Genomic DNA, 516,272 nt, shown 5'->3' on the forward strand with positions numbered 1-516,272 from the left:
TTGTACACTCTGTAAGGCCTATGAATCCCTCTCGATGCTTTCCATCGCAAGTGCTATTTTCAATGCTCTTTTAAAACCAATATTTACTTCAGCTAATCACCATCGTTGAACGGCATCATCGTGCACACCGCAGACCAAACAATCCCTTAACATATCACTTAGGGTCTCCCTGAAGTCACAATGTTTAGTTAGCTGTTTTAACTCTGCTACGTATGTTGCTGTGGTCTCCCCCAGGGCTCTTATTCTCGAATTAAATTTGAACCCCTGAATGATTATGGAAGGTTTGGGTTGAAAATGACATTTTACGAGGTCTACCAATTTGCTGAAGGTCTTCGAATTGGGAGCATTCTGGGCCATCAAACTACGGATTAAATTATAAGTTTTACTCCCACAGATGCTTAGGAGAATTACTTTCCTTTTTCCCTCCACCGTTATTTCGTTTGCTTGGAAAAAGAAATGGAGTCTTTCTATATATTGACCCAATCCTCTGTGGATGAGTTGAAGGGGTCGATCCTGTCCAAATATGGCATACCTGGTGAGCATATTTTCCCTTTCTTCTGTTTAAAACAAGATCCTGATATTCACTGGGCGAGGGACAGCGCTAGAACCAATTTATCCTTGTCGCTAGATGTTAGGCGAATGATTTTCTCGACAGGTTTCTCATAAGAAACAGTGAACTTTATTTACAGGGCTTCAGCAGCCATTACATGCTTCCATCAAGATCCTCACCTATACACAAACTCCATCCCTAAGGTTGCCCACACTTAGGGCTGATTCATTCACACTGTCACATGATACTACACAGTACAATAAGTCTTAAAGCTACAGTCACTACATTCCTTAAAGCTACAGTTACTACACATATATATGTGTGCATCTGAATGTATATATATATATAATATATGTATAAATTAAATCTTCTGCTCCTCAAGAAAGTTTCAAGTTGCCCACAATAATTGTGCAAAGTGCAAACAGTTTGTAAGATAAAATAAACATGATTTCATTACCTAAATACAATGTCCAATTTGCAATAATAAACTAAGATCAAATTCATCTAAAATTTTTGAAATGTAACAAATCAGATAGGCATAAGTAGTTCACGTAAGTTAGTGAAAGTGTTTTACTACAAGACCAAATGAACCTGCATGGTTCTCTTTTTCATTTCTCATTGCCTAATGACTCTCCTAGCCTGTCCCCGTATTCACCCACCATCACGAATATGACTGACCTCTCTCCTGGCTGCTGCTTCTGTTTTTGATAGGAGGTCCTTTGGGCCTGGCTCCAGGCCTTCTTTTCCGGCTGCCTCCATCCTTTTTCTCTTTTTTCTCCTGGGCTCTGTCCCAGTCCCGAAGGATGTCGAAATTTCGACTGAAAGTGGTGGCCCTGGTCCCAAAGGGTTTAGAATGTTCCAGTGAAACAGGTCATCGTCTAATGCTGCTTGTCCAATTCCTCCAATGACAGGTTCCCTACCACCTGCCCTTGCTGCTCCTCCAATCATAGCGTTTGAGTGTAGAGGAGTAGCAAGATAGGGAGGGAAGGAGTCTGTCATTTCAGGAGCTGGAGCAGCAGCATTAGAGACAGAGGGCAGAATTTAGCCCTTGGCTGGCAGGCAGGCCCCACCGGCTCGGCGGCAGGGTTCGGCATACGCATGAAATAGCACACTGCTCCCTGAGGCAAAGTCCTGTCTCAGGGAGTTTAGTGAAAGGTAAGTAAAGTCAAAATATAGAGACGTTTTAAAATTATTAACATGTCCCCCTCAGGTGACAATGTCACATGAGATGGGAAATGTTGATAACAAACTCATAAAATTTATTAAATTTTTACAAAATGGTAATGAAACTTCATCCCACCAGTAGATGAAGTTTCATTAATAATCCTCAGGCCGCTGGGGCTCCTGGCCTGCCTGCCAACCCTAGGTTGGCCGGGCAGGCAGTTAACTATCTTAATGAGCCTGTCAATGGTCTTAATTGGCCATTGACAAGTCGGCGGGCGGACAGCTGATTTTGCTGTCCACCCGCTTTCCTTAAGATTTAAATGGCCCGGGATGATGTCGGGGATTCCCCCCGATGTTATCCCGGGTAATTTTCTCCTTGGCGAGCGGGCCCCACCCCCAAATCGCCGAGGGGAAAATCCTGGTCAGAATCTTTGATTAGAGCTGCAGCACCTCACAGATTCTGCCACTAGGCCTTGCTCACTGCTGTTCCTCCATTTAAATGAACATGGTTTTCTGGCTTTCTACATGTGTGCCTTCAAATTATCACGGAGTCGCCAGAGGAGCAATATTGTATGTCAGTATGGAACTGCTGCATTTAAACCGAATGTTGCTTTTCTGTGCCTGCACTGCTTCAGCTTCATTCATTCAGTTCAATTCGGAGGAGCTGTATTCCATGGATATTTGGAATGGGGTGACAAGGTCAAGAAAGGTTGCCCCCATCTTTAAATTTTCGCAGGTTACTGGAGGCATTTCAGGGTGGATTCACTTGCCGCCCCCATTTATTTTGAACGCTGATGTATTATTTTGTTGCTCACTGCTCCCTGTGCCTCAGCTCCTCCAGCTCTATAGCCATCCAATTTATCTGTGTTCCTCCAACTCTTGCATCTTCAGCATTCCTGATTTAATTGCGCTACCATTGGCAACAGCACTTTCAGCTGTCCTGCTCACCCATCCGTCATCCTTGCTGACCTGTGTAAACGTCTCCAATTTAAAAACTATTATCCTTGTGTTTATATTCCTTTCTATAACAATTTCCCTCTGTAACAATCCCTGATCTCACCATTCCTCTGTCTCTGGCCTCCTCTGCTTCCTCCCTCCCTTTGCCCCACTATCGACATTTGTGCCTACAACCATTTTACCCACATTCCAAAATTTGCTTCCAAAATCCACCTGCCTCTCACTTTTGCTCTCCTCCTTTAGAACCCCTCGAAACCCACTTCTTTAACCAAACTTTTAGTGACAATTCCTAATACTACCTCCTTTGAATTTGTGTCTTTTTTTTCATTGTTCCTTTGTAGAGGCGCCTTGGGACATTTTCCTATGTCAAAGGTGCTATGTAAATATAGGTTGTAGATGGGCATGCATTAAAATTTCCTGTTGTCCAACATGCTTCCAGTTTCACATTTCATGCTACACTAACCTCTTAAACCCTGACATTTGCATTTCATGGCATTAGCTGAAATTTTGCCTTTGTAAAACTGGCAAATCACTACTGAATAAATAGATAGTATTAATTGACAAGCAGGCTTGAAATCAACTAAATGTAATTTTTTTTTAAAAAGCCACAAATTTAAACTAGGATGCCAGGAATAGCTGAAGTTAGAGGAAGGAAAAAGGGAACCTTTTGAATATTTCCCCCATTTTTTTTCCTCTGACTCTGGCATTAAAAAAGTTTTAACTTAAAAATATTAAGGGCAGAATTTTTCTCTCATCAGGTGGATGTGCACCCAACTCAAACTGGAGTAAAATAGTGTGCGATGACGTCGGGTGAGCTTCTGAATCCCATTGCGCACTCGCGATATTTTGTTCGGTGGGTGCGTGTGGACAATTAAGAGGCCTATTAAGGACCTTAATCAATTAACTAAATTGAATTTTTCACTGCCTGTCCAATCGCATGGTTGGCGGGTGCACGACTAGGCCAGGTGGCCTTTGTATTTTTAACGAAACCTCATCCACGGGCAGAATGAGGTTTCGAACAGTGATTTAAAAAAAGAATAAAAATTTTTAAAACTCATTTTTAACATGTCCCTGCTCATATGGCAGAGTCATATAAGGGGACATGTTTTTCTTATTTTTGAATTCTTTATTTTTATTGTTAGAAATCTTCAGCTCCCTGAGGCAGCTCTGTACCTTCAGGGAGCTTTCACTGAGCGCACCTGCTGCACATGCGCAAACTTCAGCACTCGCGCTTCTTCTGCCCCCACCCCAGTAGCGCTGAGGTTATCAGCGCGCGTTTCATGCTGGCTGGCTGTTAATTGGCCCTGCCAGCATGAAATCGCTGTTGGGGCCCGATCGCGGATGGCGGCCAATTGTACCGCCACACCCAGGCCCGCCCGCCATGCCCGCCCAATGGGGTAAAAATTCTGCCCTTAAGAGTGCATATTGCATTTTGTCTTTGAGTACCCTTCATTAAGGTTTTAACTTGCAAGCTTCAGTCATTCTTTAAAAAAAGAATTGGAGTTGCTGTTGATTAATTTTTTTCTAGCTCTTTCATTCTGTTATCAACTAACTTATGCCCAAAATTCACAGGATTCTGCAGTCTGAACATGCACATTCGGAAGGATATCCCAGAATGTATACCTCAGATTCTCCCCATCCAAATACGTCAAAAGCAGCTTTTAGTTTTCATTTTTTCAAGCAATTTTGTAAGAAAAAAGCTTTAGAATGAGTTTTGTCTAGCCACAAGTTCTGGAATGTCCTCACTATGCTTCTATACATTTCTTATTTGTAATACTGTTCTGGAAACTTAAATGGAGATTTTTAAGAAAAGGCACACACAAAAGTATTTGTGGCTTTTTAAACCTGAAATTGATTATTTCTGGCTGGAAGAAACTGACCAGCAAACAAAAATGAAAGATGTTATAGAATTACATGTTGCCTTGTTTATAATTAATTAATTTAATGCTTTTCAGTTTTCATTTTTGAGCTGTAGAGGTGGTGTAGAGCTGTACCTGGCTCACATTCTGAAATTTCCAGTCTGGACCAATGTTAAAGAGCACTCAGTCAATATTTTTGATCAAGGCAGTTTATATAAACCTCTTCCAATACGTTCACTGTTTAACTTATTTAGCTGTCCGGAATTCTAGCCTGACATCCAGTGGTGTCTCACTGCTGTGAAGCTTATCAGAATATTACCTTGTTAGGAAAATAATCTACAATCTTAAAGAAGTTTCACACACTAATGTTCCTTGGGATGTTGGTTTAAAGATAGTTGATACTGCATTGATATAACAACTTTAAGCTGAGTTCCCTGATGACAGTTGAAAGAGGCTTGAGGGACTAAATGGCTTACTCTTGTTCATATTTTTAAAAAAATACATTTACGGGATGTGGGTGTCACTAACTCAGCCAGCATTTATTGACCATCTCTAATTGCCCTTGAGAAGGTGGTGAGCTGCTTTCTTGAACTGCTGCAGTCCCTTTGCTGTAGTGCTGTTAGGGAGGGAGTTTCTGGATTTTGGCCCAGTGACAGAGAAGGAATGGCAATATATTTCCAAATCAGGATTTGAGTGGCTTGGAGGGGAATTTCCAGGTGGTGGTGCTCCCATGTGCCTGCTGCCCTTGTCCTTCTAGATGGTAGCGGTCATGGGTTTGGAAGGTGTTGCCCCTAAGGAGCCTTGGTGACTTTCTGTATTGCATTTTGTAGATAGTGCACACTACTGCCACTGTTTGGCAGTGGTGGAGGGAGTGAATGCTTGTAGAAGGGGTGCCAATCAAGCAGACTGCTTTGTCCTGGATGGTGTCATGCTTCTGGCAAATAGACAGTATTCCATCACACTCCTGACTTGTGCCTTGTTGTCAGGCTTTGGGGAGTCAGAAGGAGTTATTTACCACAGGATTCCTAGCTGCCGACCTGCTGCTGTAGGCACAGTATTTATGTGACTGGCTCAGTTCAGTTTCTGGTCAATGGTAACCCCCAGGATATTGACAGTGGTGAATTCAGCGATGGTAATGTCATTGAATGTGAAGGGGTGATGCTTAGATTTTCTCTTGTTGGAGATGGTCATTGCCTGGCCCTTGTGTAGCATGAGTGTTACTTGCCACTTGTCAGCCCTAGCCTGGATATTGCCCAGGTCTAGCTGCATTTGGACATGGATTGCTTCAGTATCGGAGGAATTGCAAATGGTGCTGAACATTGTGCAATCATCAGTGAACATCCCACTTCTGACCTTATGATGGAAGGAGGGTCATAGATGAAGCAGCTGAAGATGATTGGGCTTAGAACCCAGTAAGTACCTCAGCTATACAATCTGGGAAGATGCCAGGCTTGATCTCTGATCATTGCTGAATTAGTTGATGGATGTAGTGCACTGCAATTGGTCTCATGACAACATGTGGAGAAGATGTAATCCAGCTGTTGATGCCCTCCACAAAAAATTAGCATGCTGATACTTATTCATTGGGATTGATCATTTGCACGAAACTGGAAGAGTGCCAGCACTGATCAAACTGTACCCTGCCAAGATGTTACTGCTTTGAGCAGAGGAGGAGAGAAGTGGAAGAGAGAGAATCGGCAGAAGAGTGACATCACAGAAAAACCGTAAATTCATTGATCGGTAAGAAACTGTTGTTAGGAAGTGTCTTTAAATAGCTGTTAATTAGAAAAGTGTATTATTTTTAAAGAAGTAGCTACTTAGATTTGAGTAAGGAACAATAGGAATAAGGGGAAGTCAGGGCCAGTAACGTAAAGTAATATATGTAATCCAAAGTAAAATAAAGTTAATGTAAAGGAAATAAAGTTAAGACATGGCAGAGCAGCTCAGTCATTTAGAATGGATGATCCCCAATATGTGGGAAGTCGTGAACACTACAGATGACCTAGTCGACCATGTGCAGGAATTGCTGTCAGCTGCAGAAATCTGAGTCTGGGTTTCAGCGCTCAAGCGGCGGCTGGAGTCACTGTGGTTCATCAGCAAGGCTGAGAACTACTTGGATAGCATGTTGAGAGAGGTGGTCACACTGCAGGTTAGGAGCATGGAGGCAGAAAGGAAATGGGTGACTGTCAGGAAGTCCAATGGAACCATGCAGGTAGTGCAGGAATCTTCTGGGATCCCGTTGCTATTTTCCATTTTGGATACTGGTGAAGGCATTGGTTCCACAGAGGAATGCAGTCAGAGCTAAGTTTGTGGCACCACAAGTGGCTCGGCTGTACAGGAGGAGAGGAAGAAGAAAGCAAGAGCAATAGTGATAGGGGATTTGTTAATTAGGGGAACAGAGAGGCATTTCTGTGGTCGTGGATTTGACCCCAGGATGGTATGTTGCCTCCCTGGTGCCAGGGTCAAGGATGCTACCGAGCAGTTACAGGACATACTTCTGGGGGAAGGTGAACAGCCACTGGTCGTGGTCCACATTTGTACCAATGACGTAGGTAGGAAGGGAGATGTGGTCCTGTAGACAGAATTTAGGGAGCTAGGTCGAAAATTAGTAAGCAGGACCTCAAAGGTAGTAATCTCCGAATTAATCCCAATGCCACATGCAAGTGAGTACAGAAATAGGAAGATAGGGCAGATGAATGTGTGGCTGCAGGATATTCTTCTAGGGGGGAGGGTGAACAGCCAGAGCTTATGGTCCACGTTGGTGCCAATGACTTAGATAGGAAGGGGGATGTGGCCAGACAGCATTTAAGGAGCTAGGTAGAAAATTAGCAAGCAGGACCTCAAAAGTAGTAATCTCTGGATTACTCCCAGTGCCATGTGCAAGTGAGTACAGAAATAGGAGGACAGGGCAGATGAATGCATGGCTAGAAAGATGCTCCAGGAGGGAGGGCTTTAGATTCCTGGGACACGGGGACTGGCTCTGGGGGAGATGGCACCTGTACAAGCCAGAAGTATTGCACCTGAATAGAGCCAGGACTGAGTTCCTTGCGGGATATTTTGCTACTGCTGTTAGGGGCCTTTAAGCTGACTTGGCAGGGGTGTGGGAACCAGGAGAGAATATTAGATAGTAATACCAAGGCGCACAAAATATTGGCAGAGACAGATAACACTGGAATAGAGAATAGCAAGTTAATAGTCAGAGTTAAAGTAAAGGAGAAAGTAATGAAGTCTAAATCAGGGTTACTGTGCATGTAAGTGAATGCAATGAGTATAGTAAATAATATTGGTGAGTTACAGGCGCAGATTGCCATGCAGAATTATGATATAGTGGTGATGACAGAGACATGGCTCAAGGAAGGGCAGGACTGGGTGTTAAATATTCCTGGGTACAAAGTGTTCAGGAATGTTAGGCCAGAAAGAAAGAAAAGGAGGAGGTGTAGCTGTATTGTCTAAGGAAAGCATTGCAGTGCTGGAGAAAGAGGATGTCCCCGAGGGTTCAAGGACAGAATCAATTTGGCTAAAGCAAAGGAACAAAAAGGGTGCAATTACATTGCTCGGTGTAGTCTATAGGCCACCAACTAGTGGGAAGGATGTAGAGGAACAAATCTACAGAGAAATTACAGAGAAGTGCAAACATTATAGGGTAGTTATAATGGGGGACTTTAATTGCCCAAATATAGACTGGGATAGTGGTAGTGTAAAGAGCAGAGAGCAGCAAGAGTTCTTAGAGTGTGTTCAGGAGAATTTTTTACAGGAGTGTTTGACCAGTCCAACAAGAAAAGAGGCACTGCTAGACCTAGTTCTTGGAAATTTGTTGGGCCAAGTGGATCCAGTGTCAGTGGGGGAACATTTAGGAGACAGTGATCATTGTGAATAAGGTTTAGGATGACGGTAGAAAAGGATAATGGCCAATCCAAAGTAAGAATAATTAACTGGGGGAGAGCCAATTTCAATGGGGCAAGAATGGAGCTGGGCCACACTTTAGGAAGAATATGAATACATTGAAGAGCGTGAAGAAGATGTATACAAAAATGTTTCCAGAGATGAGAAACTTTAGTTATGCAGGTAGATTGGAGAAGTTGGGACTGGTTTCCTTGGAGAGGAGAAGGCTAAGAGGAAATTTGATAGAGATGTTCAAAGTCATGAGGGGACTGGACTGTGTAGATAGGGAGAATCTGTTCTTACTCGTAAAATGATTGAGAATAAGAGGGCACAGATTTAAAGTGATTTGCAAAAGAAGCAAATGAGATGGGAGAAAAAACTTTTTCACACAGTGAGTGGTTCTGGTCTGGAATGCACTGCCTGGAAGTGTGGTGGAGGCAAGTTCAATCGAGGCATTCAAGAGGGCATTAGATGATTATTTCAATAGAAACAATGTGCAGGGTTACAGCGAAAAGGCAGGAGAATGACATTGACTCATAATGCTCATTCACAGAGCAGGTGTAGACACGATGGATCGAAAGGCCTCCTCCTGCACCGTAACAGTTCTGTGATTAATTGTAATACTACAAATGCTGTATCAAAATCATACTTGTGTAAATTTAACTCCCATTGTATTATCTGTACCAAATTCTGGCAAGATCTTCTTGAATAATTGGTAATATTTAATGCACGAATATCACTATTAAGTAATGCCACAGGATAGCAAGGTCATTAAAAAAAGTAAATCAAGCAATAGTCTTTATGGCTAGAAGGATAGAATGCAAAAGTAAGGAAGTTATGCTCAACCTGTATCCAATCTTGATTAAACCACAGTCATAGAGTACTATGTGCAGTTCTGGTCATCATATGGTAAAAGGAGATAGAGACACTGAAGAGGGTACAGAGAAGATTTACAAGGATAATACCAGAAATGTGTGGGTATATATATGAGGGAAAGGATTGACAGGCTGAATAACTCTCTTGAAAAAAGGCTGAAGGATGACCTCATAGAGGTTTTTAAAATTATGAACAGTTTTGATAAAGTCGATGTGGAGAGAATGATTTTCTTATGGGGAAGAGCATAACTACAGGCCATCAATATAGGATAGTCATCAAGAAATCCAACATACATACGAACATAGGAATTAGGAGCAGGAGTAAGCCATTTGGCCCCTCGAGCTTGTTCCGCCATTCATTAAGATCATGGCTGATCTGATTGTGGCCTCAACTCCACACTTCACCTACCCCCGATAACCTTTGACTCTCTTGTCAATCAAGAATCTATCTACCTATGCCTTAAAAATATTCATTGACCTTGCCTCCACCACTCTCTGGGGAGAGAGTTCCAAAGATTCACAACCATCTGAGAGAAAGAATTTCTTCTTATCTCTGTCTTAAATGGGAGACCCTTTATTTTTAAACTGTGTACCCAAGCTCTAGTCTCTCCCACAAGGGGACACATCCTTTCAGCATCTACCCTGTCAAGTTCCCTCAGGAGCTTATATGTTTCAATAAGATCACCTCTTAATTTTCTAAACTCCAATGGATACAGACCCAGCCTGTCCAACCTTTCCCCATAAGATCACTCCCCCATCCCAGGTGAACTTTCTCTGAACTGCTTCTAATGCATTTATATCCTCCTTTAATTAAGGAGACCAAAACTGTACACACTGCTCTAGATGTGATCTCACCAACACCCTGTACTACTGTAGCAAAACATCCCTACCTTTATATTCCATTCCCCTTTCAATAAACAACAACATTCTGTTTGCCTTCCTAATCACTTGCTGTCCCTGCATACTAACTTATCCTCATTCATGTACCAGGACAATCAGATTCCTCTGTACCTAAGAATTCCGCAATCTCTCTCCATTTAAATAATGTGGACTTTGACCAGGCTTCTTTCAATTAACAACAAACTTATTAGCTTATTATAAAACCAATCTTGTCGAATAGACAGGCAAAGCTTATCGACATAAAATATGGAATATGAAATTATGTTAATTATTCTTTCGCAATACCCTAAGTCGCACACTGAAATGAAAATAGAAATGGAGGAATTCCATTAAAGGTCAATAGTTCAAAGGCAAAGGATAGATGGTGTCCGGGATATATGGCTGGTCTCTCAGCACTGACCCATGAAACAATCGATGAATCTGGCACTGCTTTTCACTGCTTGAGGACCACTCGCAGGTACTCTATCCCAGCATGTAGCAACTTCGGAGCAGCTTATATTCATGTCCAGCTGTGGACTGCAAAAAGACTGCTGTTTTCCTTCTCAAGCAGTTGGTCCTTCTCTTAAAGCAAAACTAAAACGCACTTTTTAAAACACATTTCCTTGCATGGGCCAGAATTTTCCACACCCGTTAGCACTGGGTGTCATGGAAGATGTGAGTGGACAATATGGCAAGAAGGCCAAAAATCAGTTTTAAGCCATCGTGAAACCAGTTTGCAACTGTCCGCTCCGCTTGTCAGTGGCGGGCCACCTTTGCTGCCGTCCAATGACAGGAACCTAATTTCAATGCATTTACATCTCATCATCATGCCTGCTCATTGAAATCATCACCCCCACCCACCATCAATTTTACTGCCCACGTCAGCAGGAAAACACGGCGACCAAGAACACGTCTGGACAAGTATGATGTACAGAAGTCAGGACTTACTGTTAGGGCCTTGCTCACATCACAGACATCCAAGGAGCACAATATGCTGGAACAGCTGCCGGACCCTGGAGGAACAGGTGCATCGTAGGCTGGGTGGATTCTCATGGACATGGATCCGCCGTGAAGCATCTCATGGAAGGTGAGAGGTCTCCATTGATGTCTGGGGTCTGCTTCAGGACATCATGGTCTTGGCCATGGGCTGCTACAGATGATCGGTGAGGCAGGTGGGAGGAAGGAATTCGTCCATGGCTACTGTAATGGAGTGCAGGCCTGCGCACATCTCCACATTCTGCTGGATCAGGGTCTCCATGGCATCAGCCATCCTTCACATGGAGACCTCCATACACTTCATCAGAGAGCAGGCAGACGCACTCCTCCGTCTCATGTGCCACTCTGTTGAGGGATTCCAACAGCTCTGTGTGATGTTCCCACGCCTTCTGCTGACTCTCCACGATGAGTTGGAAGGTCGAATCCAGAGGCTCGTCATCTGACTTGGACCTCACAGATGCCTCTTCCCCAGCAGTCCTCTCAGTTCCAGGGAGCTCAGCTGAACCTGCCACCTCCTGCTGTGGACACATGTCCATGCAGTGACCACCAGATTGTGAACCCAGGCCTGCTCTAGATCTAGGTCCCACCAAGGTGTGTGTCTCTGTGCTGGTGCAGGGTGTGGGTAAGCGCTGTGATGGATCTTCTAGGCTGCTTATTTCCCACTCTTCAATGGAGGAGGTGTCCTCTTGGCTGGAGGTGAGGACCTGGATGGAGCTGAGTGACTGGCTGGCTGAGGGTGTCATTCGCTTGGCAGAGCTCTCTGTGCACCAAAGTAGAGATAATTAGTGCATGGCAGTAGAATCAAAAGCATGGGGGAGAGCATTTACAGTTGCGTTGAGGGAGGGATGATGTGGTGCAGGATGCTCATGTGGGTGTTCGCCGCCGACCTCACCGTTGCTGCAGGCACAATCCACGTCCTCACGAGTCAGCGCAATGGCATGCTCCTCGAGTGAGTGAGGGGTCTAATGTGGGCCACTCCACCCCCATTCTGGGACCTCTTCCTGCTGTTATGAGCCAGCTTCTCCTGCATGAAAACAGGTGGAGAAAGTGTGAGCAGGACGCATGACACTGCATGGAATGTTTATGTGGTGAGCGGAGCCATGAATGGGGTGAGGTCGTGAGCTCCAGAGGATATGAGCCTGATGGAGATGTAAGAGTTTGTGTGAGAAGTAGCGGTGTTGTCCCTTGATGTGTGAGATCCCTGTTAGTGTGTGATGGGTTTGTGAGTGTGTGAATTGAGAATGATGAGGTGGTTGATTTATCCTGGTAGAACGGATGAGAGCATTCATGTTCTACCTGCACTAGGTGACCTCCTCTGTGCTCCGATGGCGCTGACTGCAGTTGCCACTGCCTCCCAGGCCAGATTGGTGACTCTGGTGGACCTCCTGTGGCCAGAGGTCATTGTGGTGGCCTTCCACTGCATCCAGCAGGTGACCCCAGAGAGGTGTCACTAAATTTGGGGGCTGCCGTCTTCTTTGTTTTTGCAGCCAGCTGTAGCCTGGAGCAGCCCGGGTCTGAAGACATGAAATAAGCATGCCCTCTGGTGCACTTTAAACATGGCACCCGGAGTGAGAAGCGCCTAGGTCATGGAGCGATGGGCAAATCTGAGCCCGCCCTCCAGTGAGCCGGCATGTTCCCCGTGAATGCATAATTAATGAGGCAGGATGGGACAGGAATGGGACGATACGGCGTGAAAAGCCACCATTGCGATTGGCAGGTAAAACGTCCTTCTTCCCTCCCGCTACTGCGCTTAGTGCAAATCTGGGATAATTCCGCCCATGGTTCTTTTTCAGAGCTATAAAACCCATGTGACCCCCCCTTTACACACAGTCCATGAGCACAAGAGGTTTACTGTTTTTTTTAAACAACTGCTAATTACCCTTTCTTAAAAAAGGATGATTTTACTAGGAATAAAAATGCAGAGTCCTGCATTAAACCTTTAAGGGACAGTGGCTTTTAAAACACGAATTATTCCAGAATGTCCTTAGTCCTTGAAGACGAACCATCTTTTGTGATTTAAGTGATCATGACACTTCCCGACATATTTATATGCATTTCATTACAACGTGTAATAAAAACAAAAATACTTAAACACACCCACACACTCACTCATTCACTTTTTATACAAAGCGAATACAGTTACTCTCAATGTCATTTTGGCCTTTAGCAAATTTAAGGCAAAATGAATTTCAAGACAAAGCATCAGCAATTACGTTGTCCACATCGTGGGGAAAAACAATCTTTAAGTGATAATTCTGTAATAATAAACTCCATTGAAATAATCTGACATTCCACCTTTTAAATTTGTCCACAAAGGCCAATGGGTTGTGATCAGTATTCACCAGTGTCTCCCTGTATCCTTGGAGGACATACACATCAAAATGTTTCAGAGCTATTAGCAAGCCTGAGTTTCCTTTTCTACTGTAGAGTATCTTTTTTGGTGTCGATTCAGCTTTTTGGAAAAGTATCCCACTGGCCTTTCTATGCCCAATTCATCTTGTAACAGGACTGCAACCATAACCAGGCCGCTAGCATAATTTGCTACTTTGAAAGGTTTAGTAAAATTTGGAGCAGTCAGGCAATACTGGTTCATTGATCAAAACCGCTTTCAGCCTTTCAGAAGGTCTTTGGCACTCTCCTGTCCATACTCCCTTGGTTTTCTTTTGTAACAAGTCTGTCAGTGGAGCAGCTATAGCACTGAAATTTGGTACAAATTTGCAGTAAAATTCACACATCCCCAAAAACCTCATGATCTCCCGCTTAGTTTTAGGGGCAGGGATCTCCACCGATGCCTGTACTTCTGCTCCTCTTGGCAATGCTTGTCCTTGCCCTAAGATATGCCCTAGATAAGTTACTTGCGCTTTCACGATTTCACTTTTGGCAAGGTTTATTACCAAATCTGCTAACTCCAGTTTTTTTAAACAGGGCTTCTAGCTGTTTCAGATGGAATTTCCAAGTATCACTATATATCAGTATGCCATCAAGAAAAACCATGCAGTTAGGAGCATTGGCCACCATTTGGTTCATTAACTCTGAAAAGTTGCTGGGCCTTTTTTACCTGAATTGCATCATTCAGCATTGGAAAAGACCGTCTGGCGTGACAAAGGTTGATACTTCTTTAGTTTGGGGAGTTAAAGGAACCTGCCAATATTCCTTTTGGTAAGAAACATAGCACTGCCAGATCTGTCAATACAGTCTTTGAAGTGAGGAATTGGGTAGGAATTTGCTTTTGTTACTGCATTGACCTTTCTGTAGTCTATAGAGAATCTGGTCGAACTCTATGGTTTAGGCACTTAACACAACAGAGGAACTGCAGCTACTTTGGCTGGGTTCAGTGAGGTGATTTTCGAACATGTTCTGGATCTCTGCTTTCACCTGAGCCTGTTTCTGTGGCCCTAAGCGATAAGGAAGCTGTTTTATAGGAGAGGATTCTCCTACATACACATCATGTGTGGCTAAGATTATGTATCCTGGTTTGTCCCTGTTGATCCCTTTAAATTCTGTAAGTAACCTCACTAGACCTTCTCGTTGTCCTGCCTCTAGGTATGAAAATATGGTATCTAACTGTGCCCTAATATTTCAGTGTTAGCTAACTGGATAGTAGGAGGTTCAATTTGTGAACTGTCTAAGTCTCCATATGGCTCACTCTCACTGTCTCTCTCGTCCTCTACCGTGCTTACCACCTGACATACTTGCTCCTTCTTAACTTCCTCCTTAGGATGGTATTGTTTTAACATATTGATATGATAGAGTTGATTCTTTTTCCTGCGATCTGGGGTGCCTATCAAATAATTTGCTTCACCAACCCTCTTCAATACCTTGTATGGACCACTGAACCGTGCATTCAGAGGTTCCCCTGTAAAGGTAATAACACTAACACTTCATCCCCTAGTTGTAATGTTCAGGTCATAGCTTGCTTATCTACCCATTCCTTCATCTTTGTTTGAGCAACTTTAAGGTCTGTGGATGATATGCTGTGGACTTTAACTGTTTTATACCCAAAGTACTCATTGGGCAGAATTTTTAGATCGGCAGCGTGCGGGATCGGTGAGCTTGGGATCGGCCAGGGAATGGACCACCGACCGCGTTCGGCCCCCGACCGCGATTTCACATTGGCTGGCCAATTAACAGTCAGCCAGCATGAAATGTGCGATGAGAAGCTCAGCGCTGCCAGGGTGGGGGCAGGAAGAGAGCGGGCACTGGCTTCAGCGCAGGCGTAGGTGAGCGCTGACAGATAGCTGCCTCAGGGAGCTGAAGATCTGAAAAGCATTAAATAAAGTTTTTAAAATCGGGAAAAAAATGTGCAAGCGTCACAATCAGTCACTTGAGCATATACATGATAAAAATGCAGTCTATAGATTTTTACTTTTCTTTCATTTAATAACAGAAACCTAACCCTGCCCTTGGATGGTGATTCCTGAAAAATGCAAAGTCCGCCTGGCCGATTTGCTTGTCCGCCAACCATAAAGTTGTATGGACCACAAAAAATCTGAGACAATTGCACCTTTAATTACCTTAATTGGCCTCTTAATTGTCAGCAGGCACGCTTTGACTTTTGTGCGCACCCACCGACTGAAATATCGCGCGAGCCCTGGATGACATCAGGATGCTTGTCCGATGTCATCTCGTGCAATTTTGCGTCCAATCAGATCAGGTGCAGAGCTAAAAATTCTGCCCATTATATTTTGAAAAATTTTAGACTTAAAATTGGAACCTTGATCTGACTGGATCTCTTTCAGTAACCCATAACAAGTAAAAAAAAATTTGGTTAACTTCTCTATCACTACTTTAGCTGTAATTGATCTTAAAGGAAATTGAGTTGTCATATTCATAATAGTAAGGATATATTGGTGTCTGGCTTTCATTTTTGGTAACGGCCCCACACAATCTACCAATACCCTAATAATTCTTCTTCAAAAACTGATAAGGGAATTAAAGGTGCCGGTTTGATTGCATTTGTGGCTTTCCCACCATCTGGCATGAATACCATGTTTTATAAAACTGCACCACATTCTTCTGAAGACCTGGCTGGTAAAGCTGCAGGTTGATCTACTCTTGAGTTTTCCCTATCCCTACATGTCCTACTATAGGAATTTCATGTGCTTTCCATAATTTCTTTCTGAACTATTTGGATGATACTACTACCTGATGAACAGTTATCCACTCTTCATCTGCAGGTCTGTGAGGAGGTTGCCACTTCCTCATTAATATCCCATTTTTATTATAATAACATTCTGGAACTTCCTCAGCCTCAGCTACAGTTTGGGCTGATTGTGCTACCTTACTTAACTCCTGATTGGCTTCTTGAGCCTCAACTAGAGAAGATTTATTAAACATCTCTTTTGGATATCTAAATCTTAAAAAAAAATTTCAGCTAGCCAAATATTCATCTGTGGTATCACTTTGACTTCCGATGATGGACTTTGTTTAGCCATTGCTCGGGTCATCCCACATGAAAGAAAAGTTCCGGGAACCTTTTCCTGTAACCACTCCATCTCTTTAACCTCACTTGGGCTTTCCATAATTATGGGAGAAGCTATTACTTCGCTCCAGCTAACTCAACTCCAACTACGGGTAACTTCTGAACAACCTCTACCGTCACTGTCCCAGACGTTAGGTCACACTCCAAGTGCACCCAGTACAAAGGTACAGGTATATATTCCTAGCCAAAGCCATTTATTAAAACTTTGGCTTTTCATGCGCTTTCTGTGGGAAAATTTATGCCTCTCCCCAACATAAGTGCTCGAATGGCTCCCGTGTTTCTTAATAGGTTTAGCTGTCTCATTTGAGGGAAGAGTGGTTACTTTTCCCCTTGACAAAAATTCTTTATAACTCTCATGTATCTCATTCACTTCTCCTGAACTTTCAACAGTGTTCACAGTCAGTTTCACAGCTGCATTTAATGCCACAACTCGATCCGTTGTATTTTCAGCCAGGGTTCCTTTTCATGAATCGCCCTTATGTACCCCAGTAAGTCACATGGATTTCCTGCTCAGCTTCTACCAATCTGCATGAATGTGTCCTACCTCGTTACAATGAAAATGCTTAAGCCTCCGAATATCACTTCCGCCTTCAGCATCTTCCTTTCTGGTCTGAGGAGAAATTCCAGGGGCATTCCCATTTGCCCCTTCTCTTCCCTAGCTACTTGCTTTCCTTTCAGCTTCCCATCTTCTATCCTTCTTGGGTTTGTGGGGGTGACGGGAAAAGGGTTTGGATTTATGGACCAGCTCATAATCATCAGCCACCTTCGCTGCCTGTCTAGCTGTTGCAACCCTCTGGTCTTCAACATGGGTTCTAACTACTGGAGGAAGTGAACTTTTAAATTCTTGCAGGAGAATAATTTCCCTAAGAGCCTCATGTGTTGTCTCTACTTTTAATGCTGGTATCCAACGGTCAAAATTACTTTGCTTTACCCTCTCAAATTCAATATGGGTCTGCCCAGGCTGTTTCCTTATGTTACAAAATACCTGCCTGTATGCCTTAGGAACTAACTCAAACGCATTAAGAACAGCCTTTTTTACTGCATCATAATCCACAAAAAGTTCTTCTGAAAGTGAAGCATAAACCTCATGAGCTCTACCCAACAACCTACTCTGTAGGAGCAATGTCCAGATTTCTTTCGTTGACATCATTTGCTTAGTTACCTTCTCAAACAAAATGAAGAATGCCTCTACATCCTTTTCCTCAAACTTTGGGAGGGCTTGTACAAATTTAAACATCTCTTCACTGCGCTTTGGGTTGGAGGTGGCTTTTTCATCATCAGAACCTTCTTGAATATCTGAGGTCACTTTTATAAATTCTAACCTTTTAAGCCGGTATTCCCTTTCTCATTCCTTCTCTCTTGCCTGAAATTCCAGTTCGAGCTTCTTAAATGCTCTTCCTTTTCCCTTTTCTTCCCTCTCTCTTTTTCTTTTTTGTTTGCCTCCAATTCAAGTTTTTTCATTTGTAACTGAATCTTAGCCAATTTGATTGACTCACCCCCTGGAGAACGTGGTCTCTCTAGTATCTCTTCCAATTTGAAATGCTGTGCTACAACTATCCTCGCCCTTACAGTTAATTCTGACTCCAATTTATCTGCCAATTCCATTAGCTTAGTCTTGGTTACTTTTTGTAAATCAGTCAGGTTTAAGTCTTCCATCTTTAGAAAAATCTTAGCAGATTCCAATACAATTTTGGTTTACCAGTGTATAAGAAACCTGGTATCCGATCTCTTATTCATTATCAATTATTGTAATTCCACGTCCAGTAACCTGCTGTCCACATTTCAAACCCCGCAAGAGCCCCCAATATATGTCACAACTGAGATGGGAGGAGTGTGCAGTTGATCCAGCCCCACCACTCCACTGGTCGCAACATTAGTTTAAATGTTCAATTCACTCACCAAAATGGCCAATTATTTACCTTCACTACTGTTACCCAGAATAGAAGAGACTTTAACCAGGCTTCTTTCAAAATGCAACAAACTTATTAGCTTATTATAAAACCAAACCAGTAGAAAGGCAAAGCTTATCAACAAACAGTATGGAATATGAAATTATACTAAATACCTTTGAGATACCCTAGGTTGCGCGCACACACACACATACACGCGCACACATCAACACAAAGAATGCAATAAAAATAGAAATGGAGGAATTCTGCCAAAGGTTAAAAGTCAATAGTTCAAAGGCAAAGGATAGATGGTGGAGTCTTGAAATGGTGTCCGGGCTATACTGTTGGTCCCTAGCACTGATCCGCGAAACAATCAGTGACTCTGGCACTGCTTTTCAGGTGGGCTGAAGGAACACGAGCAGGTACTCTGCCTTAGCATGTAACAACATCGGAGCAGCTTATATTTATGTCCGGCTGTGAACTGGCTCTAGACTGCCCAAAGGCTGCTTTCTTCCTTCTCAAGCATTTGGTCCTTCTCTTACATACAAACATATGAATTAGAAGCAGGAATAGGCCACTCTGCTCCTCAAGCCTGCTCCACCATTCAATAAGATCATGGTTGATCTGATTGTAACCTCAACCCCACATTCCTGCTTACCCTCGATAACCTTTCACCATCTTGTTAATCAAGACTCTGTCTAGCTCTGCCTTAAAAATATTCAAAGACTTTGGGTGGAAATTTCCATTAATGAGACTAAGTGGAGTGGTGGACAGTTTCAGCGGGGCCCAGCCCACTGGGCAGAATGGCGGGAACTTATGCCTGATTCCGTGCTTGGAAGCTAATTAATTATGCACAGGTGAGTATCGGTCCAAATCACCTGGCGGGTTGGTTGCTGATTTGTTCACCCACTGTCAGCTGTCAGGGTCAAAGGTCCGGATGCCAAATTTAAACACCAGTCTAATGCATTATCTCTCGCTCCAGTGCACCTATTTTCCGGCACCTGCAAAAATGCCTTGAAGCCACAAGGTGAAGGCTGAAAGCCTTAAGGAGAAGGCAACACCCGTCAGGTCCTCCAGGCCTTCATCAGAAGAATGCAGGCGCGCAGGCAAGTCCTGTGCCCCAGGAATGGCTACAGGAAGCACAGCAGCCTCACGTCTCTGGCCTTGGAGCCTGTCACAAAGCAGGTGAGTGCAACTGGCAACTGGGGCCGAAATACCATCCAGTGCAGGAAGACGATGAATGATTAACTCCCTCCAAGACCAAACTCTCATCACGGCTTCATGTACTACAACGGCTACCCTCTTCAGGGATCTCGGACAACCATTAGCCGGGACACATATCAACACATTCTCTCAATGAAACTTTCACATCATCACCAGCCCATCTATAATGTTGCTCACACTCTATTTTCTGCCCCTTCTGGGGAGGGCTGACCACACACAGGTGACATGCCTCTCACCCAACTTCTGCTCCATCCCTTCTCATCACATGCCTTTCTTTCTTCTTCATACAGGCTAAGCGGGCACCTTAACTGAAACTCTATTTTCTAGGCACCAGCAGATCGAGGCCCCCAAGCCAGTCAAGCGCCAGTCCGAGCCCCCAGACCACGTCCAAAGAGGAAGCTCTGGGAAATCTATCGGTGCTCACACACACCCTCACCAGCTCAGAGACACACATCGTAGCTGTAGATTAGGCTTGGGCTCATTTCTGAAGAACATCTCTCTGACATGTCCCTGCAGCAGGCGGAGATAGGGACAGCCCAGGTCTCCGGCACTTGGAGGGCTGCTGGAGACCAGCTACCTGCTCAGTCCAAGTCAGATGATGAGCCTCTGAGCCGCCAACTCAATGCCAGAGATGCCATGATATGCCACGGAAAATCAGGCAGAGATTCGGCAGCTACCCAGAAGACTAGAGCGAATAACGGAAAAGTCCATCCGTGTTCTGTCCGATGTTGTGGCTCTGACATGCGAGCGTCTTGAGGCCGCAATCGGAAGGATGGTGACCACCAAGAGACCTTGGTCCAGCAGGTCTTGCTGGGTTTGTATTCATCCCTGCACTCCATGACCACACACCCTGGTGGGCACAATCAGGATGTAGGCGACATGGGGTCAAGGCATCTTAATCTTCCTCCAGGTGGACCATCTCCTGCAGGAGTCATGACGGGACCCTCAGGCACCCACAGGGAAGATGAGCATCATTCGGGCACCTCTGCTGTGGATGTCGGGGCTGCACCCAGGCATAGCGGTAGAGTTAGGAAAGTTAAGAAAAATTGATGTCACTTTTGGGTCACGGGTGCTATACATGTAAAGCAATGCACTTTTGTGAATACATTTGATGGTTATGTGAATGTTTTGGGCAACAGAAGGCATTGTGATTTTGTATATTGGAATCCTCTTATGTGGAGGTTTAGCCTTCCTCCCACACATTGATAGTGTCTCACTGTGAGATTAACATGCTTATGATGTCAACCTCAGTTGAACTAGTCTCCTCGCCCTCGTGTGATGTCAGGGAGATGTGTTTAAACCTTTATTTGAAGTGTGTGATGTAAGCATTTCTAACCCTTCTTCCTCAAGGAATACCATAGAATGAGGGTGACTCATCAGCATTGACATTCTAATGGCATTTGTGTCTCCTCAGTGGTAGCGGCAGAAGAAAAGCCTTGCATGGGAGGAGAAGATCCCTACCCAGAAGGAAAAACAACAGTAAAAACTGGTAAATAAGAATACTGGTCTGAACGGGTTTTGTATACCTTAAAATGGATCACCAGTAAAAACTAGGAAATAAGAGTCCTGGTCCGAGCTGTTTTTTCCCTTCTGGGTAGGTATGCCAATGTCTCAGTCGCAGCAGTGTTTGCGTCACTAGGTGGCGGCGAAAGCTTCAAGTTTTCTTGCTCTTGTTCCTGAGTGGGCTCTCAGTTCTCAGATTGAGCTCAGTTATAGAGCACCACGGATCAAAGGATCATGGCCTTGCAATTCATGAGGCCAGAATGTGCAAGTGTGAATGCAGGGCTCGTTTTCGTGGCAAGTGTTGGACATCTCAAGATGAAAGTAAATTGCATTGAGGGCTAGGAGAGATGTGGCCATATGCCCTCACTTAACTTTACTCTTCCTGGAACCTGTCAGCAATTAGCATATCACAGGCATGTCTCCCACATCTTCCTTCCTCCATGGCGTGATCGCGCTCATGATGACCCTTAGCAGCCTCCTGAGGTTCCTGGGCCTCTAGATCGTCATCCTTCGATGAGCTCTCATGCTCCTCTAGTTCATCCTCTGGCAGGAGCTCACTTCTTTGCATTGCCAGATTGTGAAGGGCACAACACACTGCGATAATGCAGGAAACCCTGTCAGGAGTGTATTATAGTGAGCCATCTGAGCGGTCCAAACATCTGAAGCGCATCTTCAGAAGTTATATAGTCTGCTCTATAAGGGAGCGAGCGAAGCTGTGAGCAGCGTTGTAATTCTCTTCGGAACGACTCTGAGGGCGACACACCGGTGTCGTCAGCCAGCGTTTTAGTGGGTACCCCTTATTCCCAAGCAGCCACCCCTGCAGATGTAATGGCCCCTCGAAAACCTCAGGCACCTGGGAGTGACTCAGGATGTAGGAGTCATGGCAATTCCCAGGGTACCGTGTGCAAAGGTGCATTATGTGCTTCTGGTGATCACACACCAGTTGTACATTGATGGAATGGTAGCCCTTGCGGTTTATAAACATTAGTGGCTGCTGCCGTGAAGCTCGTGTAGTCACATGGGTACAGTCTATTGCACTCTGCACTCTTGGGTAGCCTGAAATGGCAGTGAAGCTGGTGAATCTTGCAGCCTGGCTTTCTTCGTCCAAAGCAAACCTGACATAATGATGGGCCTTCCTGTAAAGGGCATCTGTGACCTTTATGCATTGATCTGTTGTGGACTGAGAGATGCCACTGGGTCCCTTGTTGATCCTTGGAAAAAAACCAAAGGCCAAGAAATTGAGTACTGTGGTCACCTTCAAAACCAGTGGCAACTCCACGTGGCATCAGGTCTTCATGAAGAATGTGGCATACATGATGTACCAGAGCTTGGGACAAGTGCAGACGTGCATGGCATTGCCTCGCACTTATTTGTAAATAGGAGGGTCTTCTATGATAAACCCTAGATCTGGCGATTCGCCTCCATTGTCTGGGTCTTACTTGACCCTCCTGTTCATGCTCTGGCTCACTTGACCATGTCCCTCCTGCTGCAGCTGCAGTGTGGCATCACCTCTGCCTCCTTCGCCTGCTCCATTGTATTAGGACCCGAACAAAGGCAGCATTGAGCTCTGGATCCATATCTGCTTTTGCCTTCTCTCTGAAAGGAAAGAAAAGAGTCTTTTTACTATTTTTGTAAGTTCCAGCTTCATCTGCTGGTGCACTCTTGGGGTGTGCACTCTGTCCTTTCCTGCCATGCTCTGATCATCAATACGAGGTGATCTTATCCACGGGTGGGATGACGTTTCCAAAAACATATAAAAATAAAATAAAAATTTTAAAATTCAATTAATAACATGTCCCTGCTCATATGACAAAGTCACATCAGGGAGCATGTTTCATAACATTTAAAAAAAATTTTTTGAAAACTCTTCATCTCCCTGAGACAGCTCTGTGCCTCAGAGAGAGTCTCAAGCGTGCATTCGCACGCATGCGCGAAGTTCATGCTTGCTCCCCTTGACCTCCTCCCCGCCCCCCACACTGGCAGTAATGAGCGCTGCCGCTTGTGTTTCACACTGGGCAGGCCTTAATTGGCCCGCCAGCATGAAATCACCTTCTAGCCTTGATCGTGGGTGACGGTTGGCTTCTTGCCCACCCCTGCTGGGCTCGCCCAGGGGCTAAATTTTGCCCTATAACCTAGAATTTTGCTCACAAGTCTGTTGTGTGGCACTGTATCAAATGCCTTTTGAAAATCCGTATACACCACATCAGCCGTGTTTCCCTTATCAGCCTTCTCTGTTACCTCCTCAAAAAGTTCCAGCAAGTTAGCTAAACATGATTTTCCCTTAATGAATCCATGCTGGCTTTCTTTAATTATTCTGCACTTCACTGCCCACGATCGATGCCGGATGGCGATTTCACACTGGCAGGCCAATTAAGGCCCACCCAGCATGAAACGCAAGTGTCAGCACTGTCTGTGTTGGGGGTGGGGGGAAGGAGGCTGAGTGGGGCGAGCATGAACTTTGCGCATGTACGCAAATGTGCGCTTGAGAATCTCCCTGTGGCACAGAGCTGCCTCAGGGAGATGGAGAGTTTTTTAAAAAAAATAAAGACTAGAAAAATGTTATAAAACATGTCCACTCATGTGACTCTGTCACATGAGTAGGGATATGTTACAAATGAAATTTGAAAAAGTTTTTGAAAAATTTTATTTCATTTTTATTTGATGTTGGAAACCTCATTCTGTCCATCGATGAGGTTTCCAAAAAAGTGCAAACGTCACTTGGGCTTTTTCGCCTGCCCGAAAGGTTGAACGGACAACAAAAAATTTCAGTTAATTGATCCTTTAATGGCCTTAATATGCCTTTTAATTGTAGGCAAGTGCACTGTCGATTCCCGCGCATGTCCGCCGACCAGACTATCGTGTAACCCTCGCTCGACGTCAATGCGCGTCATTTCATGCTCAAACGGGTCAGACGTGTGCCCGCCCACTGAGGTGAAAAACCTTCCCATAATTTCCAGAAGTTTCTCAATCTCTGAGGTCAAACTGACTGGTCTGTAGTTGCCAGCTTTATCCTTGCATCTCTTTTTGAATAAGGGTGTAACATTTGCAATTGTCCAGCCCTCTGGCACCTCCCCAGTGTCTAAGGAAGACTGGAAAATTATCACTATTGCCTCTGAAATTTCTACTCTCATTTCCTTCAGTATCCTTGGATGCATCTCATCCAGTCCTGGTACTTTCTCTATTTTAAGTAAAGATAAGCTTTCCAACACCTCCTTCCTCTTGATTGTAAGTTCTTCTAATGTACCAGTAGCTCCTCTCTCTTCACGGCCTGGGTAGCATCTACTTCCTTTGTAAAGACAGATGCAAAGTACGCGTTCAACACCTCCGCTATTTCTCCAGCCTCCACATGCAAGTCCCCTTTTTTGTTCCTAATCTGTCCTAGTCTTTCTTTTACTACCCTTTTATTATTTACATGCTTATAGAAGACCATGGGATTCCCTTTTATGCTTATCGCCAGCCTCTTTTCATTATCTCTCCTTGTTTTTCCTATTAGTTTCTTCACTTCCCTTCTGGTCCTTCTATATTCGGCCTAATTCTCCAATTCATTTTCTATCTGACATCCATTGTATGCGCACTTCTTCCTTTTCATTTTTACCTCTATCTCTCTCGTCATCCTGGGTGCTTTGGATTTATTTGTCCTGCCTTTCCTCTTCAAGAGAATAATCCTTGACATTGTCTGCAGTACTTTTTCTTTGAAGGTGGCCCATTGTTCAGCCATTGTCTTTTCTCCCAACATTTGATTTCAACTCACTCGACTCAGATGCATTCTCATCCCACTGAAATTGAATTTCCCCTAATTATTTATCCCTGCTCTGGATTGTTCCCTGTCTTTTTTTATGATTAACCTAAACCTTATGATACATTGGTCACTGTCCCCTGGAGGCCCTCTCACTGATATTTGATCCACTTGGGCCAATTAATTCCTCAGAACCAGGTCCAAAAGCGCATGTCTTCTAGTTGGACTTGAAACATACTGCTGCAGAAATTATCTTGAACACACTCCAGGAACTCTCGCCCCTCGTTCCTTACTATTCGCATCCCTGTCTATATTTGGATAATTGAAATCCCCCACTATGATTACTCTATAAATCTTGCACCTCTCCGTAATTTCTTTGCAGATTTATTTCTCCACATCACTTCCACTAGTTGGTGATCTATATACTACACCAATCAATGTTACTGCACCTTTATCATTCCTTAACTCTAGCCAGAAAGATTCTGTCCTTGAACCCTCTGGAACATCCTCTCTCTAATACTGTAATGCCATCTTTAATCAATATTGCCACTCTTTCCCCCCCCCCCGCCCACACCTTTTCTTCTTTTCCTATCTCTCATAAATACCTTGTACCCAGGAATATTTAAATCCTAGTCCTGCCCTTCTTTGAGCTAGGTCTCTGTTATAGCAATAATATCATAATTCCATTTGTCAACCTGTGCCTGCAGTTCACCAATCTTATTAACCACACTTGTGCATTCACATACATGCACATTAGCCCTGATTTAGGCTTTTCTATTTTCCCCCTTATTCTGACCCATCTAATGATTTACTATTGCCTACTCTAATTTTGTCAAACTCTCCAAGTATTCTGTCTACCTTGATACTACTCTCTGATATATCCTCATTATCAGTTGATGCTTCACTACTTCCCACTGCCAGTTTTTTCTCCTCTGCATTCTGAATTTCCCTTCAGTTTCCCACCCCCTGTCAATCTAGTTTAAACCCTCCCCAACGGCACTAGCAAACCTCCCCGTGAGGACATTAGTTCCAGTCCTGTTAAGGCATAACCCGTCCTTCTTGTACAGGTCCCGCCTATCTCAGAACCAATCCCAATACCTCAGAAATCTAAAGCCCTCTCTCTTAGTCCATTTCTCCAGCCACGTTTTGAACTGCTCAATCTTCTTATTCTTATGCTCACTAGCACGTGGCACTGGGAGTAATCCTGAGGTTACTACTCTTGAGGTCCTGTTTTTTAATTCCCTTCCTAATTCCCTAAAATCTGCTTTCAAGACCTCATCCCTTTTCCTATCTCTGTCAATGGTCCCAATGTGGATCACAACCTTTGGCTGCTCCCCCTCCCCCAAAAGAATGTCCTGCAGCCGCTCTGTGACATCCTTGAACCTGGCACCAGAGAGATAACAGACAATCCTAGAGTCATGTCTACGGCTGCAGAAACAGATGTCTCTTCCTGTAACTATAGAAGCCCGTACCACTATAGCACTTACACTCTTCCTCCTCTCCTCCTGTGCAGCTGAGCCACCTGTGGTGTCACAAAATTGGCTCTTGCTACAGCCCTTTAAGGAACCATCTCGCTCACCATTATCCAAAATGGAAAAGAGGTTAGAGAGTGAGATAGCCTCGGGGGATTCCTCCACTACCTGCCTGTTTCTCTTAGATACTCTGGCAGTCACCCATTTCTTCTCTGCCTGTGTGCTCCTTAGCTGCGTTGTGACCACCTCTCTGAACATGCTATCCACATAATCCTCAGCCTTGCACCACAGTGACTCCAGCCACTGCTTGAGTTCCATAACCTAGAGCTCAAGTTCCTGCAGCTGATGAAAGTTCCTGCAGTTGTAGTCATCGAGGGCACTTTGTGCTTGCACGATTTCCCACATCCCGCAGGATGCACATTCCACATGGCCGAGTTGCACTGACATACCTTAGCCTTATATAAAGTGTTTACTCACCTGTCACTTACTAATCATCCCTTCCTTTCTCTTGTATCTCTTTATGAAGCCCCGCTGCTCTCACCTCGTGCTCTTTTATCTCTTGGGCTCTTCTCTAGTTCCCTATGACATCACACTTGATTTTCTCCAAATCTGGTCAGTCCACTAAGACCCACCACCAGTACCACAGCGAGCTCCTTTCTTGGTCCTTTTGAACTCCCGGCTTCTCTCATGCTCCTTTTGAACTCCTGGCTCCTCTTGTGCACTTTTATTATGTGTTAATTAATTTAATTATTTTTCTTAATTTATTTATAATCAACAAATCCTACTACCCAGGATAACCATACTACTATTTATAAACTGCACTGATGCTAATAAAACCTTACAATTATAAATAAATTACCAATTTGAAAGACCATCAAGCAAAGCCAATGGACACTCACCAACCAATCACCTACCTGTTCCCCTGTGATGTCACATCTTGATTTTTGCTTCAGAATGCAGAAACTAGTTAGAGGTCAGCCCCTGCTGTTCTCAATGACGTTAGGAGTGAACTCCCGTTCTCTCTCTCTCTCCGCAATTTTAGCCCCCCACTGTTTTCACTGACTCAGTGAACTCCTGCTCTCTCTCTTCACATTTTTAGCCTTTGCTGTTCTCACTGATTTTCGGAGTGAACTCCCGCTCTCTCTCTTCGCACTTTTAGCCCCTGCTGCTCTCAGTGACTTTCAGAATGAACTCCCACTCGCTCTCTCTCTCTCTCTCTCTTCACAATTTTAGTCCCTGCTGTTCTCACCAACTTTCGGAGTGAACTCCTGCTCTCTCCACACTTTTAGCTCCCGCTGTTCTCACTGACTCTCAAACTGAACTCCCGCTCTCTCTCTTTTTCTTCGCACTTTTAGTCTCCGCTGTTCTCACTGACTTTCGGAGTGAACTCCCGCTCTCTCTCTGCGCTTTCAGCCCCCGCTATTCTTGCTGACTCACGCCCACGCCCTCTCTGAGGGTATCTGTGCTGCCATCAGCAATACAAATTTTCACAGATGCAAGCTAAACTATGAGTGATTCTGGACTTTCCTGTTCCCAGAACAAAACAGGAAATTCTATGGAGTGGATTTTACTGGAAATTTGTTCCAAATTTAGGCACTGTAGTCACTCCTCTGACAACCTTGTTAAAAAAGACAGTTAAGTTCACTGGACAGAGACTTGTCATACTGCTTTTGAAGGCTTGAAAGCCGCATTAATGATGGGACCTTGGCTGCGCCAAACTACAATAAGTTGTTCAAAATAGCTATTGAAACCAGTGATATGGGCTTATCAATGGTGTTGTTACAAGAGGGTGATGGTGGAATTGAGCATCCAATCAGTTATTTTTGAAAAAACTTAACTCTTATCAATGGAAATACTGCGCAATTGAAAAGGAAACACTAAGTCTGGCCTTGGCTCTTTAACAATTTGAAATATATGTTTCAATTAATAGATATAGTAGTTTACACAGATCATAATCCTTTAGTGTTTTTGAAGAAGATGGACAAAACATGTTTGCACCATCACTTTCAAAGTCTTCCTCCTCGCTTAACTTCTGAAGGATAGTCCCAGATAACTGAACCTCTAAACCATCCTCCATCTCCAAGGATTCCTCTTCCTCCTGTCTAATCTCATGAGCCTGAGACCTGGTTATCACACAGTCTGGAAACAATCCGGGATGTCCCTCCTGCAACATCTCAGCTTCTTCCACCTCTACCAGTTCTTCCAATACTCCTGGAGAAGCCATGGTTCTCAAACCTGCCAGATTATTTCCCAGTACAAAATCTATTCCTTCAATAGACAAACTAGGAACCACTCCAACAGTAACATCCCCATTCACTATATCACTCTTTAGCTTAACTCATTACAATGGAACTGATTTGTAACTCCCATGAATACCCCCAATCAATATTTTCTCTTTTATCAACTCACCTGGAAGACAATTTGTATCATCAGCTGCTATCAATGACTGAAGTGCTCCAGTATCCCTTAATATATTAATTTGCTTACCTACTTTATTGCAAGAATAAGGGAATACCTTTATAACCTTCTGTAAATTGTTTCTCAGCATCCTTGCTTGGTGAAGAATCCACCTGACTAACTTGAGGAACCACCCCTGCTGCTTTGGTAGGTCCTGAGAACTCACTTTGCACTTGTTCTATTGTCACTGTTTTATCACTCAATCCCTTCTCTAAACCAGCCTTTTCTGAAGACTCTTCAGGCATCCCTACTACTGCAACTGAGCTTACAACAAGTTGTTTTGACATGTCTGGATTTATTACAATAGGCACATACTAACTTCTTTACTTCACTTCTAGGTTCTGAGTTATTACTTTTGCAAACTTAACCCACATCTATGTTTTTTCTAATGTCAGCACTTTACCCATGACCAAAATTTTCTCCAGTTTCCCTGTTGTTTTCCATATGACAACTTACTAACACAATTGAATGTGAGAAATATTATCTGCATATCTGCCTGAGCTGCAGCCTCTTTGATTTTAGATACCTGATGCTCATTTGGGTAGGATTTAATTCATGGTGTAGTGGTAATGTCGCTGGACTAGTGACCCAGGGTAATGCCCTGGGGACCCGAGTTTGAATCCCACCATGGCAGACGGTGGAATTTGAATTCAATAAAAATCTGGAATTAAAGTTGAATGATGACCATGTAAGCATTGTCGATTGTTGTAAAAACCCATCTGGTTCACTTATACCCTTTGGGAAGGAAATCTATGTCCTTGCCTGGCCTACATGTGACTCCAGACCCACTTTTAACTGTCCTCTGAAATGGCTGAGGAAGCCACTCAGTTGTATCAAATTACAAAGTTTGTGACTAAAAAGTCACAAAAAAGGAATGAAACCAGACAGACAACCCGGCATCAACAACGGCAATCTCAGCCCTGTTGACCTTGCAAAGCCCTCCTTACTAAGATCTGGAGGCTTACAAAGAGGAGGACGCTCCACAAATATCCCCATCCTCAATGAAGGAGGAGTTCAGCATATTAGTGCAAAAAATAAGGCTACCATCTTCAGCCAGAAGTGCCGAGTGGATGATCCATCTTGGCTTCTTCCGGCATTCCCAGCATCACAGATGCCAGTCTTCAGGCAATTTGATTCACTCCATGTGATATCAAGAAACAACTGAAGGCACTGGATAGTGTAAAGGCTATGGGCCCTGACAATATTCTGGCAGCAGTACTGAAGACTTGTGCTCCAGAATTTGTCACACCCCTAGCCACCACATCCCTAGCCAAGCTGATCCAGTACAGCTACAACACCAACTATGTGGAAAATTGCTCAGGTACCTGTGCCAAAAAGCTAGATAAATCCAACCCAGCCAATTACCAGCCCATTAATCTACTCTCGATCATCAGTAAAGTAATGGAAGGGGTCATCAACAGTGCTATCAAGCGGCACTTGCTTAGTAATAACCTGCTCAATGATGCTCAGTTTGGCTTCCGCCAGGGCTACTCAGCTCCAGACCTCATTACAGCCTTGGTTCAAACATGGACAAAAGAGCTGAGCTCCCAAGGAGAGGTGAGAGTGACCACCCTTGACATCAAGGCCGCATTTAACTGAGTGTGGCATCAAGGAGCCCTAGCAAAACTGGAGTCAATGGGAATCAGGGGGAAAACTCTCCGCTGGTTGGAGTCATACTTAGCACAAAGGAAGATGGTTGTGGTTGTTGGAGGTCAGTCATCTTAGCTCCAGGACATTACTGCAGGAGTTCTTCAGGATAGTGTCCTCGGCCCAACTGCCTTCAGCTGCTTCATCCATCATAAGGTCTTCCTTCCATCATAAGGTCAGAAGTGAGGATGTTCACTGATAATTGCATGATGTTCAGCGCAATTCACGACTCAGATGCAGAAGCAGTCCATTTCCAAATACAGCAGGACCTGGGCAATATCCAAACTTGGGCTGAGAAGTGGCAAGTAACATTTGCGCCACACAAGTGTCAGGCAATGACCATCTCCAACAAGAGAGTATCCAACCCCATCACCCCTTAATGTTCAATGGCATTACCATCACTGAATCCCCCACTATCAACATCCTAGGGATTACCATTGACCAAGGCACAAGCCAGGAGTGTGATGGAATACTCCCCGCTTGCCTGGATGAGTGCAGCAACACAGCACTGAAAATGCTTGATACCATCCAGGACAAAGTAGCCTGCTTCATTGGCACCACATCCACAAACATTCATTCCCTCCACCACTGATGCACAGTAGCAGCAGTATGTACCATCTACAGCCTAAGGTACATGGTCCAGGGGAGCCCCAGCAACACCCAGAGGATGAGGAGGTTAGACCCACTCCACATAGATGACTCGCATGACCAATATCTGGAAATGGGCAACAGACAACGCTGCGCACATCTTGCTTGTCAAGAGTGGTGGTGGATCATATCTGCCACATTCTGTGGGAGGATCTAACGCCCCATGGACTGGGAGGGCATCTCTTGCTAGTAGCCCTGAAGGCCAGCACCGTACTCCTTTTTTTGCCAAGGATCGTTCCAGGGATGCACATGGGACCTATGCGGCACCTTGCAGTTCTCAGCACATAAATGTGTCAAGGAGGTGACAGGTGCCCTCTACAGGAAGGCTCATCATTATGTGAATTTCACTCACGATGAAGCTAGCCAGGCTGTTAGATTTCTGGGATTTGTAGCTATGCCAGCCTTCTCTAGAGTACAGGGTGCAATCGATTGCACAGATGTGGCTTTAAGGGCTCCATGGCACGAGCCGCTAATGTTCATTAACAGGAAAGGGTACCACTCTCTGAACGTTCAACTGCTGTGCAATCATCAGAAGTACATGATGCATATTTGTGCCAGGTACCCAGAGAGTTGCCATGACACATACATCCTGAGTCATTCCCAGGTGCCTCACATATTAGAAAGCCCTCAGGGAATACAGGGATGGCTGCTTGGGGATAAGGGATACCCACTCAAAGGATGGCTCATGACAGCAGAACATTGTCCTCTGAGTCACTTGGAGGAGAGATACAACAAAGCGCATAAGGCAACACGATCCATTATCGAGCAGACTGTTGGCATCCTGAAGATGAGCTTCTGATGTTTGGACCACTCAGGTGGGGCTCTGTAGTACTTTCCATAGAGAATGCCCCACATCATTGTGGACTGTTGCGTTCTTCACAACCTGGTGCTTCAAAGTGGGGATCCCTTACCAGAGGGAAACCTGGAGTAGAGGTCCTCGGACGATGAAGAGAAGGAAGGGCAGGAACCTGAATTGGGGAAATGAGAGTCTGCTTCCATGTGAGGATGCCCTCAAAGAAGTACAATGTGGAAGACGTGTCTGTGCCACACTGATAGCCACACGATTTCAGGATGATTATGGTACAGGCAATTGGAGGGACAGTTAGAGCTACCCCTCCAAGGCCAGTGAAGATGCCTAGCTCCATGCTGTCTTGTAAAGAGTATGATTGCTAACGCATTTTGCTGAAACTTCAGTGAAGAGTTTGACACATCTCCCTGATAAAACTTAAGAGTAAAGTAGTTATCATGACTCAGTTACACATCACATGAGTGTGAGGCTCACAAAGGGAAGCGATCACAGATTGGAGCATGGATCACCCTTGCAATAAGAGGGCACATAGATGCATATGTACAACGCTTTCAAATAACAAGACCATTCTCCTAAACAGCACATGTATTTACAAAGGTACATTATATTAACAGTGAGCACCCATGACCCAGAAGTGATTTAAAAGCTTCTTAATTTTTCTAATTCTACTGCTATGTATCCTCGACATCTGCAGCAGAGGTGGCGGCAGCCTGCTTTGGCAGGCATCTTCTAGAAGGCCGAGAGCTGCAGGGCCCTGGCCTGCTTTGGGCCTCCTGCTGTATGGCAGGTGCACCCTCCTCGCCTGTATAGCTGAAGGTGATGGGGTCACAGGCAGAGGGATTGTGATCGGCTGGACTCTCTCGGAGTTACCTGCGTGGATGGCCCTGGAGTCTCCAGCTGCTGGTCCTCCTCCCTATGGATGCCTGTGGGCTCCTGCCTGACTCCCTGAGGTGAAGGCGCTCCTGGAGGGAGATCAAGGTGCCCACCCCCCTCTTGCCTAGCCACTGATGGATCCCACCAACGTCTATATTGATGGAGTGCAATTCCAAGTGCAAATACGGCAGGATCTGCTGGACCCAGGCTTCCAAGGCAGTTGCCACCCTTCCCATGGAGACCTCAAGATGCTCACATGTTGGAGCATCAGAGAGAACAGACGGACTTTATCCATCCTTCACTCTAGGCTGTTGACTGCCTCTCGCAACTCTACCTGATCTTCTTCCCACCTGTCCATGCATCTCCAGCATGTGTGACACGGCTGTTTCCAGAGGCTCATCATCAGACTCAGATTCAGCGGGTGCTTGATCTCCAGCAGTCCTTCAAGTGCCAGAGACCTGAACTGTCACTGCCTCCGACTGCTGTGTAGATATGCCCGAGAGGTGTTCCCCAGAATGTGAGCCTACTCTATAACTAAGACCCACCAGGTCGTATGTTTCTGCGCTGTTTGAGGGTGCAGTTGAATGCAGTGATGGGTCCTCTAATGGCTCCTCAGCTTCCTCATTTGAGGTGTCCTGGGGGCTCGGGCTTATGGGGTCTGGTGGTGTGTCAGGACCTGCTGGTGCCTGTAGGAGAGAGTAGATAGAATTAGTTCATGAACAAGCTGAATACAACATTTCATGTCACTCACTGAGAATGTCAGGATGTGATCAACCCATGGAGGGCTCATCTGTACTGGCTTGCTGAGAGGCTGACCTCACCTTCCCCACAGGAGTGGGCTCTGCCCTCACCTGCCAACTCAGCGGCATCCACCTCAAATTTGATTCAGTCCAGAATGTCAGCCATCCTTCCTGCAGTCTGGGGTCTCTCCCTCCTGTTATGTAAAAGCTTGGCCTGCATGAAGACAAATAAATGAAATATGATGAGAAGAATGGAGCAGAGGTTGGGAAGCACGCATGCCTACTGTTTGTGCTGAATCTTCCCCAGTAAGGGGATGGAGTTTGTGCAACATGATAGATGAGATGCTTGTGATGTTAACATGCCTGTGAGACAATCGATGGTGATTTGTCCCCCGCTAATATTGGGTGAGATCCCTGAGCAGTTTAACCCTTTCAGTGCATGATGCCATTATGAGAGGGTGAGATTGGAGTGAGTTGGAGGTTGATTTACCCTCTTGGAGCCATCTCTGGGATAGAGGACATTCCGGGATTGCCACACACCATTGATGAGGGCCTCCAGGGAATCATTATTGAACTTCAGGGCAGCTCTTTTCTTTGGGGCAGCCATCTGGAAACATCTTCTTCACATAGCTGGGCTGGAGAGAGTGAGGGTGGAGTTTAAATATGGCGCCCGGATAGTTGACCCTGTTAGGTGATGGTGGGGTGGACGAATCAGCTCCCAGCCTGCCATGTGATTTGGAGAGAAACTCACCTGTACATAATTAATTAGCTTCTGAGTGTGAAATTGGGTGCAATATCCCTCCACGCTATCCAGCGGGAAACTTGCTACGGAACCCACCCACTTAGTTTCAAGAATGGAAAATTCTGCCCTTGGTGTCTACCCTGTCAACCCCCTTCAGATTCTTATGTGTGTTTCAATGACCTCATCTCTCATTCTTCTAAGCTCCAAAGAGTATAGGCCCAATTTACTCAGCCTTTCATCATAGGACAACCCTCTCATCCCTGGAATTAATCTAATGAAACTTTGTTGTCCCAGCTTCAAGCTCCAGTATCATTCTGTTGAGTCTGCATGATACATTCTCTGAGGCCTTGTCCTTGCTTAGTGCAGAGCCCAAAACTCAACAAATTACTCCAGATAGGGTTTGACTGAGGCTGTGTATGAGCTCCCCTTTGTATTCCAACCCTCTTGAGGTAAAGGCTAATATTACAGTAGCATTTTAATTGTGTTTCATATCTGCCAGTCTTTAATGATTTGTATATCGGTATTCCTAAATATCTTTGTGCACCTACACTTCCTAATTCCTCACCATTTAAAAAACACTTGATTTATCTTTCTTGAGTCCAAAATGGATGACCTCACACTTGTCCATTATGAACTCCAATCTACTGTAGTTTTACAAAGTAATGTTTCACCTGTGTATGTTTCTGCAACTTCCTGCTCCCCCCTTCTGCATGCACCATTTACTGTTCCTGCTAACATTGTGCAAACTTGAGAAAGACCAGATATGGTGAAAAATTGAGATCCTAGATACAGGTCAGTGAGGAACACCATTTGCCAGATCCTGCCATCAGATACATACCTGTTGATCATTGGGACTCTAATATGGGAGCAGTAGTAGGCCACTTAGCCCCTCAATCGTGTTCTGCTATCTGTAGCTTATCTGTGAGCTTGCTTCATATAACCACCTTTGCTCCTTATCCCTTAATACCTTTGGCTAACAGAAATCTATCTATTTAAAATTTATAATTGATCAAGCATTAACTGCCATTTGCAGAAATGTGTTAGAAACATCTACCAACCTTTGTGTGTAGAAGTGTTTCCTAACTTCACTCCTGAAAGGTCTGACTAATTTTTAGGCAATGTCCCCTAATCCTAGATTCCTATACCAGAAGAAATACTTTCTATTTATCCAATCAGTTCCCCTTAATATCTTGAAAACTTTGATGGAATTAGCTGTTAACCTTTTAAATTCCAGGACATTAAGCCATTGTATTCATTTAGGCAGTTGCATATTTGAAATTGATTCATATTCAGAGTTACTGTGTTCTGTCAAGCTGGATAAGCAGTACAAGCCAATTTGAGAACCAACTCAGTCCCACCCTGTGGCAGGGCCTATAGGATAGATTTCCCTATATGGATGACTGACAGGCACAGCATACCTCAGTAATGCTGTGTTCTCAAAGGAGGAAGGAAGTAGATCATGTGACTTTACATTTCCTGGGCTATTTGCAAGGCTTGGTGCACTCCTGGGGCAGGCCCAACCATTGATTGGGTTTTGCAGTGGAAAGCAGAACAGGAATTTGAAGCATAACTGCTGGCCTAAGAGATCTGCAGCTGCAACCCTGGACACTGACCTTAAGATTGTCTGAGAAGAGGTTAAAATACTTGCTGATAAAGTTTTTGTGTTTTAGCCAGGATCACTGCACAACCACCACTTCACAGGTACAAGCTTCCTGAGACAAGTTCTAGAGCTAGATTTCTTAAGGGATGCCAAACTCTAGGCACTTGTCCCATGTTGTCAATTTGGGAAGCCCAGGAAGTCATGAGTTAGTGCAATGACGATGGAGACCTGACTTAATTGGTCTCTATTTCTTTTGTTTTCTTCATGGTGCTTTGGGAATGCCAAAGAGGAAAAAAATCACCCTTATAATTTTCAAAATGGCTCTAGACTTTTCCATTTTAGAATGACCTGTACACAATTTTTGATAATGGTGCAAGGCTGTAGTTCTGTAAATAATATTCTTGTCATGCAATGTACCTACAAGTTTTCATGTGACTAGTTGGAGTTTCACCCTCTCTTTTCGTTGCCCGCAACGTTCTTTGGATTTCTATTGATCAACCAGGAATTGGTATGGTCAGGATGCCTTTCCTGCAGAAATGATCTCGAGGGCATCTATTCCAGATTTTATGCACAGCTTTAGGGAGTGCTTGCACTCTCTTACTCTTATTGTCTTTTACCTTTGCAGGTCTGACAGATGAAAAAGTAAAGTCGTACTTATCCCTTCATTCAAATGTACTCGATGAATTTGTGGCAGAAAATGTTAATATTGAAACAGTGGAGAGATGGCTGCTGAAAAAACAGAGCAGACAAGACGGTAAGCTTACTGCTCTATGCTCGTTATTGAGGAGCTATATATTTGGCATAATCTACAGTTCATGCAGTGCAATGTTTTAATTAACATATGCAGCAAAAGCATTCTGCACAATATATCCCTGCACAGTTATTGATAGTGTTGATAGTACTGGAAAATGTAGACTGGGTAATGGGTGTATTTTCACATGCAAACCTGTGCTGTCTGGGTCCTTGCACCAACACAATCAGTTTTGGTTGGTATTGGTTCAACTAAAGCCAATATTTTCAAAATAGTAGAAAGTAGTTAACAAATAAATATAAATTACATTTTAAATACTGCAACGGAAAGCCACTCGAACCTTAAAATGTGTGTTTTTGAGTCATGGAAACAATTATTTATATCAGTATACAAACAAACAATCTATGTGTTACTGTGCACCCTTGTGATGAAGACTTTTGCTGTGCACCATTTTCCTCTATTTTCTCCACACCTGTTTACTCAGTATGCATGAAATGTGAATACACCAAGCAAAATATGAATAAATGAATTTTCTCCATGCAATTTTGCAGACTATATTTTCAAATCTCTTACTATTTTTTTTCACTTTGCTTCTTAGCTGTTTCTCCCCTTAATTGCTTTATTATTTTATTTTCCTTGCTGTTCTAATTTCCTTACTTGATCTCACTACTTCTGTAGCTTTCTTTTGGCTTGAGACATTGAGCAGCAACAAAATAACCACGAAGCAATTTGGGAATTTTAGTGACTACTTTGGAAGCTTCCCAATTGTGTAGAAATCCTAGAGAAACACAATCAGAATTTGTTTTGGAATCACATTGAATGGGAGCATTTCTATTCTTTGTGGTACAGTATTTTCTACAATTTTCTAAATCATGCGTTTTGCATTTATTTAGTTGTTCTTATGTATTTTCAGAAGTTAATTCAACATGGGAATTTTCTGCCATCCCATTTCTGATTATTTTCTCGATAGTACAAATGATCTTATATGCAACTTGTTAATTGTATATTGAGTGTTTTATTTGTATTCAGGTATTAGCTGGAAGTCACTTGTGCACGGTGAAACTGCAGTTGCTGAGTTTGGAGGTGCATTTTTGTAAAGTGTAACTCTTTTAAATAAAAGCTTATAGGTGTGTAAAAATCAGGCTCCGGTTCTACCCTTCACCACCTGGCGATCTAGAATAGAACACTATTACAACATTACAGTGGATGGCAGAACAATACTGTTTTAGTTTGTCAAAATGCTCGAAATTTGAAGTAATTTAGCCTTCAAAGAAGAATATTCATTTTCAATTGGCTTGAATTCAACAAATCAGTAATGGGTGCGTGAGGAAACAGGCAACTACACTGGAGTGAGAACCCAGTGAGTAGCGAATTAGGCTCACATGGGAATTTGGTGCATGAGGGAAAGAGTTGTGTTATACATAGGAATTATTCTAAGTAGGGACAGGAGCAGTTGAGCAGAAACTTACCTGGGTGTAAACCTCACCTTCGGAGCTGAGTTTGAAATAAAAATCAAGCAGTGACATCACAGGAAAACCATAATTTCATTGGTTGGTAAGAAACTGCTATTAGGGAGTGTCTTTAAATAGCTGTAAATTAGAAAAGTATATAATTTTTAAAGAAGGTGCTACTTGGATTTGAGTAAGAAACACCAGGAATACGGTGAAGTCAGGGCCAGTAACCTAAAGTAATATAAGTAAACCAAAGTAAAATGAAGTTACCATAGAGGAAGTAAAGATAAGACATGGCAGGGCAGCTTGGTCATGTGGAATGTATGTTTTGTAATGTGTGGGGAGTTGTGGTTACTACTGGTGAGCTAGACAACCACATGTGCAGGAATTGCTTCTGGCTGCAGAAACTTGAGCTGTGGGTTTCAAAGCTCGAGCGGTGGCTGAAGGTACTGTGATGCATCCAGGAGGCTGAGATCTGCGTGGATAGCACGTTGAAAGAGGCAGTCACACCACATAATTGGAGCATGGAGGGAGAAAGGGAATAGGTGACCCCCAGGCAGCCCAACCAGGCAGGTAGTGCAGGAGACCCCTGGGGTCCCACTCGCTAATCGGTTTACTGTCTTGGATACAGGTGAAGACGTGGTTCCTCTGAGGAGTGAAGTTAGACCCAAGTTTGTGGCACCACGAGTGGCTCGGCTGTACAGTAGGGATGAAGAAGAAAGGAAGAGCAATAGTGATAGGAGATTCATTATTTAGAGAACAAACAGGCATTTCTGCGGCCGTAGACGTGACTCCAGGATGGTATGTTGTGTCCCTGGTGTCAGGGTCAAGGATGTCACTGTGCAGCTGCAGGACATTGTTCTGGGGGAGCGTGAACAGCCAGAGGCCATGGTCCATGTTGGTACCAATGACTTAGGTAGGAAGGGGGATGTGGTCATGCAGGCGGCATTTAAGGAGCTAGGTAGAAAATTAGCAAGCAGGACCTCAAAAGTATTAATCTCTGGATTACTCCCAGTGCCACGTGCAAGTGAGTACAGAAATAGGAGGACAGGGCAGATGAATGCGTGGCTGGAAAGATGCTGTAGGAGGGAGGGCTTTGGACTCGGGTCACTAGGACTGACTGTGGGGGAGATGGCACCTGTACAAGCTGGATGGGTTGCACCTGAATAGAGCCAGGACTGAGTTCCTTGCGGGGCGTTTTCCTAGTGCTATTGGGGTGACTTTGAACTAGTTCAGCAGGGGCGTGGGAACCAGGAGAGAATATTAGAGAGTAATACCAAGGTGCACAAAATACTGGGAGAGACGGATAGCAGTAGAGCAGAGAATAGTAAGTTAATAGGCAGAGTTAGAGTGAGAGAGAAAGAAATGAAGTCTAAATCAGAGTTATAATACATATATGTGAATGCACTGAGTATAGTAAATAAGATTGGCGAGTTCCAGGCACAGATTGCCATGCAGAATTATGATGTTGTGGCGATAACAGATACCTGACCCAAGGAAGGACAGGACTGGGTGTTAAATATTCCTGGGTGCAAGGTGTTCAGGAAAGATAGGGCAGGAAGAAAAGGAGGAGGCGTGGGTATTGGTTAAGGAGAACATTGCAGTGCTGGAGAAAGAGTATTGTCCCAGAGGGTTCAAGGACAGAATCAATTTGGCTAGAGCTAAGGATCAAAAAGGGTGCAATTATATTGCCCAGTGTAGTCTATAGGCTGTCAATTAGTGGGAAGGATGTAGAAGAACAAATCTGCAGTAAAATTACAGAGATGTGCAAACATTATAGATTAGTTATAATGGGGGCCTTTAATTACCCGAATATAGACTAGGATAGCGTTAGTGTAAAGGGCAGAGAGGGGTAAGAATTCCTGGAGTGTGTCCAGGCAAATTTTCTACAGGAGTATGTGTCCAATCAAACAAGAAAAGAGGCACTGTTAGAGAAGATTCCTGGAAATGAGTTAGGGCAAGTGGATCAACTGTCAGTGAGAGAACATTTAGGAGACAGTGATCATTGTATCATAAGGTTCAGGATGATGGTAGAAAAGGACAAGAGGCAATCCAGTGTAAGAATAATTAACTGGGTGTTATGATGCGGCAGATGATATGTGCCAGGTGGACCAAATCCACAAGGGAAACTTGGTTGCGCTGTTACAAAGGTTTTGCAATTTGTATTTATTTCGAAATGCGTGCACTGAATTGAGAAGTAATAAGTCCACCGAGACTTTTAGAGATTTTTTAAAAAGTTAAATTAAAATATTTATTAACAACAGGAAAGATTTCAAGCACACACATAAGACTATATATTTCTACTATAATAACTCCTAGAATTCCTAATTAACCTAACTCCCAGTTACACCCCCTTTAAGGCGCCGGTCTAAAAATACATTTTAAATTTTAAACTGATCCAGCAAATTAACGCAATAACTTGGATAGTGGAATTTCAAATGACTTTCTCCAGCTTCAGTTTCGGTAGACAGCAGGTTTAAGCACAAATGCTGGAGGCTTCATTAAGGCTATTTCACACACTTCTGTTAGACCTCACAGGGCCTTCTCCTGACACATAGCCCCATTCTCCTTTATATATGTTTCTCGCTTTTTAAGATGTAAATTCTGTTGTTTCATATGTCTTTGAAACTGCATCTTCCTCACAATATAAACATTTTCATGTTGCTGCTATTCACTGTCAGTAACCTTTGGGAAAAAATAAGCATTCCTTAGCCTTGCTTATCTGGCTAGTTGTAAACAGACTAAAATCTCTTTGAAATCCAAATCTCCCTTCATCTATCTAAAAATGAAAATTCCCTTCTCACCTTACATGTTAAAACAGCATCCATGTTTATTCATTAGCATGCCAAGCACCTGGCTTCTTTTGATGAGTTAAAGCTTACTGTCTACTTGACTCCAAATGTAATTAAATCACACACAGACAGACCCGACTATACTTACCCCCATAAACCTACTTCACAATGAACCAGAAAAATATGATGAAAATTATTATTCTTTCATGACATGTGGAGCAGACCTCAATGGGGCCAGAACGGAGCTGGGCTGGACAGACTAGAACCAAAGGCTGGTGGGAAAATTAGCTGAACAATGGTCTACGTTCAAAAAAGAAATGGTTTGGCCACAGACAAGGTATATTCCCTTAAAAGGGAAAGGTAGCGCAGACAAACCCAGAAGCTCCCTGGATGAAAAAGGAGATAGAAATTAAGATAAAGAAGAAAAAGTGTGCTTATGACAGGTGTCAGGTAGAAAATATAATTAAGAACCAAGCTGAATTCAGTAAATTCAGATGAGAGGTGATGAAGCAAATAAGAGAAGCAAAGAGAGATTGAGAAAAGACTGGCAGCCAACATAAAGGGGAACCCCAAAGTCTTCTGTAAGCACATAAATAGTAAAAGGGGGGTAAAAGGATGAGTAGGGGTGATTAGGGATCAAAAAGGGGATTTACACATGGAGGCAGGGGGCATGGCTGAGGTGTTAAATGAATACTTTGCATCTGTCTTTACCAAAAAAGCAGATGCTACCCAGGCCATGGTGACAGAGGAGGAAACACTGTCATTAGAAGGGTTCAAAATTGACAAGGAGGAGGTATTGGATAAACTGTCGATACTTAAAGTTGACAAGGACTGGATGAGATGCATCCAAAAATATTGAAGGAAGTGAGAGTGGAAATTACAGGGGCACTGGCCATAATCTTTCAGTCTTCCCTATACTCAGGGGAGGTGCCAGAGGACTGGAGAATAGCAAACGTTACACCCTTGTCCAAAAAAGCTTGTTGTAAGGGTAAGTCCAGCAATTACAGACCAGTTAGTTTAACTTCAGTGGTCAGGAAGCTTCTAGAAATAATTATTTGGGATAGAATTTATAGTCACATGGAAACTCCAGAAAAATTGGATAGTGTTTACTACCAAAGTCAAAGTGGCGATTGCAAGAAACCCTTGGCAAATCACCACAATCTACATTTTGCTAATTGCTTCATCATATAACTAACTATATCTGATAGGAGTGTGCATATTTATGTTTCTTCCTTGATAAATTACAAAAATTAGTTTGTCTTTGGATGGCTACTGAATTACAGATGTGTGATATATCTCAGTTGGGCATTATGCGGATTTTATTTGCATCCTGTCCATTTTGATTTCTCATTGCTATTTCTCCCCACTGTATTTTATCACTTGAGGAATAAGCATTAGCAATGGTGAAATGCAAACTGCTTTTAAGACTGATATGTTTGAGTACCAGCTAAAGTTGCATTTTGAACTTGTGACCTTTTGATTTGCAATAGTGTCTATTGACTACCAACTGGTGTTGGAAATGAATTTTTCCTTCAAGCACCAATGCAGAGGTTCACCTTGCACACCAGCACTAATTCTGTACCATTCCTGACCTTTCCACAACATTACTTTTTTCCTGCATCACTATAGACTTATTATTAATGACAGTATTAGAAATGCAGGTCCCTTTTAAGAGTAAACCAGGACAAGCTTCAGAGTAAATTGACAGCAGGTGATGCCCATTGTAGTCTGTGCTTAAGAGCTAGGTTTTTCCCCATTTGAGGGAATTTTTCTTTCGGACAAGGTAAGGATCCAGAAAGGAAGAGTGAAAACTGGTATTTGTATTGAACTCGTGTTTAACCATAAAACAGTTGTGATTCACAGAATGTCTTCTGCCTGATTTGGTAAATGGATGTCCACCTATTAGACAGTTAACACAATATGCACATTGGCTTGGGATAACACACATTTATGATAAAGGAAACTATAACTTCAAAGTTGACATTTACATGAGGTAATTAATTATAGCTTAATAATTATAGTTGCAAATTTTGAAGATGACACAAAGCTAGGTTGGAAATTAATTTGTAAAGAGGACGAAAGGAGTCTGCAAAGGAGTATAGATAGGTTAAGTGAGTGAGCAAACATTTGGCAGATGGAGTAAAATATGGGAAAATGTGAACTTGTCCACTTTGGCAGGAAGAATAGAAGAACGGCAGATTATCTAAATGGAGAGAGATTTCAGAACTCTGAGATAGAGAGGAATCTAGGTGTCTTGGTGCATGAATCACAAAAAGTTAGTATGCAGGTAGAGTACGTGGTCAAGAAGACAAATAGAATATTGTTGTCTATGGCAAGGGGAATGGAATATGCAAGTAGGGATGTATTGCTACAGTTGTACGGTGCATTGGTGAGACACATCTATAGTATTCTGTACAGTTTTTGTCTCTTTATTTAAGAAAGGACATATTGCATTAGAAACAGTTCAGAGAAGATTCATTCGACTGATTCCTGGGATGACAGGGTTATCTTATGAAGAAAGGTTGGACAGGTTATGTTAATATCCATTTGAGTTTAGAAGAATGAGAAGTAATCTTATTGAAACATATGAGATCTTGAAGGAACTTGACAGAGTGGATGCTGAGAGGATGTTTCCCTCTGTGGGAGAGGCCAGAACTAGGGGATACAGTTTAAAAATAAGGGGTCTCCCATTTAAGATGGAGATGAGGAGAAATTTTCTCTCAAAGGGCCATGAGTCTGTGGAATCACAGGGTCATTGAATATTTTTAAGGCAGAGGTAGATAGATTCTTGACTAACAAGGGAGTGAAGGGTATCAGGGTTAGGTAGGAAAGTGGCTTTGGGGCTGCAATCAGATCAGCCATGATCTTACTGAATTGTGGATCAGGCTCAAGGGGAAAAATGGCCTACTCCCACTCCTAATTCTTATATTTGTATGTATGTATTTTCATTCCTTAAAGATTCTCATGCTTTTTTAATCTGTCCTAGTGACATTAAAACGGTAGCTCCCTCTTTAAACCTTACAACATCTACCAGAGAGTTTTTCGTTGGTTTTGTTTTGTGTTATGTTTTTGGGTTAAAAGTTGAATATGTAAAAATTTTACTTTTCACACAAAAGATTTATTTGATGTCTGTGCCACATTGGTTGAATGGTTTAGGCCCATACAGCGATGATAAAGTCCACTAGATGTAGTGCATTCATCCTGTCCAGCTTATGTTTTCATGTTGTTATGATCTTGTTATACAGACTGATAACTTTTAAAGAGAAATTTGAACTTCCAGTTAATAGCTTAAGAATAATACTTCAAGATTTCATGTTTTAAAAATTTCTATGGTAACAAATGACTAAAAACTCTATTGACTAAACACTATTTTCTTTTCATAAGCAACTTATGAACTACAAAAAAGAGTTAGCACAACCACAAATTACCTGCTACAGTTATATGTTACACTGTCCTGTAAGTGGACAGTTCATCCTCCAGGTACCCAGTCTAAAATAATTCTCCACTCCCGATGGCTTGTTTCCTTTTTTACTTTTCCAGTTGGGTAACTTCTGATTCCTGACTGACTTGCACTGTGAGAGTTACACTATAGATTCTTTTGCTCTAGCTCAAGCTAGGCAAAACTTTCAGCCTCCTTTAAATCCTCATGAACTCAGTCAATCTAAGCATGAGCACCCACCCACCTTCTGTGTGGTCAATAATATAATCAGCACTGTCTTTCCTTTAGGTGCAAGATTGTAGGGAAACCTGTAACCTAATCTCAAAAATGGCTTCCTCTGCCTGCTTCCCCCTGACAACTTGAAATCAATTGATTATAGATTGAATCATTGCTCTCAGTTTTTTCAGTGCCTTAGAAGCAAGTCTGCCTCCCAAATAGGGGAGGGTTACAATTTGTGCCCAATTCAAACCATCAGCAACTAATATCCCTTCAGCCACTATGTATAATAATACACCGTGGATGTTTTCAAAAGGCACAATCTCAATTTGTTGTTGTAATTCAGGATTTCTGTTCAGCTCATTCCCAATTTTCTGCAAGCTCTTACACTAGCCTTGTTACTCGGTAGAGTTGCTAATTAGCTGCCTTTGGTCTCAACTCCCTTTCACCTTAGAAGTAAATGGATAATTTATAGCACAACTGTTTACAACCTGATTTTATCAAGGGAGCATGTGAACTACAGAAATTTGAAGCCCTGCCTGGTGAAATGAGGTGGCAGAATGGGGGATGGCAAGGAGATTGGGGTAAGTGCTGGCTCTCTGACAAAGCCATCAGGATAGTCAGTTTACTGTGGCAGGAAGGGTGGTGCAGAAAAGGAATCGCCAAATGGTAGTACAAAGTGGGAGAAGGTACTAGGCTTTTGATACTGGTTCCAGCTTCTGACATTGTCCTCTCTGCAATCTATTGGTCCCCCTGCATTCCTTAATTAGCGTAACACAAATGGAAATGACACCCGCTTCCAGTGTCATTTCCATGAGCCGCGCCACTGTGATCAATTCAGCCTATTATCTTAATCCTTATGTTAAACATTAGCTCACCAGGAGGTTCTGACTTGACAACTAAAATGAATTTCTGACGTTTCTTGATTGAAATCTTTAAGCGGTTATAATAAATTTTCTGTGATCTCTTATGTCAATGTTTCAATGTTTACTTGGACAAGTTTAAGAGGTATGAAGTGTATGAAGCCTTTGTTATTGATACAAGAACATGAAGTAGGAGCAGGGATAGACCGTATGGCCTGTTGAGCCTGCTCCGCTATTCAACATGATCATGGCTGATCTTAGGCTTCAACTCCATTTTTTCACCTGCTCTCGATACCCCTTAATTCCCTGAGAGACCAAAAGTCTGTCTATCCCAGTGTTAAATTCAACGATAGAGCATCCATAACCCTCTGGTGTAGAGCATTTCAAATATTCACAACCCTTTTTGTGAAGTAATTTCTCCTCATTTCCATCCTAAATGATTGGCCCCTTATTGTGATGTTAAAATGTTACCCCCAACTCCATGAACCCTTTTGTTGCCTATGACCCTATTATGTGGCACTTTATTGAATGCCTTTTGGAAATCCAGGTATACTACATAAACTGGTTCCCCTTTATCTACGGTGTCCCTGTGTTTTAGACTCCCCGATAAGTGGTAACAATCTCTCAGTGTCTACCTTATCAAGCCCCTTCAGAATTTTGTAGGTTTCAATGAGATCACCTCTCAATATTCTAAACTGCAGAGAATATAAGCCCAATTTACTTAGCCTCTCATGAGAAGACAACCCTGTCATCCTAAGGACCAATTCAGTGAACCTTTGCTGTACCACCTCCGATGCAAGTATATACTTTCGTAAATGTGGAGGCCAAAATGACACACAATACTCCAGATGTGTACAATTGTAATAAGATTTATTTATCCTTGTGCTCCAATCCACTTGCAGCAAAAGCCAACATGGCTTTTGCTGCACCTGCATGCTAACTCTTTGAGTTTCTTATATGAGCATACACAAATTTCACACCCTTAAAAAAAATATTATTTTCTATTCTTACAACCAAAGTGAATAAGTTCACACGTCCCTTCATTTTATTGCATCAGCCATATTGTTGTCCGCTCACTTAACCTGTCTATATCTCTTTGCAACCTCTCTGTGTCCTCTACACAGCTTGCCTTCCCACCTAGCTTGATATCATTAGAAAAACTTTGATACATTACTGTCTGTTTCTTCATCTAAGTCATTAATGTAGCTTGCAAGTAGCTGAGGCCCCAGCACCGATCCTTGCGGCGCTCCACTATTCACTGCCTGTCAGCTTGAATTGCCATTATCCTCTATTGCCGCAGAGGCATCTGCACTACTACCAGCAAGTTAAGCCTGGCACAAAATGTATTCTCATTTGCACGGTATCCTGAGAATGCAGTCTTTTTTTTGTGACCTGTGCTTTCAATTCCATTCTGAAGGGGCACCCACCTTGCCACACACTGGACGTTTTCTGGATGTGGAACCAATGATTGTAAATCACTCAAGATTCTTTGCATTATTTTAGCGGTAGATCACTTAAGAGAAAGTAATTGGAAAATGGATAGGCTGACATATAGCTCATCTAGAATAGAGTTGTTATGAGTACGTTAGTTCTGTAATTTTTGAAGGCCCAGCTTTGAGGTTGCGTGGGAGCTTTATACCCTTTAAAAGAAAGTGACTCAGTTCTTCAGTAAAGCAATGGTCAGGAATGGTTTCCTCTTCCTCTTCCCACCGATGCTTATTGATGGAATGGTCCTTACCAAAGATGTGCTTTTCCTTCGGGGTAAATAGCATCAGCTGTGATTCAGTCTGAGTCAGAAAATTGTGGGTTTAAGTCCCACTCCAGGACTTGAGCACAAAAATCAAGGCTGGCCCTCTAGCGCAGCTCTAAGGGAGTGCTGTACTGTCAGAGGTGCTGACTTGCTGATAAGACATGAAACCAAGGCCATGCCTGTCCTCTAAGATGGACTTAAAAGGTCACATGGCACAATTTCACAGACGAACAAGGAGTTATCCCTGGTGTCTTTATCAATCAACATTCCTAAAACAGATGATCTGGCATGTGTGCGAGCTTGTTGTGTGCAAATCGACTGTCGTGTTTCCTACATTGGAATAGTGACTACACTTCAAAATTGCTTCATTGATTGTAAAATTCTTTGAGACATCTAGTGGACAGCAACTTTGGACAGGATCAATTCAAAACTGTGATTCTATCAGTACTAGTTTCATTTGAAGTATCAGACTAGAGGAAAAGTTAAAATAGCTATCGAAACAAACGTTTGCCAATTGTTGCATAGTTTGCTATGACAGAAAACATGATATGGTACAGCCCTTCAGATACTTCTAAGAACGGCCCTTTTGTCAACCATTTGTAGTTGCAGCTGTGTTCGCTTTTAAATAAGAAGAGCATGAAGTTTTTGCATTACAAGAATTGCATTTAGACATTTTGGGCAGAATTTTGCACTGGCAGGATTTTAAGGTCCCACCAAAGTCAATCAACTTTTGAATGGCTGGCACATTTTATGGCCCTGCCCCCACCACAACATCACTGGGAAAAATCTGAGTCATTCAACATTTGACTTGTGTCTTAGAACGGGCATTGACTGAAGATTGTTAGCTATTTGGTTACAACAGACCCAGATGTACAAGACTGGACTTTGAATAGTCAGTTGTTGAATATATTCAAGACTTAGATCGATAGATTCTTGGGCACAAGGGATATGGGAAAGAATGGGAACGTGGAGTTGAATAGAACAGGAAGGGCCGGAGGGCCACTTCTGGGTATGTACATTGTATGGGAGGGCTGGCTATAAACTCTTAAGAAGCGAACAGCTATAATAGAGATAAATGTTTGTATAAATAAACATGAAACCTTTATCATAATAATTATATCATCATAATGATGCATTACAGACAATAATGAAACCAAACCTACCTCTTTTTGCACCACATCTTAGCTTAATGCGAATAATGCAGTTGATCATCCATCTTTACAATGGCATCAAAGTCTGATGTCACTCTTTTCTTTCTCCACAGATGTTGCCTGAGCTGCATTTTCTATTTTTATTTCTGATTTCCAGTATCTGTACTGTTTTGCTTTTGTCTTGCCAATATAAATGCTGCTTTACTGTGATCTACAACATGGTGCTGCAAGAACCACCCAGGGAAAAACAGTAAAGAGAAGTAAATTGTGGAGAGACTAAAAGGCACCTTAGCATCTTATGGGGATTGCAACAATCTGTATCTTCTCTCTACATCTTATCCCTGGAGCTGGGATTTAATAATCTCACGGCACATTTCAAAAGAGTTGCTACTAAGTGCATCTGTAATCTGTTTCACACTTGTTAGGAAACATGTTCCTAATTTTCAAATTTCTCAAAATACGAAACCTTAACTAAAACCATGCGCTGTTCATTTTCAATTATATTCATTATTATCCTTCTAAAAATCTAAACCTTTGCTGTGCCTCTGGCAAGAACAGATGCTTTATTAAGATTTCTTCAGAAGTGCATAAACAAATTAATCTGAGATGCCCATCTCAAAATGTTAATTTGAGATTTCTTGTGGCTCACTGCAGGGACCAGCATTTGTGCTTGAGTATATTGAACTGTAGATCAAGGGCGGAATTTTCCACTTCAGCGACTAAGTGCAGTGTCGGGCGGGAAAAGCAGCGCATTTTCCACCAACCAGCCTGGGGGGTTCCTGCGCCAAATCGTTCACTTTTCAGCTCATTATATCTCATATCTCATAGCAATGGGATTTGCTCGCCCTTCTGTTCCTTCATTGGTTCATCATTCCGGGAGCCATATTTAACCTCACCTGTGCACACACTCACTGTCTGCAGCTCAGGACTGGTTTTGGCAAATGGCCCCCAAAGGAAAGAAGCTGACTGGTGTGAAGCTCAGCGACAATGCACTGGGGGCACTTCTTGATGCAGCGTAGGAACTGCAGAACATACTTTTCCCTCATGATGGGAGCCGGAGGTCCACCAACCTCACAACGCCAGCTTGGGAACAGGTCGCTGGGGCGGACAGCGCCAGTGCTCCACAGAAGAGGACCGCCATCTAGTGCAGGAAGAGGATGAATGATCTCAACCGCTCTGCCAGGATAAGTGAACCTTTTCCTCACTCTCAGCTCACACTTTCACAAGCCCAACAGGCTCCCACAGGGTTACAATCCGCAGGGATCTCACACGCAACAGTCACAAGGGACATCACCACTGACTCTCTCAAACACACTTTGATATCTTCATCTTTTCTCACATTCTGTACAACTTGCATTCTCAGCCCTTACTGAGGTCCACTCAGCAACCAAAGAAGGCAGGCATTCTTATCAAATGTGTTAGCATCCATCCTATTCACACCTGTCCATACCTCTTTATGCAGAAGATCGCCCACAACAACGAGAGATCCCAGATTGGTGGGGGATGCCTGAGCTCAGGCCATTCACTATATATGAAGAGCGAGCGGCAGAGCTGACCAGCGAGGACCGGAACCATGCCTGTGCTGAGTGTCTCCCAAGCCAGTGAGGACCCAATAACAGCTCATGGGACACCCATCGAAAATGTGAGTGCTTAGTAATGTTGGTGACTATACAGCCAATCACACATTACCTCTTCTCTCTTTAACAGGCACCAGCAGGAAAAGAAAGAGGCCCATCGACAGACAGCCCATCAGCCCCAGCTCCCACACTCCCTGAGGACCCACTCGATGTAGAGCAAATGTCACCCCACTCTTTAAGAAGGGAGGGAAAGAGAAAACGGGGAACTACAGACATGTTAGCCTTATGTCAGTAGTAGGGAAAATGCTAGAACCTATCATAATGGATGTGATAAATGGACACTTGGATAATAATAATGACTGGGCACAGTCATCATGGATTTATGAGTGTTAAATCATGTTTGACAAACCTGTTGGAGTTTTTTGAGATGTTACTAACAGAATTCATGAAGGGGAGTCATTGGACATAATATACTATTTTCAGAAGGCTTTAGATAAAGTCCCAGAGGATGTTGGTTAGCAAAGTTAAAGAACATGGGATTGAGGTAATATACTAGCATGGATTACAGATTGGCTAACGGGCAGAAAACAGAGAGGAGGAATAAATGAGTCATGCTGTGACTAGTGGTATACCTCAGGGATCAGTACTTGGGCCCCAGTTGTTCATAATATATATCAATGATTTGGATGAGGAGACCAAATGTAATATTTCAGGTTCACAGTCGGCACAAAACTAGGTGGGACTGTGTGTTGTGAGGAAGATACAAAGCAGTTTCACGAGGATTTGGACAGATTTAGTGAGTGGGCAAGAACTTGGCAGATAGAATATAATGTGAAAAAATGTGAGGTTATCCACTTTGGTAGGAGGGACGGAAATGTAGAGTATTTCTTAAATGGTAGGAAATTAGCAAGTACAAAGGGACCTGGATGTCCTTATCAATAAGTCACTGAAGACTAACATGCAGGTGCAGCGAGCAATTAGGAAGGCGGATGGTATGTTAGCCTTTATTGTAGGAGGTTTTGTTTAAAAGTAGTGAAGCCTTGCTTCAATTATATAGAACCTTGGTTAGACTGCACCTGAAGTATTCTGTGCAGTTTTGCTCCCCTTACCTTAGGAAGGATATTGTTGCCATAGAGGGAGTGCACTGAAGGTTCATCAGACCTGTTCCCGGAATGGCGGCACTGTCTGAGAGATTGAGGAAACTGGGCCTGTATTCTCTAGAGTTTCAATGAATGAGGTGATCTCATTGAAACCTATAAAATACTTAAAGGGATAGACAGGGTAGATGCAGGTAAGATATTTCCTTTGGTTGGGGAGTCTAGAACCAGGGGACACAATTTCAAAATAAGGGGGACGCCACTTAGGACCTAGACGAAGAGAAATATTTTTACTCAGAGGGTTGTGAATCTTTGGAACTCTACCCTAGAGGGCTGTGGAAGCTCAGTCATTGGGCATGCTTAAAGTAAAAATTGACAGATTTGTAAATACCAGTGACATAAAGGGATATGGGGATAGTGTGGGAAAAAGACAGTGAAGTGGATGATCAGTCATAATCATAATGAATAAAGGAGTAGGCTCAATGGGCTGAATGGCCTACTCCTGTTCCTATGTTCTTCTGTTCCTCGAGCCGTCACAACGTTCACTCACACCCTCCACCATGCAACGACACATGCCTCGGTGGAACCTAGTTTTAGAGCAGGCTTGGGTTCACTGGTGAGCACAGCACAGATCCAGGTCCATGGCACGCGGAGCCAGGGACATTCAAGGTCATCAGCAGTTGGAGGACTACTGGAGGCGAGGCTTCTGCTGAGGCCAATCTGATGATGAGCCTGTGGACTCGTCCCTCAAAGATGTTGGAGCTCCAAAGACAGACACAAAAACCTCAGGCAGGGCTGTCAGATGCTGTTACCAGATTGCAATGGATGATGGAGAAGTCCGTATGTGATCAGCCTGAAGTTATTGTGCCAACATGCCAGTGCACCGAAGTCAACACTGGTACGATGGTGACCACCATGGAGACCTTGGACCTTGCACTTGATCTGCACCAAGACCTGCACTCCATTGCTCTAGGCATAGGTGGGATCCATATGTTGCTAGGCAAGAGGGGAATGGGGCACCTCAACCTCACTTCAGGTAGGGCCCTCAGGCACCCATACAGAGAAGGACCATCAGCTGGACACACCTGGGCCATCCACCCAGGTGATTCTTAAGAGCATCCAGCCACTTCCAATCCCCTCGACCTGTGATCTCCATTAGCTCCAGCTCCACAGGCTGAGGAGGGTGCACCTGCCCCACAGTAGGAGACCCAAAACAGGCCTGGGCCCTCTAAAAGACGCTGACAAGGTCATCACAGACAACAGGGCATAGCAATCAGCAGGCTGCCTCCACCTCTTCTGTGGATGTCTGGGACGCATCATGATGTAGTGGTAGGGTTAGAAAAATTAAGAAATGTTAAGAGCACAAAGGTAGGAAGGTTGCTTACAATCTGCATATAGTTTACACAAACGTAAATAGAATTTGTTTCAGTCAACTTCTCATCTCGTGTATGCCGCTTCTATCTGATGATATGCTCCGTGGTCAGTCAAGTGTTACAGATGCACCCCTGCCCCCTCTCCTCCCAGATGTCCCATAATCTGCCTCAGGTCTGTGATGTCTCAAATCAGTACCGGACTATTCTCTGTACAGTATCGGCATGAGTGAAGCTTCTGGCTCTAAGAACTTGGTGGTTGGGCAAGGCATCTCTGAGACCTGCTTTAGAGGTTCCTACGATTTTCTTCCATGATTTTGGAAGCAGAGACTGATGTAATCTCCTGATGCTTCTACATTGAAGAGTGGTCAATGTGGATCTTAGAGGATGGAATATCGATGCGCATTGCAGTCAACCTCAGTCGGTGCATCTTCCGTTGACCTCCATGTAAATTCCATCAGCTTTGAGTGTGCTTTACAAATGCATCGAACTCAGGACTCTTGTGCTCTCCTGGCAATCTGCAGCATTATTTCATGTCTGCGTGTACATCTAAACCCCACCCCAATATTTGCCTCCACCTTCCCACCTCCGTGATGCAGAGCTATGGACCTTGCTGACACATGTTGAGCCTTGCGATTCCTGCTAGATGATTAAAACTATGCGAGATAGGATGTGTGGGTAAAGTCCACAGATGCTGGACTTTGACATGGGAGGTTGCTGCACTGGGCCAGAAGGTCAGGCTACCATTTTTTGACATTAACACAGTGCCAGTACTCAGCTGGTCAGTCAACGTGGTTACATGCTAATTATAATGGCACCAGTGTGCCTGGTTTCCGTGTGGACATGTCAGACTGGTGGAATGAAATATGGAGCCCTCAAGTGGGATCAGAGTGAAGCTCCAAAACATCTGATGTAGGCACTTTATTATCAAAGTTTACAATATTTAATGCCTTGATGGAGAGTCAGCATTTTCGGGGCTCACAGATGCCAAGTCTAGGCTGTACGGAAATTTGGAAGACTCCAAATGGAGGCATGGTCAAGAGTGCTTGACAGAGATCAGACCATGCTGCTCCTGAGGCTTTCATGGTCCACTGAAAGGTGAGCTGAAGTGCAGGCTCACTTCTATTACAGAGAGCCACAGATGACTGCATGCTGAAGTTAGATCTCATGCTGGGGACTCAGTATGACGATGAGGCCTGAACATTTGACTTGCAGGAGCAATTACCTATCTGGAGATACCGCAGTGCAGATTCGGATTAGACCTCCGACATCAAGGCGAGAACCACTGAGTGATGATTTCCCTCGTTGAGACCCCTTACTACACTGCAGGCATACTGCCATGAGTGCATTAAGGATTGCAGTGCTGCTCCTGCATCATGAAAGACGCCATAGGTAGTGGAATGTTGGCGAAATGCTTGAAGAGGCTGCACCATCTTTACACTGCTCACAAAACTCGCTGTTGCAGTTATTATCCCATAACAGAAAGGACAGACGCTCCAAAGCCTGCCTTACTTTCCAAGGATGAGAACATTGTGACTCAATAGCGTAACTACTCATTCAGAGATTGATGTGCTGTGTTGGTAATATGAGGATTGCAATGAAGGTGTTAAGGTGGGCCCAGATTGGAGGGCACTGGTGAAAGAGGCTCGTATGAGCTAGTCATCATCATCTTCCTGGAACCTGGTGGCTATAGCATCTCACGTGCACACCTGCCTCATTTGGTCCATGCTGTGGCCTCTTTCTTTGGAGCCTCATGTCATGAAGCTATCAATGTATATAATGTTATTGGAAAGTACTTTTCTTTTAAAATAGAGGTTTAGTCTGTGGGTATGTCAGTTGGATTAAAGCCAGCTAGTCTGGGTGCTTTGATGTGTACTAGTTTTGAGATGTAAGAGAGATAGAGTGCATTTGCATTTTTTGAGTAGAGCATTCAAGAAGTGGGGTGAATCAAACATACCACTTAAAAATATAGGTTATGATGGTTGTTTAAAGTTTCCCTCTGGATAATACAATTAAGGCACACCCACCGGCTAACCTCTATTTTAAAAGAAAAATATTTTCCAATAATATTATATACATTAATAGCTTCATCACACCTCAGTTTCCTCGTCCACATTGGAACTCAGCCATCTCAACGCCTTCATCATTGGAGGAAATGTGCAGTTCCTCCATTTCTCATACTGCCAAGTCATCCCAGCTTTGGAGAACCAGGTTGTACAGAACACAGCAAGTCCCGATGATGCGGGAGACCCTCTGCGGATAGTACATGGATACCACTGTCTTAACTGTCCAGACATCGAAAACACATCGTCAAAATGTCAATGGTCTACTCAATCAATGAGCATGTTGCAGAATGAATAGTGTTGTACCTCTCCTCTGTGGCCGCTGAGTGGGTGCCATCAGTCACATCTTTTGCGGGTAGCCGTTGTCACCGAGGAGCCAACTCTAGATACGTTGTGGCATCTGCGAGTGACTCAAGATATAGGAGTTGTGGGAACTTCCAGGGCATCTTGCACATACCTGCATAATCTGTCTCTGGTTGTTGCCGACTAGCTACACACTGAGAGAACAGAACCCTTTCCCGTTGATGAATTGTAGTGACTGCTGCTGGGGAGCTCTTAAAGTCACCTGTGGGAATCCGGAAGTCACTGCAAATCCCACTGCCCTGGCAGCCTGGCTGTGTTCATCTCGGGATAACTGGACATAATTGTACGCCTTGCTAAATAAGGTGTCGGTAACCTCTCAGAAGCATTTGTGAGCATTGAGAAATCATGCAGAGCTCCCCATTGGAGCCCTTAAATGAGCCACTCACAAAGAAGTTCAGAACGGCAGTCACTTTATGAGCTACTAGCAATGGGTGGCCTCCCAGTCCTCCCAGAGAATGTGTCAGATGTGAGTCACCAAGTCCCTAGACATGCTAAGGTGCCTACAGCACTGTTACCTCACTCATCTGGAGCTATGCTAAGTGTCTTCTGTACACCCTTGGTTATGCCAAACGCCTTGGCTTCAGGATCTTGAGGGGGGCTTGCTAGTGCTTGTTTGTCAGGGTGAGGCTCTTCCTTTTGCCCAGCCTGGCAGCGACGGACCCTTCCCCTCCTTAGTTGCCTGATTGTTCAGATAAATGCAACGATGGCTGCTCCATTGGCCCGTTGTATATTTACAGTTGGATCCTTCTGACACTCCCGATTTCATACGTGAGGGACAAAGAGTCTCTACAAGCCAATCCAAAAACAGCCCCAATTGGAAATAGACTCTCACAACAATACATAACATGAGTTAAGGTGTCACAATCCCTAAATTGGCATTCGAATGTTCCTAACACGTCCTAGCTGTGCCTTCCTCCCCATTTGGCAAAGTGGAAATTAGTAGGGTACCCCTTCAATTGACCCAAAAGTGCAGTGGTGAACTCCTGCCACAAGCCCTGTGAGCCCTCTCCTGGCAATTTTTTTCATAGCTTGTTTTTGAACTGCGCCATTGGATCAGCTTGAAAAATGGTGGTGCTGAGGTTTTACTACAAGACCAGCTTCCAGCCACCCCCACTGACCGTCAAAGTCCCTCCCATTGTGCTGGAGGAGCATCATGTACTGTAAACCCCATGCTGCCCTTAATACAATTTCCAGAAGGCATTTGATAATGTGCCACATCAAAATTATTGCGGAAAATAAAAGCTCATGGAGTATTTTCCTCTCATTGGGTGCGGCGGGCGGACCCGGGACTGGCCCCGTGATGGTTTACTGCCCGCAATCCGGCCCTGACCGCAATTTCGTGCTGACTAGCCATTTAATGGTGGGGTGGGGGGCGGGAAGGAAGGCGACTGCGAAAGTCAGCGCATGTGCGCGGCTGCGCTCACAGAAGGCTCCCTGAAAGCACAGAGCTGCCTTAGGGAGCTGAAGATTTTCCACATAAAAAATAAAGCTTTTAAAAGAAGGAATACATGTCCCCTCAGGTGACTCTGTCAGACGAGCAGGGACATGTTGCAAGTGAGTTCTGAAAAGTTTTATTTTAATTTTAATTAACATTGGAAACCTCATCCCTCAAAAATTACACGGCAGATGTGAGCCATCTCATGGCTTATTCACCTGCCCACCAACTGCAAGGTTGGACGGGCAGGGAAAAGTTCTATTTAATTAAACGATCAATGGGCCTAATATCCCCCTCTTAATTGTCAGTGCTGACTCCCGCCTGGGACCCGCCAACTGAAATATCACGCGAATGTGCGATGACATTGGGACGCTCGCCTGACATCATCACGCATTATTTCACGCTCATGCATGTCAGGCATGTGCCTGCATTCTAAGGTAAAAATTCAGCACATGGTGTAGAAGGTAACATATTGGCATGGATAGAAGATTAGCTAGCTAGCAGGAAGCAGATAGTAAACATAAATGGGTTAGTTTCTGGTTGGTGGGATGTGACAAGTGGTGTGCCATAGGGATCAGTGCTAGGGCCTCAACTTGGACAAAGGGACCGAAGGAATGAATGCTAAATTTGCAGATGACACAAAGGTAGGTAGGAAAGTAAGTTTTGACGAGGACGTAATGAGTGACATAGTGACAACATGATGTAGATAGATTAAGTGAGTGGGCAAAGATCTGGCAAATGGAATGTAATGTGTGCAAATGTGGAATCGTTCATTTTGGCAGGAAGAATAAAAGAGAAGCTTATTATCTAAATGGTGAGATACTGCAGAGCTTTGAGATGCAGCGGGATCAGGGTGTCCTAGTGCATGAATCACAAAAGATTAGTATGCAGGTACAGCAGGTAATTAGGAAAGCTAATAGAATGGGAATTGATTACAAAAGTAGGGAGGTTATGCTTCAGTTGTACAGGGCATTGGTGAGACCACATCTGGAGTATTGTGTACAGTACTGGTCTTATTTAAAGAGAGATGTAAATGTGTAGAAGCAGTTCAGAGAAGGTTTACTAGACTAATACCAGGAATGGGTGGGTTGTTTTATGAGAAAAGGCTGGACAAGTTAGGCTTGTATCCAGTGGAATTTAGAAGAGTAATAGGCAACTTAATTGAAATCTTTAAGATCCTGAGGGGTCTTGACAGGGTGGATGTGGAGAGGATGTTTCCTCTTGTGGGAGAATCTAGAACTAGGGGTCAATGTTTAAAAATAAGGGGTCACTCATTTAAAACAGAGATGAGAATTTTTTTCTCTGAGTTGTGAGCCTTTGAACTCTCTTCAAAAGATGATGGAAGCAGTGTGTTTGAATATTTCTAAGGTAGAGCTAGGTAGATTCTTGATAAGCAAGGGGGTGAAAGGTTATCGAGGGCAGGGAGGAATGTGGGGTTGAGGTTGCAATGATTTTATTGAATGGCAGAGCAGGCTCGAGGGGCCAAGTGGCATACTCCTGCTCCTAATTCGTATGTTTGTAAGTCAAAGACGTATATTTTGTTTGATTTTTAACAAGGTTAGGAAGTTCTTCTGCATTAGTCAAGGGGCTACTCTTAGAACTGGCCACATTCATCAGGAACAGTAGCACATTGGTTATGTTGCTAGACTAGTAATCCAGCCTCTGGAGACATAAATTCAAACCCCACCATGGCAGCCTGACTTTAAATTTAATTAAATAAATAAATCTGGAATTAAAAGACTAGTCTCAGTAATGATGATCATGAAACTACCATTGTGTTGTGAAAAAGCATCTGATTTTCCTTTAGGGAAGAATGTCTGCTGTCCTTACCTGGTCTGGCTTACTTTTAATTCCAACCTCACAAAAATGTGGTTGTCTTGTAACTGCCCTCTGAAATGGCCTAGCAAGACCCTGGTTATAGAAACCACTATGAAAAGTTGAATAAGAATAAAACCTGACAGATTGCCTAGCATCGACCATGGCATACCCAGCCCAGTCGCATTCAGCCCAGTCAACACTGCAAAATTTTGTGCCAAAATTAGGAGAGCTGTCCCACAGACTAGTCAAGTAATAGCCTGACATCATCATATTCACAAAATCATACCTTACAGCCTATGTCCCAGACTCCCACATCACCATTTCTGGGTATTTCGTGTCTCAGCATTAGGAGATGCCCACCGGATGTGGTGGGACAGTGGTGTACAGTCGGGAGGGAGTTGTTCTGGGAGTTCTCAACATTGACCGTGGACCCTGTCATATAAGAGTCTGGCACATATAAGGTTAACATGGGACCAAGTACATTACCGCTGACACAGTGATGTAAGAAGGCACATGACCCTGATCCAGGATCAGTGTGGTTTGAGCAGTCATGTACAGACCTAATAATGGAGTCAGCTTCTAGCTTGTACCCTTTACTGTACATGTGTAAATAGTTCTAGTAGTTAATAAAGACTTACAGTTAACTTACAGAAGGCTATGGAGACTTCTTTAAGATATCTATAACCAACACCCTCACAACAGATCCCATGAGGCCTCATGGTATCAAGCATAGGTAAAGAAACCTGCTGATTACCAACTATCTCCCTCCAGCTGATGAATCAGTACAGCACCACTTTGAACATTGGAAGCACTTAGAAGAAGCACTGAGGGTAACAAGGGCACAATTTTTTCTTTTTTTTTGTGGGACATGAATGCCACTGATAAGGCCACCATTTGTTTCCAATCTCAAATTTCCTTTGAACTGAGTGACTTGCTAGGTCATTTCAGCGGGCAGTTAAGAGTCAACCACATAGCTGTGGGTCTGGAATCATATGTAGGCCAGACCAGAAAAGAATGGCAGATTTTCTTCCCTAAAGGACATTAGTAAACCAGAGGGGTTTTTACAACAATCGATAATAGTTATCATGGTCACCATTACTAAGACTAGCTTTGAATTCCAGGTTTATTAATTGAATTTAAATTCCACCAGCTGCCTTGGTGGAATTTGATCACATGTCCTCAAAGCATTTGATTGGGCCTCTGGATTACGAGTCAAGTGACGTTACCACTCTACTGCTATCTCTCCCACAATGTATCTAGCAGCTCAAAATTGGGCATCCATGAGATGCAGTGGGTCATTATCAACAGCAGAGTTGTATTCCACCAGATTCCCTAACCTCATCCAACTCTACCATTACCATCAAGCATGAGGATCAAAGCCTGGTTCAATGAGGAGTGCAGGAGAGCATGCCTGGTGCAGCCCTAGGTGTATCTAAAAATGAGGCGCCGACCTGGTGAAGCTACAAAACTGGACTACATGCATGCTAAACATGGAAGCAGTATGCTATATAAAGAGTTAATTGATCCCACAACCTATGCAGTCGTGCCACATCCAGTCATGAATGGTGGTGGACGATTAAGCGACTAAAGAAAGGAGGAAACTCCATGAATATTCCCATGCTGAATGATGACAGAGCCCAACAATTCCATGCAAAATGTAAGGCTGAAGAGTTTGCAACCATCTTCAGCCAGAATTTCTAAGTGAATCTTGGTCTCTTCTTGAGGTCCCTAGCATTACAGATGCCAGTCCTTCAGCCACTACTCACGATATGAAGGAACAGCTGGCTGCGCTGATACGGCGAAGGGTATGGACCCTCACAATATTTCAGATGTAACGCTGAAGATCTGTGCTGCAGAACTAGCAGTGCCCCAGCCAAGTTGTTCCAGTACTGCTACAACACTGACATCTACCTGACAAAGTGGAAAATTGCCCAGGTATATGCTGCCCACACAAAAAGCAGGAACAAATCGAACCTTGGTCAATTTTACCGCTCATCAATCTATTCCCAATTGTCAGCAAAATTGTCATTGATAATACTATCAAGCAACACTTAACAATATCTTCCTCAACGATACTCAGTTTGGGGTCCACCGAGACCACTCAGCTCCACACCTCATTACAGCCTTGATCCAAGCATGGACAAAAGAGCTAATTTCCTGAGGTGAGTGATTGTCTTGATCATCAATCAGCATTTGATTGTGTGTGGCATCAAGGAACCCTAGTAAAATTGAAGTCACTGGGATTTAGGGAGATAAACCCACCACTGGCTGGAGTCATATCTGCCTCAAAGGAAGATGGTTTGTGGTTGTTGGAAGTCAATCATCTTAGCCCCAGGATATTGCTGCAGTTGTTCCTCAGGGTAGTGTCTTTGGCTTAAACATCTACAGGTGCTCCAGCAATGACCTTTCTTCTATCATAAAGTCAGAAATGAGGATGTTTGCTGATAATTGCATATTGTTCAGTTCCATGAAAGTTCCCATTCAGGTCACACATTATCCTGACATGGAAATATTTTTCTGCTCCTTCATCGTCACTGAGTCAAAATTCTGGAACTCCCTACCTATCAGCATTGTTAGTGTGCCTACACCACAAGGACTGCAGCAGTTTTAAAGAACAGCACACCAACCACCTTCTCAAGAGCAATTAGAGCTAGGGAATAAATGCAAGCCTCACCACTGACACCCGGGTCCTATGAATAAATGAACAAAGGGCTGGATTTTTGTTTTGGAGGTTGAAAGTGTAAGATGGAAACTTCCTGACTTGGCAGATCCATCTCTTTGAAAAAGGTCCCCACCCACCATATTTGCAATCCAGGGAGGCAGAGGTGGGGTGGAACCGGGCCCGCTGCCTCTGGAGGCAGGCCAGAGGTAGCAACGGAGACGGGCAGGTGGGGAGGCTGACAGCTAGAACACCCATCTTCATTTACTGGGTCATTAGCCCAGTTGTGATGATGAATGTCAAGCCCTCAAATTCTCACCTCTCATCCCCCCCCCACCCATCTCTATTCCCCCTCATGCCTCCCATGCCCCTTCCATACATCCCATGTATCTCCATAGCCACTCACCCAGTATCCATGATGCACAGATCTCTGGAGCCATATCTTTGAAATGGATATGAATAAAAGACTTAAACTTCTAACAATCCAGCACTGTCAATCAAACACACTACGTACTGAAAAAACTTCAGAACCATTCCAAAGAAGTTAAATCTCATTAAATGGTCAATTTGTTGTAAAAACAAATATCTATAAATATCTATTCACTAACCACATCTCGGACAAATAATCCTTTAAAGACCGCTTAAAACTGGCAAACTGCCTACACAACCCCTACTGAGATAAGTAGTTCAGGAGCTTTTGAAACTCAGCCAAGCATTCACAAGGGCCACAGCTGCCAAGAAAAATGTTTGGAACTGCAAACCATGGAGCCTATTGAAACTGAGAAACAGAATGTTAATTTTTTTTTCTAAGCTACGTCAGATGGCCCCTCAATCGCTGCAGTCCGGGAGCCGGTGTCTTTTTTTTCTCTCCACGTGAACAATGCAGACCAGCTCTTTTTTTTTCAAATTTAAAGCACTGGGGAGGTTTAAATCATTTCAGATTATGACACTTAGAGTTCCCATGCATTGTTTTCTTCATTTTGAATGATAATAACACTTTATCCTGTAGGGAGAAGCACTCTAATGCATCTCAACTGTTACACAATGCTAATCAATATAATGGTCAACTTACCCTTGCAGGACAGGGCTCTTTGATCAATCACTGCAGAAAAACACACATAGCTCATAATATAGCATCTAACCTTTCCAACTGAAAGAACAGATTTTTTTGGTACTTAGTCTGTCAATCAAAGAATTCCCGGAAGGTAACTGTTCCCTTTTGCTCCCCCACTAGGAACGGGGGTTCCTGCGTTAATCATGACTCCTCTGAAGTGCTGTGAACCATGTATACTTATAGAAGAGGCCCGACTCCACAAAAAACTGAAGGGGAATGGGGGTGGAGTGGTTGAACTGCTCAACTCCACAGTGAAGCTAGCAAGGATGAGAGTGCTACGTGCAGGATGACTACCTGCACCCTAATCCCATGCCAGCCAAAGTTGTCAGAAACAGGAATGGGAGGAGAGAATCATAAAGTCAGGTCCTGCCTGCCATTTTTAAAGGACTTCTAAATTTGCCAGGCTCAACAAAAATCTGGGCCAAAATGTATTGTGCATTCATTGATTTGCAGCAGACAGTAGGAAATTTAAAGGTGCAATTTTTAGTACAGAAATCATATTGGCTAGCTCATTTTATAAACCGTATAATATAGTTCTTGCAATAAACATGCCAGTGCTTAAAATTTCCATGAAAATATACATCCAGCTGCTGCTGTTTGCATACCCTATAAACTGATTTTATTTGATTGTTGAGGTGTAGTCCAGCAACATGTTTAATCCACACACATTTGCTTACTCTGCATTATAAATTTTATCAATGCTGTAACTTGTAATGGCTCTATTAAAATGCTGCTTTTTCAGGGTCACCAGCCAGGGTATACATGAGGAGCAGCCTAAGACAAAGCTTCTGTGTTTGTTACTATGGTTCCCAATGTAATGCAATTTCTCTTGCAGAACCACTTGCACTCAACAATGCCCTGGAATACTGAAAAATCTACCTAAATTGGATACTAAATTAAGGGAGATTTGACATTTCCAATTTTTTGTTGGCAGATGTGGAACCACTTCAGACTCACTTAGCTTCTATCCTGGCCTGCCCAATAAAGATAATCACTAGTTGCTCAACTAATGTTTGCAAAAGGGTTGGAATTGCTAATGGTAGGAGAATTGGTGGGGGTCGTTCAACCAGAGAAGGAAACAAAGGAGCCAGAGACACTTCACAGAGGAAAACATTGTTTTCTAATAAATTCTCCATGGTGGGAAGGTGGGGGTAAATGTGCATCACCTGATTACCATGCTTCAGAGCACCATCGCCATGTTTTTTTTTGCCAGGATTTTATTTGTCAACCTCAACCAATTTGTGATGGCTTCTTTTCTGTCTCTTAGCTCCTCCTTTAGAAGCACAGCTTCTAGGGGAAGGTGATTTCCAGTTAATTGGTTATATAATCAATGTTAAGTTTTGAATGATTTAGCACATCCTGAAATTACAATTATCTGTAAGTCAAAAGGGACATCTTAACTGTAACGTTTTAACAGTTCTTGGAATTTTGTTCATGTAGGTGAAACATTCCAGTTGTTAGCAGCCTCAACTTCAGATGCACTGGCAGCAGACCATTCTGGGGGTGAGTCCATTGAATGAGGAAGCATTTAGTAGTAATCGCTTCGTAGTAAAGATAGCATTTATAATAGTGCATTAAGATTTAGGCCTGACCTTACAGAAAATGAGAAAATACAAAAATATGAATGATACTGTCTTGCAAGACAAATGATTTTCACTTTTTTTCTCATTTAATGGTTTCAGATTAAATTAGTGATTGTGAATTACCTCAATTTTTTTATTAATTGTCATTAATTGACTTTAACGGTCACAATTCCTGTTCTCTTTTCTTCCTCTTTCTTACTAGCTTTCTTCACTCCTTCCTCACTCTCTTCTTCTCTTTCTTTCTCCTGCCTTCCTTTCTGCCCTTCCCTTCCTCTCCTTTCCTTCATGCTTTTCCTTTGTTTGCTCCATTCCCACCTGCTTATTTCTCCACCCCCTGACTGTTTCCATTCTCCCTCTGCTTCCTTCTGCCTCCCTTTCATTTCTTCCTCCTTCTCCCTTCCTCCCTCCTCATAGAATTGTACAATGGGCTCATTCTGTGCTGTAACCATTCGGCCTGTCGTGTACATGCCTGTTCTCTGCAAGAGCAACTCTGCTAGCCCAACTCCACAACCCTCTCCTTGTATACCAGTGATTTTCTTCTCTTCAGGTGTTTATCAAGTTATCTTTCCTCTCATCTTCTCTTTCTTTCCCCAACATTCCTTCCCGCCTTTCTCCCTTTCCTTCCTTTCATTTTTTTTGTTCTTTGCTCCAATCTCCTTCTTCTTTCTCCCTCCCTCTGCTTCCATTGTCCATCTTTTTCCTTCTTCTCTACTTCTTCTTCTCCATCCCTCCCTCTCCTTTCTCCTCCACTCCCTCTCCACCACATTCTCAGATCGTGCATTCCAGATCAAAGGTTTTTCCTCATGTTGTCATTGCTTATTTTGCCAGTCACCTTCATTTTTATTTATTCATTCATGGGATGTGGGTGTTGCTGGCTAGGCCAGCATTTATTGCCCATCCCTAATTCTCCTTGTGAAGGTGGTGGTGAGCCGCCTTCTTGAACCACTGCAGTCCCTGTGGTGTAGGTACACCCATGGTGCTGTTAGAAAGGGATTTTCGGGATTTTGGCACAGTAACAGTGAAGGAATGGCTCCTATCCATCCTCAGGACTGAAGAGCCTCATTACTGGAACTCTTGACATAAAACTTTTCTGAATCCTCTCTAAACCCTTTACATCCTTCCCAAAATGTGGTGCTCAGAATTGGACACAGTGCTCCATCTGATGCCGAACCAGTGTTTCTTAAAGGTTCATTGTAATTTCCTCCCTCTTCCCCCCCTCCCTTCCCCTCCCTCCCCCTTTTCCATCCCCTCCTCTTCCTCCCATTTCCTCCGTCCCTCTCCCTCTCTCTCTTTTCCTCCCTCCTTTCTCTCTTCCTCTTCATTTTTCCCTCTTCATCACCCTCTTCCTCTCCTTCTCTCTTCCTCCATGTCTTCTCTCCCTTTTCTTCCCTCCCACTTTCTTCGTCCCTTTCCTCCGTCCCTCTTTCCCCCTCTCCCACTCTTGTTTCTTCTTCCTTCATCCCTTTTTATTAATTCATTTACGGGATGTGGGCATCGCTGGCTAGGCCAGCATTTATTGCCCATCCCCAATTGCCCTAGAGAAAGTAGTGGTGAGCTGCCTTCTTGAACCACTGCAGTTCCTGTGGTGTAGGTACACCCACAGTGCTGTTAGGGAGGGAGTTCCAGGATTTTGACCCAGCAACAGTGAAGGAACGGCGATATCTTTCCAAGTCAGGATGAGTAGCTTGAATGGGAACTTCCAATGATGGTGTTCCCATGTATCTGCTGCCCTTGTCCTTCCAGATGGTAGCGGTCGTGGGTTGGAAGGTGCTGTCTGAGGAGTGTTGGTGAGGTTCTGAAGTGCATCATGTAGATGGTACACACTGTTGCCACCATTCGTCGGTGGTGTAGGGAGTGAATGCTTGTGGATGGGGTGCCAATCAAGTGGGCAGCTTTGTCCTGGAAGGCAAGTGTAAAGTATTCCATTACACTCATGACAGACATGCCCTGGGGAGTCAGGAGGTGAGTTACTCACCACAGGCTTCCTAGCATCTGACCTGCTCTTGTAGTCACAGTATTTATATGGCTAGTCCAGCTCAGTTTCTGGTCAATGGTCAATGATAACCTCCAGGATATTGACACTGGGGGATTCAGAATGGTAATGCCACTGAATGTCAAGGGGCAATGGTTACATTCTCTCTTGTTGGAAATCGTCATTGCCCAGCACTTGTGTGGTGTGAATGTTACTCTCCACTTGTCAGCCCACACCTGGATATTGTCCAGGTCTTGCTACATTTGGCTATGGACTGCTTCAGTATCTGAGGAGTTGCGAATGGTGCTGAATATTGTGCAATCATCAGCATATCCCCATTTCTGACCTTAGATGGAAGGAAGTTCATTGATAAAGCAGCTGAAGATGGTTGGGCCTAGGACACTACTCTGAGGAACTCCTGCAGTGTCTGGAACTGAGATGATTGACCACCATCAACCACAACCATTTTCCTTTGTGCAATCAGTGGAGAGTTTTCCCCCTAATTCACATTGACTCCAGTTTTACTAGGGCTCCTTGATGCCACACTCAGTCAAATGCAGCTGTAGGGGTTCTCCTTTTCCCTCCCCACATTTAAGTTCGTGACACCAGATTGACAAGTATATGGCTTGAACAGAATGACCAGCAAGACAAATTTCTTCTGATAATTCACAATTGCTTTATTGAATCACCTACAACCCCACAGTACAAAACCCCAAAATTTAAAACAACCCATTCGCAGTACCTGACACGAAGTTACCACGACTCGGGCTTAAACTTACAAAAATGCTAACTCCACACAAAGTCTCCATAATTCGTTTTAAATTTACAAAAACAGAGGCAAGACATCACATCTTGTCCTGAAGCCTTAAGAAAAATCCCTTAGACCAATATCACCAAGGCCAATTTACAAGGTACCGACAAAAAACAACATGGGAACGATTTTCCACTCGTTGGGCAGGTGCAGTGGACAGGCCTGGGAGCGGCCAAGAAACAGTCCACCACCTGCGATCAGGCCCCGACTGCAATTTCACACTGGATGACCAATTAACGGCCAGCCAGCATGAAATGTATGCTGTGCCTCAAAGCTGACAGGGTGGGGGCAGGAAGAGTGCGAGTGCTGAAGTTTGCCCATGCGTGGGGGTGCACTCATTGAAAGCTTGCTGAAGGCACAGTTCTGCCCCAGGGAGCTGAAGGATTTAAAAATTAAAAATAAAGATTTGAAAAATAATGGAAACGTCCCCACATGTGACTCTGTCAGATGAACAGGGGCATGTTAAAAATTAATTAAAACATTTTTTACTGCTTTTTTATTCACTGTTGGAAACCTCATCCAGCCCATGGATGAGGTTTTGCAACAAATGCAAAGGCTGCCTGGCTTATTTGCCTGCCCGTCATCTGTAAGATTAGACGGGAAACGAAAAATTCAACTTAATTACCAGCTTTAGGACCTTCATAGGCCTCTTAATTGTCAGTGGGTGCACTGCCGACTGTCGCGCATGCCCGCCAACTGAAATATCGTCCGAGTGCACAATGACGTTGGGACGCTCGCCTGACATCATCGTGTGCTATTTTATTCTCAGGCATGTCAGGTGCACGCCCGCATGCCAAGCTGAAAATCTTGCCCCAAGTTTTCGCCCCAAGCCTTCACAAAATCTTCAGACCAATATCGCTATAGTTTTGCTGAAATTTACAATCCCCATCATGATTAGTCTATTTGTGTTGAATGTAGGCCTGAGTCAAGGTGACCAAACTTGACCTTTCTTCTGACTGCAGCCCAAAACCTTCAGGCCAATAGACTCATAGATGTTTACAGCACAGAAGGAGGTCATTACGCCCATTGTGTCCGTGCTAGTCAACAAAGATCTGACTACACTAATCCCATTTTCCAGAGCTTGGCCCATAGCCCTAGAGGCTATGGCAACACAAGCGAACATCTAAATACTTCTTAAATGTTACGAGAGTTTCTGACTCAGCCACCCTTTCAGGCAGTGAGTTCCAGACTCCCACCACCCTCTAGGTGAAATATTTCTCCTCAACTCCCCTCTCAGCCTTCTACCTCTTACCTTAAATCTATTTCCCCTGGTTATTGACCCCTTTACTAATGGAAAAAGTGCCTTTCTATCCACCCTATGTCCCTCATAATCTTATACACCTCTATCAGGTCCCCTCTCAACCTTCACTTTTCCAAGGAAATCAACCCCAACCTATGCAATCTTTCCTCTATAGCTCAGACCCTCCAGCCCAGTTAGCACCTAGGTAAATCTCCTCTGCACCCTCTCCAGTGCAATAACATCCTTCCTATAACGTGGTGACCAGAACTGCAAGCATTACTCAGTTGTGGCCTAACCAGTGTTTTCTACAGTTCCAGCATAACCTCCCTGCTCTTGTATTCTATGCCTTGGCTAATAAAGGCAAGTATCCCGTTTGCCTTCTTAACCACCTTTATCTACCTGCCCTGCTACCTTCAGGGATCTATGGAGATGCACACCAAGGTCCCTCTAATCTTCAGTACTTTCCAGGGTCCTACCAGTGCAATCCCTTGCCTTGTTAGCCCTCCCCAAGTGCATTACCTCACACTTTTCCAGGTTGAATTCCATTTGCCACTGCTCTGCCCACCTGACCAGTCCATTGATACCCTCCTGCAGTTTACGGCTATCCTCCTCACTATTTACCACCCGACCAATTTTCATGTCATCCGCTAACTTCTTGATCATACCCCCTACAGTTAAGTTCAAATAATTTATGTACACCACAAACAGCAAAGGCACCGAGACCAGTGGAACTCCACTGGAAACAGACTTCCAGTCGCAGAAACACCCCTGTACCATCACTCTCTGTTTCCTGCCTCTCAGCCAATTTTGAATCCAACGTGCCAATTTGCCTTGGATCCCAAGGGCTCTTACTTTCTTGACCAGTCTGCCATGAGGGACCTTATCAAAAGCCTTCCTAAAGTCCATGTAGACCACATCAAATGCATTATCCTCATTAACACTCCTGGTTACTTCCTCAAAAAATTTGATCAAATTTGTCAAGCATGACCTTCCCTCAACGAATCCACACTGACTATCCATGATTAATCCATGTCTCTCCAAGTGCAGATATATTCTGTCCCTCAGAATTCTTTCCAGTAACTTCTCTGCCACCGAGGTTAGACTGACTGGCCTGTAATTTCCTGGTCTATCCCTTCCTCCCTTTTTAAATAATGGGACAATGTTAGCAGTCCTCCAGTCCTCTGGCACCTCACCTGTGGCCAGAGAAGATTTGAAAATTACTGCTGGGGTCCCTGATATCTCTTCTGTTGTCTCCCTCAACAGCCTGGGATACATCTCATCCGGGCCTGCAGATTTATCCACTTTTAAGGCCGCTAAACCTGCTCGTACCTCCTCTCTCTCTCTATGTCAATTTCCTCTAATATTTCACAGTCCTCCACACTGATGTCTATACCTGTGTCATCCTTTTACATTTGGAAGACAGACGCAAAGTATTCATTGAGGATTGTACCCATGTCCTCCGGATCCACACACTGATTACCTGTCCTGAATTGGCCCTACTCTTTTCCTAGTTACTCTCTTGCTCTTTATATATTTAAAAAACCCCTTTCCTTTATTCTACCCAACAATGCTTTCTCATGCACAGTCTTAGCTTTCCTAATTTCCCCCTGCATTTTTATACTCCTCTAGGAACTCTGCTGTATTGAGCCCTCAGTATCTGCCATAGGCTTCTCTGTTATCCTTAATCCTAATCTTTATGTCCCATGACATCCAGGGTTTTCCGGACTTGGTCCCCCCCGCCGTCTTAACAGGAACATATTTGCCTTGTATTTCACTATTTCCTCTTCGAATGCCTCCCACTGCTTTGACACAGTTTTATCTGCAAGTAGCTGCTCCCAATCCCAATATCACCACAATGTGGCTGGAAACACTTACAATCCCCAACACGGCTGGTCTGTCCAGTGTTGACTGTAGGCCCAAGTCGAGGTGACCAAACTCGACCCTTCTTCCAACTGCAGCCCAAAACCTTCAGGCCAATATCACCGCAATATGGCTGAAAACACGTAATCCTCAACACAGCTGGCCTGTCCTGTGTAGAATGCAGGCCTGAGTCAAGGTGACCAGCCCTGACCCTCTTTCCAACTGCAGCCCAGATACTCAGATCTGCTCTTCTTTTATAATAATTTAACTCAGACATGTCAAAATGTAGTTCCTGTTCTTCCAATGTCTAGGCAAAGTCCAGACAAATGCCATCAGCTCCTGCTGGTTGAAACAATACAGAGTTTTCCATGGAAGATGTATCCAGACGAATATTATCAGTTCTCATTGTATGAGTAATTTTCCTGCTGATAGAGGTGGCACAGTAACAACACCTGGCTCTAATGAGGATTTGAATGACTCTATTCCAGTACTATTGTCTGTGGTGCAGACCTTAGTTGCATAATTCCTTGAGTGTTTTGTATTGATGATATGTCCTTTGTTTCATTGTATTAGGGTAATCAGATTTCTTGACTGCATTAGTCGATGTCCAAACCCTTTGAGGAGTCACTCTTTTTTCACTAAAAGTCCAAATTAACCCCATTGCTGCCCAGCCCTGTACTGCTGACTGCAGCTTTTCTTTTGTGATTTATACTTCCAGTCATGATGTCAAAACATGTCCGTGGGCTTGAAATTATGTTCCATAAATTTCCCAGTTGGAGGGGATTCTGATCCTGCACAGCCTTGATGTTAAGGGTAATCGCTCTCACCTCACCTCTGAAATTCAGCTCCTTTGTCTGTGTTTGAATTAAGGCTGTAATGAGGTCAGAATTTGAGTAACCTTGGCGGAAACCAAATTGAGCATCAGTGAGCAGGTTATTGCTAATCAAGTGCTGCTTGATGGCACAGTTGATGACCCCTACCATCACTTTACTGATGATCAAGAGTGGACTGAAGGGGCGGTTATTGGCCAGGTTGGATTTGTCCTGCTTTTTGTGTACAGGACATGCCTGGCCAATTTTCCACATAGCACTGGTGGATACCAGTGTTATAGCTGTACTGGAACAACCTGGCTAGGGACGTGGCAAGTTCTGGAGCACAAGTCTTCCGTACTATTGCCAGAATACTGTCAGGGCCCATAGCCTTTGCAGTGTCCAGTACCTTTAGCGATTTCTTGATATCACGTGGAGTGAATCAAATTGGCTGAAGACTGGCATCTGTGATGCTGGGAACCTCTGGAGGAGCCCGAGATGGATCATCCACTCGGCACTTCTGACTGAAGATTGTTGCAAATATTTCAACGTTATCTTTTGCACTGATGTGCTGGGTTCCTCCATCATTGAGGATGGGGTTATTTGTAGAGCCTCCTCCTCCAATAAATTGTTTAATTGTGCACCACTATTCATGATGGGATGTGGCAGGACTGCAGAGCTTAGATCTGATCTGTTGGTTGTGGAATCGCTTAGCTCTATCGCTTGCTATTAATGCTGTTTGGCTTACAAGTAGTCCTGTGTTGTAGCTTTACCAGGTTGACATCTCATTTTTAGGTATACCTTGTGCTGCTCCTGGCATGCCCTCTTCATTGAACCAGGGCTGATCCCCTGGCTTGGTGGCAATGGTAGAGTGGGGATATGTCAGGCCATGAGGTTACAGATTGTGGTTGTATATAATTCTACTGCTGTTGATGGGCCACAGCGCCTCATTGGTTGCCCAGTCTTGAGTTGTGAGATCTACTCGAAGTCTATCTCATTTGGCACGGTGGTGTTGACACACAACGCGATGGAGGGTATCCTGAATGTGAAGATGGGACTTTGTCTCCACAAGGACTGTGCGGTGGTCGCTCCTACTGATCCTGTCATGGACAGATATGTCTGTGGCAGGCAAGTTGGTGAGGATGAGGTCAAGTTTGTTTTTCCTTCTTATTGGTTCCCTCGCCACCTGCCACAGACCCAGTCTAGCAACCATGTCCTTTAGAACTCGGCCAGCTCAGTCTGTGGTAGTGCTACCAAGCCACACTTGGTGATTGACATTGAAGTTCCCCACCCAGAGTACATTCTGCGCCTTTGCCACCCTCAGTGCTTCCTCCAAGTGGTGTTCAACATGGAGGAGTACTGATTCATCAGGTGAGGGGGGTGCTCATGGTAATCAGCAGGAGGTTTCCTTGCCCATGTTTGACCTGATACCATGAAACTTCATGGGGGCCGAAGTCTTTCCCCCCCCGACCCTTCCTCCCCACTTCCAACCTCTTCCCCACCCACTTCCACCCCTTTCTCCCACCCTCATCTTCTTCCGCCCTCCTTCCCTCTTCCTCCCTCAGCAGGATGGAGACCCAGAGTCTCAGGAGTCACAAAACAGGTGGCTTGCCTAGAGAATCAGCATGAGGTGTGTGCCCACATATCAGAGTAGCCTGTGCACTGTGGAGTCATGGGATGAGAACGGAGGAGTCCATTAAGCTCATGTGCCGTATAGTAATACACTGCTTGGAACACATGCGCTCTTCCGTTGAGAGAATGGCCAAGCACTTATGTGGCTTCACTATGATCGAATGCAGAAACAGTTGCACTGACATGCACAGACTGCTTGCTATAGTCTGTAGCAGTGGTATGTCAGCGGTGCAAATGGCACAAAGACACAGAGCGGATGACAGCTGCGCCCATGCTGGTGGTTCTCTCAAGTGATCAACAGTCCCATGAAAGTGCTAAGGAGGCAACAGATGGTAATGAAGGGGCCACCTCTCATGGAGCACCACCATCCTTATTTGCCCGTGACATCTCCGAAGATGGAAGCACTTGTAGAGTTACACCCTGTGACAAAGGCTGCCCCTGCAATGACGCCAGTGCAGTAGACTGTGGAAGTGTTGCCCACCTCCTTTCCAACACTAGCAGTTTGAGGTTAACTGCTATGAGTATCTGAGTCCATCCCAGGCAGGCACTAGCAAGCATTTATTTCCTCCAACTCATTCCCAGCGACAGGGTGAGCAACTCTTAGGAGTGACCATGATGAGAGCCTTCTGTGTCGGTGATGTCACCTTTTGGATCACGTGGGTTTTCCTTGCCCTTGGCTTCCTCTTCCTCCTTCTCCTCATCATTGTCAATCCAGTGCTACCCTCTTAAAGGCCCAAACCTCTCTGGAGGGCTATATTATGGAGAGCACAGCAGACCAGCGCAATGCACGAGACTCTCGAGGGAGTGTATAAGAGGGCACCACCTAACCCATCATGATACCTGAACCTCATCATCATGAGGCCAATGGCCTGCTCATTGATGGCCCTTGTTCTCAGGTGGCATTGGTTGTAGTGCCTTTCAGCCTCCGTGGCAGGGTGATGCACCGGTGTCATCAGCCATCTCTTCAAGGACTAAACTTTATCCATTATAAGCCATCCACGGATTTCTGATGGCTCCATGAAGAGCTGCAGCACCTGGTATTGCTAAAGGATGAAGCCATCATGGCAGCTTCCAACATAGTGTGCACATACCTGCATAAAACGCTTGGTGTGATTGCATACCAGTTAATCATTTAGTGAATGGAATCCATTCCTATTAAGGAATCTCCCAAGCAGGTCAGTTGGTGCCTTGATGGCCACATCACTGATCGCCTGCACCTGAGGAAATACAGCGAAGAGGTAAATCCCACTGCCTTTAGAGTTTGAGTGCCACTATACACCTGGAATTCAATGTAATCCCATGTACTCTTGAACAGAGCATACATTACCTCTGCCATTCAATAATATGCTGCTGCCTGCAAGATGTCACTAATGTCTGCTACTGCTTCTTAGAAGGGACTGGTTGCAAAAACAATGCAAGGCAATTGTGACTTTTATTGCCATGAGAAGGCCAGAGCGAAGAGATATTACAGATAATTCTCCTGATGCTGTAGAACTGGTTGCCTCTTAATGAGGGCCTTCTCCGTGCCTTTCCTCTCTAATGCTGCCTTTTGCTGCTGTCCGACTGTCTTGACTCGCTCCCTGCTGTGTTAGTGTCTCCTCCTTGTCATGGTTGAGGCTCTGTGTGAATCCCATGCCTTAATAAGAAACATCCAAACTAGCCTTTAAACACTGAGAAGGAGCTTGTTAAAACCTTAACTAGCCATTTAAATATTTTTAATAAATTATACAGATCTTACTTTCTTTCCAGTAGCAAAGTGCCTGATGGAAAGGTTCTTCATGTGTGGAAGTTGTAAATGTGATCAGCTTTTTTCACTCTGATGATTTTATTTTAATAATATCATTTAGAAAGCTATTCAATCAATATTTACACATATGTGACCAAAATTACAAAGTGATTAGTGATTGTTACCTTGTGAATGTGTCAGAAATAACAACTAAATCACAGAAACTGTTCTCTGAGTACCAGCTGAAAAAAAATCAAATAGCTGTGCAACAGTAAGGCTTCATTGTAATTATAGAAAGTCTCACCCATTGAACTGATATCCAAACAACAAAAGAGGGATTTCTTGTGATTTTGTTTTAAAGTTGTGAAACCAAGACCTACATTCCAGGATAATAAGGTTAAAAAGAATAAAGACTTGGTTAATCAAGAAATAATTAGATGGCCACAAGATTGAATCTTGAAAGCCTTATGACCATAGGAGGAAGGAAAGACTAAGGAGTTGAGGAGTTCCATTTTTGAATTTCATATACAGAATAAGAATAGGAGCCTGTGTAATGAGCCTTGAGTTTAGTACAGGAGATGAAGTGAGCATTTAGGAGAGTTAAGAGAGAAACATTCAGAGATACATAGAACAAGCACTATAAATGGAGAGAGAAGTTTCTAAGTAAAATAGTTGTGTAATATGAGAATTAATATTGGAGAATAAATTACCTGAAAAAAATTAACAACCACATATCGAAGGCAAATATTTAGATCAGCATCATCAACTTTGATACAAATGACATGAAAAAAACACAATTTGACAAAGACAAAAATAAATTGTTTATAATGTGAAAAAAGTAACATTTAAATTCAGGATCAGATTCTAGCCAATAGCAATTAATTTTGACACAATTAGACTACAAAGCAAACCAATTCAAATCAGAGGCAATAATGTTGAGATGACAAGATCCCTCCCTCCAAAAATATAACTTTGTCATATTTGAACAGTGGCAAGAAATCAGTACAACTCAATTGTATGATATAAACTGGCCATCCTCAATGAGATATGAAATTGTGAAAGGAACTTGAGGAATCACCATTCTGATCATGAATAGCTTACCAGAACATCCAATACCTCCAACAGACATTGGCAATGTGAACACACCAATCCATAATCCAGGAAGTAAGCAAGCATGTTGCCAATGCTTTTTGGTGGGTGAAGGAAAGAATACCACATAGAAATGAAGAGGAGTTTTTTTTAAGATTTTGATTCTCACATGCATAAATTCCTTTTGTAACAAAACCTTTTGCACAGTGACAATCCTTCATTAGCTGTATAGTTGTTTCTAGATTGAAATATGACCATAGTACTGTATTCATAGTGGTCAAGAGATATCCATGTATATTACAATACTGCTGCATGTTTATGAAATAAAGTAGGTTAAAAGGCTGCAGTATCAGTTTCTGAAACCACAGAACTGTTTGTTAACAAACAAGGCTCTAGATGAATAATCAAAATGCAAAGTTCTGGGAGCAACTGAGGAACATAAAAATATGAACAAAATATGTCATCTCTTGAAGCACCAATGAGGTTATAATAATTATCTAGCCTTTCATAACACAAGCAATGCTGTTGTATACTTTCTAGTTCTGTCATTAGAAATTGGTAAAACAAGCATGGGTTAAAGAAGTGCATAATAAAATTCAGTTACCATCTGATTTTCCTATATTGTTATTTTGTATGATTTCATAACATGTGCTCTCAATCCTAATTTAAAATGTTCACTCTTTATTAGCTACACCAGTAAATAGTAGGAAAGAGATTTGGGATATCTGGCCAGGGTTTGTCAATATTGTTCTAATTTAGGTTGGGTTCTTGCTCCTTCTCATTTTGATAAATAGTTGATCTAGTATTGGTTTTGATGCACTGTTTCAAGTGTTCTTTAGGCAAATTATGTCAGCTTCAAATTAAATTATTGCTTATGTACCAGGTAAAGTGCAAGTCATTATATTCAGTTTCTTGCTTCATTTTCTTCTCTGATTATTACAAGGATAGATAAATGCTTCTCGAAAGATGGAGAATGGAAAATCCAAATTAGCCATGTCTCCAAGATACTTTCCACACAATAAGATGTATTTTGAAATGTTATACACCATTAGGGGCAAAAACGTTGCATCTGATATGGGAGTGCATTTTATCTTTTTAATCATGTACTAGGCTATCTGGCCTCTATTGACTAGCAAGTGTTACTTTATAGGGTAAGCTCTAAACTAAGGTAAAACTCTCCTGGATTTCTCAATTTTTTCGATTTTGGGATTCCCCCTTGCCTGCACAGGGAGCACATAACGCTTCTGGCACACCCACATAAAATGGTGCCGCGCCCCCAATCGGGGGCACTGATCGGAAGCGCACCTGTGCGTGCTCACCCTTCAACTTCGCCCCCGATGGGGGGAAAATTCAGCCCTAAGGATCACAGGAAGGAAGCAGGTGGACTTTGGGGAAAACAGTGGCAATTGGGATCTGGGTGTATTGGAGAAGAGGGTCATGAATCTGAGTCATGAGCCCTCTGTTAGTGGTGTGTTGCTGGCATAGATGTCATGGCAGGAGGATGCTGAAGAATGGCAGTGGTGGGAGGGTGATCTTGTGTACAAGCACTGGAATGGTGTCGGGATAGAAGTGATTACTAGGTGTCTAAACACAAAGAGGAGTACCCACAGGAAAGGGTATTGAGGAGCCTGCGAACGCTTTTATGGTGGAAGGAGGGGGCTGGAAGCAATGAAAGATGGCTGATGGGATTTGTAAAGAACGGATAAGGTGCTGAGCTTCAGGGCCACAAGAAAAGGGATGCCTTGGCGCAGAAACACCTGTGGGGCCATTATAGAATGTCAAGTGGAGAGGTTACTGAGCACTGGAGAGTGGATGGGAGGTTTTGGGACAATTGAGAGAGGCTTTTGAGTTTAAGGAATTGCAGTTGTTTTATTTTACTGGATTATCTTAGATCTGTGGACATAGCTAGGGCAGGTCAGCAGAAATTAAACCCAACTTAGTAAATGCATCATCTGATATGCAATTTAACTTTAAATAACTTAAACATGGTTCCATGCTTAGTGCCAAGAAAGTTGTTGTTAGACACCCAATGTTCTCCTTCAGAATTGCATAACGTGTATGTTTTTTGGCTTTGACCTAGATAATGACTTTAAATCCTTTAATTGTTAACTGTGCTTTCGTTAAAAGTACAGTTTGTGCTTTAAAGATTTTTTAAGGATTGTTCCAGGTAATTTCAGGCTATAGCATTGATCCACCTGGGTGGCAAAGACGGGCAAGAAAAACACCAGGGGCAAGACCTTCTGGTCAGCGAATGGGGGCCGGGCCCTCTCACTGATGTGTAAAATGATGTGGGAGGACGTCGGGTGGAATTCCCATTTTCAGGTTGGCGGGGGCGCAGCTGAGGCAGCTGCGCGCCTGCCGACCTGTCAACGGCCTATTGAGGCCATTGAAAAACTAATTAAAGTCATTAATGGACCTGCCCATCCAACCTTAAGGTTGGCGGGCAGGCCGGGATCCTTGGTGGGCTTTGGAAAAAGCATGAAAACTCATCCACGGGCGGGATGAGGTTCTATGAGGGAATTTAAATTTTTATTAAAGGTTTCAATAAAAGTTATGGGGGGACATGTCAAGGAAATTTTTTAATCATTTGTATTACAAATTTTAATTCTGCGCCGATCTCCCAGAGGCAGCACTTAACCTCAGGGACATCAGTGCACGTTTTGCGTGCATGTGTGAAAGAGCGCACTCCCAGGTGAGGGAATCCCCCACCCCCCCTGCACAGGGAGCGCACAGCGCTTCCTGGCGGACATCATGCTGGGCGGGTCTTAATTTGTCCACCCACCTAAAATGTCAGTGTGCCCCCAATTATGGACGCCGATCGGAGGCATGCCTGCTCCCGCACTCCCCCCCATAGGGTAGTGAGGCAGGGGCAGGAACAATGAGAGGAAGCAGAAAGAGGTAAAACCACCCATGGGCTCTGGAGCTAAAAAGGCAGCAGGCAGAAGTGTTGGATGAAAGAAATTATTTTTACTAGTCTTGGCACAGCCTGCATTATGAAGGACAGCTTCATCTATCACTGAGATGGAGTTTGGAGAACTCAATCAAAGTATAAGTGTAAGTTTCAGACTGAATAGGGACATAAGATTGAAATAATTTTTTAAATGTTCACAATAATTCAACTTTCTTTGGCATATTCCTTATTTTGCTTTTAACTGTTGAAATGTTCAACTGGAGGAGAAATTAGATGAGACCCAATTCACTCCACATCATTTCTTTTGCCACAATAAAATTGAATTTTACAGAAAGCCGGTTAGAAAGAACAAAAAGAACAACTTGCCTTTTGTTAGCACTTTTCAGGATCATCGGACGTTCCAAAGCACTTTACAGCCAATGAAATACTTTTTGAATTGCAATCACTGTTGTAAGGTAGGAAAGGTGGCTGCTAATTTATGCACATCAAGCTCCCACAGACAGCAGAGGGCCAGCACAGACATGAAGAGCGACCTACTTCTGTGCTGTAACTAACTACTCTATGATTCGAGGAGACTGTAACAAATTTCCTCAGAAATAGCTACTAACATTTTTTTCCTACTTTTTTAACTCAATTTCCTTTCATATCTAATTATTTGTTTTGTTTTTTTCACAGGTAAAGCCAATTTTCAGAACATTAATAGGGTAAGCACAACAATAATGTTCCAATGCTTTACCACTGGGATAAGTTGTAATTACTTGACTATGTGACAGTGTGTTTGAGAAAATTAAAACAGCAATGCCACAGGAGGAATATTTTGTGAGGTTTTGCAGTAACCACATCTGAGAGCACTGCAGAGATCTGAGTGGAAACAATACTAGCTATCTGAAGACATTTTATGTCAAGCTTATGGCCTTGTTGTATTTTAAAAGAACAGAAGTAAAATGTTTAAATCAGTCATCAGCCCCAAGTGATAACTCTTGAAATTCCTAATTATCCAAAGTAACTGCAAGATATGAGAGAAGTTTCTATTCCGATGTAATGTCAACTGATAGGGATACACTGGTTGCAATATTTCTTTTCAAACTGGCTGTGCATTTTTCCTTAATCCAACTTTGAAAATTGATTAGAAATGTATGACATATTCTTATTCAATGTTACACTAAACTGCTTGATCTACGACTTCCCAGGTGTTGGACCAAAAGCATCAAAAACAAACTTTAAGGACAGAAGTACTCTTATGTACAAAAATAAGCATTTGCCACATGAAAATTAGGCCTGTATTTTCACCACAATGGAGAGACTCTCTGTGTGGCAAAAGGCCTGGAAAAGGCCAAAATTTGTAAGTCCTGCCCCCAAATCCAGCATTTCCCATCGTCACAGGGGTGGGATTGGAGTTGGACTGGGGTTCGCACATGCACATGCACAATTCACGGAGGCAGCTGGCCATTTAAATCACCAGCTACCTCCACAAAAGTGGGATTTTGGAAGAACAGGGGTGTGGAATCCAGAATGTACAAAATAGAACAGGTAAGGGGAGGCCTGAACTTGATGGGTGAGTTTGGATAGTCAGGGTATTCCTTTGGAGAGGTAAGGTACCCCTTTGGATAGGGTTCTGGGACCCCTCAGGAAAGGAAGGCACCCTTTTGGATTGTTAAAAGTGAATATGATTATGCACGTTTTATGCACAAAATCATTGGAGCTCTCAAAGAGCTGCCCAGCTGTCAAGGAACTGTCTAGCTGATAGGGAACTATCAAGGAACTTTCTAGCTGGCAAGGAATTGTCCAGCTGTCAAAAAACTATGGAGGAAATTTCCAGCTGTCATGAAGCAGTCCAACTGCCAGGGAGCTGTTAAGGAGCTGTCAAAGCTATCCAGGAAGTTGTCAAGGAACTATCCTAGGAGACTAGGTGAGTTGGCATGGAGGGGGTATGGGCAAAGGGTGGTGGGTGTAGGGCATGAGTTGGCATAGGGGATGCTATGGCTGTCATGGGGTGGCTAAAAGGGCAGTAAATTGGCATAGACAGTATGGGGGCCATTGTAGTGGGTAGAGTGGCATTAGGTTGGCAAAGGCTGAATGGGAAAATTGGGTGGGTACAGAGGAACTAAGTTGGCATGGGGGTATGGGACCATGGCGGTTGGTTAGGGGTGCTGTGTTGGCATAGGTTGGAATGGATGGGGCACATAGAATGTGTGGGGCTTGAGGGGGCGAGGGGTGACAGCTGGAGGAATGTTTTTAGTTTTATCATCTTATTTATTTAAACACGGCACTTGGGCACAGAGGCAGGCCTTGTGCCCAGCCTGCCTCCACACCTGGTAGCCTCAACATTCGTTCTGGGGTCACACGCCCAACTTCTCTTTCTGCCCTATCCCTGATCGAAAATCTGACCTGTGGGTGGACATTTTTAAAGGTTGGGTTCACCAAGGCAGGAAATCTCCCGACTCAGCGAACCTGAGCCGGGGACAACAATCTGAACTTAAATCAGTTGGTGTAAAAAAAAAAGTGATATCACATGACTGATAACCATTTTTAACTTGTTTAAAAATGCAAAATGAATTCAGTACAGCATTTTGCATGTAAAATATACATTTGAGACGACTACATGAAACACAATCTATAATGCATGCCATATCAAATAAAGTACAAAGTGGAACTTTTAAAATTCAAATTTGACATCAAATTTGTTCCCTCCTAATCTCTCCAATCAATCCTGCACTGTTATCGTACCCCTTTACCTAGGTCTCAGAAAGGGAAAATACAACATAACAATAGTCTTTTAATATTTTTGTTATTTCCAATTACTGTGATCTGCAATTGCAAATTATGCCAAATGCTTTCAGGCTTGTTTCCTTTTACTTCACCAGCTGCTTAAATCATGATGCACCCATCCCATGCAACATGTCCCCTGCATAATTATTTTTTCAAAAGGAAATTTTGGGATTATAGATCTATCAATGAATGTAATTCAATCTCAAGATTCTGCTAACTAAAACTGTTCAAGCTTTGCAGTCCATACTGTTTTTAAAAAGTTGCTCAGCTGAGTTGACTGATATCAGTGATGCTACACCTAATGCACTCATAGTCATTACCTATCAGCTGCACACAGCTGAGTATTGTAAGAGAATTGAATTTGAAAACAAAAGAATTATGAAAAGCATTTTCTAAGCAAATCTAAATTTCAAAATGATTTTCTGTTGATTATGGTTCAAAGATGCTTTATTCTTTACTGATAACGCAATTGACATTCCAGCAATTATAAATGTTTTAATCCCAAGGCATATTGTCTACCAACTTTAGCACTCATGAAGTGCAGGGATGCAGAATATTTAATATCTACACCCCATATCTGATGCCCATCAGCATTACTTAGTTATTTAATTAAAACTGTTTTAAAAATTATCTGCCTGAATTTTGGTCTGCATAAATCACTTATATTCTGATCTTTAGAATATGTGAAAATATTGAAAATTACTTGACTTTTTGATTGTATTTGCACAGCGTGTTACTGGATTCCGCATTTTTTAAGTTGTTGCAATCCCCTTAAGAGAACGGTACCTTTAGAAAAAAATTTCAAACTTCCTTTGAGCGACTGAAAGGAGCACACAATAAGATTTCAAGTTTTAAGACTTTTACTATAACAAACAAAGTAGAAGGGACAGTGACTAAACATTATTTCAGTAGGCAATTTATAATCTAAATTATGGAGAAGATCTTCCATTTAACCTCTGCAATGACCAACCGCACCACCCACCACCCCAACAGATTTTGTTCCTTATGTGGACACTACATTCTCCAAGAACCAGTCCAAAATTATTGTTGGTTTCTTCTTCCTTTTCTAGCTGGATAACTTCTACACCCCGAACTGACTTTCAAAGTGAAGAATGATTTGGAGATCCCTCCCTCCAGCAAATCTTCCAGCTTAATTTAAGCTAGCACCAACTTTAAAGCAAGGAGGAGGCGTAGTGGTATTGTCACTGGCCTAGTAGTCCAGAGACCCAGGGTATTGCCCTAGGTATCCGGGTTTGAATCCCACCATGACAGATACTGGCATTTGAATTCAATCAATAAAACTTTTGTAACATCTATGAAGTATTTAGATGTTCACTTGCTTTGCCATAGCCACCAGGGCTATGGGCCAAGCGCTGGAAAATGGGATTAGTGTAGTCAGATCTTTGTTAACTGGTGTGGACACATTGGGCCGAATGGCTTCCTTCTGTGCTGTAAACGTCTATGAGGCTATGAGTAAAAATCTGGAATTAAAAGTCTAATGACGACCATGAAACCATTGTTGTAAAAACCCATCTGGTTCATTAATGCCCTTTAGGGAAGGAAATCTGTTGTCCTTACCTGGTCTAGCCGTCATGTGACTCCAGACCCACAGCAATGTGGTTCACTCCTAACTGCCCTCTGAAATGGCCTAGCAAGCCACTCAGATGTATCAAACCACTAGAAAGCCTATAGGAATGAATCCAGATGGACCACCGACATCAGCCAAGGCAATGGAAATGACAACTTCAAACTCAACCCTATTGACCCTGCGAAGTCCTCCTTAGTAACATCTGGCGGCTTGTGCCAAAATTGGGAGAGCTATCTCACAGACTGGTCAAGCATCAACCTGACATAGTCATATTCACAAAATTATGCCTTACAGATAATGTCCCAGGCAACACCATCACCATCAATGGGTATAAACTGACATTGGCAATACTGACCTAGCAGAGGTGGCTGGTACACAGTCAGGAAGGAGTTGCCCTGGGAGTCCTCATCATCGACTCTGGAATCCATGAAGTCTCATGGCATCAGGTCAAATGTTGGCAAGGAAACCTCCTGCTGATTATCACGTACCACACCCCCACACCCACCACCACCACTCCCAGGCCCCCACACACCCACAACCCCCCCCCCCCACCTCAGCTGAAGAATCAGTACTCCTCACTGTTGAACACCACTTGGAGGAAGCAGTGAGGGTGGCAAGGGCGCAGAATGTACTCTAGGTGGAGGGCTTCAATGTCCATCACCAAGTGTGGCTCGGTAGCATCACTATAGACTAAACTGGCCGAGTACAAAATGACATAGTGGTAATACTGGGTCTGTGGCAGGTGGTGAGGGGACCAACGAGAGGGAAAAACATACTTGACCTCATCCTCATCAACCTGCCTGCCGCAGATGCACCTGACCATGACAATATCGGAAGGAGTGACCACCACACAATCCTGTCTTCACATTGAGGGTAACCTCCATTGTGTTGTGTGGCACTCCCACTGTGTCAAATGGGATAGATTTCGAACAGATCTAGCAACTCAAGACTGGGCAACCATTGCAGCGCTGTGGGCCATCAACAGCAGCAGAATTGTATACAACCACAATCTGTAACCTCATGGCCTGGCATATCCCCCACTCAACCATTACCATCAAGCTGGGGGATCAACCCTGGTTCAATGAAGATTGCAAAAGTGCATGCCAAGAGCAGCGCCAGGCACACCTAAAAATGAGGTGTCAACCTGGTGAAGTTACAACAGAGAACTACTTGCATGCCAAACAACCTAAGCAGCAAGCGATAAACAGAGTGAAGCGATACCACAACCAACAGATCAGATCTAAACTCTGCAGTCCTGCCACACCCAGTTGTGAATGGTGGTGGACAATTAAACAACTCACTGGGGGAGGAGGCTCCACAAATATCCAACCCTCAATAATGGGAGAGTCCAGCACATCAATGCAAAAGATAAGGCTGAAGCATTTGCAACAATTTTCAGGTGCCAAGTGGACGATCCATCTCAGCCTCCTCGGGAGGTCCCCAGCATCACAGATGCCTGATGTCTTCATCAGGTGTCTTCAGCCAAGTCGATGTCAAGAAACAGCTGAAGGCACTGGATATTGCAAAAGCTGTGAGCCTCTGACAATATTCCAGCAATAGTACTGAAGACTTGTGATCCAGAACTAGCCAGGCCCCTAGCCAAGCTGTTCCAGTACAACTGCAACACTGACATCTGCCCAGCAGTGGGAAAATTGCCCAGGTATGTCCTGTACACAAAAAGCAGGACATTTACAACCTGGCCAATTACCGACCCATCAGTCTACCCTTGATCATCAGTAAAGTGATGGAAGGGGTCATCAACAGTGCACCTGCTTTCAGACGGTCAGTTTGGGTTCTGCCAGTGTCATTTAGCTCCTCACTTCAATACAGCCTTGGTTCAAACATGGACAAAAGAGTTGAAATCCAGAGGTGAGGTGAGAGTGACTGCCCTGACATCAAGGCAGCATTTAACTGAGTGTGGCATCAAGGAGCCCTAGCAAAACTGGAGCGAATGGAAATTGGGGGGAAAATCTCCACTGGTTGAAGTCATCCCTAGCACAAAGGAAGATGGTTGTGCTTGTTGGAGGTCAATCATCTCAGTTGCAGGATATCACTGCAGGAGTTCCTCAGGATAGTGTCCTCAGCCCAACCATCTTCAGCTGCTTCATCAATGACCTTGCTTCCATCATAAGTTCAGAAGTGGAGATGTTCGCTGATGATTGAACAATGTTCAGCACTACTAGCAACTCCTCAGAAACTAAAGCAGTCCATGTTCAAATGCAGCAAGACCTGGATGATGTCCAGGTTTATGCTGACAAGTGGCAAGTAACATTTGTGCTACAAAAGCTCCAGTCAATAACCATCTCGAACAAGAGAGAATCTAACTGTCGCCCCTTGACGTTCAATGGCATTACCATCGCTGAATCCCTCACTGTCAACATCCTGGGGGTGACTGTTGACCAGAAACTGAACTGCACTAGCCATATAAACACTGGCTACAAGAGCAGGTCAGAGGCTAGGAATCCTGCAGCAAGTAACTCACCTCCTGACTCCTCAAAGCCTGTCTGCATTCTACAAGGCACAAGTCAGGAGTGTGATGGAATACTCTTCACTTACCTGGATGAGTGCGACTTCAGCAACACTCAAGAAGCTTTACACCATCCAGGACAAAGGGGCCCGCTTGATTTGGCACCCCTTCCACAAACATTCACTCCCTCCACCGCCAACGAACAGTGGCAGCAGTATGTACCATCTACGAGATGCACTGCAGGAACTTAACAAGGCTCCTGAGACAGCACCTTCCAAACTCGCGACCTCTACCATCTAGAAGGACAAGGGCAGCAGACACATGGGAACGCCACCATCTGGAAGTTCCTTTCCAAGCCACACACCATCCTGACTTGGAAATATATCGCCATTCCTGCACTGTCACTGGGTCAAAATCTCTGAACTCCCTTCCTAATAGCACTGTGGGTATACCTGTGGGTGTTCAAGAAAGCAGCTCACCACCACCTTCTCAAGACAATTAGGGACGGGCAATAAATGCTGGTCTGGCTAGCGATGCCCACATCCATGAATAAATAAAAAGGAAGAATTTAGTCTCTTCAATCATTGTGTGAACTCTAACCCATATCCTGCCTGGTGAATAATGGAGACTTGTTGTCTCTATCTCTCTGCCCTTTCTCTCTCTTTCTCTCTCTCTCTCCTATTTTTGCAGACTGACATTGTATGTGAGGTTCAGTAATGTTTAGGAAAATCCTACAACCTAATCCTACAGTGACTTCCTATGGACTTATCCCCTCTCAAAGTCCACCTCCATGGTAACATGAATCACATGGGCCTTGTATCCACATAGAAATGGTAATTAGTTATCCTCTAGATGCCCAACTTCATTCTATCCTGGAATTGAATAGACATTTTAAAGTATAACCATTTGTAAAATCTGACATTCCTAATGCCTCCCATGGATTTGGAGACTAGCAGTCGATCCACCATCAGCACAGGTGTTCTGGCCATTATTTGCAGGTGTGGATGTCTCGCACCTTCTTCCCATTAAGAGAACCTGAGCCCTTCTTTAACCTTTAACAACCAAGCCACCCAGGGTGTTTGTCAGCAGAATTAGAGCAGGTCACATGACCCTTTTCATTCCTCCATCTTACCTAAAATTAAAGGATTGTGCTGAAACACAACAATCTTATAAACCTTGTACCTGTAACAAATTTATGACTTTTTCCATAAAATGGCTATAAATGGTTTAGTCCAAAGGAAGCCCAACACACCTGGGGACTGATTGATATACATAAAAATGGTGCTTTTTGGCCATAGCAGTAATTGCTATGCTACAGGGCTTAATTGTTTGTTCAAGTTTCAGTACAACTAATGATTCCTTTGCAATAGTTTAGTTACTTTTAATTGTTACAAATGCTGAAAGTATATTAATTTTTATGGATAATATGCTATTCCTCTAATTTACTTAGTACCTGAACCCTAACATGCAAGCAGTGGTCTATGAATTAAACTCCCATGTAGAACAGCGGATGGACCCTGGCAGTGACAACAGACTACTTTTGTTTGAATTGTGTAACATCATAAAAACAGGTAGGGTGTTACATTTGTAAAATCCTGCATATAGAAAATATCTAATTGCTTGATTATTCTTTTGTGAAACTAAGACTGTATATTTTGTTTTCGTTTCCCTTTTTCCTTGTCCACTACTTGTCATGTACTTTCTCCAGCCAAGATGATGTGTTAGAGATCAATGCCTAGGCCCCCATCAGTGCTGTTTGGAAGTGCCATTACAAGGTACCCAAAGGAACCCAAGTTCCATTAGTTCCAATAGCAATTGGAAAATTAAAGTTGTGATACCTGGATCTATGAAATAGCATAATCATGTCAACCTAGCTACTCTATAAAGTTATTTTTTTTTAAATGGATAAAGGCTTTTCTCTGACTAGCCATGACTCATATCAGAGGAATTTCTAACCTTCAGAAACTGTCAGGGACCTCGTAACCTTTAAAGAGGCACTAATGCCCCTGTGACTGCAGAAAATCAAATTCCAAAGAAATGCACCAGCCCCCTTTACACTTCTAAGGCAGAGCTGGCTAAGGGGAGAAATCAATAATCAAAAAGGCCTTTCTGTTTACGGATGGTTAGTGAGAGGAGAAATCAAGGCTTTTTAAATTAATCCCCCTCCATTCCATAACACATTCTACATAATAAAAACAGAGAATGCTGAGTTGAGAGACTGGTTAGCAAAGCATATGGGATTTTGAGTTTAATAAATAGAGATATTGAGTACAGAAGTGGGGAAGTTATGCTGAACCTTTATAAAGCTCTGGTTAGGCCCCAATTAGTCCAGTTCTGTCATCACACTTTGGGAAGGATGTGCAGGTCCTTGAGAGGGTGCAGAGGAGATTTACCAGAATAGTTCCAGGGCTGGGGATTTTAGTTAAAAGGTTAGGTTGGAAAAGCTGGCGTTGTTCTCAATTTTTGTTGTGGTACATGCATCACAATAAGTTAATATGCAGGTACAGCAAGTGATTAGGAAGGCAAATGGAATGTTATCATTTATTACAAGGGAATGGAATATAAAAGTAAGGATGCTTTGCTACAGTTGTACAGGGTGTTGGTGAGATCACATCTGGAGCACTGTGTACAATTTCTACTTCCTTATTTAAGAAAGGATATAATTGCATTAGAAGCAATTCCCTGCCCAGAGAGCTATGGGAGCTTAGTCATTATTTTCAAGACTGAGATCGATAGATTTCTACATATTAAACACATAGGAGGATACGGGGGTAGTGCAGGAAAATGGTGTTGAAGTAAGAGATCTTTCATGATTGAATTGAATGGCAGAGCAGGCTCAAAGGGCTGAATGGCCTACCCCTGCTCCTATTTCTTATGTTCTCCATGGAGCAATGGAGATTGAGGGAGATTTGCTAGAAGTTTAGAATGTTATGATAGGCTTAGATGAGGTACAAAAGGAAAAACTTCCCGTTAGCCGATGGTACAAGAACTAGGAACTAAGAATAACAGATTAATGGGAAGAATTTTGCGCCTCACGGGCAGGTATGTGCCCGACCTGATCGGGCGTAAAATAAGAAGATATCGGGCTAGCGTCCTGACGTCATCCTGCACACGCGCAGTCTTCAGGTCGACGGGTGTGTCCACCATCAATTAAGAGGCCACTTAAGGCCATTACAAACCCATTTGAACTCGATTTCGCACTCGTTTCATGAGCAAAACGGGCAGGCGGGCAAGCCCATGTTTTGCAACACCTCATCCAAGTGTGGGATAAAAAGGGCCAGCAGTATTGCCAGTGTGAGTAGTGAGGAGTTTAAGAGATGGTTTGCTGCTGGTTGCTTATTTGAACTTGACAACTTCATCTCCGTTCTGAGCTTCATTCTTAGCATTTCTAGGCTTCATTTCAGGACTCATTGGTGTCTCGAAAGCCCCCGGAAGATTTTATCGACCCTTCCAGGTATCAGACAGCCTTCTGTGATCCTCCTCCTTCCATCTCTGGGGACAAGGGTGTCCCTCCTGACAGCCCCCTTTTCCAGGAGGACCTTGAGGCACTCATCTGAAAACTGGGGGGGGGGCAGGTGCCCAACCAACCTGCCTTCCTGCCTGGCGTCTCCAGCCACACTTGATGCCATAACTTCAGCGTTCACAACGCAGAAGATATGTTCTTCTCTGGCAACCTTCAAGGAGCAACTTTTTAAACCGGCCACATGGCCGCCATTGGACCCAGCGACTGACAGGCCCCCAGCCCCGCCCGCCCCTTTCTGACCATTGGCAGTTCACGTTTCATGCTGGGCCAGCCTTAATTGGCCAGCCTGCATGAAATTGCTGTCGGGGGCTAATGGCTGGCAGCGGGCCATTTCCTGACTGGTCGCAGGCCCGCCAATCACGCCCGCCCGCCAAGGGTAAAATTCAGGCCAATGTCTTGGGCAAGAGATAATGGGGAATATTAAGAAGAACTTTTTTTATTCGCTGGATGGTAATGACTTGTAACTCACTGCCCATGGAGGTGGTGTGCGGAAATAATCAATGATTTCAAAAGGAAATTGGATGGGCACTTGAAGGAAATAAACTTGCAGGTGCTGGGGATCAGAGAGGAAGTAGAATTGACTGGATTGCTGTGCAGACAGTTGGCATAGACTCAAGGGGCTGAATGGCCTCCTGTGTCATAATGAGGAGAGGCTGGGAATTATTGAACTTCAAAGGGACTTGGATGTCCTTGTTCTAGAGTAAATGAAAGCTAACATGTAGGTACAGCAAGCAACTAATACAGCAAATGGTATTTTGGCCTTTAGTATAGGAGTGAAGATTTCTTACAGCAATTGTACAGAAGTGAAACCACACCTGGAGTATTGTGTACAGTTTTGGTCTCCTTACCTAAGGAAAGCTATACTTGCCACAGAGGGAATACAACTAAGGTTCACCAAACTAATTCCTGCAATGGAGGGATTGTTGTTGGGTTCCTCTGACATGGTAAGAAACCCAATACTGTATATATTTAAAAACGTTATCCTTATTGATATTTCTTATTTCTAAACTGGACTTCTCTGCTGAACAAAGACAATTAAGATGCTTGACCTTCTGTCTGGGAGTTATCCCCAGAAATCTCCAGAACAAAAGAATTCTCTCCTCAGTTACAAGAATGTCACGTCACACCTTGTTATGCCTAAGGAGCTATTAACAGACAACCCGGGACTGTTCAGACCAATTTCAAAGGGATTTACAGGAAGTCCATTTGCATTTGATAAGCCAGCCTTGCTAGAGGAGTCAGCAGGTCTGCCAAGACAATGGCTTCCCAAACACCAGACCCTAAACAGAAATGGCACATTTTTCAACCCATAATGGCTGAGACATTATCAGTCCTGAAAACAAAGCCAAATTACAGGTATTGGATAAACATCCCTTGTCACAGTCATTGTGGCGAAGGACGATCATATGACCCAAGACTCTGGCCTTATGGACATTTTAATATCACATTTCTGGGCTGCATAGGTGGTTTACAGTTTTATTATCTACCTGGCAAACCACAAAGAAGCCAGTTTTGTTCAGGCAGGTGAACTGGCACATCTAACCTGACCCTGCTGGAAGATTTTGTACCATCACCTACAGAACTGACTCAATGTCTGCATGCCCACTTCATCTTGCAACATCAACATCACCTGAGAAGCAAATCTTACAATGCCAGTCTCCAGCCAGTCAAAGTCGAATGCCTACTGTTCAATCCATGCATTTGTAATGAGAGGTTATAGTGAGATTGGATTTACAAGTAAATAGGTTGGATTTAAAAATTGTATTGTGAGATCAGTGGAGACTTGGCTTTTCAGTTGTTGAATTTCAAAGAGAGGATTAGAAGTGACAAGGAGCTTTTACAACTTACAAAGGTTTCATAGGTAAACAGGGGAAGGTATACAATTAGTCATTTTGTAGTACAGAACTTGTGTATTGCTGAAAAAAGACATTTTGTTGAAGTTTTTTGTCTGGTACTCATCAGGACAATCGCAAAAATACCAGTGTCAAAGGGGAAGGTATATTGAATTTTATTGATCCGAATGTAGAGGCAATAGGAGAATATAACATTTTTATATTTGGAGAAGTTAAGTTCAAAGAGATGTTGAGGGCAATGGAATTTGAGATGAAAGGGGAAAAAAGGTATTAAAGAGTGATGGAGTGGATGGCTATGTGAGGGAAATGTCCTGAGACCAGATCTGTGTGCTGAGGAGATGCGAAAGTTGTGAATTTAGAAGCAGCTATCCAGTTTCAAGCCAGGAAAGTCTTTGTTTTCAGAAAGCAGCCTGTTTATGAACCTTTCTTTTGGATTTCCACATGTGCGTAGAAGTGTTTGAGGAGTTGTGTAGTATACCTTTGTTAAAATGACAACAATTATTTGCCTTGGGTACTGGATTTTTAATGTTAAAATCTATAAGGGAGTTGTCACCAAGAAGTTCGTTTATTTGTATGTATTGTGGCAATTTTTTGGGGTTGTTCTGTAAGACTGATTTAACTGTGTAACTTTAATCTTACGTGCTTAAGTTATTTTTCTTTTTAATAAATCTTTTAATGTTTAAAATCCTAAAGGTGTTACTGGAATTCTATGCTTTTGTAGTCAGTAGCTTTTCCTCTTCATTTTCAAAATACAAAAAAAGGGTTTATAATCAGCAAGACAAGTTTCCATCTGGGATCTGGCTTTCTCAACAAATAACATCTGCTGTGGTCATAACACTATGTGAAAGAATTTCTCGTTGGATTCTGACTTTGGTACTCTGGAACTCATGTGAATCAATATTCCGTTTTTTCGGTGATTCTTGTACTGTAAACGTCCTCCTTTTACTGTGTGAATGTGGAGTGGGATGTTGCTAACACTCCTTTTCACAGGTTTTGAATGCGTACAATAAACTAACCTTCTGAGTTAATCCTAACTCGAGTTTGCTATGGGTTATTGGTAAAATTGGATTACATAAAAACTGAGGGGTTGGAAAATATGCCACCACTTATTCTGATTAAAAAAAAACTAATTCAAAACACCTTCTATTAATGGACAGGTGATAAGAGGAAAATCGGTGCTATTTGAACTGACTCCCTCCTGTCTGTAACAGGTCCAGAGCTCAGGTTCAGGAAGCCCTATTCGAATTTGGCCAGAATCTAAATCTTAAGACACGAGCCGAATCTGATATAAAAGAATCAATTGGAAGCCAAGAGAAAAAAATCAGTGGCTGGAAGTGTTTTTTTTAAAAACAGGAAATTAGCACAGCAAATTCCTTTTCCTTAATGTTAAGAAAATGGTAACTTACGATGCATAGACGTGGGTAAATGGTGAGACATTAGCATCCTTAAGCATAGAGCAACTGAAATCTATAGCTAGGGAGTTACAATTAAAATTACCCAGCAAGGTGAAAAGAAGTGAACTGATCCAATTGCTGGTAGAGCATTTAGTGCTCATGTATCTGATGCTCAACTCTGACTCTGAGTCCCTTCCCCTAGCTGTTATGATCCCAGCTAATGTTACCACTTGATAAGCCTGACGCCAGGGCGAAACCCAGCTTGTTAAAGCAGCTACTGAACAATGTCACCGGAGTCAGCTAATGAACCTTTAACAAAAGAATAAAACATTTATTTAACAAGAAAAGATGAACTATATTACAATACTTCTTCACCCACAACTATACATTTACAGATATATATAGATTTGTAAGGACAACACAAGTTACAAAAAACTATCTTATGCTCCAATGTTCACAGTAAGTACTCAGGCTATGTAAATTGTTATGGCACAGCCAATGGTAAATGCTGAGCTGCTCAAATCCCAGAGGGAGACTTGAAACAACTGCCACAACTGTTTTGCAATTTGTATAAATCTTGAGATGAAAACAGTAGTAATAAGACCAAGTCTTATAGATTTCTTACAAAACTAAATTAAACCTTTAATGGAAGAAATGATTTCGAGTACATACATAAATCTACAAATTACTGGTATGATAACTTCTAAATCCCCTAGTTAATCTAAAGCCCCAATTACATTTTCGTTAAGGCAACAGTAAGACACACAGATTTTAAAAGACCAGGAAAAGAAACATAATACCCTGGACAATTCAATTCAAAGTGAGTTTTCTTAACTTTGGTTCTTTGCAGACAGTAGCTTGAGGCTTAGATGCTGGAGGCTTTTCACACTTGTTAGATCTTAGAATTCTTGCCCTTACACAAAACCTTCACTCCTTTATACATATTTCCCCTTTGAATGCAAATTCCCATTGTTTCACTATGTCTTTGGACTTTACCTCTCTGATAATAAAAATCTCTCATAGTACCAATTTTACCAGTAATCTTTGAGCAAACTAAATATACTATTTCTGAACTTCTGGCTAGGTGAAACATTTCACACCCTCTTTTGAATTCAGGCTAGTCTGGTTTATTTAAAAATGCAAATGCCCCCTTTACACCTGTGTCTACCTACTTAACATTTCAAACCTAGCTTATCTTCTAACACATTAAAGCCTTCAGACCAGCTGCCTTCAATTCAATTAAGTCACACACACAGACATAGACCCATAGACCCAGAACCCACTCTACAATAAATTCAAATAATATTATGACAATTATTATATCTTCCTGATAAAACTATTTAGCGACGATTGTCAGGCATACCACATTCTGAAACCAAGTGACAGATGCCACCTCAACCAGACACCATGGATCTCTCATAAACTCCCCCCAGATGCTGGTTACACTCTTGAGTCAACAGGTGTCACTGAACTCCGTCTTTCACACGAGGGTTCCCAATCTCCACTCTCCAAGAACTCGCTTTGGAATCTTCTCCCAAACTGACGCTTTCTCTCAGACACCTTCCATCCACAGTTTCGACTCTCCTTCCAATATTCTTCTCCCCAGGTCACCACATGCATTCAAGCTTTTTTCCACACACTCTCTATCACAGACTCAGCTATCAACAGTACATGCCCATAGTAAAGAGTTACAGACCATCAAATGTCGCTTTGGACCTTCTGACTTCTCACAAGCCATTCACGCTTCAAACCTACTTCCTGCAGTGTCTGTCTCTTTAAGCATGAAGTTTGGAGTCTTTATCTGCTCCTCTTAACTTCACTTAACAGGAACTTTTCCAGGTTCCTGCCTTTCCTTTGACTAAAATGTCTGCTTAGGACTTTCTCCTGTTCCACTTCCCTGGATTTGGGGACTTCTTTCTTTAGTTTGCGACTTACTATCTGTCCCTTTGCTCCACTCTCTCTCTCTGGCAGCTTGTGTGTGTGTCTGTGTGTGTGGGGTGGGGTGGGGGGGGGTGGTGCGGGGGCTGCTGCCTCTCTGGCAACAGCACAGTTTTTTCTACTCTTGTGTTGGCTTAACTTTTCTTAGAGTTGTGAAACTTATTAGAAATGCATGCACCTTTTAAAGTGAAAAACTTGACCTTTTCTTAACACACAAGTACAGAAATACAAATCAAACTTAAACATTAAAGATATACCTTATCATTAACACCCAAAATTACAAAAATAACTTAATTAAATTATCTCTATTTCCTAACAAAGCTCAGGATGCAGCTAGAATGTCACCAAAGAGAAAGGGAGAGAGAGAAAGAGAGAGGGATGAATTCCAGCTCCGACAATTGGAAATGGAGCTAGCAGCTCAAAGGCTGGGAGAGACCAGAGAGCTGAAAGCTGCGAGGGAAAACCTGACTGTAACCAATAGCACTCCCCATCTTCCCATCCCAGAACCACTCTCTGAGGCTCTCAAGGACACTGGATTCATTCCCAAATTTGAAGAGAGTGATGTGTAGTCATTTTTTCATCACTTTTGAAAAAGTGGCAGGAGAGCTAAAATGGCCATCAGATATCTACATTTTTAATTCAGAGAGAGCCTAAGTGGTCTACTTCATGTTGACTCCTGATGTGTTCATTAATTATGAACAGACCAAGGCTGTCATCCTAAGTGCCTACAAGTTAGTCCCAGAGGCATATCGCCAGCAATTCCAGAGCAGGAACCCACCCAGACCTACATCAAGTTCGAACGGCTGACCATTGGGCCCATTCTTTAAAAATGCCGCACACATATGAAGGATTGCGTGATTTCATATTGTTGGACAAATTCAAAAATTGCTTACCCTCCAAACGACCAACACACTTAAAGAAGCAGAGAATCGTCACAACCAGGGGTGCAGCCATCACAGCAGACAGCTACAATCTCACCCATAGGCTTGGACATTCAGGCAGACCCTTTCTAAATCATGCTCTGTGTGTCCGAGCTGGACAAACTCCCAGAGAGCTTTTGGAGTTTTGTCCTTTCAGGAACAGTGCCCCCATACCTGTTCCAGGATGTGAGCAAGTCCGTGGTACTGCTCCAGGACACGGGTCATTCAGTCCTTAATGTTGAAGGAAACATAAGTCTACTGCGAGTCCTCCCTGAAGGCCAAGGCACTGATCAGTGAAGTGGGAGGAGGATCGGTGTTTTCCCCATACGGTCCATCTAGAGTGTGACCTAATTTCGTAACGATAGGAATTGTCCCCGAACAACCAGTAACAGGAATTGATTTCCTCCTCGGAAACGATTTGGCTGGCAATGAAGTGTTTGCTACCGAAGGAAAAGAGGCCAACAATGGCCAGCAGAAATCTGCAGAAGTGAAGAGAGCTGTGAAAGTTCTGAGGCCCTAAAGGGTGAAGTAGAACCCATATCAATTGAGCAAGAGCTGCTTGAATTCAGCAAAGCCAATATTTGGCCAGTAGAGTTAAAAGAGGTCCAGGAAGGGCCACTAGGGTTTAAAACAGACCCACAGAATATCCCACAATTAAACACAGACCAGAGAAGTCCTGGATCAGGAAAAGAAATAGTGAGGGAGATGCCCCACACTGTTGAAAAGCTTGAGGAAAGGCAAATTATGGAAATGGGAACGTTAAAGCTTAAGGAATTGCCTGAAGTACGGTTGGTAGAAAACTTCCTTCCAAATTTAAAAGGGACAAAGGGAATTCCCAAACATACTAGTAGTGAATGTGATGCCTCACCCAATAGAGGAGGCACAAGAGAGTATAGCAGGAGCTGAACCTCACCTTGAGGGCCCAAGTGTCCCAGGGGACAAGGAACATATTAGAAGAGTGCCCACTCCTAAGCCAAAGGCACGGGCTAAGGAGCCATTGATTGGTCTAGCCAATAGCTTTATTGCAAATTTAGATGGGGACCAGGAAGGTTCCTAAATACACCCAGAAAGAGTGAAGGTGATCCCTCACTTAGTTGGAACGCAACAGAGAAGTACAGCGGGAGCTGACCATCCACCAGAGGGCAGTAATGTTCCAGGAAGTGTAGAACAGCTTAGAAAAAAATCCATTCCCAAATCATAAGAGAAAGCGAGGAACAGTAACAATGGATTACAAGGGAGACATAGGTAAAGCCTACAGCGAATGCCATACTATTCAACTGACCAACAGAAAAGTTCCAACAAGATTGGACCCCCAATCACCCACTTTAATGCAGAATCATGAGGCAACCTTACAGGGCTGCCCACTGTATTTATAATGACCTATAAAAACACACCAGGTTGCATTACTGCAGCTCTACCTGGTATGGGTGTGGGAGAGACCCGTTCCATAAGACAATCTCCATATCATCCAGGCCCAGAAAGGCTGGGCCAGATTCAGGAGAGGACTACCCACCTGTTGCAGTGCCAACCCATAGCACCTAGCAACAGTAAAAAAGCCTGAAAAGAGGACAAAATCCCATTAAAAAAACCCAATTTCCTGGCAATCAGCTTGACCACAGTGCCTGGGTTTCAACAATTGAATCCACAAGTTACCAAGGTGGATGGGGAAGAGTTAAGCTGGACAAGGGCAAAAGCCCTTGCAATCACTGCATGAGAAACCCAGAATTCCTCTACAATTAGCCCAGAACAGCTTGACAATTACTAACCACCTGGATGCTAACCACCATGTAAAACCCTCAGATGCTTTAGAAGATAAATAATCAGAATAATTTGAAAACAATGGCTTTGCTTATGCCTGAACCCCCACAGAGAAAAATTCAGGACTCTAAACCTGGAATAGGCTTGCCCAATAAAGACAGACTTAGAACGCCCTGGGTCAACCTAAACACTTCTCCAATCACAGGAAAGGACAATGTCCTTGCTGACACCCTATTCCAGGTTTAACTCCAGAAATGCACCAGGGAACTGACATGGCCCCTGCTAGTTGTGTGCTTGACTTCCCACTGTGAATGAGAGAATGACAGCATGGCTCTTTACTTCCTGGTTTTTTGTCCTTCAAGGGGGAAGACATGGAAAAGAAACCCAACATTGTACAAATGTAAAACTTATTCCATATTGCTATTCCTTATTTTTAAACCAGACTTTTCTGCTGAACACAGACAATTAAGGTGGTTGATTCACTGTCTGGGAGTTATCCCCAGCAGTCTCCAGAACAAAAGAATTTTCCGCTCAATTTCAAGAATGTCACACCTTGTTATGCCTAAGGAGCTATGAACAGACAACCTGGGACCAATTTCAAAGAGAGCTACAGGAATATCATTTGCATTTGAGAAGCCAATCTTGCTAGCAGAGTCAGTGGGTCTGCTGAGACAATGGCCAGAAATTTCTATCCCTGTTGCTGTCGGTTGTCATGGCGGGTGTGTGTGGACAATATGACGGAAATGCCAGAAATCGGTTTTACGTCTTCATGAAACCAGTTTGCAATTGTCTGCTCCGCTTGTCAATGGCAGGCCGCTTTTCCTGCCGCCTCACATCGGGAATGTCATTTTAACACATCTGCATCTAATTATCAGCCCTGTTCGCCGGAATCATCCCCCAATGTCAAATTTACTGCCCATGTTGGTGGGAAAACATGCCAGCCCAGAACAGGTCTTGACAAGTGTGACATGCAGAAGTCGGGACTTACCGTTAGGACCTTCTACATTGTGGACGTCTGAGGTGTAGAAGATGCTAGAGCCCTACAGCTACTGGACCCTGGAGGAATACATGCATCGTATGCTAGGTAGATTCTGATGGACACGACTCTGCCACAAAGCAGTTCATGGAAGGTGGAAGGTCACCATTGATGTCTGGAGTGCGCTTTGGGACATCAGTGTTTTCGCCATGGTCTGCTACGGATGATTGTTGAGGGGGTGGAGAGGATGATGTAGGTTTGGGAGAGGAAGGTGAGTCGGGGCGGTGAGGTTGGGAGGGGGGAACGAAGATGTCGGGGGTTGAGGTTGGGAGGGAGGGAATGAAGGTGTCAGAGCGAATGAGGTTGGGAGGGGGGAGCAAAGGTGTCTGGGGGTGACATTATGGGGAGCCATTTAAATCTCCATTCAGTTCGGCAGGACAGTACTATCCTGCTGGACGGGAGGGGCCATAAAATCTTGGCCATTTTGTTTTTTGTTTTTATATTGCAAAGAGGACATAGAAAGCCTAAAAAAGATTTACAAGGACGACACTGCATGTTATAACTGTCAGGAAAGAGTGAACATGCTAGGACTGAGAATGGACCTGATAGAGGTCTTTAAAATTTGAAATAATTTGATAAGGTAGAAGTGGACAGGATATTTCCACTTGTTGGGAATCTAAAAGGGGCCATCAATATAGGATAGTCACAAATAAATCCAATAAGGAATTCTAGAGAAACTTCTTTGCTCAGAAAGTGGTGAGATTATCAAGCCTGCTTCCATAGATGCATGTAAGTTGCATTTAAGGGGAAGCTAGATAAATACGTGAGGGAGATATGAATAGAAAAATATATTGATCAAATGAGATGAATTGAGTTGGGAGGCTACCTGCAGACAGCTCCACTGTCCCCTAGTGCCTGTGGGACCTGGAGGCAGACTGGAAAGTCCCAGTCAGTCTCCGGCAATTGACCTTAAGTGGCCATTTATAGAGGCAATTGGTTATGCTGCCCCCTGACCCCACCCCTTCCACCTCCAGGAAAATGGCCTGGTGTGGGATCGAACTGGGGAACCAGCAAACCAGCTGACAGTGCTATTTTTAGCACCTGCTCCCGGTAGTGCTTAAAAATTCTGCCCTAGGATTCATCACATCTCCATTACAGACTTGAATATTACAAATCCTTTACATTAAATTTCTCAGCTAAAGATTACTCAGAACAAGTTGCTTTTTAATCCATTTTTTTTTGTGGAAAAATGTCTGGATTCTCCATGATGCCTGCCCACAATACCATGGAGGAAGTCTGCAGCTCACTGTGCAGAGCATTGCTAGCACAGAGTTGATTTGGTAACAAAGGGTATCATATCATCAAAAATATTAGAAATAGAAATGTTGTTTCATTTCAATATCAATGGATAATTCCACCCTTGCGTTGCTACTGAAATGCAACATTGTGTAACCATCAAAGATTCAAGAGAATGGTTCCAGGGATGAGGAACTTCAAATATGTAGATAAATTGGAGAAGTTGACACTGTTTTCTTTGGAAAGAGAAGGTTGGGAGGAAGTATTTGATAGAAGTATTCAAAATTATGAAGGGTCTGGACAGAGTAGATAAGGAGAACTGTTCCCATTGGTGGAGAACCAGAGCGTACAGATTTAAGGTGATTGGCAAAAGAAACAATGACGACATAGGAAAAAGTTTTTCACACAGTAAAAGGGTTAGGATCTGGAATGCATTGTCCGAATATGTGGTGGGGGCAGGTTCAGTCAAGGCATTCATGAGGGCATTGGACTACCACCTGACAAGAAAGAACATACAGGGCTACAGAGAGAAGGTGGGGGATGTGGCTCTAGGTGAGTTGTTCCTACAGAGAGCCGTCACAGACACAATGGGCTGAATGACCATTCTATAAATATATAATGGGTATTTTCCTTTTATTTTAATTCTGATTTCTGACTTTATTAACCCTTTACAATACATGGTTGAAGACCTGTTAGATATTTTTGTAGCTTATAACACTGTTGGTATTTTATTTGATTGAAATTTGTTTTAACATGGAATAATCCTTAGCAATTTTATGCCATACATTCTTCTATTTTTAAATAAGCAACATGAAAATTTGTAACTCACAGCAGATTTTAATTTTATTTCTCCGCCTTTATAATTTTTCTTTTAAAAATTGCGCCAAGGAGTAGAAACTCAAGGCGCATTATTCACTTTTGTATCTATGTCATTATAAATAATGTGTTGTAACTGTGTGTCCTAATTATTTACACCCTTTTTCACTGCAATAACTTCTCTTTCTATTACTATTTTTGCAGCTACCACTGCTGACGAATTTTCATTATATTTTGTGGGAGACTGCAGCAACGTGAGTACAGCATGACAGGTGACCAAAATTGGTGGATTAACCAAGAAATTGTAATATTTCAGACAACAAGGGCTGTATTCTCCTCCTATTGGCAGTATTGGGAAGTGGATACAGGACTAAGCTGCCCAACCTTTCCTCGTAAGATAACCCCTCTTTCCAGGAATCAGTCAAGTGAACCTTCTCTGCACTTTTTTTTTATTGAGGAGACCAAAACTATACACAATGCACAATACAACTGTAGCAAACACCCCACTTTTTTTCCATTCCCCTTGCAATAAATGACAATATCCCATTTGCCTTCTAATCACTTGCTGTACCTGCATACTAACTTTTTGTGATTCATCTGAAATGTGACTCTGAAACAAAAGCAGGAAATGCTGGAAATATTCAGCAGGTAAGGTAAGATTTGTGGAGAGAAAATTAATGGGCTGAGTTTGAGGTGTGGGTAGCAACTCCCACCACCAGCGCTGGAAGCTTGTGGTGAGACCGGGCAGCTGGGTGCCGGGGGAGGTATGGAGTTTCACAAGGGATTTTTCTTGAGCCGGCAGGTGGGGAAGGTATCGTGGGTAGACAGAGAGGAAGTTCTGAAAAGTTAATCACTGGCACCATCTCTAAAAGCCAGACAGTAGTACAGTATAATGCTCTAGCCCTGATGGAATTGGTGAGAAAATATTTTTAAGGCAGAGGTAGACAGATTCTTGTTAGGCAAGGGAATCAAAAGTTACCAGGCTTAGGTGGGAATGTAGAAACTGAAGCACAAGAAGATCAGCCAGGATCTTATTGAATGGCGGAGCAGGCTCAAGGGCTGAATGGTCTACTCCTGTTCCTATTTCTTAAAATCCTTGCAGCAGTGCAAGTGGGGGAAATGGCCGAAACTCAATGAAAGGTAGTCCCAAGACTCAGTGATTCCCCCCTGGAGGTACTCCTCCGGGCTGCAAAGGGGTGAAGGGATGTCCCGTTACCCCAGAATGGCAGGAGGAGACTGGCACGGCTGATCAAGCAGCCATGGATGGAGGTTGCAGAGGTGGTCAGCAGCCATGGCCTGTTCCTTGCACCTGGCTGCAGTTCAAAAAAAGGGTCAATGACCTCATGTGTTCTGGTAAGTTGAGTGCAGCACATAGCGTTAAGGTTGCAGCCTTAAGTGTGAGGAAGGATAAATAATTTATTAATAATAACAGTAATTTGCTGAGAAGACAATGGTATAGTGGTAATGTCACTGAACTAGTAATCCAGAGGCCCAGGCAAATGCTCTGGGGACACAGGTTCAAATTCCACCATGGCAGCTGGTGGAATTAAATTCAATTAATGAACCTGGAATATAAAGCTAGTCTCAATAATGGTCACCGTGACAATGATAATTGATTGTTGTAAAGCCCATCTGGTTCAGTAATGGCCTTTAGAGAAGAAAATCTGTTGTACTTACCTGGTCTGGCCTTAGTACGACCCCAGCCTTCAGCCAATGCGATTCACTCATCGTGATATCAAGAGACAGCTGAAGGCACTGGATAGTGCAAAGGCTATGCGCCCTGACAATATTCCAGCAATAATACTGAAGACTTGTGCTTCAGAACTTGCCTCGCCCCCTAGCTGTTCCAGTACAGCTAAAACACTGGCATCTACCTGGCAAAGTGGAAAATTGCCCAGGTATGTCCTGTACACAAAAGCAAGACAAATCCAACCCAGCCAATTACACCCCATCAGTCTACTCCTAATCATCAGTAAAGTGATGGAAGAGGTCCTCAACAGTGCTATCAAGCAGCACCTGCTTGCTGATGCTAAGTTTGGGTTTCACCAGGGTCACTGAACTCCTGACTTCATTACAGCCTTGGTTCAAACATAGACAAAAGAGCTGAACACCAGAGGTGAGGCTAGAGTGACTACCCTTGGCATCAAGGCAGCATTTGACTGAGTGTGGCATCAAGGAGCCCTAACAAAACAGGAGTCAATGGGAATCAAGGGGAAAACTCTCCGCTGGGTGGAGTCATACCTATCACAAAGGAAGATGGTTGTGGTTGTTGAAGGTCAATCATCGCTGTTTGAGGACATCAATGCAGGAGTTCCTTAGGGTTGTGTCCTAGGCCCAACCATCTTCAGCTGCTTAATCAATGACCTTCCTTCCATCATAAGGTCAAGAGTGGGGATATTCGCAGATGATCACACAATGTTCAGCACCATTTGTGACTCCTCAGATACTGAAGCAGTCCATGTTCAAATGCAGCAAGACCTGGACCAGGTTTGGGCTCACACAGTGACAAGTAGCATTCACGCCACACAAGTGCAGGGCAATGACCATCTCCAACAAGAAAGAATCTAACCATTGCCTCTTGACAGTCAATGGCATTACGATCACTGAATCCCCCACTATCAACACTCTGGGTGTTACCATTGACCAGAAACTGAACTGGACTTTTCATATAAGCACTGTGCTTACAAGAGCAGGTCAGAGGCTAGGAATCCTGTGGCGAGTAAGTCACCTCCTGATTCCTCAAAGCCTGTCCACCATCTACAAGGCACAAGTCAGGAGTGTGATGGAATACTCTCCACTTGCCTGGATGAGTGCAGCTCCAACAACACTCAAGAAGCTTGACACCATCCAGGACAAAGCAGCCTACTTGATTGGCACCGCTTCCACAAACATTCACTCCCTCCACCACCGATGCACAGTGGCAGCATTGTGTACCATCTACAAGATGCACTGCAGGAACTCACCAAGGCTTCTTAGACAGCAGCTTCCAAACCCACAACCACTACCACCTAGAAAGACAGGAGCAGCAGATGCATGGGAACACCGCCACCTGCATGTTTCTCCCCAAGCAACTCCCCATCCTGATTTGGAAATATTATTGCCATTCCTTCACTGTCGCTGGGTCAAAATCTTGGAACTCCCTCCCTAACAGCACTGGATGTACCTACACCACATGGACTGCAGCGGTTTGAGAAGGCAGCTCACCACCACCTTCTCAAGTGCCATTAGGGATGGGCAGTAAATGCTGGCCTAGCCAGCGATGCCCACATTCCATGAGTGAATAAAAAATAATCTCTCTTGCAGGTCAAAGACGAGCAGCTAACCATCAATCATGAGAGTCAGCCCCCACCTCTGAGGAGGAGCAAAGACCCCAGGGAGTAAACTGTCATATCATCTCATGTGCAGATACAATGCAGCCTGTCGGTATTTACACATGATTAGTAATGGGGTCACATTCTGGTGAACACAGCACAGACACAGCCGAGCAGCTGATGGAGGCAGTGACAGCCCAAATCACTCTCACTTGGCAGAGTGTGGGAGGGCCTGGAAATGCTCAACTTCAGGCTGATGACATGCCTCTTTCAAAGTCAACAAGGAGGCATTTATTGAGCTGCAGAGTGAGATGCATGAACATCTGATAGAGTTTCCGGAAGCCATCCCATCATGACTTTTATGTGCCCACATGCCTTCCTCGAAATTGGTGCCCCTCATGGAGAATCGTTTCCTGTAGATCACCCAATGAATGCCAGAGATGTGCACTCACCAGCATGGCTTTGCCTTCTCCATGAGCTCTGTGGAGCAATGGCTGGATGAGAGGGGGATGAGAAACATAGATCCATCGCCAGGTCCTTGGACTCCTCAGGCAAAAGGAATAGACAAGTGTGCCCTAAAAGAGTGGAGGGGTAGCTGCCTGCAGGATTGGTGGGCCCTTCATAGGGAGCTCCTACTGTGGGCAGTAACTCCTCAGCCCCTCTGACAGTGACACCAGCACCTCACAAAGCCACGGAAACAGGGGCTCCTGCACCTGTGGAGGAGGCTCGCAATATTCCAGGGTCCTCGAGGCCTCAGTTAACTAAAGGATAAACTCATGGTCATTGAAGGCGACAAAACAGAAAGGTGAGCAGCCTGACTGCTTAGGAGCATCTGCATGTGCATGAAAAAGTCACCATTCCTGCACTTGGATTTCATGAGATTATTTCCTGATGTCAGATGTCACCTTAATGTGTATTTGTCTGAAAGGAAAATCATGGTTGACAAACTTGTTAGAGTTTTTGAGGATGTTACTTGTAGCATTGATAAAAGAGAATTTAGATTTTTAGAGGACTTTTGATAAGTTCCCACCCAGGAGGTTAGTAAATAAAATTAGAGTGCATGGGATTCGGGGAAATACACCAGCATGGATTGAGAATTGGTTATCAGACAGAAGCAGAGAGTAGGAATAAACAGATCATTCTCAGGATGGCAGGCTGGTGCTAATGGGGTACCACAAGGATCAGTGCTAGGTCCACAGCTGTTCACAAGCTATATAAATGATTTGGATGTGGCAACCAATTACAATATTTTCAAATTTGCTGATGACACCGAATTGGGTAGGAATGTAATTGTTGAAGAGAATGCAAGAAGGCTTCCAAGAGCCTTGGAAAGGCTAAGTTAATAGGCTAGAACAATGGCAGATGGAATACAGACTGGAGTTTTCCAGCGCCCCACCCTGTGGTGGGTTCCCCCGCAGTGGGGCCAGCGAGCCATTGAAATCTTGATTCACACCTGCAGGACCGGGAGATCCCGCCAGCACGAGGGGCTGGAAAATTCTGGTCATAATGTGAGTAAGTCTGAAGTTATTCACTTTGGCAGAAAAAATTGAAAAGCAGGGTATTTCTTAAATGGTGAGAGGTTGGGAAGTGAGGGAGTCCAAAGGGACCTGGGAGTCCTTGTTCATGAGTCACTAAAAGCTAGCATACAGGTGCAGTAAGCAGTTGGGAAAGTATGGTACGCTGGCCTTCATTGCAACAGGATTTGAGTAGTCTACATACAGCAACTTCTGGATTTCTGCATTTAACGGCACATGTGCAAACACCAGAGTTACTGTCAGTTTCACAGGGCAATGACCGCAAATGCTGAGTTTCACAATCATTACAATTGCACAGCATAGGCTAATATATATATTGCACTTATACATAACATTGCAACATGACACTTGTATCTGCAGATGTTGAAATGCAAGTTCCTTTATAATTCCTCATTGAGGTTTTTCAGGTTTTTTTTGCTTGTAGAAATTGATTTTTCAAGAAAATCAGTAAAATGCTACTAAAAAGAAATTGTTCAGTAGTATAAAGAAAATGATTTACAATTATATTCTGGCAAAGCTCCCATGGATTTACAGGAATAGTTTTAAAGTATTTTCCTACATGAAAAATAAGACTCTTGTACATCAAAATTAGAAGTTGTTTCATTCTTCTGCTCCTTTACATTTTCATGATCTCATTAAACAAAAGAGCAGTTGAGCAGTTTGCACCCATGCCTTCATACTAAATGTCATACCAAACCCAGTCAAGAAGTGGTGAACCAAAGCAGTCAAGCATAGCTGTTTGGCCTCCACTTGGTGACTCCATCCAAATAAACAGCATGGCTGGAATGGTACCTGCATGATACTTGTCAATGGTATAACATAAATACGAACATGTGAATTAGAAGGCAGAAGGAGGCCTTTCGGCCCCTTGTGCTTGCTCCACCATTTGATAATATCAAGGCTGATCTGTATGTAGCCTCAACTCCATTTTCCTGTCTGCCCCAGATAATACTTGACTCCCTTGCATATCAAGAATCTATCTGACACATCCTTGAATATGTTCAATGAGGAAGCGACTTCCATCGACTAATGATCCTCTGAGAGCAAAAAAGTTCTCTTCATCTCTGTCTTAAATGGGCAACCCCTTATTTTTCCTCTAGTATTCATCTCGCCCATAAATGGAAACATTCTTTCAGCATCCACCCTGTCAAGTCCCCTCAGAATCTTATATGTTTCAATAAGATCACCCCTCGTTCTTCTAAATTCCTGTGGTATGAGCCCAACCTGTTCAACCTTTCCTGATAAGATAACCCCTTCATCCCAAGAACCAGTCAAGCGAACATTTTCTCATCTGCTTCTAATGCAACTTGACCTTTTCTTAATTAAGGAAACCTAAACTGTACACAGTATTCAATAGGTGGTCTTACTAAGGCTCTGTACAGCTGTAGCAAAACAGCTATTTCTATATGGTATTCACCTTGCAATAAACGACAACATTCGATTTGCCTTTCTAATTACTTGGTGTACCTGCATACTAACCTTTTGTGATTCATGTACCAGGACAACCAGATACCTCTGTACCACGCAACTTTAGAGTCACAACTATACTTTAAACATCGTCAAAAGGTAGTACCACAGTGGTTCTGGTGTCACCACAACCAAACATGATATTTAGGAAATGAAGTTTGAGTTAACTTTGAAAGTCCATTTCATTAAATGTAATGATTCACTTTCAATATATTTGACCCTCGTACGACTGACACTTCCTCTCTGACTAGACAGTTATGGAAAACTTCCTGTTCATGTACTGTAATGCAAAGGAATAGAGTAATGAAGCTTCTGAAATTCCCCAAATGAGCAAACATGTTTGGACCATATGGGTAAGTACATTGAAAGTGAGGGAATAAAGCTCCTCAGATGTCAACAATGTCGTACTACTAAAATAAACTTTTCACTTAAGCAAAGCATGTGAATTCTGGTGCCTTATCTGCCTTTATCTATTTTAGTTTTTTTTTTATTTTTGCTACCTGTTGTAATATTATCTGTCCTGTACCATTTACGTTTTTTAAAAAAGCTAAATTTTAAATGCTTTCCATTTTGAAGGTGAGAGCAACATTTTTTTTAAAGAAAGCGTATTTTGTTGAGCTGAAAACTGATGCTTTGTAGTCAATTAAACATCAGATTGGTAATGATTGCTGGCTAGGTCATACATTTTGTGGCAGAGTTTGTGCCCAAAATCCATTTGAAATTGGGCTGGTTAGGGTACAGTTCAAATTTCTGATAAAATTTATTTGCATAATCATAAATGCAAAGGGCTAGATTTTCATTTCTGGGTTGGGACCCCAAAGTTGGGAGCATTTCTGGGTCCTGACCCTGCATTGTGTTGATGCCTAAAGCCCAATGCCATTTTCAAAGAAAGACCAATTTGTGGGTATGTGGCACATTCACCATCCAATTGGAACAGTGGAGGTGGGGAGCAGGTAGGAAAGGAACGTGGCGGAGTCAATTTAAAGAAAAACCAGCAGCCAGTATTGAGGTTGCTGATTTATTTTGCAATGGAAGAAAGAGAAAATCCACAGCCTAGCAGCATGACAGACACCTGCGCACCTACAATTCACCGATGTCTCCTTTCAAGACCCTTTTAGGATGGAATCAGTGTGGAGTGTTCTATCGCTGGAGAAGGGCAGGAGAATGCCAGCCAGCCAGACCAAGTAAGTATGGCTGCAGGTGACTCAGGATGTGAGTAGCCGCACCGTTATAGGGAGGATGTGGGCTCAGTGCAGGTAGCACTTCAATTACCTGAAGTCTGGCAAGTTGAGTCCAATGCTACAGCCAGATGACAGGCCTCTAGTCACAAGCATACCCATTAGCTGAGCAGCCTGAAGGCATATTACAGAGCCATGGGCAAAGCTCCACAACAATAGTGGAGAGGAGGCAACAGTGGAGACAATAAAAGTTACATGTCGGAAGTGCTGGAAATAGGTGAAGGAGGGCAATATGGTCCTAACTCTCTCATCCTTGACTTGCAGGAGGAAAGAGAACACAATAACAGAGAAAGGTCTCATTCAGGTGGTGGAGAGTCCCATCTAGCGATTTTGATGCCCCTGTAGGAGATCGCCGTCGACAAGGCCTGGGTGAAAGCACATCAGGTATTGGCAATGGTGAGCTGGAAGTCTGTCCAAGACAGGGTGAAATAATCTGAACATCTTCACATGATGTGGATGGAGCTCCCTACTCCCCAGTTCCTCACATGCCAAAGGATAAGCTCTAATGCATAACCGAGGGAAATTTTATGGAGGCAATAGGGGTCTCAGACACCGGTTGGAGAGCTGGTGAGAGACCCACGTTGCTTTCTTTGGGGAGGCCTTCCGAATTACAAGCCAATCAGGCAATTAACAGGCCATCCTTCCACAGGATCAGGAGTTTGGGAGCAGGAAGTCCCACCCACTGAGAGTTGTTGCCCAATCAGAGGCAGAAACTCTTTTGCCACAGTGGGGAATACAACCACTGGATGCCCACGATCGCAACCCATGCCAGAGGCAGAGGCAATTGTGGGCAGTCCCTATTGGCGTATGAAGGATAGACACAGCCATGCTTAGCTGGTCACAGATGCACACCTTCAGGAGAAACATGCTAGTGGGTATTTCTGGACCAGCAGCTAGAGATGTGTGCCCACATGTTGGAGCTCCCTAAGATAGTGTTGAGTCTTGGACAGAATGGAGGATCCATTCAACACCTGTGCATTACCATCTCAAAGGCTTTTGAGTACATGGGCTCTCTTCCAGTAAATGAGTGATCAACCTCGCAGAGAGCCATATGTGCAGCGCTCTTAAGTGGATGCAGGAACAGAATGTAAGGCACATTCTGTAACATTGACTGATCAGTGGCTTCAGTGGCAAAAAGATGTTGTGGATGCCAGTTACATCCCAGTTAACGGCTCCCTCTGATGATCAAGTGCTCCATAAAAGAGCTGAGGGAGTCAGAGATGATAGTATGGGAGCCACTTCTCATGGAGCATTCTGGTCATCATCCAGTCACCTGTCACCTTAGTCCCTCTGATTGAGGAACCAGTTGTGCAACAAGGCCCTGTGACAGAGGCTGCCCCTGTATTGATGCCAGTACAGCAGACTATGAAGGCTCCCCACTTGCATCTGCAAGAGGAAAATGACGGTCACAGGCACCTCAGCTGCAAACACAGCGATTAGGCTGACTCAATCTCATCCCTAGCCAAAGGGGGAGCACTGTGTCGGAGAAGCCAAAAATGCAGGGCCCCATGTTAGCAATTTCACTTTTCATATGGGTAACATGTTATGTTTGTGTCAAGTAACAAGGACTCAATACATTGGAAATGTTGTTATTTGAACCCAGACTTGTGTGTTTCCAATCTTTGGTGACATCGTGGGAAAAGAAGGAAGAAATGGGAGTGCGACGCAATGGTGGGTATATGTGGCCGATGGAGACTTGTGTTTCATTAAATGTGAAAAACAATTGAAGTATTTTGTGTGTGTATGTGATGGATGAGCTCTCTCAATCAGTTGAAGGTGAATAACAGAGCGATGCACATTCTAGGATGAGGTGCTCTCAGGAGAAATGTGCCTGAATTTAGAGCTGCCTGAGGTTCCCTGATCAATACCTTGACTGCTGATCTGGACCTGACTTATACTGCATGAGCACCATTCTCCACTGTTTCTTCCTCCTCTGAAGAAGAAATGGGCTGTTCCACCATTTCTCCTTCTTCAAAGTCCACACCTCTACAGAGGGTCGTGTGATGGAAAGCACAGTAGACCATCACAATGCAAGGGACCCTTGAGAGAGAGCACTGAAGGGCACCACCTGACCAATCAAGACTGGAACCACATCTTCATAAGTCTGATGGCCTGCTCGATGGTGGTCCCTATGATGAGATGGCATAGGTTGTAGTACCTCTGTGCCTCTGTTGCAGGGCTGCGCATATTTTCAGTAACCATCTCTTCAGGTGACATCTCTTGTACTGTAATAGCCATCCAGGGAGTCTCTTAGGCACTATGAAGAGCAGCAGCACCTGTGTTTGCCTGAAGATGAAGAAGCTATGGCAGCTGTCAGGATACTGTGCACTGCCTGCATGAAACAATTGTTGTGGTCGCAAATCAGCTGGATATTTAGGAAGTGAAATCCTTTCCCATTGAGGAATGTCCCTGGCTGCTCAGTTGGTGTCCTGATGGCCACATGGATGCAGTCGATGACCCTTGCATCTGGAGAAATCCATCAATGGAGGCCAATCCCAAAATCCTCTCTGCCTATATTTCTGTATTTGTTTGGAACTCTATAATAGACAGCCCTCTTATGCAGCACATTTGTAAAGTGCCTTATGCAATGATGGGCAGCCACTTGACAAATATCAACTTGGTCAGCAGCCAACCTTTAATACAATCCAAATTCCAAGAAGTTCAGATCCTCTGTGATTTTTATGACTACTGGCTCACGAGAACTACTGGGCCTAAGATGATCCTCAATAAGGACACACAGGTTAGAAATCATTGCTTGGATAAGCGCCTCCTGCAGCATTGATGTTTTGACATCACTAGGAAACTTATTCTTCATTAGTGTACCCTCTGGTGAAGGTATTGCCTTTGTTGCTTCCCAGCACTTTGTTCTTCACCTCAGCATCTCTCATGGCCAAGGGTCCACATCTGCTGCTGCTGAGACTGCTCTCATTGCTGCTCATCTCTAATTCAAAGTAGCTAATTCCCATTTTCAGTAATGGGCTTGCTTGCATCCAGCTGCACTGTCATGGCTCCCTGGACTCTTGTGATGCCTGTAGTCCCTTCCCCTCCAAAGGCCCCAGTGCTCATTGATAAAACTCTCAGGCAGAACTGATCATGCAATGGCCACTGTGTGCTAATGCATGGTGATTTCTGAGCCGTCCTACTCTTATACATTGTTCTGGGTAACACCCACATTCAGGACTGGCTCCCTGCTGTGATGCCGCCACCTTTTCAGGGAAGTACTTGAGACCCTATGGGCTTAAATTTTTCTCTCGTCGGGCGGGTGCGTGCCCAACCCTAACGAGCGTAAAATGACACGCGATATTTTCATCAGCGGGCGCGCACAGCAATCAGCAACATGCCCAGCGACAATTAAGCAGCCTATTAAGGCCCTTAATCAATTAATTGAGTAGAATTTTTCGCTGTTTGTCCAACTATTCAGTTGGCAGGTGGGTGAAAAGGACAAGCGGCTTTTCCATTTTTGGCGAAACCTCATCCATGGGCGGGATGAAGTTTCGACCAGTGATTTAAAAAAAACTTTCTACACTCCTATTTAATATGTCCCTGCTCATGTGACAGAGTCACATAAGGGGACATGTTTTCATAATTTTAAATATCTTTATTTTTATGGTTAAAAACCTTCTGCTCTCTCAGGCAGCTCTGTGCCTCAGGGAGCTTTTACTGCACACACTCACGTTCATGCGTGAACTTCAGCGCTTGCACTCCTCCCGCCCTCACCCTGGCAGCATGTGTTTCACACTGGCTGGCCATTAATTGACCAGCCAGCATAAAATCGCATTTGGGACCTGACCACAGTCAGCTTTGTGACGGCTCCCGGGCCTGCCCACCGCGCCCACCCAACAACAGCAAAATTCTGCCCTATGTGTTTCCCTTGCCTCCTCTCAAAAATTGCAAACTGCCCTTCAGCAAGCTGACAGCTAATTTCCATGCTCAATTACAGACTCGCCATTTTCCTGCAGCTTGTTACTTCCCACTTCCTGACTGCTTTTAAAAAATGACAGCTCACTGGAACTGTGTCGGGAATCTAGCATGCCACTCAGCAGTGCAATTTTGTGGGCATACACGCCTTTGTCCATGCTTCCATCATGCTACAAGAATTCAGTCCCAGGTTTTCAATGCACCAGTGCAATAAGAATAGAATGTAATACTTTCTTCTGTTCCCTTACCATTAGAAAGCATTCTCAAGTGGTAACTTGATACAATTTTTTTGCTATAGCTGAAAAGGGATTTATCACCAAAAATAAACAATTTTAGTAAGTGTCTAATCCACTGCCTGATTTAAAATCACTGAAAACAACTTGAAAGAAAAATATACCGAACCATTTATAACATTTACAAGTTTCATTGGTGTCCACTAATTAGTTTCTTAGTAAATTAAACATTTGTTGATATAAGAAAACTTTCATGGCATGCCTACTGGTACCTATGCACCTGAGAAATGAGTCCAATTTTCAAAGTCTTCCAGTACAAGGTCATAAGGTGGCCAGTTTTTTGAGCAGGATCTGAACAGTATGAACCTTAACCCAGCACTAAAGACCACAGAACTTACTTGCTTTTAGAGTTCCTCGATTTTTGTGCTTTTTGGGCCAATTTTTCTCGGATTGCACTAATACTAGCACAAATGACTGGAAATTATACCTTTTAGGCCTCAAAACTAGAAAGGGCTACTAACAAGCTAGTGTACTTGTTACTGGCACAGAAATGAAAACTGACCTTTTTGCTGGAATGGAGAGATTTAGTTCCAGTGCTTTTCCTTGATTTTAATATCCTTAGCAAATTGAATTTTTACAAAAAATGTTCCATGTAGAAGATGTGAAATGAGTTAATTATGCTCCAATTTTGACTTCACACATAAGCTGTGACCGTAAACCTCTACATATTGTGTATTGTGTTGTACAATGATGTTAGAGACAGGGAAAAGAGGCAAAGCAACTCCTTTATTCTCTCACCGTCTGTCCATAAGCAGAGGTGTTTTTAATTGTTTAAATTTAGGCTGTGGCATGTTTCCCCAAACTCTCAGTTTATTATGTTCAATTTTTAAAGTAAGTTGCAGCAAATCTCTTTATGATTAAATCAAAAGGTTAGTTTACTCACACATTCAAACCCGGGGGCAGGGGTTGATAGCAACTTCACACACAGATACACACACAGAGACACACACACACAAACACACACGCATAAATAGACAGTAAGGGGATAGAAAAGAGGAGTCTTACAACTATGAATAACTTAACAGCAAAAGAACCACAGAAATGGATATTAGTTCACGCGATTACCAGACCCAGAAGGTCAAAGTCCAGAGTGGGGGGGTCTGGGTGGTGGTTTCTTCATGGAGAAGTTCCAGCGCTCTGGTTCCTGGCAGAAGACAGCAGCACAGAATCCTTTTAAAATGGTTGGAAATGCAGCAAGATGAGATTGCTGTACATTGGTCTGCTCAGTAGGTGGTGATCAGAGGCTTCCAGATAAACAAGCTTTGAGGGGCTGAGACTCATTGCAAGTTGCTTGGTCACCCTGGAGTTCTATTGTTGGTCTTGCAGGTTGGAGGTAAATAAGCAGACTGCTTGTTTTCGAGTTCTCAACTGAATATAAAGATTTCAGAATGGTCACTCGAGTCATGTGACCTTCTTCCTCCACAATGATTTATAAAGGGATGTTTATCTGGTATCTGGAACTGGCTTTTGTTTTATGGTTTATTATGTCCTAGACATTAGCCTCTAAAAGAGTAATTATCTACATAATGACCCTTTTCTGGGTGGCTATTGTCTTGGTAGACCCTTGGCCTCTGCAAGAGGGGATAGCTTATAAAGATGCACTCATAAACGTTCATTTCCTTTCCATAGTTCCTTTCTGAAATAGACCTTGACAGCCTCAGGTGTGAGATGTTAGCTGTTAGTGTCTCGGCAGATATAACAAATTTCAATGTCTCTCTCTTTGTTATAGTGCTCTGGTTTCGTGGATTATATTGGGTTTTATAACAAGGTGTGAGATTCCACAAGAATGAGGGTGGAACTCTTTTGTCCTCTGCGCGATACATAAAGCAAAATTACAAATGTATTGATATTCAAAGAACTTTGATACACAGGGCACAGAGACAATTTCCCACCCATTGTGAGACAGCTCACAAACAAAAATAACAAATTTCAATTTATGAGCCCCAAAATAAGATGGGTCAATTTGTTACTCTAGCCTGTTTGTGAATAGTTCATTATTTATGAGGCTTGTGGTTGGGAGAATACGGGTGGGGTGCATAAGGGTGAGGAGGCATTAATTGGCCTTTGATGACAAGTTGCAGCAAAACACTGCAGGCTGCTCAAAAATTGCTTTTGTCCGCAGACAAAGAAACCATATTACGGTCTGCAAGAATGGGTTCCCAGATTTAGCAACGGCACCCTGAACTCTGCTAGGATGTTGAAACCAGGAGAGATGCCATGTTTCCGATGTTGGGGGCGGGTTGGTGGGGACAAGAAGGCCTCCAGAGTGACCCTGAGAAGGAGAGCATATGTCCAAAGTAGTGGCACCACAGACCTGGCAACAGTGTCAGAAAGGGTTTAATAACCTCACTCAGGTGGTCAAAGTGAGTGAATACATAAGCACATTAGATTTCACATCCACCACTCCACCAATGTCTCACACTGCTCAATTCACCAATCACATACTCATTACTGCACTTGACACTCAGGATGCAGACCAAACAACCTGACATTACACCTCACTCAGACATACTTTGAACATACGAGCTGCATGTATACCTCCAGCTGTTCAGCTATGACAGGCATCACTCAAACACACTGACACACAATCAGTGACATTGTGTACTCCCTTTTGCAGGAGAAGGTGACACACAAGAGGCAGAAAAGCCTGAAGATGGGAGGAGGACCAGGATGGCTATATGCCAACAGCTCCCTGGAAGAGATCATGGGCAAAGGTTTTACAGAGCTAGTGGCATCTGGTACAAGGGAGACCATTCTGGGTACAGGTGAGTTGCTTATGTATCTTTCCCATTAACTCCTAACCCTTACCCTGAAATGGAAACTGCAGATAATGTGACTGTGGGCTGCTGGTTTCATATTCTTCCCCCTACCCTCCCCTTATGCTTTTGTGCTTTCAGATAGCCAGGAACTGTTGGTTGCAGAATCAAGTGTATGGACGAGAGGAGATGAGAAAACGCTATCACTTGACACAATACTCACAACCACCAGCTCAGGTACTGATACTGCTCATACCTTAGAGGTGAGTATAAAGTCAGAATCTGTACATGGTGAATCACCAGGCACAAGTGGGCTGCAGCCAAGCTAGAGGGATAGGTCAGCTCATGTGTGATCTTCCTGCTGCAGGAGATTCAGATGAGGATTATATTGAGGTGAACTGCTGGAGAATACTGATTAACATCTACGAGATGCTCAGTGTATTTGCAGGTCTGCCAGCTAGCCTTCACCTACTGACTTGGTGGCACGGGGCATGATGCAGACCATCTCAGCTTCCAATGCAGCACAGGCAGAATCCTATCAAAATAACAGTGCTGAAGTAGAAGCTCAGAGTTCATGAGGCTCAGGCTGCTGCCATTCAGACTGCTCCATCCAGACACAGATAGCTGCCACCATGGGTGCAGATCTCATTGCTCAACAAACTTCTCCAGCACATAATGAGGAGCACTGAGGTGCCACCCAGGGGGAGTGGCAGAGGCACTGTGGAACATAAACCAGCTGTCCTCTCAGGATGACAGCATTTGTGCTGCCAGCACTGCATCTTCATCAGTGCTCTTGCTGTTGCCTCTCAGCAAGCCGACCCAGAAAGCTGCCATCCATGCCTAAGTGCTGTCACCAGACCTTCAAGGCATAGAGCTTTTCAAGGATGTTCTCCAAGGCCATCTGCAGTGTCCAGCAGTGAAAGCCTGCGGCCTTCCACTAGCCATACTGCAGCCACTGTGAAGGAGCGCAAGGACAGGCAAGGTCAGTTGCAAGACATGCACCAAGGAAACGTACAAGGTTAATTAATTCTGTTCTTTTTGTATTATTGATTCTATTTGTCAGCAGTACTGAACAATATGTTTTCAAAATGTGCTGATACATTCGGCGGGATTTTCTGCACCCGCCCGCCGCCGTGATCTTTTGGTCCCGCCACAAGTCAACTGACTTCTGCTGGGGCGCTGCCTCACCCCGCGGTGGGTCCCACCCACAATGGGGCCGAAAAACCCCAGCCAATTATTGCAAAAGTGCCAATATGTGGTGAGTAGAACCGCCCAATGATATTGCATCACATAGTCCAGTGAACTACTTTAAGAAACAAAAATAGTCAACATAAAATTGCCCTATAGTACATAATGGCTTTATATAACTTAGATAAATTAGTCCAATGAAGCTGAAGCATATGGCCCATTTCGAGGACAATCATGCAGCTGTGTATGTGTGTCCAATTGACAAACACATTCAAGAAAATAGAATTTTTTTTCTTTAATATTGATTCAGGAACTCAGAGATATTTCAGAATTATTATGTCACAGTACTCTAATAAACACCACTCTAATAAAAAACGGAGGCTTAATGAAAAAGTGGGAACTAAGATTAACACTGGAGATGTAAGACTAGGGCAGTAGGGACATCTTATTCAAAGTTTACCATTTACACAAAAATGTATAATTTTATACAATGTACTTTAGATTTTTAAAAAAACTTGTCTTTTTGAAAGGAAAATATCTGCATAGTAAGCTGCATTGAGACAAACAAGCTTTGGCTTGTCAGGCTGCTCTGTGATGTCTCTGATAAAGAATGTTCCACTGTGTTCTGATCTGGTTCTGTTGAGTACAGTAGCAAATCAGACCATACTGCAATTTGATCTGGAAATGTCTGTCCCCAAGAAACCATAATGTGGGTCAGATATACAAAGCACCAAGCTGAGATGTAGTTTAATTGGATTGGGCAGCTCATGAGTGGCTGTCCAGCTATTTGAATTCACATTCCTTGTTTGCAGTGAAGCATTGCTGATAGCCATTGCTGAACAATTCTTAAATTCTAGATCCTGAATTCTGCATTCTGAATTGTGTTTATTTTAAATGATTGTATATGTTCAAGGCCTTAACAGTTCAGGTAACTATGGACACTGATGCATTGTCACAAAAGCATGATTACAAAGAGCAACTCTGGTGGTAGCATCTGGCCATCTCCTAATTTGCCTGGACCCTTTGTACCTTAGTGGCTGAGTGGAAACCTTAACACTGCAGTCACAGAAATAGGCCATTTAAAAAACACTTATAAAATGTCCTTAAATTTAATTTATTTTATTAGATGCATAAATTTAGTTATGTGGCATCATGGAGTATAAAACTGGACCTTCAGCATGGTTCAGTAAATCACCAAGCCACACTTGGGAGCATCTGCACATACGAATTAGGAACAGGAGTAGGCTATTTGGCCCCTTGAGCATTTGATAAGATCATGGCTGATCTGATTGTGGTCTCAACTCTACTTTTCTATCTATTCCTGCAGATTTTGTCTCAGTTTTATGAAGGACAATCATATTTACCAGGAGCGGGATTTTTCTTAGTGACCTCAAAAACAGCAAATAGAATTAAAGAAAAGTGCTTCTACTCTTCCTTGAAACTACAGAGCACACTCTATTAAACAAAAACAGAATTACCTGGAAAAACTCAGCAGGTCTGGCAGCATCGGCGGATGCTGCCAGACCTGCTGAGTTTTTCCAGGTAATTCTGTTTTTGTTTTGGATTTCCAGCATCCGCAGTTTTTTTGTTTTTATGTCTGAGCACACTCTCTTGTCTGCTTCTGCTCTGTTTCATTGTACAATTGGAACTGCAATGTTAAAGTATAGTGCAAAATTTACATAAAGTAAAACCCTTTGCAGCAGTGAGGATAAAAAGACAAGTGTCTATCTGTGCCCTCTGCTCATCTACCTTATTCACTAGATTTCTTGCATTAAAGGACAGACTTTTTCACTCCAGAGATTAAGTGCAGTGGTGGGTGGGAAAAGCAGCATGTTTCCCAACAGCCATTATGGCGGATTTCCATGCCAGATCACCTGCTTTTCAGTTTATTATATATGCATGAACGTGAAGCACTTGGTAACTCATGGCGGGGTGGGCTGGGATTCATCTGTTCCACTGTGCACTCATCAGATCATTTTTACGGGCACCATATTTAAACCACACCAGTGTGCATCATTCATTGTCTGCACCTCAGGACTGGTCATGGTGAGTGACGGCCTGAAAGGAATGAAGCCCACTGCCTCTAAGTTTAGCGACAGTGCGCTGGAGGCACTTCTGGATGTGGCTGAGGCATGCCAGGACATCCTTTACCCCCATGATGTAAGGAGGTGTTCCACCAACCTCATGACACAGCTTGGCAGCAGGTTGCCAGGGCAGTCAGTGTTAACGCTCCTCTGAAGACGATTGCCATCCAGTGCAGGAAGAGGATGAATGGTTTCATCCACTCACCAGGGTAAGTCAACCTTCTTCTCACTCAAAACTTGCACTCTCAGAAGCCCATCAGGCATTCGCAGGGCTACATTTCAAGAGATCTCACACACTTCCATCACAAGGGACATCATCACTGACTATCCAACACATTTGACATCCTAATCTCATCTCACCTCCTGTGCAGCTCGCATCCTCAGCCTTTACACAGGTCCACTCAGCAAGTACAGAAGGCATACATCCTTATTGTCTGCCTTGGCATTCCTCCTGCTCACAGTCTACCCGTTTGTCTTTCTGCAGGAGAAGATCGCCCACAGCAAAAGGGAGAGATCCCAGAATGGAGGGAGGATGCTAGAGCTCAGGCCCCTCACACAGTTTGAAGAGCCTGTGGCACAGCTGGCCAGCGAGGACCACGACAGTGTCTGCACTGAGAGTGAGAGCGTTTCCCAAACCAGCATTGTTCACCCAACAAAACTGAGTGCTTTGTAATGTTAGGGACAGTGCAGCCAATCACTTATTATCTCTTCTCTCTTTATGGGCACCAGCAGAAAAGGAAGAGGCTCACCGGCAGCCAACCCATCAGCTCCAGCCTCCAAACCACCTCGAATGAGGATCCTGAGGGAACACTGGATGAAGACCTGTCACAGGGTTCACCCAGATCTGCCAGCAGCACAGGGACACACACCCCAGTGGAACCTATTTGTAGAGCAGGCTCGGGGTCACAATCTAGTGAGCACAGCACAGATTCGGGTCCACAGCAGACAGAGGCAGGGACATCCAAGGTCACTGGCACTTGAAGGACTGCTGGAGGCCAGGCTCCTGAAGAGTCCGAGTTGGATGACCAGCCTTTGGAATCGGCCCTAACACAGAGCTGCAAACACAGACACAGGAATATCAGGCAGGATTGTCAGATGCCGTCACCAGCTTCCAAGACAGGATGGAGGAGTCCGTCTGTGTTCAGTCTGATGTCGTTGTGCCAACATGCCAGTGCACCAAGGTCAACACTAGTAGGATGGCGATCCCCATGGAGACATTTGTTCAGGACATTGCGCCTGATGTGCATCAGGACCTGCACTCCACTGCCCTAGGCATGGAATCCATCAGTGGCTAGACGAAAGGGGGACAGAGCAACTCGACCTCACTCCATGCGGCCCTTCTTAGCAAGGAGTCATTCAGGGACCTCGGGCACCCATAGGGAGGAGAACCATCAGCTGGACACACTGAGGCCATCCACCCAGGTGACTCCAAGTGTGCCCAGCTGATCCCAATCCCCTCTGCCTATGACTCCATCAACTGCAGCTCCACAGGCCAAGGAGGGTGCACCTGCCCCGCAACAGAAGACCCAAAGCAGGCCTGGTCCCACCAGGTCATGGCCCTCCAGAGGCTGCTCGACAAGGTCATCACAGACAACAGGGGGTAGCAGTCAGCAGGCTACCTTCACCTGTGCTGTGGATTTTGTGGATGCACCAAGATATAGTGGTAGGGGAAGAAAATCTATACTAGGAGCAGAAAGGTAACATGGGTGTCCACAGTCTGCATATTATTTGCACAAATGTAAATGATTTGGACTCATTCCACATATCATGTAGTGTACGTTTCTTTTACCTCAATACGCTCCGTAGTCAGCCAAGTGTCACAGATATTTCCCCCCCTCCTCCCAGATGTCCCATCACCTGCCTCAGCTCTATGGTGTCTCGAACCATCTCATTACCAGTGCTTGACCATTCTCTGTGCAGTATTGACATGAGTGAAGCCTCTGCCTCTAAGATCTTGGTGCTTGGCCAAGGTATCTCTGAGATCTGTATCAGAGGTTCATTTTTTTTAATTCATTCATGGAATGTGGTTTCACTGGCTAGGCCAGCATTTATTGCCCACCCCTAGTTGCCCTTGAGAAGTTGGTAGTGAGCTGCCTCTTGAACTTCTGCAGTCCATGTGGTGTAGGTACACACACAGTGCTGTTAGGGAGGGAGTTTCAGGATTTTGACCTAGCAACAGTGAAGGATCAGCGATACATTTCCAAGTCACGGTGCTGAGTAGCTTGGAGGGGAACTTGAAGGTGGTGGTGTTCCCATGTATCTGCTGCCGTTGTCCTTCTAGATGGTAGTGGTCGTGGGTTTGGAAGATGCTGTCTAAGGAGCGTGGGTGAGTTCCTGCAGTGCATCTTGTAGATGGTACACATTGCTGCTAATGGGCGTCAGTGGTGGAGGGTGTGAATGTTTGTGGATGAGGTGCCATTCAAGCAGGCTGCTTTGTCCTGGTTGTTGTCAAGCTCCTTGAGTGTTGTTGGAGCTGTACTCATCCAGGCACGTGGAGAGTATTCTATCATACTCCTGACTTGTGCCTTGTAGATGCTGGACTGGTTGGTGGAGATGGTTGCCTCACGTGTTTTGAAACTGGAGGCTGCTTTATTCCCCCGATACTTCTGCATTGAAGAGTGCTCACTGTGGGTCTTAAAGGATTGAATGACGATGCGCATTAATTCAGTGCATCTTTCATTTACCTCCATGTACTTTGCATCAGCCTTGAGCATGCTTTAGAAATTAACCAAAACTCAGAGCTCTTAGGCTCTCCTGTCTGCTTGCAGCATTATCTCATGTCAGCGTGTACACCTGAACATCACCCCAATATTAGTCCTCACCTTCCCACATCCATGATTTAGAACTATGGACCTCGCTGACGCATGTTGAGCCTTGCGATTCCTCCTAGATGGTTAGAACTGTTCTGTGCGGAAGCCCCAGATGCCTGACTTGGACATGGGATAATGCTGCGGTGGGCCAAAAGGTCTGACTTAACATGTCGTGACATTAACCCTCTGCCAGCTCCCAGATGGACAATAAACATTGTTATGTGCACCTTAAAATGGCAGTGGTGTGCCTAGTATCCATGTGCTTATGTCAGACTGTTGGAATGAACATATGGAGACCTCAAATGGAATCCTAGGAAGGTTTCAATATATCTGATGTGTGCTCATTGTTATCAATGATTTGGGTCCTTAATACCTAGATGGCGTGTCAGCACTCTTGGGCCCGTACATGCCACAGCTAGCCAGGACGGGATTTTGGGAGACTCCAAATGGTGGCATGGTCATGAGTGCATGACAGATATCAGACTACGTTGTTCCTGAAGTTTTCCCAGTCCACTAAAAAGTGAGCTGAAGGCTAACCTCTCATCCAATACTGAGATTTACAGGTAACTGCATCCTGAAGATGCATTTAACCCTGGGAACTGAGTAATATGATGAGGCCTGAACATTTGTCTTGCATGAATAATTGCCTGTGCGATAAAACTGCAATACAGATTCAGAATCAACCTCACACATGAAGGCGATAGCCACTGAGTGATGATTGTCCTCCTTGAGGCACCTTGCAAGACTACAGGCATACTGCCACGAGAGCACTGAGGATTGCAGTGCTGCACCTGCCTCTTGAAGGTAGCTGAAGGCAGTGAAATGTTGGTGAGATGCTTGAAGATACTGCACCTGCTCGCAAAACATCCTGTTGCAGTTATTATCCAATTACAAAAAGGCCACATGCCCCAAGGCTTCCTCGCCTTCCAAGAATGAGGACATCGTGACAGCAGAGTGTAAGTACTCATTCAGGGATTGATGTGCTGCTTTGAGGTGATTAGGATATTATTGAAGGTGGTAACATGGACTCAGAATGGAGAACACTGGTCAAAGAGGCTCATATTAGCTAACCATTATCATTCTCCTGAAACCTGATGGCTATAAGCATGTCAACGTGCACGGCTACCTCATCTGGCCCATGCTATGGTTTCTTTCTCTGGTGCCTCTGCTTCCTCGCTTTCATCAAGCTCAGCCCTCTTGACATCCTCATCATCAGAGGTAATGTGCAGCTCTTCCATCTCTTGTTCTGGCAAGACATCCCTCTTTGGATTGCCAGGTCCTGTAGAGCACAGCAAGCCACAATGATGCAGGAGACCCTCTGAGGAGAGTACTGCAGATTGCTGCTTGACCTGTTCAGATATCGAAAACACACCTTCAGAATGCCTATGGTCTGCTCAATCAATAACCATGCTGTAGAATGGTTATTGAGGCACTTGTGGGCGCCAAATGGGTGTCATCAACTTTTTTCAGGTAGCCTTTGTTATTGAGGAGCCTACCCCGGATGTGCTGAGGGCCCTGAAAGATCTTGGCACCTGCGAGTGACTCAAGATGGGAGCTTCCATGGTATTTCCCACATACCTACATAATCTGTCTCTGGTGTTTGCAGATTAACTGCCGTGTCTGCTACCACGGAGCTCATAAAGCCGCATGAGTGTAGTCGTTGATACGCTGCGCCTGTGGAAATCTGGAGATCTCTGGAAATCCGGAGATCGCTGCCACTGCTCTGGCAGCCTGGCTGTCTTCATCCAAGAAGAACTGGATGTAATTGTGTGCCTTGCTAAAAAGGGCACCAGTAACGTCTTGGATGCATTCTCTGTTGAAGAAGTTCAGAGTAGTGGTCACTTTGGGAGCCATTGTCAATGGATGACCTCCCAGTCTCTACGGCATCAACACCTCCTGGATAATGAGGCAGGTGTGAGCCACCACATTGCTAGAAATGCAAAGATATCCAAGGCACTGTCTCTCACTCATCTGAAAGTGTGAGAGGCAACTTCTGTACACCCTTGCTCTTGCCAGATTCTTCCGCTCAATGGCTCTGTGAGCGTCAGATTCTGGGTGTTGAAGGGGCCCCACTGGCCCTTGTTCATCAGGATGAGGCTCTTTCCTTAGCCCAGCTTGGCAGCAATGGACCCTTTGCCTCCTTCTTAGTTGCCTCATTGTCAGAATGAACTGCTCCACCCATGAGGCACTCGTGCTTCTTTCACTGGAAACATAAACAAAAACACGAATGAACATAAGCCTGCAGAATTCATCTTCCAGTCGCAAACTGGGCAGTCATTGTGGAGCCCATTGGTTACTTTCATTGCAGTCATTACATCCCCACTCAGTTCCTTAGAGCACTATTACTGCCTTCTGGATCACCGGTAGGTTGCCCACGCCCCCACACAACCAACCCCCCCAAATCCCAAAGGGCACAGGCATGACAGGGTTTTGACACAGGGACTTGGATCTGACTGAGTTCTGGTAAGCCAGAGAAGCCTCAGTCAGGGCACTATCAGACTGTATCCTTTGGATTACACAGTAGCCCCAACTTGCACTCATGTTATGAGAGTATTGGGGATGGGGGTTGGGGGGGAGGTGGGCGGGGAGCTTCAAATCCTGAACCTGCCAGCTGCAAGGTTTGGAAGTCTTTGGGCTATTAGGCATATGTGTTTTGGCCTGTTGACCCTTTTCAGTTGGCTTCTTCTGACATTCGGGATTTCCAATGAGAGGGACAAAGGGTCTTTGGAAGCCAATTCTAAAATAGCCCCAATCAGGTTTACACCCTTGCAAGAATGCGCAACATGAGTTAAGGCACCATATTCCCTAAATTGTCATTTGATAATTCTTAACATGTGTCAGCTGTACCTTCCTCTCCATTTGGAAAATCGGAGATTAGTAGGGTACCCCTTCAATCAGCCCACTTGTGCAGGGCTCGATTCCTCCCATAAGCCCTGAGAACCCACCCCTGGCAATTTTTTTCATATCTTGGTTCTCAACTGCGTCATTCGATCAGCTTTAAAAATGGTGGTGCTGAAGCTTTACTGCCAGACCAGCTTCCAGCCGCCCCCATGACCATCGAAATCCCTCCCATCGTGTTGGAGGAGCATCATGTGCAGATTTCCCTCCCTCCAAACACTCTCCTTTCCCCCCTTCTAATCCTTAATCCCATCACTATAGCCGTTGATATCCCTGTCTTCCACCCGAAATATTTGATGTTGATCTCCCGATGTCTAATGCAGAAGTGATCCTCTCCCCATCTTGAAGACTTACAGAGACCCCCACATCATGAGACCATTAGGTGCCCGCCCTTGCATTACATGTTCTCTATCTACAGTTTGCAGATGCCTCCCCTGACTGTAACTGTGCCATATGCAGCCCAATATGAAGCCACCAATCCCCAGGATCAACATGTCTGAGGGACTGACCACCTTGCATACCATGCTGGGCATGACTGATACAGGACAGACAGGCCCTCCCCCTCCCTGGACTGAGACCAGGACAAAGGTGCCAAGCACAGTCCTTTTAATTTTGGCGCATATCTGCAGGACTGACTATGCTTTCTGGCCCCTGCTACCCGCGGCTCTATTGCCCAGGACTGTCTAATCTTTCTGACCCTGACTAATTTTGCCCCTCCTTCCCTCTAGTCATCTGTCTGTCCTCTCTTCCCCAGTCATTCCCCACCCCAGTCAAGCCTTTGCCCTCCAGCCTCTTCGCTTGCCTCTGTCTCATCTGAGCCTGCTGCCCCCGTCAAGCCTTTGCCCTCCAGCTCTTTCCCTTGCCTCTGTCTTATCTCAGCATCCCCCAATCAGGCCTTTACCCTCCAGCCCCTTCCCTAGCCTCCATCTTGCCTGAGCGCCCCCCCCCCCCCCCCCCCCAACCCCCTCCACCCCACCCCTCCAGTCAAGCCTTTGCTCTCCAGCCCGTACCAATCCCCTGACTTCCCACTGGTCTCACATGGTAAGCCTTGGCTCTGCCTCTCACCCCCGCCTTGAGTTCCCACCAGTTCTACCTGCGCAGCCTTGGCACAGAGTTGGAGCAGCCGCAAGTGTAGCCCAATGAAAGGTGGGCAAACATACCTCAAGGTCACAAGTGAAGTGGTGCTCACCAGGTACATGTCACTTATATCCAGTCGTGAATCACACCAACCTAATTAGCCACTGGCGTGGCCCTATGATCTGGAGTGGGGGCATAATTCTGGTGAATTGCCCTTCAAAAAGAGGGGGGAGGCAGAAAGTAGGAAACCACAGACCAGTTAGTTTAACGTCTGTCACTGGGAAATTTTTATACTCTGTTCCTTTAGCAATCCATTATTAAGGAAGTAGTAATGGGGCATTTAGAAAGTCAAAATGCATTCCATCAGAGTCAGCATGGTTCTATGAAGGGTAAATCATGTTTGACTAATTTGCTAGAGTTCTTTGAAGATGTGACAAGCAAAATGGATAATAGGGATCCTGTAGATGTAGTATATCTGGCCTTCCGGAAGGCCTTTGATAGGTGCCGCACAAAAGATTAATACGCAAGATAAGATCACACAGAATTAGGAGTAATATATTAGCTTGAACAAAGGATTGGCTAACCAACAGAAAGCAGAGAGTCGGGATAAATGGGTCTTTTTCTGGATGGCAAGCTGTAACTAGTAACTAGAGCCACAGGGTTCTGTACTTGGGCCACAACTATTTACAATCTATATTAATGACTTGGATTCAGGGATAGAAGGTACTATAGCTAAATTTGCAGATGATACCAAAATAGTGGGAAAGTAAGTTGCAATGAAGAAATAAGAAATTTACAAATGGGCATGGACAGTTAGATGAATGGGTCAAAATTTGGCAGATGAAGTTTAACATGAATAAGTGTAAGGTTATCCATTTTGGTCGGAAGAATAAAAAGGCAACTTATTATTTAAATGGAGAGAAACTTCAGAATGCTTCAGTGCAGAGGGATCTGGGTGTCCTCGTAAATGAATCACTGAAAGCTAGTATACAGATTAAGCAGGTAATCAGGAAGGCAAATGGAATTTTGGCACTTATTGCAAAGGAATAGAGTATAAAAATAGGGAAGTGCTGTTGCAACTGTATAAGGCATTGTTGAGACTGCACCTGTGCACAGTTTTGGTCCCCTTGAGGAAGGATGTGGTTGCATTGGAGGTGGTTCAGAGGAGGTTCACTAGATTGATTCCAGAGATGCGGGGATTGTCTTATGAGGAGAAATTGAACAGTTTAGCCCTATACTCGCTAGAGTTTAGAAGGATGAAAGGAGATCTAATTGAAGTATATAAGGTGCTAAAGGGGATAGGCAAAATAGACGTGGAGCGGATGTTTCCCCTTGTGGGGCATTCTAGAAAGCCCAACTGTGATTAGCAGAGATGCATTCCTCACTGATTCTTCGGGTGCCAGAAAAATCCTACCCCAGTTGTAGTTTCACCAAAGCCTTTTACAATTGTAGCAAATTTTCCTTACCCTTGTACTCAGGTGCATTGCAATAAAGGTGAACATGCCATTTGCCTTCCTAATTACTTGCAGTACCTGCATGTTAATTTTCTGTGTTCCTTTTATGAGTACACCCAAGTCTCTCTGCACATCAATGTTTACAGGTTTCATACCTTTGAAAAAATATTCTGTTTTTCTATTCTAACTACCAAAGTGAATAACCTCACATTTCATATTATAATCCAACTGCCACCTTGTTGCCCCCTCATTTAACCTGTCAATATCTTTTTGTAGCTTCTTGCATCCTCCTCACAGCTTACATTTCCAACTAGTTTCGTATCATCAGCAAACATGGATTTTGTATTCTCAGTCTCTTTGTCCAGGTCATTTATATATATATATATATATATATTATATATTATAAATGGCTGAGGCCTCAGCAGTGATCCTAGCAACATTCCAATAGTTACAGCCTGCCAACTTGAAATTGCTTTGTTTATCCCTACTCTCTGCTTCCTGTCCATTAAACAATCCTCCATCCATGTTAATATATTATCCCCAACTCCACGAATCCTTTCTTGCAAATGAACCTTTTGTCTGACACCTGCCTTTTGGAAATCCAAGCATATTACATATACCAGCTCCCTTTATCTACCCTACAAGTTACATCCTCAAAAAAAACCTGAAAAAAACAACTTCCTTTTCATAAAGCTATGTTGACTCTGATCATACTATGATTTTCTAAGGCATTGTTAAGACTTCTTTAGTAACAGATTCCAGCATTTTCCCGGTGATTGATGTCAGGCTAACTGGCCTTTAATTCCCTGTTTTCTCTCTCCCTCCTCTCTTGAAGAGTGGTCCAATCCTCTAGAACTAATCTCGAAGCTAGGTATCCTGCTAGTTACAGCTTGCCATCCTGAAAATGACTGGTTATTCCAACTCTCTGTTCTCTGTCCAGTAACCAATGTTCACTCCTAATATATTAACCCCAATCTCATGAGTCCAAGTTCTGTGAAATAACCTCTTTTGTGGTATCTTATCGAATGCTTTTAGAAAATCGAAATGCACCACATAGGAACAAATGAATTAGGTGCAGGAGTAGGACACTGGGCCCCTTGAGCCTGCTCCACCATTCAATAAGATCATGACTGATCTGATTGTATCCTCAACTCCACATTCTCACCTACTCCCGATAACCTTTCTCTCCCTTGCTTATCAAGAATCTAATACACACATACGAATGGTACCCATTCCCTCCTCTGTCTTGACATGCTACAGAATGTCAAGGCTGATCCACAAGTTCTCCTGCTGGATACATTTTAAAAGTAACATGTGTTTGACATATTATGATTCTCTAAGTGTTTTGTTGCCATATCCTTAGTAATAGATTTTCCCTACCACTGATGTCAGGTTAACTAGTCTATAGTTGTCTGTTTTCTCTCTTACTCCTTTCTTAAATGGTCATGTTACTTTGCAACCTTCCAATCTGTGGGGGTTGTTTTAGAAGATCAAAATCAATGCAGCCACAATTTCTGCAACAACCATTTTTAAACCATAAGATGCAGGCCATCTGGCCCAGGGGGCTTTGTCAATTTTAAGTTCCATTAAATCCTCCAGCACTACTCCCTTTAATAATAGTATCTCTTAAGTTCCTTATTTCCACTAGTTCTTTTGTTCCTCATATTTCTAGTATATTTTTGTATCTAATACAAAGTAAATAGAAAGGACTGAAATTTCACTCCCGGGTCAGGAATACAGAGTTGGGATAATTCCCAATTCTGCAAACCTGACCTGGGAAAAACTGACCTGGATGGTCGGATTTTCATTTCACAGGGGAGGGATGAAATGTGAATAGGAAACACCGTCCCTGGAAACAGTTCAGAGTTAGCACAGCAGCTGCGAGGTGCAGAGGCAAGCTGGCTAAAAATTTCCACCTTGGTGCTCAGGCACTGTGAAAAAAGAATAAAACGAAAAACAGCCCTCCAGATCTCATCCCACACACTCCCTCACACTCCCCATGTATCACATCTATGTCAAATCATGTCACCTCATGACCCATACCCACCTCATACCTCATACCCTCCATGACAACCTATGCTCCTCTTTCTACTCCCATGGATTTTTATAGCCCTTACACCAACCTTTTCACCTCTATTCACCCCCATGGCCCTCCGTGCCAACATGTGCCCTCCAACCAGCCCTGGCCTTTTACAGTGCCTATGCCCCTCCACTCACCCCCATGATAACTTAGTGCCAACATATGCCTCCTACCTAGCAGCCTTTGCCCTTACACCTTCCATGCCAACTCACCCAGTATCCAGCATGGGCAGACTTCAGGGCACATGCTGAGATTAAATAAAGTCCTTCCACGTCTATTGATAATTCGCTATTTTTAAAAAAATCTCATTGATAATCCATTCACTACATTTCACTTCCTTCAATCCCTTGTAACAAGAAGTATTTATATTCAAGGTCCACTTCAAAGATTTTATAAGCACTTGCAGCCCGTTAACCAAAATATGAACTGCCAGGCATCCCACTGCGATATTGATAGGTTGTGAAATCAGTCATGCAGCACTAATCTTGTAATGTTAGCCCTCAGGCTTTTGTCAACAGAGTAAAATAGCAAGCACTGATTGTTTTCAACATGTCAGTCAGCTTGTTTAAATATTTAAAGGACAGGAGACTTAAATGCCTTGACAGCTTGACAGGGCCCTTCGATAGCTCCATTGACAGTTCCTTTAGATAGTTCCGATGAGTTAATCGACTCTTTACACATATTCATGTCCACTTTTTAAAATCCCAAAGGGTACCCTACCTCTCCAAAGAACTCTGATAAATTTATGCCTTCTCCTGCCACGTCAAATATGCACATGCCACGTTTCCCACTCTCTCCTTAAGAAAATCAAATCAGACTGAAGGCAGCTGCACTTTAACATGTGCAGCTGCCGCCTTGTCCCACAAATGTCCAAAGTCTGACCCATCCCCCATTCCCACCCCCACTGCGCCCCTCCCAACAACCAACTACAAAAATGATGGGAGCATAAAGCAAAATACTGCAGATGCTGGAAATCTGAAGTAAAAACAGAAAATGCTGGAAAATGTCATCAGCTCTGGCAGCATTGTGGAGAGAGAAACAGAGTTAAAGTTTCAAGTCCATATGACTTCTTCAAAGCTAAAGAGAAGTAGAAACGTGATGGATTTTATATTTTTTAAGAGGGGCTGGAGCAGGTGGAGCAAATAGAAGGTCAGGGATAGGTGGGAGCTCAGAAGAGATTGACAAAGATGTCATGGACACAAGACAAAAAGAGTGTTAATGACCAAAGAAAGTGCTGATCGTAGCATAAAGGTAAGATAGCAGAATGTGTTAGTAACAGAACAAGGGCAGCGCTCTGTGAAAGCACAATATAGAAACAAATGACAGATGGCCCTGTGGGGAGAGGTAGGGGTTGGTGGTGAGGGGGGGTTGGGGGAAAAAGGATAAAAGAAGAGACATATCTTTTTTAAATAAATTAAAAATGAATAAATAAATAAAAATAAATAAAAAAATTAAAAATTGGATTTAAAAAGGGGTAAGTTGGAGGGGAAGGTCATGGCCTGAAGTTGTTGAACTCAATGTAAAGTCCGAAAGGCTGTAAAATGCTTAATCAAAAGATGAGGCGCTGTTCCTCAATTTCGTGTTGGGCTTCACTGGAACATTGCAGCGGGACAAGGGCAGATATGTTGGCATGAGAACAAGATGGTGTGTTAAATGGCAAGTGACAGGAAGATCTGGGTCATACTTACGGACTGAGCAAAGGTGTTCCGCAAAGTGGTCACCCAGTCTGTGTTTAGGGAGATTAGGGCCTGAATTTTCAGCTCAGCGGGTGGGCACGATCGGTGGATCCTGGAGCAGTTGGGAAAGGGGTCGCTGACCGCGATTGGCCCCCAACCACGATTTCACGCTGGATGGCCATTGGTGTGCGCTGATATGATCAGTGTTGCCTGGGTTGGGGGCGGGAGGTGGATGAGTGTGAAGTCAGCGTGGGCACGGGGGAGGGTTGCATGAAAGCTCCCTGAAGGCAGAAAGCTGCCTCAGGGAGCTGAAGAATTTAAATACAAAAAATAAAGATCTTAAAATCCGGAAAAAAAAAAAATGCCTGTGCATCAGAAAGAAGCGCCTGAACATATACAACATGAAAATTCTATCCAAACATTTTTTTTACGCCCTTGGATGAAAAATGCAAAGGCCGCCTGGCCAATCGCCCACCTGTCAACCATAACGTGGGACGGCAGTGGAAAATTCCAGTTAATTGCATCGTTAATGGGCTTAATAGCCCTCTTAATTGTCGGTGGGTGTGCTTCCGAGGTTAGCACGTGCCTGCCAACCGAAATGTTGCGCGAGTGCATAATGATGTTGGGCCGCTCCCTGATGTCATCGCGCGCTATTTTACACACAAGCATGTTGGGTGCGCGCCTGCACACCAAGTGAAAAATTCAGCCCTATGTATTCACTTGAGACTAGGTACTGCCTGTAGCTCCAATGCTAAAGGTCACATGATTTGCAGCAGCCATTTTAACAGCTTGTTTGTAGCAAGTTTTTAAAAGTATTGTTTGTTTTTAATATTACATCTGTGTACTTGGCATGACACACCTCTGCCATATGGGGAAAAAATGGAATTTTGATTTCCTTTTTTTTTACATTGCTTCCTGTGACATAAAATAAAATACTCACATCTACTCTTCATACATTTGCACACTCATACAGTAATTCAGGACTGCTATAGTTTTCTCATTCTGTCACATCCCCTTTTAAAAATCCCCAGTTTTGTGTCATCTGATGAATGTTCATTAATATTGGTATGTAAGGTTTCAGAGACTTTAACATCAAGAGATATATGATTCTTAATGCATTTAGCAGTTGCTGGAAGTTCAAATTGCATGCTGATTCCTGGGGAGAAGTCAGATTTTGAAGGCCTAATGTCTGCTCCAAAACTTGCAGCATATAAATTGCTCTGAGTGTTTTATTGGGTTACCTGTAGGGCTCTTAACCCTTTCCTGGCTGGTTTCACAATCCATGAGTCTGGTAATTTAGGTTCTGGTCTATTGATAATTCTTATTTCTAGGGTGATGGTGTGTGGTATATTGTTTTTAAATTCCAGTGAGGTGTCTGATGCCCTTACACCTTATCCTCAGTGGGCTTGGAAGTTGATCAGCTGGGTTTAGGTGGATTTAGGTTTGAACTTGATCCTGTGATAGTTTAGTGGACAGTTCTATGTTAGCTGCACTGATACTTCTCTTGTAGCTTTCGCAAATGTGGTTCATCTTAGGGTGTATTGAGTTCTCTTTTTCTGTTATGGACGGATTTGTCTCCAATCTGCCCATTTCCTCTGGGACACTACTGCCCACAGGTGGCTGGCTAGCTTCTGCTGCACTGCCCTAATTCCCATTGACTCCAGTTTTGTTAGGGCTCCTTGATGCCACACTCTGTCAAATGTGGCATTGATGTCAAGGGATTCACTCTCACCTCACCTCGAGAATTCAGCTCTTTTGTCCATGTTTGAACCAAGGCTGTAATGAGGTCAGGAACTGAATGGCCCTGATGGAACCCAAACTGGGTGTCAGTGAGCAGGTTATTGCTAAGCAAGTGCCGCTTGATGGCACTGTTGATGACCCCTTCTATTACTTTACTGTTGATGGAGAGTAGACTGATGGGGCGGTAATTGGCCGAGTTGGATTTGTTCCGATTTTTGTGTACAGGACATATCTGGGCAATTTTCCACATAGCCGGGTAGATGTCAGTGTTGTAGCTGTACTGGAACAGCTTACTAGGGGCGTGGCAAGTTTTGAAGCACAAGTCTTCAGTACTCACTGAAATCTGCCACCTGCTGAAGCCTCAGAGCAGGGCAGCATTGCCAGTGGTTGTAAATGTGACCATGGGCATGAACTTTTTCCTTGCGTCTATTTCCTTCCAGTCTAGAGGAGGCGATACTTGCAATATCTCCCAGTTGCCGTCCACTGTTGCTTTAGGGTGCTCCTTGAGGCTCTTTATTCCAAGAGAACTGAGTATATCTCATTCTCTCCTTCCAGAGTGATTTTTTTTGAAAAATATACTTTATTCATAAAATACCTGGAAGAACATTACAAAACATTTCTAAATCGTCATCACAAAAAGTACTATCCAATTCAACTTTTACACATGGATCACGAGGTGCTTCAATACAATCATTTCAATATGGTCATTCCAGACAAGCAGACAGTGCAATGGTATTGGAGTTATCAACATACATCATGTTGCAGTCTGAGGTGCATCAATACAATTATAATACAATTAGTATTCAATGCATACATTCATTATGAGCCGTACAGCCCGAAGGGTCTCTACAATTCCCAGCCCCTCGGTGCACTATGGCAGAAAGGTCTCAGACAGCGATCTTTCCCCATTGCACCTTTGCGGCGGCTGCCCCAAGCTTTAGTGCGTCCCTCAGCACGTAGTCCTGGACCTTGGAATGTGCCAGTCTGCAACACTCAGTCGGGGACAACTCTTTGCACTGGAAGACCAACAAGTTCCGGGCAGACCAAAGAGCGTCTTTCACCAAGTTGATGATCCTCCAGCTGCAGTTGATGTTTGCCTCAGTGCGTGTGCCCCTGGGAACAGCCTGTAGAGCACAGAGTCCTGTGTCACAGAACTGCTCGGGATGAACCTCGACAGAAACCACTGCATCTCTCTCCCCATTGGAACAGATTTTCTTTTGAAAAATATACTTTATTCATAAAATATCTGGAAGAATGTTACAAAACATCTCTAAAACATCACAAAAAGTACAATCCGATTCAACTTTTACACATGGATCACGAGGTGCTTCAATACAATCAATGTATATTACAATCATTTCAATATGGTCATTACAGACAGTGCAATGGTATTGGAGTTATTGTCATACATCATGTTGCACTCTGAGGTGCTTCAATACAATTATAATACAATTAGTATTCAATGCATACAGTCATTGTGAGCCGTACAGCCTAAGGGGTCTATCATAATTCCCAGCCCCTCGGTGCAGTATGGCAGAAAGGTCTTAGACAGCGACCTTTCCCCATTGTGCCTTTGCGGCGGCTGCCCCAAGCTTTAGTGCGTCCCTCAGCACGTAGTCCTGGACTTTGGAATGTGCCAGTCTGCAACAGTCAGTCGGGGACAACTCTTTGCGCTGGAAGACCAACAAGTTTCGGGCAGACCAAAGAGCGTCTTTCACCAAGTTGATGATCCTCCTGCTGCAGTTGATATTTGTCTCAGTGTGTGTCCCTGGGAACAGCCCGTAGAGCACAGAGTCCTGTGTCACAGAACTGCTCGGGATGAATCTTGACAGAAACCACTGCATCTCTCCCCAGATCTTCTTTGCAAAGGCACAGTCCCCAAGGAGGTGAACAATGGTCTCGTCCCCACCACAGCCTCCACGAGGGCAACATGCAGAGGGGGTGAGACTCCTGGCGTGTTGGAAGGATCTGACGGGGAGGGCCTTTCTCACCACCAGCTTGTTGGAAAGTTCTGGCAATGAGGCATTCTGCCAAATGACTTTGACAGTCTGCTCGGGGAACCATCCGACGGGACCCACCATCTCCTTTTCCCGCAGGGCCTCTAAGACGTTACGTGTCGACCACTGCCTGATGGAATTGTGGTCAAAGATGTTTGCCTGCATAAATTTTTCCATGAGGGACAGGTGGTACGGCATGGTCCAACTACTTGGAGAGTTCCGTGGCAGAGTGGCCAGACCCACCCTTCGCAACACCGGGGACAGGTAGAACCTCAGCACGTAGTGACACTTGGTGTTTGTGTACCAATGGTCTACGTACAGCTTGATGCAGCTGGCACACAAAGGTGGCCATCAGTATGAGGGCGGTGTTGGGCACGTTTTTTCCCCCCTTATCCAGATGCTTGTACACAATCCATTTTCGACCTCCAGATAAAGCGAAAGATGGCTTGGGTGATCGCCATCGCACAGTGGTGGGAGGACAAACACTGTCATCCTGAGAGAGGACAGCAGATACTTTCCACAGTGCCATTACCACAGCCCTTGGGTAGTATCTCAGGAATCTGAGCATTGTATTGATTGCTGGGCTGCTGTGACAGACTGCAAACCCCTTTGAACACTGGTATTTGCAGCTACAGTGGCAGCAAGCTGAGCTTGCATTTCTTCAAGCTGAGCTTCCACCTTAACATCCAGAAGATTGGTGGCTTCAGCTTGTGCTGCAATGGAAGCTAAGACTTCAGCCATCAGCCTCTGCATCATGAATGGGTTCACAAAAGTTCACATGGAGTTGGTCACCAATTCCACACTGGAGAGAATGGCTGCCAAGCTCTGCACAAAGCACTGTACTAAGCTCCTCCAAGCTCCTTGACATAGACTGCAAGCTTTCTACCAGATAGCAATGCATCAAGCATTCAGTAAGTCTACCCATCAGTCTTCTTTTGTAGGCTGCCCCATCGAAGTCCTCATCTGAGTCCTCTCAAATAGATTCATGCAACCTCACCCTTTGCTGACCTGGCACCTATACTGCCCTTGTCTCCTTCGCAAACTACAACACAATTGTACCCTGTGACTTACAATGTGCAGATCCCACCTTGGAGCTTTTGACAGTGTCAGTTATCTGAGCTGCTGGCTGTGAGTGTGAGAATGAGTGATAGTGTTTCTTCATCACAGTTTTCTTTCCCTTCCATCTCTCTCTTCCACCACTGCTTTATCAGGTTGCAGTTTTTGGGTATCTGAAAAAAGTAAGGCACAAGGGTCGAGTTGTAGTTAGTAGGAGTAGGGAAAATGGTTGCAGGGGATCAAGAGAAGCTTTTACATCATGCAGCTTGTAAATATGAAAAGATTGTGGGATGAGGTGGAAGTGGAATTTGAGAATGAGAACTGGGAATGAGCATACAGTCATCTTCATTGGCTTCAGCCCTGCCAGTGACCGCAGCCTCAGTCATGGCTGCTCCAGTAATGGCAAGCACTGTCTCCTTCTTGGGTGTAAGGATATGCAGCATTCCTTTCCCCACCAGTTAGGTGCTGCTGCCTGTTGTTGGTGCCACTTTGTGCTGGAAGAGAGAGGGAAGTGTGTCTGTACGTGTGGTGCAAAGCGTTTGGATGATGTGTCTCTTGCGGTTGAATCGCTGGCAATACATACAAGTTGCGAGATGTGGGGTTGAATCTTGCAGCAGTGCTAAGTGTGTGAGGGTGAGGTAAAACTATGTATGTTAGGTATGGGGCATTATTGATTGAGATTGTTGGTAGGTAATTGAAGGAGATGCAGTATATTGAGGAGCATGTCAGACTTTGAACATACGAGCATATGAATTAGGAGCAGGTGTAGGCCATTCAGCCCTTCAAACCTGCTCTGCCATTCAATAAGACTATGGCTGATCTGTTGTGGCCTCAACGCCACTTTCCTGCCTATCCCCAATACCCTTTGAATCCCTTGTTAGTCAAGAATCTATCTACCTCTGCCTTAAAAATATTCAATGGCCCTGCCTCTACCACTCTCTGGGGAAGAGAGTCCCACAGACTCACGACCCTCTGTGAGAAAAAAAAATTTCCTCATCTCCATTTTAAATAGGATGCCCTTTATTTTTAAACTGTGTCCCCTGGTTCTAGTCTTTCCCACAAGGGGAAGCATCCTTTCAGAAACCACTCTGTCAAACCCCCTCGTATGTTACATGTTTCAATATGATCATCTCTCGTTCTTGTAAGCTTCAATTGTTATAGACCCCAATCTGTCCAACCTTTCCTCATAAGATATCCCAGGAATCAGACCCTGTGACTCTGCTAGAAGGGTAAGCTGATCAAAATGCAAATGGTGTCTATTTTCCCCTCAATGTTTCCCTTGTGAAATGGACCTGGACACCCCCGGGTATGTGATGGGCCTGTTAACAACTCTGCAGAAATAACAAGTTTCGACCTTTGCGGGTACGCTGGTTTCGTGATTATAACATCCTTAGAATGGGGTGTGAGAGTCCACAAGGGTGAGAGGGGAATGCTTTTGTTCTTGTAACTCCTGTTGGAAACTTCCAGGACAGATGGCCAATCCTGTGAGCCATGTGACCTGTAGCAGCCATCCTTTGGTTCAGCAAAAGTCCATTTTAAAATAGCAAAAAAAAATAAAATTTGATCTACACAGTTTTGATTTTTTTCATGTCTTATTGACATGTCATATGGGTAATGATAACCAGAGTGTGGCAGGAAGTGACAGAGCCTACAAACTTAAGACTCTACCAAAAGATAAGGCCAGAGTTTTCAAGAATGGTAAAAAGACAGAATTAAGGGCTCTGTATCTGAATGTGCACAGCTTTCATAAGAAAATGTATGAATTAATAGCACAAATATATATGACCTGATAGCTATTCAGAGATGTGGTTGCCAGATGACCAAGGCTGGGAGCTAAATATTCAAAGACAGCTTGGAAAAGGTGGTGGGTAGCTCTGTTAATTCAGAATTACATTAGTGGAGTAGTGAAAAATTACCTTAGTCCAGAAAATCAAGATGTGGAGTTAGTTTGGGTAGAGATAAGAAATAACAAAGGTAAGAAATCACTTGTGGGAGTAGTTTTAGGTCCCCTAACATTAGTCACCAGGGCCATCCCTCGCTGGGTGTGGGACCCAGGGCAAATCACACCGTGTGGGCCCTCCATAACATTTTTATACAAGTTTCCTCTGATGGCTGGGCCCCTGAACGTGTGTGTGAAAAGGAGAACCAGCAGCATCCCAGTTACTAAGCTTTCATTTACAAGCATGTACTGCACTATTGACTGTGATAACTGTGTCACATATAAAACTACACCACTCAGCTTCCAAAGCTGAACATGGTTGTTGGCTCTCCTTTCATTAAGGAAAAATCCATGATTTCTATGGGATTCTGTTATAACATCTTTACCAACACACCCCACACCCCAGCTAGAGAAAACTTTAAGGCCAGTATTTTCCAGCCCCTCACACCAGTTGGATCTTCCAGTCCTGCTGATGTGAATGGAGATTTCAATGGCCAGAATTTTACATTCAGTGTGCGGGCGTGGGCCCGACACGCCAGGATGTAAAATGATGCGCGATGACATTGGTCATGCGTCCCGACGTCACCATGTGCCACTGAGATATTTCGGAAGATGTACGCTATGAGGATGGAGGCATACCCGCCATTAATTAATGGGCCAGTTGAGGCCCATGATGCACCAATTGTATTTGATTTTATGCAGCCCATGGGATTTTCAGAGCATCGTATTGGCATAACAGCAGGTGGGTAGGCCAATTTTCAAAAACCTCAACTACGGGCGGGATAAGAGGGGTGAGTGGGCTTGCTTATGCGAGTTGTTAGTACTTTAGATTATAACTTACTGCTGCTTGCTTGTAGAACAGGACAACTTCATTTTGCTTCAGAGCTGCTTTGACAGAAATAACATGCTTTACTTCAGGACTCCGGAAGAGTCATAACACTTGGGGTCTTCCAGGTATCAGACAGCATTCCCTTACACTGGGAATGGGGATTGTGGTCTCCGCTAGAGGCACCTCCTCTGAGGAAGAAGAGAGGGCCAGAAGTGGGAAGAGGCCAGGTGTCCCTAATCAGCCTCCAGGGAAACGACCTGTGGGAGGACAGGTGCAGGCACAAGGGGCGCAGGGCCAACAAGAAGTCCAAGGCAGAAGGGGCCGCAGAAGACAACACTATCCTGCTGCCAGGGTTTACAGGTGGCGATGCAGTTACCTCAATGTGTCTGAGGTGCAATGCTGAAGGAGGCTCTGCCTTTCAAGGGAGACAGTAACCTCCATCTGCCAGATGATCGGCCCTGAGATCAGCTCCAACTGTGTGGGTGGACACCCCTTGCCAGTGGCGCTAAAAGTCATGGTGGCCCTCAACTTCTGTGCCTCCAGCTCTTTCCAGGGGTTGGTGGGTGATTTTTGTGGAGTCTCCCAATCAGTTGTGCACAGTTGTGTCAAGCTGGTGACAGATGGTCTGTTCAGGCGTGCACTGACTTTGATTCACTACCGCAGGGACAAGCCGGGCAGACAGAGCGAGCCAGAGGCTTTACAGCGATTGCTGTGTTCCCTTGCATCCAGGGTGCTATCCACTGCACACATGTGCTCATCAAGACCTTAGCAGGTGAACCAGGTGCCTCAGTCAACAGGAAGGGATTCCACCCCATGAAAGTGCCAGTGATGTGTGACCGTAGGACACAGATTCTGCAAGTCTGTGCAAGGTATCCAGGCAGCTCCCATGATGCTTACATCCTGAGACAAACATTTAATAGTGTGGTGCCTGGCATACATAAAACAAATTAAATGGCAAGGTGTTCTCCATCATACCTACTAATAACTAACTTAAAAATGGGGCAAAAAAAGATCACCAGTGATAAGCCTGTGTTGTGCCTAAGGTGCTTTAAGTTTGCGGTTATGGGTGCTATGTCTGGGTGCTCCCCCTTCGCTGGCACCAGCATTGGAGACAGCCTGCTCACTCTGCTATCCTGTTGGCCTTGATGACCAGGTGGGTGTCCTCTGACCCATGGAGCCAGTGCTGGCTTCGCTTGGGAGGGAGCAGCCAGTGGCACAGCTGGCATCTCCCCAGTTGCTGCAGCCTCATTGGATGCCACAGTCACTGGCAGAGGGTCAGAGGAGCTGCTGCCCTTATCCAGAGCACCCTGAGAGGAGCCTGCAGAGACGACAAGCAGCTCGTGCGCCAACGTCAGGTCCTAACTGCTGTGCTAAGTGACCCATGCCAACACGGTACTTACCCTTCCCGATCGCAGGAGGTCATTGAAGTGCTTGCGGCTCTGCACCCATGTGCACCTCACCACATCATGGAAGCTGACCCTGGATGCCACATCCTCCCAGGCATTTTTGGTGAGGTGGGGAGGCCTCCTCCTCCAGTCCATGGGGACAAGAATATCCCGGCATGCTGCCACTTCCTCCAGGAGGGCAGCAAGTTACTCGTCAGAAAACCGCGGGGCTGACTGCCCCACCGACCTGCCCTCCTGCCTACCGTGTTCAGTATTGATGTTCTACATGACAATGGTCCTCCGAGTCAATACATTATAGGCTATCCTCCTTTTAAAATTGTAAGTTTTTTTGGAGAGTACACTTTGACCTAAATAACACCAGGATGAAGTACTGCTGGTAGTGGTGGTGAGAGCAATTTAATTTTGGAGTAGCACATGTGAAGTGTGTCACAAACAGCAGATTGACTAAATTTGTGCAATAATAAAGCTGTCCAATTATTTGGGAAAGTGTGCCCCATATAATGGCACAGCTCTATTTTCTTTCAAATTCTTAATTTTCTATTCTTTTTCTTGTGCATGGCCTTCTCCATACACCAGGTGGATAGCCTGATACGAGGTCGCTACTTGTCTGTTCTATAGCCACTCAAAGACAAAAGCCAAATGTGGCCCTTAAGTGGCAGGAGAGGGGCCACACCATGCAGGCATACCCTGGAGCACAGGCCTGGTGAGTGTGCCTCCTGTTCTGGCATCCTGTGCCCATCAGAGGGACCCACAAACAGCAAAGACTGCAGGATGAACCCCCCCGCCATTTACAATGACCACCCCCCACCCCGTTGCCAGGACCTGCTTGACTGCCCCCATGAGAGCCTGCCCCACTTAGCTGTCTTCCAGGGTTACAATGACGATCCTTCGCCTAGGGCCTATTGCAGTACCGGCAGTGGCCATTGGCTCCCAGTGGCACTGATGGCCTCTGTCTGGCCAACTGCTCTTGGAGGTGAGACATGCGTTCTGCAGGCCACAGGAACCCCGTTGACAGGCAGCAGACTGTCTAATTGAGACTTAATCCCATCAGGGTGCCTGGAGATGGCCACAGCAGGATTGTTACCCTCCCTCCAACCAGGGAACAGGCCCATGACAATTAAATCCCACCAGTCATTTTTTGAAATAAAATGTTAAAATCCATATTCTTATGTTAGAAATTTCGAATTGTTACAGACAGGAGGGGGTTTAATTGAAACAGCCCTGATTTCTCCTCTCACCACCTGTCCCTAAACAGAAAGGTGTTTTTTGACTTTTAATTTCCCTTTCTCTTCCCCAAACAGAAAGGCGTTTTTTGATTTTTATTTTCTCCCTTTATAAGTGGTAGTGTGTTTTCCCAACCCCTCAGTCTTGGTGTGATCCAATTCTTTATTAATAATCCCACAGCAAAATTGAGCTAGGATGAACTAAAAGAATTAGTTTATTTTACACACATTCAAAATGTGGGACGCAGTGTTGCTAGGTAGCCCTCGGTACATTCGTACAACAAAAGGGGGATAAGGGGAAGAAAGAGGTACAGGGCAAAGACCACAGAGAAGATAAGAATTATTGTTTCATGTGAGTCCAGGATCCAGAATCAAAGTCCAATGGTGTATTGTTTCAGAGTCGGCATTTTGTTGTTAGTGAGGAAAGCCACCTAGCAGCCTCTGAAAGATGATGTGTTTATGTCATTTAAAAACAGAAACTGCTGGAAAAACTCAACAGGTCTGGCAGCATCTGTGGAAAGAGAAACAGTTAACGTTTCGAGTCCGTAAGACTTCCTCAGAGCATTTATGTAGGTTATTTCCATTATAAATATGGGCATACTTCGAGTTGACAGAGAGACTGGCAGCTCAATGTTCCGGGGTTCCGTTGTTTCAGATGTGATAGAGTGGGAGGGATGAAAGGGGGAGGAGTGGCATTACTAGTCAGGGAAAATATCACAGCTGTGTGTAAGCAGGACAGCCCGGAGGTCTCATCTACAGAGGCCATATGGGTGGAGCTGAGGAATGGAAAAGGTGTGACCACACTAATAGGGTTGTATTATAGACCGCCCAATAGTCAGAGAGAATTGGAGGAGCAAATCTGTAGAGAGATAGCAAACCGATGTAAGAAACAGAAAGTTGTGTTAGTAGGAGATTTTAACTTTCCACATATTGACTGGGATTCTCATACTGTAAAAGGGCTGGATGGCTTGGAGTTTGTCAAATGTATTCAGGAAAGTTTTCTAAATCAATATATAGAGGTACCAACAAGAGAGGATGCAATACTTGATCTCCTATTAGGGAACCAGACAGGTCAGGTGACAGAAGTATGTGTAGGCGAACATTTTGGGTCCAGTGACCACAATGTCATTAGTTTTAAGCTAATTATGGATAAGGATAGGTCTGGTCCTCGAGTTGAGATCCTAAATTGGAGAAAGGCCAATTTTGTGGAAATGAGAAAGGATCTAGGAAGAGTGGATTGGCATAAGTTGTTTTCTGGCAAGGATGTGTTCAGCAAGTGGAAGGCATTCAAAGGCGAAATTTTGAGAGTGCAGAGTTTGCATGTTCCTGTCAGGATTTAAGGCAAAATTAACAGGCATAGGGAACCTTGGTTTTCAAGGGATATTGGAGATCTGGTTAAGAAAAAGAGAGAGGTGTATAGCAGGTATAGGCAACAAGAAGCAAATGAGGTACTTGTAGAGTATAGGAAATGTAAGAAAATACTAAAAAAGGAAATCAGGAAGGCAAAAAGAAGACATGAGGTTGCTTTGGCAGATAATGTGAAGGTAAACCCGAAGGGTTTCTACAAGTATATTAAGAGTAAAAGGATAGTAAGGGACACATTTGGTCCCCTTGAAGATCAGAGTGTTCGTCTATGTGTGGAGCCTCACGAGATGGGGGAGATCTTAAACAGTTTTTTTGCATCAGTATTTACTCATGAAACTGGCATAGTGCATAAGGAAGGAAGGGAAACAAGCAGTAGTTTCATGGAACATATAGAGATTAAAGAGGAGGAGGTGCTTGCTGCCTTACAGCGAATAAAGGTAGATAAATCCCCCGGGCCTGACATGATATTCCCTCGGACCTTGAGGGAGACTAATGTAGAAATTGCAGGGGCCCTGGCAGAAATATTTAAAATGTTCTTAGCCACGGGTGAGGATTGGAGGGTAGCTCATGTTGTTCCGTTGTTTAAAAAAGACTCCAAAAGTAAACCAGGTAATTATAGGCCAGTGAGCCTGATGCCAGTAGTAGGTAAATTATTGGAAGGTTTTCTGAGAGATCGGATATATAATTATTTGGACAGCCAAGGCTGATTAAGGATAGTCAGCATGGCTTTGTGCGTGGTAGATCGTGTTTAATGAACCTTGTAGAGTTTTTCGAGGAGGTTACCAAGAAAGTAGATGAAGGAAAGGCTGTGGATGTTGTCTACATGAACTTTAGTAAGGCCTTTGACAAGGTCCCACATGGGAGGTTAGTTCAGAAGGTTCAGACATTTGGTATCCATGGAGAGGTTGTAAACTGGATTCGAAATTGGCTGTGTGGGAGAAGACAGAGAGTGGTAATGGATGATTGCTTCTCAGACTGGAGGTCTGTGACTAGTGGTGTGCCTCAGGGATCTGTGCTGGGACCATTGTTGTTTGTTGTCTATATCAATGATTTGGATGATAATGTGGTGAATTGGATCAGCAAGTTTGCTGATGACACTAAGATTGGAGGTGTTGTGGACAGCGAGGAAGGCTTTCAAAGCTTGCAGAGAGATCTGGACCAACTGGAAAAATGGACCAGAAAATGGCAGATGGAATTTATTGCAGAAAAGTGTGAGGTGTTACATTTTGGAAGGTCAAACCAAGGTAGGACATACACAGTAAATGGTAGGGCACTGAGGAGTGCGGAGGAACATAGGGATCTGGGAGTTCAGATACATAGTTCCCTGAAAGTGGCGTCACAGGTAGACAAGGTTGTAAAGAAAGCTTTTGGCATACTGGCCTTCATAAATCAAGTATTGAGTATAGGAGTTGGGATGTTATGGTGAGGTTGTCTAAGACATTGGTGAGGCCACCTTTGGAGTATTATGTGCAGTTCTAGTCGCCTAACTACAGGAAGGATATCAGTAAGATTGAGAGAATGCAGAGAAGATGTACTAGGATGTTGCCGGGTCTTAAGGAGTTGTGTTACAGGGAAAGATTAAATAGGTTAGGACTTTATTCCTTGGAGCATAGAAGAATGAGGGGAGATATGATAGAAGTTTACAAAATAATGAGGGGTATAGACAGAGTAAATGCGAGTAGGCTCTTTCCACTTAGATTAGGAGAAATAAACACGAGAGGACATGGCTTTAGGGTGAAAGGGGAAAGGTTTAGGGGGAACATTAGGGGGAACTTCTTCACTCAGAGAGTGGTGAGAGTGTGAAACGAGCTACCATCTGACGTGGTAAATGCAGGCTCACTCTTAAGTTTTAAGAAGAAATTAGATACATGGATGGGAGAGGTCTGGAGGGTTATGGACTAGGTGCAGGTCAGTGGGACTAGTGGAATAATATTTCGGCACAAACTAGAAGGGCCGAATGGCCTTTTTTCTGTGCTGTAGGGTTCTATGGTTCTAAGTTTGTTAATAAGGTTGACAACAGAAAATCAGACATTGTAGATGGGAAATTTATGCAGAACTAAAATTTCAAATAAAATTTATATTAAACCACTATGCTCATATGCTCATTTGTTATGCATTAAGAAAATCAGTAAGTTTTTTTTATTTTTTTCTTTGGCCTGTAGAAATGAGATCAGGGATGGCTTGTGATTTTTGGACAATTGACTGGTAGAGTACGTCATTGAACTGCCCAGAAGTGTTGATGGGAAGTTTACTCTGTTCTGAGTCCAGGCCTTGAAGTCATACCCTGATGGGTGGAAAACATGTGTCCCATGGTAGACTTTAGGCTGACATAATAATAAATGTCCTGGAGACCGACCAGCCAGAGAAACAATATCTCTGGGGATGGGGTGGAAGTTAGGGAACCACAGGATTGAGCTGGGTTCACAAAAATACCTTTAGCAGTTAACAGAAAGGGTGTCTCCTGTTGTTGATCCAGGTTTTACTGAATAGAGTGTCTACAGTGGATATACCCTATAGTTGGTGGTTAAAATGACAGTTGCCCAGATTTTGTGGTTAGTGGCGAAGGACAGAACTTGTCATTCATACACAGACTTTTTGCAATCTTTTGAGTGGAAACTTACTGTCATCAGGCATCTGATCCAGCATGGCACTCTTCACAAGGAATCTGTAGCTTGTTTGAGCAGGACAAGCAACAGCGTGTCTCTTCATCCAAACAGATTGAAGAACCCTCACTGAGACATGCAGGAAGTGTAAGTTAGATCTAAATCATATATGGAAATCGAAGAGCGGGAGAAAAAGCATAAAGAAGACAGAATAAAAATGTTAAATATCATAATTTTAATCTTTTAAATTTCCAACACTGATGATAAGTTGAGAGAATGAGAACCACACCTGTAAAATTCAACTTTCAGTGCCGGAGAGGTTCTTAAGAGTGATCAGATCATTAAAAATGCACTTCCGCATGAATGCACCAACTCTCACTCAGGCGCGTTTAGTGGATAATTAGTGGGTAAGTATCACAACTTCATAGCCTTGCATGGATTACAATGCTGAGCTTATTGTTGAAGTACTAGTACACCAAACCCAGTGGAGGAGCTGGGTAACTCAGACAACTTCCAGATTTCTGTGTTTAAATGTACATGTACAGACTGCCAAAGTCATTGTCCAATTTGCTCCATTATTAATGAATGATCTATTTCTTTTTAATAAAAGTACAACAGTTATAGAAATGCTGACCTGCAATTTGCACATGCATATCAATATTTGCTGCTTAACTTGAGAATACATTATGTTACAAAATGGATATACTAATAAACTCTACCAAGTGGGGAGTATGTTTTCAATTTTCAGGTTTTTTTCTTTGACCATAAGTTATTTATACTGTCATTGCTATTACGACAATGATGCTGTTACACATAAAATAAAACATAATCCATCATCTGTTACAAGACGTTAATGAGAGATTGAAATGATGTAATTACTTCATGAGCTCTTAATGCGAAGCCATAATCCAATTGGATAACAGAAACAACTTGAGGACCTGAAAGGCCCATTACTGTTCCTTTTGTCCCTTTGTGTGTTCCTACCTAATCTTTCAGATATCACTTCTTTGAAACTCTCTTCTACTTGTATTATTTTTCTAATATGTTGAGAACAAATAATCTTAAATCATAAAAACATTGATGGGGATTTTGCCGCTACAATGTAAATTCAGACACCTGGACTCAATGGGTGGAATTTTCCCAAATTTGTACTAAGTGCATTAGTGGGCGGGCAAAACGACATTTTACCCACCAGTCGCGATGGCAGGTTTTCATGCCGTACCATCCCGAATCCACCTCATTATGCACTCCCGGGAAACATGCCATTTCCATGGCAGGCGGACTCTCATTCACCCACCCACCATCACCCTGCTGCTGCATCACACTGAGTCCCATGTTTAAAATCCAGCCACAAGCACACATCTCAGTGCTTCCAGCTCACCACTGCTGAACAGAAGACATGGCCCTGAACCTGAGGAAGACTGCAGCCGCCAGGTTCAGCAACACGTCTCTCAAGTGACTTTTGGATGCCGTGAAGGCCTGCCGGGATGTCCTCTACCCCCACTCAGGCAGCAGGATGGGCAGCAACAGCACTAACCTGGCTTGGGAGGTGGTGGCAGTGGTGATCAGTGCCAACGCGCTGCATAAGAGGACTGCCACCCAGTGCCACAAAAGGATGAATTTTCTCCCCCATTCCACCAGGGTACTTCACTCATCTTATCACTCAACTCACACACTCACAAATCCATCACACAACCACAAGGCCCGCACTCACTGTTGGTTCAAGGGACATCATCATTCACTCTCTCATGCTCACTGTCATTGTCCTCATCCTGTCCATGGGACCACTCAACACCCACACAGGCCAGGCATACTTGTCATCTGGTTTGGCAGGCGTTCTGCTTACATCTTCTCCATCTCTATCCATGCAGGACAAGCTGGCAGACAACAAGAGAGTGAGAGTTGCAGACCAGTGGCAGAATGCCCAAAAATCAGGGTCCTGACAGAGCCATCCAGCTGACCTCCGAGAAGCCGGACCTGTCCTGTGCTGACAGTGAGGTGCTGACTGCTCCACCAAGTGAGGACCCAGCAGTGCAACATCCATCAGACAACCATGCCGTGAGTGGTGTGCCCTCTTTCACAGGCCACTGCCATGCAATAGTTATCTCCCCTTGCTTTTGCAGGCACATCTGCCAAACAACCAGCAGAGTCCATGATCCAGGGCCTCCAATCATGCCCTGAAGAAATCTCTGAAGAGGAATCTGGAGGCACCTCCCTGAAATCTCATCACAACACTCACCCACACCTTCCATCAGTGCAGAGACATGCATCTCAGTGGGACCTAGCTTTAGAGTAGCCCCGGGATCATAATCTGGTGAGCACATTGCAATGTCTGATCCACAGCAGGGACTTCCCAGGTGTCTGTCACTCGGAGGACTGCTGGAGGCCAGAACATTGCTGAGTCTGAGTCAAATGACGAGCCTCTGGACTTGGTCATATCACAGTTGCTGGAGCTGCACAGGCAAGCTTGGGAACATCAGGAAGGGATGTCCACTGCACTCCTCAGATGACAAGGCATGATGGAGGAGTCTGCCTGCCTTCAGTCTGAGGTGATAGAGCTGGCATGCCAACGCACTGAGGTCAACACTGGTAGGATGGCGGCTACCATGGAGACCTTGGTCCAGGATGTCGTTCCTGCACTGCTCCATGGGCTGAACTCCATCGTTGATGCCATAGTTGGCCTTCAACAGTATAAGTAAGAGGGGTGCAGGGCAGCTTGATTTCCCTCCAGTTATCTGGCCTATCCGTCTCCCCTCTTCCTGTGACCTCAGCAGCTCTAGCTCCACAGGCTGAGGAGGGTGCCACTGCCATACAGCAGGACACTGAAAGCAGGCCAGAGCCTTCCAAGCCTCAGCCCTCCAGGGGACGCCTGCCAAAGTCATCACAGACAGGGCGTCGCAGTCAGCAAGCTGCCTCCACCTCCACTGTGGATGTTCGGTGAGCACCAAGACCTTGCGGCAGGGTTGGGACAGTTAAGGAGAATTAGGTGCACATTAGTTCACTATAGTCAATAACTCCCAAGAATGTCTCCCTACCTGTGACTCCTTGTTCTAATGAGCAGTGTTCTTGTCACTCAGATGTGAAACCTTTCTGCACAAGATAAAGGCAGACGTCTCAGTCCAGGGCCACTTCCCTGCACTTTGTGCAGCCTTCAGACCAAAGTTATGGTCCAGCCTCACACTCCCTGAAGACATTACTGATACCTGAATCTTGGTGGTGCTTGTCATTGCTGCCAGAATGTTGTGGGCAGGTGCCAAAGAGTTCTCTCATTATCTCGGTGTGCTCTCAGCACCTTTATGGAGGGGCTGGCCCCATCTCTTCAACAGCTGTGAGCACAGATGCTGTGCTCCAGCTCCTGAAGGGCTCAGGCGCTGAAGGCAGACAAAGCCTCAGATGCTTCTAAAGTTTCATGGCTGTGTCTCTATGATATGACCCTGATCATGAAGCACAAGTGAGCTGCCCTCAGCCAGCCAGGAGTCAGACATTCTCAGAGGCTGTGTGAAGATTTATGGAGTGTCCTCATGCATATTGTCATCATCCTCCTGCAATCGAGTGACTATTAGGGCCTCCACCATGCCTCCATGACAGGAGCATTCTCGCAGAGGGTATTCGGATGCCTTAAGCCAGATGAGTCAAAACGTTCACAAATGCAATGTGAGTAACTATGAGGTCACCTCACTGCATGTCGTCATCATCCTCCACAAATCTAGCAGCTTTGAGGGCCTCCCGAGTACCCCTGCCTTGTCTAGCCAGTGCGAGAGCCTCATCCCCATCATTGTCGCCCTTAAGGACCTCCTCAGCATCATATTTGTCAGCGTCGTCCTCATAGGAGGAGGCCTCCAGCTCCTCCATCTCCTCCCCAGCCAGCTCCTCTCCCCTTTGGAGCGCCAGGTTGTAAAGCGCACAGCAGATGACAACCTTGCATGACATCCTCTGTTGGCTGCATTGTGGGGCTCCACCAGACTGGTCCAGGCACTGGAACCTCACCTTCAGCATCCCAATGTTCTGCTCCACCAGTTGTGAGTTGCAGCATGAGCCTCATTATACCATTGCTCTGCTGCAGTCTGATGCCACTGCACGGTTGTCATCAGCCACGGCCTCTGCGGGTAGCCCTTGTCCCCAAGGAGCCATCCCTGCAGCCTCTGTGGACCCTAGAAGACTCCAGGGATCTGTGACCGACTCAGGATGCAGGCGTCGTGCACACTCCCTGGAAATTGTGTGCACACCTGCAGGATGCGTTTGTGGTGGTTGCACACCAGCTCCACATTCAGCAAATGGAATCCCCTGCAGTTGATGTAGTTCACTGTGCTTTGCAACAGAGTTCTGAGTGCCACACGAGTGCAGTCAATTGCACCCCGAACCTGTGGGAAACCTGGGATCTGGGTAAGTCCAATTGCTCTTGTATCCTGGCTGTAGTGGTCCCGGGCAAAAAGCACAAAATTTGTTCCCCTTGTGAAAATGACATCCATGACCTCATGGGTGCATTTGTGTGTGGAGGCTTGAGAGATCCCACAGAGGTTACCTGTGGAGCCCTGAAAAGAGCCACTGGCATAGAAATTGAGCACTGTGGTCGCTTTCACATCCACCGGCAGTGAATGCCCTCCATGTCCCTGTGGCGCCAAATCCTACCGTAGATGTGAGCGATCAGTTCCCTAGACATGCGCACTACTTGAGGACACTGGTTCTCGGTCATCTGCAGGAATGAAAGGTGGCAATATAGACGCTGGGTGTCACTAGGTGCCGACCAGCGACGGCTCGCTGTGGCTCTTGGGTGGCATGTGCTGAGCCCCTGCTGCCCCTTCTGAGGTTGCTGCTCCTACCTCTGCACAGCCAGGAGCCTCAGTCGCTCTGTCCTCCGTGTTCTTCACACTCTGTAGACCATCAGGCGTATAGCTAGTTCACCAGGCCCCATGATCCTGATGTACTCCTCCTGCAGGATGAGAGAGAAACAGGTTGTTAACATGGGTGTACTAATAACCTATCCTGGTCAAGGGTGACGACCCCTTAACATTTCCTGGATAGTGCTGGCCACCATTTGGATGGCCAGAGATTAGTGCGCTGCATGGCTGCCCTGTTAGTTTGAACCATGGGGGAGACTGGTCCAAACCAGGATGTTGACATTGCAAGAGGCTGTGAGCGCCTCCAGCAATGACTTTAGCAAGGAGATTGTACAATGTGTGCAGCCCAACTGCTCTGCAGTCCACTAAAATGCTCATGAATTTGCAGTCTGTGCCGGGGATGGGGGAGCTTTACAGAACTTGGTGGCACTTGACGCCTCTGTGTTGCTTGAGTGGGCTGATAAGCTAGGAGTCCGACCCAATCATATCAATGTGGTTGTGCCTGAACTGTCAGCTGCAGAGGAATGGTCACTTTATACAGGTTTCCTGAATGTGTGGCCACTTCCCCCGCACACCCTACTGCTCCCAACCCTGAATGCTTGTGTGCCATGTTCAGCGGCAGGGCTCCCCTTAACCATCGCCAACAGTCGCCTCAACGGCAAGGCTGCACTTGCCCCCCGCTCCACCTCACCCTCAAAAGTCGCCTCAGAGGCAGAGCTGCACTTGCCCCCTGACCACCACCCCACCCCCCCACCTCCCGCCACCAGTCAGGCAGGGCAGCACTTAACCCCGACCCTCTGGCACCCCTGAAGCCTGCAAAGCAACAGGCAACCCTGGCAAACTTGTTGCTGTGCACTCACCTCCAGTTCACCCAAAGTGCAGACCTCCAAGTGCACATTGCCTCTGTGCTGTTGTGAAACATGTCAGGGTGCTTTCCCGCCAACGTGGATGGACGATCCAATGCGGGTGCAAAAGCCTGGCAGGATGGCCTGATAATGATATGCTGATGTATTACAATGAGGTGACCGATGGCGGGAAACGTGGTCTGCCTTTGGCAGGCTGAGCGGACAATCGCGACCTTCCTTCCCACTGTCATGAAACCGATTGCACCATATTGTCTGCTCATGCCACCTACCACACCTGCTGCCAGCAGGCATGGAAAATTCCACCCAATATGTGTCCTGTGCCCATGTGGGAGGGCAGGGGGGCTGTGATAGCAACCTTCTTGGTGGAAACTTCTTAAGTGGCCACCACTGTAAGGTGGACAGGGGGACGCCTGCCTCTCCAAGTTGCTGGTCCAATCACAGGGCTGACAGCCCTGCAGCCTAGGCAATGTCACTGATAGAGGTGGTCTCTGCTGAGGCTGCAATGAGAATAGAAGATGCCTTCATATCGAGGCGCCCTTGCAGGCAAATGGAAAAACATTTCTGTACCAGGGCCAGGTAGGTTCCTGTGTTTGGAGCTGTAACCCCCTCAAGCTGTGGCATCAGGGCTGTGGGAGTGGCCATTGCTACCAGTGACCCCCTCTTCAGGATATTGAGCCTTAGAAAACCAAGGCCAAACCACCTCCTTCAACTCCCAACTTCCCCCATCTTTGGAAGCCACTTGGAGGGCACCTCGATGCAGCTGGCAGACACCCTACACAGAAGGTGGAAAAAATTACAGCATGATAATATGGTTTTCACTGCAGTCGGTGGGTGGCAGAGTTGCTGGGAATATCCCCTTGTGACTTAAACACACCTGGTTTCCTTCCCGACTTGTTTTGCCACAATTTTCCTGCCACTTCTTCCTCCCAACGAATTTACAATGGGCTGATAAAATTCTAACCAATGGTACAGTTGAATATGGTGAATTAAATAATAATTAAATTAATTATTAAATAATATTTATCATCATTTAAGCTGTAGTGATATTGAACCATTGTACTCCATTGAAGTGTAAATTTATTTCACAAAACCTTGGCACTCAGAATTTCCATGGCATGCTCCTTTGACTTTATGATTGAAAATAAACTCACATTCCACAATAAAACACTGGTGGTGAAAAATGCAATAAAAATTTTGCTGATTTCAGCATACCATTCATGCATTATTGCTTGATTAAACAGGTATAATTGGTGGTGTCTGATTTGTTTTGTTTTATTCCACCAGTCATTGTGCTTGTTTACACCAATGGGATTTAAAGACCAACAACAGAGGCCTGTTCCTGCTGAACCATATGGCCTTACGATAGCATCATATGTAGCTAAGTTCAGGAAAACGCTGTTAGTACCAGACCTTTTTGAGGTAAGAATGAAAATGACAAGATAGCTCTTGTATTTTCTATTTCACATTGATGTTAATTTGAGTTTTGCGCTATTAGAAATAATGTACTGTTAAAGGGACAACATTTTAATTTATTCCTCTAAAACATCTAATGGAGGAAAATATGTACTCATAAGTTTTATTACTGACATGAAGTTGGCCCCTCGCCCTGTTAAGCCATTCAAGAGCAGTTCTGTGGAAAAGAGTGGTGATTAGGTCTTCAGCTAGCCTGAAAGGTGTAAGCCCTGTGAACACCACATTACATTTGACTTTGCAACAGAAAAGCATCAACCCTACTTTAAGTTACTTGGTTATCATTTGCATTATAAAAGGATTTTCATTAAAATCTTAGCTTTAATTACTTCAGACTTGGAAACAAATGAATGCAACATAACTTTTACCATTTGTTTCTTGTGTAAGACACAGGCACATCCCATTATCCTTTTCTTGAATTTCATCAAAATGTGTTCAATAATCTTCTTGCCTAGTCAAAGTTTGTTAAATTTACTGTTTCTTCAAGCTTCCAAATGCACACTGGGTAAATGTGCCGTGTTGTATGAGTCGAACTGAGCCATTCAGGCCACACAGGTCCCACGTTTGATCCCAAGTTTGCTGAATCAGTTCACCTCAGCAGAAGCAATGGTGATGGCATTACAGTTGCTAGTAATCAACCAAGAATCTATGAATAATCACTCATCAGTGACCCCTGCTGGCAAACATATGCTTGTCAATGGGACATAATTGGCCAGATTTTCACTATCGAGCTGGGTAGTTTGAGTCAGGAAATTTCCTGACTCAGCACATTTGCTTCAGTTTAAATGGTCCTGTTAGATCCAATTTTCACTCCACTGAGGCAGAGGGGGGAGGCTGTTTAGAGGTTGGTGGTGAATGAGTTGGGCCAGCCAATCCTGGAAGCCGATCCTAGGTGCCCATGGGGGCAGGCGAGTGCAAAGACAGGCTGGTTAGAAGGCCCACCTCAGTTGTTTTAGAAGGTTTAGGCCCTCTGGTCATCACCCCTCACAATGCCTCACCCCCCATACCATAATGTCTAATTGCTTATAAAAACAAACAAAATTCTATTCAGACCTCACATCAAAGACAGCTAATCCTTTAATACAAAAACAGAATTACCTGGAAAAACTCAGCAGGTCTGGCAGCATCGGCGGAGAAGAAAAGAGTTGACGTTTCGAGTCCTCATGACCCTTCGACAGAACTTGAGTTCGAGTCCAGGAAAGAGCTGAAATATAAGCTAGTTTAAGGTGTGTGTGTGGGGGGCGGAGAGATAGAGAGACAGAGAGGTGGAGGGGGTTGGTGTGGTTGTAGCGACAAACAAGCAGTGATAGAAGCAGATCATCAAAAGATGTCAACAACAATAGTACAATAGAACACATAGGTGTTAAAGTTAAAGTTGGTGATATTATCTAAACGAATGTGCTAATTAAGAATGGATGGTAGGGCACTCAAGGTATAGCTCTAGTGGGTTTTTTTTTTATTTTATATAATGGAAATAGGTGGGAAAAGGAAAATCTTTATAATTTATTGGGAAAAAAAAAAGGGGGAAACAGAAAGGGGGTGGGGATGGGGGAGGGGACTCACGACCTAAAGTTCCTAGTGTTTGACAAGGTGTTTACTAAAACCCGCTTTCACAGCCATATCTCCTTTCTCAGTGACTGTCTCCGTCTCCGACTTACCCCACATGGATTTCAACTGAAATTCCACCCCTCATGTTTCGAACCCACCCAGGATTACAGGTATCTCCGGGACATAAAACGTTTCTCGGACTGCTGTTCCCGTCACATTCTGAAATCCACTCTCAGTGCCATGCGCCGCCATATGAACACACTCGACCTCTCCCTCCAGCAGCACCGCCGTACCCTTTTTTAAAGCTGCGCGTGCCCCCAGTTTCATTTTATCCTTCGGCTCATCCGACGCCTCAACAAGAAACTTTTTCTCTTTCTCTCAAGTGCTAAGGAACGCAAGCTCCAACAACTCATCGACACCAACACCCATCTAGGACCCTCCACCCCTGCCTGTCCCTCCGTCCCCACCCCATCTTCCAATCCCAACCCCAGCCGTGTATTCACTATACCCCCTGACCTTCCCCTCTCCGATGCTGAACGTTCAGTGCTCAGCAAAGGACTTAGTTTCATACCCTTACACCCTCACCTCAATGAATTTCGGGCTCGGCATGATACTGAACTCTTCTTCCGCCGTCTTCGTCTCCGGGCTCACTTCTTTGGGCAGGAGTCCTCTCCCAGTTCAACGGATCCTTTTACCCATCTTCAATATTCTCCCTCCACCTGGACCCCTCCCTCTGGATTCTTACCTTCTCTCGATCTTTTCATTGAGAACTGTCGGCGCGACATTAGTCGTCTCAATTTCTCTGCTCCTCTCACCCATTCTAACCTGTCTCTCTCTGAACTTACTGCACTCCATTCTCTCAGGTCCAACCCTGACATTGTCATCAAACCCGCTGACAAGGGTGGTGCTGTTGTTGTCTGGCGCACTGACCTCTACCACGCGGAGGCTGAGCGTCAACTCGCAGACACTTCCTCCTACCTCTCCCTGGACCATGACCCCACCACTGAACATCAAGCCATTGTTTCCAGGACTGTCACTGACCTCATCTCCTCTGGGGATCTCCCTCCCACAGCTTCCAACCTGATAGTCGCCCAACCTCGGACGGCCCGCTTCTATCTCCTACCCAAAATCCACAAACAGAACTGCCCCGGTAGACCGATCGTCTCAGCTTGCTCCTGCCCCACAGAACTCATTTCTCGTTATCTTGACTCCCTTCTCTCTCCCCTTGTCCAGTCCCTTCCCACCTACATCCGTGATTCCTCTGACACCTTACGTCACATCAACAATTTCCAGTTCCCTGGCCCCTACCGCTTCCTCTTCACCATGGACGTCCAATCCCTCTACACCTCCATCCCCCACCAGGATGGTCTGAGGGCCCTTAGCTTCTTCCTCGAACAGAGGCCTGAACAATCCCCATCCACCACTACTCTCCTCCGTCTGGCTGAACTTGTTCTCACGCTGAACAATTTCTCCTTCAACTCCTCTCACTTCCTCCAAATAAAAGGTGTGGCTATGGGTACCCGCATGGGCCCCAGCTATGCCTGTCTCTTTATGGGGTATGTGGAACATTCCTTGTTGCAGTCCTACTCCGGCCCCCTTCCACAACTCTTTCTCCGGTACATCGATGATTATTTCGGTGCTGCTTCATGCTCTCGTCAGGACTTGGAAAAATTTATTAATTTTGCTTCCAATCTCCACCCCTCCATCATTTTCACGTGGTCCATCTCTGACACTTCCCTTCCCTTCCTTGACCTCTCTGTCTCAATCTCTGGTGATAGACTGTCCACCAATATCCATTACAAACCCACCGACACCCACAGCTATCTCGACTACAGCTCCTCACACCCCACTTCCTGTAAGGACTCCATCCCATTCTCTCAGTTCCTTCGCCTCCGTCGCATCTGTTCCGATGATGCTACATTCAAAAACAGTTCCTCTGACATGTCCTCCTTCTTCCTTAACCGAGGTTTTCCACCCACGGTCGTTGACAGGGCCCTCAACCGTGTCCGGCCCATCTCCCGCGCATCCGCCCTCACTCCTTCTCCTCCCTCCCAGAAACATGATAGGGTCCCCCTTGTCCTCACTTATCACCCCACCAGCCTCCGCATTCAAAGGATCATCCTCCGCCATTTCCGCCAACTCCAGCATGATGCCACTACCAAACACATCTTCCCTTCACCCCCCTTATCGGCATTCCGTAGGGATCGCTCCCTCCGGGACACCCTGGTCCACTCCTCCATCACCCCCTACTCCTCAACCCCCTCCTATGGCACAACCCCTTGCCCACGCAAAAGATGCAACACCTGCCCCTTCACTTCCTCTCTCCTCACCGTCCAAGGACCCAAACACTCCTTTCAAGTGAAGCAGCATTTCACTTGCATTTCCCCCAACTTAGTCTACTGCATTCGTTGCTCCCAATGTGGTCTCCTCTACATTGGAGAGACCAAACGTAAACTGGGCGACCGCTTTGCAGAACACCTGCGGTCTGTCCGCAAGAATGACCCAAACCTCCCTGTCGCTTGCCATTTTAACACTCCACCCTGCTCTCTTGCCCACATGTCTGTCCTTGGCTTGCTGCATTGTTCCAGTGAAGCCCTACGCAAACTGGAGGAACAACACCTCATCTTCCGACTAGGGACTTTACAGCCTTCCGGACTGAATATTGAATTCAACAACTTTAGGTCGTGAGTCCCCTCCCCCATCCCCTCCCCCCACCCCCCCCCCCTCCCCCATCCCCACCCCCTTTCTGTTTCCCCCCTTTTTTTTTCCCAATAAATTATAAAGATTTTCCTTTTCCCACCTATTTCCATTATATAAAATAAAAAAAAAACCCACTAGAGCTATACCTTGAGTGCCCTACCATCCATTCTTAATTAGCACATTCGTTTAGATAATATCACCAACTTTAACTTTAACACCTATGTGTTCTATTGTACTATTGTTGTTGACATCTTTTGATGATCTGCTTCTATCACTGCTTGTTTGTCGCTACAACCACACCAACCCCCTCCACCTCTCTGTCTCTCTATCTCTCCGCCCCCCACACACACACCTTAAACTAGCTTATATTTCAGCTCTTTCCTGGACTCGAACTCAAGTTCTGTCGAAGGGTCATGAGGACTCGAAACGTCAACTCTTTTCTTCTCCGCCGATGCTGCCAGACCTGCTGAGTTTTTCCAGGTAATTCTGTTTTTGTTTTGGATTTCCAGCATCCGCAGTTTTTTTGTTTTTAATCCTTTAATACCCTATTTAAACTGTTAACCAATTTGAAAATTCAGAAACCCCTGCTGAGATAATTGTAGCTTTTGAAAATCAGCTAAACATTCATAATGGCATAATAATAGCCCTTGGGGAAATATCAACAAAAACCATTATTGAAACTGCATGACCAGATGGGTTTTTTAACATTCACCAGATTGCCTGTTAATCAAAGCAGTCCAGCAGAGGGTTTTTTTAAAACTTAGTGGTCAGGATTTTCCATGCCCGTCGGCATCGGGCATGTTAGGTGGCATAAGCGGACAATATAGTGTGATCGGTTTTACAATGGTGTGAAACCAGTTTTTGATTGTCTGCTCAGCCTGCCAATGGCGGGCCATGTTTCCCACTATCGGATGTCGGGAACCTCTTTGTAATACACCAACATACCATTATAAAGCCAGCCTGCCAGACTCATTCCACACCCGTTAGATCACCTGCCCATGTTGGTGGGAAAACACGCTGATGTGTTTCACAACAGCACATAAGGGGTAAGAAATGCTTAAGATTGTATAAGGGGGAAGAAGAATGGATGAATGTAAGTCTCGTGTTTTGTTGTCCATGTGTCACATAGCTTGTGATGAAACGCATTTTTGAAATGACATTTCATCCTTCCTAAGAGTGGAGGCATGTAAGAAACATATCTTATTTTTCTTTATTTCTCTGGGGCTGTTGTTTTAAGAATTGGACTGTGGCTTTAAAAACTACCAGGGCTGCAGTTGAAAGACATGTTCGCTAGAACAGGATGAGGAATATACAATGTCGCTATCTCCCAGAACAGAATGTGCCAGGTTGGACAAAATGGTGCTGGAAAGGAGAGCTGGATCAAGGGAGCTGCCTGGCAACAGTATTTTGATTGGCTCCTGACCAGATGACAGAGTTTTATATGAGAGCAGTGCTGAATAGCTCCTAGCCTTAAAGGAACAAGACCTAAAACCTTTCTTTCCTTTGTGTGGAAGATTCCAGTAATTCTACAATAATAGCTAGCTGGCTTTCTCTCCTCATATCTCTATAACCTGCGCTCTCTGAAAACCCTTGTCAAGAGGCATAGGGGAAAAATCACTGCTAGAGACATTGAAAGGCAAGTGCTCAACCAGTGAACTAAATACTGAAAGTGCTGGGAAACCACCTCGTGTCATCAACAAGAACTGAAAGGAATTTGGAAGACATTGATCAAAATCGACCCATCGAATCCTGTAGTCTGGAATTGGTGCTTTTGAACTGTTTTACCCCACCCTTAAAATTCACGTTTTTGTGTGATTTATGTGTCTTGTGAGTGTGTTTGTGTGTATTGGGATTTAAGAAGGGGATGGAGTTTAAGTTATAGTGTTAGAAGTTAGTAGTTCATATTTCTCTCTTTTGCCACTAGTTAGAGACAATTTGTTCAATAAACAATTATTTACTTATTAAGTTTTCAAACCTGGTGCTCATATTCTGTTAGCCCAAATTAAACAGTTAGGTAAAATTGCAGCAATCTGGTGATTTGGTCAAACTTATCACATTTGTCGGGGCCCGGGGAACATTGGGGCTTGATATTACAGCGCAATACCCCCAGTGAGTTGTGTCACTACCTTGCTTCAATCAGCACTCGCAGTCATCAGCGCCAGGCTTCACAGACAGCACCACCATTACTTTTAGGAGGCTCATGAGTAGTTCTCTATCTACCAAGTGAGCCATATGTGGGTGAATTTTCAATGGCTGCAGGGCAAGGTATTGCTTGGGGAACGGGGAGAAGTAGCCTCAGGCAAGGGAAGAGGCTGCAGGATGAGAGCTGTGCTGAGGAAGGAGGGTATCTCAGGGTGTGTATGGGGGCACATGTTGACCTGTGCAAATGGCCACAAAATGGTGAGGGCTGAGGAGGTGGTCTCCAGAGGAGATGAGCCCAGATTAACATGTGAGGGTATGTGTGTGAGGCTGGGTGGTGATGTCCCTTGAGCTGGCACTGAGTGAGATGCCATTGAATGTGTGATGGGTTTGAGTGTGTGAGTATAGGGTGATAAGATGGTTGTCATACCCTGGCTGCATGAATAAGATCATTCATCGTCTATCTGTATTGGATGGCCAACCTCTTCTGTGCAGCATTGGCACTGCTGCCATCGCCTGCCAAGCCAGAATGGTAATGTTGCTGCCCCTCCTGTGGCCAGAGCGGGGATAGGGAGCATCACAGGGGGCCTCTATGGCGATGATGGCGTGGCGGGCGAATGAGAGCCCACCCACCATGGAAATGGCGTGTTCCCAAGAATGCATATGTAATGAGGTGGGTTTGAGATCATACAGAGTGAAAGCAACTTGTGAGGTGGGGTGGCGGCGAGCAAAGCCCTGCCATGGAGGTGACTTGTGACGGGTGGGAGGAGACAAGAGCAGCTCTGCTGTTGAGGCAACTTGTGAGGGGGATGCGGTGGCGGGGGGGCAGGGGCAGCCCTGCCATTCAGACAACTTGTTGAGGGAGGGAGCGGGGACAGTGGCCAGGGCAGCCCTGCCGTTGAGGCGACTTGGGGGGAAAGGGCCTGCTGTTGAATATAGCGCACAAGCATTCGGGGCGGGGGATAGGACGGGCGAATATAAAGTGACCATTCCTCTGCAACTCAGACAGTTCAGGCGCAGAGTCGGGCTTCGAGCTTATCTGTCCACTCAAGCAATGCAGAGGCATCAGAGTGCCACCAAGTGTTCCAAAGCTTTTCACCTGCCCCAACCAGCTCATACTGAAAAATCATGAGCGTTTTAGTGGACTGCAGAATAGTTGGAACGACTGCACACATTGTACAATCCCCTTGCTAAAGCTGGCCATGGAGCAATCACTGCTGGAGGTGCTCACAGCCCCTTGCGATGTCAGCATCCTGGTTTGGACCAGTGCCCCCCATGGTTCAAGCTAACAGTGCAGCCTTGCAGTGCAGGTTAGGAGAATGCCTGCACCTGAACTGAGAGCCCAGCATGCAGTCCAATGAAAAAATCTGCCGCCAATCAGTCAGGTGGGCTGGGGTGGAGGTGGTGAGGTTTCGGGCATCCATGCAGCACACTTAATCTCTGGCCACCCAAGTGGTGGCCAGCACCCTCCAGGAATCGTTAAGGGGTCTTCACACTCAACTAGGACAGCTTCTTAGTACACCCATGCTAAACACGTGTCTCTCTCTTCCATCCAGCAGGAGGACTGCATCAGGATCATGGAGCCTAATGAATTAACTGTATGCTTGATGGCCTACAGAGAGCGAAGACGATGGAGGAGAGAGTGACTGAGGCTCTTGGCCGCGCAGGAGCAGGAGCAGCAACCTCAGGAAGAATGGCGGCTGGGGCTCCCGCACACGACACCCAAGAGCCACAGCGAGTCGTCGCTGGTCGGCGTCTAGTGACACCCAGCATCTATAGACGCTGCCTATCATTCCTGCAGATGACCAGGAACCAGTGTCGCTGAAGACCGTGCATGTCTGGGGAACTGGTCGCTCACATCTGCCATTTACTGCAGGATTTTGTGCTCAGGACATGGAGGGCACCCACTGCCAGCGGATGTGAAAGTGACCGTGGCGCTCAATTTCTATGCTAGTGGCTCCTTTCAGGGCTCCACAGGTGACTTCTGTGGGATCTCTCAAGCCTCCACCCACAAATGCATCCATGAAATCATGGATGCCATCTTTGTGAGGTCACACAACTTTGTGCATTTAGCCCGGGATAAGGACAGCAAGAACGATTGGATTCAGTCAGATCTTGAATTTCCCACAGGTTCAGGGTGCAATCGACTACACTCATGTGGTGCTCAGATCTCCATCACAATACACAGCGAACTACATAAACCACAAGGGATTCCATTTGCTGAATGTGCAGCTGGTGTGTGACCACCAGAAACTCATCCTGCAGATGTGTGCACGGTTTCCAGGGAGTGTGCATGACTCCTACATCCTCAGTCGGTCACAGATATCTGAAGTCTTCCAGGATCCACAGAGGCTGCAGGGATGGCTGCTTGGGGACAAGGGCTACCCGCAGAGGCTGTGGCTGATGACACCCATGCGGCGGCCTCAGACTTCAGCAGAGCGATGGTCTAATGAGGCTCATGCTGCAGCTCACAACTTGGTGGAGCAGACCATCGGGATGCTGAAAATGAGGTTCCAGTGCCTGGACAAGTCTGGTGGAGCCCTCCAATATAGTCCGCAGAGGGTGTCATGAAAATCGTTGTCTGCTGCGCCCTTTATAACCTGGTGCTGCAACAGGGAGATGAGCTGGCTGAGGAGGAGATGGAAGAGCTGGAGGTCTCCTCCAATGAGGAGACTGATGGGGATGGGGGTAAAGAGATCCTCGGAGGCGATGGTGATGGGGTGAGGTCCTCACACTGGCTAAGCGAGGCGGGCGTGCTCAAGAGGCCCTCAAAGCTGCTAGATTTGTGGAGGATGATGCCGACATGTAGTGAGGTGACCCCATAGATCCTCGCATTGCACTTGTGAACGTTTGACTTATGGCAACATGAGTACCCTCTGTGAGAATGCTCCTGTCATGGAGACATAGTGTAGGCCCTGAAAGTCACCTGATTCATTGAAACATAGAAAATAGGAGCAAGAGTAGGCCATTCGGCCCTTCAAGCCTGCTCCGCAATTCATCATGATCATGGCTGATCATCCAACTCAATAGCCTGCTCCCGCTTTCTCCCCGTATCCTTTGATCCCTTTCGCCCCAAGAGCTACATCTAACTCCTCCTTGAAAACATACAATGTTTTGGCCTCAAGTACTTTCTGTGGTAGCAAATTCCACAGACTCGCCACTCTCTGGATGAAGAAATTTCTCCTCATCTCAGTTCTAAATGGTCTACCCCTATCCTCAGACTGTGACTCCTGGTTCTGGACTCCCCCATGATCGGGAACATCCTTCCTGCATCTACCATGTCTAGTCCTGTTAGAATTTTATAGGTTTCTATGGGATGCCCCCCTCATTCTTCTGAACTCCAGCGAATATAATCCTAACCGACTCAATCTGTCTTCATATGTTGGTCCTGCCATCCCACGAATCAGTCTGGTAAACCTTTGCTGCACTCCCTCTATAGCAAGAACATCCTTCCTTAGATTAGGAGACCAAAACTGCAAACAATATTCCAGGTTTGGTCTCACCAAGGCCCTGTATAATTGCAGCAAGACATCCCTACTCCTGTACTCGAATCCTCTCGCTATGTAGGCCAACATACCATTTGCCTTCTTTACCACCTGCTGCACCTGCATGCTTACCTTCAGCGACTGGTATACGAGGGCACCCAGGTCTCGTTGTACATTCCCCTCTCTCAATTTATAGCCATTCAGATAATAATCTGCCTTCCTGTTTTTGCGACCAAAGTGGATAACCTCACATTTATTCACATTATATTACATCTGCCGTGCATTTGCCCACTCACTCAGCTTGTCCAAATCACACTGAAGCATCTCTGCATCCTCCTCACAGCTCATCCTCCCACCCAGCTTTGTGTCATCTGCAAATTTGGAGATATTACATTTAGTTCCCTCATCTAAATCATTAATATATATTGTGAATAGCTGGGGTCCCAGCACTGATCTCTCCGGTACCCCATTGGTCACTGCCTGCCATTCGGAAAAAGACCCGTTTATTTCTACTCTTTGTTCCCTGTCTGCCAACCAGTTTTCTATCCATTTCAATGTACTACCCCCAATCCCATGCGCTTTTACATGCTAATCTCTTAAGTGGGACTTTGTCAAAAGCCTTTTGAAAGTCCAAATAAACCACATCCACTGGCTCCCCCTCATCAACTCTACTAGGTACATTCTCAAAAAATTCCAGTAGATTTGTCAAGCATGATTTCCTTTTCGTAAATCCATGCTGACTCTGTCCGATTCTGCCACTGTTTTCCAAGTGCTCAGCTATTAAATCTTTTATAATGGACTCTAGAATTTTCCCCACCACCGACATCGGGCTGACTGGTCTATAATTCCCTGTTTTCGCTCTACCTCCCTTTTTAAATAGTGGGGTTACATTAGCTACCCTCCAATCTGTAGGAACTGTTTCAGAATCTCCAAAAGTGACCACCAATTATAAAATCTCCGAAGATGACCACCAATGCATCCACTAATTCTAGGGCCACTTCCTTAAGTACACTGGGATGTAGATTATCAGGCTCTGGGGATTTTTCGGTCTTCAATCCCATCAATTTTCCCAACACCATTTCCCTACTAATACTGATTTCTTTCAGTTCCTCCCTCTCACTAAATCCTGTGTTTCCCCAACATTTCTGGTATGTTATTTGTGTCCTCCTTTGTGAAGACAGAACCAAAGTATGTATTTAGTTGGGCAGCCATTTCTTTGTTCCCCATTATAAATTCCCCTATTTCTGACCGTAAGGGACCTACATTTGTCTTCACCAATCTTTTTCTCTTCACATACCTATAGAAACTTTTACAGTCAATTTTTATGTTCCCCGCAAGCTTACTCTCGTACTCTATTTTCCCCTTCTTAATCAATCCCTTGGTCCTCCTTTGCTGAATTCTAAACTGCTCCCAATCCTCAAATCAATTTGTATTCCTCTTCCTTGGATCTAATACTATCTCTAATTTCCCTTGTAAGCCATGTTTTGGCCACCTTTCCTGTTTCACTTTTGCGCCAGACAGGAATAAACAATTGTTGCAGTTCACCCATGCGCTCTTTGAATGTTTGCCATTGCCTATCCACCATCATCCCTTTAAGTAATGTTTCCCAATCCATCATAGCCAACTCACACCTCATACCATCGTAGTTTCTTTTATTAAGATCCAGGACTCTAGTCTCAGAATCAACTACGTCACTCTGCATCTTGACGAAGAATTCTATCATATTATGGTCGCTCATCCCCAAGTGGCCTCGCACAACTAGATTGCCAAATTATTCCTTTCTCATTACACAATACCCAGTCTAGGATGGCCTGTTATTTAGTTGGTTCCTCAAAGTATTGGTCCAGAAAACTATCCTGTATACACTCCAGGAATTCCTCCTATATGGTGTTGTTACTAATTTGATATGCCTAATCTATATGCAGATTAAAGTCACCCATAATTCCAGATGTTCCTTTATTGCATGCATCTCTAATTTCCTGTTTAATGCCATTCCCAACATTACCACTACAATTTGGGGGTCTATATACAACCCTCACTAACGTTTTTTGCCCCTTAATGTTTCTCAGCTCTACCCATATAGAATCCACAACATTGGATCTAATATCTTTCCTCACGATTGCGTTTATTTCCTCTTTAACCAGTAATGCAACTCCACCACCTTTTCCTTTTTGTCTGTCCTTCCTAAATACTGAATACCCCGGATGTTCAGTTCCCATCCCTGATCACCCTGCAAACATGTCTCCGTAATCCCGACTATATCACACCTGTTTACATCTATTTGCACGGTTAATTCATGCACTTTATTGCGAAAGCTCCTTGCGTTAAGGCACAAAGCCTTAAGGCTTGTCTTTTTAACATTACTTGTCCCGTTCCCACTATTTTTCACTCAGGCCCTGTTTGATTCTTGCCCTTGATTTCTCTGCGTATCACTTTTCTTATTCTCCTTTCTGTCTTTTGTCCTTGTCCTTGATTCCCCCTCCTCTGACTTTGCATAGGTTCCCATCCCCCTGCCATTTTAGTTTAAACCCTCCCCAACCACTCTAGCAAATATTCCCCCTCAGACATCAGTCCCGGTCCTGCCCAGGTGTAACCCCTCCAGTTTGTATTGGACCCAAATCCCCCAGAACCGGTCCCAATGTCTCAGGAACCTGAAACCCTTCCCCTCACACCATCTCTTCAGCCACGTATTCATCCAATATATCCTGCTATTTCTATACTGACTAGAACGTGGCACTGATAATAATCCTGAGATCACTACCTTTGAGGTCCTACTTTTCAACTTACTTCCTAACTCCTTATATTCTGCTTTTAGGACCTCATCCCTTTTTTAACTATGTCCTTTGTACCAATGTGTACCACAACCACTGGCAATTCACCCTCCCCCTTCAGAATGTCCTGTAGCCACTCTAAGACAACCTTGACCTTAGCACCATGGAGGCAACATACCACCCTGGAGCCTTGTTTGCGGCCACAGAAATGCCTATCTATTCCCCTCCTAATTGAATCCTCTATAACTATTGCATTCCCATACTTTTTACTCCTCCCCCGTGCAGCAGAACCAACCATGATGCAAGAATTTGGCTGTTGCTGCTTTCCCCTGAGAGGCCATTCCCCTCAACAATATCCAAAGTGGTATATCTGTTTTGCAGAGGAATAGCCACAAGAGATTCCTGCACTGGCTGCCTAGTCCTCTTGCTTTGCCTGATGGCCACCCACTCCCTTCCTGCCTGTGGATTGTTAGCCTGCGGTGTGACCACCTGTCTATACATGCTATCCACGATACTCTCTACCTCGCAGATGCTCCACTGTGTCCCCAGCCTCTGCAGCTCCAAAACCCAGGCTTCCAAGAGCTGCAGCTGGAGACACTTCCTGCACACATGTTGGCCCCAGGCACTGGAAACGTTCCAGCTTCCCACATGGAGCAGAAGGAGCGCACCACGGCTTTGAGCTCTCCTGCCATGACTTACCCCTTTAAATTAAATTAAACCTTTTGGAAGATACTTAGCATCAAATAACATAAATTATTCTAGGGCCCGTTTTCCCTGCTCCTCATTGTTACCGAATATAGCCATTACAAACGATGAACCACAAAATAAGACCTTAAAAATTATAAGCGATAAAAGTAGTAAATACTTAGCCCGACCATACTCACGGTACTCAAAGGATCACCTCGTTCCTTCCTCACCGAGCTCCCAAAGCTGTGCTCCAGGAGAATGATGACGACATGCAGTGAGGAAACTCCATAGAAACTCACATTGCCTCTGAGAATGTCTGACTCTGTCTGACCGAGGGCAGCTCACTTGTGCTCCGTGATCAGGGACATATCATACAGAAACAGCCATGAAACTTTAGAAGCATCTGATTCTTTGTGTGCTTTCAGCACCTGAGCCCTTCAGGAGCACAGCATCAGTGGTCACAGATGCTAAAGAGATGGGGGTTGAGAACACACCGAGAGAATGAGGGAACTCTGTGGTGCTTGCTCACTACATTCTGGCAGCAATGACAAGCACTACCGAGGTGTAGAAATAATAATGTTTCCAGTGAGCATGAGGCCAGATCACTTTGGTCCAGAGGTTGCACAGAGCACAAGGAAGAGGCCCTGGACTGAGACACCTGCCTTTACCTTGTGCAGAAACGTGTCAGATCTGTGTGACAAGAACACTGCTCATCAGAACAAGGAGCAAAAAGCAGGGAGATATTCTTGGGAGTTTATTGATAATGGTGACCAGTATGTACATATGATTAACACCCGTGTCCAGGCTGTGCAACTAATTCTTCTTAGCTTTCCTAACCCTGCTGCAGCACCTTGGTGCACCCAGGAAATCCACAGCAGAGCTGGAGGCAGCCTGCTGACTGCAATGCCCTGTTTGTGATTACCTTGGCGGCATTCTCTGGGGGGCCGAGACTTGGAAGCCAGCGGCCCGCTTTTGGGGTCCTGCTATGTGGCAGTGGCACCCTCCTCGACCTGCGGAGCTGGAGCTGCTGAGGTCACAGGAAGAGGGGATTCAAATGGACCAGACACTCTTGGAGTCATCTGGGTGGATGGCCCTGGAGTGTACACCTGCTTATCTGCCTCCCTATGGGTGTCTGAGGGCCCAGGCTGACCCCTTGAGGAGAAGGGGTAGCTGGAGTGAGATCGGGCTGCCCTGGACACCTCTCATGTACACATTGTTGGAGGCCAACCATGGCGTTCAGCCTGTGCAGCAGTGCAGGAGCTACATCCTGGACCTAGATCTCCATAGACCTACCAGTGTTGACCTCAGTGCATTGGCATACTGGTGCTGTCACCTCAGTCTGAAGGCGGACAGACTCCTCCATCGTGCCTTGCAATCTGAGGAGGCAGTGGACAGTCCTTCCTGATGTTCCCGAGCTTGCCTTTGCAACTCCAGCAACTGTGACATGACCGAGCCCGATGCTCATCACCTGACTCAGACTCAGAAAATCTCTGGCCTTCAGCAGTCCTCTGACTGCCGGACACCTGAGAGTTCCTGCTGCTGCCTGCAGTGGATCAGACAGTGCGATGTACTCACCTGATTGTGATGCCAAGGGTATTCTAAAGCTAGGTCCCCACCAAGGTGTGTGTCTCTGCACAGGTGGAGGGTGTGGGTGAGTGCTGTGACAGTAGTTCAAGGAGGGTGCCTTCCAATTCCTCTTCCAAGGTATCTTCAGGCTTGAATGGAAGCCCTGGGCCATGGACTCTCTTGGCTGTTTCCCAGATGTGCCTGCAGAAGCAAGGGGAGATAATTAGTGCATGTCAGTGGCCTTTGAAACAGGACACATTACTCACAGCACGGTTGTCTGATGTATGTTGCACTGCTGGACCCTCACTTGGTAGAGCATTGCCAACCTCACTGTCAGCACAGGCCCAGTCCAGATCGTCGCCCACCAGCTGGATGGCTCTCTTTTCAGTCAGTGAAGACCTTGATCTCAGGCGTTCCTCTACCGGTCTGCGACCTCTCCCCCTTGGGTGTCAGCTTGTCCTGCATGAATAGAGATAGCGAGAGTGTGTGCAGGATACCTGCCAGGCCAGATAATAAGTATGCCAGGTGTGTAAGGGTGGTGAGTGGCCCCGTGGATTGGATGAGGTCAAAGAAGGTGTATGTGAGAGAGTGAATGGCGATGTCCCTTGAACTGGCAGTGAGCGAGTGCCCTGTGGATGTGTGACAGGTTTGTGAGTTGCGAGTGATGAGAAGAGTGACTTACCCTGGCGGAATGAAGGAGACCATTCATCCGCTTGCGGCACTGGGTGGCTGTCCTCTTTTGAAGGGCATTGGCACTAATCACTGCTGCCACTGCCTCCCAAGCCTGGTTGGTGATGCCGCTGTCCATCCTGTGGCCAGAGCGGGAGTATAGGACATTCCGGCCGAACTGCACTGCACCCAAAAGCATTCCAGAGATGTGTCACTGAAGCAGGGAGCTGAAATCTTTTTGCCTTTCGGGGCCATCCTATCTTCCGTGCAGCAGTCGTGGTCTGGAAGCACTGAGATGCTTGCTTGCGGCTAGACTTTAAATATAGCGCTTGGTGTGGTGAAGCTGCGAGATGATGGCAGGCGGGTGAATGAGAGCCTGCCCGCCATCGAAACGGCATGTTTCCCAGGTGTGCATAAATAATGTGGCAGGTTTGGGACAATACAGCATAAAAACCCGCTATCGCGGCTGGCGGGAAAAACTTCATTTTACCCGCCCACTTCCACACTTAGTGCAAATCTGGGACGATTCCACCCTATGTGTTAAGGCCCTTGGAAGTAGGGTTTGTTTGAACTTATAAGTTCAAATGACCCTGCTGAGTCTGAGTTTCCCTTCCGTGTGATTCATGCCCTGTCCCCTTCCTCAAGCTGGCAAAAATTAGAAGTGTTGGAAATGGGGCCCAACCTCCGCATCAGGGTCATGCCCGCTATTTTTGAAGCTACTCTGCAAAAATCCAACTCAATGTCCAACAATGTTTTTAATTAAAAAGTCTTCCAGCACTCTCACATTTGCAAATTAATGATTATTAATTGGATGAGTTACAGCAGGCATCCTGCCACCCAAGAAACTGTTGACCAGATGATGCCTTAAGGATAGAAGGGAACACAGTTTGTAAAATTGGGAATGGGAGAAGCTGAAGCATAAGGATAAATTGTTTTTTCTTCTCATTCTTCATTTTCCCACATGAAATTCAACAAAAAAAATTACTTCCAGCCTCCATCAGTGCGATATTATACCGGACATTTGGAGATGCAAAAAAATGCAGCTTATAATGATATACTCCCACTCATTTCATTTCCCTTTTGTAGGATAAGCCTGATATTGTCCATCAGTGATGTGCTGAGATTGGGGTCTCAATGGTATGGATGAACAGAATGCACTATAAAAGTTTTATTTTGAAATGATGTATATTTTACAATGAAATGTAATGGACTTGCAGCTTAGAAACGGTTGATATCGCAAGATAGCGAAGGACCACAAAACGACTGATTAATATCATCGAAATTAAATTTCAACCATTCTTCAGAACAGTGCAGACTTTAGGTAGAATTTAACAGTCCCCAGCTGGCGAATTAACTGTCCCACCACCCTGCTGCCTGTCCCCAACCAGTCTTCCATTTCATGTGGGGCGAGTGGGGCCGAGAGTGGCCCACTCAGCCTCACCTCAATTGAGGCCCTTAAGTGGGCATCGGTTCCTTCCCACCCTAGCCTCACTTTTGAAGTTGGTGGGAGGTGTTCAGTGGTATGAGGAAACCCAGGAGGTCACCCTGCTTGGGCCTTGGACATGTTGGAAGAGCACCTCCCTCAAAGGCCACATCAGCCACATCCCTTCAAGGCCTGCCCCTGTGGGTACACTTTCCCCCTGAATGACCTCTCTTTCAAGACTGCACCCACCCTTGGACCTCACAGTATGAGACCCCTGCAACTACCTGGTCCTGGACTCCGGAACTTGGAATCTGGCGACTGCGTGTAGTCCCAGTCTTGACAACTGCTGCCACTGCCGATGCTGGGACTGCAGAGTTTCTAACCAATCAGATTGGACAGCAGCTCTATGAGGCGGGACTTCTGACTAAGTGAGGGGTGGAAGTTCCATCTTCACCCAATTAATGGTCCCAAATGGCTGTGGGGGTGCTGTGTTCAGCAGGAATGTGTTCTCCATTGACTTGTTGGATGGCGGGGTGGAAAACACTGCCCTCCGAAAAATCCTTCCCTTGGTTCTTTTTAGCACGTACATACATTTCCACCTCGTTAAATCCCAATTAGTCAGTCTGCGTTTATGCTCAGATCAGGATTGTGCCAATTTCACCAAATCTGTAGCAACAGACATAATGAGAAGCATTATGTGTCAATGCTTAGAATTTTACGACACAAGGCAGCCTGTCTGAAAAGATTGTCTCGTCATTTCTCCGCCCTTAACACATTTTTAAAACATCTTTTCCATGTCTGTATCTAGTCATATGTTAAAAATTTTGAACTGTGCTGTACCCAATAGGGAATTTAACTCCCTTCCAAGCTGTTATGAAGAATATATTCCCCAAACCTCTGCCTTTATTCTTCTGGTGATGCTCTTAAATTTATATCTTTACAATTTTGAACAATTCTATCAGATCTCTTTATATTCTCTGTTCTTATGAAAATTGCATCACTTCCTCTAGTCTCTTCCTACAACCAAAATTTCTCAACCCTGTTATCATTTCAGTCAATTGCTTCTGCCCCACTCTATTGCCTTTGCTATCTTTCTATAGTAGAGTGCCCAACCCTTTGATACAAAAGTCTAACTGTGATCTAACCAAAGATATATATTGGGTTGGATTTTATGCTGACCTGCCAGCGGGTATGAAGACTGGGCTGCCTCATAAAACTTAGCACGTGGCCTTTGCAACCTACCTGCTTGCCCCTGACCTGAATGTAATTTTATAGGAGATAGTGGAGGCATGGACCTCATATTCTTGCTCGACCACAGGGAAAGGAGTTAGCTATTTGGTGAGTATCTGTTAAGTGGGTAAATTCTATTCTATTCCTAAGGTTTAAAATAGTACATAATTTGGTGGTAAAGTTAATAAAATATATAAGGAAGCAACATAAATAAGTGACTAATATAATTAAGTAATCATTTAAAACACATTAAGGATGGCAGGACAGATGATGTGTCAAGGCTACAGCATGTGGGAGCTCCTGGATACAATGTGATCCAGGGCAAACACGTCTGCAGTAAGTGTTTGTGGCTTGAGAAACTTCAGCTCAGAGTTATTGAGCTGGAGGCTGATCTGCAGATTCTGCGACACATCAGGGAGGGGGAAAGTTACATGGATGCTTTGTACCAGGAGACAGCCACGCCAGTTAGGATAATGTCTTCTGATTTGGTCAGCCTCTAGGGACAGGAGGGTGTGACTGTGAGTGAGGCAGAAGTGCAGGAGTGTGAGCCTCTACAATTGTCCAACAGGTTTGAGCTTATTTTGGATGAGAGTGGGGGCTGCAGGGTGGTTGAAAAAACTGACCATGGTGCTGTGGTGCAGGAAGCCATCCAATTGCGGGGGAGCAAAAAGGAATGTAATGTTAGTAGGGGACATATAGTAAGGGGGAATGACACTGTTCTCTGTAGCAAGGAGCGAGAATCCAGGTAGCTTTGTTGTCTGCCTGGTGCCAGAGTTCAGGACATCTGCCCAGGGCTGCAGAGGAACTTGCGGTGGGAGGGAGAGGATCCAGTGGTTGTGGTCCATGTATGTACCAATGACATAGGCAGGATGAGGCATAGTCAGTATGACGAGCTGGGCACTAAATTAAGAAGTAGAACCTCAAAGGTAATAATTTCTGGATTATTACCAGAGCCATGTGCAAATTGGCACAGGACAAATAAGATTAGAGAGATGAATGCGTGGCTCAAAGACTGGTGCGGGAGAAGTGGGTCCCGGTTTGTGGGGCACCAGCTCTGGTATTGGGGAAAATGGAATCTGTGCCGTTGGGACGATCTACATCTGAACTGTGCTGGTGCTGGTGCCCTGGCAAGCTGCCTAACGAGGGAAGTAGAGAAGGTTTTGAACTGAATAGTGGATGCAAGGTATCAAATTTGGGAAGATGTGGTAAACCAAAGAGTAGAGACAAGGCAAGAAAGACTGTATTAATATGAGAAATGATAAACTGACTGTGACAGGAAGGCACAGAGAGTACAAATGTAAGAGTAAATCAGCAGATAAGGCTGGATGCTACAAAAATAATAAAAGGACAAAATTAAGGGCTCTGTATCTAAACACACATGGCATTCAAAACAAAACAGATGAACTGAAAGCACAAATAGAAATAAATACGTACAATTTGATAGCCATTACAGAGCCATAGCTACAAGATGACATAGATTGCGACCGGAACATTGATGGTTATGTGACATTTAGGAAGGACAAGAAGTTAGGAAAAGGTGGAGGGGTGGTTCTGTTAATTAATGATGGTATTAGCACATTAAGTTCAGGAAACCAGGGGCAGAATCTTCTGCCTGTCGGGTGGGCCGGTCAGGAGTGGGTGCAGGCGGGCGCGGAGCCGATCACCGCCTGCAATCAGCTACATACCACCAGTTTACATGGGCAGGCCAATTAAGGCCCACCCAGCGTGATGTACACCTGGTAGTGCTTAGTGCTACCTTTGCGGGCGAGGGGAGGAGGGAGAGTTGGGGCGTTTGCATGTGAAAGAGTGCAGAAACCTCCCTGAGGCACAGAGCTGCCTCAGGGAGATTAAGTTCAAATTGTAAGTTTAAAATAAAGACAGATTAAAATTATTTAGACATGTCTCCTCATGTGACAGTGTCACATGAGCTGGGACATGTTTATGAAATGTGTGAAAAATATTTATTAATTTAATAAAACCTTCATGAAACCTCATCCCGCCCGTGGATGAGGTTTCACGAAAAATGCGCAGGCCGCTCGGGCTCTTCGCTAGCCTGCCAACCTAAAGGCTGGACGGGCAGCCCTGTCAATTATTTCAATTACTCTCCTAATGGCCTTAACAGGCCTTTGACAGCCGCCTCCGGTGCATGCCCACCGAACGGAAGATCAGAATGATGTGCACCTGACTTAACCATGCATTATTTTATGTGTCGGCGTGCATCCCCTCCCCACCCCCCCCACCGCCAGCACGCCAAAGAGGATGTAGAATTGGTTTGGGTTGACATGAGGAATAATAAAGGCAAGAAGTCACTTGTGGAAGTGATATACAGGCCCCCTAATTGTAACTTCACAGTAGGACAAAGTATAAAAGAAGAGATAATGGGAGCTTTCCAGAAAGGTATAGCAATAATAATAGGGAATTTTAAAAATCAGTTGGTAAAGGTAACATAGATGAGGAGTTCATAGAATGTTTTCGGGATAGTTTCTTAGAACAGCACGTTCTGGAGCCAACCAGACAGCGGGCTATACTAGACCTGTTTTTGAACAATGAGATAGGATTAATTGATAATCTCATAGCGAAGGTACCCCGAGGTGTCAGTGATTATAATATGATTGAATTTTACATTCATTATGAGGTAGAAACGAGTACATCCAAGACTAGTGTTTTAAACTTAAATAACAGCAATTGTGAGGGCATGAAAACAGAGCTGGCTAAAGTGAACTGGCAAATGAGGTTAAGGGATATGCCAATAGAAGTTCAGTGGCAGACATTTAAAGGGACATTTCAGAATACACAGAATATATCCATTCCAATGAGAAAGAAAAATTCCAAGATGTGGGCCCACCATCAGTGGTTAACTAAAAAATTTAAAGACAGTATCAAACTTAAAGAAAAAGCATACAATTACACAAAGATGGGCAGGTCAGAAGATTGGAAAGAGTATAAAGAGCAACAAAGAATGAATAAAAGAAAATAAGAAGGAAAAATTAGAATATGAGAGAAAGCTAGCTAGTAATAAAAAGACAGATAGTGAGAGTTTCTATAAATATTTAAATAAGAAAGGAGTTAACAAAGTGAGTGTTGGTCCTACAGAGAGTGCACCTGGGGAATTGATAATGGAATACAAGGAGATGGCAGATGAATTGAACAGGTATTTTGCATCGGTCTTCACTATAGAGGACACAAGTAACTTACTGAAAATAGCTGTAAACCAGGAAATGGAAGGGAGGGAGGAATTTGGGAAAATTATAGTCACCAGGGATGTGGTATTAAGCAAATTGTTGGGGCTGCGGGCTGACGAATTCCCAGGTCCAGATGGACTTCACCCTAAGATCTTGAAAGAAGTGGCCAATGAGATATTTTTCCAAAATTCCCTAGATTTGGGGAAGGTTCCATTAGATTGGAAAATAGCAAAAATAACTCCTTTATTCCAAAAGGGATGGAGACAGAAAGCATGAAACTATAGGCCAGTTAGCCTAACATCTGTCACAGGGGAAATGTTAGAAGCTATTGTTAAAGATGTTATAAGAGGGCATTTAGAAAAATTCAAGGCAGTCAGGCAGAGTCAACATGGTTGTAAAAGGGAAATCATGTTTAACCAATCTATTGGTGTCCTTTGAAGGAGTCATATGTGCTGTGGATAAAGGGGAACCAGTGGATGTACTATACTTAGATTTCTAGAAAGCATTTGATAAAGTGTCACATCAAAGGTTATTGCAGAAAGTAAAAGCTCATGGTGACAGGGGTAACATATTGGCATGGAGAAAGAAGATTGGCTAGTTAACAGGAAGCAGGGAGTTGGCATAAGTGGGTCTTTTTCTAGTTGGCAGGTTGTGACGAGTGGTGTGTCACAAAGATCAGTGCTGGGGCCTCAACTTTTTACAATTCATATAAATGACTTGGATGAAGAGACCGAAGGAATGGTTGCTAAATTTGCTGATGACACAAAGATAGGTAGGAAAATAAATTGTGAAGAGGATGTAAGGAGGCTACAAAGTGACATCGATAGGTTAAGTGAGTGGGCAAAGTTCTGGCAAATAGGGTATAATGTGGGCAAATGTGAAATTGTTCATTTTGGCAAGAAAAATAAAAAGAAGCTTATCTAAATGCTGAGAGATTGCAGAGCTCAGATTCGGAGGGATCTGAGTGTCTTCATACATGAATCACAAAAAGTTAGTATGCCAGTAAAGCAGGTAATTTGGAAAGCTAATAGAATGTTATCATTTATTGTGAGGGGAATTGATTACATAGGCCAGAATTTTCACGTCGGCATGCGGGGGCGGACCAGGCACACTGAGGCGTAAAATGACATGCGGTGTCACCGCGCATCTTTCCAATCTTCTGTTCGGTGGACGTGCACTGGAGGCAGCTGCCCACCCGCCACATTGTCAAAAGCCTGTTAAGGCCATTAGGAAACTAATTTAGATAATTAACAGGGCTGTCTGTCCAACCTTACTGTTGGTGGGCAGGCGAAAAGCCCAAGCGTCTTCACATTTTTCAGGAAACCTTATCCATGGGTGGGATGAGGTTTCCTGAAGGTTTTATTAAATAAATTTTTTTTCACAATTCATGAGGGGCCATGTCTAAATAATTTTTATCTTTAATTATTTAAAAATTTCAATATGAACTTAATCTCCCTGAGGCAGCCCTGTGCGCAGGCTCTGACCCTCCCTCTTGCCCCTGCCCACACAGGTAGCGCTGAACGCTACCGACCGTGCATCATGCTGGGCGAGCTCTGCCCGCAATCGACTCTGTGCCCACCTGAGCCCGCTCCTGACCAGCCCGCCCGACAGACAGAAAATTCTACCCATAAGTAGGAAGGTTATGCTTCAGTTGTATTGGTGAGACCACATATGCAATATTGTGTACAGTACTGGTCTCCTTATTTAAAGAAAGATATAAATGTGTTAGAAGCAGTTCAGAGAAGGCTTACTGGACTATCACCAGGAATGGGAAGTTATCTTATGAGGAAAAGCTGGACAGATTAGGTTTGTATCCAGTGGAATTTATAAGATTGAAAGAGGCGACTTAATTGAAACCTTTAAGATCCTGAGGGGTCTTGACAGGGTGGATGTGGACAGGATGTTTCCTCTTGTGGGAGAATCTAGGACTAGGGGTCACTGTTTAAAAATAAGGGGTTGCTCATTTAAGGCCCGCCCAGTGTGAATCGTGGCTCCCGAGGACAGTGGGAGTGGGTGGGCGGCGACAGGACTGCAATGACCACCGGGTCCAATGGCGACCCCGCGGCCTGTTTAAAAAGCTCCTGCAGTCTTTCAAAGGCTGTGAATCATGGCTAATGGAAGGGCTCCCCAGAGCGCTGCTGGTGAGCAGGCCAGGCAGGAGGGTAGGGCAGGGGGGCACTGTGCCCCTCGTTTTCTGACGATTGCCTTGCTGCCCTCCTCGAGGAGGTGGCAGCATGACGGGAGGTGCTGGTTCCCCAGGACGGGAGGAGGAGGCCCCAACACATGACCAAACATACCTGGGAGGAGGTGGCAGAGATCGCCTTGGATTACCTCTTGGCCCTGCACCCCTTGTTCCTGCGCCTGCCCTCCCAAAGGTGGCTCCCCTGGAGGCTGAATGTGCACTCCTGGCCTCCTCCCCTTCTAGCCCTCCCTTCTTCCTCAGAGGATGTACCTCCAGTGGAGAGTTCAATTCCCATTCCCAGGCTAAGAGAAGGCTTCCTGAAACCTGCAGACCTAAAAAAGATTCTTCACTGTAGAGTGCTGACCTGAAGGTTGTGAGTCCAGACCAAGCAGATGGTATGCATTTTGAAGTATGGCAGATCACACAGGCAAGTATCAGTAACTTTGAAAAATCAATCACGACCCCACTGAACCCTATTATCCTGCCCGTGGATGAGGTTTATACAAAAGTGTACAACCTGCCTGGCCATTGTGCCCTTGCACCGACCTGAAGATCGCACGGGTGCCAAAAAATCGGCATCAATTGGTGCCTCAAGGGCTTAAGTAGCCCGTTAATTAATGGCAGGCGTGCATCAGAGATCATCACGCGCCCGCCCAACAAAATATCGTGGTGACGTCAGGATGCTCGCCTGAAGTCACCTAGCGTCATTTTATGCGTCGGTGTGTGGGTCCAGCCCCCGCACGCCAACAGGAAAATTCTGCCTGATGTTTCTTAATTACTAGCTTTTTATATAATTATAAAATTTTCTCTGTTTTGACAACTAAAGTCCATTACCACTGCTACATATGTGTGATATACATGGAATGCTCTTAGGAAATAAATTTCCACTTCAATTATCTAAATTCTTTTAAAATTCATTTTTCATTTGAACTGGCTATATGCACACTATTACGAAGCAAAATAAAACCAAACTCAAAAATAAATTGTCTTTCGATAGTGTGTGGCCCTGGACCAGGCCCTTCCCAACCTGAACTGCCACTCGATGGCGTGGCATGAGTAAAAGTGAGTGAGAGAGAGTATGAGCGAGTGTGAGTGAGTGAGAGAGTGTATGAACCCTGAGACTGGGAGTGAACCAGATACACACATGCACAGGCTGCTTGTTGCAGGGACATACACACACACACGCAAAAACAAAACTATTCACACACCAAGCCGAGAGAGGAGGAAAACCCAGGCTGAAAAGCACCCACTCCTGATCCCCACTTTTGTATGAATTCTGCCAAGGCCTGCTCGGATTGTGCACCGTCAGGGGCAAACACAAGGTTGGTGTTAGTTAAACCCAACTCCTTAGCTTTGCTCCAGTCATCTCCCTGAACCTGGTTACCAAGGGAGGGATTTTCTGCACCCACCCGCCACTGGGATCTTCCGGTCCCATGGACTTCTGGCTGGGGCGCCGCCTCATTCGCAGCACTGCGATAGGGCTGGAAAGTCCCAGCCCAGGACTTGCGGGCTAGTCTGCCCCTCTCTAGTCTGCTTCTTAAACAAAAAGGCAAAAAAAGTTTTATTAGTTAGCTCTGCTGCATGGCACTTTTTAATGGTCATTTTTATTAATTATTCATTTTTAAATTATTAATTTATTGCTTTGACGTGATTTTTTTTGCTCACCAAATTGTTTATTTTTTCTTCATACCTTAGGTTTTTTGTGAAATTCATGTTTTATTTTGTGCCAAACTGGATCTCAGGCATCTGTGCTGGGTTTCTTGCTTAAGGGGAATGAAAGGCTCACAAGAAGTCAGATGGTTTTTTGAAAGGCTGGAAAAGGGGGTTAGTTTTACTCCAATAGAAATGGGAAGTGTTGGAACTGCTCAGCATGTCTGATGGCATCTGTGCAGAGAGAAACAGAGGTCAGTGACTCTTCATCAGATCATGGACCTGAAGTGTTGAATCTGCTTCTCTCTCCTCGGATGCTGCCTGGCCTGCTGAGTATTTGCAGCATTTTCTGTTTATATTTGAAATTTGCAGCATCTGCATACTTTGCTCTCCTACTATATATCCCATGCTGAGCATTTGTAAGTGTGGTTAGTTTCAATTTATCATAAGAAATCATTTATCACTCAATGTAAAGCATATTTTTTCCCTTAAAGCATACTTGTGTGGATAGTGTTACGGACAGGAAGGGGTTTAATTTAGAACAGCCCTGATTTCTCCACTCACTACCCATCAGTAAACAGAAAAGTGTTTTTGGTTTTTGATTCTCCCCTTTATAAGTGGTGGCTTATTTTCCCCAACCCTTCAGTTTTGGAGTGATATAATCCTCTATTAATAAACCCACAGCAAACTTGAGGTAAAGTAAAATAAGAGGGATAGTTTATTTTACACACACACACAAAACATTGGAAGGGGTTTTGCAACATCCACCCCTTTCTTACATTCATACAATAAAAGGGAGAAAGGGAAAGAAAGAGGTTCAGGGCAAAGACCATGATAAAAATAAATAAGAATTATTGTTTCGCGTGAGTCCAGAGTCCAGTAAGTCACTGTCCAAGGAAGGTTCTTTCAGTTAGCTTTGTCTGGCGGGAAGCCCTGGTCTTTTCCTGGGAACTCGGTTGAAAGCTGAGGCAGGTGAAGATGCACAAAGTATTCTTGTATTCTGAGAATTAGTTCACTTTGTAGGTGAAATACGGGGTTCTTTCTAGAGACCAGGCTTTGAGAGGGACAGAGGTCAGAGGCAGGCTGCTATAGTCTTGACTATAGTCTGGACTATGCAGTCTATAGTCTGGACTCCTGTTATCTCTCCCAAGGCTAAATAGTAATTGAATATGGAATTCGAAAGCTGTATAATTAAAGCAATTCAAACAGTTCAATCTCAATCATGTGACAGGGTGGTTTCGGATGGATTGAGCTAACTTGTTAAAACCCATTGTATTTTGACCAGGCAACTGTGGAACCATTAGCACAACATTAGAGATGAGGAGTCACAAATAGCTCTGCCTTTATCCAGAGCTGGCTGGTGCAGACGTCTCATCTACTAGTTCTTTGCGTTGGCTTGGCTGAAATGTTCATACAATGCAAGTCACATTCCAGGCGGTTGATGAATGATGAATTCACTTTTGTCCATTGAAACTGCTCAGAATTTACCAGCATGTGACTAGCTGCAGCCATTTTATCAACCCAGCAACTGTCTATTAAAAAAAAAGAATTTAAACAAGTGAATATGGAAGAGAAACAAATTTATTTTGGATTTTTTTTCCCTCATGCCTTCTCGGCCATGACAATAGAAATAACATATTATTGCAAGTGAATTGGTTGGTGCGAATTGGTTTTGCCATTTTTAAACTTTGAAGTGAAACCAGGAGTCATGCACCAGTGCAAAATGTCACAGTTAGTTCAAGATATTCTCATTTGTATATGGGATTTATGTTTGCAGTGCTTGTGAGATTTGTTGTGGAGTATCTAAAAGACACTCGACACAGAGCTAGCTGTAGGTAAATTCAAGCAGTAGTTTTTTATTCACACATTGGAAATGCTCTTTCAGAATGCTCTAAAAGACTATTTGAAATTACCCAGTTTCTGTTGGTTATATATGTCATATTTAGAATAACTCCTCATTAATTTACAATGTTCTTGTATGTCTAATTGTTACACCCTTAATTACAAAAGCATTTACCACATAAACACGGAATGACCTGTTCATCACTTCCACAGTTCCGGAGGAATTTGTAAAACAGTCAAGGAATGACCTGACCTTTAGCACAAACGATGTTCACAGTTCATTCCAAAACAAAACCTTTGCTTATCTATTCTGATATTTTGCTGCTGTGCCTAGTCATCTGCATATCTTGACCCTGAGGTCAAGCTATCAGTTTATTCCAGTGTAACTCATAGACCATTCATCAATTTATTTTATCCTGACCCAAAGGTCACATTCCTTTAGCTTTATCATGGACTGGCCCATAGGCTAGTCATTAACTTCTGGGCCTGGCCAAAATGTCATATTTGTTCTAGTTTTTTTTTAACTGCAAGCGCTTTTTAAAATGTATATCCTCAACTTGGCCAAGCCTGGGTAATCCCATGACACATCTCTTCATGTTCAAGTCGTTTGGATGTTGCTGTCTGGCTATTACATAGGGCCAGGCTCAAAGAAGCAGTGCAGGTTGTGTAATATGGATGACCAAGTTGTTTGTAATTGCCTGACAAAGCCGTAGTTGTAAATTGTATCATACTAAAACCTGAACTTTTGATGGGCTTTATAAATAGAGGACAAAAACAAAAACAGAATTACCTGGAAAAACTCAGCAGGTCTGGCAGCATCGGCGGAGAAGAAAAGAGTTGACGTTTCGAGTCCTCATGACCCTTCGAGTTCTGTCGAAGGGTCATGAGGACTCGAAACGTCAACTCTTTTCTTCTCCGCCGATGCTGCCAGACCTGCTGAGTTTTTCCAGGTAATTCTGTTTTTGTTTTTGTTTTGGATTTCCAGCATCCGCAGTTTTTTTGTTTTTATAAATAGAGGAATAGATTACAGAAGTCAAGAAGTTTTGCTAAACCTATTTAAAACAGTTCGACCCCACAGTGACAATGGTTCCCAATTCTAGCACCCGAAGGATGTGAGGGGTTGGGGGGTAAATTAACGTGGGGAGGGTGAGGAAGGTGGGGAGGCAGGTGAAAATAAAGGCCCTGGACACAGGAGAAGCACCAGGGCCCATGATTTCACTCCCTGGTCCTGCTCACAATGACCAACTGAAGCCAGTTAAGATCCTTCACCGTTAACTATGCACCCTCTTTTTTGTGTCATCTGACAATTGCGATATTGAGTCCCTTAACCATGAAGCACAATGGATCCAACCCTGACCGGATGGTACAACTAGTTACATCCATCTAGTCCCAGAAACGCCCATTGACCGTCACTGTTTTGTGTTATTAGTCAACTTCTAATTTTTTGTGCCTTAATTTTAGCATTCTTTCCTGCGCAACTTAATTATGCAGTATAGGGTTCCATAATATGGAGGAATTTTATTTTTTAAACAAAAATATAAAATAATATTGAGAATTAAGTGTGGTAAACTCTTACGCTTTTATTTTTGTACCTTATATAAAACACATCATGCCGCGTTTATTATATTGGAGGGGTTTGTAACTATTGTCAGGAAACAGCCAGTGTACTGGAAGAATATAGAATAAAATGTCTGTCTAAAACCTTTGCTATTATCTTTTCGAAGCTTCCATAAAAATTAAATAATAAAAGAGTTAACTAGTTAAAGCTTGAAAGATTATTAAAAATATGTTACATGTAGGGAAAATTCACAAGTAGCAGCATGTTCTTCTTGCCATTCTGTATATTACTAAAGAACAGCACATTCACTACTTAATGTAACAGAGTTTGCAAACAAACAGCAGTAACGTTCTTGTGTTAGAGATGAATTGTTAATGCTGCTACTCATGGGCCAGAACTTTACAGCCCTGTCGCAGCAGGGACGTAAAATGTGGCGAGCCATTCTAAACTCCATCGACTTCGGCGGGAAGGTAAAACTCCACTGCCATGAAATTCCGCCCAAGATGTATCTTTTGCACACTCATATTCTCTTTCTCTTCCTTTTAGGATAATCGATTCCCCAAAGGAACATGGTTGAGCTCAGCGACTTCTATTCAATCTGTCCTCTGCTTACCAATGGTCACCGCCAGTAACGACTTGATAGGTGTTTTGGAGTTGCGTCGACAACGTGGCAGAAATCCTTTTGACAGTGAGCAACAGCAGGTGAGTTTCTACTCTTCCTGTTGAGCAGAAGTCTCGTTAACCCAGAGACTTGAACATAAGGCAAAGATGCAGCTATTAACTAATATTTCTATGACAGTCAACAGCCCTAAAATATTTAGGCATGGCCAGTCCAGAAAATCAGCATGATTCCAAACTTTGGTGATTTATTATACTACCTGTAAACTACTGATTACGAACTTAAAATTATTGCCATGTCTGTGAGATAAAATTTCAAGTAATATGGAGTTCCACCAATGACTGAGTGGCTCAGTATGCTAATGAGCCATGTGTACTAGGAAGCTGACAGGTTTACACTGGCCTGAATCTTGCGTTCCAAGGTCGGTCACGCACGTAAAATTGCGCAAAAAGACACCGGGCATGCATCCTGACATTGTGCATGTGTGCAATATTGAGGTCAGCAGGTGGGCATGAGAGTTGCAGCAGCGTCCACCAACAATTATAGGTCCAATTAAGGTCATTAAAAAGCCTGCGATTTTACGTTGCCCATGCAATGATTTTTTGCTCAACGCACAGGCAAAATGGGTGGGCGCAATTCATGCTTTAATTCGTTTTCTCATCCATGGGCAGGATAAAAGGCCCCTAGAGCAGCTGCACTTTCTCTGTCATTGTCAGTTCTTTGCTGTGTGAGTATAGAGTTGTCCCAGAGTTTCTTGGCATCTCGTTTGATTGTCAAGCCTGCCTTTCAACACCTCAGGTCCTCATCTTCCCTGGAAGGTTCCCCCGAGTATTGCAGCACAGTGCTCCTTCATTTTCAAGGCACTGGTCCTCTGCATCCCATCTAATGGGGGTAGTGTATTCTGCTGGTGGAACCTCCTCTGAAGAGGAAGAGAAGGGCAGGAGGGAGAGGAGGCCAGGTGGGCGCAGGCATTGTCCCAGGGACAGACCTTTAAGAGGAGAGGCAGTGGGTGCAGGGTCTGCAGAGAGGCCAAGGTGGGAGGGCACACCAAAGTCGCCGCGACCCAGTGTCTAGAGGATTTAGACAGTGCTGCAACAACTTCCAGGTGTCCGAGGTCCAGTGCCGCTGGAGATTCTGCCTGTCCAGGGACACAGTGACAGCAATATGCCACATGATAGGTCCGGAAATCGCCTCCAACTGTGTGGGTGGACACCTCATGCCAGTGGCTTTGAAGATCATAGTGGCCCTCAACTTTTATGCCTCCAGTTCTTTTCAGGGCTCAATGGGAGATCTGTGAGGCATTTCTCAATCAGCAGCACATAGTTGCAACAAGCTCATGACTGATGCTATCTTTAGACACCTCCGCATGTCCATCCATTTCAGACGGATGAGGCGGGCCAGGCAGAGAGAGCACGAGGCTCCATTGCGATGGCTGGGTTCCCCTACATCCAGGGTGTAATATATGTCACTCACGTGGCCATCAAGGCGCCAGCAGGTGAGCCTGGAGCTTTTGTAAATAGAAAGGGGATCCACTCAATGAATGTTCAGATTATCGGTGACCACAGGACACAGATTCTCCAAGTTTGTAGCCATTACCCTGGGAGCTCACACAATGCTTACATCTTGTGGCACTCACAGGTACCCAGGCTGTTTGTGGCTTGTGCACGACTGGATGGATAGCTCCTGGGTGACAAGAGCTATCCCTTGAAGAGGTGGCTGATGACCCCACTCCGTTACCCAAGAACTGAGGCCAAGGAGAGGTAAACAGGAGTCATGCCTCCACAAGGGAAGTGGTGAAGATGCTCTTCAGATGCCTGGGCTAGTCAGGGGGGGAGCATGGCAATATCCTCCAATGCGTGACCCCCCCATTGTTGTCGCATACTGTAACGTGCACAACCTGGCTCTGGCAAGGGGAGACCCATTGGAGGCTGAAGAAAGTGAGGCAGCTCCATAGGCCATGGGGGATGACTCAAGTGATGCCTCAAAGGAAGAGCCTGGGGACCTCGAGGCAGAGGACTGGAACCTTCATGGAGGCAGGGACATCAGGGATGCTTCCAGTGAACTTTTTGTTAGGCATCCAAGGCGCACTGATGCCTCGTCAAGCCAATGGCACTGTCTCCTTTGCTAACAATTGATAAATGAGAACCCAACCCAGCATGCCAACACCACATAATGCCATATGTTTATCAGCCTGTGCTGCATCTGGCACCCATTCATACCATCCAGCCAATTCAGCAAATAAATGTTTATGTTACTTCACATGAACAAACAAAGAACAAAGTGTCCGTTCCTAACCCAAGCATCAAAATAATTAACGCAAAAAATATCACCTGTGACATGCCCCTGTTGTTCTCAAGGTGCCTTCAACTTAAGTCTGCGGGTGCTGCGTCCCTCACTTGCTCCTCACTGTCAGTGGTGTTGGAGGCAGTCTGCTGACTCTGCAGTCCTGATGGTCCTGATGACCTTGGCAGTTGCCCTGTAGCTACCTAGCCTGAGCAGTCTCTGCCTGGGAGGGTGCATCCAGCCCCATGGCTGGGCACTCCTGGGTCGTTGCGGCATCATCAGATGTAGTGGCCACTGGCAGAGGAGTGGAGGAGCTAGAGCCCTCGTCCAGAATGCCCTGAAAGAAGCCCACAGAGATGACGGGCAGCTCGTCTGCCCGTGTGAGGTGTGTTTGCACCTCCCTGCTCACCATTGATGAACAGAGACCTAGCAGGGAGACTAGGTGCCTCATCCATCTCCCACGCTGGCAGTGTTCTCCTGAGGTCACTCCCTGTGTGAGGTCTTGCAGGTCCAAGTGCAACCTCAGGAACCCCTGAGTCTGCTCCTGAATCTACCTCTCCACAAGAGCCGCCACTCTCACAATGGAGGAGGCTATGCACTCGGTCTTAAGGGTCAAAGCAGAACCCCTGCTCTGCATGGACTCCTCCATGACGGAAACCATGGCATGCAGACTCTCATGCATCTCCGCCAGTTCTCCCCACGTATCCCAATGGACATCCAGGATCTGCCTCCTGATGGATGACTTCAGAGGCTCATCATCTGTCTCGAATGCAGCATGGACCCGGTCTCCAGCTGTGCTCCCACTGTTGGCTCCCTAGGATCTCTCTGCTTCTGCCAGCTCCTCATGCGAGTGTGAAGTGCCCTCACCACTGTGCATTGCTTATGGAGCCGAATAACTAATACCCACCAACGTGTGAGTATCTGCGCTGGTGCCCCTGGTTCAGAGAGACAGTGTGACGCTGGTGCAGGTGTGATGTCTTCCTCTGAGCTCAATATGGGATCCTCGGAGTCGCTGGCAACTCCTGCGCACCTGCGGGAGGAAGGCATAAGTTCAGTACACTCAATCATCAAAGTCACTATGCATACTAAGCGGACTGAGGAGACAGTGAAGACCTGCTACATGGTGTCAACTGTATTGGAGCTTCAATAGAAAGATGTAACTAGTGAAGTGCCACAAGGATCAGTCCTAGGGCCTCAATTATTTACTATCTATATTAATGACTTGGAGAAGGGAGCAGAGTGTAATGCATCCAAATTTGCTGACAATACAAAAATAGGTGGGAGGGCATGTTGTGATGAGGACATGAGAAATCTGCAAGGGGATATAGAGAGGGTGAGTGAGTGGGCAAAAACTTGGCAGATGGAGTTTAATGTAGGAAAGTGTGAGGTCATGCACTTTGGTCGGAAGAATCAAAAGGCGGACTATTATTTAAATGGAGAGAGACTCCAAACAAGTGCAACACAGAGGGACCTGGGTGTTCTTGTGCATGACTTTCAAAAGGTTAGCATGTAGGTGCAGCAAGTAATTAAGAAGGCAAATGGAATTTTGGCCTGTATTGCTAGGGGGGTTGGAGTTTAAAAATAGGTAAGTTTGTTACAACTATACAGGGTGTTGGTGAGGCCACACCTGGAGCACTGTATACAGTTTTGGTCCCCATATTTAAGAAAGGATATAGTAGCATTGGAGGCAGTTCAAAAGAGACTCACTAGGATGATTCCTGGAATGAAGGGGTTGACTTATCAAGAACGGCTAAACAGGTTAAGCCTTTATTCATTAGAGTTTAGAAGAATGAAGGGTGATCTTATTGAAATGTACAAGATTCTGAGGGGGATTGACAGGGTAGATGTTGAGAAAACAAAAACAGAATTACCTGGAAAAACTCAGCAGGTCTGGCAGCATCGGCGGAGAAGAAAAGAGTTGACGTTTCGAGTCCTCATGACCCTTGGGCAAACCAGTGTAGTCAAAAGTAGTGTAAGTATGAAATACACTAGTCAGTGACTATAATGTGACATTGGCGTAGAGGATGGCCCAGTCCGAATGAAACGTGCCTTTGAGTTATGTCAAGGCACACAAATACACACACCACAGGCCTGAGCACCATTATAAACTGCTGCTGCTGGCCCAGTGTCCTGGTCGCCATGGCGCCGCTCACCTCCAGTCTGGGTCAACTCCTGCCTCAGGCCGCTCGTGTACTCGATCAGCTCCTCCAGGGTCCGGTCGCAGTGTTGCCCGTACGAGGTGAATTTCTGCAGCACTTTATCCAGCTCCCTCTCCACGTTCAGACATTGCTCCATGATTTCACCAAACAGAGCGTGAGAGGATGGGGAAGGGGAGAGGGGACAGGGGGGAGATGAGGGGACGGGATGTGGATGGTAAACAGACAAGTCAGACGAAGCGCTCCGCCAAGCGGACGCTGACTGACTCCTGGGATGTCTCTCTCTCCACCCGGGTCCGGCAGCGCGCCTGCGCCGCCGCCTCCGCCTGCCCGCTCCGGTTCGATCTGGCCTGGCCCTCTCCGCGCCTGCGTCCCTCCACCCGCTCCGGTTCAATCCGATCCGGCCCGACCGTCTCCAGACTTGCGTCTCTCACTCAACCTGACCCTCTCCGCCCCCCACCGATCCGGCCCAGCACTATCCACGCTTGCACTCCCCCTAACCGAAACGGCCCAGCACTATCCGCGCCTGCGCGCCTGCGCCCCTACCCCCGAATAGTTCTGTCGAAGGGTCATGAGGACTCGAAACGTCAACTCTTTTCTTCTCCGCCGATGCTGCCAGACCTGCTGAGTTTTTCCAGGTAATTCTGTTTTTGTTTTGGATTTCCAGCATCCGCAGTTTTTTTGTTTTTATTTAGATGTTGAGAAGATGTTTCCACTTGTGGGGGAATCTCAAACTAGGGGACATAGTTACAGAATAAGGGGACACGCATTTAAAACTGAGATGCGAAGGAATTTCTTCTTTCGGAGGGTCGTGAATGTCTGGAATTCTCTACCCCAGAGAGTTGTGGAGGCTAGATCACTGAAAGTATTTAAAGAGGAGATAGATAGATTTTTGAAATATCAGGGAGTAGAGGGCAATGAGGAGCTGGCACTAAAGAGGAGTTGAGGCCTGGGGCAGATTAGCCATGATCTTATTGAATGGAGAGGCAGGCTTGACCCATACCAAAACAAGTTGGTGCTTTCAGAACAAGAGGGGCAAAAATTGGAGAAGGGATTGGATAAAATTATCCGAGTTTGGTCAGATCATATGTTAAATGCTTATTTTGTGTTCTTTGTTCTAGATTGCTACTGCAAATTTAGCATGGGCATTGGTGGCATTACATCAAGTTCAGGTAGGATTCCAGCATTTTCTGATTTTGTTTCAGATCTCCTGACATATGCATGTGCTGGCAAATTTGTTCTTTTTCACCCTGTACTACTCTGTGCTCTTTCTCTTGCATGCCATCCTTGGGCACTTCTCACTTTCTCACACATCTTTCACAATTTTCCAGATGTGAGAGATTACTAAAGAAAAAGGTGTGGTTGCGGATCACTGAAGAAAAAGGAAAGAGAGAAAAGGGGGCAGTAACAGACAAAGAAAGAGCAACAATGAGGAAAGTGGAGAATTATTGGAGTCACAAGATAGAGTAACACAGAAATACATAGGAGAGTACCAGGAACAGGTCAATAGAGATCAAGAGGAAGAATAACAAAGTCAAGGCTGAATTTTTGTGAAGGAGACAGGAAGCATGAGTCAGGAATGTTCCTGGCTCCTTAAACCCGTCTCCATTAAGGAGACCCTGCCTGTCATATTTTCATTCTGGGGAGATGGAGCATGTTAGATTCAGGCCTACTGCCTCCAGAGGCAGGCCTGTGGCGGCAACAGAGGCAGGCTGGAGGGTGGCAATACTGGCAGGCTAGAAGGCCATCCTTTGTTTAATGGTGTGTCAGTCCAGTTGTAATCATGACTGTCAGGCCTCAAGCCCTCACCTTTCACAGACCCACAGCCCCTTCATATGTCTCAAGCCCCTCGATGCCGCCCATATCTGTGAGATCAAGCAGCTTAAAACGGGACATTCTTGAGGTGCTATGAGCCATCAACAGCAATAGAATTGTACACTGCCACTATCTATAGCCTCAAGGTCCAGCCTACCCTTTATTACACATGATCATCGAGGCAGGGAACCAACCCTGATTCAATGAGGGGTATAGAAGAACATGCCAAGACCAGCACCAGACTGAAAATGAAGTGTCAACCTGGTGATGCTAAAGCATAGGATTACATGCATGCTAAACAGCATAAGCAGCATGCTATATAAAGAGCTAAATTACACTTGTTCAACAGATTAGGTCAAAGCTCTTCAGCCCTGCCACATATGGCCATGGATGATGTGGATAATTAAGCTCAACCATCTTCTTTTGATATTTAATAGTATTATCATCGCTGAGTGCCCCATTATCAACATCTTGGGGTTGTCATTGCCTAGAAATGGTAGTTACATAAATGTTGTGGCAATTAGAGTGTCTAGGTCAGAGACTGGGTATTCTGTGAGGAGCAGTTTAGCCCAAACTCCTTAAAGTCTGTCCACCACCTAAAAGGCACAAGTCAAGCTGTTGATTGAATACCTTCCACTTGCCTGGACAGGCCAAAACTCTAAAACGTTTGGTACCATCTAGCACAAAGCAATCTGTTTCATTGTTGTCTCATTATAGGATCAGAAAGCACAGAAGGAGATCATTCAATCCATCATATCTCTGCTGGTTCTTTCAAAAAGCTTGCTAAATATTCTCACTCACATGCTTTTTCCCCATTGACCTGCAATTTTTTTCCAGTTATAGTCTGTATCTAATTCCCTTTTGGAAGTTACTATTGAATTTGCTTCGTCCACCTTTTCAAGCAGTGTATGCCCAATCATAACATGCTGTGTCTCCTCATCTCCCCTCTAGTCCTTTTGCAAATTAATTTAAATCTGTATCCTCTAGTTACTGACCCACCTGCCAGTAGAAATTGTTTCTCCCTCTTTACTCTTATCAAAACCATTCATCTGCTAGCTTAAACATCCACTCATGCACATACATGCACATATGCTTAATTGAACTCAATGGGGTCAAAAATCCTTTTGATATGTTGCCCTGATATGGAAGCTTCTCTTTCAGATTTCCAAAGGTCTCACCAAGCAGAGTGAAATGAATGATTTTCTGCTGGATGTATCCAAGTAAGTGATTTGTATTTTTTATTTGATAAATACATTGGTTGAGGTGATTATTTATACAAAATGTTATGATATTGCAAGTAGTATGTGCCAAGCTGACCAAGTCACAGAAGGAAACTTGGTCAGGCTATTACAGCGATTTTGCAATTTGTATCTCTTACAAGAAGGTTTGTGCACTGAAGTCAGAAGTAATGAGTCCACTACCAATTTTAGTGATTTTAAAGATTAAATTAAAACATTAATTAACAAAAGAAAAAGTTAACCACACACAGGATTACACAGTTACTTAGGCCAGAATTTTCCCGTCGGCAATTTGGGGGCGAGGCCCACTCGCCGACAGGAAAATGACACAGGTTGACATCGGGAGGAACCCCCGACGTCATCCCAGTCCATTAAAATTTTTAGGAAGGTGGGCGGACAGCGAAATCAGCTGTTCGCCCGCCGACCTGTCAATGGCCAATTGAGGCCATTGACAGGATCATTAAGCTCATTGAAAAACCTGCCTGTCCAACCTTAAGGCTGGCTGGCGGGTAGGCCAGGAGCCCCAGCGGGCTTCTGAAAAAAGATAAAACCTCATCCACTGGCGGGATGAGGTTTCATCTCAGTTTTTAAAAAGTTTATTAAAGTTTCACTTATATTTATTAACATGTCCCATCTCCTGTGACAGTGTCACATGAGGGGGACAAGTTAACAATGTTTTTCTTTCTCTATTTTTAAAGTTTTTTAAACATTCAGCGCTCTCCCTGAGAGCACTTAGTCTCAGGGAGCAGTGCGCTCTTTCGTGCGCATGCGCGAAAGAGCGCACTTTGACAGATGGGGAATCCCTCCAGCCCCCCACATAGGAAGCGCATATTGCTTCCCACCGGGCAGGCCACTGGGCGGGCCTTAGTTGGCCCGCCCACATAAAATGGCAGCCAGCCCCGTTTTGGCGATGGAGTTTGGCTGCCTGCACGCCGCCGAGCCAGTGGGGCCCACCCGCCCATCAAAGTCAAAATTCTGGCCTCAGTCTTATAACAGTTCCCAAAATTTCTGCTTAACTTGACTTCCAACTACACACCCCTTTCAGCAACAGTCTAAAATAGATTTTTAATCTATAAAACATCCAACAAGATTACCACAAGCACCCACTGTTTCGATAAGGGAGATATTTCACAGCTTCTTTCCCTCTCTCACTTGACAATGGAATTCCAAGGCTTTTAACATAACCTTGGTTCCTGGAACAGCAGACTTCTCCAGGGTGGCTGGAGGCTTTTCCATAAGTCTGTTTCACAGAGTGCTCCTTTCAAGATCTCACATGGCCACAGCCATACAGTCTTCCATCCTTCTTTACACATATTTCCTCCTTTTTGATCTGTAAATTCCATTGTTTCAACCTGTCTTTGGAAGTTATTTTTCCAGAATATAAAACCTTTCATGTTGTCATTATGGCCAGCACTTTTGGGAAAAATAAATATAATAATTTTGCCTTATTTATCTTGCCAGTTGTAAACATCTTACCATGTCCCTTTGAAAAGTTAACAATCACTCCTCTTACCCTAAAACTGCATATTCCACTCTACTTAGCTCATCCATCAGCATTTCAAGTACCTGTTTTTTTACACTTAACCCCTTTGATGATTCAAACCTTGCAGTCTTACAGCCTGCAGTTTAGTTAAATTATCCACACACACGGAAACATGCACACACCCACAAACATAAGCCTGCTTTAAAGTATCCCACAGTAATATCAGGAGAAATATGATAATTCCTTTACAAAAGTGATATATTGTTACAATCCACTTAGAAACCGATAACTTTTAATAAGAGATGAATTTCCCAAATGAACAACGGAAATAACCAAAGAATGAGATTTCACATTTTAAAACTTTTATTCTAACAAGCAAATAAAAATCCATGTAGATTAAACATTAATTAACAGGCAGCTAATACACCAAACTAAAGAAAAAGTACTTTTGTGTTAACTAACTAACTCAGTTGAGGAACGTCTTAGAACCCCTTCTGGCAGATGTGCAGCAATACAAGAACAAGTCCAAAGTTACTCCCAGCTCTGCATCAGGCTCACTTCTCCCTGCCACACTAGGTCAGAAATTCCAGTGTCTTTCAAAAGTCATTACACTCAGCCTGAGTCTTCCAAATCCTAATAAAAAATCCATGCCATTAATGGCAAAATTATGAACTGCCCCCTATTCAAGTAATTAAAGCTTTTCTCAATCTGATTCAAATTTGCTTGCTTCCTTTCCTCTTTGAAACTCAATTTTTCCCTGTTCCTTTCCTCTCTTTGTATCTTTTCTTATTCTAGTTTTTCTCTTTCTCTCTCTTTCTCTATAGAATTCAAGTTTTTTTTCATTGTGCTGACTCCAATTCAAGTTGTTTCATTTGCAATTGAATTCTAGCTGACTCAACTCTTGTACTATTGGGATCAACCTTTTCCTCCTCAAGTTCAGGTGCTGTGCCAATACTTCAACAATTTCTGCCTTTTTAAATCCTACTTTTAAGTTGACCCCTAACTTCTCTACCACAGTCTTCAAATTAAGTTTGTTAATTATTGCAAGGCACAAACATACAGGTGTTCTCTCCCCAGAAATGCCTGAACACTGCAAGTATCCAGATTGATTTATCACAGAACACAGCAAAAGTATACGTGAAATTTTCTCCCAGTTCCTCCATCTCCGTCATATCTATTCTGATGACATAAATTTCCACAACAGTGCTTCTGAGACATCTTTTTTTCCTCAACTGAGGATTCCTCCCCACCGTGATTGATAGGGCCTTCGACTGTGTCTGCCACGTTTCCCACACTTCTGTTGTCACCCCTTTCCATAACCATAATAGGGTTATCCTCACCTTCCACCCCATCAACTTCTGTATTCAACAGATCATTTTCCACCATTTCTGCTGCCTCAAGCTTGTTACCACCACCAAACACATATTCCCTTCTCCTTTCAGCATTCTGAAGGGACTGTTCTTTCCATGATACCCTGGTCCATTCTTCAGTCACCCCAATATCCGTCCCCTTCCCACATGCAAACGTATGAGATGTAACATCTTTCCTTTTACTTCCTCTTTCCTCACCATCCAAGGCCCCAAACACTCCTTCCACGTGAAGTGGTGTTTTACCTGTACTTATTTCAATCTAGCATACTATATTCGCTGCTCAAAATGTATCCCCCACTACATTGGGGAACCAAACACAGATTGGGTGACTGCTTTGCAGGACATCTCCATGCAATCCGCAAACATGATCCTGAACTTCTGGTAGCCTGTCATTTTGATACTCCACCTTGCTCTCACGCTGGCATTTCTGTCCTTGGACTACTGTACTGTTCCAGTGAGGCTCAATGTAAGCTTGAGGAGCAGCACCTTTCATCCTTTGATTAGGCACTTTACAGCCTTCTGGACTCAATGTTGAGTTCAACAATTTCAGAGCATAATCTGTATTCCATTTTGTTTCCTATCCTTTGTGCGTTTTGTATTTTTTTTTCAATCAGCAGCATACCTGTTTCTTGTCTAGCCCCATCTCCAATCCCTTTGGCCCTGTAAGACTAACCCTTTTGTCATTTAATCTCTCCAGTCTTCCACCCTATCACAGGTCCTTGCCCCACCTATCCCTTGCACAAAACCTATTACATCTCCAACTTTTCCCAGTGCTGATGAAAGGTCACAGACCTGAAACGCTAACTCTGTTTCTCTCCAAAGGTGCTGCCACAATCTGATGTGTATGTCAAGTAATTTCTGTTTTATATCAGATTTCCAGCATCCTCAGTACATTGCTTTTCAATTCATAAAATCTTGTTTGGTTAAACTATGGAAAATTCCATTGTACCTGTTTACAGCCTTTGGGTTTTGATTCTGTAACAGCTCACAATTTGTAATGATTCCTGTAGAAATTGATAACTTTTAAAAATAGATTAATTTCCCAAATGACCAATGGAAATGACTGAAGAACAAGATTCCCTGTTTTAAGACTTTCACTGTAACAAAGAAAAATCAACTAGAGTAAACATTAATTAACAGGTAACTAATTCACCCAACTAAAGAACAGGTACATTTGCATTAACTAATGAATGGAACCACGAAATATCTTACAATCACTTGCACTGTGCATCGCACATCTTGCAGATATGTAGCATTACAAGAACAAGTTTAAAATTACTCCTGGTTCTCCAGCAGGCTGACTTCTCCCTACCGTGCTAGGTTGAAGCTTCCAGTGCCTGAGTCTTCTAAATCCGACTGTTCCCACCAGGGCCCACTTCGACAATTGCTTGGCTCTTAAACCTCTGAAAGTGCCGTTGGTTCCATCTCCTTCCTTTAGAACAGAAAACCAACTCTCACAAACATCCTGATTGGTTGTTAACACAAAAGTCTTTCTCCGCTTCACACAACTGTAGCTGCTTTGCTGCTGCACACAGCAGTATCTGCTTTCTCTCTCCCTCTCTCTCTTTCCCCTTGTCTAAAAGTATCTGTCCCAGGTGTGAAAACTATCATTTGATATTTCAGTAGGTTTCTGTTGGAGTTTCTTTGCCCATGGCAACTAGATACATTGACCTATCTATGAGCTCCCAATTACAATGTGGAAACCTGATTTAAAAATTAATAGTTGTTTGGCCGTTCCAAGGCAACATTCAAACATGCCATGCAAACCACTGCTGTAAAAATGGCAGCCTGCAGATTGCACCATTTTAAATTTTTAACAACCCTAACTCTCTCCTGCCCATCATGAGGGATTAAAATGCCCCTCATAATATCAGACTGGGATATATTGTTGAGTGTGGTCAACTTGAGCAGTTGTTTCTCATATTTGTTAAATTTGTTGATGACACGAAAATAAATCTCTGAAAGCAGACAAAGCTGCTAAATTATGGGTGTTGAAAATGCACTTGGATGATAGGTTGGAAGAGTTATGGTACGAGATGTTAAGGGTTATGTGGGCTGAATGGTCTTTCCTTGTCCCAGTCTTTTGTTCTTGTGAAGGATTCACTGGTAATTTTTAAAAGGGATATTTGACTTTGACCAGACTGGCCAAGAATTGCGATTAAAATTTAATGTAATCATCAAAATAAAAATATACAGTTCCATCTGAAAGCATCACAAAACAAGATTTTAATCAAATTAAAGCTACTCCAAGGACAAAAACTTATATACACAGAAGTTTTATGGGGTATTATCAGACCTTTTAAAAATGGATATCCAGCTGGCTGCAGGACAGCAAGCAGAGAGCAGGCCCGTGGGATAGCAATGCAGAGTAGCGGAAGATGGAAACTGGGGTCCCACAAGTATCATTGTTGCGAACACTGTTATTCAAATTGTAAAATTGGTTCTGGAGCCACACATGACCCAAAAATGGGTTGCATCACAAGTAGTAATTTAAAGCAGTTTATTAAGAAGTGACCACTTAGATCTGAGACATAAGTTAAATAGACAGGAAAGATTCATACAGATGAAAAGGTTTACCAGTCTTGAATTGGATGAAAAGGCAGATGAAGCAGCGTGGTATTGTCAGTCTTTTCTGTTCTCAGTCTTGCTAAGCTAATCGAAATGTTAGGCCAAAACCAGCATGCATGTATTTCATGTTGTCTGAAGTGATTTTTTCACTTCACTGCCCATTTATCGACTTGATTTCTAGAAGGTTAGTGAGTATCTTATGTCAATCACTTATTCTATTGCATCTTCCCATTCAAATGTCCAACTACTTGGGGACAGATACACAAAACATACAGCCTCCTCTTGCCCCAGACATCATCTTGTTGCTTATCTTTTGTAAGAACATCTCACCAATTTAGGGGTCGCAAGGCCCCATCTTGTCAGGCCCAGGAATCTCTACCTGAAGGCCTATGCCTGAAGGAGCTATGTGATCTAGAGAACGTCCTTCTTGAAAACAATTGATTGAGTTATGTCTTTGTTACCTCCCAAACTTGGGGCAGAGAGGGAAACCACATTGTTAAGAAATCACCGTCCTAGCATTTCTTTGAAAATTATTGTTTCCATAACTTTCTATATTATTTTCAAAACTACTCTTTATTACAGAGTGTATTATTAAAACCACCATTCTCTTATAGCTCCCATTTTCTTTTAATATTTTTATTACTCTGCGTTTATTTGTGCTGCAACATTAAGGGCGAATTTTCTGTTTGGTGGGGTGGGCGGGGGTGCAGAATGGTGCGGGTGGGCGCAGACCCGATCACCACCCATGATCGGGTCCACGCTATCATTTTATGCAGGCGAGCCAATTAAGGCCTGCCCAGCGTAATGCCCAACTTCCGAGGATAGCGGGAGTGGGCAGATGGCAGCAGGAATACATTGTCCGCCGGGTCCAATGGCGACATGGCAGCCTGTTTATCAGAAGCGCTGGCAGCCTTTGCAAGGCTGCTCACAATGTCAAGTGGAGGGGCTCACCAGAGGGTTTCTGGTGAGCAGGCCAGTCCAGAGGGTAGGCCAGCGGAGTAGGTGAGGCTGGAGGTTAGGGCAGTGGAACAGGCCAGGCTGGATTGTAGGGCGGTGAGGGGGGGGCCAGTGTGCCCCTCATTTCTCGGATGACTGCCTTGCTGCCCTCCTCAAGGAGGTGGCAGCACACCAGGAGGTGCTGGTTCCCCAGGATGGGAGGAGGAGGCCCCCCCCAACATGATGAATGTGCCTGGGAGGAGGTGGTGAGCTCCCGCGATGTGTGAGGCGCACCTGGGTCCAGTGTCGCAAGCGCTTCAACAACTTGTTGCGCTCTGGCAGGGTGAGTACCAAGTTGGCATTGGTCATGTAACCCAGCAGGGTGGCTTACCCCCCCTGCTGCCCACCACCCCCCCAGGTCTGAGTGTAGGGACTGCATTGAATCATTGACTGCATTTGTCCTTTGCTGCGTGGGCAAGAAGATACTACCCATGCTGAGAGGGTGATGAAGAGATGTGTATTGCCCCCGCAGCATGTGTTGCACTGAGTCCCACATGACAGGTTTGGAGGCAACCTGGAGGAGCTACACCTAGACGCTGTGTTTGAACTCCAGGACATGTCCAAGTCAGGGTGATGACAATGGGAGGGGAGCTTCAAGGTGGCGTGGCAACAAACTATCTGCAGCGCTCTGTGCTCCACGTGCTTGCACCTCCTTGCTATAGAAGGATATACCATGTGGTGCCTAATGTGATGTAGGCAGCATGTGTCCAAGATGGGGGGTGGGGGCTGGGTAGGTGGGTGGGGTGTGGAGCAGGCCTAGCATCTTTGTGTGAGTGTTCGATGGCAACGGAGTGAGGAGACTCAGGAGCCCTGATATGTCCCACTCTGGTTGGGGTGGACCGTGCACGAAGAGAGTCCATGTACAATTTGCACAAATCAATGCCCCTCTCATTTTCAGGAGAAGAATGCTCAGAATGCTGCAGAGCGGGTGAGGACTGGGGGCGGCCAGGCGCAGATTGCCATTCTTAGCCACTTCAACCTGGAGGCCCTGGATCTGGAGCGGCGCCATGCGCCAAGGCCCACTGGTGTCGGTGAGGCTGGGGTGCCACGGCCAGGTATTTATGCCCAACAGTGAGGTCAGCATTGTTCTCCCAACAGCCACAGCAGTGCTGAGTGTTAATTGATTTAATTTTGCAACACGGCTTGACCATTGGTGATGGCAGGATGAGCGCATAATGATCCGGGGAACAGTGATACACTTTGACATTGTCTCCATCTTAACTGATCCACTGTCCTTGTTCTTCCTCTCAGCATCATCGGAGCAGGGCTGATGGAGGAGCAGCAAAGGCCCCCTCTCACACCTGAGGGGCCTGAAGTCTCACCGACATCACACCATTTCTGCGAGGCAGGCATCAGCGCAGATACTAGCACCTCGATGGGAATTCGAGTATCAGCTAGTGTCCTGGGGCACAGCGGTGAGGGCACTTCACAGTCGCTGGAAAACCTGGCAGAGACAGAGAGTGCCCATGGCACCAGCAGCCGGAGGACTGCAGGGCACAAGGCACATGCTCAGTCGATGCCTGATGATGTGCCTCTGGAGTCGTCTGCGACGCAGCAGGGGCAGGAAATGCGGCCGGGTGTGCGGGAGCATCTGGGGGAGACACTTGAGGCTGTGCTTGGCTTGGTCTCCATGGTGGAGGAGTCTACGCGGACGATCACCGAAGCAATGAGCCACATATCTGAGCACCATGCGACCTCTATGGAGAGAGTAGCGACTCTTGTGGAAAGGCTCCCCCAGGAGACCCATCATGGCTTCCTGGGGATGCGCTTTGATCAGCAAACCCTCACATCAGCACTGACCTCAGCTGGTTAGTGCCAGTGTAGGAGTTGGTTTGGGCATCAACTTTACCAGCTCAGTGCCCATCCATCCACAGTCAGCAGGGAGGTCCAAAGCGACCTCACGTCGGCACAGCAGCTGCCTGTCGTTTCTGCGGGCAATCCTCAGCACTCCGGATAAGGGTGGCAGCTCCTCCACCCCTCTCCCAGTGATCATTGCATCCAGTGAAGCTGCAACGACTGGGGAGATGCCAGCTGTGGAACTGGCAGCTCCCTCCCAGGCAGGGCCAGCACAGGCTCCATGGGCCAGAGGACGACCGCCAAGATCATCAAGACCAACAGGACAGCAGAGTCAGCAGGCTGTCTCAGAATCCACTCTGAGCGATGAGGCAGCAGCAAGATGTAGTACCCGGAAACAAAAACATAAGGCACCTTAGGCACACCACAGGTTTTTTGTTGGTGCTTTTGTGTTGGCCCGAGGTGAGGTCCTTATGATTTGTTTTCTTTGATAACACTATTCTCTTTTTTTTAGAATAAGTTGGTTTGCTTGACAGAATAAATTCAGACATGTGACCATGGCTGAGGGTGCCTTTTTTCTTCTATAAGTGTATGATTTCCAAACCTGTAATGAATGCTTGGTTGGACACTCAGCTTTATTAACAAGGCCCTCAGTGACTGTTCCTAACCTAGCAGATTTTACACTTAGATGACAAGTATCGAGCCTACAGACCAGGCTTGTCTTGGAGGTCCATCTGTGGTGTGCTGGCTGTAGTTTCGTTGGATTAAAGCCTCCCGGGTGTCCCTGCCTCCCTGGAGTATGCCTAGGTCAGTGCCTACCCCCCTCAGCATTTCCTCATGCATGCTCATCCTTGGACTCACTGCTGCACTCATTGTGTGCAGCCGCAGCCACTGCGTCGACATCTTCATCGTCCGCTGAGTCCCCCCTTTCCAGCGAAAGATTGTGGAGAGCGCAGCATACAACCACTATCACCAAGACACGATCTGGGGGTTACTGGAGTGCGCTCCCGAACGGTCCAGGCATCGGAAGAGCATCTTGAGAAGACCGATGGTTCTCTCCACCACAACCCTTGTAGAGGCGTGCCTCCTATTGTACCACTGCTCAGCTTCTGTTCTTGGATGGTGGAGAGGCACCATGAGCCACCTTCTGAGGAGATAGCCCTTGTCACCCAGCAGCCATCCATCAAGCCGGGCTGGAGCACTGAAGAGTCCAGGCTCCTGGGAGTGTCTGAGGATGTAGGCGTCATGGGAGCAGCCTGGGTACCTTGTACAGGCTTGTAAAATCAGCATCCTGTGATCACACACTATCTGCACGTTCATGGAGTGGAAGGCCTTCCTGTTGACGAAGGTACCGGGCCTTGATGGCCACGTGTGCAGTCTATTGCACCCTGGACACAGGGGAAGCCAGCAATGGCTGTGAAGCCTCTGGCTCGCTGTGTCTGGCTTGCCTGGTCCCAGCGGTAGTGGATGAAGGTCAATGCACGCCTGAACGAGCGTCTGTACCCTACTTGACACAAGTGTGCACTGCTGATTGCGAGATATCGCAAAGATCACCCACCGACCCCTGGAAGGAGCCAGAGGCATAGAAGTTGAGGGCAGCTGTGACCTTCACTCTGAATGCCACCCACACTGGCATGGAGTGTCCACCCACATAGTTCGCGGAGATCTCAGGCCCTATCACCTGACAGATATAGTTGACTGCCTCCCTTGAGAGACAAAGCCTCCTTCGGCACTGCACCTCAGACATATTGAGGTAGCTGCTTCGCTGCCTGTATATTCTGGTAGCAGGATAGTGCATCTTCTGCGGCCCTTCCACCTTGGACTACCTCTTGGCCCTGTGCCCCTTGTGCCTGTGCCTGTCCTCCCAAAGATGGCTCCCCTGGAGGCTGAGTGTGCATTCCTGGCCTCCTCCCCCTTCTAGCCCTCGCTTCCTCCTCAGAGGAGGTGCCTCCAGTGGAGAGTTCAGCTCCCATTCCCAAGTTAAGGGAAAGCTTCCTGAAACCTGCAGGCCCGGAAAAGATTCTTCACTGCAGAGTGCTGACCTGTAGGTTAAGAGTCCAGAAAAAGCAGCTGGCATGTGTTTTGAAGTGCTGCAGATCACACAGGCAAGTTTCAAAAACTTTCAGAAATAAATGCTTGACTGTGCACACTCGCAAGCCCAGTGACCCCTCTTATCCTGTCCATGGATAACGTTAATACAAATATGTGCTACCCACCTGCCCGTTACACCTGTGTGCCAAGCCAAAGATCGCACGTGCACCAAAAGATCGGCGTCGATTGGCGCCTCAACTGGCCCGTTAATTAATGGCAGGCATGCCTCGGACATCATCGCACGCCTGCCCAGCGAAATATCGTGATGGTGCACGTCCCGCCGTCACCTCGCGTCATTTTACATGCGGACTTGCGGGGCCCACCCCCGAACGCCAAAGGGAAAATTCAGCCCTAGGGCGAGCATTTCCTACACAAAGGCAGATGCAGTGTCAGTGTCAGACTGCTTAAAGCAAGAGATGCTTTTAATTGCAACTCTACTTTCTAACAATAAACTATACATTCCTTTGCAACCTGGTGCCTTATAACTGTCTCCTTCACAACAAAATGAACTTGTGGAAAAAAAATTGCAACTGCTCAGAGATGAATTATTTTACCAGTCAGCTTCTTATAATGGCAAAAATCGATTTCTTTGCCCCAGCAACCAATTAGTTTGGGTGATTGCCAGTCTTGGAAACCAAAATTATATGCACTTAATTGTGGAATTTCACCATTGATATAAAATGAATATTTTATAATTGTAATGAATATTAAGTATATTGAATAAAATATTCAAGAAAGAAAAAGGGCTCAAAACAGAAACCCTGGGATAAGAGTCATGGTTCATGTTAATATTTTAGAGGTAATTTTTAGTTTTGGGAAGATTAAAGTTAAAGGTAAGGTAATTGAAATGCTAGGCTTTAGAGATTGCCAGAAGAGATGGCAGTTCAAAAGGTGACCTATGTTTATTAATGAGATCAAAATAGAACAGATAGAGCTATAAAATAGCAAGTGGGCATACTTAGCTGAAGAATAGGAGATGTGACACCTCCAAACCTTGCAAGGAGTCCAGATAGATATTTTTGTTTTGAGAGTTAGAACTAAATTAGTCTAAAGAGCATTCAGTGAACCCTGAAAGGTTGCAAAACCTATTTACTTCATTAAATCAAAAACAAAATTGTAAATGAGGGATAATTAACTCAAAGGTCAGTTTGAGGACATCCTGCATCCTCAAGGAGATGGGTGGAGCTTAGGGAGTTTCTCTGGTTTCAGTTTATCTGGGCAATTGATGAGAGAGTTTGTTGCAGTTTGGACCTTCTGTGGTTTGCAGCACTCTAAGAAATAACAGAAGTAAATGATAGCTAGGCCTGAGCTGTAAGCAGAGCAAAAAAACTGTAACTTCTTCATTCACCATGTGGAATGAGTGAGGCTTAATCTCATTTTGAATTTTGTGAGGGAACAGAATTTGGAAGCTTGCCTCGTTTGAAACTAGGAGTGGAATTTTCTATTCCAAAACTAAGATCCGTGGTGGGGACAGAAACTGGGAGTGTTTCCCGCTGCGGAGTCCGGTGGAAATTTGTGCCATATCATGCGATGCTGGCCTAATTAATTATGCAGTTGAGTATTTCCCCATGTTTGCGGGGTGGACTGGATGACACAAGCCCTGTCATCATATCTGGGTGGCATATTTAAAAGTAGCCCAGACATCAACTTACCCACCGTTGATTGAGGAGATGGCCCGCTGACCCCAGGGAGCCAGATTCAGTGATGCATCCCTCGAAGTGCTGCTCAATGCAGTAGAGGCCAGGAGTAGCATCCTCTAGCCACAGGATGGAAGAAGGAGGGTGAACCGTCAGGCCAACACTGCATGAGAGGAAGTCTCCAGGGTGGTCAGTGCCCAGGGCCTCCACCAAATGACTGCCCTGCAATTCAGGAAACCGATGAATGCCCTCTTCTACTCCAACAGGGTAAGTGAACTCTCAACTGCTCACACTTACTTCACTGAATGGTACAGTGGACATGGGCCTTGGTGGCAAGAGTACCCATCTGTGCATCCCATGCATAAAAGAGCTACTCAACACGATAAGGTGATGCCTCATTGCCCCACTGCAGCCCATCTAGCCTGCAGGAGAAGAGGTCACTTTGGGTCCCTGACCCTTCCACACAGAAAGCTCAGATGCTGTCTGGGGGGTGTATAGGAGGGGGAAAGGAATAGGCGCTGAGGGTATCAGCAAGCGCTGCTAATTACATGACTCTGTGAGCCTTATCCTTCTATGTGTGTCGGCTCACCGCTTGGAGGGTGCTGCCCCAGAGCCCTTCTGGACAACCTTCAGTACATCAATCAGCTGACACACAATCCAATGGGTTATTTTGTAAGACTGGAAAGATAGATGTAACCCAATTGCTCTCAACCACATCTTCTTTCTTTGCGCAGGAAAAGTTGAGGCACAACAGGAGAGAAAGAGAGAAGACAGGAGGCAGCTGGCCTGACCTGAAGAACCTCCCTGATTTCGAGGAGCAGGTAGCCCAGCTGGGAGGGGAGGAACTGGACCAAGCTTGGAGAGAAAGAGGTTGGCGGGCAGCTTCCACCCAATAAGGATCCATGCATGTCACATAAAAACCTAAGGGTCATGCATTCCTCTATGTTGGAGGCTCATGCCATCACTCGCTCTCTCCTCTCTCACTTACAGGGGCCAGTGAAAGAGAGAAAGAGGGAAGAAGAGGAAGCCCTGTCCAGCAGTTTCTCCAGCCCATAGAGGACCGAGGTCATTGGAGGAGAAAGTGAGTGCTTATAGATCCATCACTAGATGTAGATGTGAGTACTGGATCTAGCTCATGCCGGGTCTCATTCTGGTGGTCTCTGCGCGGACACATGACCGCAGCAGGAGGAGGTAGGGTCAGCCAAGTTCACCAGCAATCAGAGGACTGCTGGGGAAGAGGCATCCAATGCGGATAATGACCCTCTGGAATGGGCCTTGCACAAGATGCTGGGGAAAGTGCAAGAGCCTTCAGGCTGAGATGTCGGAGGCCCTCAACAGAAAGGCATGTGTGCGCATTGTGGTCTTCATGGGGAAGATGACAGATGCCATGAAAAACCTGGTCCAACAGAACACCCAGTTTCTGCTGCAGATGCGCACAGATCTGCATTCCTTTTTATATAGCGATGTGTGAGCTTTAGCAGTAGCTATGCGAGAGGGGGATGGGGCACCTCAACCTCCCTCCTGGTGCTCCATTCCCTCAAGGAGTCAGGCAGGGGCCCTCGGGCACCCAAAGGGAGAAAGAAAGGCTGTTGAATGCCTCTGGGACCCCCAGTCAGGACTCTCTGAAGGTGTCTGGCCCTTCAGAATCTTCCTTGCTTGTGACCCCTTCAGCTTCATCCTCTGTGACCACCAAGGGAGCAGCCGCACCCACCCCCCCCCCCCCCCCCGCAAAGCAGGACAGCCAAAGTAAGCTGGGGCCTTCCAGGTCCCGGTTCTCCAGAGGACGGCCACCAAGGTCATCTAAGACAACAGGGTAAACTGGTCAGCAGACTGCCTGTAGCCCTGCTGCGGTTGTCAGGGGAGCACCTAGAAGAAGTGATAGGGAACACAAAATTAAGAAATTTTGATTTCACATGTGGTTGCACAGTTGAATTATGATTGTTAATAGTATGACATTTTTGTAAGTAAAGTACATTTGCACTTTAATGAGGTCTGGTGTAGTTTATTTGTGATTCGTAAACCTTAAGCTTGTGCGCCCCCACCCTAGCACCCAACATCTTCAGAGGGACACCCCAGTTGGGTCTATGTCTCCCTGAATCATGCATGTACAGGGAGGCAAAGATATTTGGCAGGGTCCTTGCAAGCCATGTGCAAGAATTCTCCTGCACACGCTGAGCCTTTGCCCTTCACATGCTAATCTGCTCCAATGCCCTAGCATCGTAAGTACTACATGCTGGAGCTCTCCTTCAGTTGTCCAGTTGAGCTGACCTGCTGCTCTGCCCATCCCCGCTGTCCCAACTCCCATGCAGCATCTCAAGATTTTCACAACCAGGCTCTTGATCATTGTGAGTATTCATGGTTCATGTAACCTTCCATGTCCAGTCCAATACCATTACAACTCCTCCCATGACCCACACCCTACCCCCCATAACCATTGACTGCCCCCCCCCATGTGTAACATTTGGCCTTACCACGTTTACCCTTCAACCCGCCTCCATCACCCTCTGTCCTGTGCAGGCAAATGTCCATACCTCCTATCTTCCTGAGGTGCCCATTCCCATGAGAGTATATCTGCCCCCTTCATTCTGCCAACTCCAGAATCTGCTTCCCTTTCCATGTCCCCACCAACTGTCAGCACCCCTTCACTTGCCGAATCCTCACCCTCCCAGCTCCCACTGCCCCTTTTAGAGCTCATCATCCCTTCCTATCACCAATTCCCTCAGTATGTCCCCCATGACTCATCATTTGATAGCACAGACCCTTCCTTCTGAACCCATTTCCCGTCTTCCCCCCCCTCCACAGTGCCATTCACATCTGCATACCCCCTTATGCCCTTTCATACTTGCACAACGCCCCCATGTACTTTCATACCTGCACACCCCGCATTGCTGTTCACATCTGCATACCCCCTCATGCCCTTTTATACCTGCACAATGCCCCCATGTACTTTCATACCTGCACACCCTGCCATGCCATTCACATCTGCATACCCCCTCATGCCCTTTCATACCTGCACAATCCCCCCCCCATGTCCTTTCACACCCGTACACCCCCCATGCTTGTTCATACCTGCACAAACTACCCTTCTTCCCTTCGCCCACACTCCACCATGGCCCTTCCCACATCCCGCTCCATAAAACACCTCACCCATTCCACAATCACAGCAGCATGTCTCTCTCTTTCCCCTACCACCCCCAACATCTCCCGCCGCCCTGTAGGCTTTCACGCCTGCCCCACCTCTTTATTCCTCTCCTCCCCATCTAATTACCCCTGCCCCACCCATCCAAGCACAGACCATCACCGCCCAACAGTACTTCATGCAGCCGTCCACCTGCAGCTCGGAGATCCACCTACTGCAGCTTGAAACTCCACCCCTTGGAAGCTGCTTCAGCTAGACTGTCCACCTCCTGTAAGCTGCTGTAGTGAGAAGATTCATGTGGTTGATGCTCCACTTACCTACTGCTGCACATGGTGTTCCAGGATCCACGGTCGCTGGAAGCCTCCATCTTCTGATCGCCGCAAGCTGACCCAGGCCTTCTTCCAGGTGAGTCCGGATATGTCCACGGCACGTTGGTCCGGATGTGTCTGGACCAGTGTAAAATCCAGCTGATGGCGCAGATGACTGCACAGGGGGGCGGAAATTCTGGATGGGCCTTCGTCTTTGTCCCAATAATGGGACGCAAAACAACTTGACGCCATCCTCTGGCGAGACGGGGGACCCGCCACAACGGGCGGGAGAGCACACTCCCACCATCATCTCACACCGCTGGAAAACTGATTTTTCAGCTCCCGCCGCATTGTCCCTCTCCCCCCCCCCCCCCCCCCCCCCCGCCCACCATTAAAGCTGCCACAGTGGGCGCAGAAAAATTCCACCCTCGGAAGCATTTAAAGTGGTCCTCCACAGGGCCTGGTAGAGTGGAGTAGCACATGGTGCCAAATACCGGGGCCTGGGGCTAAGGGGGGGTCCCAGGCTCAGTGTTGTACATGGAGTTTCTCCTCATCCAAACTGGGCAGCAGAACTTTAGACCGGAAAGCCAGCTTTAAATAAAACATCAGAACTGTCAGCCTGACTTCTGATTTTTTTAGAGCCCTCTTTCAGGTCAGTTTCACTGACAGCTGCAGCATTGCTGCTTCTGACCTTGAAGCAGCTTCGTAGTTCTGGTTTTTTTGAAGAGCCCACCAGAAAACCACAAAGCTGCCCAAAGGTCAGCAGCAGCAGCTCAGCAACTGTCATGAGAGTGTTCTTGGTTGTAAACCTAGTTTAAAAATGTTCAGTGTAATCATTTTAGAATCAATTGGATGCTATGTGTGGCGGAGTTGGCCGGGGGGGGGGGGGTGGTGTGGAATTGGGATTTGGAGGGAGTTGGGCTTGTGGGGGTTGCGGGGGGTGGAGGGGAGTTAGTTTTGTGAGGGGTAGTTGGCAGGTTGGGGAGAGGAATTGGGTTTGTGGGGGCATTGGAGGTAGTTTGGGGCTGAGAGGCTTGAGGGAGTCTGTGGGAGTGGATGGGTGGGGTGGCAGTGTCAGTTTTAAGGTTTACCACAAAATTAAATACTGTGCACTTCTCAAAATTCTCTTTTGAATTTAAACCAGTATATAAATAGCAGTCTAAATTTTCATTCTGCCCTAAGGTAGACATTTAACATGCTGTGTTCATGTACCAGAAGCTTGAGAATCTTGGACCTTATCAAAATAAAAGCAAGAAACTAAGATCGGGGAGTGATGTAAAACGGGATGTTGTCTCATGAGCACCTGTTTTATCACTTTTAACAAAGTCTGGGAATGAAATCTCTATTCTTCACTAGGAGGTTGCTTAAAGAAAGATTTTACAAATCTCTACCCCATCCTAGGTTCACCCCACCCTGCACCATCCTGTTTAAAATCTAGCAGAACATTGGACTAAAATTTCTTGGGGGTTGGTGGGGGAGAATTCCCAATCATCCATTATAACTTTGGCAGAAAAATCCATTGAAATCCCAGAAAAACAGCATAAAGGGCTTTTACTATAAGGGCCTTTATAGAAACCCAGTCCTTTGACTTAAGTGCTTCTGGAAATGACTTCCCTCAAGATATGGCTGTCACACTTTTTTTGATATTCGAGTTTCTTATTTATTAATTACATTTTTCCACTTAGTTTGCCTGTTTCTCTCACACCTCAAACATCAATTAGAATTTTTAAAAATACTATTTGCACATTTATTTATCACAAATGTAATGCAACGTTATATGGCACCTGTGGATAGGCTGTAAAATCACAATGTACAACACAATTTGTATGACAGCTTCTGAGGGAGGGGCAACAAACCATGGAACCACAAAGGTTACAGCGCAGAAAGAGGCCATTCAGCCCTTGTGTCTGTGTCAGCCAAAAAGAGGAAAAAAGAAACTAGCGGCTCATTTTAATTCCCAATTTCCAGCACCCGGTGCACAGCCTTTCAGGTTACAGCACGTCAGGTGCAGATCCAGCTACCTTTCAAATGAGTTGAGTGTTTCAGCCTCAACTCCAATTTAGGCAGTGAATTCCGGACACCCACCACCCTCTGGGTGAAAAAGTTTTTCCTCATGTCCCCTCTAAATTTCTACCTGAAATCTATGCCCCCTGGTAATTGGCCCCTCAGCTAGAGGGAAACTAGTATTTTCTGTCCACCCCATCTAGGCCCCTCATAATTTTGTACACCTCAATTAGGTCACCCCTCAGTATCCTCGTTCTAAGGAAATTTTACAGCCCTGGCAACATTCTCGTAAATTTCCTCTGTACCCTCTCCAGAGCAATTATGTCCTTCCTGTAATGTAACCAGAACTGTACAGAAAACTGTTCTTAAGTTAAGGCTGCACTGAATTTTTGTACCATGTATAATTCTTCTCTGAAAAATTCAAATTACAATTCATTCTACATTTTTCCTGAGCTGTTGGTATATCTCTGATTGACAAATCCTGGGGATAGTGTCATTAGCATAAGAGGGGAAAATGCCATTTATGGTATATTGTGGGTTTGCACCAAAGAAGTCAGAATGCTAACGCTGTTTGAGCTACAGTGTTGAATTGTTTTGTAAATGCAGTGATATCTTTGTAGCCACTTTCATAACATCAGTTGATTGCTCTATGATTAATTATCCTTAGAGAATCAATCTTGGGCTTCCAATTTCATCATTGCTACAGTCAATCTGCCTATTGCATGCAGGTGTAATAAAAGAAAGACAAAACCTACATTTATACTGCACCTTTCACAATGTCCCAAATCACTTTACAGCCAATTAAGTACTTTTGAGTTGTAATCACTGGTATAATGTAGGCAATGTTATCAAATGGCAGATCAGATTTGAGGGGCCAACTGGCTTACTCCTGCCTTTAATACGTTTGTTCATGTGTCATTCTGGATGGATGAGATAAGCTGGGCTAGATAGCCTTTGCCATCCATAATAACCTTGCAAACAGCTGGACCTCTTTTTTTTTATTGCCAATGGAAATTTACTCTGAGTAAGCATTGTGGGGTGAAATTGCCAGGATGGACGTGAGTAATGGGGTCATTGTGAATCAATAATCTGCTTTACACTGTACATGATTCTCAAGAGCCTTTTCCATTGACTTCAGTCTTGTCCTTTTATCTACTTACCTATTATTTCACTCTACCATGGCACTTTTATAAGTTTTTTGAGGTATTGAAATATCATGATTAAGTTATGTTGCATAGTATTGTAGTGAGAAGCAGCAATCGGCAGAGCCTTCAGGCTTGCTGATCAAAAAAATGCAGATACAATTGTGAACCATTCAATCTTTGTCCTCTGGTTTCTTAAAAGTTGTGTTGCACAGAGACACATGAGGGCTCCAAAGCTTCTCAGTGACAGCAAAGACCTGTGTGTTCGATCATTCCACTTTGTTGCTCAGGTGTCATTTGATCTTTCTTCCCTGTGAGGTTACTGATAAAATAGAATCCAATTACACCCCTTCTATGAAATAATTATATTGAATAATATCATGCATCCAGGCAGGAGAAAGTCTTCTACTTGTCCTACAGAATGGGAAAGATCCTGTGCAGTTTATCTGGGTTGCAGGTATTGCATCTTTCCCCGAAATATGAATTTACAGTTCCCGTATCCATATGGTGCAGTGTGCAGAACATGTTAATGAGGGCTAAGGCAGCCACCAAAATCAGTGTTATCATCTGCACAGTGTCATAAATAACTAATGGGATATTTTCGTGTCAAATTAACAATATTGCATGATGCTGTTAAAGTAAAATTTGTAGTCTCTGGTTTGTTTAATAGTCGCGGTGGGATCACCTATAGGGTGCACACAAACTAACACTGCATTATATCATTGCTTCTCTTAATATTAATGACCCATGCTGCGTATATATCTGACGATATTTGTAACCAGATGGCAAAAACAGCCATTACCATTTTACTAGGACCTGTCTGTGATTGTTTGATGAATTGATTGGTGAATCTTGAAAGGGGCAAAAAATATCATGCATGATTGAGAGGGAGGATTAAAGGGGGTGGGGGGGAGGGGGCAATAAACAGTGGAAAACAAGAAAAGCACTGGGGCCCATGATTTCTCTCCCTGGTCTTGGTCCTCCACAGAGTCCTGTGCCAAAGAAACCAACATGCACATTAGCTTGTAAGTATGTAAAAAGTAACCAGAACAAGGAACTGAGGCATTCACAAGAGATGGTAAATTAAAGTTTTACCTCTGAGAGTAGCTGGAGTTGCTTCCCTTGGTTGCTCTCCCAGATTCAGATTTTTGACATTTATTTCTCTTTTTGATTTCTCCTTTCTCTCCCCTGCAGCAACCACCTCGGAGACTTTTAAACGCTTAATTGTGGCTTTCAATATGAGTTGTGTTCAATGTCCCAAGATTAGAAGATAACTAATAAAACAGCACTTACACTGCACTAAGTTAATAGTGCATCAAATTGCGCAACAACTGCAACTGATGTGATGCTAAACTTTATAGAAGTCCTCGGATTACCCTCCCAATTCAGTGATATGAATAATTAAACCAGCACCTTTAACTGGCAGTCAGATCTTAGTATGGATGCAGAGAGCTCCGTCTGTCTGTCTCACCTCCGATCAACTCTAACTGAGAGATGCTTGAAATGTCGATATTTAACTGTTTTAATCTTGCAACCTGAATTCATGTTTATGTCATCAATTTGTTCATTCTTTCCTGGGCGACAGGTGCAAGGAAGGGAAAAAGTGAACCCTTTGTCTTCTGAAATTTCCCGGATTGCTTTTAAAAACAATTTTATGTGCTGCAAGGAAACTTGTGGTCGTATCGAAAGCCCTGTCATTTAAGATTTGAGGAGCACTGCCCCTGCCTAGTTTAAAAATGGTTGGGAAATGCAAACTGCCACATGGTCACTTGAATCCTGTTTGACGGTCTGTTGGGTCAGAAATGATATGGTGATTTACATCTGCTGTCCATGCTAATGAATTGATAAGGAAAGTAAATCAAAGGAATCAGGAACAGTTGATCATGGATGTCCCGCACTGTAAGTGGATGGAACCACTTGATACTTTATCTCACATGAACAATCTAGAAAGATTATTTCAAGTAGGATTAGATCTGACAAGAGTGACCCCCCCCCCAACATGTTAAAACTGTACTTTCTAAAATTTAGATTGCATATGAGGTTTTAATTCTAGTTGCAGTTGGTTCACTCCATGCAGAGCAGACCTTTTCCATCAAAAGAACAAGGGTTAGCACAGAGAACTTAGAAAGTAATCTAAATGGCTTGGACGTCTACTTCAATCCATTCTTCTTTTCTTACAGAACCTATTTTGATAATATTCTGGCAATAGATTCCCTACTTGAACACATTATGGTGAGTACCTGGCAATATTTTATCCAGAGTCTCCCAAAAGAATCCAGATATTAGAAAGGGATATTTGATTTCAGTGAGAATTGATGGAATGAAAGTATGGTTCACTGCTTCTGCTTGTAATTCCTTGAGTCAAACATACGAATTTGGCATGAAAACAGTCTGGCAACATTTGTGGAGAGGGCAACAGATGCCCAGATCCTCGCCACGACAAAGAGTCTCTCTATCGTGGCGAGAATAGTGGAAGTGGCCGAAAATTGTAAGTCCTGCCCCAAACTTGGCAATTCCTATTTTCAGAAGGGACAGAAATGGGGGTGGGGCTCATTTCACATATTTTACAGAGGCAGTTAGCCATTTATGTTATCAGCTGCCTCCACTCAAGTGGGATTTTGGTGGCCTTGGAGTGTGAAACCCAAAGTGTGTAGCTTAGACCTGGTAAGAGCAAGTCTGAACTTTGCGGATTCATTTTGATAGCCATGTTAGCCTTTGGAGAGATAAGGTACCCCTTTGGATCTGATCCCAAGACACATTTGAGAGAGATAAAGTGCCCTTTGCTACAGGTCAGGTGTCCTTTAGAATTGTTAAAAGTAGATATAACTGTGTGTGAGAAGTTCATAAACTCATTACTGTCAGACTCATTGAAACTGAAAACAGACCTGTCAAAATCAACTGTCAAAAGTGTCAAGAGGACCAGTCAAAAGGGAGCTGTCAAAAGTGTCAACTGGAACAATCAAAAGCACCTGTTAAAGGCATTTAAAAGTCTTGCCCTTTAATTCTTTGAAAAACATGTCTGTAGGGAAAAAAAGGTTTGCTATTTCACTGTCTGTTAATATATACCTAAGGGCTTCCATTACTGGGTTACTGCTGCATGACTGATTTCACAATCATCCATTATCACAATAAGATGCCTGCCATTTTGCAGTTTTATTGACAGCTACAAGTGGTTATAGACTCTTTGAAGTGGGACTATGAATTCCAACTTGTTCTTATAAGGGACAGCACTTGAATGAAATGTTTTTTGTTAGAAGACTTTATTTAGTTGAATGAATATAAATATAGTATTTTTTATGAATGAATGTTTTTTTTCAATGCGGTGAAGTCTGCAGTACACTTAAAAATTTACTTTATAGAATTTTATTTTACCTCATCTCTGCATGGGTCCTGAGGTCTGCCATGGTGGATACTGGGTGACCTAGCATGATAGATGTAAGGGCAAAGGATGATGGGTATGGGTTGGCATGAGTTGGCACTAAGTTGGCATAGGGACTATAAAGGGCCATGGGGTGCTGAAGGGGCATAGGTTGGCAGGGAGAGTATGGGAGCATGGGTGCGTGGGTGGAATGGCATAGTTTGATATGGAGGATATAAGGGTTTATGTGGGTAAGTCAAGGGCATGAGGTGGCATCAGTTGGCATGGATGAAGCATGGAGAGTGTGTGGGGGATGGTGAGTGACATGAGGGCTGGAGGGATGTTTCATGTTTTGTTCTTTATTTTAAAATTGTGGACACAGTGCCAGACCTCCGAGGCAGGTCTTCCACCCAGTGCGCCTCTGCAGCTGGCAGCCCCCTCAGTTCTTCTGGGGCCGCTTGTCCCAACTTCTAACCCAGCTTTCTAACCCCCATCCTGGACTGAAAATCCAACATCAGGGCAACCATTTCTAAAGGGTGGGTTCGCAGAGATGGGAATTTTCCCATTATTGTGCACCTGAACCAGGAGCGAAAATCCAGACCAGAGTTAATATTTCGAGTACATTTCTTGTTCTGAAAAAGACTCAAATTGAGCTCAAAGAAGAGTCATATTCAACTCGAAATGTTAACTATTTTTCTCTCCACAGATGCTGCCGAACCTGTTGAGTATTACTATTTTTTATATCAGATTTCCAGCATCTGCAGTATTTTGCATTTTGCTATCAGGATGACAGATGATTATTACTCTGGCACTCTGCTCTTGTTGCTCCTGTTAATGTTATCTCTTCATGAGATGCATTGCACAGGGATCAATATCTACATATTTACACAAGTGTTTTTTTATATGGGATTACAATTGGAGACGTCCTTGAAAAATAATTGTGGATGTGGAATTCAGTGTCAGTCATGCTTAGTTTCTAAAAGCAGATAATGAAGGTGATGTTTTAAGAAAACATTTCAATAAATTTCAATGCTCATCAAGACGTAGGCTTGAATTTACTGCCCCTTTTGGCTGTGGGCATCATGGTGTGTGGGGGGGGCAACAATATGGTGAGAAAGCCAGAAATCTGTTTTACACCGTCGTGAAACCAGTTTGCAACAGCTGCTGCCTTGGCAATCCTGATATGATTTCAGCATCAAGGGATAGCTTGCTGATGATTACTGATACAAGGCATGTGAAGCTGTCAATGACCTCCAGAGTGAGGTCGTCGATGTTGATAGAAGGAGGAGTCTCTACTTCCGTCAATGGCCAGCTGCCTTTCCTGCCGCCGCACGTTGGGAACCTAATTTCAATACATTAACATCTCATTATAAGACTTGCTCGCTAGAATCATCCCCCTCCACGCTGCATCATCTGGCATCACGCCAACATGTTTCACAACAGCATTTAAAAAGTGTGCTGAACTTCAAGGGGGACTCAGAGGTGAGTGCACACTAATGTTGGACAGCACTCGCAAGGGTCTCCCGGTCGACTTCAAGGAAGAGAGACTGTGCATTCAGGCGAGGGCACAGGCAAGTGGCTTTTTCCCGACTGGCTGACAGTGCGGTGCTGAGGCAAGAGCTGTACTGCAGTTGGGGCGAGTTGGTGGGGGTAGGGGAAAAGCAGCATGGTCTAATGGTAGTGCACAAACATGCCAGGGTGGGAGAGGGAAGCAGCCACACATCATGGAAACCACACATTAGAAAATGCCTGCGCCTGAGCTGAGAGCACAGCAGTCCAGTGGGCAAAGCTGCCACTAAGCAATCAGGTGGAGTGAGGCGGAGGTGGGTGGGGTTTCGGGCAACCATGCAACGCACCAAACTCTGGCCATCCAAGTGGTGGCCAGCACTCTCCAGCATGCATTAAAGTACCTTGAAATGGAGCTGGAGCCACACATGTAGCCATGAAAGATCCCTACTAATGCTAACCCACTTGTCTCTCTCTTTCATCCTGCAGGAGGAGTACAATAGGAGCATGGAGCCTGATGATCTACTTGTATGCCTCATGGCTTACAGGGAGCAGAGATGAAGGAGAAGGGAGTGACAGAGGTGCCTGGCTGCGCAGAGGGAGGAGCAACAGCCTCAAGAAGAGACGCTCCTGAGTACACTGCTGAAGAGCCAAAGAGAGCTGTCGTCGGTCAGTGTCTAGCTGGACCCAGGATCTACAGATGATGCTTGTCATTCATGCAGATGACTCAGAACCAGGGGCACTGAAGACTGTGCATGTCCTACGGAAATGGCCGGTCACGTATGCCACCTGCTGCAGGATTTGGCGCCACGAGGACTTGGAGGGCATCCACTGAAGTGGCCATGAAAGTTACCTGGGCACTCAATTTTTACACCAATGGTTCCATCCATGGCTCCACAGGTGACCTTTGTGGGATCCCACAAGCCTCCATGCACAAGTGCATCCAGGAGGTTACGGATGCCATATTTGCAAAGGCACACAACTTTGTGCATTTAGTGTGGGATCAGGAAAGTCTAGACTTGCCCAAATCTCAAAGCCTCCACAGGTGCATGGCGCCATCCATTGCACATACGTGGTGCTTAGATTGCCATGGCAACAAGCAGTCAACTACGTCAACTGCAAGGGCTTCCACTTGCTGAATGTTCAGCTAGTGTGTTACTACCACAAACACATCCTACAGGTCTGCACACAATTCCCAGGGAGCATCCATGACTCCTACATTCTCAGTAGGTCTCAGATCCCTGATGTCTTCCAGGGTCCACAGAGGCTGCAGGATTGGCTGCTCAGGGACAAGGTTCTACCCGCAGAGGAAGTGGCTGGTAACACCCATGCGGTGGCCCCAGACTGCAGCAGAGAGAAGATACAATGAGACTCATGCTGCAACTTGCATTTTGGTGGAGCAAACCATTGGGATGTTGAAAATGAGGTTCCTGGACTGGTCTGGTGGAGCCCTGAAATACAAACCACAGAGGGTGCCACACATCATCATCACTTTCTGCGCCGTTCACGATCTGGCGCTACAACAAGGGGAGGAGTTGCCTAAGGAGGAGATGAGGGAGCTGCACATCTCTTCCTATGAGGAGGAAATAAACGGGGATGAGGGTGATGAGGTCCTTGAAAGCGAGGGTGATGGCGATGAGGCCATCGCATTGTCCAGATGAGGCAGGCTCTGTCAGGAAGCTCCAATAGCTGCAAGATTCATGGAGGATGATGATGACGTGCAGTGAGAAGACTCCATAGCTACTCACATTGCATCTGTGAACATCTGGCTGATGGCCGTGCACATACCTTCTGTGATAAAGCTCTTGTCATGGAGCTGCAGCGGATGCCCATAGCCCTTACATTCCAGGAGAATGATGACAACCCGGAGTGGGGACACTCCATTGATCCTCACATAGCTTATGTGTTTCTGACTCCTATCTGGGTGATGGCATCTTGCTTGCGCTCTGTGACAAGGGTCATATCATGGAGATGCAGCAAAGAAACTTTAACTTCTCCTGATTCTATGACATTCTTCGTGAGCTGAACCCTTCAGGACCACACTGTCACCATATACAGATGCTGATAAGATGGGGTGCCAGCCGCACTTCAAAGTTGCTGAGAGCACACAGAGAATGATGGAACTCTGTGCCGCCTGCCTAGGACATTCTCACAGGAATGATAAGCCCCTTCAAAGTGCAGGTATGACTGATGTGTCCAGTGACTGTGAAGGCACACCATCAGTGTGATGGGAAGGTTGCACATAGCACACGGAGAAGACCCTAGACTGAGACACCTACCTTTATCTTGTGCAGAAACCAAGCTTTCACTTCAGACCACCACGAACACTGCTCATCAGAACAAGGAGCTGTAGACAGGGTGACATTATTGGGAGTTTATTTACAATAGTCAACATTGTGTACAAGTGATTAACCCCCATGTCCATGTGGTGAAACTACATTTTCTTCCACACTGGCCCCAAGCCCCGAACTCTCCCTCTGGAGCCAGAGCCCCGCAACTTGAGTTGCCTCATGGAAATGCCCTCTGTGCCCTTTAGCACAGTGCGGAGGGGTTTCCTGTATGGGCTGCTGCTGCACACCCTTCACTTCTTTGCCTGCTGCCTGGACATGCTCCTGCGTGCTTTGTTGCCGTCCGGCGGTGCAAGTCCCCAGTGGAGGAGGGCTCTATACAGGATTCCTCCCCCTTACCATCAGGGACCTGGGGTGGAGGGTGTTGTCCGTGGCAGTCCCATACAACCGTAGGATGTGTCGGTTCACGGACTCCCAAAACGTCTGCATTTTTTGCAGCCTTGTGGAGTCCATGGACCACACATCTGTAAGTTATTGTAGGCTGCACTCCCATTTCAGTTACTTGAGAAGCCTTTTGCTTTTGTTCTGTTTGCACTTCAGCTGCACGCTCCTGATCTGCAGGCACCCAGTGTAAAAGAGGGCAGGGAAGGAGGAGAACCCCCTCATGAACGTTCTCCTGGGCCTGGCTAAGTTGGCCATCAACAGACCCGGAGAGTGGGTAATCGAGGGGGTCGTCCGACCTGACTGTCTGCCCCGCTTCCCAGCTATGTTTGCGGCCAGGTGTGCCTGAAGAGGGAGCACACAGTGTCCACTGGCATCACCAAGGCTTTCCGTGCTCGGCAGGCACTGCAGGGACTGGGGTGCTTTATTGACCTCTTAAATCATGTTTTGATTTAAGGTTTGTAATTTTCCTTTAAATTTTGTCTTTTGTTTTTGCAGTATCCTTTTAAGGGGCTGCCTTTTACTTTACTCCTGGTTTTGTTAATTTAGTTTAATTGGTTTTTAATAAAAATGTTAAATTATCTTAACCTTCCTAATCCTGCTATTACATCTTGGTGCTCCCCTGACATCCACAGCGGAGGTGGAGGCAACCTGCTGACTCCTTTGTCCTGTCAGTGATGATCTTGGCGGACGTCCTCTGGAGGGCCCTGGCCTGCTTTCGGTGTCCTGCTGTGTGGCAGTGGCAACCTCCTTGTCCTGTGGAGCTGGAGCTGGAGCTGCTGGGGTCATAAGAAGAGGGGATTCGGATAGACGGGATACACCCAGAGTCAGCTGGGTGGTTGGCCCGAGCTGTGCACCTACTGATCCTCTGCCCTATGGGCGCCTGAAGGCCCCTGGCTAACCCCTTGAGGGGAAGTGGAAGCTGGAGTGAGGTCAATGCTTCCTTCTTCCATTGACACTATTGGAGGCCAACTATGGCATCAGCAATGGAGTTCAACCTGTGCAGCAGTGCAAGACAAATGTCCTGAACCAAGGTCTCCATGGCGGCTGTCATCCTACCAGTGTTGATCCTGGTGCATTGGCATGCCAGCACTATCACCTCAGCCTAAGGTAAATGGACTCTTCCATCGTGCCTTGCAATCTGAGGAGTACAGCAGATATCCCTTCCTGATGTTCTCAAGCTTGCCTTTGCAGCTCCGGCTACTGAGGTATGACCAAGTCTAGAGGCTCCTCCTCTAACTCAGACTCGGCAGGTTTCTAGCCTTCAGCAGTCTTCCAAGTCCCAGAAACCTGGGAAATTCCTGGCGCTGCCTGTTGTCGATCAGACCAGATGTGCTCACCAGATTGTGACCCCGAGGCTACTCTAGAGCTAGGTTCCGTCAAGGTTTGTGTCTCAGCGCTGGTGGAGGGCATGGGTGAGCACCGTGACAGATCTTCAATGAGGGTGTCATCAAATTCTTCTTCCGAGGTACCTTTGGGACTTGAGTCGAGGACCTGGGTCATTGACCCCCTCAGCTGCTTCCCAGATGTGCCTGCGATAGGAGGGAGAGATAATTAGTGCATGGCAGGGGACTGTGGAACAGGGGAACTTATTCACAGCATATGGATGTTGCACTACTGGATTCTTACATGGTTGAGTACCGCCAACCTCACCGTCAGCACAGGAACGGTCCAGACTGTCACCGGCCAGCTGGATGACTCAATTTTCAAAGCCTGTTAGGTTCTTGATGTCAGGCATTCCTGCACCAGTCTGTGATCTCTCTTTTTTTGTCCTACATGAATACAGATGGCAAGAGTGTAAGCAAGATGCTGGCCAGATGATAAGGATGCCTAGCATGTGTGGGTGGTGAGTGGTGCCATGGATGAGATGAGGACACGATCCGCAGGACAGATGAAGGTGTTTGTGAGAGAGTTAATGGTGGTGTCCCTTGAATTGGCAGTGAGTGAGGTCCCTGTGGATGTGTGATGGGCTTGTGAGTGTTTGAGTTGAAAATGATAAAAGTAACTTACCATGGCAGAATGGAGGAGATCATTCATCTGTTTTTGGCACTGATTGGCTGTCCTCCTTTGCAGTGCAGTGGCCCTGACCATTGCTGCCACCACCTCCCATGCTGGATTTGTCACCTTGCTTGCTGGCCTTCTCCTGGACTGGGGGTAGAGGACTTGGAGGTGGGCCTCCACTGCATCCAGTAGGCGCTTGAGGGAGGTGTCGCTAAATTTGGGGGCAGCATGTTTCCTCCCTTTGGCAGCCATGTGCTTCCAGCAGCCTTCCAATGCCTTAGGGAGCGCTAGCTCTGTGCAAGGGTGCCCTTTAAATATGGCACCTGGATTACTGAAGGCCTGAGGTGACGGCGGGGCAGGCGAATCAGAGGCCACCCCACCAACGACCTGACATGTTTCCCAGGAATGCATTATTAATCAGACGGGATACGCCAGGAATGGGATGATATAGCGTGAGAACCTGCCATTGCGGCCGGCAGGTAAACCGTGCATTTTCCCACCCGCTACCGCACTTAGTGAAAATCCACCCATAAAATATCATTAGAGAACATGATGTTGATTTAATATTCTGTAATCAGTGTCAACATGAAACACTTCTGAATCAGGCATTTCATGGATTCAGAGTGAAACCCTTTCTATCCAATTGTGACGTTGGCTGGGATTTTCGGTTGAGTGTTGGGAACCCAGCTGCCAGTTCAGTTCCGGGCCCCAACCCCACGTGCCAGGCCCAAGCGGATTTTGAAAAAACAAGGCCAATTAATGGTAGGGAGCAAATTCACCGTCCAATCAGGGACAGCGGGCAGGCTCCCGGCGCTGAAGGGCCAATGGGAGACCCTCCAGCATTCAGTGATCGGCAGCCCTACAGGCCAAGGTGCCAAGGTGAGAGCTGCCAATGGGTGGAATCATCCATGCCTGCTGGCATTGGGCGTGTTCAGTGGCATGAGCGGACAATATGGCAAGAAGGCCAAAAATTTGTTTCACGACATCATGACACCAGTTTGCGATTGTCCACTCAGCTATCAGACGTCGGGAACCTCATTGTAATGCATCAGCATATTATTATAAGGCTAACCCGCTGGACTCAATGCCCCCGCTGGATCGTTCGCCGACGTCGGCATGATTGCACACCAACGTGTTTCACAGCAGCATATATATAGTGCAGCACTTGGCGGGCTGCACTTTGAGGGGAACTCGGAAGTGAGTGCACAGTAACATTGCGGAGCGCTTGCGAGGGACACCTGTTGGATTTCAAGGTCGAGGCATGTTGGGGCGGGGGGGGCAAAGGCTGTCCTGCGGTTGAAGATAGCACACAAGCACGTGCGGGGTGGGGGGCTGGATGGACAAGGGCAGCGGCCACGCATTAGAGGCACCTTGTATAAAGTGACCATTCCTCTGCAGCTGAGACAGTTCAGGAGCAGCCACATTGATTTGATTGTAGTCAGGCCTCTAGCTTACCCACCCACTCAAGCAATGCAGAGGCATCAAAGTGCCACCAAATGCTCCAGAGTGTTTCACCCATCAGGCACAGACTGCAAATGAATGAGCATTTTAGTGGACTGCAGAACAGTTGAATGGCTGGGCACGCTGTACAATCTCCTTGCTAAAGCTGGCTGTGGAGCAGTCACTGGTGGAGGCACTCATAGCCCTTTGCAATGTCATCACCCGGTTTGGACCAGTCTCCCCCATGGTTCAAGCTAACAGTGCAGCTTGCAGCGTGGGTGAGGAGAATGACTGCTCCTGAGCTGAGAGCACAGCATACAGTCCAGTGGACGAAGCTGCCAGCAAATGGGCAGGTGGAGTCGGGTGGAGGAAGGTGAGGTTTTGGGCAGCCATGCAGCACACTAAACTCTGGCCATCCAAGTGGTGGCCAGCACTCTCGGGATGTGTTAGGGGGACTTCAGACTTAACCAAGAGTGGTTCTTAGTACACCCATGCTAACCCACACGTCTCTCTCTATCATCCTGCAGGATTACATCAGGATCATGGAGTCTGGTGAACCAGCTATATTCCTCGTGGCGTACAGAGAGCAATGATGACAAAGAAAAGTGGCTGAGGCGCCTTGCTACATGGAGGGAGAAGCAGCACCCTTTGAAAGAAGGGGCGGCTGGGGCTTCCACACACAACACCAAAGAACCACAGCAAGCCGTCGCTGGTCAATGCTTAGTTGCAGATGAAAGAGAACCATTGTCGACGAAGACTGCATGTGTCCAGGGAACTGGTCGGTCACAACTGCCAACTACTGTAGGATTTGGCGCCACATGGACCTGGAGGGCATCCACTGCCAATGGCTGTGAAAGTGACAGCAGCGCTCAATTTCTTCACGAGTGGCTCCTTTCAGAGCTCCACAAGTGACCTCTGTGAGATATCACCAGCCTCCACGTAAAAATGCAGCCATGAGATCACTGATACCATCTTCGTGAGGGCACATAACTTTGTGCATTTTGCCCGGGATCAGGAGAGCCAGGATGTAAGTGCGATTAGATTTGCCCAGACCTCAGGTCTCCCACAGGTGCAGGGTGCCATTGACTGCACTCAAATGTCACTCAGGTCTCCCTTGCAACATGCAGTCAACTATGTCAGCCACAAGGGCTTCCATTCACTGAATGTGCAGCTGGTGTGCGACCACCATAAACACATCCTGCCTGTCTGCACGTGGTTTCCACAGAGGAGCTGGAGGTCTCCGATGAGGAGGTTGTCCACGGTGATGAGGATGATGAGGCCTTCGCACTGGCCAGACGAGGCAGGCGCACTTGGGAGGCCTTCAGAACTGGTAGATTTGTAAAGGATGATGACAAAATGCTGTGAGGCGACACCATAAAACAGTCCCATTACATTTATGAACATTAAACTCCAGTCTGGATTATGGCAGCGCACATACCCTCTGATAATGCTCCTGTCATGGAGTCTGTGCAACTACATCTTCTTAACTTTCCTAACCTTGCCGCTACATCTTGGTGTTCCCTGTTCATCCACAGCGTAGGCGGAGGCAGCCTGTTGACTGCTACGCCCTGTCTGTGATGACCTTGAAGGGGGTCTTCTGGACGGCTGAGACCTGAAGGGACCTGGCCTGCTTTCAGGGACCTGCTGTGTGGCAGTGGCACCCTCCTTGAGCTATGGAGCTGGAGCTGCTGGGGCCACAGGATGAGGGGATTCAGATAGCTGGACACTCCCAAAGTCACCTTGGGGGATAGCCCCGGGGTGTGCATCTGCTGATCCTCCTCCCTATGGGTTGCCAGGGGCCCCTGGCTGACTCCTTGAGGAGAAAGGGTAGCTGGAGTGAAGTCAAGCTACCCCACACCCCTCTCACATACACACTGCTGGAGGTCAACTATGGCATCAGCAATGGAGTTCAGCCCACGCAGCAGCACAGGAGCGACAACCTGGACCAAGGTCTCCATGGTAGCTGCCGTCCTACCAATGTTGACCTCGGTGCATTGGCATGTCAGCGCTATCACCTCAGCCTGAAGACAGCTGGACTTCTCCATCATGCCTTGCAATCTGAGGAGTGCAGCGGACATCCCTTCCTGATGTTCCCAAGCTTGCTTTTGCAGCTCCAGCTACTGTGACATAACCTAGTCCAGAGGCTCGTCATCTGACTCAGACTCAGCAAATTTCTGGCCTCCAGCAGTCCTCCCAGAGCTGGATGCCTGGGAGGTCCCTGCCGCTGCCTGGATAAGAAATTGTGATGTGCTCACCAGATTGTGATCCCGAAGCTACTCTAAAGCCAGGTCCCATCGCAGTGTGTGACTCTGCGCTGGTGGAGGGTGTGGGTGAACGCTATGATGGAACGTCAAAGAGGGTACCTTCAGATTCCTCTTCAGAGGTTTCTTCGGGGCTCAATTGGCGGCCCTGTGTCATGGTCTGACGGCTGTCTCCCAGATGTGCCCACGGAAGCAAGAAGAGACAATTAGTGCATGGAAGCAGCTTGTGAAACAGGACACATCATTCGCAGCTGCCTGATGGATGTTGCACTGCTGGATCCTCACTTGGTATAGCACCACCAACCTCACCCTCAGCACAGGAATGGTCCAGATCCTCGCCGGCCAACTGGCTGGCTCTGTCAGGCATTCCTCCATCGGTAAACAACCTCTCCCTCTTGTTGTGTACCAGCTTGTCCTCCATAAATAGAGATGGCGAGAGTGTAGGCGGGATGCCTGCCAAGCCAGATGATAAGTTTGGCATATGTGGGTGGTGAGTAGTCCCATGGATGGGATGAGGACAATGACGGTATGTGTGAGAGACTGAATGATGATGTCCCTTGAACTGGCAGTGAGTGAGGGCCCTGTGGATATGTAACCGGCTTGTGAGTGTGTGAGTTGAGAGTGATGAGTGTTATGGCACAGCCAATGGTAAAAGCTGAGCTGTTCAAATCCCAAAGGGAAACTTGAAACAGCTGCCACAACTGTTTTGCAATTTGTATAAATTTCAAGATGCATGCCTTGAATTCAATAGTAAGACCATCGAGTCTTATAGGTTTCTTACAAAACTAAATTAAACCTTTATTAGTAGAAGAAATGATTTTAAGTGCATACATAGATCTACAAATTACTACTATAATAATTTCTAAATCCCCTAGTTAATCTAACTCCCAGTTACATTTTTGTTACGGCGACAGTTAGACACATAGATTTTAAAAGACCCAGGCAAAGAAACACAATCCAATTTAAAGTGAATTTTCTTAACTTCAGTTCTTTGTAGACAGCAGCTTGAGGCTTGGATGCTGGAGGCTTTTCACACTTGTTTGTGATCTTAGAATGCTTCCGTTACACAAGGTAGGCATTTCCCTTTTGAATGCAAATTCCCATTGTTTCACTATGTCTTTGGACTTTACCTCTCAAATAATAAAAATCTCTCATATTTCAATTTTTTAACAGAACCCGTTAGGAAAAATAAACACACGTTTTCTTAACTCCTCCTGGCTAGGTGAAACATTTCACCCCTCCTTTGAATTCAAGCTAGTCGGGCTTATTTAAAATGCAAATGTTCCCTTTACATCAAACATTCTAAAACTTGCCCCAGGTTCACCTTTTTAACATTTCAAACCTAGCTTATCTTCTGATACATCAAAGCCTTCAGACCAGCTGCCTTTAATTCAATTAAGTCACATACCACACACACAAACATAGACACAGACTCCACCTTTACTCTACAATAAATTCCAATAACATTATGAAAATTATTACATCTTCCTAACATTCCCCTCCTTATTAAAAATTAACCAGGATAATTTAAAAGGATGGCTTCATTTTCTGAACCCATCTTGCATTACCTCCTATATTTATTACACTAGTACATTACCAGATGCATGCATTAACATAACAATATATACACAAATCCTTGGTATCAACAGAAATCATTTCAGTCCAGGTTTTTAAATGTCTGATTTTACCTTTAAGCTTCAAACTCTTGACAACGCATTTGCAATTAGATTTCCTCATTCCTTAACATGTATAACCTGTAGATTAAACGGTTACAGTAATAAACTTCAACTGAATAGCCTTGCACTTCTGCCTCAAATTTTGTCCTGAAACTTTAAAGGATTGTGGCCTATATAAACAATTGTTTCTGACAAACTGTTTGCAACATGAAGTTCAAAATGCTGCAACACTAACACCAAACCCAAAGTCTCTTTTTTGATCATTGAATATCTTCTCTGTGAGAAATACCCTATTGGTTTTTCAATTCCAGTGTCATCTTTTTGTAACAGTGTGGCTCCAATACCTATATCATTGACATCAATGGCCAACTTAAATTGCTTGGTGTAATTGGGTAATGCCAAAATTGGTGTCATAGTTAATACAGTTTTCAAACTGTCAAATGCCTTCTGACACTCCTGTGTCCATTTAAACCTCTTGTTCTTTTTTAATAGTTAAGTCAATGGAGCAACCACACTGCTAAAATTTAGTTCAAATTTCTGATAAAATTCACTCATGCCCAGAAATCTCAAAACATCTTGTTTTGTTGTAAGCACAGGGAAATCCGTGATAGCTTTGACTTTCACATCTCTTGGAGCCACCTTACCATGTCCAATGGTATGGCCTAGATACGTAACTTGCGCTTTTACAAATTCACTTTTAGCCAAATTCACCACTAAATTAGCATCCTGTAATCGAGTAAATAATTCTTCCAGATGTTGGAAATGCTCCTCCCACGTCTGACTGAAAATTATCAAGTCGTCAATATAAACAGCACTGTTGCTCAGACCTGCAGTTACTTTGTCAGTCTTTGAATTGTTGCAGGTGCATTTTTCAAATCAAATGGCATGACGTTAAACTGATGTCCATCTGGTGTCACAAAAACCAATATCTCCTTTGCTTTCTCCGAGAACAGCACTTGCCAATATTCTCTTAGCAAGCCAATCTTTGTGATAAATTTTGATTGTCCCACTTTCTCAATACAATCTTCGAAGCGTATATAGGATATGAATCCGCTTTTGTCATTGCATTCACCTTTCGATAGTCCACACACTGTCTTTGTGTTCCATCTGGTTTTGGTACCAGCACAGTAGGCAAACTCCAGTTACTGAAACTAGACTCAATGATATCATTTTGAAGCATGAATTCAATTCCTCTCTGAACTTGTGATAACTTTGCCGGATTTAATCTATAAGGATGTTGTCTTAATGAAGATGAAACTTCTGCACATATATCATGTATAGCTAAATTTTCCCTTCCCAACTTATTTCTACAAATATCTTTGTGTGACCACAATAGCTTCTCCAAATTACTTTGACATTTGTCTGAAAGGTAAGTCAATATTACATTTAAATTTTCAAGTACCCCCTCATTATCTGATTTGATTAGAGGAAAATTAATTTCAGAATCCTACATTTCTACTTTTTTCTCATTTTCTACCACCACTAACACCACCTTTTGGTCCTCTTCCCTGTCAAAGTACTTTTTAAGCAATATTTACATAACATACCCTCTGCTTCTTTCTTCTATCTGGAGTATTTGCTAAATAAATTACTTCAGTCAGTTTCTTTTCAATGCTGTAAGGCCCACTAATCCTTGCCTTTAATGAGTCACCCAGTACTGGTAATAGAACTAACACTTCCTCCCCAGCAACAAAACCATGAGCTGTAGCTTGCCTGTCTGCCTTCACTTTCATCACTTGCTGTGATATCTTTAAATGTTTGTTAGCCAACTCACATTCTCTGTCCAATCTCTCTCTGAAATTTGTTACATAATCCAGGAGAATAGTATCTGAATTTTGACCCACAAATTTCTCATGAATCAATTTTAGTGGTCCCCTTATCACATGCCATAAACTAGTTCAAAGGGACTAAAACCAGTTGATGCATTTGGAGCATCCCTAATAGCAAATCACAAAAATGGAATTTCCCTATCCCAATCCTGTGAATAATCCTGACTACATGCCCTTGTCATAGTTTTTAGAGTTTAATGCCATCTTTCCAAAGCCCCTTGTGACTCAGGATGGTAAGCTGTTTTATCCCCAAACCGTTTATTACTTCCTTAAACAGCTATGACATGAAACTTGAACCCTGACCTGATTGTATTTCCTTAGGTAAAAGATATAGTGTAAAAAAAAAAATTAGTTAACTCCTGCACACTTTTCTTTATTATAATATTTCTCAAACATATTGCTTCAGGAAACCTGGTAGACACATCCATTATTGTCAATAAGTACTGATTTCCACTTTTAGTCTTATGGAGGGTTTCCTACACAATCAATCATGATCCTAGTAAAAGGTTCTTCAAATGCTGGAATTGGAATTAAAGGTGCCAGCTTAATCACTTTTTTTGGTTTCCCTATCACTTGACATGTTTGACATGTTCTACAGCATTTGACTACATCCCCATGCAATCCAGACCAAAAAAAATGATTTTGTATTTTTGTCTATGTCTTTCTAATTCCTAAATGTCTCCCCATTGGAATTTCATGAGTGATCCTCAGGATCTCATTTCATTTCCAAATGGTATTACAATCTGATGCACCTCGCTTCAGCTTTCATTTGCTGAAGCATGATAAGGCCTCCATTTTCTCATTAAAACATTACTCCAAAGGTAATAACACTCTGGAATATATTTTGCCTGTGTTTCTGAGTAAGTCTGATATAACTGTTTTATTTGGGAATCCTTTTTCTGCAACTCTACCAACTGCCTTGAGTTAAACGCCTCAGCTGCATTGTCTTCCAGTCTTTCTTCTGAACAATCTTATCAAACCAGTGTCAGCTGATTGGACTTCCACAACTTCTCCCTACCTTTGAACTTCCTGTCCTTCCTGTTTCAACCTATGAGCCTGTGATTTCATTATCACACAATCTGGAAACAATCCAGGATGCTCTCTCTGCAACACTTCTGTTGAAAACACTTCTATAAGCTGCTCAACTACCATCATCAACATCTGTGACCCAGCTATATCATTATCCAGAATAAATTGAACCCATGCAATGGGCAATTTTTCAACTATTCCAACAATCATATCACTTGTTTTCCACTTACTCCTTAAATTTATCTTCCACAATGGAATAGGATTAGCATCTCCATGAACTCTACTTATTATCACCTGATCCTGCAATACTCCCTCTAAACAACAAATATCATTATCCCACAACATGAAGCATTGACTGCAGAGATAAAAACAAAAAACTGCGGATGCTGGAAATCCAAAACAGAAACAAAAATACCTGGAAAAACTCAGCAGGTCTGACAGCATCGGCGGAGAAGAGCAAAGTTGACATTTCGAGTCCTCATGACCCTTCAACAGAACTAAGTAAAATAGGAAAGGGTTTTAAGTGGGGTGGGGGGGAGAAGTGGGAGGGGGGTTGTTGGGACAAGCAAGCAGTGAAGCAGTGATAACCAAAAGATGTCACAGACAAAAGAACAAAGAGGTGTTGAATGTGGTGATATTATCTAAAAGAATGTGCTAATTAAGAGTGGAGAGCAGGACAAGCAAGGTAGCTGTAGTGGGGGTGGGGTGAAATAAACGATGGGTGGAATACATTTAAAAATAATGGAAATTTTCCCTCCGTGGCACCCTGGTCCACTCCTCCATCACCCCCTACTCCTCAACCCCCTCCTAGGGCACCTCCCCATGCGAACGCAGAATATGCAACACCTGCCCCTTCACTTCCTCTTTCCTCACCATCCAAGGGCCCAAACACTCCTTTCAAGTGAAGCAGCATTTCACTTGCACTTCCCTCAACTTAGTCTACTGCATTCGTTGCTCCCAATGCGGTTTCCTCTACATTGGAGAGACCAAAAGCTGACTGGGTGACCGCTTTGCAGAACACCTTCGGTCTGTCCGCAAGCATGACCCAGACTTCCCTGTCGCTTGCCATTTCAACACTCCACCCTGCTCTCTTGCCCACATGTCTGTCCTTGGCTTGCTGCATTGTTCCAGTGAAGCTCAACGCAAACTGGAGCAACAGCACCTCATCTTCCGACTAGACACTTTACAGCCTTCCGGACTGAATATTGAGTTCAACAAGTTTAGATCTTGAACTACCTCCTCCGCCCCACGCCCTTTCTGTTTCTTCCCCCTCTTTTTTGTTTTTTCCAATAATTTATATAGATTTTTCTTTTCCCACCTATTTCCATTATTTTTAAATGTATTCCACCCATCGTTTATTTCACCCCACCCCCACTAGAGCTACCTTGCTTGTCCTGTTCTCCACTCTTAATTAGCACATTCTTTCAGATAATATCACTACCTTCAACACCTCTTTGTTCTTTTGTCTGTGACATCTTTTGGTTATCTCCTCCTATCACTGGTTGCCTGTCCCAACAACAACGCACACCCCCCCCAACTTAAACCAGCTTATATTTCACCCCTTTCCTATTTTACTTAGTTCTGTTGAAGGGTCATGAGGACTCAAAACGTCAACTTTGCTCTTCTCCACCGATGCTGACAGACCTGCTGAGTTTTTCCAGGTATTTCTGTTTTTGTTAAGGATTGACTAGCTCCTGTGTCTCTTAAAAAGCTAACACCTTTACCTACTCCACCCTGTACACATGGAAAGACTTTCCCTTCACATACAAAAGCTTGAAAACATTTCTGCAACTTCTCCTGGCTAGGTGAAACATTTCATTCCTCCTTTGAATTCAAGCTGGTTGGCTTTATTTAAAATGCAAATATTCCCTTTAACTCTTACATCCTAAAACTTCCCCCATGTTTACCTACTTAACATTTCAAACCTAGCTTACCTTCTGATAGATCAAAGCCTTCAGACCGGCTGTCTTTCATTCAGTTAAGTCACACACACACACACACACACACACAGACATAGACACAGATCCCACTATTACTCTACAATAAATTCCAATAACATTATGAAAATTATTATATCTTCCTGACATGAGAAGAGTGATTTACCCCGACGGAACGAAGGAGAACATTCATCCTCTTATATCCTTGGGTGGCTGTCCTCTTTTGCACAGTGTTGGCGCTGACCACTGCTGTCACCGCCTTCCAAGCTGGATTACTGAGGTTGCTGCTCACCCTCAGCCAGAGCTGGGATAGAGGATATCATGGCAAGCCTCCACTGCATCGAAAAGGTGTTCAAGGGACGCATCATTGAATCTGGGGGCTGCAGTCTTCTTGCTTTTCAGAGCCATGCCTTCTTCGCAACAGTTGTGGGCTGGAAGCACTGAGAGGTGTGTGCGTAGCTGTACTTTAATTATGGTGTCTGGCATGATGAAGCAGCAAGATAATTGAGTGGCGGGTGAATGAGAGCCCACCCATCATGGAAACAGCGAGTTTCCCAGGAATGCATAATTAATGTGGCAGGTTTTGGATGATACAGCATGAAAAGCCACCATTGCAGCCAGCGGGTAAAATGTCATTTACCCGCCCGCTACCTCACTTAGTGCAAATCTGGGATTATTTCGCCCTCTGTGTTCATAAGGAGAGAGAGGGACAAGACTAGGTAAGTTCATTTTTGTTTTTGGAAATGTCACAGCTGCCTGGCCATGCACAGCTGTAGGCTGTTTACCATTGTCAGTTTGGGGGAGTGGGGTTTGTATGCCATAATCTATCACCTCTTCCCCTCCACTCCCACTCCCACACTGAGCCCACCATGCCCAGGCTGCCCGCAATACTGACTGGAAATTCCAGCACAACAACGGGGCCTTAATAGGATTTATAATTACCAACAATTGGCCATAATCGACTGCCCACTGCTTTCTGGTGGGCAACAACCTGACCCTGAGTTACCCCCATTGAAAATGGCTTGGGGTCGGGATTATGGCTGGAAACCAACACAGAGGTCAGCCTCAGAACCTCAGGAGCAGGGTGCGTGCTTGATCACCCACCTGGCATTTCTGGCTGAAGCTGGTTGCAAATGCTTAAGCCTCGTCTTTTGCACAAATGTGCTGGGCTCCCCCAAAATTGAGGATTGGAATATTTGTGGAGCCTCCTTCCAGTTAGTTGTTCAATTGTCCATCACCATTCAGGAATGATTGTGGCAAGACTGTAAAGCTTTGACCTAATCATTTGGTTGTGGGATCGCTTAGTTCTGTCTATCAGTTGCTGGGTTGTTTGGTCTATGTTGTAGCTTCACCAGGCTGACGCCTCATTTCTTTTTAGTATGCCTGGTGTTGCTCCTGGTATGCCCTCCTGCACTCTTCACTGAACAAGGATTGATCCCCCAGCTTGATGGTAATGGTAGAGTGAGGAATATGCTGGGCCATGAAGTTACAGGTAGTGGTTCAGTACAATTCTGCAGCTGCAGATGGCCCACAGTGCCTCATGGGTGCCCAGTTTTGAGTTGCTAGATCTGCTCAAAATCTATCCCATTTAGCACAGTGGTAGTGCCACACAACATGATGGAGGGTATCCTAAATGTGAAGACAGGACTTTGTCTCCACAAAGATTATGTGTTGGTCACTCCTACCAATACTGTCATGGGCACCTGCATGTGTGACAGGTAGATTGGTGAGGATGAGGCCAAGTATGCTTTTTCCTCTTGATGGTTCCCTCACCACCTCTCGCAGACCCAGTCTAGCAGCAATATCCTTTAGGACTTGGCCTGCTCAATCAGTACTGATGCTACCAAGCCACTCTTGGTTATGGACATTGATGTCCCGAACCCAGAGTACATTCTGTGCACTTGTCATAATAGGTGCTTCTTCCAATTGGTGTTCAACATGGAGGAGTACTGATTCACCATCTGAGTGGGGGCAGTAGGTGGTAATCAGCAGGAGGTTTCTTTGTCCATGTTTAACCTGATGCCATGAGACTTCATGGGGTCCGGAGTCAATGTTGAGGACTCCTAGGGCAGCTCCCTCCCGACTGTATAGCAGTGTGCTCCTACCCCTTGTGAGCCTGTCCTGGTGTTTTAATAGCACATGCCCAGGGATATTACATGTAAGGTATGATTTGGTGAATATGACTATGTCAGGCTGTTGCTTGACCAGTCTGTGGGACAGCTGTCCCAATTTTGGCACAAGGTGCCAGATATTAGTAAGGAGAACTTTGCATGATCGACAGTCCTGGGTTTACTATTGTCGTTTTCAGTGCCTTGGTCAATGCTGGTTGGTCCGTTCAGATTAATTATTTTTAGGAGTGGTCTGATTAGCAGTTTAATACAACTGAGTGACTTGCTAGGCCATTTCAAAGGATATTTAAGAATCAACCACTTTTCAGTGGGTTGGGAGTCGCATGCAGGCCACACCAGATAGGGATGGCAGATTTCCTTCCCTAAAGGGCATTTGTGAACCAGATGGGTTTTAACTACAGTCGACAATGGTTTCATGGTCACCATTATTGATTCAAGTTTTTAATTCTATGTTTATTAAATGAATTCAAATTCCATCAACTGCCATGCTGAGATTTGAATCCATGTCCCCAGGGCACTTGCCAGGCCCTCTAAATTACTATTGCAGTGACATTACCACTATGCCACCATCTCCCCCTAATTTGGCTTTTTGGCTAATTTTGGCTAACTTGGATTTGCCTAGCTTTAACAAATCCATGTTGAATTTCCTTGTTAATCTAGACTTGTCAAGGAGACTTAATTTTGTCTTGGATTATCGTTTCCCACTACAAAGGTCAAACCAACTGGTCTGGGTGTAAGGATGCAGCATTTGCAGTTCTCCAGTTCCCTGGCATCACTCCCATACCTAAGGAGGACTGGAAGATTATGGCCAGTACCTCTGCAATTTCTGTCCTTACTTCCCTCAGCAGCCTAGGATGTGTCCCATCCAGTTTGGATATTTATCTACTCTAAGTACAGTGAGCCTTTCCAGTGTCGCGTTTAATAATTTTTAGACCATCCAGTATCTCAACCACATCTTTTCTTACTTCAGTTTTGGCAGTATCTTCTACCTTGCTAATTACAGTTGCAAAGTGCTCATTCAGTACCTCAATCATGTCCTTTGCTTGCATACATAGGCCTCTCTTTTGGTCCCTAATCAGCCCCCCACTCCTCATTTTAATATGATTCTGCTATTTATATGCCTTCAGAAGACTTATGGATTTCCTTTAATGCTAACCTCTTTATCTCTTTGCCTCTCTTATTTCCCTTTTTACTTCATTTCTAAATTTTCTATATTCAGCCTGGTTCTCAATTGTATTATCAACCTGACTTCTGTCATATGCCCCCTTTTTCTGCTTTATCTTACCCTTACTGGTTACTGGTGTATCCAGTTGACTTTACATTTAGACTTGAGGCATAAATGTCAGCAAATCAAGATAAACTAGCAATAATAAAACAGCATTGATGAAAATAAAGATTAGGATAAAACTGACACAAAAAGGGCAAGAAAGAGGATGTCAATAGGGAATATGAAGAGGTTAAGAAAGAAATCAAAAATAACAATTAGGAACACAGAGGAAGTATGGAATTAAGTTACCAAAGAATATTAAAAAAAATAGTAAATTATTCTACAGTCACACAAATGACAAAGGGAAAACTAAGATAGGCATATCCAAGATAAATTCTGTGATAATGGCTGAAATGGCAGCAATGCTGAATAATTACTTCGCTTCAAGTATTTACCAAGGAGACTAACATGTTCTGATCCTCATGTTACAAAAAGAATATAGAAAATCTGGTAAAATGTATAAAAGATTTACAAAGATGATACCAGAATTGAGGTTATGACTGTCAGGAAAGCATGAACAGGCTGTGGCTCTTTTCTCCAGAAAACAGAAGACGGAAAATGACTGGATAGAAGTCTTTAAAATGATGAAGCAGTTCAACAGGCTAAAGTTAGAGAAGATTTTTCGACTTGTGGGAATGTCAAAACTAGGGGCCAAAGACGTAAGGTAGACTCTTAATGAATCCAAAAAGGAATTCAGGAGATTTTTATTTTATTCAGAGTGATTAGAATGTGGAACCTGTTACCACATGAAGTTTGTTGAGAAAAGAAATTGCAGTTCTGTAGCATCTTTCACTTCCTTGTGAGGCCCTAAAGTGTTTTACAACCAATGAAGTATAATCATTGCTGTGGCTTAGGATATGTAGCAGTTAATTTGCTCACAGCACATCCCAGAAACAGCAGTGTAATAATGATTAATCATTTTTTGTAGATGTTGGTTGAGGGGTAAATATTGCCTGGACACTGGGGATAACTTCTTTGCTCTTCAAAATACTGACATGGGATCTTTAACATTCACCTGAGAAGGCAGAAAATGACATCTCATCCGAAAGATGGCAACTCCAAGAATGCAGCACTCCCTCAATGGTATAATACAGTGTCAGCTGTTATGATCCCAGCTGATGTTAATACCGGACAAGTCAGATCCCAGAGTGAAACTGGCTCGATAGATCCTAACTTTTACATATTTTTTGAAACCAAGGAGGAAAGTTATTGAACAAATTCACAGCAGTCTGCTGATGAACTTTTAACACAAAGAATAAAACATTTATTAAACAAAAAATTGAACGATATTAAACCAGACAAAAAGGTTGCAGAGATCTCAATACAAATACAAGAAACAGATTCAAATCACACTATTCATTTTACCCCAGCAATACCTTTACAGGCACATACAAACTCAGAAAGATAAATCAATTTACAATATCTATCTTATACTCTAATATTCAAGGTAAGTATGAGGTACATGCGAATTAACAGGCCAACCGTGGTCAGACACACCACACTCCAAAGTAAATGACAGATGCAACTCAAGTAGATTCCAGGGATTTCTCAATAACCCCTCCAGAGTTTCAATCTCACCTTCCGAGATTCCTTTCCCCTGGATTTCCAAGTACACTCAAGCTTTACCTTCCAAGCACACTTTCAGATTTTTGGCTGTGCCAAGCAGAACACCACTGCTCTAAAATGCCCGCAGTAAGGAATCACCAACCTTCAGCTGCCTCCTCAGATCTTCACAGCTTCTCTCAAGCCCACTTTGCTTCAAGTCTGCTCCCTGCAGCTCTGTCTTTAATTTGGAGTCTGTTTTCTTGCTCCTTTCTTTCAACTTTACCTATCAGAATCTGTTACTGATCTCTGTCTTTGTCTCTTGCCTGGAACTGTGTTCCAGGACCTCTCCCTGTATCCTGCATCCTGGGACGCCTTTCTTCTAATGGCACTCTGGTTCAGATCACCTGACCTGCGGTTTCGTGACATTTCACTTCTTTGCTTCCTTTTCTTCCATGCAGTTGCGCAGGGCTGGTTCCCGGCCTGAAGAACACATAAGATGCCAACTGCGCGTGTGTGGCCATTTCCCGGCCAGCGCATGCACAGAAGTCCTGATGCCCACTGGAAACTGCAATTCATGAACTGAGATTACCGATTCAAAACCAAATTAAATATCGGATTTCATCACATTTTTTCCATTGAAAGAAAGAAGGTTTCACTTCAGTGAAGGTTTCTTTCCTTTGGCTTTACACTTCCTTTACAAGAACTTACCATCATAATCTTCTAACACATGGCTTATTACATATCATACAGATAATTCCTTCATTTTGTTTCACAACTACAAAGGTTTAACTAAAAAAGAAACAGTATATGTATAAATTAGGATTAGTAGAGTTTACACTTCATAGAATTATCATAACTCAGCACTTGCATATCTTTTTCCTCCTATTTCTGCTTTTTAACTCAGCAAAGAATCTCTCATTTAAGTCCACGGCCCAATCATTGCCCATTTCACTAGTCATAATTCCCTCATGAAGCTTATTTTCTGAACTGAAACTTGATAAATTCTCATTTCAAGACAGTAAGATCAAAATGGCACCTTTGTGCATTAATAACTTATTTCTCCTCTGATCAAAATCTTTTTTAGTTGTTTCAAGGATGGTATTGAGGCGCTTTTTATGTTCACACAAAAGGGTTTTGTACTCCTGCTTGGTTTGATCTTTGAATATTTTAAGATCTTGTAGTTTCTCCTGATCCCAGCTCAAACAGGTCTTATTTAATTCTCTTGGAGCAACATCAACCATTTCCACATGTCTGTCCTTGGCTTGCTGCATTGTTCCAGTGAAGCCCAACGCAAACTGGAGGATCAACACCTCATCTTCCGACTAGGCACTTTACAGCCTTCCGGGCTGAATATTGAATTCAACAACTTTAGGTCTTGAGCTCCCTCCTCCATCCCCACCCCCTTTCTGTTTCCCCCTTCCTTTTGTTTTTTCCAATAAATTATATAGATTTTTCTTTTCCAACCTATTTCCATTATTTTTAAATCTTTTTTGCTCCTCTCACCCCCACCAGAGCTATATCTTGAGTGCCCTACCATCAATTCTTAATTAGCACATTCGTTTAGATAATATCACCAACTTTAACACCTATGTGTTCTTTTGTTCTGTTGTTTGTGACATCTTTTGATGATCTGCTTCTATTACTGTTTGTTTGTCCCTACAACCACACCAACCCCCTCCACTTCTCTCTCTCTCCCCTCACCCAAACCCCCCCCCCAACACACCTTAAACCAGCTTATATTTCACCCCTTTCTCGGACTCACTTAAGTTCTGTCGAAGGGTCATGAGGACTCGGAACGTCAACTCTTTTCTTCTCTGCCGATGCTGCCAGACCTGCTGAGTTTTTCCAGGTAATTCTGTTTTTGTTTTGGATCAACCATTTCCTCCCTCTGGAATTTTATGTTTTGTTCTGATACTTCTACTCTTTTACGTAATTCGCACAGCATATCATTCTACTCCTTTGCAGGTTTTAAATGGTCTTTTGCAAACTCTGTGGTTGCATGGATTCCTGCCACTGTTCCCTGTGTGCCAACACTGGCAAACACTTGTAATTCAGTGTCTCTGGTCATTCAGCCTTCCAGATCATTTAGAGTTTCAGTCCTTTTCGTTGACAATTCTTAATTTCCGATTCTGCAGGCACTTCAGTTACTTATATACTGTCCATTACTGAGGCTGATACATCAGTACTGTTACTTGGGCCAGAATTTTCCCGTTGGCGTGAGGGGGCGGGCCCCGCACACCAATGCATAAAATGACGCGTGGTGACGGTGGGCAAGCGTCCCAACGCCACCGTGCACCATCATGATATTTAGGTGGGCGAGCACGCAATGTTCTTGGATGCGCACCCACCATTAATTATTAATGTAGTTAAGGCCCTTGAGGCAGCAATTGACTGCAATTTTTCGGGGCCCATGCAATCTTTAGGACATCGCACAGGCGCAACAGGCAGGCGGGAAGGAGTCATTTGTATAAGCCTCATCCATGGGCGGATTAAGAGGGCTGAGTGGGGTCACGAATGTTATCTGTCAGATATTTAATTGTGAAAGTTACTGCTACTTGCCTGTGTGAGCAGGAATACTTCAAAATTCATACCAGTTGCTTGGACAGGAGTAAAAGCCTTCAGGTCAGCAATCTACAGTAAAGATCATTTTTGTGGCCTGCAGCTTTCAGGAAGCCTTCCCTTAGCCTGGGAATGGGAGTTGTGCTCTCCACTGGAGGCACCTCCTCTGAGGAGAAAGGAAGGACCAGAAGGGGGAGGAAGCCAGCAGTCTACATTCAGCCTCCAGGGTAGCTACCTTTGGGAGGCAAGGCGGAGGCACCAGGGGCATAGGGCCAAGAGGAAGTCCAAGGCAGAAGGGGCCGCAGAAGATGCCACTATCCTGCTGCCAGGGTTTACAGGTCTGAGGTGCAGTGCCGAAGGAGGCTCTGTCTCTCAAGGGAGACTCCATCTGTCAGATGATAGATCCTGAGATCTGCACAAACTGTGTGGGTGGGCACCCCTTGCTAGAGGTGCTAAAGGTCACAGCTGCCCTCAACTTCTGTACCTCCGGCTCTTTCCAGGGGTTGGTGGGTGATCTTTGCGGAGTTTCCCAGTCAGCTGTCCACACTTGTTCAAGCAGGTGACAGATGCTCTATTCAGGCGTGCATTGACTTTCATCCAATACCGCTGGGACCAGGCAAGCCAGACACAGCGAGCCAGAGGCTTTGCGATGATTGCTGGCTTCCCCCGTGTCCAGGGTGCTATAGACTGCACACACGTGGCCATCAAGGCACCAGCAGATGAGCCCGGTGCCTTCGTCAACAGGAAGGGCTTCCACTCCATGAACGTGCAGATAGTGAGTGATCACAGGATGCTGTCTACAAGTCTGTGCAAGGTACCCAGGCAGCTCCCACGACACCTACATCCTCAGACACTCCCAGGTGTCGGGGCTCTTCAGGGCTCCAGCTCGGCTGGATGGATGGCTGCTGGGTGACAAGGGCTATCCCCTCAAAAGGTGGCTCATGACGACTCTCCGCCATCCAAGACAGAGGCTGAGGAGCACTACAATAGGAGCCTCCACAAGAGCTGTGGTGGAGAGAACCATCGATCTTCTCAAGATGCACTTCCGATACCTGGACCGCTCAGGGGGCGCACTGCAATGCCCCTCAGATCGTATGTCACTTGGTTACATGCTGCACTCTCCACAATCTGGCGCTGGAAAGGGACGACACAGTAGATGAGGAATATGTGGATGCAGTTGCTCCAGATGCACACAATGAGTCCAGCAGTGAGTCCGAGGATGAGCACACACAGGAGAATGCTGATGGGCTAGACACTGACCCGGGCATACTGCAGGGAGCAGGGATACCTGGGAGGATTTAATCCTTCAGCTAGCTCACCATAGATGGACCCTCAACACATGCCAGGGCTGCAGGCTCCATACTTGAAACCTGAGTGCTAACTCTGCCTGGATAGTAACACTAACTAAGACCCTTTTCAATAAAGCTCAATGTCAGACAACTCACTCATAACATCATGGGTTCTCGTCTACCTGCAGAAGTAAGTTATTGCCCTGAGGCATGGCAACATATCAAAATTTATTGAGATAACAAATGTATCTTTATAAGCCAAAAAAACAGGTGTTGCACATCACACAAGTCTTCAGTGAGCTACTAAAGGCCAACATAAAAGCACCAGTGAGAAAACCGTGGTGTGCCTAAGGTGCCTTAAATTTATGCTTACGGGTGCTACATCTAGGTACTGTCCCATCGCTGGCACTGGAATCAGAGACAGCCTGCTCACCATGCTGCCCTGTTGGCCTCGATGACCTTGGCAGCCGTCCTCTGGCCTTTGGAGCCTTTGATGGCCCTGCCTGGGAGGGAAGGGCCAGTTCCACAGCTGACTTCTCCCCAGTCACTGCAGCCTCATTGGGTGCCACGGTCACTGACAGAGGGGCAGAGGAGCTGCTGCCCTATCCGGAGCGCTCTGAGAGGAGCCCGCAGAAATGACAGGCAGCTGCTGCGCCGACGTGAGGTCGCTTCGGACCTCCCTGTTCACCGTAGATGGATGGGCACTGAACTGGGATACTTGGTGCCCAAACTATCTCCCACACGGCAATGATCAGCTGAGGTCAATGTCATTGTGAGGGCTTGTATGTCCGAGTGGAACCCCAGGAAGCCCTGATTGTTCTCCTAGAGGAGCCTCTCCATGAGAGTCGCCACTCTCTCCATGGAAGAAGCATGGCGCTCGGTCATGAGGCTCATTGCATCAGTGATGCTTTGCGTGAACTCCTCAAGCACGGGCACCATGCTACACATTGCCTCATGTATTTCCGACAGATCCTCTCACATGCCTTGCTGCACTTCCAGCATTTGCTGCCTCAGGGACGACATCATCAACCACCGACTGAGCATGTGCCTGGTCCCCAGCAGTCCTCCAACTGCTGGCACCCTAGGCACTCTGTGTCTCTGCCCACACCTCAAGCGAGTGTGAAGTGCCCTCACCGCCGTGCCGAGGTGCTAGTATCTGCGCTGGTGCCTGCCTGGCAGAGATGGTGTGATGCTGGTGAGTCGATTTCCTATGGGTCCTCAGGTGTGAGAGGTGGCCCCTCTGCCTTTTCCTCCCGGCCCTGCTATGGTGATGCTGAAAGGAAGAACAAGTACGTTTGATTAGTTACAGTGCAGACAATGTCAATTTGCATGCCGGTTCGCCCAATCATTATGCCTTCATCATTCCATGATCAATGGTCAACCCATGTTGCAAACTTCAATCACTGAGCATTCAGTAGTGCCATGGCTTCTGGGACACGCGTGGTGACCTGAGTGCTCGACAAACATACCTCCCCGTGGCACCCCAGCCTCACCGCCTCTACTGGACCTGGGTGCATGGCTTCTCTCCAGATCCATGGCCTGCTGCTTAAAAGGTGTCAGGATCACCAATTGGGCCTGGCCTCTGCCAGTGCACATCCGCTCTGTGGAATTGTGCCCAATCTTCTCCTGAAAATGAGAGAAGAGCATTGATTAGTCCAGCCTGTACCTGGCTTCCCATCACATCCCTGTCAACCCAGCCAGAATGGGACATTGTAGGACTCCAGTTCTTCGTTACCCCCGCAGCTGCCGCACACTCTTGCAAAGAAGCCAGGGCTGACCCCCCCTTGCCCAAATGCTGCCTCCTTCACATGTGGCACCACAAGGTGTAACCTTGCTAAGCAAGGAGACCCAAGCACGTGGAGCGCAAAGACCAGCAGATGGATTGGTGCCCCGCCACCTGGAAGCTCCCCTCCCAGCATATTAGCACCCTGACTTTGACATGCTTCCCAGTTCCAGTACTATGCCTAGGTGCAGATCCTTGAGTTTCACCCCCATTTTATACTCTGGGTATCAGTGTCACAGATGCTGCAGGTGCAGAACCCATCCTAGCTCAATCCTCTCAGGGTGAACTAGACATGGGCAATGTCTGCTACCAAACCCAGCGAGGGATACATGCCATGAAGGATTCAATGCCATTACCGCACTCAGAGTTGCGGGGGAGGGGGAAAGGGTGACGGCTACATTAAGTGACCACAGCCAAAATGGTACTCACCCTGCCCAAGTGCAGGAGGTTGTTGAATCTTTTACAGCACTGGACCCATGTGCGCCACACCACATCATGGGAGCTCGCGACCACCTCCTCCCACGCATGTTTGGTCAGGTGGGGACGCCTCCGCCTCTCGTCCCTCGGAATCAGGACCTCCCGCCACACTGCCACCTCCTCCAGGAGGGCAGCTAGGCACTCATCTGAGAAATGAGGGGCACACTGACCTGCTGTCCTGCCCTCTGGCCTGGCCTGCCCCTCTGGCCTACCCTCCATGTGCTGCACAGTATCCCTCTGCTACGCTCTTCTGATGGCCATTGTGAGCAGCCTTGCAAAGGCTGCCAGACCTTCATTTAAACAGGCTGCCGGGTCGCCATTGGACCCAGCGGTCTGCACACGCCTGCCGACTCCTGCTATCCTCAGGAGTCAAGAAATACGCTGGGCAGGCCTTAATTGGCCCACCTGCGTAAAATGGTGGCGCAGACCCAATCACGGACGGCAATTGGGTCCACACCCGCCTCCACCATACCCACTCCCGCTCAGCCCGCCCAACATGGGGAAATTTCTCCCCTTGGATCAGTTCTTTGCTCAATTGGGTCATTTGTGGAACCCTTATACAAGGTTAACAAATTAGCATGGACATTCAGTTACTTTCAGAATCTTTCTTCCATGTTTACTGACTGCTCTTTAGACTTCTTCAATTCACTCGTTAGATCTTCAACTTGTTTCTTAACATTTTTCCTGCCTGCTTTTAAAGTCTGAATTTGCCCTTCCATACCACACATCTCATCTTTCATATTCTCCAGATTGCGTTAAGGTTCAAGAATCTCATTGCTCTTTTCACAACGAAGTTCTAACAGTTCATCAGTCTTAAGCTTTTAATTCTGCATTCAATCAACTGTTCTGATTCACCAACAATTCCTTTTCTTGTTCAAGGCATTTTTCATGATACTTCATAGAGATTTTGATTACTTGAAGTTCATCAAGTTTTAACTAGGGATCTACCTTTGTTAAATTTGCTTCTTTCAAGTCCTCAGTCAAGTATTCTGCTTCCTGTGACTGATGCTCAATTGTTCTCATCAATTCTTGTCTTTCATTGGAAACTCATATTTCACGTGTGAAAGTTGCTTCTCCACCAATTGGATTTTCCTTCAACTGCTCATTATTGGCAATAAGCTTCTCATATTTGGCCACGTAATTTTTTGGAGTTTGTTAAGATCAGCATGATCAGATGCATGCTGCAATACAGTCATTGCCACATCACTGTCTCCGTTAGCCGAGGGTTGGAAGGCAGTGTTGAGCCAGGCGCTTCTACTGTAAGCTGTCCGCACTGCCTCATGATAGCTCATCTTTACCCATTCTTTGATGGTGTTTGTCCAAGAAACTCTTAATCTTCCTCAGCTCCTTTTACCATTATGTGACTCTTTCCATCATAAATCTTAACACATGAATTTATAATGGAAAAAGTTGATGGGAAGAGTGCATAAGCATAATTTTTAAAATATATAATTAATTGAAGACGCATTACTTCAATTTATTGATTGCTGGTATTACTAATCATATGTTATTGCATTATATTAGTTTATTTTAGTTGGACCTGAGCCAGTTTACAAAAGATATAATTACAGCCAACAGAATCTCACCCCAAGAATGGAGAATTGCATAAAATATTGATGCTGACAGGTTACATTGTATAGAGGTTTGATGATGCTGAGAAACATGACACCTTTTTCAAGACTGTTCTTTACATTTAAAACATTTGACACAGGGTTCCAACTTTCTATGCTGTGAAATCACAAAAGTCCCAATTATTCCTCCAATTTGATTCCCACTGTACTGACATCTCAGCCATTCCCTGTTGTGTTTCTGACTTCTTTATTCAAACTCACCAACTACACACAGAATTGGTAAACAATAAGGAGGTTGTACTTATTTGAAGTCTAGAGCGAATGCATATTCACATTATGGGAGAGCTCAACAAACAGGTCTACTATAGGGATTCAACGTACACAGCAGCAACGACCACCAATTTCAAGAGCAACAGCAACAGCAACACAGCTTGCTGGTCACTTGCTGCCTTACATCCGAATTCTGCGATGACGTGTACATTATTTGCATATTCTCTTAAAGTGATATTGCAATATTCCCAACATCAAAACATCCGTTGGATCATTTTATTTGTCACTAAGGGCCAGATTTTTGTTATGCAGGTGGGTGGCTTATGTCGGGAAATTTCCAAACTCAGCAGACCTGTTTCGATATAAAGGGCCACGCGACATGCACTTTTCACTCCGAGGAAGAGGTGTGAGTCAGGCACCTCTGGAGGCAGTTCAGAGACGGCCGCCGAGGCAGGCAAATGCTGAGGCAAGCTGATTAGAAAGCCCACCTCAATTACTTCAACCCAGTTTTATAAAAGGCTGTTAGGCCCTTTTAGCCCTCACCTGACTCCTTCACCACCCTCCCACTCCGATGCTCCCTCCATGCCACCTCACACCTCCATGCCATCTCATACCCCATGCCCCCTTCATGCTATCTCATACCCCCACGATTCATTCATGTCACCTCACCCCCATGCGCCTTCCATGTCACCTCATATTTCAAGCCTCCAAGCAGGAGACATGTGGAGATGAAAATAAAGTAAACTAACAACCTAATAGAGCTCTCATTCTTGACGTGTACATTATTTGCATATTCTCTTAAAGTGATATTGCAATATTCCCAACATCAAAACATCCGTTGGATCATTTTATTTGTCACTAAGGGCCAGATTTTTGTTATGCAGGTGGGTGGCTTATGTCGGGAAATTTCCAAACTCAGCAGACCTGTTTCGATATAAAGGGCCACGCGACATGCACTTTTCACTCCGAGGAAGAGGTGTGAGTCAGGCACCTCTGGAGGCAGTTCAGAGACGGCCGCCGAGGCAGGCAAATGCTGAGGCAAGCTGATTAGAAAGCCCACCTCAATTACTTCAACCCAGTTTTATAAAAGGCTTGATATAGCAAAAAACCCTCATTTATGAAACTCATTGGGCAGTATTTTAGGTCTCGCGAGTGGGCGGGTGATCGGAGAGAAAATCACGTGAGATGATATTGGGCGTGTATCCCAATGTTATCCCACATGTGCACAATCTTCAGGTCAGCGGAGCCGTGCCCAGCATCAATTAAATGGCCACTTAAGGCCATTAAAAACCCAATTGATCCAGATTTTACATTGCCTGCGCAATTCTGTGCTTGTCACACGGGCAGGCAGGCAGCCCACATTTTGCAAAACCACATCCAAGGACGGGATAAAAAGGGTCAGCAGCATTGCCATTGTGAGTAGTGAGGCATTTAGGAGACAGTTTGCTGCTGGTTGCGTATTGGAACTTGACAGCTTCATCTCAGTTCTGAGCTTCATTCTTAGCGTTTCCAGTCTTCATTTCAGGACTCATTGGTGTCCCCAAGGTCCCCAGAGGATTTTGCCCATGTGGACCCATCCAGGTATCAGACAGCCGTCTGTAACCCTGGTAATGGGATTGTGCCCTCCGCTGGAGGCACCTCCTCTGAGGAGGAACAGAGGGGCAGAACGGAGAGGAGGCCAGGTTTCCCAATGCAGCTTCCAGTGGGGGGACCTATGGGAGGAGAGAAGCTGACACAAGGGGTGCAGGGCCAGCAGTTAGTCCAAAGCACAAGGGGCCACAGAAGACACCACTATCCTGTTGCCAGAGTTTACAGGCAGCGATGCAACTACCTCAATATATTCGAGGCACAATGCTGAAGAAGGCTTTGCTTCCAGGGAGACTGTGACCTCCATTTGTCAGATGATTGGGCCTGAGGTTGTCTTTAACTGTGTTGGTAGAAACCCCATTCCAGAGGCCCTGAAGATCACAGTGGCCCTCAATTTCTATGTCTCCGGCTCTTTTCAGGGGTCAGTGGGGGATCTTTGTGGAATTTCCCAATCAGCTTCAAGCTGGTGACTGATGCTCTGTTCAGGCGGGTAATGACATTTATTCACTTCCGTATGGACGAAGCCAGCCAGGCTGAGTGAGCCAGAGGATTTGCAGCGATTGCTGGGTTCCCCCGCATTCAGAGTGCAATCAACTGCACACGTGGCCATCAAGGAGCCAGCGGGTCAGCCGGGTGCCTTCATCAACAGGAAGGGATTCCACTCCATGGGAGGAATTTTCTGAGCCCGCTGGTGGCAGGCATGATAGGTGGCATATGTGGAAAATATGGTGTGACCTGCTTCACGACGGCGTGAAGGTAGGTTGCAATCATCTGCTCAGCCCGCCAACGGCAGGCCACGTCTCCTGCATCAGTCGCCAGGGAGCTAATTGTAATACATCAGCATATAATTAAAAGACCATCCCGGCAGAGTCTTGGAACCCTGCCGTATTGTCTATCTACGCCAGCCCCACCAATCCCCATCCCCCCGGCACAGAGTTCGAGTCCGCCACCACTTTATTGGACTGCAGAGCAGTTGGACTTCACATGTTGTACAATCTCCTCACCAACGCGGGCCATGTAGCAGTTACTGCTGGAGGTGATCACAGCCCCTTGCAATCTCAGCATCCTGATTTGGACCAGTGCCCCCCATGTCTCAGGCTGACAGGGCAGCCATGCAGTGCACTCATCTCTGGCCATCCAAGGGGTAACCAACACTCTCCGGGAAGCATTAAGGGGCGGTCACACAGGGCCATAAAAGATGCTAAGTACAGCCATGATAACCACACCTCTCTCTCTTTCATGCTGCAGGAGGACCATGTCAGGATCATAGATCCTGGTGACCTAGCTGTATGCCGGATGGCCTACAGAGACCGTAGAAGATGGAGGAGAGAGCGACTGAGGTTCCTGGCTGTACAAAGGCAAGAGCAACAACCTCATGAAGAAGGGACAGCAGGGGCTCCCGCACATGCTGCCTAGGAGTGACAGTGAGCCGTGGTTGGTCGGCACCTAGCGACACCCAGGGTCTATAGACAGTGCCTGCTATTCCTGCAGATAACTGAGAACCTGTGTTTCCAGCAACTGTGCATGTCTAGGGACCTGGTGGCTCACATCTGCCACTTACTGTGGACTTGGCGCCCAGGGGACATGGAGGGCATCTGCTGCCAGAGGCTGTGAAAGTGACCACAGCGCTCAATTTCTATGCCAGTGGCTCCTCTCAGGGCTCCACAGGTGAAATCTATGGGATTTCACAATCCGCCACCCACAAATGTTGTCGTTGAGATCACGGATGCCATCTTCTCCATGGCACACAGCTTTGTGCATTTTGCCCGGCACCGGGCCAGCCAGGATGCAAGAGTCATTGGATTTGCCCTGATCTCGGGATTTTCACAGGTGCAGGATGTGATTGACTGCACTCATGTGGCGCTCAGGTCTCCATCGCTGCACTCGGTGGACTTCATCAACCGCAAGGGCTTCCACTCACTGAACATGCAGCTGGTATGCAACCACCAGAAATGCATCCTGCAGGTGTGTGCACAGTTTCCAGGGAGATTGCACAATTCCTACATCACAGATCCCGGCAGTTTTCCAGGGTCCACAGAGGCTGGAATGTTGGCCCCTTGGGGACAAGGGCTACCCGCAGAAGCCGTGGCTGATTACACCCGTGTGGCAGCCTCAGACTGCAGCAGAGGAACACTATAATGATGCTTTTGCAGCAGTACGCAGCTTGGTGGAGCAGACCATCAGGATGCTGAAGATGCGGTTCCTGGACAGGTTTGGTGGAGCCCTGCAATACAGTCTGCAGAGGGTGTCACGCATCGTCGTTGTCTGCTGCATCCTTTACAACCTGGCACTGCATTGGGGAGAGTAGCTGGCTGAGGATGAGATGGAAGAGCTGCAAATCTCCTCCGATGAGGAGGATGCGAACGGGGTTGAGGATGAGGTGGTCCTCAGTGGTGACGATGACGGGGATGAGGCTCCTGCACTGGCTAGACAAGGCAAGCGAGCTTGGGAGGCTCTCATAGCTGCCAGATTTGTGGAGGATGACGATTTACAGTGAGATGTCCCCATAGATCCTCACATCGCAGTTGTGAATGTTTGACGCCAGTCTGGATTATGGCAGCGCCTCTGTGAGAATGCTCCTGTCATGGAGATGCAGTAGAGGCCCTAATCTAATAGTCGCTCGGTCACAGAAGAATGATGACAACATGCAGTGAGGACACTCCATAGATCTTCACACAGCCTCTGAGAATGTCTGGTTCCTGTCTGGCCGAGGGCAGCTCACTTGCGCTCCATGATCAGGACCACCTCAGAGATGCAGCCATGAAACTTTAGATGCATCTGATGCCTTCAGCACCTCAGCCCTTCAGGAGCTGGTGCACAGCATCACTGGTCACAGATGCTGGTATGATGGGGGCCAGCCCCACCTTAAAGGTGTTGAGAGCACATAGAGCGTATGAGAAAACTCTGTGGCACCTGCCCACTCCATTCTGGCAACAGCACCGCTGAGGTGCAGATATGAGTAATGTTTCCAGGGAGTTTGAGGCTGGACCGTCACGGTGGTCTGAAGGCCGTACAGAACACAAAGATACCCTGGACTGAGACACCTGCCTTTATCTTATGCAGAAAGGTTTCACATCTAAGTGACAAGAGCACTGCTCATCAGAACGAGGAGCCACAGGCAGGGAGACATTCTTAGGAGTTTATTGACGATAATGAACAGTATGTACAAGTGATCAACACCCATGCCCAAGCTGTGCAACTACTTTTACCTAACTTTCCTAACCCTGCCGCTATGTCTTGGTGCTCCCCAGACATCCACAGTAGAGGTGGGGGCATCCTGCTGACTGTGATGCCCTGTCTGTGATGACTTTGGTAGACTTCCTCTGGAGGGCCAAGACTTGGAGGGCCCTGGCCTGTTTTCGGGGACCTGCTGGGTGGCAGTGGCACCCTCCTTGGCCTGTGAAGCTGGAGCTGCAGAGGTCACAGGAAGATGAGATTCAGATGGGTCAGTCCCTCCCAGAGTCACCTAGATGGATGGTCCCGGAGTATGCACCAGCTGATCCTCCTCCCTTTGGGTGCCCAAGGACCCATGGCTGACTCCGTGAGCAGAAGGGGTAGCTGGAGTGAGATCGTGCTTCCCAGCACCCATATTGCATACACACTGTTGGAGACCAACTATGGCATCAACGAAGGAGTTAAGCCCACATAGCAGTGAAGGAATGACATTCTGGACCAAGGTCTCCATGGCGGCCGCCATCCTACCAGTGTTGACCTCGGTGCATTACAATGCTGGCGCTATCACCTCAGCCTGAAGAGGGACAGACTCCTCCATCGACCCTTGCAATCTGAGGAGTGCAGCGGATATCCCTAACTTGCCTTTACAGCTGCAGCAATTGTGACATGACCGAGTCCAGAGGCTTGTCATCTGACTTGGACTCCGCAATGTTCTGGCCTCCAGCAGTCCTCCGAGTGCCGGGGACCTGGGAAGTCCCTGCCTCTGCATGCTGTGGATCAGAAAGTGCAATGTGCTCACCAGATTGTGATCCCGAGGTTATTCTAAAGCTAGGTCCCACCGAGGTGTATGTGGCTGTGCTGGTGGAGGGTGTGGGTGAGCGCTGTGATGGAGCTTCAGGGAGGGTGCCTTCAGATTCCTCTTCAGAGGTTTCTTCAGGGCTTGATTGGAGGCCCTGGGTCAAGGACTCTGTCGGCTGTTTGGCAGATGTGCCTGCGAAAGCAAGGGTAGATAATTAGTGCATGACAGTGGCCTGTGAAAGAGGATACATCACTCATGACATGGTTGTCTGATGGATGTTGCATTGCTGGATCCTCACTTGATAGAGCAGCACCTCACCATCAGCATAGGACCAGTCATCGTCAGCCAGCTGGATGGCCCTGTTTTCGAATTGTCAGAAGCTTGATCTTCGGCATCCCTCCACCTGTCTGCGACCTTTCCCCCTTGTGTGCCAATTTGTCCTGTATGGACAGAGATGAGAGTGAATCAGGACGCCTGCTGGGCTAGATGATAAGTATGCCTGGCCTGTGTGGGTGTTGAGTCGTCCCATGGACAGGATGAGGACAATGACAGTGTGTGTTAAAGAATGAATGGTGATACCCCTTGCACTGGCAGTGAGTAAGGATGTGTGATAGGTTTGTGAATGTGTGAGTTGAGAGTGATAAGAAGAGTGACTTACCCTGGTGGAACGGAGGAGATCATTCATCCTTTTGCGGCACTGGGTGGCTGTCCTCTGCAGGGCATTTGTGCTGACCACCACTGCCACCGCCTCCCAAGCCGGGTTGGTGAATTTGCTGCCCATCCTGCGGCCAGAACGAAGGTAGAACAAATCCAGTCAGGCCTTCATGGCATCCAGCAGTCGCTCAAAGGACTCGTCGTTGAAGCAGGGACTGCATTCCTTTTCCCTTTGCTGGCCATGTCTCCCGGACAGTGGTGTTGAGCTGGTGGCGATCAGCGCTTTGCTGGCAGCTGCCTTTTAAAGATGGCGGCTGGCATGATGCAACAGCGGGCTGATGGCGAGTGGGTGAGAGTCCGCCTGCCATGAAAACTGCATGTTTGCTGGGAATGAATAAATAATAAAGTGGGCTTGGGAAGATACAGCGTGAAAACCCGCCATTTTCCTCGACGGGTAGGATTCCATTTTACCTTCCCGCTACCGCAGTTAGTGCAATTCTGGGAAAATTCCGCCCAAAGAATGTCCAGATAGTTTGTGACCACAAGACACAGATTCTGCAAGTCTATGCAACTCCCATGATGCTTATATTCTCAGACACTTCCAGGTGCCAAGGCTATTCAATGTTCCAGCCCGACTGGATGGATGGCTGCTGGGTGACAAGGGCTATCCATTGAAAAGGTGGCTTATGACGCCTCTCTGCCACCCAAGAATGGAGGCAGAGCAGCATTATAATAGGAGTCATGCCTCCACAAGGGCGATGATAGAGAGGATCATAGGTCTTCTGAAGATGCGCTTCCAATGCCTGGACCGTTCAGGGGGAGCAATACAATACCCTCCAGAGCAGGTGTTACTGATAATGGTTGCATGCTGCGCTGTCCACAATTTGGCACTGGCAAGGGGGGACTGCTGGAGGAAGAGGATCTTGAGGCAGCTCCACAGGCCACAGACGATGAATCCAATAGTGAGTCAGAAGAAGAGCATGGTGAGGAGAATGCTGAGGGAATGGAGGCAGACCTCTGTATCCTTCAGGGAGGCAGGAACACCTTGATCCAACACCCCTTCAGCTAGACTGCCAAAGATCTGCTTCTCTCTCTTGCCAGGGGTGCCACCTCCATCCAGGATGTCTGAAATGACTCTTTCATTTGAACCTAAAGTCCACTCATGCCTGTGCAATAAGTTTAGAGCCACTCATGTCCAGCATTACACACTGGTGTACTCTGCCCCCAGAAAAGGTGAAGCATACTCAGGCCATTATGATAAAAGCAAAATTTATATAATTTTCACACTCAAAACAAATTAGCATTACCATCTCTGGCATTCACTTCCACACCAGTAAATATATAAAAAGAACATTACAGAACAGAAGACCACCCGTGAACAGTCCCTCTTGTACTCATGGTGCCTTAAACTTACATTTACGAGTGCTATGTCTTGATGCCCATTGTCATTTCCCCCCCACCGCACCCCCACCTTCTGCCCAGCACCCCCATCCCCTAGCTGGCAGTGTCATTGGAGACAGCCTGCTCTCTCCCTGCTTAGGAGGGAGTGGCCAGTGCCACGGCTGGAGTCTCCCCAGTCATCGCAGCTTCATCAGATGCCATGGTCACTGGCAGAGGGGCGGAGGAGCTGCTGCCATCATCCAGAGCACCCTGAGAGGAGTCCGCAGAAAATACAAGCAGCCTCTAACCAATGTGAGGTTGCTCTGGACCTCCCTGCTCGCCATTGATGGATGGGCACCTAGCTGGGATACTGGGTGCCTCATCCATCTCCCACACTGGTGCTGACCACCAGGAACCTCTGATTCTGTCCCTGGAGCTGCCTCTCCATGAGAGTCGCCACCCTCTCAATGGAGGAGGCAGTGCGCTCGGCCATAAGGGTCAACGCCTCGCTTATGCTCCGCATGAACCCCTCTACAACAGAGACCATGGCATGCATACCCTCATGGATCTCTGCCAGATCCTCCTGCAAATCCCACCAGATGTCCAGCATCTGCCGCTCAATGGACAACTCCAGAGGCTCGTCATCTGCCTTCGCTTCAACATCATCCTGGTCTCCAGGAGTCCTCTGACTGCCAGCATCCTGGGCACTCTCTGCCTCCGCCTGCTCCTCAAGTGAGTGTGAGGTACCCTCACCGCTGTGCTCCGACATTCTAGCCAAGGATCTAACACTCACCGAGGTGCTGGTATCTGCGTTGGTGCCTGGTTCAGAGACCAGGTGCAGCTGAAGCCCTGCAGTCATCTGGCGTCAGGGGTGGCTCTTCGGGGTCCTGCGAACGAGTGTGTGCTGGTGAATCAAAGGGAGAACAAAGACATGTCATTAGTTAAAGTCATCACACTGTGACTGTGCATGCCAGGTACACTGGTGAGACAATGGAGATCTGCATCATGGTGCCATCGTATTTCAATGATCAATGGTGACTCCAATTTTGAGGCTCCCATCAATTAAGAGACTACACAAGAATATTTGCACAATCCGAAACTCTCACCTCTGTGTACTGCACTCTTATCTTCGTCTGACACCCCAGCTCTTCACGACTGGCTGAATGAGGTGCATGGCGGCTCTCCAGCCCCAAGGCATCCTACTCAAATCTAGTCAATATTAGGAGGTTTGGGGGGCCTCTGACTGTTTGTGACCTCTCAATGTGGTGTGGCTTGTCTTCTCCTGAAAAGACAGAGGAGCATTGATTAGTCCACTCTTTACTGCAGTGCCATTGCAGCCTGGCCAACCCCACCTGAGGAACACCTTGCTGGGCACATCTGAGTTGTGGCCCTCCAGCCACAGGGCACTCAGTCCAAGTAGCCAAGGCTCACCCCTTAGCCAGCTCCAGCATGATTGACAGTTGGCACCCAGACTCATCTCTGACCTCCATGGGGGGATGGCCAGCCCTTAACACTTCTCCACACTGATCCATGCCAACAGGATACTCACCCCAAGAGTAGCAGGTCATTGAACCTTTTGTGACACTACACCCATAGAACCATGTGTGCCACACAACGTCGTGGCTGCTGACCTTGGCTGCCATCTCCTCCCAAGCTTTTTTTGTTTGGTGCGATGGCCTCCTTCCATCTCTGGGAATGAGGGTGTCCCTCCTGGCAGCCACCTCCTCCAAGAGCACCACAAGGCACTCGTACAAGAAACAGGGGTCCGAGTGCCCACCTGACCTGACCTCCCGCCTGGTGTCTCCAGCCGCTGTTGAGGCCATATCTTCAGTCTCCAGAATGCAGAATATATGAATCTTCCCTGCCAGCCTTCAAGGAGCTGCCTCTGCCCTTTTTAAACCACCCAACAGTGGAGCCGGTGGTCAATAGGCCCTCGCCCCCTACCTGGCCCCTACTGACCATTAGGAAGCTGTGTTTCATGCTAGGCGGGCTTTAATCAGGCAGCCAGCGTGACATCTAGGTTGTGGGCCGATTGCGGTTGGGGGCTTGTTTCCTGACTGGTCCTGGGCCCACTGATCGCACGCGCCTGGCAAGGGGAAAATTCAGGCCATTAAATCTATTGAAGTATTCAACCTGTTATTAAAAACCTTCTATTTAGTAACCATTTCAAGGACAGCTAATCCTTTAAGGTCATCTTAAAACTGTCAATCAAAATGTGAACTCACCACCCCCAACCCCTGCTGAGATAAGTGGTTTTGGACTGTTCAAAGATCAGCCAAGCTTTCATAATGGGCTCAGTTGTGTAATGATAATAATAATTGGGAAATTTTCATCAGTGAATTCTATTGAAACTGTGGAAATAGATGGTAAATGTTTATTCTCTGTTACACCAGATAGCTTGTCAATCAATACACTCCAGCAGTGTTTGCTTTTTTTACTCTGACAGCTGCAACTTAGCTTTTTTTTTCATTTTAAAGGGCTGGGGATTTAAATAACTTCAGATCATGACACTTAAACAGGCCTCATCCACCCTTCAAGTGCGTTTATGTCTCCTCTATAAATACGTGACTTCCACACTGCAGGTTGAGGCCCTTGAAACAGCGAAAATGGGGATTGTTTAAACTATTTTCAAATGGACCAACAGATTTATGGTTTGTGTCTATGCAATTCACTGTTCCCTTTTCCCTACTGGCGAAAAATGTATTGACAAGAAATGGGAGCAAGACTTCCGCGTCTGGGATGGCCGACCATTTTTAAACTTCTCCGGAATTATCCCGACTATGAAAAAATTCGGCCTTATGTCTTCACCTACCACTGATTATCTTTTTAAATTCTTTTCCCAGATAAATGCAAAAAATTTGGTGAATGCAGATCGCTGTGCATTCTTTCAGGTTGACCACACCAAACAGGAGTTGTATTCAGACTTGTTTGACATCGGTGAAGAGAAGGAAGGAAAACCAGTCTTTAAGAAAACCAAAGAGATTAGGTACCAAGTTGCTGCATCATCAGCACTGAACATAACCTAGACTTTCCATTGGAAAATTAGAAAAATAAAGAAAAAAGTTAAACGTAATAGTAAAAATTAAGTTAATTTTAAGCTTTGTACTAATTCATATCCCTGTCATCTAACTGAAAGTTGACTTTGTTGCAGTTCTGTAATAACAGGAGTACTGCTTTGTATTTTGCTATGTGATAGTAACATATGAATGCTGAATGTGTGTCTAAAATTCCTTTATCTTCTATTTTAAGAGTATTCACACATTTATTTAATCGATTAACCATTGACGCAGCAGTGAAAGGAATTTTAAGTCAAGATGCTAAATATTTGCATATTAGTATCACGCATAACAATTGCATGGTCTCTATTTTAACTACCAAAGGACATTGGACAAGATGTCTTTCTGTCTGTTCAGTAGGCAGGAACAGATGCCAAAGCTTCCAAAATATCCTGAAGCATTTGTGAGGCAGGTTATGAATGTTCTTATCCTTTGTAACGTAGCTTGGTATACTAAACTAAATACTTCCTATTGCTCAAAAGTTTTAAGAGCTATTAGAACATTTGATATTTGCTGATTCATTGCTATGTTAGCTTGTCTTCTAAATACAGAAGAAAAATCCCAAACTCAACATCTCTTTTCTGCTGCTTAGGTTTTCTATTGACAAAGGAATTGCTGGGCAGGTAGCACGAACAGGAGAAGTTCTTAATATTCCTGATGCCTATGCAGATCCACGTTTTAACAGGTAACCCATGTGCAAAGCACTTTGTATCATTACTTTAATGTGTGGCCTGATGTTTGAGACCAAATGCAGAGTATTTTGAAAGCACAGTGAACCAAATTATGAGTTACCACGAACATATTTTGCTAGAAGTATAGCACCTTCAAAATGTCATTGGTCACGATCAAATCTCTGTCCAGGACTATCTCTTGAACTTTATTTCCATCTTTTCAACTATGTTTTACAGGGTCACCCACAGAGTATATGCCTACATTCTGGGAGCTTAGCTCACTGAATCTGGTGATTAAACTTGACCACCAGATTTGTAAGATATGAAGTGATTTTCTTTAACTTTTTGAAAGCCTTGAACAGTGAATATGTGAACCTCATTACATCTCTTAATTTTAGGCAGCTGTATTTAAATTGTTCCTACTCAGAAATTAAGAATCTTCTTTCATATATTCACTCTTGCAGGGCTGCTCGCCAATTTGAAATGAGTGCCGTTGGGAATTCCTGTTCTATTTTTAAAGTTTGATTTGTAAAAGTGTGTCTGACAGTTCAGTACAGGGCACTAAGTTATTGTTCTGTGGTTTTTACCCAAGAATAACTTGCATTTCAGCAGCAGATGTGCAGCAGGAGGTGGGGGGAGAAAGGCAAAATTATGGAGATGAAAGTAGGTGATCTTGGCAGTAGAAAACATATGGATGGACACTCAAGCACAGAATGGATGGGAAGGAATTTCTGAATAGTTTATTCCACAGTGTGACCACACCCTAGAGGAAACCACAGGTACAGCAAGGTGAGGAAGTGACTCTCAGTCAACAGGATAGGAGGAACCGAGGGGAGATGGAAGAGGAGGTCATGCAGACAGCAGCCCTGTTCAACAAGTACAGTGTACTTGCCACCTTTTGAGGATAAGGATAAGGAGAAAGCCTGTGGGAGGTCAACTGCAATGCTGATCCAGGTACCCTAGAGCAGAAGGATATCCAAAAGGGAAGGAGCAAACTAGGAACATGGTGGTTATAGGAGATTCATTAGGGGTATTGATAGCATCCTCTTCAGCCACAAGCAAGAGGCCCAAAAAGAGTGTTGCCTACCTGGTGTCAGAGTAAAAGATATCTTGATGCACTTGAAAAAGTATTTGGAGAGGAATTAGGAGATCCAATGTTTAACGAACAATATGAGAAAGAACAAGGAGGATGTCCTGCTGAGGAAGTAACAAGAGATAGGAGTTTGAGGGTCCTTGATGGTAATAATCTCAGGATTATTACCCAAGCTACCTGTAAACTGACAAATGATGGAAGTTACCACATGGTTAAAGGATTCTTTTGAGAGCAAGGGTGTCATAGCGTACTGGCACAGGAAGGAACTTCACCTGGGCCAGTATGGGACCAAGTTCCTAGCTGAAGGACAAACAAAGCTGTAGAAAGAACATTAAATGAATTAAGAGCAGGAGGAGGGGGAGGTCACAGGGATGCATGCCTGAGACAAAAATAAAAATAGCTGAAAGATTAAAAATGGAATGACAGCAAAGTCCTGATAATTAATGTGGTTAAAGGCAATATAAATATTTTGGAATATGATTACATAAATAACTCACAAAAATATAGCTGAAGTCATTAAAAAGGTATGATAAATTCAAATCGAAAAATTTCCCAAATTAGCTAACCCGCCTCAAAAAAAGAGCCTCTGCCACATATAATTTTCATTCCAGGGAGGCAGGGGGTGTGATCGAGTTGGGCCTGCTACCTGTGGAGGCAGTTTGGAGTTGGCCACGAAGGTGGTTGAGTGCCAAGACGGGTTGCTCAGAAGGCTCACCTTAGTTCTTTGAGACTTAGGCCAAGTTTTATAAAAGTCAGTTAAGCCCTCTAGCCCTCACTCCAGACCCTCAACCCCCCAACCACCTCCCCCCATGCCCCCTCCATGCTGCCTAATAACCCCACCATGCCACCTCATACTCCCAAAGCCACCTCCTTGGCCACTCACCCAGAATCCATGATGGGCAGACCTCAAGAGCCATGTGGTGATGAAAAAATTAAACTTCTTACAATCTAATAGAGCTGTCACTCATACACACGTGATACAGAAAAAAATTCTCATTCATGAAACCCATTCAAAGATTTTAAATCCTTGCAATCCTCTGAAGTGGTCAATCTGTTATAAAATCAAATAAATGTCTATTCAATAACTACATCAAAGACAGCTAATCCTTTAATAACCTCTTAAAACTCTCAATCAAAACGTGTGAATACACCACCCTCTGGCCGTTGAGATTTGTGGGCATTGGATGCTTTGAAACTCAGCTAAGCATTCATAATGGGCTCAATTGTAATAACAACCCTTGGGAATGTCAACAATGAAGTCTATTAAAACTGTAGGAACAGATGGTAATGTTTTTTCTAAGCCGTACCAGATGACCTGCCAATCAAGGCACACCAGCAGCATGTTTTTCTTCACATTGACTGATAGTTGCAGCCCATTTTTTTCATTTTTAAAGGGCTGAGGAATTAAATAACTCCAGATCATGACAACTAAACAGACCTTATCCACCCTTCAACAACTTTTATGGCTCCCCCATAAATTCTTGACTCCTACCTTGCGGGTTAAGGCCCTTGAAACAGTGAAAGTGGAGTTCATTTAAACTCAGCAGCATTTTCAAATGGCCCAGCAGATTCATGCTTTGCGCCTGTTTGATTCACACCCTTTTCTCATCCTGGCAAAAGTGCTATGAGCAAAAAGTGGGGACAGGTCTTGCATATCTGGGTCCCGCCCACCATTTTTAAAGGAAAAATTCAGCCCATATGGTTACAATTAAGGAATACAAAAGGTTGCAAGACTGGTGGGAGTTATTTATAGACAGATCTCTAGATAGTTGTGATAGTTTAGCAGGATAAATAAAAGTGGAGATCAGAGTAGTTTGTTGCAAAAACAGAGTAATTGTAATGGAAGATGTTAATTTTCACACTGACTTGGTGAAGCAGAACAACTCGAGTCTCAAATGCAGCAAATCGCTTGGGTATTCAGGATAGTTTTTTGGAAATTAACATTTTCAGATAGTGAAATCTATACTGTCACAACTAGGTTAGGAGGGGTGAGCTGACTATTCTCTTTATCCACTTCTGGGATGGTTATACCAGAGTTTGAATTTTAAAAAAAGATGTGATATTGCCAATTCAATATGTATTTAACTGTGTATAACACAGTGTAAGATTTAAGCCAGCCAGATTCCTTGCTTTAACAAGTAAGGAGTTAGCTTTATTACCAAAACTCCCTCTGGTAAAGATACAAAAATTATTAACAAAAACGGTTAAAATGTATGAATATGTCCAATTTCCCACTAATGTAAAAAAATGTACACAGCTTCCCCACACATGTACAAGAAGAAATAAAACATTACAGAGTACAAGATGTTAAAGCTTGGCCAATTTGAAAAAAAGGGCAAGCTCAGAAAAATTATTCCCAGATTATCCAAATGCTTGTTCACAACTGAGAGACTCACTTTCCACAGTAGCTACTGATACTTCGTTTCTCACTGAAGCAGTTGCCCTGCAGTCGTGGTTGGTTGATTCTCTTTTCTTGTAAAAACTGTTGAGTTGGAATCCTCTTTAAGAACTCTTGGTTTGCAACAATGAAGTCTTCTGGTGGGTTTTCAAATCACAAACAGGGTTCAGCTTTATCGAGAGAGGTTTCAGTGAGAGAGAGGGATTAAGGCTGTTGATCCTACTATCCCTGTGGCACATTCACTGGCATCTCACTCACTGCCAACTCAAGGTACATCACCACCCATTCTCACACACATACCCTCACATGTCCATCTGGCCTCTTCTCCTTTGGAGACTGCCTCCTCAGCCTTCACCATCTTGAGGCCACTTCCACAGACCAGGGACCGCTCTCATCCTGCAGCCTCTTCCCTTGCCTGAGGCCACTTTTCCCCCTTCCTCAAGTAAGACCTTTCCCTGCGGCCATTGAAAAGCCAACCACATGTGGCCGATCTGGTAGGTAGAGACTTACCCATGAGCCCCTCCTAAAAGTCATGTAAAGCTGTCTGTGAAGTCTAACGCTGATGATTGCGAGTGCTGACCAAAGCAAGGTAGGCAAACAAACCTTCAAATCCCGAGTGAACTGCAGCCCAACAGCTTATGTGCTGTTGTGAAACATATCAGCGTGTTTTCCCACCAATGTGGGCGGACAATTCAGCAAGGATTGGGGGAAGGGGAGGAGGAGGATGAGTCCAGCGGCCTGGCTTTATAATGATATGCTGATGTATTACCATGAGGTTCCCAACATCCAATGGCGGGAAACATGACCCGCCATCAGCAGGCTGAGCAGACGATTGCAAACTGGTTTCATGCTGTCGCAAAACTGATCATGCCATATTGTCTGCTCACGCCACCAAACACTCACGACGCAAGTGGGCATGGAAAATCCCAGCCTGTAGCTCCATAAAGTGGCACATGGCCTTCAAAAATGCAACTTAGTAGCTGCTGTAGGCCTGTGTCTTTTGTTTAGCACAAAATGTTCATATTATGGCAAATTAACAATACAAAAGAAAAGACACAAGTCCATCTAGAGATATACAATGTGATAAAAAAGACGGTATTTGTCATGAAAGATTAAGCCATTAAAGGGGTAACTGCAGGAGTAGACAGGGTATTACGGTGGATGCCATGTACATGGATTGTCAAAAGGTCTTCAGTAAGGTACCACATGGTAAACTCATGACCAAAGTTAAGGCATATGGAGTCAGGAAACAAATAGATGAATAGATAGCAAATTGACTAAATAAGAGAAAGCAGAGAGTAGGGGTAAAGCGAAGATCTTCAGATTGGAAGAAGGTGAAAAGTGGTGTTCCACAAGGAAGATTACTGAGACCATAATTTATATTAATGATTTGGAACTGACAACAAGTAACTTGATATCAAATTCAATATCAAAATTTGCAGCTGATACCAAGCTGGGGATGTAACTAACACTGAAGAAAAATGCAACAGGATATAACAAGATATTAGAGAGTGTGTAGACTGGGCAATTAAATGGCAAATTAATATTGATAAATGTGCACTTTCGTAGCTTTGGAAATAAGAAACCCAGTGAGGTTGAAGAACAAAGGAATCTAGGTGAAATAAATCAGGTGAACAAATCATTAAAAGCAGCATTGCAGGTCAGCAAAACAGTTAAAAATGCTAGTAAAGCACTGGGATTTATTTCTAGTGGAATAGAATTCAAAAGTGGTGAAGTTATGGCAGGACTCTGGTTAGGCTGCACCTAGAGTACTGTGCACAGTTCAGGTTTCCATTGTATAAAACGCAGATAGAAGCACTGGAGGAAGTCCAAAATAGATTTTCAAGAATGTGTCAGAACTGAAAGATTACAACTATCAGGATTGAACAGGTTGAAACCCTTTGCTTCAGAAAGGAGGAGACTTAGAGGAAACCTGATCAAGAGTTTTTTAAATTATGAATGAGTTGGACGGTAGATATTGAGATAATGGGCTGAATTTTATGTTTCTCAGTGGGGTGAGGGAGTCTTCTCACTCCCACCACAAGTGTCTACGTGTCCGGCTTAGTAGCTGTCTAGTGGGAAGGAGGCCAATTATAGGTGCAAAGGAAGCTTGCTTCCTGACTGCAAACTCTTCCCCCTGCTCCCTTCCAAGCTTGCAGTTGTTGTCAGGGTCATTGTTTTTCAACAATTTCTGTGACTTTGAGTTACTATAAAAAATAATATGGGGCTGAATTTTACGCTGATCGGGCAGGTGCGCATCCAACCTGATCGGGCCTGAAATCGCAGGAGATGACGTCGGGCGAGCATCCCGACGTCACCCTGCGCTCACATGATATTTCAGCCAGTGGGCATGTACAAAAGTTGGAGGCATGCCCGCTAGCAATTAAGAGGGCAATTAAGCCCATTAATGGCACAATTGTCTGTCATTTTACTTAGCCCTTCCAACCTTACAGTTGGCACACAGGCGAATCGGCCAGACTGCCTTTACGTTTTTCAGCAAACTTCATCCAAGGGCAGAATGAGGTTTTCATTATTAAATAAAATAAAAATAGAAATCTGCGGACACCATTTTTATAATCTATATGTTCAGGTGCCCGATTGTGATGCTTGGACATTTCTTTCCTGATTTTAAAAACTTTATTTCCTGGGTTACGGGTCTTCAGCTCCCTGAGGCAGCTCTCTGCCTGCAGGGAGTTTTCTGTCAACACCCACCCGCACCGGCATCGACAGCGTTGAGTTTTTCAGTGTATGCTTCACGTTGGCTGGCCATTAATTGACCAGGCAATATGAAATTGCAGTTGGTTTCCCAACCGCTCCCAGGCCCGCCGATCGCCCCTGCCCGCCAAGCTGAAAATTCAGGCCATGGCATTGAATTTTTGGTGCAGCTACATTCACAGAGGAATATGAATCACGGCTTGGTGTGAATACATAATTTGTGGGTTCTGAGAAACTGTGGTACAAAGGGGGCTCCGAGCCCAATTGACACTCTAGGCCAGGACATCATGAGGCAGAGGGGTAAAGCCACAGTCACGGCTAGAATTGTAAAGGTTCCCTGTTCTCAGAACAGTTTTCATTATTCATTGAAGCCCCAAAAATTTTTTTAAAAATGTCATTAAAAATATACAAACGCTGCCACCTTCCCAGCAGAATCTGCTGGTACATTAAACCGTCGTCTTTTTACCACGCTTTGCTGCCTCATTAGGACGTAATACTCCCAAATGTTTTTATGTCCAACACCTGAAAAATTGTAGACAATTGGGTTGTTAACAAGCTTACTATATTGTTAACTAATGATTTCAAAATGGCAAACAGGCTGCCGATTTCGGGCCACAAGTACAAGTTATTTATTAATAAATCCAATAGGGAAATAAGGAGAAATTTCTGTTCTCTGACAGTGGTTAAAGTTTCAAACCCACTAGGAAGTGGTTGAGACAAATAGCTTAGGCACTTTCAAAAGGAAACTAGACATACACATGAGAGAAACAAGAATAGAAAGATATACTGAAAGATTGAGATGAAATGGAAAGGAAATAGGAAGAGACTCGTGGAGTATAAATACAAGCACAGACTTGTTGGGTCGATGGCCTATTTCTGTGCTGTGTATTTAAATAATTCTATGTACCAAATAGTTACTTTGTATTGGTCTTCAAAATAAACAAGGTGGATAAACCTAAACTAAATATTGGGGAAGACAGAAGCCATTTCCTTGGGCCCCCACCAGAAATTCTATTCCCTAGCCACTGACTCCATTCCTGTAGCAACTGCCTGAGGCCGAACCAAAATAAAAACAGAAAATGTTGGAAACACTCAGCAGGTCAGGCAGATCTGTGAAGAGAGAAATACAGCTGGATTTTCACGTCAGAAGCAGAAAGCAGAAATCGGGGCCATTTCTGGGTCGTAAACCCATCCCCGGTGGGAAATGGAAAAGTGCCCTGAGTTTCATGAGGGTGATCTCTTAATTGTTGCGGAGATAGGTTCAGTGGCTAATTAGGGGTAACAGGGGTGGGAACAGAGGCAGACCAACTGAACTGAGGCCCTTTTAAACTCAACACAATAGCCATTACTGTGGCTGCGGTTTGTGTAGTGACAGTGCACAGTGAAAAAAGACAGAGAAGCTGGGGCTGCATTTCTCATGGCAATGGCAATCGCAGGAAAGCCAGAGGCCTGAATTCCAGGGCAGGGCAGCCCCACTTTTACTGACACCAGCCGTGAGCTCACGTTGGAGGCCGTGAGGGAAATCCTCTTCCCAGAGTGAGGCAGGTGGAGGCCACCTAGACAAACTAATCAGCCCTGTATAGAAATCACTGCCATTATGAGTGGCAGGAGCATTGTGAGAAGGAGCTGAATACAGTGTAGGAAAAGATTCAATAACCTCATAAGCTCTGGCAAGCTGATTTCTATCCCAACCTTCAGGACAGATCTCTGGATATTCACCTTCCAACTTCCAGTCACACCAGCTGAAGAGCCTCAGGGTGCATGCTGCTCCAGAATATGGGAGGAGTATGTGACCAGGGCACATACTGGCCTCTCAGAAGGGCTCAGAGCCATATTGCTGCTGAAGACCTACCAACACTGAAATGCACAGATTCTAATGAATAGGAGCAGATAACAATGGCCACAGAGGACAACAGCACCTTATCACACTCTCTTTTATCCTTGCAGGTGAAACAGGCACATAATGCCCAAGAAAGGGCCATGATATGTGGAGGGGTAACCTTCCTGGAGGGGCAGGTGTTGAAAATAGCAGGATGACGGACCAGGAGGAAGTCAGCCATGGCAAAATGCACACATGATGGAGATGGCAATTATAGAGGGCAAAGCATTCATCAAGGGGGTGCATTGCACTTCACCCTATCCACCAACTGACCAAACACTGATTTGCATTGGGAAACTTCATAACTGCAGAGGCGTCTGCCCTTCAAGGGTATCTCTCAAAATTTCCTGTGTCTCCCACCTAAAGGGCAGATATCCAACACACATGACCTTCTGCCTCTCCATCAGCTAGTTGACCACCAAGTTGACTACAAAGGAACTGAAGAAGCAATGTCATGCTTTATAAGCGTACCATCCATCTACACAGATACTTTCAGCCTGGTAGGCCCTCACACATGTTTAGATAGGGTGACATTGGGTGAGGAGAAAGGTACCAGTGTGCAGGAGGAGGTGCCAGAGACAGAGGCAGCTGTGGTCAGTTCAGCTCAGAGGCACAAGGGTAAAAATAAGCTGAGCTGAGAACAGAGGCAGGGCTTCAGGAGCCACAAGACACTGAACCTAGACTAGTGCTCTTATATTTCGGCATTCCCTGAGGCGGTTCAGAGATATGGGCAGAGAATGGAGGAGTTAATCGAGCTCTTGTGCACCACAATGGCTTAGGGCTTTGAACACTGAGCTCCTCCAACCTCATAGATAACTATATGCAGCAGCAATTGAAGTTCAAGGAGGAACTGTACAATGACATCCACAGGATGCATTACACACTATGTAGCCTGGACCTGTGGGTGGCTGAGATGTTTGGAGAGGATGCCAGTTGTGACCCAGCTAGTGCTCCTCTCCAACTATCCAGAATGCCTGCCAAGGGCTGAAGATTTCATGGGGTGCCTTCATCATCCTCTTCCTCCTTGGCTTCTCTGACAGTGGGAGCATCTGTGCAGCAGGGCCAAGTGATGGAGGCTACACCTGCGATAATCTAGGTGCAGCAGCCTCTGGAGGTGCCCCAAGGGCATGTCCATGATAAGAATGACTGGCACATCCATCTTGTCCACAAGCTGAGACTAGTGAGCAACACCACGTACAGGAGGGTCACTGGGTGTCTTCTTGCTATAATTGCTCATTGTTATCTTTTCTGAGCATTATGTAAATAATAATACCTGAAGGCACTCATGTAAGACTCCTTTCATTGATGATGGGACAAGAAATGAGGTATGAACTGTGGGAAAGCAAGGATTCATCAATGGTGACAGTGGAGCCTCTGACCAGATGTGCTTTCTTCATTGTTGGTGAGAATTTAGATATTCTAGACTGTGTTTTTAATGGATGTATTAGAACCTCAGAGTGAGCTCCTTGGCCTCCTTCCTAGGTCAAAGGAACTCAACTGAATAGTTCCTGAATTAAATGATCCCTGACATTTTTGGCAGACCTTAACACCCCAAACTATGTCCAGCCATTTCTCTGTGCAGACGGAGCTTGTCAGCATTCTGTATTCCCCTGCTCAAACTCTTCTTCCTCCTTCTTTCTCACCTCCTGCTTCTCCTCCTTCTCAGATGGGCTTTTCCTTCCAGGGCCTCATGGCCCACACCTCTCTGGAAGGCCATGTTATGGGGAGCACATCAAGTCATCACAATGAGTGAGACCCTTGCAGGAGTGTTTTGTAGGGTGCGACCTGACATGTCTGGCACCAGAGCCATATCTTAAGAAGAACATTGGCCTGCTCCAGTGGCTGTCCATTTGAGCAGGTGGGATTGGTTGTCATCCTCTGTGCCTCTGTCTGGGCCTCTCTTAGAGAGGTGAGTAGCCATCTTTTCTAAAGATATCCCTTACGCCCTAGGATCCATCCATGGACTTTGGAAGGGTGCAGTAAAGAGCTCCAGCAGCCTGGATTGGCGGAGGATGAAGAAGACATGGCAGCTGACGAAAGCAAGCAAATCAAGGAAGCACTTTTTGTGGTTGCAGATTGATGGAATCAAAGCCCTTCCTGTTCATGAATCTCATTATTTGGACACTGGGTGTCTTGAAGGCCACTTAGGTGCAATTAATGATGCCCTGCACCTAGGGGAATCCACTGCCACATCCAGCTCTGGCAAATAGGGCATCCGTAAACTTTGAGATGAAGTGGTGTACAGCTATTTGCATGACACCTCTAATGTTCACAGCTGATCTTTGGAAGAAGTCAGAGGTGAAAAAATGCAAGGTTGTGGTGACTGACAGCTGTTACGGACAGGAGGGGCTTAATTTAAAATAGACCTGATTTCTCCTCTCACCACCCATCCATAACAGAAAGGTCCTTTTCATTTTTGATTTCCCCCTTTAAAAGTGGTGGCATATTTTCCTCTATCCTTCAGTTTTTGGGGTGATCCAATTCTCTATTAATAACCACACAGCAAACTCAAGACAGGATAAAATCAGAGGGTTAGTTTATTTTACACACACTCAAAAATGCGGGAAGGGGATTCAACAATGTAGCCCTCGGTACATTCAAACAATAAAAGAGGGATAAGAGAAAGAAAGAGGTACAGAGCCAAGACCGCAGACAAAATAAGAATTATTGTTTCACATGAGTCCAGAATCAAAAGTCCAATGGTGTATTCCTTCTGAAAGATTAGCTAGCTGAAACTGATGTGGGGTGATCCACTTTTCCACTAGCATTGACTTCCACGATGGAAGAAACACGTAGCGATGAATGAATTTTGCAGTGGACATTGATACAGAAGTTCAGATGTTCCAATCAAAAACAATGTAGATGAGGGCCAGGAAATTTAAAACCTGGGCCGCGCTCTGGTTCCATTGCTGCTGTGTTGATGGATGACAGTAGACTGCCTGGATTCTGCCCCACAAGGCAATATTACAGGTTCTAGCAGCTTGGTGATGGGACAGGGGTTGGGGAGGCGGCGGGGGGTGGGGGGGGCATGTGATATAACTCCACTTCTTACCCTTGGTTTGGACAAAGGATGTATATTCCTGGTCTGGATTCTTGGGGTGATTAATGTTGCATCCATTAATAAGTTTCAGTGGTTTCAAAGTCCCTTTGTCCTCACAGATATATCACCTCTGTTGGCCAGGGCTCTGCTTTAGAAATGTAAAGGGTCTTTGTTCATTTCCTTGGAATTCGATTTCTGCAGTCACAGGGGGCATTAGCACCTCTCTAGAGATAATGAGATCCTTGTTGTTTTTTGAAGGCTATAAATTCCTTTTGCATGAGCCATAGCTAGTCAAGCTTCAGTCAGTGTAAAGCCTTTGTCCATTTTTTTTAAATAATAATTTTATAAAATAGCTAGGATGGTGTAGACATATTTTCCCTTCATGTCTTCTGGGCATAACTTGACCATTAACAGGGTATAGGCAAGGTGTAGGAACTTGGGTGATGAGGTCACAGATGTCTGTAACATCTGCCTAGAGAGTCACAAAATCCTATGGCACTGGTTCTCAGTCGTCTCCAGGTAGCTCCATCTCAGTGGTGGATTCTATGCTGAGAGTATTGCCTCCATGCCCTTCCTGTCCTTGTTTCCCTCCCCTGGTCTCCTAATGGCCAGGCTCTGCCCTTCCTGCAGAAGGCATATGTCCTCGTTACTATTGGGCCCAAAATCTGAGAAACCCCCTTCCATTGCCAGCTGCTGCCTTCTTTCTGGTCAGGTGGGCCCCCAATTGTCCTTGACAGCCTTGTCCCCTGTCTTCATGCCCCTTTAATGCCAGGAGTGTAACGGCACCCTGCACTGCCCAATTGCTTACTGTTCATTCTCCCCACCACATGCACACTCCCAACGGCCAAGTTCCCTTCTGTATCATTCACCCTTTTATGGAGCCAAGGAAATTCCCTGGGGTGGGCATGACTGGCTTCCCACCGTGTTCCCAGCGCCCTTCAGCCTGCACACACAGTCAGTGTGTGACCCTCCTGCCGTGAAAATCTCAGCCCCCATTAACGATCTCTTAAAGAGATTTCCAAGCATCTGCCCCAATACCTCCTCCCTCCTTACCATCCAAGACCTCCAACACTCCTTTCAAGTGAAACAGTGTTTCACTTGCACCTCCTTCAATTTGGTCTACTGTATTCACTGATCCCAATGCTGTCTCCTCTACATTAGGGAGACCAAATGCAGACTGGGTGACCACTTTGTGGAACACCTTCACTCAAGCCGCAAGCGTCACCCAGATCTTCCTGTCGCTTGCCATTTCAACACACCATCTTGCTCTCATGCCCACATGTTCGGCCTTGGCCTGCTGCAATGTTCCAGTGAAGCCCAACGCAAACTGGAGGAACAGCACCTCATCTTCCAATTAGGCACCTTACAGCCTTCCGGACTTAACATTGAGTTGAACAACTTCAGACCATGAACTAGCTCTTCCATCTTTACCCCTTTTTTAATCCATTTTTAAATTTATTTTTATTTTTATTATCCATTTATTTATCTTTTTATCCTTTATCCCCAACACCACTTCCCCCACCCACCTTCCCCACCCCCACAGGGCCATGTATCACTTTTCTAAGTTATGCTTTCACAGAGCGCTGATCCTTGTTCTGCTATTCACACATTCGACTATCTTACCTTTATGCCACTATCAGCAGCTTCTTTGGTCTTTACCACTACCATAAACACTCCCTTTGTCTTGTGTCCATGACATCTTTGTCAATCTCTCCTTAGCTCCCACCAATCCCTGACCTTCTATTTTGGTCCACCTGCTCCACCCCCTCTTAAACAGTATAGAATCCAGCACATTTCTACTTCTTTTTAGCTCTGAAAAAGTCTTACGGACACGAAATGTTAACACTATTTCTCTCTCCACAAATGCTGCCAGACTTGCTGAGTTTTTCCAGCATTTTCTGTTTTTATTTCCAAGCACCTTAATTAGCCTTAATCAGGAATCAGACAGGATCGTGATTCTGTGCTGCCCCCACCCTAGTGAAACTGGCCACACTCCATTCCATTCTCCCAGTTTCTCCATCTGTTCCTGTGCTCTGATGATGCAACCTTCCACACCAGCGTTTCTGATATGTCTTCTTTTTCCTCAACTGAGAATTCCCTCACCATCCCCAGCCCCCCAACTGTGGTTGATGGGGCCTTTGACCATGTCTGATCCATAACCTGTACTTCTGCACTCACTCCTTCCCCTCCCTCCCAAAACCATAATAGGGTTCTCCTTATCCACACCTTCCATCCCATCAGCCCCCGTAGTCAACAGATCGTCCTCTGCCATTTCCATCACTTCCAGCACGATGTCACCACTAAACACGTCATCTCCTCCCTTTTCAGCATTCCAAAAGGACCATTTCCTCCGAGACACCCTGGCCCATTCCTCAATCATCCCTAACTCCCCGTCCCTTTCCCATTGCACCTTTCCATGCAAGTGTGGGAGATGCAACACCTGCCCTCTTACCTCTTCTCTTCTCACCGTCCAAGACACTAAGCGTTCCTTTCAGGTAAACCAGCAATTTACATATCCTTCTTTCAATTTATATACTATATTTGCTGTTCACAATGTGGTCTCCTCTGCACTGGGGAGACCAAATGCAGATTGGGTGGCCACTTTGCAGAACACCTTCCTTTCAGTCCATAAAAATGACTCCAAGCTTCTGATGGCCTACCAGTTTAATTCTCCGCTTTGCTCTCAGACTGATATCTCTGTCCTTGACCAACTTCAGTGTTTTGATGAAGTTCAACACAGGCTCAAGGAACCGCACTTCATCTTTCAGTTGGGCACTTTACAACCTTCTGGACTCAACATCAAGTTCAACAATTTCAGACTGTAATCTCTGCCCTCCATTTTATCTCTTTTTCTTTGCAGGTTTTGTTCGAAATCTTGTTTTTCTCATGTTTTTGTTTTCGGACAGCAGCTGTTCATTATTCTGCCATTCACACCTCCTCTGGACATATCATTTGTTTCTTGTCTCTTTACCTCTCCCTTTGGCTCTGCTCCACCAACTCTTTTGTCATTTGATGTCATTTGATGTCACTTGTCTTCCACCCTAGCACAGACTTCCCTTTTGTTCTTGGGGGCCCATCTGACCAGAAAGAAGGCAGCAGCTAGCATGGAAGGAGGTTTCTCAGATTTTGGGCCCAGTAGCAATGAGGAAATCCACCCTCCTCCATTTGACCTACTTAAAACCTGCCTCCTTTCCCAGCTCTGATGGAAAGTCACTGACTTGAAACATTAACTCCTTTTCTCTCTCCACAGATGCTGTCAGACCTGCTGAGTGTTTCCGGCAACTTTTATTTTTATTTCAGATTTCCAGCATTTGCAGTATTTTGCTTTTAGAGGATCTATGTTCTATTGTGTTTAGTGGATTCATAAAATGCTTTTGAGTTGGAATATGCATCACTCTGATGTTTTTGTCTTACCTACCCTGATTAAGCACTCACTGCTTATCATGGGTACTACCTTTGCTCCATTTCTTTGGAAGCTGGAACCATTAAAGGAAATGGAGCAACAGCAGGGTCAGTTATCAGGTCAAGCAGCAGGTAGGCCTGTTAGAAGGCAACAGACAAGTTTGAGTTGCTTTTAGAAGGCCTCATCCAGCAAAGTTTTCCACAGTCGTAGTTTTGCTGCTGCCTTCAAGTTCCACATACATTTATAATAGTAATTTAGTATCTCACATGGGAGGGTACCTTATTTTTTGAAACAGAAATTACACAGCAGTTTTAATAAAAAAGTTATACATTCAAGTTTACGTGCTAGAAAGAAATATTTCAGGAATAGGGCCTGCAGCACACTGTGTCTCATGCACTTATCTGAACAATATACTGCTCATATTCAAACAACTCACCAACACCAACACCAAATGGAAATGAAAGCAGAATAGGTCTCTGAGCACCTGGACCCCACAGCATCTCCTCCTTAAATTCATCGATAGCAATGAGTAGCTGGGGGTTATTAGAACACAAAACACAGACAGCTAAAAGTCTGTTGAGCCTATTCCCTTCATGGACAATTTATCCTACAAGAATAAAGATTTGCATTTAATACCAGATTCTACAATCCCAGGACATTCCTGAGCTCGACAGCCAATGAAGCCCTTTTTTCAAAAATGTGGTCATTATTGTAATGTAGGGAATAAATCATGGACCCTACCCCACAGATTTAATCTCCCATGGGAAGATGTCTGTAAAGTATTACCCAGTCTCTGAAAGGTAAATCAAGTAATATTCCAGAGAATCCAGCCTTACATCTTATACTATTTAACCTTGACCAACCCAAAACCTTCCTTGATCTAATGCCAAGAAATCAGGAACCATCATGTTCTACAGAAAATACTGGAAATACTCTGATGAGGCAGCACACATGGCGAAAAAATAAAAAGCCCAATGCCTGAAACATAAACTGCTTCTCTCTCTCTAGGTGCTGCCTGGCGCTTTGAACATTTTCAACATTCTCTGTCTTTATTTCAGATTTCCAGCATTTGCAGTATTTTGATTTTGCACTATCAAGTTTAACTCAGCACTCAATCATCGCTGCTTGTTTTTATCCTTATAATCATCAATCTCATTTCTAAATAGATAATCATCTATTTATTTGGGTATCAATGCCCCTTTGAGGGTAGTGTATCAAAAAATGTGGTCTCAGCTAAGATTAAAATTAAAATCAAAATTAGAGTAACTTGTTTTTGGCCTATACATCTTTTAAGTATAACAGGAAAGACCCTGTTAGTACTAGCTTGAAACTGATTGGCTATTTTAGGTAAATGCAAAATAATCAAACTTCAGATAATTTTATGCCATATAGCCACAAAATAGATTTGCCGCAAGCAACAAAGAGGTGCTGGCATGAAACATGTTTTCACCACATCCTGCAATGAATGGGTTCTTTTAGGACTTTTTCATCTCTCCAGCTTGCTAGCAACCCCATCCAGCACAGGCACAATGAATCAAATGGTTTTCTCTCTGCTGCAGAATTCTATGGGCGGAATGTTACAGCCTCATCATGTGAGCATGTCAAGTTTAATGTAAATAAAAACAGAACATGCTGAGAAATACTGAGCAGGTCTGGCAGCATCTGTGGAGAGAAAAACAGAGTTAACTTTTCAAGTCATGATCTTTTATCAGAACCCGAAATCAAAAACTTTCCTGATGAAAGGTCACAACCTGAAATGTTAACTCTGTTTCTCTCTCTGCAGATGCTGCTAGTCCTGCTGAGGAACTGCAACATTTTCTGTCTTTATTTCGGATTTCCAGCATCCACAGTATTTTGCTTTTCAACCCAAGTTTAATGTTAAATCATTTCCCACTTCCTCCCACATGTAGTTTTATACCATGCTCGGCTCACAGTTAGAACAAACAAAAACGTCTTCCACCAAAACAGTCAGTGATCAGGTCAGAAATGTTCAAGATCATGTGCTCAGCTACTTACCCTACTATGCTACTTTGGAATTTATTATCTTGATGTTAAAACGTTGTGTCAGACAATGAGCTGCCCTTCTCCACCCTGCCATATTTCATAATTCTCAGTCAAAATCCAGGAAGAACCTTACAGTTTTTCAAAAACAACGTTTAGTTTGGCTCAAGCACAAAGTCAACCAGTTAGCAGATGGTCTCCAGCTGTTCCATTTCCATCAAGGGGACCATTCTGCTTTCGCAGTCTTGTGTCACTTTCCTGCGAAGGAAATGTGGCTGATGACACCAAGCCTGAACAAAAGTAAAATCTTCAGAGCTATGCAACTCCCAGGAATATATATTGAAGCAAAGGAGCTCCCAACAATCTTGCCCAGACAAAGTGGGATATCGTTATAATTCACTGTATTCTGCACAGCCTGGCAGTGCAAAATGGATTGGAGTTAGAGGAAGCACAACAACAGCAGGAAAAAAAACAATTGGATGAAGGCAAGGAATAACCACAAGAAGGAAGTACAACACATTGCAGCTAGAGAGCTGAACAAGAGTTGATAGAACAGTGCTTTGGTTGACTTTAATCTATCCACATAAAAAGTAATGAAAAGCCTATCCATGTTAATAATTTTTGTTACTTCTCCATTACCCGCTCAGTGCAAATTTTCTACCCCTCCCTTGATTCTGATTGAAGAACATCAAACTCATTCCAACCTAAACCAATGACATTCTGACAATTCAGAACAGTAAGCTGCAATGAAGAAGATCTGTAGACCTAAGTGCCAAATGTTATAAAGGTGATTAATATAAAATGCATGGTGATTTTTTTCACGATAGTGTTCAACCCATAATTTACTAACTCAACCACTTCTACAGGCTTCAGCAGAGCTGCTGAAAATTTGGTGTTATTCAACCGAGGATCCTTGAGGTGCTCATGTCCACTGAACTCTGGGAGCTGGAGCCAGAGAAGGAACAGCTGCAAATTGCAGTACTTGGGCTGCTGCCAGTGTAGCCTGGCACTGGCAGTGGCACTGCTGGCTTTTTGATTGTGCATTAGGAACAGGCATTCTGACATACAGAGAAATTCATGTCACCCAGTGCCACTGTCATTACACTCATTGTTTTCATTGATCTGCAGATCGGACAACAAAAGATTAGTGACTCCTTGAAAGCTCTTATCCATGACGTCCACCAGTGCCTCTAAAATGGAGCCCAGAGCCCCTATGGCAGCTGTTTGCACTTACCCCTAAAGCTTTAAAAGGCTGTGAATATTGACTGTTGTGAGGACCTGGCTGCAGCAACACTAGAAATGCCACAATCTCTCAAATATACTGCTGAGAGATGCCATGGAAGGGAGCCCTTGATACCTTCAGTCAGGATTCTGAAGCTACTTGCAAGTGTTTGGCATGTCTGCCAGTGTGAAACAAGGAGTTTTCTTCTGATTGCTGGACCCTCCCAGTCATTATCTCCCTTGGCAAAGCTGATAAAGGACCTCACCTTCTAGTGCAGGCTTGTCCAACACGTGGCCACAAGCTGGATTGTGGCTCCCGGGGCCACTGTTCAAAATACCAGTCAGACAGGTAAGTGCAATTGAAGATTCTGCATGAGGCTGTACCTCCAATTGCAGGCCATTCCTCTCCCGCTTTTGTGCTGATAGGCTGTGAGTGAGCCTTTCAGCAGCAAAAGTGAGAGAGAAGCAAGCTGTGATTGAAGGAGCAGCGAGCACCAGCGGCGGTGAGTATGCTGGGGAGAAGCAGAAGTTTTCAGGGAGGTGGAAAAGGAGAGGCTGCCACGGACCACAGGGGATGGAGAGGCTGCCGGGGACCACGGAGGAAGGAGAGATTGTGAGGGCCCGGTGCTGAGTTACTGACTGCAAGACCTGGCAGAGAAATGCTGCGGAGCCCACAGTTGGGAATGGGGGAAGAGGCTAGCTGGTGTAAGGGAGAGAGAGTGAATACATGATAAGTGAGAGAGAGTGAGCAGGAGAGAGAGTGAGAGGGAGCAAGAGTGTGAGAGTGAGTGTGTGTATGAGAGAGTCTGTGTGAGAGAGAGAGCGTGTGTGAGAGAGTAAGTGTGAGAGAGGGAGAGGGTGTGTGTGTGAGAGATAGAGTGGGAGAGAGAAAGTGAATGTGTGTGAGAGGAAGAGAGAGAGAAAGAGGGCAGAATTTTCCCTTCGTTGGGCAGGCATGGCGGACGGGCCCAGGAGCGGCCATAAAACCAACCAACGCCTCCGATCTGGCGCTGAAATTGATTTCACGCTGGCTGGCCAAATAACGTGCACTGCAGCGCTCAGCGCTGCTGGGGTGGGAGCATGAGGAGGGCGAGCACGGACGTTCACACATGTGTGCAAGTGCGTGCAATGAAAGCTCCCTGAGGCACAGAGCTGCCTGAAGATTTAAAATTTCAGAAATAAAAAACTTAGCAATGTTAAAAACATGTCCCCTCATGTAACTCTGTCACATGAGCAGGGACATGTTATAAATGAAATTTAAAAATTATTATTTAATTTTTAATTGCAGTTGGAAACTCTATCCCGCCCATGGATGAGGTTTACTAAAAAATCCAAAGGCTGCTTGGCCTTTTAGTCTGCCATCCAACCGTAAGATTGGAAGGGCAGCGAAAACTTTCATTCAATTACAACTTTAATGGCCTTAATAGGCCTGTTAATTGTTGGTGGGCATGCTGCTGATTCCCTCGTGCGCCCACTGACGTCGGGACGCTCGTGCGTCATTTTACACTCGAGCAGGTCAGACACGCGTCGGCACACTCAGTGCAAATTTCTGGCCAGCGCATGTGTGAGTGTGGGCAGAATTTTACGCGGCAGGATTTTACTTCCTGCCAAAGTCAATGGACCTTTGAATGGCTCAATGCGTTTTACAGTCCCACTCCACCGCACCGGGGCTGTAAAATACCTTCCTGTGTGTGAGAGACTGCGTGAGAGAGTGAGTGTGCAAGAGAGTGAGAGAGAATGAGAATGTGAGAGAGAGAGAATGAATGTGTGTGAGAGAGAATGTATGTGTGTGAGAGAGAATGTGTAAGAAAGAGAGAGATTGAGTGTGAGAGTGTGAGTGTGTGTGAGAGAGAGAGTGTATGTTTGCGAGAGAGAGACTGTTTTTTTTATTCATTCATGGGATGTGGGTGTTGCTGGCTAGGCCAGCATTTATTACCCATCCCTAATTGCCCTTAAGAAGGTGGAGATGAGCTGCTGTCTTGAACCACTGCAGTCCATGTGGTGTAGGTACACCCTCAGTGCTGTTAGGGAGGGAGTTTCAAGATTTTGATCCAGCGACAGTGAAGGAACGGCGATATATTTCCAAGTTAGGATGGCATGTGGCTCAAGGGGAATTTCCAGGTAGTGGTGTTCCCATGTATTTGCTGTCCTTGTCACTCTAGATGGTTGCGGTCGAGAGTTTGGAAGGTGCTGTCTTAGGAGCCTTGGTGAGTTACTGCAGTGCATCGTGTGGATGGTCGACACTGATGCCACTGTGCATCGGTGGTGGAGGGAGTAAATGTTTATGGGGTGCCAATCAAACGGGCTACTTTGTCCTAGATGCTGTCGAGCTTCTTGAGTATTCTTGGAGCTCATCCAGGCAAGTGGAGAGTATTCCCTTACACTCTGACTTATGCCTTGTAGATGGTGGACAGGCTTTGGGTGTCAGTGAGTTATTGCTAGACTCCTAGCCTCTGACCTGTCTTGTAGCCACAGTATTTATATTTTCTTATTCATTCATGGGATGTAGGTGTCGCTGCCTAGGCCAGCATATAGTGCCCATCCCTAATTGACTTTGAGAAAGTGGTGGTGAACCACTGCAATCCATGTAGTGTTAGGGAGGGAGTTCCAGGATTTTGACCCAGCAACAGTGAAGGAACAGTGATTTATTTCCAAGTCAGGATGTTGAGTAGCTTGGAGGGGAACAGTCCCATTTCTGGTCAACGGTAATCCCCAAGATGTTGATAGTGGAGAATTAATGACATTGAATGTCGATGGGTGATGGTTAGATTCTCTCTTGTTGGAGATGGTCTTGCCTGGCACTTGTGTATTACTTGCCACTTATCAGCCCAGGCCTGGATATTGTCCAGGACTTGCTGCATTTGGACATGGACTGCTCCAGTATCTGAAGAGTCGCAGATGATGCTGACCATTGTGCAATCATCAGCGAACATCCCCACTTCTCACCTTAAGATTGAGGGGAGGACATTGATGACGCAGGTGAAGATGGTTGGGCCTAGGACACTACCCTGAGGAACTCCTGCAGTGCTGTCCTTGAACTGAGATGATTGATCTCCAACAACCACAACCATCTTCCTTTGTTCTAGGTATGACTCCAACCAACTGAGAGTTTTCCCCCAATTCCCATTGACTCCAGTTTTGCTAGGGCTCCTTGATGCCATACTCAGTCAAATGCTGCCTTGATGTCAAGGGCAGTCATTCTCACCTCACCTCCGGAGTTGAGCTCTTTTGTCCATCTTTGAACCAGGGCTGTAATGAGTTCAGGAGCTGAATGATCCTGACGGAACCCAAACTGAGCGACAGTGAGCAGGTTATTTCTAAGCAAGTGCTGCTTGATAGCACCATCAATGACCCCTTCCATCACTTTAATGATGATCATGAGGAAACTGATGGGGCAGTAATTGGCCTGTTGGATTTGTCCTGCTTTTTGTAGATAGCACATACCTGGGCAATTTTCCACATTGCTGGGTAGATGCCAGTGTGTTGTAGCAGTACAGAACAACTTGGCTAAGTGACAAGTTCTGGAGCGCGTCTTCAGTACAATTGCTGGAATATTGTCAGGGGTCATGGTCTTTACAGGATCCAGTGCTTTCAACCACTTCCTTATATCATGTGTTGTGGATCGAATTGGCTGAAGACTGGCATCTGTGATGCTGGGGACCTCTGGAGGAGGCCGAGATAGATCATCCACTCATCACTTCTGTCTGAAGATTGTTGCAAATGCCTTAACCTTATCTTTTGCAATGATGTGCTGGGCTCCCCCATCAATGAGGATGGGGATATTTGTGGACCCTCCTCTTCCAGTGAGTTGTTTAATTGTGCACCATCATTCATGATTGAACGTGGCAGGATTGCAGAGCTTAGATATGATCCGTTGGTTGTGGGATCGCTTAGCTCTGTGTTGCGTGCTGCTTACACTTTGGCATGCGAGTAGTCCTTATTGGTTGTGGGATCGCTTAGCTCTGTCTGTTGCGTGCTGCTTACACTGTTTGGCATGCGAGTAGTCCTTACTTGTATCTTCACCAAATTGACACCTCATTTTAGGTGTGCCTGGTGCTGCTCCTGGGATGCCACCTGGCACTTTTCATTGAACCAGGGTTGACTTCCTGGCTAGCTGGTAATGGTAGAGTGGGGATATGCCAAGCCATGGCGTTACAGATTGTGGTTGAGTACAATTCTGCTGCTGCTGATGAACAACAGTGCCTCATGGATGCCCAGTCTTAAGTTGCTAGATCTGTTTGAAATCAATCCCATTTAGCATGATGGTAGTGCCACACAACACATTGCAGGGTATCCTCAATGTGAAGACGGGACTTCGTCTCCACAAGGACTGTGCTCTGGTCACTCCTACCGATACGGTCATGGACAGATGCATCTGCTGCAGGCAGATTGGTGAGGATAAGATAAAGTATGTTTTTCCATTTTGTTGGTTCCCTCGCCACCTGCTGCAGACCCAGCCAGCTCGGTCAATAGTGGTGCTCCCAAGCCACTCTTGGTGATGGACATTGAAGTCCCCCACCCAGAGTATTCTCTGCGACCTTGCCACCCACAGTGCTTCCTCCAAGTGGTGTTCAACATGGAGGAGTACTTACCCATCAGCTGAGGGGAGGCAATACATAGTAATCAGCAGAAGGTTTCCTTGCCAATGTTTGACCTGATGCCATGAGACTTCATGGGATCCAGAGTCGATGTTGAGGACTCCCAGGGCAACTCCCTCCCGACTGTATAACACTGTGCCACTACATCTGCTGGGTTTGTCCTGGGACAGGACATATTCAGTGATGGTGATGGTGGCATCTGAGACATTATCTGTAAGGTATGAATCCGTGAATATGAGTACGTCAGGCTGTTGCTTGACTGGTGTGTGAGACAACTCTCCCAATTTTGGCACAAGTCCCCCAGATGTTAGTAAGGAGGACTTTGCAGGATCGACAGCGCTGAGTTTGCCATTGTCGTTTCTGGTGCCTAAGTCAATGCCGAGAGGTCCATCCAGTTTCATTCCTTATAGACGTCGTAGCAGTTTTCTACAACCAAATGGCTTGCTCAGTCATTTCAGAGGGCATTTAGGAGTCAACCACATTGCTGTGGGTCTGGAGTCACATCTAGGCAAGAACAGCATATTTCCTTCCCTAAGTGACATTAGTGAACCAGATGGGTTTGTACAACAATCGACAAGGGTTTCATGGTCATCATTAGACTCTTAATTCCATTCTGTTACTGAGTGCAAAGTTCACCATCTGCCATGATGGAATTTAAACTCGGGCCCCCAGAGTATTACCCAAGGCCTCTGGATAAGTAGTCAAGTAACAATACCATTATGCCACTGCTTTTTCATGCCAGCAGGATTTTCTGATCCCGATGAAGTCAATGGATTTTGAATGGCTCGTGGCATTTTACAATCCCGCCACTACCACAACGTGACCATAAAATACCGTGCGTGTGGAAGAGAGTGAGTGAGAGAGGAGAGAGTATGAAAGAAAGAGTGTGTGAGAGAGAGTGTGGGAGAGACAATGAGTGTGAGAGAAAGTGAGTGTATGTGAGAGACAGTGAGTGAGAGAGAGAGTGAGCATGTGAGAGAGAGAGAGATAGTGAGTGTGAAAGAGAGAGAGAGATGGGTGTGTGAGAGAGTGAAAGAGAGGGAGCATGTGTGAGGGAGGGAGAGTGTACGTGTGAGAGAGTGTGGGCAGAATTTTATGCTGGCGGGATTTTTCAGTCCCGCTGAAGCCAATGGACTTTTGAATGGCTCACCGCATTTTATGACCCCACCCCACCACGACAGGGCCGTAAAATCCTAAAGGAGATAGCTGAAGAGATAGTGGAGGCATTAGTGGTGATCTTTCAGGAATCACTGGAGTCAGGGAGGGTCCCAGAGGACTGGAAACTCACTAATGTAACCCCTCTGTTTAAGAAGGGAGTGAGGCAAAAGACGGGAAATTACAGGCCGCTTAGCCTGACCTCGGTCGTTTGTAAGATTTTAGAGTCCATTATTAAGGATGAGATTTCAGAATACTTGGAAGTGCATGGTAAAATTAGGCAAAGTCAGCATGGTTTCATCAAGGGGAGGTCATTCCTGACAAATCTGTTAGAATTCTTTGAGTAGGTTAGACAAAGGAGAGCCAATGGATGTTATCTACTTGGACTTCCAGAAGGCCTTTGACAAGGTGCCGCCCAGGAGGCTGCTCAGTAAGATAAGAGCCCATGGTGTTAGAGGCAAGGTACTAGCATGGATAGAAGATTGGCTGTCTGGCAGGAGGCAGAGAGTGGGGATAAGGGGGTCCCTCTCAGGATGGCGGCCGGTGACTAGTGGAGTTCAGCAGGGGTCAGTGTTGGGACCACAACTTTTCACTTTATACATTAATGATCTAGATGAAAGAATTGATGGCATCCTGGCTAAGTTTGCAGATGATACAAAGATAGGTGGAGGGACAGGTAGTATTGAGGAGGTGGGGAGGCTGCAGAAGGATTTGGACAGGTTAGAAGAATGGGCAAAGAAGTGGCAGATGGAATACAACGTGGGCAAGTGTGAGGTCATGCACTTTGGTAGGAAGAATAGAGGCATAGACTATTTCCTAAATGGGGAGAGAATTCAGAAATCTGGGGTGCAAAGGGACTTGGGAGTCCTAGTCCAGGATTCTCTTAAGGTTAACTTGCAGGTTGAGTCGGTAGTTAGGAAGGCAAATGCAATGTTGGCATTTATTTCGAGAGGAGTAGAATATAAAAGCAGGGATGTGCTGCTAAGGCTCTGGTCAGACCACATTTAGAATATTGTGAGCAATTTTGGGCCCCGTATCTCAGGAAGGATGTGCTGGCCCTGGAGAGGGTCCAGAGGAGGTTCACGAGAATGATCCCAGGAATGAAAGGCTTAACATATGAGGAACTTTTGAGGACTATGGGTCTGTACTCGATGGAGTTTAGAAGGATGAGGGGGGATCTGATTGAAACTTACAGAATACTGAAAGGCCTGGATAGAGTGGAAGTGGGGAAGATGTTTCCATTAGTAGGAGAGACTAGGACCCGAGGGCACAGCCTCAGAGTAAAGGGAAGACCTTTTAGAACAGAGATGAGAAGAAACTTCTTTAGCCAGAGAGTGGTGAATCTATGGGATTCATTGCCACAGAAGGCTGTGGAGGCCAGGTCATTGAGTGTATTTGAGACCGAAATAGATAGGTTCTTGATTGGTAAAGGGATCAAAGGTTACAGGGAGAAAGCGGGAGAATGGGGTTGAGAAACTTATCAGCCATGATTGAATGGTGGGGCAGACTCAATGGGCTGAATAGCCTAATTTCTGCTCCTATGTCTTATGGTCTAAAATACCGCCCTGTGTGTGAGAAAGAGTGTGAGAGAGAGTGAATGTGTGTGAGAGACAGTGTGTGTGAGTGTGAGAGAGAGTGAGTGTGTGTGAGAAAAAGTGCGAGAGAGTGTGTGTGAGAGTGAGTGTGTGAGAATGAGTGTGAGAGAGACTGAGTGTGTGTGAGAGAGTGAGAGAGACTGAATGTGTGTGAGAAAGAGTGTGAGAGAGACTGAGTGTGTGAGAGAGTATGAGTGTTTGTGTGTGTGAGAGAGCAAGAGTGAGAGAGAATGTGAGAGAGGGAGAGTGTGCGTGTGAGTGTGTGTGTGAGAGAGAGAATGTGAGGTGTGTGAGATAGTGTGAATGTGTGTGACAGTGTGAGAGACAAAGTGTGAGAGAGCAAGAGTGAAGTGTGTGTGAAAGTGAGAGATTGTGTGTGTCTAGCCCACCCCCAGACTCAGAATTCTTGCTCGCCCTCATCCCCACACACAAACAGATATTCACACCCAGTCACACAGTGGGTGAGGGTGAGAGGAGTGAGCACCCTGAGACTGGGAGTGTGCCAGACACACACACTCTGACCCTCTCAGACTCCAATGGTCAACTTTATTAATTGCTCTTTTTTTTAATTATCAATTTCTTGCTTTGACATTGCTTTAATTTTGCTCAGCGAGTTGTTTCTTTTCTTCAAACTCAACTTTTTTTTTAAATTCATGTATCTTTCCAAAATTTGCTGAGTGAGAAAAAAATGGAAATGTGCCCCGCCCCCTGGACAAAAAGATTGGACAAGCCTGTTCTAGTGAGTTGTCTCTCCAGCTAGTACCTGCTACTGCTCTCTTCATATTGTGCAAAGCTCTCTAACATCCAATTAAACCCAGCCGTAATGAAGCTGCTGGTAATCAGGAATGATGCAGCACGCATCAGTGCTTAGTTAGAAGGATTCTCCTTCTTTGACATGTCACCTTACACAGGCTGTGGCTGCTGAAAAAGAGGGAGATCCACAACTGGCTGCGTGCTCCCTGGTTGTGGCAAATGAATATAAGCATGATATGGCTAACATGCAAAAAACCTGCAACAAATTGATCTAGAGCATCACCCAGTGGCTGAAATCAAGTCCAACAGTCGTCAAATATTTGCTTTGTCAAGATTAGGGTGGACACAACATAAACTAGAAATGTGTGTATGCTTTGCTGTGAAATAAGGTGAAATTGGCCCAGATTAGTCAGTGATAACATGTATCATTGGCCTTGAAAGGTGTGAACATGGTGGTGAAATTCACTTGCAAAGAGGGAGGATTCCTTCAGCATGACAGCAGCATTCTCGAACGTAGACAGAAAGGGCAGACCACGTATTGTAGTGAACAGAAATGGCGCCCACAGTATCTCTCGAGACTAAGCTGTTGCAGTATCTCTAACGTTATTAAGTTATTGGAGCAAAAGATTTAGTCAGATAAATTTGATCAGAACCATTTTAAAAAGTCATGAGGCAAGCTTTTAAAAAGACAGATAATCTGGTTAAAAATCGACATACATCTAAACATTTAAAAAAAGTAGTAGTACTTAATAAAGTAATTATTGAAGAATTTTTATATGCATTGTAAAATTTACCAGTAAGTAACTCAAAGTTTTAGAATAATATCCAAGAACAAAAAGCTGCCATTAAAAGTCAGATAAAACTTGTTCAAAAAGTCATGTACTTTGGAATATTTAAAAAGTTAGATCATGATACAAGTTCGGATAAATTTGAAGGGAGTTGAAAAATTTGCCCCACAGCCATTTTGAAAATTGAAATTCCTCATTAAGTATTGGCGAACTGATAATAGAGGCTGTTTCCGCCTGGAAAACACCAGCCATAAAATGTGATAGTGTTGTTAATGGCAATCAACCCAAATTGTCACCAGTGTCATTTCTTCCGTTTTAACCTTGAGTTTAGCGAGTGCAATAGCAAAGCCTCCAGAGCAGCACAGAATGGTCCAGTGCAATTCCCAGATTTATCCGCGGCAGTGCGGGCAGAGCCCAGAGATTGTTGGACCTCTCACCGGTGCAATGACGGAAAATGCTAATAGCCTTGATATTATAGTAAAAATAGGCCATTTCGTTTCCCAATATCATCAATTTGTGGGAGTATAAACCTATTTTCAGCAGCTTAGCATTCTTAAATATATCAAGAAATATCGTTTTAAAAATTACATTCTGAAACACTGCTGAATTGTGCTGGTTCATAGAAGATTTTATGTTCGACGATATGCAAGAAGGTTTCGGCAGAAACATGAGCAAAAAAAATTAGAGACATGAGTGCAATTTTGAGCACAATTTGCACCCAGATGGCTTATTGTGCCCAAAGTGGAAACTCTTGGCCAATATTTATAAGAGCTCAAGTGATCAGTGTTTCTTGGTGACAGAGCAAGAACCAGAATAGTCATGTTCTTTTCTGTTTACATGTGATTGACATTCATTAAAATGAAAACATGACAAAGGTTTCAAATGGTGAAATGCTGTTTTGTTCAACATTGGTATAGCTGAGCCGAATTGAAAACTCATTAAGGATTTGGATACTGGAAGATTTCCAGATTGCATAATTCATGATATTTGTTATTCTTTAGAAATTTTGTTGATAATTTAGACTATCCATTTAAATTGCCTTGACAAGACAAGGAAAAATCTGCTGTATTTTTCTTAATCACTTCATGTGTAGATTCTCATTGCCATTCTTGTGGGTAGTTTCAAAGATTTAGCCTCAATCGCTTTTAAACTAATAGTTGTATGTTTTGTTTAATAGAGAAGTAGACCTGTACACGGGGTACACCACACGAAACATCCTGTGCATGCCTATTGTCAGCCGAGGAGTTGTCATTGGTGTTGTGCAAATGGTGAACAAAATGAGCGGAAATGCCTTTACTGAAGCTGACGAAAACAACTTTAAAATGTTTGCTGTCTTCTGTGCTTTGGCCTTACACTGTGCAAATGTAAGTGATTTAAATAATATCTGCACTAAAGCCTGAAAGCTATGGTCTTAACCCAATATCTATCTTATAAAGTTACTAATTTAAACACTTGGAAATTTAAATGCACTTGGAAACCCTCATTTATATGAGTAAACTATTCAGGTTACTCATGGAAAATTTAACCACTTTGAGTCACAGCGACTGATTTATTTTAGATGTTGTAGAAATAAGTTTACAAGTCAATATGCCAGGCATAAGTACTGTGAATTTAGGCACCGGCTTCTCATAGTTTTCAGTCCATTCATCATGACTTTAATGGATGGAAAATTTTGTGGATTTGTACAATGATTCAAATTGTTCAATAAAACAAAAAAAAGATATTGGAATCTGAAATAAAAACTAAAAACTTTGGAAACACTGAGCAGGTCAACCAGCATCCATGGGAAGAGTAAGGGTAGATTCAGTTTCCAGATTTTATGATCCTTTCACTAGTTCTGGTGAAGGGATGCATAGCCTGAAAACTTATCCTAACCATTTTCTATTCTCCACACATGCTGCCTAACCTGCTGAGTGTTTGCAGGGTTTGCTGTTTTTATTCCAAATCATTGAATTTTCTCATCATCAGTGCTATAAACTAAGATAGCTACATATTTATTAGTGCATTTTAGTTTTTATATATTTCATGTGACCTTAATAAGGTATTTGGGAAAAGGGAGGAAAGAAAGAAGAAGGGGCAGCTGCCATGATTAAGGACATTAAGGACAGTGCTGGAGAGAGGATAATGTGTAGGGTTAAGGGCAGAATTTATTCAATTAGAATTAAGGAACAGTTGAGGTATCTTTCTACTAATGTGAGTATTCTATAACAACGTAAGAAATAGAAGGAGTAGGCCACTTGGCCCGTTGAGCTTGCTCCGCTATTCGGTTAAATCATGGCTGAGCTAATCTTGGCCTCAACTCCACTTTCCTGCCTGAATCCATGACCTTTGACTCCTGATTGAGTCTTCACAGCTCTCTAAGGTAGAGAATTCCAAAGATTCACAACTTCCTGAGAGAAAAAAATTCCTCCTCATCTTGATCTTAAATGGGTGACCCTTTATCGACCAGCAACTAATGGGAAGGATATAGAAGAGCAGATTTACATGGAAATTACAGAGAGGCGCAAGCATAGTGATATTGGGAGTCTTTAGTTGTCGTAATATCGACTGAGAGAGTAATAGGCGGAAAAGGGGAAGAGATTCTGAAGTGGGTTCAGGATAATTTTCTTGATCAATATGTTTCCTGCCCAGCTACGAAGGAAGCATTGCTGGATCTGGTTCTGGGGAAGAGTTGGGTCAACTAGGTCAAATGTCAGTGGAGAATCTTTTAGAGAATGGTGATCATAGTATCATAGATTTGATTAGCTATTGCAAGGAGCAATCTAAAGTAAAAATACTAATTTGGAGGTGGACCAATTTCAGTGGGATGAGAATGGATTCCAGATAAATTGAAATCAAAGATTGTCAGGTAAGGGAACTGTAAGGAAACAATGGGCTATCTTTACAAAGCAGATATTTGTGTACATGGAGGCACATAGTCAGAAGGGGAAAAGGTAGGGAAAGTTGGTTCTTTTACCAATCATCATAAATCGATGTTTCTGGATCTCAGCCTTTCTGATAATGGGAACAGTTTCTCTCTGTCCACTCAGTCTAGACCCCTCTAGGTTTTGAACACCTCTATCAAATCCCCTCATAAACTTCTCTTCTTGAAAGAGAACAAAACCAGCTTCTCCATTCAATCAACATGGCAGAAGTCTCCCTCACTGTCTGTCAGTGCACAGCTCTCACTGTCAGGGTTTAGCACTCGCTCTTGGTCAATCGGTAATTTATCCCTCGCTCTCTCACGAATATTTGACAGGTCGCGCTCTATTGCTCTCACAGACTTGGTGAGTCCTGCTCTCTCTCTCTTTCTCTCTCTCTATCGAACGCACAGCAGGCCGGTCTCTCTGTTGTGCATTTGGTGAGTCACTCTCTCTCTCTTGTGTGCTTGGTAGGTCATTCATTCTCTCTCACCTTGTTCACTCTCTCAGGTGCTCAGCGGATCGCTCTGTGTCTCTTTCTCACTTTCTTGCGCTTGGCTCTCTGGCGCTCTATCTCTCTCTCTCATGCACTCGGCAGGTTGCTCTCGCTCTCTTTCTCTTTCACACATTCAGCAGGTTTCTCTCTCTCCCTCTCTCTCTCACATGGACAGCTGGTTGCTTTCCCTCTCTCTTTTACGCTGGTTCACCCTCCTGCATGCTCGATGGATCACTCTCTCGTGCATGTGCTCGGTGGGTCACTCTCTCTCATGCATGCTCAGTGGGTCACTCGCGTGTGTGCTGGGCAGGTCACTCTGTCACCTATGTGCTCGGCGGGTCACTCTCTCACGCATGTGCTCGGCAGGTCACTCGCGCATTCTGGGCAGATCAATCTCATGCGCGTGCATGGTGGGTCACTCTCTCTCGCACGTGTGCTCGGCCGGTCACTCTCTCTCACGCATGTGCTTGGCGGGTCTCTCTCAGTTGCGTGTGCTCGGTGGGTCAGTCCTTCTCTTGCATGTGCTTGGCATGTCAGTCTCTCTCTTGCATGTGCTCGGCAGGTCACTTTCGCGCATGTACTCAGCGGGTCACACTCTCTTGCGTATGCTCAATGGGTGACTCTCTCTCTTGTGCATGTGCTTGGTGGGTCACTCTCTTTCGTGCGTGTGCTTGGCGGGTCCCTCTCTCTTGTGGGTGTGTTCGGAGGGTCATTCTCTCCCATGTGTGTGTTCGGCGGATCACTCTCTCTTGTGGGTATGTTCGGCTGGTCACTTTCGTGCGCGTGCTCAGCGGGTCACTCTCACGGGTGTGTTTGGCGGGTCAGTCTCTCTTGTGGGTGTGTTCGGCAGGTCACTCTTGTGGGTGTGCTCGGCGGGTCACTCTCTCTTGTGCATCTGCTCAGTGGGTCACACTCTCATGCATGCTCGGTGGGTCACTCACGCGTGCTCGGCAGGTCACTGTCGTGCATGTGCTCGGAGGGTCATTCTCTCCCGTGCGTGTGTTCAGCGGGTCACTCTCTCTTGTGGGTATGTTCAGGGATCATTCTCTCTTGTGGGTGTGTTCAGCGGGTCACTCTCTCTAACGTGTGTGTTTAGCCGGTCAATCTCTCACACATGTCCTCAGTGGGTCACTCTCACATGTGTGCTCGGTGGGTGACTCGTGCATGTGCTCGCCAGGTCACTCTGTCTCGCGCTTGCTCGGTCAGTCACTCGCGCGTGTGCTGGGCGGGTCACTCTCGCACGTGTGCTGGGCAGGTCACTCTCGCGTGTGTGCTGGGCAGGTCACTTTCTCTTGCGCATGTGCTCTGTGGGTCACACTCTCGTGCACGTACTCGGCAGGTCACACTCTCTCATGCGTGTACTCAACGGGCCTCACGCTCTTGCACGTGTTCTGTGCAGGTCACTCGCGCGTGTGCTCGGCGGGTCACTCGCTTGCACGTGTGCTCGGTGGGTCACACACTCTTGCGTGTGCTGAACGGGTGACTCTTTCTCTTGTGCGTGTGCTCGGCAGGTCACTCTCTTTCGCGCATGTACTCAGCGGGTCACACTCTCTTGCGTATGCTCAATGGGTGACTCTCTTGTGCATGTGCTTGGTGGGTCACTCTCTTTCGTGCGTGTGCTTGGCGGGTCCCTCTCTCTTGTGGGTGTGTTCGGAGGGTCATTCTCTCCCATGTGTGTGTTCGGCGGATCACTCTCTCTTGTGGGTATGTTCGGCTGGTCACTTTCGTGCGCGTGCTCAGCGGGTCACTCTCACGGGTGTGTTTGGCGGGTCAGTCTCTCTTGTGGGTGTGTTCGGCAGGTCACTCTTGTGGGTGTGCTCGGCGGGTCACTCTCTCTTGTGCATCTGCTCAGTGGGTCACACTCTCATGCATGCTCGGTGGATCACTCACGCGTGCTCGGCAGGTCACTGTCGTGCATGTGCTCGGAGGGTCATTCTCTCCCGTGCGTGTGTTCAGCGGGTCACTCTCTCTTGTGGGTATGTTCAGGGATCATTCTCTCTTGTGGGTGTGTTCAGCGGGTCACTCTCTCTAACGTGTGTGTTTAGCCGGTCAATCTCTCACATGTGCTCAGTGGGTCACTCTCACATGTGTGCTCGGTGGGTGACTCGTGCATGTGCTCGCCAGGTCACTCTGTCTCGCGCTTGCTCGGTCAGTCACTCGCGCGTGTGCTGGGCGGGTCACTCTCGCACGTGTGCTGGGCAGGTCACTCTCGCGTGTGTGCTGGGCAGGTCACTTTCTCTTGCGCATGTGCTCTGTGGGTCACATTCTCGTGCACGTACTCGGCAGGTCACACTCTCTCATGCGTGTACTCAACGGGCCTCACGCTCTTGCACGTGTTCTGTGCAGGTCACTCGCGCGTGTGCTCGGCGGGTCACTCGCTTGCACGTGTGCTCGGTGGGTCACACACTCTTGCGTGTGCTGAACGGGTGACTCTTTCTCTTGTGCGTGTGCTCGGCAGGTCACTCTCTTTCGTGCATGTGCTCGTCGGGTCACTCTCTCTTGTGGATGTGTTTGGCAGGTCAGTCGCTCTCTTGCATGTGCTTGGCGAGTCACACTCTCACACATTTGTTCAGCGGGTCTCACTCTCTCGCACGTGTGCTCGGCCGGTCACTTTCTCTCACGCATGTGCTCGGTGGGTCTCTCTCTTGCGTGTGCTCGGTGGGTCAGTCCTTCTCTTGCATGTGCTTGGCAGGTCAGTCTGTCACTTGCATGTGCTCGGCGGGTCACACATTCTTGCGCATGTACTCGGCGGGTCACAAGCTCTCTTGCATATGCTCAATGGGTGACTCTCTCTCTTGTGCGTGTGCTTGGCGGGTCACTCTCTTTTGTGCATGTGCTAGGCGGGTCCCTCTCTCTTGTGGGTGTGCTCGGAGGGTCATTCTCTCCCATGCGTGTGTTTGGAGGGTCATTCTCTCCCATGCGTGTGCTCGGCGGATCACTCTCTCATGTGTGTGTGCTCGGAGGGTCATTCTCTCCCGTGCGTGTGTCCGGTGGGTCACGTTCGCTTGTGGGTATGTTCAGCGGGTCACTCTCTCTTGTGGGTGTGTTTGGCAGGTCACTCACTCGCGGGTGTGCTCGACTGGTGACTCTCGTGCGTGAGCTCAGATGGGTCACTCTCATGGGTGTGTTTGGCAGGTCACTCCCTCGCGGGTGTATGCAGTGGGTCACTCTCTCTTGTGGGTATGCTCGGCAGGTCAATCTCTCCTGCGTGTGTTCAGCGGGTCACTCTCATGGGTTTGTTTGGCGGGTCAGTCTCTCTTGTGGGTGTTCGGCGGGTCACTCCCTCTTGTGGGCGTGCTCGGCGGGTGACTCTCGTGCAAATGCTCGGGGGTCACGCTCTCTTGTGCTCAGCGGGTCACTGTCTCTTGTGGGTGTGTTCGGCAGGTCACTCTCGTGCATGTGCACGCCAGGTCACTCTCTCTTGTGGGTGTGCTCGGCGGGTCACTCTCTCTTGTGCGTGTGCTCGGCGGGTCACTCTCTCTTGTGCATCTGCACAGTGGGTCACACTCGCATGCATGCTCAGTGGGTCACTCACGCGCGTGCTCGGCAGGTCACTCTCGTGCGTGTGCTTGGCGAGTCACTCTCGTACGTGTGCTCAGAAGGTCATTCTCTCCCGTGCGTGTGTTCGGCGGGTCACTCTCTCTTGTGGGTATGTTCAGCGGGTCACTCTCTCTTGTGGGTGTGTTCAGCGGGTCACTCTCTCGTGGGTGTGTTCAGCGGGTCACTCTCTCTTGTGGGTGTGCTTGGCAGGTCACTCTGTCTTGTGGGTGTGTTCGGCGGATCACTGTCTCTAACGTGCGTGTTTAGCCGGTCAGTCTCTCTCACATGTGCTCAGTGGTCACTCTCGCACATGTGCTCGGCGGGTGACTCTCGTGCATGTGCTCACCAGGTCACTCTCTCTCGCGCATGCTTGGTCGGTCACTCACGTGTGTGCTGGGCGGGTCGCTCTCTCTCGTATGTGTGCTGGGCAGGTCACTCTCTCTCACGTGTGTGCAGGGTAGATCACTCTCGTGTATGTACTTGGCAGGTCACACTCTCACGCATGTACTCAGTGGGTCACACTCTCTTGCGCATGTACTCGGTGGGTCACACTCTCGCGCATGTACTTGGCGGGTCACACTCTCGCGCATGTATTCGGTGGGTCACACTCTCTCGCGCATGTACTCGGTGGGTCACACTCTCTCGTGCGTGTACTCAAGGGCCTCATGCTCTCTCATGTGTTCTGTGCAGGTCACTCGTGCGTGTTCTCGGCGGGTCACTCTCTCTCTTGCACATGTGCTCGGTGGGACAGCACTCTCTTGCGTGTGCTCAACGGGTGACTCTTTCTGTTGTGTGTGTGCTCGGCGGGTCACTCTCTTTCGTGCATGTGCTCGTCGGGTCACTCTCTCGTGGGTGTGTTCGGTAGGTCAGTCGCTCTCTTGCATGTGCTTGGCGGGTCACACTCTCACACATGTATTCAGTGGGTCACACTCTCTCGTGTGTGTGCTCAGCGGGTCTCACTCTCTCGCAAGTGTGCTGGGCAGGTCACTCTCATGCGTGTGCTTGGCAGGTCACTCTGTTGCGCATGTACTCAATGGGTCACACTCTCTTGCTTGAGCTCAGCGGGTGACTCTCTCTCTTATGCATGTGCTCAGCGGCTCACTCTCTCGTGCGTCAGCCTGGTGGATCACTCTCTCTCATGCATGTGCTCGGTGAGTCAGTCTCACGCAGGTGCTGGGCGGGTCACTCCCCCTCGCAAGTGTGCCCCTCGGTGGGACACTCTGCCACGTGTGTGCTCCTCGGTGGGTCACTCTCGCGCGTTTCCCCCAAGGTGGGTCGCTCTCTCTCACGCATGTGCTCCTCAGTGGGTCACTCTCTCTCGCGCGTGTGCTCTCAGTGGGTTACACTCTCTCGCGCATGTGCTCGGCTGGTCACTCTCACGCATGTGCTCGGTGGGTCTCTCTCTTGCGTGTGCTCGGTGGGTCAGTCGTTCTCTTGCGTGTGCTGGGCGGGTCAGTCTCTCTCTTGCATGTGCTCGGTGGGTCACACGCTCTTACACATGTGCTGTGCAGGTCACTCGTGCGTGTGCTTGGCGGGTCACTCTCTCTTTTGCACATGTGCTCGGTGGGTCACACTCTATCTTGCGTGTGCTGAATGGGTGACTCTCTCCTGTGGGTGTGTTCAGCGGGTCACTCTCTCTTGTGGGTGTATTGGGCGGGTCATTCTCTCTCATACATGCGCTCGTCGGGTCACTCTTTCTCACACATGTGCTCGGCGGGTCACTCTCGCGCATGCTCGGTGGGTTGCTCGCGCGTGCTCAACAGGTCAATCTCTCTCGTGTGTGTGTGCTCGGCTGGTCACTCTCTCTCCACATGTGCTCGGCAGGTCACTCTTGGTCGTGTGTCCGACGGGTCACTCTCTCTTGTGCGTGTGCTTGGCAAGTCACTCTCTCATGCGTGTGCTCGGCGGGTCACTCTCTCTCGTACATGCGCTCGGCGAGTCACTCTCTCTCGTACGTGTGCTCGGTGGGTCACTCTCACTCATGCGTGTGCTCGGTGAGTCACCCCATCTCTCACACATCCGCTCGGTGGGTCACTCTCATGCACGTGCTCACCGGGTCTCTCTAGTGCATGTGCTCGGTGGATCACTGTTGTGCATGTCTCGGCGGCACACTTTCTCTTGTGCATGTGCTTCACGGGTCACTCTCTCACATGTGTCTGCAGCCAGTCAATCTCTCACGCGTGTGCTCAGTGGTTCACTCTCACGCGTGTGCTCAGCGGGTGACTCTCTCACGCATGCTCAGTGAGTCACTCGCACGTGTGCTGGGCGGGTCACTCTCTCTCGTGCGTGTGCTGGGCAGGTCACTCTCTCTCGCGCATGTGCTCCTCAGTGGCTCACTCTCTCTCTCGCGTGTGCTCCTCAGTGGGTCACTCTGGCATGTGTGCTCCTCAGTGGGTCACTCTCTCTGGCATGTGTGCTCCTCAGTGGGTCACTCTCTGTCGCGTGTGTACTGGGAGAGTCGCTCTCTCTCTCGCACGTGTGCTCCTTAGTGGGTCACTCTCTCTGGCGCGTGTGCTCCTCAGTGGGTCACTCTCTCTCGCGTGTGTACTGGGAGAGTCGCTCTCTCTCGCGCGAGTGCTGGGCTGGTCACTCTCTCCCACACGTGTGCTCCTCGGTGGGTCACTCTCGCACATTGGGTGCTCCTCAGTGGGTCACTCTCTCTCGCGCGTGTGCTCTTCAGTAGGTCACTCTCTCTCACATGTGTGCTTGACGGGTCACTCTCGCGCGCATTCTGGGCTGGTCACTCTCATGCGCATGCTCAGTGGGTCATTCTCATGCATGTGTTTGGCGGGTCACTCTCTCTTGTGGGTGTGTTCAGCAGCTCACTCTCTCTTGCTGGTGTTTTCGGTGGGTCACTTTCTCTTGTGGGTGTGCTTGGCGGGTCACTGTCTCTCGTGCCTATGCTCAGCAGGTCACTCTCGCTCATGGGTGTGTTCGGCAGGTCACTCACTCGTGGGTGTGCTCAGTGGGTCACTCTCTCTTGTGGGTGTGCTTGGCGGGTCACTCTCTCGTGCGTATGCTCAGCAGGTCACTCTCATGGGTGGGCTTGGCGGGTCAGTCTCTCTTGTGAGTGTGTTCGGCGGGTCACTCTCTCTCGTGCCTATGCTCAGCAGGTCACTCTCACTCATGGGTGTGCTCGGCAGGTCACTCACTCGTGGGTGTGCTCAGTGGGTCACTCTCTCTTGCGGGTGTGTTCGGCGGGTCACTCTCTCTTGTGCGTGTGCTCAGTGGGTCACTCTCTCTTGCGGGTGTGTTCGGCAGGTCACTCTCGTGCGTGTGTTCGGCGGGTCACTCTCTCTCATGCGTGTGTTCGGCGGGTCACTCTCTCTTGTGCGTGTGCTCAGCGGGTTACTCTCGTGAGTCTACTCAGTGGGACACTTTCTTGTGGGTGTGCTTGGCGGGTCACTCTCACGTGTGCTTGGGTCACTCACGCGTGTGCTTGGCAGGTCACTCTCGTGCGTATGCTGGGCAGCTCACTCTCTCCCATGGGTGTGTTTGGCGGGTCATTCTCTCTTGTGGGTGTGCTTGGCAGGTCACTCTCGTGAATCTACTCAGTGGGACACTCTCTCTTGTGGGTGTGCTCGGCGGGTCACTCTCGCGCATGCTCGTTGGGTCACTCACGCGTGTGCTTGGCAGGTCACTCTCTTGTGTATGCTGGGCAGATCACTCTCGTGCGTGTGTTCGGCGGGTCTCTCTCTCTCGTGCATGTTTTCACCAGGTCACTCTCTCTCGTGCATGTGTTCAGCGGGTCTCTCTCGCTCTCATGCATGTTTTCACCGGGTCACTCTCTCTTGTGCGTGTGCTCGGCAGGTCACTCTCTCTCTTGTATGTTCTCACCGGGTAACTCTACCTCTCACGCATCTGCTCGGCAGGTCACTCGTGCGTGTGCTCGCTGGATCTCTCTTGTGCATGCGCTCGGCGGCTCACTTTCTCTTGTGCATGTGCTTCGCGGGTCACTCTTTCTCACGTGTGTGTTCAGCCAGTCAATCTCTCAAGCATGTGCTCAGTGGGTCACTCTTGCGTGTGTACTCGGTGGGTGACTCTCGTGCCTTTACTCAGTGGATCACTTTTTCTCTCGTGCATGTGCTCGCCAGGTCACTCTCACACGCATGCTCGGTGGGTCACTCGCACGTGTGCTGGGCGGGTCACTCTCGCGCGTGTGCTCGGCGGGTCACTCTCACTTGTGCGTGCGCTCGGCGAGTCAGTCTGTGTCTCACGAATCTGCTCGGCAGGTCACTCTCGTGCTTGTGCTCGCCAGGTCTCTCTAGTGCATGTGCTTGCCGGGTCACTCTCTTTTGTGCATGTGCTTCGCGGGTCACTCTCTCTCACGTGTGTGTGCAGCCGGTCAGTCTGTCACGCATGTGCTCAGTGGGTCACTCTCGCATGTGTGCTCGGCGGGTGACTCTCGTGCCTGTACTCAATGGGTCACTTTTTCTCTCATGCATGTGCTCGCCAGGTCACTCTCTCTCGTGCATGCTCGGTGGGTCATTCGCATGTGTGCTGGGCGGGTCACTCTCTCTTGCGCGTGTGTTGGGCAGGTCATTCTTTTTCGCGCATGTGCTCCTTGGTGGGTCACACTCTCTCACATGTGTGCTCGGTGGGCCAGTCTCGCGCATGTGCTGGGCAGGTCATTCCCCTCGCGCATGTGCCCCTCAGTGGGTCACTCTCCCTCGCACGTGTGCTCAGTGGGTCACTCTCTCTCGCGCGTGTGCTCCTCAATGGGTCACTCTCTCTTGCACCTGTGCTCCTCAATGGGTCTCTCTGGCATGTGTGCTCGGCGGGTCACTCTCTCTCGCGTGTGTACTGGGAGAATTGCTCTCTCTCACGCGAGTGCTGGACTGGTCACTCTCACACGTGTGCTCCTCAGTAAGTCACTCTCACACATGGGGTGCTCCTCAGTGGGTCACTTTCTCTCGCGCATAAGCTCCTCAGTGGGTCACTGTCTCTCGCGTGTGTGCTCTTTAGTGGGTCACTCTCTCTCCCATGTGTGCTCGACGGGTCACTCACTTATGGGTGTGTTCGACGGGTCACTCTCTCTTGTGGGTGCGTTCGGTGGATCACTCACTCATGGGTGTGTTCGGCGGGTCACCTCTCTCTTGTGGGTGTGTTCGGCAGGTCACTCTCTCTTGCGGGTATGCTCAGCGGGACACTCTCTCTTGTGAATGTGTTCGGTGGGTCACTCTCTTGCGGGTGTGCTCAGTGGGACACTCTCTCTTATGAATGTGTTCGGTGGGTCTCTCTCTCGTGCATGTGTTCGGCGGGTCACTCTCTTTTGTGCATGTGCTCAGCTGATCACTCTCTCATGTGTGAGCTCGGCAGGTCACTCTTTCTCACGCATGTGCTCGCTGGGTCACTCTCACGTATGTGCTCGGGTCATTCTCGCATGTGTGCTCGACGGGTCACTCTTGTGCACGTTCTGGGCTGGTCACTCTCATGCGCGTGTTCCGTGGGTCATTCTCTCTCTTGCGTGTGTTCGGTGGGTCGCTCTCTCTCGTGCGTATGCTTGGCGGGTCACTCTCATGCGTGTGCTCGGTGGGTCACTCTCTCGTGCGTGTGCTCAGCAGGTCACTCTCTCTCAAGCGCCTGCTCGGCAGGTCACTCTCTCTCGTGCATGTGCTCGCCGGTTCACTCTTTCTCACGCATGTGCTCGGCAGGTCACTCTCTCGTGTGTATGCTGGGCAGGTCACTCTCTCTCGTACGTGTGCTCGGCGGGTCTTTCTCGTGGGTGTGCTCGGCAGGTCACTCTCTCGTGCGTACGCTTGGCGGGTCACTCTCTCTCATGCATGTGCTTGGCAGGTCACTCTCTCTTGCGTGTGCTCAGCGGGTGACTGCCTCTGTTGTGCGTTGCTCGGCGGGTCACTCTCTCTCGGGTGTGTGCTTGGCAGATCACTCTCTCTCTCATGCATGTGCTCTCCGGGTCACTCTCTCTTGTGGGTATGTTCGCGGGTCACTCTCTCTCTTGTGCATGTGTTCGGTGGGTCACACTCTCGCGTGTGCTCAGCGGGTGACTGCCTCTGTTGTGCGTGTGCTCTGCGGGTCACTCTCTCTCGTGTGTGTGCTTGGCAGATCATTCTTTCCCTCATGCATGTGCTCGGCGGGTCACTCTCTCTCGTGCATGTGCTCTCCGGGTCACTCTCTTATGCGTGTGCTCGGCTGGTCACACTCACTCATGCGCGTACTCGGCAAGTCACTCTCTCTCACGCATCTGCTCGGCAGGTCACATTCTCTTGTGCATGTGCTCGATGGGTCACTCACTCTCATGTGTGTGTCACACCAGTCAATCTCTCACACATGTGCTCAATGGATCATTCTCGTGCGTGTTCTCGGCAGGTCACTTTTTCTCTCGTGCATGTGCTCGCCAGTTTTCTCTCTCTCGCACATGCTCAGTGGGTCATTTGCCCGTGTGCTAGCCAGGTCACTCTCTCTTATGCATATGCCGGGCGGGCCACTCTCTCTCGTGCATGTTCTGGGCAGGTCACTCTCTTTCGCGCATGTGCTCGGTGGGTCAGTCTCTCTCGCACGTGTGCTCGGTGGGTCAGTCTCGCGCACATGCTGGGCGTGTCACTCCCGCTCCCGCATGTGCCCCTCGGTGGATCACTCTCTCTCGCGCATGTGCCCCTCGGTGGATCACTCTCTCTCGCGCGTGCTCCTCGGTGGGTCACTCTCTCACACTCGTGTGCTCCTCAGCGTGTCACTCTCTCGCACGTGTGCTCGATGGGTCACTCTCTTTTGCGCATGTGCTTCTCAGTGGGCCACTCTCTCTAGCGCGTGTGCTGTTCGGTTGGTCACTGTCTCTTGCGCGTGTGCTCCTCAGTGGGTCACTCTGTCTCGCGCGTGTGCTTCTCAGGGAGGTCACTCTCTATCGCGCGTGTGCTCCTCAGTGGGTCACTCTCTCTCGTGCATGTGCTCGTCAGTGGGTCACTCTCTCTCGCGTGTGCTCGGCGGGTCACTCTCGTGCGCGTTCTGAGCTGGTCATTCTCATGCGCGTATTCGGTGGGTCATTCTCTCTCGTGCATGTGTTTGGCGGGTCGCTCTCTCTTGCGGGTGTGTTCGGCGGGTCACTTTCTTGCGGGTGTGTTCGGCGGGTCACTTTCTTGAGGGTGTGTTCGGCGGGCCAACCTCTCTCGTGCGTGTGTTCGGCGAGTCACTCACGTGCATGTGCTCAGTGGGTCACTCTCTCTCGTGCGTGTGCTCGGTGAGTCACTCACGTGCGTGTGCTCGGCGGGTCACTCTCTCTCGTGCGTGTGCTCGGCGAATCACTCACGTACGTCTGCTCGGCAGGTCACTCACGTGTGTGCTCGGCGAGTCATTCTCTCGTGCATGCGCTTGGCAGGTCACTGTCTCGTGCGTGTGCTCGGCAGGTCACTCTCGTGTGTGTGCTCAGCAGGTCACTCTCTCACATGCGCCTGCTCAGTAGGTCACTCACTCTCTTGCATGTGCTCGTCGGGTCTCTCTCAGCCAAGTGTTTGGGTCATTCTTGCACGTGTGCTCGATAGGTCACTCTCGTGCGTGTGCACAGTGGGTCACTCTCGTACGTGTGCTCAACGGGTCAATCTCTCTCGTGCGTATGCTCGGCGGGTCACTCTCTCTCACGCGCCTGCTCGGTAGGTCACTATTTCTCGTGCGTGTGCTCGGCGGGACACACTCTCTCGTGCATGTGCTCGGCGGGTCTCACTCTCTCGCACGTTTGCTGGGCAAGTCACTCATTCTTGCGTTTGCTCTGTTGGTCACTCTCTCTTTTGTGCATGTGCTTGGTGGCTCACTCTCGCGCGTGCACTGAGAAATTCACTCTTGCATGTGTGCTCCTCGGTGGGTCACTCTCTCCCGCGCGTGTGCTCCTCAGTGGGTCACTCTCTCTTGCGCATGGGCTCGTCAGTGGGTCACTCTCCCTCATGTTCTCCTCAGTGGGTCACTCTCCTGCCTGTGCTCGGCGGGTCTCTTGCGTGTGCTCGGCGGGTCACATTCTCTCGCGCGTCTACTGGGCAGGTCACTCTCTTGCGCATGTGCTCGGTGGGTCACTCTCGTGCGTGTGCCTGGCGGATCACCCTCTCTCATGCGTGTGCTCGGCTCTCTCGTATGTGCGCTCGGCGGGTCAGTCGCTCGTGCGTGTACTTGCCAGGTCGCTGTCTCTCACACATGTGCTCGGCGGGTCACTCTCTCTTGTGCGTGTGCTCGGCAGGTCACTCTCATGCGCGTGCTCGGCAGGTCACTCTCGTGCGTGTGCTCGGCAGGTCACTCTCTCTTGCGTGTGCTCGGCGAGTCACTCTCTCGTGCATACGCTTGGCAGGTCACTGTCTCGTGCATATGCTCGGCAGGTCACTCTCTCACATGCGCCTGCTCGGCAGGTCACTCTCCCTCTTGCATGTGCTCGTTGGGTCACTCTTTCTCAAGCATGTGCTCACCGGGTCACTCTCTCTCAGCGAAGTGCTTGGGTCATTCTTGCACATGTGCTCAATAGGTCACTCTCGTGCGTGTGCTCAACGGGTCAATCTCTCTCGTGAGTGTGCTCGGCGGGTCACTCTGTCTCACGCGCCTGCTCGGCAGGTCACTATTTCTCGTGCTTGTGCTTGGCAGGTCACTCTCGTGCGTGTGCTCGGCAGGTCACACTCTCTCGTGCATGTGCTCGGCGGATCTCACTCTCACACGTGTGCTGGACAGGTCACTCTCTCTTACGTGTGCTTTGTTGGTCACTCTCTCTCTTGCGCATGTGCTTGGTGGGTCACTCTCGCACGTGCCCTACAAGAGTCACTCTTGCATGTGTGCTCCTCAGTGGGTCACTCTTTCCCGCGCGTGTGCTCCTCAGTGGTTCACTCTCTCTTGCGCATGGGCTCGTCAGTGAGTCAGTCTCCCGCATGTGCTCCTCAGTGGGTCACTCTCTCTTGCGTGTGCTCGGCGGGTCACATTCTCTCATGCATGTACTCGGCAGGTCACTCTCTTGCGTTTGTGCTCGGTGGGTCACTCTCGTGCGTGTGCCTGGCGGATCACCCTCTCTCATGCGTGTGCTCGGCTCTCTCGTATGTGCGCATGGTGGGTCAATCGCTCGTGTATGTATTCGCCAGGTCACCCTCTCTCACGCATGTGCTCGGCGGGTCACTCTCTTGTGGGAGTGCTCGGCGGGTCACTCACTCTCGTGTGTGTGTTCGGCAGAACACTCTCTCTTGTGCATGTGCTCGGCAGGTCACTCTCTCGTGCGCGTGCTCGGCAGGTCACTCTCTCGTGCGCGTGCTCGGCAGGTCGCTCTCTCGTGCGCGTGCTCGGCAGGTCACTCTCGTGCGTGTGCTCAGTGGGTCACTTTCTCTTGTGCGTGTGCTCGGCAGGTCACTCTCTCGTGTGCGTGCTCGGCGGGTCACTCTCGTGCGTGTTCTCAGCGGGTCACTATCTCTCGCGCATGCTCAGTGGATAACTCATATGCGTGCTTGACAGGTCACTCTCTCTCGAGTGTGTGTTCGGTGGGTCACTCACTCTCACGCATGTGCTCGGCGCGTCGCACTCCCTTGCGCATGTACTCGGCGGGTCACACTCTCCCGTGCGTATGCTCAGCGGGTCACTGTCACTCGCGTTCTGGGCTGGTTACTCATGCGCATGCCCGGTCAGTCACTCACTATCGTGCGTGTGTTCTGCGGGTCACTTTCTCTTGTGCGTTTGCTCAGTGGGTCACTCTCTCTTGCGGGTGTGTTCGGCGGATCACTCTCTTTCATGCATGTGCTCGACAGGTCACTCTCTCGTGCACGTGCTTGGCAGGTCTCTCTCTCTTGTGCATGTGCTCAGTGGGTCACTCTTGTGCAGGTGCTCAGTGGGTCACTTTCACGTATGTGCTTGGCAGGTCATTCTTGCGCGTGTGCTCGACGGGTCACTATCTCTCGCGCATGCTCGGTGGATCACTCACACGCGTGCTTGACAGGTCACTCTCTCTCGTGCATGTGCTTGACGGGTCACTCCCGTATGTGTGCTCAACGAGTCACTCTCTTTTGTACGTGTGCTCAGCGGGTCACTCGTGCGTGTGCTGGGCGAGTCACCCTCACGTATGTGCTCGGCGAGTCATTCTCGTACGTGTGTTCAGCTGGTCACTCTCGTATGTGTGCTCGGCGGGTCACTCGCGCGCGGGTTCTGGGCTGGTCACTTTCATGCGCGTGCTCGGTGGGTCCCTCTCCCGCATGTGCTTGGCGGGTCACACTCTCTCGCGAATATCCTCGGCGGGTCGCATTCTCTCGTGCGTGTGCTCGGCGGGTCTCATTCTCTCGCACGTGTACTGGGCTGGTCACTCGCACGTGTGCTGGGCTGGTCACTCGCACGTGTGCTGGGCTGGTCACTCACACGTGTGCTGCTCGGTGGGTCACTCTCGGGTGTGTGCTCCTCAGTGGGTCACTCTCTCTCGCACGTGTGCTCGACGGGTCACTCTCGTGTACGTTCTGGGCTGGTCACTCTCATGTACGCGCTCGGTGGGTCACTCTCTCTCACGCATGTGCTCAGCGCCTCTCTTGCGTGTGCTCAGTGGCTCAGTCGCTCTCTTGCTTATGCTTGGCGGGTCAGTCTCTCTCTTGTGTGTGCTCAGTGGGTCACACTCTCGTGCGCGTGCTCAGTGGGTCACTCTCGCAGGTGTGTTCGGCAGATCACTCTCTCGCATGTGTGCTCGGCAGGTCACTCTCGTGCACGTTCTGGGCGGGTCTCTCTCTTTCATGTGCTCGGTGGGTCAGTCGCTCTCTTGCTTGTGCTTGGCAGGTCAGTCGCTCTCTTACGTGTGCTCAGCGGGTCACACTCTCGTGCGTGTGCTCAGTGGGTCACTCTCGCGCGCGTTGTGGGCTGGTTACTCATGCGCGTGCTCGATGGGTCACTCTCTCTCGCGGGTGTGTTCGGCGGATCACTCTCTCTCGTGTGTATGCTCACTGGGTCACTCTGTCTTGTGGTGGTGCTCGGCCAGTCACTCTCTCTCATGCATGTGATCGGCAGGTCATTCTTGTGCATATGCTCGACGGGTCACTATCACTCGCGCATGCTCAGTGGATCACACGCGCATGCTTGACATGTCACTCTCTCTCGTGCCTGTGCTTGACGGGTCAGTCCCGTACGCGTGCTGAATGATTCACTCTCTGTCGTACATGTGCTCGGCAAGTGACTCTCTCTCGTGCGTATGCTCGCCGGGTCACTCTCTCGTGCGTATGCTTGACGGGTCACTCTCTCGTGCGTGTGCTGGACGGGTCACTCTCTCGTGCGTGTGCTGGACGGATCACTCTCTCGTGCGTGTGCTCGGCGGGCCACTCTCTCGTGCGTGTGCTCAATGGGTCACTCTCTCTCGTGCCTGTGCTTGACGGGTCATTCCCATACCCTGCTGAATGAGTCACTCTCTCTCGTACATGTGCTCAGCGAGTGACTCTCTCTCGTACATGTGCTCGGCAAGTGACTCTCTCTCGTATGTGTGCTTGGCGAGTGACTCTCTTGTACGTGTGCTCGGTGAGTCACTCTCTCACGTATGTGTGCTCGGCGGGTCACTCGTGCGTGTGCTGGGCGAGTCACTCTCACGTGTGTGTTCGGCGAGTCATTCTCGTGCGTGTGCTCAGTTGGTCACTCTCTCGTATGTGTGCTTGGCGGTTCACTCTCACGCGCATTCTGGGCTGGTCACCTTCATGCGCGTGCTCGGTGGGTCTCACGCATGTGCTCGGCGGGTCACACTCTCTCGCGCATGCACTCAGCGGGTCACATTCTCTCATGCGTGTGCTTGGCGGGTCTCATTCTCTCGCCCGTGTGCTGGGCTGGTCACTCTCTCACACGTGTGCTGCTCGGTGGGTCACTCTCGCGCGTGTGCTCCTCAGTGGGTCACTCTCTCTCGAACATGTGCTCGGCGGGTCACTCTCGTGCGTGTTCTGGGCTGGTCACTCTCATGCGCGTGTTCGGTGGGTCACTCTCATGCATGTGCTCGGCACCTCTCTCTCTTGCGTGTGCTTGGCGGGTCAGTCTCTCTTGCGTGTGCTCGGCGAGTCACTCTCTCGTGCATGCGCTTGGCAGGTCACTGTCTCGTGCGTGTGCTCGGTGGATCTCACTCTCTCGCACGTGTGCAGGGCAGGTCATTCTCTCTTGCGTGTGCTCTGTTGGTCACTCTCTCTCTTGCGCATGTGCTTGGTGGGTCACTCTCGTGCGTGCACTGGGAGAGTCACTCTCGCACGTGTGCTCCTCGGTGGGTCACTCTCTCCCGCGCTCGGCCGGTCACTCACTCTCGTGCGTGTGTTCTGCGGGTCACTCTCTCTTGTGCATGTGCTCAGTGGGTCACTCTCTCTTGCGGGTGTGTTCGGCGGATCACTCTCTCTCGTGCGTGTGCTCGGCAGGTCACTCTCTCATGCGCGTGCTCCGTGGGTCACTCTTGTGTGGGTGCTCGGCGGGTCACTTTCACTTATGTGCTTGGCGGGTCATTCTTGCGCCTGTGCTCGACGGGCCACTATCTCTCGCGCATGCTCGGTGGATTACTCACACGTGTGCTCGACAAGTGACTCTCTCTCGTACGTGTGCTCGGCGGGTCACTCGTGCGTGTGCTCAGCTAGTCATTCTCTCGTATGTGTGCTCAGCGGGTCACTCTCGCGCGCGTTCTGGGCTGGTCACTTTAATGAGCGTGCTCGGTGGGTCTCTCTCCCGCATGTGCTTGGCGGGTCACATTCTCTCGTGCGTGTGCTCGGCGGGTCTCATTCTCTCACACGTGTGCTGGGCTGGTCACTCTCTCACACGTGTGCTGCTCGGTGGGTCACTCTCGCACATGTGCTCCTCAGTGGGTCACTCTCTCTCGCACGTGTGCTCGGCGGGTCACTGTCGTGCGCGCTCTGGGCTGGTCACTCTCACACGCGTGCTCAGTGGATCACTCTCTATCACGCGTGTGCTCGGCGCCTCTCCCTCTTGCGTGTGCTCGGTGGGTCAGTCGCTCTCTTGCTTATGCTTGGCGGGTCAGTCTCTCTCTTGCGTGTGCTCGGCGAGTCACTCTCTCATGCGCCTGCTCGGTAGGTCACTATTTCTCGTGCATGTGCTTGGCAGGTCACTCTCGTGCGTGTGCTCGGCGGGTCACACTCTCTCGTGCATGTGTTCGGCAGATCTCACTCTCTTGCACGTGTGCTGGGCAGGTCACTTTCTCTTGTGTGTGCTCTGTTGGTCACTCTCTCTTGCGCATGTGCTTGGTGGGTCACTCTCGCGCGTGCACTGGGAGAGTCACTCTCGCACGTGTGCTCCTCGGTGGGTCACTCTCTCCCGCGCGTGTGTTCCTCAGTGGGTCACTCTCGCGCATGGGCTCATCAGTGGGTCACACTCCCGCATGTGCTCCTCGGTGGGTCACTCTCTCATGTACATGTGCTCAGCGGGTCTCTCTCATGCGTGTGCTCGGCCGGTCACATTCACTTGTGCGTGTACTCGGCAGGTCACTTTCTCTCTCTTGCGCATGTGCTCGGTGGGTCACTCTCGTGCGTGTGCTCAGTGGGTCACTCTCTCTTGTGCGTGTGCTCAGCTGGTCACTCTCTCTTATGTGTGCTCCGCGGGTCACTCTCTCTTGCGTGTGCTCGGCGAGTCACTCTCGTGCATGCGCTTGGCAGGTCACTGTCTCGTGTGTGCTCGGCAAGTCACTCTCGTGAGTGTGCTCAGCAGGTCACTCTCTCACACGCGCCTGCTCGGCAGGTCACTCTCCCTCTTGTATGTGCTCGTCGGGTCACTCTCACACACGTACTCGCCGGGTCACTCTCTCTCAGCCAAGTGTTTGGGTCATTCTTACGCGAGTGCTCAATAGGTCACTCTCGTGCGTGTGCTCGGCGGGTCACTCTGTCTCACGCGCCTGCTCAGCAGGTCACTTTCTCGTGCATGTGCTCGGCAGGTCACTCTCGTGCGTGTGCTCGGCGGGTCACACTCTCTCGTGCATGTGCTCGGCAGATCTCACTCTCTCGCATGTGTGCTAGGCAGGTCACTCTCTCTTACGTGTCCTCTGTTGGTCACTCTCTCTCTTGCACATGTGCTTGGTGGGTCACTCTCACGCGTGCACTGAGAGATTCACTCTCGCATGTGTGCTCCTCGGTGGGTCACTCTCTCCCGCGCGTGTGCTCCTCAGTGGGTCACTCTCTCTCACGTATGGGCTCGTCAGTGGGTCACACTCCCACATGTGCTCCTCAGTGGGTCACTCTCTCTTCTGCGTGTGCTCGGTGGGTCTCTCTCTTGCGTGTGCTTGGCGGGTCACATTCTCTCGTGCGTGTACTCGGCAGGTCACTCTCTCTCTTGCGCATATGCTCGGTGAGTCACTCTCGTGCGTGTGCCTGGCGGATCACCTTCTCTCATGCATGTGCTTGGCTCTCTCGTATGTGCACTCGGCGGGTCAATCGCTCGTGCATGTACTCGCCAGGTCATTCTCTCTCACGCATGTGCTCGGCGGGTCACTCTCTCTTGTGTGTGTGCTCAGCTGGTCACTCCCTTATGTGTGCTCGGCGGGTCACTCGTGCGTGTGCTCGGCGGGTCACTCTCTCACGCATGTGCTCAGTCGGTCATTCTTGCGTGTGTGTTCAGCGGGTCACTCACTCTCACGCGTGTGCTCGGCGCGTCACACTCCCTTGCACATGTACTCAGCGGGTCACTCTCTCTTGTGGGAGTGCTCGGCGGGTCACTCACGCTCGTGTGTGTGTTCGGCAGAACACTCTCTTGTGCGTGTGCTCGGCAGGTCACACTCTCGTGCGCGTGCTCAGCAGGTCACTCTCGTGCATGTGCTCAGTGGGTCACTCTCTCTTGTGCGTGTGCTCAGCTGGTCACTCTCTTACGTGTGCTCGGCGGGACACTCTCTCGTGCGTGTGCTCGGCGGGTCACTCTCAGGGCATGTGCTCGGTCGGTCATTCTTGCGCGTGTGTTCGGCGGTTCACTCTCTCACGCGTGTGCTCAGCGCGTCACACTCCCTTGCGCATGTACTCGGCGGGTCACACTCTCCTGTGCGTGTGCTCAGCGGGTCACTGTCGCTCGCGTTCTGGGCTGGTTACTCATGCGCATGCTCAGCCGGTCACTCACTCTCGTGCGTGTTCTGCGGGTCACTCTCTCGTGCGTATGCTCAGTGGGTCACTCTCTCTTGCGGGTGTGTTCGCGAATCACTCTCGTGCGTGTGCTCGACAGGTCACTCTCTTGTGCACATGCTTGGCGGGTCTCTCTCGTGCGTGTGCTCAGTGGGTCACTCTTGCGCGTGTGCTCGACGGGTCACTATCTCTCGCGCATGCTCGGTGAATCACTCACACGCGTGCTTGACAGGTCACTCTCTCTCGTGCATGTCCTTGAGGGGTCACTCCCACACGTGTGCTCAATGACTCACTCTCTCTCGTACGTGTGCTCGGCGGGTCACTCGTGCGTGTGCTGGGCGAGTCACTCACGTATGTGCTCGGCAAGTCATTCTCGTGCGTGTGCTCAGCTAGTCACTCTCTCGTATGTGTGCTCGGTGGGTCACTCGCGCGCGGGTTCTGGGCTGGTCAATTTCATGCGCGTGCTCGGTGGGTCCCTCTCCCGCATGTGCTCGGCGGCTCACACTCTCTCGCGTATGTACTCGGCGGGTCACATTCTTTCGTGCGTGTGCTTGGTGGGTCTCACTCTCTCGCACGTGTGCTGGGCTGGTCACTCACACGTATGCTGCTCGGTGGGTCACTCTCGGGCGTGTGCTCATCAGTGGGTCACTCTCTCTCGCACGTATGCTCGACGGGTCACTCTCGTGTGCGTTCTGGGCTGGTCACTCTCATACACGTGCTCAGTGGGTCACTCTCTCTCATGCATGTGCTCGGCGCCTCTCTCTCTTGTGTGTGCTCGGTGGGTCACACTCTCTCGCGCATATACTTGGTGTGCTTCTCAGTGGGTCTCTCTCTCGTTTGTGCTCCTTAGTGGGTCACTCTCTCTTGTGCATGTGCTCCTCAGTGGGTCATTCTCTCTCGCATGTGTGCTCAGCGGGTCACTCGTAGGCATTCTGGGCTGGTCACTCTCATGCGCGTGCTCGGCGGGTCACACTCTCTTGCGCATGTACTCGGCGGGTCACACTCTCGTGCGTATGCTCAGCGGATCACTCGCGTGCATTGTGGGCTGGTTACTCATGCGCGTGCTCAGTGGGTCACTCTCTCTCGCATGTGTGCTCGGCAGGTCACTCTCATGCACGTTCTGGGCGGGTCTCTCTCTTGCATGCGCTCGGTGGGTCAGTCGCTCTCTTGCTTGTGCTTGGCAGGTCAGTCGCTCTCTTACGTGTGCTCAGCGGGTCACACTCTCGTGCGTGTGCTCAGTGGGTCACTCTCGCGCGCATTGTGCGTTGGTTACTCATGCGCGTACTCAGTGTGTCACTCTCTCTCATGGGTGTGTTCGGCGGATCACTCTCTCTCGTGTGTATGCTCACTGGGTCACTCTGTCTTGTGGGGGTGCTCGGCCAGTCACTCTCTCTCACGCATGTGATCGGCAGGTCATTCTTGTGCATATGCTCGACGGGTCACTGTCACTCGTGCATGCTCAGTGGATCACACACGCGCGTGCTTGACTGGTCACTCTCTCTCGTGCCTGTGCTTGACGGGTCAGTGCCGTAGGCGTGCTGAATGAGTCACTCTCTCTCGTACGTGTGTTCGGCGGGTCACTCGTGCGTGTGCTCGGCGGGTCACTCGTGCGTGTGCTCGGTGGGTCACTCTCGTGCGTGTGCTTGAAGGGTCACTCTCTCGTGCATGTGCTTGATGGGTCACTCCCGTACACGTGCTCAACGAGTCATTCTCTCTCATACATGTGCTCGGCGAGTGACTCTCTCTCATAAGTGTGCTCAGCGAGTGACTCTCTCTCGTATGTGTGCTTGGCGAGTGACTCTCTTGTACGTGTGCTCGGCGAGTCACTCTCTCTCATGTGTGCTCGGCGGGTCACTCATGCGTGTGCTGGGCGAGTCACTCTCACGTATGTGCTCGGCGAGGCATTCTCGTGTGCATGCTCAGCTGGTCACTCTCTCGTATGTGTGCTTGGCGGGTCACTCTCGCGTGCATTCTGGGCTGGTCACTTTCATGCCCATGCCCGGTGGGTCTCACTCGCGCATGTGCTCGGCGGGTCACACTCTCTCGCGCATGCACTCAGCGGGTCACATTCTCTCATATGTGTGCTCGGCGGGTCACTCTCGTACGTGTGCTCAACGGGTCACTCTCGCTCGTATGTGTGCTTGGCAGGTCACTCTCTCTCATGGGCCTGCTCGGCAGGTCACTACTTCTCGTGCATGTGCTCGGCAGGTCACTCTCGTGCGTGTGCTCGGCGGGTCACACTCTCTCGTGCGTGTGCTCGGTAGATCTCACTCTCTCGCACGTGTGCTGGGCAGGTCACTCTCTCTTACGTGTGCTCTGTTGGTCACTCTCTCTCTTGCGCATGTGCTTGGTGGGTCACTCTCGCGCATGCACTGGGAGAGTCACTCTCACACGTGTGCTCCTCGGTGGGTCACTCTCTCCCGCGCTCGACCGGTCACTCACTCTCGTGCGTGTGTTCTGCGGGTCACTCTCTCTTGTGCATGTGCTCAGTGGGTCACTCTTTCTTGCGGGTGTGTTCGGCGGATCACTCTCTCTCATGCATGTGCTCGGCAGGTCACTCTCGTGCGCGTACTTGGCGGATCTCTCTCTCTCGTGCGTGTGCTCAGTGGGTCACTCTTTTGGGGGTGCTCGGCGGGTCACTTTCACGTATGTGCTTGGCGGGTCATTCTTGCGCCTGTGCTCGACGGGCCACTATCTCTCGCGCATGCTCGGTGGATCACTCACACGTGTGCTTGACAGGTCACACTCTCTCGTGCATGTCCTTGACGGGTCACACCCGTATGTGTGCTCAACGAGCCATTGTCTCTCGTACGTGTGCTCGGCGGGTCACTCGTGCGTGTGCTGGGCGAGTCACTCTCACGTATGTGCTCGGCGAGTCATTCTCGTGCGTGTGCTCAGCTAGTCACTCTCTCGTATGTGTGTTCAGCGGGTCACTCTCGTGCGCGTTCTGGGCTGGTCACTTTCATGCGCGTGCTCGGTGGGTCACTCTCGCACATGTGCTCCTCAGTGGGTCACTCTCTCTCGCACGTGTGCTCAGCGGGTCACTGTCATGCGCGTTCTGGGCTGGTCACTCTCATGCGCGTGCTCGGTGGATCACTCTCTATCACGCGTGTGCTCGGCACCTCTCTCTCTTGCGTGTGCTCAGTAGGTCAGTCGCTCTCTTGCTTATGCTTGGCGGGTCAGTCTCTCTCTTGCGTGTGCTCGGCGAGTCACTCTCTCACGCGCCTGCTCAGTAGGTCACTATTTCTCGTGCATGTGCTCGGGAGTTCACTCTCGTGCGTGTGCTCTGCGGATCACACTCTCTCGTGCATGTGCTCAGCGGATCTCACTCTCTCACACGTGTGCTGGGCAGGTCACTCTCACTTGCTGTGCTTTGTTGGTCACTCTCTCTCTTGCACATGTGCTTGATGGGTCACTGTCACGCCTGCCCTGGGAGAGTCACTCTCGCACGTGTGCTCCTCGGTGGGTCACTGTCTCCCGTGCGTGTGCTCCTCAGTGGGTCACTCTCTCTCGCGCATGGGCTCATCAGTGGGTCACACTCCCGCATGTGCTCCTCAGTGGGTCACTTTCTCTTGTGCGTGTGCTCAGCGGGTCTCTCTCTTGCATGTGCTCGGCGGTCACATTCTCTCGTGCGTGTGCTCGGCGGGTCACACTCTCGTGCATGTGCTCGGCTGGTCACATTCACTCGCGCGTGTACTCAGCAGGTCACTCTCTCTCTTGTGCATGTGCTCAGTGGGTCACTCTCGTGCGTGTGCTCAGTGGGTCACTCTCTCTTGTGCGTGTGCTCAGCTGGTCACTCTCTCTTATGTGTGCTCGGCGGGTCACTCTCTCTTGCGTGTGCTCGGTGAGTCACTCTCGTGCATGCGCTTGGCAGGTCACCGTCTCATGCGTGTGCTCGGCAGGTCACTCTCACATGCGCCTGCTCGGCAGGTCACTCTCCCTCTTGTATGTGCTCGTCAGGTCACTCTTTCTCACGCATGTGCTCACCGGGTCACTTTCTCTCAGCCAAGTGTTTGGGTCATTCTTGCACGAGTGCTCAATAGGTCACTCTCGTGCGTGTGCTCGGCGGGTCACTCTCTCTCACACGCCTGCTCGGCAGGTCACTATTTCTCGTGCATGTGCTCGGCAGGTCACTCACATGCGTGTGCTCAGCGAGTCACTCATGCGCCTGCTCGGTTGGTCACTATTTCTCATGCATGTGCTCGGCAGGTCACTCTCGTGCGTGTGCTCAGTGGGTCACACTCTCTCGTGCATGTGCTCGGTGGATCTCACTCACTTGCACGTGTGCTGGGCAGGTCACTCTCTCTTGCGTGTGCTCTGTTGGTCACTCTCTCTCTTGCGCATGTGCTTGGTGGGTCACTCTCGCGCGTGCACTGCGAGATTCACTCTCGCATGTGTGCTCCTCGGTGGGTCACTCTCTCCCGCGGGTGTGCTCCTCAGTGGGTCACTCTCTCTCGTATGGGCTCGTCAGTGGGTCAGTCTCCCGCATGTGCTCCTCAGTGGGTCACTCTCTCTTCTGCGTGTGCTCGGCGGGTCTCTCTCTTGCGTGTGCTTGATGGGTCACATTCTCTCGCGCGTGTACTCAGCAGGTCACTCTCTCTCTTGCGCGTGTGCTCGGTGGGTCACTCTCGTGCATGTGCCTGGCGGATCACCCTCTCTCATGCGTGTGCTCGGCTCTCTCGTATGTGCGCACGGCGGGTCAATCGCTCGTGCGTGTACTCGCCAGGCCACTCTCACACATGTGCTCGGGGGTCACTCTCTCTTTTGGGAGTGCTTGGCGGGTCACTCACTCTCGTGTGTGTGTTCAGCAGAACACTCTCTTGTGCATGTGCTCGGCAGGTCACTCTCTCGTGCTTGTGCTTGGCAGGTCACTCGTGCTTGTGCTCGGCGGGTCACTCTCTCACGCATGTGCTCGGTCAGTCATTCTTGCGCGTGTGCTCGATGGGTCACTATCTCTCTCACTTGCTCGGTGGATAACTCATGTGCGTGCTTGACAGGTCACTCTCGTGCGTGTGCTCAGCGGGTCGCTCTCTCATGCGTGTGCTCGGTGCGTCACACTCCCTTGCGCATGTATTCGGTGGGTCACACTCTCCCATGCATATGCTCAGTGGGTCACTGTCGCTCGCGTTCTGGGCTGGCTACTCATGCGCATGCTCGGCCGGTCACTCACTCTCATGCTTGTGTTCTGTGGGTCACTCTCTCTTGTGCATGTGCTCATTGGGTCACTCTGTCTTGCAGGTGTGTTCCGCGGATCACTCTCTCTCGTGCGTGTGCTCGACAGGTCACTCTCTCGTGCGCGTGCTTGGCGGGCCTCTCGTGCGTGTGCTCAGTGGGTCACTGTTGTGCGGGTGCTCGGCGGGTCACTTTCACATATGTGCTTGGTGGGTCATTCTTGCGTCTGTGCTCAACGGACCGCTATCTCTCGCGCATGCTCGGTGGATCACTCACACGTGTGCTTGACAGGTCATTCTCCCTCGTGCATGTGCTTGTCGGGTCACTCCCGTATGTGTGCTCAATGAGTCACTCTCACGTATGTGCTCGGCGAGTCATTCTTGTGCGTGTGCTCAGCCGGTCACTCTCTCGTATGTGTGCTCGGCGGGTCACTCTCGCTCGCGTTCTGGGCTGGTCACTTTCATACGCATGCTCGGTGGGTCTCTCTCACGTTTGTGCTCGGCGGGTCGCACTCTCTCGCGCATGTGCTCGGCGGGTCACATTCTCTCACACGTGTGCTTGGCAGGTCTCATTCTCTCGCCCGTGTGCTGGGTTGATCACTCTCTCACACGTGTGCTGCTCAGTGGGTCGCTCTCGCGCATGTGCTCCTCAGTGGATCACTCTCTCGCACATGTGCTTCTCGGTGGGTCCCTCTCGTGCATGTGCTCGGCAGGTCACTCTCGTGCACGTTCTGGGCTGGTCACTCTCATGCGCATGTGCTCGGTGGGTCAGTCGCTCTCTTGCGTATGCTTGGCGGGTCACACTCTCTTGCGCATGTACACGGCGGGTCACTCTCTCTCACAGGTGTGTTCGGCGTGTCACTCTCTCTAGCGTGTGTGCTCCTCAGTGGGTCACTCTCTCTCGCACGTGTGCTCGGTGGGTCAATCTCGAGCACGTTCTGGGCAGGTCTCTCTCTTGCATGTGCTCGGTGGGTCAGTTGCTCTCTTGCTTGTGCTTGGCAGGTCAGTCGCTCTCTTACGTGTGCTCAGCGGGTCACACTCTCGTGCGTGTGCTCAGTGGGTCACTCTCGTGCGCGTTCTGGGCTGGTTACTCATGCACGTACTCGGTGGGTCACTCTCTCTCACGGTTGTGTTCGGCGGATCACTCTCTCTCGTGTGTATGCTCACTGGGTCACTCTGTCTTGTGGGGGTGCTCGGCGGGTCACTCTCACGCATGTGATCGGCAGGTCATTCTTGTGCGTATGCTCAACGGGTCACTATCTCTCGCACATGCTCAGTGGATCACACACGCGCATGCTTGACAGGTCACTCTCTTTCGTGCGTGTGCTTGACGGGTCACTCCCATACACGTGCTCAACGAGTCATTCTCTCTCGTACATGTGCTCGGCGAGTGACTCTCCCTCATATGTGTGCTCGGCGAGCGACTCTCTCGTGTGAGTGACTCACTCTCACGTGTGCTCGGCGGGTCACTCGTGCGTGTGCTGGGCAAGTCACTCTCACTTATGTGCGCGGCGAGTCATTCTCGTGCGTGTGCTCAGTTGGTCACTCTCTCGTATGTGTGCTCAGCGGGTCACTCGCGCGCACGTTCTGGGCTGGTCAATTTCATGCGCGTGCTCAGTGGGTCTCTCGTGCACGTACTCGGCGGGTCACATTCTCTCGTGCGTGTGCTCGGCGGGTCTCATTCTCTCGCATGTGTGCTGGGTTGGTCGATCTCTCACACGTGTGCTGCTCGGTGGGTCACTCTCGCGCGTGTGCTCCTCAGTGGGTCACTCACTCTTGCACGTGTGCTCGGCGGGTCACTCTTGTGCGCGTTCTGAGCTGGTCACTCTCATGCGCGCGCTCGGTGGGTCACTCTCTCACACATGTGCTCGGCGCCTCTCTCTCTTGCGTGTGCTTGGTGGGTCAGTCGCTCTGTTGCTTGTGCTTGGCGGGTCAGTCTCTCTCTTGCGTGTGCTCGGCAAGTCACTCTCTCGTGCATGCGTTTGGCAGGTCACTGTCTCGTGCGCATGCTCGGCAGGTCACTCTCTCACACGCGCCTGCTCAGCAGGTCACTCTCTCTATTGCATGTGCTCAGCAGGTCACTGTCGCGTGCATTCTGGGCTGCTTACTCATGCGCGTGCTCAGTGGGTCACTCTCGCTGTTGTGTTCGGCGGGTCATCTCTCTAGCGTGTGTGCTCCTCAGTGGGTCACTCTCTCTTGCATCTGTGCTCGGCGGGTCAATCTCGCGCACATTCTGGGCGGGTCTCTCTCTTGCATGTGCTCGGTGGGTCAGTCGCTCTCTTGCTTGTGCTTGGCGGGTCAGTCGCTCTCTTACGTGTGCTCAGCGGGTCACACTCTCGTGCGTGTGCTCAGTGGGTCACTCTTGCGTGTGTGCTCAGTGGGTCACTCTTTCATGTGCGTATGCTCACTGGTTCACTCTCTCTCAGCCAAGTGTTTGGGTCATTCTTGCGCGAGTGCTCAATAGGTCACTCTCGTGCGTGTGCTCGGCAGGTCACTCTCATACATGTGATCAACGGGTCAATCTCTCTCGTACGTGTGCTCGGCGGGTCACTCTGTCTCACGCGCCTGCTCGGCAGGTCACTACTTCTTGTGCATGTGCTCGGCAGGTCACTCTCGTACGTGTGCTCGGCGGGTCACACTCTCTCGTGCATGTGCTCGGCAGATCTCACTCTCTCGCATGTGTGCTGAGCAGGTCACTCTCTCTTGTGTGTGCTCTGTTGGTCACTCTCTCTCTTGCGCATGTACTTGGTGGATCACTCTCGCGCGCGCATTGGGTGAGTCACTCTCACACGTGTGCTCCTCGGTGGGTCACTCTCTCCCGTGCTCGGCCGGTCACTCACTCTCGTGCGTGTGTTTTGTGGGTCACTCTCTCTTGTGCATGTGCTCAGTGGGTCACTCTCTCTTGCGGGTGTGTTCAGCGGATACTCTCGTGTGTATGCTCGGCGGGTCACTCTCGTGCGTGTGGTCAGTGGGTCACTCTTGTGGGGGTGCTCGGCGGGTCACTTTCACGTATGTGCTTGGTGGGTCATTCTTGCGCGTGTGCTCGATGGGTCACTATCTCTCGCGCATGCTCAGTGGATCACTCACACGCGTGCTTGACAGTTCACTCTCTCTCGTGCATGTGCTTGACGGGTCAGTCCTGTATGTGTGCTCAATGAGTCACTCTCTCTTGTATGTGTGCTCGGCGGGTCACTCGTGCGTGTGCTGGGCGAGTCACTCTCACATATGTGCTCAGCGGGTCACTCTCGTGCGCGTTCTGGGCTGGTCACTTTCATGCGCATGCTCGGTGGGTCACTCTCGTGCATGTGCTCGGCAGGTCACAATCTCTCGCGAATGTACTCAGCGGGTCACATTCTCTCGTGCGTGTGCTCAGTGGGTCTCATTCTCTCGCATGTGTACTGGGCTGGTCACTCTCTCTCACGTGTGCTGCTCGGTGGGTCACTCTCGCGCGTGTGCTCCTCAGTGGGTCACTCTCTCGCACCTGTGCTCGGCGGGTCACTGTCGTGCGCGTTCTGGGCTGATCATTCTCATGCACGTGCTCGTTGTGTCACTCGCGCGCGGATGTGTTAGGCGGATCACTCTCTCTCGTGGGTATGCTCACTGGGTCACTCTGTCTTGTGGGGGTGCTCGGCGGGTCACTGTCTCTCACACATGTGATCGGCAGGTCATTCTTGTGCGTATGCTCGACGGGTCACTATCACTCGCGCATGCTCGCTGAATCACTCATGCGCATGCTTGACAGGTCACTGTCTCTCGTGCCTGTGCTTGACGGGTCACTCCCGTACGCGTGCTGAATGAGTCACTCTCTCTCGTACATGTGCTCGGCGAGTGACTCTCTCTCGTATGTGTGTTCGGCAGGTCACTCGTGTGTGTGCTCGGCGGGTCACTCTCGTGCGTGTGCTTGACGGGTCACTCCCGTACACGTGCTCAACGAGTCATTCTCTCTCATACATGTGCTCAGCGAGTGACTCTCTCTCATATGTGCTCGGCAAATGACTCTCATATGTGTGCTCGGCAAGTGAGTCTCTCTCTCGTACGTGTGCTCGGCGAGTGACTCTCTCTCCTATGTGTGCTCAGCGGGTCACTTGTGCATGTGCTCAGCAGGTCACTCTCTCACACGTGTTCGGCGGGTCACTCTCTGTTGTGCGTGTGCTCGGCTGTTCACTCTCTTGTATGTATGCTCGTTGGGTCACTCTCTCTCACACGTGTGCTCTACCAGTCACTGGCTTATGCTCGGTGGGTCAGTCGCTCTCTTGCGTGTGCTCGGCTGGTCACTCTCGTGTGTGTACTCGGTGGGTAATTCTTGCGCGTGTACTCCTCAGTGGGTCACTCTCTCTCACGCATATGCTCCTCAGTGGGTCACTCTCTCTCGCACGTGTGTTCGGCGGGTCACTCTCGCGCACGTTCTGGGCGGGTCTCTCTCTTGCATGTGCTCGGTGGGTCAGTCGCTCTCTTACGTGTGCTCAGCGGGTCACACTCGTTCGTGTGCTACAGTGGGTCACTCTCGCGCACGTTCTGGGCTGGTTGCTCATGCGCGTACTTGGTGTGTCACTCTCTCTCACGGGTGTGTTCGGCAGATCACTCTCTCTCGTGTGTATGCTCACTGGGTCATTCTGTCTTGTGGGGGTGCTCAGCGGGTCACCCTCTCTCACGCACGTGATCGGCAGGTCATTCTTGTGCGTATGCTCGACGGGTCACTGTCTCTCGCACATGCTCGGTGGATCACTCACGTACGTGCTTGACAAGTCACTCTCTCTCGTGCCTGTGCTTGACGGGTCAGTCCCGTACGCGTGCTGAATGAGTCACTCTCTCTCATACATGTGCTCGGCGAGTGACTCTCTCTCATACGTGTGTTCGGCGGGTCACTCGTGTGTGTGTTCAGCGGGTCACTCTCTCGTGCATGTGCTTGACGGGTCACTCCCGTACACGTGCTCAACGAGTCATTCTCTCTCGTACATGTGCTCGGCGAGTGACTCTCTCTCGTACATGTGCTCGGCGAGTGACTCTCTCTCGTACATGTGCTCGGCAAGTGACTCTCTCTCATATGTGTGCTCGGCGAGTGACTCTCTCTCATATGTGTGCTCAGCGAGTGACTCTCTCTCCTATGTGTGCTCGGCGGGTCATTCAGGCGTGTGCTCGGCGGGTCACTCGTGCGTGTCCTCGGCAGGTCACTCTGTCACATGTGTTTGGCGGGTCACTCTCTTGTGCGTGTGCTTGACGGGTCAGTCCCGTACGCGTGCTGAATGAGTCACTCTCTCTCATACATGTGCTCGGCGAGTGACTCTCTCTCGTACGTGTGTTCGGCGGGTCACTCTTGCGTGTGTTCAGCCGGTCACTCTCTCGTGCGTGTGCTTGACAGGTCACTCCCGTACACGTGCTCAACGAGTCATTCTCTCTCGTACATGTGATCGGCGAGTGACTCTCTCTCGTACATGTGCTCGGCAAGTGACTGTCTCTCATATGTGTGCTCGGCGAGTGACTCTTTCTCGTACGTGTGCTCGGCAAGTGACTCTCTCTCGTATGTGTGCTCAGCGAGTGACTCTCTCCTATGTGTGTTCGGCGGGTCACTCGGGCGTGTGCTCGGCGGTTCACTCGTGCGTGTGCTCGGTAGGTCACTCTGTCACATGTGTTCGGCAGGTCACTCTCTCGTGCGTGTGCTTGACGGGTCACTCCCGTACACGTGCTCCACGAGTCATTCTCTCTTGTACATGTGCTCGGCGAGTGACTCTCTCTCGTACATGTGCTCGGCGAGTGACTCTCTCTTATGTGTGCTCAGCAGGTCACTCATGCATGTGCTGGGCGAGTCACTGTCTCACATATGTGCTCGGCGGGTCACTCGTACGTGTGCTCGGCAGGTCACTCTCTCACGCATGTGTTCAGCGGGTCACTCTCCCTTGTGCATGTGCTCGGCTGGTCACTCTCTCATATGTGTGCTCGGCGGATCACTCTCTCGCGTGTGCTCAGCAGGTCACTCTTGTGCGCATTCTGGGCAGGTCACTCATGCGCGTGCTCTGTGGGTCACTCTCTCTTGTGCGTGTGCTCGGCTGGTCACTCTCTCGTATGTGTGCTCGTTGGGTCACTCTCTCTCAACGTGTGCTCGACCGGTCACTTGCATATGCTTGGTGGATCAGTCGCTCTCTTGCGTTTGCTCGGCTGGTCACTCTCTCGTGTGTGTGCTTGGTGGGTAACTCTTGCGCATGTGCTTCTCAGTGGGTCACTCCCTCTCGCACGTGTGTTCAGCAGGTCACTCTCGCGCGCGTTCTGGGCTGTTCACTCTCAGGCGTGTGCTCGGTGGGTCACTCTCTCTCATGCATGTGCTCGGCGGGTCTCTCTCATGCATGTGCTTGGCCGGTCTCTGTCTTGCGTGTGCTCGATGGGTCAGTCTCTCTCTAGCTTGTGCTTGGTGTGTCAGTCTCTGTTTTGCGTGTACTCAGTGGGTCACATTCTCTCGTGTGTGTGCTCGGCGGGTCTCATTCTCTCGCACCTGTGCTGGGCTGGTCATTCTCTCGCACATGTGCTGCTCGGTGGGTCACTCTCGCGCGTGTGCTCCTTAGTGGTCACTCCCTCTCGCGCATGTGCTCCTCAGTGGCTCTCACACTCTCGCACTTGTGCTCCCCAGTAGGTCACTCTCTCTCGCATGTGTACTCGGCGGGTCACTCTCTCTCATGCATGTGATCGGCAGGTCATTCTTGTGCGTATGCTCGACGGGTCACTATCTCTCGCACATGCTCGGTGGATCACTCACATACGTGCTTGACAGGTCACTCTCTCTCATGCCTGTGCTTGACGGGTCAGTCCCGTACGCGTGCTGAATGAGTCACTCTCTCTCGTATATGTGCTCGCCGAGTGACTCTCTCTCGTACGTGTGTTCGGCGGGTCACTCGTGCGTGTGCTCGTCGGGTCACTCTCTCGTGCATGTGCTTGACGGGTCACTCCCGTACATGTGCTCAATGAGTCATTCTCTCTCGTACATGTGCTCGGCGAGTGAATCTCTCTCATATGTGAGATCAGCAAGTGACTCTCTCTCGTATGTGTGCTCGGCGAGTGACTCTCTCTCGTACATGTGCTCGGCAAGTGACTCTCTCATATGTGTGCTCGGCAAGTCACTCGTGCGTGTGCTGGGCGAGTGACTCTCTCACGTATGTGCTCGGTGGGTCACTCGTACGTGTGCTCGGCGTGTCACTTGTGCGTGTGCTCGGCAGGTCACTCCCTCACGCATGTGTTCGGCGGGTCACTGTCTTGTGCGTGTGCTCGGCTGGTCACTCTCTCGTATGTGTGCTCAGCGGGTCACTCTCGCGCGTGTGCTCAGCAGGTCACTCTCATGCGCATTCTGGGCAGGTCACTCTCATGCGCGTGCTCTGTGGGTCACTCTCTCTTGTGCGTGTGCTCGGCTGGTCACTCTCTCGTATGTGTGCTCGTTGGGTCACTCTCTCTCACACGTGTGCTCGACCGGTCACTTGCGTATGCTCGGTGGGTCAGTCGCTCTCTTGCGTGTGCTCAGCTGGTCACTCTCTCTTGTGTGTGCTCGGTGGGTAACTCTTGCGCGTGTGCTCCTCAGTGGGTCACTTCTCTCTCGCGCATATGCTCCTCAGTGAGTCACGCTGTCGCGCGTGTGCTCCTCAGTGGGTCACTCCCTCTTGCACGTGTGATCAGCAGGTCACTCTCGCGCGCGTTCTGGGCTGTTCACTCTCAGGCATGTGCTCGGTGGGTCACTCTCTCTCATGCATGTGCTTGGCCGGTCTCTGTCTTGCGTGTGCTCGATGCGTCAGTCGCTCTCTAGCATGTGCTTGGCGTGTCAGTCTCTCTCTTGCGTGTATGCGGTGGGTCACATTTTCTCGTGTATGTGCTTGGCGGGTCTCATTCTCTCGCACCTGTGCTGGGCTGGTCATTCTCTCGCACATGTGCTGCTCGGTGGGTCACTCTCGCGTGTGTTCTCCTTAGAGGTCACTCCCTCTCGCGCATGTGCTCCTCAGTGGCTCACACTCTCTCGCGCATGTGCTCCCCAGTAGGTCACTCTCTCTCACATGTGTGCTCGGCGGGTCACTCTCTCACGCATATGCTTGGCGGGTCTCTCTCTCTCACGCATGTGCTTGGCGGGTCACTCTGTCTCACGCGCGTGCTCAGTGGGTCACTCTCATGCGTGTGCTCAGCGGGTCACTCTCTCTCATGCATGTGCTCGGCGAATGACTCTCGTGCGTGTGCTCAGCGAGTGACTCTCGTGCGTGTACTCGGCAAGTGACTCGTGCATGTGCTCAGCAGCTCTTTCTCTCTTGTGCATCTGCTCGGCGGGTCACTCTTTCTTGAGCCTGTGCTCAGCGAGTCACTCTCTCTCGTGCGTCTGTTCGGCGGGTCACTCTATCTTGTGCCTCTGCTCGGCGGGTCACTCTCTCTCATGTGTGTGTTCAGCGGGTCAATCTCTCTCACACATGTGCTCGGTGGGCCACTCTCATGCGTGTGCTCAGTGGGTCATTCTCTCTCGTGCATGTGCTTGGCAGGTCACTCTTTCTTGTGCGTGTGCTCGGCGGGTCATTCTCGTGCGTCTGCTCGGCGGGTCACTCTCTCTTGTGCGTCTGCTCAGCGGGTCACTCTCTTGTGCATGTGCTCGGCGGGTCAATCTCTCTCATGTGTGTGTTCAGCGGGTCAATCTCTCTCACGCATGTGCTCGGTGGGTCACTCTCGCGCGTGTGCTCGGTGGGTCACTCTCACTTATGCATGTGGTCGGTGGGCCACTCTCATGCGTATGCTCGGCAGGTCACTCACGCTCGTGCTCAGCGGGTCTTTCTGTCTCGTGTGTGTGCTCGGCAGGTCACTCTGCCTCATGCATGTGCTCGGTGGGTCACCCTCTCTTGCGCATGCTCATTGAGTCACGTGTGTGCTGAGCGGGTCACTCTCTCGCGTGCCTGCTGAGTAGGCCACTCTCTCACACGTGTGTACTGGGTGGGTCACACTCGCTCGTGTGCTCAGCGGGTCACGCTTGCATGTGTGCTCAGCGGGTCACTCTCTCTCGTGAGTGTACTGGGCGGGTCACTCTTTCTCACGTATGTGCTCCTCAGTGGGTCACTCTCATGCGTGTGCTCGGTGAGTCACTCTCTCTCGTGCGTGTGCTCCTTGGTGGGTCACTCTCTCGAGTGTGCTCATTGAGTCACTCTCTCTCACGCGCATGCTCGGCGGGTCACTATCTCGCGCGTGTACTGTGTGAGTCATTCTCTCATGCGATTGTTGGGCTGGTCACTCTCTCGCGCGCGCACTCGGCGGGTCACTCTCTCGTGCATGTACTGGGAGAGTCACTCTCTCACGTATGAGTGCCCAGTGGGTCATTCTCTTGCATGTGCTCGGCGGATGACCCTCTCTCGCGTGTGTGCTTGGCGGGTCACTCTCTCTCACACATGAGCTCAGCAGGTCACACTCTCTCGTGCAAGTGCTCGGTGGGTCACTCTCCCTTGTGTATTAAGTGGGGAGCACTCTCTCTCTCTCTCTCTCGTGCTTGGTGGGTCGCTCGCTCTCACTCTGTGACACGTATGCTCAACGGGCTGCTCTCTCTCACTCAGTCTTGCGTACGCTGACTGTTCGCACTCTTTCTCTTTTGCACGGTCAGCGGGTCTCTCACTCTCTTTTTCACGCTCAGTGTCTTGTTCTCTCTCTTTCTCAGACGCTCTCAGCAGGTCGCTCTCTCTGCCTCTCACATGCACTCGACGGGTAGCTCTCTATCTCTCTTTATCTCTCGCATGCACTTGGTGCTTCGGTCTCTCTCTCTCGTGAACTTGGCATGACACGCTCTCTTTCTCTCTCTCTCTCTCTCTCAATCGGCGTGGCGCACACTGTCTCTCTCACTCAGCATTCAGCCATCTTTCTCAGGAGACATACAGCTGTCTTTCTCCCAATCAACACCTGGCACTCTCTGTGTCGAACGACATATTGCTCTCTCTTGATCAGTGGGTAGCTCCCGTTCTCTCTTGGCCGGTGTGTATCAATCTGTCATCAGTCAATCTGCATCTGCTGCTATCTTTGTATTGTTGGCAAGTTTGGATATGTGGCTTGCCATCTCATCATTTCAGCCCTCAATAAATACAGTAAATAGTTGATGCCCTGAGAGAGAGAGAGACCTATACACAGATTAAACGAGAGGCACAGCTACGCAAAATCTTTTTACAACATCACTGATCATGTTCAGCCAATTAGAGTACCTGCTGACTATCCCTAATCTCCATCTCTTACTCAGTAAATTTCCTAGCAGGTCTATATTTGACTACCAATTTCACAAGCTTCAGCTTTATCTAAAGGTGTCTTTTGAGGGATTTTATCAAATGCTTTCTGGAAGTCCATTTAAATAACATCCCTAGACATTCCGCTGTCTACAACTTTGGTTATCTCTTCAAAAAATACAGTCAGATTTGTCAGTTACAACATATCCTTTACAAAACCATGTTTACCCTCTCTGGTCAGCTGAAAATTTTCAAGTTGTTCGGTGATCCAATCATTTATTATAGATTCTTAGCATTTCCCAACCACAGATGTAATTCTAACTGATCTATAATTCCTCTTTCTCACTTTTCCTAAATAGTGGAGTGGTGTGCAGAATTTTCCAGTCTAAAGGAACAGTTCCCAAAACAAGAGAACTATGGGAAGATTATAGTTCAGGCATTTGTAATGTTCCCACTTACTTTCTTTAAAGCTCTGTGTTGGACACCATCTGGTCCTAAGATTTGTCACTCTTTAGTGCCATTATTTCCTTCATTAATGTTATTTTGCTTGCATTTATTTGGGTAAGTCCCATACCCTGCCTTAATATAAGTTTCCTTGGGATGTCTGACTTGCTAACTTGTTTCTCTGTTGTAAATATTGATATGAAATAATTATTCAGCATGTTCACCATTTCTTTATTTTGCCAGGAAGATATAATAATTATCCTAATGTTATTGGAATTTATTACAAAGTAGAGTAATAGTGGGGTCTGTGTGTGTGTGTGTGTGTGTGTGTGTGTGTGTGTGTGTGTGTGTGTGTGTGTGTTTGTTTGTGTGTGTCTTAATTGAATTAAAGGTAGCTGGTCTGAAGGCTTTGATATATTAGAAGATAAGCTAGATTTGAAATGTTGAGTAGCTTGACATAGGTGTAAAGGGAATATTTGCATTTTTAAATAAACTAGTTGAATTCACCTAGCCAGGAGAAGTTCAGAAAAAGTGTGTTTATTTTTTCCGAAGATTACTGGTAAGATTGATATATGAGAGGTTTTTATTATCAGAGATGTAGAGTTCAAAGACATAATGAAACATTGGTAATTTGCTTTCAATGGGGAAAATATGTATAAAGGAGCGAAGGCTATGTATAAGGGTAGGCACTCTAAGATCTAACAACTGTGAAAACCTCCAAGCATTTAAGTCTCAAGCTGCTGCCTACAAACAACTGAAGTTAAAAAAACTCACTTTGAATTTGACTGGTTCAGGGTATTGTGTCATTTTGCCTGGATCTTATAAAATCTATGTGCCTTTTCCTGTTAAAAACAAAAAAACTGCGGATGCTAGAAATCCATAACAAAAACAGAATTACCTGGAAAAACTCAGCAGGTCTGGCAGCATCGGCGGAGAAGAAAAGAGTTGACGTTTCGAGTCCTCATGACCCTTCGACAGAACTTGAGTTCGAGTCCAAGAAAGAGTTGAAATATAAGCTGGTTTAAGGTGTGTGGGGGGGAACGAAGAGAGAGAGAGAGAGAGAAGTGGAGGGGGTTGGTGTGGTTGTAGGGACAAACAAGCAGTGATAGAAGTAGATCATCAAAAGATGTCACCAACAATAGGACAAAAGAACACATAGGTGTTAAAGTTGGTGATATTATCTAAACGAATGTGCTAATTAAGAATGGATGGTAGGGCACTCAAGGTATAGCTCTAGTGGGGGTGGGGAGAGCTTAAAAGATTTAAAAATATTTAAAAATAATGGAAATAGGTGGGAAAAGAAAAATCTGTATAATTTATTGGAAAAAAACAAAAGGAAGGGGGAAACAGAAAGGGGGTGGGGATGGGGGAGGGAGCTCAAGACCTAAAGTTGTTGAATTCAATATTCAGTCCGGCAGGCTGTAAAGTGCCTAGTCGGAAGATGAGGTGTTGTTCCTCCAGTTTGCGTTGGGCTTCACTGGAACAATGCAGCAAGCCAAGGACAGACATGTGGGCAAGAGAGCAGGGTGGAGTGTTAAAATGGCAAGCGACAGGGAGGTTTGGGTCATTCTTGCGGACAGACCGCAGGTGTTCTGCAAAGCGGTCACCCAGTTTACGTTTGGTCTCTCCAATGTAGAGGAGACCACATTGGGGGCAACGAATGCAGTCGACTAAGTTGGGGGAAATGCAAGTGAAATGCTGCTTCACTTGAAAGGAGTGTTTGGGCCCTTGGACGGTGAGGAGAGAGCAAGTGAAGGGGCAGCTGTTGTATCTTTTGTGTGGGCATGGGGTGGTGCCATAGGAGGGGATTGAGGAGTAGGGGGTGATGGAGGAGTGGACCAGGGTGTCCCGGAGGGAGCGATCCCTACGGAATGCCGATAGGGGGGGTGAAGGGAAGATGTGTTTGGTGGTGGCATCATGCTGGAGTTGGCGGAAATGGCGGAGGATGATCCTTTGAATGCGGAGGCTGGTGGGGTGATAAGTGAGGACAAGGGGTCCCTATCATGTTTCTGGGAGGGAGGAGAAGGCGTGAGGGCGGATGCGCGGGAGATGGGCCGGACACGGTTGAGGGCCCTGTCAACGACCGTGGGTGGAAAACCTCGGTTAAGGAAGAAGGAGGACATGTCAGAGGAACTGTTTTTGAAGGTAGCATCATCGGATCAGATGCGACAGGGGCGAAGGAACTGAGAGAATGGGATGGAGTCCTCACAGGAAGCGGGGTGTGAGAAGCTGTAGTCGAGGTAGCTGTGGGAGTCGGTGGGTTTGTAATGGATATTGGTGGACAGTCTATCACCAGAGATTGAGACAGAGAGTCAAGGACTTCCTGTAAGGACTCCATCCCATTCTCTCACTTCCTTCGCCTCCGTCGCATCTGTTCCGATGATGCTACCTTCAAAAACAGTTCCTATGACATGTCCTCCTTCTTCCTTAACCGAGGTTTTCCACCCACGGTCGTTGACAGGGCCCTCAACCGTGTCCGGCCCATCTCCCATGCATCCGCCCTCACGCCTTCTCCTCCCTCCCAGAAACATGATAGGGTCCCCCTTGTCCTCACTTATCACCCCACCAGCCTCCGCATTCAAAGGATCATCCTCTGCCAACTCCAGCATGATGCCACCACCAAACACATCTTCCCTTCAACCCCCCATCGGCATTCCGTAGGGATCGGTCCCTCCGGGACACCCTGGTCCACTCCTCCATCACCCCCTACTCCTCAACCCCTTCCTATGGCACCACCCCATGCCCACGCAAAAGATGCAACACCTGCCCCTTCACTTGCTCTCTCCTCACCGTCCAAGGGTCCAAACACTCCTTTCAAGTGAAGCAGCATTTCACTTGCATTTCCCCCAACTTAGTCGACTGCATTCGTTGCTCCCAATGTGGTCTCCTCTACATTGGAGAGACCAAACGTAAACTGGGCGACCGCTTTGCAGAACACCTGCGGTCTGTTCGCAAGAATGACCCAAACCTCCCTGTCGCTTGCCATTTTAACACCCCACCCTGCTCTCCTGCCCACATGTCTGTCCTTGGCTTGCTGCATTGTTCCAGTGAAGCCCAACGCAAACTGGTGGAACAACACCTCATCTTCCAACTAGGCACTTTACAGCCTTCTGGACTGAATATTGAATTCAACAACTTTAGGTCTTGAGCTCCCTCCCCCATCCCCACCCCCTTTCTGTTTCCCCCTTCCTTTTGTTTTTTTCCAATAAATTATATAGATTTTTCTTTTCCCACCTATTTCCATTGTTTTTAAAAATTCTTAAATCTTTTATGCTCTCCCCACCCCTACTAGAGCTATACCTTGAGTGCCCTACCATCCATTCTTAATTAATACATTCGTTTAGATAATATCACCAACTTTAACACCTATGTGTTCTTTTGTTCTATTGTTGGTGACATCTTTTGATGATCTGCTTCTATCACTGCTTGTTTGTCCCTACAACCACACCAACCCCCTCCACTTCTCTCTCTCTCTCTCTCCCTCTCCGCCGCCCCCCACCACCTCCCCCCCGCCCCACACACCTTAAACCAGCTTATATTTCAACTTTTTCTTAGACTCGAACTCAAGTTCTGTCGAAAGGTCATGAGGACTCGAAACGTCAACTCTTTTCTTCTCCGACGATGCTGCCAGACCTGCTGAGTTTTTCCAGGTAATTCTGTTTTTGTTTTGCCTTTTACTGTTGCCTTAACAAAAATGTAACTGGGAGTTAGATTAACTAGGGGATTTATAAGTTATCATAGTAGTAATTTGTAGATTTATGTATGTACTGAAAATTATTTATTCTATTAATAAAGATTTAATTTAGTTTTGTAAGAAACCTATAAGATTTGGTGGTCTTATTACTACTGAATTCAAGACACGCATCTATTTTGTATCTCTTGCAAGTGTTACAGGATTAATGTAAACAGCACTGTTTTCTCCTCTCGCCACCTGTCCGTAAACGGAAAGGTGTTTTTGATTTGTTTCCCTCTTTATGAGCTGTGGCATATTTCCCAACCCCTCATTTTTGGTGCTATCCAATTTGCTATTAATTACCGCACAACAAACTCGAGGTAGGATGAACTCAAAAAGTTAGTTTATTTGCACATACTCAAAATGCGAAACGGAGGGTCACAACATCACCCACTCGCGTTCCTACGGTAAAAGGATTGGTAGAGAGAAGGAGGTTTTGCAGTACAGAGAGTACAGAGAAAATAAATATTGTTTCTCGTGGGTTCCAGTGTCCAGAATCAAAGCCCAATGAAGTTTTCCTTCGCAAAGATCGCCAGGCTGAAATCCAATGTTGTAGAATTCAGTTTTCCCTTGGTGTTGACTTCAAGTGATGCAATAGGCACACAGAGATGAATCAGCCTTGTAGGTGATGGCACAGAACTTCCAGCAGAAGCAAAGTAGATGGGGCCAGGTGTCCAACATGGGCCAGAGCTCCTTTGGTGAATACTTTTTCTTTGTTATATGCTGTCCCTTACTTAGTTATCCGTGGCTGCCTGTTTTTGCAAGTAGAGCTCTTTTCCCTTAGGGGCATAAACTGGTTCTGTTTTATTTTAAATTATTTTTGAACAGCTCCACTGATCTTTTTTCATTCTACCCAGTTTATTCAATCTTACCCAACAGAATTGCCCAATTCACTGTGGGCAGTCTCTGTCTTATCCTACTGAAGCCAACCTAAATCTTACCTAAATCTAGAACTTTAGTAGCTGTTTTACATCTATCCATTTTAAACACTGGGTGGAATTGTCCGTGCTCACTGGCATTGGGCGTGCTCGGCAGCGTGAGTGGACGGTATGGCGAGAAGGCCAAAAATCGGTGTCATGATGTTGTGAAACCAGTTTGCAATCGTCTGCTCAGCCCATGGATGACAGGCCACACTTCCCACCAAGGAACATCAGGAACCTCATTGTAATACATCTGCACAACATTATAAGGCCAGCCCACTGGAATCACCCCCCTCACCCCACTGGATCATCCGCCCACTCACGCCAGCATATGTAGGGGGTGCACTTGGCGGGCTGCACTTAGAGGGAACTCAGTGGTGAGTACATAGTAACATTGCAAGCACTCACCCGGGTCGCCTGTTGGACTTCAAGGTTGAGGCAGGTTGGAAGTGTGGGGGCAAAGGCTGTCCTGCGATTGAGGTGACTTAGGGGTGTGGGCAATGACTGTCCTGTGGTTGACACGCTTGGGTAGGGTGGGGGGTGCAAGAGCTGTCCTGCTGTTGAAGGCAGTGCACAAGCACGTGCGCGGTGGGGTTTGGGTGAGGGAAGCGGCCATGCATTAGGGAAACCTTATATAAACCTTGTATAAAGTGACCATTCCTCTGCAGCTGAGACTGTTCAGACGCAGCCACATTGACGTGCGTGGAGTCGGGCCTCTAGCCTATCTGCCCACTCAAGCAACACAGAGGCTTGCAAGTGCCACCAAGTAATCCAGAGCTTTTCATGCCTCAGGCACAAATTGCAAATGAGTGTTTTAGTGGACTGCAGAACAGTTGGATGATTGAGCACGTTGTACAATCTCCTTACTCAAGCTGGCTTTGGAGCAGTCACTGGTGGAGGTGCTCATAACCCCTTGCAATGTCATCATTCCGGTTTGGACCAGTTTCAAGCTTACACTGTAGCCATGCAGTGTGGGTTAGGAGAATGCCTGCGCCTGAGCAGGGAACACAGCATGCAGTCCAGTGGACAAGGCTGCCGCCAATCGATCAGGTGGAGTGGGGCAGAGTTGGTTGGGGTTTCGGGCAGCCATGCAAAGCACTAAACTCTGGTCATCCAAGTGATGGTCAGCACCCTCCAGAATGCATTAGGGGGCCTTTAGGTTTCAGCGAGGTTCTTAGTATACCCAAGCTAACCCACACACCTGTCTTTCATCATGCAGGAGGTGCACACCAGGAGTGTGGAGCCTGGTGAACTAGCTGTATGTCTTGTGCCGTACAGAGGAAGGCGAAGAGAGTGACGGAGGTGCCTGGCTGCGGAGAGGGAGGAGCAGCAGCCTCTGGAAGAAGGAGTAGCTGGGGCTCCCGCACATGCTGCTGAAGAGCCACAGCGAACTGTTGTTAGTCGGCTCCTAGCTAGACCCAGAGTCAATAGACGCTGCCTTTCGTTCCTACAGATGACCAAGAACCACTGTCGCCGAAGACTGTGCACGTCTAGGGAATTGGTCAGTCACATCTACCAGCTACTACAGGATTTGGAGGGCATCCACTGTCAGTGGCCATGAAAGTGACCACGGGGCTCAATTTTTACACCAGTGGCTCCTTTCAGGACATCGCAAGTGACCTCTGTGGGATCTCTGAAGCCTCCACTCACAAATGCACCCATGAGGTCATAGATGCCATCTTTGTGAGAGCACACAACTTTGTGCATTTTGCCCAGGACCAAGAGAGTCAGGATTTAAGAGTGATTGGATTTCCCTAGATCTCAGGTTTCACACAGGTTCAGGGTGCAATCGACTGCACTTAAATGGCGCTCAGATCTCCATCGCAACAAATGGTCAACTATGTCAACCGCAAGGGCTTCTATTCGCTGAAAATGCAACTGGTGTGACTATCACAAACACATCCTGCAGATTTGTGCACGGTTTCCAGGGAGCGTCCATGCCTCCAGCATTCTCAGTCGGTCACAGATCCCAGATGCTTTCCAAGGTCCACAGAGGCTGCAGGGTTGGCCCTTAGGGGACAAAGGCTACCAGCAGAGGACGTGGCTAATGACAACCATGTGGCGACCTCAGACTGCAGCAGAGCAAAGGTATAACAAGGCTCATGTTGGCGGAGCAGAACATTGGGATGCTGTAGAGGAGGCAGCAATGCCTGGACAGCTCTGGTGGAGCCTGCAATGTAGTCCACAGAGGTTGTCATGCGTGCACTTTACAACCTGGTGCTGCAACAGGGAGAGGAGCAGCTGAGGAGGAGATGCAGGAGCTGGAGGTCTCCTCCGATGAGGAGGACAACGACAGTGACGAGGGTGAGGAGATCCTCGAAGGCGATGATGATGGCAATGAGGCCCTACCATTGGCCAGATGAGGCAGGCGCACTCAGGAGGCCCTCATAGCTGCTAGATTTGTGGAGGATATTGAGCACATGCAGGGAGGAGACAACATAGATCCTTGCATTCCATTAATGATTGTTTGACTCCAGTCTGACTTATGGCAACACACACAACCTCTGTGAAATTGCTCCTGTCAGTGGAGGCCCTATTAGTCGCTCAATTTTTTAAAAATTCATTCACAGGTTGTGGGTGTCGCTGGCTAGACCAGCATTTATTGCCCTAGTTGCCCTTGAGAAGGTGGTGGTGAGCTGCTTTCTTGAACTGCTGTAGGCCATGTGATGTAGGTACATCCATATTTTTGTTAAGATGGGAGTTCCAGGATTTTGACCCAGCAACAGTGAAGGGACGGCGATATATTTCCAAGTCAGGATGGTGAGTGACTTGGAGGGGAACGTCCAGGTGATGGTGTTCAAATCTATCTGCTGTCCTTGTCCTTCTAGGTGATAGTGGTTGTGGTTTTGGAAGGTGCTGTCTAAGGAGCCTTGGTGAATTTCTGCAGTGTATCTTGCAGATGTACACACTTTGTGGTGGAGGGGGTGAATGTTTGTAGATGTGGGTGCCAATCAAGCGGACTGCTTTGTCCTGGACGGTGTCCAGCTTCTTGAGTGTTGTGGGAGCTGCCCTCATCCAGGCAAGTGGGGAGTATTCCATCACACTCCTGACTTGTGCCTTGTAGATGGTGGACAGGCTTTGGGGAATCAGGAGGCGAGTTACTTGTTGCACTATTCCTAAGCCTCTGACCTGCTCTTATAGCCACAGTATTTATATGGCTTGTCCAGTTCAGTTCAATGGTAACCCCCAGGATATTGATAGTGGGGGATTCAGTGATGATAATGCCACAGAACATCAAGGGCGATGTTCAATGGCAGGAGGTTGATGATGACATGTAGAGAGGACACTCTATAGATCTTCACCTAGCCTCTGCGAATGCGTGACTCCTGTCTGCTGAGGGCAGCTCGCTTGCTCCCTATGATCAGAGTCACATAAAGACGCAGCCATGAAACTTTAGAAGTATCTGATCCTTTGTCTGCCTTCACCACCTGAACCCTTCAGGAACACAATGTCACTGGTCACAGATGCTGAAGAAATGGGAGCCAGCCCCACCTTAAAAGTGCTGAGAGCACACAGAGAGAATGACAGAACTCTATGATGTCTGCCCACGACATTCTGGCAACAATGACAAGCACCACTGAGGTGCAGGCATCACTAATATGTCCAGGGGTATGAGGCTGGACCATCACTTTGGCCTGAAGGCTGCACAAAGCACAGGGAAGAGGCCCTGGACTGAGACATCTGCCTTATCTTGTGCAGAAACTTTTCATATCTGTGTGACATGGACACTGCTCATCAGAACAAGGAGCCATAGGCAGGAAGACATTCTTGGGAGCTTATTGACAGTAGTGAACATTATGTACAAGCAATTAACACCGTGCCCAAGCTGTGCAACTGCATCTTCTTAACTTTCCTAACCATGCCGCTACATCTTCGTTCTCCTTGGACATCCACGGTGGAGGTGGAGACATCCTGCTGACTGCTACGCCCTGTCTGTGATGACCTTGGTGGGCGTCTTCTGGAGGGCTGAGACCTGATTGGCCCTGGCCTGCTTTCGGGGTCCTGCTGTGTGGCAGTGGCACCCTCCTCGGCCTGTGGAGCTAGGGCTGCTGAGGTCACAGGAAGCGGAGATTCAGATGGGCCGGGAACTCCCAAGTCACCTGGATGGATAGGTCCAGGGAGGTATGCCTGCTGATCCTCCTCCCTATGGGTGTCCAAGGGCCTCTGGCTGACTCCTTGAGGAGAAGGGGTAGCTGGAGTGAGATTAGGCTACCCCACATCCCTCTCACATATGCACTGTTGGAAGCCAACTATGGTGTCAGTGATGGAGTTCAGCCCGCGCAGAATTGCAGAAGCAACATCCTGGACCAAGGTCTCCATGGTGGCTGCCATCCTACCAGTGTTGACCTTGGTGCGTTGGCATGCCGGCACTATCACCTCAGCCTGAATATGGACGGACTCCTCCGTCGTGCCTTGCAATCTGAGGAGTGCAGTGGACATCCCTTCCTGAGCTTTCCTTTGAAGCTCCAGCAACTGTGACAAGACGGAGTCCAGATACTTGTCATCTGACTCAGACTCAGCAGATTTCTGGCCTCCAGCAGCCTTCTGAGTGCCGTACACCTGCAAAGTTGCTGCTGCTGCCTGCTGTGGATCAAAAGGTGTAATATGCTCATCAGATTGTGATACCAAGGCTATTGTAAAGCAATGTCCCACCGAGCTGTGTGTCTCTGCGCTATTGGAGGGTGTGGGTGGGTGCTGTGATGGGACTTCAAGGAGGGTACCTTCAGATTCCTCTTCAGAGGTTTTTTTGGGGCTTGATTGGAGGTCCTGGGTCATGGACTCCCTTGGCAGTTTCTCATACGTGCCTGTGAAATCAAGGCGAGATCATTAGTGCATGGCAGTAACCTGTGAAACAGGACATAGTACTCACAGCATGGTTGTCTGATATATATTGCACTGCTGCATCCTCACTTGTTTGAGCACCACCGACCTCACTGTCAGCACAGGAATGGTCCAGATCCTCGCTGGCCAGCTAGATGGCTCTATTCTCAAAGTCCGTGTGGACCTTGATTTCAGGCATTCCTTCTCCAGCCTGCGACCTCTCCCTCTTGTTGTGTACCAGCTTGTCCTACATGAACAAAGATGGAGAGTAAGCAGGATTCCTGCCAGGCCAGATGATAAATATAAAAGCAAAATACTGCGGATGCTGGAAATCTGTAACAAAAACAAAAGCAAAAATAGCTGGAAAAACTCAGCAGGTCTGACAGCATCTGTGGAGAGGAAGACAGAGTTAACGTTTCAAGTCCTTATGACTCTTCATCAGATGATAAAAATGCCTGGCATGCGTGCGTGGTGAGTAATCCCATGGATCAGGTGAGGCCAATGAAGGTATGTGTGAGAGACTGAAAGGTGATGTCCCTTGAACTGGTAGTGAGTGAGGGCCCTGTGAATGTACGATGGGTTTGTGAATGTCTGAGTTGAGAGTGATGAGAAGAGTGATTTACCCTGGCAGAACGGAGGAGATCATTCATCCTCTTTCGGCATTGGGTGGCTGTCCTCTTTTGCGAGGTGTTGGCGCTGACCATCGCTGCCACTGCCTCCATGCTGGACTGGTGATGTTGCTGCCCATCCTGCAGCCAAAGGGAGGGTAGAGGACATCACAGTGGGCCTCCACTGCATCCAAAAGGCGCTGAGGGACACGTCATTGAACCTGGAAGCTGCAGTCTTCTTGCCATTCGGGGCCATGTCTTCCGTGCAGCAGTTGTGGGCTGGAAGCACTGAGAGGTGTGCCGCCGGCTGCTCTTTAAATATGGCGCCTGGCATGATGAAGCAATGAGGTGATTGCGTGACAGGTGAATGAGAGCCCGCATGCCATAGAAATAGCTTGTTTCCCAGGAATGCATAATTAATGCGTCGGGCTTGGAACAATATTGCGTGAGAAGCCGCCATTGCGGCTAGTGGGTAAAACGTACAAATCTGGGACCATTCCGCCCTATGTTAAACTCAATTATATTACAGTTGTTGTTAGATAAGTGTCCACACATTGTTCAGCTGTTAACTATGTCTGATTCATCACTAAGTCGAATATGGCTTGCCATCTTGTTGTCTGTAGGACATATTTCAAAGGAAGGAAAAAGCTTGTGTTTATATAGCAGCTGTCAGGATCATCAGACATCTCAAAGCACGTTACAGCCACAGATGTATTTTTGAAGCAGTCACTGTTGTAATGCTGGCAACCAATTTACGCACAGTAAATTTCCAAAAACAGCTATGTGATAATGAACAGATAATCTGTTTTTGTCACTTGATCGAGGGATAAATATTAGCCAGGACACTGTGGATAATTCTCCTGCTCTCCTTCAAAATAATGCCATGGGATCTTTTACATCCAGAGAAAGAAGATGGGGCCAGCCCTTGACTTGACATCTCATCTGAAAGACAGCACTCTGACCTTGTAGCACTCTCTCAGTACTGTCCTGGAGTGTTAGAGTATTGGAACCTGGTTGCTATGTTATGAATTCAATTCATCATGTCAGTGTGAGCTATGTAAGTTCACAGTCTTTGAATATCGTAGATTGTAACTTTTAAGGTACAAGATGTTCCAATGATGTTACATTGGTTCCTGCCTAGTAACAAGGATGGGATCCTCTGTGAGTGTGTTGATAGGTTCCCCAGATCAGTTCAAGGGTCAGTGAAGAGCGGTTCAAGGGTTAGTCATTTTAGTTGGTCAGAGGAGCATCCAGGCAACAAAAATACTGTGAGCTGGCTATGCAAGTGGTGTACAGGAGAAGAATCAAGAGTTGTTTGGTGGCTCCATGCTATGGAAAGCTTAGGGCTAAAAGAAACCCAGGGAACCACTGATAGTTCAATGCAGCTGCGAGTGGCGTCAAGGAAGCCTACAAGCAGTATTTACTTGGTGCAGCTGAAAAATATTAAGTGTCATATCAAAGGTTATTGCGGAAAATAAAAGCTCATAGTGTAGGTGGTAACATGTTGGCATGGATAGAAGATTGGCTAGGTAACAGGAAGCAGAGAATTGGCATAAATGGGTCTTTTTCCGGTGGCAGGATGTGACAAATGGTGTGCCACAGGGATCAGTGCTCCAGAGATCAGTGCTGGGGCTTCAACCTTTTACAATTTATATAAATGAATTGTATGAAGGGATGGTTGTCACATTTGCTGATGACACAAAGATAGGTAGGAAAATAAGTTGTGAAGAGAAATAAGGAGGCTGCAAAAAGATATAGAAAGGTTAAGTGAGTGGGCAAAGATATGTCAAATGGAGTATAACATTGGAAAATGTGAAATTGCCCATTTTTGCAGGAAGAATAAAAGAGGAGCATATCTTAATGCTGAACCCTTGATGTGCAGAGAGATCTGGGTGTCCTATTGCATAATCACAAAAGGCTATTATGCAGGTACGACAAGTAATTAGGAAAGCTAATTGAATGTTATCATTTATTGTGAGGGGAATTGAATACAAAAGTAGGGGGATTATGCTTCAGTTGTACAGGGCAGTAGTGAGACCACTTTTGGAGTACTGTGTAATGTATTGGTCACCTTATTTGAGGAAAGATGTAAATGCATTGGAAGCAGTTCAGAGAAGGTTTACCAGAGTAATACCTGGAATGGGTGGGTTGTCTTATGAGGAAAGGTTAGACAGACTAGGCTTGTATCCGCTGGAGTTTAGAAAAGTAAGAGGTGACTTGATTGAAACCTTTAAGATCCTGAGGGATCTTGACAGGGTCGATGTGGAGAGGATGTTTCCTCTTGTGGGAGAATCTAGAACTGGGGGTCACTGTTTAAAAATAAGGGATCGTTCATTTAAGACAGAGATGAGGAGAATTTTTTTCTCTCAGAGGGTCATGAGTCTTTGGAACTGTCTTCCTCAAAAGGCAGTGTAAGCAGAGTCTTTGAGTATTTTTAAGGCAGAACTAGATAGATTCTTGATTAACAAGGGGGTGAAAAGTAATCGGGGGAGGCAAGAATGTGGGGTTGAGGTTACAATCAGATCAGCCATGATCTTATTGAATGGCGGAGCAGGCTTGAGGGGCCAAGTGGCCCACTCCTGCTCTGAATTCATATGCTAAGATTAGAGCTCAGAGAAATTCAGGGGCAGCGCCAGCTTGGTGAAGCTAGCAGCCTAGTAAAAAGCTGAAAGTGTGCCGACAGTTAGATGCTTGCAAGCAGTCTCCGAAATCCTGAGCAATGCGGTTTTGGGAAAAGAGATTAAACTACCAAGAGGTGATCAGTTTGAGGCAATCAGCTTCGGAGAGCCAGTCTGCAAATGTCACAGATAGAAGCACAGGCAGAAGTCCCAGCTAAGTTAAGGAAAGTGCTGCTGTTAGCTCTGAGGAGCTGGGTTGGGGGCTCAGTGAAGCCCTGGGAGACATTTGGTAACCCTGTGTGTTGGGGCTCAACTAATCCTACACGATGCAGTGTGTGCCTTGGAGCAAACTGTGGAGGAAGATTGCTCCTCTCCCTCAGTCTGTATTAGCTGCAGTCCAGAGTGGGTGTTCGCCTTCAGCCAGAAAATTCTCATCTTGGATAACTCATTGGTATTTGAAAGTCTGTCAAGTTGCAACAAGCAAGAGTTAACAAAGACAATGTTTCACCGAAGATCCTTTGGAAAGGACTTCCAGACAACTACTGTGACCAGCGCCCCATCTTCGCATGCAAGAGCACCAAATTGACAGCATCAAGACCATTTTGAACTTTATCCTTTTTCATAGTGCTCCCTTACACCAACCACTGCAGAGACCTTATTTATTTTGTTCTTTGTTTTTGTGTGTGAATTTGTGTGTTGGGATTTTAAAAGGGGCAAATCATTACACTTCTGGATTACAAATTGTATGTTAACAGGCTTTGCAACCTGTTTTTAAAAGCAAGCTAGTATGAAACAAAAATCAATTATTCTTGAGTTTATTGAAAGAAGCCTGGTTAAAATCTCTTTTATTCTGGGTCTAGCAGTAGCAGAAGTAAACAATGGCCATTTTGGTGAGTGAATTAAACATTTACACTTACAGTGCAACACTCCATCCTGATCATAACAGCTGTTCTCAAATCCCAGAGTGGGACTTGGACCCACAACCTTTTGATTCAGAAGTGAAAGTTCTACCAACTGAGCCACAGCTGGCACAATGTAGAAAGCTATCCTGGGCAAAGGCAAGAAATTAATTACTTCTCTAATTATGTGAACAGCTGTTTATCTAAAACAATATGAAATTTTCTGTTATCTTTGCAAATACTTTTTCCCCTTTAGCAAATAGTGGGAAAGTATTCAAAGGATTAGCAGGCTGACTATCACATTGCTTGAACTGCATCATGAATGCGCCTTCTGTAGCCAACAAGTCCTGGAATGGGCCTTGAGCCCAGAGTTTCTACCTCAGCGGCATGGGTGCTACCTATTGAGCCACAAGACCTCCTATGTGGAGTTTGAGATCCCCATTAAAACTGCTCTGCCTTTCGCTGCATGCATGTTTGATCTCTGCATTTATACATCTATCACTTCACAATTACTCCCAGGGTATTCATTTTCTATTTCTTAATCCAACCTAAAATGTCTCCACTACCCCCTTATCTCTCATTATATCCTGTCATCATGGAAGTGATCCCATCCTTAACATCCTTAAGGCTATTCCTCCCACCCTATTGTTTTCCCTATCTTTCCTTATATCTTAAAGCCGGTTGTATTTAGTTCCCAATCCTGACCATCTTGTAGTCATATCTCAGTAATGGAGGCAGGAGCTCTTGTCTGCTCTTCCTTATGTTGTTGTTCCCAAAATTGATCATATTGACCTGATCCTCGCTCCCCCCCTTTCTAGTATTGTTTGAAGCCGATTCGAGATGCCCCCATCCTGGATCCAGTAAGGCAGCATGTCATGTGGAACTCTCAATCCTGCTTATGAAGGATACTACTTGTTTCCCCCTAATTACTGAACTCCACCCCCCCCACCAACCCAACAAAACAGCCACATTATTTTACCAAAACAGAAACAGAATTACCTGGAAAAACTCAGCAGGTCTGGCAGCATCGGCGGAGAAGAAGAGAGTTGACGTTTTGAGTCCTCGTGACCCTTCATCAGAACAGAGTAATATTAGGAGAGAGGTGAAATATAAGCTGGTTTAAGGTGGGGGGGTGGGGGGAGAGAAGTGAGGGAGTGGGTGTGGTTGTAGAGACAAGCAAGTAGTGATAGGAGCAGATAATCAAAAGATGTCACAGACAAAAGAACAAAGAGGTGTTGAAGGTGGTGATATTATCTAAACGACTGTGCTAATTAAGAATGGATGGCAGGACACACAAGGTACAGCTCTAGTGGGGCTGGGGTGGAAAGACTAACAGGGCATAAAAGGTGTAGATTTAAAAATAATGGAAATAGGTGGGAAAAGAAAAATCTATATAAATTATTGGAAAAAACAAAACGAAGGGGGAAGAAGCGAAAAGGGGTGGGGATGGAGGCGGGAGTTCAAGATCTAAAGTTGTTGAATTCAATATTCAGTCCAGAAGGCTGTAAAGTGCCTAGTTGGCAGATGAGGTGCTGTTCCTCCAGTTTGCGTTGGGCTTCACTGGAACAATACAGCAAGCCAAGGACAGACGTGGGCAAGAGAGCAGGGTGGAGTGTTAAAATGGCAAGTGACAGGGAGGTTTGAGTCTTTCCTCCGGCAGACCGCAGGTGTTCTGCAAAGCGGTCGCCCAGTTTACGTTTGGTCTCTCCAATGTAGAGGAGACCGCATTGGGAGCAATGAATCAGTAGACTAAGTTAGGGGAAATGCAAGTGAAATGTTGCTTCACTTGAAAGGAGTGTTTGTGCCCTTAGACGGTGAGGAGAGAGGAAGTGAAGGGGCACGTGTTGCATCTTTTGCGTGGGCATGGGGAGGTGCCATAGGTGGGGGTTGAGGAGTAGGGGGTGATGGAGGAGTGGACCAGGGTGTCCCGGAGGGAACGATCCCTACGGAATACCGCCAGGGGGGGTTGAAGGGAAGATGTGTTTGGTGGTGGCATCATGCTGGAGTTGGCGGAAATGGAGGAGGATGATCCTTTGAATGCGGAGGCTGGTGGGGTGATAAGTGAGGACAAGGGGGACCCTATCATGTTTCTGGGAGGGAGGAGAAGGCGTGAGGGCGGTTGCGCGGGAGATGGGCCGGACATGGTTGATGGCTCTGTCAACGACCGTGGGTGGAAAACCTCGGTTAAGAAGAAGGAGGACAATTCAGAGGAACGGTTTTTGAAGGTAGCATCATCAGAACAGATGCGACGGAGGTGAAGGAACTGAGAGAATGGGATGGAGTCCTTACAGGAAGCGGGGTGTGAGGAGCTGTAGTCGAGGTAGCTGTGGGAGTCGGTAGGCTTGTAATGGATATTGGTGGACAGTCTATCACCAGAAATTGAGATAGAGAGGTCAAGGAAGGGAAGGGAAGTGTCAGAGATGGACCGTGTGAAAATGATGGAGGGGTGGAGATTGGAAGCAAAATTAATAAATTTTCCAGGTCCCGACGAGAACATGAAGCAGCACCGAAGTAATCATCGATGTACCGGAGAAAGAGTTGTGGGAGGGGGCCGGAGTAGGACTGGAACAAGGAATGTTCCACATACCCCATAAAGAGACAGGCATAGCTGTGGCCTATGCGGGTACCCATAGCCACACCTTTTATTTGGAGGAAGTGAGAGGAGTTGAAGGAGAAATTGTTCAGTGTGAGAACAAGTTCAGCCAGACGGAGGAGAGTAGTGGTGGATGGGGATTGTTTGGGCCTCTGTTTGAGGAAGAAGCTAAGGGCCCTCAGACCATCCTGGTGGGGGATGGAGGTGTAGACGGATTGGATGTCCATGGTGAAGAGGAAGCGGTTGGGGCCAGGGAACTGGAAATTGTTGATGTGACGTAAGGTGTCAGAGGAATCACAGATGTAAGTGGGAAGGGACTGGACAAGGGGAGAGAGAAGGGAGTCAAGATAACGAGAAATGAGTTCCGTGGGGCAGGAACAGGCTGACACGATCGGTCTGCTGGGACAGTTCTGTTTGTGGATTTTGGGTAGGAGGTAGAAGCGGGCCGTCCGAGGTTGGGCGACTATCAGGTTGGACGCTGTGGGAGGAAGATCTCCAGAGGAGATGAGGTCAGTGACAGTCCTGGAAACAATAGCTTGATGTTCAGTGGTGGGGTCATGGTCCAGAGAGAGGTAGGAGGAAGTGTCTGCGAGTAGACGCTCAGCCTCCGCGAGGTATAGGTCAGTGCGTTATTTTACGTTACTACGTAAAATTACGTTATTTTACCCTTCATCCTGCACCCCCTTTTTGGACAGCATCCCGCTCCAAGGCAGCATTTTGGTAGATTCTGATAGTTTTTATACTTATACTCACTAGTAACAAGTACGTTGTAGCAAGTACATTGTATCTGTTGGGTCGGATCAGTTTCTGTGGTTCCCATTCTCTTTTCTAAATCTGGGTTCTAACTCTGCACATTTTCAGTCTGAATCTGCACTTCTATGAGGTGTGACCAAAGTCTGGAGCAAACTGTCCACATACTGCACTCTCACTTGTGTGTCAGTGTGTCCCCAATTCATACTCCAGCTCATTGACTGAACTGGGAAGATTCAAGACATTGACTGCAGGTGCACTTGGGACATCCTCGTGGCCCACAAATTTCCACACACTGCAATCCAGACACACAAACTGCTCTGCCAAATCTTGGTCTAGATTATTCTTGTTATTCGTATCCACTTATAAGTTCATTGTAAGGATTTTTGTTTTTTTCTGGGTTCTAACTTTAGGCTCTAAAACCTGGACAAAAATTGAAAATACTTACAGCCTCAAGCTCACATAAAGTAGTACAAATATTGGAGGCAAAAACAGCACTTCCTACTCCACTATGAACTGAATTCCCACTCTTATCAAATTCCTAACTTTTACACTCTAGTCACACTGCACTCTCCTCGTTACCACTCTTGTGTCGCCCTCTTTGCTAATCACTGTGTAGCACTGTCTCCCTCTCAGTCAGTGTGTAACTCCCTCTCTAATCAGTGTGTGTAGTTCTTTCTTTGCTAGGTGCCTAACTGTCTCTCTCAGTTGCTACGTAGCTCTTTCTCCCAGTTGATATGTAGTGCTCTTTTTCCCTGTTGGTATGTAGCTCTTTCTCCTGCTCAGTGTGTAGCGCTTTCTCCTGCTCAGTGGGTAGCTCTCTTGGTCGATGTATATCTCTCTCTCGCTCATTGTTAGCTCACCCACTCCCCCTCGCTCAGTGTGTGGCTCTCTCTCTACTTGTGCTCAGAGCTTTGTCCTCTGTCGCAATTGGTGCGTCTCCCCCGCTGCTCGTTTGGCACTTCTTCTCCCCCACTTGCTCACTAGCGTGCCGCCCCTCCCCCCCTTGTGCTTGGCACATCTCCCCCCACCACTCTATGCTCCCCCTGCTCACTTGCTTGGCATCTGTGCCCCCTACTCACTCACTCAATGTGTTCCGCCCCCACACCCCCCACCCCACTCACTTGCTTGGTGTGTTGCTCCCACCTGCTCACTTGCTTGCTGTGACATTCCCCCACCGCTCATTGAGCGTGGTCACTCCCCTGCTCGCTTGGCACATTGCACCCCCTACTTGCTCATTCAGCGCATCTCCCTCTCTGTCTCTCTCTGTCACTCAGCTCGTAGCGCGCGCTCTCCCTATGAGTATTCTCTCTCCCACTCTCTCTTGCTTCCCCTTCCCCCACACCACCAGTGTGTAGCTCTGTCTCTCTCTCTCTCTCTTTCTCTGTCTGTCTCTTTCTCTCTCTCTGCCCATGTGTAACCCTTTCTCTAGGCCGCTGTGAAGCTTTCCTTGACCTTTAGCTTCTCTAATCTTTTCTCTTGGTTATCTTCTTCAGTGTCACATATCCCTTTTGAAGTGTCCCTTTTTAAATTTCACCTAGTGCTCCAAATGTGACCTGAACAGAGCATTATAAAACCTTGTTCTAGACTTATATTCTGACATGCTAGCCAACTATTTCAAAATGTACTTACTTTTTCCTTGTCCATTTTATCTATAAAATTGATTCGTAATTGAAAATTTTGGCAGAATTTGCAGAAGATCGCAGATTTTAAAAGTTCCTGTATAATAGATTCCCTGTATCAACCTGGTATCTTCTCATCCATATAGGTAGGCATTTTCTTATTGCACAATCATGTATGTTTATTGATTAGCTCATAAGTGGAAAGTGATCAGTTGGATTTTTTTCCCTAACCTAAATTTAATTTTGTGATATTAATCAGCAGATATGTTAAGTAATAGCATTAGGTCACTGCATGTCACACCATGCCAGGTTGAGATATAGAGGAATTCTTGCTAATCTGCATAAAACCACAGTTAATGTTCATAATTATATTAACTAAGTTTGCACATTTTGATTACTTTAGCAAAGTGAGGTGGAAGAATCACCAGGTGCTTGAGAAGTATTGTGCTTTGTGTGTGACTTGACTGATATAATTGGTACATTATGAAATATATATGTGTGTGTGACATTTTTTTCATTTTCCCTGCTTCATTTGTTTATCAGATGTACCACAGAATACAACAGTCAGAGTGTATTTATCGGGTCACAATGGAGAAGTTGGCTTATCATAGCATTTGCACGACTGATGAATGGCAGGGCCTTATGAGATCTACACTTCCCAAATCCCTTTGCAAAGAACTTGAACAGTAAGTGAACTTTAATTCAATACCTGGGATAGCAGATTATGCCTTCTAAGAGTGACAGTAATGTTCACTGTCTACCACACAAATCAGTAATGTGTATATGAATTTCAGTGCCATTGCAATGCCAAGAATGTAGGCCCTACGTTCAAAAGACTGGCAGATGGTATCAAACAGCTTGACCTTTCAGCTGTTTGCAAAAGGCAGAGTAATGACCATACTCATGCTTGCAAAAAATTAGAACATAACATCTAACGTTAGATGTAATTCCATGATTGGACAGCTCTTGCTAAGAATTGCACTAACAATCAAATTAAGATTTGCAGTCAGACTCACAACTTAGCTCACTTACTCTTGCTAGAAGCTTTATATATTCATACATAGGAACCTCGTCTCTACAGGAAAAAGGAACATGGCCAGGCATTGTGCCTTTTATTAATTTAGAAAAGCATGCAAGACAATTGTTCCTTGGTGTATTCTCCATAGCAGGGCCTTAACCAATTAGAGTCCACTTACCAACCAACCTTTTCTCATGCAGTATAAATTGTTGCTCCCTTTGAAATTTGGCATTCTTGCATCTATCCTGGTGCATGCAAGACAAAAAGCTTCAACAGCATGTTTCTTTTTTCAGCAATACAGTAATGTTTGTTAAATGAATCCAAAGCCAATTGGTGAAGTATGAAACGAGGCATTAACACTTTTCTTGATAATGGATTTATTTACAGAATTAGAAGCATTACTCATATCTGCTTCCTCCCTCTCAACCCACCGTCCCAGCAATATCTCTTGATACTTTTTTGGTACCATAAAGTACAAAACAGACAAATTAACAAATTAATAAATCAGATGATAGAATCTCTCTTCCTAAGGGCACTAAGTACTTAATTAAACAATGGCCATCACCTGTGTATTTAATATAATTAACGTACCACTGATAATGTAGAAAGGGGGCATTGTAAAGGAAAGTTATTTGCTTTTGGAACTACTTATTTGTGTAATTTTTAAAAAGATCTTAGGTTATTTCATTATCATGTAATTTTTAAAACGGTCTTAGGTTATTTCATTAACATGTAAAGATCTTCAATATGTTGAGAATGGGATATGAGTTCCTTTACTACCAGTTTGCAGGGGAGGTGTTGTCTTCTGTAGAAGGAAGCTGGTAAATTGGATAGTAGAGGCATGAGGGTGGATGTTTTATAATAAAAATGAAGTTTCTTTTTTGAAACTACCAGAACTTGTTTAAGTCACTTGCATCCTCTACCGTTTGTCATGGAGCCCTGCTTACAATTTGGCAGTCTTCACAAAACACAATTCAGGGAGTAATGTAAAATCAGAGGTCAAATGTTGAAAAGAAACACATGAAGGAAAACCACAACCTAGACTTCAGAATTATGAGAAGCTATATCAAGATTCCTAACAGTTACTGGGATCAAAACACAAAATTGCAGTCTTTGTCAGAATCCCTCTTGTAGAGCCCTTCTCGCCAAATAGCATTCAACTAGCTAAAATTACTGGAAGGTCCTGCTTCTGTATTTTATCCAATGTTACTGTATAATTGGTTGCTCTGGAAGATGTGGAAGTATGATTCAACCTCAGGTACCATTTGAATCTGCACCCCTGACTTTGCTTTTACTGAGGATTTCTGAGGATAAAATGCTGCAATATGCTAATTCCTGCTACAGTGGGTATGATGCATTTGTATATTAAAAGGCCGCTTGGACAATAAATACTTTTTTTTGGCCAAATACCCTTCGCACAGTGATAATATTCTTATCAGTTTAAACGGTAGTATGTGTGTATGAGTTTGGAGGAACATGGTTCACTGTGAAAACTAGAGAAAAACACAGCAATCAACAAAGCATTTACCCCAATAACTGTAGCTATAACATTAAGTTAATCTATAAAAAAAGGACTGTAGAAAGCAGCAATGCTCTATATAGATTTGAGGACTGACACATTTTCATTGAAGAAAATGAATTCCACATCGTCAGTGCTATTGAAAGTGAGCTGAACTTTTGTATACCTTAGGTGAACCAGTGAACTTGCATACATAGAAGTTACACAGAAACAGATGTTTTGACCCCCTCAGTCTGGGCCAGTGTTTACGCTCCAAGCAAGCATAGTCCCCATGGATTGAAAGCTAACAAATGTAATCCCACTATTCAAGAAAAAAGTTAGAGAAAAAACAGGGAACTATAGGCCAGTTAGCCTGACATCAGTATCAGGGAAAATCTATTATTAGGAATCTAATAATAGGGCATTTAGAGAATCATAACATGATTATGTAGTGTCAACAGGGATTTATGAAAGAGAAACGTGGTTGATAAATCCACCCTACACAAAAGTATTGACATTTTTGCATTCATATGTGCTCAATGCGCTCAATTACAATTTGATATCAAAAGTTCTAATTTGGAATGAATTTGACATCAAATTTGATAGTGCGCTCAATCCAGTGCACTCAAAATGAACCAGCACACTTAAAGCTATCCAATGCACTCAGCAACATTGCATTGAAAAATACAATGAAATTAATCGCTTAAATAATATCTGAATTTATTCAGTTTTTCAGTTAATCCAAAAAGCTGTTCCGCTATACATTACATGCTTTAGAGCACCACCACCCATCAGTTCTTAATTCATTTTAGTCTCAGGGTCTATACTTTCTCTTTAACTGGCCAGAATATGTCACTTCCAGTTTACAGCCGGCCCTGTAAGCTGAGATCTCCAATTGGGGGTACGGGGTGCTGAAGTGGGGGAGGAGGACGGGAAAGGTGCGAGAAGGAGGGGAGGGGGAAAGGAGGGAAAAAGGGGGGAGGAGGAGGGGAAATGAAAGGAGGAGGGGAAGGTGAGGAGAAGGGGAAAGGAGGGGGAGGAGAGGAAGGGGAAAGCAGGAGAAGGAGGGGAAGGGGAGGAGGATGAGAAAGAGGCGAGATGTGGGGGGTGAGAGATGAGAGGAGAGATAGAGAGGGTGGGGAAGTGAAGGAGAGAGCTGCTGAAATCTGGGAGGTGTGGGGGCAAAATAGAGTGTTTTTGTCTGATTGGATTTTTACACTTATCAAGGTAAATGCAAAGGGCTGAAAGACCTTTCAGGATTTTCCAGTCCTGTCGTTTCGCCACTGGCAGCACCAGAAAATCCCGCCCTATGAGACAACCAGGCCAGGATTTTTCCCACAGGCTTCAGGATCCCAACGTTAGTGTTAAATAGGAGTCAGAAGCCCACACTATGGGGAAAGTGATCCGTGATTTTCCTTGAATCTTTAAAACCCATTTAATCTCTTTGACCTTGCTTTTGGTCTTATGACTTATGTTGGCCTTATGTTGGCTCACCCTACCTGAAAAGTTTGACTTTTGAAAGTTTGAGGTGGGGGGGGCACAGGTACCGAAGAAAATTGCTCTGCGGTGGGGTGGGGACAGTTGGTGGAAGAAAATTGCTCGAGAGACTGGTGAGGGTGAAAATTGCTTGGGGTGGGGTGTTGATGGGGAGAGAACTGCTACAACCTGGATGGGCGTGGTGGACAGTGTTGTGCTGCATGGGTTATAGCTTATGAAGAGAAAAATAAAAGTACCCCATCAAAACAGAGTCTGTTTTTTCTAAAGTTAGCTCAGTTTTAGGATCTTTGAAGCTATAAAAATTCAGAAATATGGAAATTAAATTCGATGATCACTTTGGTGTCCGAATGCTCAAGTGATGCTCTGAATTGCAAATGTTTGAGTGCTGTGGCTTGGAGCAATTGATGATATTGATGTCAGTTACAGTGGTTTAAAGTGCAATTGATTTCAACTGATAGGTAAATGATTGTCTTTTTTCATTTATTCATTCATGGGATTTGGGCATTGCTGGCTAGGCCAGCATTTATTGCCCATCCCTAATTGCCCTTGAGAAGGTGGTGGTGAGCTGCCCTCTTGAACCACTGCAGTCCATGTGGTGTAGCTACACCCACAGTGCTGCTATGGAGGGAGTTCCAGGATTTTGATCCAGCGACAGTGAAGGAATGGTGATATATTTCCAAGTCAGGATGGTGAGTGGCTTGGAGGGGAAATTCCAGGCGGTGGTGTTCCCATGTGTCTGTTGCTCTTGTCCTTCTAGATGGTAGTGGTCGTAGGTTTGGATGGTGCTGTCTAAGGAGCCTTGGTGAACTCCAGTGCATCTTGTAGATGGTACACACTAATGCCACTGTGGATTGGTGGTGGAGGGAGTGCCAGTCAAGTGGGCTGCTTTGTTTAGGATGATGTGAAGCTTCTTGAGTATTGTTGGAACTGTATTCATCCACGCAAGTGGAGAGTATTTCATCACACTCCCGACTTGTGCCTTGTAGATGGTGGACAGGCTTTGGGGAGTCAGGGATGCATTACTCACTGCAAGATTCCTAACCTCTGATCTACACTTGTAGCCACAGTATTTAAATGACTATTCCAGTTCAGTTTCTGGCCAATGGTAACTCCCAGGATGTTGATAGTGGAGCATTCGGTAATGGTAATTCCATTGAATGTCAAGCTGTGTAGCTCTTGTTGGAGACGATCATTATCTGGCACATGTATGGCACGAATGTTACGTGCCACTTGTCAGCCCGATCCTGGATATTGTTCAGATCTTGCTGCATTTGATCATGGATCTCTTCAGTATCTGAGGAGTTGAGAATAGGGCCGATATTGTGCAATCATCAATGAACATCCCACTCCTGACCTTGTGATGGAAGGAAGATCATTGATGAAGCACCTGAAGATGGCTGGTCCTGTGACACTATTCTGAGGAACTCCTGCAGTGATGTCCTGGAACTGAGGTGATTGACCTCCAACAACCACAACCATCTTCCTTTGTGCTATGTATGACTCCAAGCAGCGGAGAGTTTGTCCCCCAATTCCCATTAACTCCAGTTTTGCTAGGGCTCCTTGATGCCACACTCGATCAAATGCTACCTTAATGTGAAGGGCAGTCACTCTAACATCACCCCTGGAGTTCAGCCCTTTTATCCATATTCACACCAAGGCTTTAATGAGGTCAGGAGCTGAGTGACCCTGGCAGTACCCAAACCGAACATCAGTGAGCAGGTTATTGCTAAGCAAGTGCTGCTTGATAGCACTGTTGATGACCCCTTCCCTCACTTTACTGATGATGGAAAGTAGACTGATGAGGTAGTAATTGGCCAGGTTGCATTTGTCCTGCTTTTTGTGTACAGGGCATATCTGGGTAATTTTCCACATTGCCCAGTAGATGCCAGTGTTGTAGCTATACTGGAACAGTTTAGCTAGGGGCGCAGCAAGTTCTGAAGCACAAGTCTTCAGTACTACTGCTGGAATTGAGCGCAATTGATGTCAAATGATGTTCAATGATTGCTTTTGAGCACAATTTATATCAAATGAGTGTATGTGAACATTGTTGAACATAAATTATGTGAGACTTTTCAAGTAGGGTATTATTTGGGATGCTTTAACTAGCAGGGTGGATAGCAGGGAACCAGTGAATTTGTACTTTCAAAAAGTTTTTGCAAGGAGCCACACAAGAGTTTATTATACAAAATAGGGCTCATAGGATTGGGGATAATATATTAGCATGGATGGAGAATTGGTGAATTGACAGGGAAAAGTGCAGAGGACAGCAGAAGCCACTACATGTTGCTTTTGTAGACCCAACCAAAATCTATTAACTGGTTATCAAAGATACTCGATTCTCCCTTCTTCAAAATATTGGTTGCCCACCAAGACTACACCAGATCATGAAACCTTTCCACTGTGAAATAAAAGGAAGAATCAACCTATAATGGAATGACTTCTGACTCATTTCCTGAGTGGGGTGAAGCAGTCTCGTGGCCATACACCAGTGCTGTTTCGCACCTTCTCTCCTGACTCCTCTTTTATGCTTTCTGAGACAAACATTGCAGAGAAGGAGAAGTATTATTAAGCAGAAGACCAGATGGAAGATTATTCAACCTGTCCAGATTGAGAGCAAGGTCCAAAGTGAAACCTGTTCTGAAACATGAACTTCTGTTTGCTGATGATGCAGCTTTTGTGGCATATTGCCTTCCCAACTGCTGCAGTGAAATTTGAGATCATGATCAGCCTGCAAAAGAACATAAGAAATAAGAGCAGGAGAAGGCCATACAACCCATCGAGGCTGCTCCATCATTTAATATTATCATGGTTAATACTGGTCTTTAGCTCCATTTTGCTGCCTGCTCCCTCTCCCTGAGAGACCAAAAATATATCTACCCAAACTTCTGAATTTGAGAATTCCAAGGGTTCGCAACCCTTTGAGTGAGGAGATTTCTCCTCATCTCAGTCCTAAATGATCCCCCCCCCCACCCCGATCCAGAAACTGTGGCCCCCTTGCTTTATGTTCCACAGCCAAGGCAAACAACCTTTCAGTGTCTATCCTGTCAACCCCCTTCATAATCTTGAATGTTTCAATGGGATAACCTCTCATTCTTCTAAGCACCAGAGAATATAGACTGTACATCTAAGTCTCTCTGAACATCAACAAGTTTCACAACTTAAAAAAAATTCTGCTTTTCTATCCTTATGACCAAAGTGAATAACTTCACATTTCCCCACATTGTACTCCATCTGCTACCTTGTTGCTCACTCACTTAAAGTGTCTATATCTCTTTGCAGCCTCTATCTGGCTTCCACACAACTTGCAATATCACCTCTCTTTGTATCATCAGCAAACATAGATATAGTACTCTATGCCTCTTCGTCCAAGTCATTGATATAGATTATAAATAGCTGAGACCCTAGCACTGCTCCTTGTAGTACTCCACGAGTCACAGCCTCCCAACTTGAAAATGCCCCATTTATTCCAGCTCTCTGCTTCCTGTCCATTAACCAATCCTCTATTCATGCTAATATATTATCCCCAACTCTATGAGCCCTTATCTTGTGTATTAACCTTTCGTGTGGCATCTTACTGAATGTCTTTTGGAAATCCAAGTATACTACATCAACTGGTTCCCCTTTATCTACCCTACTAGCTACATCCTCAAAAACCTCCAACTTATCAAATAAGATTTCCCTTTTGTAAAATCATATTTAATTGTTCCAATCATGCTATTCTTTTCTTAATGTATTAAGACTTAGGTTCTAGCGCTTATCCAATGTCTTATGTCAGGCTAATTGGGCTGTATTTCCTTGTTTTTTCTTTCCCCCTCTTAAATAGCGATGTTAAATTTGCTAACTTCCAATCTGCTAGGGCCAGAATCTTGGAGAATCATAACCAGTGCATCCACTATCTCTGTAGCTATCTGTTTTAGAACCCTGGAATCGAGGCCATCAGGCTCTGGGGATTTGTCAGATTTTTGTTCCTTGAGTTTCTTCAGTACTTTTTCTCTGCTGCTATTAATTACCTTAATTTCCTCTGTCCTATTAGCCCCTAAGTTACTCTCTACTTCTGGTATATAACGTGTGTCTTTTACTATGAAATCAGGCAAGAAAAACACGTATTCAATGTCTCTGCCATTTCCTCATTCCCCGTGATAATTTCTCCTGCCTCTGCTTCTGAGGAACCAACATTTACTTTACCTACTCTCTTCCTTTTTATAATCTTGCAAAAGCTTTTGCAATCTATTTTTATCATCCTGGCAAATTTGTTCTCATATTCTTTTTATTTACCTTTTATCAACATTATGGTAGCCCTTTGCTGGTTTCTAAAACATTTCCAATCGTCATACTTACTATGATTCTTTGCAACATTTTCATCCCTTTCTTTTAATCCTGATACTATATTTAACCTCCCTCATAAGCCACAGGTGGAAACATTTTGTTTATGTAAATGTTTCCCCTTTTGTTTGCTGCCATACCTTTTAGTCCATTTACCCAATCAACCTCAGCCAACTTTCCCCTCATATCTATGTAATTGACTTTGTTTAAGTTTAAGATTCCTGTTTGTAATTGGATTATATTGTTTTCAAACATAATGTGAAATTTTGTTGTATTATGATCACTATTTCCTGGTGGATTTTTTTTTACTATGACAATAAATTACTCCTGCCTCTTTGCACAACATGAGATCTAAAGGACAATGGGTGGAATCTTCCTCTCCTGCCAGCAGCAGGAATCATGGCGGGCAGGGGAGCAAGAGTTGGCGGGAGGCCAGAAATTAGTTCCCCAGGGTGGGAAACTATTTTGGAATCTTGATCTTCTGACTTTCATGGCGGTTTAAAAGTGCATCAAGTATTCTGTGGAGCTATGTCAGGAACCACATTTGCATCTCATGAATGCTTATTAAAAAGCAAAACACCAGAATCTTATACCCCTCCAAATTAAGCACCCCACCAGCAGGAATTTAGAATGTTCACCACAGCTATACATGAAGTAGACTTCTTCCTGTACTTTGAGGTCATTGGAGGCTGCTTTCGCCTTCTTGGGGACCTCTTATAACCTTCATTCATCGGGTGCTGGTAGCCAAAGCTGTGCCAAGTTGGAAAAGGGAGGCAGACAAATGGTGGAAGGGCGGAGTGGAGGCTTGAAACGGGAGGCAGAGGAAGGGTGGAGGGAGGGCATAAGGGAGGAGCAGAGACTGGGCATGGCAGGCAGGTGGAAGTGGGGGGAAGAGTGTCCGGGAAAGGGGGACAGAATGTATCCATAAAAGTGAGGGATGAGTGGCTTAGAGGGCAGTGTCAGTAGTGTCGATGGTGGGGTCCTATAGGGAGAACTCATGGTACTGTTGGTGGGAGGGAACAGTCACAGTCAGAGGGGGAAGTGGGATGCAGTAAGGTGGCAGGTTCAGGGTGTGAGTCTGGCAGGTGAAGGTGTCATCGGGTGGGTTGCAGAGAGGGACAGGACAGGTGACTCAGATAACGGGATAGGGCAGGGTCAGGGTGGGCATGGGGACGGTAACGGGTGTCAGTTTTGAGGAAAGGAAATACATGTGAAGGTGGATCATGATAGGGTCCAGGGTAATGTGGGGAGATTCAAGGCTGACAGAGGGGAGAAGAAAGGAGATATTAGGTGGATCTATAGTGATGGGTGAAAGTTGGTGGGTGACAAGGGGAAAGTAGAAAGTTCTAGAGCAAGTTTGAAAGGTGATGTGCGCCATTTTCCAAACTGACCTTGTCCACACAGTCAGTGTGATCCCTCGAAGTGAGAGGAGGGTCTTTTTGGGTGGGTGAAGTTCATGGTTAACACATGTGGCCAACTAAAGGGACACCCTAATAACTGTGAGGCAACTGGATGTCAAAGGTGCTCATTGTGTTCTCTCTATGGTTGGTCCACATTGAATTAGGTTTGTTCCAACTCATTGGTCTCATAACATCGAGATCCCAACAAGGTCTGGAGCTGCCATTCATTCTGTGCTATTTGCCATCGGCTGCAGCCAGAGGCAGGAATAAAAGGAGGGAGGGGCAATGCCTCCATGGGGCATGGCTAGTGGAGGGCAGCCAACTCATGACTCCAAACCCCTATCCTCCCAGGTGAATAGTCATGGCTGACAAGAGATCATGTTGTTAGTCCTGCAGCCGAGGCAACGTTCTCTCTATAGCGTTTCGAGGGCAGTGGAGACAAGCAGAAAAATTTCCACATGAGGCTTCTTGCACATGGCTTTCAACACTCTGGTCAAACAGCAATGCCTCCATTTGTTTTCATGTATGAACAGGAGGAACACCCATCTCTGGTCCTTGAGAATTTCTCTGAATGCACGTGAAGCATTGCATTACTTGAATTTCCATTGAATCCATGAGACTTGGAGAAGGAATAAAGCAGAATATATTTACAAAAGTGCAGCGTATATACAATGAATGAACACCTGTGCCACCAGTGTGCATTCCGTGCGTTTTAATTTTTCTAACCCTACCGCCACGTCTAGGTGCAGACTCGACATTCGCAGCAGAGCTGGAGGCAGCCTGCTGACTGCTATACCTTGTTGTCTGAAATGATTTCAGCAGGCATCCTCTGGAGGCCCCAGCCATGAGGGCCCTGACCTGCTAAAAGTCTCCTGCTCCAGGGCAAGTGCGCCCCCCTCGGCCTGACCTGCTGGAGGTGGTAGGGTCACTGGCAGAGAGATGTTGGAGCAACAAGGCAGCCTTGGAGTATCCTGGGTGGATGCCCCCACGCTGCCTTGCTGGCACTCCTCCTCCTCCCTGTGGGTGCCTAATGGCCCATCCCTGACTCCTTGAGAAGAGGCTCCTGGAGGAAGGTCAAGGTGCTCCAACCCCTCTTGCCGAGCCAGTGCTGGAAAGCACCCATGGCTAAAGCAATGAAGTGCGGGTCCAAGTGCAAATCTGACAGAAACTACATTTTGCCAGACCTTGGCCTCCAAGGCAGCTGCCCGCCTTCTTGGTATGCTCACCTGCGGGAACCATGACACCACAGAGTACGTGGACAGATTCCTCCATCCTTCGTCCCATTCTGCTGATGACCTCTGACAATGCTGCCTGTTGTTCTCCTGCCTCTCTATGCATCTTCAATATTTGTCCTAGGGCTGATTCCAGAGGCTCGTCATCGGACTCAGACTCAGCAAGGGCCTGGTCTCCAGCAGTCCACCAAGTATCAGAGACCTCGACTGTTACTGCCTCTGCCTGCTGTGGACCTATGTCTGTGAGTTGATCAACAGATTGTGAACTTGAGCCTACTCTAGATCTAGGTTCCACTGAGTTGTGTGCATCTGCACTGGTGGAGGGTGCAGGTGAACGCAGTGACGTTTGTACAGGTGTGGAACCCTCTTCTTCCTCCTCCAAGATGGCCTGGGGTTTGGGGCTTCCTCTTTTGGAGGATGATGTTCTCCCCTTCTTCTTGGAGAGAAGAGAGAATTAGTAATTGACTAGGTAGGCTCATGTGTTACAGGTCACTCACAGCCATTGTCCGCATGTTGTCGCTATATAATGGATGCTCCCTCTGATGGTTATTTGGGGAGGCAATCTCACCTTGTGCACAGTCACGGTCAGTGTCCTCCCGTGCCAGCTCCTTGAAAGGAATGGGGGTCCTGAGCTCCCAGCAGCCCCTCCAGTCCTAGCTGTCTCATGAATTTGTTGTGGGCATTCTTCTCCTGCATTAAGACAGGTGGAATGAGTGTGAGTGCTATGGATGAAGGAGCAGTTCAGAAGCTTGCATGCCTGTTGTGTGTGCTGAACCCTCTCCAGTAAGGGATTAAGATAAAAACAAAAAACTGCGGATGCTGTAAATCCAAAACAAAAACAGAATTACCTGGACAAACTCAGCAGGTCTGGCAGCATCGGCGGAGAAGAAAAGAGTTGACATTTCGAGTCCTCATGACCCTTCAACAGAACTGATCTTTCTTTACAAGGAGAGGGAAATATAAACTGGTTTAAGGTTTTGGGGCGGTGGGGTGGGGAAGAAGTGGGGGGGGGTGGTGTTAGGATAGGAGCAGATCATCAAAAGATGTCACAGACAAAAGAACAAAAGAACACAGAGGTGCTGAAGTTGGTGATATTATCTAAATGAATGTGCTAATCAAGATTGGATGGTAGGGCACTCCAGGTATAGCTCTAGTGGGGGTGGGGGAGCATAAAAGATTTAAAAATAATGGAAATAGGTGGGAAAAGAAAAATCTATATAAATTATTGGAGAAAAAAATGGAAGGGGGAAGAAACAAAAAGGGAGTGGGGATGGAGGAGGGAGCTCAAGACCTAAAGTTGTTGAATTCAATATTCAGTCCGGAAGGCTGTAAAGTGCCTGTAAAAGGATTAAGACACTGTTTGTGAAGGGATTACATGAGATGGTGATCTTTAAGCAGCTGTGACACATTGAATGCTGATGAGCCATTTGCTGATCGTGTGTGACATCACTGTAGACTATAATATTTAGACCGCCTAATGGCCTTATGAGAGTGTGCATTTGCAGTGAGTAGAAGTTTACTTACCCTGGCGAGCACAGCAGATCACTCATCTGTTTCCTGCACAGCAGGCGGTCCTCCTTTGAACCTCATGGGTGCTCACCTCTCTGGTGACCTCCTCCTAGGCTGTATGGTCAGGTGGGAGGGCCTTCTGCTCCCTTTCCTCGATGGCCTGGAGGAGAATCTCCAGGGAGTCATCGCTGAACTGTAGGGCCAAAGGTTTCTGTCTTTTCCTGGACATTGTATTTAGGAGGCTTGGAGGCCCTGGGTGAATGTCTGTCTGGGTGCCATTTAAAGATGGAGCCTGGACGTTGGAACCTATGAGGTGACAGCGGGGCGGGTGACTTCCTGTCCGACCTGCCCCGAGATTCAACAAGCTCCTGACGGATGCCACCGGACTTCAACACCAGAACGGGAGATTCCTCCCAGTGACGATAACTTAAGGCGGTCAGCCCAATGAAGTACTACAACAAAACAACACTGAATTGAAAAATGTAGACAAGTTCTACTACCAGGGATCAATGGTCTCAAGTGAAATGAAGCTTGTTGAAGAGATGTCAGCTCGTATTTGTTGTGCTGCTTTTGCATTTAGAAAGCTTCAGGCAGGAGCCTGGAAAAGTCTCAAATCACAACTGCCACACGACTAGGAATATGTTATGCTTGGAATTAAGTGCACTGCTATATAGTCTAAAACTGGACAACCTATCAGAAGCAGGAGCGCATTTGGAATTAATTTCATATGCATTGCTTGAAAAAAGTCCTTGGGATCCATTGGCAACATATGAGTCCCTGGCACAAGTACTGTAGCTTTCTAACTCAGTGTATCATGGCAATGCTCAAGCAAAGTTGACTACAATGGCTAGCCCATGTTGTTAAAATGGATGATGGTCACCTACTGATAGATGCACTGTATGGAGAGCTTAATGGTGCCTGTAGGCCCGTTGGATGGCCAAAACTAAGGTACAAGCAAGCAAGCAAGACTTCATTCTATGCCAGGTTGGCTTCAACTGAAAGCATTGCAGATGTCCAAAGCACTTTGGGCCGAAGTCTCCAACCTGGAGCATGGCAACCTGAAGATCTGCATCTTCAGATTCCCACAGAAAAGCATAATTGCAGGAAGGAGCACCCAGCAGTGGTCCCTGCATCAGCAAATGATGACCAACGATGCCCCCATTGCAACCAACAATGTTTTGCTCGAATTGGATATATTCCCACTTGCAGACTCACAGCAGATGAGCAGTAATTGTGAACCATCGTCCATGTTGCAAAGCCAAGAAAGTATTTGACAGAGATCAGGAGTGAATGAGACATTTCCATGTTGGCAGGCTATAACTAGTGGGGTACCAGAAGGATAAGTGCTTGGGTGTATTCTATTTTCTATCCAAATCAATAGTTTAGATGAGAGGACCGAGTTTAATGTATTCAAGTTGGCTAACAATACAAAGTTAGGTGGGAAGCAACCTGTGAGGAGGGCACAAAAGACTCCAAAGGGATATGGACAGATTAAGTTAGTGAGCAAGAACATGGCAGTTGGAATATAATTTGGAGGAGTGTGAACTTTGGAAAGCAAAATAGAAAAGCAGATTTTATTTTAAATGGTGAGTAATTAGGTATTCAGAGTGACCTGGATGTCCTTGTACGTGAATCACAGAAAGTTACCATACAGGTACAGCAAACAATTGGGAAAGCAAACGCAATGTTAGCCTTTATTTCAAAGTGATTGAAGTATAAGAGTGAAGAAGTCTTACTGAAATGCATGAGGCCTTGATGAGACCACACTTAGAGCACAGTGTGCAGTTTAGGTTTCCTTATCTAGGAGAGGCTACACTAGCCTCAGTTTACTAATCTGATTCCTAGGATGAGAGGATTATCCTAAGAGGAGAGCTTTAGTAAACTGAGCCTTTATTCTCTGTAATTTAGAAGAAAGAGGTGATTTCATTGAACTATATAAAATTCTTAAGGGACTTATGGTTGATGCTGGAAGGGGGGCTTCCTGGCTGGGGAGTCTAGAACTAGGGATCACAGTCTCAGAATAAGGGCCTGTCATTTAGGAGATGAGGAAAAATTTCTTCTCTCGAAGATTTGAATCATTGGAATTCTCAAAACCCATCAGGGTGGTGGGTGCTCAGTTGTTGAATAAATTCAAGACAGAGGTTGATAGATTTTGGATACCAGGGAAGTGAAAGGGATATGATGAAATTGAGATAGAAGGTCAGCCATGATTGTATTGAATGGTGGGGCAAACTCAAAGGGCCGAATGGCCTGTTTCTGCTCTTGTTTTTAATGTTCTGTTAACCAATTCACTCAGCTCTTCCACAATATCTAGCCAACTTTCTTTCAGAGTATAACTACTGCTGTTATTATTTTCTAACTTCTTTTTAAGATACATGTGGTGAGGTCTCTTGGTTGGGTGGGGAGTTTGGGGGCGGGTGGTGGAGGGAAGCTGCCCTCCTAAGAAAAATAGTGAATCGCCAGTATAGCTAATTACAATGTTTAATTTTTCAACCTCTCCCTATACAACAACTTTTCTTGTAGTGTAATGCAAATTGGAGCAAATATATACTAAATATGTGTAAATAGCAGTGATTGTTATAGAAATGTCTATCTATTGTACTGGCATTCCTTTTTATATAATTTTATTTCAGGTTCCACTTTGATATCAGCCCCTATGAAGACCACTGGCCAACTTTTTTTGTCTATATGGTTCACAACAGCTGCGGAAAGACCAGGTACAGACCATAAAATAATTCAATTTTTTTTTAACAGGATGTCTTGACAAGTCACAATGGAGATGAAATCTGTATTCCATTTTATTAATAATCATCTTATGCTTTAAAGTTGTGTTACTTTTGGTAGGAGTGCTGGATAGTGTCACCAGATATTATTCACCAATATGGGTTCTCAAGTATAACAGTTATGGAAATGGTGCTGCACTTTGAAGGCTCTCTGATTCTCATTACAGATCAGAGTTACATCATCAAGCTGCTGTTGTTTGCTCCCAAGCCACTGCAGTTGATAACATTCTTAGATGTCTGAGAAGTTTGTTACAATCCAGCTATGGACCATTAACATTTAAAAAGAAATCCGAACACCTCGTTTTAACCAATAGAACAATGTCACAAGATTTCGCTACTTTAACAAAACAAACTTTATTGTATATGAAAGAATTAAACAACACAAGCACATTAACTTCACAATATTGTTTATAACTTGTATGTTATGCACTCAGGTTTACTTCTTACTTCCTCAAGAATTCCCTTATAAGACACATCAATCTTAAAGTTATTTACTCTGTAGGGACCACCCATAAGTATGCCACAGTGCTCTCGAAAATTCTCTGCCACTCAGCCATTCTCAGAGATAAAACTCATTTATCATCTGTTGACTGTGGATACCTCGGCCCTTTCTTCTGGTTACTTTTCCATTCCTTCCACTACTTTCAAACTAGGCAATCTTCCAGCTTCTGTTCCTTCACAACATTCAAACTGATATTAAGTGTCATTCCACAGATCGAATGATTCAGTTAGTTTTTATTTTATTCTGCTTCCAGTGCAGGCCTAGCTTGCTACCATTTACTATGGCTATCTCTTAGTGAGTGGCAAGCCACTGGAGATGGTGGAGTAGTGGTAATGTCACTAGACTGGTAATCTCTAACCTAGGCTAATACTCTGGGGGTGTGGGTTCAAATCCCATCCAAGGCAGCTGGTAGAATTTAAATGCAATTAATAAATCTGGACTTGATTGCTGTAAAAGCCCATCTGGTTCACTAGTGTCCCCCTCCCCCTTTAGGGAAGGAAATCTGCCTATCCTTGTCTGGCCTGCATGTGACTCCAGACCCATAGCAATGTGACTCTTTGCTGCTTCTCTGAAATGGCCAAGTAAGCCTTTCAGTTCAAGGGCAATTAGGGATGGGCAACAAATTCTGAACCTTGCCAGTGCCATATCCAATGAAAGAAGAAGAAAAAAATGCAACATCAATACTGCAACTGATTTTCTCAGCAAACACCCAGTTAAATTGAAACAAGAGAATCATCCTAAGCTCTACCCGTCTCCACAATGATATTGCAGGCTCTGGGATGTCTTCAAACCGATTTTTAGGTTAATTATTCCTCATTTAAAATTCCTTTTTTGATCTGTTGAAGTAAATGGGTTTTATGACCTTCCAGGATTTACAGAATGATTTAAAACTAATTTAGCTCCAACTCCCAAAACAGAACACCTCTCTGGACTGCCATTACTGCAAAAATTGAAGATGGCACATCTCCAGCTCTTTGGCTAAGTAAGCCCATTTGCAGTTTTTATAGCTCTAGCTCTTCTATCCTGACTTTATTAAATAAACATGGATGACCTTTGGAACTGCCATTTCTTGAGGTGCCCTGGCAATCTCTAAAGCCCAGCACTTTAATTACCTTCCTTTATAACTTTAATCTGCCTAGAACTAAAAGTTATCTCTAAAATATTATCATGAACCACAAACTAGATATTTGCAACAAGTTGCATGTTAATGAGCTATCGGAATTTCCCCTGCAAAGGATTTTTTAAGTTTTGTAGAAAATTGGTTCCTTAATAGATATGTCACCTTTAAAAGCTGTATGTGCTTCGGAATCCTGACAAATTACAATAGGGATAATGTTAGCACTTTGGTACCTGGGACCATTGGCACTTCCGGTCTTTATTAGTTGATGTATTTTCTCTATTTTCTTCTCTACCTAGCTTTGATCTGGAGAAACTGTGTCGCTTCACTATGTCAGTAAAGAAAAACTACCGTCGTGTGCCCTACCACAACTGGAAACATGCGATCACTGTGGCACATTGCATGTATAATATTCTGCAAAAAGTTCAGGGAACATTCTCACAGCTGGAGGTAGGTGAATGAAAGTTCTCTGTCCTTGTCTTAGACATGCACCCACCCAGGACATTTATTAACATATATTCATCTTAAAGACAAATTATAGTCCCAGCCAAATAACACCCTGAGCTGAAAAACTCATGAAATGGCATTTTTTTGGATTAGCAGTGGAGAGGAGTTGTGTGCATGATGAATCTGTTAGCCTTCTATCACATCGCGATCCATAATGCAGTTTGCTGTAACTCAAGGTCATTGCAGTATAAACTATTTGATTAATATTGTAATTGTATATACAAACCTGCCTACAACTAGGGGTACTTGATAACAAACCATTGAATAATGATGGTGAGAGAGAGGATAACAGCAAATACCACAGATACAAGTGAACCATGTATGTCCTATGTGAACAATTTGAGTGGTGGGGGGGTGTGGGCACTTGTGCGGTCTGGCACTTGGGAGCGGGTAGGCAGTCCAGAGGGGTACTCAGGCACTTGTTTGCGGGTGGGTGGGTCAGGCACTCGAAGGGTGTCAGGCATTTGGGGGGAGTTTGGGCACTTGGAGGTAGGATCAGGAACTAAGGGGGAGGTATCAGGTCGGCCACTTGGCTGGGTCAGGCCTGGTGGGTTACCGGTGGGGGCGGGGGTGGGAGGTTAGGAAGAGTCCAGGGGGTGTCGGGCACTGGGTGGGGGGGGGTACCTGTGTTCCATGGAATAAATTCTGAGAGATGAACATTAACGAACAGCCTGTTCGTTGTGGTTAGAAGTATATTTGTACTATTAATTTATTCAATGAACAGTGCCTGTTCATGTTTTTGAATTTTATAATGTTCAGGCGTTCACAACTATATTCTGTTTACTATAATGTCAAACAAAATACGATAATGGAGGAACATATTGGGCCATCGTTTCTGAGCTCAAGGTCAGTGTAACTGCGGGTACCCCAAAGATGCACTGGGGAACACCCCTAACCCAGCAAGTTCCAGGTAAGGATTGCATGCCAATTGCCCAGGAAGTGCAAGCTTCATTTGGACAACTGGCCTGCACTAGGAACCAAATGAAAATGCAATTTAAATTGCAAACTTCAGATGGTTCTGATTGCCTTACATCAGTAGTTACCCAGAAAAAGTTAGGAGAATTATAGCCATTTCTAGCCTCTAGGTAACTGCTGTACAGGTCTACATTGACCCCCTATGGGACTCCCCAAACCCCCTCAAATCCCCCAGGGAACTTCCCCACCCACTCTCCAACTAGCCTTCCCAAGGGGAATCCCCACCTGCACCCCCCCCCCCACCAGAATCCCACAGGACTCCCCCCAAGCCCTGAAATCCCAGGCGTCTTCCGCCAATCCCTGACTAACCCCCTCAGGCCTGACCCGACCCAACATCTCCCCACTGGCTGTCCAACACGCCCTGTCCCCATCAGGACATCCCGCTCCCCCCAACCCTAACCACCACTGCCCCCCCAGGCCCGACCTGACCTCCTCTCCTCGCTGACTGCTGGAGCGCTGCCCCCCCCACCCCCAGCAAGTGCCCAACCACCCCCCACACCCGAGTGTCCAACCCACCACCCCTCCACGAATGCCCAACACACTCCGAGCGCCTGCTCAACACCCCCCCACCCCCCCCCCCCCCCCGGCCCTTACCTTCCCCAAGTGTCCAACACCACCCCTGAGTGCCCAGCCCTCCCCAAATGCCCAACACCCTTGGAGTGTCTCACCCCCACAGAGTACCAGAGTGCCCCTGAGTGCCCAAGCCCCCTTGCCTTCCCCCAAGTGCCTGACCCCACCCCACCGTGTGCCCACCACCCCAAGTGCCTGACCACTCCTGAGTGCCCTGCCCAACTTCCTCTCCACCTGCCCCCATGCCTCCCCCAAGCTATAACTACTTACCTTAGAAACTTGTCTTCTTCCAGGCTTGAAAGTGGCTGCACCTTTAAACTCACCTGACTTATGGCAGCCGGTGCTGTAAAAATGTAGGTGTAACCTCCTTGCATCCAACTCTAGAGCTCCCAACAGAAGGTCTCGGGAACATGCTGCCCTGCATAGTTCTCAGCTGGCTTGAGTTAGAAGGTTGGGCGAGAAAGGATTGTAAGAATTTTAAGATTATAAAATAGGAGCAGTGTGGTACCCAAATCTGAAAGCCACTGCACAGAAGTTTAAGCCCTTTTTTAAAAATTCTTAAGCAGCATAATTTTATTTTAGCCCAATATTTTTTACACATGTCCTTCCATGACTTTGAAATGCTGGGAGACATGAATAATTTAATGAACGAAGAGGACATGATTATGAAATTAACAATCCTCAAGGAAGATTGAAGGTTAGAAAAAAAATGTCTTTCCTTTCCCTCCCTTTAGCGGAAGTTATGGAAATTTGCAACAAACTCAGATAAAGCAATTTTTGATTAGTTCCTTTAAAATGGCTGGACATCTAGTTATGGAGAAGATTGAAAATAACGAGAATCATTATACAGTATGTGGATCTAAAATTCTGTGGAACACAAGTATTTCTTAGCTAAAATCACAGATAAGATTTGTGAATATAATTGTTCAGGATTTAATAATGGAATTTGCAAGATTACTTAATAATCAGGAGTTTAATGTAAGTTAGCTTTGTGTCTCAGGATAAAGTTCACAAACTTTTCCTCAAAGAAAATAAGTTGAATATAGTCAATTATGTAGTTTTCCATGCCTCTTAACCAGGGTGTATTTTAATTCTTGCAGTAATGTGTATGCTGTTGTCAGTGTTATAATAACACTGATTGGAAAAGCCTGCTTTTTGTGTTTGTATGTAAAAGTGACTTCCATCTCACTGCAGAACATTTTATTTACCACAAGATATTATTAGGAAGAATTAGAACTTAAAATTAAAAGCAAGTACGGACTTGGCAATCCGGGGTCACTGATATCAGGTGACTAAATATGTCAGATTCCATTTTCGTCATTCAGCACAGCAGGCTTATTGGTAATGTCATAGAGTCAGATTGTGCAACTCTGATATCTTGTGAAAGCTGTAGGTTAGTAGCCTTAATAGGAGTGTTGATAGGAGATGTCCAAGTCTGCCAACACCAGGGACCAACGGTCCCTTATCTGCATATTTAATTTTTATCTTTTACCTTTGTTTTTAACATGAATGCGGGTAGTCAATGTGTAACATATTGAAAGTAACCTTATGGAGTTTATTATTAGTTAGAAAGGTGGGCACTATGTTTACAAAGCAATGAGAGGCTTTGAAAACATTGGGGAGTGATTGTGGCATATGGCAGCACCAAAGAGTGGAAGATTTTGTTAGCACAGGCAGTGTGCTACTAGATGCTGGCAAACCTGCTGAGTTTTCCCAGCATTTTTTGTGCTTATTCCAAATTTACAGCATCCACAGTATTTTGGTTTTGTATTAGTATAGATAGAGAATTGGTTAGCTAACAGCAAGCAAAGAGTCAGGATAAATGGGTGGTTTTCAGTTTGGCAAACTGTAACTAGTAGAGTGCCACAGGGATCGATGCTGGGGCCTCAACTATTTACAATCTGTATTAATGACTTGGATGAAAGGACCAAGTGTATGGTAGCTAAATTTGCTGATGGCACAAAGATAGGTAGGAAAGCAAGTTGTGAAGAGATAAAAAGAGCTGAATTTTCACTTCCAAGAGAGAGTGCAGAGTCAGGACATTTCCCGGATCCACAACCCAGGTGAAAGTGCCCCAGAATTTGGGATTTACATTCCAGGGTGTCGGGGTTCTCTGGGAACCGGGCCAGGCGACCACGGAATGACTAGGGAGGCTGCCAGGAGCTGAGGCAGACTGGGTGGGAGGCCTCTATCGGTGCACCATCACTTTGTCAGATTTTTTTAAAAGCATTAAAAAAAAGCCCTCAATACTCATACCCTCCTAACCCCTCCACACACTCCCCATGACTCATCCATGCTGCCTCATGCCCTCTACCCACACCCCATGGCTCTTCATACTCTCCATGCCAACCTGTGGCCCTCCAGGCACCCTCCCCATAGCCTTTATAGCCCCTATGCCAACTTAGTGCCAACCCATGCATCCCCACCCACTACCTTTTGCTCTTACACATATCATGCTAACTCAGCCAGTATCCACTATGGGCAGAACTCAAGAGCCATGCTGAGATTAAATAAAATAAAGTTCTAATTGTCTATTGCAGACTTTATTTTTAAAAAGCTCTCTTCTTCATAAAAACAAATTCACTACATTTACATTCCTGCAGCTACATAACCTCTTATAAGATCAAATATTTCATTCAAGTGCTTAACCACTTATGAAAAAACAAGCATTGGAATTCATAATCCCACTTCAAAGTGTCTATAAGCATTTGGAACTGTCAGTCAAAGTCTATCAATAGAAGTCATGCCACTGTGATAAAGGAAGGTTGCGAAATCAATCGCACAGCACAAATCCAGTAATGTTGACCCTCAACCTTATGTCAACAGACAGACTGAAATAGCAAGCAATTGTTTTTTTAACACTCCACACAGTTTAAAGGGCAGGAGTCTTAAATGCCTTGACAGCTTGACAGTTGCTTTTGACATTTTGACAATTTTAACAGTTCCTCGTGACAGCATTCTTGACAGTTCCAATGAAATTATGTATTTTTTACACACGTTCATGTCCACTTTAGCAATCCCAAAGAGCATCTTACCTCTCTCACATGGCACCTTTCCTCTCCCAAAGATGTCCTGGGAACATATCCAAAGGGGTACCCAATCTCTCCAAAAGCTACCCCACCTCTCTCCAAAGGATTCTGCAAAGTTTAGATGATGACCTACCAGGTCTAATCTGCACATGTCCTGTTTCACACTCCAGGCTAATGAAATCAGACATGACTGGAGGCCCCTGCTGTTTCATATTGACAGCTGGCTCCCCGAAATGCATATGCACAAATTCCAACTGGGCCCTTTCCTTGGAAAAATGGTGTTTGGACTTATGTATTTCAGCCTCTTCCTCTAATTTCGCAATGACAGAGAGGCTCTCTGCCATTGCAAAAATTCAGGCCAAAAAGTCTGCAAAGGGATATAGATAGGTTAAGTGAGTGGAAAACATTTGGCAGATGGAGTATAATGTGGGAAAATGTGGGTTTGTCTACTTTGGCAGGATGAATAGAAAAGCAGAATATTACTTAAGTGCAGAGAGACTGCTGAAATCTATGGTACAAAGGGATATGGGTGTCCTGGCATGTGAATCACAAAAAACTAGCAGATACAACAAGTGATTGGGAAGGCAAATGGAATGTTGGCCTTCATGGTGACGGGAAAAGAATATAAAAGTAGGGAAGCTTTGCTACCACACCTGGAGTAGTATTTATAGTTTTGGTCACCTTACTTAAGGAAGGAAATAATTGCATTGGAGGCAGTTCAGATAAGGTTCACTTGGCTGATTCCTGGGATAAAGGGGTTGTCTTATGAGGAAAGGTTTTGTGCTGCATCTCTATATCACAGCAATATAGACACGCCACCATTTTCTGAATCTGTTCTCATTGAACCTCAGAATTTTGAACTCGACTGGTTCAAGTTCAAGTCAAAACAGCGAGTTGCTATTTTAATGTCACCATATAAACCCAAAAAGATGGTGTAGCCATGGGATCCCCTCTAGGTCCAGCGCTCGCTAACATTTCTGTCGTTTTCCATGAGAAGCATGTTTTTGATGGAATGAATCCTAATATCCTGCCTGTGCGTATTTCCAATACGTAGGTGATATGGCCTTTGCATCTGTAGCCGTGTGTAAGGATTTCCTTACACAGCTTAAAACGCTCCATCCACACTCAAATTCATTTTTGAGATGCAGCAGTCTTACTCACACCCTTTCCTCGACATGCTAGTTGAGAAATCCCCTTATGGGTTCTCCACAAGCGTACCTTCACTGGTCAATACACACATTGGAATTCATATAGCTCCATGCACTATAGGATTGGCCTAATCACCAATCTTGTAAATAGGACTCTAGCCATTTTTTCACCTTGCAAGCTGAGACAGAAATAAAGCAGATCAAAGCTGTCGCTATCCTGATTATATCATTGTTCGCAGTGTATCGCACGCACTTGAAAATGGAACAGAGGCTGCCATTTTCAGACCTGAAATGTGCCCAGTCTACCTCAAATTACCTTGAAGAGACAAAGTATCTCAAAAATTTGAATGACAGGTTAAGCAAACCATTTCACACTGTTACTGTGCATTGGCTGTGCGAGTAGTATTTCCCACTCCCAAGATGCTGACAAAAGTTCAAAAATACGTAATGCTACCACATAATTCAGCAATGTTGTATATGAATTTCAATGCCAGTGCGGTGCCAGCTACATAAGCCGTACATCCCAACGATTAGCTGATTGAATCAAGCAGCATGTTCCTCCGGTTCTTTGAAAGAGCCACATGCGTTTTGGATAAAGGGGGACTATTGGGTGTACTGTACTTGGATTTCCAAAACGAATTTGATAAGGTGCCGCTTCAAAGGTAATTGCATAAAATAAAAGCTCATGGTTTAGGAGGTAACATATTGGCATGGATAGAAGATTGGCTAGCTAACAGGAAACAGAGGGTAGCCATAAATAGGTCTTTTTCTCGTTGGCAGGATATATCTAGTGGTGTGCCTCAGGGATCAGTGCTGGGCACTAAACTTTTTACAATTTATATAAATGAGCTAGGTGAAGGGATCGAAAGTATGGTTGCTAAATTTGCTGATGATACAAAGATAGGTAGGAAAATAATTTGCGAAGAGCACATAAGGATACTACAAAGATATATAGGTTAAGTAAGTGGGCAATGATCTGGCAAATGGAGTATAATGTGGGCAAATGTGAAAATGTCCATTATGGCAGGAAGAATTAAAAAAGAAGCATATTATCTAAACTGTGAGAAATTGCAGAGTTCTGATGCTCGAGGGATCTGGGTGACCTAGTGCATAAATTGCAAAAAGCTAGTATGCAGGTAGAGCAAGTAATTAAGAAAGCTAATAGAATGTTTTTATTTATTACAAGGGGAATTGAACTCATAAATAGGGAAGTTATGGCTTCAGTTGTACAGGATACTGATGCGATCACATCTGGAATACTGTGTATAGTATTGGTCTCCTTTTTTTTAATTCATTTACAGGATGTGGGCGTTGCTGGCTAGGCCAGTATTTATTGCCCATCCGTAATTGTCCTTTAGAAGGTGGTGGTGAGCCGCCTTCTTGAACTACTGTAGTCCCTGTGGTCTAGGTACACCCACAGTGCTGAAGGGAGGAAATTCCAGGATTTTGACCCAGAGACAGTGAAGGAACAGCGATATATTTCCAAGTCAGGATGGTGAGTGGCTTGGAAGGGAACTTGCAGGTGGCGGTGTTCCCATGCATCTGCTGCCCTTGTCCTTCTAGATGGTAGCGGTCGTGGGTTTGGAAGGTGCTGCCTAAGGAGCCTTGGAGAGTTTCTGCAGTACATATTGTAGATGGTACACACTGCTGCTTCTGTTCCTCGGTGGTGGATGGAGTGAATGTTTGTGGAAGGGGTGCCAATCAAGTGCACTGCTTTGTCCAAGATGGTATCAAGCTTCTTGAGTATTGTTGGAGTTGCACTGATCCAGATAAGTGGGGTGTATTGCATTACACTCCTGACTTGTGCTTTGTTGATGGCAGACAGGCTTTGGCAAGTCAGGAGGTGAGTCACTCGCCTAGCCTCTGACCTGCTCTTGTAGCCACAGTATTTATATGGCTAGTTCAGTTCAGTTTCTGGTCAATGGTAACCCTTAGGACGTTGATAGCAAGGGATTCAGCGATGGTGATGCTATTGAATATCAAGAGGCAATAGCTAAATTCTTTCTTGTTGTAGATGGTCATTGCCTGGCATTTGTATGCCATGAATGTTACTTGCCACTTGTCAGCCCAAGCCTGGATATTGTCCAAGCCTAGCTGCATTCGGACACTAGGGCTATCTGTCACTTGCTCGTCCTGCTTTCTACCCTTAATGTCATCATTAGCACATTCATCATTAACACATTCCTCAGCTAATATCATCACTGTCCACACCTCTTTGTCCTTTTGTCTATGACATCTTTGGCAATCTCTTCTTTGCCTCCACCTATCACTGGTACTCTATCGAGCTGTACCTGTCCCACCCCCCGCCCCTCAACCGGCTTATATTTCAACTCATTTCTATATTTCTTAGTTCTGATGAAGAGTCATACGGACTCGAAATGTTAACTGTGTTCCTCTCCGGGGATGCTGTCAGACCTGCTGAGTTTTTCCAGCTATTTTTGTTTTTGTTTTGCATTTGGACATGGACTGCTTCAGTATCTGAGAAGTCACAAATGTTGCTGAACATTGTGCAATCATCAGTGAACATCCCCAATTCTGACATTATGATGGAAGGAGATCATTGGTGAAGCAGCTGAAGATGGTTGGGCCTAGAACACTACCCTGAGGAACTGGGATGATTGACCACCAATAACCACAGCCATCTTTCTTTGTGCTAGTTATGACTCCAAGCAGCAGAGAGTTTTCCCCTGATTCCCATTGACTCCAGGTTTGCTAGGGCTCCTTGATGCCACGTTCAGTCAAATGCTGCCTTGATGTCAAGAACAGTCACTCTCAACTCACCTCTGGAGTTCAGCTCTTTTGTCCATGTTTGAACCAAGCCTGTAACGAGATCAGAAGCTGAGTGACCCTGACGGAACCCAAACTGAGTGTCAGCGAGCAGGTTATTGCTAAGCAAGTGCTGCCCTTGGATGAGGTTTCATGAAAAACGCAAAGTCCGCCTGGCCGATTCACCCGTCTGCCGACCATAAGGTTGGATGGACCACGAAAAATAGGAGACAATTACAACTCTAATTGCACTAACTGGCCTCTTAATTGTCGGCAGGCGCGTTTCTGACTTTAGCATGCACCTGCTGACCGAAATATTGCGCATGCGTGGGATGACATCAGGACGCTCACCCGACGTTATCTCGCGCAATTTTGCGTCTGATTGGGTCAGGTGCATGCCGGCACGCCAATCTAAAATTTCTGCCCCATGAGTGGGACAGCTACTCAAGAGGACCAGCACGTGGTTAGCTTAGTTAGGAAAGCTAAGTCACCAGGGTGTGGGCCGGATCAATAGCAAGCATGGTAGAGTCAAACAAAAAAAAGTTATAAAAATTGGGCCAGAGACAGTTGTAATTATAATGAGTGGTTTTTGGAGTTGCTGAACAATAATTTAAAAAGCAAAGACGCCTTTACCCCATGTTGCATTCCCGCCACAACTCGTATTTGTGGGAGCTTCAGCAAAGCACCTGAAAGCAGCTACAGTGACACTCGTGCCGGATACTACAGAAGAAAGAATGTCGAAGGGATATTGTCAGTACATCTGCTAAATTCCTCAGTTTGAAATGGGATGCAGCTGACCTATTGTCCGAATTCAAAATGTTTAAGCAGCAGAAACAGGCGTTGACAAAGCTTACAGGTCCTAAATACAACCTCAATTGTTGTTGCAGTTACTAGGACCCAAACTTAGCAAGACGTATGGGAGGTGTGGCCTTCTTCATGCACGAAGAGAATTCCCAGCTTTTCACCAATTCTGTAAGGCATGTGGCAGAAAGGGCCATTGGCAGTGGGCTAGAGCAAAGGCTGCTTCAGCTACAAAGAGCCATACACTGATCCAAACAGACTGTACACAATGAGTATCTTCAAACAATAAGAATGACCATCCAGTACCCATCAGAAACATATAGATGAGGTGATTGACAAACCAGGTAACTTGATGGTCACAGATCGCCCAACCCAGCGAAAACAGAAGATACATCCATAGATCTACAAGGTAACTTCATTGACACTGAATTTGAAGATGTTATTCAAATTGATCTGGTATATTTTGTGCAATGCAAATACCAGCAGCTACAAGAAGAAATGGTGCAAGATTCTACACTACAGAAACTATGGAAAACCATCATCAAAGGATGACTTAATTCAATTCAGCATGCCTATGAACGCGTAAGACAATTTTTACCTTATTAGAACGAGTTAGGCATCTCCCAGTGAGTCATTTTGATAGGCAGGAAGGTCATCATACTGGAATCTTTGCAACCTGATATTCTTCAGCAACTTCATCACTCACACATGGGCATAGATCAGATGAGAAGACTCGCAAGAAAGACAGTCTATTGGCCAGGTAGGAACAATGGTATTGAAGTCATTGTCAAAAAGTATGAGGCAAGTCAAGAGCTGCCAAGTCAGCACAAAGTACCAGAGATTCCACACGAAGTTTCTATCCATCCTAGGTCCAAAATCGCTTCTGACCTCTTTCATGTCCGTGGCACTGACCTTCTTGTCATCATCGACTACTTGACCAAGTACCCCATTATTCAACAATTGCACAATATGTTAAGTACAACTATCAGGCGTACTCTAAGTGCTATTTTCAATTTATTTGGCATGCCTAGAGAGATCATTACAGATAACGCTCTGCAATTTATTTGTAAGCCATTTCAGGATATGTGTGACAAGTGGAATATCAATAACACTACTTCTTTTCATTACCCTAGATCTAAAGGCTTAGCTGAAAAAATGATTTGCATAGTGGAATCCCTAATTCTCAAATGTAATCAAGCCATGCAAGGTATGCACATTACATGTCACATCTGAGAGTGACAACTTTAAGTGAAATTATTCCAACAGCGGCAGAGCTCATGTTTGGCAGACAATGCATACCTACCTTTAACCATTCTACTCTCTCCAAAACTAGAGAGTAGCTTTCAAAACTACAAGAGAAGATGACCAACAGGCACGATAAAAATGCAGAATTTCTAAGTTTACAGTTGGGACATGTTCGCAGCCAGGATCCTGAAGAAGGTATGTGGCAACTAGCCAAGGTGACAAAAATTTGTTCAGAACCAAGGCCCTATGAAGTCATTACCCACAAAGGCATAATGGTGAGATGCAACCGAGGAGAAATCAGATCCATTCCAGCTCCTTAACCATCGTCTAGTCTATTGCTTCGAGGACAAGATTTCAACCAGGAACAACTTCCAAGGATGACAATCCCACAACTCATTATGAGCAATTAATAAAACCTCCAGTCAAGGTTGCCATCACAAGATCTAGACATACCAGCAGATTATCTTTACGCTTTATAGACTCATAGATTCATCAGATCTATGCACTTATGTAATGGTAACTAAACATGAACATGTATTGTAAGTAGTTGTATTTCTTTGGAAATGGAGAAAGTATCTTTAAAAAGAAAGGAGGTGTGGTAATATGCCTTTAAGTGTTTTCAGCATGACATCACTAGAAGGGAATTGTGCCATGTGATTCAGTCTTAGTTTCACTTTTGCTTTGAGTAGGGCACAGAAACAGTTCTGATGTCTGATGTGTAATTGTTCTCATGTGCCTCGTCTTAATAAATGAACCCACAACGTGTTTTTTACCCAATGCCTTAACAACAAATGGTGCTTGTGACTTATATAGTAAATAAGCCCAAAATATGATATTATAATAATACAACACCTGGCAATCTCTATTCTTCTATTTATTGTGCTTTAGTAAATCTCTGAACTGAAATAAAAATGGACATATTTAATGTCCAAGTTAATTACTTTTGAGAGGTCAAAAGGAAAGGGTGAGTTGCTGAAGCTTATGAGTGGCAAAGTATTGGGCGAGCAAAAAAATCAGGGCTTTAGCCATACATATTTTATGGATAGTCCCTTAAAATTCTATTTCCTATATGCATGTACCCACCACTTTGATATGATCTAACATCACTTCATATTTTAAGAAAGGAGACAATAAAATTGAACTGAACATCTACTTCTGTTCCTGTTGGATTCCATATCTGCTTCACCCCAACATCACTGAAGCTCTTATCCACACCATCACCACTGTAAGGTTCAACTTTTCATCATTCTGCATTCTCTATCCAACACAGACTCACTCATCCAGATTCCTAACACCTGCACATTCAGGTGTACTAAATGCAGTTCACCATCAATTCTGCCTCAGACATCGTCTGTTCACCCACAACACATCCTCATGTATATGTACCTATATAAATATTATAAATGTTTAGAAATCCATCACAGACTCACTACTCCCTATTTGCAGATTCTCCCTGCCCAACTTTCCAGCAGGCATTATCTACTCTTCTGAGTTTAGACTACTATGTATTGCCCTTCCCCCTGTCAAAATGCGCCATCGGTAACAGAACGTTCAAAATCATACCCCTTTCCTGGGATTCTCTTCTTGAATCCCTCCACCGTTTTCCATCTTTCTCCAACTGCAAACCCTCCTGAAAATTGATCTCTTAGACTTTACCTAATTTCTCCAAATTTATCATCTTTTGTTTGTGAGGTACTCTGTCCACCCCAAACATGGTCCATCATATCAGTGGGACCAAGAATTCATTTTATTGCATTGCAGGTGATGCACAAGTTTAGGTTGACTTTCCACTTTAGATAAGTGCACGATTGCACATCAGTTATAAAAAAATTGCATTGATAATCAGATAGATAGAAACTCAAAATATGCCATGCTGTTTTCTGCAGGTACCATTGCATAAAGTTAGGGTATATCAAAATATTACTGTTCACTTTAATCTTTCCAAAAAAAAAAATTCTTATTAAACCCATGTTCTTAGAAACAAGATTGCTAAAACAAGTGTATCATATAGGGTAATGAATAACACATGTTTGAAGGCCTTTATTTGTATCTGGCTTGATTTCATTATTGGATATTACTAGTTTTTTCTATTTCGGAATTACTTCTTCCATGTAGGTGTACTGTTGTTTTAGTCAAGTGTCAAGACAATTGTAGATTGTTGGTAAACACCTTGATGGGGAAGATTTCTTCTATGTGCTGTCCAACAAAATCAGAAAATCATTCTTTATGATTTTGAAAACTGCCCAACGTTGGGAATTAACGAGGAACAGCATAAATTCCATGCAACATCTGATGAACCATTTTCAGTACAACTTGATAGATCTATGAGGCAGCGCAATACACTGAATTAATAGAACTTATGTAATAAACTATGTTGACTAAATTTTTATTGAATCTGAGCCCATGGGCCTTGTACTGTACTCTTACTATAAGTGTGAATGCAGCAGAAGATTACGATACAGTAGGTCCAGTCACTCAGTGGGAATTTCGGGGAGTGGGGTCTTGTCTCAGGTGGAGCCTCTGTCCATCCCAAACATGTCCCTCACATGAGCAGGGCCAATAATTCACTGCTCTGGGAGTTCCCACTTCCCTGTCCTCAGTGGAATCCGTGCTAGGTTGGAGGCTAGTATGCTCAATGATATCAGGCCTAATGGCCTGCAAAAAGGCACATTTGAGACTCACTGAGAGAAGAGGCTGGGAGTGGTCCAGACTAGGAAAGTAGACATCCTTCCTTCCCAAATAACAGCAGCCACCAGAGTTTGCAACTTTTATAGGTTGATGGGAAAGTGAGATAGAACCATCGTGGTAGGGGATACCTGCTAGGCCCAGAATCTTACTGGTGCATTATCATATATCTAGCATATGCATCCATAGAGGTTAGCAGCAAGCGCTGCTGTAACTGGAATCATGACTGGGATTTTATGTCTCTGAAATGGATGGCAATGGCGACAGGAGACAAAATTGTGTGGCATCACGTCAGGCCTCCAATGTCATAATGCTAGGACCACATTTTTCCAGCAGCAGAAGGGAAGCCACATGGGGACACTGTTCATGTTTTCAAAGTAAACAATTTACAGAGTGGTAACTAATGTCATTGCTGCATTCCGCAGCCATGGCATCAGGCATTTTTCTTCATAGGTGCCAACGTTCATCCTGGGCACAACACTTCTTGTTCAGATGAGGGAGTTGGGAAGCCATTGATCTGAGGTCTAGCTTCCCTTGATATCACAGAGGTCAGGACAGGGGAATCAATTGTGATGGGAGGTGGCTGGGGTTGGCATTGTTATAGCAGCTACTGATGGCATGGTCCATTGAAACCAGTAATGCCCGAGTGGAGAAGGATCCTCCAAGCAAGGAGGAGAACTTGAGAGGGAGGGAGGTAGGGCACAAGAATCTGGACAGCAGCAACCTCATGGCCACCTGCAGGGGAAACCTAATCAAGAAGCAGCAGAAGGCCATAGAGGGAGTAGGTGCCAATGTGGAGAAGAAAATATCCAGTAGCAAGGATCTACTGGGAGAGGATGAGCTACCTCTAGGTATCGGAGAGACAGTGGAGCCAAACATTGCTCCTAATAGGCGTGACCGATTTTGTGCCATGCTGGTGGAGGAGGTGAGCTCTGGTTCCATTGGTGGTCACCTGATGCCATTTGAAGTCAAGGTCATTGTGGCCCAAAATTCCGATGCCTCCAGGTCATTCTGGGGCCCATCACAAATGTGTGACATCTCCCACTCAGCCTCACATAACTGTATCAAGGTGGAGACCAATGCCCTCTTCAGGCTGGCCAGCCAATGCAAATACTATTGAACTGATCCAGACAATCAGCCTGAGAAAGCCATAAGATGCGGTGCCATTGTTGGATTTGCCCAGGTGAGAGGTCTCATAGACTGCATGCATGTGGTCAACAAGCCTCCCATGGGTCAACCAGTGGCTTTTATTAACTGGAAGGGTTTTCATTCCCTCTAATGAGATTCCCAACTAATCTGTGACCACCATCAACAGAGCCTGTTGCTATGTGCACGTTACCCTGGTGCAGCCAGGATGCTTGTATTCTCTGGCACCCTCAGGGAGAAGAGCCTTTCTTACCCCCTTGCACCTTCAAGGATAGATTCTTGCTGAAAAGGGAGACCCACTCAAGTTATGGCTGTTGACTGTTGACACCAGTGAGAAACCATAGGACGGAGGAGAAGGAATGGTACAATGCAATCCACGCGATTCAGATGCCTAAATCATTTGGGTGGGGCACTGCAATATGCCCCTTTGAGGGTCTCCCAGATAGGAGTGGTTTGCTGCACATGACACAACTTGGCATTGCAGAGGGAGGAAACCCTGGCTGCTGAAGAATTAGTGGAGCACTAGGCATCCTCAGATGAGGCTGAAGACGAAGAAGCTGATGACCAGCTGCAACATCCAGATCAACGTGAAGGGCCACATGGAGGTCACCATGATGTAGGTGCAAGGGCGGCTCATATACACACTTCAGATGACATTTCCCACTGCAACCATCCAACCAATTAAAGGTCCACATTCAACCAATGCTAATGCCATTCACCTCTGCTCTAAGCCCAGACCCCCTTGCGTGCTGGCATCTGGTGCTTCTGTAATGTACAAAAGATGACTACACATGCCATGGTGGCCGCCCCCCTTTCCCCCAGCCCTTGGATCAGCTTGTTCCATTCTTGCACTGCCAGCAGGCCGGAATCATTGGATGGACACTTACAAAGACCAAAGAAGATATTTATTACATAAATCACCACATGCAAGCAAAGAAGCATTAACCGCCTATACATGCGTGTGGCCCAAATGGAGCTGGTGTTTTCTTAATTCTTTTAAGTCTTCTCCTATGTGGTGCTCCTCCTTTGCTGCAGTGGAGGCAGGCTGCTGAACTTGCTGCCCTGCGGCCTGGGCAGTCCTCTGCTGTTGTGGCAACTTGAGGCACTGACGTCACTGGCAGAAGGGTTAAGCAACCACTGTCCACACTCAGACACTCAAAAACAGTCACTCCCTCTGAAGGCACACTTGTACCTCCCTGCTGTCTTGAGAAGGATGAGAATCTGGTGGAGACTCCAAATATTTTGGCGCCACCACCCTCCATCCCCTCACCTCACCACTGCTGCATGGAGCTCAACAACTAGGCAATGACATGCTGGTTATGCTCATTTCTGGCAACCACTGACTGATCTGCTGGTGAGTCACCAGTGTCTCTATGGAGGAAGGAGGGAGAGAGATCCAGTACTCGTGGCAGGATGGATTCATCTACTGTCTGATCCAGGGTGCACATACCTTCAGGAAGCTCTACCAGACCTCTAGCTCTTGCCGTCTTACTGATGACTCCAGAGGCATGTCATCAGCCTGGGGCTCAGCATGGGCCTGGCCCCCACACAACATCAAGTGACAGTGGCCTTTGCTGTCTCAGCCTCAGACAGCTAGTCAGCCACGTATTGGTGCTTGTGCAAGGTGTGAGCCCAAATCTACTCGCAGATGCATACCTTTCAAGCTGACAGTATCTGCACTGGTAGAGGGTGTGAGAAAATGATGTTACGCTGCGCCTCTGATGTCCCCTCCTCTTTGTCAGAGGTAGAGGAATGTCTGCCAATAACATCAACTCTCTATTCCTATGATTGACCTGTGAGAGAGAATAGAATGATAAGTACTTCTTGCCCGTCCAGTCAGGAATCCATATAGCTGGCTGCATCTCACATTGATATCTGGACATTGGAGGACATATGACCACTATCTCTCATGTTCACCTGAGGGTCCATCATGCTCATTCATGTGGCTACTCACCCTCTTGTGGCTGAACTCCAGCCTCACCATCCATGATGGAGCAGCCACCATGATGCCCTGCCAACTTAATAGCTCGCTCCTCTACGGATGTCATGATGGTGATGATTTGGACACCGTCACCAGTCTTAGTTTTCTGGGCCCTCTTCTCCTGCGGGTATATGGAAAAATAATGCTAGTCACCTGTTAAGTCACAACAGTTGGTAAAACTGAGTTATTTAAAAATCCCAGAGGGAAACTTTAAACGACTGTCAAAACCTATATTTTCATTTGGTATGTTTGAGATGTAACCCTGAATTCAGGCATAAAACCGCCAGTTCTTGAGAGGTTTATCTATCAAACTACATGAGACATTTATTAATTTACACAAGTTAAACATATACACGTGGCTACAAATTACTACTGTCATAACTTTTAATAAATTTCCAAACTGATCTCCACTAAGGCAACAGCAACCCATTAAGCAGACACCAGGCAAAGCATTTTTACCTTACAAATTCAAAATGAGGTTCCTTTACTTTGGTTCCTGTGCAGCCAGTTGTAGGCTTACAGCTGCTTTGATGTTACATGCCTCTGCCCTGCAAACACAAACAGCTCTGTTATACCCAGTACATCTCTTTGAATGTAAATTCTCATTGTATCACCAGCTCTTTTGAACTCTATCTCTTCTAGCAATAAAACCCCTTTCATAGTACCAATGTTATTAGTAATATAAACATTGCTTGGAGTCTGCTAGCTCGGTGCCAGATTTCACTCACCTTCTTGAATGCTCTATCCAACAAAATGCAAATGCTCCCTACATCTCTTCATCTCAAAACTAGGATATATCAAAGCATCCAGTGTAGCTGGCTTTAATCCAATTAAGACACACCCATAGACTAAACCTCTATTTTAAAAAAAATTCCCAACAATATTATATACGCTAATAGCTTCATGACATCATCCCACTAGGGAAGACACAACATCCATTCGCCTTGCAAGCCAGCTGCTGCTTCTCTGGTCAATGGCATTCATGTGACATTGGCCATTCTGGAGCTCTCTTACAAGGGTTGGCAGTGCCAAGCTCATGCCCCTTGTATAGTTGCAGCCATTCCTTTCCAAGCGAATGCTGCAGTCTTAATCCTTTGTCTGGGACATGGTGGGCACTCCATCCCCAACAGCTGCACCCTCACACTTATCCAGTTGTTGACTCCTAAGGGAACCAGGCTGTTGGGTACTCACCCAGGCGGAATGGAGAAGGTTGTTCCTAGAACAGCCAGATTTTCTGGACAACTTCATGGCTCCTCTGCAATCTCCTTGCAGGCTTGCTTGGTTAGGCAAGAACGTGTTCTCCTTCTGTCCCTGGGCAAGAGGACTCCACCTCCCTACCTTGCCTGAATAGCCTAGAGAAGAACATGCAAGGAGTCATCACTGAACTGTGGGGCCACTTGGGATCTTCCTTCTATCATGCCAACAAGTACATTTCCCCTTTGGATTTCTTCCAGTGATGCTGGTGGGTTAGCTGCTCCAAGGCTGCTGGAGGAATGACCGTTCCGAGGCTGGAGGGGTGAGTACTGAGGATGCTTGCAGGCCTGATTGCTCACAGACTTCTTGCAGGGATGAGTGCTGGAGCAAAGGATGTTTGAATCAAGGCTCGGGTTCTGATGGCCCTTTAAAGATGGAGCCAGCACTTCCTTCCATGTCAGGTGACGACATATCTGCTAAGTGGTCAGCCATCCTACCTGCCAGCCGTTAATTGGCCAGCCGATGCTGGATTACTAAGGGAAATGGAGTTGATGTGAGAGGGGCATGACTACTCGCTTCTGGTTCCACCTACCCTTCCCCACCAGATCCCATAAAATCCTGGTCCATGGTTCATGTGTCTAACTGCAGGATCTATGTGCATGCTGAAAAAGTGCTCTTGTGGGACAACAAAGTATATTGGAGCCCCAGCACATTGCTTTATGGAGTGGGTGCAAGTCTACTCATTTGTTCTGTTACTGTTGGATTTTCCTGTCACTTTGACAGATGAGTGTTCAGCAAATAAAAACGGTTTACGGACTACTTGGATATTGTCCCTCATGATGTTAGACCAAATCTCAATCTGCATAGCCGATTGCAAATACTGCATATGTGATTCAACTGCTCCCTTTGTCACAATGTTAATTATCTAACAAGGAGTGGTGACGTGCCAGCATACCATTTTGAGGAAAGTGCTCTGTTTTAATTCTACAGGGAATACATTACTAAAAGGCAGTAGGAATAGCGTTGTCCCTGGTAAGCACTATTCTATGTTGTACAATCACCATGAATGGATAAGTGAAGATAAATGCAGTCTTTCTAAATAGCAGAACACAGGGCAAACGCTTACTCCACCTCACTGAGCAGCTATCTAAAAGTCTTTTCTAACATTAATTGTCATCGTACAAGTTAGCAGTTCCAGGCAATACAGTCTTTTAGTTGGCACAGTAAATAGAAGTGACTCTGATTAAAATTGACTATATACATGGAAAAAGTGCTTTAAAAACGAGGATTACAACTTTCTTTGCAGCTTTCATGAAAAATCATTATTTAACTTAATGTCATTTTGTCTTTCAATCCTAATTTTCTTGAAATGGTGCTGAAATAAATTCAGGGAATGTGGAAAAAACACTACAAATGGTGAAAATGCAAGTACTTGAACTACACAGCAGGTTCTTCAATATCTCAAAAAAATGTTTCAGTAGAAACCCTTTGTCAGAATTTTCTGCTGAAGGCTTATTAATGAATGTATTAATCTGGATTTTCCCTTTTGAGATGTTGGCAGTTGTACTATGTATTTCCAGTATATTTTATTTTTATTTCAGACTGAGGAACCAGGAGTTGTTCAGTTTGACAATAGCAAGTAGATTGAGTATATCATATACAGTTACAGCTAAATTTATCAGTATCTGTAGCTATGCCCTGCTGTCATCTTCCTCCCAAACAATACTCAAGTTCACCAATTATTCAAACAAAAATATTTAAGATATCAATATCAGTCTTAAAAGGTATAATGGCACAGAAAACTGCCCATTTAACACAACAGGTCCATCACACTTATGGTGGCCCACATGAGCCAAGTTTTGGGGTTAATGATAGTTCTTTGAATTATTAAAAATATTGTTAGCAGCTCTTAAGTTGCTCTGTTACAAACTAAGATTTCACAGTATATTGGAAAGGCTATTATTGGGTAAGAGTGGAACTTTAAATCTGTTTTTTCTTGTTTCCCATATATTTTTCTATGAAAAGCGGAAAGGTCTTCTGGTGGCTTGCTTGTGTCATGACCTAGATCACAGAGGTTACACTAACAGCTATCTACATAAGTTTGACCACCCACTGGCTGCCTTGTACTCCACCTCCACAATGGAGCAGCATCACTTCTCCCAGACAGTTGCTATTTTACAGGTAGGATTACCACAGACATGATTTTCAGAAATACCATTAAACTGCACGTAGTGGAAAAACTGCTTTGGAATAAGTCAATTGTGTGTGATATGTGACGTTAAGAATCTATATATGTGTATTAACCTTGATAGCAATAAATCCTTCTTTAATTAACTTATTTTTTCCCATAACTTCAAAATGTGGGACGATTTACCTCGCTCCTACAATCAACAAGTTTTCAAAATCCAAACTGGTATTGCCAAACCACCAGTTACCAAAATAGATTGACTTTTCCCAATGTTGATGTTATCCTTTAGCATGGGCTTTGGCCATAGGTTCTAACTTTTATCTAGGTTTCTCAATTTAATCAATATAAATAATCACACTTGAAGTGATACATTTTAATATTGTGCTGAAATGTTTCTTTTGTGATTATAATGAATTAAGCATCTTAAATTGGTCAAAAAGTGCCATATGTGTAATCAACACAACACTCTAATATTATGTATCTCAAAAACCTCCCTTCAAACAAAACCCAAGTTTGAGAAGACAGAATCTTTAATCTAATTATAATGTTAAGTGGTTTTCACAGATCAACTCATCTTGTACATAAAGATATTTTACAAGCCTATCATTACACTCACTGACATATTAGCAGTAAATCCACACTCTACAAAAGTGCTTTATTAATACCAAAATAAATCTAGCGATATACTCCATCAAGAGAACATCTATTATGCACCTGAGCTGATATTGTACTGGTATGAAAATTCCTCAAATTGGAATTTCTTCACCTACTTATTTTAATTCTCTGTAGTAGAAACCATCAGGTTGTAGAGATTTTCTATCTTAAGTCCCTCTACTTTTTCCACTGCCACATTTAGTTAAATGCACTAGGTTTATCCTCTTGACTTATTTTTAGGATCCTTTGTACTGTTAGTATTTTGTCCCCTTTCTCCACTGTGAAAATGTATATATAGTACGTATTTTCTACCATTTCTTGATTGTCCAGTAGAGTCTTGTTTCTAATTGTGTTTAAAGGACTAACATCCCCTTTACCATTATCTTTCCCTTAATATTAAATATTTTTTGTTAGCTTTAATATACCTTGCAAGTTCTCTTCATGTTCCCTTTTTCTGTTTATCTCTTTGTTGCTTTTTATACCTCTCCTAGCCTGCTGCTTTTCCACTTTTATTTACATTTATATGAGCCTTTTCTTTTAATTTGTTAACGGGACACTAACTCGTGTATTCACCATGGTTACTCAACAACACAAGTGGAACCTTTGATGTTTAGGAACATCTACATGCTTTGCATCATTCTAAATATTTCTTTGAATAACTCCCACTGTTTATCTGTAGGTTTGTCCAACCCAGTTTATTGTGGTGAGTCCATTTCTCATCTCTTCAAAGTTTGACTTAAAATTAAAACCTTGGTTGTAAGACCCACTTCTTCCCCTCAAGCCGAAAATCAAATTCAATACAGTCACTATTCCCTTGCTGTCGAATCAGTAACTAATTCTGATCCATTACTCATCGCTAAATTTAATATGGCATGTTCACTTGCCTGTCTAAGACAAATTGTTTCAGGAAAATTGTTCCGAGTACGTTCTAGAAATTCATTGTTTTTACTATTGGACCTTCTCTTTTCCTTTTTCTTTCATGGGATGTGGGCTTCGCTGGCTGGGCTAGCATTTATTCCCCATCCCTAATTGTCCTTGAGAAGGTGGTCGTGAGCCAATTTCTTGAACCGCTACAGCCTATCTGATGTAGGCACACCCACAGTGCTGCTAGGAAGAGAGTGAAGGAACGGCGACGTAGTTCCAAGTAAGAATGCTGTTTGGCTGGAAGGGGAGCTTTCAGGTGGTGGTGTTCTCATGTGTCTGCTGCCCATGTCCTAAGTGGTAGAGATTGTGGGATTGGAAAATGCTATTGAAGGAGCCTTGGTGAGTTTCTGCAGTGCATTTTAAAGACGGGCATATGCTGCCACTGTGCATTGGTGGTGGAAGGAGTGACTGTTTAAGGTGGTGGATGAAGTGCCAATCTAGTGGGCTGCTTTGTCCTGGATGGTATCGAACTTCTTGAGTGTTGTGGGAGCTGCACTCATCCAGGCAAGTGGAGAGTATTCCATCACACTCCTGACTTGTGCCTTGTAGATGGTGGACAGGCTTTGGGAGTCAAGAGGTGAGTTACTCTATGCAGAATTCCCAGTCTCTAACCTGGTCTTGTAGCCACAGTATTTATATGGCTGGTCCAGTATAGTTTCTGGTGCATGGTAACCCCCAGGATGTTGATAGTAGGGAATTCAGTGATGGAATTGCCATTGAATATCAAGGGACGATGGTTAGATTCTCTCTTGTTGGAGATGGTCACTGCCTGGCACTTGCAGGGCATGATTGTTAATTGCCACTTGTCAGCCCAAGCCTCAATGTGTCCAGGTCTTGCTGCATATGGACATGGATTACTTCAGTATCTGAGGAGTCACGAATGATGTTGAACATTGCACAATCATTAGCAAACATCCCCACTTCTGACCTTATGATGGAGGGAAGGTCATTGATAAAGCAGCTGAAGATGGTTGAGCCTAGTACACTACCCTGAGGAATTCCTGCAGTGATGTCCCAGGACTGAGATAATCGACCTCCAATAACCACAACCATCTTCCTTTCTGCTGGATATAACACGAACCAGTGGAGAGGTTTCCCCTGATTCCCATTTACATCAGTTTTGCTAGGACTCTGTGGTGTCAAACTCAGCCAAATGCTGCCTTGATGTCAAGGGCAGTCATTCTCACCTCACCTCTTGAGTTCAGCTCCTTTGTCCATATTTGAACCAAGGCTGTAACGAGGTCCGGGGCTGAGTGGCTCTGGTGGAACCCAAGCTTAGTGTCAATATGCAAGTTATTGCTGAGTAATTGCCGCTTGATAGCACCATCAATGGCACCTTCCATTACTTTGCTGATGATTGACGGTAGACTGTTGGGACAGTATCTGACCAGATTAAATTTGTCTTCTTTTTTGTGGACAAAATCAGGGATGGCCATTTGCTCCCAAGAGCTGCTGGCCAATCAAAAGGCCAGCCACTCAGCAGAGCCACTGGGAGTGGTGGCCACTGTTGTCTGCACCTGGGGGAAGAGCGCACATCGATGGATATATACCCTTGCAACCAGGTAAGTGGATCTGGGGCCTTTGGGGCCAGTCAGGCAGGCTAGACGAGTAGGTAGGGGAGCACAGGCAGTGCCATTGACATGGGGACAGCCATTGCTGCCAGGGGACCCCTCTGTGATTCAAAGAGTGCCTGAAAAAGACCACCTCACCTGCCAGAGCCTGCTGGGAGGCCACCAACAATGACCTGGCAATCTCCACACACTTCTAAGAGCCTCTGCTGCTGCTTAAATACCAGCAGAGGCAGGAAGAGGCCATTAATTAGCCAATATGTTGCTCAATTGGGCTCCAAGCAGAAAGCCATCCCCAACACAAGTCTGCCACTGGCAAAATACATGATGGTAGGAAGACAGTGGACACTCCACCCACCATCTTCTTAGACCATTTTACAGCATCTCCCACCTCTTAGCCCATCCATAAAAGCCTAGAAAAATCCATGCCTAAGTTTCACCTGAGGCAGTTTCGACAGTGGAAGAATTTCATTAGAGGTCAGATAATAAATCAAGAGGAACCAAGGGTGATACCCTCAAAAGTACAAAGTTGCAGTTAATTATTGGTCCTTCAAGAGACCTAAAGCAACTCTATTTTAGAAGAATTGATAGGAACAACAATTTCATTGCACAACTGAATGGCACCCAAAAGAGAAATATGTAGTGATTTAACTATTGAACCAATTGGAGACTGAATGTTGTGTGCACTGGGTTTGGAGGTTGCAAGCACTGGAAGATGGAAGTTAGAGCCCTGGGGCTGAATCTTCCGCTCCAGCACTAAATCCCATGGCAAGGGCAGGAAGTCAGAGGGACTGTAGCAGGAAAACCTGCCAAATAATGTCATGTTAGCTCATTAATTATGCAACCGCAAGGTTCACTTTGAATCTTGTGACAGATCAGGCACCATATTTAAAAGGCACCCGGAAAGGCCTTCATTAACGAGACCAGAACCCTGGAGGAAGGATGAGCAGGTGAAGGCAGCACCCTCCGGCTCCCTCTTCAGCGATGCCTCCCTGGAGCAACTCCACAAGTCCATGCAGGAAAGGAGGAACATCCTCTTCCCCAGGGATGGCCACAGGGGACCATCTAATCTGACCACAGGGACTTGGTGGAGGTTGCCAGAGTGGTCAGTGCTGATGGGGTCCAGAGGAAGGCTATGCTGCAGTGCAGAAAATGGGTCAATGATCTCATTCACTCCGCTAGGGTAAGTGAAACTTCCACTGACTGGGCTTACATTTACATTAGTCTATTTCCCTTATGTATTTTCAGCTGCTGGGACTGTGAAGAGAATATAGCCCTGTATACTCTGCCACTTCTCCTCTGCACTTCTATTTTCTCCCTCTGACATTGGGGTGTGGATACTTTCAACTTTACTTTCCCTTATTTTGTGATTCTGTCATGGGACGTGGATGTTACTGTCTAGGCCAGCAATTTTGTTGCCCATCCCTAAATGCCTTGAGAAGGTGATGAGGTGCTACCGTTTTGAACCCCTGCAGTCCATGTGCTGTGCTGTAAGAGAGGCAACTGCAGGATTCTCACCCAGCCACAGTCAAGAGACAGCCAAAGGGTGTGGAGTAGAGGGCAACTTGGAAATGCTGCTGTTCCCATGCGCCTGCTGGCCTTGCCCATTTAGCTGGTAGAGCTCAGGGGTTTGGAAGGCGATATCAAAGGAGCCTTGGTGAGTTGCTGCCATTCTGTGTCGGTGCTGAAGGGACTGAATGTTGAAGGTGGTGGGTGGGGTGCCAGTCAAACGGGCTGCTTTGTCCTGGATGCTGTCAAGATGGTTGTCTTTTTGGGCGGAATCATCCCAGATTTGCACTAAATGCGCCAGTGGATGGGAAAAAGGATGTTTTGCCCGCTGGCTGCAATGGCAGGTTTTCGCAATGTATCATCCCAAACCCGCCTCATTAATCATGCATTACTGGGAAACACGCCATTTCGCTGGCGGGCAGCCTCCAATTTGCTCGCCACACTGTCACCTTGCCGCTTCCTCATGCCAGGCCTATATTTAAAGTGCAGACGTGTGCACACCTTTCAGTGCATCCAGCCCAGGATGGTTTCACAGAAGACATGACTCTGAAAGGCAAGAAGAGTTCAGCCCCCCCGATTCAGTAACGCATTCCTGGGACAATATCTGGACACAGTTGGAGCCCGCTGCGATGTCCTCTACCCCCACACTGGCCGTAGCAGGCCCATTAGTGTCAGCACTCCAGCTTGGGAGGCAGTGGCAGTGGTAGTGGTGGTCAGTGTCAATGCTGCACAGAAGAGGTTCACCATTCAGTACAGAAAGAGGATGAATGATCTCATCCGTGCCACCAGGGTAAAGTAACCATCTCATCACTCTAAACTCACACACTCATAAGCCCGTCAGGCTATATGGAGTCAGGAAGGCAGTTAGTAGTCACTGCATTAGGGGCCTGCGACCTGCTCTTTCATCAAACTTGCTCACAATCCATCTGCCTTTCTGGAGGAAAAGACAGCCCACAACAGAAAGAAGAGAGAGAAGATGGGAGGTAGGATGTCATAGCTGCAACCCCATGCTCAATTTGAACAGCAGGTGTTGGAACTCGCAGAGGAGGACAAAAACGTGCCTGTGCCGAGAGTGAGGTTGGCCTCTCCTAACAATTTAGTGAGGAAGCATGAATTAATGCTAAAACTTCAGAAGGTGGTTGATGCGTGCAATGCTTGAGACAGACCAGGCAGTCACTCATCCCCTTTTCTCCATTCCAGGTGCCAGCTGTAAGAGGTGGAGGCCAAGGTCCCCCTCAGAAGAAAGCCCCATCCCCAGCCCACCTCAGAAGAAGAGGGCGACAAGGAACAATTCTCATCTGTAGAGCCATCACTCTCCAACAGCAGAGACACACACCTCGGCAGGTTATAGTTCCTGTATAGGCCCAGGCTCACAATCTGGTGGACACCTCACAGCAGGCAGAGGCGGTGAAAGTCAAGGGGTGGAATTTTTTGGTGCCCCTCATGGCGGGTTTAATGGCGGCCGGGGGAAACTATGCGGTGGAAGCTCAAAAATCAGATTCTTGCCGCATAAAATGCAATGGGATCTTCAGCTCCCGTCTGCCATGGCAGGTTGTAATTACTGCCGTAGGGCGGTGTGAAACCAGTTTGCATCCTACTAATAGTATGCAGATGAAGACCCAACCGGAATTGCTACCCACCACCGCAGCCCCCCCCACCCCTCCGCCCAATCGTCCGAGCCACCAAAGGGAAATCACGCCAGCATGGCATGTAAAAGTTGGCACTTCCCATAAGGAGGCCTGGGGCTGCTCAGAGAGATGAAGAGAAGATGGAGGCCCCAAGGGTTCAGGTCTTCAGCCAGCAACTTCTTCCAGGGTTCAGAGTCTTCAGCCAGCAACTTCTTCCAGGGCTCAGGTCTTCAACCAGCAGATGGAAGGCTACAAGCGGTACTGGTGGGCGATGAGGATCTGTGCTGGGGAATGGAAATAGACAGGGAGGAGAGGAATGAAGAGGTGGGGCGGGTGTGGATGCCTAGAGAGGGGCAGAGGAGGGTGGGGTGGTAAGGGAAAGAGGGAGATGCTGCGGAAGTTGTGAAATGGATGAGCTGGTATGGAGTGGGAGAATGAGATGGGCCATGTTGGAGTGTGGGTGGGGGGGGCAATGCAAAGGTTTGAGGGGGCATGGGGCATGTTGAGGTATGAAGGGGCATGGGGAGTTGTAGAGGTGTGGATGGGCATGGGGGTGTAGGGGGAAAGGGGTTCAGAGGTGGGGGGATCAGTGGAGTCAATGGTGGATTCCTGGGGGGCATACTGAGGGTACCAGTGGTAGGACAAGATGGTAACATAAGAAATAGATATTTCAAAAATCTATCTACCTCCTCTTTAAATATTTTCAGTGATCTAGCCTCCACAACTCTCTGTGGTACAGAATTCCCGACATTCACTATCCACTGAGAGAAGAAATTCCTTCGCATCTCAGTTTTAAATGAGTGATGCCTTATTCTGTAACTATGTCCTCTAGTTCGAGACTCCCCCACTAGTGACGGTTAAAGGGGGCACTGGGAGTCGGTAGGATGGGAGGATGAGGGTGCGGCAATGTCAAGTAAGGGGGCACTGAGAGTTGTTGGAGAGGTTGTGTAAGGTGACACAGATTCAGGGGATCGACAGAATGACAGGGGATGTTATGTTCATTGCGGGGATGTTATGTTCGGGAAGGTGGGGAGCTTCTGCATTTACCTGAAGGTCATGGGGGAGGGTTGAAGGGTGACTGTGGGGAGGTCGAAAGTCATAGAGTCATAGATGCCTACAACATAGAAATAGGTCCTTCGGCCCATCGAGTCTGTGCCAGTCAAACAAGGACCTAACTATTCTAATCCCATTTTCCAACACTAGGCCCATAGCCTGGTATGCCATGGTGTCACAAGTCCACATCCAAATACTTCTTAAATGTTATGAAGGTTTCTGCCTCTACCACCCTTTCAGGCAGTGAGTTCCAGATTCCCACCACCTTCTGGGTGACAAAATTCTTCCTCACATCCCCTCTAAACCCTCTGCCCCTTACCTTAAATCTATGTCCCCCTGGTTGTTGATCCATCCACCAAGGGGGAAAGTTCCTTCCTATCTATGCCCCTCATCATTTTATACATCCTAATCATGGCCCCCCACAATCTCCTCTGCTCCAAGAAAAATAACCCTAGTCTATCCAATCTCTCCTCATAACTAAAACTCCCCAGCCCAGGCAACACCTTGGTAAATGTCCTCTGCACTCCCTCTAGTGCAATCACATCCTTCCTATAATGCAAATTCCAGAACTGCACGCAATACTCTAGCTGTGGCCTAACCAGCATTCTACACAATTCCAGCTTAACCTCCCAGCTCTTATATTCTATGCCTCAGCTAATAAAGGCACGTATTGCATATGCCTTCTTAACCACCTTATCAACCTACCCCACTACCTGAAGGGACAGGTGGACATGCGCACCAAAGTCCCTCTGATCCTCGGTACTTCCCAGGGTCCTACCATTCATCGTGTATTCCCATGCCTTGGTTGTCCTGCATCACCTCACACTTATCCAGATTAAATTCCATTTGCCACTGATCAGCCCATCTGACCAGCCCGTCTATACCCTCCTTTAATCTAAGGGTACCTTCCTCACTATTTACCACCCCACCAATTTTCGTGTTATCCGCAAACTTACTGATCAACCTTCCCACATTCAAGTCTAAATCATTTATATATACCACGAGCAGCAAGGGACCCAACACGGATCCCTGTGGAACCCCATTGGACACAGGCATCCAGTCACAAAAACACCCCTTGACCATCACCCTCTGCTGCCTGCCACTCAGCCAATTCTGGATCCAATTTGCCACATTGCCTTGGATCCCATGGGCTCTTACCTTCATTATCAGTCTCCCATGCAGGACCTTCTCAAAAGCCTTGCTGAAGTCCAAGTAGACTACGTCAAATGTATTGCCCTCATCTACACACCTGGTCACCTCTTCGAAAAATTCAATCAAAGTAGTCAGACATGACCTCCCCTTAACAAAACCATGTTGACTGTCCTTGACTAATCCCGGCCTCTCCAAGATTAATTTTGTCCCTCAGAATTGCTTCCACTAGTTTCCCCACCACTGAGGTTAGACTGACTGGCCTGCAGTTCCCTGGTTTATCCCTTCCTCCCTTCTTGAATAACTGTACCACACTGGCTGTCATCCAGTCCTCTGGCACCTCTCCTGTGGCCAGAGAGGTGTTGAAAATTATTGCCAGTGTCCCTGCTTTCTCCTCCCTTGCCTTACTCAACAGCCTAAGATACATTTCATCTGGGCCTGGACATTTATCTACTTTTAAGCCTGCCAGACCACTTAGAACCTCCTCCCTTTCTATGCTAATTTCTTTAATTATTCACTTAGAACCCTACCTACGTCTTCCGGATCCACTCACAAATTACCACTATAGACCTTAATGGGCCCTACTCTTTCCCTAGTTATCCTCTTACTCTTCATGTACTTGTAAAATAACTTTGGATTTTCCTTTATTTTACCTGCCAATATTTTTTCATGCCCCCTTTTTGCTCTCCTAATTTCCTTTTTAAGCTCCCCCCTACACATTCTATACTTCTCTAGGTCCTCTACTGTTTTGAGCCCTCAGTATCTGCCACAAGCCTTTCTTTTTCTCTTTATCCAATCCTGTATATCCCTCGACATCCAGGGTTCCCTGGATTTGTTGGTCCCACCCTTTATCTTTACTGGAATATGTTGGCCCTTTACTCTCCCTATTTCCTTCTTGAATGAGTCCCACTGCCCTGATGCAGATTTACCTAAAAGTAGCTGCTCCCAGTCCACTCTGGCCAAATCATATCTGATCTTATTAAAATTGGCCTTCCTCCAACTTCAAACTCTGATTTCTGGCCCATCCTTGTCCTTTTCCATAACAACCTTGAATCTAGCGGAGTAATGATCAATATCTGAAAAATGGTCCCCCAGCGATACCTCTACCACTTGCCCGGCTTCATTCCTTAAAATTAAGTCCAAAACTACCCCCTCTCTTATAGGGCCTTCTACGTACTGGCTTAAAAAGCTCTCCTGGATGCATTTGAAGAATTCTGCTCCCTTTAAGCCCATGCCCCAGCTATGCCTGTCTCTTTATGGGGTATGTTCCAGTCCTACTCCGGCCCCCTTCCACAACTCTTTCTCCGGTATATCGATGATTACTTCGGTGCTGCTTCATGCTCTCGTCGGGACTTGGAAAAATTTATTAATTTTGCTTCCAATCTCCACCCCTCCATCATTTTCACGTGGTCCATCTCTGACACTTCCCTTCCTTGACCTCTCTGTCTCAATCTCTGGTGATAGACTGTCCACCAATATCCATTACAAACCTACCGACTTCCACAGCTACCTCGACTACAGCTCCTCACACCCCGCTTCCTGTAAGGACTCCATCCCATTCTCTCAGTTCCTTCGCCTCCGTCGCATCTGTTCCGATGATGCTACCTTCAAAAGCAGTTCCTCTGACATGTCCTCCTTCTTCCTTAACCGAGGTTTTCCACCCACGGTCGTTGACAGGGCCCTCAACCGTGTCCGGCCCATCTCCCGCGCATCCGCCCTCATGCCTTCTCCTCCCTCCCAGAAACATGATAGGGTCCCCCTTGTCCTCACTTATCACCCCACCAGCCTCCGCATTCAAAGGATCATCCTCCGCCATTTCCGCCAACTCCAGCATGATGCCAGCACCAAACACATCTTCCCTTCACCCCAGTATCGGCATTCCGTAGGGATCGTTCCTTCCGGGACACCCTGGTCCACTCCTCCATCACCCCCTACTCCTCAACCCCCTCCTATGGCACCACCCCATGCCCATACAAAAGATGTAACACCTGCCCCTTCACTTCCTCTCTCCTCACCATCCAAGGGCCCAAACACTCCTTTCAAGTGAAACAGCATTTCACTTGCATTTCCCCCAACTTAGTCTACTGCATTCGTTGCTCCCAATGTGGTCTCCTCTACATTGGAGAGACCAAATGTAAACTGGGCGACCGCTTTGGAGAACACCTGCGGTCCGTCCACAAGAATGACCCAAACCTCCCTGTCGCTTGCCATTTTAACACTCCACCCTGCTCTCTTGCCCACATGTCTGTCCTTGGCTTGCTGCATTGTTCCAGTGAAGCCCAACGCAAACTGGAGGAAGAACACCTCATCTTCCGACTAAGCCCTTTACAGCCTTCCGGACTAAATATTGAATTCAACAACTTTAGGTCTTGAGCTGCCTCCTCCATCCCCACCCCCTTTCTGTTTCTTCCCCCTTCCTTTTGTTTTTTCCAATAAATTATTTGGATTTTTCTTTTCCCACCTATTTCCATTATTTTTAAATATTTTAAGATCTTTTATGCTCCCCCCACCCCCACTAGAGCTGTACCTTGAGTGCCCTACCATCCATTCTTAATTAGCACATTCGTTTAGATAATATCTCCAACTTTAACACCTATGTGTTCTTTTGTTCTGTTGTCTGTGACATCTTTTGATGATCTGCTTCTATCACTGCCTGTTTGTCCCTACAACCACACCACCCCCCTCCACTTCTCTCCCCCCACCCCCAGACCCCCCCCCAACACACACCTTAAACCAGCTTATATTTCACCCCTTTCTTGGATTCACTCAAGTTCTGTCGAAGGGTCATGAGGACTCGAAACATCAACCCTTTTCTTCTCCGCCGATGCTGCCAGACCTGCTGAGTTTTTCCAGGTAATTGTGTTTTTGTTTTGGATTTCCAGCATCCGCAGTTTTTTTGTTTTTACATTATTACTAACCCAGTTAATGTTGGGGAAGTTGAAATCCCCCACTATTACTATCCTATTATTTTTACACTTCTCTGAAATGTGCCCACATATCTGCTCTTCTATTTCTCTCTGACTGTTTGGGGGCCTATAGTACACTCCCAGCAATATGATTGCTCCTTTTTTGTTTTTCAGTTCTACCCATATGGCTTCATTTGAGGAGCCTTCTAAGATGTCATCCCTCCTTACTGCTGTAGTTGATTCCTTGATCAATATTGCGGTACCCCTCTTTTCCCTCCTTCCCTGTCTCGCCTGAAGACCCTATATCCTGGAATATTGAGCTGCCAATGCTGCCCCTCTCTCAACATGTCTCTGTGACAACAATGACATCACACTTCCATGTGTTAATTTGTGCCCTCAACTCATCCGCCTTATTCGTCAGACTTCTTGCATTAAAATAAATATCATCCAACCTTGCCAAGCTCCCTTGTGCCTTAACTGGCCTTTCATTTCTATGCCTTCCGGACTCACTTGCTCGCTCTTCTAATTTTGGCTGTGCATCTCCCCCTGCTGAACCTCCTCTCAGGATCCCATCCCCCTGCCAAGTTAGTTTAAACCCTCCGTAACAGCACCAGCAAACCTTCCCGCAAGGATGTTGGTCCCATTCCAGTCCAGGTGCAACCCTTCCGCCTTGTACAGGTCCCACCGCCCCCAGAAACAGTCCCAAAGTCCCAGAAACCTAAAGCCCTTCCTCCTGCACCATCTCTCCAGCCACGCATTCATCTGGACTAACCTCCTATTTCTATACTCACTAGCGCATCGTATCCAGAGAATCTTACCTTTGAGGTCCTGTTTTTTAATCTGATTCCTAGCTCCCTAAATTCTGCTTGCAGGACCTCATCCCTCTTTCTACCTATGGCGTTGGTACCAATATGTACCATGATCTCTGTGTTTGCCTTCCCCCTTTAGAATGCCCTGCAGCCATTCAGTGACATCCTTGACCCTGGCATCAGGGAGGCAACATACCATCCTGGAGTCACGTCTATGGCCACAGAAATGCCTCTGTTCCCCCTACTATCAAGTCTCCTACCACTATTGCTCTTCCCCTCTTTTTCCTCCCCTCCTGTGCAGCTGAGTCACTCACAGTGTCATGAGTGTGGCTGCACTCCCTAGAGGAACCATCACTCTCACTGTTATCCAACACAGAAAAACGGTTCTCGAGCAAGATGCACCCTGAGGATTTCCTGACACCTTTCTTCTAACTGATGGCCACCCAGTCCCTCTCTGTCTGCATGTCTAAAAACTTGCTATCCATGAAGCTCTCAGCCCCGCGGATGTACCCCAGTGTCTCCAGCTGCCGCTCAAGCTCCAAAACACGGAGCTCAAGTAGCTGCAGCTGGTGGCACTTCCTGCACATGTGATCGGTCAGAGTGCAAGGAATGTTTAGGACTTCCCACATGTTGCATGTGGTACATAACACAGGACTGAGCTGCCCTGCCATGCCTCTAGTTGAAAAAAACCCTTTAAGTTAAATACGGTAAAAAAGTGAAATTATTTATGTACTTTAAATAAAAACTAGAACTATTACCTTTCCTTAGCTTAATCTATTTTCAACTGGAGAAAAAACTGAAGAAAAACAGTTACCCACTGCTTACCTAGCAGCTCTCCCCTTTGTGCTGACATCACTTTTTGAAGCTTCCCCACACTCGCGCTGGCTCTGATCTCTCCGCCACTCTCACGCTGGCTTGTGATGTCACTCTTGTTATTTTCAACAAGAACTGACTGCAGGACACTCTTCCCAGACTGCTTCAGTGTGATGCTGACTGCAGGTCACTCTTCCCAGACTGCTTCACCGCGATGCTGACTGCAGGACACTCTTCCCAGACTCCCAGGAAAGTGATTCCTTGCGGGCTGTATGGATGGGTTGGGGGCTTGTGTGGGAAATGCGGGCAAGGGAAAAGGTATTAGACTCTACTTCAAATATTATTGACACCATAGCTGCTCGCAACCATACAGAGCCTCGTGGTGAGGATCTCGAGATGCTTCATAGGAGTTGGGCATCAGGAGTGGACGGAGATGCCAGTCAGCTCAACTGGACAACTGAAGGGGAACCCCAGCATGTGTTACTTACAATGCTAGGGCATTGGGACAGATGAATTGAGAAGGGCAAAGGCTCAACGTGCATAGGAGCCTTCTTGCACATGGCTCTCAAGGGCCCTGGCAAAGAACTTTGCCTCCCTTAGCATGCATGATTCCAGGGTACATGTTGGGGGTCGGGGCAAGGGTGGTACACTCAGGCTTAAGGACATATCACAAAAAAACCACATCAGACATGATTAAATTGCAAATGAACTATACTTACAATCAGTGTAACAATCAGTGCACCCATGAAACCATTAGTCAGTTCAAAACTTCTTAATTTTTCCTTCCCTATCACTTCTTTTAGGTGCTCTTCTGACATCCGCAGCACGGGTGGAGGCAGCCTGCTGACCAGTTTGCCATGTTGTCTTAGATGACTTTGGCAGCTGTCCTTTGGAGACCCAAGACCTGGAGAGCCCTGGCTTACTTTGACTGTAGGGGCAACTGCTTCCCCTGCTGTCAAAGAGAATGAGGCTGAAGGGGTCACAGGCAAGGCGGATTCAGAAGAGACGGACACCCTCGGGGAGGCCTGAATGGAGGTGCCGAAGTGCCCAACTGCTGCTCCTCCTCCCTTTGAGAGCCCAAAGGCCCCTGCCTGACTCCTTCATGGGGAGGGGCACTTCAGGAAGGTTGAGGTGCCCCGTCCCCCTCTTGCATAGCCACTGCAGAAGCTCACCCTTGACTACCGTGATGGTGTGCAGGTCTGCCCACATCTCTGGCAGAAGCTGCTCGATCAGGTTCTCCATGGAGTCCACCATCCTCTCCATGGACTCTGCCCTCCCCATGGAGACCTCCATGCATGCATAGGTCGGCACCACTTCATCGGCCAGAAGGTAGACGGACTCCTCCGACTCACGTGCCACCCTGTTGAGGATCTCCAACCACCTCTGCCTGATGTTCCCCTGTCTCTTGGCAGATTTCGACTTTTGGCCTTGCTCCAAATTTTCCAGTTGTGGCAGCGATTACTCTCGACACTGGCAGGACAGAAAAATTCCGTCTGTAGAGTCATCGAGCTATTTACAGCACAAAAGTTCATTGTTGAGAGTCTGCTTTGGGACAAGTGTCTTGGCCTTGGTCTACTATGGCTGATCATCAAGGGGATGGAGAGGAAGCTCCAGTTGTGAGTGGGAGAGGAAGGTGTACCGGGGGCTGGAGAGGAAGGTGCACCAGGGGGTGGGAGAGGAAGGTCTAGGTTTGACTGGGAGAGGAAGGTATATCGGGGGGACGAGGGGGGAAAGGGAGGTATCAATGGTGGAGGGGGAGGTGAGGTTGGGAGGGAGGAAACAATGGTGGCGCAGGGCTGAGGTTGGGAGGGGTGAATGATGGTGTCATGGGGGGGTGACGTTGGGAGGAGGGGAACGATGATGTTGGGGTGGTGAGGTTGGGGGGAGTGAGTATGGGAGAGGAGGGTGTAATGGGGAAAATGCGGCAAGTGGGGAGTTATGTGTAAGGGGGGAGGAAGATGTAAGGGAAGGAGTTTGGAGGGGGGACATTCTTCGGGTGGAGGGAGGAACTTGGAGGGGGGAAAGAGTCCAAGGGAGGAGAAAGGTGTTCGGAGGGGGGAAGGAGCCCTGGGGGAGGAAGGAGTCCAGGCGGAAGAAGGAGTCCAGGGGAGGAAGGAGTCCGAGCAAGGGGTGGAAGGATTAATGGGGGGATGTCTAGGTGAACATTCAAGGGAGGGGTCTGTGGAGCCGATGACTACCTCCTGGGGAGTGTCTGCCTCCTGGGGAGCTGGTAGAGTGAGAGAATGAGGGTGCGACGGTAGCCGTAGAAGGGACGGCGAAGGTGCTTGGTGGGGTCACAGGGTCAGATATGGACCCTGGTGGTGGAAAGGAGGGAGTGGGGGATGTCAATATAGATGGGGGCGAGATTCTCGGTGGGGGGGTGTGATGGGATGCAATGGGAGGACTCACAAAGCCTGTCAATGAAGCTAAAAGACACCAATACACGTTATTCAGTCAAAGATAATATATTTTCAGATTATAAAGTGACAAAATGTGCTCACAAATACAACCAATTGTGATCAGAATTTCTTAAATTTTCTGGGCCTAAAACTTCTAGGTGCTGCCCTGACATCTGCAGCTGGGGTGGAGACAGCCTGTGCAGTTTTTGGCCCTGTTGCCTCTGATGACTTTGGCTTGGGTCCTTTGGAGAGCCAAAGCCTTGGGGACTTCAGTTTGCTTTGGCTGTCCTCCTGTGAGCTAGCTGCTCCCTCTGCGATGACAGAGGCCAAGATTGAGGGAGTCACAGGCAAAGGGGACACAGAGGAAGAGGACAGTCTCTGAGATTCCTGAATGGATGACCCAGGGTTGTCCAGCTGCTGCTCCTCCTCACTTCGGTGCCTGAGGGCTCCGGCCTGATCCCTTGAGAGGAAGAAGCACCTAGGGTGTGGTTAAGTGCTGTGACAGGTCTTCCAGGCTACTTATTTCCAGCTCTTCAATGGAGGGAGGATGTGGATGGAGCTGAGGGATTCGCTGGCTGAGGGTGTCGGTCACTTGGCAGAGCCCCCTGTGACCCAGAGTAGAGGTGATTAGTGCATGGTGCCAGAGTCAAATGCTAGGTCACTCGCAGTTGCATTGAGAGTGGGATGATTTGGTGCAGGATCCTCACGTGGGTGTTCACCGCCGGCCTCACTATCACCGCAGACTACATCCTCATGAGTCAGCATGATGGCACTCTTCTCAAAGTGAGTGAGGGGCCTAATGTGGGCCACTCCACCCCATGACTCCCTGCTGCTGTGAGCCAGCTTCTCCTGCATGAAAACAGATGGAGATAGTGTGAGTAGGACATATGGCGCTGCATGGAATGTTTGTGTGGTGAGCAGAGCCATGGCGGGATGAGAACAGGATGCAAGCTCCAGAGGATATGAACCTGATGGAAATGTGAGTGTGTGTGTGAGAACTCGTGCTGTTATCCCTTGAGATCCCTATGGATGTATGATGGGTTTGTGAGTGTGTGAGTTGAGATTGAGGAGACTGAGTGGGTGGCTATCCTCTTTTGCAGGGCGTTAGCACTGACCAGTGCTGCCACTGCCTCCCATGCAGGATTGGTGACCTTGCTTGCTGGTCATCCCCCAGAGTGGTGGGCCTCCACTGTGTCCAGTAGGTGCTTGAGGGAGGTGTCGCTAAATATGGGGCAGCATGTTTCCTCCCTTTGGCAGCCATTAGTTCGCAGCAGCTTCCTATCCCTGAAGAGTGCTCGCCTTTTGCAGGGGCAACCTTTAAATATGGCGCCCGGTTTACTGAGGGCCTTATGTGACAGTGGGGTGGGCGAGTGAGAGGAAGCCTCACCGGCAACCAGGCGTGTTTCCCAGGAATGCACAATTAATGAGGCGGGATTGGGATGATACGGCATGAAAAGCAGCCATTGCGGGTAAAGTGTCCTTTTTCCTGCCCGCTACTGCACTTAGTGCAAATCTGAGACAATTCCATCCCCAACTTCCTCCCACAAACTCCACCCCCAAGCAAACACCCCAACTCCCCCACCTGGCCTGACAAGACCTCACCACCAAATTCGCCCCCAATTCCTGACTATCCACCCCTTGATGCCCTGACTTCCCCTGACCCCACCTCACCACCCTACCCAGCTACCACCTTACCCACTGTACCTCTTTACCCACTTAGCTCACCCACCTTACACCTTTAGCCACTTACTTTATCCACCCTCCCCCCGCCAGCACTTTACTCCCTTACTTCACCCTATCCCCTTAGCCACTTATGCTCTTACCCACAACTTATCGACCCTACCCCCTCACCCATCCTACCCCCTTACCCAGTTACCTTTTCTCCATAGCTTTTCTTTACTTACCATAATACAGCAGCTAGTGCCGTAAAAAGGAGCAGGTCCTAAGTAAATTAGAGGAATAGTGCACTCTCTTTGGAAATGAATAATTTTCGGCATTTGTAACCATCAAAAGTAATTAAACTAATTCTAAGTAAACAATCTTTTAATTGATAATCAGATTGTACTGAAACTTGAACAAACAATTAAGCCCTGCAGAGTCCCAATTCCTGTTATGGGATAAAAAAGCATAATTATGTATATCATTCAGTCCCCAAGTATGCTAGACTTCCTTTGGGCTAAACAATTGATAGCCATCTTATGGAAAAAGTTATAACTTTGTGCCAAAAATGCAGCATATAAGACTGTTGTGTTTCAGGGCTGTCTCTTTAATTTAGGGTAACTCTTTCAAGTACAAACACGTTTCCATCTGTTTCAGATGAAGTTACATTGTTTCATAGTTTGCCATTGTGAGACTTGAACTCTTGATAATCTTTTAAATGAAAACCAAATCAACAAAATTGGGATAAATCAGGCACAGCCCCTAATTCAGGTCAGCTGTAAAACCAAGAACAAAGTTTAAAGGAAACTTACAAATTTTAAATCAAAATGTGATTAAAGGGGTCAACAAAACACCCCAGTCCCCGCGGTGCCCACCGAGCACGGAAGGCCTCGAGAGTGCCAGCAGACACCGCGTGCTCCTTCTCCAGGGACATCCGGCAGCGAACGTAGCCGCGGAAGAGGGACAAACAATCGGGCGGGACTCCCCCGTCGATCGCCCGCTGCCTGGACCTGTTAATGGCCAACTTGGCCAGGCCCAGGAGCAGGTTCACGAGGAGGTCCTCCTCCTTCCCGACCCCCTTCCGCACCGGGTGCCCATAGATCAGGAGCGTGGGGCTGAAGTGCAAACAAAACATCAATAAAAGGTTTTTCAAATAACTAAAAAGGGAGTGCAGCCTACAACACCCTATGTATACATGGTCCACGGACTCCACAAGACCGCAAAAAGGGCATGTGTCCTGAGAGTCCGTGAACCTATGCATCCTCTTATTATAAGGGACTGCTGCATGCAACACCCTCCAACCCAGGTCCCCGATAGAAAGGGGGAGGACACCTCCGTAGAGGGCCTCCCATCGAGGGCCTCCGCCGCCGGACGGCAACAAGGCACGCCAGGGCGTGTCCGGTCGACAGACAAGGGCGAGAAAATGGAAGGTGTGCAGCAGCAGTCCATACAAAAAGCCCCTCTTTGCTGTGCCAAAAGGCACAGAGGGCATGTCCCCGAGGCGGCTCATATTGCGGGGCACCAGCACCCGAGGGAGGGTTCGGGGCTTGGGGCCAATGTGGAATTCCGTCCGAACAGGGGAACACTCAGACGGAAGACCACCGCGCACCTGGGCCACCTCAAGACCCAAAATAACGTCGGGTCCGAGCACGACCGTTCTCAGGTCTTGGATGGCATTGGCTGCGACCTGGACACTCACAGACGCGCGTCGCGCCAACTCCTGCGGGAGCATCCAGCCCAGTCCTCCGCCACCCAGCACGTCCCCGATCCTGGTCACCCCTGCGGCCACAGCCCTCCTCTCCGCCAACCACTGAAAAGGACGGAGGGGCGGATTCCTGAGCAGCGGCTCTCTGACAATAGCCGCTACTCCTGACGGGGGAGAGCTGCGTCGCAAGGCGACCACTTGTGTAACTCTTTCGAGTACAAACCCATTTCTATCTGTTTCAGATTAAGTTACATTGTTTGCCATTGTGAGATTTGAACTCTTGATTTTTTTATATATATAGGCCTCAGCTGTAATTCTTTCGAGTACAAACCTGTTTCCATCTGTTTCAGATGAAGTCACGTTGTTCCATAGTTTGCCATTGTGAGATTTGAACTCTTGATCTTGGGGTTACAAACCCAGTACCATAACCACTTGGCTATTGAGGCCAAGCTTAATTTAGGGTAAGATGAAGGGGGTCATGTAAACTCTGAATTCTGCTGACAACAAGCATAGGTAACTTGGTGGTTAAAGAGGGGCCTAGGTTGTCTTACTGGGTAGAAGATACGAGATAGTCACACCTGTAATCAATGACCAGAGAAGTTGTGCTTAGGATGGATAGACTGTTTTTCTCTAAGTCTAGTTAATTGCTGGATAAAATGAAGTTGGGAGTCTGGAGTATAGATAATTAGCATTTCTACCTAGATATAAGGTCTATGTAATTTGTGTTGACATGGAGATGGGCTTTGAGAGGGGAAAAGTCCATAGGAAGCTATTGTAGGATCAGAGGTTTACCTAAATATCACTGAACATCACAGACAGTGTCAATCTGCAAGAATCTGAGAGAGAGAGAACAGGGAAAGAGGCAGCAAGTCTCTGTTGTTCACCAGATGGGATACAAGTGGGAGTTCATGCTTGGATTCAAGAGACCAAGTTTATCAGGGTTTAAGCAAAGCTGGAAGATTCACCTAGCTTATCTAGAGGGAGGGAACTCCAATTCATCTCTCACCATGAAAGTCAGTTTGGGGAGTAGAAGTTAACAGGCTGGAAAAGGAAAAAGGAGCTGAGAATAGTTTTAGGCTGACTCCTAGAGAATGAAGTGTCTACTTAGGGGACAGAATGAAGTTTAAATGTGGCAGGGAAGTTTGGTCATTGTATAAGTTAAATGGGGGATCTTTTTTATAGTTTAGAGTATAAATTGCTTACTGCAGTAATGTTTAGTCAATGTTGCTTTTACTTTGTTTGTTACAGTGAAAGTCTTAAAACTTGAAATCTTGTATTGTGAGCTTTTCATTCATTCACTGGAAGATTGAATTATATCACTCTATGGGGATTGTAACAGCTTTAAAAAAAATGGGGATCTAGTAACATGTTGTGCATAAACAATTAAAAAGTCAAGCAATTTTCAGTATTTACACATATTTTAAAGACTGGAATATGAGGAATATATTCAGACAAAAAGTCTGGCAGATCATTTTTAAAGCAGTTTTAATCAAATAACTATGGAATGCTGATGGGCATCAGATATGGAATGAAGATATTAAGTGGAATTCTCCCAAAAGGAAACTAAATGCGTTGGCAGGCGATTTTGGTAGCGCCCAGCCCACCGTCCATAATGGCGGCAACTAGCACCTGATTCTGCACTTGGAGCCTTATTAATTATGCAGTGACACATTTCACTCCGAATTACCTGGCAGGTTGGGAACTGAATCGTCTGCTGCTGTCAGCTGGCGGGTTGGAAGGTCCAGGCGCCATGTTTAGGTGCCAGTCCAACACACAATCTCAATCTCTGCAGCCAGAGATGTCTGCAACTCATAAGAAAAAGGTCAAGAGCCTCAGGGTGAAGTCTGCACCCCACTTCACCCACCACGCCTTCCAAGCCTTGATCAGACGGATGCAGGAACAACGGCATATGACTGCAGGGAGCATAGCAGCCTCACTTCTCGTGCCTGGCATCCTCAACCTCAGTGAATTGGAAGAGGCTACAGCCAAGCTGATTGCAGATAACATGGATCACTTCTGTGGGGAAAGGGTGATCGGCTTCTCCAACCAACCTAGTTCAGATCATAGCTGCATCACCTCATCAAATCCTGACATTCACAGTGAGTCACCTACAGTCTTATCCAACTCATGCTCATTAACTGAAACTCTCTTTTCTATTTTCTAGGCACAAGCACATCGAGGACCTCAAGGCAATCCAGTAACACCAATGCGAGCCCCTGGAGCTCATCCGAGGACAAAGCTTCAGAAGAAACGTCACAGCACTCTCACACATCCTTCACCAGCTCAGAGACACACATGTCGGTGGGGCACAGATGTAGGTTAGACTCGGGCTCACTTGCTGGGGAACACCTCACTGACACATCCCCGCAGCAGTCAGAGGCAGGGACAGCTCAGGTCTCTGGCACTCGGAGGGCTGCTGGAGACCAGCCACCCACTCAGTCCAAGTCAGATGAGGAGCCTCTGGAAGCAGATGCCAAATCTATGCTGGAGGTGCAATGACAGGCTGCGGAACATCTGGCAGAGACTCGGCAGTCACTCAGCAGACTAGAGCGAACGATGGAGGAGTCTGTCTGCGTTCTGTCTAATGTTGTGGCTCTGACATGCGAGTGCCTCGAGGTCACCATGGGAAGGCTGGCGACCACCATGGAGACCTTGGTCCAGCAAATCATGCTGGATTTGTACTCGGCCTGCACTCCATGGCCACACACCTTGGTGGGCACCATCAGGATGTAGGTGACATGACGACGAGGCACCTTGACATCCCTCTGGGTGCACCATCTCTGGCAGGATTCCAGGAGGACGGGGTCCTCGAGCACTCACAGGGAGAATGAACATCAACCAGACACCCCGGGGCCTCTTCTCAGGACACGCCAAGGGTGTGCAGCCATTCACAGCCCCTCAGCCTGCGACCCCATCCACTCCAGCTTCTCAGGTCGCTAAGGGTGCTTTTGCCCCTGAGCAAATGATCTTATCAGCCCGGGCCCCCCGGACCTCGGGCTACCAGAGGACGTCTGTCAAAGTCATCACAGGCATCAGGATGCAGCAGTCAACAGGCTGCCTCCACCTCTGCTGCAGATGTCGGGGCTTCAATCAGGCTAGAGTTAGGCAAGTCAAGAAAAATTGATGTTACTTTTGGGTCACGGGTGTGTTAGACATGTAACTATTGCACTTTTGTTAATACATGTGATGGTTATGTGAATGTTCCTGTCAACTGAAGGCATTGTGATTTTGTACTTTGGAGCCCTCTTATTTCAAGGTTTAGCCTTGCTCCCACTCAGTGATAGTGTCCCACTGCGAGATTAACACTCCTGTGATGTCAACCTCAGTTGAACTAGTATCTACACCCCTTGCGTGATGTCAGGGAGATGTGTTTAAATCTTGATTGGAAGTGTGTGACGTAAGTGTTTCTCACCCTTCTTCCTCAAAGAACATCATTGACCGAGGGCAGCTCATCAGCATTGATATCTCACAGCATGTGTGTCTCCTCAGTAGTTGTAGCAGAAGAAACGACATGCATGGTAGGAGGAAATCCCTAGGCATGTCCACATCTCAGTCGCAGCAGTGTTTGCATCATTAAATGGTGGCGAAGGCTTCAAGTCTTGCATCAATCTTGTTCCTAAGTGGGCTCTCATTCCTCACAGTGTCCCGTGGACCAAAGCAAAGAGCATGGCCTGGCAATTCATGAGGCAAGTGCAAATGCAGTACTCATTTCCACTGCAAGTGGGTGGACATCCCCTGAGTTGAAAGAAGATGGCATTGAGGGCTAGGAGAGATGTGGCCATATTCCTTCACTTGGCTTTACTGTTCCTAGAACCTGTCAGCAATTAGCGTAATACGGAGCACATCTCCCACATCTTCCTTCCTCCATGGCGTGATCACGCCCATACTGATCCTCAGCAGCCTCCTGAAGTTCCTGGGCTTCTGGATCTTTGTGCTCTGATGGGCTCTCATCCCCCTCCAGGTCACCCTCTGGCAGGGGGTCTTCTCTTTACATTACCAGATTGTGAAGGGCGCAACACACTGCGATGATGTGGGAAACCCTGTTGGGAGTGTATTGGAGTGAGCCATCTGAGCAGTCCAAGCATCTGAAACATTTTCAGAAGCCCTATGGTCTGCTCTATAAGGGAGCATGTGGAGCTTTGAGCAGCGCTGTACCTCTCCTTGGAACAACTCTGAGGATGACACACCACTATCATCATCCAGCACTTCAGTGGGTACCCCTTATCCCCAAGCAGCCATCCCTGCAGATGTAATGGCCCCTCGAAAATCTCAGGCGCCTAGAGTGACTCAGGATGTAGGCATAATGGCAATTCCCATGGCCCCGTGCACAAAGGTGCAGTTTGTACTAACGGTGATCACACACCAGTTGTACATTGATAGAATAATAGCCATTGCAGTTTTTAAACAATGGGGCCTGCTGCCAAGGAGCCCGTATAGCCACACGAGTGCAGTCTATTGCACCCTGCATACTAGGGCGGCCTGAAGCTGGTGGCGAAGCTGGTGAATCTTGCAGCCTGGCTATCTTTGTCCAGAGCAAACCTGACATAATGATGGGCCCTCCTGTAAAGGGCATCTGTGTCCTTTATGCATCGATGTAGTCGCAGACTGAGAGATGCCACACAGATCGCCTGTTGATCCTTGGAACGAACCAGAGGCCAAGACCAAGGGCAGCAGTCACCTTCAAAGCCACTGGCAAGGGATACCCCCCAACTCCATGTAACATCAGGTCTTCACAAAGAATGTGACATATGTAATGTACCAGATCTCGGGACAAACGCAAACGTGCACAGCATTGCCTCTTGCTCATTTTTAATTAAGAGACTCTTGGACAATTAAACCCTACATCTGGCAAGTTGCCCCCATTGTCTGGGTCTCTCCTCCTGACCCTCCTGTTCATGCTGCTCCCTTGACTATGTCCCTCCTGCTGGAACTGTACGCGGAGTCGCCTCTCCCTCCTTCAGCTCCTCCATTGCATTAGGACCCTGACCAAGGCAGCATTGAGTCCTCGATCCAGATCTGCTTTTGCCTTTTCTCTGAAAGGAAAAATTAAAGACATTAATGATTCAAGGGGCAAGAAAGCGAAGCACAGAGGATGACACGTCTGGAGACTAATTGTCCATTGTTTTTCCTGCCCTATTTGCATGGTGGCTGATGCCGCCTTATCCCTGAGACACCAGCACACGTCAAGGTGACCAAGACGGCATCGCAGATATGTAACATCTTGAGCCCTGCGTGGGATGCTAAAGTTTAAGTGAGATGATTGACCCAACCTAGCTCTATGCTCCAATCTCTGATGTGGCATATTAATGACCAGTCAGTTGCTCATGGATGCCCTTTGTCCCATTAGGAGTGTCACATTTCGTGAACATGCAACAGGTCTTCATTGATGGAATGGCATATATGATACAGCTGCGCCTCCTTCACTATTGCCTGCATTCCCAAATTCTACATTCCTATGTGTTACATTTGAGATGCAGCAACTGTAATGTGTAGCCACTGTGTTCTGAGTAGCCCTTTAACAATGCTAATGAAGCCATTGGCTTTAAATGGCTTTCATCACAAGGAGGCCTTCTTCCTTTCTAAGCAGACCCCTGCTCATTCCGGTGGCAAAGAGAGGTTAGACAGCCACCCCAGAAAGGCCTCTTTCGTGTTTGCCCTTCCCCCTGACTGCCATTCAACAGCCTTCCCTTCCTGTTGTCCCTCTCATGTTTGTCAGCCTGACCCTCACCTCACAGCCCACCCCCGGTTCAAATGCTAATCTCCGAAAGTGGAGGCCTGCATGAGCACCACAGCACAGTGGTGTTCCTCAGAACAATGAAAGCAAAGAGAAGGAACAGTCCAACCCTACAACCCCAGCAGAGTGGCGTTCATCGTTACAAGACCAGCGGGCAGCACTGTGGCAGATATGTTCTACTCACCTCGAAGTTACCAGCAAACCGAGGTCCGACATGTGCACTCCACCCCTTTTCAGAAGGGTTTGATGCTGATGTAATTTCCCACTGGCGTGACAGAAGATTGGAAGGTGTGGCAAGATTCCAGTGAGTAACTGTTTTAATGAGCATTCATGACATGCTAATGGATGCAAATGGCAGTTCGTGCCACTCGTTGGCGGGATAACCGACCTGCCATGAAAACACCATCAGGAGAATTGCAACCTGATTTTACGACAGTGGGTTTCCGATTTTTTGCCTCCCGCTGGATTCTCCGTTCCCGCCAACCACAGTCAAGATGGGAGAATTCCAGCCATTAAATATTCTGCATCCCTGCCCTTCTTGAGTGCTAAAGTTGGTAGACAATATGTCTTGGAATTAAAGCATTTATAACTGATGGATTGCCAAATGCGTTAGTAATAAAGAATAAAGCATTCTTGAACAGAAAATCATTTTGAAATTTAAATTTGCTTAGAAGATGCCTTTCATAATTCTTTTGTTTAAATTCAATTCCCTTTTATATTATTTAGCTGTGTACAGCTGATAAGTAATGGCTATGAGTGCATTAAGTGTAGAATCACTGATGTCAGTCAACTCAGTTGAGCAATTTTTGTGTACATTGGGGCATGGAGATTGTCTGCACTGAGAGCCTGTTGTCTCACGGAAGCTGAATTTATAATGGAATAGGGTTAGTGGATGGGTCAAGGAGGTCATTGTTCTGAAGAAAGAATAGATTGGAGGAGAAAGAGCATCCAGAATTAATGAAAGTAGAGACAGAGAATAAGTTTCAACTCCATCAGAGTGATTTGAGAAAAAAACTGGATACCAATGAATATAGCTTGAACTTCACCTCATGTTTTGAAGGAACCTTATTTAGAAGTGAACAGTGTTGGATCCTGCTAATTTTGAAATTATCCTAGGCAATGACCTAAATTCATCAAAGGTGTTCAAGACCAAGTTTCCAAAGCTGAACAGTTATGCTATACTTGCAGAAATGAATTAACACAAACTTCTCAAAGTGATGGATAGTTTGGTTTAACAGCAAATTTATAACTTCAGAGAGAACAACTGGAAGTTCAGAAGGCCTGGAGGCTTGAAGGTTGAGCTTGATCACCTTTTGCAAGGATAGTGTGAAAATGAGCAGATTTCCAAAGAAAAGGAAAAGTAGACTGCATGAAAATGAGATAAATTCAAAAGATGACATAGGTTGGAGGCAATTCAGAGGCACACATTTTAATGTCTTTTGCAACCATAGTTCTTATTGAGATCCAGGAGCAAAGGATCCAACAGACTTGGTGAGATAAAGCATTAATCATAATAATAAAACAGAAATACAGTGAAGGGAAGCTCTTTAATAAGATTAATGAATTTAGGAATTTGGTTAGCTTGGATGGCTGGTGAGTGATGCCAACAGCACAGGTTCAATTCCCATACCTGCTGAGGTCATCCATGAAGGCCTTCTCAACCTTGCCTGAGGTGTGGTGACCCTCAGGTTAGACTCACCACCAGTCATCTCTCTCTAATGAGAGAACAGTACTCTGGGACTACAGTGACTTTTTTGTTTCTTGAATTTAGAGTTGGAAAAGAAAAGTGAATCAAATAGATTGCTTTCTCTTTAGTAGCAGTAACTACTATACTATCAGGGCATAAGATAGGTGAAAAGCAAAATTCAGAGGTTATGAGAGGATTGGTTACCTAACAGAGTAGAGAGTAAGGATAAATGGGTCATTTTCAGGTTGACAGAATGTGAGCAGTGAAGTGCCACAGGGATCAGGTCTCGGGCCTCAACTATCTACAACTTATATCAATGACTTAGATGAAGAGAGCGAATGTATGGTTGCTAAATTTGCTGATAACACAATGATAGGTAGGAAAGTAAGTTGTGAAGAGGACATAAGGAGTCTGCAAAGGAACATAGCTTGAGTAAATGGGATAAAATTTGGCATATGGAGTATAATGTGAGAAGATATGAACTTGTCTACTTTGGCAGGAACAATAGAAAAACAGCATATTATTTAAATAGAGCTATATTGCAGAACTCTAAAGTACAGAGAGATCTGGATGCCCTGGTAAATGAATCAGGAAAAGTTAATATGCAGTTACAGCAAGAGATTAGGAAGGCAAATGGAATAATGTCACTTATTGCAAGGGGAATGGAATATAAAAGCAGGAATGTTTTGATACAGTTGTACATGGCATTGGTGAGACCACATCTAGAGAACGGTGTACAGTTTTAGTCTCCTTATTTAAGAAAGCATGTAAATGCGTTAGAAGCAGCTCAGAGAAGGTTCACTCGACTGCTACTTGGGATGAGGGGGGTTATCTCACAAGAAAAGGTTAGGCAAGCTGGGGCCATATCCGTTAGAGTTTAAAAGATTGAGAGGTAATCTTGTTGAATAGTATAAGATCCGAAGAGGACATGAGAGGGTGGATGCTGAAAGGATGTTTCCCCATATGAGAGAGACTAGAAATAGGGGACAAGCTTAAAAATAAGGAGTCTCCCATTTAAGATGGAGATGAGAAGAAATGTTTTCTCTGAGGGATGTGAATCTTTGGAACTCTCTTCCCTAGGGAGCGGTGGAGGAGGGTCAATGATTATTTTTAAGGCAGCGGTGGATAGGTTCTTGACTAACAAGGGAGTCAAAGGTTATCGGGGTAGGCAGAATGTGGAGTTGAGACCACAAACAGATCAGGCTTGATTTTTTTTTGGAGTAATAATATTTATTGAATTGCACGGATATCTTTGCAGGAAACCTTTACAATTATTATGCTCCCCGCATTAGAAGCAATCCTGGGCCACAGATCTGCACATTCCTTGGCAACAAGGCTTGTGATTGCAGAGCCTTTCATCTCTCCTTTGTTATTTACTATCACCCCTGCATTGTCTTCAAAGTAGAGGAAGACTCCGTCTTTTCTCCAGTATGCTTTCCGCTGCCGTATCACTACTGCTGGGCGTGTCTTTTCCCTGAGCTCTGATTTGCCTTTCTTTACGATTGCCATGACCATGTCGTCAACACCAGCAGCTGGTAATCTGTTCAAACGTCCCTTGATCCCTTTGACAGAGACAAAGTACAGGTTGTTGGCACCTGTGTTATTGGCACAGTCGATCACAGCCCCCATCGGGAGACCGAGGGAGATTCAAAATTTCACTCTGGACGAACCACCACGTCCTCTCTTAGACATTGTGGTTCAGATGACGGAGCAGGCTCGAGGAGCGAATGGCCTAATGGCCTAATCCTGCTCTTAATTCATGGGGAGAATTTTCGGCTCCACAAGTGAGGGTGGGGCCTGCTCGTTGAGAAGTAAAATGACACGGGCATGCGTCCTGATGTCACCGTGCATCATTTAGATTTTCAGTTTGGCGGGCGTGCAGCCAACTCGGCTGTGCGCCTGCCCAACTATCAAAGGTCTGTTAGGCCATTAATTAACTAATTAACCCGATTGAGAAAGCTGCCCGTCCAATCTTAAGGTTGGCGGGCAGGCGAAGAGCCCAGGTGGCCTTCATATTTTCCATGGACCCTCATCCACGGGCAAGATGAGGCCTCATGAAAGATTTATAAATTAAATAAATTTTTCCATTTAAGTTCATTGACATGTCCCAGCTCATGTGACCCTGTCACATGATGGGGCATGTCTTAAATTTTTTTTTTCTTTATTAAAATTTTTAAAACTTAAAACTTATCTCCCTGAGGCACCTCCATGCATGCGCAATAGAGCACACTCCCAACTCAGGGAAACCTCTCCTGCCCACACAGGGAGCGCACAGCGCTTCCGCGTGCATGTCACGCTGGGCGGGCCTTAATTAGCCTGCTCATGTAAAATGGCAGCGCGGACCCAATCGGGGACACCAATCGGGTCCGCACCCGCCACCGCACAACCTCCCCCGATTGGGGGAAAATTCTCTCCCATATGTCCATATGTAAGTTCGTGTAACAAATGTGATTGATGGAAGAATGGTAGAACCAGAGCTGACAGAAATCTGAATTTAACATTTTTATACATGACATAGGAGAGTTTGATGCTGAGTGCAAAAAGTCAAAGAATAATTCTTCCCCTTATTTTTTATTTGTATCTATACATTCCTCCTGTATTTAAATCAGTTGTTCCTTCCAGGTACATTTGAACCAAAGCAACCCATCAGAGGTGAGACATGAAACACAAAGTATATGTAAGTAATTTTCAGTAAGAAGGTGAAAGTTAAAACTAGCTTCTGTACTGTTTATTAAATTTTTCTTTCCACCAGTTGGAAGGGCATAATATTTTCTCCAACCTGAGCTCTGATGATTATGAACAGTTATTAGAGATTATTCGGAAAGCCATCATTGCCACTGATCTCGCACTATATTTTGGAAACAGAAAACAGTTAGCCGACCTGCTAGAGGCAGGAGCGTTGGACATCAACAATCAAACACACAGGTAAATGTCTTATGTATTTAAACTGAAGTTATAAATTATTGAATTATTATGTTAGCTACATGCTATGGAGACCATTATAGAAATTGTGAAAGATTTATGAAACAGTTTGAACTCTCCCTTACAAAAGCAAAATACTGCAGCTTCTGGAAATCTGAAATATAAACAGAAAATTCTGAAAAACTCAACAAATCTGGCAATACTTGTGGCGAGAGAAGCAGAATTAACATTTCAGGTCTGTGACCTTTCATCAGAACTGGGATAAGTTAGAAATGTAATAGATTTTGAGTGAAAGGGCAAGCAGGTAGGAAGGAAATCAAAAGGGACGATCTGTGATAGGGTGGAGCACATCAGAATTTAAATGCTAGAGGTCCAATGTAAAAGGCCAAAGTAATGGGACAAGTAAGAGAACACAGGTTATGTCAATGGGAGATATGAATGGTAGATCCTGAATTGAATAGCTGCCATCCAATGAAGTAAGTGGTAAAAATGAGAGAAAAAAAAACAAACCTATTACATTTCTAACTTTTCTAAGTTCTGATGAAAGGTTACAGCTCTGAAATGTTAACTCTGTTTCTCTCTTCACAAGTGCTACCTGACCTGCTGATCATTTCCAGTTTCTATTTGTACTCCCCCTTGTAACCTAGCAATAAAGAGCTGAATTCCCACAGCGTCATTGGCTGAGCCAGCATTTATTGCCCATCCCTAATTGCCCTTGTTCAGAAGGATTTAAGAGTCAACCACATTTCCGTGGGTCTGGAGTCACACGTAGGCCAGACTAGGTAAGGATGGCAGCTTTCCTTTCCTAAAGGACATTAGTGAACCAAATGGGTTATCAATGAAACAATGGTTTCATGGTCATCATCAGACTATTAATTCCAGAATTTCTTTTATTGAATTCAAATTTCACCATCTGCCATAGTGGGATTTGAACCTGGGTCCCCAGAGCATTATCCTGGGTTTCTGGAATACTAATCCAATACAACTACGCCACTTGGGCATTCAAGTTGCAAAATTGCCCATCACTCAGGTGTGCTCAAAGATCTATCAAGTAGTTCCTTTTCTCCCCCTTTTTAATCCATTTCCCTTTTAAAAATCTGTTATTCTATTATGGATTATGTTTCCACCACTGTTTCCACCAACCCTCTGCATAAAGAAAAAGGTTTCTAATCCCACTCTTCATTCTTCTGGTGTTCTCAAATTTATGCTCTCTACTTTGGACACTTTTTTGCCAACTTACTTTATAAAAACCTATCATAAATTTCAAAAGTTGTATCAGATCTTCTAATCTTCTTTGTTCTAATTTTTCTACTCTTTCCTCGTAAGGAAAACCTGGTTATGTTCTCATTAATTCACCTGGAGCGAGCCCCTGTTCAAGGATTCAGAGAAACTTAAGCACATGTGGCCAGTGAACCCGTGTTGTCTTTCTTCCATTTCCCATGAGAGGGAATTTAAAAAGTACCAGAATGAATGCAGTGTGGGAAGTTTTTTTCTGCTGAGTAAATAGGAATGTGCAAAAAACAAATATCGCTCTTAATGGACAAAATACATTGAATTAGTGGTATCAAACAAGTAATGAACTGAACAGAATCTTCAAGGTCATTTATCTTTCAGCTTTATTTTGTCTTTCCTCCAACAGAGACAGGATGATTGGTCTAATGATGACAGCTTGTGATCTCTGCTCCGTCACCAAGTTTTGGCCAGTTTGCAAGGCAACAACCAATGATATTTATTCTGAATTCTGGGGAGAGGTATGTCCCTGTTCTAATTTACTTAATAACAAACTTGGTAGTAGGATGAAGACAACCAAACTAAGTCATTGCAGAGATCTCCTGAAACAGACAGAGGCATAATGTCCCAGTATCCCACCAGTAGCTAATACTAATCCTTTAACCACAAATATTTACCATAAAACCATAACCAGAAGTCCCCTGCACTACATAAGCTGTGATCAGGCTACCTAGTTAATGACAGTTTTAATAGGCAACGGCAGGGAGCAGCTTTCAGCAGCATCCGCTTCTCAATGCCAGATCCCTTGCTCAGCCACTGAATGCCTTTGAAGAAGAAACCTCCCACCCACCCAACTCCACCCTGGGACCCCACAAGCAAACATGCCAGACATTGCTTGTTGTACTCCCTGCATACAAGCCCCCTGCCGCCACTGGATTAATACCAGCAGCAGTGGGAAAAGGCCCTAATTGGTAATAATTGCCCACTTAAAGGCCTAAAATGACAGGGCAGGAAGGCTGCCCGTGAGTCTTTCTGCCATGGAATTAATCCAGGTAGAGGCGGGAAGATGGCGGGGTCCCTTCCCACCTGATTCAATGCCATCCCACCAGATAACTCACTGTGGGGGAGGGCAGAAGATTCCACCCTAAAACTCAGCTCAAGACCAACATTCCAAACCACTGCCTGAGATCAGTCTCAGTAAAAGAAAGTTTACATCAAGTTGTAGAAACTATTGCTCAAGTGGAGGCTATTCAGATCCTAGTGCTGGTGCTATCTCTCCTGTAACCCCATTCCCTGCAGATCCTCTCATATTCCTTTTTCAATATTTGTGTCCCTCCCTTTTAAATTAACTTTTAGCGTCTATCTCCGTAGCCATATGTGGTGAAGTAGCTCATGGACTAATAGGGCTGGGTTTTCATCTGCGGGTGGGAATCTGGGGTCAGGTCATTTTAGTGACGTCACGATTCCACCACCTGCCTGGCAGTGGCCACGCATGTCATTTTCATAGTGGGATGGCAGGGGCAGACAGAGCTGAAGTCAGATCCACCGACTCTGGAAGCAGGCCCAAGTGGAAAGCAAAGCTGGACAGTTGCCAAGGGGAGCAGGTTACTCCATTTGCTGGGATGGCAGCCCAGTTCTAGATATGAGTATGAGGTCCCCTAATCCTCAACCTCATCATCCCACCCTCCCATGCCCCCTTCACCTCCCATGCCCCCTCATAGCCCCATGCTCCAATATCTCTTTCATTCCCCATAGCCTCCCTCACCCCCTTCATTCCCCATGACCCCATATCCCCCCTCACCACCCAATGCCTATTCACCCTTTATCCACTATGTATAGAACTCCTGAGCCCTATAATAACACTGGGAAGTCTTTGAGATGCTCATAAAACTGTCAAGATAAACAGTCATTCAAAACCCACTTCAAACAGCCATTATCCTATTAAGTGGTCTTAAAATATCAAGATAAACAAACAATTATTCAAAACCACTTCAAAAAGATTGTCCTCTTAAGTGGTGATAAAACTGTTAGGATAAACATACCTCTTGATAGCTGTATCAACCCCTGCTGAGTTGAATCCATTTGTGGCATTTGGAACTCAGCCAAGCATTCAGAAGAAAATTCCATTGTGTTAACAAAATCTCCAGAGATGAATACATTAAAGCATTTGAGGTCATTGAAAGCGTTCAGACATCTCTTCAGGCTTTGAAGCAGGGTAATAGATAGCTTCACTGTCATTGAATGAAAAGAGTAAATAACAGGGGATAACTGACACAGTCAAATCTAAATATCAATATTGTTCAATGCATAAGAACACTTTATCCAGTGGATAATGTACTCTAATGCATTTGAAGACTTCTACATATTCATAATGCTGTTCAATTTTAATTGTCACTTGCCTTTTAAAAACAAAGCCCTATAATCACTCACTGCATTGAAAACATACTTAACATGCAATATTTTCTTATGACATGTGAATTTGTCAACAGCTTTTGAATGTACCTGTCGAAATGGTTCCCGACTCCAGACTAGGGTTTCCCCAGGTTCATGATACTGCTGAGCTGTTGTGAATCATGTCACCTTCAGAAACCTGCCTCACTCCATCAAATTATGGGGGTTCAGAAATGGCCACCCCAATGGTGCCAGCAAGATTGGGTGTTCTGCGTACAGGCTTGCTACTTGCGCCCTCATTCCAAGCCACTAAAAATTGGCAGCGACAGGAATGGGGACGGGATTCATATAATGTGGCCTTGTCTGGCATATTTTTTACTGGCTGCCCAGTAAATGGGCAAGACATTGTGGGTGTTATAAGAGAGATGCTATAAGGTAAAAACTGACGTGAAAGGCTGCACTGCAAGATAGTACTGCTTAAGCAGTTTGGATCCAGTTTAGTTTATCCCCCTTCTAATTTAACAACTCCTTCAAGCTCCACCATAATCCCCCTCCATTCCTGAAGGCCTAATTCATGCAAGAGCATAAATCTGATTTTTTTAAAAATCTGTACCAAATGTTATTCCTTTTTCAATGCCAATATGAATTTTAATTTCAGATTTTGAGACTTTTTTATTCTCAGAAATATAATTCCCCACACATGCTAGCATTTCTCTAGTGCCAAACCCAAAAGATTTTGGTCAGGCGGGCGTGCATCTGACCTGATTGGGCCTAAAATTATGTGCGATGACATCAGGCGAGCGTCCCAACATCATCGCATGATCTCGCAATCTTTCAGCCAGCGGGCATTCTGGAGAGTCAGTGCGCCCGTCGACAATTAAGAAGCCTATTAAGGCCCTTAAGCAAGTAATTATGTTGTATTTTTCACTGCCCGCTCAACTGTTCGGTTGGCGGGCAGACAAATAGGTCAGGCGGCCTTTGCAATTATAACAAAACCTCATCCACGGGCGGGATGAGGTTTCCAACGGCAAATATGAAGCCAGTAAACAAAAATTGCTGGAAAAACTCAGCAGGTCTGACAGCATCTGTGGAGAGAAAGCAGAGGTAACTGATCAGCACAGACTGCAAGCTGAAGCTGGGATATTTTTGATCTATCTAGCTTTGTCTCCCATTGAATAGTGCCTTCTCAGAGGAGCTGATACAATCACTTTTCCATTTAATTCAGTATGGAGACACATGAAAGAAATAACATTTTATTATCAGCCACTTGCTGTCTAAACTAGGGTTCCCAACAACCCTGGAAAGACCAGGGATTTCTTAATATTAGGGTTCTTGCCCCAAGCACTGACTCCAGTACCCCCATGAGGTCAGCAATATAAATTTCCCACTGCAGTCCATTATAAATATTGCAAACTGTTAGCCTGGAATAATTTCCCACTCTTTACCATGAAGCTTGTCACTGGCTAATTCTCAGTGCCGTCACCCACAAACAACCACGACCAGCTGGAATGCAGTCAGGAGGCAGGGTGTATGGTAGCAATTGGCTCTGTAATCAGCAGGCAGGGGAAGGCAAGGGATAGCGAGAATCGTATGGGAAGAGAGGGAAACTGGGGAAGGAGATGTAGGGAAAGATAGAGGCTGGGTGTAGTAATCTGATGTGTAATATACCTTTAAGAAAAGTGTTGTAATGTAAGATCACATGAACTTATTCCCCAATAGCAGAGTACCGCAGGCTACCTCTGTGGGGGAGCCTTGAGTTAGACACTGAAAAGTGAAGACAGGGTTTTGAGTTGTAAGTACACAAGTGTAGTTGCTGAGTTTTGTTTGTAAATAAACAGCATGTGTTTATTCTAACAGCGACCTACTGATGTTCTCTGTCTCTTACCAATTCGGTCACCCCGAAACATGCATGCAACCTGGATCCTTTAGCCCCAGCTAACCAAGGGCACTAGATCGAACACTGAGGAAAGGGGAAAGTCATGGGGAGAGATAGGCACAGGGGTCTAGGGCTTGGAGTGATGTGGAGACTAGAAAATGTGGGTTCAGGTAGTGAGAGAGACTGGGAGGGGGGATTAGAGGAAGAAAATGCTACTAAATCTGACACTAAAATACACATAGGCATTGAAAAAGGAGTAACCTTTGGTCAAGGCTTTTTAGCAGAATTATGCACTGGGCATGAATCAGGGCTTGAGGAAAGGAGGTGGCAATGTTAGGGAAGTGTTGGATTGGAATGGGGAAAATACTTGATCCAAACTGTATTGTCTTTCAATGTGTATGGAGCTACACAAACTAGATTGGCAAATGGATTTTTCACAAGCACATATACACAGATATGCTTGAGCAGTGCCATCTGGCAGTGCAACCTTTTGCATCAGCTTTTATATAATAACACTGAAGTAACCCAGACTTTAGTCTCTCAGTTCAGACTACAATGTTGGCTGATTCTTAAATTTATTGGTAAAATAATTCTGATTGTAAAATAAATCTGAAAAGTTACAGATCATGAACAAATCTGAAAATCTTATGGGTGATACTTTTTCTATTTAATATTTACCTTAATTAAATACTGCAACAAAAGTTTATAATATTTATATATTTACTTTTATATTTCATAATATTTATATTTCATTTATTCGATATATTCCATTAAATCTTAAGTTTGCTCAGGTATATAGCAGCAGAGAGTAATGAACCAAGTAGTAAAAGATAACTCAAATATGATAAACCATTGCTGTACAGAATTACGATATCTATAACTATTCTTGCAATTGTTTTTTTCAAATAAAATAGCTGGGCATGTTCAAGCATGTTCGTTTTTAGAAACCAGAATGAACCATTGAACAATTATGATTAGCAGATTATTGAGTTTGAAGAATCATATTTAAAATCTACTGTGGTGCTGAAAGGAAACGTTATGAGTTGTCTTGTAAGATTTTTGAGGTGTCATGTTTGGCCTCCCTATCCTCAGGCTGATAAAAAGCTTCAAAGCTTTTACCAGTATTATCTAAAAAAAAACTCAGCTAGGGTTTCTTTTCTGATTTCTATCCAGTGACCCTTGCCACAAAGAAAATGTGTAACCATTTGGTTAAAACAGAATTGAGGTAATTTCTGATGCCTTCAACTGTTGATATCCTGCTGACACTTATGGCTGAATTTTAACTCCCAAAAAAGGGTGGGCTGTGGTTGGGTGAAATATTAAACCCTTAAAAATCCCAAGCCTATCTCAAACCCACCCACTTGCGGGCATAACAGAAACAGGAAACTAATAAGATGATAGGCTGGTAAGTGCTTGGTGTAAGGGACAGTGTATTAATAGCTAGCTTAAGACACCAGAGTTAAGGCAGATCTATAAATAAAAAGAACTAAAACTTTAAAACAAAATAAATAAAAATAAACTGATTAAAATAAATACCTGTGTAATTAAGAAACGTATAACTTTTAGTAGTAAATAGTACAGGTATTTAATAAGAAGTTAAGAACTAGGAGCAGGAGTAGGCAATTCAGCCTCGAGCCTGCCTCGCCATTCAATCCGATCATGGCTGATCTCATTTCGGCCTCAACTCCAATTTCCCACCCTCTCCCCATAACCTTTCAACCCGTTACTAATCAAAAATCTGTCTACCTCCTCAAATTTATTCAGCACCCTGGCATCCACTGCACACTGAGGTAGTGAGTTCCACAGATTCACGACCCTTTGAGAAAAGTAATTCCTCCTCGTCTCTGATTTAAATCTACCATCCCCTGGCCTAAAACTATGACCTCTCATTCTAGAATGCCCCACTAATAAGCACAGTAAATTGTAATATCCATAGGAATTATTCTAATTTAATTAAGAAAGTAATTTAATTAACTAAATAACATAATTACTAATGGCAGAACAGGCGTTAAGTTGCAGTTGTGGAATGTGGCAGCTTTTGGACACCAAGGTGATCCAGGACAAACAGGTCTGCAGAAAGTGTAAGCAGCTAGAGAAATTCCGGAAAGGGATTATTGATCTGGAAGCTGAACTGCAGACACTGTGCAATATAAGGGAGGGGGAGAAATACTGCACACTTTTTTCCAGGAGACAATCACACTTCTTAGAGTAAGGTGGTCTGTTTTGGCCAGCAGTGAGGCACAGGAGGATGTGACCATGAGTGAGACACGTAAAGGGACCAAACAGACAAATGTGGAGGAGACCCAGAAGTTGCAGTTGTCAAACAGGTGCTTGCAACCTGTGTGGATGAAAGTGAAGTCTGCAGGGTGGATGAGCAGAGTGGCATGGCACCATGGTATAGGAAGCTATTCAAGTGGAGGGAGTAGAAAGGAATGTAGTGGTAGTAGGGGACCGTATAGTGAGTGGGATTGACCTGTTCTTTGCAGCAAAGAGTGTGAGTCTAGAAGGCTGTGTTGCCTGCACGGTGCCAGGGTTTGGGATATCTGTTCAGGACTGGAGAGGAACTTACAGTGGGAGGGGGAGGATCCAGCAGTCATGGTCCATATAGGTACTAATGACATAGGCAGGACAAGGAAAGAAGTTCTACATAGTCAGAATGAGGAGCTGGGCACCAAATTAAGGAGCAGAACCTCAAGGTAATAATGCCTGGATTATTACCTGAGCTGTGTACAAATTGAAATAGGGCAAATAAGACTAGAGAGTTCAATGCATGTCTCAAAGACTGGTGTGGGAGAAGTAGGTTCCGGTTTGTGGGGCACTGACATCAGTACTGGCGAAAGTGGGAGCTGTACCCCTGGGACAGTCTGCACCTGAACCATGGTGGGACCATGCAAATTGCATAACTAGGGAAGTAGAGAGGGTTTTAAACTAAATAGTGGAGCAAGAGATCAAATGTGGGAAGATGTGGTATATCAAAGAGTAGAGACAAGGTAAGAGAGAAAGGTATTAATATGGGAAATGATAAACAGACCATGACAGGAAGGTACAGAGAGTACAAATCAACAGATCAACAGTAAGTCAACAGATAAGGCTAGAGGTTACAAAAATAATAAAAGGACAAAACTTAAGACTCTGAATGTACGTAGCATTCAAAACAAAACAGATGAACTGATAGTACAGATAGAAAGCAAATAGATACATAAGTACAGTCGAATAGCCAATACAGAGACATGGCTACAGGATGGCATAGATTGGGACCTGAATATTGAAGGGTATGTGATATTTAGGAAGGATAGGAAATTAGCAAAAAGGTGGACGGATGTCTCTGTTAATTAAAGATGACGTTAGCACAATATGAGGGAGGATCTAAGTTCAGAAAACCAGGGTATAGAAACAGTTTTGGTAGAGATGAGGAATGATAAAGGAAAGTCTCTCATCGGAGTCGTGTACAGGCCCCCTAATGGTAATCACGTGGTAGGATGGAAAAAATAGTGGGAGCTTGACAGAAAGGTACAGCGATTATCATGGGGAATTTTAATCTACATATAGGGCAGAATTATTCCTCCATGCAGGGGGCAGGACCCGCACACCGACACATAAAATGACGCACGGTGACATCGGGCGCATGTCCCAACGTCACCGCCATCGCGATATTTCGCTGGGCGAGCGCATGACGATGTCCATTGCACGTCCGCCAGTCATTACTTGGCCAATTAAGGTAGTTATAGCTCCAATTGTCCTGGATTTTAAGGCGCCTGTGCGATATTCGGCTCGTCGCATGGGCACAATGGGCTTGCGGCTATCCAAAACTTTAATGATCCTCATCTACGGGCAGGAAAGAGGGATCATTGCTTTTGCGAATCCAGACATTTAATAGTTAGTGCTCAGAAGTTATTGAAAGTTGCCTATGTGAGGTGGAGAAGTCTCAAACGCATAGCAGCTGCTTGGACTGCACCCATTACCTTCAGGTCAGCACTCTTCAGTGAAGATTTGTTTTGGGGCCTGTAGGTTTCAGCAAGCCTCCCTGAGCCTGGGAATGGGAAGTGATCTCTCCACTGGAGGCACCTCATCTGAGGAGGAAGGGAGGGCTAGAAGGGGGAGGAGTCCAGGAGTGCACATTCAGCCTCCAGGGGAGTTGCCTTTGGGACACAAAGGCACAAGGGGTGCAGGGCCAAAAGGTAATCCAAGGCACAAGGGGCCACAGAAGACGCCACTATCCTCCTGCCAGGGTTTACAGGCGGCGAAGCAGCTACCTCAATATGTCTGAGGTGCAGTGCCAAAGGAGGCTCCATCTGTCAAGGGAGAGAGTCACCAGTATCTGTCAGATGATTGGTCCAACTGCCCTCAACTTCTATGCCTCTGTGACTCTTTCCAGGGCTCAGTGGGTGATCTCTGCAGTGTCTCCCAGTTGGCAGACCACACCTGTGTCAAGCAGGTGACAAACGCTTCTGTTCAGGGGTGCTCTGACCTTCATCCACTACTGCTGGGACAGGGCCAGCCAGACAGAGTGAGCCAGAGGCTTCTCAGCGACTGCTGGCTTCCCCCCTGTCCAGGGTGCTATAGACTGCACACATGTGGCCATCAAGATGCTGGCAGGTGAGCCCAATGCCTTCGTCAACAGGAAGAGCTTCCACTCCATGAACGTGCAGATAGTGTGTGATCACAGAATGCAGATCCTGCAAGTATACGCAAGGTACCCAGGCAGCTCCCACAACGCCTACATCTTCAGACACTCCCAGGTGCCGGGGCTCTTCAGTGCTCCAGCCCGGCTGGATGGATGGCTGCTGGGTGACAAGGGCTATCCCCTCAGAAGGTGGCTCATGACGTCTCTCCGCCATCCAAGAACAGAAGCTGAGCCGCGGTATAATAGAAGTCACGCCTCCACAAGGGCTGTGATGGAGAGAGCCAGCGGTCCTCTCAAAATGTGCTTCAGATGCCTGGACCATTCCGGGGGCGTACTCCAGTACCCCCAGATCAAATGTCGCTTATAGTAGTTGCATGCAGCGCTCTCCACAATCTAGCTCTGCAAAGGGGGGAACGCTGTGGACGAAGAAGGTGTAGACAGAGTGGCTGGGGCTGAGCACGCTGAGTCCAGCAGTGAGTCCGAGGATGAGCACACACAGGGAAATGATGAGGGGGCACAGGCTGACCTGGGTATGCTCCGGGGAGGCAAGGATACCTGGACGCTCTAATCCAAGGACCCTTTAGCTAGCACAGCACATATGGATGTGCAACACAAGCCAGGCATGTAACCTCCATCCTGGAGACCTCGTCTGTCTGGATAGAAGGATTGGCGATGGGCACCATCAATAAATCTGAAACACACACAAATCATTCATCCAATCTCAGGAATCCATGCACCATTCCAAATAATGAGGAACCCACAGCCATTTGAGACAACATTAATTTAATATTGTTACCAAAGTCTCGTCAAATTTCAGAAATCAAAATGTGTTAAACTTCACTCAAAGTTCTAATCGATTCTTGGGGGATGGGGGACAACAGAAAACGACCAGTGATGAACCTGGGGTGTGCCTAAGGTACCTTCATCTTTTGTTTGCGAGTGCTCCGTCTTTATGGTGCCCCGTTGCTGGCGGTGGCATCTGAGACAGCCTGCTCTCTCTGATGTCCTGTTGGCCTCGATGACTTTGGTGGACATCCTCTGGCCCGTCGAGCCTGTGATGGACCCACCTGGGAGAGAGCTGCCAGCACCGCAGCTGGCATCTCCCCACTCATCGCAGCCTCATTGGGTGCCTTGGTCACTGGCAGAGGGGCGAATGAGCTGTTGCCCTCAACTGGAGCGCCCTGAGAGGCACCAGCTGAGACGAGAGGCAGCTGCTCCGCCGATGTGAGGTCCATTTGGCCCTCCCTGCTCACCATAGATGGATGGGCACCAAGGTGGGATACCTGGTGGCCAAACCACCGCCCACACGGGCACTGACCAGACGAGATCAATGCCCCTGTGAGGGCGCGCAGGCCCGAGCGCAACCCCAGGAACCCCTGACCTTGTCTCTGGAGCTGCCTCTCCATGAGTGTCACTGCTCTCTCCATGGAGGAAGCTTGGCACTCAGCCATGATGCTCAATGCATCGGCCACGGTCCACGTAGACTCCTCCACTACTGACACCAAGCCAAGCACAGCCTCATGTATCTCCACCAGATGTTCCCCAACACTCGGCTGCATGTCAACACTTGGCTGCATCGCCCATGACTTCAGAAGCTCATCCATCTGCCACGGACTGAACATGTGCCTGGGCCCCTTCATCCTCCGACAGCAGGCGCCATCGACATTCTCTGTCTCTGCCAGCTGCTCCAGTGACTGTGAAGTGCCCCCACCGCTGTGACCCAGATCACTAGCCGAAGATATGATGCCCACTGAGGTGCCAGTATCTGCGCTGGTACCTGCCTGGCAGAGATGGTGTGATGCTTCTAATGGTGAAACTTCATGGCCCTCAGGTGTCAGAGGGCGCCCCTGCTTCTCCTGCTCCTGGCCGTGCATTGATGATGCTGAAAGGAAGAGTAAGGGCATTCGATCAGTTAGCCTGCAGGCAATGTCAATGTACATGCCTGTCCCCCGGCTCATCAAGCACTCATCATTCCACACGCACTGGGCAAACCATGTTGGTATCGCCACTTACTGAACAATCAGCAATGGCATGGATGTTGGGAGACTACTGGTGATGTGAGTGCTGGCCATACATATCTGCCTGTGAAACTCCAACCTCTCCGGCTCCAGTGGACCTGGGCGCGTGGTCCAGGTCCACTGTCTCCTGCTCATAGCAGCTGAGCATCAATATCTGGGCTGTGCCCACCGCCAGTTCTCAGCCGCTTGGCGCTGTTATGAGAATTCTTCTACTGCAAATGAAAAAATTGCATCGATAAGTGATACTTGTATCGTCAATTTCCGTGCAGCCAGCCCACCCCAAGCTCAGTTGGCCACTGCAGGTCTGCAGTGCATTCTTTCCCCGCTGGTGACTGGTCCCCACCACTACTATGCCTGGTCCCCCCACCACCACACAACCCGTGCTGCCTTCATAACAGTTGGGAACACACTGTACCAGCTGTTGCAAAGAGGCACAATGACGTGGAGCGCAGAGGGCAGCACATCCATATGTGTCACAGGACGTTGAAGATCCCGTCACACCATGTCATCACCCTGACTCCCACATGTCTTGGATTTCAACCAGTGCGCCTGGGTGTAGCTCCCCCAGGTTGAACCCACCACAGTCATGTGGGTGTCACTGCACCACATGCTGTGGGTGCAGAACCCATCTCATCCCAACCCTCTCATGCTGAACGCATAGGCAATCTCTGGTGGGCCGCCCAGCTAAGGACACATGCTGTCACTAACTCATTGCACTCAGGCCACTCAGACATGGGTCGTCCACCAGTGGGGGAGAAGGTTACATGACGGGTGCAGTGAATGATGCCAACATGCTACTCACCCTTCCTGTGCGCAGCAGGTCGTTGAAGTGCTTGTAGCACTGGGTCCATGAGTGCCGCACCACGTCATGGGAGTGCACAATCTCCGCAACCTCCTCCAACGTACACTTTGTCAAGTGGGGTGGCCACCTCCTCCTGTCTTCGGGGACAAGCACATCCCGCCATGCTGCTACCTCCTCAAGGAGGGCAGCAAGGCATTCATCGGAGAACCTGGGCACACACTGGCCACTCGGCCTACCCTCCTGCATGGCTCTTTCTGATTTGTCTTGCCCCCAACCTCTAGCCAGTACGGCAACCTTGGTGCGGCTGCAGCTTGGCCTTTAAACGGGCCGCCGGGTCGCCATTGGACCCAGCGGTGATTGCCGTTCATCCTGTGGCCACCCACGCCCGCTGTCCCCAGGAGTCGTCAAACACGCTGGGCAGGCCTTAATTGGCCTGCCCACACAAAATAGCGGTACAGTCTCGATCGCCTGCACCCACACTCCCTGCCTGATATGGGGAAAATTCTCCCCATAGACTGGAAAAATCAGATTGGCAAAGGTAGCACAGATGACGAATTCATAGAATGTTTTTGAGATCATTTCTTGGATCAGCGTGTTCTGGAGCCAACCAGGGGACAGGCTATACTAGTCCTGGTATTCACAGAATCACACAGTGCAGGAGAGACCCTTTGGCCCATCAAGTCTGCACCAACACTTGAGAAACACCTGACCTACCTACCTAATCCTTTTTACCAGCACTTGGCACGTCAGCACTTGGCCCATAGTCTTGAATGTTATGACGTGCCAAGTGCTCATCCAGGTACTTTTTAAAGGATGTGAGGCAACCCGCCTCCACCACCCTCCCAGGCAGCGCATTCCAGACCGTCACCACCCTCTGGGTAAAAAAGATTTTCCTCACATCCCCCCTAAACCGCCTGCCCCTCACCTTGAACTTGTGTCCCCTCGTGACTGACCCTTCAACTAAGGGGAACAGCTGCTCCCTATCCACCCTGTCCATGCCCCTCATAATCTTGTACACCTTGAACAGGTCACCCCTCAGTCTGCTCCAACAAAAACAACCCAAGTCTATCCAATCTCTCTTCATAACTTAAATGTTTCATCCCAGGCAACATCCTGGTGAATCTCCTCTGCACCCCCTCCAGTGCAATCACATCCTTCCTATAATGTGGTGACCAGAACTGCGCACAGTAGTCCAGCTGTGGCCTCACCAAGGTTCTATACAACTCCAACATGACCTCCCTATTTTTGTAATCTATGCCTCAATTGATAAAGGCAAGTGTCCCATATGCCTTTTTCACCACCCCACTAACATGCTCCTCCACTTTCAGAGATCTATGGACACATATGCCAAGGTCCCTTTGTTCCTCAGAATTTCCTACTGTCATGCTATTCATTAAATACTTCTTTGTCAAATTACTCCTTCCAAAGTGTATCACCTCTCACTTTTCAGGGTAAATTCCATCTGCCACTTATCTGCCCATTTGACCATGCCATCTATATCTTCCTGTAGCCCAAGATACTCAACCTCACTGTTAACCACCCAGCCAATCTTTGTGTCATCCACAAACTTACTAATCCTACCCCTCACATAGTCATCTATGCCATTTGTATAAATGACAAATAATAGGGGACCCAGCACAGATCTCTGTGGTACGCCACTGGACACTGGCTTCTAGTCACTAAAGCGTCCTTCTGTCATCACCCCCTGCCTCCTACAACTAAGCCAATTTTGAATCCACCTTATTAAATTACCCTGTATCCCATGTGCATTTGCCTTCTTTATAAGTTTCCCATGTGGGATCTTGTCAAAGGCTTTGCTGAAATCCATATAAACTACATCAAGTGCACTATTATCTACACACCTGGTCACCTCTTCAAAAAATTCAGTCAAATTTGTTAGGCATGACCTCCCTCTGACAAAGACCTGCTGACTATCCCTGATTAAACCTTGCTTCTCCAAGTGGAGGTAGATTCTCTCCTTCAGAGTTTTCTCCAATAGTTTCCCTACCACTGATGTGAGACTCACTGGCCGGTAGTTCCCTGGCTTATCTCTACAACCCTTCTTAAATAACGGAATCACATTAGCTGTTCTTCAGTCCTCTGGCACCTCCCCCGTAGCCAGAGAGGAATTAAAAATTTGGGTCAGAGCCCCTGCGATCTCCTTCCTTGCCTCCCTCAGCAGTCTGGGACACAAATCATCCGGACCTGGATATTTGTCCACTTTTAAGCCTGTCAACACCTCCAACACCTTGGCACTCCCTATTTGCTCAAGAACCTCGTGGTCTCTCTCCCCGAGTTCTGTACCTTTATCCTCATTCTCTTGAGTGAAGACGGATGTGAGTATTGTGCAATGAGATAGCATTAATTCATGACCTCGTGATGAAGGCGCCCCGAGATAGCAGTGATCATAATATGATTGAATTTTACATTCAGTTTGAGGGAGAGAAGAGTGGGTCTAAGACTAGTATTTTAAAGTTAAATAAGGGCAGTTATGAGGGCATGAGCTAGCGAAAGTGAACCGGCAATTTAGGTTAAGGGATAGGTCAGTAGAGCAGTGGCAGACATTGAAGGAAATATTTCAGAATACACAGAATAGATACATTCCAATGGGAAAGAAAAATTCCAATGGAGAACCCACCATTCATCGTTAACTAAAAAAGTTAAAGATAGTATCAAACTTAAAGAAAAAGCATATAATTGCGCAAAGATGGGTGGCAGGTCAAAAGATTGGGCAGAATATAAAAAACAGCAAAGAATGACTAAAAGATTAATAAGGAGGGAAAAATTAGAGCACAAGAGAAAGCTAGCTAGAAATATAAAGACAGATAGTATGAGTTTCTGTAGCTATTTAAAAGAGATAAGAGTCAATAAGGTGAGCATTGGTCCTTAGAAAGTTAGTCTGGGGAATTGATAACGGTAAGTAAGAAGATGGCAGATAAATTGAACCAATATTGTGCATCAGCCTCTACTATAGAGGATACAAGTAATATTCCAGAAATACCTGTAACTCAGGAACTGGAAGGGAGGAAGGAACTTGAGAAAATTACAATCACCAGGGAAATGGTACTTAGTAAATTGTTGGAACTGCAAGTTGACATGTCCTTAGGTCCTGATGGATTTCACCCTAGGGTCTTAAAAGAAGTGGCTAGTGAGATAGCTGATGCATTGGTTTTAATTTTCCAAAATTCACTAGATTTGGGGAAGGTTCCATTAGATTGGAAAATAGCTAATGTAACTCTTTTGTTCAAAAAGGAAGGGAGACAGAAAGCAGGAAACTATAGGCCAGTTAGTTTGCATCTGTCAAAGGGAAAATGTTAGAAATTATTATTAAAGATATTATATAGCAGGGCACTTAGATAAATTGAAGGCAATTAGGCAGAGTGAACATGGTTTTGTGAAAGGCTGCTTTGAGCTGCATTAGAGTGCTTCAGTTGGAGTTTGGTGAGAGAGGGTCTTTTAAGGATTAATTTCTATCTAAAATTTAATCTTCCTTTAATTTAGTAACTAACTAAAAGTTGCTGTTTGGGTTGGGAGAAGGAGAGTTTTAGTCCAGCTTTAAAACAAGGGTTATACAGGCTCTGCTTGTAGCTGCAGCTAGTAAATTAGTTAACTGGTTTAAACCGGTTTTCGAAAGTAGGATTCAGACAGCACAAAAGCAAGCCATCTACAGTGCTGCTTTTGTCTGCAGTGGAGTGCTGCTTTGGGCTGCATTAGAGTGCTTCAGTTGGTGTTTGGTGAGAGAGAGAGTTCACTGAAGTGGGAAGGAGGTGATCCTTTCATTTTCTACCTTTCCTCAGTAAGAAGAGTCGTAGCCTTGGTAAGTAGGAGCTGGTAAGTATTTCTTTTGTGCTTAATATTCTCTAAACTAGAGGAAGTAAAGGTAAAGGGAGTACTTTAAGGGTAAGTCATGGCAGGGCAGCTCTGCCAAGTGGAATGCTCTTCCTATGCAATGTGGGAAGTCAGGGACATTTCCAGTGTTGAGAGCAACCATGTGTGGAGGAGGTGTCCCCAGCTGCAGCTACTCGAAATTTGTGTTTCGTAGCTGGAGCTGCACATGGAGTCACTGTGGAGCATCCGCAAAGGTGAGATCTTCGTGGATAGCACGTACAATGGGGTGGTCACACCGCAGGTAAAGAATATAAGACAGAACAGGAACGGATGGCCATCTGACAGAGTAAAAGCACAAGGCAGGTTGTGCAGGAGTCTCCTTGGTCCATCTCTGTCTCCAATAGATTTTACGTTTTGGATACTGCCAAGGGGGGGAGATGATTTCTCAGCGGAATGCAGAAAGAGCCAAGTCTGTGGAACCATGAGTGGCTCAGATGCTGGGTGGGGTGGAGGGGGGGTGGTGGTGGTTGGCAGTGGGAGAGCAATAGTGATAATGGATTCTATCATAAGGGGAACTGATAGACGTTTCTGCAGCTGCAGATGTGACACCAGGATGATATGTTGCCTCCTTGATGCAAGGGTCAAGGATGTCACTGAGTTGCTGCAGGACATTCTGAAGGGGGAGGGTGAACAACCAGAGGTTGTGGTCCATAAAGGTACAAACAAGACAGGTAAAAAGAGGGATGAGGTCCTGAAAGCAGAACATAGGGAGCTAAGAAATAAATTAAATAGTAGGACCTTTAAGGTAGTAATCTCAGGATTATTCCCAGTGTCATGTGCTAACGGGATCAGGAATAGGAGAATAGACCAGATGAATGCATGGCTGGAGAGATGGTATAGGAGGGAGAGATTTAGATTCCTGAGGCATTTGGACCGATTCTGAGGAAGCTGGGACCTGTACAACCTGGACGGGTTGCGCCCCAGAAGGACTGGGACCAATACCCTCGCAGGGGTATTTGCTAGTACTGTGGGGGAGGGTTTAAACTAGATTGGCAGGAGGATGGGAACCTGAGCAGGGAGACACAGGAGAAGGAAGCAAAGATAGGAATAAAAGACAGAAAAGCAGAAATCAAAAGTGGAAGGCAGAGGAAACGAGGGCTAGCAGCAAATAGGGCCATACTACAAAAAAGGATGTGTAAAAATACAAGTCTAAAGGCACTGTATCTGAATGCAAGGAGCATTCGGAATAAGGTAGACAAATTAACAGCACAAATAGATGTAAACGGGTATGATATTGCGATTATGGAGACATGGCTGCAGGGTGACCAAGACTGGGAATTGAATATCCAAGGGTATTCGATACTTAGACTGGACAGGCAAAAAGGAAAAGGAGTTGGCGTGGAGTTATTAGTTAAGGATGAAATCAGTGCAATAGGGAGATAGGATATTGGCTCAGAAAATCTAGGTGTAGTGTCAGTTTGGGTGGAGCTAAGAAGCAGCACGTGGTGGTAGTTGGCTAAGATGGATTGGGGAGCTTTATTAAAAGGAGTGACTGTGGATAGACAATGGCTAATATTTAAGGAATGTATATATGCTTTGCAACAGTTATACATTCCTTTCTGGTACAAAAACACAACAGGAAAAGCAGCCCAACCGTGGCTAACAAAAGAAATTAAGGATAGTATTAGATCCAAAGAGGAGTCATATAAAGTTGCTAGAAAAAGTAGCAAGCCAGAGGATTAGGAGCAGTTTAGAATTCAGCAAAGGAGGACCAAGTGAATGATTGAAAGGGGAAAAATATGACAAACTTGCAAGGAACATAAAAGTGTAGCATTAAAGTTTCTATAAGTATTTAAAAAGAAAAAGATTAGTGAAGACAAATGTAGGTCCCTTCCAGTCTGAAATCGGAAAATTTATAATAGAGAACAAGGACATGGCAGAGCAATTGAACAACTACTTTAGTTCTGTCTTCACGGAGGAAAACTTAAATAACCTCCCAGAAATACTATGGAACCAAGGCTCTAGTGAGAAGGAAGAATTGAATGAAATTAGTATTACTAAAACAATAGTGCTGGAGCAATTAATGGGACTGAAAGCTGATAAATCCCCAGAGCCCGATAATCTATATCCCAGGGTAGTAAAGGAGGTGGCTATGGAAATAGTGGATGCGTTGGTTGTCATCTTCCAAAATCCTGTAGATTTTGGAACAATCCTAGCAGATTGGAGGGTGGCAAATATAACCCCACTATTTAAAAAAAGAAGGGGAGGTTAAACAGTGAATTTCAAACCAGTTAGCCTAACATCAGTAGAGGGAAAATGCTGGAGTCTATTATAAAGGATGTGATAACAGGACACAGAAAATATCGACGTGATTAGACAAAGTCAACATGGATTTATGAAAGGGAAATCATGTTTGACAAACCTTCTGAAGTGTTTTGAGGACGTAACTAGCAGAATAGATAAGGGAGAGCAAGTAGGCGTGGTGTATTTGGATTTTCAGAAAGCTTTTGATAAAGTCCCACCTAAGAGGTTAGTGTGTAAAATTAAAGCACATGGGATTCGGGGTAATATGTTGGCATGAATTGAGAATTGATTAGCAGACAGGAAACAGAGTAGGAATAAATGAGTCTTTTTCAGAGTAGCAGGCGGTGACTAGTGGGATACCACAGGGATCAGCGATTGGGCCCCAGCTATTCACAATATATATCAATGATTTGGATGAGGGAACCAAATGTAATATTTCCAAGTTTGCTGACAACATGAAACTTGGTGGGAATGTGAGCGATGAAGAGAGTGTTCTGAGGCTTCGAGATGATTTAGACAGGTTGAGTGGATGGGAAAATACATGGCAGGTGCTGTATAATGTGGATAAGTGTGAAGTTATCCACTTCAGTAGAAAAAACAGAATGGCAGAATATTATTTAAATGGTGATAGATTGGGAAATGTTGATGTACAAAGGGACCTGGATCGCTGAAAGCCAGCAAGCAGTTAAGAAGACACATGTTATGTTGGCCTTCATTGCGAGAGGATTTGAGTACAGGAGCAAGGATGTCTTACTGCAGCTGTACAGTGCCTTGGTGAGACCACACCTAGAGTGTTGTGTGCAGTTTTAGTCTCCTTACCTAAGAAAATATATATTTGCCATAAAGGGAGTGCAGCGAAGGTTCACCAGACTAATTCCTGGGATAGCAGGATTGTCGCATGAGAAGAGATTGAGCTGACTAGGCCTGTATTCACTGGAGTTTAGAAGAATGAGAGGAGATCTCATTGAAACATATAAAATTCTGACCGGGATGGACAGACTGGATGCAGGAATGATATTTCCTTAGGCTGGGGTGTCTAGAACAAGGATTCACAGTCTCAGAATACAGGGTAGACCATTTAGGACTGAGATGAGGAAAAGCTTCTTCACTCAGAAGGTGGTGAACCTATGGAATTATCTACATCAGAAGGCCGTGGAGGCCAACTCTCTGAATATATTTAAGAAGGAAATAAATTTCTGGAATCGAAAGGCGTCAAGGGGTATGGGGAGACAGCGGGAGCATAGTGTTGAGATAGAGGATTAGCCATGATCATACTGATTGGCAGAGCAGGCTCGCAGAGCTGAATGACTAATTCCTGCTCCTACTTTCTATGTTTTTATGTTCCTATCGGATTTCTTTGAAGAAGCAACATGTGCTGTAGATAAAGGGGAACCGGCAGACGTACTGTACTTAGATTTTCAGGAAGCATTTGATAAGGTGCCACATCAAAGGTTATTGCAGGAAATAAAAGCTCATGGTTTAGGGGTAATATATTGGCATGGATAGTAGATTGGCTAGCTAACAGGAAACAGAGTAGGCAAAATGGATTATTTTCAGGTTGGCAGGATGTGATTTGGTGGTGTGCCACAGGGATCAGTACTAGGGCCTCAATTCTTTGCAATCTACATAGATTTAGATGAATGGGGCCGCAGGTAGAGTTGTTAAATTTGCTGATGACACAAAGATAGGTAGGAAAGTAAGTTGTGAAGAGGACATAAGGATATAGATAGGTTAGGTGAGTGGGCAAAGATCTGGCAAATGGAGTAAAATGTGGGAAAATGTGAGGTTGTCCATTTTGGGAGGACATAAAAAAGAAGCATATCATCTAAATGGTGAGAGATTGCAGAGCTCTGAGATGCATATGGGTGTTCTAGTGCATGAATTGCAAAAGGTGAGTATGCAGGTGCAGCAAGTAATTAGCAAAGCTAATAGAATGTTATCATTTATTGCAAGGGGAAGAGAATACAAGAGTAGGGAGGTTATGCTTCAGTTTCACAGGGCATTGGTGAGGCCACATCTGGCGTGTTGTGTACAATATTGGTCTCCTTACTTAAGGAAAGATGTAAATGTGTTGGAAGCAGTTCAGAGGTTTACTAGATTAATACCTGGAATGGGTGGGTTGTCTTATGAGGAAAGGCTGGACAGGCTAGGCTTGTATCTGCTGGAGTTTAGAAGAGTAAGAGGTGACTTGATTGAAGCATAAGATCATGTTAGGACTTGACAGGGTGGATGTGGAAAGGATGTTTCCTCTCGAATAGGGATCACTATTTAAAAATAAGGGGTTGCACATTTAAGACAGAGATGAGGGAAAAAAATCATCTTGGAGGATTGTAAGACTTTGGAATTCTCTTCCTCAAAAGGTGTTTGAGGCAGAATCTTTGAATATCTTTAAGGCAGCGGTAGATGGATTCTTGATAAGTAAGTGGGTGAAAGGTTATTGGGATAGGCAGGAATTTGATCAGCCATGATCTTGTTGAATGGCGGAGCAGGCTCGAAGGGCCAAGTGGCCCACTCCTCTTAATTCGTATGTTCGTATGATGGGTAGGCAACCAATCCACTCCCAAGAGGTGGGTTGGTTAATTAATTAATTATCTTAATGTGCCTCCTACCTAACCACCTTGCAGTTTTAGCCATGGACAGCCTTGTTTCCCAGGTGTCAAAAAACCTGGTACTTGAAGGGAGGTGAGGACAGCTTCGGGAAGTTAATTGTTTCCAGCTCACTCCCCAACCCACCCCCCCGCCCCCAAGCTCTCTCCGCATGCTCCATTAAATCCACTCCCACTCCTTCTACAGGATTGGAGATCGAATCCATACCTCTCCACCACCACCTTTTCCTGGCGTCAGGGGTCAGACCCCCATGCTTCAATTAGCAGCAACGTGCCACTTAGCTTAGTGTGCTCCCCATTTGCATGGAAGCCAAGCCTATCTTTCAGTCTGACATTTGGCCAAGCCAAGGGTAAATATGAGTTAAAATGCCACAGCATGCAGGGAAATCCAGTTTCCAGACAAATTTCAACCCCTCCTGTCTACCCAACCCACTTCAACTCTTTCTATGCGTGGTCACACAGGAGGAATGGCCAACTACAGCAATTCAATAGAGGGTTGGAACCAAACCCTAACAAGCATCAGCATTTTCGTTGGGTGGAAAGAGAGATCTGGAATAATGTGTTGCTGGCGTAAGTTTGATACGGCAGTTCTGTCAGGAATTCTTTTCAGAATTTCAGTTTTTAAGCCAACATCTATTCTTGCACTGATTGAAAAGTAGGACTGTTATAATAAGCTGTAAAATTCAATTTCTGTTAATTTAATCGAATCATGTTCTTATGCAGGGTGACGACATGAAAAAAATGGGAATGCAACCCATTCCTATGATGGACAGGGAGAAAAATGAGGAAATCCCCAGTGGCCAGGTAAATGGCTTGAATTTGAGATTGCAACTGACCTTCAGAAAATCATGACTGATCAGTAGTAAGTGTGTTGTGGATTCTCCTTGATGTGGGAATTCTAAGGAACCAGCACTTCATTAACTCGCATTGGCATAGAATCTGATCATCCTTGCTTAAGGTTTAATTTTATGCTAATACTCATGATCCAAGTGAATTGCTTGCATGTGCATGCCTTCAGCATGTTGAGAAATAGATTGTGTTTTGGTCTTTTTAGAGAAAAGAAGTGCAGAGTGTCTTTAGTCATAATTTCCATAAAATCTAGGCGCAGAGTTTAATGTAGGCAATGGGGATCTCACCCACTGGCTGGAGACCTGGGGACGGAAATCCCACCCCGCCCCCAAAAGCTGCTGACCAATCTGAGGCCAGCAGCTGTGTATTGCTTCCCAGAAGCCCACTTGCAACCCCAACAGGATTTGTTTTTCACGCATTCTGCATGGTGAGTCCCTCCTGCTCACCAGTGAATACCACCAGTGGTGGGGTCCCCAACCACCACACTCCTTCCCAATTGAGTGCCCTCCCATCACCAAACTCTCTTCAGGGGAGGGAATTAAATTCCGCCCTAGGAATCATAACTGTCACTATTCTCGATCTCCTTTCAAGCGCTCAGCAATGGGAACTGTGCAGCATTCTAAGTTTACATGTTGAGAGTAATTTGGTTTGTAGGAGCAGATTAATGCACGATCTAATCTTTGTAACAAAGAAATCTATGAACCCAACAATAACAACTCTAACCTTTATAAATATAATGCCTTTAAATTATATAAGTATCCCAAGATGCTATATAGGAACGTTATCGGACAAATTCGACAGCTTCTCACCTTGTCTTGTTCACTATGGCAAGCACCTCATTTGAATGGTTGACTAATTGATACATACCAGAACTGTTGACGCCTTTCTCTTCACTTGATATTTTTAGTGACAGCAGGGATTATTCCTGCCTTTGCGAACACCGTGCAGATTTCAGTTTCACTATCCATTTTACATAGATTTAAAAACCCATGTCTATATTTAAAACTGTCCTCATTTTCATCTAATCTTCTAAAAGCTCTTTTATAGTTGCTTTACTTACGATACCTAAGTGTGATAACAAGTTTACGATAGTCAAATTAGTCACCTTATTCTATGCACAGCGAGTAAGCTGCATGGCCTGCACAATGTCTGTGTTGCCCATTTGCCTTTTTTTCTCTTCATTCAATCATTTTGTTTATTAGTCTTGAAACTTTTAATAATGACTTAACCTAATAGCTGAATGTAGCTCATATTTTCAGTCTTCAAGTTCCAGTGAGCGGTGAAATTATCTACACTTAGGATAGCCTTTCTTTTCAGTCTTGCTGTGGTCCAGTTCAATTCTTAGGTCCACTCTGAAAAGTTCTGCTGTCATCCAAACCTTTTTGTTGTTCACTCATGCACTTTCTGGCTTGCGTGAAATCTTGAAACTTTACTATTTCACCGATTTGCCAAAGCACCTAAGAAAACTTTATTCACTGCTCCTGCAAGAGCAAGTTTCATTATGAGTCCTGTAGAGCCCAATATTTTTTTAGAAATTTTACTTCCCAGCAACTGACTGGAAGGATCACATGATAAGTTTTCAAATTTCAGGACTTTTACTGTAGTAAACAAACAAAAAGCAACATTGTCAAAACACATTTAGTAAGCAACTTATATGACAGGAAAGATACCCCATTTAACTTTTACAATGACCAAAATTCCTATCCTGTGTTATACTTTACTCTGTCCCTTAAGTGGACATTTCCTTCTCCAGGGACCAGTCCAAAGCTATTCTCACCTCCCAATAGCTTGCTTCCTTTTTCCTTTTCCATCTGGGTAACTTCTAGTCGCCAAATTGACTTTCACAGCGAGGGAGATCGCTCCCTCTAGCCAGAGCTAGGTTAATTTTTTAACTTCACTTGAATCCTCACAAACTTGGTCCCTTCAATCTAAGCACAAGCTTCCACCTGCATTCTGGGTGGTGAACAATGGACACTGGCTGCCTCTATGTCTGCTCTCTCACCCAGATTCTTGAATACTAAGTTGTCTGTGAGGAATAGCTGAAGAAAAATTCCGTAACCTGATTGTACAATGACTTGCTACAGGCTCTTCCCCTCCCAAAGCCCATTTCTATGGCACCTTGAAGCATATGGATCTTGTATCCAGGTACAAATGCTAATTAGTTATCCTTTAGAGCCCCAACTCCATTCTATCTTGAAACTAAATACAGCTTAAAGTATGGTCATTACAAAATCTGACATTCCTAATATCCCCATGTGAGACTTAGAGACTAACAGTCTCCCCAGAGTCATCACAGATTCCTTTGCCATTATCCACAGTTGTGAACATCTTGCACCTTCTTCCCAACAAATCAATCCAGGCCTTAATGTCCCCATAATAACCAAGCCACCCAGGCTTGTTGTCAAGCAGGATTCAGAGCACGTCACTTTCATGACTCCATTTTACCATAAATTAAACAATCTCAAAATATAACAAATTTATAAACTCTGTATTTGTAACAGTGAGGAATGCAAAATACTATTTCCCACCTGAGCATTTCTTCCCTTTAAGCCAAATATTTTTCTTAAAAAGAGTTGGTAAACCGGAAAAGGAAGATTCTGCATTATAAAACATCCTCTGGATGGTAGACACATAATAATGCAGGGAACTAAGTATGATACTAACTTTTTGCTATTCCCAGTGTAATGTGGTTTGGTCATACCCCTGATCATCTGGAACACTATACAGTGCCGCTTCTTAAAATTGTGAAGTCAGCCAGTACTACCCTTGAAATTTGAAGACAACTAATACTAGCTCTAAAATTGATGCCAATTAGTACTGCTTCTGAAATACAAAGGAGTGGAAATTATAGTACAGAGCCCTTTTAGACTTCATCTGGAGTACTGCATTCAGTTCAATTCATCCTGTATCTCGGGAAGGATGTTTTGACTTTGGAGTGGGTGCTGTGCGGATGCAGTAGAATTGTTTTTTGTTAGTTCATGGGATGTGGCTTTTATTGGCAAGGGCAGCATTTATTTCCCATTCTCAATTACCCTGAAAGGTTGGTGGTGAGCCAACAGCAGGCCGTGTGGTGGAGGTGCACCTACAGTGCTGTTAGGTAGGGAGTTCCAGGTATTTGACCCAAGGATAATGAAGGAATGACAATACATTTCAAAGTCAAGTTTTGTAATTTGGAGGGGGATTTGAGCTTTTAGATATGTTCTGAAACTGTCCCATTTGGCATGGTGGTGGTGCCACACAACATGGAACTTCAGTTTCCTCCACGAGATCTGTGCAGTGATGACTCCTACCAATACCGTCATGGACAGATGCATCTGTGACAGGTAGGTTGCTGAGGATCAGGTCAAATAGGTATTTTTCTCACTCACGTTCATTCTCTCAGCACCTTCTGCAGGCCAGGTCTGGCAGCTATGTCCTTCAGGACTCAGCCCGCTCGGTACATAGTTGTGCTACAGAGCCACTCTTGGTGAGGAACAATTAAGGAATTTAAGACCCCTACCTAATGTTTATTCTGTGTTGTTGCTATCCTCATTGCATCTTCCAAGTGGTGTTCAACATCAAGGAGTTCTGATTCATCAGCTGATGGAGGGTAGTAGGTGGTAATCAGAAGGATGTTTGCCCTTCCCATGGGGTCAAGAGTCAATGTTGAGGATTCTCAGAGCTACTCCCTTCTGACTGTATACCAATATGCAGTCACCTCTGGTGGCTCTGTTCAGCTGGTGGGACAAGACATAACCTAGGATGGTGATGGAGGAGTCTGGGACATTGGGTGAAAGGTATAATTTTGTGAGCATGACTATGTCAGGCTGTTGTTTGACCAATCTGTGGGACAACTCTCCCATTTTAGCACAGGACATCATATGTTAGGGTGAGGAGGAATTTGCAGGGCCAGCTGAGCTTGATGTGCCTTTGTTATGTCCAATGCCTAGGTCCGTGCTGGATTGTCTGTTTGGTTTTATTCTTATTAATAATTTTTGTAATGGTTTAATAGAACTCAGTGCCTTGCTAGATTCATTCAGAAGGCAGTTAAGAGTCAACTACATTGATGTGTATCTGGAATCATATGAAGACCAGACCAGTTAAAGGTGGCAGGTTGCTTCCCTAAAGCACATTTGTGTACCACATGGGTTTTTACAACAATTCAGTAGTTTCATGGTCACTATTTCTGATATTAAATTTTTAATCCCAGATTTATTTAATTAACTGAATTTAATTTGAATCCATATCTCTGGATTAGTGGCCTGGATTAGGGCTAAAAGAGTTAAATAGACAGGTTCTGTGGACTAAACTATCTCCTTGAATAAAGAAGATCAATGGGTGCTCTAATTGAAATATTTTAAAATCATCAAAGGAATTGATAGATTTGGTAAAGAAAAACTAGTTCTTCTGGTGGAAGGGTCCAGAACAAGGGGTGTAACCTCAAAATCTGAGCTAGACTGTTCAAGGGCAATATCAGAAAGCACTTCTTCTGACTAAGGGCAGTGAAAATCTGGAACTCTTTTCCAACCCCTTAAAAATGGCTGTTGAGGCTAGGTTAACAGCACATTTCAAAATTGAGGTTGACCATTTTTTGTTTGGCAAGATTTTTCAAGGTTTTTGAATCAAGATGGATAGATGGAGTTAATTGAATGGCCAGACAGTCTTGTGGGGCTGAAAGGCCTACTCTTATTATAGTTGCCTTTTTATGGTAGTTTAAAGATCTAACTCTGTTTTTATTTTACACAGGTTGTTTTCTTCAACAGCGTAGCCTTGCCTTGTTATCGTACACTTGCAGAAATCTTCCCAACAACCAGTCAACTGCTAAAATCTTGCAGGTAGGCGTTTCCAACATTGCCCACCTTAGAATGCATCATTACATTAAATATTGCATTTCACCCTATCGTGTATTTGAAACAAGCTATCTAAATACAGAAGAAAATTAAAACTGAAAAAATGTTTTGTAAGGCTTTTGTCATTCAGCTTAATGGTCCCAGTAGAGAGTGGCTCACTTAAATCGACTTTAATAAGAATTTATCCAATTGTTGAATAGACATTGGATATTAAGAAACATACAGAATAGTCTTGGGACCGCCAATCTTTATCCTTCGTCCAACATGCCAATCAGTATTAATTGTGGAAAACTCAGTGGAGCTCTCACACTGGTATGAAACTGTTCAATTGCAATTAAAGGAACATAAGAAATATGACCAGAAGACCAGATGGCCCATCGAGCCTGTTCTGCCATTCAATATGATTATGGCTGATCTTCGGCTTCTCCACTTTTCCATCCACTCCCTATATCCTTTGATTTTGTGAGAGTCCAAAAAGTCAATGATGATGCATCCACAGCCCTCTGAGATAGCGAATTCCAAAGATTCACAACTCTTTGAGTGATTAAATTTATCCTCATCTCAGTCCTAAATGATCAGCCCGTGATCCTGAAACTGTGCGCCACAGCCAAGGGGGATAAACCTCTTAATATCTACCCTGTCGACTGACTTCAGAATGTTGAATGAGATCACCTCCCATTCTTCTAAACTCCAAAGAATATGACCTAATTTACTCAGTGTCTCATCATAGGACAACCCTGCCTTCCCAGGGGCCAATCTAGTGAACCTTCACTGTACTGCCTCCAATGCAAGTATATCCTTCCTTAAAAATGGAGACCAAAACTGCACACACAGTATCCCAGGTGTGGTCTCACCAATGCTCCATATAATTGTAGCAAGACTTACTTATTTTTGTACTCCAGTACCGTTGCAATAAAGGCCAACATGTCATTTGCCTTCCTAATTGCTTGCCGTACCTGCATTAAAATTTTTGGGTTCCTTGTACAAAGTATGCCAAATGCTCTCTGAACATCAACATTCACAAATTTCACACCTTTTAAAAAATATTCTGTTTTACTATTCTTACGACCAAAATGAACTTCATATACTTCCTCACATTATACTTCATCTGCCACCTTCTTGCCCACTCAATTAAAGGGTGAAATTTTCTGTTCCGGAGACTAAGTGCAGCGGCAGGCAGGTTTCGTGGCATGTTTCCTGCTGGCGGCGGGTTGGGAAATCGCACCCAATGTCATGTTTGGAAGCTCGTTAGTTATGCATCGGCAAGTAACTCTCCGATTCACATGGTGGGGCAGGCACTGATTCGTCTGCTCCACCGTTACTTAATAGGGTCGAAGGTCCAGGCGCCATACTTAATCACCACCCGAACACACACATTACTCCAAGGCCAGCTATGTACAGGAAACTTCCTCATGTGGCTCCACCAAAGAAAATAGCTGCTCCCAGGTTCAGCAGTGACAGCCTTGAGGCCCTCATCCATGGAGTCTGCAAACATCAGGATGTCTTCTGTCCAAGGGATGACCCCAGGGGGGCCAACAGCCTCACCTCGCCAGCCTGGGAGATGGTTGCAAGGGAGGTCAGCTCTTTGGGCACCTGCCCCCGTAACGCCATCCAGTGCAGGAAGAGGATGAATGATCTCATCCACTCCACTGGGGTAAGTCAACTTTCAGCTCACTCCAATCTCACACCCTCATCATGGCATCATGCACTCAAGGTCACTGCTCAGGGATCTCACGCAATATTAGCGGGGGCAGATCAGCACTGATTGCCTCATGGACACTTTAATATCACCAGCATTTCATCTATCATGCTGCACAAAGTCCATCCTCAGCCCTTACTGGGGAGGGCTCAGCACACACAACAGGCATGCATGCTTCCCAACCTCTCCTCCATCTCTTCTCATCATGTTCCATTTCATTTATCTTCATGCAAGCCAAACTCGCCCATATCCGGAGGGTGATATCACAAACAGGAGGAGGAACAGCAGATGTCCAGGAGCTGTCTCAGTTTGAGGAGGATGCTGCCAAGTTGGCAGGTGAAGACAAAGATCGCTCCAGTAGGGAAGACGAAATCGGCCTCTCCCAGCAAACCAGTATGGATGAGCCCTCCATGAGTTGATCACATCCTGATAGTCACAATAAGTGACATGCAACGTTATATTCCTGCTGCTTATGAACTAATTCTATCTTCTCTCTCATAGACACCAGCAGGCCCAGACAGAGCTCCAGACAAACCGTAAGCCCCACCCCCAGGGCACTTCAGGAGAATGCTGAGGATGTATCAGATGAAGAACTGTCTTGCATCCACCAGTGCCATACCAGACACACATACCTCAGTGGGTCATGTATCTAGCTCGGGGTCACATTCTGGAGAACACCTCACTGACACATCTCCACAGCAGTCGGAGGCAGCCACAGTCCAGGTCTCTGGCACTCGGAGGACTGGTGGACATCAGGTGATGAACCTCTGCAAGTGGCCATCTCTAACATGCTGGAGATGGCATGACAGGCAGCGGAAAATCTGGAAGAGTTGCTAGAAGCAGTCAACAGACTACAGCGAAGGACGGTGGAGTCTGTCCTCCTGGCTAATGTCGTGGCCCCGACACGCGAGTGCCTTGAGGTCTCCATGGGAAGGGTGGGGTCCACCTTAAGAGACTTCCGTCCAGCAGATCCTGATGGACCCGCTCCAACCTACACTCCATTGCCATAGGGATTGGTGGGATCCATCAGTGGCTAGGCAAGAGGGGGACGGGTCACCTTGACCCCCCTCTTCAGGAGCCCCTTCTACTCAGGGAGTCAGACAGGGGCCCTTAGGAGGAGGACCAGCAGCTGGAGACTCCAGGAGCATCCACCTAGGTGACTCCGAGAGTTTCAGGCCAATCTCAATACCCTCTGCTTGTGGCCCCATCACCATCACTTCATCTCCAGCTGTACAGGCTGAGGAGGGTGTACCTGCCCCACAGCAGGAGACCGAAATCAGGCTAGGGCCCTCCAGGTCCCAGTGTTACTGGTTGTAAAGGCCTTTCAGTGCATGGGCAAGGCAATAAGGGACAGAAGGAATGTGGCCATGTCCCATTGCCTGCACCTTACTCCTGGAATCTTGCGGCTATCAGTGTGGCACAAGCACGTCTTGCACGTTGCGCTTCTTCGATGGCATCCTCACATGGAAGCTGACCCTCATCTTCCTCTTCAGGCTCCTGCTCTTCATCATCCAAGGAGCTCTCAGCCTCCTCCATGTCTCCTTCTGGCAAGGGATTCCCCCTTTGAAGCACCAGGTTGTGGAGACCACGATTATGTCATACACCCTCTGTGGAGACTACTGAAGCGCCCCACTTGAATGGTCCAAACATCAGAAGCACAACTTCAGGATGCCAATGGTCTGCTCGATGATGGATCATTTTGCTTTGTGCACCTCATTGTATCTCTCCTTCAAGCGACTCCGAGGACAACGCACTGGTGTCATGAGCCATCATTTGAGTGGGTACCCCTTATCCCCAAGCAGTCAGCCCTGTAATTGCTGAGGCCCTTCGAATATGTGAGGCACTTGGGAGTGACTCAGGATGTATGAGTCATGGAACTCCAAGGCACTTGGCACAGACATGCATAATGTGCTTCTGATGATTGCACACCAGTTGAACGTTCAGGAAGGGAACCCTTTCCTATTATTGTACATCAGGAGCTGCTGCTACGGAGCCTTCAAAGTGACATGTGTGCCATCGGTTGCACCCTGTACTCTAGGGAAGCCTAGGATAGCTGCAAACCCATAAGTCTAGCAGCCTGGCTAGCTTCATCAAGTGTGAACTTCATGTAATGATGAGCCTTACTGTAGAGGGCATCTGTCACCTCCTTGATACATTTATTTGCTGAGAACTCTGAGATGTCACATAGGTCTCTTGTGGATCCCTGCAATAATCCATATTCAAAAAAATTGAGCGCAATGATGACCTTCAGAGGCACTGGCAGGAGATGTCCTCCCAGTCCATCGGGCATTAGATCCTCCTGCAGAATGTGGCAGATATGATCCACCACATCTCTTGACAAGCGCAGACGTGCACGGCATTGTCTTTCGCTCATCTCAGATAGGAAAGTCTTCTTCAGTGGAACAATGGTCCTGCGAGTCGCCTCTGTGGGATGGGTCTAACCTCCTCATCCTCTGAGTCTTGCTGGGGCTCGCCTGGACCATGAACCTCAGGCCAGGGTTCCTCTCAAAGCTGCGCTAGGCGGCACCAGGACCTTCTCCTCCTCAATTGGATCACTGTCGTCAAAAGGCAGTATTGAGCACATCATTCCATTATTCAATCCTCCTCCTCTCTGTGGACTGATAGATGCAACAGATTAATGAACACTGGGCAAATATAGTAGACCTCCCACTTGCAAACAGAAAGCCACTGTCGTGCCCTAGAGCTGCGTCCGTGCTACAATCTTTTCGCTGATAGTTTTGTAGCTGAGGCACAAACTCTCAGATCTAGGTGACCAAGATGCCAACCCTGATCCTTGACATCTCAATACTGCAGAGACTGGAAGAGATCTAGATGCATTCATGAAATGTGCCATCTTACCAAAGGCACTCCTGCAATCTGTGATCTGGTGTGCTGATCAAGCTCAACTTGCACTTCAGCAATGACTGGATGCCCTTTGCCCTATTATCCATGCCAATTGGAGAAAGTACATTCGAGGCTTTCATTGATGATCTGACAGATATGCAGCAGCTGTGCTTCCTTAACAGTTGCCTACATTTTCCATTCTCACATACCTCTCTGTTAAATCTCAAATGGAGCAACTGTATTGTGAAGCTAATGACTTCTGCAGTCTCTCATAAAAGTGCACCAGAAGGCACTGGCTCCAATTGCACTTTCTCAAGAAAGCCTTCCTCTTTTCTGTCAGCTCTGATTCTAATTCAGTGTTGTGGCTCTAAGTAGTTTGAGGGTGCCGCCTGAAAGGGTGCTTAGTCCAGCCAGGGGCTCCGCCCACACTGCCTCAGATCCCTTCCATACAGATTCTATTCCAGTTTCAATTTTAAACTGCACTAGATGGTTCAGGGTTTTAAGATGGTGGTGTTGTATTTCTATTTCGAGACCAGCTTTGGCCCTCCAATCTTCCTGGAACCTCACAATGTGCAGGGAGACCTCCCTCTGGTTATTCTCCAGTCTCCCCCAGTAACCCTGGATCCCATTGTCATTATGGTGGACATTTCAGCCCTCCCCCTGAACCAATTACTGATGTCCCCATGCCCCATGTAAACCACAGCCCTCCGCATCTCGAGTGGCATACAGAGAAGAACCCCCCACTCCACCAGGAGAGCTTCAAGTACCCCTCCCAACTTTATTACCTTTTCCCCATTTACAGGCTGCAGATGCCTCCCCTAACATGACTATCCCATCTGCAGCCCAATACCAAGCCAGACAACCCCATCACCACTGACTGTAAGACAATGAACATGCCCTGCACACCAAGCTGTGCCTTATCCCAGTTGAGCACGCAGGCCTTGCTACTCCCTTGAGTGGATCTACAATGTGTATGCCACGAGTAGCCCTGTAGAATGGCCTGCAAAACCCCAGGACTGCCTTTAATCTCTCACTCCGACCTCTTGGCATCAGACCAGGGGTTATGACAGTCTTTCAATGAGCTCTCCCATTCCTTCAAGACTGAACACAACACAGCCTCCCTTCTGCACCCCCACCATGAGTCTCTTTGCAACCCGTTCCTTATGTGCAAGTCTTTCCCCTCTCCCACCTCCAAGAGTCTCTGTGTAACCCATCCCTCATGTGCCACACTAACACAACATTCCCTCCTATTAAGTAGTCTGCTTGCATCCTCTCCCATTCATACAGTTTAATTCCCACCCAACCCCTTCTGTGTCTTAGTTCTAGTCAGGCTCCAGCTTTCCATCCTCAGTCTCCCCTTTGTCATCGCTCCCCCCACCTCACCTCACCATGCCCCCATGTCTCTGTCATCCTTCCCCACACACGATGATGGTCTCTGTTTCAGTGTGCAGCCTTGCCTGAGACCCACAGCACACACTGAATGCTATCCTTCCAGAGTATGGAGGTATCTGCCGTGAGCATATCAGCCCTACACCCTCACCATTGTAGCGACTCACTGGTACTGCTGAAAAATCAGAGCAGCACTTTTGCAGGTCGGTTTTGAATGTTGCGCTCATCTCGAAATCATGAGCGAAGTGAAAGCAGACAGCTGCATGCCACTTATATTATGGTTGTGATTTAGACCGGTCTAATTTCCCACTGGCGTGGCACATATTTGGGAGGCAGAACATGATTCCAGCAAGTAGCGTTTTTAACAAGTATTCATGACATGGCAATGCATGCAAATGGCATTCCTGACATAGATCAGCAGGAAACCCGACCCGCCATCAGCCTGCCATGAAAGTGGTGAGGGGAAAGTTCTGAATTGAATTCCCGTGGGCGGGATTCAAACTTTTGGCCTCTCTCCGAATTTTCTGCTCCCACAGGCATGACAGGAAAATTCCGCCCAAAGAATCTGTATTTCTTTGCAGCTTCTTTCTGTCCTCCTTACAGCTTGCATTCCCAACTAACTTTGTATAATCAGCAAGCTGAGATGCGTTACTCTATGGCCTGAATTTCACGCTCGTCGTGCATGCACGATCGGCAGGCCTGGAAGCGGATGTGATATATGTCTTCAGCCGCAATCGCAACTGATTCACGATTTCATGCTGACTTGCCAATTAACTGGTGCAATGTGAAACACGCACAGAGAGGCTCAGCAGGGGGTCCAGGAAGAGGGCGGGCACTGAGACAACTGAGGGTGCAGGTCGGGGGTTTACAATGAGCTCCCTGAAGGCTGACAACTACTAGGGAGCTGCCTCAGGGAGCTGCAGTATTGTTCAAAGGATATTTGCACACAAAAAATGCCACCAACTATCTCTAATGCAACTACAAATAACTGACAGCAAACTCCAAACTCCTCAACCTTCAAACATCTTCTGGGCATTTCATCCCGCCCTAGATCAAGAATGATGCAAAAACGTGAAGGCCACCTGGCCACAATCCATATTAATGTCTTAGATGGAGAGACGTAGGTCAGAATTTTACGTGCGCAATCGGATGCACGGCCAACCTGACCCAGTGTGAAATTGCACAAGAAAGCATCGGGCGGATGTCCTGATGTCATAGCAACATCATGTCATATCACAGTCGGCAGGCACGCATGGGAGTCAGAAGTGCGACTACTGATAATGAAAGCTCCACTTAAGCCAGGAAGGCGCACGGGCCACTAAAAATCCCAGTCAATTGGGACTTTAATTGGTTTCAGTGGAACGTTGATTGTCAGCTGGCACGCTTCCAAATGCTACGCATGTCCCCCGACTATGATGTGGCGCAACATCGCTATGACGTCGGGACACCTGCCTGACATTTTCTCATGCAATTTTGCGCTAGGTCAGGTTGGCCATGCATCCAGTTGCAGCAAGTAAAATTCTGGTATATGTCTCTCCATCTTAGTCATTAATATGGATTGTAAATAGCCCAAGCCCCAGCACTGATCCTTGTACCACTCCACTGATCACAGCATGCCAACTTGAACATGCCCCATTTATCCCTACTTTCTGCTTCCTGTCTGTTAATGAGTCCTCTATCCACTTTAATATATCACCCCAGCTCCATGAACCCTTATCTTGTATATTAACCTTTTGAATGGCACCTTATCGAATACCTTGTGGAAATCCAAATGTATTACACCTACTGGTTCCCCTTTATGTACCCTACATCCTCAAAAATCTCTTATAAATTTGTCAAATAGGATTTCCCTTTTGAGAAACCATGTTGACTTGTTCTAATCATGCTATGCTTTTCTTAGTGCATTGTTAAGGTTTCCTTAGTAATAGATATAAATACTTCCCTGATAACTGATGTCAAGCTAACTGGCAAGTAGTTCCCTGTTTTCTCTCTGTTGAAGGGTCATGAGGACTCGAAACGTCAACTCTTTTCTTCTCCGCCGATGCTGCCAGACCTGCTGAGTTTTTCCAGGTAATTCTGTTTTTGTTTTGCCCTGTTTTCTCTCTCCTGCTCTTGAATAGCAGTGTTGTATTTGCTAACTTCCAATCTGCTGAGAACGTTTCAGAATGTAGGGAATCTTGGAAAATCATAGTCAGCATATCAACTCTCTCTGCAGCTATCTCTTTTAGAACCCTAGGACGTAGGCCATCAGGTGCTGAGGATTTGTTGAATTTAGTTCTTTGAATTTCTCCAGCATATTTTCTCTGCTGACATCTTCTGGTCGACAAGCAGGGGCGGGGTGCACTCGCCGACGTGTAAAATGAAGCAGCATGACATCAGGCAGAACTCCCAATCTCACCCCACGTCATTTCCATTTTCAGGTCGGCAGGGGCGCAGCCGAGTCAGCTGTGCGCTCGCCAACTTGTCAACAGCCTATTGAGGCCATTAATAAACCAATTTAGGTAATTGACAGGGTTGCCCGTCCAACCTTAGGGTTGGTGGTGCAGGCCGGGAGCCCTAGCGGGCTTAAGAAAAGGCATGAAATCTCATCCACAGGCAGGATGAGGTTTCATGAGGGTTTTTAAATATTTAATAAACATTTCAGTAAAAGTGATGGACATGTCCCAACTCATGCGACAGTGTCACATGAGGAGGCAAGTCAGGGAAATTTTTTAAACATTTGTCTTAAAAGTTTTAATTCTGAGGCAATCTCCCTGAGGCAACACAGCACATGCGCGAAAGAGCGCACTCCCAGCTGAGGGAATCCCCCCCACCCACACAGGGAGCACACGGTGCTTCCTGGCGGATGTCACACTGGGCGGGCCTTAATTGGCTTACCCATGTAAAATAGGGGCATGCCCCCGATCAGAGGCCCACCTTCCCGGACCCGCTCCTGCACTTCCCCCCCAACGGGGGGAAATTTTTTTCCATGAAATGCCTTAATTTCCTCACTCTTACTAACCCGTAGGTCACTCTTTATTTCTGGGAAGTAACTTGCATCTTCTACTATGAAGACAGACACAAAATGCATGTCCAATGTCTCTGCCATTTTCTCATTCCCATTGGTAATTTCTTCTGTCTCTGTTTCTAAGGCACCAATGTTCACTTTAGCTACACCCTTTTTATATACATGTAAAAGCTCTTACAAGTGGTTTTTACATTTTGCTGTTACATTCTATTTTTTCCCCTTTTTATCAAATTTTTGGTGATCCTTTGCTGATTTCTAAAACACTCCCAATCCTCAAACTTACTACTATTCATTGCACTATTATAAGTCTCTTCTTTTAATTTATTACTGTCTTTAAGGTCTTTAGTAAGTCATGGATGGATCTTTCTTTCTCAGTTTTATTTTTTCAATGGAATGTATTTTTATTGAGCACTTTGAATTGTTTCCTTTAGTGGTACTAGAGGATTGGAGAATTGTAAATGTTATACCCTTGTTCAAAAAAGCAAAAGATAAGCCCAGCAACTATTAGCCAGCCAGTTTACCTCGATGGTGGGAAGCTTTTAGAAACAATAATTTGGGACAAAAAGTCACTTGGACAAATATGGGTTAATTAAGGAAAATCAGCATGGATTTGTTAAGTGCAAATCATGTTCAATTAACTTGCTTGAGCTTTTTGAAGAGGTAACCAAGAGGGTTGATGAGGTAATACTGTTGATGTGGTGTACCTGGACTTCCAAACGGCATTTAATAAAGTGCCACGCAACAGACTTGTGAGCAAACTTAGAGCTCATGGAATAAAATAGACAGTAGCAAAATGGATACAAAATTGGCTGAGTGATGGAAACAAAGAGTAAGTAGTGAACGGTTTCAGACTGGAGGAAGGTTTATAGTGGAGTTCCCCAGGGATTGATGTTGGGACCCTTGCTCTTATTTTGTGTTAATGACCTTGACCTTGGTGTACAGGATACAGTTTCAAAATCTGCGGATTATATAAAACTTGGAAGTATTGTGAATTATGAGGAGGATAGTGTAGATCTTCAAAAGGACATAGACAGGTTGGTGGAATGATGGACAGCTAACATGAAATTTAATGCAGAGAATTGTGAAGTGATTCATTCTGGCAGGAAGAATGCAGAGAGACAATATAAAATAAAGGCTACAATTCCAAAGGGGTGCAGGAGCAGAGAGACCTGGATGGATACGTGCATAAATTATTTTCTATTCTTCTTGACAAAGTGGATAAGTTCACATTTTCCCACATTATACTCCATCTGACAATTTTCTTCCCTCTCACTGAACCTTTCTATATCCCTTTGCAGACTCCTTATGTCATCTTCACAACGTACTTTCCTACCTATCTTTGTGTCATCAGCAAATTTAGCAACCATACATTCAGTCCCTTCATCCAAATCATGGATATAAATTGTAAATATTTGAGGCCCCAGCACTGATCCCTGTGGCCCTCCACTCGTCACATCTTGCCAACTCAAAAATGACCCATTTATCACTATTCTCTGCTTCCTGTCAGCTAACCAATCCTGTATCCATGCTAATATGTTAAAGGGTAACATATTACACTGTGAGCTCTTATTTTGCATAGTAATCTTTGATGCGGCACCTTGTCAGATGGCATCTGGAAATCTAAGTACAGCACGTCCACAGGTTACCCTTTATCTATGTTGCTCGTTATTTCCTCAAACAACTCCAAGACATCAGTCAAACATGATTTCCCTTTCACAAAACCATGTTGACTTCGCTTGATTGCATTGTGATTTTCTAGGTTCCCTGCTATAACCTCCTTAATGAATAGATTCCAGCAATTTCCTCACCACAGATGTTAAGCTAACTGGCCTATAGTTTCTTGCTTTCTGTCTCCTTCGTTTCTTGAATAGAGTCACATTCACTATTTTCCAATCTGATTGGACCTTTTAAGAATCTAGGGAATTTTGGAAAATGAAAACCAATACATTATTATCTCAGCAGCCACTTCTTTTAAGACCCAAGGATGAAGTTCATCCTGGGCACTTGTCAGCTTTTATTTCTAATAATTTTCTCAGTACCCTTTTCCTGGTGATTGTAATTATTTTAAGTTCCTCTCCTTTTCACCAACTAATTCACAATTACTTCTGGAATGTTATTTGTATCCTCTAGATGGACACAAAATATCTGTTCAATTCACCCACCATTTCCTTATTTTCCATTATTAATTCCCCATTCTTACTCTCTAAAGGACCAATGCTCACTTTACTGGGCCTTTTTTCTTTTTAAATTTCTATAGAAATTCTTACTATCTGATTTTATATTTCTAGCTGGCTTTCTCTCATACTCTAATTTCTCCCTCCTTATTAATCTTTTAGTTATTCTTTGCTGTTCTTTATATGTTTTCCAATCTTTTGACCTGCCATTCATCCTTGTGGAATTATATCCTTTTTCTTTCAATCTGATAGTATCCTTAACTTCAATTAGCCACGGATGGTGTGTCCTTCCCTTAGAGTCTTTCTTTCTCACTGGAATGTACCTTTGCTGAGTATTCTGAAATACCTCCTTAAATTTCTGCCACTGCTTCTATCCCTGAACCTAATTTCCAAGTTCACTTTATCCAGCTCTCTCTTCATGTCCTCATAATTGCCCTTATTTAAGTTTAAAATACTAGTCTTAGATGCCCTCTTCTCTCCCTCAAATTGAATGTGTAATTCAATCATATTATGATCACTGCTACCTAAGGGTGCCTTCACCATGAGGTCATTAATTAATCCTGTCTCACTGCATATTACCAGATCTCATATGGTTGGTGCTAAAATGTGCTGTGCAAAAGAACTGTCCCAACTGTCCCTCATCAGCCAGGCTACCTTTGCCAATCTGATTTGTCCAATCTATATGTAGATTAAAATTAAAATGTAGACTACTGCTGTACCTTTCTCACAAGCCCCCATTATTTCTTTCTGTATATATGATCATACAGTGTGGTTACTATTAGGGGACCTGTTAACTGCTCCCTCAAGTGACTTCTTACCTTTACTATTTTTCATCTTTACCCAAACTGATTCTACATTTTGATCTTCAGAACGAAGGTCATCTTTCTCTAATGTACCAATGTCATCCTTAATTAACAGAGCTACCCCACCACCTTTTCCTAGCTTCTTGTCTTTCCTAAATGTCATGTACCCTAGAATATTCATGTCCCAGTCTTTGTCATCCTGCAGCCATGTCTCTGTAATGGCTATCAGACCATACCTATTTATTCCTATTTGTGCTGTCAGTTCATCTGTTTTTATGAATGCTACGTGTATTCAGATAAAGAGCCTTTAGTTCTGTCTTTTTACTATTTTTGTAACCTCTAGGCTTATCTGCTGGTGCACTCTGAGGTTTGTACAGTCTGTCCCTTCCTGCCTCATTCTGATCATCATTTCTCTCATTCCAACCTTGCTGTTTTGCCTTGCCTTCTTTATTTAATTTATCACATTTTCGCAAACTTGATCCCTTGACCCTCACTATTTAATTTCAAGGCCCTCTACCACCCTACTTATAGAACTAGCCTGAACACTTGTCCTAGCATGGTTCAGGTGAAGATCATCCCAATGGTATAGCTCCCACTTTCCCCAGTACTTGTGCCAAAGCCTCATGAATTGAAACCCATTTCTTACACACCATTCTTTGAGCCATGTGTTTAACTGTCTAATCTCATTTGCCCTACACTAATTTGCTCATGGCTCAGGCAGTAATCAAGAGATTATTACCTTTTGAGGCTCTGTTTTTTAATTTAGCCCCTGGCAGCTCATACACCTTCAGCAGAATCTCTTTCCTAGTTCTAGCTATGTCATTGGTACCTACTTGGACCATGACCACTGGATCCTCCCCTTCCCACTGCAAGTTCCTCTCCAGCCAGAGCATATGTCCCGAACCTAGGCACTGGGCAGACAACACAGCCGTCTGGAGTTATGCTCTCAGCTACAGAGGACTGTGTCTATCCCCCTGACTATGCTGTCCCCAGTGATCACTACATTCCTATTAGCTCTCCCCGCTTGGATGACTTCCTGTACAATGGTGTCATGGCCAGTTTGCTCATTGAGCCTGCAGCAACCACTTTCATTCATGTAGACTGCAAGAATCTCAAACCTGTGAATCAATTGCAAAGGCTGAGGCTCCTTGAATTCTGTCTCCTGGGTCCCCATACCTGCCTCACTCGTAGTCACACCTTCCTGTCTTAAATACCCTCTGAAATGGCCTAGCAAGCCACTCAGTTATGTCAAACTGCTAAAATGCCAATAAAAAGGAATGAAACCAGGCGGACCACCTGGCATTTACCTAAGTACCAGAAATGACAACGGCAAACCCAGCCCTGTCAAACCTGCAAAGTCCTCCTTACTAACATCGGGGAGCTTGTGCCAAAATTGAGAAAGCTGTCTCACAGACAAGCTTGACATAGTCATAGTCACAGAACCATACCTTACAGATCATGTCCCAGACACCACCATCACTATCCCTGGGTATGTCCTGCCAGCGGAGGTGGCGGCATAGTGGTATACCATCAGGAGGGAGTTGCCTGGGGAGTCCTCAACATCGACTCTAGCCTCCCTGAAGTCTCATGGCATCAGGTCAAACATGGGATAGGAGACCTCCTGCTGATTACTGCGTAACACCCTCCCTCAGCTGATGAATCAGTATTCCTCCTTGTTGAACACCCTTGGAGGAAGCACTGAGGGTGGCAAGGTCACAGAATATACTCTGGGTGGGGGACTTCAATGTCCATCACCAAGAGTGGCTCAGTAGCACCACCACAGACCGAGCTGGCTGAGTCCTAAAGGACGTAGCTGCTAGACTGGGTCTGCAGCAGATGGTAAGGGAACCAACAAGACAGAAAAACATACTTGACCTCATCCTCACCAACCTGCCTGCCACAGATGCATCTGTCCGTGACAGTGTCGGTAAGAGTGACCACTGCACGGTTTTTGTGGAGACGAAGTCACATCTTCACATTGAGGATATCCTCAATCATGCTGTGTGGCACTACCAACCTTGGTAAATGGGATAGATTTCGAACAGATCCAGCAACTCAAGACTGGGCATCCATGAGGTACTGTGAGCCATCAGCAGCAGCAGAATTATACTCAACCATAATGTGTAACCTCATGACCCGGCACATTCCCCACTCTAACATTACCACCAAGCTAGGGGATCGACCCTGGTTCAATGAAGAGTGCAGAAGGGCATGTCAGGAGCAGCACCAGACATGCCTACAAATGAGGTGTCAACCTGGTGAAGCTACAACACAGGATTACTTGTGTACCGAGCAGCATAAGCAGCAAGTGGTAGACAGAGCTAAGCAATTCCACAAACAACGGATCAGATCTAAACTCTGCAGTCCTGCCACAACCAGTTGTGAATGGTGATGGACAATTAAACAATTCATTAGAGGAGGAGGCTCCATAAAAATCCCCATCCTCTATGATGGAGGAGCCCAACACACCAGTGCAAAAGATGAGGCTGAAGCATTCACAACGATCTTCAGCCAGAAGTGCTGAGCGGATGATCCATCTCAGCCTCCTCCAGTAGACCCCAGCATCACAGATGCCAGTCTTCAACCAATTTGATTCACTCCACGCAATATCAAGAAACAGCTTAAGGCACTGAATACTGCAAAGGCCGTGAGCCCTGACAATATTCCGGGAATAGTACTAAAGACTTGTGCTCCAAAATTTGCCACACCCCTAGCCAAGATTTTCCAGTACAGCTACAACACATGCATTTATCCAGCAATTGCCCAGGTATGTCCTGTACACAAAAAGCATGACAAATCCAACCCACCCAATTACCACCCCATCAGTCTACTCTTGATCATCAGTAAAGTGATCGAAGGGGTCATCAACAGTGCTATCAAGCAGCACTTGCTTAGCAATAACCTGCTCACTGATGCTCAGTTTGGGTTCCGCCAGGGTTCAAATATGGACAAAAGAGCTGAACTCCAGAGATGTGATGAGAGTGACTGCCCTTGGCATCAAGGCAGCATTTGACCAAGTGTGGCATCAAGGAACCCTAACAAAACTGGAGTCAATGGAAATCAGGGGTAAAGCACCCTGCTGGCTGGAGTCATACCTAGCATAAAGGAAGATGGTTGTGGTTGTTGGTGGTCAATCATCTCAGTTCCTGGACATCACTGCAGGAATTCCTCAGGGTAGTGATGGCCCAACCATCTTCAGCTGTTTCATCAATGACCTTCCTTCCATCGTAAGGTCAGAAGTGGGGATGTTTGCTGATGATTGCACAATTTTCACTATTCACGACTCCTCAGATACTGAAACAGTCTACATCCAAATGCAGCAAGACCTGGACAATATCTAGGCTTGGGCTGATAAGTGGCAAGTAACATTTGCACCACACAAGTGCCAGGGAATGACTACCTCCAACAAGAGAGAATCTAACCATCACTCCTTGACATACAATGGCATTACCATCGCTAAATCCCCCAACCCTGGGGGTTACCCTTGACTAGAAACTGAACTGAACTAGCCATATAAATACTGTGGCTGCAAGAACAGGTCAGAGGCTAGGAATCCTGCAATGAGTAACTCATCTCCTGACTCCCCAAAGCCTGTCCACCATCTACAAGGAACAAGTCAGGAGTGTGATGGAATACTCTCCACTTACCTGGATGAATACAGCTCCAACAACACTCAAGAAGCTTAACACCATCCAGGACAAAGCACACAGCTTGACTGGCACCCCTTCCACAAACATTCATTCCCTTCACCACCAATGAACAGTGGCAGTAGTGTGTACCATCTACAAGATGCACTGAAGAAACTCGCCAAGGCTCCTTAGGCAATACCTTCCAAATCCACAACCACTGCCATCTAGAAAGACAAGGGTAGCAGATAGATGGGAACACCACCACCTGGAAGTTTCCCTCCAACCCGCTCACCGTTCTGACTTGGAAATATATCGCCGTTTCTTCATTGTCGCTGGATCAAAATCCTGGAACTCCCTCCCTAATAGCATTGTGAGTGTAGCTACACCACAGAGACTGCAGCAGTTCAAGAAAGCAGCTCACCACCTTCGCAAGGTCCACTTCCCATAAAAATGAGTTTTTAAAAACCATATCCTGAGGGTTGTGACTGCCTCCTGGTACAAAGTGTCCAGGTAACTTTCCCCTTCCCTGATGCATCTCAGTTTCTGCAGCTCGGCCTCCAGCTCAATGACTCCGAGCCAAAGCTCCTCAAGCCAAGTGTTTGCCCTGGATCACCCTCGTGCAGTTGCAACACATCACCTACCCTGCCATCTTAATTGTGTGCTAATTAATTTATTCTTAATTAATTTATAATAAACACTGCTACTCCCAATAACCTTTAGTACTGCTAGTAAACCTTATTACAACTAATAAAACCTGACAATTACCAATAAATTACATGGGTTTGAAGATAAATGAGCAAAATATTCACCAACCAATCATTTATTTGTTTTCCTGTAGTGCCACACTTCAATTTTCCTCAGGAGTCACAGACTGACCTGGATTGGATAACACTTCTAGGTGATGGTTACTGCCTCCAGGTCCCCTTTCAGCCCATTTCTCTAGGTCCTGCTGGCTATCTCTGGGTCTTTTTACCCTCTCTTCAAGATGATGGTTACTGCCTCCTCTTTTGCCCATTTCTCTAGGTGCTGCTAACTCTGGGTCTAAGTGGTGATTACTACCTCCAGGTCCTCTTTTTACCCATTCTTCCAGGCATTGGTTACTGCCTCCGGGTCTTCTTTGCCCATGCTCTAGCTGAAACCCTTCAAAGAGAAGTTTGTTTGGTACAATAATATCAATAAGACATGAAAGAAATCCAAACTGTATGTATCAGAACTTTATTGTTTTTTGCTATTTTTAAAATGGACTTTCTGTTGAACCAAAAAAAGGCTGCTACAAGTCACATGACCAGAGGATTGGCCCTTTGTTCTGGAAGCTACGAACAGGAGTTATAAGAATCCTCCTTTCATCATTGTAGCATCTCATACCCAGTTATAAGGATATTATAATCGTGAAAACAGGGGACTCACAGATCAAAATTTGTTATACCCGCAGAGTTGTTAACAGATACATCTCACACCTGGGACTATCCAGGTCCATTTCAAAAGGGGACCATTGAGGGTACAATGGATGCCATTTGAATCTTGATCAAGCTTACCCCTCTAGTGGAGTCAGAGGGTCTGCCTAGGCAATGGACTTCTGACACAAGAAACTCAATATGGATGCCAACTCTTTCAGAAGCTAATGGCTAGGACATTATCGGTCCTGAAACCAAAAGTCGGTACCAGACAATAGATGAACATCCCTTTTGACCTCTCTATGGAGAAAGAAGGTCACATGACTCAAGTGACCATTTTGAAATCTCTATATTCCTATGAGAACTGAGAAACCCTCAGTCTGCTGTTTTAACATCAACTGGAAAGGACCCCAGGAGACCGGCTGAGCAAGTAGCTGATTACTATCTCTCAACTCCTCCAAGCATGTTTGATTTTAAAAGTCTGTAATTATCGCCTGCCAAGCGGTCTAAGCAGTGAAACTCCATTGTGGCACATCATCATTCGTTTCAAGGGCCCTCGTGTTGTTGTCTCCAACCAGAAACTCATCTGGACTTCTCAGCCTTTGGAAATCACGTGAACGAATATTCATTTCTGTGGTTCTTTTATTGTTGTTGTCCATAGTTGTAAATGATCCTCTCTTCTACCCTCCCTTATTGTATATGTACATGTGTGAGAGGTTGCGATGACTTCCTCCCACCCCTCCACCCCCGGACCAGGTTTGAATGTGAATAAGCTAACCTTCTAAAGTTAATCATAACGTAAATTTGCTGTGAACGATTATTATATTGGATCACACAAATTGAGGGATTGGGGAAACGTGCCACAGCCTGCTTAAAAAAATCTCAAAACCACCTGTTTATGGTCAGAAGGGGAGCGGATAGAGAAGTTCAGTTTTCCTCTCTCCTGTCCGTAACAGTACAGACTGTACCTATTCCCACTAGGTGTAAAGGAAGGGTATCCAAAGCTAGAGCTCTATGGATGACTAAATATACAGAGATTAAACTGAAACAGAAAGAGGAGGCTTATGATAAAAATTAAGATCATAATTCAGTGGAGAACCAAGCTGTATACGAAAAGTACTAAGGAGAATTAAAAAAGTAAATAGGAGAGGCAAAGTGTGATATGAGGTTGGGTTAGCAGATAACATATAAGGGAACCCAAAAGTAATTTGTAGAAACATATACATAGTAAAACAGTAGTGAAAGGAATGATGAGGCTGATTAGAGACCAAAAAGGAGGACATCTTGTGGCAGCAGAGGGCATGGCTGAAGTACTAAATTATTACTTTGCATTTGTTTTCACTATAGAAGAGGATGCTCCCAATGTCACAGTAAAGGAGGATGTAGTAGAGGAATTGGATAGGATAAAAGTAGATAAAAATGAGGTATGTAAAGATTGGAAGCTCTCAAAATAAAAAGTCACCTGATCCAATTGGGATTCATCCTAAGGTAAAGGCAAAATACTGCAGATGCTGGAAATCTAAAATAAAAACAGAAAATGCTGGAAAAATTCAGCAGGTCTGATAGCATCTGTGGAGAGAGAAACAGAGTTAATGTTTCGAGTCTGTATGACTCTTCTAAGAGTCATACGGACTCAAAACGTTAACTCTGTTTCTGAGTTTTTCCAGCATTTTCTGCTTTTATTGTGGGATCCATCCTAGTTTGCTGAATGAAGTAAGGGTGGAAATTGCAGAGGCTCCGTCTAAAATCTTCCAAACCTTAGATATGGGAGTAGTGCCAGAGGGCTGGCGGATTAGAAGTGTTACACCACTGTTTAAAAAAAAAGGGTGAGGGATGACCCTAGCAAATACTAGTGAGTCAACTTAACATTGTTGCTAATGAAGGTTTTAGACACAATAATCTGGAACAATATTAATTGGCTCTTGGAAAATTTTAGGTTAATAAATGAAAGCAAATGAAGATTTGTTAACAGCAAATTGTATTTGATAAATTGATTAAGTTCGTCAGTGAAGCAACAGACAGGTTTGGCAAATATAGTGTGGTTTATGTTGTGTATATGGACTTTCAACGAATTATTTGATTATGTACCACATAATAGACTTATTAGCAAAATTGAAGCCCCATGGGATTAAAGGGGCAGCAACAGTGTGGACATAAATTGGCTAAGGGACAGAAAGGATAGCATAATAGTGAATAATTGTTTTTCACACAAAAGGGAAGTTTGCAGGAGTGACATCCACCACCGCCTCCACCCCACCAGGGATCCAGTATTAATTAGGACTACTGCTCCTTTTGTTATATATTAATGACCTGGACTTCGGTCTCCAGGGCATTATTTCAAAGTTTGCAGATGAGACAAAACTGGACAAGTGTAGGAAAGAGTGAGGATGGTAACAACAGATTTCAGGAGAACATAACTTATGAACTGAGCAGATATGTGACATGTGCCAAAATTTTCCCGTTGGCGATTTGGGTGCGGGCCCGCTTGCCGACAGGAAAATGACGTCGGAAGGAACCCCTGACGTCATCCCAGTCCCTTTAAATTTTTAGGAAGGCGGGCGGACAGCGAAATCAGCTGTCCGCCCGCCGACCTGTCAATGGCCAATTAAGGCCATTGACAGGATAATTAAGATCATTAAAGACCTGCCCATCCAACCTTAAGGCTGGCAGGCAGGCCAGGAGCCCCAGTGGGCTTCTGATAATACATGAAACCTCATCCATTGGCGGGATGAGGTTTCAGGTCCGTTTTTAAAAAGTTTAATAAAGTTTATGTTGTTTTTATTAACATGTCCCGTCTCGTGTGACATTGTCGTATGAGGGGGACATGTTAATAATATTTTTATTTTTCTATTTTTTAAACTTTTGTGTACTGTCACTAATCTTCCTGAGACAGCACTTAGTCTTAGGGAGCAGTGCGCTCTTTCACACACATGCGCATAGCGCTTCCTGTTGGGCAGACCACCGGGCAGGCCTTAATTGGCCCGCCCACTCAAAATGGTGGCGGGCCCCATTTTAGCGGCAGGGGTCGGCTGTCCGCCCGCCACCCAGCTGGTGGGGCCCGCATGCCCACCAAGGACAAAATTCTGCCCATGAAATTTAACACCATTTTAGAAGTTTGAGTGAGGAGGACCTAAGAGTGTGCATACACAAGTCTTTGAAGGTGGCAGAATAACTTGAGAATGCTGTTAGAAAGCATACAAGATCTTTGGTTTTATAAATAAAGGCATAGACTACATAAAGAAAAGAGTCATGTTAAACCTTTATAAAACTTTGATAAAGCCTCAGCCATAGTATTGCAGCCAATTCTGGGCACCACACTTTAGGAAGGATGTTGAGCCTTGGATATGGTCCAGAAGAGATTTGTTAGAATGCTACAAGGGATGAAAAACTGCAGTTACATGGACAAACTGGAAATTTGCTTTGATAGAGGTATTCAAAATCACAAAAGGTTCTCATAAAGAAAATAAGAAGTTATTTCTCGTGGCAGAAGAGTCAGTAATCAGAGGACACCATTTTAAAGAAATTGACGAAAGAAACAGAGGTGACATAAAGGGAAAATATTTACGCAGTGAGCTGTTTTGGAATGCATTACCTGAAAGTGTGCGACCGGATTCAATAATAATTTTTTTGGAAAATACTTTAACGGAAGTAAATTGTAGGACTAAGGGGAAGTGGCAAACAAGTGGAACTAATGGATACCTCTTTGAAAAAGCTGGCATGATGGGCCTAATGACCTTCTGTGATGTATTGTTCTGTGGTACTAAGTACTTGGGAGTATTTTGATTACGTAAAATATTGGTGAAAGAGAAGCTTTCACCAAATGCAAAAGGAAGAGTATCTGAATTCAAAACCAGGAACTAGAGATAGATTGCATCCAAATTACTTTGTGGAATTAATTTCAATAGCCTCAGTTCAGTTCTAATGGACATAATGCCACAGCAACTTGGATAAGCCACAGTTAAGGATATAGCAAAATACATTGGTGCAGAAAACTTCAGTTTTGTGATGTTAGGATTCGCGAATATTCTTGTAATGCAGTTCTGTATCTCATCTCATCCCAAGGACATATTTTTTATCCCACTACTGGTTGCAAGGGAAGCAGGGAGAACTCATTCTTGAACACTGCCATTTCTACTAATGAACATAAACGTTTTTAAAATGCTGACGAAAGGTACATTTTAAAATTTGTGCCCATTTCTGCTTTTTAGGGAAAATCTCGCTCAGTGGGAGAAGATAGCACGAACAAGTGAAACCTCAGATCAGGGCCAGGCAGCTCCCTCAAAGAACGTTCCTGTAAAAATTGAGAATTGATGGAACTGGTGCTCTATAATGAATGCTCCACTGTTAAGTGTTTGACTTTGAATTGGGAAGATAGACCTGTTACTGTAGGTAATACAATAACATTACCTAATGAGTCCATGACAACATGGCTCCCACTCTAGCTAATAACACAAGTCATTTGGAGGTTTAACATTTGTTAAAACATCAGATCTAACTGCCTTAGAGAATCTGTTGTGTTTGAAAATGACTTTTTTAAAAGAAAACATTGGCCCTTTCCTGTATGCTGTATTGGTGTGGCCTTAATATTTACTCTGAGACAGGCAGGTACTTTCCATGCAATTTTACACTCAAATATTCTGTCTGGATTTGAAATCATTATTTTGAGTAGATGGTTTACATATTAGTATGAATATCACTAGAAGATAGAATGAGACTGCATTGTAGTAGTTATAGTCTGAGAGTGACAAATATTAGTTGTTGAAATATTACTTAACTGATGACAGCATCCATCATCGATGCAAATTGCAAAAAATGACTAAAACTTTTCAGCCGTCCTCGGGCATTGCTATTTTAAATGGGAATCGCAAAATGGCTAAAGAAATAGTTAGGTCTTTATTGGGGATGTAAATGAAGGAAAGTTATGGGATGCAAAACTCCTTTGAAAGGCAAGAGGAAGCAATGTGCTTTTCCAGGCCTTCAATATGCTGATTAAGGCACTTCTTTTTCCATCATGAATTTGAGCAGTGGTTGTGATGAACAGCAGTAGGGTGAGGCTTCTCTAGCCTGCATTAAAATATTTACAAAAAAACAGAAGTAATCATTTTCCATTCATCTAGACAGTAATTTATTTATTTACCTGTCTCCAAGAATGTGATACTGAGCAGAAAAAGCAGAACAACAGCAATGCAGTAAAGAGTTTTTCAAGATCTACTGTCTGCATTAGTGACACTTGGAATGCAAATTCATGAATGTTTTTTCTTCCCTCTTTTAAATGGGTGAAGCAATTGAAAGATGGAAGATAAGAATTTACCCATTCACTCACTAAGTGCCATACTTGAGTTTTCAGATTGTTGATGCACCATACTGCAGAACATGGGGTGTCTCACAGGACTGCTCTACAATAAACATCACACCAGTTGACTGATCCACCACAATGTTATTGGTAGCTAAAGTAGTTGAATGATTGAATCTCAGCCAGAAAGTCCAATATCTGAGTATGTTTCAGCCAATGCTAGACCATGGTAACATACTGAAGTGCAAGGCATTGCCTTTGGGAAAGGCAAACGTGAAACCACCTGACTGGTTATACTGGAAGTGAACTTCCCTGCTAATAGATTAAGGTTAGAATCATTGTGACAGTGCCTGTACAGAAGACTTATTCCAGGAGTGTCTAACTTTTGTGTCTTCATGACTCATTTACCTGCATATCATTCATTGCCATGGGCTGCTTATAAATAACAAGCCAACAGCTTCTCACCAACCACCACTGCAATTAAAAATTAATTTTGTTAAGTTAGAGATACTAAATACATTTGGTATAAGCTAAATTACAGACAACTAGTTGGTTAAGTGAACCTATTGGAGTAAGAAATAAATGGCGATAGAAACATGGTAGGCACGACTTGGGTCATATAGAGGTTCCAGTCATGTGTCGTCTAGTCCTCCTGAATACATGATTCTCAGCAAACTCTCAAGGGTTGCAAAAGGAATATTGGCAATATGATCTAGGGTCCTCATCTTAGCTAGACAAGGAAAAGATGACAGCTAGAGAAGAGAAAAAATGGAAACTAAATCACACACCACACAGACAACAAGGAAATCCCTTGCATAAGCAGCTTATGATTATTTGTATCTACACATTGATCATTCCATCATGAATGTTTAATATTGCAAAATAAGGAAATCCTTCAAGTTGCCAATGCATTGAATTATTTGAACTTCATCTGCATCCCTAATACCCATTGTGGAAAATCATACCATAGAACTGTAAAATATGTGATGGACCTTTGAAAGTACTGCTAATATTGCAGTATGTTACACTAGTCTATTCAAGATTCGATCAATATTATTAGCTTTAGTTACTTCTGGAAGTTGTAGAGGATTTTTTGCACCCTTTCAGTGTGCTTATTATAATGGAATGCTTTGTGTGCATGTAATATGTACAAACAAACTGGAACCTTGTAGCATATTACCAATCACGCCTGCTGCCTAAGCAGCTTCAACCTCACCTGTAAATACAAAAAATGCTGACTGTCTACTTCAGTTTTATTATAAAATGCAATGTTTCAATGTAACAAATGTTAATATTTAAACAACTGTACTGCAAGTGATCTTGGTTATGTACATTCACAAATGTAACAATGTAACAAGATATTACTGTAAATTAATTTTTACAATGAGTATATATAGTGCATCTGTTTTAAAAAAAGTCCAAAGTTTTGGATGGGCTTTTCTGTTACAAGAGAAGTAATTCCAGAGTAGATACATGTCAAGTAGTAATGAGACATTGTAAGGAAAAAAATGAAAAAGAATGCAAGTGCAATAATTTTGAGCTGTCTTAACTTCCGGTTTATAAATTATAAATATTGTATATGTTCCATAAGTTTTTTCATCTATTCATTTGCAGTCTTTGTATCAAAAATACTATGTCCTTTCTGTTTGTACTATAGAGCATTTACAATCATTTATTACATTATTATTTATAAATAAATGCTCAAACCAACCAACCAGAATACACCAATATCAGAGTTTCATGTAACCTTATAAATGCCATGGATGCTATCAAAGCTAGTAGTATTCTAATTTTCCCATGAAGGAAAGTCAAAGGTGTGAAAACACCATGCAGCTCATAAAACCAGAGCTCTCTAGCACTCCAACTCAACCAGACTAACACCCAGGTGCATTTTGAAGACTCTAAGACCTTTACATCTACTACTTTATATGACAGATTATTCCAAATCTAGCATCTGCTGTAAATCTATATTTAATTTAAATTTACATCATCTGGTCCTTCTGCTTGACTTGCCTTAATTGTAAACTGGATTCATTCAACTTATACCATTTAACACAACACACAACTCAGTGAAATCCACATAACCTTTTAATAATCTATCTTTTTTGATTAACTCATTCCCATTAAACTTGGGTTCATTCTCATTGCACTTCGATGCAATATCTCCAATGAAGTGTAGTAACCAAATTTATACACAGTGGCTACAATATTACTGGGCTCTTAAGAGCAAAATAGGTGGCGGGGAGCCTAGAAATGCAGTCAGGATGCACACATACAGAAACCCGATGTTGCAACAATGCTTCCAAATTTTACAACCAGTGGGAAAGAGAGCAGGTGGACTTCCCACTAATACGAGGCAGGATATCAGTTCAGGTACTTTAGTGCTCGAATTACTGAAGAACATAAGAAATAGGAGCAGGAGTAGGCCATTCAGACTCTCAAGCCTGTTCCGCCAGTAAATAAGATCATGGCTGATCGGATGTGGCCTTAACTCCACTTTCTTGCCTGTCCCCCCTAACCCTTGACTTAATTATCAAAAAATCTGTCTTAGCTCAGTCTTGAATATTCAATGACCCACTCTCCACTGCTCGTGGAGGAGAGAATTCCAAACACTAACGACCTTCTGAGAGAAGTAATTCCTCATCTCCCTCTTAAATGGGGGTCACCTTATTTTGGAACCGTGTCCCTGAGTTCTAGATTCACCTATGAGGGGAGCATCCTCTCAGCTTCTATCCTGTCAAGTGCCTTCAGAAGCCTATATGTTTCAATAAGGTTACCTCTCATTTTTGTAAACTCCAATGAGGATAGACCCAACCTGCTCAACCTTTCCTCATAAGACAACCCCTTCATCCCAGGACTACTATACACTTGGTCCCTTCATCCAAGTCATTAATATAAATGGTAACTAGTTCAGGCCCAGCACTGATCCCTGTGATACTGCACTAGTTACAGTTTGCCAACCTGAAAATGGCCCATTTATCTCGACTCTGTGATAAAAACAAAAAACTGCGGAAATCCAAAACAAAAACAGAAACAGCAATACCTGGAAAAACTCAGCAGGTCTGGCAGCATCGACGGAGAAGAGTACAGTTGACGTTTCGAGTCCTCATGTTGAAGGGTCATGAGGACTCGAAACGTCAACTGTGCTCTTCTCCGCCGATGCTGCCAGACCTGCTGAGTATTCCTAGGTATTTCTGTTTCTGTTTTTATCTCGACTCTCTGTTTCCTGCTAGTTAGCCAGTCCTCTATCCGTGGTAATATATCACCCCCTACACTATGTGCTCTTATCTTGTGTAGTAACCTTTTATGTGGAATCTTATCAAATACCTTTTGGAAATCCAAATACACTACTCATGACGTTCATTGTCCTGTGCTCTTGTTCCTCTAAGTGAACCTGTCAGCAATTTGCTCTCCCTAACAGGAGTCGTTTGTACTTTCCGGAAGTATTCCAACCCCAATGTCCTCATTACCATGAGGAATCCTCTTTAAAAAAAATCCTCTCAGTTATTCTAACATCATCTGTGGAGAGAGAAAAATAGTTAACATTTCAAGTCCTTATGACTCTTCAGAGCTAAAGAAAAGTAAAAATGCAATGAAATTTATACTGTTTCAGTATAAATAATATAAGTATAATAAGTTTAATAAGTATAAGGACTCAAAACTCTTTTTTTCTCTCTTCACAGATGCTGTTAGACCTGCTGAGTTTTTCCAGCATTTTCTGTTTTTGTTTCAGATTTCTAGCATCCGCAGTATTTTGCTTTTATCCTCACAGTTATTGTCAAGTTATTTACATCAGTAAGGAAGGGATACCTCTGAGGCTTTAATTGTAGTTTTACTGGTTTGACTTTAGAGCAGGCTATGTGATTTGAGGTGCTGCTAATGCGTTCTGTTACCTGGCATCATCCAGCGATTCTGTATGTTGCGCCTTTATATATATTTTATATATACATAATATATACACACTAAATTATATATTTTATATATATATATATTATGTAGAATACAGAGCACAGAAACAGGCCATTTGGCCCAACTGTACTGTGCTGAAGTTTATGCTCCACTCAAGCCTCCTCCCATCCCTCCTCATCTAACCCCACCAACATATCCCTCCAGTTTTAAGCTGTGTTTATCTAGCTTCCCCTGAAATGCCTCAGCTACTCCTTGTAGTAACACATTGCACATTCTAAATAGTCTCTGTGACAACTACTGAGAGGAAGTTTGCATTTTGTTCAAGTCAAGTTCCTTCCACAATGGGGGGGATAAAATCTCTGTTTCTTTTCCAGCCAGCAAAATCATGTATTCTGGCTCCAAAATGCTTTGATGCTTCACTGTGGCACCATTGCTTCAAGTGTATGAAGTTAGAAGGTTGGTAGTACAGAGTTTGAATATTGATGAAAAGAGAGACATGTTGCCAAAGCTTTCAATATTGCACTCATCAGGACAAACAGAAGAATACCAAATTTCAAACGATCACAACAATTCATACTGAATGGAGGAAACAATAGGGAACTATAGGCTCCCAAGCTCCCAGTTTTTTCAAAAAAGTCTTGAACGTATTCCTTGTATTTGCAGAGAACATATGTCACTCCTAGCAAGCGTAAATGAGCCATGTTACAAGCTTGACTGAGTATCTGAAATTGTCGACTTGCTAACCAATCAGCACCCTTTTCTTCTATAGAAGGCAATTAACTGGAACGTAAGGATGATGAACTGGAATTTTATACTGCATTTTCTATTTTCTGAATGGTGCACAGGATTCACGGGCCTTCAGAGTCCCGAACAGTTAAATTTGGCGGCAACAAGGCGAAGCTTCAGTGCTGCCTTTGCTCAAAGGGGAAATGTGGGGAATGGAAGTGGTTAGTGGCTGGTTGCAAAGGGTCTCTAAGGGTGCCAGCACCAATGGTTGGGGGTGCTTTCTCCAACGGACACAGAGGGGCAGTAGCACTTCCTCCCAAGAGGAATGTTTTGGGGATTGGGACTGCAAAGGGACCACCAGACATGGGACTGATCCACCCAGTCTTTGTGGCTTCCTGTGAGGAGGAGGAGGAGTGATGCAGAGAGATTTGGGACCAGGCATTGGCATCTCTACTCCATCAATATTAGTAGCAGCAAAGGGTACAGCCTCTGGCTAGATGTAGAGAGATAGAAAATAGGAGCAGGAGGCGGCCATTTGGCCCTTTGAGCCTGCTCCGACATTCATCATGATCATGGATGATCATCCATCTCAATAGCCTGCTCCCGCTTTCTCCCCGTATCCTTTGATCCCTTTCGCCTCAAGAGCTATGTCTAACTCCTTCTTGAAAACATACAATGTTTTGGTCTCAACTACTTTCTGTGGTAGCAAATTCCACAGGCTGACCACCCTCTGGGTGAAGAAATTTCTTCTCATCTCAGTGCTAGATGGGCTACCTCATATCCTCAGACTGTGACCCCTGGTTCTGGACTCCCCCACCATCGGGAACATCCTTCCTGCATCTTTAGAATTTTATAGGTTTCTATGAGATTCCACCACCACCCACCCCCCCCCCCCCCCCCCCCACCCCCCTCATTCTTCTGAACTCCAGTGAATATAATCTTAACCAACTCAATCTCTCCTCATATGTCATCCCAGGAATCAGTCTGGTAAACCTTCACTGCACACCCTCTATAGCAAGAACATCCTTCCTCAGATAAGGAGACCAAAACTGCACACAATATTCCAATTGTGGTCTCACCAAGGTCTTGTATAATTGCAGCAAGACATCCCTGCTCATGTACTCGAATCCTCTCGCAATGAAGGCCAACATACCATTTGTCTTCTTTACTGCCTGCTGCACCTGCATGCTTACCTTCAGCGACTGGTGTACGAAGAAACTCAGATCTTATTGCACATTCCCCTCTCTCAATTTATAGCCATTCAGATAATAATCTGCCTTGCTGTGTTTGCTGCCAAAGTGGATGACCTCACATCTATCCACATTATACTGCAACTGCCATGCATTTGCCCACTCACTCAGCTTGTCCAAATCACACTGAAGCATCTCTGCATCCTCCTCACAGCTCACCCTCCCACCCAGCTTTGTGTCATCTGCAAATTTGTAGATATTACATTTAGTTCCTTCATCTAAATCATAATATATATTGTGAATAGCTGGGGTCCCAGCACCAATCACTGCCTGCCATTCGGAAAAAGACCCATTTATTCCTACTCTTTGTTTCCTGTCTGCCAACCAGTTTTCTATCCATCTCAATACATTACCCCCTATCCCATGCTCTTTAATTTTATACACTAATCTCTTATATGGGACTTTGTCGAAAGCCTTCTGAAAATCCAAATAAACCACATCCACTGGCTCCCCCTCATCAACTCTACCAGTTACATTCTCGAAAAATTCCAGTAGATTTGTCAAGCATGATTTCCCTTTTGTAAATCCATGCTGACTCTGTCCGATTCTGCCAGTTTTCCAAGTACTCAGCTATTAAATCTTTAATAATGGACTCTAGAATTTTCCCCACCACCGACGTCAGGCTGACTGGTCTATAATTCCCTGTTTTCTCTCTACCTCCCTTTTTAAATAGCGGGGTTATATTAGCTACCCTCCAATCTGTATGAAGTGTTCCAGAGTCTATAGAATCTCAGCAGATGACCACCAATGCATCCACTATTTCTCGGGCCACTTCCTTAAGTACTCTAGGATGTAGATTATCAGGCCCTGGGGATTTATCGGCCTTCAATCCTATCAATTTCCCCAACACCCTACTAATTTCTCTATTAATTTCCCTACTAATACTGATTTCTTTCAGTTCCTTCCTCTCACTAAACCCTGTGTTCCCCAACATTTCTGGTATGTTATTAGTGTCCTCCTTTGTGAAGACAGAACCAAAGTATGTATTTAGTTGGTCAGCCATTTCTTTGTTCCCCATTATAAATTCCCCTGTTTCTGACCATAAGGGACCTACATTTGTCTTCACCAATCTTTATCTCTTCACATACCTATAGAAACTTATACAGTCAGTTTTTATGTTCCCCACAAGCTTACTGTCGTACTCTATTTTCCCCTTCTTAATCAATCCCTTGGTCCTCCTTTGCTGAATTCTAAACTGCTCCCAATCCTCAGATCTGTTGTTTTTTTTTTAGCCAATTTGTCTGCCTCTTCCTTGGATCTAATACCATCTCTAATTTCCCTTATAAGCCATGTTTTGGCCACTTTCCTGTTTTACTTTTGCGCCAAACAGGAATAAACAATTGTTGCAGTTCACCCACGCACTCTTTGAATGTTTGCCATTGCCTATCCACCGTCATCCCTTTAAGTAATGTTTCCCAATCCATCAGAGCCAACTCATGGTTTCCTTTATTAAGATTCAGGACCCTCGTCTCAGATTCAACTACGTCATTCTCCGTCTCGATGAAGAATTCTATCATATTATGGTTGCTCATCCCCAAGGGCAAATTTGCACAACTAGATTGCCAAATTATTCCTTTCTCATTACACAATACCCAATCTAGGCTGGCCTGTTTTCTAGCTGGTTCCTCAATGTATTGGTCTAGAAAAACATCCTGTATACACTCTAGGAATTCGTCCTCTACGATATTGTTACTAATTTGATTTGCCTAATCTATATGCAGATTAAAGTCACCCATAAATACAGATGTTCCTTTATTTCATGTGTCTCTAATTTCCTGTTTAATGCCATTCCCAACATCATCACCACCATAGTTAGGGGGTCTATATACAACCCCCTACTAATGTTTTTTGCCTCTTAGTATTTCTCAACTCAGCACATCATTGGATCTAATATCTTTCCTCACTATTGTGTTAATTTCCTCTTTAACCAGCAATGCAACTCCACCACCTTTTCCTATTTTTCTGTCCTTCCTAAATATTGAATACCCCTGGATATTCAGTTCCCATCCCTGATCACCCTGCAGTCATGTCTCTGTAATCCCAACTATATCATACCTGTTTACATCTATTTGCACAGTTATTCATGCACTTTATTGCAAATGCTCCTCGCGTTAAGTCACAAAGCCTTAAGGCTTTTCTTTTTAACATTACCCGTTCCCACTATTTTTCACCGAGGCCCTGTTTGATTCTTGCCCTTGATTTCTCTGCCTTTCACCTCTCTTATTCCCCTTTCTGTCTTTTGTCCTTGTCCTTGATTCCCCTTCCTCTGACTTTGAATAGGTTCCCATCCCCCTGCCATTTTAGTTTAAACCCTCCCCAACCACTCCAGCAAATATTCCCCCTCAGACATCAGTCGCAGTCATGCCCAGGTATAACCCATCCAGTTTGTATTGGTCCCACACCCCCCACCACCGCCCACCCCCCCCCCCCCCCCCCCCCCCCCCCCCCCCCCAACCACCCCCCACCCCCGCCCCCGAACCGGTCCCAATGTTCCAGGAATCTGAAACCCTCCCCCTCACACCATCTCTTCAGTCACGTATTCATCCAATATATCCTGCTATTTCTACTCTGACTAGCACGTGGCACTGGTAGTAATCCTGAGATCACTACCTTTGAGGTCCTACTTTTCAACTTACTTCCTAACTCCCTATATTCTGCTTTTAGGACCTCATCCTTTTTTTTACCTATGTCGTTTGTACCAATATGTACCATGACCACTGGCTGTTCACCCTCCCCCTTCAGAATGTCCTGTAGCCGCTCTGAAACATCTTTGACCTTAGCACCAGGGAGGCAACATACCATCCTGGAGTCTCATTTGCGGCCACAGAAACATCTATCTATTCCCCTATCTATTCCCCTACAGCTATTGCATTTCCACACTTTTTACTCCTTCCCTGTGCAGAAGAGCCAACCATGGTGCAATGAATTTGGCTGTTGCTGCTTTCCCCTGAGAGGCCATTCCCCTCAACAGTATCCAAAGTGGTATATCTGCAGGGGAATAGCCACAGGAGATTCCTGCACTGCCTGCCTAGTCCTCTTGCTCTGCCTGGTGGTCACCCATTCCTTTTCTGCCTGTGGACTCTTAGCGTGCGGTGTGACCACCTGTCTATACGTGCTACCCACGATACTCTCCACCTCGCAGCTGATCCACAGTGTCCCCAACCGCTGCTCCAGCTCCAAAACCTGGGCTTCCAGGAGCTTTAGCTGGAGGCATGCTGGCTCTGGGCACTGGAAATGTTCCCGGCTTCCCACATGGAGCAGAAGGAGTACACCACAGCTTTGAGCTCTCCTGCCATGACCTACCCCTTTAAATTAAATTAAACCTTTTAGAAGATACTTAATATCAAATAATATCAACTATTCTAAGGCCCTTCTTACCTGCTCCTTGTTGTTACAGAATATAGCCCTTACAAACGATGAACCACAAAATTAGACCTTAAAAACTATAAGCGATAAAAGTAGTAAATACTTACCTGACTGTACTCACAATGCTCAAAGGATCACCTCGTTCCCTCCTCACCGAACTCCCAAAGCAGCACTCCAGTGCAGACTGTGACGCTGACTGTAGGACACTCTTCCCAGACTGCTTCACATCGATGCTGACTGCAGGACGCTCTTCCCAGACTGCTTCACATCGATGCTGACTGCAGGACGCTCTTCCCAGACTGCTTCACAGCGATGCTGACTGCAGGACACTCTTCCCAGAGAAGGACACAGAGGGGAGCAATAACAGCCTTCCACACAAAGAAGGGCCCATCCCCAGGAAAGAGTCTACCATACAAGGCTCAATTATCTGCAGAGGTTAAAGCATCAGTATCCATGCAGTTTGAGGCTCTCCAGGGAATTGGTCACTGATTTAGGGGCCATGGTGCTGCAGGTGTTGAGATCCATGGAGGCTTGGTGGACACCCAATGCCAATCGCCCTGAAGATCACCGTGGCCCTCAATGTCTAAACCTCTAATTCTTTCCAGGGATCCACTGAGTACATTTGCAGGATTGACCAGGCTATGGTCCATTGGTGCTTTGAGGAGGTAACTAATACCATGTTCAAGAGGGCTGGTGACTATGTGAGATACTGAACAGACAGGAGGAAAGGTCCATCACCTTCAGGGCCATTGCTGGATTCCACGGTGCAAGGTCTTATCAGTTGAACACCTGGCTCCCATGTTCCAGCCATCAGCCTTTATCAACAGGAAGGGCTTCCATTCCATCAATGACAAACTGGTCTGCAATCACCAAAAGTGGATACTTAAGGTGTATGCCCCATTTCTGGGAAGCAGCCATGGCACAGACATACTTTGGCAGTCCCAGTTGCCACAGCTTTTCCAGCTCACTGCATGCCTTCATGGATGGATTCTCAGGGACAAGGGCTGCCCATTGAAGATGTGCTACTTAGGCCCATGAGAAATCCTCACACTGCAGTTGAAAGAATGTCCATGGCTTGAGAATGACCAAGGGCAGAGTGAGACAGTAGGGTGGGAGGGTAAGGATGAGACGGTAGCAGTAGAAGGAATAGCAAGGGTGGTTGGTGGGGGCTCGGACGTAAACGTGGATCCTGGGGGTGGGAAGGAGGAGGTCAGGAATGTGAATGTGGATGGGGGTGGGATTTTTGTGAAGGAATAGGAACGTGCATGTTCACCTGGACATCCCCAAAAGAAAAGGGTTGTGGTTGGTAGGTCACGGAGGGGAGATGGAAGGTGATACCTGGAGGGTGGGGGGGGTCAACATGATGGGGGAAAGGAAATGGGTGACTTGGGAGGGGAAAAGATGGTGGAGCACATGAAGAAGCAAATCCAGACCATGCTGTCCGAATTGAAAGTGAAATGACTGTTGTGGTGGGTGAGATCAGGTGCTGCATGGGAGTATGGTCAGTGGGTGGGTGGAGATGCAGGTCAGCTCAGATGGACAACTGAAAGCAAACCCCAGCAGGCAGCATTGAAAATACTCAGGACATTGAGGTGTGTGTGAAACGTGAAGGATCCACATGCATGGGAGATTACTTACATGCTGTCCCTCTCCCTCCAGAATCACTCATGGGCCAGCTGCTCCCTTTGCGGTGACACAGGACAAGGTTGAGGGGCTCACGGGCAACCGGGACTCAGAGGGAGAGGAAAGCGTCTGAAATTACTGAGTGGGTGACCCGGGGTGCCCAGCTGCTGTTCCTCCGCCCTTTGGGTGCCTAGGGTCCCCAGCCTGACTCCTTGAGGGGAAGGAGCATCTGGAGGGACATCCAGGTGCCCCAGTTCTCCCTCAAATTGCCACTGCAGGAAGTCACCCATGGTTCCCGAAGTGGAGTTCAAGTCTGCACACATCTCCACATCCAGCTGGACCAGGGTCTCCATGGCATCTGACATCCATACTCATACATGTGGACACCACTTCATCAGAGAGCAGGCGAACACACTCATCTGACTCATGTGCCACTCTGTAGAGGGCTTCCAACAGCTCTATGTGATGTTCCCCCACCTTCTGCTAGCTCTCCAGGATGAATTGGAAGGCTGAACCCAGAGGCTCATTATCTGGCTCAGACCTCACAGATGCCTGATACCCAACAGTCCTCCAAGTGCTGGGGAGCTCGCACGAACCTGACTCCTGCTGTGGACATGTGTCCGTGTGGTGACCACCAGATTGTGAACCTAAGCCTACCCTATTTCTAGGTCCCATTGAGGTGTGTGTCTGCACTGGTAGAGGGTGCGGGTAAGCGTTGTGACAGGTTTTCCAGGCTGCTTATTTTCAGCTCTTCAATGGAGGAGGTGTCCTATTGGCTGGAGGTGAGGACCTGGATGGAGCTGAGTGACTGGCTGGCTGAGGGTGTCGGTCACTTGGCAGAGCTCCCTGTGAACCAGAGTAGAGATAAATAGTGCATAGCAGCAGAGTCAAAAGCAGGAGAGAGAGCACTCACTGTTATGTTGAGAAAGGGATGGTGTGGTGCAGGATCCTTACGAGGGTAAAAGCAAAATACTGCAGATGCTGGAAATCTGAAACAAAAACAGAAAATGCTGGAAAAACTCAGCCAGTCTAACAGCATCTGTGGAGAGAAAAAAGAGTTAATGTTTCGAGTCCTTTTGACTCTTCAGCTCTGAAGAAGAGTCATAAGGATTTGAAAAGTTAACTTTTTTTTCCTCTCTATGAGGGTGTTCGCCACCGATCTCACTGTAATCGCAGGTAGGGTCCATGTCCTCACCAGTCAGTGCGATGGCACACTCCTCAAAGTGACTGAGGGGCCTAATGTGGGGCACTCCACCCCAGTCTGGGACCTCTTCCTGCTGATGTGAGCAGGCTTCTCCTGCATGAAAACAGATGGAGAGAGTGTGAGCAGGACACATGGCACTGTGTGGAATGTTTGTGTGGTGAGCGGAGCCATGGACAGGATGAGGACATGAGCTTGAGAGAATATGAGCCTGATGGAGATGTGAGGGTGTGAGTGAGAGTTAATGCTGTTTGTCCCTTGAGGTGTGAGATCCCTGTAGGTGTGTGATGGGATTGTGAGTGTGTGAGTTGAGAGTGAGGAGAAGAGTGAGTTACCCTGGTGGAACAGAGGATATCATTCATCTTCTTGCGGCACTGAGTGGCTGTCCTCTTTTGCAGGGCATTGTCGCTGACCACCGCTGCCACCGCCTCCCAAGCCGGATTAGTGATGTTGCTGCCCATCCTAGTGCCAGAGTGGGAGTAGAAGACATCAAGGCGTGCCTCCACCGCATCCAAAAGGTGCTCAAGGGATATGTCTTTGAACCTGGGGCTGCAGTCTTTTTGCCTTTCAGGGCCATGTCTTCTTTGCAGCAGTCGTGGGCTGGAAGCACTGAGAGGTGCACACGCAGCTGGACTTTAAATATGGCGCTTGGCATGATAAAGCAGCATGGTGATGGCATGGTGGTGAATCAGAACCCGCCAACATGGAAATGGCGTTTCCCAGGGATGTATAATTAGTGTGGTGGGTTTGGGACAATATGACTCGAAAAGCTGCCATTGTGGCCAGCAGGTAAAACATTTGCACTTAGTGCAAATCTCGGACAATTCCACCCTGTATCTTTTTCCTAATGAGGAGACCAAATCTCTACAAAGTATCCCAGATGTGGTCTCGCCCTGTGCAGCTGCAGTAAAACTTCTCTACATTTATATTCCGTTCCCCTTGCAAACAGCAATATCCCATTCACCTTCCTAATCACTTGTTGTATCTGCATACTAACTGTTTGTGATTCATGTACCAGGACACCCAGGTCCCTCTGTCCCACCAAGTTCTGCAATCTCTCTCCATTTAAATAATATACTGTTTTTCTATCCTTCCTGCCAAAGCTGACAAGTTCACATTTTGCCACATTACACTCTGCCTGCCAAATTTTTGCCCACTAACTTAACCTGTTTATATCCCTTTGCCGTCTCTCCATCTCCTCTTCACAACTTACATTCCTACCTATCTTTATGTCATCGCAAATTTAGCTACCATACATTCAGTTCCTTCATCCAAATCATTGATATAGATTGTAAATAGTTGAGGCCCCTCAACACTCATTCCTGTCTCTACTTGTTACACCTGCCAACCCAAAAAGACCCATTTATCCCTAATCTCTGCTTCCTGTTAGCTAACCAATCCTTTATCCATGCTGATATGTTTCCCCACTACACCATGTTCTCTTATCTTGTGTAGTAACCTTTGATTATCAAATGCCTTCTGGAAATCCAGGTACACCACATCTACAGGTTCCCCTTTATCCACCTTTTTGTTACTTCTTCAAAAAATTCTAATAAATTAGTTAAACATGATTTCCCTTTCACAAAGTCATGCTCACTCTGCCTGATCAAATTATGATTTTCTAAGTATCATGCTTTAACTTACTTAATAATGGATTCTAGCAATTTCCCAATGACAGGTGTTAGGCTAACTGGCCTGTAGTTACCTGCTTTCTGTCCCCCTCCTTTTTTGAATAGAGGAGTTAGGGAAGTTTTCTCAGCACCTTTTCCCTAGTGGTGATGATTGTTTTAAGTTCCTCTCTCATGTTCATCCTTTGATTTTTGAGTATATTTGGCAAGTTTTCTAAGTCTTCTACAATGAAATGGTATTTTGTGTCCTTCTTCAACACCTTGATTTCCATTATCATATCTCCAGACTCACTCTCTAGAGGACCGACTTTAGCCACTCTCTCCCTATTTATATACTTGTAGAAACTGGATCAGCTGGATCAACCTCTCGATGGAAGAAGCGTACGTACACATGAGACATTGCAGAACTCATGGCCTGGATGGACTCCTGCATTATCCGCACATGGGTGCGAATAACTTCTGGCCAAATGATCCCTCATCTCACGCTGTACCTATGGGATGTGTTGTGTTGCCAATGGCTTCAGAGCATATCATCAGCCTGAGGCTCAGCATGGGCATGGCCACCCACTGTCAGTGGCCTCAGTCCCTAACAGCTGCTCAAGTGCATCGGTCATGAGCTCACAGGCTTGTTATCCTGAATCTACTCGCGAGAGTGTACCCACCAACGTGACAGTATGCACTGGTGGAAAGTTTGGTAAAATGATGAGACAGTGCACCCCCTGAGGATCCCTCCTCCTCCTCTACAGTTGAATGTCTTTTAGGAACACTGAAACTTGCATGAGAGAGCACAAACTTTTAGGGTCTAAGGGCTTCATATCGCCTCGAGCTAACCTTGTCTGATGTGGAGATCCACATGTTCAGTGTGGACATATGAACACTATGCTTCATATGTAACCAAGATGAACCATTGTGCCATTGAACCAATGCACCCACTCTCTTGCATTGACAATCCTGTTTCACCATCAGAAATCAGAAAGGGACCCAGCCAATTTCAGAACATCCTCCTGTGCCAGGCTCAAAGCATGAATGTGTGGGATGCCTCCACCAATCTTGGCCCCCTCTTTGTTATTTTAGACCTATTTCTCCTGCAGGCAGAAGGGGGAATGCTGTTAGTTTTCCCACAAAGATTAGTACAACACTTATGCAGGTGGTAGCCCTTTGGTCCATGATGGGGCTCATGAATATCTCCTCCTTATGTCTGCTCTCAAGGGACTTGGTGGGGCTCAGCAAAAACTGAGGGCTGACTTCTTGACAAGATGCTGCCATTCCTCAGAATGTATATGCTGCTACGCCCCCTTGACACCACTTGAATGCTCACTCATCTCCCCATGTGGTGCACTGTCTCATGTTACCACATGTAACCAACAATGAAGAGAACTCACCTTGGCGGCAGGACAAAGGAGGTCATTGACCAATTTGCAGCACTGCATCCAAGATCAGGGAGTGACCCCACAGCTGCTGACCTCCTCCGCAATCTCGGTCCAGGCTTGTTTGGTCAGGCGGCTCGGTCCCTAGGTGCCCCTTGGGAAGAGAACCTCCCGCCTTTCCCTTGCAGCCTGGAGGAGAACCTGCAGGAAGGAATCACTCAGCCAAGGGACCAATTGGTGTCTTCCTTTTACCATATCGCAACAGGCTCCAAGCTCGATCCTTGGGCCTTCAGATCTGACAAAGGATGAGAGAGTCTTTGGGTCAGTTACAGAGATGCGGGGGTCTTCAGATCAGTTACAGAGATGCAGGGGTCTTTGGGTCAGTTACAGAGATGCGGGGGTCTTTGGGTCAGTTACAGAGATGCAGGGGTCTTCAGATCAGTTACAGAGATGCGGGGGTCTTTGGGTCAGTTACAGAGATGCGGGGGTCTTTGGGTCAGTTACAGAGATGCAGGGGTCTTTGGGTCAGTTACAGAGATGCAGGGGTCTTTGGGTCAGTTACAGAGATGCGGGGGTCTTTGGGTCAGTTACAGAGATGCAGGGGTCTTTGGGTCAATTACAGAGATGCAGGGGTCTTTGGGTCAGTTACAGAGATGCGGGGGTCTTTGGGTCAGTTACAGAGATGCGGGGGTCTTTGGGTCAGTTACAGAGATGCGGGGGTCTTCGGGTCAGCGACAGGATGCAGGAGTCTTGAATCCCACTTGTCAATTGGACGGGCCCCATGTCTCCAGGGAGTTAATTGGCTGGCCAGCTGTCCTGCGATTGAATTTGTTTAGCTATACGTTGCTCATGTGGAAGCAGTACCCGTTTCCAGGCCTCCTCTGTGACCCATGGCATCCAAATAAAATTCAGCCCAGTGCATTTTAAAATCATACCATAATCCTCCAGATTTATGCACCAATTCTCTGCCAATGTATCCCAACATTCCTCATTTTTTGAATTGCTTTCCTGTAGAATTTCAACATTGAACGTGATACATCTACAATTACTCCCAAGTTAATATCAGCTATGGCTCAATTAGAGCACTGTCATCTCTGAGTCAGAGGTTGTGGGTTCATGTCCTACTCCAAAAGCTTCGGGCAGAATCTTCCCCCCCCCCCCATCGGGGGGCTGCGCGGGAGCTGCCATTTTATGTGGGCAGGCGTGACGTGCATCCAAGAAGCACTATGTGCTCCCTGTGCGGGCGAGGGGAAATTCCCCGAGCCGGGAGTGCGCGCTTTCACGCATGTGTGTGAAAGAGTGCACACGTCTCCCTGAGGCAAAGTGCTGCCCTTTGCTACAAGTCACATGATCACAGGAATGGCCCTTTGTTCTGGAAGTTACCAACAGGAGTTACAAAAACAAAAGAATTCTTCTCTCATCATCATAGAATCTCACATCCAATTGTAAGGTCATTATAATCACTAAACGAGCGGACTCGCAGATTATAATTTGTTATCCCTGCATAGTTGTTAACAGATCCATCTCACACCTGGGATATCCAGGTCCATTTCAAAACGGGGCCACTGAGGGATAATGGACATCATTTTCATCTTGATAAGCTTACCCCTCTAGTGGAGTCAGAGGGTCTGCCTAGACAATGGCTTCCTGACACAAAAACCTCAATATGGATGGTAACTCTTTCAAAAGCTAATGGCTGGGACGTCATCAGTCCTGAAAACAAAAGCCAGTTCCAAGCAATAGGTAAACATCCCTTTTGACATCATTGTGGAGAAAGAATGTGACATGACACGAGTGGCCATTTTGAAATCTCTATATTCCTTTGAGAACTGAAACTAAGAAACCCTCATCTGCTGATTTAACACCAACCAGAAAGAACTCCAGCAGATCTCCTGGCTGACCAAGCAGCCAGCCCCCACCTCTCAACTCCTCAAAGCCTGTTTTATTTTAAAGGTCTGATCATCACCTGCCAAGTGGTCTAAGCACAGAAAGCCCATCGTGCTGCAGCATCATTTGTTTCGAGGATTTCATGTTGTTGTCTCCAAACAAAAACTCATCTGGATTGAACTCTGCCATGAAGACCTGGCTGAGATTCCAGGGGTTATGTGGACCCTGTTTTGGACGGTACAGGAGCCCATCCTGAATCCTGCAGTTTTTTTCTTGTCTACACTCGTGGCCTCCTCCATCTGGAGATTGCTGACCTTCATTGAGAGTCAGATGCAGCACAGCATTCAGTGGATACTGGTGAGGTGCACAGACCTGCACAACATTGCCATGAGTCTTATATATCAATGGCTGGGCAAGAGTATGAGACATCTGGACTCACCCCAAAGGTCCTCAGGCTGCTCAGGTTAGCAGGTCAGCAAGGGAAGAGGAGCAGCTGCTTTTCATATTGAAGTCTCCTCTCAGGACCCTCAGCTGTGGACAGAGGCTCCTCAGTTCCTCTGCCAATGACTCCAGCACCTCCAGAAGCCACAACAACTGAGAACACTCCTGCACCTGTGCTGGGGGCCCTCAACATCACAAAGACTTCCAGGTCTCAGGCAGCAAGGGCACTGCAGCCAGGGTCACACCAAGCCACAAAACAGCAAGGTCAGCAGGCAACCTTCACCTTGGCTGACAGCATGAAGTGGGGAAGGGAGGTGAGGGGAGGGCTACCTAGCAGCATGATTAAAAGGATTTTTAAAAAGCCTTTAGCTGCACTTGATGTTCTCTGGTGAGAGTACAGTTAAAGGTTCACTGCTTTTGTCTGTTTTTATGTGCAATAATTGTGTACTGCATTCTGCCTATATATCCTTTCCATTACTTGCTACCCTCTGGGACTTCAGTAGTACCCTGACTCATCCCAAGTGGTTAGGATGGACCAGACCGCAAAGTTGATTTCCCCATGCTAGGGATTGCAGTGTCATTGGGCACGGTGCAATGGGGTGTTAAATGAAGGGAACAGCAACAGTGCAGCAGAAAGATAAAGCTTTATTGAAATGGAAGGGTCAGGTAACAAGGGTCATTTGAAACCTTCCTGTATTAGTGCAGCTGAGCCTCCCTTGTGCCTATCTCATGCCGCCTTTCTGGTGGTCTCTGGGTTCCTTCATGAAGCACCATATGGTCAGCAGTCTCCTCCATTTCCTCATTGTCTGAGAAGGAATTGCGCTCCCCTAACTCCTCACTGTTCAACATCTCCCCCGCTTCAGTGCCAGGTTGTGTAATGCACAGCAGCCTTCCACAATATGCGGGACCCAAGCAGGGGTGTAATGAAGGGCTCCATCCAATCAAAGCAGGCGCCTGAATCACAAGTTCAGTCGACCAATCGTTTGGTCAATGGTCACTCAGGTTGCACCATGGCACATGTGTACCTCTCCTCTGGATCTGCACTTGGATTCTTACAGGAGTAAGCAGCTCTCTCTTTACTGGATAGCCTTTGTCTCCCAGAATCAATCCTTGAAGTTGCATCGGGTGAGTGAAAAACTCTGGTACCTGGGACTGCCAAAAGACATAGGCGTTCTGGCTACTTCCACAGTACCGTGCACACTACTGAAGGATCCATCTTCAGTGGTTGTGGACTAGTTTTATATCGTGATTGGAATCCTTTTCTGTTGTTTAAGATTGCTGGCTGGCCCATGGGAGCCTGGATGGCCACAAACTCTGCATCCAGTGATGGCCTCAAACCCAAAGGCTCTCTAAGCCTGACTGTCCGGAATGGTGTGAAAATGGCTGTATTGGCCATCTTTGAAGAAGGCATTAGTCACCACCTTGATGGATCAATGTGCTGAGGACTGAGAGATCCCACACATGCCTCCAATCGGCCCCTTTTCTAGCCGTAAATTTGAACCAGAGGCATAGAATGGCATTAGGTGGCTACCACCACCATTGGGGTTTTGTTCCTCCTCCATCATGGCACATAGATCTCTGATGGCCTCCCTGGAGAGGCACAATCTTCGGTGACTATGCTACCGAGACATCTACCTGAAGGTAGCTCATCTTCTGACAGGAGACCCTTCCCGCTGATTACCTTCTTCTGAATACAGGAGGCTACACCCAATCCTCTCTGCATCCTTCTCCTTCCTCCCCATGCCAAGGCTGTTGCTCCAGTTGGCCCTGAGGTTGCTGCCTGTGGCTGCAACTCTCTCCTTCTCTGCTGATCTTCCTCAGTGGAGGACCCACCTTCAGAGTGCACGATGCCCACAGCAGGCAGGCATCCTCAGTTGACAGGGCCTATTACCCAGGCACATCCTCCACCCCCCACCCCCCCATTTAATCCACACAAGTGCCATTTCTCAGATAGCACTCCTGGCAGCATGCCCCCACTCCTGGCAGCAATACATGATGCCCACACTGCTGTGCCCACTCCCAACTTACACTGGCTCAATGGCTGCTGAGTGAAGCCAGCCCTCACCTCCTGCTTGTCTGCCATCTTCATATACCTGGTGTAGCTCATGGATCCCATGCACTTTAGGCAAAACTTAAAAAAAGAAACATTTATAACGCTGTCATTGGTAAATTATTTACCTCCATTACCTGTTTGAAGCGGTGAAGTGCACTGCCTTCTCACCATGCTGTCCACCCCTTGGAGAATATGGATACTGCCCCCAGCACCCCTTGTTGCCTTTGACCCTGTCCTCAAATGGCCTAGAAAACCCTGGTGCATGACTTAAAAATCTCAAAAATAATAAATGTATGAAGGACCTTAGAAAGGATAATTAACAAACTTAAAACACACGATTGTAGAAAAGAAATTGGTTAAAACATTGAATACTACCAGCGTGAAAGGGAAGAATATAAAGAGCTACACTTTTTTGAACTTTTATGAACAGAACTAAAGCCACTAAAGGTAATTTTAGCCTTCACAACCTCCATTATTTAGGAGGACTGGCAAAGTACCAACAGTGATGCCTCTGCAAGATCCTCCAAACCCAATGACAAAAAAGGCCGTCCAACAGCACAGTCCTCTCCTAAGCCAGCCTGCCAAGCATCACTAATTAGCTAATCACTCAAAAACCCAGCTCCACTGGGCGGGACATGTTGTTTGCATGCCTGACACCAGACTCCTGAGGCAAGTGTTCTACTCAGAACTCAGTTGTGCCTAGGAGATTCCTAGGAAGACAGCGGAAATGCTTTAAAAATGTCCTCAAAACATCCTTACAGAGGCCAAACATCCCCATCGACTTATGGGAGTCTCTGGTCTGTGACTGACCAAAATAGAGAAGGTTCATTCAAGAAGGCACCGAACACTGCAAGAGACTTCGGGAACATCCAGGAGGTGAAGCTGAGAGCGCACAAGGCTCAAAACATCTGATCTGCCCAACCCTTCAAGCACCAACTGCCCTGCACGTGGCAGAGACTGCAGATCTGGACTTATAAGCCAGCTCAGAACCCATCGAACCAGAGTGGAAGCCTCGATCCTGAGGAACTGTCTGAGAAGAGTGGTTAAAGACAAAGCAAGAATTAATTTGGTTTTGCAGCTGCAGGATCAGATACCCCGTTTAGAATTTGAGTACTATTGGATGTCTACAGTTGTTGAATAATAATGACTAATAACAATTCTCTTAGTTATTATCACAAAACATCCACAAGAGTACAAGAAATAAGAGCAGGAGTAGATCCATTGGCCCATTGGGCCTGCTCTGCCATTCAATATGATCATGGCTGGCCTTGGGCTTCAACTCCATTTTCCCATCTGCTTCCTACATCCTTTAATTCCCTGAGACCCCAAAAATCTGTCTATCCCAGCCTTCAATGTATTCAATTATGGAGCATCCACAATCCTCTGGAGTAGAGAATTCCAAAGATTCACAACGCTTTGGAGTGAAGAAACTTCTCCTCATCTCAGTCCTAAATGATTGCTCCCTTATCCTGAGACCATGCCTCCATGTTTTAGATTCCCTGATCAGCAGAAACAATCTCTCAGCGTCCACCCTATCAAGCCCCTTCAGAATTTTGTCGGTTACAATGAGATCACCTCTCATTCTTCTGAGCTCTTGAGAATATTAGCCCAATTTATTCACTCTCTCACATAGGACAAGCACCTCATCCAGGAACCAATATAGTGAACCTTTGCTGTACCACCTCCAATGCAAGTATATCCTTTATTAAATGTGGAGACCAAAACTGCACACACTATTCCAGATGTGGTCCCACCAAAACCCTGTACAACTGTAGCAAGAATTCTTTATTCCTGTACTCCAAACCCCTGGCAATAAAGGCCAACACTTACCTTCCTAATTGCTCGCTGCACCTGCATGCTAATTTTCTGCATTCTTTGTACAAGTGCACCCAAGTCTCTTTTAACATCAACACTTACAATTTAAAAAATATTCTGCATTTTTAATCTTGTAACCAAAATGAATAATCTCTCATTTCCCTACACCATCCGCCATCTTGTTGCCCACTCTCTTAACATGTCTATGGCCGGAATTTTCATTTGACGGCAGGCGTGAGTGGACAACATTGTGAGAAGGCCAAAAATCCGTTTTACACCATCGTGAAATCAGTTTGCGATCACCTGCTCCATCAACATCAATGGTGGTCCACGTTTCTCGCCACCACATGTCAGGAACCTCATTTCAACACTTTAGCATTGCACTATAAGCTCTGCTCCTCAGAATCATCCCCCACGCTGGATCATCCAGGCACATAGGCATGGAATTCACAACTGTACATAAATGACGTGCACCTGGTGAGCAGCAATTCGCTCGGGACTTTGAGGTTTGTTTGCCTACCTTTCTTCGGGCAGCACTCGCAGTCATCAGCGCCAGGCTTCGCAGACAGCACCACATCACTATTAGGGAGGCTCAGGGGCAGGTCTCTACCCACCAGACCAGCCGCAAGGCGGGGGTGGCTTTTCAATAGCTGCAGGACTAGGGCCTGCTTGGGAGAGGGGGAGAAGTAGCCTCCGGCAAGAGAGGAGGCTGCAGGGCGAGGGCCGTACTGGGAAAGGGGTGTATCCCAGGGTGTGTGTGTGTGGGGACACATGATGATCTGTGCAAGTGGCCCCAAGAAGCTGAGGAGGCAGTCTCCAAAGGAGATGAAGCCAGATTGAGATGTGAGATTGTGAGAGAGAGTAAGTGGTGATATCCCTTGAGCCGGCAGTGAGCAAGATGCCAGCGAATGTGTGATGGGCTCGTGAGTTGAAAGTTTAGAGTGATGAGATGGTTGACTTACCCTGGCGGCACAGATGAGATCATTCTGTTTCTGCTCCGGATAGCCAACCGCTTCTGTGCAGCACTGGCACTGACCAATACTGCCACTGCATCCCAAGCCAGAGTGCTGAGAATGCTGGATCTCCTGTGGCCAGAGTGGGTGTGGAGGACATCACATCGGGCCTCTAAAAGGCATTCCAGTGACAGGTCACTGAACTCTTCTTGACTTTCAGGGCCATGTCTTCACTGCAGCAGTTCTGGGCTGAGAACCGTGTGCGCGGCTGCAGTTTAGACATGGCACCTGGAGCAAGAAGCAGTGACAGTAATTCAGAGGCTGTCTGCCAGCCAGATGGCCTGTTTCCTGTGGCTGCATAATTAACAAGGTCAGAAGCAGATGACATGGCACAAAAACCCACCATTATGGCCAGCGTATAAAAGTCTTTTTCACGCCTGCTACTGCTCTTAGTGCAATTCCACCCTGTACCTCTCTGCAGCCTGTGCCCCCTCCACAGCTTACTTTTCCATATGGTATCAACAGCAAACTTAAATACATTACTCTCTGTCTCTTCATCCAAGTCCTTGGTTTAGATTGTAAATAGCTGAGGCCCCAGCACTGATCCTTGCGGCACTCCCACTATTCACTGCCTGCCAACTTGAAACAGCTCCATTTATGCCCACTCTGTTTTCTATCCATTAGCTAATCTTCTATCCATGCTAATATATTACCCTCAACTTGCCTATTAACGTTTTGTGCAGCATCCTGTTGAATGTCTTTTGGAAATCCAGATATACTACATCTACTAGTTCCCCTTTATCTACCTTACTAGTTACATCTTCAAAAAATTCTAATAAATTTTCCAATCAGGATTTATCTTTAGTAAAACCATATTGACTTGTTCTACTCATACTATGCTTTTCTAAGTGCATTTGTTAAGACTTCCTTAGTAATAGATTCCAACATTTTCCCAACAACTGATGTTAGGCTAAATGTAGTTCAATGTTTTCTCTCTCCCTCCTTTCTTGAAAAGCAGTGTAATATTTGCCAAGTTCCAATCTCATGGGATCATTCCCAAATCTAAGGAATTTTGAAAAAACATAGCTAGCATGTCCACTATCTCTGTATCTATCTCTTTTAGAACTCTGGGGTGCAGGCCATCCAGGGATTTGTCAGATTTTAGCCCCTTAAGTTTCTTCAATACTGTCTCTCTACTAATATTAATTTCCTTGCACTTTTTAGCCCCTAGGTTATCAGCTAATTCTGCTATGAAACTTGTGTCTTTTACTCTGAAGACAGACACAAGATATTTATTCAATGCCTTTCCCATTTCTTCATTCCCCATGATAATTTCTCCTGTCTCTTCTTCTGAGGGACCAATGTTTACTTTAGCTACTCTCTTCCTTTTTATATACTTATAAACACTCTTACAATCTGTTTTTATGTTCCTGGCTAGTTTACTCTCATATTCTATTTTTTCCCCCTTTTAATCAACTCTTTGGCAGCCCTTTGCTGGTTTCTAAAACACTCCCAGTCCTCAGACTTGATACTGTTTTTGCAACATTTTAAGCCTCCTCTTTTAATCGAATCCTTCACTTCCTGAGTAAGCCACAGACGAGTCCTTCTTGCTGAGTTTTTGTTCTTCAGTGAAATGTATTTTTGATGAACATTTTGAATTGTTTATTTAAATGTTTCCCATTGTTCACTTACCTCCATTCCTTTTAGTCTATTTACCCAATTAGCCTTAGTCAGTTCTCTCCTCATACCTATGTAATTGGCTTTGTTTAAGATGTTTGATTGCGACTGGAATACATCACTTTCAAATTTAACATACAATTGAATGGTATTATGATCATTATTTCCCAGTGGATCTTTTACTATGACACTACTAATTAACTCTGCTTCATTACACAATACTACATCTAAGATAGCTTTAAACCCAGTCGGTTTCACCACTACTACTTCAAGAAACTGTCCACAAATATTCTACAAACTCATCTTCTAGACTATTCTTGCCAATTTGATTATCCCAGTCTATATGAAGTTAAACTTCCCCACAATTATTAAATTTCCTTTGTTACAGGCTCCAATAATTTCTTGTTTAATGCTCTGCCCAACAGTACAACTAGTGTTAGAGGGCCTATAAACTACTCCCACCAATGTTTTCTGACTCTTGCTATTCCTAATTTCCACCCATACTGATTATACTTCATGAACTTCAGAGGCCAGATCCTTTCTCACTAATGTCCTTATGACATCCTGTACTATCAGGGCTGCTCTATCGCCTCTGCTATTCTATCTGTCATTCTGAAAAATTGTGTACCTTGGAATATTTATTTGCCAACATTAATTACCTTGTAATCATGTTTCTGTAATAGCAATTACATCTGAATCATTTACATCTATTTTTGCCACCGGTTCATCTATATTATTGAAGATGCTTCATGCATTCAGATAAAAAAAAGCTTTAATTTTTTTACTTTTATTCACTGCAATGATCTTATTCGCTGATGTACATTTTTTTGTTCAACTCTCTGCCCTACCCTGGTTGTCTTTATCCACATCGCTATACTGTTCCAATACCTCAACCTTTCCCTTTGAATTTCTAAGTCTCCCTTCACCCAAACTCTCCCCCCACCCCTAACTCTTAGTTTAAAGCCCTGTCCACATCCCTAATTATGGGCAGAAATTTTCGCTCTGCATGCGGGCTCGTGCCCGACATACCCAAGTGTAAGATAGCGCGTGATGACATCGGGCAAGCGTCCCGACATCATCAATGCAATAATTCAGTTGGCGGGCACACATGGGTGCCGGAGCCACACCTGCCATTAATTAAAAGGCCAGTTAAGGTCATTATAAAAGTCAATTGACTCTGATTTTTTGTTGCCCGTGCAATTTTGTGCTCGCCGCATGTGCAAAACGGGCAGGTGGCCAGCTGACAATTTCAAAAATCTCATCCGTGGGCAGGGTAAAAAAGGTCAGCAGCATTGCCAGTGTGAGTAGTGAGGAGTTTGGTAGATAGTTTGCTGCTGGTGACTTATTAGTATATGGCAACTTCATCTCTGTTCGGGGCTTCATTGTTAGCATTCCAGGCATCATTTCAGGTGTCCTTGGTGTGACCAAGGACCCCACAGAATTCAGACCATGTGGACCTTTCCAGGTATCAGACAGCCTTCCTCACCCTGGTAATGGGGATTGTGGTCTCCACTGGTGGCATCTTCTCTGAGGAGGAAGAGAGGGGCAGAAGGGAGAGGAGACCAGGAGTCCCAATGTAGCTTCCAGGGGAGTGACCTGTGGGAGGAAAGGCAGACACAGGGGGCACAGTGCCAGTTGGCAGTCCAAGGCATTAGGGGCCACAGAAGATGCCACTATCCTGGCTGCCAGAGTTTACAGGTGGTAGCTACCTCAATATGTCCAAGGTGCAATGCCGAAGGAAGCTTCACCTCTCAAGATGTCATATGATTGGCCCCGAGATTACCTCCAACTGTGTAGATAGACACCCCATGCCCGTGGCTCTGAAGGTCACAGTGGCCCTCAACTTCTATGCCTCCGGCTCTTTCCAGGGCTCAGTGAGGGATCTGTGTGGAGTCTCCCAATCAGCTGTGCACAGCTGCTTCAAGCTGGTGACAGAAGCTCCGTTCGGGTGGGTATTGACTTTCATTCATTTCCATACGTATGAGGCCAGCCAGGCACAGTGAGCCAGAGGCTTCACAGCCATTGTTGGCTTCCCCCGTGTCCAGGGTACTATAGACTGCACACAACACATGTGGCCATCAAGGCGCCAGCAGGTGAGCCCAGTGCCTTCGTCAACAGGAAGGTCTTCATCAACAGCAAGGTACCCAGGCAGCTTCCATGATACCTACATCCTGAGACACTCCCAGGTGCTCTTCAGTGCTCCAGCCTGACTGGATGGATGGCTGCTGGGTGACAAGGTAGCTTATGACACCTCTCCACCACCCAAGAACAGAGGCAGAGCAGCAGTATAACAGGAGCCATGTCTCCACAAGTGTGGTGATAGAAAGGACCATAGATTGAAGATTCGCTTCCGATGCCTGGGCCATTCAGTAGGGGTGAACTACAATACCCCACAGAGAAGATGTCACTGATAGTGGTTGTATCCTGCATTCTCCACAATCTGACAATGGCAAGGGGGAACCACTGGAGGAAGAGGATTTTGACGCAGCTCCACAGGCCACAGATGATGAGCCCAGTAGTGAGTCAGAAGAGGAGCATGGTGAGGAGAACGCTGAGGGTGTGGAGGTAGACCTCTGTAACCTCCAGGGAGGCAGGGACACCAGGAACACCTTGATCCAACGTTGCTTCAGCTAGTCTGCCAAATAAGCACTACTACCTCATTCCAGGGCTGCTGCTCCAACCCGGATGTCTGAAATGACCCTTTCCTGTGAACCCCAAAGTCCACTCAGTGTCTGTGCAATAACGTTTCGAGCCACCAATGCCCAGCATTATATACTGACATATCCTGCACCACATTAAATAAAAACAGTGAAGCATACTCAGGCCATCACGAAAAAAGAAAATTTATCTCATGTTGACAGTCAAAACAAATTAACAGAGCCTTCTCTGGTCTTCAACTCCAGACCAGCTAAAATAAACAAAATATTGCACAACAGAAGATCACCTGTGAACTGTCCCTCTTGTGTTCATGGTGCCTTAAATTTACGTTTGCGGGTCTTGGCTCTCCCCCTCACTGGCACCAGCATTGGCGACAGCCTGCTGACTCTGCTGTTTTGTTGGTCTTGATGACCTTGGCGGTCATCCTCTGGCCAGTGGGGCCTGTGCTGGCCCTGCCTGGGAGGGAGCAGCCAGTGCCAAAGCTGGCATCTCCCCAGGTGCCTCAGCCTCATCAGATGCCATGGTCACTGGCAGAGTGGTGGAGGAGCTGCTGCTGATTTCCAGAGCGCCCTGAGGAGCCAGCAAAGATGACAGGCAGCTCATGCACCAACATGAGATCACTCTGGACCTCCCTGTTCACCACTGATGGACAGGCACTTAGCTGGGATACTGGGTGTCTCATCTATCTCCCACACGGACACTGACCACCTGAGGTCATTGCCTGTGTGAGGGCTTGCAGGTCCGAGCACAACCCCAGGAACCCCCAATTCTGTTCCTGGAGCTGCCTCTCCATGAGAGTCACCTCAGTGTGCTCGGCCATGAGGGTCAACAGAGTACTGATGCTCCGCATTCACTCCTTCATAACGGAGACCATGGCACATGTACTCTCATGGATCTCTGCAAGGTCCTACCGCACATCTCGCTGGACATCCAGCATCTGCCGCCCAATGGACAACTCCAGAGGCTCATCATCAGCCTTCAACTGAGCATCGTGCTGGTCTGCAGCAGTGCCGGCGCCCTGTGCCTCCGCCTGCATCTCAAGTGAGTGTGAAGTGCCCTCACCGCTGTGCACCGACATTCTAGCCAAAGATCTAATGCCCACCGAGATACTGGTATCTGCACTGGTGCCTGGTTCAGACAGCAGGTGTGACACAAGTGCCATGAGGAGCCTGGCAGTCCTCTGGCATCAGAGGTGGGCCTTCGGGGTCTAGCGACTGGGTGTGTGGTGGCAAACCTAAGGGAGAACAAAATGATGTCATTAGTTTAAGTCATCACACTGTCACTGTGCATGCCAGGTTCCCTGGTGAGACCATGGAGACCTGCATCATGGTTCCATCATCTTTCAATGATCAGTGGGGAATACAGTTTTGAGGCTCCCATCAGTGATGAGACTACACAAGAATGTTTGCACCATCTAAAACTCTCACCTCTGTGCACTGCACTCATACCTTCACCCCAACATCTCAGCAGCCGGTTGACTGAGGTGCATGGGACCTCTCCAGCTCCAAGTCATCCTGCTCAGATCTGTTTAGGATCAGGTTAGTGGGGCCTCCGCCAGTTCACGACCTTTCATTGTTGTTATGGGCCATCTTTTACCGAAAGGACAGAGGAGCATTGATTAGTCCACTCTCTAACTGCAGCTCCACTGCAGCCTGGCCAAGCCCACCTGACGAGCACCTGGCAGGGCACATCCAAGTCGTGGCCCTCAAGCCACAAGACACTCACTCAGTCTAAGCAACCAGGGCTCAGCCTCCTGGCCAGCTCGGTGTCATTGACAGTTGGTACTCAGACTCTAACACGCTCAGCTCCACGGGGGATGGCCAGAGCTTAACACTTCAACAGTGTTGATCCATGCTAACGCGGTACTCACCCTTCCTGAGCGCAGCAGGTCGTTAAACCTCTTCCAGCACTGGATGCAGGCGCGCTGCACAACATCATGACTGCTGACCAGCGCTGCCACCTCCTCCCAAGCTCATTTTGTAAGGTGCAGAGGCCTCCTCCTTCCATTCCTGCGGACAAGGGTGGCCCTCCTGGCAGTCACCTCCTCCAGGAGGACCACCACGAGGCACTCAGAAATCCTGGGGGTGCCAAGTGCCTCCGACCTGCCCTCCTGCCTGGCATCTACAGCCTCATTAGAATCTATAATTTTTCATCTCCTGCTGACAAGGCCGAAGATGTCTTCGTTGCCTGACTGTGCCGGTTTTAAGTGGCTGCCATGTCACCATTGGACCCAGCATCCGACAAGCCCCTACCCCTGCCTTCCTGATCATTGGGGAGCCTCTGTTCACACTCGGTGGGTCTTAATTGACCCACCAGCATGAAATTGCAGTAAGGGGCTGATTGCAGGCGGTGGCCCATTTCCTGGCCACTCCTGGGCCTGCCGACCACGCCCGCACACCAAACTCAAAATCCTGCCCTACACAATTAGTCAGAACACTGGTCCCACAGGCTTTACAATACCAAATGGAATAGTTTTATCAATGGTGTTGGTTAGTTAGACACAGTACATTTTAGAAAATATTCTTCAGACTAGGCTAAATTGCCCAGATCCAGCTGTCTGCGTGTTGGTTTTGTGAATTTTCACTATCCAGTAACCTCAGGATCTGTAGAGAGAACAGGCCTGGTTTGCAGCTGGAAGGTCCCCTGACCTTAAATAAGTTCTTGGAACAAGGCGAAAAAGCAGCAGACCATGATTTTGGTGCAACAAGTTAGCAGAATTTGTTAACAAGTGAACAAAAATACTTAATAGGCAAGACAAGAAAGCTGCTTTTGATCCTTGCTCCTCAAAACTACTTGGGCACATATAATGTTGTCTTTAGTTCTCTCCAATGTCTTCCCTACTTTTATACCTTCCCCAGGTCTGCCTACATGCAGTTTTGCACATCACTCCCTGTCTACATGTGACCTGGCTACCTAACCCCTTGATTATGAGAGTCCTGGCCATCCAACCCCAGACTCACTGGTGACCTTTTTGCACTGTTTGCCATCCATATTACACCAAGGTCTGTGTTTGGCCCCAAAACAACAAGCAGCAGCTTTCTGTGGTAAGCATTCTATTTTAAAAAATTATTAACTCTTTAGCTTCTTCATAGCTGCAAACAATACAATCAAAAACAATTACAATTCAGAACTTCTCCATAAATAGTACAAACAACATACTAATCAGAATATCTTCATAAATTAAGCAACATATTTACCATTTCTCAGCCTACTGTGAGGAAAGGAGGTTATTCCTTATAATATTTTTGGGGAATATTGTGTTATTCTGTAAAGGAGGCTGTGTGCATGTGTATAAATAATGTAACTAAACTGGATGGTGATTACTAGAAGACAGGCGGTCTAGGGGATTTCAAACATGAAGGATTTCGGCAACAAGTAAATAGATTGGATCTAACATTTGCATCTTTAGATAAGTTGAGTTTGTTTGAATATCAGTAGGAAGTCAGGTATCAAGAAACATGTTTGCATCTTGCAGGAGTTCCATAGGTAAATAGAAGTGAGTATATTACATTGTATTGACCCAAAAGCTGAGGAAAAAAATAGAAACATGAAAGATTTTATATTTGGAAGGACTTGAGTTTCAAAGAGGTGTGAGAACAATGGAACATGAGATGGAAGAGAAAAAACATGTATTTTAGAGTTACTGTAGTTGTTGGGAGCTGGAGGTGTTAGCTGTAGCTGTGGACTATTGGCTGCATGAGGAAGATCTCCTGGAAACAGCTCTAGGCTGGAAGCTGATGCAATTTAGACCAGCTAACCAGGCAAGCCATAGAAGTCTTGGGCTGTAACAAGCAGTTTTGTTCCGAAGTCTTGGATTTCCACAGCAAAGTAGAAGAGAGTTAGAGATCATGTGGTATGCCTTTATCAAAGCTACAGCAGTTTGCCTTGAGTTATATAACTAGATTTTGATAGTTAAGCACCTATAAGGGATTGCTGCCTGGAAGGTGTTTACTTATGAGTCTCAACAAGTGGGCTATTTTTTAGGGGGAATATTTTCTAAGACTAAATTGAACTGTGGAACTGTAATCTTGTGTGCTTAAGTTTTCTTTTACTCTTGTTAATAAAACTTTTACTTTTAATTTTTAAAATCCCAAAAGTGATACTGAACATCTTGCTGATGAGATCAGTACATCATCTTCTCATTTTCAGAATACAAAAAAAAGGCTATGGCCCCTAAGCCAAGTTTCTCCCTTGGATTTGGTTTGTGCAGCAATTAATATCAGCTGTGGGCATAACGCTAACTGGAAATTACACCAGAATCCAAATTGGATCTTCAGGGATTAATTGCTTGGACCACATCTTATGTGCAAAAAAAAAACACACTAGTTAGTTGCAGCCCATAGAATTCTGCAAGCTTTGGTTGCCACTCAACTGTATTTGATTTGGTGTAAGCTTATATTTAGGGATCCTTTCCATGATAATTTTGGAGTTTCATTTATGTCAGGAAATTGTTGTTCCTCAGTTCATTTGACAGCACACTGAACAAGATCATCATTAGAAATTAGTTACCATCCATACAGTAGAATTTTAGTTTATGATCACCAAATAAAGGAATTTAAAAACTCAAGGAAATGGTGCGTGTCTCATGCTCATAAGGCTCTTTGTAAATGGGGTGCTAAAACTTCATTAAGAGTGTGACATTAGCAGAAATTCAAATATTTCAATTTTGATCTACACATTTTATATCCAAGGTAAGCTCCTTTAGTTGTTGATATGGCTAATATTAACAATAGGAACTGGCAGTCAACTGGAAGAATGCAAGAATTTGCATTCATACGGCCAGGTTTCACATCTGCTGGATGTTCCAAAGTACTTCACATCCAATAAATTAATGTGTAGTCACTATTATGTAGCCAAACACAACAGTCACATAGCCAGCACAAAGCAAGGTCCCAAAACCAGCAGCTGATCTAAATGACCAACTAAGGTTTTATGTGGTGTTGGCTGAGAGATAAATATTGGACAGGACTGTTCTTTGAAAAAACACTGTGGGATCTTTCACATACATCTGACCAGGCTGAAAAGGGCCTGAACGACAGCACCTCTGATAATGCAGCACTCTTCAGCACTGCACTGAAAGCCCCGATTGGGATAGGAATCAGGATAACAAACCAAACCGACCTCCATAGCATCAAGCCCAAGAAACTTGTTGCACTCAGTCTCCCGCCAGAAACAGAGCGCACTGAAAGGATAGGAGTTTGGCCTTCACGTAAATCACAGGGAGGAGATTTCGATGGGTCGCTTCAGTTGGTTGCGGGTGTGGGGTGGAGTATAAGGCAGTGGGAGGGGCAGGAAGGCATGTTCCTACTGCTCTGGGCTCAACTAGAATTCAAAACAGTAAAATGCTTTGGGCCACTTCTGGCCCCAACTCCTCTTCCCACTTGGTTTGGCCAATCAGGAAAACCATCCTGATGATTATGTCATTGCAACTGAGTGTCCTGTGTAAAGAAGAACCCGGCTGGTCTCTATCACAGGTCCTTGCCCATGGCTCAGAAGAGGTGGGACGAGCAAGAACATTTCACGGTTAAGTTAAGCTCACCCAGTTTCTGACAGGTGGGCAGGCTTAAAAAACTGCTGAGTTATCAAAGTAGATTATGTACTCGATCATAGAGCAGACCCTGGATCTGCAACCTCTGTCAAAAGCAAGAGCACTACTAAACAGATCAAGCTGAGAGCTGGAGGCTCTTTCCCCCTTTCCAGTCACTAAGATACAGATTAGCACAGCAGTGACTGCTTATCACAAACATATGCGTCCTGCATCCAGGCAAAGTTCAAATCTAACTATAACAAATGCATGTGGAATATGGCTATCAATTAACTTCAAGATTCCTCCTGCATTTTGGGTTAGGGTTAGGGAAGGAAGGAAGGCTGAGACACATACCTAATATAGATCATCCCGAGTAGAATGGAATGGGTCCATAAGATAACAAATTCCCCCTAAAGCCTGAAAAACTGTAGCAGTCTAACCTTGGAAGACCGCTCTCAATGTAGCACAACCCATGATATAACCCAGGGACCATTGCTAAATTATCTTGAAATCCCTCACCTTCACAACAGCAGATGACTCTACGATATGGCTAACAGTATTCTCATCATGAATGAACCAATGTACCTTCTGAATCATGTGACAAAACTGGAGTAAGTTCATAAAATGGATATAATTTTTTTTTTTAAATAACCCAAGTAACTGCCCAGCGATTTTCCTGAGGTAGGAAAACTAAATTTAAATTAGAATGTTAGTGAAAAAGTTTATAAAGTGGAGTTTATTGGATATACTGTTGGGTAGGACTCCTATACTGTTCCAATGAAACTCAATGCAAGCTCAAGGAACAGCCCTTCATCTTTAAACAGAAAACTTTACATACAGCCTTCCGTACTCAGCATTCAACAATTTTAGATCATAAACTATGTTTATTTTTGGTTGCAGCTGCTTGTGATTCAGCTATTCCCACTTACACGTCCTCTAGACACATCTTTTACTTATCCCTTTACATTTTCACCATCACCTCTTCTGTCATTTAATCTCTTCTGCCTTCCACCTTCTTCCCTCCCTGCTTTTCTTGTCTGGTTTAAAAACTGTTACATCTCTAAGCACTCCCAGCTCTGCGAAGAGTCATTGACCTGAAACACACGGTTTCTCTCTCCACAGCTGCTGCCAGACTTGAGTATTTCCAGCATTTTCTGTTTTTTTATTTCAGATTCCCAGCATCCACAGTACTTTCTCTTGTACAAGTTAAGGTTTGTTTATTTGCTCTGATGTGACAAAATGGCAATCATCACTTATTACCATAAGCTGCAGAAGATGTAGTAAATCTGTTCAATGCTTCCAGTCACTATCAGCAGTGTAATCTGCCATTCTGAAATCCTGTTTATATGCTTCATGTAACAAATAGCTTCCTCATAATTTTAAGTTTAACACATCAGTTTAAGAATAAAAGTTTATGAAAAAGAAATCTAAATCAAAGAAAATAATTCAATCAACCCATGAATGAAAAGGTTACTGATTATCAAGGTGCTTTCCTCATCTTGAAAACAACAGTTATTAATTCAGGAAATTTTTCATCCTGAAAATGCCCTCGGTTTGTGAATTTGTGGAGTTCTGCCTCAAGACCATCTGCTACTTCCTGCTGTTCAGACCACGGGAGGAAAGGGTCATCAGTTGAACCAAACTGAACGATATGGGTACAATTGCATTTGATCTTCTCCCATTGCCATGGACTGTTGAAATATCCTTTAAAAAAAAAGGACAATGTCACATCAAAATCAAAGTCTGATTTCTGTACATGTCAATACTTGTATTAATTATTCAATTAAAGGTGAAAACCTCCATGCATTTTGCTGAAAAGCAGATTGTGTGATTTAATCTTTCGAATTGTTTGCACTTTATAATTAATGAATAAAAGAACCTTTTGATTTTCTGATGGGAACATGTTAACTTTACACGCTCAACCTCAACCATGCTCTGTTCTTTACCTGAGCCATCCATAAGCTGCCTGTATGACTTTTCAGCTGGCTGCACTTGACCATCTGAACGGGTCACAATCATGTAAATAGCTGTAAATGAAAGTCAGATGCTTTCCTGTAATTTGGCATTATGCTCATTCCTCAGGTGCTATTTGCAGGCTGGGCCCAGGAAGATTGACTGTCTTAAGTCTTAGGGCAATCATGAGTTTATGAAAAGAAAGACTTGCATTTTATAGCACCTTTCACAATCTCAGGATGTTCCATAGTGCTTTACAGACTTTTTAAAGTGTAATCACTGTTGTAATGTAGGAAGTGATTTGCACACTGCACAGCAAAATCTCACAAAAAGAGCAACATTATAATGACCATACAACTGTCACTATAATACAGCATTTCCTATGATGCAGCGCTCCCTCAGTACAGCACAGGCATGTCAGCCTTGATTCTGTGCTCATATGTCCCTGGGGCCTGAATCTACAACCTTTTGGCAGGAGGCAATGAATGCTATCACTGAGCCACGGCTGACACCTGTGTCCAGCTCTGGCTCAGCCAAGAGCAATGTATTCAGATCTGGTCATCATACTGCCCTGAAGACATCCTGGCTTTGGAGAAGATTCTGTTAGGCAACTGGGCTATGAAGAGAGACTATGGAAGCTAGAAAATCTTTCACTGCAGAAGAAATTCAGGGATTACATTGTAGAGACTTCCAGATAAACTGAACATTGCTTGACAGAACTCTCAAATTCTGTAACTAAAGAGCAGTGTCCAGGTCAGAAGGGTGATAGGGAACAGACAGATTCATAGCTTTTCAAACAGGAGGCCAAGAGACCATCAAATTTCTGTCCATCTGGGGTCGAGGATACACAGTGAAGGGAATGAGGGGTAGTCTTGCTTGGGTGTCATTCTGAATGTGCTCCAAACTTCGCATTTTCAGAAAACTACCATTTTCCTTAAAGTTCAAGCAGTATACAATAAGGGGGAGCAATTGCTACCAAGACAAGGTTCCTGGAACTTGCTGCGTTTAGTATGTCTGAGGTCGTCACTCTGGAATTGCAGTGTTTGAAGAAAGCATAAGGGGCTGCATTTTACTTGGTGGCGGACTGCTCACCACTCTTCCCTACCACCACCCCCCCCTCACTCCCCTGAAAGAAAAGTCGGCTGTAAGACAACATGCTCTGAGAAAGCCCGTCCTGCAGCTATAATATGCCGCGGGCAGGCTAAATTGCTTAACAGTGGGAATTCCACCCCTCAGCGGGAGGGTGACCCACGCTCAGCAGCTGACTGGCTGGCAGCTCTAGCAGTCCTGGCAGCACCAGAGCTCAGTAGTGGGTGCTGTCGGGACTGCAGGAAGGAGGGTGAAGATGATCATGGCTGCCCCAAAAAAGGTAAGTCCTGGGATTTTAGTGCGGGCGGTGGGAGGGGGGGTCCTAGAACCCAGGGATGGGGAAGGAGGAAGCAAGGGTTGGGTTTTGTAGAGCAGGCAATGCATGAGGAAGTTGGGGGGTGTGGGGGGTGATATTTTTGAGAGGGGGGCTGCCCCTGACATGCACTGGGCACCCCTGAATGAATTTCCCTTCCTTCCCACCTCTGAAGGCCTTAAAATTCAGCCCAAGGTGTGGGACTGGTGAAGCTGGAAGCTCCCTTAAACATAGGCTAATAGCATTTTTATTCTCTCCTTAATCACTCACTCACACAAAGATACACTCAAGCAGAAAGCCAAAATCAGGGCTTCCAATAAGGGACATGTGAAGGTGTACTGCAGACAACATTCTAACATTATTTCTATAGGAGTCCCTGGGTTGAAAAGCAAAGCACTGCAGTAAGGTGGGTAAAAGGATATGCAGAAATCAGGCCCAGGAAATAAGCACCATGATTGCATCTAGACGGTCCAAACTGCAAAAGAATCCAACAATAGACTGGGAACGGCTTCCTGCAGATCAGGAGAAGTCAGCCCAAATCAGTTGGATTGGCTCCTAGAAACAACTCACAGTCGGTCAGGTGTCCACAGCAGAAAATCGAGCCTCAGGAAACCCACCAGTGAGTGGGCACATAATTTAGAGAGGAGGGGTTTGCTGTGCTTAGTGTGGACTACAGTCAACTGGGAAGAACAAAGTTTATGTAAAGAAAAAATATTCCAAAATTTCCTACTCAATAACTGAGGCTCTTAACAAAGGAAACTATGAAAGTATGAGGCATGAGTTGGCTAAGATAGATTGGGGAACTTCATTAAAAGGCATGATGGTGGATAGGCAATGGCTAATATTTAGGGAACAAATGTATGCATTGCAATAGTTATATATTCCTTTCTGGTGCAAAAACACAACAGGAAAAGCAGCCCAGCCATAGATAACAAAATAAATTAAGGATAGTATTAGAGCCAAAGAGGAGTCATATAAAGTTGCTAGGAAAAGTAGCAAGTCGGAGGATTGGGAGCAGTTTAGAATTCAACAAAGGAGAACCGAGAGACTGATTAAGAGGGGAAAAATAGAGTATGAGAGTAAACTTACACGGAACATAAAAGCGGACTGTAAAAGCTTTTATAAGTATGTAAAAAGAAAAAGATTAGTGGAGACAAATGTAGGTCCCTTACAGTCTGAAATGGGAGAACTTATAATAGAAAATAAGGAAATGGCAGAGCAATTGAACAACTGCTTTAGTTCTGCCTTCATGGGAGAAGACACAAATAACTTCTCAGAAATACTAGGAAACCAAGGGTCTAGTGAGAAGGGGGAATTGAAGCAAATTAGCATTACTAAAGCAATAGTGCTGGAGAAATTAATGGGACTGAAAGCCGATAAATCCCCAGGCCCGATAATCCACATCCCAGGGTACTAAAGATGGTGACCATGGAAATAGTGGATGCAATGGGTGTCATTTTCCAAAGTTCTGTAGATTCTGGAACATTCTCAGCAGATTGGAGGATGGCAAATGTAACCCCACTATTTAAAAAAGGAGGGATGGAGAAAACGGCGAATTATGGACCATTTAGTCTAACCTAGGTAATAGGGAAAATGCTTGAGTCTATTATAAAGGATGTGATAACAGGGCACTTAGAAAATATCCATGGGATTAGACAAAGTCAACATGGATTTAAGAAAGGGAAATCATGTTTGACAAACCTACTGGAGTTCTTTGAGGACTTAACCAGCAGAATAGATAAGGGAGAACCAGTGAATGCGGTGGATTTGGATTTCCGGAAAGCTTTTGATAAAGCCCCACATAAGAGGTTAATGTGTAAAATTAAAGCACATGGGATTGGGGGTAATATATTGGCATGGATTGAGAATTGATTAGCAGACAGGAAACAGAAAGTAGAAATAAATGGGTATTTTTCAGAGTGGCAGGTGGTGACTATTGGATTGCCACAGGGATCAGCGCTTGGGCCCCAGCTATTCACAATATTTATCAATGATTTGGACGAGGGAACCAAATGTAATATTTCCAAGTTTGCTGACAACACAAAACTAGGTGGGAATTTGAGTGATGAGGAGGGTGTTCTAAGGCTTCAATGTGATTTAGACAGGTCGAGAGTGGGTAAATACATGGCAGATGCAGTATAACATGGATAAGTGTGAGGTTAACCACCTTGGCGGGAAAAACAGAATGGCAGAATGCTATTTAAATAGTGATAGATTGGGAAATGTTGATGTACAAAGGGACCTGGATGTCCTTGTACACCAATCACTGAAAGCAAGCATGCAGATACAGCAAGCAGTTAAGGCAAATGGTACGCTGGCCTTCATTGCGAGAGGACTTGAGTACAGAAGCAAGGATGTCTTACTACAACTATACAGGGCCATGGTGAGACCGCACCTGGATTATTGTGTGCAGCTTTGGTCATCTTACCTAAAAAAGGATATACTTGCCATAGAGGGAGTACAGCAAAGGTTCACCAGACTGATTCCTGGGATGGCAGGATTGTTGTACGAGAAGAGATTGGGCCGATTAGGTCTGTATTCACTGGAGTTTAGAAGAATGAGAGGAGATCTCATTGAAACTTATAAAATTCTGACCAGGATGAACAGACTTAATGCAGGAATGATGTTTCCCCTGGCTGGGTGGTCTAGAACATGGGGTTGCAGTCTCAGGGTACGGGGTAGACCATTTAGGACTGAGATGAGGAGAAACTTCTTCACTCAGAGGGTGGTGAACTCATTGAATTCTCTACCACAGGAGGCTGTGGAGGCCAAGTCACTGAATATATTTAAGGAAATAGATAGATTTCTGGACTCAGCATCAAGGGTCATGGGGAGAGAGAGGGAGTATGGCGTTGGGATAGAGGATCAGCGATGATCATATTGAATGGCGGAGCAGGCTCGAAGGGCCGAGTGACCTACTCCTGCTCTTATTTTCTATGTTTCTATACTCCAAGCTCCTGACCCAGGAGTAGCCTTTTCCAAGAAAACATTTTCCTGGGACTGAGATCACCACACAGATAACTCTGGGTAAGTAGCAGCACTGGATTCTGTTTCTTATGTAACAAATGTTACTTTAGCAATGGAGGGAAAAATTCACAGTGGCAATTCAAACCAATTTTACAAAGATTTTGTGAAAAGTCTAATTTGGTCACTTCCTACTATTTGACAACTTGGCATTGATAGCTTTCAAAAAGATTGAGCAACTTGATTGATCAGTTTTCTGCTGTTCATTTCTTTGCTCATTATAAATATTTAGCAACTGAACTGAACCACTTTTGAATTGTTTGCATTACATATTTAATCATTTGATTAGCTAAGATGAGGACTTACCTCTTAAATCGCCAATCACTAATGTTTACCTTATGGATGTTTGATGGGCGGAGAGAATGTAGTTTTAGCACATCCCTTATCTCAGCAGCCACCTCTCTCAACGGACCATCGATGAGGAAATCCAGCACCAAGACAACTGTGCCAGTGCTGCCTTCTTCAAGCTGCACTAATATGCCTTTGACAACAGGGGCCTTTGCAAGTCAACAAAGGTTCTGGTTTATAAGGCCGTTGTGTTGACAACCCTCCTCTACTGCAGTGAAACATGGACTGTCTACTGACACCACATTAAGATCCTTGACAGTTTCCAACAGTGGTGCTTGCATCGAATCCTGGGGATCAAATGGGTGAACTGCTGGACTAATGTGAGCGTCCTCTATGAAGCTGCATCTACCCAGCATTGAAGCTCTGCTCCTGTGGAACCAACTCCAATGGACAGGCCATTGCATTTGGTGCCCAAAAACTGCCTCCCTCGGCAGGTTCTCTTCTCACAGCTCTCTGTTGGCCAACACTCAAACGGCAGCCAAAGGAAAAGGTATAAGGATACACTCAAGGTCGCCCTAAAGCACAGAGGCATAACACCACTGACTGGGAGGAGAATGCCACTGACTGCTCGGCATGGCACCACCTGGTCCATCAAGGTGCAAGCGGCTTCGAGGCTCAGCGACTTGACAAAAAGGTGGAACCTGCCGTGCCAGAGGAAAGAGAAGGAAGCCAACCTGGGGCTGTGATTTCCACCCCCCTCCGCAACAATGTATCCCCACTGCGGCAGAACATGTGGATCCAGAATTGGACTCAGTTATCTGAAGTCTCACCAAGACTGACGGACATCATCCTGAATTCCGAGGGACCGCTGATGACAATGATGATGAGTTTCCGGTGTAGCAGCTATCAAAAGCATGGTGTAACAGACATGGATAGAATGCAGTCTTTCCATTGTATGGATTCAGTGTTAATATTTACCAATTATTTATTCTTCTTCGTTTTGTGCAGTGGCCATGACAGCAAGTTTCAGCAGGCCTTTAGGCCATCAAGTATCACAACCAATTACAAATCTGTTCTCATCCAATATCCATACTGCCTATAGGGTTGTCAAATTGTAGGCTCCTAGTGTCAGCTGAGTTCAGCTAATTTAGCACAGCACAGACCTGAGACCTAACCTGGGAGCTTCCTGGTCTGTATGTCTCAGCCACTCACTTGCTTAACCACTTGTGATCATTGAGACAGTAACATATCGTTTACCATTTATTTGTATCACTTCACGTGGAACTCTCATCCCCCAAAAGATTCAGAACAACAACAAACAATTAAACTCTCATGTGGATGCTAGGTCAATTGAAATTTTCAAGATTACGATTGATAGACTGATATTGTTATGAAGAGGAGTGAATGGAAGGAAGGTCGAAAGCAGGGGAAATACCTTACCACTTTCTCGTTCAATGGCATTCCCGAGGTCAGATGTATATGCAGATACCAATATAATACCATATACCCTGTGCGTTTCAGCATATCTAAAACAAACATACATAATTAGTAAACCATACCCAATACTTTGTGGGAAATTACATTACAAGTTTCCTACTACATTCCCTTAGCTCAGCAGCTTAAAGGTATTGGGGTTTTCTATTTTGAGTTATGTTTAAAAAGGGAGGCATTCTTAGAATGCACAGTGATCCATATAATTCTCTGGTTTTTAATTCAAATATCCCAATATGTCAGCAGCATGTTATACTTGTCAGCATTACTTGTTCTCTAATATAACAACTCATATTTATATCGTGCCTTTCACATATTGAAACATCCAAGACACTTCACAGGAACAATTATGAAACACTGAGCCTCATGAAGAGATATTAGGTCAGACGAACAAAAGCTTAAAAGGTTAAAAGCTATTCACTCCACCTAATTTGCTCCAGTCACATTCAGTACAATAACTTAGGGTTCAGGATGTGAACATCACAACAGTAATTAATAAACAATATATACATATTGAATTCAACTATATTGTTCAGCCATCTCTAAACTAAAAAGCCTGTGCATAATAAAACTAATATGTTTTCCATCTGGCTTCTAACAACAAGACAACATACAGTATTGCTACTGGTTGTTACTCCCTGTTTTCCTATGAAAAATTGATATATCTTTTGGGTGGGTAAAAATAACTTTGCTAAACACATCACTGTTTTGTGAACTCAAATCCTATTCATCATCCTTTCAGAAACTCATACCTCATAGCTGCAACAGCCCCAGAACTGTGTCCAATGATAACGGTCTGTTCATCACACTGCAGTGTTTTCTCCATAAAAGGAAGCCATATTGTTTTTCTAGCTGTCACTGAACAACAGATTTAGATTAAATAAAACAGACTGTATCTTTCAATAAAAAAAATCGTTTTATCGGTAACTGGAATGTCAGCTTTCAAAAATCACTTACATGGGTCAGGCATGTTTTGAAGCAAGCACTGAAAATCTGGGATCTGCAAAATATTTTTAAAAATTAAAGAGATATGGAATACAATCCAATTAAACAATAATGTCTCTTTCATTTGCATTAAGGCATAGAAATCCATTGTACTGACTAGTACAGAGCATATAGATAAAAAAATCATAATTGAATAATGAAAGGGCATTTAAAAGTTGTAAACATGCTTGTAAAAGATTAAAACTTTAAGGTGATTTAAGCTATGATTAATGCAGGAGAAATGTACTTTCTTCTTTGTACCTTGGGCAGGTTTTTCAAATGCATTACTTTCATGGGTGATTGTTAGGACAGGATATTTTCAGTAAGTGTAATGGTGCTAGTACTGCATCAAATAGTCCATGCAACAGTGTGCCCCTAATAGTTTGTCCTGATGAGTAATGAATTGGACTTTGAAGGTGCAGAGTCATAGGAGGCCATTTGACCCACCCTGTTTGTACTAGCTCTTTGAATGAGCTATCCAATTAGAATCACCCCTTCTATTTCCCCATAGCCATGCAATTCTTTTCTATATAAATTATATATCCATTTCCCATATTTCCCAAGTATATATCTAATTCCCTTTTGAAAGTTATTGAATTTGCTTCCACCTACCTTTTCAGGCTCTGCATTCCAGTTCATAATAACTCACTGCATAAAACAATTCTCATTTCCCTTCTGGTTCTTAAGAGGGTTCTTAATCCCACTTGCCAATGGAAACAATCTCTCCTTACTTACTACATCAAAACTCCTCATTGTGATTTCTGTAATGTTACTGAAACAGTATATTCCCCTGCAATATGATTGCATCTACCAAGATTCAAGAAACCTGTCATCACACACAAGACAAAGCAGGAAACACTATATGATAGTTCCTGTGTTCCTTTTTTTGCTTCCTCTTCCATTTAACATCAGATCCCTTCCCTGATTAGTACCTCTGTCACACTTAGGCGTAGGATTCACTTCAAGGGAAAATACACAAGTTGCATCCTACCAACCACTTAATGTCAGACAACCACTGGGAAGACTGGAAATTAAACAATATTTCCAGATGCTGACCTTTATCACACCCTTTCACCCTGGAGTTGCCTCTGCTATATGACACCTTTACAGGAAGAGGTGACAACACTAGCATGCTATAAAACCAATTTATTAATTTTTAATGAAAAAAATTATAAACGAGATGAATTCCAAAACAATGGCATCCTTGTGCATAATTGCAAGATGGCTTCTTACAGTGGTTCAGACAGGAAATAGGCCCTTAAGGAAATTTGGTCGTGGTCTGCACTAAAATCGCTTTCGGTTACTATGCATCACTCTGATGTGTAGCATCTACCAGTCACATCAGAGGCAAGTTTGACCTCTGTGAGTCCAGCTTAAACAGCGAGAGAATGAATAAATCAGAACAGAACCTCAGCCTTTGACTAAAGGAACACATTTATATATAAAAAAAACACCGGCAGGGGAAGCGGAAGCAAGTTGTCTGTTATTTCAGGAGAGGGCCGAGTCTGCCTGCTGGCTCCAGGAGCTCCCTCTCTCCCTCCCGCAAACTTTCAGCCAGGAGCTGGCACTTCTCACCTGGAATAAACTATTGCTATTACCGACCTGCTTCAGTTGATCCTTCACCCATTTGTACCAGTTACTGTCCTCCACGTCCCCCACCCCATTACCGGGTACGATCACTGCTCTGCAGAGCTGTTGGCCATCGCTGGGAGCCATTGCTGAGGCGGACCCACCTCCCAGCCAGACACTGCTGACTGGCTGCTACCAGCCGCACCAGACCTTTTCCCAGCGCTTTGTGTTCTTATTACACAAAACTTTGCTTCAGTGCGTGTTGTACCACAAACCTGAAGGGAAATCGCACTCTTTAGGGAGTATAAGTATCTGTGTATTAAAAATATAATCTGTTTTGATTTTTTTTAAAGAAACTCCAGATACTTGAATCAAACTTGGCAAGTTTCGTTCTCTGGGATGTTGACACTTCTCAACAAGTCAAATCAGCGCCCCTCATTCAAAAAAATAAACACCGACCTGTTTACTTAAGTGAGTTTGCAAACTAGCTGACACTTTCTAATTCGAAATGTTATTTCTGACATCAATTTGTTGTCCTAGGTTAATGTCGTAAACAGAAAACCTCAAAGGGCTGGGTCGTATTTGTTTAATTTTAAATGGGTGAGAGAGAATTGTCGGGTGGGGGATGGTGCAAGGATTAAAAATATCGAGATTGAGCAACACAAATCCAATCCAACAGTTAAACATTTAACAAACACAAATCGAGCCATTGGTGAGGCTTCCGCAAAAGGCAGAGGGTGGGTGGTCCAATCAATCTTCAAAAATCGCAGCCTGCTGACATTTTCAGCACTGCAGCTCAAATTTAACAGTAAATGAGGGGGAGGCCTTGGGATTCCTAGCAGTGGATAAGGAGCAGGTGTCAACTACAGACATCCCAATCACCCCACTACTAATAATTAAAAGACAAAGGGCTAGAAATTGGTGTGCCCGATTTTTGGGTGCAGGGATCTAGATTGCTCTACAGAGAGCCAGCAGAGACTCGATGGGCTGAAGGACCTCTTTCTATGCCATGATTACTCTATAGTTCATGACCTGCCTATGCCAGTTCCAAATAAGTTGGGCACATATAATTGGGGCACCCACTTCATTTCCATGATTTTATGTGACCCCAAGCAGTTCCTGTGCTACACTGCTCCATAACACTGGCAGTGGCATCTGCACTCTGCAGGGGACCAAAAAGTGTTGTGAAGAAACCACATGCTCCAGACAGTTCCCCGCTTTTTAAAGACACTCATGCACTGCAGGATGTTTGATTATGGAGAGTGAGGCAAAGATCATTGGACAGGAGGGCTCTGCACATAGCTACAGAATTGGCCTACAATGAGAACCATGATGCTACAAACAATATCGTCAAGCAAACAATCAGATCGTTCAAGCAAAGCGTTTGCTACCTGGACAGTTCCAGAGGAGCTTTGCATAACATACCTGAGCAGGTATCCAGACTGCCATTTTTATTGGTTTATGGAATGTGAGTGTTGCTAGCAAGGCCAGCATTTATCACCCTTCCCTAATTATCCTTGGTGAAGGGCATTTGTTAGCTCAAATGACTGGAGCGTGGTGCAAAATAATGTCAAAAGCATAGGTTCAATCCTTATACCAGTTGAGGTTGTTCTTGGGGCCTGCCTTCTTGTCTTGACCCTTAGTGATATCATAGCATAAGCCATGATTTTGAACCATTGAACAATGAGGGTGGTACATGGAGACAGAGCATTACTTTTGGGAAGGTAATGTTCATGAACCTTGTTCTTGAGCCACTGCAGTGCATGTGGTGTAGGTGCAGCCACAGTGCCGATCGAGTGCATTGCTTTGTCCTGGATGGTGTCAAGTTTCTTGTGTGTTGTTGGAGCTGTACTCATCTAGGCAAGTGGGGAGTATTCCATCACACTCCTGACTTGTGCCTTGTAGATGGTGGACAGGCTTTGAGAAATCAGGGGATGAGTTACTTGCCCAGTGTCTGACCTCCTCTTATAGCCACAATATTTATCTCGCTGGTCCAGTCATTGTCTGCTGCATGCTCCGTAACTTCAAGAGAGCTGATAAAACTTTAGAGAAGCCCAGAAATTCAGATCTACCAGAAGAATTGTTAAAAAGGTATTTGTGTATGCCAAGTAAGATGACTCACTAATGTGGAATAATGGTGTTTCGTTATGTGCAGTGAATCCCCTTGTGTTGTTGAGATGGATAAGTGAGGACTTTGAAGAAAGGGAGGAGAGACAAAACAGAGGCAATGGAACTGATTTTAATTCAACCTCTCTGTTTGGATACCAGGCAGGTTTGGCAATTTTACTCTCCATCAAATGTTGCGTAGTGTGTAAAACTGGTTATCACCTTAATCCCATGGTTTTTTTCTGCCCGACAGACTAGGTTAAAATTACCTCAATGTTTCATTTGTAAGATGTCACCTCTGACAATGCAGCACTTTCTCTACTGTATTGGCATTTTAGACTAGATTTTGTACTGAAGTCCTAGGTGAGCATTTTGACTTTGCACGAGTGTAAAATGGATAACTCATCAGCAGCCCATTTGATCTCTCCCAATTTGCCTTTCCATTGCCTTTAATAAGAATGGAAATCAATATGTTAGACATTCTAGAGAGTTGTACATTAAACATCTTAGTAAATAAAGGGTTAGCAATCAAATTTCTGTGTGTCTTGGAGCAACAGGCTCCTTTTCTATGTTGAAAAAGGCAAGTGGTACATGAGTGCTGACTATAGCTGCTGTATTCCTAACCTTGAACAGATCATTATTGCTCACATATATATTAAGTACAGTTCCTACACAAATTAAAATCTTTGATTAATGGTGTAAAGTGGATTAAGTGATATCCAATTGTTTTCCTCTTATATGTCAAACATGGGTCTTCCCTTCATTGACTTTAGTGGAAATGATAATCAGGTGCAGCATATTATGTGTGGCTAATTTGATATGACCCATTTTATACAATTTCCCAAGGTTAAAATGATTACTCTGAATGAAGTCTTATCGACTAGATGCTGAGAGGACTTTAACCCACTCCCCCACACAGTGTTATGGTAAGTTTTTAAGGTTCTTAAGGTTTTTTTTAAAAACTATTTCTACGTTTAAGATATTTAATTGTTTTGAGTTTGTTTGGGGGAATAGGGGTATGGGGTGTGAGCATTGTCAGGACGGGTGTTAACACTGTCAGAGAGGCAGATGGGGTGAACATTACCGAGAGGGAGTTGGGAAGTTGAGCATTGTCGGGGTACACGGTGGGGGAGATCATTGTTGGGGGTGCGGGGTGGAGGGAGTGTGAGCACTGTCAGGATGGGAATTGAGCCTTTCTCGGGAGGGTAGGTAAAGGGTGGTGAACATTGTCAGGGTGCAGAGGGGTGAGCATTGTCGGGGGGGAGGGGAGGAGTGAGCATTGTCAGGGGTGTGGAGGGGGGATGTTTTTTAAGTCTTTACTATACAGCTCCTTCTGTAAATTACTACACCTGAGATTAACAGCAGAAGAAGGGTGGGGTAAATATTTGGGTAAGTAGAGAGCATCAAAACTCAATCTCTGACTCTTAAGTCAATGTCAGAGTCGTTCTTGGAGGAGCCGGGCAAGGTAATTCTACCCATCAGAAATTTAAACTTCCTGGGTAAATACTTACATCTCAACATTCACCTCCGAAGCTTTGGAAGATCTGGGCCTCTGTGGTAAACCTAATTAGGGTAATATTAACTTTTGGCTATGGTGTAAAAGGATTGATATTGTTTTGTTCATCTATCATGCCTCAAGTCTGATTTTCCTTTCCACTAAAGTTAGTAGAAGGGAACATCAGACATTGAGCAGTCAATTGGAAATGGCTCATTTTACACTGGGAGGTCTTGTGGTGCAATTGGTAGGGTCTCTACCTCCAAGCCAAGAAGTTCCAGGTTTAAGTCTCACCCCAGGACTTGATGGTCAAAGAAGGTGCGTTTATAACACAGCCAAACAGGTTGAGTATCTACATGCAAGTCCTTCCAACACATACCAATGGCAGGTGGTAAGAGCAGAGAAATTATTAGTTGGCCATTTGATAGAAGGATTGTTGGAGCTTCTACGATCACTATCCATACCTCTGGAATACAACATGCAAGTAAGAATGCATGTTGCCACAGCAACTTGGACTCCCTAAGTGAACTATAAGACACCTCCATTTTCCACTATTGTCCAAAGTTAAGATAACTCCTAATAATTGAGAGCAAATTGGGAAAATGTTTTTCCTCATTTGATATACCGTCATTGGCTACAAGCATAGAGTTTTGAGATATACCAGTATGAAGGGAATACCTAGTGCAGGAAGTGCAACTGATCCAATAAATCAGGAGTCCACTGAACTTCCATGTTCATTCCACATAATTAAGATCGAATGTATAGTATCTGTTCTCCACCCAGAAGTGTCTGTGAAATACATGAAAAGGAATTTTCAATTAGGAATTAGTCACTGATAATGATAATTATTTGTACATCCATAGCAGAGGTGAATATAAATTGCAGTTTGAATGTTTCTTCGCTTGTGCATTAGTGATGAGGGAGAGGTAACTTGTTGGGTGTTGATTGATCTAGTAAATGTTTAACTACATCCCTTGTGTTATAATTTGTTTAATTATTAAAATATATTTTGCAATACCATTTATTTTTACTTGCCATTGGTGTGATAGTGATTACTATAAGTGATTCTAGTGCCTCATTGCAGTGTTAACTCAATTTAAAAGAATTGGAGATCTGGAAAAATTAGAGTACAGTAGCAACTAAATCTAAAAGTGCACGTTGTGCACTTATTTAATTTGGTGCAGATCTACAGTAAATTTAAACTGTACGGCCTGGATTTGCGGCATACCTAAAATGGTGGACGAACCACATATCCAGAAGTCCCGCCCCGCCTCCATATCTGGCAGAAACCTTTTTGTTAGGTGGGTGTGGGTGAACGGGGGCCAGCAGTAACTCCCACATGAGGGAAACTCAACCTCAGCAGGGCCATTTGAACTCAATGCTGATTTCAAACAGTCTCCATTTTCACTGCACAAGGGCCTTATGCTAAAGTGTGGGAGTTACAAATCTTTAGAAAGTTGGAAGTTCTCATGATGGGCGGATAAAGTCTGTAGAATTGTCAAGTTATTTAAATGAACAGCCCTTTAAAAATTGAATAAAAATTGTCTGCCTATGTCCGAGAGTTGAAAAAATGCATTCCAGCAATTACAATAGCTGTTTGTTCACAAACTGTAAGTGCTGTCATTATAGCATTATTAATGCTTGACTGCTTTCTATAATCTACCATTATCTTTCTTTGAGGGCTGCAAGTTCACAGTTTGATTGACAGCTTAAAGAATTTATTAAAGGATTAGCTGCCTTTGATGTGGGGTTATGAATGCAAATGTTTGTCTTTTATACGGGACTAAGTACTTGACGAGATTTAAAAGTATTGACTGGGCTTTCATGAATGAGAGTGTTTTCATTTAGTGAAGTCTGTAATAGATATTTAGAACTTTATTTTATTTCACCTCAGCATAGCTCTGCTCATGAGGTCTGCTCCTGGTGGACCCTGGGTGAATTGGCATGGTGTAAGAGCAAATGGTGGGGTGGGAGGCAAGGGTTGGCCTGAGCTGGCATAGGGGCTCTAAGGAGCTATGGGATGGTGGACATCATGAGTGGAACTAGGTTGGCATGGAGAGTATAAGGGCAAAAGGTGATGCTTGTCAGGTCATGGGTTGGCCTGAGTTGGCGCTGAGTTGGCATTGGGACTATAAGGGGCCATGGGGATGGGTGGGGTCATGAGTTGACATTAATTTTGCATAGAAGCGTGGTCATTGTTGGAATGTGGATACAAACATATAAATGGCAACATAACCTGCTTTGGTTATGTTAGCTGAGGGATAAATGTTCACCAGAACATTGGGAGAATACTTCTACTTTTCAAATAGTGCTATGGGATCTTTCACATCCGTCAAAGCAAGACAGGGCTTCAGTTAAATATCTTATCCAAAAGATGACATTTTCCTTGTACATTTATGTACCGTACATAAATGTTCACATAGATTATGGGCTGTAACTTCCTAGGAGTGGTAATCAGCATCAGGTTGCCACTCCGTGCCCAATTACCTACGTGGATTTTTTTCTGAGCCTGTCTCACCCAACCTTCTGACTCAGACCAGGCAAGATCCAGGCAGTGCAGCTCGTCCCTGAAGCCAAGTGTTGAATTCCAGCTCCGTCAAATTGAAGGAGGACATGCCCCTTTTTTTACAGCACTAGCTGCCATAAACCGGGTAGGTTTAAAGGTCCCATGAAATCTAAATGTGGGAAGTCTGACCTTGTGGGGTGTGTGGGTCGAGCCACGGGCAGGGAGGACATTGGGGGTGGTCTGGCCTGCATGGGGAGTGTCAGATTGGATCGGTCCTGCATGGGGGAGCTTGGGTTAGGTCGGTGGCGGGCCAGGTAGGGCCTGCAGTGGAGGGGGTCGGGTCATGTTGGGTCACTGGGGGGGTTGGTCGGGCCAAGTGGAGGGGTCAGGTTTGGTTTTGTGGGGTATCAGACCTGCAGTGGAGTGGTATCGGGATAGGTTAGTTGGGGGGGGAGGGCAGGCCTGTGAGGGGTTGGAATCCCATGGAGGTTCTGGGGAGTGTGGAATACTGTGGGGGTAGTTAGTTGGGGGTTGGGGGAGGCCCCTGGGGGGGTTTGTAGGTGTAGGGAAATTCCCGTTGATGGGGGGGGGGGGGGGCATGTGAGGGGGGTCAGTCTGCATCTTTATAACAGTTACCCAGAAGTTAGAAGAGGTTTTAATTCTTTAACTCTTTCTGGGTAACTATTGGTGTAACCCAGTGGGAACCGTCTGAAGTTTGCAATTTAAATCGCTTTTTCCAATGGTTCTTCGCTTCTGGGTAATTGCCATGCAAACCCTTACATGGGAACTTCCAATGGGGATTCCCCAGCTCATCTTTGGGGTACACCCCCAGCCCCAATCTGACACTCAGGAGTTCAGAAGTTACTGCACCATGAGTTTTGTAGTGGTGTTTGAACCCATGACTTTCTGACTCAGAGGCAAGAATGCTGCCACTGAGCTAAGATCAATATTTGAACTAGCCGGAGATATACAGATTTAAGAGTAATGTAAGTTGTAAAGAAGGAAAAGGAGTTGTCATAAAAACTGTTATCTAGATTAGTATGTTTTAGTTTAAAAAGAAAATCTGCAGTGCAGGATCTCGTTTTAAGAAATGAAGTGAGAAAAGAATTGTAAGGGTAAGGAAACAACTAGGAAACAACAAGCAGGGCATATTAGATCTGATATGAAATTGAACAGGGGTGGAAACAATCAAAGGTAAAAGTAATTGACTTGAAAAAAGTAAATTCCAGTAAGTTAAAAAGGAAACTAGCCCGATTAACTATGAAGAAAAATTGGCAAATAAATCAGTGCATAAACAATTTGTTCAAATAGGAGACAATAAAGGTACAGACTAAACATATTCTCAAAAGAAGTAAAGATGCTGAGGCAAAAGCTGAAGTTCACTGGATGAATGAACAAAATAAAATGAAACTTAAGAGTCACATGACAAATCCAGGGCCAATAATGGGGAATATAAAATAAAATGGGGAAATATAAACTGAATGTAGAAAATATAGAGGTTGCAAAAATGCTTAGAATAATAAAGAGGTCTGAGGAAGTATGGCTGGTAATATAAAAGAAAATAAAAAAAGGTTTTATTAAAACAAAAACAAAATAAAAAATTAGTTGAAGAAAGGGTAGGGCCGATGAAGCCAGTGGTTTTATTGAGTTTGCTTTTCTTTTCACAGAAGCATGTGATAGTGAGAATTGAAGGGTGAGAGAGGATGAGGTGGAACAATTAGTTGAGCTAACAACTGGTAAGGAAAATTGGTGAAACTCAAAACTGTTAAATGCACTTGACCATGATGGAATGCTTCCTAGAATAATGAGGGAGGTCAGAGAGGAACAAATCTTGCAAACACCCATAAAATTGGGAGTTGTGCCAGAAAATTTAAGGGTTGTTAATCTAACACCTCTGTAACAGAATAAGCCAGGTAACTTTAAAACAATTGGTCGTGTGTCTGCTTCTAAATACCATGACAAAGGATAAAATTAATACTCTTCGAGAAAGATGAAGGTTAATTAAGGACTGCCAACATGGACTTGTAAAACTTAAGCTGTGTCTGACAAATCTTTGGGGGAAATAATGAAGCGTACTGATAAAGGAATTGCAGTTGTTGCTTATATTGATTTTCAAGGGGCATTTAATGAGATGTTACATCAGAGTCTAATGATCGAATTAATACATGCAATGTTAAACAGAATGTGCCAGCCTTAGTTTCCTGCTCAAACTATCCATTCATTTGTCTCAGTTCCCTTGTGTATTTCCTAATCCTGCATTCAGTTTAACCTTCAACAGTGAGAGTCCCATAATCTGGAATTCCCTCCCTAAGTTTTTCCATCTTTCCTTTCTCCTGTAAGGCTCTCCTACACTTCACCTCCTTGACCCCCACTACTATCTAATTTCTCATTTCTTGTCTCAGCATTCATTTTTATCTTGTTATATCTTTGGGATGTTTTTCTACATGGAAGATACCATAAAAACTCAACCTGTTGTTGTTTAGGGAATTGGCTAAAGAACAGAAAACAGAGTCAATTTTGGACTGTAAAATTGGTGTCCTCCATGGGTCAGCTTAGATATAATTGATTTTCCCAATATAGAACCCAACTAGTTCAGTTGCATGGTAGTCAGACTCTTAATCCCAGGGACATTGGCTGGGATTTTGTCAACAGCGTATCATTCCTGACGTCATAATCGGAACTGTGTGCCACTTCTGCTTTCTCTCTTTTTGCCCCTTTGCACGTGCTTATAATTAAAATTCCAAGTGCCAGCGTTACGTATGCAAAGCACATTCGATTTAGTGGCTGGGGAAGCTTTTCATTGGTGAAAACTGTCATCAGCTGACCATGCTCCATCTACAGGTGGCCTATTAAAACACTTCCTGGTGGCTCTGCATGATAGGCACAACTTTCCTGCCCAATTGGATTACCATTAACAAAAGGCTGGAGCACAAGGAAGACATGGGTGTTTTTCAAAATTTCACCTGTAAATATTTCACATTATATTGGTTTCACTTTGTTCATGTGTGCATACTCATTATTTGTTGAGGCTAGCATGCCTCATGGTTGGCAGGCATTGATAGTTAAAATGGGTGTTAGGGCCATTTCCTTTATTATTGAAGAAATAATGTTGTGTTCTTCCATTCACTCTTTTTATTGGATGTTCATGCTATTGTCTAGTGTTGTACTCACCACTCTGTGGGATATGGCTGAACTTGCAGGCTCAGTTGGCCCTCCCTTCTATGCCATGAAAAGGACATTGTCCGAGAGCAATCTCAGTGGGGGATAATTGAAATGTTGTAGGTGAACTCAAAGCCCTGTAAGAACTCTGCCAGCCAACACCCTGAGGTGGATCCACATGTAGACAGTACTGATACCAACCTTTAAACCCCTCATTTTCTTCCTTGACTGAGTGTCCCCACCACATCCAGGACACCAGGCCCTTTCTGCATTCCTCCTTCATGTTCCTGACCTCACTCCACAACCCCCCTCACCACTGATTCACCCTTGCCAGTCCCAAGCCTCCATGCAAGCATCCATTCTCCTGCTCCCTTTCCTTGTGCTGTTGAGTTAAACAAGGAAAACTACCGATGTTACACACAACTGCACAAAGCCAACTGGCGCATGCTATCTTCAAATGATCGTGAACTGGGTGCCAGGAGATTTTCATGCGCCACTGATTTCATCTTGAAAATAGGACTTTATTGAAAACTGTTTCCTGTTAATGAGTATTCATGGCATGCAAATATATTATAAGTATGAAATTGCCACAGTAATTTTTGACACATTGCAAACAAGCAATTGGCTTTATCTCTGCATCTCAATCTGCCGTAGGAAATCAAAATTTCACATCTGCCCAATTAAGTCATCCCACATGCCACATTTCCCACTCTTGTGGGCTCTATAAAATCCACCCCCCCCCCCCACACATTGTTTAAAATTCTACACAAGATAATAAATTTCTAATGACAAAATGGTGGTGTAGTGGTAATGTCACTGGACTAATAGTCCAGAAGCCCAGGCCAATGCTTGGGGGTGCAGGTTCAAATCCCACCACGGCAGCTGATGGAATTTAAATTCAATTAATAAAATTTGGAATTGAAAGCTAGTATCAGTATCGGTGACCATGAAACTATGATCAACTGTTGTAAAAACCTATCTGATTCACAAACATCTGGCTTACATGTGACTCCAGACCCACAGCAATGTGATTGACTCTGCACTCTGGCCTTTGAAATGGCCTAACAAGGGCAACTAGGGATGGGTAACAAATGCTGGCCTTGTCAGTAATGCCCACATGAAAGAATAAAAAATAGTGCATTTGGATACAGAGGACACAGTATTAACATTTGTAGACAAATACTGTAAAAGGTTATGTCTTGAAGATGCAGATCTGATCTCAACTCACAAGCCAATACAAAAGGTAACCACAGAACACTGCACATTAGAATAAAAGAAATAGGACCAGGGCTAGACCACATGGAGCTTTGAGCCCGCTCTGCCACTCAATGCGATCATGGATAATTCTGGGCTTCAAATCCATTTTCCTACCTGCTCCCTACATTCCCTGAGAGACCAAAAATCTGTCCATCCAAACCTTAAATGTATTCAATTATGGAGCAAACACAATCCTCTGGAGTAGAGAATTCCAAAGATTCACAACTTTTTGAGTGAAGAAATTTCTCTTCATCTCAGTCCTAAATGATTGTCCCTTATCCTGAGACCGTGCCCCCATGTTTTAGATTCCCTGATCAGCAGAAACAATCTCTCAGCATCCACTGTATCAAGGCCCATTTAGAATTTTGTAGGTTACAATGAGATCACCCCTCATTCTTCTAAACTTGAGAATATAAGCCCAATTTACTTACTCTCTCTCATCATAGACATCTGAAACAGCCAGCTCTGGACAAAGACAGAGCTATTTGTGACTCATCATCTCCAACGTTGTGCCAATGATTTCACAAGTTATCTGCTGAAAATACAATAGGTTTTAACAAGGGTCCTTAAAGTACTTGTTAGTTGAATGGCTTGAACTGAAACCACCCTGTCACATGACTGAGACTTGAGGTGTTTGAATTGCTTTAATAGTACAGCTTTTGGATCCTGTCTTCAATTGCGGTTTAACCTCAGAAGAGAAAACTGGACTCCAGGCCAGCAGCCTGCTTCTGACCACCATGTCTCTCAAAGTTGGATCTCCAGAAAGAATCCTGTATTTCACCTACAGAGTAAACTAATTCCCAGTGTATAAGAATACTTTGCTTTATCTTCAACTGCCTCAACTGAGTTCCAAGGACAAAGACCAGGAATTCTGCCAGACAAAGCCACCTGAACAAACCTTCAATGGACACTGACTCTTCAAGTGAACTAATGCCAATATCTTTCTGATTTTTTTTAAGTAACTCGCAATTTGTAACTTCTTTTCCTTTTATTCTTGAGTGTGAATGTGTGTCATGATCCATCCCTCAGGTTTGAATGTGTTAATAAATCCTAGTTTTGTTTCACCTTAAATAATTTGCTGTGGGGTTATTTTTTACATTGGACCTCAGAAACTGAGGTTTGGGAAACACATCACAGCCCATTTCAACAAGGGAAAGGATACTGAGGGAAACAAATTAGATTAGAAATTGAAACTATCATGGGCAGAAGAGGGGAACAGTAATAAGGCAATCCACCTCGCCTTCATGTCTGTGACGGTCCTAAATAATTGGCCCCTTATCCTGAGACTATGCCCCTGTGTTTTAGAATCCCCAACCAGTGGAAACAATCTTTTAGTGTCCACCCTATGAAGCCGCTTCAGAGTTCTGTAGGTTTCAATAAGATCACCTTTCATTCTTTTAAATTCCAGAGAATATAAGCCCACTTTACTCAGGCTTTCATCATAAGACAACCCTCTCATCCTAGGGGCCAATTTAGTGAATCTCCGCTGTACCCCCTCTAGTGCAAGCATATCCTTCCTTAAACGTGGAGATCAAAACTGCACATAGTACTCCGGCGGTCTCACCAAAACCTTGTACAGCTGTAGCAGGACTTCTTTATTCCTGTATTTCAGTACCCATGCAATAGAGGCCAACACACCATTGCCTTCCTAATTCCCTCCTGCACCTGAATGCTAACTTTCTGTATTCCTTGTACAAGCACACCAAAGTCTCTTTACACATCAACTCTTACAAGTTCTTCACCTTTAAAAAAAAAATTCTGCTTTTTTATTCTTATGAACAAAGTGAATAACTTCACATTTCTGTATATTATATTCCATTTCCCATCTTGTTGCCCACTCAACTAACCTGTCTAAACTTTGCAGCCTCTCTGTCCTCCCCACAGCTTCCATCTAGTTTGGTATCATCAGCAAACTTAGATACATTACCTTCCGGCTCTCCATCGAAGTCATTAATATAGATTATAAATAGCTGAGGCCCCAGCACTGATCCTTGCAGTACTCCACTATTCACTGCCTGCCAACTTGAAAAAGTCCCGTTTATGCCCACGCTGTTTTCCAAATGTAAATAAGGGAATCCTTTGTTGCTGGAAGGCCTGGATACTGGGTCATTTATTAAAGTGAGGCCTGATTTGCTTTTTCAAGTAGACTTTAAAAATCCCATGCAACTATTCAAAGAAGAGCAGAGTTATACTCATGTACTGACCAACATTTTTCTCAGAATTATATCACCAAAAGCAGGTCAACTGGTCAATTTGCTGATTTTGGGAACCTGCTGTGGTTAAATTGGAAGTTATGGAGGAAATTTTAAATGGTGTTTGCTCATATAACGATGGTCTTATCAGCACTGGGAATCTGAAAATCAAGTCATGGGATGGAATTTTCCAGCCCTGCCCATAGTGGAACCTGTCGCGGGTGGGAACGGAAAATTTATAGAGCCATCCAAAATTCCATTGACTTTCGGCTGCACTGGAAAATTCTGACTGTGGGTGGGGTCAAAAAATCCCGGCTATTGTCTCATCCATTTATTCTATGTCAGAAGTCACCTGCATACTTTGAATCAGGCCTCTGTTTAAGTGTCTTCCACGCCTGCCTGAAATCAGGAGGCCCTATTCGGCGTATGAGAATAAAGACCTAAATGTAATTTCCAGCAACTTCATGATATTCATCATTTCTACAATAAGACCCATGACTCATGGGTGGGACAATTCCAACATTATTAAAGAAATCCTCAGATGATCTTGGTAAACTCAATTTGTTTAATATGAGTGTTACTGTGCAATTGTTGCTTTTTCAGCTGCTGTAGCTGACCTCAAACTTTCCCACAAGTTATCTGGCTGAGTCTGCATTCAACTAGTAGCTTCTGGCAGACTTCAGCTTTATGGTTTTGGTGACTGAGGTGCCAAATTAGCTGGAGGAGGGGAAGGCAAGATCCTGCAGCTAGAGCAGACAGAAGGAAGGAAGCTTACAGCATGCCTTACCCCATTAGAGTGCATAGGCCTAGAACTTCATACCTGTAGTTTAGTGAGGAGAAATGTCTGAGATAGATCTGCTTCACCAAAGACATGTCTCAGAGATACATTACCTTCTGCAGCCCACAATAATCCTTGCCCATGGCTCTGAAAGTCACTGTGACCCTAAATTTGTGTGCCTTGAAGTAACTCCTGGCTGTAGCAGATAACATACAGCTATCCATGCCTGCCTCAAGCAAGTGATGGATGTATCACTACCATCTTAGGTGAATCACCTCCCCTTTGATGCCCTTGACCCCAATTCTCTCTTGACTTGATTGTTCTCCCTGGTATGGCCCTCATCTCTGTTCCCTTATCTCCCAAGAACTTGATCCACCATTGGCAGCCATGCCTTCAGTTGTGTTACGCTTTGGAATTCCCCCCTAAACATCTCTGCCTCTCCACTTCTCCCTCCTCCTTTAGGACTTTGCTTAATACCTACCTCTTTGATCCAACTTTTGGTCACCTGTCCTAATATGTGGCTTGGTGTCAAATTTTATTTGATAATGCTGCTATGAATTGTCTTGGTATTTTTATGTTAGAGGTGCTATATAAATATCAGTTGATGCTGTTTGCCAGACCCAATGATTATATTCCTTTCCTATAAGGGCCACAAAGCAGAAAGATAGAGCCTTAAGTTTCGCCAGGATTGCAGGCCACCCCCAGGTGCAGAGATCATTGACGACACACAAAATGCTATGTGTGCTCTAACAGAACACCCTGCAGTACATGTGAACAAGAAGGGCTTCCACTTGCTGAATGAACAACTGGTCATGTGACAACAAGTAATGTATCATGCAGCTCTGTAGCATATAAGCTGGCAACTAACATGATGCCTTCATCCTTCACCAGTTCTCAATTCACCCTCCTTCACCCAATACATAAGGTCAGAGGCTTGCTACCTGTGGGGAAATGCTATCCCTAGCATATGTGTTTATGATACCTGTTAGGAATCCATGTACAGATGCAGAGATGAGATACAATCAAAACCAATGCTCCAACAAAGCCCTGATAGAGCAAACCATTGGCATCCTCATGCAAAGCTCTATTATTGAGGTAGGTTTGGAGGCATCCTGCAAAGCAGACCCAGAAAATCGCCAGTGTCCCTGTCAGAGTCATTATGGCACTGAAGGAAGCTATTTAGTCCACTGGTCCTGTTCCTCACGTTCTGCATGTTCCACAACTTTCCATGCAAAGGGGCCAACCCACTGAGCCACATGCAATGAAACCATGGAGGAAGGGGATCAAAAATAAAAGTAAAATACTGCAGATGCTGGAAATCTGAAACAAAAACAAAAATTGCTGGAAAAACTTAGCAGGTCTGATATTATCTGTGGAGAGGAAGACAGAGTTAATGTTTCGAGTCCATATGACTCTTCATCAGAACTAAAGAGAAATAGTAATGTAGTGATATATAAGCTGTTTAAAGGGGGTGGGACAGGTGGAGCTGGATAGAGGGCCAGTGATAGGTGGAGGCAAAGGAGACATTGCCAAAGATGTCATAGACAAAAGGTCAAAGGGATGTTGACAGTGGTGATATTAGCTAAGGGATGTGCTAATGGTGACATTAAGGGTAGAAAGCAGGATGAGCAAGTGACAGATGGCCCTAGTGGGGGTCGGGTGAGGTGGGTGGAGGGAGGGAATCGAAATAGGCTAAAACAATGGATGGAAATAAATTTTAAAAATAATAATAGAAATAGGTGTGAAAAGAAAAATATATAAATAAAAAAAAAATGATTATTAGGAAAAAGGGGATCAATCAGGGGATGAGGATGGAGGAGAGAGTTCATGATCTGAAGTTGTTGAACTCAATGTTAAGTTCGGAAGCTGTAAAGTGCTTAATCGGAAGATGTGATGCTGTTGCTCTAGTTTGAGTTGAGCTTCACTGGAACATTGCAGCAGGCCAAGGACTGTGGGCATAAGAGCAGAGTGGTGTGTTGAAGTGGCAAGCGACAGGAAGTCTGGGTCATGCTTGTGAATAGACTGAAGATGTTCCACAAAGCAGTCACCCAGTCTGCGTTTGGTCTCTCCAATGTAGAGGATACCACATTGGGAGCAGCGAATGCAGTAGACTAAATTGAGGGAAGTGCAAGTGAAGTGCTGCCTTGGATGGTGAAGAGAGGGGAAGTAAAGGGGCAGGCGTTGCACCTTCTGCGGTTGCATGGGAAGGTGCCTTGGGAGGGGGCTGAGGTGTTGCGGTAATGGAAGAGTGGACCAGGGTGTCCTGGAGGGAATGGTCCCTATGGAATGCTGACAGAGGGTGTGAAGGGAAGATGTGTTTGGTGGTGGCATCGTGCTCGAGTTGGTGGAAATGGTGGAGGATGATCCTTTGAATGCGGAGGCTGGTGAGGTGATAAGTGAGGACAAGGGGGACCCTATCGTGATTCTGGGAGGGAGAGGAAGGTGTGAGGGTGGATGTGTGGGAGGTGGGCCGGACACGGTTGAGGGCCCTGTCAACCACCGTGGGTGGAAAATCTCGGTTAAGGAAGAAGGAAGACATGTCAGAGGAACTGTTTTGAAAAGTGGCATCATCAGAACAGATTCGATGGAGAGAACGGGATGCAGTCCTTACAGGAAGCAGGGTGTGAGGAGCTGTAGTCGAGCTAGCTGTGGGAGTCGGTGGGCTTGTAATGAACATTGGTGGATAGTCTATCACCAGAAAGGTCAAGGAAGGGAAGGAAAGTGTCAGTGGTGGACCATGTGAAAGTGATGGAGGGGTGGAAATTGGAAGCAAAATTAATAATTTTTTTCCAGATCCAGACGATAGCATGAAGCAGCACCGAAGCAGTCATCGATGTACCAGAGAAAGAGTTGTGGGAGGGGGCCTGAGTAGGACTGGAACAAGGAATGTTCCACATAAGGGGATCATGTAGTCCAGGGTGAAGCAGCCGTATGATAAGGAAGAGAAAGTCCTCTCAATCCTGCCATCTGCATGAGATCTTTGACTGAAGTTCATTGAGGAAAGCTTTCATTAATATTCAGATTCCTCTGCATCTACAGTTCCTTCCAACATCAGAACTAGTCCTTCAATCATGCATAGGATTGCACTAAACCCAAAACCAACATAGGACTTTCAGTCAAATCAGAGTGCCTGTTCAACAAATATTCACCATACAAACTTTACATGAAGAAGTCTGTAAAGCCTATAATTTATAATAACCATTAACATTTCCATTGGCTAATAATCACCCAGCTGCAAGTCTCCTGTGCCTGATGTTAGTGCTGTCTTACCTATTCCGATGTTCCTTTGAAATGCTACCCTAGTTGGTTCAACATGGGAGGTTAAATATGTCGGAATGTCTGATGAAGGCACTTGAAATATCCATTGTCAGCAATCCCAAGAATCTCAGACCTGAGAGGGCTCTTTCCAGACTGCAGCATCTTGGCTACTGCCAAGGCTATCAGGTCTAGCTGACTTTCTGGCCCCAGGTTGGGCCTTGTGGAGGAGTTGGTGGGGGAGCATGTTGAGCTGTAATTTTAAAAGAGGGCAGCAAGAGCCTCTCCCATTTCAAATCATGTGAACCATTGTTTCAGCACTTGTACTGATCTGTGGGAGAGCAGACGGGTGAAGAGCTGTGACAGAACCAAAGATCCTATCAATGCTTTCTTTCAAACTCTATAAGCCCGTGTAGATGATGGAATCCTGAACTTGAATGGCCGCTGTCTGAGCTTCCATCTGTTACTGAGGGTTCCATCACAGCATTCATAGAAATAACCACATACTCCATTGATAACTGCATTGCCTTGATGCTATGTGCAATGAACTCACACAAGTTGGAAGTGAGTTCTTCCACATTGCCTGACAGGGTGTGCTGATTAATTTCAATCTGCCACTCTTCTTTTAAACTTGGGCCCTGGAGGTTCTCACCTGCACCCTCTGTAACAGAGCTAGGACACAAGCTCACCCTCTAGAGAAGTATATCCTGTGCCATCATTCTGTCCTGCTCTTGCTCCTGCTGTGAGGAGGATGTGTATATAACAATATGGAGATAAAGACTCGGGCAGATATGTAGAGCTGTAACTTCCGAGCTCTGGGGTGTTGTATCTGGGGAAAGATGCACTGGGGAAGCTCTCCCAAAGTTCCCAGGTAAAGATTGCATGGCGATTGACCAGGGAGTTAAAATTTCCTGCAGGAAATTGCACTGCACTGAAAATCATCCGAAAATTGCGACTTAAATCACAAACTTCGGATGGTTCCAACTGTGTTACACCAATAGTTACCCAGAAAAAATTATAAGTATTAAAGCCACTTCTAGCTTCTGAATAACGATTATACAGACCCAGACCAAACTCCGGACAACAGCATCCCCCCACCCTCCGCCCCCACCACCATCCCAAATCCCCAGGGGACTCCACCAACCCCTGACAACACCCCCAGGCTCGGCCCAACCTGACATGAACCCGACCCCTGCCCTGGCAACTACCCAACCCGGCCCTGCTGACGCTGTGATCCCCCACACCACCAGCTGGCCAATGCCGCACCCAACCCACTCCCCCAACTGACCGGCAACCCCCCCCCACAACCTCCCTACTGGCTGACACCCAACCCACTCTCCAACTGACCAACACCATCCCTGACTTTCCGACACCCCCAACCCACCCCCCGCCAACAACTGGCCGAACTCCCAACCCAAATTCTAATCTGTTCCCTGACAACCCTTCCTTCTCCCTGGCTAGAAAGTGCTGGACCTTCATCCTCACCTGATTTACAGCAGCCAATGCTATAAAAAAAGGAGCGCGCTCTCCTTTGGTCCAATTCTGCAGCGCTCGACTGAAGGCCTCAGGAACACGCTGCCCTGCACAGTTCTTGCCTGGCCTGAGTTGGAAGGTCAGGCAAGACAGGACCAAAAATTTTTCAAAGTATGGAAGTAGGAGCGGGTAGCAATCCAACTCTAATTGCCACTCCGCAGAAGTTTAGGCTTGTAGAATGTGACTGAAATCCCCCAAGAACAGTCCAATGAAGTCATTCAATTTGTGGGTTGTAAAACCCAAAGTATAGCAAGGCAGCAACCCTGAAAAGGCACCAACCACCATTTTTCAATGTCCCCGCTGTGACAGAAAGAAGGTCCACAGGTGGAAAGAATGGCCTGAACTGTACAGTGCCATAGGTGTGGAAAGTTAGGCCGTTTCAAAGGTCTGCCATCCCAGGAAATCTGTGTTTACCAGACAGGAGAAATCTGTTAAAATAACATCCATTCAAGAAATCCAAGACCTTGACAAAATGGGAAATCACCTTCCTAGGAGAAATAAAGGAAAATAAAAGCCAATATTGGAATGCTGACATTGAAGTGAATGGGCATCTGACTGAATTCAAGCTGGACACAGGAGCTGGTGTCTCAATTTTATCTGACAGAGTTTAATGGTTTCAAATTAACTCTGGATCCATCCTCTATTCAACTCCAAGGTCCAAGAGGAATAAAGTTAAATGTTAAAGGGCAATTTTAGACATTTCTGAAACATTATATATTATCCAGAATCAAGAACACTCTTTGTTGAGCAGAAAAGCCTGCATAGCTCTGAACCTGCTCATAAAAGTTGGTGAAGTCAATGCACAAACACAAGATCATGAATTTAGATGGGAATTCCCACTCTTCAAAGGCTTAGGTAAACTGAAGACCATGTATCACATTACACTTAAGACAGATGTGAACCTATTTGTCCATTCACGCCAAGGAAGGTCCTACGCCCACTTCTGAAAAGAGTTAGGAGCGAGATATGGGCAATGCTTCAACAAGGGGTCATTTCAGCATTCACAAAACCAACCAGGTGGTGCTCTAGAATGACTCCAATCGAATCTGTGTTGTTCTGACACACCCCAACAAGCGGTGGAAAGAGAAATACATCCAAGGGCATCCCTAGATGAGAACTTGGTCAAACTAGGAAAAATTACAATTTTCACCAAACTTAATGCCAATAGCAGATTCTGGCAGTTGCCATTGGATAAGGAGTCAAAACTCCTAACTACTTTCATTACGCCCTTTGGACGGTATTGTTTTAACCATCTGCCATTTGGTATCATATCTGCCCCAGAATTACTCCAAAGGGCAATATCCAATATACTGGAGGGTATGGAAGGCATCATGTGACATATGGACGACAATTTGATCCACAGCTCAATGAAGAGGAACACAACAAATGGCTCAGAGAAGTCTTACTAACACTGCAAGAGGCTGGTTTAACACGCAATGACAAATGTGAATTTTCTCGGCCCACACTAAAGTTCCTAGGGTGTATTACACAAGCAGCTGGGATTACTACAGACCCACTAGAAACAAAGGCAATAAAGGAATTCCTGCCACCTAAAAATATAACAGAGCTACAAAGGTTTATGACCATGGTCAACAACAAGGTAAATTCCTACCTCATTTAGCCCAGATAAATAAACCCCTCAGGCACCTTTTATAACAGGACCAGGCATGGTGCTGGACTAAGCATCAGCAGCAGTCATTTGAACAAATTAAAGCAATGATAACATCCTCCAAGGTCCTAACCCACTATGAACCTGAACTTCCCACAATTGTAGCAGCTGATATGTCTGCAACAGGACTGGGAGAGTGCTCTTCCAGGTTCAAAGTGAAGGCAAAAGAAGACCTGTCTAATATGCATCCAGGTCATTCAGTGAGACTGAACAGTGCTATTCTGTCATAGAAAAGGAAACCCTTGCAGGAATTTGGGCGTATGAGAAACTCTGATTATGTCCTGGGCATGCAGTTTAAGATTGAGACCAACCATAAGCCACCAGTAACCTTGTTGAACACAAAAGATATCACGAAGATGTCACCCAGGATTCAGTGATTTGGACTTAGATTCATGTAATATGCTACTACTACAGAGTACCTACACAGTAACTATCAGACTACGGCTGACACTCTGCAAAGGATACCTGCTAATTATCCAGTACAGAAAGATAAATCCTTTATTGAAGAAGTTGAAGCCTTCACAGCCTTAACTACCCAATACTTGCTGGCAAGAAGCCAGAAGTTGTACACATTTTGTTCAGCTCAAAGGCAAGATGAAGAGTGCTTCCAGATTTGTACATACTGCCTGGTTGGATGGCCACAATGCATTCCAAGAAACCCCGTCTTGAAGCAATGTTTTGAACAATGTCACCATATTAGCATCATAGATGACCTCCTGCTATACAATGAAAGATTAGTGGTACAACAACCTCTCCGCTTGCAAGTCCTCCAGAAATTCGCCCAGGACATCTTGGTATATATCCTGTCGAGCCAGGGTGCAGGAACTCGTATGGTGGCCAGGTATTTCATACCTGTATTTCATACTCCATTGAAGACATGGTTTCTAGCTGTGTCACCTGTGTGTCATGAAGCTATTAATGTATATAATATTATTGGAATTGTTTTTTAAAATTGAAGTTTAGTCTGTGTGTCTTAATTGGATTAAAGCCAGCTAGTCTGAGTGCTTTGATGTATAGTAGTTTTGCGATGTAAACAGAGAATAAAGAGTACATTTGCATTTTGTTGATTAGAGCATTGAAGAAGGGGAATGAAATCTTGCACCTAGCTAGGAGACACCAAGCAATGTTTGTATTACTAATAAAATTGATACTATGAAAGCGGTTTTATTGTTAGAAGAGGTGGAGTTCAAAGGGCCTGGTAATACAATGAGAATTCGTATTCAAAGAGCAAACTGAGTATAAACTGAGAGGAATTTGTGTGTGCGGGGCAGAGGCATGTAACATCAAAGCAGTTGTAAGCCTACAACTGTCTGCAAAGGAAACAAATTAAAAGAACCTCATTTTGAATTTGTAAGGTGAAAATGCTTTGCCTGGTGTCTGCTTAAAGTCTATGGGTTATTATTTCCTTAGTAGAGATTAATTTGGACATTTGTTAAAAATTATGAGAGTAGTAATTTGTAGCCACGTGTATATGTTTAATTTGTTGTAAATTAATAAATGTCTCATTTAGTTTGATATAAAAACCTCTCCAGAACTGGTGGTCTTATTCCTGAATTTAGAGCTGCATCTCAAACATACCAGTTAAAAATATATGTTATGACAGTTGTTTAAAGTTTCCCTCTGGGATTTTAAATAACACCCTTTACCAACTGCTGTGTCATAACAATGTGCCATTCACAGACAGGACCAGAAAGAGCCACTTCTGCCCTCCTCCTTCCCATCAAGGCCTTGGGAATCCTTTGGCATAGATGATTTGACTATGAAGAGAAAATGTTTCTTATAGTAGTATGCTATTATTTCCACTGGATAGAGTTGCAACAGCTACATGGCTTCACCTCTGAAGTCATTATTACCTCCTTGAAGAAAATGTTCTCTACACGTGCATTCCAAACATTGTCATCTCTGATAATGGGCCGCAATTCGCCAATGAGTGTTTCCAATCCTTCGCAGCATTGTATGGATTTGTGCACATCATAAGTTAGCTGAAGTACCCTCAGTATAACGGAAAAGCTGAGCAAGGAGTACTCACTACAAAAGACCTACTGAAGAAGAATAATGGTTTTGAGCCTGTTCTGGTTACTTATTGCTCCACACCATTGCGCAATGGGTTTGCCCCATGCGAGTTTTTGATGGGCCACAGGTTAAGTACCCAAATTCCTTTCCTTCCCCACCCATTGCTACTAAATGTCACAGTGGAAGACTATGATCAAGCCAGAAGCCTACTGAGCAAGTCAAGCCCATACTTTTAACCAGAGATCCAGGTCTCATGACCTTCTAGCTCTCAGAAAGGGAGAGAGGGTATGGATCAGAGACCAGCAGAGAGAAAGTACTGTAATAGAGAAGTTGCAGCAACCAAGATAATGTTTGGACAATACACAATCAGCATCATTTAAAGTAACATGTCCTAATTTCAATGGACAGAACACTAATAACTGCATGGGTAGAGTATCCTGAATCTCAAGAACACTTCACACCTACAGCACCATAAATGAGGGAAATCAGGTGTGACAACCCTCAGGAACTGACCTCGGTGCAAACGGATTCCCAACTACCTAAGAAAGCTCTCCACACTCGGTTAAGAAGACTGGTGAAACCGCCAAAGGGACTATCCTTTTAAAAGCAGAGACTTTGTGGAGAGGTTTAGAAGGATGTGTGTATAATAATAAGGACATAAAGACTCGGAGGAGATGTAAAGAAAAGGGTTAACTCTAATGTTAGCTACTGAGCATGTGCGTAAGGAGCTATGTCAGGGATTGTCACTCACTGAGAGATGAGTGAGAAGCACCTTGGAGAGTTGCTCTAGCTATGCCATGATATTCTACAACCTTGTAAATAGTTAGCGATGTGAATAAAGATTTGAACGAAAGACCATTGCCTCCAGCAAGATCTCGTCTAGAGTAAGAAGCCAATGAATTCCAAGACAAACCCACCTGTGCACTAGGAATCACCTGATCCCTGAAACTAACTGCCTAAAGTATGCAGAATGCCAATTTCTGAGTTTGTTTGTTAGACTTAGGGTGAGTAACAGTACTTCTTCAGAAGAGCTTCCTTCTTCTTTTTCTGTTATAGATGGTCCCGGGCCTCACAATGGACCTTGAAAGAGAGGAGATAGACAAGAGTTAGAGCTTAATGACAATCGAAGGCAGAAAATTAGCAGCTGCTCTATGGATCACCAGGTTATTACTTAAAGTATGTGAAGGTGAGATTTCACTCTCAAAAGAAAAGAGGACGATGGCCAAACACCCTTCAGGATGCTTCCCCCAGTCTCACCATCTGCCACACTTTGAGGCTTTTTCACCTTGATTGCTGGCTCCTCAATGTCATAAGCTCCTGGATAGATGATGGCTTTCATTTAGATTTGGTCTGTTCTCTTTTTGCACACCAGCTTGTCCTAGCTGCAAGAAAAGTGGGAGCACGTTAGTGTGCGTGGCCTGTTGAAAATGTGTATGGCAATTTTGCTAAGGTGACCAACTGTCCCGTATTTTACGGGAATGTACCGACTCTGTCACATGAGCAGGGACATGTTAAAATAGGAGTGTAAAAAGTTATTATTTTTTAAAATCATTGGTTGAAACCTCATCCCGCCCATGGATAAGGTTTCACCAAAAATGCAAAGGCTGCTTGGCTTTTTCACCCAGCCGCCAACTGAACAGATGGACGGGCAGCGAAAAATTCTACTCAATGAATTGATTAAGGGCCTTAATAGCCTGGTTAATTGTCAGAGGGTATACCCGCACACCGAGCGAAAAATTCTGCCCCAGGGAATTTAATGTATGTGTCCAATCAGCTCCCTTTTTGCAGGAACCTATATTAATCACAGTGACAGGTTTTCAAGCATGTCCTGTTCTTGAAAAACATCCATTAAAATCTGCACTGAGACTGACAAAACTCATTTCACATAGGATCATTACAACCAGCAGAGAAGGGAGACACTCTTGCTGGCCTAGCATCAAAATCAGGCCCCAGAGAAGAGTGGCCAGCTTGACAATCTGCTATGCCAACCACTGATGACGGCTTTGAGTTTTGATTTAATTTTTCTGCCAGGGGTCTGTAGAATTGCAAACGTTACACCCTTGTTCAAAAAAGGGTGTAAAGATAAACCCAGCAACTGCAGGCCAGTCAGTTTAACCTTGGTGGTAGGAAACTTTGAGAAACTATAATTCAGGACAAAATTAATACTACCCAGGCCATGGTAAAGAAGATGGTAATTCGGGCACAAGAAAAGTTTAAAATTGTTAAGGAGGATGTATAGGATAAGCTATCTCCACTTAAAGTTGATAAGACACCAGGACCAAATGAGATGCATCCAAGGATACTGAGGGAAGTGAGATGGAAATTGTACAGCATTGCTTGTAATTTTTCAGTCTTCCTTAGACTTTGGGTGGTGCCAGGGGTCTGTAGAATTGCAAACATTACACCCTTATTCGAAAAAGGGTGTAAAGATAAACCCAGCAACTGCAGGCCAGTCAGTTTAACCTTGGTGGTAGGAAACTTTGAGAAACTATAATTCAGGACAAAATTAATAGTCACATGGATAAATGGGGGTTAATTAAGGAAAGTCAGCACGGATTTCTTGAGGGAAAATCATTTTTAACTAACTTGCTGGCATTTTTTTAAGAGGTAATAAAAAGAGTTGATGAGGACAGTTCTGTTGATGTGCAGTACACGGACTTCCAAAAGGCATTTGAGACAGTGCCAGCAAACAGACTTGTGGAGTGAAAGGGAAAGTAGCAACAGGATACAAAATTGGCTGAGTGATACTAAACAGAGAGTAGTAGTTAATGGGTGTTCTTTGGGCTGGAGGAAGGTTTGTAGTGGAGTTCCCAAGGGTCAGTATTGGGACCCTTGCTTCTCCTGGTATATATTAATGACCCAGACCTTGGTGTACAGGGTAGAATTTCAAAATTTGAGGATGATACGAAACTTGGAAGCATTGTGAACTGTGAGGAGGATAGCATGGAACTTCGAAAGGACATAGACAATTTGATGGAATGGGCGGACAGGTGGCAGATGGGCGGACAGGTGGCAGATGAAGTTCAATGCGAAGAAATGTGAAGTGATTCATTTTGGTAGGAAGAACATAGAGAAACAATGTAAAATAAAGGGTACAACTCTAAAGTGGGTGCAGGAGCAGAGGAACCTGGCTGTATATGTGCATAAGGCATTGAAGGTGGCAGGACAGGTGGCGAGAGTGGTTAATAAAGTATACAGTACACTAGGCTTTATTAATAGCAGCATAGAGTACAAGTGCAAGGAGGTTTTATTGAACTTGTATAGTTTGACTTCAGCTGGAGTATTGCATCCTGTTCTGGGTGCTGCACTTCAGGAAGGATGTGAAGGCATCAGAGACAGTACAGAAAAGATTCAGGAAATGGTTCCAGGGATGAAGAACTTCAGTTATGAAGATAGATTGAGGAAGTTGGGACTGTTTTCCTTGGAGAAGAGAAGATTGAGAGGAGATTTGATAGAGGTATTCAAAATCATGAAGGGTCTGAACCGAATACATAGGGAGAAACTGTTCCCACTTGAAAAATGATAAAGAACGAGAAGGCACA

General features: G+C 45.6%; 2 protein-coding genes and 1 pseudogene across 2 annotated transcripts; 1 reads left to right on the forward strand and 2 right to left on the reverse strand.

Annotated features, from left to right (window-relative positions):
* Positions 1-32,164: 32,164 nt before the first annotated feature.
* pde10a (phosphodiesterase 10A) lies at positions 32,165-447,023 on the forward strand. Its single transcript, XM_041207024.1, has 22 exons — positions 32,165-32,300; positions 36,609-36,737; positions 78,201-78,229; positions 85,800-85,920; positions 99,028-99,077; positions 149,755-149,889; positions 179,119-179,274; positions 184,752-184,802; positions 186,607-186,665; positions 207,396-207,447; positions 248,309-248,451; positions 249,114-249,206; positions 277,009-277,195; positions 332,697-332,839; positions 347,264-347,347; positions 349,332-349,482; positions 369,105-369,260; positions 398,217-398,389; positions 400,026-400,137; positions 420,789-420,869; positions 425,640-425,728; positions 446,891-447,023. Exons 1-22 carry the CDS (start codon positions 32,165-32,167, stop codon positions 446,991-446,993), a joined length of 2,433 nt encoding a protein of 810 aa, XP_041062958.1. The 3' UTR covers positions 446,994-447,023.
* LOC121269481 lies at positions 396,695-397,156 on the reverse strand (annotated as a pseudogene).
* A 34,144-nt stretch (positions 447,024-481,167) lies between the features above and the next one.
* rbbp9 (retinoblastoma binding protein 9) lies at positions 481,168-490,960 on the reverse strand. The gene is made up of 5 exons (XM_041203709.1): positions 490,801-490,960; positions 489,172-489,214; positions 488,967-489,072; positions 488,164-488,249; positions 481,168-481,760 (listed from the first exon to the last, which is right to left on the reverse strand). The coding sequence occupies exons 1-5, from the start codon at positions 490,912-490,914 to the stop codon at positions 481,537-481,539; spliced, it is 573 nt and encodes a 190-aa protein (XP_041059643.1). The 5' UTR covers positions 490,915-490,960; the 3' UTR covers positions 481,168-481,536.
* Positions 490,961-516,272: the final 25,312 nt, after the last annotated feature.

Source organism: Carcharodon carcharias, chromosome 2, assembly GCF_017639515.1.
Source record: "Carcharodon carcharias isolate sCarCar2 chromosome 2, sCarCar2.pri, whole genome shotgun sequence".
Taxonomy (NCBI): Eukaryota; Metazoa; Chordata; class Chondrichthyes; order Lamniformes; family Lamnidae; genus Carcharodon; species Carcharodon carcharias.

Bases quoted from the DNA above. Each gene is read 5' to 3' on its own strand.
- pde10a (XM_041207024.1), top strand. From the start codon at position 32,165: ATGAAGAGAAGGAAGGGCAGGAACCTGAATTGGGGAAATGAGAGTCTG. The intron at 36,738-78,200 runs GTAAGCTTACTG...TTTTTTTCACAG, and splicing joins AAAACAGAGCAGACAAGACG to GTAAAGCCAATTTTCAGAAC. The intron at 99,078-149,754 runs GTGAGTACAGCA...TTATTCCACCAG, and splicing joins TTGTGGGAGACTGCAGCAAC to TCATTGTGCTTGTTTACACC.
- rbbp9 (XM_041203709.1), bottom strand. From the start codon at position 490,914: ATGGCTCCCAGCGATGGCCAACAGCTCTGCAGAGCAGTGATCGTACCC. The intron at 489,215-490,800 runs GTCGGTAATAGC...AATATTTTGCAG, and splicing joins TGAAGGATCAACTGAAGCAG to ATCCCAGATTTTCAGTGCTT. The intron at 488,250-488,966 runs GTATGAGTTTCT...TGTTTGTTTTAG, and splicing joins GGGGCTGTTGCAGCTATGAG to ATATGCTGAAACGCACAGGG.